The sequence below is a fragment of the Podospora bellae-mahoneyi genome, chromosome 3 (genome assembly GCF_035222275.1).
Source record: "Podospora bellae-mahoneyi strain CBS 112042 chromosome 3, whole genome shotgun sequence".
Taxonomy (NCBI): domain Eukaryota; kingdom Fungi; phylum Ascomycota; class Sordariomycetes; order Sordariales; family Podosporaceae; genus Podospora; species Podospora bellae-mahoneyi.
In genome coordinates this window covers 3249682-3769452 of record NC_085882.1, presented here as the reverse complement: position 1 = coordinate 3769452, position 519771 = coordinate 3249682, and the positions used below count along the sequence as shown (strand labels likewise).

Sequence of the window (519771 nt, the reverse complement as noted above, 5' to 3'; positions counted from 1 at the left end):
GCCGCGCCGCCCATGAGCCTGTGCACGTCGGGGGCATGCTGCTGACCTTTCAGAAACTTGTCTACCCTTTCCTGTGGGCTTCTGGAATCGCACCAAGCGTTTCCGAACATGATAAAGAAGAGTTGCTCGTGGGTGAAATCGCCCAGGCCAGGGAGTCCCTGGTCCCACACATCAGGCATGGACTTGCGCTCCTTGACCCAGGCGTCATAGGCCACCGCGAGGCCGCCGGCATCCGAGATGTTCTCGCCCACGGTCACGTTTCCGTTGCCGGGGTACTTCTTGCCGTCGGGGCCGACCAGCTCATACTTGCTGTACTGGTCCACAAAGCACCTTTCCCGTTTGGCGTATTCCGCGAGCGACTTCTCATCCCACCAGTTCGTCTCCAAGGCGTTCTCGTCCTTTTTTCGCCCGTTGCTGTCGAGGCTGTGGGTGATCTCGTGACCAATGATGGATCCCAAGGCTCCATACAACGCCCACTCAGGGAGGTCAACGTGAAAAAGGGGGGCCAGTGATATACCGGCAGGGATGAAGAAGCTGTTGGTGAGACTGCTGTAAGCGGCATTGGTCATGTGCGTGTAGGACTCCGACCACCGAGACTGTGACGTCGGCTCCAACAGGAAACGTGAGTCAGTGACTACCTGGTACCGCATGCCCTCGATTGCGTTGTCGAAAAAGGAATCCGTGATGTTCAAACCGCTGTAGTAAGCGGCCAGGTCATCCGGGGATCTCGAGTCTGGGCTGTGCTCTGGGTAACCAATATTGATCTTCATGTTGTCCAACTTCTTGATGGTCCGCTTCCTTGTCTCCTCGCCCATCCAAGATAGCTTGTCCACGTGCACCTTCATCTCCTCACGAATATTCACAGCCAGCTTTGTCGCGGTAGATCGCGTTGAATCCGAGTAGGCAGCCTTGACAAAGTAGTGACCCAGAAGCCACCTGAGGGCAGAATCGACATGTTTGACGCATGTGGGGTACTCATTGGACGCCGCCTCTCCACCGAGCTCCAGATCTTTGAGTTCATGGGACTCGACCTTGGAGCCCAGTTCCATGATGATCTTCCAGAGAAGCCATGATTGCACAACAACTTTGCGCTGCTGCTTGACGACTTTCTCAATCCTGGGCCAGATGTAAGGACCGGAGACAACGACCGTCTCTGGGGTGTGCCCCTCCGGAACCAGTGCTTGAACAAAAGCGTCAAGACCGAGCATTGGTGCCAAAGACGCCAGTTGCGACATGGACAAGACCGTCTGGAAAGAGTCAGAAACAACAACGGTAAGCCTGCTTGCGATCACTTGCCTGTTTAAGTGCCACCTGGGGATCCTGTGTAGGGTCGGCTCTTGAATGTAGTCCTGCGACAGCGCTGGAATTGGCCGCTGCCGTGGGACTCCCGGACGCCAAAATAGCGATCTCAAAGGCTACAATGTCCTTGGCAAGTCTTGCCGCTGTCTTATCATCGAGATCGACTGGGAACACGGCACGGAAAGCTCCAGAAATTTGCTTTTCGAGTTTGGCCGTCTTGTTTGGATCAGCGTACTCGTGGCCCAGGCCTTTGAATGAGAGGTTGGGGTAGTAGAGCGTAAAGCGTTGCGTTTTCTACATCAACCCAGTTAGATAAGTACTGGTGTGCAAATGATCAAGGCATCATACCGGGTCGGTGGGATCTGGCCAGCAGTTGCCGAGGAAGTTATCCTTGCTATCAGGCGATGCATTCCAGGTGCGGATGTTGAGTTTAGCCAAAGCAGTGGCAACCGCCAGGAGGCCTGCCTTGTCGTCTTCTTCATCAAACAGGTCGTCGGCAAAGTCCATCTCAATCGGCCAGTACTCGTTGAATTTGACGAGGGTATCCAGCAGTGGTTTGACGCCAGCCTTTTTGATGGCGTCCGAGTCCATGCATGCAGTGTATGTTCGGTGGACCATGTCAAAGTTGTGTTCATCGACATTGTCACGGCGGCTTAGCACGTAGGGCTGCACCTTTGTCGCTTGGTCGTAAGGTTTCGACAGGATTTCTCGCAAGAGTCTGTTCTTATGCGCCTCCTGGAGAAACACGCCGTTGACTTCCTTGTCCGAGTCGTGCAACTGGTTGAACCCGTGGCAGACCACTGCTTGATGTCAGTCGTACACACGTCGGTATTCAGGTTGGCTTATACTCACTCTTATCAAAGTCGGTGCAGGGATCCATGTCTTTCCAGTTGGGTGCCAGGTTTTCAAGAATGTGGGAAGCGGCCTGGATGCATGCCGGTGTTGTGCACACCTCGGCGCTCTGAAACTGACCCATGGTGGGCAAAGAGGGAAGACAGCAAGGAAAAAAAGAAAAAAGGAGGAAAATGATGAGAAAGTGAGAGTGACAAGTGAAAAGTTCTCAAGGCGGTCGCGTATGGTGAGGTGGTGGAGATACAGATCCAAAGCAATCCCCAGCTGGAAGCGCCATGATGCCCGGTATATATGTATCTGTATATGCCAGCACAAATACACATACTCCTATCCTTGCCCGTCTGATGAATCCTCCCCAGCGGGAACTTGAGTTGAGGCCAGCATCGGGCTCCCGTGGCTCAGCCTCTTGGAGATCGACGGGTGAGGTTGATGAAGGGGTCTGACAAGCTCAGCCCAGTCCCACATGCTTAAACACAGGTCCGCCAATAGGTGCCCGACAGCGAGAAGCCAAGTCTCGGGACGAGGTTGCTTGTCAGCACTACCATGCAGGCAGTTGCTGATGTAGCGCTAGGAAATCCGCAGGCAACTGTTTTGGCAGGGGGCGGGCTTTGGGAACCTTGGCATCCCATCAGCAAAATTATCAAAAGGCTACGAATAATAGTTCAGACTGTTTGATGATCCATGTGTTTTGGACTGAAGGAAAACGGCGATGCCTGCTCACCGATATCCACCAAGTTCGACTGGGGACTTTACCGCCAGGACCAATCCCCAAAAAAAGACTGCTTCGCCATGATGGGCGGATAGCCGATTGTCGATAGCCGCGTCTTGAGCAGTGAGCGCGTTTGTGTCGCCTGTTTTGAGCTCAATTTTGGAGCAACCTTGATGTGTGGTGAGCGGCCAAAGTTCACTCTTTCCATTGCATCGTCCCAAGTCTGATACAGCGACCCAAAGGAAAGACCGCGGCATCGATCCTTCCTTCCCGCTCCGTGCCACAGCGAAAGCCCTGCTGTTACTCCTCTGTACCCATTATCTGCTATCCGTAAGAGTGTTTACATTCAACGAAGCCCACGCAATAGCTCTCAACACAGCATGGTTTCTCTTATCAACAGCCACATTCAGTAGTCCATGCCCAGAGCTGTTGACTGCTTGATTTACACAGAGGCTGTTTTGTGCAAAATCCTACAGATGCACACCCGTCACCGTGGGTGGTTTGATCACGCTCGAAACTCTCGTCAGTGAGATCAAAACTCCGAACCCGGCCATATGGCGAAACGCCCCATGTCTAGCAGCTGATTCACTACACCCACTTCGGAATAAACCCGCTCCGATAGAAGGACACCAATGGAAAGCTCCGAGGCCGCCACCTCCAGCCTCTCAGATCCTAAATCAGGCATCGAAGAATGAGGATCATCTTTCAGGGTCCTCGGCGGATGCAACCGCGCCATGATATCAGTATCACGCTGGAGATCCAGTCAAAGTGCAAACCTGCCGAGGCTTCTTGTCCATCTAGCTGCGAGTAGCACATGTATTCAACTTTTGACCCGAATCGTTCTTACATGGCAGCACATGTCGTTGAGCTCCAACAGCCTCAGCTCACCTCTACCCTCCGGCAATAATCCCTCCCCCGCTGCACCTGCCAGTCACAAAGCCACACCTCCATCGCCATACCAATGAACCCGGCGATGCATATGCCCCCACTGTCGCTGACCGAGGTGGCACCCAGACTGAACTCTCTGTCCTCTACAGGGACGTTGTCCATAATCTCGGCAAACGTATTCACATACACCGCCCCTCCCAGCAGCCCCTCCCAAAAGATGACGACAAACACCAGGTAGACAGACGGGATAAAGTTGAGCAACGCATGCAGCGTAAGCAACACCAGATTTCCGACTTGAAGGAGCGACGGGAAGTAGAGGTGGTGTATCCTGAACCACGGCGTCGAAGAGCGGGAGATGAACACGCCTAGCTGATACAGGAAGCCGTAAAAGGGGTAGAAAGAGCGGTACTCGTTAAAGGGAGATTGCTCAAGCGGGAAAAGGAGGGTGGGTGCGACGCCTTGGTTGATGGTGTATTCTGCTACGTAGACGAGCAGCAGTGGAAGCATGTAAGGCCAGAAGAGTGACTTGGCGCGGCGGAGATTGACCCAGAATGAGGCGGATTTGTCGCCGGGGTGGTTGTTGTGGTAGGCTGTGACGGATGACGGGCCAGGTTCAGAGAGAAGGGCTGCTGATGCAGCAGAGGCATCGATTTCGCGTTCACTGTCTGGCGAGTCATCTCTGTCGAGACCGGGGAGTGGTTCATATCCTGTTGTTCCAGTCTGCTGCTTTATCCTCTCTCTAGGAAGGATGACAAAAAAAGACAACAGCATGACCCCGGGCATCAGTGCGCTGACTAGCAAGCTGTTTTTGATAGACATACCCAGCCAGTCAGTCATCAGGACGTACAACCCTGCCCCGACCAAACCCGCCGCTCCCGTCCCGCTTCCCCAGGCCGCAAGGCTGTTGACGCCGTAATAGTGCGTCAACCCCAGGAAACTGAGTTCTCCTCCGCCGGAGCTGATACTGGCTATTATCACGCCGACCATTTTGACCCCGACAGACTGTGTGTTTGGAGTGAGTGCCACCAGTAGCATGCCCCCCGATGACAACGCCACAAACACCAATATGCGGATCGAGTACGGCACGAGGTGGATGAAATACGGCGCGACGAGTTTTGTCAGAAAGGAGGGCATCACGTCTGCCAGCAGGACGAGAGCTTTTGGGATGGACGGGCCGACAAGGTCTTGGGCTGCGGTCAGCAGGAGAACGTAGAGGATGTTGTTGATTAGGCCTGCATGCAGTTACACCGAGAAATGGTCAGACAAGAACACCGCAAGAGCAGGGACTTGTGGTCACAAACCAAACAACCAAAATGCCGCCAAAACCGAGGTATTGGGATCCTGCATGAATGCAGACAGCCGGGCACGGTAAAGGCGCCATGAGGAGGACGGGGTGCCGGGAAACGGCAGGGGGAGCAGCCCCGAGGAGGAGGGCGAGCGGGAATTCATGGCGACGAGGAGCGCACGGCACTTCAGGTAACTATAACATTTCGTAGTAATACAAGGTCGCGATATTCAAAAGCCACCGGTTGTGCCTGTGTCGCTGTGTCGCGCCGTGGGTTTGTGATGGTGTAAAAGTGGTGGATCGATGCATGGGGAAGATGACGTTGTGTCGTGCGGAATTGCCTGCCGAGATCCTAAACATTCGCTCCCAGCTTAGAACCCTAACCCTGTCTGGCCAACTTTCACTTTCCTCCCTTTGGTCACGGCGACTTGTATGGGATGGGATACTTTTTGTTGCCAGTCTAGCAGACTACTTGCCCTTCTTGAACAAATCTTTCCAAAACTCCTTGAACCCATACTTCGGTTCATTACGCTCCCACACCCGGCTCTGTTCGCCCATTCCAAAGGTCCCCCTAAGCCCCCCTCTCTGTAGTGGCTTTCCGCTACCAAGAAAGTCATAATCGACCATTGACTTTGCCGGCGCTGTTGCCCTCGCCTTGATCTCCTCCGCCACCTGCGGCGCCACATCCGCGAAACAGCTGTTGAGTTCTCTTTCCAGCGAGAAATACGGCTTCTTGGCGAGCTCCGGCGCCATCAAGTTGTATGACCTGGTAATAGTGTTTAGGTTGGTGATGGCGAGCTCCATGTATGACCTCTCGGCTGCTTCCCAAGCTGGATCTCTGAATGGCCGGCCGACGGGCATGTTTTCTTCTGTTGATTCTTTTACTCCCTCAGTCACCGGTGTGGCATCCGAAGCAGCCTGTTGCCTCATCTTCACCATCACCGGATCATCCGTCGAGTTCGTCGACACACTCATCTCTTCCACCTTTCTCTTTCTCCTTGGGTTGTGCACCTCTTCTGCTCTTGCGTACTCCCTCGCCCGTCTCAACTTCTCCTCCAAACTGCCTCCCTTGGCAGATATCATGCGCGCCATGTGCCTTTTCCAATTAGTCCGTATTGTCAACCTGAAATTTGCAGCCGTCTTTAGCAACTCTTGTTGCTTTTCTATCCACGGCGGCACAAGGTCTTGTCGTTTGATCATCTTGTTCATTATGTATTCTGTCGTATCGATAAACGGATTATCCGCCCTCGTGTCTCTTTCAACTCCCTTGCCTCTCGGGATATGTTTGAACTGCCCTCTGGCAATGGCGTTTTCGATGCGCTCATTAGCCAAAGCCGCAAGCCCGGTGATGGTGTTGGGCATAGCTCGTGCCCCGGGAGTAAAGCGCTCCCTGAATTCCCGTTTCATAGCTTCTCTTTCTTCATCGCTCAACCCAACATCCTTTTGTTTGTCCCCTGAGAGAGAGGTGTACAAGGAAGCCTTGTCCCTCGCCTCGGCTGCTCTTTGCCCAGCGCTGACATTTGATCTTGTTTTAAATCGCATGTCAACTGGCTCGGGGACAATTTTGCTTTTACCTCGAAGCCCGGGGGCCAATGGCTTGTGGGCGTCGTTGAGCATTCGTAACACAGCATCTTCGGTCGATTCGGTGCCTGTCCAGGGCTGCGCTGTGGCGATGGATCTCGTACCTAGACCGGCGGAATCGGGTATTTTCGAACGGGAAAGAACCGAGGCGGCGGCTGAGTGTTCTCCTTGGAATTTGGCATCGGCCAGTTTGTTCAGCAGTTTGGCTTTGAGTTCTTCGGAGAATCCGGCATCTTCGAGCACAGCGCGACGGCCGGCTCGCCCTCCCTCCAACAGAGCCTCTTCGGTTGCCTCTTGAAGGCGACGTGTCAGGGGGCCGAGTTCTTCTTCGTCATTAGATTTCGGAGAGGTATCTGAGGGAGGATTCGAGGCGTCGCTGGCAGCGGGTTTGGCAGATAGGGCGGGGCAGGATCGTGAGAGATTGCGGTGGGTAGAATAGACGGATATTCTCGAAAGAAGAGCTCGTCGCATGGCGCGCAAACAGAGACCTCAAATGAAGGCTTCACGGGGCATTAACTTGAATGAGGAGGAGAAGGGAGCTGGTGAGACAAGGTAGGGGGCAGATGGAAAGTTGCGATTATGGCGATGATGCGCTGACTGGAAAGATAAGCACAGTAATCGTTTACAGTGCGTAACTAACTATTACTGTGAACATATGGGTACCTTGATGGCCAATGCGACGCGACTACTGATTTCCTCCAGCATCACCATTCACCAACACCTTCATCACGACCTTCTCAAAGTTGAGCTTGTTAACTGTCTCCATTATTTCTTTCTTTCTCATCTCTAGGGAATCAAGCACTCTCTTCTCACAGCCGTAAGGTCCCGAGGCGATGACATACCAGATACAGAATATCGCCGTCTCGTTGCCAGTCGCAACACGATTTGGCTCCCCTCCGTCTTGTTTCTTTCCTATTTTCATCGACCTCACCCTCTCTTTGGCTCTTGTAAACTTCCGCGATGCTCTTTACATGCAGTCAATAGTGGACCCCTCCGGTGCCGAAACCGGCCCCGACACAACCGGGCTAACGCTTTCCGGCCCCACCAGCGACCGAGGTTTTTTGCCCCGTTCGGTCGTATCTCCGACGCTGCCATCGCCGTGGATGGCGAGGACGGGAGCTGTGTGAACCTGCTGTGTTTTCTCTCTTTTTCCTTGAGCATCGCATATTTTGTTTTCCTAGCGTTTTTTCTTATTCTTCTCGTCAAACATGGCCGCCCTCAAGTCCCTGGGCCACCGCGCTTTTCGCGAGTCTGGCCTGCAGTCAGTTTACACCACCGGCCTCGATGCTTACCTCATCATCCTCTCCCGAAGCTGCCGCATGTTCGCCTACGGTGCCAGCAGCTTGATCCTCGCTCTGTTCTTTGCCGAGCTTCAGTTTTCCGACTACCAGATTGGACTGTTTATGAGTTTGACGCTGCTGGGGGATGTCATCTTGTCACTGTGCTTGACGCTCGTGGCTGACCATGTTGGGAGGAGGAGGACACTGTTCTTGGGGTCGATACTGATGATCTGTTCCGGGGCTACGTTTGCTCTCTGCGAGAACTATTTCGTTCTTCTCGCCGCCGCCGTTGTTGGTGTTATTAGTGCCACGGGAGGTGATTTTGGACCGTTCAGGGCAATTGAAGAGTCGACCGTTTCCGAACTCACCAACCCCGACACAAGAGCCGACGTGCTGGTTTGGTATGTCACCACCGCCAGCCTGGGATCAGCAGTGGGGACTACGACATCAGGACGCATTATTGATTGGCTCAGTGCAAGAGAGGGATGGGCGCTTCTAGATGCCTACCACGGGTGCTTCTGGCTGTACGCTATTATGGGACTGGCAAATATGGCCTGCAGTGCCATGCTGTCAGAAAGATGCGAGCTCAAAAAGAAGGCTCCAGAGGGTGGCAGTGGGGAAACAGCGCCACTGCTTCAGGAGACAACGGATGACGGTGTTGCCAAGCCCAAGGAGAAGGCAAGCTGGGTTTCCCAGATATCTAGGGAAACATTGGCCATTGTGGGCGTCTTGTGGTTCTTGCTGATGGTGGACTCGCTCGCCGACGGCATGGTCAGCATGTCCCTGACGACCTATTACATGGACAAGAAGTTTCACCTGCCCAAGTCGACGCTCGGCGATATGCTGTCGACCTCTTACATTCTGTCGTCCGTCACCAACATTTTTGCCGGCCCGCTGGCGCGGTATATCGGCCTCGTCAACACGATGGTTTTTACGCATATCCCGTCCTCCGCCGCTGTCTTGCTGTTCCCGCTGCCAAAAACCGTTTCCCTGACCTTTGCTCTCCTGCTCCTCAGAGTCGGCCTGAACAACATGGATCAGGCACCTCGGGCAGCGCTCATCGCGGCCGTGGTGAAACCAGAAGAAAGAACTGCCGTCATGGGCATAACAGGCATGCTGCGGACCCTGGCTTCCACCACAGGTCCAAGCATCACGGGCGTCCTCGCCGGCAACAACCGATTCTGGGTCGCCTATGTTGTCGCTGGTGCGTTGCGTTTGGCCTATGATCTTGGCTTGTTTGCCCTGTTTATCAATATCAAGCTTCACAAACATGAGCCAGCCGGTGAGCCCACAGGGGAGGAGAGGAGAGAAGCTGACGAAGAGGAACCCTTGGTGCGGAATTCGGCCGAATGAGCACATCAGGAACATAGATTGGTGCGTAGGGTGTGGTGGATAGAAAAAAGTAGTTATGATTAGTCTTAAAAGGAGCTTCGTATATTTTTATCAAGTAGGTTCGAAAGGTTCGTGTCACCCAAGCCTCTTGACATGTTGCACCGACTGTGCCGGCATGTCTCTATGCAATATGTAGGGTCTTCTTTTACCTCATGGCATTGTAGCTGATTCGCTCCCCTTGCCAGCCGATTCTCACCTCAATATAACCCCACGGCATATTCGTGCATCCCTGACCGCCTCAGTTGGGATGCAACTTGTGATCTATGGTGTGGCTTGTGTTACACGGGGCGGGCAGCCTTCTCAGTGGTCCACCACCAGAGTGATCCATGCTGCCTATGCCCCTTTGAGGGCTTCGATGCTGACATTGCTGAGTATGTATATAAATATTCTTTCGGTACTTTCGGCATGCATTGTCCGACTTGCCCGAGCCAGGAATTTGACATGGGATTTGGGGAGCATAAAACCAAGCAGGTCATGTTCTTCCTCCTTTTCGACCTCGACTGCAACTAATCAAGTCATGGCTCGAGCTGCATTATTGTTGGGGTTGACTGTCCTAGGCCACCGTTTGGCATCTCTTCATTCCTACTCGTTGCTTCATAACCGGGACGATGCTCACGATGTTTACGACTACGTGGTGGTCGGTGGGGGGACAGCCGGTTTGACTGTTGCGGATCGACTGAGCGAGAGTAGAAAATGTAAGTCTTGGGTCAGAGATGGAGGGGATCCTCCATTGACATGAATACAGACACTGCCTGGCCATCGAATATGGGATCATTGGTGCGTCTTCCTAGAGACCCTGCATTGCACTGGCTGACGAGTGAGCCTGGCAGAACCCGATGGACGCCGAAACCGAACAAACATGTACAACATCACCTCTGTTCCTCAGGTGAACTTGAACAACCGCGCCTTTCCGGTCGATGTCGGGTGCATTGTGGGTGGCAGCTCAGCTGTCAATGCTCAGGGGTTTCAGCGAGGGACCAAGCGTGACTACAACAACTGGTCTGTACCTCTTGTTGAACACAATTCGCACTCATTTGGCCTGGTCTAACAATACCAGGGCTGAGCTTTCCGGTGTCAACGACAGTAGCTGGAATTGGGATGATCTTCAGCCTTACTTCAGGAAGGTATACTCACAAATCAGCGAGCCGTAGATTAGAGTCTCTAACAGTCTAGGCCATTCAACTTGGTAGCGGGCCTCATCCAGACATAGCCAGGGTCTACAACATGACATACAACGCAGGGAGTTATGGAACTAACACGAGCAAGCACAGCACTTTGCCACATTTTCTAGGGGCCATACGCCTGCTATCAGTGAGTAACCTCTCTTGTCCAAATGCTGGATGAGGATCACGGGTTGACAGGTCCCAGTTCCAATCTATCAAGCCCTGCGTGGATATCCTGGTGTGGAAATCCCCATCGACCATTCGGTTGGCACCCTCGGACTAGCCTGGACACCAAGATCAATGGAACCGATCTCTTTCAACCGGTCATATTTCTCGAAGTGGACACTATGACGCTGAAGCACACGAAGGGCAAAGGCAAGGGGAAGGGCAAAATTCATCGGAAAGGGAGTGGTAAGAGGCTTATCAGAGCTCGGAAAGAGATCGTCCTCTCCGCTGGAGCCATCCACACCCCCCAGATCCTCCAGTTGAGTGGAATTGACCCTGCTTCTCTTCTCAAGCAAGCGAAGATTCCCGTCGTAGTCGACCTTCCCGGTGTTGGCGCTAATTTGCAAGACTACGCTTACCAGCCGGCAGTTCAGTTCAACTGTATGTCTCCGTTTTTTATCCCCTCCGATGAAGCTAACAATCCCAGGGACAACCCCCCCACCCTACCCAGAAGTAAACAGCACCCTCCCCCCCATTGAAGCCTTCCTCTTCGGCCCCGGCCTCAACCTCATGCTCGGCCTCCCAGGCATCTCCCCTACCCGGTACCAATCCCTTGCCGCTTCCTACCTCTCCCAGTCCCCCTCCGAATTCCTTCCGAAACACATCCACCCCACCATCATCGCCGGCTACGCCCAGCAACAACGTCTCTACACCGCAGGCATGCTAGACAAAAACTTTGCCTTCTCCGCCACCGGCGTCGGCGCCCTACCCGTTCCTGCTCCTCAGCTCATGCACGGCCTATCTCGCGGCACCGTCACTCTCAACCTCTCCTCTCCGCTGTCAGAACCGATAGTTGACTACCGTTTTGCTTCCAACCCGCTTGATCTTGACATTGTCGCTGAAAATATAAAGTTCTATCGAAGGTTTTACACCGGTCCGGATAGTACACTGAGGCAGTACGTTAATTTGACTTTGGGGGAAAGCCAGCCTGGTAAGGGGTACCAGTCTGATGAGGGGTTGAAGGGGTGGTTGAGAGAGAACTTGGTTCCGAGTGTGTATCACCCAAGTGGGACAGCCGCGAAAATGGCTAGGGAGTGGGGGGGTGTGGTGAATGAAGGGTTGGAGGTATATGGAGTGAAGGGGTTGAGTGTGGTGGATACGAGTGTTTTTCCTACTATTCCAGGGGCGGCGACGAGTATGACTGTTTATGCTGCTGCTGAGAAGGTATGTGTCTTTTTGCTGCTGTCGCGATGGTGTGCTGACGAGTTGGTAGGCTGCCGATCTGATCAAGGCGAGGGCTGTAGTTGTTGTAGGCTTTTGAAGATAAGGCAGTTGAGAGGCTTGAAAAGGCATTTGAGAGTTGTGAGAGCAATGGGCGAGATGTGTCAACAAATCCCTTGATAGCTTTTCTTAAGCTCTACTTTTCCGTCCGCAGCATGGCAACGTTACACCTGCCGTTGTACGCATATCGGTGGAAAATTCCACGCATGTGGTGACTCGCAAACGAGTAGGGCGTTTCACCGGCGTTGTCAAAAGCATTGGGGTCGGCACCATGATAGAGTAAAAGTCCAACAATCCTCTCGTATCCGCCTATGGCTGCATGTGTCAAAGCGGTTCTCCCCTTCATATTCCTCTTGTCCACTCTTGTGCCTCTTGCCAGTAGAGCTTCAACCATAGCTATGTCTCCCACCTTGCAGGCCAGCAATAACGGCCTCTGCTTGGTCTCGTCCTTGAGTTCGAGCCTGGCCTCGTACTTGTCCATAAGAGCTGTGGCGAGAGCCAGGTGACCTCGTTCAACTGCAAGTAATAACGCTGTTTGGCCCTTCCATTGCTTAGCATCGACATCGGCGCCACCTTGAAGAAGTAGCACCACGACTTGATCAAGTCCACGACAAATTGCTGTGTGTAGAGGCAAAAGCCCCCTTGTCGGAATGCTCATGTTTACTCCCTTGCCTAGCAACATATCCGTGATAGGAGCACGCTCAAAGTACAGAGCCTGAAGTAGGCCACCCGCTAACATGTCACCCTATTTAACAGATTCAAGCTCGAGGGTAGATAGCGCTTTAACTACTGTTCGTACCATAGGAAGACGGCAGTATTTCGCAGCCAGGAGAATCAACAGTCTCATAGTTTGCGAGCTATGATCGGCCAAGGGGAAAATTAGTGACACGAGCGCCGTTTCTCCAGACAGTAGAGCTAGAAATACAGTCTTATATCCAGTGTCATCATGGTATCGGATGTCGGCCCCTGCTTCCAATAATAGCGATGCTAAAGACACTTGGCCAGCTGCGGCGGCGTAGTTGATCGGCCAGTCTCTGTTCACATTGATCCCATCTGTCGTTTCTATTATGTGTTTAGCGAGGCCGTAGTGTTCTTCGCGGATTGCCAAGGAGAGCGGATGGATTTTTGGACTGACTGGGCCATATTTCAGCCAAGTCATTAGATGTTCGTTTTTCTCATCCAGCTGTAACAGTGTCCTCACCACCCCACGATCGCCTCTCTCTAAAGCAGCGAAAAAGGCGCTTTTATAACCAATTCCATCATCGACCACCTTAAGATCGCTATTGGACCGAAGTGCCGTGGTTATCAAAGGTTGGAAATCCCCACACTGCGAGAAAGTATGGAATATTGCTCGTAGGACAATCTCTTGCTGCCCTCCATTGCTTGAAAACGGGAGAAAATAAGCACGTCTCTGAGAAATCTCGCAGAAACAAGGCTTGGGGAACTCCACCGGCAGTTACATTTTCAGCATGATGGAGGGCGTGGGTCATTGCATAGTCCATTAAAGCCCATCAGTCCTTCTCAGGCGTCTTCGTGGAGTTTCCAAATAATTTGGTGATATGCTCGAGATAACTATGGCAGGAGCTTTGTAGTTCGAGATGACTTTTCTGCCGCAGCGCTGTTGTAGTCAAACCTGGAAATAATACCGCAAGACCATGCTTCAAGAAATACTCGCGGACGGATTCTTGTATAAATTGAACCCTGAATTTGTTTCCATCGTCGGCCGTTTTGTTCGACTCGGCGAGTCCTTTAGACGGACTAAGGAGGAACCGCTTCATGTCTTCAACAGTGACGAGTTTCGGGTCCCATTCAGACAGCTCCCCGAGACTCAACCCACAAATAGCCGTGTAGTAATACCCAGGCAGCGTCAGCGGTCGCCGGCTAAACCCAATCCATTGAACACGTAGTCGGAGGCATCTCGCCCCGTCGTCTCCGTTGTCTCCGTTGCCTTGGTGAACGATTTCCCGGAACAGCTCACTCAACTTGGGAGGCAGCACCCGCAGTTGCTTTCCAGCTCAAACATGCGGCCCCCGTTATACTTCGCTTGAAGGAGGTTAACCGCCAAGACCACCCACATGAAAACACCGGAGGCCTTCCTTTGCACTTCCCGCTTGATCCTTGTTGGCCCCTTGCTGAGGCCAACCCTGAGCTTGTTTTCTATGTAGACAGATATATCCTGCTCATGTCCGTGCTGGAGCTCGAGAACAAGCTCCTGCTGGTGTGCGATGTCAATATGCGGATAGTGGCGACTTGAGAAACAGATGCGTAACTGCTTCTGACTTGAAATTGCCGCAGTTCCAAGCTCTTCAAGGTGTTCCACCGTTTCCTAAACTTCTTCGGAAACACATTCGTCCAATACATCCACGAAAATCGCCCATTCCTGTTCAACGGCAAGCCTGTCGATGGCAACGCGAAGCAAATCCTTGAGGCAGTCAATCCCCCATGTGGGAGATGGATTGTTTGAGAATATTTGCTCGTATGTCTGCGCCAGTTGTAACCTGACATGTGGCTTGAGGGCGGAATCACGAAATATTGGTCGTAGTTGTGGCAACGAGTCAGATCCCAAGAGCTGGTGAAGCAGCGAACGATACATCCCTTTCGGGGAGCGTTCCATCGGACCTCCTCTGGCGTTGAAGAAAAATGCCATGACAGTTTCATCGCTGCTGGCGCGTAGAACTTGCTCACTGTAAACGAACTTCATAATGGTGGACTTTCCTGCAGCGGGATTGCCCTTGATCCATAAGAAGCCGGGGTCCTGTTGTTTTCTAGACTGATTGAGCCAGCCTTGGTAGTCCGAATGATCTAATAAGCAACGGCACGTTTCTGAGTGGTTGGCCCCGATGGCTATAAAACGGGAGTCGAGTTCTTTGAATGTGGGTGATTTCCAAATACTCTCTTCTCTTGCTAAAGAATGGTCAGAAATATCTCATATAAGAGCGGTCTGTAGAGTTGATTGTGCAAACACCATTAGAGAGGAACTTACCGACGATGTCGAGTTCAGGCATCTCAGAAATTGAGAGAAGCTCGCTTGTATATCTGCTTTTCCAGGAACACCACCAGCGGTGCCGACGATAAAGCCGAGTTGCACCATACGGAATGTTCGACGCATATTGTTCACAACAATTGCTGCGTTGTTCGTTCCATAATGACCGGACGATAGGCGTGCAATGACAATTCGATGACGATCAATGGTCCCCAGAATGTACGAGTTAAAACCAACCGCCTTGGGCGACGTCCGCGTCGAAACAACCGTGGACTTCATCGAGCATGGCCTTTGCCGCTGCCATTTCAACTGGAAGCGCACAAATCCAGCCCACCGTATACTTGTCGGCCCCAGGATCCCGCATGTTGCACCGAAAAGCGTCAGCTCCTGTTGGCGAGGGTTGGTCACCAAGCGATTCATTCATGCTGATATTCACGCTAGCTATGATGCGTACTTGCAAGACATCCTCGAAACGAGACTGCACAGAGCACGCTTATCAGGGTTGGGCAGCGAAGGGGTCTGGGTGTCGACCCATTCATGTAAGGTACACAGTTTCCGCTGTGCCTGAAACTCCCTGGCCACCGGACTATGAATTCTTGACCTGTTGATGTAGCCAATGGCAGTGGGCTGTGAGTTTTATTCCGTATTAAGGTCCCTAGCAAACACTTGATCCTTACCTATCCAGTGCCATCCTCCAGACCCTGTTTAACAAGCCTCTCAACCCGCCTGATACTCTCCTCTGTCGTCGTCTGCCCAGCCATCAGGTACAACACATTGCCCAAAACACGACTATGCACACTGCCATCATCTTCAGAGGCCTTCAGTAAAGCAGCCTGAAGCCCCTTTGCAGCAGTGCTCTTGTAGCCTACACCTACGACACCGCCCGCCGAGCCCATGTGAATCGCCAGGACCGTTCCGAGCGCCCACACACCTTCAACCCCTTTCTGCCATGAAAGCCATTCAACCAACTCATGACTCCACACCGACCAGACCCTGGAATCAGCAATCGCAGCAACCTGCTCAGAGCTGGCATGCTTGGTTTGATCGTCGCCTTTCTGCTGACTCGAAATAGCCCAACCCCACTCCCCGCTCTTTTCCATCTTCATCATTGTCTTCAGACTTTCCAAAGCTACCTGGCAGCCAACAGCGTGAGCCGTATAGCTGTGTCCGTGCAAGAGGGCATCACTCTTATCGTCACTCAGAAACGACCGGAAGACGCTCTCAGATGCCAAGGTGACACTGAGCGGCAGCAGACCACCAGTCAGCAGCTTTGCGTGGACGGAAATGTCAGGATCGACGCCGAGAAACGAAGCAGCACTGAAGCGGCCGAGACGATAAATTCCTGTAAAGACCTCGTCAAACACAACCGGAAGGCCGCTCCAATCCAGCTCGTCGTTTGGTTGATGCTTTCTACCGAATAGCTCTGGTGATTGTCGGACGACCTTAACCAGCGTCCGCTGAAAAAGGGGATCCCTGTGGCAGCCAGCTGTTAGTATCACAACTCACTTGATTCATCGTGGAACTTACACCAAATGCATCCCACCCGCCCCCAACACAACCGGCTCCAGAATCAAAGCCCCAAACTTCTTCCCCTCTTCACCCACCAGCTTCTCCAAAACTCTTCTGATCTCCTTCTCATACCCCCTTCCCTCCCCCCTTTTCTCCCGTCCCTCCACATCAAAAACATCACCCAACGTCTTAAACTCCCCTCCCCCCTCCACAACCCAAACCCCCTTCTCACACCTCACCCCCGGACTCCCCAACCAAGCTCCCTTTCCCTCATACCACTCCACCTTCTCATTAAACACCCCGGGCTCGCTACAGTCCATCGCCCCGATGGTATCTCCATGATAACTTCCCTTGAGCCCAATCACTCCAACCTTTTCCTCCCCTGCCCACCCATACCTCGCCCTCGCAGCCCCCAAAGCCATCTTCACCCCCACTTCCACCCCAGTACTCCCATTGTCAGAGTAGAAAACCCTCTTCAACCGCTTGTTTCCCATCCCGGTAATCAGCATCTCTGCCAGCGCGAGAGCAGGCTCATGGACAGCCTCAGCAAACATCACATGCCCATACCGACCAGCCGCATAAGCAGCAGCAAGAGAAAGGGCTGGGTTCCCGTGGCCAAGGCCCTGGGTCCACCACGAGGCTGAGCCGTCAAACATTGGCCGGAGCAGTGACTTGCTGGGTGAACCCGACTGGAAAGTGTCAAAGTGGGAGTCCTTGGCCGAGTCGATGACGGTGATTTTATCCGGGGTGAGCTGCTGGTGCTGGGTGAAGGGGTACCAGATTGTTTTGGAGGCAGTCTCAGGCATGGACTGTAGGCGGGCAATGCGGGCTTGATGCAACGACGAAAGATGCGAGGGGATGGCGGAGAGAGAGGGGAGACCCAGAGCTGTAGTATAGTAGGTTTGCATGTTGCTAACGTCGTTAGAGGGCGAAAGACGTGGAGGAGGGAGAGGGACTGTCTGGACGGGGATGGAGTGTTTTTCTTGGAAATAAGGGGTAAGATAGCTGTGGTTTTGGTAGGTCTTGTCCTCGAACAAGAGGACCAACTCCACGTCGTAGCCACGAATTTTGAGGGATTCAAAGGCCGAAATGGTCGAGGAGATGCCGCCGAGCTTGGCATCGCCGATGAGGATGGCAGGGAGGCGAAGTGACCTGTAGAGGTCGGCTTGTGTGGTGCCGGAAGGGCCAGGGGAGTGCACGCCGCCGGCGGTTTCGACAAACAGCCATCCGGGGTGAGTGGAAGCGAGGCGGGAAGCAAATTCGTGGATCTTGCAGAGGACCTCTTCGTCTGAAGGTGTATTCTGTTGGGAGACCTGGGCTGCGAGATGAGGGCTCACGGGAAGATCAAACTGGTACAGCGTCTGTGAGTCCAATCCCGGTATAAACTTCGAAATGTGGCTAAGAGACATCAGACATTTATACAGGGGAGCCACCGGTTGTCTATACATCTATGTTGTGAATCAGTAAGGCCCTCAGAGTCGGAATGTCGAGATGGTTCTTACACCGACCGTCTGCTTCCTCTGCTGGCCCGGTAGAAACGGGCTTGAGGAATGCTGTTTTTTCATCCGGCTTGTAGCCGCTGGTCAACTTGCAGAGAATGGTGCTGAAGACAGTCTTGCCGACTTCTGTGTTAGCGCCCCATACTTGGTACACACGCAACGAGCGGTGCAGCAGAGCGCCCAACTGCGACGACATGGTTATTTCGACTGCGATGCTGTGAAGTTCAATGTTTGCATGCTGGAGATGAAGTTGCAGTCGAAACAAGCGAGCGGGCAACCCGCAAGTCCCCCACGGAGAGCGCGTTGAATCGGCATAGCCTTTTACCGAGATCGGACGGCATTTTTTGGGTTGCAATTGTCATAACATAATTATACTTTTGTGTAAGATGGATCTCGAAACGGCGAAACAAAAACCATCCAACTTCAGCACCGTAAGAAATCCAGCCGCCATGTCACAAGTCAACCAACTCGATGCCTCCCTCAATAAACACCTGGATCGCCGCAAGGCCCGCGACATGTTCCGCAGCCTGACCCTCGTCCCTCCCGGCACAGCAGACTTCTCCTCAAACGCATACCTCTCCCTGTCTGCTCAGCCATCAGTCAAACAAACGTTTTTGTCACGACTTCAAGACGCCGCACACGCCAACACCCCATCCCTCCTCGGCTCAGGAGGCTCTCGTCTCCTGGATGGAAACTCACTCAAGGCAGAAGCGCTCGAGAAAACCCTCGCCGCCTTTCACAGTGCCCCTGCTTCCCTACTCTTCAACTCAGCCATGGACGCCAACGTGGGACTCTTCAGCTGTGTCCCGCAGCCAGACGATGTTGTCCTGTACGACGAGCTGGTTCACGCTAGTATCCACGACGGGATGCGTCTCAGCCGAGCTGCCGAAAAGTTATCGTTTGCGCACAGCACAGTCTGGAGCACCGAGGAGACTGTGGAGCACGGAAAAGGGAAGCCCGAGTCGCTGGAAACGGTCTTGGTGGGCCTTCTCAGCAGACCAGGTGGGCATCTCTTCAAGTCCGGGGAGAGAAACGTCTTTATTTCCGTTGAGGGTGTCTACAGCATGGATGGGGATGTTTGTCCCCTGAAAGACATCACAGACTGTGTGGAACGTTGGCTGCCAAAAGGAAACGGGCTTGTTATCGTCGATGAGGCTCACTCGTTAGGGGTGTTTGGGGAAAGAGGCCAAGGTCTAGTGTCCGAGCTGGGCCTCGAGGATCGAGTGTGGGCGAGGGTGATGGGGTTTGGCAAAGCGATGGGCTGTTCCGGCGGGCTCATCTTGTGTTCTGACATCACCCGATCATACTTGATCAACTATGCTCGCACGCTCATCTACACGACTGCCATGGCGCTTCCGTCTCTGATCAGTATCGAGGTCGCTTACGAATTCATGATGAGCGGCGGAGCTGAGCCACTGGTTCATAGCCTCAGAAACCTCGTCAAGAACGCCCACTGCTCGTTGATGGAGATGTACGAGAGACTGAAACCTCCATCACATTTACTTCGCGTCAGCTTGGTTGAGCCAAAATCCTCCATTATCCCAGTATTTACCGATCATCCACGCAGCCTAGCAGGTCACTGTCAACAGAACGGATTCATGGTACGCCCTATTGTCTCTCCAACGGTGCACAAGGGAACAGAGAGGATACGTCTATGCCTTCACGCTGCCAACACTGCAGATGAGGCTGTCGGGATAGTGTCAGCGATAGAATCATGGGTAGTTTCTCAGATGAATGTTTCAAAGTCGAGACTCTAGCTAGCTGGCGCCGCCGACTTTGCAAAGCTCTTCATCGGCTGCAAGCCCCAACGTTCAAACAATACAGCATCATCATCCCATCCGTTGCACTCTGTCGTGAGCATCTTTTCTCCCGTAAAGACAGCATTGGCTCCAGCCATGAAGCACATGGCTTGTTGCTCCTCCGTCATTGTCTTGCGGCCCGCGGCGATGCGAATAATGGTAGCCGGCATGATGATTCTCGCCGCGGCAATGGTGCGCAGCATGCTGGTGAAGTCAATCGGCTTTCTGTCGCCCAGTGGCGTGCCCTTGATGGGGACCAGCGCGTTCACAGGGAAACTTTCTGGGTGGCTCGGCAGCGTGGCAGCGGTATGCAGCAATCCAATCCTGTCCTTGTCGGTCTCGCCCAGGCCCAGAATACCCCCCGAGCAGACGTTGATCCCAGCATCGCGAACATGGCCCAGGGTAGCAAGACGCTCGTCGTAGGTACGGGTCGAGATGATGCTAGGGTAGAACTCGCGGCTCGTGTCGAGGTTGTGGTTGTAGGCTGTGAGACCAGCCTCGCGTAGCTCCTTGGCCTGTTCGGCATCGATCATGCCCAGCGTCACGCACACCTCCATTCCCATGGCCCGCACTCCCGACACCATCTCTTTCACATTGCGCAGACTGTTGTTGCGGCCACGCATGTCGCGCCAGGCGGCTCCCATGCAGAAGCGCGTGCTGCCATTGGCCTTGGCTATACGGGCGGCTTCAAGGACTGTCTCGACGGTTTCGACACGCTTGGCTTGGAGGCCGGTGCCTTTTTGGTAGCGAGTCGACTGGGCGCAGTAGGAACAATCCTCGCTGCAGCCTCCTGTCTTGATGTTCATGAGGGTGCAGAGCTGGACTTCGGACGGGTTATGGAATCGACGGTGGACTTGGGCCTGCATTCATTTGATGCCGGGAATTAGTGACAGCTTTGAGCACACGGATCGAGCAATGTATCTCACCGCTTGGAATGCAAGTTCCATCAGGGGCTGGTGGTAGATGGCCGCCGTCTCCTCCTTTGACCAGGTATATCTCGGCTCCGCGGCAGCAACGGCATCCCGCAGAACCTGTCTCGCCCACTGTTGATGCTCGACATTATTGTGGATAGATGCTACATCCTGATCATTTGCGTTTGCTGTTGCGTCTGCGGTAGCTGTGGATTGTTGTCGGCGGTGACCGAGTGTCGTCAGCCAGCGACTCGAAGCTCCGACTATCGGAGTTTGCCCCCCCGACCCAGTTGGAAATGGGGGACGGCGAAGGAGGGCTCTGGCAGACGACCGGGCAAGCATTGATGCTCTCAGAGTTGACGTTTGCTGGGATACCTAGTGAAAGCAATGTGCTCCAGGCATCTGATCGCCTCAGTGTACCGTGCAAGGTGAAGGCCCGCCAACCTGTGATGACATATTCCCAACCGTTGATTCGCGATAAGGGCTACTCGACAATCTGTTTAGTAAAAACGCCTCATGCAACGGCGGATTGGCGATGTCGTACAGTTGAGCGGGGTCGACCCTCGTGTCGTCGGCATTATCTTTCCTTCAAACTTGGTAACAGTGCCGCGACAACCCGGATACCTATGACTAACAACCGAGTTCTTACGTTTCAGGGCCGCGGTTGAGAAAAAGAAGCAAGCGAGATTGAGAACCCACAAACCCTGCTTGCCGTTGTTGAGCATTCTCGGTATTTTCCGTGGGTGGCGTGAGGGGAGGGGGGGGCGACCACCGGCCAAAACTCAAAGAAGGTCCGCTCCGGGCCGGCTGCCAGAACTGTCCTTATACCGTATCGTTGTCACTGTAGTTTTGTACTGTAAGATATCCGGTTTGTCAAGTTCCTTCAGGCATCCACAAACTGTCGTCGCCCATCGTATGCCAAGGTTCTTGAAAATGAATATCTGACTGGACTCCTGGAGCGTAAGGCGGGACTATATCTCTCGCGCATGTAAGAGGTCAAGACCTGGCGAGTACTGATCAGGAGTGTTAGGTCAGAGGGTAGCCATCGTCCACTCCCCTCTACCACTACAGTACCACATGATTGCAGAATGCAGACATGCGTGGATAACAACTTCTCGGGATAATTCACCGGTCCAATCCAGTTTCCCCTGGCCTCAGCTGCCAGTCCCAGTTTATAGGAAATATCGGTCATTATGATCCAGGCCATCGCTCACCACACTTATAACAAGTCCACCAAAATAACAAAATTAATGGTTATGACCAAACTAAAACCGTTTCAAATACCTAAGCTTCTCCGATTCCAGAATTTCGGCCGGATTCAATCCGCTTTCGAACACTACACCTTATACGCAACCCAGTGTCAGGTCTTTAGTTGTAATATAACGCAGATAGACTGATATTGTATTGCCATATCCAAGTTTACATGTATTGTGACACCCATTAGGATTCACGAACGCGTCCTTGCTGAACTGGACTTGCCCTGGCCACTGCTAATAAATCTGGAAGATTAAGGAGGATATCTTATAAGCTGATGCACCGCAGACGAGGGGTTTGTTGAGGAAGAAGGCCCACCAGGAGATGGGAGCACCATGTAGACCATTATCGTGGTGATGTACCGTAGTGCTAGGCGGCTCCGGCTGTGATGCTGTTTGTGTATAATCCCAAAGGCCCATACCTGCGTGGAAAACTTAGCCGGACAGGGAATCTAAAGACTGCACTCTCCTTCGGGAGGCGGAGCATCGACTCGAAGCATACGTCTTACCTAGAAAGGTATGGAAGCGAGCCGCCCCTACTTATCTCGTAACAACGTGCCGTAGTGTCACGGTTAAGCCAGCGGGCAGGTTGAAAAGTATGCGGGGCACGGGACGTGCCCAGACAGTCGTTAAAGAAACCAATGGGAGGTGGAGCGCCTGGCAGCGCTAGGAGCGTGGTGAGCCAAGTGATCCTAAGGTGACGGGAGTGATCTAGGACCACTCTTGGCACCGTGATCCATGGTGAGCCTACGCTGGGAGAAGTGATCCAGGATCACGCTTGGCAAGGTGGTCCATGTGATCCACTGGGATATATATACGGAGGAACTGGCCGGTCTAGATAGACAGTTCCGCAGTATGCAATATAGGTAACATTCGTTGGTATCTTGACTATTGTGATTGAGACAAGCCACTTGTTGTACACTGTTTAGCTGTACCGAACCAGGGTTGTTCAGAATTGCCTTCGACTAGTATCCCTTTCAGAGGTTCTGGATCGGGGTTCGTCACACTATATAAAAGCCCTATCTTTAAGCCTAATTACTATTAAGATCACCTTTGATTCTTGCTTAATAAAATAGTTAAAATACCAACGAAAATGATCTTAAATTAAATTAAAACCCCTTTATGCTTTACGTTTCCTCCTTTTTAATACTCTGGTACCGGGAACTATAACGAACCTGTATCCAGAACCTCCGAAAGGGATACTAGTTGAAGGTACTTCTGAACAATCCTAGTTCGGTACAGCTAAATAGTGTATAACAAATAGCTTGTCTCTATCACAACAGCTTAGATACCAACGATTGTGACTTATAATTGCATACTGCGGAACAATCTATCTACACCAGCCAGTTCCTCCGTATATATAGACTGGAGCCGCTAGTCCTGAGCTCTACCTAATTCAGGACAGATGAACCGGGGATAAGTCACGCGATGAATTGTGTCCAGATTCCGGTGTTACAACAGCATGTGTGATTCAAAAACTACTTTTCTTCTTGCTTGATATTCTTGCTTGAGATCAACCAAGCCCAAGCATTGTATCCTATGTAGCTTCCCCTCCATCGTTCCAATTACACCTGAATTCAAAATCATCCATAACTACAAAATACCAAAACAAGAATAGCAAAACACCCAACACCATCGCAATGCTCTAATCAACCCCCATCAAAAGAAACCTCCCCCTTCAAGCCGCCACAGCCGTCTGCACCGTAACACCCTTCTTCCTCTCCCCAATCCTCTCCATCCTCATCTCCTCTCCCACCTTCCTATGCGCCTGCGCCAGCACCCTATAAATGTTCGCCAGCTCATAATCCCCGTTCCACTCAAACCCCTCCGAGCTCCGTCCCGCGACATCGCTCAGCCTGGCGTGGCTGCTCTCGGTCAAGTCACAATCAATCACCCAGTGCCCCGACCCTTTGACAGGAAACCGATAAACGATGTGCTTCCACTCCGAGCGCCTAATCTCCATCTGTCTGGCTCTGTCATAGGCACTGTCGGGGGTGGCGCGCATCTGGGAGGCGCGCTCCATGGGAGAGTCAGGGTTTAATGCCCAGTTTGGGTCAATGGGTGGGGCCAGGAGGTTGCTGTCTTGGGTTGGGTTGAGTTGGAGGGCGAGGCCGAGGTTGGCTTTGGTTAGGGAGAGGTTGTAAGGCCTCGAGGGGGCGGGACGGGAGGCGGAGAAGGGTGGGATGGGAGGCGGGAGCTGAGTCGTGGTGGTTGGTTGGGCTTCCTTCTTATCGTCGGGAGCGTCGTATACAGAGGATGCTTTGGTGGACTGCTGGGGGGAGGCAGAACGGGAGGTGTTGCGGGCGGTGGTGGGGTTGTCGTTTGTCGTGGAGGCCATGTTGGGGGATGACTTTCCCGGGTGGTGGTTGTCGTCACTCGGGTTGGGTGACAAAATACCGCCGATGGCGGGAGTGGAGTTGGCACCGGTGCTGTTGAGGTTGTCATTGATGTTTCGGCTCGACATGGGGGGACTGTGGTAAACCATGGAGAGAGATGGTCCTTGGTTCTGTTCCGGGGACATCATGGGCGATCCAAACATTGTTGTTGGTGGTGTTTTGACCATGGCGTCCATCTTATCACCGGCACGTTCTGACAGAGGTGGACTTTGATGAGCCATGGCGATGAGCTGATTAATCTGCTCCTCAGTGGGTAGTTGGGGCGTTCTTTTGAGAGTGGGTGGAGGGCGCGGAGGCGAGCGAGGGCGGACGTTTCTGTACCGAGACGACGGCAACTTGGGAGAAGGTCTTTTCAAGGGAACCATGAACAAGTCCTGGTCACTGGCGCTATCGACAGGCTCGATCAGTGGGGCAGATTCGCTGGTGATGGAGTTGTTGTTGGGCTTGAACTCGACGTCCATGATACTGTTGAATGCCAGTCGAGGATGTTTGTGGGTTAATAACGAAGGGAATAACAGGGCAAAATACTTGATGATGTTCTGGTATTTTTCCTGATCTGCTTTGTTTCGAGATGTGCGTCGATCAGTCTGGGGAACGAGGCCCGTTTGTTTATATGGGAATGTTGACAGTGGTTGAAGTCGATGCCAGAAGGGTGACTTCATCGTGGTCCCCATGATCCAAGACGGGCATGGCTGAATAGGTGTGAATGATCGTGGCCATCTTTCGGTAGTCTGGGGTCGTGAGGTCTGAAACGGGACAGCAGAGGCTTCTGGCTGGGAGCCCTGTTAGTGCAAGCCATGCAGGGCACGCAAATCTGCTAATACTCATTTGTGCACTGGCAGTGAAAACCGGCTGGGTGACCTTGAAGTGGGCAGCAGGTGATGGACCGGTCGTCTGTCAGAGTGCTTTTGTCCTCCGACGAGAAAGACCACAACACGACCTTGACGTCAGTGAACAAAAGTCCGCTTGCATTTGTCGGACCCAGGCCGGTACTTGGTTTGAAACAAGTACCCCCGTTTGAAACCCGCCGCATCTGAAATCATCCCAACAACCAGCGGGTTCTGGCGGCCCGGTTGCTGCACCGGTGAGGCGCAGTTGTCATCTTCAGGGGCCAACAACAACCCCGCGTGAAAAGAGACCAACCGGAATGCAAGCGCCAACCACCGCATGGAAAATAAGCATGCTGTGCCTCTATTTGCGATGCTTAAGAACAAGTGTGGACAGACATTGGACATCTCGAAATTGGTTACGATTCCCTGTCTAGATAGCTCCCTACCTCTGGTAGAGTATCTAGATTCTAGCCTCAATGCCACCTCATGTGATTTGTATTATCGTCCCCGTACGAGACCCTTCCATCACCTCATGTCCCGCTGGGTGCACCCTTCAATCTCTCCAATGCCGCGGTAGCCTATTTGGCAGGCGAGTCATCGCGCATGCAACTCACGATATCCGCGACATCCCAGCATGTGATTGCCTTGATGCGGTCGTGGAAGTATGTGTCGGTAATGTTGGTGGCAACTGTGGCCTGGAAACGGTTGTCATCACAGTCAAGCCCACTAAGATAAGATGATTAGCTGACAAGAATAGGAAACTGGTGCTGATCAGCAAAGATGATTCGTATTACGTACGTGAACCAGGAGCAGCAGGTGCTGTTATCATCGTTTCTGAACGAATCGATGGCATCCTTCCACTCATCGGCAAAGTTGACTTTGGGCACATGTGTTAGCATTTCAAAGCTACAGGCACAAAGGCGTACCACTCACCACAGGAGCCGAGAGGCAAAGTCTTGTCAGCGGGACCAAAGCTGGAACATTCGCCCTGGAACAGGGGGTCCTTGCAGAAGGTGACGCTGCCATAGCCCTCGTTGTCCTGAGCCTTCACCTCCAGCTCAGGCAGGGCAGGCTCGGCATCACGCTCCGCCACAGGACGAGGGTTGTAGTAGAAGTCTTCGGCGTTGGCTTCGCATCGATACGACTTGATTGCATCATTCCACTTGCCGGCACCCAGCGCGTCGGCCGTCTGGGAGCTCAAGGGCTCCGACTTCTCGGGACAGTCGAGCTCACTGCAACAATTCAGAAACCGTGGTTATCCCCAAGAAGTTACCGCGGTTACCTACGTCCACCATCTACAGCACCAGTCCACCTGATTGTGGTTGGTGTAGGAGCTGATGGTGTTTTGCCAGTCACTGGGAAGGTTGTCTATTGCAGAAACTCATCGTCAGTCAAGACTCCGAGGAAGGGAGTTGCGGAGAAGAAGGAGATACGTACAACACTGCATATCCTTGCGGTCTTTGTCAAAGAACTGCTTGTCGCCCTGGAAATTCTCATCCTTGTAGTATGTGATGCTGGCGCCAGGAGCACGCTGTCTCTTCTCGAGAGCGGGGATAGCTGAAGCAAAGGGAGAGCCAGCGCCGAGGGCGGCAGCGAGGAAGGAGACGATCTTGGAAGAGATCATGGGTTGCGACTGTTGTTTGGTGTGATTTGCTTGTTGTGGTTCTGGGTGATGCGTGTCGATGGGGAAACAACCCTTCTCAGTTCAAGAAGACAAGAGGACTTAAATGCTCACACTTGAAGAGCCTCTGTGGCCTCATGAAAGTTCTGAGTATCCGCATCCCGGCCCGCAGCGGAGCAACATGAAGTTGCACCTGATGTCAGAGCTGCTTAGATTGGCCGAGGATTTCAGGAAGTCGTGCCAGAGCCACCGGTCCGGAGCACTGTGGAGCGAATCTTATCATTCTCAGTTGGGACGACTCAATAATATGGAGAGATTACTTCACCGGTCTGCCCAGTTGCCAAGGCCTTCTCAGGCATTTCTTTGTCGTGCTCCCCAACTGTTAGAATGGGTGGATCATGCCGGTCATCAGGATGTTTGAGACCACCTGGCAGTGGCTTCTCCTGCTCCTGCCCCGCAGACGATGAAGAAGGCGGGGGGCCCAAAGCGGGACGAAAACACGGCTGGGAAGGAAGGATGGGAGTTACGGCCGAGCGCATCATCATGGCTGGATGCTGTGACCAACCTACTCCCATACAGAAGGAGAAATCCCGATTGACTTTGAAGAACATTTTAAACGAGTAGATATCAAACATCACAACCACATTAATGGAGCCGTTATACCCTGCACTGCTTACAGTTTCTTGTCTCAAGGGTTACGGTCCTCGTATCTGTGCCAAGCCAATTCAGGGGTTCAGGGGGCCATAATGAGGGACAACGAATCCATCCACCAGATCATACAGATATAGTGGAAAGCACAGGCACAAACAGCACAGCGGCGCTGAATAAAAGCATGTTGGGGTTTGACTTTTGGATTTATCTAAAGAGCTGGCTGGACTGAAAGGCAGAAACCACCTGAAGTTAGGTATCACCAGACTAGGATAACTCTGTGAAGTGAGAGTGCTTTCCTTGTGCTTTGCCTGCTCTTCTTTATACCTAACTCACGCGCCCAAGTCTCGCTACCAATACCCTTCTTTTGTCTCTCCCCAATCCCCTTCCACTGCCTCGTGCCAACCCTCTATTATTTTCCCGCGCTTGAAGCAAGTACCCATAGACCGGAGAACACGACGAAGGGTGGGCTTCAAGGTCGCGTGCTATTCGTATTTGATCCAACTACCAAGGAAACGGACTTCGTTGGCCATCTTCCACCCATTGACACGCCCATGGGATTGCATCTTCACGGTTCCTGGAGGCCAAAATAGTGACTATATCAAAACTAAACAGGATTGTGGATCACAAATGGTCCTTACCGATCTGGATCCTCGAAAAGATCATGCTGCTGTCTAAGGCGCTGAACGCACTCACGCACTGAGATGTAAGGTTCCAGATCGACGGAGAGGCCTTCCAGACGATACTTCCTAGCTGCAAACATAGTGCTGTCCCTTCTGCGACCCAGATGGGTAAGCCATATATTGTGGCCATGATCAATTCCCTCAGCCGAAGGGAAGAAGCAGATGAACGTAAGAATCCTTAACGCAATAATTTGGTTATAGAAGGTAAATACCTCGACAGCATGCACGGGATTATTAAAAGGCGAGATCTTAAGGTAATCGTAAGTATTAACCTACCCCTTGTGCTATTAAGTCAACCCGTAGATGACATCCTTCTGCCTTTGGTGCTTATGACACCATGGAGACTCGGGCGCTGTCGGCTGCTCGCAGCGAAAAACGTCTTTGTGAAGCGCCTGTGAACGATAAGAGTATTGGTCCAGGTACCGTGTGGAGGTGGGAAAGCTTACCTTGCATTTATCGTTTGGGAACGAGTCTTCGGAGGCCATTTTGGTGTCCCAGCTGGTTTGTACGTGGTCTTGAGTTCACGGAAACTGTTTCGTAAAGAACTCCTTGTTAGAATTGGTGATACAAGTGACCTAGCAGGTAATCCTGATAGACTGCAGCTGAATAAAGAGAGTGTGGGAGAGAAAAGAGAGAGAACGCCGACAGTTGCTTCACAAAAAAGGTTATTTTATATCTATACTATTAGGCTCTAGCCAAGCCAAATCAACCGAAAGTAATTTTAGGTCGGGAGCACCTGGTTTATATCTGTGGGGCAAATATGCCTGAAAGCATTGTATATGTGTTGAACTATAATGAGTATGCTCTTCCTGGCTTGCAGTGAATGCTTGGTGAATAGCGGTTGATACTCAGTGAATGTCGTACGTCCAACCACCATCATAAGCAGTCACTCCATCTCCGTCCGGCATAAAAATCCAAGTTAATAAGCGTGAGTTGATATATGGAATCAATCCCTACCTAGCTCGGTGCAGAGGTGTGATGCTGTTCTTTCACGACAAAAGCCAAGACAGGATCAGTCCCTACAAGGAAACTAACCAGAGACCTCTTGTGTTAGGTTTACTGTCAATAATGGCTTGGTCTAAAAAGCTATAGTACCTACTAATTGAAAGCTTGAGCAACAAAGACTAGGACCGAAATACTGTACGGAAAACATATAAATATAAGGTAAGGTAGCTAGCTGTCACTGCCAATCTTCATCATCACCAATTACTTCATGATCAACAATGGGCCTTCTCCATATCTTAGTTGCTCGACAGGCAACGAGGTGTCTGGGTCCGACATGCTCTCCTAACTTAAATGTGTCTGGTAACTCTCATGCACGCCCAACCAGATTGCGAAGCCACCGGATAGCCAAGTGAAGGTTTGCCTAGTGCAATACCCGCGGGATTCTGAGGCCACATGGCTTCGTAATGTGTCGTTATTAATCGTAGAGTTTACTGGATATGGATGAGGTGGAAAGTCTATAGTTGCAACTATAATGATGTTTGGACCCTGAGCTTGATGCGACAGAGTAAAAGTTCAATCGGTCAATGTGACGGGACATGGACGGACGACTTGGGAGGCACGTCAAGATTATCAGGATGTTTATTAGTAACTCGAGAAAATCTTCACCCAATAGTTTGAAACAAAAACGTTAAAAAATGTTGTCCAACCTTGAATAACTTGGAGTCCTCCAAACACACCTTGTAAGGAAAAAAAAAAAAGGGCCAAAGCCCCTAAGCCAGGGCTCAATCGTCGCAAAACAGTAAAGTGAGGTTATAATGTATAATATGCCAGAAAGAGTAAACGCAAAAAATACATTCAACATGTTATCCAAGGTATGTGTTCAGCACTCCAAAAGCCATCGGGCCTCTACCAGGGAGTTTCATCTAGCACAAAATCGACCGATTCTTCGGCCCATTCAAGTTGTCTAGCAGCCTCCTCCTTGTCACGGCTAGTATCAAGACAATATTCCCTATTCGTCTTTTCAATCCACTCATTCCACTCCTCTTCTGTCCGCACGTATGATTTCGGCTTTTGTGGTTTCTCCTGGCGGGGATCATGCTCGTGGGTCCTTTCCACAATCTTGGCGAGAACACCCTTCGAATCACAGCCATATTCCATTCCTTCTCTTGGCAAGTCCCTAGAAAATCACAGTCGTTAGATTGGTTTGACATTGGACGGGCACGAGAACTTGGGTGCAGTCATCCACTTACCGTTCAGGCTGGTCAAAGAGATGATGCTCTTCAGCCAAATCAGCAACCCATCTTTCCACCGACTTGTAGGCAGAAAGGTCGAAGCCCTCTTTCTCCCTCCACTCCCGCACGAAATCAACCAGTGCGTCCCGACGCCACTGCAGAGAGCGGATGTATTGAAAGTGGCCATCCTCGGGTTCACACCACGTAGGATAAGGGTTGGGGTAAAATATCATCATGACCAGGTAGCGGCGGGCGATGACGGAGTTGTGGAAGTTGAGAGCCTCCAAGGCTTCTCCGCTTCCACCCGGGAAGTGCTCGCTCTCCAACTCTTCAAAGGGCAGTCTCTGATAGCACCCTTCGACCCTCTCCTTGCCCTCGTTGATCTGTCGCTGGAGTGCTTGTCTGAGTTCTTCGTGGTGCTGACAGTGGAAGTTGCAGGTAACTGCCTCTATATTACACGCTCCGCCATCTCGGTGGATTGCCTGTAGGTAGGCCTGTTAGATTCCGATAATGATACCACAATCAACGCATGGCGTTACATGGAGTCTTACCTGGCACCTGCGTACCCATTCCTCTTCACTATCCTCCAGCTTGTGTTCAAGGCATTCCTTCTCTTCGCCCTCTGGTATTTGAGCAACCGCTTCTGGCTGTGCCTCCTTTACCAGGTGCTCCGAGAAGACGTTGCAGGGCCTAGGAAGTCTTTGGAGGATATTCAACGACGATGTCTGTACCCGATGCGAGAACTTGTCCAAGATAGTCATTTTGTAGACGACCGACTGGCGTTAGTGAGCGGTGATTGGTCAGGACGCTGACTTCAGATATATCGTCGGCACGCGAGGGAGTGGCTACTGGCTGTCGTTGACGAATGGCAGGATGATGATGATGGTTGAGGCACAAGGAAGAAACGAATCAGGATTAAAAATGAACGGTGAAGTAATAATTTAACAAACGGTTAAGGTAGAGTTCAGCGCAGTATTAAGTTTCACACATCCATCTGTGTTAAAGCCAAAACCACCATTTGACCCACATGGCTAACCCTTAAGACCACCCTAAGTATCAAAGTCATTTCGATGATGATAGGCTTCTGTACAGTAGGATCACGAGCCTCAGGCTCCCTGTGTCCACTTTGCAGACGCGAAAAAAGTCTAACAAAAAAGGCTGAAGTTGAGCTTTGGACCCCGCATATCCTCAAAGTTAGAATTACGCTTGTCCAAAGAGAACCTCATGATGGGTGAAAATAATACCAGGTCGATCTTTGAATGTCTAGGGCAATCAGGAGGTTGCGTTAAGATCAAGACAAGTCTGTAAATTGCTTCTATATGCAAAACACCCCCTCAGTCCCCAATTACAATGACCAATCAGAATCACCTTCCTGATCACAATCACCACTCCACTCTTCGTGATCCCAATCACCTTCGTACTCTTTGTGAGCCCAATCAGCCTCGTACTTTGCGTGAAGCATACGACGCAGAAACGGTCTAACGTATCGTCCCTCCATTCCTACCAACTCTTGTAGCGATATCCGCAGGTCGTCCAGTCTTGGCAGGACATTCCAATACCAGAAGCTCCTGCATTCACAAATGGCGGTCCCGCGAAGCCTTTGCCATAGAGACCATTTCGGTGTCTCAAACTGGTAGGTACGTATTGATAGTCTCGGATCAACCTGCTCGTCACGCACGATAATTCGGGCGATGATATCTGACATGTCTTTTCCTGGCTCGCAAGGCGTTGTGGAAGGGTCGGGAGGGGGTCTAGGACAGGACAGAAAGGTCAGCACCTGTAACTAGGTCACCTCTCTGGATCTGTGAAAAGACCGAATGCTTCGATAAAATAAAGCATCCGCCACTCAAACGACCTGAGGCCCTCCAAATCGGAGTTGGCCGGTCAGGGTTTCTTAATAATAGCGTTATAGTTTTAGTCGGTTGGTAGGATAGGGTGTTGGAAATATAAGCTTATTCTTAGATGTAGATGATGGTGGACTGGTGAGTAAAGGATTGGAAGAAGATTGACAGCACGCTTTGTACTCGTCGAAGACATGATCAGACTTTGGGGCATTTTCTGGCTTCCACGCTATCAATGTGTGATAGACTCAAAAGCTACGCGTGACGAGAAACGTGTTTTCCGGAAAAGAAAGTCTTAATCTGTGTGATAAACCTGCCTGGCACGTGGAAAGGTGGTGCTGGTTTAGGCCCTGCCAAGCTCACCAGCCCCGGGCATAGGCTCTTGGGGCTCTCCTCTCAACGGTTTGCATTTCACTGGTCGGACTCAACTGGGTCTCTAGGCCACGCATACCTCATGGGTGGTTTGATGCTAGATGAACGCCGGGTTCTTGCTGACCTGTGGTACATCGAACTCCAAGCGTCTTCAGCGCTTCGCTGCATCCCCATCGCTGCGTCGGCCCGCAAACCCAGTGCCCGTGTAGAGCACTGCTGTGTTCTCGCCGGCAATGCTCTGTGTCTGTGGGGAGGTAATGCCATGATCGAAGAAACGGACACTCTGAACAACCTGTACATGATGAACCGAGGCGAGCGACTCTCATCCCTGTGTGTGTACCCATTCATGTCAGGGCTACTAACCAAGGGAAACAGAAACATGCCACCGGTGCGTAGCTCCCGTCTCCAGCGCGTTTTTTGGTGTTTCCCAGCCGCCTGGGCGCTATGGACATAGCTTAAACCTCGTTGGGTCGTTCCTGGTCATCTTTGGCGGGCAGATTGAGGGCTATTCCCGCAACGAAACAGCTCTCTTTGACCTGGAACTCCTCCAGTGGGTACAGCCGAAACCCTCAGATGACGAGAGGTCAGCACCACCGCCGAGAACCAACCACAGCACTGTGGTGGAATACTAAGATGCATATGTGCGTAGCTTTCTATCCCCCGACCCAAAAATCGCAATCCTAATCAAGGCTCCACGCGACCTAGCTTCGGCGGCACCGACGGCTACACCTGGTACAACGATATGTGGAGCTACGAGCCTGTAACCAACAGATGGGAACACATACCCACTGATACCAGGCACTGGAAAAGACCGACCAGACGCGAGGGTCACACGGCAGCTGTGGGGGGAAACAAGATGCGTGTGTTTGGTGGACGATCAGAGATGGGCGAGGATCTCAAGGACTTTTGGATCTTTGACATGGCGGAGCGTCGCTGGCGTGACTCGCTCCAAAACATGGACGGTCTTCCTTCGCCCCGCAGCGGTCACTCCATGGTTGTCATCGGGAAGCACATAGTTGTACTGGGGGGAGAGCCGAGTTCGAGTAAGCATGCTAACCGGGAAGAGCTCGCCTTGGACTATGTACTCGACACGACGAAATCTCAAACACCGTAAAACATCTTTGAGACCCTCTTACCCAGCCCCCTTGAAGAAACAACTGTGGTAAGTACCACGCCGAATATGGCGTTGCAAAAACACCCAGAATAGAGCCAAATCTTCGTGGGGTGACTGCGAAGCTGGTTAGGTGGTGCATGATGGTATGTAGAACCATGCTTCTCGAATAAACTTGAACCTTTAACGAGGTCTTTACAGGCTTCCAAAGATAGTTCATAGGCCTTGAAAGATAGTAAATAGGTCCGGAAGGATAGTTGATAGGCCTTAAGAGATTGTTCAAAGCCCTCAAGAGATAGTTAAAGGCCCTTATAGTGATAGTTCACAGGTTTTGTAAGATAGTTAGTAGGCCTAGAGGGATGGTCAGAAGGCCCCTTAATAATCAAAGAGGTGTAAGCTAACAGTGATCATACATTTTACTCCTGCAGTTCAGTTATCGCCCACAGCGAGCTACGTGCTCAAGGTAGGTACGCAGCCTAAAAGACGACATTAGTGATTCAAGCAAGGAAAATGAGAAGAATGCAAAGAATAGAGGTAGAGTTTTGACAAATACTATTTCATATTCCAAATAATCCTATACAAGATATGTACCAGCCCACCACAACCATTCAGAAATAATGTACAAGAAAAAAACAATATACACAAACTGATTGACTATACTATACCGCCAACAGCTAGAAATCCCTGTAACCCAACATGGCCAAAGAAAAAGAAAAGAAAAGAAAAAAAAACGCCTATGCAATGTTCAACTCCTCCCCAGGCCTGTTCACCAACTGCTCCAACGAAGCACAAACATCATCCAACAACTTCACCGCCTCCTCCTTCCACGACTCAAAAGTGATAACCTCAATGGTCAAGGTATCCCCATCATGGAAAGCCTGAATCTTCCACTCCCTCAACGGCTCCTCGTACGCATACAGCGTCTCAAACTTGGCCTTGCGGTCCAAGAATGACAAGGTCTCGACGTGGGCCACATCCTGGTGAACGACCGTGTCGAACCAGGTCACCTCCTCAGGATCCCAGTCTGTGCAGTTCCGGACAATCTCCTCCAGACCCATGCAGTCGTGCGAAGAAGTCATCATGTGCTGGGTCTGGAGGGCCTCGAGCAGGTCGTAGCCGGTGCGGATGGGGACGTCGCCGTCGAACTTGACGCGGGTGGGGACGTACTGCCAGCAGGGGCCGGCGATGGCGTTGGCGTCGGGGATGCCGGGTATGTCGACGCTGCGGCCGGAGGCGACTTCGCCGAATACCACGTCCTTGACCTTGAGCAGACGGGCAAAGGTCAAAGCCCAGGCTGCGGAGGGAAGGGTAGCTACGGTCACGTCGCGGCTGCGGGCGGCGATGTTGACGGGCTTGTGGATGGCAAAGTGGCGGCGGTCGGTGATGGGGGTGTCGGGTCTCAAGAGAGAAACACCCTCGGAACCGGCAAGGAGGTCGCGCCAGTAGGGGATGGCAGCGGGAATGCCCTCTTGGATGGTGTGGTCGACAAAGGTGGAGAAGGGGTACGATGGAGAGACCGACTTGGGGTCCTGGTACAGCTGCTGGAGCTGATTGAGGAAGATGGGAAGGCAAATCTCATCGTACTGGGCGTGGGACAGACGGAAGACAAGGGTGCTCTTGGTGCCGTTGGTGACAAAGAACCACTTGACGAAGGAAGAACCATAAGGCATCTTGGTTTGGGCATCGAGTCTGCTGACCTTGCCGGCAAACTCCTCGACATCGTCACCGTCAATCTCATATTCGACAATGTCGACGATGAAGGGGTTCTCGATCACCACGCTGTAGCAGACATCATCAAGGCGGACATAGACGGTGCGAAGGACTTCGTTGATGGCGACAAGCTCTTGGCAGGCACGGAAGAGCTGCTTCTTGTTGACCATGCCCTCAAAGTGCATGAGCTCATAGCGGATGGAGAAGCGAGGAAGCTCAACGGTACCCCTGACGGCAATCTCCTGGAGAGGTCTGGTGGGGAGAACATCGAGGATCTTCCATGACTTGTCGGCCAGCGATCTCTGCATACGACGCATGAAGGAGGTCAAGAGGAGAGAGAAGGGCTGGTAGTCGGCCTTGGAGGGACTGGATGGGCTCGCGGGAGAGCTGCTGCCCTGGCCCCTTTGAACGTTGGTGATGACAGTGGGCGATGGCTGCATGACATTGGCCATGTCATACAGAGTTCGGTTGGCGAAGACCTGCGCGACGCTGAGCTGCATTCCTTGCTGACGGGCCTCGGAGACGAGCTTCATGGCGGCAATCGAGTCACCACCACGGTTGAAGAAGCTGTCACCAAGGAAGATCTTGTCCTCATCGACCTTGAGAAGACGACTCCAGATGCCCCGGAGCAGCTTTTGCTTGGCAGAGGAAGCAGAGATGGCAGGGCCAGACGAAGCAGCCTTCTTCTTGGGGACAGTGAAATCGGGCTTGATCTGGGCCGACTTGGGAAGCACGCGAAGAACAGGAGTGTCGACGCTGAACTCGAAGCTGGCAAGTCGTCCGGTTCTGTAGATCTGGCCGCCGTTGACAGTGGTGCTCTTCAGCCACAGCGGCGGTGGTGTCTGCACAGCGACTGCAGGGGCGCTGAGGGTCTTGGTGGTCTCCACTAACAGCTCACCCACAGCGCCACGCGGGGAGGGGCGCGTGTGGTCAGCTGCATCAGCAATCCAGGCACCAGCAATGTCAGCCCGATCCAACCCAAGCGCATCCAAGTCAGCACCCTCCAACTTGAACTTCTTGCTCATATCTTCAACTTCTTTGCTGTCAGCATCCGTCAGACACTGCAAGTCACCGACCTTGACCTCCTTCGCATCGCCCTCGCAGAGCTGGTGCACCACTGTCCGGAGCTGCTCCAACACTCGCTCCATCGTGTCCTTGCTGACCGTCTTGGAGTCGAAACTGGCCATCACGAAGAAGCCATCGGAAGAAAGGGAGCACACCAACATGAGGGCATACGTGTTGAACTTGAGAGCTTCCTGGGCCGCCTCGCCATCGCCCGCCGGCACCAACCCGTTGGCCGGTGTCTTGTCGTCAGCCTCGACCTCGCCAGCTGCGGGATGCAGCACGAAACCAGTACGCAGCTCGCAAGCCTGGAGGGCGTCGTCGCTCAACTTGCGGATGTGCTGAAGACCGGCATGTTCGTATGGGATCTGACCGACAATCTGCTCGGCAATGGTCTGAAGATACTGCTCGACGGACGACTCGCGGTTGATGGTGACCCGCACGGGAACGGTGGTGATCATGGGACCCTCGATCTCTTCGACGCCTACGATGGGGGCATTGCGACCAGTCAGTGTCTCGCCGAAAACCATGTCGTTGTTGCCGCTGCAGTACTGGGAGGCCACCAGAGCCCATGCCGCGCGAACCACGCTGGCAAGAGTGATGGTGGCACCGGGCACCGATGGGAGCTTCCGGCCATCAAGCTTGATATCGACTTCGAGGAGGGAGTCGGCCTGGGTCTGGTAGCCCTCAAAGGGAAGACGGGGGAACTGAACACCCGTCGCACCGTCGAGCTGCTCACGCCAGTAAGTGTCGCATCCTGCACGATCAAGCCTGTTGTTGAGGTAGTCGATGAAGTGCTTGAACTGGGCCGCTGGCTTTCTCGGAGCAACACCCTGGTAGGCCTGGTTGACACGGTCAACTACCAGGGGCATCGACCATCCGTCGTAGAGAGCGTGGTGCATGGTCAGTACAAAGTGATAGACGTCGCCCTCGCGGATCATGGCGTAGCGAACAAGCTTCTTGTCGAGACCCATCTCCTCGTCACGGTCGTCCTCGAGATACCTGGCCAACGATGACGCAGTGCGCCACTGGATAGGCTCCCTGATCAAGACTTGCATGAGACCGTAGTCGGACACCTGAACGATACGAGTGCGGAGGATGGCGGAGTCGGCGGCGATGGCCTCGAAGGCAGTCTGCAACTTCTTGGCATCTTTGGCATTGTTCATCTTGAGCACACGCTGGGCTACATAGGCCTCCTTGACCTTGGCAGAGAGCGCCATCAAGGCCTCTTGGAGCGGTGTGCAGGGATAGACATCCTCGATATCGGCCTTGTCAACCTCGCAAAGCTGGCTGACCTCGGTCTTTGCCGCCTCAGCAGACCAGGCCTTGTCGATCAGGGAGAAGGGTGGGACGTCAGCAGCAGCACCACCGCTTCCAGCCTCTGCCTTCTTAGCAACCACAGCCATATCCCCGAGGACAGGGTACCGGAAGACATCGGCAACCGACAGAACAATGCCTTCAGCGCGAGCAGCGGGAACGAGTCTCATGGCCCTGAGAGAGTCTCCGCCGAGAGCAAAGAAGCTGTCGCTAACAGTGATGTCTGTATGGTCCCCAAGCAACGACTTCCACACAGCAGCCAGCATCCGCTCCATCTCGGTCGAAAGGGCACCACCTTCGCTGCTCTTGTTCTTGCGGGCGCTGCCAGTGATCTGCTCGCGCGTCATGGCGCCACCAAGCGCACGAAGCTTCTTGCGATCGATCTTGGCAGAAGGCAGCACTGGCATGTCGCGGAGAGGGATGAATGCCGCGGGGACCATGTACCGGGGAAGATCGACACTAAGCGCTTCCTCGATACCGGTCAGGGCCTTGGTCAGTTCATCAGAGAAGGTGGCCTCCGCTTCGTCACATTCCTCGGTAGTGCCGCTCTTGCTGCGAGGCTCGGCCAAAAAGGCCACCAAAGTAGGCTCGGCACCCGCAGGCTTGATGACCTCAGCAGCGATCTTGACACGGCTTGGGAGGTGGTGCCGGAGATGGTGCTCAATCTCGACCAACTCAACACGCTGTCCACGGAGCTTGACTTGAGCATCCTTGCGGCCGATGAAGACAAAGTCACCAGACCCATCAGCATCGTACCGAACAAGATCACCAGTCTTGTAGAGCCGGCCGGTTCTGCCAGGGATCTCTTTGTGTCCGGCAACCAACCATACAGGGTCCTCAATAAACACCTCAGCCGTCTTCTCAGCCTCACCCAAGTAGCCAAGACCGACGACGGGGCCTTCCACCAGCAGCTCGCCGACTGATCCGACAGGAACCAGACGGTCGTGGTCCTCGGGGTCGACAATCCAGCCTACACCGCCGACACCACGGCCAATGTTTCCGGTCGTAAACACCTTGCGCTCGTCCTTGTTCTTGGCAAAGGTGTTGTTGACAGTGCAGCCGACAGTGCATTCGGAGGGACCATACGCGATAATGACGCTGGTCTTGCCCTTGCTCCACGCAGCCGCATCAGAAGCCGAGATGGCTTCACCCCCCAATCCCAAGACGTCAAGCTCAGCAATCACGGCGGGATCGAGCACTCGTGCAACACTGGGTGTCATGTGCGCCATGTTGGCGCCACTGGCCCTGATGGCACCGCCAAGGTCATTCATGCGGTCGGCATCAGAGGGGATGCAGATGGTACCACCGACTGACAGAGTGCAGAGCATGCAATCAATGCTGACATCGAAGGCATAACTGGCAAACTCGAAGCACTTGGTAGAAGACTTGTACCCCACCGCCTCAGCACGGGGAATGGCACCGCTGGTGAAGTTGGCGTGAGAAACAACGACACCCTTGGGCTTGCCTGTGCTGCCAGAGGTGAACTGGATGTAGAGAGGAGAGGTGACAGTCGGAATAGTGGGCAATGGGGGGAGCTCGCCCTCGATGGTGGAGAAAGATTGGAACAGCTCCTCGCTCACCGTTACCACCTGGCTGCCATCTTCAGGAACAAGACGTTTCGCCAGCTCAGTCTGAGCGGCGGAGGCAACGACCAGCTTGCCGCCGGTTTGTTCCACCATGGCGCGCAGTCTACCCTCTGGCTGAGATGTTGGGTCCGTCAAGGCAAATGCGCCACCAGCCTTCATGATGGCTAACAAAGCGACGATGGTCCACCGGCACTTTTCGAAGCATAGCGGTACATTAACACCAACTGTGATGCCCTGAGAAACGAGGTGATGCGCCAGGCGGGTAGACATGAGCTCGAGCTCGGCGTAGGTCCATTGGCCATCCCACGAGGAAAGCGCAATCTTGTCCGGGCGAGCGGCGGCCTGCTCAGAGATGATGTCTTGCATCGTCCGGTCGATCAGAGGGGGCATTTCGGCGTTCCAGGCCCATATTTGGTCGAGGTCACGGCCGAGGGGCTCGAGGAGGGCCGAGATGGGGGCTTCGGGCTGAGTGGTGATGATGTTGACAAGTTGAATTAGGGTTTCGAGTCTGTCTCCGGCCTGCCGGGAGTTGAGGGAGTCGGGCTTTTCGGTGGTAGGATATATGCCCTCGAGGGTGAGGGCAGAAGCATGCTTGGAGACACGGAGTTGGAAATCGAATTGCTGGGGATTGTCAGTCAGTCGTGTTTCAGGGGCGGGGGGGCAAACGGTGGAGTACATACAGATGGTCCAGCCGTCTCTTTTTGGGGAAAGGAGGTCTCTTTCTCGTCATTGAAGAAGAGGTAGAGGAGCCCTGGGCGGGCGATGTTCTCGGTTGAAGTCTTGACGGCCTGGAGGAAGGTTGATACAGACTCTGATCGTGACCTGGTCAATTCGAGACCGAGGGCTTTGAGGGAAAAGCGGGTGGAGATCTCTGATGGTGAGCTTTGCGACTTGTGGCCCCAAGAGAACTGTTCTACTCTGTCGTCGTCGCCTCGTTGTCTTTGGAGGAGAGCACCCCAGGCGAGAAGAAGGGCGTCGAGGGCAGACTCTGATTCGGGTACTGGTAGCGTCCTGGTAACAGAGTCTAGAGGAATGGTCTGGGTGTCGAGCTGCATGGCATCGCGGCGGAGGCCACCCAGAATGCCGGGTGCGTGCTGGGCGAGATGCATATTGTCTGGTATGTTTTCCCGAGCTGGCTACGGGAAGGGACACGACTGTCGGTTAATTCCCGCTTTCTATCTCGTGTCGAGAGGTTCTTCGCCGTGTCGTGGTAGCGTGTGGTGAGGTTACAGGACAGGATCAACGCATGAGGGTGGGCAGCGGGATATCCCTTTCTGCTACTTTTTGTTCGAGGGAGAATGCTGACAAGAGAGGTACAATAATCGGGGTGACACTCTTCTTGCAGTTCTTGATACAGAGGAGAGGAAAAAGGAAAGAAAGCAGGAGAGGGAAAGAACAGGTACCACCGGCAACTTTTCACTTTGGTGAACCTGCATCTGCTAGTCTAGCGAATCCAACCCATCCATGTTTGGATATGTATGGGTGCTGGATGCTAGCCGGAATGATACCCCATTCCCGGGTCTTCACTACTAGACCTTACGACAAGAAAAAAAAACCCCGCTCTTGAAGGGTCTGGGGCTAGGTTCAGGTTTGTTGGACATTGGCTCGTGATTCTTGAGCCCTTGAATACGGCAAGATGACACGCCGGTGGTCGGGACTAGCAACTACTTTCCTAGATGCAAGACGGGAAGGAGGACGCGGTATCGACTCGCCCGATGCACCGAGATGGCTTCCTCGCCGGCCTCTAGCTCCCTTCTGTCTCCGCAAGCGAGACTTGGCCATGTGTGTGACCAGGTTCATGGCCTTTTGCTCTCTGCGAACAAGTGGGTACGGATCTGTGGAGATGGCGTGGCCGGGTATGTGGCGAGAGGGATATCCCATCCCATCCCATCCCATTGTTGCCTTGCTGCAGGCAAAGATGTGCGATGCCGTACAAGAAGGATACAGGTATGTATGTATGTACGTACGTACGTACGGTATTAACCTATAACAAAAACAGGCAAAAAGGGGTTCAAGGTGATGGTGTGTATGTCGTATGTGATGTCACGCTGCGGAAGACAGTCGGCCGAGCGTTTCTCATGAAGGGGATTCCCTCATTTGAATGTGGCCCCGAACCATTGACCAATGCAGTGGGTGGGGGAAGGTGTGGCTTGCTATTGCTCATTGGATGGGTGAATAGAGTAGTGGTGGTAGTGGCAGAAGTCCTGTGCTCCCAGAACATATGGTAGGTGGTGGTGGTAGGTGGTGGTGATCAAGAAAGGGTGTGAAGGGAGGTGGGGTGAGGGGAAAAAAAACATCAGAAAAAAAGCCGTTGCTGAAACCCCCGATTCAATATCTTGACAGGGGTTCAGGAGAGCGTGTGGAGTGGATTTGGTCAACAGGGGGTCCCTGGACGAGGGACGGATCAGATAACTTTACTGGGCATCGTGTCATTGGGTGGGGTTGTGGCTCCATCGAGGGACGTCAATGCCGAGGGTTGAAGTTTTGAGCGAGATTTTTGAGATGGCGGGTTTGTTGGAGTTGGTTTTGAGGAGGGGAAGTGCTGATCTTGAGATTCCTGCAGGACTGCGATACTGGAAGAGGTTCAAGGTGCGGTGAGTGTTTGGGCAACTTGGTGCTGTGGTTGTGTAAGTGAAAGGGGCTGGCTTTTCCTCTGAGCCAAGGAGGTGTCCTTATTGCCGCCCGCTATGAGCCGCACTTTGGGCGGTTGCTCCGGTTTCGGCTTCGGGCCAACACGACGCGGGTTTTGTCACAGCGGTGATGTTAACACCGAGCATTGAGTCGTCAAGAAGGACAAGCCAGCGTTTTTGAGGCCGATGACTTGGGAACATGAAGAGCAAGACAAATCTTGAAGTCATGAGCTCCCTCCCCCCCCCCCCACAACCCCACGCGAGTCCCTAGAAATTGAGATTGTGCAACCACGGCCGGTTAGCCACTGACGAAAACAGACATGGTGCTTGGCTTGCTTCTCAGACAAGATATTCAGAAAGGGTCTCGCTACTATTTAACTCTTCTTCCAAGGCCTCAAAGCCGCCCCTTCTTCCCGGGGCGGTGTCAGGGGTCAACTCAAGCCACGGAGAAAAGAGACGATCCTTCTGATCAGGATCTGCCTGAAGGATTTGCCATTTTTCTTGAGATAATCATCATCATCATCACGCGGGCCCTGCTTCCGGAGTTTGATGATGCTTTAGGAGGGAGGGATTCTCTCACGGCAGTCACGGCTACGTTACTACCCCTACAGCTGCTTGGTTGTTGTTGTTGTGTTGTTGCGAGATCCAGCCCCACTGTCACTTTGTGGGCGAGTAGGTGAGCTCTCAACAAGCCGGAAGGGATTCCACCTATGGAGTATCCCCGCAAGCGTACCATCAGGAGGTACCTACCTAGCGTAGCGATCATCACATCTTCATCATCCCGCGCGCGGCGGCGGAGGAGGTAGGTAGGCATTCATATCGGCTATGTTGACGCGGCTTCTCTGTTGGCGATGCAGCATCTTACCTCCGAGATGCGGTAGTTTTGCGGCATTACCCGTCACTAGGGGACCTGGAAAGGTGAAGTGATCGGCACTGTACATTTCTCTTGTCAGAGCGGCAATATGCCGTTGTGGGTTATAGTAGATGAATTTGCAAACACCGCTTACGTTTCGTGAGGTGCGAAAAGGGATCTGCGGTTCGGTGAGGATGAGGTTGCATCAAGGTAACGTGCACACAGGATATGCGGCCGTTGCGGTTTTCTTGATGGTGAGGAATGGGGTAGGTAGAGAAAGGTGAGACGAGTAAGACGAGTAAGGGTCTCGATGGTCCGGGGTGATATATCTTGTGCTTCTTGTCTGCTTTTGTCGAGGTGTGTTGAGTTGAGGGTGTTGTTGTTCTGTCTTGGTGTTTGTTAGTCTTATACTTCACCTCGTGTTTATACCTGTTCTTATACATTCCTCCACATAGTACGGTAAGAGAGACAAACCGCCCAAAATGCCTTACCTCGTCCTCCCAGCCCTCATCCCCGACATCCGGCCCTGCTACGACGCCTACTTTGCCGCCTTCACCACCGACCCCTCCGGCTCTGTATTGCTCGACATCCTCTTTCCCTCGGACGTCACGTCTGACAAGTTCCGCGAGGCGCACACCAACGGCACCCTGCAGTGGTGGCACACCTCCGAGACGCAGTACACCTACAAGTGTGTCGACTCGGAGACGGGTGAGATCATCGGCATGGCCCTCTGCGACGTGTTTGTCAAGCCTAGAACAGAAGAGGAGCGCAAGATGCCAGAGATTGGGTGGCTTCACGGGGAGCAGAGGACACGGGCGGAGAGGGTGCTGGACGGGCTTTGGGGTGCGAGGGAGAGGATTATGGGGGGGAGGCCGTATGTTTGTGAGTCTTTTTTTTTTTTTCCCTTTTTCTATCCGATGATATTTACTCGATTTTTGGGCAAAAATGCCATGTGAACACAGCAGCAGCTCGCTTGATATTTCCATTGCTGGAATTTTCTTGCGAGAGAGACTCTTGTGCTTCCTGCAGAGACCACGTGCTGTACTGTTTCCTGGAAGGGCACGTTGAGCGTTGCAGCGCATCCAAGTGGCGCTTTTTAGTCTGGGGTGGTCTTTCGGGGACCTCATTTTGCTGCCTGTGGCTTTCCCATCACGTTAAGCATCTCGCTAATATCATCACCGCAACAGACATCCACGCTTTTGCCGTTGACCCCAAGCACCAAGGCAAGGGAGCTGGCTCTGCTCTTGTCCAGGCCATTGTTGACCTCGGAAACACTATCGGACTGCCCATCTACCTCGAAGCGACGCCCACATCGGAAAACGTGTACTTCAGAAAGGGCTTCAGGAGAGTCCCCGCGGAGATAGCCCAGGTGGTTCACGAGGCGGCCGTGTTGGGGACCAAAGAGGACGTGGAGGTACCGCTCATGGTGAAGCTGCCGCAGGGTGTGTATGGAGTCAAGGTTGATGGGAGAAAGTTGGGGGAGGTGTGGGCGGAGTGGCAGGAGGAGAGGAAGCAACAGCAGCAGCAGCAGCAGCAGCGCCAACAACAGGTTCAACAACAACAACAACAACCAGACGTTGAGGTTAGACCATAATAGACACGCACTTCTAGATCTGTGCTAGAAGAAGCTTGTCACCGGTAGATGGCCGATGAAGGCTCCAAAATTGACAGCTTTGACAGTTGATGGCGCCAACACGGAGAAGCATACGAGTACGAAGGTGGTTGCATTGAGAGGGCATTCCAGGACCATCCCCCCTCTCTGAGAAACGTTTCACGCACAGCAGACACCACCACACTTGTGTCTCCTCTGCCGTGCCTCGATCCGAATTCGAGGAGGTTCAGATGAGACAATGCCGTGGCTCGCTGTCAGGCACAAGCGCAATCCACAATGTGCCAGTTCACCGTGGGCAACTCCAGACGACCCTTTCACCCGTGAAGCTACCGCTCGGTGACCGTGTCCGACGGCCTTTCTCGGACATGACGACAGTGTGGCCGAGTCGATGATCCGTGGAGAAAGGGTGATGGAGCCACAGACGAAGAATTTTTATCAGATGATCGTGATAATGCACAGGTGGAAACCAGCAGGGTGGGCTGTTGTCGGTCCATCCATGTCCATAACGTAATGCCCCACCGGAATCCCAAAGCGGCGATATCTCCGGGCCAAGACTTCGGGAAGTTTTGTGCTTCGGGAGGGATGTTCAAAGATGTTTGACGAGGTCGTTGCCCCCAGCTTGGGTGGTGTTACGGAACATCATTACACACGAGTTACGCCAGTGTACCTCTGTCACCTTGAAGAGGGTGGGGATCAACGGTAATACAGCAGACAGAAAACCAAAAGACCAATGTTGCGAGAAAAAGCAGCAGCAGGAGTTCGGATGGTGGGCAAGAAAGAACATTTACAGGGGTGTTCGGTGGCTGGGATGGCGAGCGTTAAAATGGCTCGTTTGCATGGGGCCGAACAGTGGAGATTCTTCGGATCAGATAACTTTAAACTGGGTCGGCTCCCCTTGCCCCTGGTCACACAAGAAAGTCGGATGAAGACCTCGAAGACCGGCGGTGATCTGGTGCAATTCCGTTCAAATCTCCCGCAAATAAGTAATCTTTTCACAAGATACATGCCGTGATGCCTACTTCATCTGATCAAGGGACAGCAAAGCAGGAACCTACCCAACTCGAGGGTCACATCGAAGACTATCATGTGGGGGCCGCCCAGCGCAACAAATTTTTTATCAGATCCGTCCGTTCACCTAATCAGATCCGCCCTTGCCAAGGCCGGAATCGGGGTCAATGGGTGGTGGATAGAACCGGGGGCTTCCACTGTCGCTTTGCTGGGGGAAGGTCACCTCACTGTTTCGGCCGCTGAAGTGACTGGGGTGAGTGGGGGAAACATACAGTGAATTGGTCACCAGAATAAGGTAGTAAGGAGACCAAACAAAAAAATTGCCTGAAATGTGTTTCCCCCAGGGAAAAGATCAACGCCCCCGGGAGACGGGGGTATTCATCCCGCCATGACTTCTTTTTGGCCTGTGTTGTGTTTCTCTTCCCATGTCCCCTTTCAGACTGTGATCTCTTCCCACGCACAATCTCTTCTCTCTCTTGTCCAGAAAAAGTGGCCTGATTTCGCCAAGAGAACCTGCTCCCCCGCCGTGGAAGCAAACACGGTAAAAAAGCAGGTACAATGGCGGTCGAGGCTTCCGGAGAGAAGCGTCCGCACAGCGCTGCAGCGAGTGATGCGGCCGCTGATAAGGAGAAGGCACTTGCCCCTACCACCACTGGAAGTGCTTCTGATGCGCCGGCAGCTGCCGAACAAGCCGTAAGTCTTTTCTAGTGTCTGCCCCTAAATCCCCCTTTTCGGCCCCTGAATAGCTTCACTCATTGTTTACATTTGACTCGATCCCTAACATCTCTCCAGCCCCAAGGTGGCCTCCTCGTCTGGCTCAAGATCTTTGCTTCCGCGTCGCCAACATGGATCGACGTCTGTCTTCTCATCACCGGCGTCATCTCCGCCGCCGGTGCCGGTATCCCCTTCCCCCTGATGGGCATCATCTTTGGCGAGCTCGTCGACAACATGAACGATGCCACCTGTGCGGCCGGCGACTCTGACCTCACCTCCACTTCCACCTCCATCAACGGCGTCAACGACCCTTTCGCCTATGAGGCTTCCATCAACGACAAGGTCCTCAAGCTGGTGTATATTGCCATTGCTGCCTTGGTTTGCATCTACGTTTACGTCCTGTCCTGGTCTCTCTTCTCCCAGCGTCTCACTCAGAGACTCAGAGGGCAGTATGTCCAGGCTTTGCTGAGACAGCCCCCCGGCTTCTTCGACGCGCGATCTGCCGCCAGCGGTGAGGTCTCGACCAGACTTCAGGGCGACATGACTGCTGTCCAGGCCGGTACTTCCGAAAAGGTGGGCGTTTTGATCGCCTCGACCAGTTTCTTCTTCGCCTGCTACGTCGTCGCGTTCATCAAGCAGGCAAAGCTGGCCGGTATTTTGGTCTCGCTCATCCCGGCGTTCTTGCTCATGGCGATGGGCGGTGGCTTTTTTGTCACCAAGTTCATGGTCATCAGTGCTTCTTCCCAGACTGCCGCCAGCAACATTGCCGGTGAGGCGCTTCAGCACGTCGGTGTCGTGCAGTCGTTCGGTATGGCTGGCAGACTGGAAAAGAAGTTTGCCGAGCATGTCGCCGTGGCTAGAGGTGCTGGTGTCAAAAAGGGCATTGCTGCTGCCATGCAGGCTGGTATGCTGTACTTTATTGCGTACAGCGCCAATGCTCTGGCCTTCTGGCAGGGTAGTCGCATGGTTGTTGATACAATCAGGGGCGAGGGAACCGAAACTGTTGGTCAGATTTATACTGTGGTGTTCTTGTTGGTTGATGGTATGTTTCTCTCTCTCTCTCTCTCCCTCTCCCTCCTCCCCCCCTTTCCCCTTTTTTTACTGACTGTCAACAACTAACACTCCCCGAAAGCCTGCGTCTGTCTCGGCAACATCGCCCCCATCCTCCCCATCCTCGGCAGCGCCTCCACTGCCTTTTCTCGTCTGATGGCCGACATCAACGCCCCCTCCACCATCGACGGCACTTCCTCCGAAGGCGCCTTTTTGCCGGTTGAGACCACCACCGGCCACATACAGCTCGAAAACGTCTCCTTTGCCTACCCCTCCCGCGCCGAGCAGCCAGTCCTCCGCAACGTCAACCTTGTCCTCCCGGCAGGCAAGCACACCGCCCTCGTCGGTCTTTCGGGAAGCGGTAAATCCACCATCGCCGCCCTCGTCGCCCGTCTGCAGGATCCCGATTCTGGTGTCATCACCCTGGACGGCACAGACATCAAGACACTGAACGTGTCCCACCTCCGCAGTTTTGTCTCGCTCGTCCAGCAAGAACCTTCTCTTCTCGACCGCTCCATCCTTGAGAACATCGCTCTCGGTCTGGTCAACTCCCCCAAGCCAGAACACCAAGCTCTCAAGGCGGTGGTAGAAGGTGGCGAGCTCGCCGAGCTGGCCAAGAAGGGCAAGGATGCCGTTGACGACAGTAGCGTTTCCAACCCTGCGGTGCAGGAAGTCATCCGTCTTGTCAAGGAGGCTGCCGTCCAGGCTGACGCGCACAACTTCATCTCCAATCTGGAAAAGGGCTACGGTACTTTTGCTGGGCCCAAGGGGTCTTTGGTGTCTGGTGGCCAAAGACAGCGAGTGGCGCTCGCGCGTGCCTTGATTAGAGATCCCAAGATTTTGCTGCTGGACGAGGCCACTGCTGCGCTGGATTCGACTTCTGAGAAAAAGATCCAGCTCGCTGTCGAGCGGGCTGCCGAGGGGAGGACGGTGATTTCCATTGCTCATAGGTTGAGTACCATTCGCAATGCGGACAAGATTGTTGTTCTGGAGGCGGGTGAGGTTGTGGAGGAGGGGGTGTACGACGAGCTGATGGCGAGAGAAGATGGCAAGTTCTTTGCCATGGCCAAGCTGCAGAGCTTGGGTAACCAGGAGGCTGCTGCTTCGGCTGTTGCTGAGATCAGCGAGAAGAAGGATGTTGTTGTCGTTGACGAGGAAGAGGAGGAGGCAGCCAAGGTTCTTGCTGCTTCCATCTCCAGCAGGGATGAGTCTGCTGCTGAAAAGGCGGCCAATGACAAGGAGGAGAAGGAGAAGGAGCCCGGCTGGGGATCCGTGTTTGCTGGTCTGGCCCGTCTTGTCAAGCCTTCTTTCCCCTGGTTGCTTCTGGCTGTCTTCGCGGCTGTCATTGTCGGTGGTACTTTCTCCGGATCTGGTCTCATCTTTGGTTTCACCGTTGGTGCTCTCAACCCGTGCGAGAACTCGCCCGAGGACATCCTCGACCTCGGAAAGTTCTTTGGTGGTTTGCTCTTCATGCTGGCCTGCATTGAGCTCCTGGCCAACTTCTTTGCGTGGTCCTGCTTTGGTCTCATCGCCGAGAGAATGCTGTATGCCATCCGCGTGCTCAGTTTCAGAAGCCTAATGGAGCAGGGTGTCGAATGGCACCAATCCGGCGGCCGCAACCCTACTTCCCTGCTTGACATCATCACCAAAGACAGCGCCGCCATCGGTGGTTTCTCGGGTAGCACCATCGGCACCGTCTTTGCCATCATCGTCAACTTCTTCGTCGCCATCATCCTCTCGCACATCATCCAGTGGAAGATTGCCATCGTCTGTCTCTCCGTCGTCCCGATCCTCCTCGGGGCGGGCTTCATGCAACTCCGCCAGCTCGCCCGCTACGAAGAGCGCCACGCGGCCTCCTACGCCAAGGCAACCGGTGTGGCCGTCGAAGCCGTCCAATCCATCAAGACCGTCGCCGCCTTGTCCCTCGAAAAGGAGGTGATGGGCTCGTACGCCCGCCTCCTGAAGAACACCCGCGACGAAATGGTCCGCGCGGCAGCCTTCACCAACGTCTGGCTCGCCATCAGCAACAGCATGCCCTTTTTGATCTACGCCTTCGCCTACTGGTGGGGTTCGCAAAAGATCATGTCGGGCGAGGCCAACCAAACCCAATTCTTCATCATCGTCGTCTCCATGCTCGTCAGCGCCCAGCTCTGGGGCCAAATGTTCACCCTCGCCCCCGAGTTCTCCCGCGCCCGCACCGCCTTCTCCCGCATCATGAACGTTTTGGCACTGGGAACAAACAACGAGATCGACTCCAAGCGTGGTCCGTACGGCAAGCCCGGCCCCTCTTCCGACCCGGAGTCTGCCCTCTCCCCGGCAGCCAAGGCCGCTACGGGCGGTGAACCAGGCATGAAAATCACCTTCACCAACGTCACCTTCTCCTACCCCTCCCGCCCAGACCACCCGACCCTCAAGAACGTCTCCTTCACCATCACCCCCGGTCAGTTCGTCGGCCTCGTCGGCCCATCCGGAGCAGGAAAATCAACAATCATGTCCCTCGTCCAGAACCTCTACTCCCCCTCGTCGGGCTCAATCCTGCTCGACAACGTGGACATCACCTCTTCCGTCGCCTCCATCAAGGACTCCATCGCCATTGTCCCGCAGGACCCGGCCTTGTTCGACGGCACCATCCGGTTCAACGTCTCCCTCGGCTCCAAACCCGACCACGTCCCCACCCAGGAGGAGATCGAGGAGGCGTGCAAGCTAGCCAACATCCACGACGTGATCATGGCCATGCCGGAGGGGTACGACACCCAGTGCGGCGCCTCCGCCGGTCGCTTGTCCGGTGGGCAGAGGCAGAGACTTGCCATCGCGAGAGCGCTGGTTCGCAAGCCGAGGTTGTTGCTGCTTGACGAGAGCACTTCGGCTTTGGATGCTGCCTCTGAAGCGGCGCTGCAGGAGGGGTTGGATAAAGTCGCGCGGGGGACGACCGTGCTGGCTATTACGCACAGGCTGCACACCGTGAAGAAGGCGGATGTGATTTTTGTGGTGGAGGGGGGCGAGGTGGTGGATAAGGGGACGCATGAGGAGTTGATGGGACGGAGGGAGGGGTATAGGGTTAATGCTATGCAGCAGATGTTGCAGTAGTTTTGAGGGAGGTAGATATACCCAGAGGAAAAGGAACAAAAAGAAGGGGCTGGGGGGGGGGAAGGGGAAGGGTGGTAAGAAAAGGTGCAGGAACGAAAGAACTCGGATACAGTACATAGCATGCATGCATCGTTTTGGTTTATTGGTCATTTTTTAATACTATATATATACATCTTCTTTTCGTCATGTCTTTGTTCCCGCGTGATGTTTCCACTTTGTCAATCGGGGGTTGGGGTTAATCAGAATTGGACAAGTGTTCGTGATGAATGGAAATCGCTTCCTCTACTTTTTATTTTTTTGGCGGGTTCATATACAAACATTATGATCTAGCAAAACACCCATGTCAAGCCCCCTCCCCTGGCTTTGGCCCCGGAAAGCGAAAATACCCAAAGCTCGTCGCTCCCGGCCCGGGACTGACAATGTCAGGACTGAACAACATCTCCGGACTGTTCACCTCTGACGTCGTCGACGCCCACCCAGAGCTGGTAGGCGTGGTGATGGCACTGTTATTGTACCCCTGGAACCACGGCGGCGGCGGTGTCTCGTTGGTGTGAGGTGCCGTTGGAGGCCCATTGGTCGCCGGTGAGGGCGTGTCCACCGCCAGCGACGGCCCGCCGTGGTGGTATCTACTACTGCTGTGTGCTGTTCGCGGCACAGATCTCGGCTCCGGCTCCTCCGTCTTGATCTCTTTGTGTCCTTGCTCCCTCACCTCTTGGGAGAACTTCCTGCCCACCATGTAACTGAGGTCTGACTTGTCGCCAGCAGCGGCAAACATCTTGAGCCGTTCTGCAAACAGTACCCTGCTCTGTTCGCCGACGCTGAGAACCCTTACAAAAGCGTCCAGAAGGTTATCATCTGTCTTGACACCGTGCCTCCCAAGCTCGAGGTTATCCACAGCCCCGACGACATTGAGCCACCAGATGCCAATCTCGTAAATCTTTTCCATGGTCGAAATCCTACCGTAGCAGCGCCCTGGCGGTAGCGAGTTCAGAAACGACAACGTCTCGTGCGCAATGATGAGCGGATAAGTGAACCGCATGCTTTCGTGGACGTTGCCGAACGACAGCAGGTGGGCGCGGAACGACAGTTGCCAAGTAACCAGCTTCAGCCACTGACGAGTAATCGTGAGATGCACCCTTTGCATTTCTGTGGCCTCCTCCCCTGACTCTGTCACCTGTGACAGACGCCGTTGGAGCTCCAGCAGCTTTGCGGCTTTCATGTTGTGAGCGGCCGGCGAATCTTCGTTTTGGGGGGTGGTGTCGTTCCACGCAGCGACAAAGTCCTCACCAACCGGCTTGTATACCTCCGCCAGCTGTAACAAGCCAGCATGGACACCGGGATCTTCATACCGGTATCCAAAGGTCGGCAGTTCTGGCTTCCGTCTGAAGCTCGTGATGGGCTTGTTTCTCAGGATGGCAAATTCCCTGTTCCTGTCAGCAGACGTCCTCGTCCCGTAGTGGTCACGAAACCTACCTCTCGGAAATCAGAACTGCCCAGAACAGCCTCCTCCTCGCCAGGTCATCTTCTCCTTCCGAACCTGCATATCCATCTTCCCGATCCAGACCGAACTCGGCCGCCAGAGCACCTGTTTCTCGCAGATACACCCAGGCTTTTCGGCTGTTCCCCATTTCAATGTAAAGTCTGGACAGCAGAAACGACGTCAAAATATCGTTCAGCTGGAGGTGAGCAACATAGTCGTATGCCTGGCGTGTGGCCAAGCATTCTTCCAGAAACGACTTTGCTGTGCTGATCCAGTCGGTATTACTCCCTGATGGGGGCCGGGAGGGAGGTGGAAGAGAAGCAACATGAAGGGACGTGAGAGCAGATAAGGCGAGCAGTAGCGTCCTCTGAGATGGCGGAACCGAGGGTTGACAGCAGTAGCTCTGCAGTGTGGGTAGGTGAACTACAGGGAGGAGAGGGTACAGGTGAGCCGTGAAAACCTCCACACACAGCGGGATGAGATGATGGTATCTCTGCCGTCCAGAGCGGCCATGCTGGGTGTCAACAGACGGATTCGGAAAGGGCGTGTCGGGAGGGGTGGACTGAGGGGTGGTGAGACTGCTCGGGGTGGTCTCAAAGCTGTTTCTCGTCCGGGGTTAGTTTACGAAATGCCCATCGTGCTGAATAAAACATACTCGGCGCTGCTCTCCCTCGACGCTATCCCTAGCACTTCCTCCTCTTTTGACCGTATCCTGTCAAGGACTCGACCATGACCTGGCTTGGGACCTCTTTTCCGTGGGACCTGGTCCCTTTTGCACACCAAGGCGGCATTGAGGCACTGCTGGCAAGGGAATTGGTAATCGCATTTTATCCGTCTCGTCCTGCAATGGTCGCAAACCTTTCTGTTGGCCGTCAAGCTTGATGCTGTCCTCCTACCCCCTCGGCTGGACTCAGTCAAGCTAGGCTGTCGTTTTGTTGGTGCCGGTGTCTGTCGTGCCTGCGATGACGGAGTCGGGTGCGGTAGCCTGTGCCCCTGGTCTTCCTCGTCCTCCGTTTTGATATGATCCATATGTGTATCCATTTCTTCCCACCTAACCCCCTGTGATTCCCGTTTCAACTGCCGTTTCCGTTGACCAGGGCCAGGGCTCGATATAAGCGTTCGTCTGATGTAATATCGCGTAATATGCCAACGTGTCTATCCGTTCATCCCAACTTTTTATTTCTTTTCTTTTTTTCCCACTCAATCTCAAAGATAAGACAGTGAGCCAACCGGATGGCTTCCCACTCTTGACAGCAACTGTTAAGTATCCTCTTGCCGGGCCGGTGATGATGCTTCCTTGTCGTCACGATGTCTCGGGAGTCCGGATTCTCGAAAAACAAGCAGAGAAAAGGGTCCGTGTGCTTGGAAGAGACCCCTTGCTCGAAAAGATAGGCGGCAGGAGCGCGGGATGGGAAGAGGGAAGGGTATGACGGATGCCAAGACACCCCCTTTCGCTCGCTTCCAACCCAACGGCGATGATCACCGCAAACCCAACGGATGCTTGTCCCAGTCCGGAGTCTGACAACTCAGTCGCGCAGAATCGGCTTGAAGGTGCTGTTGGTGGTCATCAAGCAAAAAGAGAGAGAGAAGAGGGAAAGAAAGAAGGGACAAAGTGATTGTGAAAAGCTGGTCGTCATTATACATGCGTCCAGCGCGCGCTGTGAAAAAAAGAAGAAAAGACTTCACATCGCCACCTGCAGGAGCAAGATTAGTCCTGCAAAGGTGGGGACATGGCTACATATTACCCCTGGCCAGTGGCAAATGCCCCATAAAACACTTGTTTTCTTCCCGGCAGTCTTCTGAATGGGTGGTTGGTTGATGAGGCTCTTGCAACGATGGGTTATGTAATGTAGGAGGGAGGCGCCGGAGCAGATTCCGGGCAGTTTGAACAAACCGAGGCAAGCCCCATAATGCGGACTCCCCCGGCGGCAGCTGTTCCAGAAAGAAAAGTAGTTTGATGACTGTCATCATATGCAACTAGTGCCAATATACATAACGGGTACCTTACAGCTCATCCTTGAACTCCTCTTTGGACCCTTCCTCGTCGTCATCGAGACGCGGTTTTTTGCCTTCCGTCTTTTCCTGTTGCCCGGCGGTCTTCTTGGCCTTCGGCTTTTGCTTCTTGGTCGCCGTCTTCTGCCTCTCGCCCTTGGTCTTTTGGTCTCCGGCACCACCAGGAGGCAAAGTGTGCTTCTTCTCCAGGTCGATTGCGTCGGCGCCGTTGTCGAGCATTTGATAGACCACATACTGTCGCTCCTGGCCAGGCGCGTCCACTACTTCTACTCTCCACCCCTCACCGCCGGATACCGCCTCCAACTGGGCCTCCATCTCGTCCAAGAACGCATCCTTGATGCCCAGCTCCTCTAGCTTTTCCGGACTGAGCCTTTCAATAGGGGCCCCTTCCTTCTCTTTGGCGAGCAAAACATGGGTCACGGTCGCCGCCTTGGGCGTAGCGAGGGCGGATATGTGTCGGGGAGGCATGAGCTTAAACGCCGGGGTTCCATCGGCATTCACTTTTCCTCCCAGGATCTTTTGTCCCCCCACCACCACGCCCCCGATGGTCATGCCCGAAAAGGGGTTGCTGTCAGCTCCACCATTAGGGCGGCCAACCTTGAGCCTGGCTCTCTCGCCAGCGCCCTCAAGCACACCGCCGGCCTCGACCTGCTTCTGATATCTCCAGGCCGACTTCTCCTCTTCGCTGCTGACGATTTGCTTGCAGGTAACGGGATGTCTTTTGGTGACCTTTGGTGGGAGAAAAGCCACATCATCGCAGAGTCGTGGGGTCTGCACCACCATGAGGTAGGTGCAAATCGTAACCTCTTTGATCCAGCTAATCCTGTCCCCTGCCACGCCGGGATGGCAGTGATACTGCACCTCAATGGTGCGTGGTTTGTTGGTGAGATCGCAAACGGTACCACCCTCGAACTTCTGGACGAGGTATCGTTGGTCGCCCTTGACCTGTAGCTCCGAGTTGGGAGGGGCCAAGCCCTTTTCTTGCCCGTCCTTTGGTTGCTCAGAAGCGGGTAGCGCCCTTCCCAGCACATACTCCTGGCTGCTGTCATCCCGGACAGGCGGGCCCCCTTCGGTGCCTCGCGGCAGAGCATGGAACTGAACAACGTCTTTGCCGTAGCAGAAAGAATAGCTCCACCAACCACTCATAAAGTAAAGACAATGTCCTTCAAGACCACTCATGAGCTCCCATCCCTTGGCCGAGGCACGGGACATTTCCCGAGCTTCTTCGGCCTTGGCGAGCTCGGTGGCGGTTTGGTTGAGTGTTGGAGGGGGAGCGAGGACGGGTACAGTGCAGAGATATTTCCACGGGGCAGAGTTGATCAGCTCGTACGTCTCGGAGACCGGGTTGGAATCATCGTCGGTGTCTTCGGGGTTTTGTTGTTGGCCATTGCTGGCATCTGTCTCTGTGGACGGGCTGGCGAGCTCGGTCTGGGATGATGGGGTTGGAGAGGGAGCTGGGGAGGACGACGATTGTGTGTCGAGGAGAGCGAGAGCGTCGGCTTCGAAAATGAATTGATCGGAAAAGACAATCTCGAACTTATAAAAACAAAAACAGTCGAATTATGAGCTGGTGTTGCAACTTGACAGCTAACAATGACCAATGACATACCTGTGGATGGGCCAGCAGATCCTCGTGAATGCTAAAGCTGGGCTGTCGAGCTCTGCAGAGCTGCAGCGAAGCCAGGAGAACCAGATTGAGCCGGCGCATTGTGTGTGATGTTGTCGCAATGACAGTGGCAGCCCCAGCCTCGGGCTCACATTCAGAAAGAATTTCTTTTGTGGTTGTTGTTGTTGTTGCTGTTGTTGCTGTTGTTGTTGCTGCTATTGAAGGGCCTCTCGTTGATGCCACTTGCTCCCGTTGATGACAGCTGTTGGCATCGCGCTGCCACAGCACTGTTGCGCCCGATAAGGAGCCTTATCGGAGCACTGAACCAGGGGTGCCAAGATTATGTCATCGGCGGGATGTTTTTGCCCGCCATCTTGTGCTTCTTCACCAACGTTCATCCCATGGCCCCTCTCAAATTCTGGGAGTTTGGTGACAAATTCTGTCTCCTCATAACCTGTGACTCTTACGATTACCGCTTTGCGAATTGAGGGAATTCTCACCGCCAGAGGGTCGGCTGTTGCGGTGGAATTGGCAAAGTCTCGCTGACCGAGCTCAAGCATTTACCTTGTGTAGTCCCAGCATCGAAATGCCAGCTTTGGATTTTGAAATCAAGCGCGCTTCCCGGTGTTCCCCTCATGAGTCAAACTGTATTTTTGACAACTGGTTCATACCGTCCAGGTGGCAGCGCAGCCGAATTGATCAAGTGTCTGAACGGACCGGGCATCCCCAGCAGTGCTTTTGTCGGCAGCAATCTCGGCAGTCGACATCATTCGAGAACCACTCGCCCCCTCATCTGGTCCAGAATGCTCTATCGATACGCGCTGAGGGAGGGTCGGAAATGGCAGGCAACCATCGTGAAGTGGCACAACATGATTGGGTCCTCTGTTGTCACCCTGGAGAAGCTCTGAACCGGAACGCCAAGACGGGGTGATGGGCCCCAGTTTTCGGACTTTGAGGGCCGGCGCCGTTCGGCCGTGGGTGGGTCACTCCGCATCTTGCGGTATCTTCTTAGTTTTTAATATCGCGCACCGAGAGAGCATCCGTGACCGGTGAGGGCTTCAATATGCCAGCAAGCGCCCGGTGGCTTATTTGGGACATTACCGAGGCAAGACATATCGCAGACGATACCAAGCGGTCAACGAGGAGGTATGCCGCTAGCCGTCTACTTCTCTCCCGCCCGGGCTGTCATGGATGTCATTCAAAGGTTGTCCCGCCATAGCACGACGCTGTTTCACCTGCCGGCAGCACTGCTGCTCTCCACTCGGCAGAGCCTCTTTTCTCCGCCGTGTTTGGTGCTTCCCCAGGTTATCTGGAAGCATTGAGCATTGTTGAGTCATCTGACAGTCCCCAGCAGGGACCCGGGCGTGTTTGTGTTTTATAGAGCCTTGCGGGGCGGAGTCCGGAATGCGGCGACCGGCATCTTTTGTTAATTATCCCGCGCTTCGGAGGGGAAACAGAACAATTGTGGTCTTTGGGCTTCTCTGCAGATTTCTGGCGGAGTCGACGATGACTCGCAGCAAGCAAGCAAGAAGCAAGAAGCAAAGCCGGGCAGCTTCGTGGCATCTCGTATCGCGAGTCCCTGATTCCGGAGGGGTTGCTGCAGGTACATGTCTGTAGGGTGGGCTTCGGTGACGACGTCGATGCTAGGTATGATGTCGGGCAGGAAAGGTGAACGAGTGCCAGAGTGCTTCGCCGCCGCGGTGAGGCTCGGCTATCTTGGAAGCTAGAAACGTGTCAATCGCTCAGGCATTGGGAATGCCATCATGCCAGCTCATCCACCTCAGAGAGGTCATGCACACCCACAAGCCACAACTGCCCGGGTGGGGGGGGGGCATTGGAGCCCAACACCACCACACCAATTGACCCGAGGGGAGGAGTGTTGATGCAGCCACATCTGGTCTTCTCAGTCTCGTCAGTCTTGTCAGGTGTGGCTTGGGTTACGTGAATAGTACATGATGAGGATGTGCCCGAAAAGGCCCGCCCTGGCCGGACGTTTTCATCCAGTAGAGACATCCCAGCAGTGCTTGCCTCACTTTTTGGGCCAATCAGGACGATCGTGACGCCCACTGGATGCTTGGTGCAGCAGCGAGGGATGGGCGGGATTCGCTGACAGCAGAGCGTGCCACAGGCGACACATGCATCTCAACTCTTTGAGAGTGGTCGACCGAGCCCGATTCTGTTCTAGTGGCAGAAGCAGAGAAATCTTCTCTTCTCTCCTTGTCTCCTTCATCGATCAGATATAATATGGTGTGTGAAATGTAGGTGACCGAACTGAGAAGTTGCAACGGTGCCCAAGGATCGACTCATGGATCTCGTGTGGACCCACGACGGCATCTGCAATTTGGGAGAGAGGAGGGGGGGGGGCAATGCAGTAGACAACAGGTATCGGAGAATATTCAACGTCGTCGAAGCTGTGGGGTTGAGAAGCTGGAAAGCCCTTCTGTGCAGCAGTAGCACGACAGCGACAGTGGAGGTTGACGATATTAGAGAATGGAACCTGGAACTGCCCTGAGAGCCAGTGGAGCCGTGGCTCGACGGGTGTGCTTCAGCGGTTCCCTGGCGCGCTAGCCAGCACACGACCGCTAATTGTGACTGGACCGTTGGGTGCAACTTGCCGCGACAGGAACCCTTACGGCCACCACCGGGCAGCCAACACATCACCTCTCCCTCCCCTTTTTCCCCCTCCTTGATGATTCATCTTTTTCTCTTCACTATCTCTCTCGCGTCTGTTGCCGTCCCTTTCCCCCCTCGGGTTATTTGCCCTACTGGATACTGGCTGCTGAGCCGCCCCCGCGAAAACGATGGGATGCACCCGCGGGACAGAGCCCAGCCAGAATATGGCTTCGATAACGATTGGGAGATGGGGAATATGACTGTTCCCCTCCGCAACCGGGCGCACACCTCCCACCACTAGTCTACGCAAGAGAACCTGTCGTGGAAGTTGCCGGGGGATGGAAGCAGCCTTCTTCCTTCCAGTCTTCTTTGAGGATTCCATCCATCCAACTATCCATACATCCATCCATCCATCCATCTCACCTGCAGAGATGAGCTGGAATTATTTTCATCATGAATAAGCAATCGCGGGACTTGCAATTCCAGGAGTTTATCGTCATGAGGTGAGGTGGCAGATCCATCCCGTCACATCCTGGGCCCGTTTGCTTAGGGTGAGATTGCTTTTTTTTTGGAGAGATGGGGGGGGGTGACAATGCCCAGAAACAGAACGAGCAGCCCGCTAATCGGGGAGAAGATCTCCCTTTCCCAGCACACATTGGTGTGACCAAGCATACCGTTGATCCCTGGTCCAACAAGTCGTCACCATTCTGGGTCTCTATCGAGGTACCTGGTATCAAGTATCGTGGTAGGCCACACCACCTGCATGTCCATGTCTACCTGATCATATTGTATACTCCCATCCTCCCCCCTCCTCCACCTCATGCCCTCCAAGAAACCCCGTTTCGAAATCGACACTAAGCTAGCTGACCCCAGACCCCCTCGGCACCCGGTAGGTCTCGTCGTTGCGTGCCATATCCAACGAAGCCTCGTGAGCATCTGCTCGATAAATATCATTTGCTCGCTCCTCGTTGCGCCAATCTGTTCCCTTCTTCAATCATTATTATTATACATTGACATTGACTTACAACAACTTACATTTGTATCTGCAACTTCCCATTCCATCTTTTGACTCATCCCGAGTCTTTCACTTCCAACACACATACACATACACACACACACAACCAACCAACCATACCATACCATACCATACCATACATACATATCTACATACGTACATCCGTTTGTCGCCGGCCGACTTTATTCTCTTCCCACTCGGTCCGCCCTACCTCTCCTCGCCTCACCTACTCTTGACACGCTGAAAGGCGACCAGAATGAGCCAGGTCCAAAGGTTAGAAGCGTTGCTTCGACAAAAAGAGCACGAGAAGCAAGAGATCATGAGCCAGCTCAGCAGAGCCCGGACGTCCCGGTCCTCGGCCACAGCTGCCGCCCTCGACTTTGAGTCTGTCCCCGGCAACTACCAGATCGCTCTGTCACAACCAGTTCTCGCCGACAATGGACGATCAAGAAGCAACACGATACCCCGCAGTGTGACGGCTGCCCCCAGCATTGCTGCTGCTGACAGTGTTTCCCTTCAGCTGGATCATGTCCAGTCACAGGTAAGTAACGAAACTCCGAGACCCAAACCCACTCTTTGCTCATGCTCACCAATGGTGCCAGGACCTGAGCCGTCCCATGAAGCGTTCCAAGACCACACACAATGCCGGTCCATCCTCTGGCACGGGCATGGCGAGGTCCAGCTCAAATATGCAACCAGGTGTCCCCAGCGGCAGTCTGTCGGGTCCCAGTTCGGCCATGCTTGAGCAGTATCTTGGTCAGGGTCAGATGCAGCAGCCCGTCAACGCCTTCTTCCAGTCACATTCCCAGCTCCAACCAATACCAACGGGCAGAGAGATGGATGTTGCCGATTTTCTCTCGATGCGGGATACTGGAGGAGACCTTTCCAGCGTCTCGCCCATCGCCATCCCTTCCTCCCGAATGTTGTCGCCCCAAGAGGCATCACATTATCCCGACTCGGGCATCCCATCGGCTTGTGGTTCTTTGACCTCGGGCCCATCTGTCGGAACCACAGCCATGTCAAGATGCAACAGCAACTTCAACGACAACAACGCAGCCATCCTGTCCCAACTTGAGATGGTCCGCATTCGGTCACAGCATTCCACCAATGGACAAGCTCGACAAGACAGCTTTGGCCCGAGTCAGCCGCCGTATCATCAACCTTCGTTGCTTGGAAAGAGGTCGGCCACAGACCTTCACGAGGGAACCGGTCCCAGCGCCCACTTTGTCGGTGCCTGTCCTTCTTCTGCGCCCACCGGCTCGGTGCTTCACCAACATCAGATGAAGAAGTCGCCCTCCTCCCAGTCGAGCTCTCACTCCATCTCGTCGGCGGCCATCCAGGAACTCAATGCGGGGTACAGGAACGATGACCTCGGCATGGAGCGTTCGGTCTCCAGAGACAGCACCAAGTCAAATAATTCCCTCAAGGTCCGCGCCAAAGAATCTCTTGCTCGCCAGAACGTCAACGCCAAGTCTCGTCAACTTCAGCCAAAGCCAGATGTCGTCAAGAAGGAACAACCCACATCGGCCACCAACAAGAAGGACCCCAAGGCCGTCATCACCAAGACCAAGTATGAGCGCCCCAAGCACCCCAAGGTCCGCTGCCACCAGTGCAACGAGAACCCCGAAGGGTTCCGGGGTGAGCACGAGCTGCGCCGTCACACCGAAGCCAAACACAAGAGCATGGTCAAGAAGTGGATTTGCCAGGACCCTGGCCTGCTCGGCATCCCGCACGCAGAGACGGCCGCCAAGCCTCTGTCGGATTGCAAGCAATGTTCGGCCTTTAAGCAGTACGGCGCTTATTACAATGCTGCTGCTCACTTGAGACGCACCCACTTCAAGGTCAAGGCACGAAAGGGTGCTGGTTCCAAGAATGGTGCCAAGGGCGCCAGCTCGGCCACCAAGGTGGAGGAAGAGAAGCGCGGCGGCAAGGGCGGCGGCGACTGGCCCCCCATGTCGGAGCTCAAGCTGTGGATGATGGAGGTGACAGTGCCGATGGACCAGGAGGGTGCCCTCGGTCCTGACGGGAGCGACTCGGTGGGCCAGGTCGAACAAGAGGACATTGACAATGAACTCGGCGCGCAGGCTTACGGTGTGCCACCCAACCTTCTCGGCATGGACGCCTACAGCAACATGGCCGTCTACGCCGGACTTGGTGGGGGGTTCGGTCAGGATCTTTCGTCACAGGGTCTCCAAGGCGAGCTTGGATCGCAGCTCTCCGATCTGTATCCGCTCGACACCTCGGTCTTTGCCGCCTCTTTTCATGGCCTGCCAATCTCTTCGGCCGGTTTTGGGGACTGTGGTCCATCGCAGGGACATCAGCTCCAGCAGGGCATGCCGTCCTCTTCGATGATGAGCATCGACACTTCCAACTACACTTCTCCAGTCTCGTCGACGGCCACTCTCACCCAGGCCGGCATGTTTGTCCACGACATGCTCCCGCCCGCCATGATGCACACCCGTGATGACTTGCACGACATGCCATTTGACCTTGCCTTTCCGGTTGGGGGGCACTAGATCAGTGTCGGCTATCTTGTTCCTTTTGCATTGTTTTCTTCGACCGCCTTAGCGTACCGCGATAGATGGGTTTTGCTATCTCGTTTTATCACTACACAACAACAACCCCTTCCCCACCCAAAAAAAAAAAAAAAAAAGAAAAAAGAAAAAAAAGAACAAACCTAACACCAAAAAAGTCCTTTTCTTCACGGAAGAGCAGGGTGTATAACCCTGCTTTTCCATCCTTTTCCCAGCCGAGGCGGTTTACTGCTCGGCATTTTTCGGTCTATTTCTCTCTCACTTTCACCATTCAAGAAGCCATCGCTCTAGGCTTTTACCCCCCCTCCCTCCCGATATGGGTTCACTCATTTCATCAGTCAATTGATCGATCGACGGGGATACGTTTCTCTGGTTGGAGTAGCCTTTTTTTCTTTTTTTGCCGGATCCTCAATCAATGACCTTCTTTTTTTGCATCGACGGGGTGGAAGATACCCAGAGCAACAACAAGAAGCAGATTGGATCCTGCGAGGTGAAGAAAGACTGGGGATCATCACTCGCGCTATATACAACGTTTACACTTGTCAACCACCGCGGTTTTGCTTACGGAAGAAGAAACCATGGCTGAGAAGGCCATCCAACACACACCACAGATTGTCAAACCCATTTCTTACTTTTCACTTCGATTTTATACGTGTTTACACATCTTATTGTTTCTTTATATCATTCGGCGCGCACGCATTGAGCATTTCCGGGGGGGAAAGGGGCAATATTTCGGCACAAGAAGAAGCCTGAACCAGTCAGGGCCCCTTTTTTTTTTTCAACTGTTCAAGCCAGCATGGGGCATCGTCAAATGACGCTTATGAAGTCTTTGTCTGTCGGTTTTACAAAGATATCAGATTGGAAATTGTTTCTTGTTTTTTTTTTTTGTTTCTTTTGCTTCAAGGGAATTGGATAATGGGCGTTTGGTTTGGTTTGGTTTGGGTTTATCACGGGACAAGAAAGGATTGGTATGTGGGGTGACACAGACACAACACAGACTCAAACAGAAGGGGACATGACAGAAAAAGAAAAGGATGGGCTGGACCGATTCAAATGGACATGGAACAGAAGAGACGGGTTAGTTGTAGCATGTCTAACAGTACAAAGAGACGAAGTATATGTAATGTATTTAATGGTGGTGGAGGAGCTGAGGGAGGATAGAGGGGGATATAATGTATATATCTGGATGTTTGGATGAGGGGAGGCGGTGGAAAGGGAAATTGTTGATGCAAAAGACCAGTGATGCAGTGTGAACTTTTGATATCTGGTGACTGCTTCATGAAGAGAGAACCTATACGGAGCCCCCTATTTAACTTACCAACACACTCCCCCCTCCCCCCTCCCTCCCTTGATATAGAATTTGACTATATTGCGAAGCATGACTATTTAAGGGATAAAAGGTATTTAATAAGCTCCAAAATATAGTTAAAAGACGTTGAAAGATAGTTAAAGGACGTTAAAACATAGTTAAAAGACGTTAAAACATAATTGAAGAAAGTTGAAAGAAAACTTAATTAAGAGGTCTTAAAAGATAGTTAAAAAGGCTTAAAATACAGTTTAAGGGCTGTAAAAGATTTTTAAAGGCCTTTAAAAATAATGTAAACGCTTATTATTTTTCTTTTAAAGCCTTCTGCTATTTAATAGGAGAGGTAAGTAAATAGGGAGGGAGGGAGGCACTGATCAATGAGTAAGGGGTTCCGTAAAAGTTCTCTCTTCATGAATGGAAAAGGGAGGAATTATGTCCGTGGTAAAGAGAAGCCAGGTTCCTAGGACAGTCAATTACCGCATTGACACATTAACGCATTTCACACTTCTGCCAAAAGTCACATTGCTGCCAGAGCGTAAATGATATATTCAGCAGCCGCTAGAACTGTCCGTCGACTGCCTTATGTAGGCGACCATTGCAACCTGCTCTTTTCTTCCCATCGCCAACCCGTGTGCGGTATCATTTCCCATACCTTCCAAGTCCTGTTTCCCTTGTGTGCTGTCCATTGATTTTCTCCCCGAAGTACCCCTTGCCAATCCAGTCCTTAGTGTTATTACATAGCAAAAAAACAAACAAAAGAAAAAAAAGAAATACGCTGTCCCAATAAACCAACCCATCCATCATCCCCCTCCCCTCCAAAACTCCATACTCCACCAACACAAGAACAGAAGGAAGAATAAGAGAGGATCAAAAAAAGGTTAAACCCACTCCCAAGCCCCCCTCACCCGCCCCCTATCCTGCGCCTGCCCGGTAACCTCCCCAAAAACCCCATCCCCCAAATCCAAATCCCTAACCTCACAACCGGTACACCGATCCACAACCTCCACCACCTTCTTATCCCCCTCCTTTCCCTCCTCCCAAACTCGTATCATCCGTCCACAGAGCACGTTCCCATTCGAGTTTTTCGTCCCCGAGGCATCCAACCCAGCATCGAACAGAACATGCGAAACAGCAACAACAGAGTCGTTACCGGAGCTGTACCACCCGCATGCTCCGGCGACAGAGGAGGGGTCGTAAAAGGTCAGGGAGCCGGTTTGTACCCCCTTTCCGGCCGAGGTCCAGGGGAGGGGGATGGATTTGGACTGACGGTGTCGGAGACCTAAGCCGAGGCCTAGACCAAGGGCGAGGGCCAGGATGAAAAGGATGGCGAGGAGGAGCAGGAGGAAGGCACGGCGGGTGAGATGACCAAACCAGCGCTTTTCTGGAGGGAGGTACCTGTTTAGGAGGCCGGGGTGTTGTTTACCCGGCGGAAGGGGGACGCCGTTGGCCGAGTGGGAGGTGGATGGGGGGAGGGAGGTTTCTTTTGAGTCGATGTTGACGACGGCTGGTGTTGATGCTGCTGGTGGCCGGAGGGTTGAGGGAGTGGTGGTGGTAAAGGTCGACTTGATCTTTGCGAGGAGGGGGTTCTCGGGCTTGTTGCGAGGAGGGTAGTTGGTGGGGATCTCCCATTCGGGGTCGTAGCGGATTCGTTCCATCTCGAGGGTGCTGGCTCGGGCGGGGGCTACTGGTTGGTCGGCCATGTTTTGCGGCCTCTGTAGAAGAAAGAGCAAAAACAGTAGTCGAAAAAAGAAAAAGAAAGTGGTATCGAATCGAAAAAGATGATGGCCGATCAAGTGGAAGCAGAAGCGATACGAGAATGCTCAACGCACAGAGGCAAGAAGGTGGGGCATTGTGGTGTGGTCCGCAGCGGTTGTGCGCAACTTCGGGTGCGACGAGGACACAGATAATAACAAGAGCAGAAGCTTGCTTTTGAGTAACTCGAAAGACAGGGAGAAAGAGGCAAAAATGACGACCTCTTTTCTCCCGTCTTCCCTCTTCCCTTTGGGTCAAATTCTTGGAACGGCACTTACACACCACACACCCACACGAGACCGGGACTGGCCTGTGACGTTGTCTTTTAGCCTGTGCCAAGCTTCGTGGGGTGTGTGCCGCTATTCCCGTTCGGGCGTGTTTCATGTTTGGAGAGTCAAGGAGTTCGTCTGGTCTTTTGAGACTGACAGCTCATCCGGGTCTCGAGAGATACACACTCAAGAGGACAGGAGAGGCTGTCTCTCCCATTCTCTGTTGAGTCTAATGACCCTGACAGCTTCCTCAGCTACCCTCACCCTGTCCCACTGCAGCCTGCCGAACCACGCATCGCTGTCCTCGGTCGTGACACGCTGAGCCGGACCAGTAAAAACAAGATCAACGGCCTCCAGCGGCATGTCCTCCCGTCTCGGGGTAAAACAGCCAGATAACAATGCCCTTGACCGCGTTGAACCCCCGCCCGTGTCAGATGGAAACGTCCAGCCCATCGTTAGCGATCCCAACCGGTGTCACCTCTGCCACGATCCAATTCCCCATAAAGTCGGCCGCCGCCGCCCACGTCGAACCCTTGGCTCTGATGCTCAACGGTAGAATTTCCGGAGAGCACACCCACACGCAGGCCATCCATCCACAGGTAAAGCACCGTTCAAATAGAAACAGCCAAGCCACTTGTCGTGATCGTCCTAGATGTGAATCCGCTGCTGTTGCTAATGCCCCTCCCCGACCAAAACCACTCCCATTCCAAACGCCATGCTCATCAACAGTTTCCTTCTCCCAACTCTGTCGATAGCATACCCAAGTGACAAAAGAAGCCAAGACATACCACGCCTGCGTAAACCCCCTAGCAGCAAGGCCTTTTCCTCGCTCATCCCTAACCCAGTCTTGTACAGCGTCGGCGCATAACAAGTCACAATATTAACCCCCCTCATCTGCTGCATAAGCTGCATCCCCACCGCGAGATAAAACTCCTTGTTCGTCTTTAGTCCGGACTTGTATCTTGGGATGAACCGCTCTGTTGAGCTCCGTATCTGATGCCCTGGAGCTTGGCAGAGAGCTCCAAAGCTCAAGGTGTGCTGTGTCAGTACCACCCATGAATGATAGGGAGATACCTACCTACCATAGCACTCGACAGAAGCCGTGGTTGATAACAAAGTCCCCCCCACCAACCCACTAAACGCACTGACCCCTCGGCCGTTGACAGATACTACCAAGTGGACCGCCAAGGATTCCATGAATTTGTTCCGTTGCATCAACCCATCTTCACCAAAACTGATCTTCCTTCTTCTTCTTCTTGTTCTTCAATTCGCCTGTCGCTCGCTTCTTTTTCTCTCAAATGTGTTGAATTGTATACATACACAAGTTCCAACGTCAAACACTGTCTCTCTCCTACAGTGGCGCCACCCACGATACACGATACCCCCCTCCCTCCACCAGTCCGCGATCCGAGCTGGGATCGCGTTACGCTGTCGCGATTCAATGTTTTAGACCCCCGCCTGCTTTGCCAGGTCTTGTTGTGTCTTGAAGAAGTAGAAAATGCTGTCACACCTGCGATTCCACCGACGAGCCCCGTCCAACCCCTCCGAGCCCACCCCCGACCAGATTGTGACATGGGAAGCCGCTGCTGGCCACCACCATGACGCTGACAACAACACCCTACAGCCGCTTGCGCGAGTCTCCTCGGCCGACCCCGACCTCGGTCGCACACCTGTCGACAACAGCACCCAGTCGCCTCCCGCTCGCTCAGCCTTCGATGGAAACAGCACCGGATTCTTGGGCGGAGTAGCCCTGCATCAGCTTAGGAGGACCATGCAGGAGTCGACGGCACCGGATAATGCTCAGTCGTCTTTGGCTACCTCGCTGCCGGAAAAACGATTCTCGAGAACCAAGGCCCCGCCGCCGCCCATCAACACCGGTCTTGCTGCCCGGCCAGCTCTGACAGCCGTCAAACCGTCCAAGTCTTCCAAATCGTCATCCTTCTTTGCTCCGACAGATCTTCAGCTGGGATCAGGAGGATCCTCTGCTCGGCCGTCCGGGGCCCGCGGGTCTAGTGACACCGCTCTTACACAGCCGTCGGGAGCGCCTTCGGAACCTGCTCCCAAGGGGAGGAAGAGTCTACCATTTTTGCGAAATTCCATGTCATCATTATTGCTGAGGAGAAAAACAAGCAATCAGCCACCAGAGTCACAAGCGGTGGTGAAGACGCCAACACCAGAAGTGAGCATCAGGGGCACCAGAATCCACGATTTCAGCGCCCCACGCCCGAAAAGAGTAACCCCTAGTACCGAAGGTGCTTTAAGTGCTTCGACCACAGCTTCACAGGTAGAAACGCCCGCGATTGCGGACACGCCGGGTGCGCGCACAGATCCTGGTGATGTCGGTCACCGCCTTCAAGAGGAGGTCATCCCGGAAAGCACGCGCAGTGCTGATGGGGGCTGGACGCTCCCTCCAGCTTCTGAGGAAGCAGTGCCACCCGTACCTCCCAAAGATGAGCCTGCCATGTCCACCCGGACTTCGTCGTCGGCCACATCGGCGGCCACTACCATCGGTGCTGGTGCTCCATTGGACTCGAAAGCATCGGTCAGGACCACCGCCTCACGCTCGTTTTCCATCTCCAAGCTCTCCATGAAGAGCTCGGTGCGGTCTGCCATTCCAAAACACATGAAGAGCACCTCGTCGAGGTTCAGTTTTGACATGATTGGAGCTGCCAAACAGGAAAAGCTTTTGGAAGAGCGCCATCGTATGCGTGAACAGGAGAAGAAGCCCGCTGACGATATAGGACTGGGCCAGCGCGACTCGCGATTCGATGACTTTGACGAGGATTTTGACTATGACGCCATGATGGACGATGACGGGTTCGAAGAGGACATACCGTGTGTGAGTATGGATTACGACATTGAAGAAGAAGAAGAGGACCCCGAAGCCGCTGGCGATCCGGACAATGACCAGGAGAACTTTGCTGGATTTGTCTTTCAGCGCTCGAACCCAGCCTCGGCGGTGGCCAGCCCTCATAGCCCGGCAGGGATGCTTCTGCCGACTCCACGAGATGCCAATGGGACAGTTATTGGCTACGCCATGACGAAGGACACGACACCAGGTCTGCTAACGCCCGCCTTTCCGGACCCTTCGACCTTGCCAAAGTTGGAGGAGGCCATGGACGGGTTGAGCATTCAGCCAGGGGATGAGCCTGGAGATGCGACGTTGGAACAGCCTACTCATCGGCCCACCAGCCTGTCGATTGTTGAATCCGCCCCTGAGGCTGTCCCGGAACCTGCGCTCGAATCTGTGCCGGAGTCTCAACCCGAACTTGTGCCCGAAGCCGAAATCGCTCCGAACCCAGCACCGGAGAGGAGGAGGCTTGACGATGACATTTACTTTGACGACGGGCTGGCTGATGAGCTGGACTTTACCGGTGATGGATTTGTCATTGACGAGTCCATCTTTGACAATAACGATACAGACAAATACGGGCGTCCAATACCTGGTGCCTTTGCGCAAGCCCAGGAAGCCATGCGTGCTGCGCAGCTTCGGGCTTCCAACCGCAGCTCTGACACGACATCGGATCCGTCAGCGGCTTCAGGGGCTGCGGCGTCCACTGGCCACACCTCCATCAGCGCCGCGGCTCAGCAGCCGGTCGTTGAGTCCGAACACAAGGTAGCTGCGGAACCATTACCCGCGTTCCAACTGGCTCCTCAGCCACCAGAAATGTCGCCTTTCCCGGGCCAAGACCTGGCATACCAAGCTGCCCTCGCCGAAGCCGCTCAGAAGGCTGCGGCCTCGGGGAAATTTCGTCGCAACTCGTCACCAACACCCGAAGCTGAGCTCACCGTCACATCTCCAAGTGACTCGGCCGAGTCAGCCAACAACCTCGACACAATCCTGGACGACTACGAAAAAGAGGTCAGCTTTGATGACTACGAGAAGGACTATGACGACTATGGCGGCGGCTACCAAGACGACTACGACTTTGACGACGATGCCATCATTGCCGAAGCCAATGCCGAGGCGCTCGCCAACGACTCGGACGGGTGGTATGGCCAAGAGTTTGGCTTTTACTCTGCCCCCATGCCGCAAGGGGGCTACGGGCATAACAACAGCAGCAGCGGCAACAATCCCAACGGCCACCAGGCCGACCTCAGTGCCGAGAATTTGTTTTCTTATGCCAACGGCGGGTATTTTGGCCCGGCTGGGGGGTTAGGCCGCAGCAAGAGCGGGCGTATCGTCTGCCGAGAACCAAACTTGACGCCCATCACGGAGCGGTCAGAATACTCGAACCGTAACTCGATCATGTCCCTGACGCTCCCCCCCGCGATAGGGAGCGACACGGGAAGAAACTCGCTCACGATCAACAGTCCGGGTCTGGCGCAGCTGGCGCTGCTGGGGGACGACGAGAATTCGCTGAGTGTGGCTGCTTACATGAAGGCGAGAAACCGGGCGTTTGGTGCCGGCGGCGGGGGCTCACAAGTCAGCTCGAGGGAGGGGAGTCCAAAGTCGGAGAGGGGACCGTCGGAGTCACCGTTCGGTGGGCACCTGCACGCCGGATCGATAGGTCACGGTAGGAAGGGGAGTGCCTTTTCGGTTTGGAGTAGTTCTGATGTTGGGGAGGGGGGAGGGGAGGGGACGTCGTGTCCGGCGCCACAGATGGCTGCTTTTACTGCGGGTGGTTTTGGGAACAATAACCAGGGGGCTAATGGGGTCAATGGGGCGGTGGTGTCGCCTTTGCCGCAGCGGCCGCCGGAGATTGGAGGTATGGATGTCAATCAGATGGGTATGATGGGGATGCCGGTGGGGATGGGGATGGGGATGGGCATGGGCATGGGCATGGGCATGTTTGCCCCGCCGCCGGGGGTGCAGTTGCCAGTCTTGGTGCCTAGTCCGGGTATTGCCGCCGGGAGCGGGAGCGCGTTTGCTTGCTCGCCCGTGCTGGAGGATGGGGAGGAGGAGGAGCAGGAGGAGAGGACGGTTACCGGGAGGGGGTTGGCGCCTGCTTTGCCGGTTGTTGAGGGGGTTAATGTTCATGGTTCTGCGGGGGAGAAGGGGCCGGGGGAAAGGAGCACAGGGACAGAGGGCTTTGTTGATGGTGAAGGGGAAAGGCAACGGCCGGTCATGGGGCATCGACACAAGGGGTCGGCTGATAGCATTTCTTACACGATGGCTGACGGTGATGAGGGAAAACGATGGGTCGTGGAAAGGAGAAGGACAGGGGAGACGGGCGAGGTTGAGATCCTCGGGAGGGAAGTGCTGGACGGGGGAAGGATATAGGAGTCAGGCGATGAATAATGTGCACTGTACACGGTTGGGTAGGTCTGGAGTTGGCCGTTTGGTATCATTTAGCCGTCATGGGAGGCGCATACTTGTTAATGGTGGCATTAGAAGGATCAAAGGGGGCATATATACGCAGATATATATATATATATCTGGTCATGGTGGTAGAGGATTTGTGGCAACATGCATTATTTCTGACTTTGTCCCTCTGTTTCTATCGTTCTTTGCCGTCGGCAGCCCTAGAGATCAATCCTCACCACCTGCCCTCCCACCTGATCATTCTCCCCCTCCAGTCCCCCGGTGGTAGCAAACAAGACCTTCCTCCCCGACCAGCCCTTCGCGAATTTCACCGCCGTAACACCCTTCAGAGTCACATCCTCGGTCCCATTGACGATAGCCTCCTGCGTCCACTGCTGTCCCCATGCGGCCTGAGTAACCTTGACGACCCTCCCCCTCTGCCAGGCAATGTAGGCGCTCTTGCCGGTGTGGTCGAAATCGAGATCGTCAAACGCGTTGACCCACCCGGGGTCCTGAATCTGGGCCAGCACTTGGATTTGGCTGCCCGAGGGGATGTACCCCTGGTTGGAGAGTTTGATCCTCCCGAAATACCCCTGGCCGGAAACGGTAAAGTAGAGGTATCCGTCGAACAGGGGCCGGGCGGCGAGGCCGTTGATGCCGAGGGGGAAGACTGTGCCGCCGAGGAGCTGGGGGGATTGGAGGATTGTGGTGACGGTGTTGGTTGTTGTGTCGATTCGGAGGATGGAGCCGGTGAGGGAGTCGGCCGAGAGGATGATGCTTTTGTTGGAAGGGAGGGCGAGCAGGCCGTTGGGGAGGGGGTGGTTGAGGGGGATGGAGTTCAGGAGGGTGGGGGTGATGGAGTTGGGGGGGAGGGAGAAGATGTGGAGGGCGGTTGTGGTGGGGTCGAAACCGAGGCCGGCCATGACGCCGCCTGTGACGGCGTAGGTGGTGGGGGAGAGGGAGGTTAGGCCTGTGTAGGAGGTGCAGTTTGGGAAGGGGGTGAGGGCGGTTGGGGTTGTGGGGGAGTTGGGAGAGAACAGAAGGAGGGAGGGGGAGAAGGAGGAGAGTAAGAGGCGGGAGTCCGGGAGGGGGAGGAGGTTTTCGAGGAAGATGGGGTTTGTGGGGGGGTAGGCGAAGAGCTCGGTGATGGAGGGGGTTGACGGGGATGGGTCAGCCAGTGATAGGGGGATGGCCCCGAGGAGGGCGAGGTGGTGAAGGTGCATCTTGTCTGTTGATGCTGGTGTTGATGTTGATGTTGATGTTGATGTTGATGTTGATGTTGGTGTTGGTGTTTATGTGTGGTTGAAAAAGGGGATGTTGACTTGGTTTTTATAAGACGACTTTGCCTGCCGAGCCCAGGAACCGGGTCGACGAAGTGACATCCCATACGTGCGCTTATTGAGGTGGTACCATTGACCCAAGGCAGCGGACGAGTTGGTACCCTGGTCAGAATCTGCGGCTGGTGTTGGCTGTCATCACACCCCTGTGCCAACAACACACAACGCTATACCAATGTTGCACACGCCCTAAACCTAAACCGCAATAACCTCTAGGCTCCAGCTTAACATCCACCTTAAGGGCATCGTTCCCCGCCTGCGCTTTGATCTCATCCAACCTCATCCCTGATACTATGTAATGCTTCACCTACACAATATCCACCCCAACCTGCAACACCCCAACCAGCAACCCATCACACAGTTACTGCCCGTTCAATCATATCCCCTTGAGTCTGTCCCTCATAATCATATCCCCAACATTGACCAACCCTCATCTCCATGGCTTGCCCTTGGGCCGCCGTCTCCCTTAAGCGCAACTCGCATTACCTAAAAGGCCAATACAAGTTACTCAAAAAAAAATAAAAAAAATAAAAAAAAAAATCAAATCCTGTGATGTAATCTGGGACCGAGGTAGCCGTGAAGACGGAAGGCGAACTCAGATCATGATGCGTCCAACTACTGATTTCAACGATATCAATCCTGATTCGTTTCCATCTTTTGATATCTGGTGAAATTCAAGTTGATGTCCACAAGATATAGGGACTACGCTACACATAGCTTACCTAATGTTGTCCACCGGGTCTTGATAGAGCTTGGGCCGTCTAATCTACAAACCTGGATCCTCTTTACAAAGACCTTACCTTAATCAAAAAGTCATGTTGAAAATGTTGAAACAATCTTGTCGAGTTGGGCCCCACTTCCCGAGACTCGGCCTTTTGGCGTCGGAGGCAAATCCTTGACTCGATTTTGCTGGTGCCGTCACGATTCACCTCTGACTGGATACTCACGATAGATCGTTATCCACCGACTTTATCTAAACTCCACCATGTTTTCGCCTTATCGACGATTTCGTCATCCCGCCCTGTCGGAATTTTCGGAATCTAGAAACGGGGTCCTGGAACAACAACATGGGATTTTTTTCTTCTGTTTGGCGCTAGCCTACTGTTTTGCCACGCTTGGTAAGATAGGTACCACTCGTGATGGCTTTTCTGCAAAGAAAAGACGTGCTTTCTTCGGCGAAAAGAATTACCGGGAAAAGATTAGGTAGCAACAGGGAGGCCCCGGTGCCGGAACAACTACCTGTATCGTGAAGATGCACTATTCAGTCCGTGACAGCCCAGTACAACAAGCTGCATTACTAATTTTGATACTCGGCAAGGTGGAGATTTCGAAACAGGAAAATGGATTCGAGCGCAATCTATGGAGTCGCTCATGGTTCTGGGCATTGGTAATAGATGCCGCGGAGGAGAAGGGAAGGGAAGGGGGGGATGGGGGGGTGGTATATATCTCGTCGTTTCCTCACTCACTCTGAGTTTTGTGTCTGGTCCTGTTCTTTCATCATCACCTCTACCTCTACCTCATCTTTGATACCCTTACTTGCCCAGTCTTTTCCCAGACTTGAACTCAGCCGCCCTTTCGAAATAATCAAAAATGACCGACTACAAGTTTGAAGGATGGCTTGGCCTCGATGCCAGCTCGGCCGAGGGCAAGATGCAATGGGGCGAGTTTGAGCCCAAGCCTTGGGAGGAGACCGACATCGATATCAAGATCTCTCACTGCGGTATCTGCGGCAGCGACCTTCACACTCTCCGCTCCGGATGGGTATGTTGTCCTCACCAAATCTTTCCGAGACTCCCGAGCCAGCACGGAATGCTAACGTGAAACACCAGGGCCCAACTCTCTACCCATGCTGCGTTGGTCACGAAATCGTCGGCAAGGTCGTCAGAGTCGGTTCTCAAGTCAAGCACCTTGCTCTCGGCGACCGCGTGGGTGTTGGTGCCCAGTCTGACTCTTGCTGCAGCCGCATGGGCAAGCCTTGCGAGGCCTGCGAGTCTGGCCAGGAGAACTACTGCCCCAACAGGCACGTCGGTACCTACAACGGCGTCTACCTCAACGGTGGCAAGTCCTACGGTGGTTACGCCACCTACAACCGCGTTCCCGCCCGCTTCGCCGTCAAGATTCCCGAGGGCATCTCCAGCGCCGAGGCCGCTCCGATGTTGTGCGGTGGTGTGACCACCTACGCTCCCCTCAAGCACCACGGCGCCGGTCCCGGCAAGACAGTCGGCATCGTCGGTCTCGGTGGCCTCGGCCACTTTGGTGTCATGTGGGCCAAGGCTCTCGGTGCGGACAAGGTCGTTGTCATCTCTAGAACAAACGCCAAGAAAGAGGACGCCCTCAAGATGGGCGCTGACGAGTTCATCGCTACCGCCGAGGACCCCAGATGGGGCAAGACCCACGCCAACACCATCGATTTGATCGTCTGCACTGTCAGCCAGACCGACATGCCGGTACAGGACTACTTCAACCTGCTCAAGTTTGATGGTGTCTTTGTGCAGGTCGGTCTGCCCGATGACGGCTTCCCAACCTTCCAGCAGAAGCCCTTGATCTTCAAGCGCATCAAGATCACTGGCAGTTTGATCGGCAGCCCGGATGACATCAGGGAGATGTTCGACTTGGCCCTCGCCAAGGGTGTCAAGCCGTGGATTTCTACCATCCCCATGAAGGACGCCAACCAGGCTATTGTCGATTTCGAGAAGGGAGCGCCGAGATACAGATTCGTCTTGGAGAACGAGCCCGAGGCCAAGGCTTCCCTTTGAGTGGTGGAAAATGGGTACAGACACAGAGATAGACATAGACGGGGAGTGCGAGGTAGAGCGATCAGCATGAATTTAATGATACCATCACCATCATCAATCTAAATCCTTCTTTTCAGTCCTTCTTGCACCCACCTCCCTCAGTGGAGGCATTCCTGTTTGCGTTCTACCACGTCCACTTCATCTGCTCACCCTGCTTCTCCTGCTCCTTCATATCCTTCAAGTGCCTCAACCTCTCCTGCTCCTCCTTTTCATAAACAAGATCAGTCTTTCTCTTCCACGTGCGGGATCTCGTCCGGTCGAAATCCTTCTCCTCAGCTCCGCCAAGGCTGTCACCGTCGTGGTCGGGCAAATCATCACATGACCGCAAGCTTCCAGAGCCCCGGTAGCCTGCTGGCCAGCAAGGGTGAAGCTCAGTGGGCTCGCCGCCAAAGTCGGCCAGCTCGGGACCCTTGGACTTTTCAGACCCAAAGCCGGGCAGCTCGGGGCCCTGGGACTCGTCCGACCAGAAGTCAGGAAGCTCCGGGCCCTCGGAGTGGAAAGAGAGGGCCCCGTCAGTGCCAAAGTCAGGCTCCTTAGGGTCCGTTGACTTGCCAGACCCAAAGTCAGGGAGCTCGGGACCCGTTTCTGAAAGGTCAAGGGAGTTGACGTCGATCGGTCCCAACGGCTTGCGGTCAGCCCGGGCCAGCATCTTCCTGTCTCCGTCTTGCTCCAAAACCTCCCTCGGCACCACCGGCCGTCCCGTCTCCTTGGCCACGGCACCAACGACAGCCCTCCTCGGCAAGGTCACCCACCCCTTCCCTTCCTCATCCACCCAGAGATCCTCCCAATCGCGAAGCTGGCCCTCCTGACTACGACGAACCGACGCCTTCCCCGTAGGCTGAGCAGCCGCCCACTGCAAGTTCGCCTCCCCGTTCATGGTCTGGGCGACCGGGACGCCGGCGCACTGGGAGCAGATCTCGCTCGCGACGGAGAGGACATCGGGGGCTTTTGCCGCGCAGGCGGCGATGACGCAGGGGGCGGCGGCTTGCTGGATGGCGGCCCAGTTGTTGCACTGGCAGGTGAGGTCGGAGGCGGTTGGGCAGCCGTTGGAGGACGCGGCCGTGTCGATGCAGCTGATCTGGTTTTCGTGTTAGTGTCAAACCGAGGGTATAATAGAGGGAAAACATACGGCGCACTTGGGCATCTCAGCTGTTGCAGGGCACTCGGCGGCCAGCGAGCGCATGGAGGGGGAGGAGGAGTCGGCGAACTCCATCCTGTGAACCTGGGCCGAGGCCCGAGCCAGGAAGACGACAAGCGGGATGGTTGGGTGGAGATGCATTGTGGTGGTGGTGGTGGCGATGATGTAGCAGTCTTGAACTGTCTTTGATGATGGTGATAGTAGATGATGGCGTGCTCAGAGGTCAACTTATACTGGTGGGTGATGTTTAAGCAGATACGTGGATGGGATGACAGTGACACTGCGACACCCGTGTTTGCTACCAACTGGCGTCAAGAATTTTCCATGATTGCCATGCTGGTTGCACCCGTAGATGCATCGAGCCCGATTAGTAAAGGGGAGTGTGTGCTGACCCTTACCCCTGAGCCCCTATTCCGGCTCGCACACGCCAGCGTTGCATTGTGATGATGTGGTTGCCGTGAGAGGTGAGACCGAAGGCAAACGCGATGACGATTTTCCAAACATCGAATCAGCCATTACACAGAACTGAAGTGGAAGGCAACTTCATCTGATCTCATCGATTAACTTGTCATCTCACAACCTCTGAAGCAGTGCATAGGCCTTCATGGTGTTCACATGTCAGCTACCTCCCTAGTAAATCGGTGTTAGAGTGGTTGGCCCAGCAACATCAACAGCTACCCCTCATTGCCCTCCATTTCCCCAAAAGCTGTGGTTGAACCCTAAACGCCGAAACAAGTCCAGACTCTCAGCTACAGCCTCGCTGATTGATGGCCATAAGGGAGAGCAAAAAGAGAAAAGATGACAGCTGGATTGCATTCAGCCGCCAGAAAGAGTCACATTGAGGCCGGGGTAGCTCGGCCGAGGTCGGGGGTGGACGGAATCCAGCTCCGTGGCGGCACCGTTCGTGGGATGCTGCTCGGGTTTGCAGCACAACAATTGGTCAAAAACTTTTCTGCCCCACCTCCAACAGGTGATGTGATGGGGAACCACCCACCCACAAGCCACTTGAACCCCCCCCCACCCCCCCCATTTCGAAGGCGCATCGAACCACAGCTCACTACCCAAGAAACTCGGTAGACTCTAGAACTGCCAGATCGGCGAGGTAAAATCCACACCTTCCCAACCGTCATTCCTGTGTTGTTTCTATCTCCTTCACCTCGACACTGACACCTCCTCAGAGAGACAGACAGACGAGACGCAAGATGCTTTCCTCCCTCAGAGTGGTTTCGCGCCGGGCCGCCCTTGCTGGCCGCGCCCAGTTCACCCTCCGCGCTGCTTCTACGTGGGCCAATGTCCCTCAAGGTCCCCCAGTATGTTTTTGGTTGATCTGTCCAACCGTGCCAACGGCGTCAACGGCGTGGTTGCCTTTGCGCAACGGTCAGTAGCTAACGTTCTTCTGCAACAGGATGTATGTTTCCTGTCACCCTACCACCAGTCTTCCCGACGGTTCCTCGCGCGCGCATGAGGTAGTGTCCAGTGTCGTATGACGTTTTGCTAACCACCAGGACCCGTCGATGACTCTTCACAGGCCATTCTTGGTGTGTTTGTTCCTCCCAGTTGCCTTTGCGCAAGGCGTCCCAGACCCAAGACCGAAAACTGACGTCTGTTGCTTGTCTCCAGGTATCACGGAAGCTTTCAAGGCCGACACTTTCGACAAGAAGATCAACCTCGGTTCGTTCCGTTCCCGTCCCCAAAAGCGAATATCCCGCGCGCGAGACTAACAACCCCCCCTCAAGGTGTCGGCGCCTACCGCGATGACGCTGGAAAGCCCTATGTCCTGCCCTCTGTCCGTCAGGCTGAGGAGAAGGTGATTGCCTCGCGCCTCAACAAGGAGTACGCTGGCATCACCGGTGTCCCCGAGTTCACCAAGGCCGCTGCCGTTCTCGCCTATGGCAAGGACTCCCCGGCCCTCGACCGTGTCGCCATCACCCAGTCCATCTCCGGTACTGGCGCCCTCCGCATTGGCGGCGCTTTCCTCGCCAGGTTCTTCCCCGGCGCAAAGACCATCTACATTCCCCAGCCCTCGTGGGCCAACCACGCCGCCGTCTTCAAGGATTCCGGCCTCGCCGTGGAGAAGTACGCCTACTACAACAAGGAGACCATCGGCCTCGACTTCGAGGGCATGATCGCCGACATCAACAAGGCCCCCAACGGCTCCATCTTCCTCTTCCACGCCTGCGCCCACAACCCCACCGGTGTCGACCCTACCCCCGAGCAGTGGAAGGAGATCGAGGCGGCCGTCAAGGCCAAGGGTCACTACTCCTTCTTCGACATGGCCTACCAGGGCTTTGCCTCGGGTGACATCCACAAGGATGCCTTTGCCGTCCGCCACTTTGTCGCCCAGGGTCACAACGTTGCTCTCTCCCAGTCGTTCGCCAAGAACATGGGTCTCTACGGCGAGCGCATCGGTGCCTTCTCCATCGTCTGCGAGAGCGCCGAGGAGAAGAAGCGCGTCGACTCCCAGATTAAGATCCTCGTCCGCCCCATGTACTCCAACCCCCCCATCCACGGTGCCCGCATCGCCGCCGAGATCCTCAACACCCCCGCCCTCTACGACCAGTGGCTCGTCGAGGTCAAGGAGATGGCCGATCGCATCATCACCATGCGTGCCCTCCTCAAGGAGAACCTCGAGAAGCTCGGCAGCAAGCACGACTGGAGCCACATCACCAGCCAGATTGGCATGTTTGCCTACACTGGCCTGTCGCCCGAGCAGATGGATGCGCTGGCCAAGGAGCACAGCGTCTACGCCACCCGCGACGGCAGAATCTCGGTTGCTGGCATCACCACCGGCAACGTCGGGAGACTGGCCGAGGCCATCTTCAAGGTTACCGGTTGAACACCTGTAAAAATAATGTAATGAAGTAAAACATGAAAAATTTCCGGAGTACATTTTGGGTGGTTGGGTTTCTTTTTTGTTTTGCGCGCGCGTGTGTGTGAAGGGAAGAAAAAAGATGCCTTGTCGTATAGACAAAGATTTATCGTATCTATAGACGATGGATGGGATTGGGCTTGTACACAAAAAGAAGCATGGCTTGATTTGATTTGATTCTCCCTCTCAAGCAGTATCCAACCTCTCCAAATCCTTTCTGACCTCGTCCAACTGCCTCCCCATGTCAGCATACACCCTCGCCATTTCCCTCATTTTCCTCGTCTTTTCCCTTTCCGTGCTTGCGTCTTGGTGGTGATACTCCCCCAGCTCCCCCTCCAGCCCCTTGATTCTCTCTTCTAACCGCGACTTGGCATCCCTCAGATGTCGAGAGTAATTCCCCAACGCCGTGGCGACCTCTGGACTGTAAACCTCTTTTTTGAGCGCCCGACTGACAGATTTGATCTCGAGCTCTTGCTTCTGCGCGACGAGGGCCCTTTCGGAGGCCGAGTATTCTAGCCATCGAGATACGGGACCGTGTTTGGCCTCGAGGGACCTGATCAGCTTGGAGAGGATGAGGATTTGCTGATTGAGGAGGTTGCTGACCGAGACGGCGAGGGAGAGGCGGGAGCGGAGGAGGGAGTATTTCTTGTGGTGGAGGGTTTCGAGCTGGGTGAGGGTGAAGGCTGGGAGGGAAGGGATGGAGCGGTGGAGGAAGGAGGGGTTGGTGTTTGGTTGGGAGAGGCGGGCGAGGGTTAAGGCGCTGGTGTGGAGGGTTTGAGACAAGAACGAGGAGAGGAGGGGGACGTGGGAGGGGAGGAGGGAGAATGGGGGGGAGGATAGCAAGAGGGGGAGCTGGGAGGGAGGGATGGGGGAGCTGGGGGACAAAAGGGGGGGTAGGAGGAGGAGGAGGTCGAGGAGGGACTGAGGGAGGGGAGGGGGTTTTGGTTGGGCCAGGGGGAGGGGTGGCGGGAGGGGATCGGATGGTTTCAGGGGTTGGGATTCGGAGCGGGAGCGGGTTGAGCGGTGGCGGAGGAGGGATGGTTTTTCTTGAGCTGGAGGGGGTGGTTGTTCTGTTGTTGGGTGGGCGGTGGAGATGGCGTTGATGAGGAGGTGATGTTTGGCTGTTTTGAGCCGGTGGGTGTCGAGTTCCTGGTTCGGGGGTCAGTACCTATGTGAACATGGACGACAAAAAGAGGTGTAAGCGGCACCTTTCTCACCGCAGCTCGCTTTTTGGCCTTGGGGTCTTTTCGTGTGGAGGCATCGGGATTGAGGATGACTGTTGTGAGGGTGGTGTAAAGAGCTGCAAATTCGGGATTTTGCTGCAGAACCAGATCGTCAATAGGGGGTATCATTTTGGCTGTTTTTTTTTTGTTTTGAAAAAGATGAGTTGAAAGAAGGTGTAAGTCGTCGATGAGTGAGAGTCGCGATGAGTGAGAGACAAGGGTCCCTGAGAGTGAGTGAGTGCTGACAGTGGGTGGTCCAAGCTCCTGGACACCCAACCATGGGCAACCGGCACCGGCTGCCACAACCCATGCATTTCGGCTGCTCGAATTTTTGGAGCTCAACCTCGTCGTCGCTGTCGCCGTCGTCGCTGCTATTGTCAGTCGCCTGTGAGTTTGGGCGCCCACTCCGTCAATTGCGCCTCGTGCACCAACCCGACCCCAGCCAATGCTACCGCGATAGTTTTCCCCTTTTTCACACCACCAAATTGCCCCCCGTGGGCAGCACACCACATCACAATGTCAGCCCTCCTCCCAGCGAGAACCTGCCTCCGCGCGGCGACAACCACCACTACCACCACCGGCACATTCACCCTCCCCATCCGCTCCTTCTCCACCACCCCCTCCCAACTCTACAACCAAAACAGACCTTCCGGCGGCCCCATCCCCTCGCCCACTGGCCAAGCCCCCCATATCCCCCCCTACCCTCTCGGACCCCGCCTCTACTACAAGCAGTCCAACACCGGCCTCTACGGCCACGCCACCATCCGCTACGGCAACAACGTCTCCGAGAAGAACGAGATCAAGACCCGCCGAACATGGCGCCCCAACGTCCACCGCAAGCGCCTCTTTTCCCTCTCCCTCCGCACCTGGGTCCAGACGAGGCTGACCACCCGGGTCCTCCGGACCATTGACAAGGTCGGCGGGCTGGATGAGTACCTCTTGGGGATCAAGTCCAACAGAATCAAGGAGCTGGGTCCGTGGGGCTGGAGGTTACGCTGGAGAATCATGCAGACCAGGGCTGTCAAGCAGAGGTTCGCCGCCGAGAGGAAACAGTTGGGGTTGGTGGACGGGGTGTTGGAGAAGCAGGTGAGGGAGGAGAACAAGAGGTACAAAATGGAGCAGAAGCAGATTCAGTTTTATACCAAGAAGAAGCTGGGTTTGATGGGGTCGGAAGCGTCGACTGGGCAGCATGTGCTTCCGGATGGGAGGGTGGTGGATGAGGCGGGCAGGGAGGCGTATATCAAGGAGACGGATGCCATATTGGCGGAGACAGGTAGTGAGCAGATTCTCGAACTGGGCGAGGTCGAGGTGGCCAAGGATGAGGGCTTCATGAAGGAGAAGCCTGCACCGAAGAAGGCCCCTAAGAAGGCGAAGGTGTAGAGGATGAGCAGATGCGAAGCAATGTAAATTTATGTGTATACATCTTACGTGTATTTCTGAACATGTCCGTCTCGATTTGGTTCATCTTGCTCAAGCTTTTCTTCAACATGCTCCAGCTGCCTTACGGCTTTACCACTAGGAATATCGACATGATTTCTCTTGGCTGGAAGAGCAGGCCAAACAGAATGGCGAAGCTATGGTGAGCATAAATACAAGAAAGCATTACCTGGAAACTGTCACTCGCTCTGCTCTCATCAGCTAATCAAACCAATACTCTGCTGCCGAGTTCCCTTGCAGATTGTTTTTGACTCTCTACACTCATGTTGCGCATGGCATTGTTATGTCCTGGCTTTGGCCACCAAGATAAACTAGTAGCTCCAGAATGAGATAATATCCCCGACGAAACCGAATTTCCCCAGGCGTTATTGTCGCCTAGTCTCAGAAAACAAAGAGATGGCAAGAAAGCTATTTTGAGAATTAAAGCTAGGGATCTTGGACGGTTGATTGGCTGACAGCTCCCGCCCCGGTAAAGTGGATCGCTGGTAGCCGCCGTTCCTGAGCAACGTCAGCCAATCAATTGGCAAGCTCGTCCGTCTGGTCTTGACTCTTGGCACAATTCCGAGAGTGACGGCTCATGAAGGGATCTCTGCGAGGTCAACTTGATGAGTCACCTGAATGGTGTAAGTAAGTTGAGATGTTGAATGGAGAATCATCGGAAGAATCAGCTTTCAAGGTATTGAAGTACGATATGCTGGAAGGCAGAATAACGGGCAGCAAGTGAGGCGGGTGGCTGGCCTCACGGCAGCAGGCAGGTGTGGCTTGGCATTCGATGTGCGTTTCGAACCACAACTGAGCAACTCCAACAATTCACCTCCAGTTTCGCATCGTCATCTTCTTCAAGTTCCATCATCATCCTAGCCATGAGCGACGACTGGGCTGGCACGCAGAGCAGACACATGGATATGCACAACACAACAAACACCAGCAGTCAATCATGCGGACACTCAACTCTCAAAATCCTCCGGTTCCGTGACGGGTAGTGCCCTGGTGACAGCCGATGCCAGATCTCGCAGAGTTCTCCCACGATGTAACAAGACCGTTGAATGCAAGATCGGGTTCAGCCACTTTTATCCCGTTCAATCAACAGAGACTGACCGTCATGTGAGGTCGCCTCGCAGTTTGACGACGTGGTTTCGGCAGCCGCCCCGGAGGACCCCGGACGGAGAAACGACTGGCTCACATGCCCCCGGCGCTTAAGGCGAGCGCTTCAAGATGGCGTCGCAATTCACCTTGTATGGCTTTGTCGACACCGACAAAGAGCAGCCCTGTCTCTATCGTCTGGGAACCTGGGTCATGTGCGGGCCGTGTATTCACCATTCATTTGCTTTCTCTTATTGTCAACACCTGCCCCTCGTTATTGTTTCGCGACACAGTCGCATTGTCTCTTTTCCTCCATTGTCCACCGCCACTGTTTTTTCTCGTGGCAGTTCACCCTCAATCATGCTCACCTGGCTTGCTTGAGTCTGTCATTTTTCTTCTGTCATTTTCTTTTCCCATTTCCTTGACTTCTTATTTGCTACTCAGTTTCCTATTTCGGTTTCCATACTCATCAACGATATCATCGAGGTACATACATACATACGGCAACGAGATACACGATACACACAACAATCCATTATTCTTGGCTGGATCAAGATACCTTCACTAGTTTCCTTATAAAAAAATGACCTACGACGAGAAGGGCAGGGCTGGAGGGCCAACCCCAGTGCCGCCTGTTCCCGCCAGCCTCAACGCCAACTCCTGGGAGATGATCGATCTCGATAGAAGTCAGCAAAATCAGGCCGCTCCCAAGCTTCAACCACACGCCCACACCGATCCCACCGTCACTCCTTACCTCGGCCTCCGCGCCAGGCTCTCTCAGCTCTGGTTCAACCGCTGGACCGTTCTCCTCATCCTCGTCCTCGTCCGCGTCCTCCTCCTCACCGGCAGCCTCAACGACAATATCGGCGATGCCAAAGTCAAAGCTCTCTCAGCATGCACCAAGGTCGAAGATGTCGGGAGTGCCATGGCGTCCATGCCTCATTACTTGTCTGTGGGTGTCAACTCGATGGCGGCGGAGGGAATTGAGAAGGCTGTTTCTGCCATGGTTCAGATCCTGATGTTGATCCTCACTGGGGTCGAGAACCTGGTTTACTTTGTCATCAACATGTACGTTGGCACATGGGCCTGTCTCATTGCTGCTCTTATCCACGGTGCCCTCGAGGTTGGCGCTAAGGGCATCGAGGCGGCAACAAAGTTCATGAACGATGCCATTGGCACCCTCACTGGTCAGATTTCAGAGACTATCGAGGATGTACAGAAAGCTCTCGAGAACGTCGGTGATGCAGTCGGCAATTTCGCAGGCAGCTTGATCGGCCCCATTTCGATTCCTAAGATTGACATCAGCCGCCCCCTTGCCGACCTCAAGGACATCAACATCAACTCGACGGATATGGTTGATAGCATCGTCAAGCTCGACAAGAAGGTGCCTACCTTCGACCAGGTAGAGAATTTCACCAAGAACGCCATTGGCATCCCGTTCCAGTTCGTCAGAGAGCAGCTCAACTCCAGCTTTGGCAACTACCAGTTCGACAAGACCGTCTTCCCCGTTGCGCAGAAGCAGGCTCTTTCATTCTGCTCGTCCAACTCGTTCCTCAATGACTTTTTCCAATCGCTCTTCGAGATCATCGCCAAAGCCAAAATTGCCTTCTTGGTAGCCATCCCTATTCTGGCCGTTCTGGCCATCATCCTCGTGGGCTGGATTGAGATTCGCCGCTGGAGAAAGGAGAAGGAGAGGGCCAAAGTGTTTACCGAGCATGGCTTCGACCCGATGGATGTGGTCTATATTGCTGGCCGGCCGATGACTGCTGGTGCGGGAATCTGGCTTGGGAAGCGGTTCAGGATGACTGGCAAGAACCACCTTCTGGCGCGGTGGATGGTGGCCTATGCCACTTCGCTGCCGGCGCTGTTCGTTCTTGCCTTGGCCATGGCTGGGTTCTTTAGCTGCTTCTGCCAGTACTTGATGCTGAGGGCTATCCAGAATAAGGCTCCGGAGCTCGCTACTCAAGTCGGCAACTTTGCCGAAGATGTTGTTGGCACATTACAGGCTGTCTCGACGGACTGGTCGGATGGTGCGAACGGAGTGATCCTGGGCCTGCAGAACGACATCAACAACGACGTCCTCGGTTACGTCACCAACGCCACGAAGGCCGTCAACAACACTCTCAACACCTTTGAAGACGAGATCAGCAAGGCGGTCGAGGCTGTCTTCAAAGACACCGTTCTGTTCAACGTGGCCAAGGACATCGTTGGCTGTGTCATTTTGCGAAAGATTGACACGGTTGAGAAGGGGCTGACGTGGGTGCATGACCACGCCAAGGTGACACTGCCGCTCTTCCGCAATGATATGTTCAGTGCCGGAGCCAACGACAGCGTCAATGGCGACGGTGAGCTGACCAGCTTCCTGGCTACGCCTGCTAGTGTCACGACGGATGAGATTACGGACGCGGTGGCCAAGGTCGTGAGCAAGCTGCAGAGCGGCATCGTTCAAGAGGCGCTCATCTCGCTGGCACTTCTTCTGGTTTATGTCATCATTGTTCTTGGGGGTGTGGTCTACGCGCTGGTCAGGATGACGCAGAACGACAAGACACGCGGTCTGGGCGGTGACAGATGGGGCGTGAAGTTTGGGAGCAGACCTAACAGTTTTGCTCCTGGCGACACAGCCGCCAACAGACGACACCAACGAGATGTCCAGGCAGACGAGCAGGAAGAGCCGAGTGCGTATCATGACTACCGACAAGAGGTAGTTTATGCCGGGAGCGTCAAGAGGGGGAAGGTCGAGTCGGAGAAGTGGAATACGCATGCGAGAAAGAGCAGTTACCCTACTGTTGAGGATTCCGGGTACTCTGGCCGATAGGGACGGCGGGAGAAGAAGGATATCAATGGGGGCAGTTATGAGGAGAGCTCGTCCTCTGGAGCTGGGCTGGGACAACCACCGCCGATGTACTCGGTCATTTAATATTTTTTTTTATTTCTTTTTCTTTTCGTTTCACTCTTGGTTTCTTTTGTTGCTTGCATGGTTGGTAAGGCGTTTGGATAGCGAGACGTTCCAATATATATACCTCGGTAGATTTGGCAGACAGACCCAGTTCATCAAAAAAGACATCCGGCATGCATTTACTTGTTGTTGTTGCGATTTATGTGAGATCCCCTGATTGCTGGGACTCCAACAGGTAAGATATGAGATACTTCGTATATATATGAAGCCCAGTTTGAGTTGGATCTGTGCAATCGAAATGCCTTTTTCTTTGTGAGATCCCAAAGTGGACTTGAATAAACCCATTGTGTTGTCTTTTTGATGACGGGCTTGTCCGCAAGTATCCACGATCTCCGGCACCTCGGGTCGTGATGACCGGCGCCGTGGCCTCTTCAGGCATCGCGGGACATGGCCTCCGCAATCGGGAAGGCCCAGGTCGTGGCGAGCCGGCAGAAAAAATTCCATGTTCGGTGACGGGGGCGAGACTGCAGTACGCACTGTGGTCGAGAGGGGCACTGGAGGAGGGGCGGTGACTCAACCCCCAGAAGGGCTCCGCTAATTTTCTGCCACTTTACAGGGGGGGTGCCGCTGATATGAGGTTATGACTCGCCTCCCCTTTCAACCACAACTCCAAACAAAGACAGAAGCAGAACCCGGGGAGAAACTTGTTGACATATTTCTGCTGCTGAATCCTGAGCTTCCTTCTCCTTCCCACCCAATTGGTCTCTCGATTGCCAGCACGCGCATTCATTCAATATGGAAGGCCTCAAGCAGACGTTTGCTCGCTGCAAGGCGCAGAACAGGGTCAGTACCTTTCCCACCACTCAACAACCCCGCCATTTTTATTTTCTATTTTTTTTATTTTGGATATCCCAACGGCCTGAATCCCGGAATCCGGGGAACAGGGAAGAACGGGGAACGGCTGTTCAAGAACAAACAAAAGAGAGCCAATTGCTGACCTGTTCTATTCGCAACCACAGTCTGCCCTTGTCACCTATGTCACGGCCGGTTTCCCCAACCCCGCAGCCACTCCCGATGTCCTTCTGGCTATGGAGAAGGGCGGCGCCGGTATGCAAATATTCCTCCTTTTTGTGCTGCCACTGAAAGACACAAAACCGTTAACTTGTCTCCAACAGATGTTATTGAGCTCGGCGTTCCGTTCTCTGACCCAATTGCCGATGGCCCTACCATCCAGACTGCCAACACCGTAAGCTTACCTTGCCCAGCATATTTGTCGACGAGCGGCGAACAAGCCACTGACGGGAAAACACACAGATCGCTCTCCAGCATGGCGTGACCACCGAGGGCGTCCTCGACATGGTCCGCGTGGCCCGCAAGCGTGGCCTCAAGGCTCCCATTCTCCTCATGGGCTACTACAACCCCCTCCTCAGCTACGGCGAGGAGCGACTCCTCAAGGACTGCAAGGAAGCCGGTGTCAATGGCTTCATCATTGTCGATCTGCCCCCCGAAGAGGCCGTCTCCTTCCGCAGACTCTGCACCCGCGGCGGTCTCTCCTACGTCCCCCTCATTGCTCCCGCCACCTCGGATGCCCGCATGCGTATCCTCTGCCAGCTCGCCGACTCCTTCATCTACGTCGTCTCTCGCCAGGGCGTCACCGGTGCTAGTGGCACCCTGAACGCTCACTTGCCGGAGCTCCTCGCCCGTGTGAAGAAGTACAGTGGCGACAAGCCCGCGGCCGTCGGTTTCGGTGTCAGCACTCGCGATCACTTCCAGTCCGTGTCTCAGCTTGCAGATGGTGTTGTCGTCGGCAGTCAGATTGTTACTACCATTATGAACGCCGCCGAGAACGAGATCAACAAGGCTGTCCAGGAGTACTGCGGTTACCTTTGCGGTCGCACCACCTCCCCCGAGGAGGAGGCCACCCGCGAGGTTGGCATTCTCGAGGCCATCAACGGTGCTCAGGAGACTGGAGATGTGTCCGTGGATGCTGTCATCAAGGAGACGGATGACCTTGTTGCCCAGCTCGACATGACCAACTCTGATCTCCCCAAGCGTTTCGGTGAGTTTGGTGGCCAGTACGTCCCCGAGTCCCTGATGGACTGCCTTTCTGAGCTTGAGGACGGCTTCAACAAGATCAAAGATGACCCGGCTTTCTGGGAGGAGTACCGCTCCTACTACCCCTGGATGGGCCGCCCCGGTCACCTCCATCTTGCTGAGCGCCTGACGGAACACGCTGGTGGTGCGAACATCTGGCTTAAGAGAGAGGATCTCAACCACACCGGTTCCCACAAGATCAACAATGCCCTCGGTCAGCTCCTTCTCGCCAGGAGATTGGGCAAGACCAAGATTATTGCCGAGACCGGTGCCGGCCAGCACGGTGTAGCCACAGCTACCGTCTGTGCTAAGTTCGGCATGGAGTGCACCGTTTTCATGGGCGCTGAGGATGTTCGCCGCCAGGCTCTTAATGTGTTCCGCATGAAGCTTCTCGGCGCCAAGGTCGTTGCCGTCGAGGCTGGCAGTCGCACCCTCCGCGACGCCGTCAACGAGGCTCTCCGCTCTTGGGTCGTCAACCTCGAGGACACCCATTACATCATTGGATCTGCCATCGGTCCCCACCCCTTCCCCACCATTGTCCGCACCTTCCAGTCCGTCATTGGCAGAGAGACCAAGCAGCAGATGCTCGAGAAGCGTGGCAAGCTCCCCGATGCCGTCGTTGCTTGCGTCGGTGGCGGCTCCAACGCCGTCGGCATGTTCTACCCCTTCGCCGAGGACAAGAGCGTCAAGATGTTGGGCGTGGAGGCTGGTGGTGACGGTGTCGATACCCTTCGCCACAGTGCCACTCTCACTGCTGGCTCCAAGGGTGTTCTCCACGGCGTCCGGACCTATATCCTCCAGAATGAGCACGGCCAGATCGACGAGACCCACTCCGTCTCCGCCGGTCTCGACTACCCCGGCGTCGGCCCCGAGTTGTCCAACTGGAAGGATACCGACCGTGCCAAGTTCATTGCTTGCACTGATGCCCAGGCCTTTATTGGTTTCCGTCTGATGAGTCAGCTTGAGGGTATCATTCCCGCCCTTGAGTCTTCCCACGGTATCTGGGGCGCCATTGAGCTCGCCAAGACCATGAAGAAGGGCGAGGACGTTGTCATTTGCCTGAGCGGCCGTGGCGACAAGGACGTGCAGAGCGTTGCTGATGAGCTGCCCAAGATTGGACCTGTCATTGGCTGGGACTTGCGCTTCTAAGCTTGCTTTTTTTTGCTTGCTCCTTCACTTGGTGGGGGTGAATGCAGTTTTTTTGGACTTGGATTTTAAAAAACCATATCAAGCAGATGGTCGTATTTGTTACATAGATGGAGCGGAGTTGATCTCGAATGACGGGTGTACCAGGCCACCGTTTGGGTGGGTCGTGGAGGAAATACATTGGCATTTTGCCCGTTACTTGTTCTGGGTCTCCATGGATGTTCTCTCCCCGTGCTCGGCTCTCTCTTTTGTGCGATGTTCCCTTCCGTCTACATGAGTTCAACCTCGCACGTTTCTGCCTCGTTGAACACTTCCGAGCCACCGTGCTGAGCACGAGAGTAAAAGATGCCCACCCTGTAGTGCCTCCCTTGTGAGTCAGCTGGATAGAGCAACAGACCCCAGACATCGCTCTTGCGTTTCTGGTCCTGACAAAACGAGCAAGTCCCCCCTCCCCCCCCCCCCCTCCCGACTGAAAGTCCGGGTCGTCGAGAAATGTCTTGCTGTGTTCTGTTGGGAAGAGAATTTTGGTCGTTGCTTCTGCACCTAGTTTGATGCTGCCAGGCAACTCGGACAACGAGCAGCAGCTCGACAGCAGAAACAGCTTGATCTTTGACAATTCCTCCTCTGTCGTCACCGCTGGTTTAGATCCACCAGCAGCATCATCATCCCAGTCATGCGACACCATGATGAGGTACCCCCTTTCGGCGTTTGCGCACCGCCACTCCGCGCTCTCGGTGGTGAACTCCCACTTGGGTTTGCCAGGGGGGAGGACGTCTGACATGGGAATGACCTTCCCGGAAACGACGAGCGAGTTGACCCCCGGGCTCAGCCTCCCAAAGGGGTTCACCAGCCCCTCCGCTTGCACGTTTGATTTGACCAGGCTGAACTCCGGCCGCAGGTGGGTTCGGACACGGCATTTCCTCCCGTCGGGTAGGCCGTGCACGAAGCGGAAGATGTCGTCCCTGCGGCCTGGCCAGGACCAGCTGGGGCAGTGGAGGGGGTTGCCTTTCCGGAGGGATTGCAGCAGCGATGGGAGGGTGTTGGGACGGGGGTGGTGACCACGGCGGCCGGCGACCCAGAGGAGGCTGACGTGGAGGTCGGACCGCCAGTGTCCCGCGAGGTAGGCGTCGTTGGGGGGCATGATGTCGTTGAATCTGGAGGCCGGACCGGACAAGCCGGGGAGGAGGTCCTCTGCTATTGTCCATTTCAAGTGCACGAATTTCAAGACGACGGATAGCCAGAGGTCGTAGCGGTTGTTGGTCTTGTCGCCGTGGAGGAGGAGGAGGGGGGGGAGGGACAGGGGGGTGGTGTTGGGTGATGTGTTGCGGTCGTCGTGGTTGTTGTTGGCTTTTACTTCAGACTGGTGGCCGTTTTCGGAGAGGACAAGAGAGTTGGTTTGGACGTGGAGCATCGACTTGCCGAAGAATAATTTGCTGGTGGACATGGCCCGTTCCTGGAATACCCACCCCCTTTCGCTCCAGCTCGTGACGGATAGATCCTGCTCTAGCGGTGGGGAGGATGCCTTTGCTGCCAGCGTCCCATCGCTGTTGCTGGGCACCGATCGGAGTGTAAACACCCCGTTAACTATGCCCTTGGCAGGGGATGTGTACCTATATTCAGGGTAAACAGCTCGCTTGGACAGGAACCCCTCCAGACAGGATGACGAACCCGCGGCGCAGATGGTAAGGTAAGAATGTTCATAGATCCGCGCCATTTGTTGTGACTCAAACTCCCAGTCTGTCTTGCTGTCCTGGATGATACATAAAGCGTCGATCCAGAGGTAAGGGATGCCAAGGGAGCGGCAGACCTTTACTGCGTCAAGCATGACAGGGGAGAGTTCGGAAAGGGGAATGCTGGTCATACGGTAGGGGAGGGAGGAGGTTGTGAGGGTTGTTTGCTGGATCGCGTCTGAAGGGGGACCCCAACAGTAGCTTAGGGCTGCGTATTGGACGGGATGGGGGAGGTGGGTGGTGGTGGTGAGTTTGATGGCCGAGTTGGGGGATGGGGGGAGGGAGAGGAGGCGGGTTGGTTTGAATTTCGTGGTTGCTGGTCGTGCTGCGTTGAGGATGGATTGGGTGAAGCTGATGTTGGGGGCTGACCATGGCTCCTGCTGTGGTGGGGAGAAGATTTGTAACTTGTCTGCGACTTGCTCTTGAACAGAAGAGGCAGTTAGACGAAGAGATAAATCTGGTAGACGTGATGCTTGACTTACTATTCCCAGATTCAACCATAAACTGCCACACAGGCGTCGAATACCATGGGGAGGTAGTTGACAGAAACACCGAGCCATATTCAAGAGCATGTGTCAGCTCTGGTCGAACGTCGTTCCCGGTTGCCTTTCGGGGCACATAACGGAACTCAATCCAGACCCCAACTTTAGTGTTTTCCGATCTAGGACGAAGTGGATTCAAATCCACCCCCTTTTTCTCTATCCCGTCCTTTAGATAACGACACAAATCACAGCCCCCCCGAGCCGACGCTTCAAGGCGGGGAAAGTCAGGCCAGTTGTCAATGGCACAGAGGTAACTGTTAGCAATCCATTGCGACCCCTGCCACGAACTCCAAGAATACTTTCCTAGATTCTTGTCAGAGAGAAGTCAACTTAGGAGCCAAGGCACTCACTCTCACATACCAACAATTCCATTCCCAACCCGCCTCAAAGCCCAAGCGCAAAACAGACACACATTGGAAACTTCTGACCGAGGCGTCGTCCGCTGAGAAAACACGGCGCGCTTCAGCTCCCAAATGGTTGTCATAAGACTACCAAGACTCGCGTCTGAGCCGGTTCCAAAGAGAATGAATTCATTGTCGTACGCGTTGAAACATGTGGAAGCCAACGCCTCGAGCTTGTCGATTGTTTGGGTAGCCGTGGGGATGTCAACTGCGGCACCGGACTGAATCTGCTGCAGAATATCAAGCCCATGTTGGTGAACACTAGTCAAGGCTGTGATCCAGTATGGCGGCTTGCCTATCTCTTCGGCGAGTGAGTCCATCGCGAGGTGAATTGGTGCCCAATTGTCCCAACTGTCCCGGTTCAGGAATCTGCAAGATGAATGAACGCCGGGGCAAAAGTAAAGTGAAACAGAAAGAAAAGCGCTCCAGCTTCTAGCCAAGAAGCTAGAGTCCAAAAACTACAACTACCATCTGGAAGATGGCAGTGCAAAGAATTGAGGTCGTGCCCGGGTTCGAACCGGGGTTACTGGAAGGTAATGACCGAAGGCTCAAGTCAAAATCCAGAGTGATAACCACTACACTACACAACCTTGGGATATGTGCCCGGGTTCGACATTGGGTTCAAGAACTTGGTTGAAGTCGAATTCAGAGTGGGAAAAAAGAATGTTGTGACTCGGATACCGGGAGTCGAACCCGGGGCTGTTGAGAGAGCAGACACTTCTGAGAAGTGAGAGTCAACGATGTTACCGCTACACCATACCCGATGAGGATGGTTCCGATTGGATGATGGATGTTGGTTCCACCGCAGGCTCTATGAAGCACCTTTACCACCCCTGACCCCTGACTTCGTATCCCCATATCTCAAATAAGCCGGGAATGGTGAACGTCTTGCAGTCTGACATCTTTGGGAGTCTCGAAGATGATTCGGAACCACAAACCCGGGTGGTCTTCCCGCACACATCGGAAGGCCACTGACGATCCAGCCACCAACGTCTCCCGACTCCGACGGCTCAGCATCATTGCCAAAGTATTTAACACGTTTGGTTATTCCGTACCGACTGCCTGGGACCTCTCTTCTTTTTCATCAATCATGTTGAACCACTCGACAAAACCTCAGCATGACCACCCTTCCCATAACCCCCTCCCTCATCCCCCGCCTCACGGGAAGAACAGCCCTCATAACAGGCGGCTCCTCCGAAATAACCCTCTCCACTGCTCTCTTGCTGGCCGAAAAAGGCTGCTCAAAAGTCATCATCCTGGACCCAGAACACAACGACTCTTTACTCACACCAGATCCAGGCATACCTTCTTGCCTGGCTTTTCTGAGAGTTGACGTCAGGAATTGGAAGGAGCTAAAAGCTGCGGTAAAGGGATGCGGAAAAGTTGACTACGCGTTTTATGTCCCAGGGCCAGAGAGGATTCTCTTCGAGGTTGGGGGTGAAGGTGATGATGATCGGGAAGGCGAAAACGGGGTGGGGATGGACTGGGCGAGGGAGGTGAGGACTGTGGGTGACTTTGTGAAAGTTTGTTGGGCGGTTATGGCCCGGTCGGGTGTTGGGAGGCTGGGGGATGAGAAGGGGAAAGGGGGGAGTGTGGTCATTTGTGTACCGGGTGGTGCTGGGGGTTACATGTCTTGTCATGTGCTGCCTCCTGTGGGGATGCCTGGGGAGGGCGTGATGGATGGGTGTGCGGGTTCTGCTGTGAGTTTGCCTTCCCGAGGAAATGAAATGACGCTGAAAAGAAGAGGTGAAGATCCTAGGAATGATACGCTCGCTGAGGACGGTTGCTATTCAAGACGGGGTAGCTATCAATGGGGTTGCTGTTGGCCCTACGTTTCCGTCTACTTCAGATGCGATGCCACCAACGACACCGTTGCCTCCTTTGACACCGGGTGTTCAGCTGGAGAAGCTTCCCGTCAAAACTGCCGATGAGATTGCCCTTGCACTTGTCTTTTCGGCCACAGCGACACAAAAAAGGAAGGTGGAAGTGTACGGAAAGGAGAAGGATTCTGATCTGTTTGCTGGGAAGAAGGAGGACAGGAAGTGGAATGGGAGAGTCATCTTCACAACAGGGACATCCCCAATGGCGTACACAGAGGTGGAGGAGGGGCTGGCTGATTTGAGAGGGTGGTGGCTGGGAAAGGAGAATGTGAGGATGGTAAGGATGCAGCAGGTGATTGGAGACTTTAGGCCTTTCGAGGTGGATCACAAACGGGAGCCTTGAACCTGTCCGCAAAACATGAATACCCACGTAACTAAGACCTCCCCGGTGAAAGGCACAGGCTACTTTGGGTATACTTCTGAAGCGAGCCCAGTCGGCCGTCTCATTGTTTGACACTGAAATAGACGAAACAAAAACACCGATCATGCAGGAATATCCTTGATTAACACCTCTTGCTACATACTGGATAGTGCCAAGCAAAGTGTGGTAGGCTGCTACGCCGCAGCTGGAAACTCCTAATGGACCATTAACCAAAAACGGGAGGGAATTGCTTACTACTCCCCAGGTGGCCAGCCATACCACGCCTCACAAGCGGGGCGCAGCTGAAAACTCCGAAGGAAACTTGAGGAGTGGTCGTTACAAGTCTGGCTGCAGTGACGGTCTTGTGCCTTGTTGATGGCCGCGAGTGAGAATTTTGCCGCCGCCTTGGACAAAGTCTGAATAGTGGCACAGTGATGGACTGAGGTATGTGAGAGACCCAGGAATAGTGCCTTATCTGGGGGGTAGATACCTATATAAGGGCTGCCTCTACTCGATATTGCTGTGATAAATTTCTACGTCAACAAAACAACTTCATCAATCGCCATAACAACCAACCAAAAAGTCTTGAATTGCTTACCACTCATCTTCGATCCCCAAACTTCCACCCCCAACTTCCACCATGCCTGAGACAATCATCAAGTCCGCCAACGCCAAGAAGGATGCCATCAATAAGTTGACGGACCATGGAGTCAACACTCTTGTCGCAACCAGCCTGATTATGAGCCCGCTTTCACCTTGCTAGTCTTGGATTCTTGACACTAACAGTGCAAATGTCCAGGAGTCAAAGTTCGACGCTCAGGCTCGTCGTCGTGACGCAATGGCAGGGCAGCCAGAGAACAAGAAGCCTCGGAAACGGTATGCCGGTGTCTATGTCGACATCGTTGACAAGAATAGAAGAACGGTTGCCAAGGGGACCATTCGTGTGGACTGGGATGAAAACAAGGGACCTCACATCAATGTCTCCAAAGGCAACGACAAGTTCGCCTTCATCGCCCCTTCTATCCCCAAGACAGATACGGAATTGCAGATCAACCAACAGAAGGATGCGTTGACGGATGATGTGGAGAAGAACATGAAGAAGGACAAGAACGGCAATCCCATTTCTGAGGCTGCGGCCCTTGGGAAGGCCACTGCGAGGTTCTTGCACAAGGACTTTTGGGATGTGAAGAGCGTCTCGCAGACTGGCAAGCTTCTTTGATTTCCTTCACTTCCTCTAACACCCCGACCTCGACCCCCGTCTTTTCTACATTTAGTACTAGTACACACGGTAGACCATGATTTTTATAGGCGTTAAATGGCACTTTACATCTTTACAAGTTTGGAAATCGGGCAGTGGACATGCCATAATGAAAGGAAAAGAACAAAAAGGAGAAAGGAAAAGAGAAAATGAAACCGAAAACCAAAGACACGCAAGATAAGCTCGACAGTGGCCCTGCCCGCTGTGAAAAGACAAAAAAGGAAACCCTGGTTTCAAACGTCATATCTTTTCCTCTCTACCATAACACCACCGCCCAGTTCATAATCTACAGACTACAACCCCCGGCGCCCTCCCCTTTCCTCCTTTCAAGTCAAGCTGCCGCAGGCAACTTCCCATTCTTCCTCCCCGTCCAAGCAGCAATCGCATCCATCAACGGCGGACTCAAACTATCATACGTCTCCAACCCCAACTCCCTAAACCTCGCCCTCACCTCCCCAATCTTGGCCGGATCAAACCCCTGCTCAATGACACTGCTCACAAAAGCCGCAAACTGCGGCTCCTGCCACCCCTCCTCCTCGCTCAACTCGGCATGCACAAAGTCCAGTCCGTAGAATGGATGCTCCTTCTCAATCCTCCCGTACAGATGAGTCCCGCATTCCTTGCAGGCGTACCGCTGAATGACGGCCGACTCGTCCACAATGGCTAGCTTGTCCCCGTTGGCGGTCACGGTGAGCTCGTCGCGGGGCACGACGCCGACGATGGAGAAGAGCGCGCCGGCGGGCTTCCAGCATTTGGAGCAGCCGCAGGCGTGGTTGTGAGCGATGTTGGTGGTGAGGGTGATCTCGACGGGGGAGGAGGGGCAGAGGCATTTGAGGGTGCCGCCGGGGAACGAGTCCGAGCCGGGGGTGATGCCGTTGTCGAGGAGGGGGTGTAGGGAGACCATTCTATCTGGTGATGTTGATGTTGATAATTGTTGTTCACAGGTTAAGCTGGTGCGGAGAGAGGATGATATCCCAACTTGAAAACAAACGGGCAACAACCCCGTCTTTATAGTTACCATGCACGCTGCCAGGACATCAAAAAGAAACGGCCATAGTTCAACTACCGAAACACCGAACATCCCCTTCAGATCCAGGACCGAATTATCCGGCAGGGCGCAAAAGCTCACCACGCAACCTCCTTATCCCCCCTGATGCATGGCTTGAGGTTGTGTTGCCTCCCGTCCCTGGCCGCTTATCTCTCTGCCCCTTTTACCCCAACAACTCGGTCCCCTCAAACCTCTTTTTTGCCTTGTCCCGCAGCCCATGCGTAACCTTCCATTCTCCTGCCGTGTACGGTATTCTAATTGCAACACCCTCCTCCTCCCCGGCAAAACTCTCGCGCTGCGGTGACCAAAGATCACGCAATTCGCTAGAGCCTCGCAGATACCGAGACGTCACCGAGATCTCCTTATCTTGGCTCACCCCCCCCGGCGCCGTCTTGACAACGATCAACACCAAACGCAATAAGAAACTGTAATGTAAATAAAATAAAAATGTGCTCAATTGGTATGTGGTAGACCCTTCTTTTGACACCCAACGCCATAGACAAGACACGAGATAATGCAGCAACACCAATCCGCCCCCTTTCCTTCATCCATTACCTCCGCTCCTGCTTAGGTTGGCTGCCGTACGGCCTTCTCCCTTGTGGCTTCTTATCCCTGCTCATGCTGGCTGACAGAGTAATGTCAACCCTTGGTGGCGTAGCAAAACCGAAGCTCTGTTCAATATTTGTCAGCTTATGATCCAAAGGGCGCGAAAATGTCACGACAAGAACTTACCTTGGCCACCTTGACGAGATCCAACTTGTGGATGTCAAATACACTGCGCAGACTGTGCGAGGCATAAGCATGGAGATACGACCGGTAACCGTCCTTGGCGCTCTGGTTGAGGTAGTAGTTGCTGCCAATGAGCTTCTCCAGTTGAGACTGCACGTTGAGGATCTTATTCTTGGGGAAGTCGTACTCGACGACGGGGACCTTGGCAGCCTTGAGATGGGCCAAGAAACCAAGCTCGCAGGGCTGCAAGAAGAGGAGCGACCGACCCTTGGTGTTGTTGCCACGGGCTGTACGGCCGACACGGTGAATGTAGTCGCGAGGATCATCAGGAGGGTCGAACTGGACGATCCAGTCAACAGCGGGGATATCGAGACCACGAGCAGCAACGTCCGTGCAGATCAGGGTACCCTGTTTGGCGTTGCAGAACTCAAAGAAGGTGTTGGTGCGCTTCTGCTGCTTCTGCTTGCCGTGCAGATCAAGGACCGGCAGGTCAATGTACTGCAAAAGTTCGCTGTAGTACTTGACCGAGTTGCAAGACGAGAAGAAAACAATAACCTTCTTCTTGGACATCTTCTTGAGGAAAGAGAACAAGAGGAGGAAACGCTTGTCGGCATCGACAATGACGTAGCCTTGGTCGACGCCCTCCACTGTGCTGTACTGCTTCTCCTCGTCAACGTTGATGTAGAGGGGTCCGGGCCGGAGAGATATCCTGGCAAGATCCTCGACCTTGGTTGTTTGTGTGGCGGAGAAGAGCATAGTCTGGCGCTCATCCTTGGGGAGAATCTTGACAATCTGGCGCATTTCATCCTCGAAACCAATCTCGAGAATGCGGTCGGCCTCGTCGATAATCAGGGACTTGAGGTTCTTGAAGACGAAGGGGGTGTTCTGGAGATGATCGAGCAGTCTACCGGGGGTAGCAATGAGCAGATTGACACCCTTTCCGAGCTTGTCGGCCTCAGCCCTGCGGTTTGCGCCACCAATGCACACACCATCTGGAGATATGGTTAGTCTCCTCCCACAAGAAAAAATCTCGGTCTTTGTTAGTGGACGTACAGGTCTGAGAGTGGTGCTTCATCAACTCGCGCGCGACACCAAAGATCTGCAGGGCCAGCTCGCGAGTGGGGGTCACCACAATGACACCAGTTCCGTTTCTTGGCTTGAAGCGCAACGAGTGCAACATCTCAATGGCGGGAATCAAGAAAGCAAGAGTCTTTCCGGAACCTGTCTTGGCCGCTCCCAGAACATCCTTGCCGGCGAGAAGTGGCGGGATGCCCCGTCTCTGAATCTCGGTCATCTTTGTGAAACCCATCTCCTCGATCGCCTTCATGGTCCTTTCGGAGAGGTTGAGCTGGGCGAAGTCGGTCGCGTTGGTGTCGAGCCCGGGGGCAATCAGGGGTGCATCGGCCTTGGGGGGTGCCAGGTCGGTGCTGCCATTCTGCTCATCGTCCTCGTCCTCGGAGTCATCTTTGGTGGAAGCAGCCTCGACTTCCTCGTCGACAACAGACTCGGGCGCAACGGGGGCATCCTCGATCTCAGCATCTTCGCTTTCCTCGGGGGTCGGGTCTCTCTTGGCTTTCTTGACCTTCTTGGTGACCGAAGTCTTCTCGGACTTGAGCTTGCGCTTCTTGCTGGTGGGATCGGAGGCCATGGTTACGGTGTTTGCGGGTTGACGATTGGTGATGCAGGTAATCGCAATCAACAGCTGGTCGCTCACAGGGTTCCGTTCAATTGTTGCTGGCCGATTTTTTTTCTGCCTTTGAGCTTATCTCGTCAACTGATAGCGGGCTGGCCCAGGCCCAATCCCTGCACATTGACTTGGGCTGTGGCACGTGCCACTCAGCACAAGCCCCGCCTCAGCTGCGTCTCCCGCTCACATGGGATGGCTCGGTAAATCATTTCACCGGTAGCCGGCGGGGTCGGGTGCCGCGCTGGACCGTGCGCTCTGGCTTTCCTGGGATGCCATACAGTAAACAAAATAACTGGCACTGTAAGTCAGTAAAACCTACAATGATTCAATTTACACCTTTTTATATACAAAATAGGCATCTTGACTATCTTTAAATGTCTCTCAACCATCACTTAATGGTCTATGAAGAATTTTCAAGGCCTATCAGCCATCCTTCGAGGAACAGTTCAGTGTTTTTCACAGTGCCAATTATTTGTCCACAAGTGATGCCCTTATGTCAGCACGTCACTGCAACCTTAATCTGGGTGCCGTGTGTGGGGTTGAGTCTTCCAATGACTTCGATCCGGCAAATGATCGACTTCTTCGGCTACGGAAAATGCCCGAACACAACGTCAAAGGAGCAGAGAAGCAGAGACACTGACAGAAACTGATTGACAGAAACTGGGGACGCCCGCCGACCGGGAACGGGGGAACTCCCCCAATATCGCTTGCGTCGCTTGTCCAGGCTACTACCGATGCCTCTCAGAACAAGTAATGATTGTCTCGTTACCAGCTTCCTCAAACTCTTCTCCTGCAGCGCGAGGTTGCTTTTCTTATATTACCCAGCGAGGCACAGAGAGGCACTGGTGCCCTGAAGGGTCCTTTGGGTGCTGGGATTTGGATCCAAGCTCTCATCTTGGAGTGCCAGTCAATTTCATGCCGTCTTTCTCACCTCGCCAAGTGGCCAGCCTAACTCACCTCGTCAACGCAGGGCAGCATTTACTTCGGGGACTATCGGTCTTTGTATCTCAAGTGTGGTCTTGTCTCTGACCTCGTTCCGGGTTTCGCTCTTCGGATCCAGACTCGGCCGCCTGGGGTTCACGACGTCTGCTTTGTCTTTACAACTTGCTCGCTCTTTGCGTATCATTTTCAATTTATCCACTGTTAAAAATAAACAGCAGATATCTTGGGGTTACATACACATTGCCAGTAGTCTGGCTGCTATGGTCTGAGTGGAACACTGGGTCTCTACTACGCTACCTATCCACATACATCCATACCAGCCAACCTTAGCTCCCCACCCTATACTTACACATGCGTCCAATGCGGGCAAAAGTCGGCAACCTCTGGGTTGGCATCATGGACCGACGGCATGGAGCACGAAGAATTCAACCCAACCAGACGCCACAGACGGAGAAAGCTACCGGAGAAGCCGCAAGAAACACGGGGGTAGACGTCACCAAGCCTGCCGTGGCTGTCAGGGGCTGATGACTGATGGCTCTGCAAGCTGAAAATTCCTGCTTTGCCAACCCACTCAACCCCCCTTCTCGGCCAACCTTTACAGACTAGCTTACGGACCGAAGGGGTAGGTGGGAATACGATCACTTCGACCTGGGGAGTTCTCTGGGGGCGTCCAAAACATAAGGTCTCCATGCTGGCTGGCAGAACCTGTCCCTCATTCGTGCGTCTGAGCGGCGTTGTACAGTCGTACGGGGGGGCTCAGACAGTCAGACAGACACGGCCCAACCCGAGCCATGTAGCATCGTCGGCGTCACGAGTGACACTTTTGGGAGATGGTTGGCAGCACGGCAAGTAGCTGCATGTCATGGTCTTTGTGGGGAAAGGATGCGCAGAAAATGAGCATGGTCTGTTTCTGGATACCAATTCATATCCCAGGATTCCTACCTTCCTCGAACTTATCAGGGGGCAATATCGGCGTCATTATGTTATGCAGAAGGCGGTCGACGGCAATATCGGCGTCGTAGTCTGCCCAATTTGTTGGGTGATGGGACCAGGAAAGGCAGGTGTTGTTCCTTGAGGTTGGCTTCAAGTCTGGAAACTGGTAACTATAAAGAGTCCCAGGTTTTCCGTTCCTCTGGGACTTTGATCGACAGCGGCTCTCTCAGATCCAAACTTTCAACGGAAGCATCCTCCAACCTCTTCTTTGATTTCAGTATCACATCATCTCTCTTGTGTCACTTCATCTCATACAACATGAAGGTCTCTTTCCTCACCACTCTCTTCCTGAGCGTCGCCCTCGCTCTCGAGACTCCTGTTCTCGAAAGACGGGCACGTGCCGGTACCCTTCGCAAATTCAACGGCGCCGCTCCCCCCCCTCGTGCTGCCAAAGTCCCCTCCAGCGCTCCCGCCGGCTACAAGACAAGCGTAGCCACAGCCAACGTTAAGCTGTCAGTCGACTCGCTCACTCCTGCCACCCTCCGCCGCAGGGAGGACCAGGTGGAGACCCGTCAAGTTTCTGCCAGTGATTTCTTTGAATGCTACAATGCCGTATGCTCCCTCACCCCCCCTCCCCGTGCAACACACTCTGTACTGACATCCCCCTCAGAACCCCGCCCCCCGACCCCAAGACTGCGACGTAATCGTCGACCAAGTCTCCAGCTCCAACGACCTGCTCATCGTCTCGGCCAGCTCGTGTCTTGTCTTCTCTTTTGGCACCTGCCAGGCCTTCTTCTGCAGCTTGTGCACCACCCTGACGACAGACACCAACTTTATCGCCGATCAGCTCGATATTGTTGATGCGCTGTGTGTCGAGGGCGGGCAGACGGGATCGATTGTGGGCGAGGATGCCCCTCAGTGGGATGCCGGGTTTACTTATGCTGGTGCTGGGTTGCCTTTTTATGATGTTTGCTGAGTTGGCGGTGGACTCGGGATCGTGTAAGATTGCGATTTAGGGGGTCCCGTGCTGCCTTCGGGTGAGACGTTTGAATCTTTTTTTAAAGGTTTTGTGCTATTTAGATCTCTGCATGGTGGTGTTGGCCAGTCATTTCCGGTATATGAGGTACCTCTGTAGCTTTGGTAGCACGTTAGACAATGAGGAAGAAATCTGTGTTGAGCATCTAGGCTAAAATAGTTGTGTCATGCTCCGGGTGTCTCCAATAGAATTTCCGAACACTATCTACCTGTTCTACCCTACCCGTCATACTAGGTATGATTTCATATATTCCTGTTCGATGAAGCGCCAATACCTTACCCTCTAACCCAATACACCTTTGAAAATCAAACAAACCCAGAAAGTTTGTCATGACAAGACTCCAAGAGAAATCAAAACGGACATTTCAAACTTCTAACAGGGACTCGGACTATGCATTGAGCTCGGAAAATGAAAAGCCTTATCCATATACCTGCGCGGGTGACAGCTGAGAGATCATGTGGTGTTCGCCTTGATCCCATGGCCTATTCAGATGGGGTTAAGCTTCAATCCGATCCTTCTGCTGGAGTCAATAGCAAGATAAGGCGGCCAGGGACAAATGGTGAACTTGAGAGCCCATGTCGGGAAGCAAGAGAAGCGGTCAATCTTTTCCTGATCAGACATTGATTCTAATCAGTGACGGGAGAAACACCTAGGTCCAAATAGTCGTATCAACGGACTACCTAGATACCTAAGGTAAGTAGCTTATAGATGATTCCCAGGAAATACTTGAAATCACGGAGTCATGACGACTGCCTATTCAGACGATGTTCCTGTGCCCTATTTAGCGCCACTGAACCAGCATCTGAAAAGTTCCATTCCTTCCATTGGGCATTCCTTTTATCACCGAGACCGCCTCGGCGGCTTGTGTTACCCTGATCGATGCAAATGAGGGGATTTCACCCTCAACTGTGGCTTGCACAGACGTCGACATCCGCATATCCCCACCTTGGTGTGTGACTGCTATGGGATTTGATAGGACAGATGGTTCAATATGTGGCTTCCTCCACCGGCCGGCAGGTGATCAGTCCATCCTGATTTTGTGTGTATCGTATCAAAAAGCGCATATGCAATACTCCATGTTTGGATGGATGGGGAAAGCGCGGGCTGGTGTTCGGAAGTGTCTAGACTAAATCCTTCGAGGTAGGTCGAGTGGTGGTCTATATGCCTTCAGAATCCCCTGATTCCCAGCTTTTTTTCGTCCACCACACTCCAGCGTCACAATGGAAGCTGCGTTACTCAAATCCACCTGGCCAACCATGGCTGGCGCCGTTCTCCTTTCTTTGGTTGGTTACTTCCTCCTTCGCGCCATCTACAACCTCTACTTCCACCCCCTCAAAGACATCCCCGGTCCCAAATCATGGTCAGCCACTCGCCTGCCCTATATCTGGGCTCTCCTTCGCGGGACCTTCGTCCATGATATCCAGAAGCTCCACCGCAAATACGGCCCAATCTTGAGAATCGCACCCAATGAGTTGACATTTACGCACCCATCTGCCTGGAATGACATACTGCAATCCCATCACGGAAGGCCGCCGTTTCCCAAAGATCCGACTTGGTGGACTACGCAGCGTGTCCACACCGAGGGCTTGCTCACAGCTCTCAACCACGAGACGCACGCCCGCATGAGAAAGGCCTTGACCCCGGGCTTCACCACCCGCGCTCTGCGGTCTCAGGAACCAATCATCCAACGCTACGTCAACTTGCTTGTCGAGCGTCTTTCCGAAATGATCGACTCCCCATCCTCAGGCGAAAAAGATAACAAAGGTGTGGCCAAGGCGGAGGTAGATATCAGCCCCTGGTTCAACTTTGTGACCTTTGACATCTTTGGTGATCTTGCTTTTGGTGAGAGCTTCCACTGCCTGGAGAACAGCAAATATCACCCCTGGGTGGCCATTCTCTTCCACACGCCCGCAATGGCAACCAAGGTTGCTGCGGCGAGGTTCTACCCCTGGGTGGAGTCTGCTTTGTTCAAGCTCATACCTCCATCGCTCAGGAAGATGCAACGGGATCACTGGGGGCAGGTGGTGGAGAGGGTGGCCAGGAGGATGAATTATGAGGTGGAGAGGGAGGATATTATGAGCCCCATTCTGCGAGGAAACACCAAGAACGAGATGTCGCTAGATGATATCAACGGGTCGTTTATGGCGCTTGTGATTGCTGGCAGCGAGACTACTGCGACGGTGTTGACGGGTATGATGAATTATCTGGTCCAGAACCCGCAGTATTTGAAGAAAGTAACGGACGAAGTCAGAGGGCTCGGCGACGATGGGAGGGAGATCACGCTGGACTCGCTACGGGAGCTGAAGTGGCTAAATGCAGTGCTGACCGAGGCGTTGAGGTTGTGCACGCCTATACCCTGGATCTTGCCGAGACGGGTGCCAGATGCGGGTGGGGTGGTTGCGGGAGTGACACTGCCGGGTCAGACGTTGGTGTCGATCCAAGCGTATGCTATGCAACGGGATCCCAATTACTGGCGCGGTGCTGATGAGTTCTTGCCCGAGAGATGGTTACCTGATGCCTCCAAGCCAGAATCGGAATTCTATACAGACAAGAGAGAGGCATTCCAACCGTTCAGCATGGGACCGAGAATCTGTCTCGGGATTCACCTGGCTTGGGCCGAGATGCGGTTGATCACAACCAAGCTGCTGAGGGCGTTTGATTTTGAAGCGGTCGACGGGAAAAGGCTCGAGTGGGAGAGCCTAAAGACTTTCATGTTGGTTGAGAGGAAGCCCGTGGTTGTGAGGATGCAACATGCCTCTCATTGATGATGATAGCTCTGTTACCTTGATGGATGGTTACTGGAGGGGCAGCGATAAGTGTTATCGATTAGGTAGCCTATCTTGATTATCTCACCTAGGCTAATAAATGCAACCTGCAAGGGACAACAATTGTCACTCTGTCTCCAATCAATTCAGGGGAAAGGATCAGATGACCGGTCGAACTCGTGATGGCATCACTGCCAACGCACTGTTTTCATTCTTTTTTTTCTTTTTTTTACAGTGTATTAATGCTGGGAAACAACCAGCAACCCCACAGCTGAGCTTCAGCCAAACAAACCCCCACACCAACACGGCGGTGTATGGAGGGGTGCGGCGCCGAGCCTGATGATCAGCTATTTTTTCTCCATTGCCAATGTCGATGGTCACGAGACGAAGGCCTATTTTTTTCTCTTCAGCCGAGCAAAAAGCGAAGTTTTCACCTTATTTCTGGATTGGGCTGACATAATAACCGGCATTCCCGAGTTGGCCTTCCCAGAGTACATGCCCCACCACCCGTTGGTTGTGTCCACGCCATTATTCACAGCGAAGTTTTCGAACCCATCACGAGACTGTCGGACAGAGAGAAAGCCAATTCTTCTGTCCACGTTCTTACGGAAGGGGGATGCATGCTACTGGCTGGTCAGCTGGCGGCGTTTTGGCGCAGCTTGGCATTTGGCGGGGTGAAACTTTAGACATCTTCAAATGCCTTGAGTCCCGGAAACGCGGCGGAGACAACGGTAACTGCGGGCGGATCTTCGTCGACATCCCTGGAGCCATTCCGACTTCAGCCGGCGGAAACGGGACACAAGGGTGCACAGCAGATGTCGAACTTTGAAGAGAGAGAGAGAGCATTGATTGAAACATGCCTACCTATCCGTAAAGTAGAGACAACCGTCCAGTGAGAGCTTCCGGGTTCCAGGTGCTCTCTCTCGGACAACCGGCTTGCTACGGATATCTACCAGGAGGATACCTTGAGGTATCACGTCACTTAATGGCCACTGGCCACCTTCAGCTAGGGTCCAGCCATAGAGCGGTCTGTAATTGAAAATACGAAACATCCTAAGCCCACCTGCTGCTGCCCGGACACCTGCTGTAGTCGCTGTGGACCAGCATCCATCTGCCAGGTCGGGCCCATCCGGCGGGGTCCCGTGCTTGGCCCTTCCCTCCCTAAAAGGGCCTGGAACTGTTGGCCGGAAGCGCTTCCCCTGCCCATGCCCCTGCGCTTCCCCAAAGCCCCAAGCCTTGCACCCTCGATGTGACAGCATCCTTTTCTTTGGCCCAATTCTGCAACAAATTGAATCGTGCTCCCCTCCATCTGCTGCCCGAGCTCTCATTTTCTCTCTCTCTCTCGTAGCCTTTTAGCCATCCATCCGCTCGAACCCGACACAACCTGCCCACCTCCCACCAGCCCACCGAGGTGTTATTTTGGCCCTTGACCGGCAGCCGTTGAACACATCCCGCCCCGTCGCATTCTTTATCGGCCCAGGGTGACGTCGAGATCGGAGAGCCCTCGGCTTCGCTATCTACCAATCTACCACACACACCCACACACCCACACCCACACACTCACACTCACAAAACGCACGCACGCGGAAGAGTCACAATCAGTCCATCCGTCAGGTACCGTTTCTACGGCAGACGGCCTTCGAATTCCAGTCTTCCGTGCTTTTAGCCAAGACGCCCGACGACCTAGCCTCACGCGACCACCCACCCCTTCTATAAGAACGCAGCTGGGAAACATCAATTTAGGCCGATACATGTCTCCGCGATTACCGGTGTCATTTTCCATTCCATCACACAAATACTGCACAAGCAGCAGCAAAAATGGCTCCAAGGACTAACGGCGTCGGGATTCGGCCCGAGGAAACCCGCATCTGCGTGGTGATGGTTGGGCTTCCAGCTCGCGGGAAAAGTTATATTGCCCAAAAAGGTGCGTTGTTTTCTTGATTCCTCTGCAAAAGACCAGAAACTGACAGCCTCGTAGCTCAGCGATACCTCAAGTGGCTCTCGATCCCCGCGGCGACCTTCAATGTGGGCAACTACCGGCGCAACGACGCCCCCCATCCCTCAGCTGACTTCTTCGACACCAACAATGCCGAGGGCGAGCGTAAGCGACGGGCTGCGGCCGAGGCTGCCGTGGCAGACATGATGAAGTGGTTCAGGAGCGGTGGAGTGGTTGGTATTCTCGATGCGACAAACAGCACCAAGGAGCGCCGGAAATGGGTGCTCGACCGAATCAACCAAGAAGGTGTCGACGTCATTTTTGTCGAGTCCAAATGTGACGAAGAGGAGCTCATCATGGCCAACATTCGGGATGTCAAGACTACTAGTCCGGACTATCAGGGCCAGGACCCAGAGCAAGCCGCGCTCGACTTCCGAAACCGCATCCGCAACTACGAAAAGGTGTACAAGACCATCAACGCCGACGGGGACGAGGATCATCTGACCTACCTCAAGATCATGAACGTGGGACGACAGGTCATCATCAACCGCATCCAGGATTACCTTCAAAGTCGTATAGTGTATTATCTTATGAACCTTCACATCCGGCCCAGATCAGTCTGGCTCTCTCGGGTAAGTCTTGATCTGACTCGAACGGTTGCAAGGCCCGAAAACTAACTCTATTGGCAGCACGGCGAGTCCATGCTCAACCTGGAGGGCCGCATCGGTGGTGATGCCGATTTGTCTCATCGCGGTGAAGAATATGCGCTCAAGCTCCCCGAGCTGGTTCTCGAATCTGTAGGTGTAAGTCGGACCCGAAATCGCGTGCGCCAAGGCGGGGACTCGCACCTGTTTTTCCGCCGCAGCGACGCAGTTTTATGTGCCGTTCCCCCAGAATATGACCTGACTCAACTAACACACACATGCAGAGCGACCGGCCGTTGACGGTCTGGACGTCGACCCTGAAACGCACCATTGCGACCGCCCGTCACTTGCCAAAACACTACAACCAATTACAATGGAAAGCGCTCGACGAGCTGGACGCTGGTGTCTGCGACGGCATGACGTACCAGGAGATCGCCGACATGTACCCTGAAGATTTCCAGGCTCGCGACGAAGACAAGTACAACTACCGCTACCGCGGCGGTGAGAGCTACCGGGATGTGGTGATCCGCCTCGAGCCCATCATCATGGAACTGGAGCGCAGCGAGGACATTCTCATCATTTCTCACCAAGCCGTCATTCGTTGCATCTATGCCTACTTTATGCAAAAGACACAAGAAGAAAGCCCCTGGGTACCAGTACCGCTTCACACGCTCATGAAGCTGACGCCGCGGGCCTACGGCACCGAGGTACAAATCTACAAGGCTGAAGTCAAGGCCGTCAGCACGTGGCGTGGCAAGGGCAGCACCGCTAAGCACGAGGATCCCAAGCCGGAGGGTGGCATATGATTGTCTTGTTTTGGAGATGCATTCTTCTTGGGTCATGTTCCCGCATATTTCTTGACTGCATAATTTTTCTTTTTTTTTCTGGTGTTCATAGCGGAGGTATCATCAAACTTCTTTTTGGGCAGGATTCCCCTAGGGTCGGAAAGATAAAACCACGACATGGTTTCAAACGCACATAGCAATCACTTTCCCCAGAGTCATAGGAGGGCGGTTCAAAATGGACTGGCGGAACTGCTAGGACAAGGGCTTTTCATTCTCACTCACTATAGAGAGAGGTAAAAGGGGGTTGTGAGGCTTGATTTGGTTGGTTGGTTGGTTGGTTGGGGCAAAGGTGTAAATGAAACGTTCTTCTACACAGCGAAATGATATGTAATCATGTGCATTTAAGCACACTCACCCTCCCTGTCTGTTTTGGCTCTTCTCAGACTGTAGCGTTTGACGGATGGACGGACGTTACTTGTATTACTAGATGTTTTGGGAATTTGGAGGTCATGATCTGGAGCAAATAAGTTGGCCAGGAGGATTGGATGGTGGTTTGATTTTCTTTTGTCCTTGATGATTCTGGTTGACCTGCTGTAGAGAATTCAACTGCTGCGAGGATCAAACCTGCTTACTCTCTTTACTTTTCTCGCCCCGGCACCGCCAACCTTCTCCCCGTCTCCGCCTGCCACCTGAGCACCTCTGCCCTACAGCCATCATACTCCCACTTCCACCTCTTCATCTCCTCGGCATGCTCCCTTTCGATATCACTTATGATATCCTCAACAGTTGGATGGATATCCTCCTAACCTTTTTCGTCTCGTCAGCCACCACCCACCCCTTTTAGCTAAGCATCGAAAGAAACAACCCACCTTCCCATCTAGCACCGCGTCCATCAATATCTCCCTCAACCTCCCCGCCCTATGCCCCCGATCAGCGGGCAGATTCGGCTCGTCAAACTCGATCAGGTTCCACTTCAGCTGCGCGACCAAAAAATCGACATCGTTGAGGAATGGGTCTGCCCTCCTGAAGAACGTCAAGAGCTCGGTGGAGGAGTGCCGGGGCCAGTACCGGTAGGGATCGGGCCCCACGTCGGGACAGAAGTCGAGGGTTATGTAGAGGAAGTGGATGGTTACCGGGAAGCTGTAGAAGAGTTTGAAGCCTCTGTTTCGGAAGATAATGGCTTTGGGTGGGGTTGGGGGTGGTCGTTGTTGGGGGGTTGACATTGCTTGAGGTTGGATTGGTGGTTGATGGTCTGGGGGTAGGTAGGCATGGAAGAAGGTGAAGGGGGGGGGTAAAGAATTGGGAAAAGGTACTTGTAGGTAGATACACTTGCAGAGAAGGTGGGTCAGTGGTGGATGGATGTAAACAATTTTGACTGTTGGGAGGTCATGGAACTGGCGGGTTTGATCTGGAGAGATGGTAGCAGCTGGGACGACGGCTGGTGACGACGGCTTCGGGTGTCAAATAAAGTTGCTTTGGAGGACATGTCTTGTTCTTTGCAAGAAAGAATCTGCATGGTAAAATCAAGGTCAACACAGATGGCACTTTGACATTCATTACGTTCGACCTGCCAGGCCAAAACCCTCAGCGAGATGTTGTACATTTGTCCATCACCATGTCCCCTAAAGCTCCCCAACTGCCCGCTCTGTCTGCAAAATACAGCACTCAAATCTCAACCGATCAGTACTTATCTCTCGGGATAAACCTCATTTTGGCCTGTCCAATATCAAAAATGGAGAGGGCGTTCTGCATAAACACATCACCCAGGATATATGGCCCGGCACCACCACTGGCGATTCCCGTCATGCACAGGCCAGAAATGGGGTCAACCATGTTCCGATAAATCATATCCTGCGGATTGATCCAGTACTTGATGCCGTTGAGAATGACGGCGACCAGGGGCGAAACTGCGTTGCAGTCGGTGAAATAAGCACCGTACATCCACATGTAGACGGCCGGAGGGGAGTAGGCGGAATTGATGGCTTCGGCAAGATCTGTAATGGCATATTAGATTCAGACGGTACCGCAATGATGGCCGAGCAAACGCTTACTGGGAGGGAGATAGCACAATGTGGTCCCACTGTCAACAATGTACGGGATCTTCTTGGTGCTGGTGGTGTGGTCATAGTACCAGCCGTCAGGAATGATTGTGTAGAAGGAATACGAGTAGGATGCTGCCGGAACTCCGATGAGGTTTGTCTGCAAACCCAAGCAGTCAGATCTTGCTCACTCATTGCATGCCAAAGCCGATGACTCACAATGATCATGTCCATAGACACCTCCCTTGTGAAATCCAGCCCAGTGGCAGGCGCGATACCCCCCAGAGCCAGAATCCCGGACGAAGAGTTGCGGTCGATCGTGAGACTGAAAATGGGATCAATTTTTCCCTGTTCTACCAACGAAGTAAAGAACGGCGAGTATTGAATGGCACTCCCCATCTCGTGATCGTCGCCATCACCGAGGTAGGCATTGGTCAAGGAAGGAAACGCCATACCCAGCAGCCCACTGGTAACATTGTTGCCGAGCCAGTATGTGCTATTCGCCAAACAAACCTGCTGCCTGTTAACAGTGAGGTTGCCGACACTGATATCCGAGAATCCCATGGGCCCCGACACAGTCTCGCCGTCACCGTATTGGATGTACATGTGGGAGACAGGCTCAGTCCGACCATACTGGAACTTTTCGACAGCAGAGGGTCCGAAGCTGCAAGCATCCTGGGGAATAAACCCACCGGCATAGTCAATGCATTGAAAGCTTTTGGCCACGGCCCATGTGTCGGAGCTGCCAGTGTCGAGGAGGAGCTTGACCTTGATACCATCCCAAAAGGATTCGGTGGCGTATTGTGTTCCATAAGCATTTGTTGTCGTAACATTGTTGTAGCCAACACCTCCGACACTGCGTTGATGGGTGCCCAAGAGGGCGGCCACAGATCGTTTGTTGGTGAGAGAACTGCTCCGGATTGGCTCAAGCTTCTGGATGTATGGCTTTGATGAAGAGGTGGTGCTCTTGACAGAAATCAGAGCATTGGAGCCTTTGGGAAGCGTGTATGTGATGCCCGGGAGAGCATTGCTGTTGAGCTGCCGGTAAAGATGACTGGTTACCCGGCCTTCTACGGCAGAGATGTAGCAGGCAAGAGCCCACCACCAAGCAGAGATCATCATGGTGTTTCAAATGTGGTTAAAAGGACGAAGCTAATGAGAGGACGGACTTCTGCTGAAAAGAATGAATGAATAGGAGAAAAGAACGAAGAGACTGAGGGAACATCGGAAAGAAGTAGGAAAACAGGTTACCCTCTTGTCCTGTGTCCCCAACGGAAATTGTCTTGTACTCCTGGTTGTGAAGGCAAGGTACCGGGCCCGAATTGGCTTCCAGAATCAAGGCCCCGAGGATTGCACAAGGTTGCCTGGAGGACTCGGGACATGGAGTCGACATGGGCATCAGGCGGCACCGAATGGGAACATGAGAGGTTGAAAGTCCAGGTGAAAAGCAGGAACGGCAGGAAGTAGAGGCGGATAGGAACGGCAAGAGGGCGATCTTGAAACGTTGCATTGGCCTTCTAGTGCCACTACGAAGACAAGAATGGGTGCCCATGAAATGGAAATGGCATATTTGATAGCTGGCACGCTGATATAACTCAGGATTGTGAGTGGTTATATTGATCCATATGAAGGATGAAAAGGGCGCCCCCAGTCTTTACCCAAGGGCCCCCAGAGAGTTGGAGAGGTCGTGACTGAGCAGTAGATTTCAGTTCAGTGTTACAAAATGCGCAAGGTCCCGTTGTCAAGAACGGTCCAAGGTGGTTTGTGTTGCTCAAACCGTAAGCTGTGCACTGTTTCTCCCTTGGCTTCCTGTCACAGAGACTGTACACACAGATCTCCTGTTCTATAGCAGTGAGTCTGTTCTGCGGCTGTCTTTTGAATCAACGCCAATGGGTCTGAGGTGGTCAATTCCAACTGCCTGCCTGTCTGGGTTCTTTCTCGACAGTTCATGCTGGTGAATGTGTCAATGGAGCCCAAACAGCCATTGTACGTTTAGTTTGAATGACTCCGTCCACATACAAAGTCTTGACTATGGCTAGTCCATCTTATCACGATATCTACACAATTTTATGCTCCTGTAGGCCATCGTCCCCCTCCACGCTGTTGAACCTTACACCTCAGGCATTCACTTGGTCTTATCGATGTTATCGTTATCGGCCTGATTGCCTTATCGACTCTATCGGTTGGTCCGATCACGTCCGTGCGTAGGTGAATGGCAAGCCACAAGTCGGCATACACACAAAACAACCAGGCTTGAAAGGTGTGGCGCCTCTGAAAACTCTTGCTACAAGTGGCTGGCCCAAAGACTTTCCTGCAGCCACAAACCACCAATCGCAATCATTGTGACGCCAGCCCTTTGTTCTCTGTCTCTCCCTCTGGCTTCCGCCATCTCAACAGTCTTCGGCATCTCGACCTTGAATCCCACGCAACCGAGGCTCAACCGGCTGCTGCTGCATCCTTCCGTCGTGCGGCATCTCTTGGAGAGACTGCGACTCGCCTCAGCGTTGCTTTTCCTTCTCCCGTCTCTGTCGCCATCGCTTGCGACACTAGACCAACCTCGCTTTTGCTGCTGCGCTTGCGTTGTCTTTACCCGCATCGATACCACTTCATCTCTCAGTATCATCATTGCAAAGTGCTATACCCAATCAATCTCTCGGTCTCTCCCTATTTTCGACCCTCAAGTTGTCGCGACAATTCGTCAAGATGGCTAATCCCACCGCTGACCTCAGCTCCATCCTTCAGCTGCTCCAGGGTAAGATCATCTTCTGAGCGCGCGCTTCACTTGTGGTTGTGGTGGTGGTGGTGGCAGTTGAGATCTAATGTCAATTACTCGCAGATTCCCAGAGACCTGCCAATGCGACTCCTCCTGTCGCCCAGCCTGGCCAGCCTGGCCCTCCTCCCTCTCTGCCCCAGGCGCCTTATGGTGCTCCTCCGGCGCATAACCCATATCCCCCTCAAGTCGCTCCGCCTGCTTACCAGCCCCCACCTCCTGCGGCCTACTCTTACCCTCAGCCTACTTCGAGCGGCAACATCGATTTGAGCTCAATCAGACCCGACTCTACAGGGGCTCTATCGTTCCAGGAGGCCATCGAGCGAGCTAAAGCTTCTGCCACCCAGGCTGGCCTGACCCCTTATGACCGACACAATGCTGGGTATCCCGGTGATCGAGGTTCCGACTCTCGCGGATACCAACAGAGATCCCGGTCCAGAAGTCCCCGAGGCCGTGAAGGCTTTCGTGACAGCAACCCTTACCGAGACGAGCGCCGGGACTACGGCGCCCCTAGTCGCGACTATGGGCGCGATCGCTCCTTTTCCCCCCGCCGTCAGGGTTTCTCCCCCCGTGGTCACCATGGTGGTGGCGGTCGCGACAGAGATCGGTCTCCCCTTCGAGGCAGCGGAGACAATGTCGAAACGATGCAAGTGGAGAAGAGCTTGGTAGGGCTCATTATTGGCCGCCAGGGCGAGAACCTTCGACGTGTCGAGAGTGAGAGCCGTTGCCGCGTCCAGTTCATCAACGCCGAGAACGAGGCCGAGCCGTATCGCGTATGCAGAATCACTGGCGCCCGCGCCCAACGCGAAGAGGCCAAAGCCATGATCAATCGCATCATTGCGGACAGCGGCATGCGCAGCGGACCCCCTGGTGGCGGCGGTGGTGGCCATCTTGGCGGAGACAGAGGTGGCCGTGATGCTCCCCGTCCCGATCGCAACGCTCCCCCCATCCCGAAAGAAGGTGAAGATACGCTTGTGATTATGGTCCCTGATAGAACCGTGGGCCTTATTATCGGTCGTGGCGGTGAGACGATTCGTGATCTTCAGGAACGCAGTGGCTGCCACATCAACATCGTCTCGGAGAACAAGAGTGTGAACGGACTTCGTCCCGTCAACCTCATCGGCACTCCAGCTGCCACCAAGAGTGCCAAGGAGCTCATCCTAGAAATTGTGGACAGTGACAGCCGCAATACGGCCACTGGTGGTAACGCGCGCGCTCCTCGGAACGACGGTGGCTATGGCGGCGGTGGCCCAGACAAAATCAATGATTCCATCTATGTGCCCTCGGATGCCGTTGGTATGATCATTGGCAAAGGCGGCGAGACCATTCGGGAGATGCAGAACACCACGGGCTGCAAGATCAATGTATCCCAGTCCTCTGGAAGTGGCGAGACGGAACGCGAGATTGGGCTAGTCGGCAGCCGCGATAGCATCGAGCGTGCCAAGGTTGCCATCCGTGAGAAGGTTGAAGCTGCTGTAAGTAACAGAATCTTCCCCGTGGTCTTTGGGCCTGTCTTGCTAACACAGACCACAGCAGAACAAGTCCGGTGGAGGTGGTCGTGGTGGTCATCGTGACGGTGGTGGTGCCCGTGGTCATCACCGTGACTATGACAACCCGAACTATGGCCACGCATCTAACCAACAGAACGCTCCCCAGTCCATGCCCGCTAGCAGTGCAGCTCCTGCTGCCAGCGCGGGAGGCGAAGCTGATCCCTATGCTGCTTGTAAGTGTTCTTGTCCCCATACAACCAGCGCTGTACCTTGACTGACATGGCTTCCCAGATGGCGGTTATGATGCTTATGTCGCGCTCTGGTGGCAGTCCCAATATGGTGCTCAACTCGGTGGCCAGACCGGGGCTTCCCAGCCTCCTGGCGCTGGCTCCTCCTGATTGCGCCATGATCTGAGATTCTTTGATGCGATTGTTGATGAAAAGGCCCGCTCATCCGACTGACACGTCATGACATTTTCGCTGCTGCATTGCTGCCGTCTTGACCCTGCACCATGAACTCTCTTTCTTTGCGGCACTCACATATTCATGATACCAAGGCATGAAACAAACTCATGCATTCAGCCCCCTACCGGACTGTTGTTTTCTGATGACTGTACGAGTACGAACATTTCATTCCAGCGCGCTTTTTTCGCAGGCTTCCGGCCGCCTGCCACGGACATTTCTTATTCGATACCTTTGGCCGCGTACCACGGTGGGCCAGGACTCACTTCGGAGTCTCCCTCCGCGGTTTGGACATGATGTTGACGGCCGTGCTGTTTCTCTCGCCCTGCATTGCGCCTTGTTGCCCGGATGCCATCTGATGCATTGTCATTGATGATGACTGAGACAACTTGACCATCACAGGATAGTCCTGCTTCACCTGGCCTTTCGGCGCACGTCTGTTGCTGTTCGCTTGTCGATGCAATGATGCTATGCGACAGCAGGTGGCCGAGGGCTGCTTTGACAGCACAGGTGTCAGGTCTGTATGGAGCCTCACACAGCCAGACATTGATATCTTCTTTGGCCACACACAACCCAGGAGGCTCGGTATGGTATTGGATCCGTTCCCGCCACATTGAATCCATGGATATGGGTGAGCTCCAGCCAAGCACGCCTCTTTCTGCATCCGCAAACAGCGGATATATTTTATTATGGGCGGTTTTCCCCGAAGCGCCTTTTCTTATCTCGTCTCTTTTTCTTTTCAGCAGCTTGCATCTCCTGGCCACATTCATGCGGTTTTCGTCTTGATGCTTGTTTGCAGCGGTTATGCGTCATTTCTACCGATTCACAGGAGCTTCTCTTGTTCTTCGCTCGACATGCATATCGTGACTGCATAGCGATACTACCTACGCGATATGCGTTTGACCGATCTGAACTATCTAATGGGTCTGGGTGTATATTAGCAGGCCTCGGGGAAGCCTTTCGGTGAGGCGACAATAAAAAACGGGGAATGGGCAGGGCAAGTGAGGATAACGGGAGGGGGAGGAATTGATACCTGATTAGCTAGTGTATATTGAACTTTGCGAAGCGGTTTGTAGCCATGACTGTGACATGCTCTGTATGTATCAGACCCATCTTGGTGGCAGAGCTCTTTGCGGCTGGCTCACCGAGATGTGGCCGTGAGGCTGAGGATATCTCAAAAGGGAAATGCCTCGGCTCCGTGATATGTGATCCAACGGTTCGGGGCTGTTTCCTTCATACTGTTTTCTCAGCAAGTTTTCCAATTTGTAAGCCGTTGGTCTATCAGATGCATATGGCGGATGAGATAGTAGCTAACCACAGGTAAGATTAACACAGCCACTTGTTCGTCTCGTCTTGTGAGAGAGCATATAATAAGTCCGAAGATGGAATCTTTTGACGCTGGCCCCACCAGTTTGCTGGTGGGGCGCCTTTCAAAGTGAGTGCGGGATGACGCCTTGGCAATGTGTTGAGAGACAGGGGTGCCGCGGCAAGGACTTTTTGACGACGCCTCAACCACTTTTGGCTTTTGTTTTTATATCAGGCGCCTCACCTTCTCACGTCGGATTTTTATTTTCCAGTATTCCCCAAGTCTAGGTAGTCTTCAACACACCCCATCGCGACAATGGCCTCCAACACCCCCACCCCTCTCACCAAAGCCAACAACCCCCTCGACTTCATGACCAAAATCTCACCCTCCGCCTACGTTTACACCCCTCCCACATCTACCAACAGCACCTCCCAGAACAACGACCCAAAACTCCTTCTCCTAGCCACCTGGATGGGCGCCCGTGACGTCCATATAGCCAAATACCTCCTCCCCTATCAGTCCCTCTACCCCTCCTCCTCCATCGTCCTGCTACGTTCCGAACCACGCCACTTCTTCTCCAAAACCTCGGCGCCGAACGACGTCGCTCCCGTGGTGCCCTTTGTAAAATCCCTTTTTGTCGGGTCACCAACCCCAGGTGACAAGACCAAGCCAGAAGTGCTGATCCACCTCTGGTCCAACGGCGGCAGTCTAATGCTGCACCACCTCCGCCAGGCCCTAACCCCCGAGGCCCTGCCCAGATATGTCATCATCTACGACTCTTGTCCCGGCCAGTACAGGTACTTGTCCGCGTTCAAAGCCTTCTCGGCTGGGTCAAAGGGGGTGGTGTACTGGTTACTCGCGCCGATGCTCCACCTCTTCTGTGCGTGGGGGTGGTTCTGGCACGTTTTTATTGGGAGGAACAAGACGGGACCGTTGGCGTATTTGAACAGGGGGCACAATGACTGGGGGAAGCTGGGGGGGAGGGAGGTGAGGAGGGGGTATATCTACAGCGAGGGGGATGAGCTGGTGCATTGGAGGGATGTGGAGAGCCATGCCGAGGAGGCAAGGAGGAACGGGTTCGCGGTCGTGAAGTTGGAAAAGTTTAGAGGGACGGGGCATGTGGCGCATGGGAGGGGGGAGGGGAATCAGGAGAGGTATTGGGGGGTTGTTAGGGGTTTGTGGGAGGGGAGGTTGGAGTAGATGGAGGAGAGATGGCGTCTGGTAGAATAGATGGGTGGGGGTGTTGTTGTTGTTGTTGTTGTTGTTGTTGTTGTTGTTGTTGTTGTTGTTGTTGTTGAATGGGTAGAATTAGAGGGTTCAAAGAGGCAAGGCTTAATCAGCACTAGCCGAGGCCTTTGTTCAGGAAGCAGTCTCCAATATGTGGTACATATCATGACGGAGAAGATATGGGTCTGGAGAGAGGCGTGTTTAGATGGTTGTATTTTTGATATGCTCTCAAGTTCTCAGATAAATGCGCTCCAGCAATGCTCGCTCAAATACACTGTGCCTCCACGCTCAAATCCGTGCCCCGGGTATTGTGTTAACCTTTCCTCATCCGTCCGTACTCCATGCGCCTTGCTTCGATTCTCCTGGCCACCGTTTGGACATCCACAAAACTCCGCATCGTATCCGAAGCCAAAACCAGGTAGCTTTGTCGGCCTGCACATTTCCTGTGGACAGTCCTCGTCGTTCCTATGTGCTTGATTCGACTCGTTTCCCGGAGGGCTATCGTAGGACTGGCACGGTGTTTGGTAGTTTGTGCCCGTAATCTCGGCCTATATTTTGGTGGTGATATCGCAGCGTGGTACGAGTATGTCTGTAAATCGTGGTGGCGTGGAATATCTCCCTCCGGCTGCCGGGTTCCCCACAAAGCTTGTTTCCGCGGCTCGATCGTTTCAGGTATTTATTTTTCCCTCCCTTTTCTTTGTCGCCCTCTCAGGTCTTCCGCTGTTTCTTCTTCCTCCTCGACTCATCCCCCCCGCTCCCCCTCCTCTCTGACGATCGCCTTATCCCTGACGCCTGCCCACCAGCAACACTCTTGTCAGCACTGTATGCTTTCTTGTGATGATAGTCATGATCCGCAGCAGCAGCAGCAGCAGCAGCACCAACAGCCACCACATTCCAGTCGTGATACTCCCCGCTCCCCTTCTTGACGTGCTGATAATGATGATGCGTGATGTGACTGGGATGGCCATCACCACTACCGGTGGGATTGCTGGCGGTGGTGGTGGTGGTGGGGGGGGGGATGGCGCCAAAGTCGCCGGTGTAGTAACCCACAAACCCGAGTGTCTCTTCGTCCTCCATGCCGGGCCCGTAGCCCTCGTCCGCGCCCAGCAGCGCCTCGCAGGCGGCGCATTCTTGCTCGTGTTGCTTCTCGTCCCTCTCGACGCCGGTCGGGCAGCCGCCAAAGAGGCCGCTGTTTTTCGCGTCGAGGCAGGGGAGCTCGCGGGAGAGGAGGGTCCATTCGAAGGGGCCGCCGTTGCAGTGGGAGCACATGCCAACGAAGACTACTTTGCGGCACATGTTGGTGCGTGATGTATTACAAATTATTTTAGTTTTGGGCCTGAATTGGGTTTATTAGGGGGTCTTGGTTCGTCTGTCGTTGAAGATGTCGGTTTCCCCGCCGTCTCGTTTGCCGTGCCCGAGAAAAAAGCAAAACAAAAGTAGGTGGTGCCAGCCGTGAATTGGAAGCCGGGAAGAAGGCCAAAGATATTACTTCTTGGAGTTCTATTAAGAAAAAAAAAGAGTTAAAATGATGTCAACAAGGGTTGAGATGTTTTGAGTGTAGTGGGGAGGAGTAGTCTCGTCGGCAATGAGCGAGAAAGAGAGCGCCCGCCCTCTGGCCAAACAAACAAGGGCAGGGCCCCTTTCTTTTCAAGCCATCGCGAGAGAGGCCCACTTGCGGGTGCTGAGCGACCAGTGGCATGAGGGTCCGGCGACGGGGATATCACGACGGACTAATCTAGCCGGGATGGGGAAAGGAAAACGCCGGGGCAGCTAGCCGTGTGGAAACTCACCTTTTCGTGTTTGCGGGCCGTTCTCTTCAACCACTCGGCGCCGGCGTGGTGTCCAGGCGGGCGGGAAGGAGGAGACGGGCAGTGTTTGCGAGATAGAGTGACGATCTTGGTGGTAAAATATCACCGTGGAAATTGAGGCGGGGAAAAAGACAAGATGATTCGCAGATAAGACGAGGGGATCTTCTTGTTCAACCGAGCTCAACGTTCTTCTAGAGATGCATATGCAGGTGCAGGTGACCTCTTTCGATGCGGATGCTACCTCAACAACACAGTATATTGCCACACAAGAAGACGAGGGAAGAACAAGAGAGTGAGGACTCATCTATCGAAAAGCGGATGGATCGACTTGCTGCATACCGTCGTCGGCGGCACGTAACAGCCATGATTAAGGTTATAATTAGGTTGGATATCCGTAACGCCCGTTTGAGCCGTTTTGATGATGGCAGATAATTATAACTCGACATCGGAGATGTTCTCCACCTGTGCTCGGAGGCAGGTCCGAGGGAGTGTTGTAGGCGGCACGAGATTTGGATCGTCTTCTGTGATCTTGTGTTAGCTTCTTGAACTACCTCAGGAAGGTTCATGTTGCGCCATGACTGACCATGATGAGCTAGCTCGCCAGGCAATTGCAGGCAATTCATTGCGAAGCACAATTCTGCGCGCCCAGTTTCTGCCAATGCTTCCAAGTGGGGTAGTCTAGGCCCTCGCACAGAGTGGAGCCGCCTGTGGTGCACACGCCGTGCACACACCCACGCGGGGCTGGCAGTCCCTGATATCCCCCCCCACCTTGACTTCAGTCACACAGTCCCACAGTCCACCAACAGCAAGTATCAACAACATATACAACATTAATCATACACACTCTGCATTTGTCTCTATCGTTGCTCGTCCTACGCCTGCCCCCTTCTCCGTTACTTCCTCCCTTATCACTCCCAATACCATCAACCCCACCTCCTCTCTCTGCTTTGCCCTCAACAAATCGAAGAGCCTTCTTTGGCGTACTCATCATCTCCTGAAGGAAAGTGCTTCACGGACATTGCCACTTCCATGGACTGCCTCATTTCTCCGTTCAACAGGCTCATTTGACCTTGAACGGCCACTACCGTGAAATCTGCGGTTATATCTGCTTTCCGGATCCTCCATCTCTACACTTGTCTGATTCTCAGTCGGCTGTGTGCACCATGTGGTGTCGGCCGAAGAAGTGAAGATGCCGCGAATGGGCGAAGAGCTGATCTCCAATGACGAGGAGTTGATCTCCAGTGAAGAGGAGTTGCTCTCTGGCAAAGGAGTGATATCCGGTGAAAATGAAGAGCCATGCTCCAGCTCATAGACAGCCATCTCTCGCCGGTACACCTCCTCTTCTCGCAAACCAACCTGTCTGATGCGGTGATATACCCCCGTGTCCCGCTCGTTTGCTGCCTTTTCGCGTCGTACCACCTCGGCCTCACGAGCCTCTAGACGGAGTTCCCAGGCATGAAACAGCGCGTCAAGGTTATTTTCGCGGCCACGTATGGCAACCTCACGGAGATCGAGCGCTCTCTGTAGTTGACGGAATGCTTCCCGCTGTTGCTTCATCTTCTTTTGTTCGCGCCAAAGCTCCTGTTCTTGATCCCAGACCGCATATTCCCGCTGCCCGACAGCCTCTTCCCGGCGAGCTACATCAAGTTCCCGACCACTGAGTGCAAGGGTGTGGACAAGACGCGCCCTCTCAGCACTGCGGTGAACTGCATCGTCGACGATTTCGTGAGCCACTCTGGGAGGAGAACTTCGGAGCTGAGAGTGAGCACTGCCGCCATCAATACGGGTACGTGCTTCGGCTGCTTGCCTGAATGCCTGCTCAGCCTTCTAAGCTGAGCTTCCGGCGACTGCTGCTCCACTGGTGATAAACGGGTCGTCGTCTATCACCGGCGCCGGGGCTGGTGCGGGTGCCGGTGCGGGTGGTGGTGAGGGTGGCGGCGTGGGCTCCGGGACTGGTGGTGTGACTGGCGCCAACACCACAGGGGACGAAGGGACGTTCATCGCCAGAGGAGTTGGCGACGACACCAAGACAGGAGGAGTTGTTGTCCGCTGTGGTATGGATATCACAGGCCGGTGCGACGAAAACAGCAACGACTCTCCTGTCTTGGCGAAGTCCTCCTCTGGAAGAGTCACGTCCCCAAGCCGAAGCAGCGGCTTCCGAGCGGGCGAAAGCACGGGCGAACGCGGAGACGGAGCCACGAGCACGCACGGGGACACAGCAACAGCAGGGTGAGCGGGCGAGACCACAGGCACCGGAGCTCGGACGGGCGAGGGCGGCAGGGCGGGAACAGGGCCGGCAGACGACGACGACGACGACGACGACGACGACGGCGACGATGGGACAGGCAAGACAGAAGTTGCCGGTCCAGCGGACTCTGCAGGAACCGACTTGGCTCTCCAGGTTTCCAGAGACTTGACATCGGCACGCCGGGTCTTGGGTTTGACCTCGGACTGGGTCTTTGCCAGCTCCTTCACCTTGCGAAGGGTCTCGTCCTCTTTGGCTTGACGCAGCGACTCTTCCATCGCTCGCGCCAACTGCTCTGCCTCCCTCTCGATCCGGAGACATTCCTCCTCTTCCCTCTGTCTCTTTTCTTCGTCCCAGCGTTTCTTGTCCTCGGCAAGTCGCTTAGCCAATTTGGCTTCGGCTTTCGCCTTGGCCGCCTCGCGTTGCCGGGCTTTCTCTTCCTCCCTCCGTCGTTTCTCCTCGGCCTCTCTCTCCTTTCTCTCCCTCTTTTTCAACCTTCGGCGGTCCCATCCGGTAAGATTTCTTTTAGGGGGCCCTGCCGCCCCCTCCCAATCTTCCTTCGATTCTGACTCTGGAAGTGAGACTTCTTGAGCTTGGGCAAGCTCAGACGGTGTGGCCACCGCCTGCTCACCATCTTGCTGCTCAGGTTCGGACAGCGCCAGGATTGTTACGGCCTCTGACAAATTTTCCTCTTCCGCTTGCAAGTGCGACGATGTCGATGCAAGCTGGAACGATGATGGTTCACCCTCCTCAGGCCTTTGCGTCTCAGCTGGCTGTGGCTCAACTTGAAGAGCCTGCTTCTCCAGTTGCTTTCTTGCCTGACGTCTCTCTTTCTTGGCCAAGTTCTTTCTCTGCCTCTTCCTCTCTTGCTGCTGGGCTGCGTCTAATTCAGCCTCGATCGTTTTGGCCTTTTGTCTCGCCCGCTCGAGTTCTTCGTCTTCCAGTCTTGAACGCCCCGGCTCCAGCTCGGCCATTCGTATGCTGAGAAGCTCATTGTTGGCTTCTCCCCGCTCAGCCTTCTGCTGTTCGCCATGTTGGATGGCTTGTTCTCCAACAGCCCGGAGGATCTCGGCATTGGTGGCATCTAGGAGGCGGAAGGGCAACGGAGGCGGCGTCATCAACTGTGCCTGGCGGGACGTGGAGGGCTGGGGCGGTTGGGGAAGAGGTCTTGCCTCGAGGCCAGCCTTCTTCTTCTTGACAATATCGGCTAATTCCAATTCCTGTCGGTGGCAGAGACTCTTAAAGTGCTCTACCTTCTGCTCGGCGGACAGCCTTGCAATCCCGGGCGGCAGCAGGCTGAGCTCCAGCATGCCGAGCTCGGCTAGCCTAGCCGGCACCTGCTCGTAGGACGAGCCGCCTGCTCGCGGGACGCTGGCCAGCGTTTCGTAGACCGGCGAGCCCTCCACAAGCACCAACTTGCACGCCTGTGCTTGCAGCTCGTCGCGGCGAGCCTCGAGAGTCTCCTGTTTCATGCTTTTCATGACTGCTTTGCCCTTGAGCAGGCTCTTTGCCGCCTTCATGCATGTGATCATGTTTGACACCCGAGGGGGGAGGAAGTCCTGGTGGGCGTCTGAGATCGACATGCCGAATGTTATATCAAGGACCAGCTCGTCCTCGTAGGCGTCCTCGTCGTCCTCGCCATATGCTTCATGGGAGCAGGATGGCTCGTCTTCAACGGTGGTGAGGCGTGGCTCTTTTTGGGAGGAAGGGGCTGTCCGCTGGGTCTCGTTAAGGTCTGGCATCTCATCAGAGGACGAGGCTTCATCTTCAGTCCTGCTGGGGCTTGACTCCTCCTCTTCAACCTCAGCTGGCACCGGCGATGGTTCAGCAGGGACCTTTGCCAACAGCAATTCCAACCGTTTAGCTGGGTCCTGGTGACTCTTCCCCGAACGCAGCAGCCGATAGGTGTCCATCGTCCTGGCGTCACTGCCCGGCATAGGACGCTTCGGACTGTCGATGTGGTCAAACCACTTGTCAACCCTCCACTGAACCCTCACTAACTCGTCAAACAGCACCTTTCTCCCCGAGGTCAAAAAGTACCGGATAAGATCATTCCGAAGCTTGGTGAGTCGAGGCTCATACACAGGGTGCCTCCACCCCCGCACACCGTTTGTTGTGCCCAACTCCTTGAGCCTGCTGAATTGATAGAGGTTGAGTGCAATCATGATGCCGGCTGGGTGTAGACCAGGGTGATTACTCCTCACACCCGCCGCATGGGGGTTGAACACCTGGGTGTATGGATGCCTGCCCATGGGGAGCGACTCCTCCATGATTGTTGGAGATGGCGAGGTCGCAATCTCAGCGAGATACTCGAGGAACTGCGCCGTGCCAGGCTGAACCCGATTAGGCAGGGGCCGAACTTGATGACACCTGATAATGACCGCGGCAAGAACCTTGAAGGCGACGTGCAAGGGGTGAGCTGAGCAGATGAACCTTTCCAATGACTGGATGTTCATTTGCGGACTGCGCTCCATCGCCTGGATGACTTTGCTGGCTTCGCTGTCTGCGACTGGGTCGCCGGTTTCAAGCTTGTGGTCAAAGAACGACCTGATATCAGGGGGCGGGAAAGCGCAAGGGCGGACCAAGAAGACAAGTAACCGGTTGATGATAGTCCCCAGGTCCTGGAGGCGGTTGGAGGCAGCGAGTTTCTCGATAGGGTCGGAGGATCTGCATTGCTGGGCGAGGGCCTTGTATTCATCTGTCGCAGGAGGTCAGTCAGGGGTTTGGTCTGAGAGGAAGGGAGGCGTGATCCAACTTACGTTCAATGGCACCAGGGCCGATGTTGCTGATTTGCTGGATGGTCTTGGTCGGGCCGAAGACGAAGAAAGGGAACTCCGGGAGGTCGAAAGGGAGGAACGGCACGTCACGCTTGGCCTGAAGGGTGCTGATCCAGGCCTTGACGCCAGGACAGGTGAGCTCCCATTCCGACTTTTGGAGAGGAGGAACGTGTTAGTTACGGCCTCTTGGTGAAGGGGTTTGGTGGGTGGGGAAGGAAAGGTTTGAGAGAGGAGAGAGCAGTTATACTTACAGAATCGAAGCAGTCAAACTTCAGCCAGGACTCCTCGGGGCCACCAACAAGGCGGAAACAAGTCGGATGTCCTGTGTCACGACAGATGCTCATGATGGGCCCTTCAGATACATGTGGCTCCATCTTGGTAACGGATCGCGAGAAGAAAATCAGACGATGGTGAGATGAAGTTTGTGAGAAGTTCCGGGTCATGCTGGTCAGAGAAGTGGTGAGATGAAAATCGGCTGACGAAGAGAGAATTCGTCCGAAGAGAAGAGCCGAATGTCAGGTCTTTTTCTGCAGGCCAGAAAGTGAGCTCCTGTGGGGCTCTGCTGTTGTTTTTGTTTAGGTCGCTTGCAATAGGACTCTACTGATAAGGTCTTGGGGGGTTGCTCCGGTGGGAGACGACGAGGACGTCAGATAGAGGACTCGATAAGAAGGAAATGGCAGGAAGTTGGCTATAAGTGTCGTCTGATAGTCTCCTTTGGTCAGGCGTACAATAAAGATTGCCGAGAAGGTCAGGCACCTTGATGGCGTCTTTCCCACCCCCTTGAGTATGCGAAGTCACTTCAGGGGGTGACTTTGAGGAAATAAACACATAAAGCCAGGCGTCCTGGTGGTTAGCAGATTTGACGGTTAGCTCTTTTCTATACCTGTCACATACTCTGGTGTTTATGATCTGTTTACCTCTTGACAGACATGTGTCTACGTAATGAACGTGCTTTGGCTGTATTCATTCACGTTGGCCAGTCACCGAGGCTGGGTAACAGCCGGGAAGTTGATGATGCTGCCACAGTAAAAGCAATACCTATTGTTGCAAATGATAGGAAGAAACATGTGTCGAGTAAAGAAGCACGCATATCGAATATAAACACGATTTTTCAACCCAGCAGGATTTATATAAACCAGCTTCGATCTACTGACAAGATTCTGTTGTGTGCAGAACTAGTCTTCAATATGAAACGAGACTCTTAATCCCCTTTCGGTTCAGATCATGTGTACTACCAGTCATCTCCTATTCACAACGACATAATCATTCAAAGGGACCTGATGGGGATGTATGATAGAGTCAGGTAGGAAAGACTGTGGTTAGATAGAGTGCAAGTCAAGGCCAAGTCATTAATTATGCCAGCCACTTCAAAGAGACATAGAACCTTATTGTGGCTCAAAGCATAACCTAGGGTATTTGTCATAATCATTAACATCAGAACAGATGCATAAACAATGACCTGTCTTGCTAATATCCACCCAAAGCTATAATTGCATGCGGTCTTTTGGTGGAGAGGGCTCTAGATGAAACTGAAAGGGTGTGAGGCGTCATACTTTATCAAAACATGACTTAGAGTATAAGGTTCGGACCGCAGCTATGGCTAAAAGACCGTTACAAAGTCTAACATACCGTGGCAATGAATTCATAGTCACCGCCCACTTTTTTGCCCACCTTTTGCCCACCTCTTGCATTTGCCGGTTAGGTTCGGATTCATATCAACATCAATTTGTGTCCATCATGTAAGTGCATCCATCTACGGACATACTCCTAAATCCGGGCTGATTAGACTTTTCAACCCTCATCCAAAAATCCCCCATCAGGGGGTTCATAATGCAGCCAGACCAACAGTCATCATGGCGATACCAGAGTACCCAACAAAAAGCAGGATGTCAGACCAACAACACCATTTGTATGCACCATATAGTCAAATCGGATGTTATCCCACCTCAGTCACCACATACCATTCAGGGGCACTCCCCGACTCATGTGAAAACTTATTGCCCCCATACCTCCGATTAACATTGCATATTAGAATCTTGATTGCCATCTGTCTCAAAAGCTCGTGCAACACAAAGCGTCTTGGTTGTAACACAACATCCAGCGAGAACACACGTCCCGAATCCCGAACCTTTGACCCCCGAGTCCGAGACGGTCAACCGCGATTTTTATACCCATTTTGACCCCCCTATCACCGAGTATATATGCACTACCGCTCCCCCAACCAACAAAAACCAACCAACCCGCCCACTCGGGTAAGTTATCCACAATATAAGCAGGCACGTTGGTAGTGTTGGAGCTGGCTCAATCCACCTACCCAATCTTCTCCACGTTCTGGAACCCGTCATCCAGCCAGCCAGTCAGCAGTCCCGGCACATTGGCAATGCTACCACCTCACCTCACCTCCCCTCCCCTCCCCTCCCCTAGATCCCCCTCTCTGTGAATGATCAAGTGGAAGAAAGTGGAGGCATCAAGGGCAAGAAGTTGGAGAATCGGTTGATTCTGGTAAAGGTACCCACGACGACGGTACGGCAGATGACATCTCGCCCACGATGACGAAGGTATCAACCAACCTGTCAGACACAAACCCATCGGGCCACCTCATGTACCGTCACCCGTTGCCGAAGCCGTATGTGCACGGTTGCCCAGTCCAAAGCTTGGAAAGGGTTGGGCGGCCAAGATCCCCCCTCCTCCCGTGTGTGTGTGTGTGTGTGTGTCTGTGTGCCACGCCCGCCACGCCATCCCCCTGTTCACGGTAGGAGTACATACCTTACCATACCCTTACCTTTCTCTACTAGCGCGCATGCTATTCGTCAGTAACTCTGCTCATCACTGGCGCGGAAGTAAAGTATCGGTCGTCGGGGGAAGAAAGAATGCAATGTCACCTTGCCATTTTGGACCACTTCAAGAAAGAGATCCAGATGGACATCCAGATGGACGAACTCCAAAAAAATCTCCCCCAATTTCACCAATACCTATCTTTTTACACCTCATCTTCACCCACTGCTCAATTACACCCGCTGCATTGGGAATATCCGTGGTAAAAGCTCTTCGCTGTCATCCGCAATGGTGCACAATCGCGTGGTTTGATAGTGCAGAACAAGGATGTTACTGCAACCATCACGGGAGGAACGGAATGGGGAAGCGGTAAGTTGAAGTGTGTTGTGTGAGGTGAGGGGAAAGTGGAAAAGTGTCAGCCAATATGGCAAAAGTATTCGCTTCCCCCAACAGGCTGATTGTAACCCTATCAAGTGACCACTCCTTTTGCTTTCCCCCCTCCCCTCTCCCCCAATCTCGAATCCCCCTGGGTGTACCAAAGGTCCCCTTCCCTGGGGTGATTGGTTTATCTCACGCCCAACACACAATCATTTTAAGTGAAAGTATTGACGGCAGAATAAAAGTTGCATATGTCGTTGGATATAGTGTGTAACCAGTTCCCCAAAAGGCCCGAAAGAAAGAAAAAAAACAAAGTCGCCGATTGTGTTCTGTTGTTGCCATGTCCATTTTTCTCCAACCAACAAGAAATTGTTCGACTCCAAAAAAAAAACCCCCGAACCTGACTGACCTGACAATGACACATGGCATTTCTTATCCAAATCAGGTGAAGCCCGCGAATCCTTCCAATTACCAGGCAGGAATTGGTAAAGAAACCAAACCGTTTCCCGTTTCGTTTAGTGTAGCGTCGTTCAACAGGGCTTAACACTAGGGGATTTGTTACAGTCACAGGGACCGGAACAGGGAACCGCTGATGGGGATGTGGTTGGTGGTCCCGCAATGGATGGCAGCTCGCCAATCCCAATCCATCATGCCCCAACCCCGCGTGAATACTTCGTAGCAAGCTGCTGATCGCCACCTTGAAAGAGTCCAAATATCAATTGCCGTTGGGGAAGACCGAGGGACAAGGCGTTGTTTGTGGTCTGTCTTGTTATTTTCGAGCTTCTCGTCGACGCCGGCGTGCTTGGCCTGCGTCCCAGATCCAAGATGCTCGTCAGAATGATCTGGACCAAGAAGCGGGTGGCTGCTCGACCGAACTTGTTCAACGGCGAACCGTTTCCGCAAACCACAAGCATTGCAAGCAAGCATCTCCATGCCCCATCCAGTCGGGGGCTCGTCCGCTTTGCCTCCCCCGCGTTCTTGCTCCGATTGACTAAGGTCTCGGCATATCTTGGCGCCCCGTGGCACCCCCCCAGCTTGGCCCTGATGCCCACTGATGCCCTGATACTTCCGGTCCACCCTCCCCAGATTCACTGTAAAAAAGGCGGTCCCAAATCTATCTGCCGAAACCAAGAAAAATGCAAATGGTCTTGTCGTTGCTGCCAATCTGCACCAAGGCGGCAGCGGTATGGTTTTAGCCTTCCCCCCCCCTTCCCCCTCTAGCCCATCAGCTAGGATCGTGTGAAGTTTCTCTTTCCCAGTCTGCGCTAGCTAAGCAGACAACTCCATCGTCCCTCTGGGGTACCCTTGTAAGCTGTCGTTAACAGCTTCACTACCAAGACCGTACCCAAACCGGTTATACTCAGCCGATGCCAGCATCATGGATGTACATAGCAAAGCTTTAGTGAGGGTAGTAGTCGAGTACAACATCTACTACGTGCTTGCTGCTGGCGTCCCTGGTCTGGATCACACACCAATCCACCCCCAGACACACGGCGCTGCGACGTTCCCAACCAGCTGGCCCACGGCCTGAGGCAAACGGATACCCTTATAAGTACCCTCCACCTGCAGCCTGCCCCCCCTCGTCGGTAGCGTGAAAGGTTTGTCTGTTGTTGTGTTCTCCCCGTTCATCGACTACCTCGACCACCAACCCGCCAACCCGCACTGTTTACTCCGGTCCTTGGTAACGTTCTTCCTGGTGTCAAACGTGCCCCGTTGCAGTCGGGAAAAAAAAAACCCCCATCACCATGGCCGACGTGGAAAAGGAAGTCGGTGAGTTGCCCGGTTTGTTTCATCAAGTCCCTCTCAGAATCGCGCTGAGAGCCGCTCACCAAGAGAGCTCAGCGACCCAAATGATGAGAAAACTAACACGTCCTCGCAGCCCAGCAGTCGTTGCAGGAGCGCACGGCAACCTCCAAGGATGGCACCTCTTCCGAGGAGCTCGAGTTCGACTACACTGAGGAGGAGGAGGCCATCGTCCGCCGCAAGATCGACTGGCACACGGTGCCTCTGGTGACGCTCCTCTACATGCTGTGCTTTCTCGACCGCATCAACATCGGCAATGCGCGTATCCAAGGATTGGCCAGGGACCTCGACATGGTGCAAGGCGTCAAGTTCAACTGGGCCCTCTCCATCTTCTACATCATCTACCTGCTCGTCGAGGTGCCCAGCAACATCCTCCTCAAGGCCATCGGAGCGCGTTTCTACCTCCCACTTCTCGTCTGCGGCTTCGGCCTCGTCTCGTTGTGCACCGCCTTCGTCAAGGATTTTGCTGGCCTCATGGTCGCCCGTTCATTCCTGGGTGTCTTTGAAGGAGGTGCCATGCCTGGTATGGCCTTCTTCCTGAGCTGCTTCTACAAGCGCAACGAGCTCCTGTTCCGCATCGGTATTTACGTCTCGGCTGCTTCCATCGCCGGTGCTTTTGGTGGTCTCCTGGCCGCCGCCTTGTCCCAGATCCCCTCGTGGGGAGCCGCGGGCGCCGAGATCCACACGTGGCGCAACATCTTCTTCTTTGAGGGTCTCATCACCGTCATCATTGGTCTTTTGGCGCCCATTTGGATGCCTACTGATCCGTCGACCGCCTACTTCCTCAACGAGCGCGAGCGAAAGATTGCCGCTGAGCGTTTGTTGCGTGAGCACAGGTCTGATCCCGCCAGGAAGGTCACCTGGGCCGATATCAAGGCTGCTGTTTTCTGCATCCACAACTACACCTGCGCCCTGGCCTTCTTCCTCATCAACATCACCGTCCAGGGTCTCTCGGTGTTTTTGCCCACCATCCTCAACGACCTCGGCTGGACCAACACCCAAGCGCAGCTTTACTCTGTGCCTCCCTACGTGTGCGCCTGCGTGGTTGCCATCGCCGTGGCGTGGCTCAGCGACAAGTCCGGGCAGCGTGGTGTCTGGCTGGGTTCGTTTGCCTGCCTCGCCGTGGTTGGCTTCGCCATCCTGCGATGGGTCGAGAACACCAACGTTCGTTACATGGCCGTGTTTTTTGTCACCATAGGTGCTTTCCCGGGCGGCCCTGGTTTCCTTAGTTGGGCGATGAACAGTGAGTCGGATACCCGTTGGTGTCTGCATGAGCCGTCAGCTAACTTTGGTCGATAGATTCTGCGGGGCCTTCGGTTCGGGCTGTCACCAGCGCCTATGTTGTCACGCTTGGAACCATTGGTGGTATCGTCGCAACGTGAGTCATCCTAGGTGGTTTCGTCGCTGTCAAATACTAACACGCCGCGCAGTTGGACCTACATCTACTACGACGGTCCCAAGTACCACACTGGCCACACCATCAACCTCGTTGGCCAAATCGTCACGGCATGCTGCGCCCTGTTTGGCATCTTGTACTGTGCGCGGGAGAACAGGGTTCGGGCCGCTGGAAAGCGCGACCACCGTCTGGAGGGTCTGACCGAGGAGGAGGCCGAGGAGCTGGGCAGCAGACACCCTCGTTTCCGCTACTGGACTTGATCGGCTTGAAAAGGGCGTGTGGTGGTGGAGAGGATTCGATGCGTGTATCTACGGAGATCAGAGAGTTGCGATCCGGGCCTACATAGAGTCGAGGGACTGAGGTTGCTGCTAATACCCATCCCAACGTGCGGTTGCACGCACATACGTCTTTTGGTGACAATATGCTGGCTTTTGGTGAATTATTATCTTATCCCTTTTCCCAGTAACCAACCACCGTGCCGCAATCTGTTGGGTCTAGAAGGTAGCACAAACGGCCGTGTGGCGCGCACGGGAAGCTCTGCTGGAAAGGGGCGCTACACGATGTACCCAAGACCTTGGAGAAGCTTATCACGGAGCCTCAGGGCTGGGCATCAGCCGTGGTTGGGGAACAAAGGTGGAAAGGGTTGTTGAAATGGGATTGCAACTTGATGGCACTCTCTAACCGCACCATTCAGCATTCTGATTTTCGAAGCACAGATGCTATTCTCGATGGCGGGGAAATTCGTTCCAATGGAAGCATATGCCGATATTACGTGGTGGGTAGCGGGCGAGGGGGAGGGGAGGACGAGCCAGCATCCGGCCGTAGGCTTGCTTGTTCGGCGGGTGGTGTGCGTGATGTGCATGGTGTGGTACTCGATGCGGTGCTCGCCAAAGGCAGGGAATTGACTTCGGCAGTTTTCTCGAATGCCCCAAAGCAGGGAATGGATGTCGAGCGACAATCGACAGATCCGGGGAAGCGGAGTAAGGCGATGACCAAGCTTTTGGCTAGCTCTGCAGGATGGGGGGCGGTTTGGTGGAGCAATTCCACGGAATGGAATCCTGGAAATCTGGGGTAATGGCGTTGACAAGGGATGGCGCTCACAAGGGATGGCGATTGGTCAAGTGGGGGAGAGGGGAGAGGGAGGAGGTGTGAGGAGAAGAAGCGATCAGCATCACTGGCATCATCACACACGAGGTGACGGTGACGGAGACAACCAGTAACGGCGAGCTGAAGAGCGGAAGATGGTGCAGATATGCAGATATGCGGTGGCATCCGGGAGAAAAGTTATCTGTGCGTGATTGTCTCATGCATAAGATCGTGCCTTCCAATCTTGAGCATGTCTGGTACAAATACACAAGGCAAGAGCCCTCACCCAGTCACCGGATATAACCTGGGATTCATGAACTGGGGGTCTCCGCACATCCTTTGGTCCTATGTCTGTCACTGTTGCCGTCATCCCAACTTTTGGAACTACCTAGAAAATGGACACCAAATCATCACCCCTTAACCATCATCATGTCGGCCATGCAGAATCCCCAAGCAAACCCCCCAGCGACGCCGAGAAACCACCGTCACCCAACGAAGACATCCAACACTTCCGCTCTCAATCCGCAGAATGGCACGCCTCCTTCGAACGAACCCTCGTCCGCAAAATCGACCTCCGCCTCCTCCCCTGCCTAATCCTCATGTACCTCCTCAACTTCCTCGACCGCGCCAACCTCGCCCAAGCCCGCCAGGGAACCTTGGAGGCAGACCTCGGCATGTCAGGCACCGACTTCAACTTCGCCACGTCCATCTTCTTCGTCTCCTACCTCATCTTCCAGCTGCCGTCGAACCTCCTCATAACAAGAGTCAGGCCGAGCATTTACCTGACGGGGGCTATGTGCCTCTGGGGGGCCGTTTCTGCCTGCAGCGGTGCGACCAAGAGCTTTGCGCAGTTGGTGGTGGTGAGGATTTTGCTGGGTTTTGTCGAGGCGCCGTTTTTCCCGGGGGCCGTGTTCTTGATGAGCAGTTGGTATACGAGGGCTGAATTGACGAGGAGGATGTCGTACTTTTACTCAGGGAATGCGTTGGCGAACATGTTTGGGGGGCTGATAGGAGCAGCTGTTTTGGGAAAGATGGAGGGTGCTCAGGGGATTGCTGGGTGGAGGTGGTTGTTTATTATCGTAAGTATTCGCCGGACTGTGTCTCCAACATGGCTGACAGCTGAGTAGGAGGGTGTTGTTACCATCGCGGTTGCTCTGATAGCCATGTGGGTGTTGCCCGACTACCCAAGCACGACGCGCTGGTTGAGTCCACAAGAACGAGAGTACGCTTCATGGAGACTTCTGGCCGACATCAACGAGTCCGACGACCAAAGGGCCAAGACGGTCTGGCAAGGCACCAAGCTCGCATTACTAGACTACCGGCTCTATCTGTTTGTCCTGCTGCAACATCTCAGCTTACTGTCGCAGACATTCCAGTATTTCTTCCCCAGCATTGTTGGAACACTAGGCTACGGAAAGATCGAAACGCTTTGGCTGACGGCCCCTGTCTGGTTCGCCACATTTTTGATTTCGGTATGCGTTACCTGGACGTCGGCTCGGACAAAGGATCGATCCCTCCACATTTTTGGTCTGATGCTGGTATCAGCGGTGGGCAACGCGATTGCTACTGGTACGACAGTCACCGGGGCAAGGTTCTTTGCCATGTTTCTGATGCCCATGGGGGCCGTTTCTGCTTGTGAGCACTGCCTGATCTCCCAGAAGGCTGAAGAAATTAACCGAACTGTAAACAGATCAAATCATCCTGTCATGGATTGCCAACTCGTTCCCCCGTCCCATGGTCAAGCGCGGCGCAGCGGTGGCCATCGCCAACATGGTGGGCAATACGGCTAGTATCTACGGCTCGTACATGTACCCTCAAACGGCGGCACCGCAATACACCCCCGGAGGGAGCGCGAACTCGGCTATTTGTTTGCTTGTTGGTCTGTTGGCGATTGTGTTACGGTATCTCCACAAGTGGGAGAACACAAAGCTTGAAAAGGCTGAAAGGCAGAGGGCAGAGAATGCTGAAGAGGGTGCTGTGTCGGATTCCTCTGTGGGAGATGTCAGGGCTGATGGGTTCAGGTATGTTTATTAAGGCCCGCGGGTGTTGCTGGTTGGGTGGGGAGTTATTGGTGGGAATATTGGATATTATGTGGTATTTTACCTAGGCGGGCGGCCCCTGTTAGAATACGGGAAAATAGATAAGGCAAATAGATAAGGCAATTGGAACAAGAATGAAGTTGATCCAAGGAAGAGTTGTTGTGGCCGAGGGATTCTTGAAAGTCACGCCCATTAAGCGAGATGTGCCGTGTTTTCTAGGCACGTAGACACGGTCCGCCGCGTATTGGGGCGCATACTAAGAAGTATGCCAGGTTGAACCTTTTGAATACATTCAACTCATCTCTGGCAGTTCTCTTTTGGGGTCCAGGATCAGACTGCTACTTGACCACACGCGGATCGGACGAGTATTACCCCCGGTAGCTGGGTGGGCCAAGCTGATAGTCCGCCTAGCCAGCCGCAAAGACCTAATATCGGGAAGCTGGCGGGAGGAATTTAGGTGCCTTCTTTGCCGCTCGGCTGCTACCGCACTTTCTTTCTTCCTTCGACTCAACATGTCGGTGTTTCATGTTGTGGGAAGAGGCAGAGACATGACCGTGGGGTGTGGAAGACATCACACCGGCCAACTGGCGGCGCGATATTTATGCTTCTTTGCGGGGCGACAGATAAGCATAGGGCGAGGATCGCAGAGGTTGTGATATTTGTATTGATGAGCTAGCTGCATGGCGGGGGCGGTGGGGGTTTGTAAGGCAAATGATAAGATATACCAAAGGGAGATGGAGGTTGCCTAGGTGGGTTGTTGATGTTTTGTTGGGTGTTCGAGAATCAGGCACTGACTTTTCGCGATCAAGGAACGGGTTTGACTCACAACAAGCAACAGCATGATGCCGACCTCGGGGTAGATGTTCTCGACCTGCAGCATATGACATCATTTCACCCCGCGATTGTGCGTGTATCCTATTTTCAATTTCACTGCCGATACTTAAACCGGAGAATAAATAAAAAAAAGTTGATGGGGCCCCCAGGTTGCAACATGATAGCGCTTCCGACGTTTGTGGTCAAGAAATAGCTTCCTCCCATGAGATCTCAGAGGTCGGGTCTTGGCAGTTGGCGGCGCTTGTAAGTGGTGGATTTCTGGCATCTGATTGGCCAACTGCCCGTATCCGTTGACCAATCCGGAAGGAAGGACCAGGAGGTTCAATTCTTTGCAGCCACGAATCGACAACATCCCGCTGCAATTCGTCAGACTCGAGTCAATTAAGCGGATTTTATCGTTCTTGTGATTTTGGGGGTGTCATGTCACCTCCTGTTAAGTATCGAGGCATTAATCACATCTGATCGTCATTTTGTTTTTCGGTACCTACCAACAATCTCAAAACCAGGCCAGGCCCCGAGTTAGGTGCTTCTGAGAAATTCTTCTTTTCTCCTTTTGGCCAAAGTCTTTCAGATGCAGTAATGTCGACTCTACGATGCACGCGGGACACACTCTGGCCATTGCCATGTGGGCCATGACGGCGCTGTCTCTTGGACTCGTCGGCCTACGTCTGTACACCCGCATACGAATCGTTCGCTTTGTCGGCATCGAGGACCACATGTACGCATGGACCGGAATATTCATGCTCGTGTTTGCTGCGTGTATTCAAGTCGCTGTTCATTTTGGGTTGGGACGCAGCTTCTGGACTCTTTCTCCGGACGAGTCATCGAGGGCCATCTTCTGGACCTATGTTGCCAACAGCTTCGCCATCTCGGGAAACGCACTCGCCAAGCTCTGCATGGGATTTTTCTTATTACGGGTTGTGCAGCTGAAGTGGCAGAAACTTTCGCTCTGGTTTCTGATTGTTGTTACTGTCGGCACATCGGTAACACTGGTGGTGATGCTGTGGAACCAGACGACGCCAAGGAAGGCAAGTTGGGATGTGCTGAGGACGCCTGGAGAGTGGAATATCCAGATTCAACCCATGAGTGTTGGGTTGGGAGGTATGTTGGACGTCTCTGTATTGATATGACGACATGCTAACTCCGAGGCAGGTTGGTCAAGCGCCTGTGATTTCTTCTTCGCCATCTTCCCTTGGCTCTTCATCATGTCCTTGAAGATGCCGCGTCGGGAAAAGTTCCTTTTGGCCAGTGGCATGAGCCTGGGTGTGATGTAAGCAAAGATACAATCAAGTTGGCCGACATGAGCTAACGACTCGCAGTGCTGGTGCTTGTGGTGTTGTTAGAACCGTGGTGCTATCCCAGTTAAAAATCGATGACTTTACCTGTAAGTGGGCGGCCTTTTTCCTGGTTGTTCAACCTGATCGGGAGCTGACATTTGGCCAGTAAACTTTGCCCCTTATTTCATCTGGGCCGGCGCAGAGATCACTGTCGCCTTGGTGTGCCTGGGCATCCCAACCCTGCGACCCCTCTACCTGAAGCAACGAGGCATCAGCACCATCGGTTACGGCAACCACCATCACACTGAGCAGAGCGACCCCGAACTGCCGCGCTTCACCATGGTCGATCAAAAGAAGAGGCCCGACCCATCTCCGGATCCATCCCACAACGGCTTTGAAACCCCCGACCCCCGAAATCTACACCTCTCTCATATCACATTGGAGTCGCTGGCATCGCCCCAACGACAGGAACTCGCCCAGCAGCAACAAACCACACCCAGCGTGACACCACATAACACAGTAGAAACCCAAGGCCACCTCCGAGACTCTTCCTCAACAGGCTCATCCCATACAATGGTAGACTCCACACTGGCCAGCCCTGAACTTGAACAACACCCCCTTTCTTACCCACACATCCATTCGAGAACGGCGGCGGCGGCCATAGCACGACCACCAAACGCACATATCAAGGACCAACACAAAAGAGACCACAGCGGCGACACTGGCGATAGCATCACTGTCGATGACATTCTGGGTTTCTACGACATCGAGGAGAAAAGCCAGAGCAAAACCAAACTTCCAAATTACGACCAGACACAGCCACAACCACTTGGACCGCCACTCCACCAATCAGCGAGTATCAAGCGAAAAGAGCACCGGATTACACAAGTAGATTTCCTTTTAAAGAATACAAGAATGGGAGGCGGCAACGCCGAGGAGAGGCGTATCATTCGGCCGCAACAGAATATGAATAGACCTTGGGATGGAGAGGGTTGGCCATTGAGGAACTGAGCATGATGATATGATGGTTGTTGGACTTTGGACTTTTTTTTACTTCTCTTTGCGATACCCCTTTTTGCAGATTATTTTTTCTCATATGAGCTGGAATCTATTGGAATGGTGGAAATGAAGAACTATCTTTCTAATACTCTCTGTTGCTGCTCACTTTACTCATGGCTCAGCAGCTCCTCAATAATACTTTCAATCTGCCCCAGGGAATCCGCCTTGACGTTCTCCTCTTTAATCTCCTTCACTCTCTGTCTATACTTTTCATCCCCCAACACCGTGTCAATACCCTCCTTGACTTGCTCCACCGACGGGTTGGACACCCCCAAATTAACCGCCACCCCTGCTCTCGCCGCCCGCTGGCAAACGTCCCCCTTGTCGGCGATCAACCCCGCCAGCACCATCGGCACCCCGTTCATGATCCCGTGCATGAACCCGCCGTAACCAGCGTTGGAGACAAAGACATCTGCATGGGGAAGGATGGCCTCATAAGGGAAGTAATCCACCATTCTGACATTCCTGGGTGTTTCCTCTTCTGGTAGGGGATTCGGCTCCCCCTTTTCTCCCAGGGTAGCAACCACCAAGACATCCTCCCTGTCAGCCATTGCCTGAATGACCGGGATCACCAGCTCGTGGTAGGCGCGGTGGATGGTACCCTGGGTGACGAAGACGACCTTTTTCTTTGCCGGGTCGGAGTCGGAAAGGGCGCTGTTGAGCGTGAGTTCCTCCCACCAAGGGGGGTATACGAGGTTCTTGTCCAGCGCCCTGACGGGCAGCCCACCGACAAGACGGAATTTTTTGGGGTCCTTGGTCACGTTTGGGTATTCGAGCGAGGCGGTGGTGGCCATGACGGTGACGTCCCCGCCGGTCATGGCTACATCAAGCGGCAGGTCGGTGAACCTTTTGGTGCACCCCAGCTCTTGGAGTTTTTGATCGTAGTGATCAATCAGTGGCTTCCACGTCGTCTTGCCTCCTGCGTGCATGGTCTTCCAGACTGCCTTGTTTTCAGGGGTGGGGTCGTACTTCAGACCAAGACCAAAGGGAGGAAAATCGGGGTCGGAGCTGGTGTAGATGCTCGTGTGCCAGTTTATGGTCTTGGGGAGGGAGGTGTAACCCTTGGGTAAGGGGCAGCCGTATTGATACGGCAGCAAACCCTGAGACAACGCCTCGTGGACGAACAGAATCTTCCGTGGCTCAGGATGAGCGACGCGGATGTCCTCGAGTGTCTTCCTCAAAACATGATACGACGGGACGATGGCCTCCCCAAACACGGCTTTCATTCCTTCGAAAAAGGCCTCGCCTTCGGTGGAGCCTTCTTGGACTTTGGGGACGTCGTACTCGAAGGGGTTTTTGATGTATTTTGCGCCAGTACTCTCGATGAGGGGTTGGAAGCGGGGCCCGGTGATGAAGTAGATGTCTTTGTAGCCGCGGTTAAAGTGGAGGTGCTTTGCTATCTGGGCCGCGCCAGCGGTATGGCCTGAGGCGTTTAGGGTCATGAAGAGAAGGACGGGCTTCTCAGGGGAGGTGAGAGGGGGGTGGCCGCTGGGGCTGGTGAGATCTCGGGCGTCTCCCATGTTGGTGGTTTGATCAAGCAAGATGTAGCTTGTTTGAGTTGAGAGCAGGGAGTGAATGGCGAGGTGGGAAGAAGTTGATTGAACCCGAAGGCGACACCAAAGAGGATTTATATCCATTTGATTACCTCTACATATCCCCAGATATACATCCTGAACAGAGAGGGGATCAACTTCCAATAACAGTGATCGGAAAAAGGCTACCAATGACAGCCGCCAGGAAAGACCCTCCGGGTAGCTCGCCCTTGCAATCTTGCAACCAACACGATCCGTTGCGCTGACAAACGCTACAAATTGTGTTGTAACGTGGACCGAGCTCGCTCTGGGATCAGCGATACATCCCACAGCATTGCAGCGACAAGGAGGCGACCACGCTGGGCACATACCGCCCTGTTGGATTCGCACACGGGCATGGCATGATTTCCGAGCCGGAACAGGAACCATAGCAGTGATGAAACCCAAGTTGACATGTCAGAAAGATGGTGAATGAGGCTCTGCAAGTTCCTCAAGGCCTGCCTCGCCTTCTACATTGGATGCCCATCGAGCCTCGTAATATTTGTTTACCTACATTTGCGGCACCTCTTTCCTCACCAGGACATGATAGTCCACCGCCCGCGGCGGAGTTCATAGGTATACTTGGCTCCGATATATAACTGTGGCACAGCATCTTCTATCATCTTCGCATCATGAGCTGCCAGGGAACATGTGTCAGTGTCAGCTCCGGGATCTGACTGGCTGGCTTAACCCCGAGCCTCGCAAACTGGAAACCTGAATATGCGGTGCGGGATGACAGGATTCCGAAGTCCGAATGGGAACAAGAGTCTTCGTCTGTACCACGCCCGCGCGGTTGCGTAAATGGGAAAAATGGCGAAAGACGGTGAGACTGCATGGAATCTACAGAGTTACTTTGAGATGCACAGGGTTTTACCGAGTTGCCAACCCGTGGCATCCGAGGGTGGGCTGGTAGCCGAGAATCGTAAGCGTGGAATCTGTTGTATAACCAGGAGCCAGAGTTGTCATGATATCGTGAGCATGTGAAATGATGCTTATTGATAGCTGTGGGACGTCACAAAACCACAAGATCTCGAGCGGTCGTTAAACGTGTGGGACGGTGTTCAACGGTACGGCGTTAAGCCTCTGGAAGGTGGGGGCATTTAGTTGGGTAAGTGGAGCTATGTTGCTTTGTTAAGCCACACCCCACCCAAGCCACTGACACACGCGCCAAGCAGCCAATTAAGGAAAGACGCGTCGACCGCGTTCTCCCGCGCTGCAGCCTTGAACATCACCAACTCTAGCAATTGAACCATCGCAGTCCAGACCAGCTCTCTCAACTCGCCACATTTCACTACGACGACCTGTACAGAAAGTCTCGCCCGAAAAGACTCTCAAAATGTCCGACTTCGAAGATGAGATGGACATTGATCTCCCCGTCTCCAAAGACGTCACCTTTTCCTCCAGCAATGCAGCCAAGGGCAAGCGCAGTGCCGCCAATCTCCCAGTTGAAGCCGAAGACAGCCTTCCATGGTACGAGAATTGTTTCTTCTTCTACTCTATTCAGCCCGTTTCAGAGCTCTGACAAGATCAAAACAGGGTCGAAAAGTATCGCCCAGTCTCCCTCGACGACGTCTCTGGCCACCAAGACATCCTCGCTACCATCAACAAGTTCGTCGACTCGAACCGCCTTCCACATCTCCTTCTCTATGGTCCACCCGGCACCGGAAAAACATCCACCATCCTCGCCCTGGCCCGACGAATCTATGGTGCCGAGAACATGCGCCAGATGGTCCTCGAGCTCAACGCCTCCGACGACAGAGGTATCGATGTGGTCCGCGAGCAGATCAAGACCTTTGCCTCAACGAAACAGATCTTTAGTCTTGGAGCATCGACCTCCAAGACAGGACTTGCCGGTTTCAAGCTGATCATTCTTGACGAGGCCGACGCCATGACGAGCACAGCCCAGATGGCACTGAGACGAATCATGGAGAAGTACACTGTCAACACCCGGTTCTGCATTATTGCCAACTACTCCCACAAGCTTAGCCCGGCGCTGCTGTCTCGGTGTACAAGATTTCGGTTCAGTCCCTTGAAGGAGCGGGACATCAGGGTGCTGGTAGACAAGGTTATCGACGAGGAGCACATCAAGATCAAGCCTGAAGCGGCCGACGCGCTAGTGAAGCTCAGCAAAGGTGATATGAGACGAGCGCTGAACGTGTTGCAGGCTTGCCATGCGTCAGGTATGTTCCCTTTTCTCTCCGCCCTTCGGTCTTTCCTTGTTGCTAACAGATGCTGCTAAGGTACACCCCTCCAACCAAAAGACGCCCCCAAAATCCCCGAAGACCAAATCGTCCGCGAAACCATCACGGTCGACACAATCTACATGTGCGTCGCCGCGCCACCACCAGATATCATCAAGAAGATCATGAACACGCTGCTCAGCACGAGCGATGTGACGGCCTGCTTGGCGGCCGTCAACAGCGTCAAGGTCACACAAGGGTTGGCGTTGGCGGATATCATCACTGCGTTGTCGGAGGAGCTGGTCAAGTTGGAGGTAAAGCCAGAAGTTATGATCACCTGGCTTGACCTACTTGCCCAGGTGGAGCATCGGGTAGCAGGGGGCGCGTCGGAGGTCATACAGACTGGTGCTGTCGTTGGGGCAGTAAGGAATGGAGTAGAGTTGATGGGTTGATGACACCAGCGCGGACGCTGTAGGATTGATATATGCATTGGCAGGCGTTATGGGCAATCGCCCGAAGGAGTCGTCACCACCATAACTGTTGCTTTTTGGTGTCATGTCATCTGTTTCATTTGCATCTCCTCATACTTATGGCACAGTGATGAGAAGCTCAGGCGTACCGAAAATGGAAGGCCGAGGGGCGTTGAGCAACCCCAAAAACACTGCCTGAGCAAGACCAGCAGCCTGTTTATCACAAGGTAGCCAGCCTAGCTTTGCACGAAAGAAGGGTTGGTTCAAGGGTGTTTTGACTATTTTTCGATGCAGCCCTATGCATCTTCCTAAGAAGTTACGACCATCTCATCAGAAGGGCCCTCCTATACTTTTGACGAAGCTGGTGGCCAAATCTCGCAGACCTGCATGACTGGTGATGAGCTTCCCAAAGCCGCTTCCGGTGGCACTGCCTCGACGATGTATAAAACCATAACGGTGATCTTCTATTTTTGGACTTTGAAACTTGAACGTATAAAGTTTCGCCCGTTAAACCGGCCTTTTCTATATATAATATATCGTTAGGCATTCTATATTTACCTAATTATATGCTCTATCCCAGAGAAATAATAAATAAGTCGAAATAAAAACAGTTATAGTTTCGGATAAAATCAAGTTGAGAAACTTTATAGTCTAGCTAAAGTTAGGATAGAACGCTTTAGAGCTCGGCTAAAGCTAGGATAGGAAGTCTTTACGGTTCGGATAGAGGCTTATAGAAGCTCGGATCTATAATTAAAAACCCAGTTTTAAACTAAAGGTAGGTACCCTACCTAAATAGCAACTCTCGTGTTCCTCTTCCTCAACAAGCACCAATATAACATAATTGTCTGGGCAGCAACAGACACCGTTATTACACACACTGTCCCGAAGAGAGATACCGAACACCAGTCTTTCTCCACCCATTGCCTCGTCAATGCCCGGGTCATTCAAGGCCTCGAACACGACGATGCACGCTAGGTCCAATCCTTCGAGTTCTCCTACAGTGTACGTTGGTATCTCATCCCAAAATTCAATGTTAGGTAGGTATCATACATGTCGATCCGCTTCTATCTACCATCTCGCCGGTATGCCACCTTCATCTTTTTCTTCATTCAGTCTTTTCATCATTCATCATGCCAATAACTTGAACCCACACGGCCTTGAACCCGAGCCTCGAAACAGTAACACTCCCCCACCAATAAACATATTCTTCCGTCCATCGATATCAGATAAACCATACCAAAAAAAACTATGTTTGACTTTCAAGCGAAGATACGCCTGCTCAGGATGCGCACAACGCAATGCCTTTCCCCCTTTGTTATTCACTCGTCAACACCCGCCCTCCTCGCAACTGTCACCAGCTTCAACGGCTCCTCAGGCTCCCAACTCTCGCTAGGTTAAGCCATTTCCGCTTCCCACCACCTACGACAGGCGCTCCTCCACTCCGTTCTACGGCTGCCCCCCCGCTGTCGTGCACATGTCCCACCGGTGCGCCTTCATTGCCCTGTAATTCTAGTTCAACCCCTCCCCCATCATCGTCAAACTCAACCTTTCTTTCTGGAGCCTTACTCCTCAAGATAGGCGGTGGCGTGGCACTAGAATTAGCCCGATCGTCATCAACGAGCGAACCGCGTCGTCCCCAAGAAGGTATTCCGATCAGTGGCCTTTCGTCTTTTGAGGTCGTGTCTGCAGCCGGTGCGGCGAATGGTGTTGCAACGGGTGGGTCGGCCGAGCCGGTGGAGCGACGGAAGAAGTGATTCAGTCCGCGCGATCTAGGCCGAGCAGGGGTGCCAGCAGCGGGGGACTGGCTTGCGGTTGGAGGGTAATGGTGTTGCTTTGATACGGATTGTGATGGTGTGCCCTGTGTGTCCGGATGACTCTGCGAAACCTTTCGGGGTGGAGGCGGAGGTTGATGAGCCTGTTTCGGTGGCACTGTCATTGCTCGACTTTGAGCCATATCTGCGAGCTGGCGCGACGGGGGCCTGATATCTATACTGTTGCTTCTTGCTCTACTTCCCTTTCCAACACTCATCTTTATCTTTGACGATGGGGATGATCGCGCAGGGGAGGCTGATGCGGCTCCCGAGAGGTCGGCCCCCGTCTTAGCCTGTAGACTTGACCTGCGATTCGGCGGCGGAGGCGCAGAGTTGAGCGAGTCCAGCGTCGGTGTCAATACCCTCGAACTAAAGACAGGTTTGGTCAATGACTTGCTAATTGCATCGAGAGTGTCAGCCATTGGCGGGTGCGGCAAACCGTTCCCGCCAGCCCCCATATATCCTGCACCTTGCAGCGAACCAAACATGACGTTGGTCGCCCAGCCCTTGGTAGAAGATGGGAATGAGAACAGATCTGGTGAAGCGCGATCTGCCCTGTAGTTTGGATGTGCCTGCGAAACAGAACTCATGGGATCAAGCGGGGCCTTTCTTGGTGGCTTCATGCCCTCTTGGAGCCAAGTGTCAACACTCGACGTGGTCGATTCAGCGTCATCTGTACCCTTGTATTGACGCAAAGCATCTCTCGCTGATTGGGGTCGTTGGAGCTGGTCCATATCTTCATTTTTGCCGGCTAGTTTGCGGCTGTCAAATGCCGTCGTTGATGCTGGCTGCGTATGCGTCATCTGTGTGCGAGGTTCGAGACTGGTGCCGTGCTCGTCAGGCACTGAATGGTGCGAGGCCGTTGTTTCCGACAGAGCGAGATAGCTCTGCTCATTTCTCAGGTTTGGCTCGTTGGATAGGGTGTCATTGGAGTTTTTGTACAGCCGCAGTGTTGTGGTGGAGATGGTATCAGGCGTTGGAGGAAGCCCGCGTTCGCTTGTCAAACTTCCGTGCGTGAGAACCTTTTCCAGAGCCTCCCTCTTTTCCTGTTTCGTTTTACGCTTAGCCATGGAGGATGGTGGGCGAGAAAAGGGGGAGAAGTCGTTGGCTGTGGTTTGTGCTCTGGTGGCATCCTGGAGGGCTCGACGTTTGACTTCCACCTTCTCCAGCTGACGAAGAGGCGAACTTCCGGCCCCGATCACGTCCGTAATGGTGTGGAAATGCGTATATTCATTCGGGATGACGCGGGCTGTGCTGGGACGGTTCTTGGGGGTGGCACTTCTGACTCTGGTTGGTGATTCCAGAGCAAGCATGCGCTGCATGCAAGACGTGTCCATGAGTGAGGGACTCTCTTCCTTAGGCGATGGTGCGTCTGGAGACTTGGTCCGACCATATACGCTCACAAAAGAACTTTCACTCAAAATGCTCAACGTTGGACTGTCAAGTCTGACACTCCCACGGATTGTCTCCGGAGTGGCTTCGGGCATGGTTGGGAGACTGGGCACGTTGCCGCGGGCCCCCAGATACACATTTCGAAGGTTTTCGGTGCTCTCACTGTGCTCAGAGACAAAACTGGGCATTCGATTGAGGGTCTTAACCTCGTTGGACCCAGATGGCAGAAGGACCTTGTGTTTTGATGTTGCCTCCGCACCTGGCAATCCTTGGACCTCGACTTGGCGGACCATCTCTCGCTCCCTGAGCAACTGCTCAACCCGGGCTTCCAAAACCACAATCATGCTGACAGCTTCTTCAACTGCCTTGTCCCTTTTCTCCAGCTCGTGAACAAGCCTGTCATTCATCTTGTCCGTCTCGGCCTTTTGGAGCTCCAACCTTTCCAAGCTCTCCTCCAACACCGTCTGCCTTTCCCGCCGATGGTAAAGCTCAAGCTTCAGGTCAAAGTTCTGCTTGTGGAGATTCGAAAGAGTCTGTTCCATCTCCTTGACTCCCAGGCCCTTCTTCCTAGCCGAATCTGAGCTTTGGCTCGAGATTGGACGACTGTCTGCAGGGGACGGGCTGCGGATCGCTCGGTTGTCGACGGTAGAACGAAAGAGATCATTGCTTGTTCTACTTGACGCGCGCTCGCTCTCAACCCTCCGCTCGCGCTCCAATCTCTCTTGCAACAAGGCAGACATTGGAGTTACGGCAAGACTCGCGCCGTCGGAAAGCTCTCGCGACAAGTGCGATTTTGCTCGTTCGCCGCAACGGCTATGGTGGTATCGGTGAGAGCGTGTGGAAGTTGTTTGCGCTGTTGAAGAGGAACTGGAGCTGGTTCGGGAGCCTGCCTTGGGACGAGGAGAAGGAGGGGCCCGAGCTGGATCATCCAAGTGGCCTTGTGTGTCATGACCATTCATGTTGGGCAGACACAAACGAAGCTGTGTTGGGTACCAGGGCTGGGGTGGGTCGATTGCCGATGTCAGCTGGGTGCGAGCGGCGACAAACGGCCGAAGCCCTCGCGTTTCGTACCTCACAAAGGTGACCAGTCAGTTCGATATAAAGGAAGGGGTAAGTAGTTCCCAGGATGATGCCGGTATGTGTTCTGTTTCCAACGTCACAACCAGAACCAGGCCTTATCGAATCCCCTGACCTCTTTGCAAAGGGGTGGCAATCGCGGCCGTTGGACCCCCAAGAAGCCTTCAAGTCATGAGGAAAAGTAAGATTGGTGCGACTGTGTCTCGGAACTTTGAGGAATGAGCAAGTCGCGATGGCTAGGAAACAATGGCGGTGGCACGAAGGACGCAAGACGGGGAACGAGGAACGAGGAACGACGGAGCGGCCAATCGATGAGGTATTCGAGATCAGCGAGAGACAGGACCAGCCGTGATGCAACAATGAGTCAGAGGAAAAAGGAGAAGAGATTGTCCGAGGGCAACGGGGATTTGCAGAGAAGTAGCAAAAAACAACAACAAAAAAATAAAGGATTTGTTGCAAGAAGAAGCAATGGCGGGCAGGAAGGATGAAAGTCAAAGTCAATTGCTGTTCCATTGGCGTGGGGCAGAGCCAATGAATTCCAGGAACTTTAAGGATTATGCTTGTTCTGGCTTAGCGTTGGATGTGGCGTGCAGGCACCAGTGGGTCGCTGCAGGGTGACACCTTGAACCGCAGCTTTGACGTTGAGCCCATTCCATCCCCACTGCTCACCTCACATCTCCAATTGCGCTGTTCACCGCACACACGGAGTACCGGCTCCTGAGGATAGGATTCGACACTAATGGCCCTTCTTCTGATCCCACCTCTCCCATCATCTCAATTCCCCATCATAGGTCTGAGCAGGACGGGCTTCGGGCTGTGACCCCTCCTTCGCAAACTTTCTCGGCAGGGACCGTTTCAAATACCGGCCAATCAGAACAACCATCACTCGGTTCCAGTGTGCTGGAAGCTGGTTCCGAATACAACCCCACTCAGGCTGCTGGAGGCGGTCAGAGCGCGGCACATCATCATCATCGACAAATGAACATTGTTTCGTTCTGGGATGCCGAGCAGTGTGTTGCCATTAAGTTCCCTAGAATGCATATGCAGCAACGTCTTTCACCAATAACCAGCATCAAATAAATTCTTCCGTTTGAGACCTCTTGTCTACGCCGCTTTCGTTGGTGGTTGATATCCCCTTATGGCCTGCATGGTGCAGGTTTTTGCCCCTGCCTTCGCTGCTTGGCTGTCGTTGCTGATTGAAGATCTTGGTCTGACTTGAACTCAGGGGTAAAAGGGGCTGCTCAACGCCCGAAAACCGACCATTAATGTACAACAACATCATCCATTGGACATCCTCTCTCCACCGAGTCCATTCTCGTCTTCTCCGTGATGATATTCCTCGTCAACTCCATCAGTCTATCCGCCAGCTCATCATCTTGCGACATTGGGCTGCCCTCCTCAGGGATGCAAGGCGGGCAGATATACTGGCCTGAATCCTTGATCTTGGTTGCGCAGAACACGGTAGGCACGGCTCCCTCAAACTGGTCCTTCTTAATCGGTTCTATGCCGTACTTCATCACGTACCCACCCAAGGGATACGGCTCGAGAATATCCTCCCTACTCTGCTTGGTGCTCACGAAGCCTGGGTGTGTAGCGTTCATGAGCACATTTGGGTGCCCATTTTGCGTTACCTTGCGGTTGAAGTATCGCGAGTAGAGTATCCCCGCCAGCTTGCTCCTTCCGTACTGCGCATTGGGTCCGACGTCCTGGTTGATCTCGTCCAGCGAAGCGAACTTGGTGTCCTTGGGAGCACCGGTATGCAGATTGGAGCTCTGGTTGCTGATTCTCACAATGTTTCCTTCCTCGGCCGTCTTTTGCATCAAGGGTAGCAGATGGGATGTGAGGACGACGTGGCCCATGTGGTTGACTGCCATGTGCCTGTCCACTCCATATGAGGTGAGCTCGGCTGACATGATGCCTCGACCCGAGTTGTTGACGAGGATGTCGAGCCGGTCATTGTCGCGCTTGATCATCTCGGCTACTTCTTTGACCCGCCGCCAGTCGCTCTATGTTATTTCTTCTCAGTGAGTGTCAACACCGGAGCAAAGGGACAACTTACAAGGTCACACTTCATCCAGACCATCCGGGCAGCCTTGTCTTGTCCCAGTTCATCGGAGATGACGGCTCTGGCGCCCTCAAAGACCTCCTTGTTGACGGAAATTATGTAGAGCTTACTGATGTTGTGCTTGAGGAGGGTATATGCCACGCCGAACCCAATGCCTTGGCTGCCTCCCGTCACAACACCCACCTTTCCGGTCAGATCAGGGCAATCATCGAGCTTGAATTGTCGGGAACCGAGCTTCGTGAATGCTCCGCCGAAGTTTTCGGCGAGCGTATCCTGTACGTTTAGCTCGGTCAGTCTCCCTTCTTCAGTGTAGGTAGGCATGCGAAGACCTACCCCCAATTTCTGCATCGTGGACGACACCACGCCTTTGGACACAGCCGTGGATTTGATGGTTCGGGCTTGCGGTTGGTGACACGCAAACACAACAGCAGCGCCAGTAAATGGGTTGACTCTTGCGGTGCAATGGGGAGCAGGCAAAAGGGTTGCGTTGGCACGTCGAGCCACCAATCGCTGTGCCATTTCCTCTTAATTACGTCAAATCCTCCGAGAACGCGTCAAAATCCCCTTGGAGAAAGAAAAGAGGGAATCAGCTCTTATGTGATCATGTCTTCGCCATCGTGAGGCCGTCAAAGCTGAATGCATGACGTATCTTGATCCGAAGAGTTTCCCCGCCCCGGTTGGGATCGTGTCAGGAACTGCATATCGTTAGCTCAGAGGCAACTTCTGAGCTTTGGTGGGTTGCGACTCAATCACCGAACGTTTGTTCATTCTTCGTTTCCCACAGTTAACAGGAACAATTAATACTTGTGGGGAGTATTGTGCACACTCATCTAATGCCTGTTGGAGCCATGTATATAGTTATGCATGAGATGAACCTGATTCCCGTCAGGGCTTCTTCAACGTCAGAACCAGCAAGGCTCCCGTACAATAAATAGCCCAGAAAAACGGTAATTTCCTAGGTAAGATACCCGGTATGATCTGGGAGTTATTCACAATAAGAAGACGGGCAGGATCGTAAAAACAGAAGGCTAAGGTAGGAGTCTTGCAGGCCGAGATTGACTATCATAAATGCTATGGTGAAGAAATCGCACATTGGCCATGCAAAGAGCTACTATAGCCGGGGTGGGACAGTAAAAGCTGTGATAGATCTTGGGATAGAACTAAGATCGATTGATTGGTGAATTAATGTGTGACGTGAGGGGCAGATAAGAATTTACAACTGGCGGGGGATGGAGGGGCTGCCTGACAGCACACAGCAACTGCGAGCCTCGCCATGCCATCCATCAAGATCCGTTGACTTCAGCCCCCAATTCGCATTTCTGTTTCTGGTAACACTCTCGTCACCGTGTTTCCATGTTTGAATTGTTATCCGGTTTTGGAGTCTCTCCGGAGCCTCGTCGACAACACCCTCTTCACCTGAGTGCAACCACACCATCGCCTCTCCTTTTGTGACACGGCTGGGAGCATCAGTGAGATTATTGGCCAATTGCTAGTTTGGACGAACTGCAGAAGCTACGCCGCCGCCATCACCCAATATGCCCAGCTGTGTCACGAAGCTGCCCGCACGATTGGCCGCTACACTCAGCCCGGGATGTTGGGACATGCAGGGTTCCAATTACGAACATGGACTTCTTGCGCAATCCCCTGATTCACCATCACTTCACCGATCGTCAAGCGGCTTATCCAGAGCCTCGTCCATATATCCTGTCGGAGCCAGCGGGCAAATATGTCGGCCTCGGTACAGCGGACCTCCTTATATAGAACCGGTCGCTCCCATGAAGAGCAGATCTACTCAGCCCTATGACTCGACACAACTGGCAGACCACGATGGCATCTCGACATCTACACCAGCATTACCAGCGTCGGGCCCCCAAAGCAAGGAGCCAGAATCCCGGTGTCCTAAAGCCGGGGCATCACTCGGTCACACGCGCTTTTGATTCCGAATGCGCACCCCCGACATGCTTTTCTTCCGAGTACCACCCTCCTGAGGCTATCAGAGATCACACCAAGCATTATTTTGGATGCATCAACATCGCAGACCGTGCCAGTTACTTTCTTGACCCCGACAACAGCCCTATCTGGCAGCATGAGTTCCTCCTTGAGAAGGAGTATCTGAAATCGCTCCCCGAAAATGAAAACCGTCCAGACGATGAGATTACACGAGCCGCAAAAAAGCGTAGAGATAAGACGATCGAGAGTACCGCTGTCGCAATTGAAGCTCAGTACAGAAGAACCGACATCCTTCGACAGGCTGTCAAGGGAACAGTACCAAGCTCGCCCCCTGTAGCAGGCTCAAGCGGGCCTTGCTTGCAGGAATCAACGAACATCACAAGAACTGATCACTTTGTGACTTGTGTTGAAGAAAGTGGGAAGAATTGGAGGGGATCAACGTCATATCTGGCCGGCTTGGAGAAGGTTCAAGCATGGAAGCGCAATAGACCAATCGCCGAGAATCCACCTAGAACAGCAGCACGGCTCCCTAATGTTGACCCCGAATCAAGACCAGAGCCCGGAAGGGAAGAGGTCGAAAAGATAGTGGAACGCATTCGCAAAAGCACACCGGCAACCGATTCCAAATCAGCAGAGTACGATCTCGAGCGAGATGTAAACGCATACCTCATTCAGTACACACGCAAGAAAGCCGAGGACTGGACATCTACAGCACTAAACGCAGTACCCACCACGGATCCTCGCTCAAGGACACTAACGTCGTCACCAACACGGGAGACCTTTCACAACGACACAACTAGCCGAGCACCGACTTTGTCACCAACACAGAGCTCGCATGTTCAGTATCTCGAACCTTACGAGGAGGAACTTCAAGATCCAAGATTCAAGGGTAGATTTCCGGACCAGCGTCTAGCTATGAACATTGTTCTTGGTGCAGACGGAGATTCGGAGTCATCTCCCGCACCGGGGCCTAGTATTCTTGCTAGGGATGTTATCAAGGTCGACGACCCCACAAGAATACGATATTTCCATCTGCCGTCCAACAACATGCACGTGAGTTGTCCTGATTAACCGCTGCTAAAGTGCGTTGTTCTGATGCTAACCCGGTATATAGTGGGTCGAGGTACAGTCTGCTTTCCCTTTTATTGATGAATGAACATTGACTTATCCCAATCCTAGAAAGCGATAGCTAGATACTATGGTGAAAGCCATCTCAACATTGACCTCAGCAACGCATCAAGGGATCGATCTGTCAAGACACACACTCAGATGCTTCTGAGGCCTCAGTTTTGGCGTGGTCAGCAACATGGAGCTCGAAGTGGTGTTGTGCATGCGAGACATATGAGACCTCTCTGTGAGAGAATATCGTCTGGTATGTGATGACATTCATCCGAAACCCAAGAAAAGCCAACCTGACATTGCTGCAGAGGTTACCGAAATTGAAGATAATCCAAAGAATATAGTCCTCTTCGTCCGTCAACCAAACTCTCCACACCTCTGCTCGGGTATCACTGACCCTATGTCTCGACACAGATGCCCTATCTACACTGGGATACCGACAGAATGAGAAACAAGATGGCGAAGATGATTGATATCGAGTCGGAGCAACAGCGCAAAAGAAACGAAAACATCGCCTATGAGAAACGCAAGACGCGCATAGAACAGAGGAAGGACTTGGAGCCGGGTGCGAAGCGCATATTACACACAGATAACAGGGATCAAAACGATGAAAAGACTACTCAGAGCGGCGACCAGAAGCGCTCGACGGCCCCGTCACAAGGTGTGAACGATCTGGCTGATTTGATGGACAGACTTGTTTCTGTCGGTAGAAGCAAACAGCGGATTGAAATAGATGACAATGGCAGGCTCAAGATCAACAACCCTCTCGGACAGTACCTGATTGACGCGGCAAGACTCTACGAAGCCATATCTACTTATCGAGACCAACGAATGCTGGAGAAGTATCTGTACCATGATCCACCTCTTCACCCCCGCCGAACGCTTGATCAGTCCTACTACTGGACCTTGAAGACCACCAAGGTCCGAGACAGGGACCAGGTTGTCTATCGGGGAACAAATATGAATCTGGACTTTTGTCACCGACTCGAGCCACAGCCAACTACAACAGAGTCCGGTCCATGGAGCCGGCTCAAGGGAGTATTCCATCAAAGCTCGGATAACGACAATGTCGACGTCACACTGAAGTGGACTGACCACTGGGACAAGACGGATAAACATGGCTGCGAGCACTGCCGGAGTGACATTCGCAAGATCTCTCAGCTCGTGATGGTCGATCAGCTCTGGATGTGGGTTTTGGACGAGAAGACAATTATCACCTCATTTCCCAAGCGCTACGGGTTCAACAAGCAGGATCTTTCGGGGGTGCACAAGTCTATTCGTCAAAGGCTGAAGTTTGCCCGCAAGAATCAGGTCAGGTCGGTGTATGACTTGGCTCTGATCATCCTCGACGAATGTTGCAACACCTTCTTTGATCGAACCAAGACTGAGGTTTGTTTTCCTTCAGCAATCTTTGAGTAATTGCAGCTAATCCTGTCGCAGGACAGCCAACCACAGGTGATGGACATCTTCTCAGAAGCTATTGGTAATGTGGTAAGTTCGTCCTCTTGAGACTCTTGGCGGGCTTCTTTTACTTAGACGTGTTGCAAGACGAATCAACACACGATATCCTTCCAACATGTCTGGCATTGGACACAAAAGGCATCCAAAATCTACCGCTCGAGATCCAAGTACATCGACTCATCTGACCTGCACGTGCCCCTCTTGGACATTCATCCAGAAGGGAAGCTGCAAAGAGAGGTCAAGGACATCATTGATGAGCTCGACATCATGATTCATGTTCACAAGAAGCAGAGAGAGGTGATCAAACGGTTTTGCAAGCATGTAGAGCACATTCTCGATCCCGACGGCCGGTGGAAGGAAGGCGCTGTCCAACATGACCGAGGGACGTCAAGAAGGGCACACAGTACCACTGAGAACATGGAAAAGTATATCAAAATGGAGGAGAAGCGCGACCAGCTTCTGTGGTTTCGAATGCAGTCTCAAGAACTTCTTGCCGAAGTGGACGATCGACTTGATGAGCTTGAGGGGCTGAAGAAGGGGGCTGAGAGTACGGCCCAAAGTGTGAGTTTGACCACCTACTACGCCGCCATACAAGTCACTAATTCCGAGCTCAGGTCACCGATCTTCTGTCTCTCAAGCAACAACAGGCAAGTGTCGTTCAGGCATGGGAATCGGTCAAGCAAGCCGAAGAGGCAGTTCGCCAGGGGCGGGCTATCATGATGTTTACTGTCATCACTATTATCTTTGTAAGTAACTGCAACTCGTGACACTTGAGCTATGGCAACTAAGGAAACGCTCTGGCTAACTGCGGCAATAGCTCCCCTTGTCATTTATTGCCTCGATATTTGGCATGAATAATTACGAATTTGGCGGCAGCGATAATCCATGGAGTGTATGGGAGCAATTAAAGTTCATTTGTAAGATTCCCTCAAAGTCCTCTCCGGATTATTCTGTAGTTTCCCGGCCTAACCTACGGCAGTGCCCATTTCATTTGGCGTCATTTTCCTTTCCGTAGTCATTGCCTTTTCCAACCTCCTTCGCGCCTTCATATGGTCTCTGTTCAAACTGCTCACCACCTCGGTGCTTATATACTCCGGTCTCTATCGATTCTGGCTCACCTTTAGTGACGAGTGGTGCTCGACTTCGATGATGCAGAAAACGGAGAAAATGGTGCTGGACATGAAGGAAGAGGTGAGGAGGGCGAAGAAGCTGCGTCGGAACCAACGAAATCAAAAGAAGAAGCAGAAAGAGGATGGGAAGGGAAAGAAAGGCAGGGACGGAAAGGACTCCCAAGATGAGGACAAAGATCAGGGGAAACCTACCAGGCATGCCAATGGGAATGGAATACAGACTGTTCACTTCTTCACAGAAATGGGACAGGAGCAGCGACGCAATACCGCGGGTCGACGGTCCTGGGATAAACGGCGACGGGATAAGTCCCCGCGTCTTCGAGTGAGCACATGGCCTCGCGACACGCCACCCAACGCTTATGGATCGACTAGCGCCCATCCAAGAGTGTCACATCATGAAGAGAGAGATAACAGATCTGCGCAAGACATGAACGGAAGCCAGCTGAACGGGGACGATGGAAGTGGAAGCCCTGCAGGGCTAACAGTTCGGGGGTCTGATAATAATGTTTAGGGCGTCTTTGCAACCTTTCGGGGAGGAAAATTTGTCAGCGTGTCGGGGTGTCACTATGGCTGGTCTCACAATGTTTAAAGAACCAAATCTTGGATTGCTACCTTGGGAAAACGTCCTTCGCATAGCTGCACTGATATCTACTACATATTCCAGACAGCCAACTCAACTGGGTGAACCCCCAAGCTCGGCTCCATAACATCATACAATGTAAATCAACACGGTTTTTTTTTCTTTTTTTTTCTGGATTTTTTCTTCCAACGCTGTCGACATCCCGCCATTCTAGACCCTACAGCTGGGACCGATATCACAGTGGGCAATGGCTCCAGTGCCACGCCGCGGCTGGATCATCAACGTCGTGTGTTGCCGAAACTCTCCTCCAAAGCCGCGACAGCTGGGGTTTTAGGTTTGTTTCCGTCGTTGTATTTGAAATCAGGGAAGCTCCCGCAACCGGAATCGGACTGAGGGTCTTGGGAGGGGGGTTGTTCTCGCTCATGTTGATGGGTTGGGAGGGTTGAGTACTGTGTTGAACCTTGTGAGGATTAGTGGTTGTTGTTGTTGTTGTTGTTGATGATGGATGGTGAAGAAGTCGAGTCCGTAAGGGGGATGTATAGTGCCTTGCTTTAAGCATGGGTGTATGAGAACCTTGATGCAGATGGTTGAAAACCTCTATGGAAATGATGTAGTACATGATAACCTTTGTGAAGCGATGGAGTTGGAGATATGACCAGCGTGATGAGAATTCGAAACGGGCGTGTTTGAGCGTGGTTACAAGGTAGGCACAGTCTATCGGGATGAGGAGGGATTGATGATAGAAAGGTCAGATGGGGAGACGTTCTGATCCCTCTGTTTCGTCCCTTCTTCCCATATCTTCACCATTATCACGGGTCCAACACCATAGTTTCACTACACCAACCGGCCCTTTTGGATTTCTGCAATACAACTTAAATACAAGCTTAGTTACAATTTTCTCCGTGCCGCCATATGCGTGGGTGATTTAAGGGTTCTCGACTGAATACCACGGCATGCGCCGGTGGTTACATTCCACCACGTCTCCAAGTGGATCTCTCACCGGCTGTTTGAGCCTCGAAAACGAGACATCCCAGACGTTGGATCGGGTGTGCTCGTGCTACAAGGCATCGACGGGTCCCTCCTGGTTCTGAAGGATGGCCTTCACATCAAACAAACTCTTGAACATCATCACCATCTCAACCAGGCTACAATTTGCGTTGGTGACGAATCCGGCGACTTGAGTTATAGCCAATCGAAAGCCGCAAAGCTCTTTGCAAATTTCGCCTGCTGCCTTGGTGTCTTCCTCCGCTCGGGCATGCTGACTCATTAAAAGCGTAGGGCTCTCCTCCCTACCGAGCGGGTGGACAACCCAAGTCTATTTTGCTGGCGTGAAATGTGTTGACGTATTTCTGACGGCCATGAGGATAGAGCCTCAGTCTGTTGAAGGGAGGTAGGAACCATTAAGCCTCGGATCGTCCACGTTGTCCAAAACTAGTAACCACGGCACCTCTGACAAAGAAGCCTTGGTCAAGGTTTCCGAGTAGGTAATAGCAGGAAACTTGAAGTAAAGTAAGGGACGATCTGGCTTGACAAGATTACGCAATAACTTCTTCCTACCGTTCTTTTTTAATTATAAATCCAAACATTTATAGGACTGTATCCAAGCGATAAAACTTCCTTTCCTAGCTTTAGCTAAGCTATGAAGCCTTCTATTTTAGCTTTATCCGAGCTATAAAAGTTTCTATCTCAGCTTATTTATTATTTCTCTTGTGTAGAGTACGTAATTAGGTAGGTAGATAAAATTGCCTAACGATGTACTCAATCCACGACCCTGATCAAGCAGTGGCTGTTGCCACTGAGTGGTGTAAGTGGTGTTCCTATTTGTGCCACAAATTGCCAGCGTCATACAGAGTACAGCGTGAACACCGGAACCTCACACGTTTCCCAAGTCAACATTCCCAATGAAGTGCGACCCTCCGGCGCACCTGTACCCCGTATCTTGCTTAATCCACGGGTACCCAACAGGGCAAACGCCCATGGCCTTCAACTTTTCCTTGATTGCCTCCTCCTTCCTTCTTCTAGCTTCCTCCGCCAACAACCTGGCCACAATCCTCTCCCTCGCCTCCTCAGTCGCTTTCTCCTTGGCCTCCAGCAGCTGCCTGTATTCGTCCTCACGCTCCTCCTCCGCCCGCTGATCCCGCTGAAGCTGTTCCCAGACCGCATCACTGACACCTGCGTCTCGCTTGATCCAAGAGTCTTTGTTGTTTGGGTCCGTTGTGCTGACCTCGGGAACAGTGGGTGGCTCTTCTTCTTTGTCCTCAACAACCGGTTCTGCTGCAACCTTTTTCTGCTGAATCTCCGTGGCAGTGGTGGTACGCGTAGCCGGTCGATGGGGAAGTCCCTGCGGCGGCGGGGCTTGCGGTCGACGGAGTATCTCCTGGATGTCAATCTTTGGCGCATCAAAGTTGCTTCGAGAAGCCCGCTCATTCAGCATGGTCCGCAGCGCGGTAGTCACGACGACCTCGGTCAGCACCAGACGGCCACTGGCAAGCCCGGTCTTGTCTGTCAACATATTGTTGAAAATGGCCCTGGACACACTCTGAACATCGCGCGCGCTGGCCCAGTTGTCTTGGGCGGCGAGGTGGGTAAAGTAGGCGATGACCTCCCGCCTGAAGGTAGCCGTTGCTGCAACAAGGCATGTGAGATCAAAATCCTTGCCTCTCCTCTTGAGCCCCATCCTTTGCTTTCCGAGCAATTCGCAGAGAAGTTTCAGACACTCATTGGCGGTCAGCGATGGGAAATCAATCACAGCTGGGAAGCGCGAGGTGAGGCCCGAGTTGACGGACATCAAGCGGTTGATGTCCTTTTCGTAGCCCGCCAGGATGATGATCAGCTTCTTGACGTAGCGGTCCTTGGTGACGGAATCCATCAATTCGTCCATGGCTTCCTTGGCAAAATGTCCCTCGGCTAGACGATACGCCTCATCCACAAACAGTACCTTCCCAAGAGCCTTGTCCAAGAGTTGTTGCACCTTGGGTCCCGTCTGGCCGACATATTGTCCGATGAGGTCAGTAGCAGAGCACTCCACCACTTCTGCAGTTGACAGGAATCCCATGTCGTAAAATACCTTGCCCATCTTCTTCGCGGTCGTCGTTTTCCCAGTGCCAGGTGGACCTCGGAAGAGAAAGTTGAATGGGATGTTCTCCTTGGGGTCCATATCAAGCGACTTGAGCGTGCGGACTGTTTCCTGGTATCCCTCGAGAAGCTTCACAGTCTCCTCACACCCAACCGTGCCCTCAAATAACTGCTTTACGCTGGTAGTGGACTTGTTTGCACGGTCGAAATTCTCATCAAAGTCCACGGCCTCGAAGAGACTATCCGATTTCGCTTGGCCTTTGCTGAGACGTCTTTGGTGGCGAGCCTTGGCTGCATCGAGCAGGATGTCGATTTCGCCAGCATTTCCAAAGTTGGGTCGATTGCGAGCCCTCTTGATCATCTCCATGGCAACAGCAACGGCTTGGGGAGTGGCTTGGTATGCCGCCTTCTTGAGCTTGAGGTCAAAGATTTTACGAACGTCCTCGTCCGAGAAGTCCTCAAAGTTGAACCCAGAAGCAATGGGGAACCGCCGGCTCAGTCCAGGGTTAACGTTCTGGAACATTGTCTCCATCTGATCCTTGTAGCCCAGAAGCAGGACGCAGCGGTCGTCGCCGGGGACGCTCTGCACCTCAGCCACAATGGTATCGATGACAGCGGTTTTGTAGGGGTCCGAGACTGAGCCTTGGCTGCCTCCTCCTCCGTAAAGACCATAGGCTTCGTCAATGACCAAGACCTTTCCAACAGTTGCCGCCAAAATTCCCTTGGTCTGCTGTTCTGATTGGCCCAGAGCACCGCCAACAAAGTCTGACGGGTTCTTTACCACAACTGTTGACAGTTAGCTTCTCGCCCAGAACAGTCGAAGTGGTTACTCAAAGATTCCAAGCCCGTAGAGACCAAAAAACAAAATACATACCTTCGCCTTTGGAGAGCAAACCGAGTTTCACCAAGATAGCCCCGTACAACTTCGCCACAGTCGTCTTGCCCGTGCCAGGATTTCCCATAAAAACCTTGTTGAGAGAGTATTCGATAGGTGGCTTCTCCTCCAGTTCTCGCACATAGTTCTGTTGAATACTGTCGACAAGCGAGCGAACAGCATCCTTGACAGACTGAAGGCCAATCAACCCTTGAAGCTCTTTCCAGGCGGCGCAATTGGTCAAAGCCTCCGCAGGCTCCGGACCGATAAGGTCTTCTTTAGTGAAGAAAAGGTCGTTTGGTTTGGCTCCTTTTTTCCTCTCACGTCGTAAACGGTTGGCTTGGCGCCTCGAGATGATATCCAGAACGTTCTCAACAGCGCGCGCATTGCCGAATCCTTCCTTACCCCGTCCTCGCCCGATACGCCGGCTCACAATCCGACAGTAGAGCCCACGTAGGCCATCGGTGCAGTCCATCGCACCGTTGTACTTGTGGTTGATCTTGAGCTCGAGTATTCTCAAAAGTTCATCATCGGTGTAATCGGCAAAAGTCATATCGACTGGGAATCGGCTTGGCAGTCCAGGGTTGTGTGCAAAGAAGCTCTCCATCTGCTTGCTGTAACCAGCCAGGACAAAGACAATCTTGCCTCTCTGGTTCTCGACTTCAGCCAGAAGGTAGTCGAGAACAGCGGCGCCACCAGGATTGTTGCCGGACGTGAGTTGGTATGCCTCGTCAATGAAAAGAACACCGCCGCCGGCGTTGAGGATTCCATCAATCAGCTTGGTACAACCAGAAACACCAATGTTCGCCAGGGCTGCACCGGTCTTCTCCTCGAAACAGCTGCCCGGAATGACGCAAAGCTCCGTGAGAAACTCTGCGTACAGACGGGCCACAGTGGTTTTTCCTAGAGAGAGAGAGAGAGATTAGACCTGAAGAGTGAGATGGCGTGGGTGACTTACCAGTTCCGGGGTTCCCCAGCATGGAGCAGCTGAATCTCTCCTTGGCCAGGGATACCTCTTGCCGCAAGGCCGTATCAACCTTTGACTTGATGTTCAAAAATTCTTGCTTGACATCCTCCAGCCCGATCATGGCCATCAGCTCATCAAGTGCCTTGCTGTAAGTCCCTGGCTCCGACTGCTTCAGAAATTCCCATTCTGCCTTTGACTCACTTGTCCACTCCTCGGAAGACTTGGCTGACGTTTTCTTGGTGCTCTTGGAAGTGGCTGTATCCTTTGATTTGGCTTGCGTCTCTGCACGTTGCTTATTCTGTTGACGGAGCTTGATTTCGGCCGCTTTCAACGCTTCGAGGTCTGCCTTTTGCTGTTCAATGGTCTCGCTCCGGTTCCTTTCCTCGGCGTGATACTTGTTGACGCGCCTCTGATGTTCAATTTCGTCTTGGATCTCTTTCAAGGTGCGTGCGTATTCCTCCTCGCGTGCTCTGCGTTCTTCCTCCAGCTTCAAATCTCTCTTGGCCTTGCGTTCCATCTCTTTATCCTCCTTGATGCTGCTACTGTGTTAGTTGAAGTTTCCAACGCGTAACATAATCACCAATGAACGCGTGGAGGATGAAAACATACCAGTTGACACATCCCTCATTCTGCCTCCCACATCGCACTTTCACCTTGTGCTGTCTGGCGCAAACTCGGCTGATGAGTTGATTGCACTCCGTCCTGGAGTGGTCGTCAACGCGGTGGCAGCGAGATCGACATTTGTGAACGCCACATTTGAGGAGTGTATCACTGTGTAGAATCCAGTTAGCCCTGCACCTTGTGAACAGAATAATAGAGCTGCAAGATAGACTAGAAGCCAAGGGGCCACAACATGGTGATGATAATACGCAAGAGAAAAGAAAGAAAGAAAAGGGAAAGACCAAAAACGAAACCAAGAATAGGGGGGGAAAGGAGAAAAGAGAAAACACAAAAGGAAAAGAAAAAAGAAAAGTAAAACGAAAAGAAAAAAAGAAAAAGAAGAGAAATGAAAACAAACAATGTTACACCGAGTGCCAAAACCCAATGCTGAAAGATGATATGCTGAACAGTGGTCCTGCCACTGTTTAAAAAAAAAAAAACGTTCGGGGCCACAACATACCAAAGCTCAGTGCACCCTCCGTCAGGGCAATACTTGTCAAAATCAACAGGCTCCTTCAACAATGCCAGAGTTGATGGGTGCTTTTCGCACTGGACTGGAAGTCCGTCGTAAAGATTGCCGTTCTTGTTCAGAAGCTCAAAAAAAGGAGCCCAGGCCGCTCTACCCTTTTTGCTCTGCTTGAAGGTGTCCATGTTTCCGATAAAAACAAGGCAGTTGCGGGCTCGTGTGATCAGAACGTTGAGTCTCTCCGGGGCAGACATGAAACCGACATCACCAGCGCTGTTGCTACGCGTGAGGGAAGCAATTACGATATCACTTTCCTCTCCTTGGTAGTTGTCTGTGGTCGTCAAGTGTTAGTCTCTTTTGCAATATTTCTGTGGGTGTATGTCAAGATGCTCTCACCAATGGTCGATATCCGGACAGGCTTCTTGTCAACCTTGGCAGCGGCCTCTGAGATCAAGCCGGCTCTGATCAACTCAGCTTTATCCATCTCGCTAATCTCAAGATCATGCTTGTTCTTGGAGAATACGTCTCGCAAAACACGCAGTTGACCCAGATAGGGAGTCAAGACGACGATTTGGTTGGAGCTGTAGCCCTGCTGTCCGAAATACTTGACACAACGCAAGACCATCTCGGCTTCAAACTGGTTCTTTTTGCTTTCTTTCGCACCTGGGTCACGGCGGTCCTTGACCGCTCTGTCGATGTCTTCCGGCTTCGTGTGGCTCAGAAACACAACTCTATTCTGCAACCCACGAATGCGTTCGCGGCCGCTTGTCTTGGGGCCGTCGAGAAGCTCAGGGTATGTGAGCTCACGGGCGAAGCAGGAAATCTCTGGAATCATGCGGTGCTGTTTCTGAAGAGTGGCGTGCTTGGCTCCCTGAAGGATCAGCCTCTCAAAAAGAGATCGATTCAGGTCGAATCCGTCACCTCTCTCGACTGATAATGCATAGTTGTTGATCTTGGGCCGCAGCTGCTTGTGATCACCAATGAGAACAAGCTGCTTGACGGTGGGTGAGAGCGCCGTCAGAATGTGGCTCTCAAGGATCTCTCCGGCCTCTTCCACCAGAATGACGTCTGGTTCAGCAGCACGGATCAAACGAATATGTTTGGCAGCGCCGGTAGTGGTGCAACCGATGATGCTTTTTTGACGCACGATCTTGTTATCAGACTGACTGAGCTGGATCTCTAAGTCTCTCTGAAGATCTCCATACTGGCGTGCTACCTCCTGCAACGTGTGTAGTCGTTCTTCAGCCATGGCCTTGGTCCATCTCTCAATATGGCTCAGTCGAATCGGGTGAGGCATCTTCCAGACTCCACGGGAAATGTTGGGGATGTTATTCTTGAAGATGCCAGGGCCTTGGCCAGCCATCCACAGCTTGAACAGATAGTCTTCCTCGATTTCCTTGCCTTTTTGGCCGGTCCGCCGCCACCCATCTTCGCCCTCGGGAACCTGAAGAGCCTGCAAGAAGTGGGCATCCGGATCCGAAAACTCTAGGTATTCTGAAATCTCCTGCCAACGAAATGGTGAGTGTAAATAACTCTGTAGCATTTGCTGGAGTTCTGTGGCCAGCTTGGCTGCTTTTTGCCTGAGATCGTCGACAATAGCCCAACCATCCCGGCTGCGTCTATAACTGCCCTGTTGCGCAGAAAGAAGAAGGGCGCTGGTTCTATCTGTGCACTTCGCCTTGGAGCCGATACGGACCATGGCGGTGTCAGGAATTCCAACATCGAGAAGATCCTCCATGAACTGGTCCAGGGCATGATTTGTGTAGCTGAGAACGAGAATCCTCAAGCCCGCCTTGTGCAAACAACGGGCAATCTGAGCGCCGATGAAGGATTTTCCTGTACCTGGAGGGCCTTGCACGAGACTCACAGGCTTGGTCAAAGAGGTCATGAGGGCCACCAGCTGGGACTTGTCAATCGAGATGGTGCCGGTTGGGGTGTCAAGGTCCACAGTGCCCTCGCCGGCGAGATGTCTACTGTCCTCAACAAGCTGGGCCACCAAAGGCCGTAGCTTGGGGGGGATGCTGAAGTCAGATGTTGCTATGAGTGCGGGATTGACCAGCAGGTCCATGAGAGGCATGTCGGTGGATCGTTGGAGGCCCAGCAGAACGGGTTCGTAGGCAAAGACTGGGGTGCCGACCAAGATGAACTGCACAAACTCGCGTCTGGGCAGGGTGAGAGCGAGGATGGCATTGCGAAGACCATTTTCGTCGGTAAACTGTAGTGAAACGATGGGGGGTGACTTGGCGAGGTTGTCGAGGTCGCGGTCGACAAAAGCAAAGCCAAAGATCTCCTTGTCGCGACAGAGGACACCAAATGCTTGGTGGCGGAGGAGATTTGTTTCGTCCTTGAGGTACTTCTTCCGCTCCTCGGGCTTCATCTTTTCGAGAAAGTGCAACCCTTCAAAGCACCTGATCAAAAGGGTGCACGGTTTGGCTTTTCCCTTCGGCTGCAAGTTGCCCACGTCAATTCCCACTAGATCCAGTCGGCCGAGCATAAACGACTTCCGATTGTTGCCGCCCTTTTTGCTGCCCATGGCCACCTGCAGGTCTTCCCTCAGCTCGGCCAGCATGTCCTCTCGCAGCAGGCGAAACTGGTTGTCGAGATGCACACTCGGTCGCTTCTCCAGGTCAGTCTCGCGCACATCAACCGCCGTCTGGTAGAACGGGAGCTGAGTCGATAGGAACTCGTCAGTCGTGGGATAGATGCTAATTCTTCGAAAGTCGGCCAGGTCATTGTCGTGTCGCCCTCCGGGTCCCGCATTCCCGACAACACCTTCCTCAGGCGAGCCCCGAATGCGCAACACCTTTTGAATCAGGTAGCCATACTCGCGCGTCACATGGCCCTCTGACTTGAGGAGTCCCTTGGATTCAGAGATGGCCTTCACATCATCAATCACATTCACGTTGGTGGTGGGTGGGAGAAGCGCAAGCTCAAGAGCCAGCCAAGCGAAGCCGCAGAGACTGGCATCAGGGATCTCGTGGTTTTTGAAGAACTTGACCAGAGCATTCCATACGGTCGGAGGCTGCGCAATGGCCAAAAGGACGTGCCGCAACAGCTGCCCGTTGGCTAGAACTTTGATGCCAGGATGGGACAGGTACTGCAGGAATGGAAGCGTACTGGCAATCATGAAGCGCAACGACAAATCGGCTCGGACCGAGTCCCTGACAGAGTCAAGACCGGCAGTGCTCCCAACGATAGTTTCGACGCAAGCACTGGGGTTCTCTTGACCTCGGACGGCCTCGAGGAATAGCTGGGCACTCTGGGGAGTCCCGATGGATCGAGCCCCATCAACGGTCTCTCGAAAGAGCTTGCGCAGGCGATTGGCTCTTACTGAGTTGTCGGTTGATGCCATGGTTGATTCAACAAAGGTGGGATGAAGAGGCTGGATAGAGTTGTGTGCAGAACTTTGGGAGAAAAAATCACAGTCATGTTCAAGGGGTTACCCTAAGATATCAAAAGCCCTGTCGTCCTCCTTCCTCCTCAAACCCGGAGGCATACCCTTCTGTTTGCACACGGATGGCATGCCTGTTTTCATAGGTCCATGATGCCACTTGCTGTATCCCGTTTTGTGCGACCCGGTCAACGGCCCCGCAAAGCCTCACTTTGGCCAACGAGGACGGCCGCCATTTGGACACAACGAATCACATTGCTTGTTGTGCTGCGTCTCGGGCTGTGTTGGCGGCGGGCCTCACTGCATCGAAGGCAAAAGATGCCTAATGAGCGTATCTTTTGCGCAAGACTGGAACACTGAAAGCCAGACTTTTGAATTACCTGATATTCCTGGTGTCCTTGTTTGGAGAGTTGGTCATCAGGATTTACCCTGCGGGATGCAGCCGCTCTGTCCCGTGTGGCGTTTCTAATACGGCTGCCCGAGGTGTGTACTTCCCCCACGTTGTAGCCCAGCTCCTTTCCTCTCATCATGCCGAACCTAGCACCCTCATCACAAAATAGTTGACACTCAAAAGTAAGTTAACCCATGTTATACTATAAACTATACCTCGAAAGTAAATTCATAGGCCTTTGAATGATCTTCTAAAGCCTATTAACTATCCTCAAAGGCCTATAAACTATGTTTTAAGGCTTATTGACTATCTGTAAAGACCTATGGACCACCCTTCAAGGCATGTTAGCCTGCTTTAGTATCTCAATTATTTCGTGGCAAGTGCCGCTGTGAAAAATAAAGGGGTGTGAGTCGATACGGGTATGCGTTTGCACCCCAGGTGCAAACGCAACGGCATCGAGTCGCCGGTCAACCAGCGTGAGCCGTCATTTATACTCTGTCCTCGGCATCCTTCCTGCATTGAAATTCAACTAATACATCGTTCATTCTAATCCCTCTGCTGCATCGCTTCTTCCCATATCTTCACCATTGCCCAACACCATACCATGACTTCGACTTGGTACAAATCTCGCAGCCGCTACACCAACCGGAAGTATGATGATGCTTCGAAGGCCCAGGCATCTCCTCCTCCGCCATTGGGGAACCTGGTTCAAACCATCGAGATATCTGATCTCGATATGAATCTCAACAGCAAGATCGCCTCACCTTCAATCAGCGACTGCAGACTCATCACATCATACAACTGGCTTGAGGGGAAGGAAGCCGCACCAACGATCCTTGTGCCTGGTAAATCTGCCTTTATCCGTGCATCAGAGATGTTGCTGACAGAATGCTTGTTCTTGACGATAGCCAAGCCACCTTTGTGGGCTCCAGTTGCATCTCCGTCGCGTCTCAACGAAGACAATGGGACTTACTTCCGAGACAAAAACGCGGCCCGGTTCCCGAAGCATCCACTGGAGCCGTGTGTTATTGCTGCCATGGAGGCAGACAACAACATCTCTCCCGAGGTTGATATCGTGGCTTGTGGAAGCACCTTGGGCAACCTCCTTCGCTTTGTTCGCCGGCAAGACAAGCCGTTCCGAATCCTCGTTGACAAAATCCACAATACCGTCTTCTTCACGAGACGTGAGAACACACCCACCGAGATCATTCCCGGAGTCCGTGGATACGGTCACAGCTTTCCCGAGGCTAACACCATCTGGGAGCCTGATGTCAAGGGGTCGGCCTCGCACCAACGCATCGTTCGATATACCTTCGGTGGTCATCGCATCCTAGTTCGCTTCGAAGCAGATGGATACATCAAGCCCCATGCTCAAGGCCCTTCCTCGGTCAATAGCACCTCGTCCACAACCGTCAAGGATCGGACATCTCTTGCTGATTTACTCTCTGAAGCTGACATGGGACTTGCATCCCAGACCACTGCTACATTAGCCGAGACCGCCATCAACGTCAAATTCGGCGGTGAGCTTATTCCGCAAGCTCAAGTCTTTGATCTCAAGACCCGTAGCATCTACACCAAGGACAAGAAGGATCATCTTGCCGAGGAACTGCCCCGTCTATGGGTCTCCCAAATCCCCACGTTCATTCTCGCCTTTCACGCCCAGGGGCTGTTTATAAAGGCGGATATTCAGATCAAGGACGTCAGGGAGGATGTCCAACGTTGGGAGTTGGATCACCAGGCTGAGCTTGCACAGCTCAAGAGTCTCATTGATATGATCATCGAGGTTGTCTCCGACATGCCTGACCAGAAGATGGAGCTGAGGTATGCGGGAATTGGCGGGCTAGAAGTACGTGAGCGGCTTGCGGATGTGAACGATGCGCTTTCTGATGCAGTCAAGGCTCGGTGGGGGTTGCAGGGTGGGGCCTTGACAGATGAGAGTGATGATGGGGTTGGCGAGCCTGAAACTCAGGGATCTGATCATGACTCTTTTGACCCCGAGACTGATGTCAACAAGGACGACAGCGATGAAGATCATCGGTACTACCACGACAACCTGTACGGCTACGACTATGAGAAGGAGTTGCCCGATTACACAGCTTGTTCGGCAGACGAGTGCGGGTACTGTGGGAAGTGTCCTTACTAGGTTTCGGTGAGAAGACGCTCAGTTGTTGCAGTTGGTGTAGGGTCAGCGCCAGTTCGATCCTCTTGGCTGGAAATGGACGGGCAGACTGGGGCACATCAAACACGGAGGCCACCAGCCACACCGAAACTACTGTTGCAGGGTCCATATTGCTCCCCGAGACTACGTGCAGGAGGAGATTACCGTCGGAGTCGGCTACTGGGACTATTCTCGTAGCTATACGGCTTTCCGGTGTTTTGATGTTCTCGATCTTTTTCCTGTTCACATCAGTCATCTCGCTTTCATCCCTTCACACTTGCTTTTGCACGTTTGCCCAAGTCGGCTTGCATTTTGTTCCCTGTGGTGTCTTCTCGCCCATGCGGGGTTGTGATGAGATACCCTGAATGGTGCTCAACGATGGCTGTGTGGAATACTGTCTTCTACTAGATTGGTATAGTCAAATAAACCACCTGCCTAGGTACCCGTCTGGTGTTATTTTACTTCAAGTGGAAGAGCTGCAGGTAGTAACCGCCGGGCCGGCTGCGCTGGTGTATATCTCCGATAACTTGCATAAAGTCCAATCAGGTTCGGTTTCAGGCCCCTTTGACCCCTGGATTAGACTTCGATACTACATTGTTTAATAGCTATAGTGTCTGTCGGTAAGACGGCTAAATAACCAGCCGCATCGACCTTAATGTTTTGAACTTCCTTTGTCTCGTTCCTCGTTCGTGACATCTTCCTGTGGTCTGCCAGCTAGGTCCTCCTCACTGCGTCAATGGCTTTGCCACTGGACAACGTCGGTCCTGTCACGACGGTTTTCACCGGGCCATCAACATGTCTCTCTACAACTTCCTTCATCGGAAGTGGCATTGCGGGGTTTTACGTCGCGGCCTTTTGGGAAGAGGCCACTGAGTGCTATCCACCGGGCACTCAGTCACTGAATCTGCATACGGTGTACTACTATTCGCCTGGCATATGTCCCAGCGGATGGGCACCTGTGGCTTCTCTGGAAAGCGATTTTCCAACAACAGCATCTGACTACTCGCAGAAAGCGTTAGCTCCAAAAGGAACGACGGCTTGGCTGTGCTGCCCCTCGTGCGTGTAGATCTGGTCCTTTCTTCTGAATATCCATCTCACATCTCGTGCAAACAGAGGTTTCACTCCTGATAGGCCATGGGCGTCAACAAATTGGGCCAACACAAGGGACTGCGCTTCAACCATACCACGGCACTCGACCATGACGAACGTCTGGGTGACCACTGAGCCAGTTGGGGCCTTGTCCGACATCATAGCAAGCACGAGGCTGATGGTCTTGGCCAAGGGAATACCGATAATGTGGCAGGAGAGTGACAGCGAAGTCGTCAACTGGTGGAAGACCGCCAACCCGCTTCTCGCCACACTGACAACCACATCCTCCACATCCCCAACCGGTCAAACGATATTTCGACCGGTGACTGAACCAGGTGGTCCAGTATCGACAATTTCGGGGGGTACAACACCATCGAGCACGTCCGAGCCACAGCCCGCGATCCAATCCTCCGAGCTGTCGACCGGGGCCAAAATCGGAATTGGTGTCTCGGTAGGAGTAGCCATGATTGCAGTTGGGATAGCAGTCTATTTCTTCATCCGGTTCATGCGTGCATCAAAGTCGCCACCACCTCCGCATGATGTTCCAAAAGGCCAGGAGAAACACATGGGGGGATTGGAAATGGAAACCAGGGCAAATGCACATGAGTTTGAGGCTCCCAGGCAGGTATTTGAACTTCCCACCGCGACAAGATATTGAGGCGGCCGACAAGATGTGTTGGGCTAGTGGCCTAGGTAAGTCACTGGCCGCGAAAATGAGGGCCAAAAGGCCAGAAATTGGTTGACAATTGGTGTTACAATATTGGTTGGTGGTTGTTCAGTTCAAAAGTAAACAAATAGGAAAATCCACCTTAAGAGCAACCGGATTTGGGTCTGGTGAAAAGGCGGGCCCTTTGTCAGGTGCCACACAAAATGTCATAAAAGGAAACAGTAAAAGACAGCAAAAACATACAACACTAGGGAATCCCCAATAGTCACTCACCTGAGCACTGATCCGGCCGCCATACACCATGGCTGGGAGATGCAAGACTCCAAAGACTAACCCCTCTCAACTTAAGGCAATAACACAAACTGTGAGGCTGTCACTTGAACCTAGAGTGCTGGCCGTGGACCCACTCGTTGTTCAAGTGCTTGGTTGGCCCAGCCAGTGCAGGGCGGGCTGGCAGCTGGCGAGGCCGGCTGCCCAGCTACTGAGGGGCCACCTCGTTAAGTCATCGATGTGCTCTTCTATGATCGCTTACCCAGGTCGGCTACCATGCTCAGGTCGATTTTGGACTGCCTTCCGGTTCTCAAAACACCATACAATCACTACACACCAGACTCTTCCTTGTCGGTATTGCCTCAGCATTGATCACCGCCCTTCTCAGCCTTGGGGGTATATCTACTCCTCTGACCGCTTCCGCGTGGGATAACGAATAACAGCAACATCACCAGTCATCCCATGCAGACGTCACTTTCGCCCGAGCTGGGTGACCAAAGGTCGCACATGCAGCCACGCCTGTCTCGAACCAGTGTCAAGCGGCCTGGATATTTGCCAACTGGTTTGTCTTTCACCCATTGGTCATTTGGCCTGCACCGACATGTGCAATTTCAATAAAACAGCGATGGAGGTTTAGATAACAATTGTTAAACCCTTCCACAAAACAGAACCAAGTTCTCCCTGCTAGGTTTCCCTGGGACTGTTTGTTCCTGCAGAACCAGACGATAGAGGTATTCTCTTGGTCCTGGCTTTTCTAACCGACCCGTCTTCAGCCGACTGATCAAGAACAACATATTCGCCAAGGTAGCCGTTTGCCACATATTTTATCGAAAGTCTCCCTTGCCAACGGACATACGCTGTACATCATGGCCGACCCGGGAAATCCGGACGTCGTACAAACACAATGGTCGATTGGCAACACACTCTTCAAGACAGCCGGCTTCTTTTGGGGCCTGTTCCGTGCGTCGCAGCAAGAGGGCTTGCAAAGCTCGGCGGTCCTCGCTCTCGAAGCACTCGGGTCGAGTATCATTGTTCACCCTGACAGGATCAGTGACGGAATGCAAGCTTTGTCAAGCAGAGGCCAAAATGAGAGACTAGGGAGCTTTCTGGTCAACATTGGAGTCAGCTCAGAAGGAATCTCTCAGCTTATCCGAAAGCACGCACCCCGTGATGTCACTCTTTCCTTTTGGCAACAAGCCTCAAGGCGTTCCTGGGGAAGCTTCCGCAGCCTCATCAATCTCGTTCCAAGCACCCTATGGCGAACAAATTCCAGTCAGACACAGGGTTTCGATGATAACAGGGCTGTCAGGTGCGCCGTGTTCACAAGGTAGAAAATCGTATGCATCTGAGTGGCTTTGAGCAAGATAGAGGTCGGTGGAGATATCAGCTGCTCTTGGCAGGGCGTGGCGGCCATCAGGGTCCCTACCCGAGCACTCTTGCCAAGTGACCAGCTCCCGACTTCCGACTTCCATCTCCTGAGTCCCGACCGGAGTCCATGACGCTGACTGCAAATCATCAACTTCATTCGATGCTTCCGTGTGAAGTTGTGCAACCCGCCAAGAAGGCACCACATTGCAGCTGCTATCCAGAAACCCAGAACACGAAAACGCCATGGTTCCATGCAAGCTCCCATCGGTTGTTCTGCATTCATTGGTACTGCTCACATCACAACCGTTGGCCACAGGGATCTAACGAGCCATCTACTCGCTCAAACGTGCTCAGTGTGGGCCCACCCCATCTCCCCCCATCTCGGTCAAGCCAGGGTGAGTCCATGATGTTCACCAGTTATCATCATATTTGCTGCAGCATACACCTATCACAACATGCTCATTCTCCATCCATAACAGATAGTGCTTCAGGAGTTGATGGTTTCTTTGACCCAAAAAAAGAACACTTCACGTCTCACGAAAGCGCCACTCTCTTGTGTTTAAAACAAGGTATTAATGTGGTGCTTGTCCGCCGCTGATTGCCCACCCCAACAGCCTCTTTCTTTCCTGGTACACTTTCTCGAGAGGCGTTCTTCCCTCTCAACCTTATTTGGACCTGCCCTGGGCACCCCGCCCTCGAAAGAATTACCACAAAACCTTATCCAGCTCAACTTTTGACCACCAATTCATCTGTTGATCAATTTTCACTCAGTTTTGCTACAGCTTCAATCTTGCTACGGCCTCACTTCAGACACAAACAACAGTTAATATTCCGCATCCACACACCCAAAATGGACCACTCCAACCACGACATGACACCCACCTCAACCATCACCAGTGTGATCGCCAAGATAACCTCGACCGCTGCTGCTGCGGCAGCCGGCGGCGGCCATGGCCACGGCGGCGGCACCGGTTGCAAAATTAGCATGCTCTGGAACTGGAACACGATCGACTCCTGCTTCATCTCCTCGTCGTGGAAAATCACCTCAAACCAAATGTTTGGTGGGTCATGCGTCGGCGTTTTGTTGCTCGCCATCACGATGGAAGCCTTGAGGAGGTTGACGAAGGAGTATGACCGGTACCTGGTCAAGAAACATCGTGAGGCATTGGCTGGGCAACACAACGTCGACGTTACGCAGGGGTACAGGCCGAAGATCTGGGAGCAAGCGGTCAGGGCAGCCTTGCACATGGTACAGTTTGCGGTGGGATACTTTATCATGCTGTGAGTTTGATACCACCTTTCTCTTGGTTGGGTATTTTGGGTGGTGAGCTAACAAGAACTTGGAACCACAGGTTGGCGATGTACTACAATGGGTACATCATTATATGCATTTTTCTTGGGGCATATCTCGGGTCCTTCATGTTTCACTGGGAGCCACTCGGTGCGCGTGATGCGTGAGTCCTGCTTTTTTTTTGGTGTTGTTCGTCTACCTCGCACCATGTGCAGTCTCGCTAACAACTCACAGCGTGGGACAAACAACTGCCACGAAGGACCCCACACTTTGTTGCCATTGACCAAGCATGGCGAGGTGTTGACTGGTTCATTTTTGATACATTAGACATGGATACGAAGTAGTTATATGATCATGCAGGATGGCCACAGCGAAGAGTTGAAGTATTACGACGACAGGATCATGAAGGGGTGTTGGGTACAGCGTGGAGTTGTTTCAATACCAAAATAATGTCTCACCAATCAACACTTTACTGCCTTGTGCAGAACTGAAAATCGATCGCTTCTCATTTCGTGAAGAGGAAGAATATCTGCTCGCTGCCAACCGCATGGTACCTCGTATGACAAGGCATCGCCCCGTGGCTTGGCAACCGATCAGGTGCTTCGCCTGCAACGCTTGAGGTGTTGATTGGACCAAAGGGTGGATATCGTGTGTTGATTGTTATGATATCATGCTGAGTCATCCTGATCTGGTTAGACCGAAATTGGATGCTCACCCGAGACAGGAAGTCGATAAATAAATCCGAGGAGAATGTAGGGGAAACATGAACAACAACAAACTGGAGCAATCAGCACCCCTAAGCAACACATGAGCTTTCCCGTCGACAACACAGCAGGAAACAACAACGCAAACATCATGGCATCAGACCCTCGCCTGATCTACTACGACATCGCCTTTGCCGTCCCCCGCGAAAAAAACACCGCGGCCCCTAACCCCTGGAAGGCCCGCTACGCCCTCAACTTCAAAGGCGTCCCCTACAGGACAGAATGGGTGCAGATGCTCGACATCACCAAAGTCCGCAAGGGGCTCGGGGCGTCGGCCTGCCGGAAATTCGCCGACGGGACTGATTACTACACTCTGCCGGTGCTAAAAGACAGCACAACCGGCGCGATTGTCGGCGACTCATTCGACATTGCGCTCTACCTTCAGGAGACGTTCCCCGACTCTGGGTCCGGGGATTTGTTTCCCGAGCAGCCCGACCTGAATTATGTCTGTCCTGGCGCGGAGGAGGTCTTGATTCCGCTGAGCAAGAGGGAGGATGTTCAGCACAAGGACTATTCCAAGTTCAACACGAATGTTGATTGGGCGTTCACCCTGCACACGGCGTTGATGGCGTCGGGGATGAAGTGGGATAAGGAGTTTGAACAAGGAATCAAAGACGAATTTGTGAGACGGCTTGGGGCGAAATCGTGGGAGGATATGGGGGTTCATGGGGAGAAGAGGGTGCATATGTTGGAGTCGCTGAAACAGACATTAACGGGCCTGGCGGGGTTGTATAAACGGAATGAAAACGGGCCCTTCCTGCTTGGGGACAGGGCTTCGCACGCCGATTTTATTGTGGGGGGGTGGCTGAGGTTTATGGAGAGGACGTTGCCTGCGGACGAGTGGAAGCAGGCCGAGGGGTGGCATGATGGGGTTTTTGGCAAGTTGCATGCGGCATTGCAGGAGAGGTTTGGGGATGTCAAATAGACGGTTGAATATGGGGAGTCAAAAAGGCATCACAACTTGCATCAGCATAAGTATCGATAACGGTGTTTCTCAAGAGGTTTCCATCTTTCAAATTGCCCCACTTCGGATATGGCAACAATAACTCTATAAGCTCATCGCCAAAGATCCGTACACGTCTCAAAGGCAATAACCATGACTCAAACAATTCAAATCAACCGGGGAGATTGGAGGTGCCGCTTAGTTGTAGTAGATACCCCACTCAACCGTGGCATGCCAGGGCTCTGCAAGTCGAAAGACCATGTTGTTAGCTCAAGATACCATATTCTGACAGGCAAGGGAATAGGAGAGAAAAAACGTGCCGCATTGCATATAACCCTTGGTGCCGACAAGCTCCTGGCTCTTGTCATCCTTCTTGGCAAACTGCTCAATCGACTTCTTGATAGCGATGCGAAAGTCCTCACTGCCAACATACGAAGGATAGTCGGTCTGGCTAACGATCTGGGCGCCGATGACACAGGTACCCGACGACGCAAAAGCACGCTGCTCCCACATGTGATCCAAGATCCTATTTGGAGAGAAAGTACGTGTTTGTCAGCTTGCGAGACACAAATTGTGACGTGGAACTGGCTGGGAGCAAACACGCGGACGGCATACCAAGGGTCGGTTTTCCCGTCCAGACCGTTGTAGACGTCCCAGCAGTCCTTCACTAGGGGAGAGCCGTAGCTGAACTGGTCAATGACGGTGGTGTCTCCGCAGGCGTAGACTGTGTCGAGAGGGCCGCCGCCCTCGGTGGTGGGGCGAGGTTTGATGAGGCCGGTAGAATCGCCCAAGGCGTTGGTGACAGTGCCGCTGTAGATATCCGTGGCACTGGGCAGTGTGGTGCCTGTGGTGGAGAGCTCGATGCTGACGGAGGTTATGAGGGTGGTGTCGACCGCCGAGGTGGAGGTATCTGTGTCCTGAGCATAGCCAGCGACGACAAAGAGGCTACCGAAAGCCAGGACGTTGTTGGGGAATTGCATGATGGCAGATTGGGAACTGATTGTTTTCGTTCTGAAAGCATGGAAGACAGCAAGTTCTGGAATGGAGACGAAAGGACAATGTCTTATGGACACTGGGAGGTGGTAGTCACCTTCCCTGTTGTGGTTACGCTGATTGCATTGTGACTTGTCTCGCGACACCTATCCGCGGCCACCAGATGCACCTGCTCCCAAATGCCTTGATGATGTTTGTTGCTTGGCTGAGTTACCTAACTCGCGCCTTCCCAGACGCAACATGTCCACCGCGAACACATGTTTCAGGGTGGAACCTTCCGAAGCTCAACTCTTCTGCTCAAGGTAAGTGCGATGTAGGCAAGGAATACGGTTATGATTGTGAAGAGGGCTGCCCTTTTTCTGAAGGAGCCACGCTGTCGACAACATCAACCAGCACTGCGCAACGCAAGTCAATACTTACCTTGAGGGTGGCACGTGCCGAACCTTAAACCGACCACCATGCTTCATCTCGCGCCCAGATACCTATATAGTCACACCCGACAAATTTTTTGGGGCAGTCCGTATTAGTCTCACAAGGTGAGCGAAAGGTGAGCGCAGTGAGCGTATTGCCGATAACCCTACAACTTCAGACTCTTCATGGAAGGAAAATGGAGCTATCGGGGGTTTAGTCGTATGGTTCCTGCTGATGTGGGAACTGATTGCTTCTTGGCTCAGAGGCCGCGAACTTTGAATATGTCAGCTGGTACAGAGCAGGCAGCAGACGTCGGTGAACGCGAGAGTGGCAGAGTCAGGAACGGTCAGGGGCAAATCGGATGGGGAGAGGAGAAGCGGCAGCAGATAGCGTAAAGGTATGGCTAGAACACGAAGTGGCTGGCTAATGCGCAGGGATACATGGGCTCCTGCTTGAAGGAACGCCGACTAGCGTCCGTAAAATGAAGGCGTCGGGCGGTCTTCACTCAGAGGCAATCTTACATGGGGACTATTTGCAGCCAGATTGCTTTGTTGCTGTCGCAGGCATTGAAGAGACGCCACGTGGTCACCTCCTTGGAGCTTCTAGACTTTGTTCGCGCCCAATACGTTGCAGTTCCGAGAGACCGCCCCTTCATGTTTACGGAACACACGCCGGCAGGCCAGTTGATTAGGCCCTGTCTGGTAGGTGGAAGCAATTACCTTGAAGACTCTCGGGTTCCTGGACTGCGAGGTACGACGGTGTGAGATGACACCGAAGGAAGGCAAGTATAGGGAACTATGCTTTGCAAAAGAAAAAGAGATAGGGAACTATACCCTGCCAATAATATTATAAGTATTGAACTACAGGGATCTATGCCCTGCAAGAGAGTGTAGTGAACCAGTATATTGAACTTTGACTGTTTGACTTAATCTTGAACTTAAGGAAAAAAAGAAAGGACAATTCCAAACACACTGCGAGAAGCACTTTATGGGCATTGAAGACCTCGTTTTCCTCCTTATCTATGACAAGGGGAGTATCTCGGCTTGGAACAGATAGTTCAACTCAGTATAATAATCTGTTATAGCCTCAAGGTCCTTGCCCCCTTACCATTTAGGTAGGAAAGGCAAGGCCTACTTATAATCCTCCGGATCCCCAGGACCGTTCTAAGCTCCCTGGTCCTCCAACCTGTCTTATCTGTCTGCCTTAGCCGGGCACCTCCTTCGGCGTCCTGGCCACTGATTCCATCAGTAATAGGTACATATGATTCTTGTCCTGCAGTCTTCTTGCAGCTCGTATGGGTCCTCAGTCTTTCCTGCCCAACCTACCCGTATCGGCACCCTGGTCCTGCCTTCGTGGTGGTCGCCGTGATGCCTCCGATAAGCCCCGGTAGGCTCAGTTGGTTGCCGGACCCAGATATCCTGATCCTGGGCATATCGTTGGGCCATTGTTGGTTGGAGTGTGTACTGTCTAGGGGGCTGCTCTCGATAAGAAAGATTCTGCATGCCGCTCAGGCATGTTGATAGTGCCGTATTATTGCCAGGTTACTAAATCCTATCAGTTGCAACCGGGCATTAACCCTCGCCTGATTGAGCTGTTAAAAGACGCAGAGAAGTTTGTATTCAGTCACAGATCGATCATAGAGCGGCCCCCCTTACAGATATATGGCTCCGCGCTCGTGTTCAAGTCCGACTTTAAGCGATATCAGAAATCGGTATTAGAAGAAATGACTGTCCTTTATCGAAATGATCACTGGCATTAGAGACCGCTGGGGTGCGCACCGGCAGACGCTCGAGGGGCATAGCCACTCGGTCTGGGCAGTGGCGTTCTCGCCGGACGGCAACACGCTAGCGTCGGCTTCACACGACGGACCATCCGGCTCTGGGATACGGCGACCGGCGCGTACCGGCAGACGCTCGAGGGGCATAGGCACTCGGTCTCGGTAGTGGCGTTCTCCAGGAATGGTCAATGTCTCGAGATAGACCGAGGGCTGCTAAGCATAACCGTAAATTCCGACGCTTCAAGCAGCTCTGGAGACCAAAACTCGCCAGCAGTTTTCTCTTCGTCGGCGACGATTGGGTCACAAAAAATGGGAAGAGCGTTCTTTGGCTTCCCGCCGACTATCGGGCAACATTTGTGGCGGTTCATGGTCAAACACTCATCTTAGGACATGCCTCTGGCCAAATGGCGTTCTTTCGGTTTGCTTTTACGGAGTGATGGATTTCTGAAATCGTTGGAATGTTATATATTTTAACATCTCTGCTTAAGTGGAGGGCCTGGGAGCCACATCTGCTTTATACCATTTACTTTACGCCACCAACGTGGTTCTAATCGATACCACTTGCCACTTCTCTAAGATTGGCCGCCGTCGGTCATCGGCCGCGACAAGCAACGGAATATCCATCTTCCAGGTATGACGCAGTTGCAGCAGCGCAAGATAGTTATACCCAGCTGGGAGAAACAAGTGCAGATTTGGTATGAAGTACAGATAGATGAATATCTACCCTATTCCAACAAATTGAGGTATAAGATACTAAATTCGACCCGAAGTTTACATGGAAGGGGCCATGGACAATCCCGCCCTCTGGCGGAACTGCCGCAGCATCTCGGGACATTTCTCGGAATGCGCAGCAGGTTCCCAACTATCGTGCTCGTGCCTATACCTTTCCCACTTGACCAGGTACTCCATCCGCCTTCCTCGTCGTCGTGAGTCCAGAATCTCCTCGACCTGAAAATACTCGTCTCCTCGAATCTCTTCGGCTATGGAGACAACTCCTGAAGGCAGAGCGCGCCCTATCGAGGAAGTCCTCTCTGCTAGTGACTTGCGCCGCGGGCCTTCTGGTACGCGGTCATTTCGTCCGTGATTCGTACAAGGATTCCACGAGAACTCCACCTGAAAAGTCGCTACCCCGTCCACCCAAACATGCTTCAGGACCGCTTGAGAACCGCTTCAAGTGGCCATTCCTCAAAGCTTGCGAAAGCGGCCTCGACTGTCTTCTCTTCCGAAGCGGACCCCCCTGAAGATCGCGGCTTAGAAATGCTGCGCTGACTTTGGCGGCGCTTTAAGCCTTGGGTTGGTGGTGTTTGAGCCTGTAGCGATGGGAAGTCGGTGCGACGCAGACATATCTGCCGCTTGGGCGCTGTTCTGCCGGTTATAGGGGCTGAAGTGTTTACCTTGCGGCGCTTCCCTCATGGCGGCCGGACGATATCCTATCCTTGCCCTGCTTGGCGTCACTCCCCACAATAGGGGAGCAGTCCTCCTCGCCGTCGGTATCGCAACGTCGTCGTCGTCGACGATGACCGATGTTTTGCTAAAGTTGACCCGCTCCTTACTGGCGGACGGCTGCATAGCCAGCTCGGTATGAGCCATCTCACGGTCGTTGTTACTCTCATCCTCTGACAGCCTTAGTATGTTTGCCCGATCCTCCTATGCTTATAGCTACATAACAGAACCATCCTCATCCTGCTCTCCTCTTGTCATCTAAAATCTGAGGAGAGGTAGGGCGGTGGTCCGCTTTGAGATTGGTATAGCAATGTCCACCAACAACGCGCTGGAAGTCGATCCGGTCTTGGCTGTAGGGCGTCTGCAGGGGCAGCCCAGCATCGGCCGGTTCCGCGTCGTCACGCTCGCTACCCTCGTTGTCCACCTTGGCCTCGGGCGACTTGGCATTTGGAAGCCAACGGTAAAGATGCAGACAGGTTCAGGTGCCCGGCACATTCATCATACTGACGACATGGCGACCCCGCGCCCACGAGCGTACGGCAGGATACCGGTGTGACAAGGGCTGGTGTTCAGGGCTTGGAACAACATAGTTTCAATTGATTTGAATAATCTACAGTGGCCTCAAGATCCTTGCTGAGGGATCTTTTCATCCCACTGCTCTGCTCTTCTGCTCATGTATTTATCTCTCTCACTGTAGTCCGTGCTTGTGATGACCTTAAGTATCTGCCAAGTCCATCACATCCTTCTGCTTATACATGAGCCAATGCCTCTGCTGCTGCCGCCTGTAGCCTGTTGCTTATTTCACTTCCCAACGACTGGCTCAGAGCTTTCAGTTCACTGTGTTGTTGGCTGTGCTCCAGGCTGCGAGTGGTTGACGTGTGACAACAAGCGAAGCAAGGGCCCTAAAACATACTCAGTAGGCCTTTAAAGATAGTCAACAAGCATCAAAGATAGTTAATACGACTTGAAGATAGTGGATAGGCCTTAGGAGACCTGAAAAACGAGCGGAAATATAATAGAAGGTATTTAAACATCGTGATAGGCTTTAAACGATTAAATACCAGCTCTTTTGGCCGTTCATTACATTGCTACGAGAGATGTAAACTATACGTCTGAGCCGGACATAGAATTCGAGTCTGACTCTGGGCACTCATTAGGATCTGCCATCGATGCCGGCAAGTATCTCACAAAAGCAAAACTCGGGCGTGGTTCATCCAACATACCACGCTCCCGTAACTTACTCCTCCACTTCATTACCCACTCCTTCCAGACTTGAAGGGCTGCTGCGACCTCCGGTGTCAAGGTGCGGTGCTTTATGGGTTCCAGGGAAAGCAAGTCGTCCATGCCAAAGTGAGGTCTTGGCTTCCCGTCGACGTAAAAGGTAATGCCGTCAAGGATACTTTCGTACACCATAAGACCGAAGCCTCGTGAGAGCCACTTGAAGTTAAGCAGGGCCCAGAGGGTGTTGGCAAGGTACAAGCCATAGCGGTCGGCGTGTCCGAGGGTGAGACGGCCCGCGTGGCCATACATCCCTCTAACGGTCTCCAACTTGGTGGGGCCTGTCCATGTGTATGGAGAATTGTCAGGCGGCCCTGGAAAAACGTCATCTTCTCTCGAGGCTCCGTAAGGCAGGTCGGAATTGTGGTCAAGTAAGAACCGCCTTGGTCCACTTGCTCGCTCCCGTCTTTCGTCATCCATTTCAGTTTCCTCCTTAGATGTTACGCTAATGATGAGATGTTGGAGTGAGTATCTGCTTCTTGAAAGACAGCCGCGATTTTCTCTTTGATAAGCGGGAGAGGTCAGGCCCCGAGGCCCCAAGGCCAGGAAGGACGCTAGCAGGCGATAAAAGTTCCATGAGCCGGGAGGAGGAGTTGGGTAGTTGTCTGCATCGAAGTCAGACGATACACCGCGGTAACGGCTTAAGAACTCCCCCTGCCTTCCTGCTGGTACCTCGTCGTCGATATCCTCCACGTCCATTATGCGGAATGACGCCTGGAGAGTATCGAGGTTGATCTGGCTTGGGAGTGGACAACACACCCAGGTTGGGAAAAGTCCGCATTTGGCAATGAAGACGACGTCAATCTCATAGGGGTGGGATTGGGCAGTGGATAAATTCAATAGATACTGGACGTCATAGCGCAGGATCCGGCATGTTAAGAGAAGTGACAGAGCGGGTGGTTGAGGTGGTGTGGTTGGTACCCAAATGTCCCAGTCATCGCGGAGCCGGACCCGAGGATCTTGGAAAAATAGGTCGAGGTGATTATAGAGCGTTACTGTTGATGTCCAAATCACAGAGGCTAGGACTTTGTGGCGGAGTTCGGTTGAGAGGGTGGTTAACGACACTGGGCTGGCCACTTCCGACATGGTAGGTTGCGAGCGTTGCTTGTGGGTATAGAAAGGGCTCCCTTTATTTTGGAGAGTCCGTTGAAAAAAGGTAAACTGTGGACTATAGAGTCCTACCACAAATCGAGAGCGCGGTATCTGGAATTGTGGTTCCAGGGATGGTTGGTCGGTGGTGGAGTTCGTGTTAACAGTGTTGGAGAAAGGGCAAGCCGTCCACTATATACGGATATGCCTTGCCAGTAAAACGACGCGGTGGCCCAAGCGTCTGCGCCAAGCCACCTTCAGTTAGGCAGGTTGATCAAGCGTCGCCGTCCGCCGTGACATCGCTCCCTTTTTGAGAGCGAACCACGGCTGTAAGTGCCACTTCAAACTCGACATCACTTGAACATGTGCATTTTCAGGTTCACAGGGCATTCCATAAGAGATCTATTCACAGTACATGCGAAACACAGAATCACGCGCAACCAAAGCACAGCATCATATGGGATCAAGGTTCTGTTCATCCATCCGATCATCTACATACCACTCATACTTTCTTAACAGTGGATAGACATAGCTACAATCCTAACATTTATTGACTGCGCCCCTTATTCAGAGGACAGCAACGCAAACATAGGCATTTGCTCACATACCAGTGCAGTCGTTTTTAACTGCCGGGTTCCATTTGACAAAGTTGGCCTGGGTAATGCCGTAGCGTTGAGTGATGGTCTGGCAGGTCTGACCAGACTGGACGAAGTGGAAAGTCTTGCACGCGGTGGTCATACCGCTCTGGTAAGGGGTGGGTGTCTGGATGCCATTGCCTGGGTTGACGGGCGTGGGCGTGTCTCCGACAATGGAAATGCAAACGTAGTAGTCGAGCCACAGGAGACTCCAGTCGGACTTGACGTAGGGGTTCCAAGTGGTCAGTTGCGCCACGGTGACGCCTTTGGAGGCGGCGATGGTGGCGCACGTGTCTCCAGACTTGATCTTGTAGAAGGAGTCACAGTTGTTCACCATATTCGGCTGAATAGGCGTCGGGGTGGCAATACCGTTGCCGACGCTGGTGGTGGTGCTCGGCTTAGTCGGGGTGTGGCCGATGATAGAGACGCAGGCGTAGGCATTGGCCCAGAGTCCAGTGCAGGTTGAGCCCACGCTCGGATTCCAGCTGAGGAACTGAGCCTGGGTGATACCATGTTTTGCCGCAATGATCTCACAGGTGTCACCAACTGCGACGAAGTAGAACTCGTCACAGTTGTTCACGATGGAGGCTTGAGTAGGCGTGGGGGTGGCGATGCCATTCCCGGTGTAGTGGGCGACGGTTCATAGCCGATGATAGACACGCAAGCATAGGCATTGGCCCAGAGTCTGGTGCATAACGCGCCAACATTGGGATTCCATGCCTTGAACTGATCCTGGGAGATACGGTATAGAGAGGCAATCGTCTCGCACGTTTGACCGGCCGTGACAAAGTGGAAGGCGTCACAGTTGTTGACGATGCTGGCCTGGGTGGGAGTGGGTGTGGTGATGCCGTTTCCGGGTGTCGTAGTGGTCACTGGAGAAACAACGGTAGATAAGGACGGAGTGGTGGTGGTTGCCGCTTTGGTCGAAGAGATACCCGGCGCAGGTTCGCCGTAAGCCTCAACACAGTACGACTTCCCGACCTCTACCGAGCAAGTAGCAGAGAGGAAAGGATTCTAGCAAACAAGTCAGCAAAGGTCTCCGAACAAGTAAGGGACTAACTCAGCCCAAAGTGCTGCTTCAGAAGACTTACCCATTATCTAAACTGAGCCAAGGAAATAAAGTTCTCGCTAATAATAGCGTCGCAGGTAGTAGCCGACCTAACATCAGCCCACTAGGTGCAGTAACTCGACGTCTTAGGGTCGTAGGGCAGCGATAGCAATGGGCCATCGCGTGCTTCCAACAAAGGTGCATATCTGCCAGTAGTCCCAGCCGTGACAAGGCCGGCGGCCAGAACCAGAGCGTACGCAGAAGACAGCATGGTGACTGAGTAGAGATGATGACCCGGTTGGCTGGTGGACTCGGATTGAAGAGAGAGCCTGGTGGACAAGTCTTCAGGTCCGAGATACCGAAGGATTTCAGCTCATTATATAAACCAGCAGGACTGGACAAGCTCTCTTCTGGCCGGATGTCAGCGCAGAGTCTCATTATTCTGAGCACTGAGCCTTAAAGCCATTCATAGTCCGCCGAGGCTAGGCCCTCAATGCAGCTACAAGTGGATATACATGACTCCATACCGAATCTTAATAGGACGATTGGAACAAGAGCCATGCATAGCCATACCTAACGAACCAACATAGTTACATTAGGCACAAAACAATGTATCACTTAAGACAATGCGACCATAGCGGCCGGATCCGAACGAAATCTTTACCAGACCTATCTACTGTTCTGTGAACCGTTTCCTTCCCGGTTAGTTAGTCTCAAGGCGGATTAGATCCCTGTTAACAATGCCCAGTAGACGGGACGAGGACACAGTAGGTACTGAACTTCCTCAGCTTCCCGTCAACAGTGTGATCGCCGGGAAAATGCTGCCAGCTAAGAAGATATTTTCATCATGTAGTAAAATCCCCAGTAGCATGCTGACACAACGCCTGACGAGGCCAGAGTCGTAGTGTAAACCAAAAAAAAATTGGGTTGTTTCGGCACGGCTGCCGAGTCTGCCGACAAACCGACGTATTGAGGTGGCGCAGCGCATCTCTTCTCGTTTATCATATACCTTGTCTATCCGTAAGTTGTATGGAAATATTGAATGGGATGGCTTGGCAGGGGCACAGCAGCAGGCTTCGACCAACAAGATGAAGAAAAAGTAATAGTTAAAAACTGAGCCTCGTCCACTCCACCTAGAGACCAATCAGAAAAGTGTCTTCACATCAATAGAGAATCAAGACTTCAGATGTGAATATGCAGGGTTCAGACTATATGCAAGTCCTTCATGACTTTTTTCTTGTTAATCATCTAATCCGATTAGATGTGTAATACTAGTCCACCATCCGCAACGTTTGCGTCGCCAATGGATCAAGATCCAGACTGCCACCAGACCCGGGACTTAAAAGTTGATTTTCAAAGATTTGAGCTGCACTTGATCCAAACGACCCAAACCCGTGAACGGAGGTGCATCTGCCGCGGATGCGACACCTTCATGTAGTGTGGACCGAGCTCCACGCCGATGGAGTTACAGAGAAAGCCACTCAAAGAGATTGGCATACCCACAATCCGATAAAAATATAGATTTCAACTAAATCTACCTCATAGACTTATACTCCTTCGGTTCCCTTTAGTACCTGAGAAACCCACGCTAAGTAAGGCATTATCCCCAGCTTTATGTTTCTAGCCCGTCCGACGTTGCATTATGCCACCACTAACATCCAGCAGTCACAGCCTAGCTACTTAACAAATCCCCAACTTGAAGAGCCAACGGTAAATTTAAGGGCGCGATGTACCGGTTGCATTCTATCACCTTGTCTGGTACCTTGCAGCCTACCTAACCACACTTTGACACTAGCGTGTCTACTTAGCTCATGTCGATAGATCAACCATGATGATGGTTCTTCACAACGGCACTCAGGGGTCACCCCTTGCATTTTTTTCATCCGAAGAGCAAGGTGGAAATGTGCACAAAAGAACTGTAGTATTCCAGCTAAGGTATGTTTGTGCAGAGGCCAATTCCTCGTTCAAATTCTCGCATATGGATACACAGGTACATGTCTAACTAGGAACCGTTGCTGCGATATACCAATCATTTTCAAAAACACAAATTCCGGGGTGTCTATATCGCCGGTGCTAGAGTAAACTGACGGTGGCCAGCTTTCAGTTAGGTACGTACCCTCAAGGCTAAAAAAGATCATACTCGTTTTCCCTTTTATATTACTTCACCCATGATCTACAAGCTAGTCTGTCTATTATCTATTTGGTATCTCATTCTTTGTTTACTCACCTCTTACTCCCGAGGTCATTCTGTCTTGCATCGCCATCCAATCCTGGATGGTGTAAGGCACACTTTTTACCCATCACATCTCCTCTCTGAGAGAACCTGCTACACGCAATTATCTCATCGTTTATCATGAAGGCATATCTCTACGCCCTCGCAGCCTCGGGGGCAGCGGGGGCAGCGAGAGCAACGGGCGGATTCGTGGCCACAGACCAGTCCTTAATTTCCTCAAGTTCTTTCGTCGATATCACCGAAGCAGACGAGGATCTCGACAAATGGCTCTCTGCGGTACAGGCGCAGCCTCTTGAGGCCCTCAAGCCATACCCCATTTCTTGCAGCAAAGCCGGGGAGGGCCCCTGGTTCCTGTTCCCGGAGGCGGATCAGTTGGCCTCATGCAAGGAGACCATGCTGCTCAATGTGGTTGTCCAGATGGCCGAGGTCAAGGACATGCCCACCATCATCAGGGCCTGCACAGCAGACTACGACACTTCTCCGTCCATGAGGGTTGCTTTCGTGCCAGACTCGACCAAGGCATCGCTCTGTACCACCGCCAACAAAGTGCTGGAGGATGCCTCCATCTCCATTCACCGGCCCGGCAAAGACCGCGAGTTCTCGCCGACCCATCTGCTATCAGCTGGTCGTCAGGTCAAGAGCTATCTTGCCTCTCAGAAGCCGTCATGCTCCAACAACGCCATGGCCTTTGGCTACTCGCAGACGTCGGTCATCGGTGTTTTTGCCGGCGCTAAAGTGCACCAGCACGGTGTCACATCAGATGTCCTTCAGCAATTCCTCGAGCATGTTCAGAACGAGTCGGTCTCAGGAACCACCGTGGTGCAGTTGTGTGGTGCCAAAGATCGTGGTGCCGATTACAGCATTGGCATCGTCGCCAGCAGCGCCAAGAATCTCGATTTCGTCCAGGAGGTGGTCAAGACATGGGCTGATGGCAAATGTGTCTCACAGGTGGGTGCGGGCCAGGACTGGATGCCGGTCACTCTGCGCGTTCCTGTTCCCTTGGAGGAGTTGTCCAAGAACGACACCATCTCCAACAGCACCGCCAGATCTCGCCATTCCGCGCCTGGAGATATTTCTGCCAGGTTCGCCCGGCTCAGCCCCCGAGCTGATTGCAGGGTCACTACCGTCCAGGCCGGCGAGGGTTGCTGGGCTGTGGCCCAGAGATGTGGCATCTCGCAGACTCAACTGCAGAACTTCAACCGCGCCAACCTCTGCAACTCACTTGTTCTGGGCGAGCGGGTCTGCTGCAGCACCGGCACCCTCCCCAGTACCCTCCCTCCCGGAAACTCTGACGGCACGTGTAAGACGCGCCAGGTTGTGTTGGGCGACGACTGTGGCTCATTGGCCAACAAATGCGTAAGTTAAACTTACTTTCCGCTTGACCTACGCACGTCGTGGACAAAAGAGAGACTGACAATACGATGTACAGGGAATTACTGGCGATGACTTCACCAAGGCGAATCCTCAATCCGGGCTTTGCTCCAAACTGTCCGAAGGTCAGCATGTGTGCTGCAGCCAGGGCAACCTTCCCGACCTTAGGCCCAAGAAGGGTGCCGATGGCTATTGTGCCGTTTATCGGACCAAGAAGGACGACAACTGCGCCAAGATTGCTGCAAGCAACATGCTCAGTGTGACCCAACTGGAGAACTTCAACAAGAACACATGGGGTTGGAATGGCTGCAAGTTGCTTTATCCCGATTTCAACATGTGCGTCAGCGACGGAGCTGCGCCGATGCCTGCTATTGTCCCTGTAAGTCAACCCAAGTCAAACTGCTTCTTCCACTTCCTATACTGACCTGCTTCGGCTTGGTAGAACGCAATCTGTGGACCAACCATGAACGGCACCGTCCGGCCCCCCTTAGGGACCAACATCAGCACGATGAACCCGTGCCCTCTCAACGTGTGCTGCAACATTTGGGGGCAATGCGGTATGACCGATGATTTCTGTGTCGTTTCCAAGTCCGAGACTGGTGCTCCCGGTACTGCAGCTCCTGGCCAGCACGGATGCATCAGCAACTGCGGCAGAGACATCATCAAGGGCCCCGCGCCGGCAAAACATATCAAGCTTGGCTATTTTGAGGGCTGGAACTTTGGCCGCAAGTGCCTGCACATGGATGCTACCCAAATCGACACAAGCACTTACACCCACGTTCACTTTGCCTTTCCTAATGTCACGCGAGGCGATTTTCGGATCGAGATCACGGACCCGTTAGTCAAGAAGCAGTTTGAACGTTTCAAGAAGCTTCAGGGCGTCAAGAAGGTTGTATCTCTAGGTGGCTGGGACTTCAGTGCTCTGCCAGGGACCTTCATGATTCTCCGAGAGGCCGCCCAACCAGCCAACCGCGACCTGTTCAAGCGCAACATCATCTCCTTCATCAACGAGCACAACCTTGACGGCATCGACCTTGACTGGGAATATCCAGGTGCCCCTGACATCCCGGACATTCCCGCTGATGATCCGGTAAATGGTCTCAACTACTACAGACTCTTGGCCAGCATCAAGGCCGAGGTCGGCGATTCCAAGACAGTTTCGTTCGCCGCACCAGCGTCGTTCTGGTACCTCCGCTCCTTTCCTGTCAAGCAAATAGCCCAAGCTCTCGGCTATATTGTCTTCATGACCTATGATCTTCACGGCCAGTGGGATGCTGGTAATAAGTGGACTTCGCCTGGCTGCCCGACGGGCAATTGCTTGCGGTCACATGTCAATGAGACTGAGACTAGGGACGCGCTCTCCATGATTACCAAGGCGGGTGCCCCTTCCAACAAGGTCCTGGTTGGTGTCTCCAGTTACGGACGGTCCTTCAAGATGGCCCAGGCTGGGTGCGACGGCGAGTCCTGCCTGTTCACGGGCGACAACCGCAACTCCCATGCTGCCAAAGGTCGGTGTACGGACACTGCTGGATACATCTCGAACGCCGAGATCAACCAGATCATTGCTCAAGGCAGGGCCAACAAGCGCTACAACAAAGAAGGTTCCAACATCATGGTGTATGACAACACAGAATGGGTGGCCTGGATGGACGACGAGATGAAGGACAAGAGAACCGAGTTTTACCACTCGTACAATTTCCTGGGCACCACTGATTGGGCAGTCGATCTGCAAGAGTGGTATCCCGACGCCAGTTTAGACGAGGACGATGTCGAAGTCGTTTATCTGGGAACCGAGGTGTACCGCGAAAGGACTGCCTACTGTACGCCGCCTTGCCGTCTTATCTTGCCACCCAGCTCACTCCCGGCACCAACGGTAATCTCAATTCCACCCTATACAACATCCATTGAGGTGGGCCGCAGCCAGGGTGCATCATTTGTCGTCGAAACGACGACCATCACCGTCTATGCGCCCAACATTACGACAAATCAGATGCCCATGTCCAATGTCAATATCACCGTCGCCAATCCAACAAATGGCGGTGGTGCCGGTGGCATTCCCCCTTTCTACGCCAACCCAAGTATTGATATCCCCCCTATTCCCGTCGTCGTCACGCCTCCAGGGGGTGGTGCACCGCCAACTTCGCGATGGATTACTCTTCCGCCCTGGCCGTCAGTGACAGATGGCCCGCTGCCTGACGACCCATCTGGAGTCGACATTCCAGACAACAGCGACCTACCATCTGATGATCAAAATCCAATCATTGATCGACCTCCTCTAGGATCTGGACCTCCAATGGTCTGGGACTGCCCGCCGGGTGGCGTGTTGGAGATTGATGAGTTTCACGCCATCTTGACGCTTGACAATTGCCAGGGTCAAGTAACTTTGGGCGGGTGCGCACCTACGGGAACGAAGGCAATGGATGCACCTCCTGAGAGCACACTTCTCATTGGCTGCACTTTGTTCACGGGGACCCAGGCTCCTGATATCAAGCCATTTCCTACAGGCTCAGGTAATATCATTCAGCCCATCACCACGCTAGTGCCGGATCCACCAAGAGAAGACGACCCTTAAGATTCCGACGATGACGATGACGAGCCCGCGGGTATATACCTGTCGTGCAAAGCTTGGTTCTTCTTCATTTGCATCGACTGGCCAGAACTCAAGGTCTTCGGTTGGGTTTTCCCTCCTCTGCCCCCCGGGCCCTATAGGAGTGGTCCCCCGAATATCGACTGGCCAAAGCTTCCCGGTATCACGGTCAAGGGACGTCTACCAAAATGGCCAGCCATCACAATACCGACCAGAGGCCCGATTCCCACACCTGAGAAGCCGAGCAACTGCAAGACCCAGACCGCCGAGCTTTGCAAGATGACGACTTCGTACGCCGGCGTTGTGGAAGGTGGCACAACCAGAACGACCTCGTCTACGACCAAGGAGACATGCGCTACTATCTACGGATGCGAGGTGGAGGATGACAATTCGTCGACCCAGACTTTTGATGGTTGCACTGTCACCCCGGTGGCAAAGCGCGAGGTTGTCGCAACGCCAACCCCAGTTCAAGGAGCTGCTGGTACCCTTGAGGAGAGATCTCGACCGTTCCTGCAAGCTAGAGCCAAAAAGAAGAGCCCATGCCAAATTGGGGATGCCTTGATCATACCTGACAACCCTGAAAATGTCCAGGCCATCCGCACCTGGCTCGGGGACGTCAACAATAACCCAAAGAAGCAGCCATGGTCATACACAGAGATCAAGTCCGATAGGGCGAAGTTTACTGCCTTTTTCCACGTTGTCCAGCTTGACCGTGCAAGCTTGGACACACTTAGTGGCGCCAAAGGGATCTACGGTGTAAGTCAGCCAGCCAGCTTCCTCCGATTATCTTTCTTGCTTTTATCAAAGTCGAGCGCAAGGATAGGAGCTAATAAGTGTGATTTCAGATTGACGACATATACTACCTCTCTGAGATGAATGCAGAGGCTAAGGCCAAAACGGCATTGGCGGACGCTCAAACGCCACGGCCTGTTACCGATATCTGGCAGGGGAAGTTCCCTGGGTCCGGTGGTGGCGGCCCAGCAGTTGTTCCTCGGCACTTCTCCCGAGATCAGTCACCTGGGAACCTTACCTCTTCAACTGAGATACCAGATATTCATCGCGACCTCAATGAGACTATCTCTGGAGTCCTTCGTAAGAGGAACGACTATGGGGAACACGAAACGGCGGAGTATTGGGAGCTTTCTCAGCTTTCGGCACCTCCCTCGTACACAGGATTTAAGTCATGGAGGAGGTCTGGGACCCCAGCAAGAACGCAGGACCCCAAGAAACCCGACAGATGGTTCAACACATATTGGTACCCCAAAGGCACTGGCCTAACGCAGTACATATACAATATGGAGTCGGACATAGATACCAGCCATGCAGTAAGTCTACCCATCTTTCACCTGGATTGGTGTCATTGAACAGCATAGATCTGACTTTTTGAACAGGAGTTCCAAGGGTTAGGCGGGCGTTTGATCAGGTGGCCTTACTCGTCGCCGTACGGTGGCGACGCGAAAACACCCAAGCCTGTCTCCGCTTCCGATTGGAAGCACGGGACCGCTGTCTCATCCAAGATTCTCGGAAACCTCCTCGGGGCCGGCAGAGAGGTCACCATGGTCTTGCCAGTCAACCCAGGAAGTGGATTCACCTACACAGGCAACTCAGGCGCAAAAACCAGATATTTCGAGGAAGCAGCCGTGCTTGAGACATTTATACGAGTTATGGATGACATTCTTGATTCTGCGAACAACAAGGAAGGCCGAGCCATCATCAACTATTCTGGCGGCATGTTCACGGATGGTGCCAGCGAGGCCAGGATCAGGATGCTATGTGAGTCAACTCCGAGTTTGCCAAGGACGTGGCAGAATAACGACCATATACTGACAGTGCATCGCAACCACAGACAAAATTATCAAGAAGCTAGACCAGTATAACGTGCTCGTTGTCGCCGCTATCCACAATTCCTACAAGGAGAGAGGTGATAACATTGATGCTTACCCAGCCGGTTGGGGCAATGTCTCTCGCGCCGACTACCTCAGCAACGTCCTTTCGGTGGGCGCAGTGCAGCAAAGTCAGCGTGTAGCAACCTTCGCCCCTTACCAACAGTAAGCTCTCATGATCTTCCTTTTCAATATATTGCAGGCCATGATTACTGACGCAAAGTCTGCCGGTAGATGGGTTACTTATGCTCCAGGTGAAAAGACTTACATCGCTGTTCCTGGAAAGGGTGTCGCGACGGACGACGGAAGCTCAATGGGTAAGTTTCCCACGACAATTTTCTGTCTGTGGACGATAGCTGACTTTTCAACCCTCCAACAGCGGCACCCCTGGTTGCAGCAATGGCTGCCAATCTCCGCTCTTTGCCGTCAAAGTGGAAGGAGGACCTCAAGGATCCGAAACGCCTCAAGGCCCTCATCAAGATACTTTCCCGGCCTCTCCCTATGGGAAAACCCGACAAGAACCCTGCAAAGCCAAAGATTCCAGTGGGCAAGATCGATACCTTGGTCAGCACAGCGTGGAATGGTCAAGTGTTTAACCTTGGCCACTGCCTCCTTGACACCACCGAAGCCAAGGGCCAAGGTGGCAATGCGCAGCTGGACAAGGTTTGCCCTAAGATTGAGGACATCAAAAAACCAGACGCAGATAAGCTGTTTAGCCCCCCCGGCGGTGGTGGTGACAGCGGTGGTGGCAGTGGCGGTGGTGGGCCAAGCAGAGATCCTATCGAACACAAGCCCGGTCCTGCCGGACCCCTTTGCAACAAGCCCATTGGACTTGGGAAACGAGACGGCCAGTGCGGGAAGATATGCACCGGTTACTACTGCACGCCGACGCCGGTCGGGCCACCCCCCGACTATCACGACCCGGAGGACCCAGCGCACAAGGTCACCAGGCCTCCGATGCCGACATTGACAGGAGCGCCAGACCTCGGTAACTGTCCCAAGACGACGACGCGGCGCTGCGTAGGAAGTGGTGGTCGCGAGACCTGCGAGGACGTCACCATCTGTGCGCCGACAACGGCAGTCCCTACTCCCACGGCACAACCTACCCCAACAGCAGCGCCGCAGCCAGCCACATGTCGCATCCATATCGCCCAGCACCACTGGTTCAGCTGGACCTCTAACGCCAACGCAATGTTTATGGAAGTCACTTCTTATATCAATGAAGTACGACAGAACTACGAATCGGCAAATACGGACTTTGGCATCTCGATGACGTGGTACAAGGCAAGCTCGAAATTCCCGACGGATCTTCAGGTTGATATTCGCAAGGAAAAGGGAGCTGTGAACTTCAAGAGGGACAGGCCGGCACCGGGCGAGAACCTCGAGAGAAAGAGGCTGTTCATGTCGTTTGATCTTTACTTCACAGCCGGCAACCAGCACTGGTCGAGCGGGAACAGGGACGAAAGCAGAATGCCGTTTTGTCGGGTAGGGGCATGGGATGAGAACTCGTGGGATGGTATTAATCATCTTCAACCGGTAAGTTAATCCCCCTTTGAAGACTGTCTAGAAGATATGGCAGATGACTGACGAAATTCTTACATACAGAGCCGACGGATGGACTGCTACTGGAGGTGTTAGTGCAGAACATGTCCCCGACGCCTCCATAGATGCACAAAATACCCTCATTTTACCGAGCCCATGCCTGTAATGATTGATCACATTGCGAGTTTTAATTGTTCTTTGCTGTGCGAGGGTTGAATAGACAGAGGGCAATGATGCCCCACATAAGACTTAGCTTCAGAGTTCCGACATGCAACTTGCCAGCCATGCGCCTCTGTTTTTATATTCCTGTGTCGCCGAAATCTCCCGTCAGCAGAGCTGCTGATCACGATCACTGCCCTTTTTCCTAAGTTTCTACGCGCCTTGCTGTTCTCTCCCTTCGATGACTACTCACTATGACCCAATGCCGATGATCGTTCACGGTGCGGCCTTGGTGAGCTTCGTCTGGACCTGCATTATCGTTTCCGTCCAAGGGATTGGTATCTACAAAATGTACGACTTGGACGTCCCCACCATCGTACCGCCTCCGGTGTTTGCTCACAATCTCCTCTCTGCGTCTTCAGCCTCCGGAATAACTCTGCTCCTCACGCGAAACCTTTCTCCCCGACCCTCAAGGAAGATGATGTGCCGCACATCACTGTTAATCGACCTATAAAAGGCGTAGAAGCTGGTCTTTACGAATGTCTCGTGTCAACCTTCCACCTCGCCTACCCCAAGTCGAAGCTTACTATCTACTTCTGCGTCGATTCAACAAGAGATCTAGCCTATCCTGTTCCACGGAAATTCATCTCCGCTTTCCCCGAGAAGTCAGGAAATAGCCAATTAGGGTTGGACGAAAGTGCTATGGCGCCAAGACCCACGAGCATTCTGCAGGATGCAAGATGCTGAGGATGATCGGAGGCATAGCACGACGAGCATATCGCAGGATGCGATGTGCTAAGGGTGACCGGGGCCGTAGCAGGACGAGCACCTTAAGGTCCTAAGTTCTATATATACGGAGGAACTGGCTGGTGTAGATAGACAGTTCCGCAGTATACAATATAAGTCACAATCGTTGGTATCTTAGTTATTGTGATTGAGATAAGCTATTGTTGTATACTGTTTAGCTGTACCGAACCAGGATTTTTCAGAAGTGCCTTTAACCAGTATCCATTTCAGAGGTTCTGGATAGGGTTCGTTATAGATAGCCGCTTATTTTTATAATCTCCTTGCCCTCTGTCTTAAGTATCTCGGGTAACTTATATTTAATGAATTACTATTAGTAAGCTTAGGTTAGTGTTACGCCCTAAGTATAATAACCCCGTGTGGGAACCACTGGATGGTTCCCGAGGTGCTGGGACACCTCATCCAATTATTGGGCTAGAGACAGAAAAGGGTTCTGGTTAACCAAGCTGAATAGGAGCTTATGGAAGCTGAACTGACGTAACCAGTTTAGCTGGATATGGATATAAGGTACGAAGTTACTTCAGAAATATATGTAGATAGCTTTATGTTGCAACCTGCACCGGGAATGGATATAGACTGCAAGGCAGTACGCCAGAGGTGAATATGACAGGATGATCGAAGGTTGTGGCACGCGTCTCAGACATGGGGTTCACTGTCAACAACAGGTTGTTCTAACAAAGAGCTACTGAGAGTAGATTGTAGACAAGTGGACTTGAATTGCTTGCGTGAGGAATCAGATTCCTCGACACCTGCGTGACAGTGGCTCGCTCGCAGGCCGCACTTCACATAGGACAAAGAAAAGACTCTGTGGGCTCGCAGGCCACACAATAAGCACCGGATTGGCCTGATCAGAGGGCCAGAATTGCCTGCACACGTGCAAGACACAAAATACGAAGAAAATAAAAGTCGATGTCCTGTCTAAAATAGAACGTCCGAAGCAGACCGCATATATACATGACCCCTGAACCCCCGAATCCTCTGGGAGCCCCACTTTCTTACTCATACCTTCAGGCCTGTGGCCGCACCCCAAACCAATAGAAGACAGTAGAGAGCTAGTTAGGCGAAAATGTAAGGCCGATAACGCTGAAGTGTGTAAAGAAAGGTTTTGTGGCAGTAATAAACGGGGTAGTAAGGATATTGGGGATGAGAGAGAAGAGTCGTGCGGTAGGTGGTAAGACGGATAGAATAGCCTCTTTATATAGCCAGAACTGGAAGAAGAAAGTCGTGCAATAAGCAGGTAGGGAGTGACGGATTTTGCTATGTCAAAATGGCTGCCACGACCCAGAGTCCCCTAAAACGGAAAGCAAATACGCTGGTGAGCCCGTTCCTTGGTCCCCGTTTTGGTGGAGGATTCGTCCCTGTAGGAGAGGGAGGCTCCAAATTTGGACTATGAGAGCGTCGCGTAAAGTTGTCGTTTTTTGGAGAATGGCGAGCGTAGGGTGAGCGGTGGTGAGCTCAAGGTGAGCCGAGGGTGAGCCGAGGGTGAAGCGAGCCTGATTTTGGGCTAACCATGTTCGGACGAGACAGAAAAGTTTTTAGAGACCGACTACCTAGGTGAGGTAACTCAGTGTCGACACACGACCTCATCTTATTTCTCTCTTTTTCGTCTTCATCATTTTTCTCTTTGTAAAACAAGTTGACATCTGCGCAGACATCACCATCAGAGAAAATCCGTGCCCCATCGCACAAAACAGAGTTCAGATCAGTGACATGTTGGCGTTCCGTTCCTGCGGTGGCGAAAGCTTCATCGTTGGAGGTGACGGTGTGGAGGAGACCGTGATGTTTAAGTTTTTTGCCAGCGCCCAACATAGCGTTTTGAACACTGAAAAGCCACAAAAGTTTGGAAAAGAATTTCTGGATTAAAAATTCGCCCTCGGAAACTTCTTTCCCTTCTTCCTTTCCCCCCTTCATCCACACCCTCTCCTGCCACCAGCATTACCAATTCTGTCCCTGCATGATGCCTGATCAATTCAAAGCGGTCCAACAGAGGCTGGCCGGGCTGGTCCAGAGGGTGGCCCCCGATCTCCAGGAACTACGTCAAGAGGTTGAGGAGCTCACCAAAGCCCTCGCTGCCGAGGAGGAGGCTAGCGACATCAACAGAAAAATGTACATTACTCAGAGGGTAGCACTGAATTGGAAGCTCCAACAGCAGACCTCCGAGATTACCAATTTGCATGAGCGGCAGTTGAAGCTCTCCCAGGAGCTGGCCGCCTGCCAGCAAAAAATTGCCTGCTCTTCCACCACACACGCCGAGCAGATTGCCGCCATTGAGAAGGACTACGACGAGCAAATCTCGACCATCAACTCCCTTCACCAGCGGGAGATCTCCGACTTGCAGCTGCGCCATCAGCTGTCGCGCCATCGGGATGCCGTGAACGCGATGCATAATGCCGACCTGCTTCAGACGCAACTCGCCCGGGAGAGACTCAAGGTCGATGACTTGCGGAGGGACTGCGCCAAGTTGGAGGAGGAGTGCGCTCAGTCCAAGGAGGAGGGTGACCAGTCCAGGAAGGATTGCGAGTCGTGGAAGATGAAGTATGACGAGTCCATGAAGTCTAATGAACAGCTCCAGAAGAAATTCCGCTGGGAGACCGCGACGGTGGATTCTCTCTGCAAGAACTGCATCATGTTGCAGGAGCAGGGCGACGAGTGGATGAAGAAGCACAACCAGATGAAGGAGGAACACGGCGAGTTGCAAGACAAGCACCAGAACTTGGAAGAGTCTGACCTCGCACTGAAGAGCCGCTACCATGCCCAATCCGCTGAGCTGAGCGTGGCCCTCGAGCGCAATCACAGTCTTGAGGAGGAGGTCCAGCAGATGAAGGAGCAGTGGAAAGAGGAAGACCGGCGCGCCACTGAGGCAGAATCGCAAAAGTTATTCTTCCTTGCGAAACTGCAAAGCTTGCAAAACGACCACGCCGAACATAAGGAAATGTATTTGAAGAGGCGTCAGGCGTACAAGGAGCTGCTGGTATTACACGTGAGATTGCACGGTGACCATCATAAGCAAAGTAAGGTTGTCGAGGCCTTGCGCTACGACATCAAGGGGCTGGAGAATATACAGAAGAGGCTTATTGAGGAACTGGAAGATATGAAGGACGACTGCAGAAAACGCCGACAGGAGTGTGAGGATATGATGTTCAGTCACAATGTCTTGGCCGCCAGGAATGATGAGCTGTTGGTTCAATGCATTGAGCTTCAGACCAAGTGTGAGAAGCTTGATGATGAGGTTACTGGGGCCCAGGGGTTTGAAATTATTGGCTCCCCTGTGGAGTCATATGATGATGAGGAGAGTGATGAGGAGAACGATGAGGAGACCGATGAGGAGAACGATGAGGAGAGCGAGGAGGATGAGGGTGACGAGGAGAGCCAGGAGGATAAGGAAGAGGACGACGATTTTGACGAGGCAGACGATCAACTGTCTGACCTTGATGGCCTTGTTGAGGTAGAGGATCAGGTGTCAGATGATGATTGTGAGTTCCCTGACGAGGACAAATGAGTGAAGGCTTGGCAGGAGATATTGAGGTGGTGGTTATTTGTTTCAGATTCCTTGTCACCTGGTAAATATCTTGGTACATTATTATCATTGTTTATCTTGCCGGGTGTCAGCCGCCACCGTCCTTTTTGCCAGCCCTATAAATAACAAAAAGAACCATCCAATCAATGTCCCTGGTAGCCCTACGGTAAGGGTGTAGAAGTAGAGAGACTTCGGCCATATTCCAACCTCTCACGATCACCAAAATCACAGAGGCAAGAAGGAGCAGGCTGGGGATCTGCGGTGGACATAACTAACACCAGGGCCCACAGTTGTAATAAGACATACGAGCTGATACTTACTTCTATAAGAATGACTGGTCCGGTCATCCTTCCTTTCGATGGGTTTGAACAAGATGCGTACATTGCCATTCCCAGGATAGTGAGCCCCTCGACGAAAAGGACAAGTAATGTTGCAGAGATTACAACAGAAGCTATCTTGCTGCCGTTGAACACATCATCCAGTCGTGGCATTCCCAAGCGTCCGACAACCGTCAAGTCAGGATTAATTTCTCTCTCCGCCATGATGCAATGTGTCAAGCCCAGCACCGTTGCCACCCCTGCCAGCGTCCACATGGCTGCCCTTCCGGCCCGGATAATAAGTGCCCTCTCGTTTGATGGCCAGCTGTAGCGTTGACCAAATTCCACAAGCAAAACACTACAAAGAGCTGCGCCCACGTGTCGGAATAGACGAGCGACGGGTTCGAGTCGTTTTGTTGATAGGAGCATTAAAAGGTAGCGGTCTTCAGAGGAGAGATAGACTTCAGGTGTGTTGTAGTAAGCGTAAACGGAGAAGGAGGCTATGCGGAGAATGTAGCCACTATTATGACTGATTGTGAGTTGCCTGAATAATGTCCGCGGTGAAGGGAAATATTTACATGATCAAAGCGGACATGGTAGCGGCGTAATAATGCCATATTGGACGCATTTTGGAGGTTCGCAAGGCGCTGTAGCCAAACGTGCACAGAAAAAAGAGTGTAAAGATGCCCTCGACGATGGCGCTGGCAGCGTAGACGAAAGGGAGGTCGACACTGTAGGAGGTTGTTTTGGATCGCTTTGCCATGGTTAAAAGGATGACGCAAGACTTGGAGTATAATCTCGGAGAAGAGTCAGTTAGGGGAGGTCCTCAAGAGTGTATACCGAAGACCTCCATCACTCAGTCGAACTGTCGATGAGAGATATTATATGTTGCCATCCCATCTTGGCGAGGCCTCTCTTTTTAACAGCTGCGCCATATTGTTTTGACGCCGGCAGGCAGATTACCAGCACTCGGTTCTAGATGTTGGGAGACTTGGCAAGGCGCATTATGTGACTGACGGGCGATGGTTTGGCCGGTCTAACAGGTTGACTGACATTGAACATCGTGGCTTGTCAGGGTTAATGCACAAGTAGTTAAGTTTGGAAAGATCCCTAGGGTTAGCTGTGGCTCAATCATTGACTTTTTGGTTGGCCAATGGGAAGCCCTCAATTGTCCGTTACTGGTTTCAGCAACTTGTGGACAGAAACAAGCACTGCTCCCTTAACACGAACCCCAGCTTCTCTCTATTTGCTGCTTTCTTTACGCCCCGCTTTCTCGCGTCCTCCGTCCTCACCATGATGGATTTTTTTTTTTTGCCCAGCTTCTAGCACGGTCAGAAGACTCGCCAACTCAGCATCCGAAGCCCGCAGTGAAATGGCCGTGGATTCCGACCAAGACCCAGGCCCTCACGCCAACCAGGAGATGCTCGCTGTCCCGGGCCTGTCACGCCTCGGCCCGGCGGCAAGCTCTGTCATGTCAGCGAATAGCTCCAACTGAGTCCTCGACTGTTTGTCGTCTTTCCGGGAGATGAGGGTTAGGGTTAACCCGAGACTTGTCACTGCAAGCAGACGTATACAACGCCTTTGCTGGTGTGGCACGCCAGATCAAGCGGCAGTTGAATACTGACATCTACCACAGGCTGCCAACCATCTATTTCGACTGGTTTCTGCTATGGTGTCCCCTACCTCTTCACACTCGCCGCCTTTCAGAAACGACCAGCCAACCCGTGGGGCCCAGCTGGTTCTGGTTCTCATGGGTTGGCTCTTGGTCATATATATGGGACGGGTATTGCCAGGAAATTAAACGCATTGGCAGAGGGATATGAAATCGATGTTGGGTTTTTGGTATCAGAGCCTGGGACATGATACGACAGAATGCAAACGACTTGCGCGGCTCAATGACGACATGAATGGAGCTGTTGAGCCACCCTTGAAGGCTGAACGCAGAAAGTACTATGATAGGAGCTTGGAACCATCAAGCTGCAACCAGGTTGGATGGATGAACATGCGCTTCAGGCAGAAAGAGAGTCCATGCTACTCTGATCTGACTGAACACGATCTTGGATGGGGGTACAAGGTGGTGATGCTTGAAAGGAGAGATGGGGACGGTGGCAGACACGCAACAGGGTCTATTTCGAGCATGTTTGCGGAGCGTGTCGCCGTTGGATCCATTGACGTGTGCCAGTTGCTGGCTCGACTGGTCTGGAAGGAGGTCATTCTTGGCTAACATTTTGTGGGCCATCTGCACGCAAACCATTCCTCTGCACGTTTGGTCACAGAGTGCCTGGCTGTTGACTGGTCCAACCATCGTCAAAATCTTGGCAAGGCCTCCAATTTGGGTTATCAGTCCCAGAGTCACAACCGCTTCCATGACCACTGCCCGCCTTTGAGCTTCCTAAAATGCTCAGCTGAACCAAGCCAAGTGAGCCCGCGGCAGAGTACCCTGGCCAGGTCGGCGGTTAGCTTCTTCGGGGCGGTCAGTCGAGCTGTGCCAACCCATACAAATATCCATCATGGTTCCCCCAAAACTGTATCCAGAAGCCTACCACCTGACCAACTCCAAACATGGCTGCTGTTCAGCTAGATCTCGCAGCAGTGCAGCAGCTCGCCGCTGAGCAGCGCGCCCTTCTTGACACCATTGACGAGCTTCGAAAACTTGGCCTAGGAAAATTTGTCCAACTTCCTCAACTCATCGTTGTTGGCGATCAATCATCCGGAAAAAGCTCCGTCCTGGAGGCCATCTCTCGTGTCCGCTTTCCTATCAAAGACGGACTCTGCACGCGCTTTGCAACTGAGTTGGTGCTTCGCCAAGCCTCCCAGACGAAAGTCAACGTCCAGATCCAGAATGATGCTGGCGATGTGGACGATCATGTCTTTGACAGAACCGGCCTCAACAACGACGAACTTCCTGCTATCATCGAGGAAGCCAAAGATGTCATGGGTGTCGGCTCGGGATCAAGTACATTCTCAGAACAAGTCCTCCGGGTGGAAATTTCCGGCCCTGCTGTTCCACAGTTGACGCTTGTCGACCTCCCCGGTTTCTATCATAATGAGACAGAGAACCAAGAGGCCGGCGGTGTTGCTGTGGTCGATCGGCTCGCAGAAAAGTATATGCGCCAGAAGAACAGCATCATCCTCGCCGTTGTCTCAGCCCAAAGTGAGCTGGCTGCCCAAAAGGTCTTGAATGAAGCGAAAAAACACGATCCTACCCGAGGGCGAACCCTGGGAATCATCACCAAGCCCGATAAGGTTGACCAGGGCTCCCACAACGAAGGCCAATACTTGCGTCTGGCGGAGAACAAGGAAGGCTCTCACAAACTGGCACTCGGCTGGCATGTGCTACGCAACCGAACTCATATGGAGACCACGTCAACAAATGGCGAGCGTGATGAGGCCGAGAAGAACTTCTTTCGAAACGGAGTGTGGGCAACAATCAAGGCTCAGGACAGGGGCATCGAGGCTCTCAGGGACAAGCTCAGCCAAGTTCTCTTGGCACACATTCAGCGCAAACTTCCAGAGCTCATCGAGGACATTGAAAACTTGATCAAGCAACGTCAAAGTCGACTCAAGGAACTGGGCGAGCAACGTTCAACACCACAGGCCATGAGAACATACCTCACCAAGATCAGTTCCCGTTTCCGTGAGCTTGCTGGCGAAGCAGTTAGGGGCAACTACCTTGACGATTTCTTTGGCGGTTTGTATCCTGATCCAGACTCGACCGAATACACTGATGCTCGAATCAAGAAGTTGCGCGCCTTGGTGAGGGACCTCAACAGAGTCTTTGCACACGTTTTGTTGGTCAAAGGCAATCGACGCAAGATTCTTTGGGACGGCGATAACCAGGACAGGGACTCTGATGACGGTGAATCTGACAACGAAGAAAATGAATGTTCTGAGCCAGAGCTTGCAGCCCATCTTCACCAGCTTCTTGAACATTATCCTTTTGAAGACCCAGCAACCGTTTCGCTCGCAAATCTCAAGGGCGAGTTGGAAGCCATGGCCTCTGAGAACCAGGGCACCGAGTTTCCGGGCTCACCCAATGATCGATTGACGCTCCGTCTCTTCCGGGATCAATCACAGCCTTGGGAGGACATCACCAAACGTCATATCAAACTGATCACGGAAATTTGTCAGAGCTTTACCGAGAAGCTCATAGATCATATCGTCGGAAGAGACCCCAAGACGGCACAGGCACTCCTGAGAGAGTACGTTGCCCCATTCTTTCAAGAAAAGGCGTCTTTGCTAGGTGTCAAGCTTCAGGAACTGCTGTATCACTACATGAATGGGTACGATCCTATGCCCTTGCTCAAGAACACACGAAGCCGGAGGGGGGGCGAGCGGCGAGTTCAGCAAACCGCCCGTCAACTTGAGAAGGTGTATCCAAATCTGGAAGGGTTGACCCATGAACATGTCTCGAGAGCTGTGTTGGAAGCAGCTTCAGAGGCAACCCCGTCTAGTGATTTTGGAACAGACAAAATCATTGAGAGCATGGCCAATTATTATGACGTGAGTTTTCCGTGGAGATATTTGGTCTTTGGAATGGCTTGCGCTGAAATCTGTCTTACAGAGATCACTTGACATCTTCATTGACAATGTTGTGGTCCTCGGACTGGAAAATTGTCTTCTGCGCCACCTCCCAACCATCCTCGATCCTGACATGGTTCCTAACATGACAGATGAAGATGTCGAAAAGGTTGCCGCTGAATCACGTCCGGTAAGGCAGGAGAGAGAAGAGCTGCAAGTCCAACTTACCAAGCTCCAGAGTGGACATGCTGCGTGCAGAGCGTTCCAGCCAAGAGACTTGCCTTCGTTCTCTGCGTCGAGTAGAAACGGGATGGCAATTGGCGGGACCGGCCTTGTTTTGAGGCGGGGACCTAGCCAGAGCCCGGCTCCGATACCAAGCATCGAAACCGAGAGAACAGCAACTCCTGGGAGCCGACAGTCAACCGCTACACTCGGCCGCACACCTTCCTCTTCTTCGACAAGCACTGCTACACCACGTGTTTCGGGATCTTCCGCTCCTGTTTCTGCTTCAGCCCCAGCTCCCCGCTCAATCTTCGCGGACATGAAGAACCCACCCGCCCCCAGGTCTGGTGGGCAATTCACCACCACACCATCTACGTCCGGGGTATTTAGCACTAAACCAGCCACGCCCGGCACTGGTGGGCTATTCGGAACGAGTGATCCTGCACCAACGGCTTCGCTTTTTGGCCCCAAGGGCTCTTCAGTGGTTGGTAATCCATCAACTCCGAACTCAGCGTCTTTGTTCTCTGCTCCCTCCGGCCCAGTCGCCAAGGCTCCCGCTCCTTCGCCATTCTCCAATGCCCCTACTGTTGCGTTTCCTTCCGGAGGAATATTTGGCACCAGTAATAACCAAAGTGGTGGTGCTCTGTATAGTACGAAGCCGGGGCAGACATCAGGTTCTGGTTTTTTCGGCTCTCCTTCCGCCAAAACTGGAGGGGCTGAAGGCAGTTAGTTTTCTTCTTCCTTTGTCTAAAGATTTTTCTGTTGCTATCTGAATTTGAGTATTGCGTCGCCTTTGATCTTTGTGGTTTGGTGCTGTCTAGAATGAAGGCTGACTGACTGTGATGGGTTACCAGTGCCTTTACCCAGTCGCAAAGCACCTCCGATCAATTACAGATATGTAGCTACAAAGTTTGATAGCCCTAGGCTGCCTGGCGAATATGACCTATACCATCACATATCGGCCTTGCCCAGTTGCAAGGGTTGGTCTCCAGAGGAGATACGCCTTCATCAGGTAACAGCGGCGGGCACAACGGAATTTTAGGGGCCTTGAACGATGATAGAAATCGCTTTCGCTATCATTTGACGTACTTCGGACTATCATTGTTACTATCTTTCAAGGTATATTGTGCCTCAAGCATTGATTTTTTGGTTGGCCAATGGGAAGCCCTCAATTGTCCGTCACTTAGTTACTGGTTCCACGACGTCGCGCGACTCGTCGACAGAAACCAGCACTGCTCCATTGACACGAAAGTGGATCTAGCTTCAAGAGAGATGTTTGAGAAAGGACAAAAAGGGAAACAAAAGCATATAGATTAAACCCTAATTCTCACATTCTACTAGTAATGTCATATTTCCTCCCATGTCCCATCAGGTGCTTGATATAGTTAATATTCATCCCAATCACTTTGCCATAGACACAAGGCTCTATGCACCTTCTCAAAAGCAACGTGCTTATCAGGGTGTTTTTTTCTCAGGGTGCCTTTTCCCACTATCAAAGAATGTCAATGAGGAGTAACTAAGTAAGCAACGAGCCTTGGGGGTACACTTACACATTTGAATGATTTTACCTGTTCGCCAGCTCCGGGCCAGTTCTCGCCCGACATGCACGAGTGATCGGGCACGTATGAGGCAAATGACCCCAAACATCTAGGCTCGTAATAGAAGTAGCACAAGGCTTCGTTCGGGACACGGAGCGATCGTGGCACCAGGTTCTCTCCCGTACACCCGGGCTTCTTGTCCTTGCCTCGGAACTCGTCACATCCTGTGCCGGGCATATCATCCCCGAAGGTGTAACATGTTTCAAACTCATGGCCCCAGATCATTCTGTATCGTGTGTCTCCATGTACAGTACACTCTGACTCTTTTTCGTAGATCAGAACTATGACATGTCAGCCCAGATTAGGCGCACATAGAACAGACAGGTTACTTACCTTGCCAGAACGGTTTATCCTCATCAGGCGTCGTCCCGCCGTTGCCCCTGATTCTCGTGATTAGTCAAGATGAGGAACAATGAGTTAATTAAGGGATGCTTACGGCTCGCAAGAAGTGTTGTTCTCGCTTGGAGGAGTCCAGACAGCATATCCGGTGCGTGCTTGATGGTCCACCATGATTTCGTAAATGACCAAGCTTGCGATCATTTCATGCAATGGGATCTGAGGGTGGAATACTCGTGCATACCCGTTTGGGACCAGGTAATCGACGATATCTGCACGCCTAGCGAGCTCCTTCGTCGAAGCATCGCCGTCATGATGAAGTTCGGCGTCGGGATCCAGGAGGCGGGTGATCTGGGCAAGAATGAGCACATCACCGTAGAAGGTCCCACTGAGTTCGCCGCCGTCAGTCTCGCGCTTCCACGGGCTCGTTCCCGCAGGGTCCCAGGAGTTGAGTTCGTAGAACATCAGTCCCTGCCTGGTATTGCTTTCACTGGTCGATTCATCGACTCCCGGTTCGCAGTACCTGCCGCCGTACTTGCCGACAAAAGGATCGTAGTGGATGAACCTAACAGAATCTCCTGCTCGTGCAACTGCTGCTTCCTGGAATGAATCATCAGCACGGGTGGATGTATGTTCAAGGCGGAGAGTATACAAACAATCTGCGAATTGACCGTATCAACCAAGAGATTCAGCGAAGTACGACGAGCTCTTGTCAAGTACTCTGCCGGTTGCCCGACGTTGGCCAATTTGTAGATCCATGTGGTCCAAGTGACCTTGTCACACTCCATTGTCATGAATTCGGCGAAAAACTTGGCGTAACTACAGATCTTGTCAGTCATAGGTACCGGCCAGACATCAAGTTGAGTAAAGATCTCACCCTGTGACATAAATCTTGGCTCTGCATCGTCGTTAGCTAATTCTCAGACCGTAAGGGAAATTGTCAGAGTAAGAGGCATACCCATTAGCCAGCTTTTTCTTGGCAGCTTCCAACACGGCGTCGAGATTTGTGCTGAAGGTCTGCGAAGTAGCCAGCGACTTGCTCCATTCGATCTGACCCTCGCAGCCTCGAGAGAGACTGTCCCAATCAAATTCCTTTGCCCACGCATATTCCTCGTCCACCTCTGCAATCAACTTTGCGGCTGCGGCTTGCTCTTTGTTGAAAACGCCCATTTGGAAAATACATGAGTTTAACAGGCTCACCAAACCGACGTCGTTACCACCTGAATAAGATTTCTCGTTAGTAACGTAACGGTAGCGACACAACAACAGACTTCTCACAAGCGCAGCGTTAGATATTGCAAACCAGCAGGAAAGGACTTACCGATGGATAGGGTAATGGCGTCCTGATTGTCGTCGAGCTGGGGAATCTGTTTTTCTAGCACATCCTTCATGACAGCGCCAGAGCATGAAAGAAACTGGAAACTGCGACCGGATGGATCTCCGATTCGTGAATCTTGGTTAACGAGATATGGATAAGCGTGATCGTAGCGAGCACAGGCAAAGTCTTGTGTTGCAAGGTTAGATTCCGCGTGGTGTCAAGAAACACTCCAGAAAGTCCACTTACCACTACCAGCTTCAAGAGCATCAAATACGCTTCCGAGTCTGTCTCCGGCACCGATTCCAGCCGAGTAAGAGTCCCCAATAGCGGCAAGCTTTCTGATGTTCAAGGGGTCGTCTGGGATGTCGTCGTCCCTATTTTCCATGTCCCACTCCGTGCCGTCATGCGCACACTCGACCTTTTCGTTGTCAAATACATTCCAGCAGATGTTCTCGCAAGTGGATGGAAGAGCCGGAATCGTGCCTCCGCTTCCTGGGTCATCATCAGAAGGAGCCGGCAGGGCACCGAATCCTGGATCTTGACCCGGGGCCCAGCCTGCGTCATCACCTTCGACATCTGTTAAACCACAACGATTGAAGAACGTCTCTCCGCGATTTGTAAACGTGGCCATGATGGAGTGCAAGTCTGCTCTCCCGTCTCCGTCGAGGTCAGGAAAGTATTGACAGGTGCCTGCCCAAGAGCCCGAGTACTGTTTTCCACTCTTCAAGAACCACCAATTGCTACCGCCGGTGTCCATCTTGCCTCTGTTGATGTAGACAGTGGCGTCGCCAGTGTACTTGTCGACCCAGATCAAATCGTCACCGCCACGCCCGTCGACATTGCCGAAGCGAATGTTGGCACGATCGATACCTTCAGCCTTCTTGAACTGTTCGATCCTCTCCCACGAACCGTCGCTGTTGTGAGTCCAGCCGTGGAATCGTCCGTCAGGCTGGATGCAAATATAGTCTGACATATTATTGTTTGAAATGTCGGCAAATCTGACAGGAAGGTCGTGAATGCCGACACCTCTCTTTTCAGGACAGTTCAAGACTGGCGCTGGATCGGTGAGATAGGTCCAGGTGAAAGCGCCCGTGGTCTTGTAGTTGTTCAGCCAGACGGAAACTCTGTTGTTGTTGTCTGGATCGACCCACGCAATGTCGCACGCACCATCATTGTTCCAGTCGACCAGATGGAGATCCCTGCGATCCAGATTCCGTGGAGGGTTCCAGATTTGCTTGGGTGTACCCCAGAACACATCGTTGTCACCACTTACCGACTTCTTTCCCAAGTTGGGCCAGACGGTCATCCTCCCCGTTGACAGAGTCCAAATGTAGTCTTGTCTCCCATCCGCATGGCCATGCATATTGCAGTACTTGTTGCCATCGGCTTTGAGCTTGGTGGAACCACCCCCAGTGTTTTTCCAGACTTTCATGTCGAACTTGAATCTGCCGTCGGATTGGTTGGTCGATTGCAAATAGACATAGTCTGCCTTTGGTAAAAGTCCAAACGCAGCCTCGCCATAGATCCTGGCAAAGTGAATTCTGTTTCGGTTGGTAGCACCAACACCAGCATGGGTTGGTCCAGAAGAGGCGCCATTCCAGAATCCCTGCCGCCAGGCGACGTTGAGTCCGTCACCTGGTTTTCCCTGTTTGCAACTTCGCGAGTTGGTCCAAGTTGTCGTGGTGCCTGTGTCACTCACCCATAACCAGTCATCGCGCCCATCGCCGTTGATGTCCTCAAAACGAACACCACGCATGTCACCCATTCCCTTTTCGGAGAAACGCAAGCCAAGGGCTTGCCAGAAGGGAGTGTCCGTGGTACCTGAATTTCTCCAAGCATGAACATTTCCATTGTTGTCGATAACCATGTAGTCGGCTCTGCCATCCCCATCGATATCGCCCCATCTGACACGATCCTGAGCGTATCCGACGTTGCCCTTGATCATGCCGATTTTGGTGAATGTCGGTGGGCTTGTGGCAGTACCATCTCGGTTATTAATGGACGCCAATGTATCTCCGTTGGGCGAAACGCAAAGGAAATCATCGTATCCATCAGCGTTGATATCAACCCACCATATACCACGAGGATTGCAGAACATTTTGGTGTCCAGATCGGACACCTTGGAGAACTTGCCACCTCCATTGTTCTTCCACGTGGCGAAAGAAAGCACGTCGTCAGCATACCACCAACCAACAAGGTCATCATACTTGGAACCATAAAGCCTGGCGAAGAACCACTGGTCGCGATCAAACTCAGACGTGTATGACCAGATAGTGCCCATCGGTTGGCTGTTGTGATAGTAGAGGCCATCATCGTCGCCCGAGCCCTTCTGAGTGATACCACCGTATTGAGCCTGACCAGGTTTCTTGTCACAAGTGTTGCCCACTGTCGCAGAAAATGGAGAAGCATCTGCAATGAGCCCCGATTGGTGAGCCCACTCAATGGCATACCAGAACTTGATTGCCATCTTCTTATGTCCAGCATCGCTGAAAAGTTCGTGGTTAATTGTGGATTTCCGGACTAGAAAACCTTGAACTTACTTGGGATGGATGCCATCTGACCCCAACTCATTCAACGGGATATCGATATCGATGTAACCGATCGGCTTTCCCACGCTCTGGAGGCGCCTGACCAGTGTCCTAACAAAAGAGAATGTAGTTAGATAGGGACATTCCTAGGATTCGATAACCCAAATCCTGTGGGCAGACAGCTGGTCGTGGGAACATACTTGTATTGCTCGTTGATTTGTAAACGATTGCTCTCTGCCTCCTTGTCGCTTCGTCGAAGCACAGAAGAAACAACAACATATGTTTTGGACATCCCATCGGCGGTCCAGAGGTCGCTAAGTAGAGCTTCCAATCGGCTGCTAGCCCCGTCCACCTAGAAGAGTGTTAGCTACTACGCAACAGTAGTCAAGTAACACTGAGGAGGGATATACCAGTCCTTGATTTGCGTCGTTGGTGCCGACGTTCATCTAACAAACATATTAGTTTTGAGGTTAGTTACATACAAAGGACATCAACTACAGCTTACCAGAACGACATTTGGCTTGTATCCATATGAGTTGCGCGCTGCTGTTCGGACTTGGTCGATTGTGTTACCGCTAGTGGCTTCGAAGTCCTATTGAGTTAATGTTGAGATGGAAATCTGAAGCTTTCTAGGGAGAACTTACTCTGTCCGTCATATCTCCATTCTGTTTGCTTCCAACCATATTGACAAGCCACTAAGATAACATCTGTTAGCAAATGTAGCAAGCAATCATGAAGTAGTTCTCACAAAGGAGACCACCAAAGTATACGTACGCCTTTGTATCTCAACTGATCCCTCAGAGGCTTTCGAAAGCTACACAGCGCATATGTCAGCCTTCCTTTCCAGGAAATCATGCGCTGTTCATCACCTGCCCGTTACCAGTGCTCGATCCAACACCACTGACAATAGATGCACCCAAAGGCAAGATTCTCAAGGCAGGCTTCGCATCTTGACGAGCCGTAAGGCCTACAAAACTGGGAGCAAAAGTGGTCTCGTTGAACTCTGATCCATAGGAAGAGTACTGCCTGGAAGGCACACCCGCTACTCCCCCCGAGAATGCAAGAGCCGGCACAATCAGACTAAACACAGTCTTTGACGTGCATAATTGCAAGTTATGTACAGAGCAACTGTACACGTAACATGTATGATATTTGATATGAAGGTTTTGAAAAGAGGTTTCAGAATAGGAAGATGGGAGGTTAAAAAGGGAGAGATAGGTAGAAGTACACGATGAGTGAAACACACCGCAATCGATGAAATGAGTTACGAGACATACTGGACTACTATTATACTATGCGTTTTCCAGAAAAAAACGCAGCGGCAATTCATAGTAGAATTCAAAAACATAAGCAGTGACCGAGATTCATTATTATTTTGAAGGGGCTCAATCTCACCACTTTACCTGTTCCTTCGGGGCATTGTTCATAGCATCCTTCCTCGCATTCTTCGAGGCTTCTTTCCTCACACTATTTCTCCCGCATTCCTCCTCGCACTTTTTTCGCATTCTTCCTTGCTAAAAAGATCTAGGTATAAGGATTGATTGACTAGCTAAGAGTACGTGACACAGATGGGATGATGGCTGAATACATGCTGAGTGACCTCCTGACACCCCTGAATACCGCTGAAACCCAAGTACCAATACATTGCTGCCATGAGGCCCTGATCCTATTATTCAGCATTTCTCACATTTTTCGCATTCTTCCTCGCATCTTACGGCGCATCCGCCGAAGCATCGGTCGAGACTAAGTAATAAAACCTCGCAATCATTTACAGTAAGTAGAGTACCGCATCAGCGAGGTTCCATTGGATTGGCAACGAAGCTAGTGGACCGCTGGATATAATCACTAACGCGGTCTTCATCCACTTAGAATTCTTCGGTTCAACGGCCCACGGATTAACAAATGATTTCAGCCCTCTAGTATAATTGCTGCCTTCTCGTGCTCTCCACGCGCCTTCACAGATGTACTATATAGAGAGATATGTAGTGGATGTCAGATGCTGCGCCAGTTATCAGATCCTTTGAAGCAGTTCAATCTCAGCCCACCTGACCTTTATGCCTCAGAGATAAACGACATGGTCGTCGAACCGAGCTCTACATCCGATTGTGTGTGATTTGACCCTTGCATGAAGCACCAATTGTCTGCAGCTCAGTTGTCTATAAGCTATTCAGCCACAAGGTACGAAGGTCGGGAGGGTGAGATTGATCCTCCCCCAGTCTTGCATCGCACGAGGTAAATATAGGAAGCTAAGCCTATAGGCACAGTTAGATGAACATCTCTCCCTCCCTTTCCGTCATGACTAATTTAACAGGAATCACACTTCAAAGTCTTTTCAAATACCAACTTTAGCATCTTCCCTCATACAAACTTTTGCCCCATATTTTCAGCAGTCACAGCACTGATTTGGATTCTCTCAAGTTTCAACTCTTTGAACCATTTCTTCATTCTCAGGAATACACTGCAAACCATGCACTTCCACTCAGCGACTGTGGCAGCCGCCTTCTTCAGCACAGTAGCTGCTATACCTTGTTCAGAAATCGGATGGTCAACTGGCAACATGAACGGAAGCCCGCCCCTGGATCCATTTGATCCGCAAGGACGTTGGGAGGTTGTGAAAGCCAACGAATGTTGGGTTCGCTTTCAAACTTTCAAACCAGGGCAGAATCCAAAGGACGTCAGGGTCACCAAAACGGAGTTCACTGCAACTCCAGACCAAGTCGCTCACACAATCAACAACTACTTTGGTAGCCCTGACAATATTATGCTTTGGCTCCCGTTGGCGACGAAAAGCTTTCAATATGTACGTATGGTTTCTATTCTCCACTTTTACATCTCAACTTTGAAAATTGGAATGCGGGCTTCTTTTGAAGAACCTAATGTATCCTGTTGATCTCCAAGATCCCACATCTTTCGTTGTACTATAGCATTTCTAATCTAGTGTTACAGGCCAATATCCTGCCGCCGAAGATTAGCGAAGACCACGAAGTCGTCGAAGGGCAATCATCTATAGTAAAGGGTCGCACTGTACTGTCCATCAGTAAGTTTATCTTTACCTCGACGACCGCTGCTTTACTAAAAAAAATAATCGTTTCAAGTCCTCCCTAGCGGCGCAAAAAAACTCGAAGTCGTGCGTCCGAGCCCTCCTGATCAGGGCGAGAGCAATGTCAACCTACAGAGAGCAGATGCAGTGGGGATTACCGGGCTCAAGGGCACAATATCATCAGATGACTGGGCCTACACCACAGCCGCCGAAGCGCAGTTGGTCTTGCTAAGCATCTTCAATGAACAATGCAGAGCCTATTTGGCAAGGGATGAACCAAACTTGAAAAATGCTTGGATCACGGCGGAAAAGGCAGACAGCAACGAATGTGTCGTTATCGATTTTCGGGAATTCGAGAACTTCATACTCCGCGCTAGGCCGGCGGCATCTGGTTAATGGATATAACCCTGCGGAGTTCTATTTTTCTAGGCGATTGTATTTATATAAAGGGATGCTTAGATTTAAATATGATGTTGGGAGTCATCCATCTTGAAAGGCTTACAAAGTAGTTATCTTTCAATGTCTCCATTCAAACCACCATGGCACCAATCTCTATTTTTCATGTCCACAGCGTGCACATTAAAGCAGTGGCACAATCACTGTGACCAACACCTGTGAGTTACCCTTCCCACAACGGTTCTCTTCCGGCCACAGTCCTTCCAGGTCAAACTCGAGGATAAATGGGTCCAATCCTAAAGGCTCGACTTTGGCCATTGGGCCGCCGCCGACAATCACCTTCACCGGACCGAAGAGCGGGCGGCTGTTGGCAGACACGTAGAGGCCTGTTAATTTGGGTCAGCTTTTTGTAGCTTCAACGGACGAATCCATTTCTCACCTAGATTCCCCAGCGCCTTCAACTCAAGATCTGCCTGGATTTCTGATGTTTCCGGCAGAACTTTATACGTTGTTGCCATCACAGCAGCAGCCCCCGTCATCTTTCCTAACAGTCCCAAGACAGCCACATCAGTCTGCTGAAACCGGCGGACTGGGTATCTGGTGATGATGTGACAGTCGTGCGGCCCGAAGTGAAGCTCCATGATGGCCAGACTCCCATCAGCGTGTCTGAGAAGTTTTCCAGAGCTGTGCACCCGGAATAAGTAGCCCGCTTCATCTCCCGCTAGAGATGGCTCACAGTAACCCAGCGAGACTAGCTTTGTTCGCGGCACATTATCAAGATTAAACACTGCCGTGATAACGACCCGGTAATGCTCCGCTCTGACCTGGAGGAACTGAGTCTCTGAGTGCCCGGTGTACATCCCCACCGTCCTCCCCAGCTTCTCTGTTCGAAGCACGAGGAGTCTACCGTCTGGGGCTTTTGCAGTCATTTGCTCAATCAGGTCGAGGTCGTGCTCACCCGGCGTGTCAGTGATATAAATTGGACCACCGGAAACACATCGTGCTGTGGCGTGGAAGCGGGAGTATTGATGGCGGGTTTGGAACATGTCCCAGTCTGGGAGGACGTCAAAATGCTGCATGAGAAGGGCGTTGTGGGCGTTGCAGAAAATGTGCCAGGAGTGGGAGCTGGTTTTGGAGTCAGCATACCTCTTTGAGCGCCATCAGATGGAGGTACCTGCTTTGGGTCATCCGGGAAGAAGTCGTCAGATGTCCTCACCATCGGCTTGGGAAGGTCTTCTCGCAGGAACGAGTAGTACATCGTTTGTGGTATCTGGGCCATACAAGCGATGGCCCTACCACCAAAGTATTTGAGGGATGCCAGCCTCCATGCGTCCTGGTACGCTGTGATCAAGACGAGCCTGTCGTCGGCATGGTCTGCGTAGTCCAGGAAACTTTGCGTGTCGACTTTGACTGCGTCCACACCTGCGTCAGACAGAAACCTGCTTGTTCATCAGCTGTGACACTGTGTTGCCTCATAGATAGTTACTGACCTGTAAAAATCATCAAACAGCCGCTCAGCATCGCTCCTATCGACTGTCGTCATATCCCCACCGCCCAGAAAGATTCCTTCACGCCTTTTGAACGTTCTCATTGCGTAGACCTTGGCTATTTTTCCACTAGGTGCCATGCCTCCCCAATGACCAAAAATACCATGCCAAACGGCAATGAACTGAATATAGGGAGACGCTGATCTGATAGCTGTAATGAGACTCTTCAAGCCACCAGGAAAATGCTCCTTGTTTGCCTCAAAGTCGGACCACTGCCTGTAAAAGTCAGATTTTCCAGGCTCAAGCTGAACAGACTGCCAGTTGTCATCTATGATAAGAGTTGTGAGCTTGACTCCCTTCTTGTCCAAGCTGGTGAGCGCATCGAGAATCTTGCTTGGCGAGAGATATTGTCCTAGCCCGTTCCAGGTGCAGTAAGCAAAGCCGTCATACCATGCTTGAAGTCTTGTTGTTTCGCCAACGCTGGCTGAGCCTGCATTTCGTAGGCCCATAGCGAAAGTGCTGCTCCTATGGCCCCGAACAAATTCCCTGACTGGCCTCATAGCAGCAGCAATGGCTTTCTCGCATGTCTTGTCAACAGCAACTAACACACGGGCTTGAGCTGGATCAGGTCCATCGTTCCTTGACGAAATCAGAATCTGTCCATTCTCGTTTGAAACAAGCGTGGTCAACAGATTGTCGATCCCGCTGATGGCTATGATGACGACGTGCAGCCCATCCCGCCTCAGAAACGAAAGCATTACAGCTCCCTCGTTGAGTAAAAAAACCTCTCGGCCATGCCGCGGCCCAAACCAAGCATCGTTGTGGCGAACAATACCAAGCCACCGAATGCAATCGATTGCTTTGCCTAGAGGGTAAAATGCACGACCGCAGGTTTGGCCCTGAGCAGCTGGTGTACTGGCTTTTAATTCCCACACGGTTTGCGTTGCCGCGCTGGTGACGGTTTGTCTTGGGGTTACCACGATATCTCTACTGATATCGTCCAGGTAACTTGACAAATTGGTACTTGGGATGTGAGTAGCAGGAAGCACGACTTCACCGTCTTCACTCCCATCAATGTCCTTGATCCAGAGCCATGGTGCATCTTTACTGACCCGAAGCTTGACCGTGAATTTGAAGAGGCCTATCCACGCGGATGCCTCAGTAAGGGTCAGGACTGCGCCTGTGAAATACTTGCGGTCGTGGAGATTTTCAAGTCGAGGCAAGGTCGTGGACTAAGGAGCTGTCAACACATTTTGGTTCTCGCAAGTGTCCAGTTGACGAGTGATGCGCACTTCGGTGAGGCCTAATTCAGACCATTCGCCAGTCGTCGTGCAATTGTGCCAGATCCTAACGTCGCTAACGGTGGGAGGGACTCCAACAACGAATTGAACCTAGTTTGAGACGATATTAGTCATCGAACCGAGCCTTGTGGCTGTGCTTTGAGACAGACGAGCGAGAGGTTAGGCTCGAGAATGTGGATGGCGCCCAGTGGGGGATGGCAAGTGATGGTCAGTGCCATCTGAACAACACAGACCACTTCGTGTACAGGCGTCAAGGTTTTCTCAGTGGGGTCATTACGCTGCTGTGTTTGATGACTGGCTGATGGTGCAAAAAGTGATTGAAGCTGAGAAGGTTTGCTATCTAAATGCTATCGGGATCGAAAGAGCGGGGGAGCAAACACACTTAAGTGGGGTTGGCCACCCACCGAGCCTCCAACGCCTTCGCACCATATAAGCACTGTGATACTTCCCACGCACATCAAAGTTGACTTTGGGAAACCCTGATAAGCTATCCTGATAGCTTTCCTTCTCAATGCTAAACTCGACAATGGCGCTCGTCCAATTTCTCGAAGCAGGTATAAAGCCTTGCACAGTTCTTGCGAGCAAAAATACCACAGCTTCACGCTCTTCCTCTTTGCCATCTTCCTCTCCAGATACCTCAAACTACTCGGTACCCTGATGCCCAAGACTCATCGCCATGCAACTTGCGCATACCCTCCGCCTCGGCCTTGCACTGTCATCGCCTGTCTCGGCAATGTTCACCTGTGGCAATGAGAATGCCACTCTCTTTCCCCCACCACCCATTGACAGAAGCCAACCCGGTATGAGAAGACGGCAAATATATCTTCTTCCACCTCCCATCGAACTCATAGTTCATGTTGTTGCCCGCTCCAAAAGGCGTCAAGATGGTTATCTTTCAGTAAGTACAATGCACGACATAATACAAGCTATGAAGGTATGCTGACCAAGTCTCAACCAAACAGGACGAGGACATCCATCGGCAGGTTCAAGTGATCAAAGACTCATTCGCACCCGCTGGTATCACCTTCAACCATACCAAAAATCATTGGTTTGTGACAAAAGCCTGGTCTTTTGAGACACCCGGGTCACAAGATTGGGTGGACATGCAGTCGTTGTTGCATGAAGGCGATCAGAGGACACTCAACCTCTACTTCGTCCCATGGAAGAATGCTACTAAAGGCGGATTTTGCACGTTGCCGTGGTCAATGGGTGGGCCACTCGATGGCTGTGTCATCAAGAGCAACACGGTGCCTGGAGGTGGGCACAGTTATTGGAGCCAAGGGAAGGCAGCCGTTCACGAGATAGGCCACTGGCTCGGACTCGCGCACACGTTTGAAGTCCGCGATCCTGAGAACCCGTGCGACCCAACAGATCCGGACGATGGCGTTATTGACACCCCCAAGTTCGATTATCATCATTACACCCAGGAGATGAAGGGTACCTGCCACCTGGACCTGAATACGTGTCCCCACTTGGAAGGCAAGGACCCTGTTCACAACTACATGTCGTATGTCTCCGATGAGTGCGCGACCGAGTTTACAAGGGGTCAAATCGTGCGAATGTACGAGATGTGGGCAAAGTATCGGGCGATACTTCCGGAAAAATGAATGGGAGAGGACTGTGGAGGGCTCATGAACAGGCATACTGTGGCCTCGAGGGGGCGGAAATTCCTTTACCTGTCATCTCGTGACCTGTCTAGTAAGGTACATGACGAGCTTGAGGAACCTGTGACTTGGGTAGATAGCAATACTTTATATACACCCATCTACGACCATAACGTGATCTCTTCATTCTTTACACTTTTCCCAAACTCCTCACATACTCCCCCACAATCCCCTCCGCCCCCGGCCCCTCATCAACCACCAACCCCAACCTCTCCGCCGTGCTCAAGTCAAAATCCGTCGGCCAGCTCCTCAAAATCCTTTCCAACCCCTCATCCCGCACCTCCTTCACCAACCCCAACTTATCCTCCCCGCCAAACTTCCCCAACGCATCCATCATCTCCTGAACAGAAACACTCACCCCCGGAAACTGAATCACCCTCCTATGCACAGGCAAACACCCACTCTCCAACCCCAAAACCCTAATCAAATTCTCCGCTATCGTCCTCGGCGAAGCCAAAAAACTCTTGAAACCCCTGTCCTCAATCGGGACCACACACTCCACCCCCCTCATCGGCTCCCTTATAATCCCCGACAGGAAGCTCGACGCTGCAGCCGTCGGCCTCCCCGGCCTGACACTAATGGTGGGGAACCGAGCAATAAACACGTCCAAAAACCCCTTTCTGTGCAGCGAGGTGAGGTACGATTCCGTCATGAGCTTGTGGCAGCCGTAGGTGCTTTCTGGCGTGGGCAGCACGTCGTCGGTGATTTTTCCCTGGGGTAGAGGCTGTCCGAATACCGCTTGGGAGGAGGCGTATATGACGCGGCAGCCAGGGTTGGTGAGGCGGAGCTGGTCGGTGATGAGGCGGATCGAGTCGACATTTACTTTGAGGGAGAGGTCGTAGTCTTCTTCCGAGCCGGCGGACATGATGCCGTGGAACAGGAAGATTGCGTGGAGGGGTTGGGCGGCGGTGAGGAGGGTGGTGATGAAGGCAGGGGAGGTGATGTCGCCTTGAAGGAGGGTCGCGTTGGAGGGGTGCGTGACGTTGGGGGGGAGGATGGGGGGGTGGAGGTCGGTGAGGACGAGGCGGTATTCTGGGGAGTTGAGGAGGCGGGAGGCCAGGAGCGGACCGACGAGGCCGGAGGCGCCGGTGATGATGATGTTCTTTGCTTCAGACATGGTTCGAACAGGGAGTGAGTATTCAGTGTTGTGAAGTTGTTGATTGAGTGAGAGGCGGAATGTCGTGTCATCGCTGTGATGAGACCACAGGAGATTAAACCCTTGTTGGTGGCGTTGATGCATGTTGATGCGGGGTGGTCAGTGAGGACAACATCTGAGAGGTCAAGCTTCGAACAGGTGGAGTCAATGACAACAACAAAAAGAGCTGTTCCCTGATTTATTTGGTTTACGCCAGGGGCTAGTGTCTGCAGCATTATGTCCGTCGCCACATCCTTATACTGTACATGTAGTCACAAGGCTAATCGAGATTTACCCAAGCCTTTTAAGCAGAATACTTGCTCACCATTCTCAAGAGCGCCTCTTGAACCTCACGAGGACTGGTGGCATTCAAGAAGTGTCCTCCACCTGGTACAAGCGTCAAGGTAGCCTCGGGGGAGCTGGTGAACAACTTGATGTGCTCAGCCGGTAATTTTACTCCAAAAACTGGATCTTGCTCTCCCTGTTCTTGTGTCAGATTTCATCCCGTCTCGAAAAAGCAATCACAATAGAGCAAACTCACCTGTAACCAGTAAACAGGGCACCTGATGTGTCGCAATCTCAACAAGAGACCGTCACGCTCCAGCAAGTTGGTCAGGGCCATCCTGACCTTCTTTCTGCCCTCATCTCCAACATAGACCTGCTTCAGCGTCTCATCCCAGAAAGCCAACAGCTCTGACTTTGGGGCAGCACCGAATCCCAGGCCAGTGACCATGCCCCTCCATTGCTCGTCAACAACAAAGTCAGGGGTTGACTCGGAAACCGACCACTTTTCCAAGAAAGGAGTGAGAACAGCAGCTGGGTCCCAGGTCCCTTGAGTACGCGAGTAGGCAGACTCCGAGTCCATTGATGTGCCGAGAGGAAGTAGGCCAAGAATCTTGCTCACGTTAGTAACACTCTCTGGTGGAGAAATTGAGACATCAACTTACCCGCTCAGGAGCAAGCAAAGCCATGCGTACAACCATCCTGCAGACTGTTGTTAGTCCCTTTCTCTTCTCAGCATAAAACAATAAACATACCATCCGCCCTGGCTGGTTCCCAAAGCAAAAGCCTTCTCAACTCCCAACGCGTCCATAACCTGAAGCGCCATCTCCGCGGTGTCCCAGTAGGTGAAGTTTTCCCTCTTGAGAGCAAAAGTCGAGCCATGACCCAGAGGCTCAATAGCCAAAAGGTTCACGGCCGAAGTCAGCTCTTCATTGGAGAACTGGTCATCAAACAGCGAAACAGTCGTGCACATCGAGTTGATGAGGACGACCGTGGCCTTGGTCTTGTCGATGGAGCCTGACGGGGACGAAAGTCGATACCCGACTTTGATACCGCCCATATGGGGTACCGTCACGGTGGTTGTTGCAGCCATTGTGCGTAAAACAAAATAAAAACAAAAGGCTATGGGATTCTTGAATCTCTGACCAAAAAATACCGGGAAGAGATAGCACGAAGGATCAAAAAGCAATTCCGAGACAGCGGAAAGGAGGGGATTATCGATCGCAAACTCGATGCCGACGGGCATCAAATCGACAGCCAAGGAATAATAGCGAGAAATAGTCTCTGCGTTAGTTCATGCAACGTGGGCGAACAATCAACAAAAGTTCGAGGCGGTGATTGGTCAAATCACCTCAAAGGTCCCCAGGATTATGAATCGCGATGGAGATCCTAAGCAGGATTCGGACTAGTTTGGCGGCAATTGGATGGAGTTCGGAATTGGCAGGGTAGATATGGAGATGGGGGGGACCTTGTGAGTTTCTGTATCCACCTTTGACGATAACATGATGTTATTCCCGTATCACAACCATCATCATCACCACCAGACCGCCATCATGCCCTTTGACCGCCTCCCAAGCTTCCAGTATGTACAAGTGTGTCCCATGACTGTAGATCAACCACTTAGCGGACCTCTCTCACTTCAATCTCAGCCGAGCCGCTGCTGCCATAACCTTCAGTCGCCATGATCATGTAGTTCCAGCTGCCGAGCTTCAGCCCGGAAGCAGTCCAGGCGTCGAAGTGGTTCTGCACAGAAATGGTGCCGCCGACGCGCTTGGCCTGGCGGACAGACCAGTACTGGTCAAAGGTAGCAGTACCCTGGATGGAAGGCTGGTTCACACGGCGGGTGCGATAGACGTCGTAGGTGCCGCCATCGGACTGGAGAGTGCGGAACTTGGTCGTGCCGGCCGAGGGGTTGTAGGTGCCGTAGGCCTCCACAATGTAGTACTCGACGAGGGGGTTGACAGTCCAGCCGTAGAGGGCGAGGTCTATGTTTATGTCAGTGTGTGCATGAGAGAGAACGAAAGAGTCGGAGAGGAGGAGACACATACAGCTGTTGACGTTGTAGTTGTTCCAGGTGCCGTTGTAGGCGACGGTGCGAGAGGGACCTGGGTTCCAGCCCTTACCACCAACCCAGTTGCCAACGTTCCTCCAGCTGACCTTGTAGGAGCCGCGGGGGCCGTTGTTGTAGTCGACAGACCCCTGACCGTCGGTCCAGTAAGAGTAAAAGTAGCCGTCGTGGGTGCCCTGACCAGGCTGGATGCCACGAAGGGCAAGCTCAAGAGGGCTGGCAACAACGGTTGCCGCCGCGGCGAGGGCCGTGAAGATGGAGGTGAAAGAGACCATTTTTTCTGTGAGAACCAAGTGTCTTGACTAGGGTGGTGATGATCAGCAATTCAAGGGGATTATCACCAACCTTTTATACCTGACACAGTCATGCTTCCTCGCCCCCTTTTCTCATATAAAGTCGATATGAACACCGATTTCAATCAGCCATACAGCCATCGAAACGCCTCGGTCAGTGATGTCTTACACCACCATGTACACGCAAGTATACGCCACCCCCGGATTGCCAGCCCCAGAACGGGCAATCTACCGGAGAAAAGAGTGGTTAAGTACCGGCATTGCTTGGCGTCACTCTGGAAGAATAGGACCCCACGTTACCATGCAGCGACGAGCAACGGTATCGAGATTGTGGGGTAAATTTGCCCGATATTAAGCCTTGGGTTGCAATCCTGCCCATCAACGGGTATTCTCACTCTCGCCATCTCAGCCCAATGTTTGAAACAGAATGACCTCCCCAACACCCCGGGCGGCGGATATTGCTCTCTGATGGATTTGCAATCTTGAACATACAAGTACTGAGCCGGCAAAATGAGGACGATGGGCAAGAGTGACGCGGCTTGAGAGAGATTCAGAGAGAAATCCGGGATCGTGTCCCGGTTTGGGGCCCGTAGGCCGTGTTTGACCTGTGATGATTTAGCCGGAATGCTGAGATTTTGATCTTCTTCAACGAGATTCGTTGCTTGTGATCATGAGATGTTTTTTTGAGTCTCGAGATGAAAACGGCGCCTAAGCGCATGAATCAAACTGCTCTGGAGGTTGGATGAGATGAGGAAGTGTAAGCGCGTGAATCGGATGTGGTTGTTTGGGTCGGGTTTGTCATTAGAATGCCTGGGACAATGTCTATAAGTCAGGGCATCATCTCTGACGTATGGGTAGGTTAAAATCCTACCTTCTAGTAAGAACAGGGGGAACATTCTTTATACGCCATGATAGGGGACCTGTCAATGGTCTTGGTAGGAGAAGGAGAGCCTCATCGGACCTAAGACTTACCATCATACCGTTCTTCTATCACATTAGCCCTTCTTAGCATGAGCATATCTACAACCTGAAGAGATGCCCAGAAATCGCCCAGACTCTTGGCGTTCGGTCGGATGATCCGAAGACACAGTCAGGGACGGCATTTTGCTGATCAACAGGAATCGCTACCGCGGCTAATAGTACTAAACTGCTGGTTCGCCGCTCAACTTCTGACACACAAGACGGCCAGTGGCAGGTGAATCCCAGATTCCAAGAACTCCAAGACTCTTGGAGCGGGCTGTGACAGTTAGGACAGATATGTGAAGAGCAGGCTCAAAATGGTGTCTTTTTGGTGGCAGAGCTCTGGTTTTGTCTTTTCGTTTATTCTCCATCGTTTAATGACATGATTTTGCGGTCAACTTTGAAACCATCACGAATTATTCTGAAATATTCTAGCTTGATCTAATTGCCTTACCCACCCCACCGCCTCCAAGATGGCGCTGTCGATTCTGACAACCTCACTCTTACTCCTCTTGGGGACAGCATCAGCAAATATTCAATCCCAGCCACCAAAACAGCAAGTCTTGCCCCCCCTGAGATCACATGTAAACGACTGTCTCCCAGGCCCCGTCAAACACGACCTCTTGCCATCTTGTGAAACCGCCTTTGTGTCCAACGAGACTCTCAAAAGTGGTCAGGAAAAACCCTGGACACACACCCCATTCTGCTTGGACACTAAAGCAGGAACACCATACTGCGTCTTCACCGCATCCAAGTTCCAGGGACCAAAACGAGGAATCAGCATCATAGCCCCCTTGTCAAACAACGCCTCTTCCTCGTTGGCCCAGATCGAGAAGCTCATCCTCGCGTCTCCCAAGGCCAAAGATGACTTCATTACTGTAGGCGAAGACCTGGAAGACCCACCGTATGCACTCAGGACGATTGATGGCAAGGGTTTCGGGCTGATTGCCACGAGGAAAATTCCAAAGGGGTCGATCTTCATGACTGACTACGCCACTTTAATGGCAGACAAGGACTTTGCTGCGAATTTGAGAATGGAACAAGGCAGGTTGCTGCTCAGCGAGGCTGTTGTGCGGTTGCCTTACCCTGATAGGGTACTCAAATTGGCGAGGAGCAGCACTAGACCAGGGGATGTGCCGGCTGCGGAGGATGTCATGAAGACGAATAGTTTCAGTGTGGAAGCAGGTGGGCATGGTTATGTCGCGCTGTTTCCGGATGTTTCGGTGAGGGTTTTCTGGTTTGTTTTTTTCCTCGGGCAGTCTCTTGCAATTAGTCTGTTCCGGATTCACGAGAAGAAGCCAGTTGCTGACAAAAACCTTCTTACCAGAGAATGAATCATGCGTGTAAACCAAAGTAGGTCTTTCTCCGCTTCACTTGTCACGATTCGCTAACATGAATCAAGTGCCATCACTCGATTCAATGCCGCCGCGCTCTCCAAGACCATCACTGCTTTCCGGGATATTCTTCCGGGAGAAGAGATTACAATCAGCTGTGAGTTATACACTTCTCTCTGTTACTCGCTTCGTCAGAACTGTAGCTTACCTCAACCAAGATACTGCCTTCAACCTCCAATCCAAAATCCGTCTCCCCCGCCTCAAGAAACTCTGGGGCTTCGACTGCTCGTGCAACCTATGTGCCGGCCCCCCAGAGCTTCTAGCTGCCTCAGACGCCCGCCGCCAGAAAGTTGACGACCTTGGCCCTGAAATCGTGGAGTTGGTTGAGGAAGGGAAGTTTGACGAGGCAGTAAAGCTCAACAAGGAAATGATCCAAGCTTTGACTGAGGAGGAGATTTTGCCTCACATGGGTGATTACTATGAGATTATGGGACGTTTGTATCAAGCATGGGGCAAGAAGAAGGAGGCAGTCGAGTGGTTTGAGAAGGCATTGGATGAAGTTGAGGGTTTCAAGGCGGATGGGGCTGACGATTTGAAGAGGATTATTAAGGCTCTCAAGGCGGAGAAGAAGCAGGCTTGAAGAGATCAGGAGGAGACGGAAGGGCGCTATTTTGTGGGGGCGACTTGCCCCTTTTCGCCCCTATTATGGAGTCGGTGATTCAGGGTTATGTATTTGAATGGAGTTTACTTAGGGTATAAGCAGCAAATTGAAAGATCATTATATTAAAGGTTTCTTCGTGATAGAATCGGCTCTCTATGCCTGTGGTATGGTTTATTATCTTATCTGAGTTGTTCATGGGTACCCTCGACGAAGTATGAGCCAAAATGTGGAACAGTAACTACCTAAAAAGAAGAGAAAACCGTACGACTAAATAACGCAGCAGTCAATCACGTACAAATCTGGCGCCTTCCAGCATCAACTCCCCCCACAAAATACCTACGCAGCGTGTCCCCATCCGTGCCTCGCCTCATCCCTCATGACGACACCCAGACAAATGAAAACACCAAACAAAATCACGACACACAACCCACCAATCACCCTTCACGCGTCAGGCCCAAAAAACACCCTCGGCCAAATATTCATCCCCGTCTTGACTCCTCCCTTCACCGGCAAGCCAGCATGCGCAGTCCTTGCATCCCCCGTCCCATTCGCCAACAAATTCACCCAAAATATCGCATTCCCCGGAACAGGCCTAAAAGCCAGCCCCCCGTCCTCATGCTCCCTCCACACCTCGTCTCCCTCTCCAACCTGAGGCGTAATCGGCCTCACCTTCGGAAACCAAGTCTCCCCCGACCCCTCCGTCACATTACTCTGCAGCACCACAAAAAAGGTCGCAACACGGTTGTACAGCCGCCGTCTACCCGTCTCCCTGTCCTCATCGGTGATCCTTGGACGGGAGAACCAATCAGTGTGGAGGTCGAACTTTTGAGAGTCCGTGTAGCGGACTACTTGGGCTGGTCCCATTTCGTCGCGGCCCGGGGAGAGGAGGGTGCCGAGGAAGGAGGAGGAGCGGGAGAGGATGCAGTTTACCAGGTGGGAGTCGCTTGGTAAGGGGGCGCTCCAGGAGGTTCGGGCTTGGGAGCCGGCCGAGTCGGCGCCGCGGGAGACGATGGGGGATGGTTCGAGGAGTGGAGTTGAGAGGTCGATTAGAGACTGGGATTCAGATTGGGAGACAAAGTTGGGGATGTAGATTAGGAGGGGATCGTGGGATATGAGGTGGGTGGTGTAGGTGTGTTTTGGGCATGTTTTGTCCGTTATTTGGGGTGACTGAAGGAGTGACTGAAGGGGTGTTGGTAGGAATGATAGGTTGAAGTTGGTGAGATGATGGTGAATGACGTGTTTAGAGATGAGGTGACTAAGAAGGATAGGACCGAGGTATGCGCTCAAGGCGACAGTCACTGGGAGTGTGATGAGATCCAGCGCTCTGGCCATGGTCACTCAAACGTTGACCGATCGCTTTACCTGTTTGTCAGCCACAGGCTCCTACTGCAATCACTATTTTACATACAGCATTGGCAATGAGTTGGATGACAGGTGTCGCCTGTTTGAGTCGTGTCCATCGGTTAAAGTGGCTGGCTTGGCGAGCCGAGTGATTACACGAAGGGTGATGAGACAATGTGCCCTAATTATCCGCCCGCTTTGTGTGGGTCAAAAGACTGAAGACTGCTGCTCGAAGACGTAGGCAGGGTAGTAAGTAACTTTTATCACGGAACGGTTAGTTGCAATCTTCATTATTTTGTACATAAACTTGCTGGCGTTCACCTGAGGGAGTCCTGGGAGTCATATGTCCTATACAGTCAATAGTCACTTGTGTTTGCTTTCCGTTTTGACTTCCCAGGTCTTGTTTTGAAAGACGGTTCGTTTGTGGTTCATCATGGCATAGATATATCTAGGCACCTACCTTGTGATGGCTGATTCCTGAGGCTGCCTATCGTCAAGCTCCAAATCTGATCCATTTCTCATGAGCTGAAAACTTCTGTAGCTGGAGATGGAGTCGACCTGCTATCCTCATCTCGACGGCCTTCCAAATGTGTTGATTTTCCAAACTTGTAATCCTCTCCCAGCATGGCCCGAAGCGCCAATGAATAGTATTCGTCTCCCTTGGCTCTGTGAGGATTGGACGAAGGCGGTTATCCAACAGATCGGGGCAGTTAAACCCGCCGTTTTCATCATGCAAGGATTTATTGGGCTTGGCCGGAACATCAAAAAGGTACCGAGACATCTGCTTGTCCGATTACCGTATGTATGGGAATCTCACTTTTCGAGGCTCATGAGTGTGCTCAAATAGGATGTCCTTGGCAGTAGCCTTCTTCAGACTATCAAGAACTGGCTTCCGAAGTTAAGTCTTGCTTGGTCAACGAAGTACACTTTGGCGATTGCGGGGAGGGGATTGATCTAAACAAGCCATACGTCAAGAATACCTTCAGGGCCACCCCTTTCGCAGAACCACTTCACAGAACCACTTCGGACGGCAGAAGAAATTGGTCACACGCTTCGGTTTCTTGTGACCAGATTTACCCAGCTCGACACCTTGATTATACAACACAATCGCAGACCCCTGTATCAGCCGTCTGAGGTAACCCTACGTGGCTCTTAACCAAACATTACCTCTCTTCGATATCTTTTCGCCCTTGGTAAACCTGGGCCAGCCAACAAAGGAATGCCGAAATATTCAGACTTTGTTGTGGAGGGGTATAATTATGGTCACTTTGGACAAGGCTTGACAAATGGAGACATCGTAATGAGATTTAGGACAAGCATTGGACATAAATTTCCTCATCTCGGGTCTCTCATGCTTTAAGGCGTCGATGATATGTTGGAAACCGATTTCAGATCGATAGGGTATCGTTGTCGGCGACTTCAGACCCTGGCACGGTCAAAAGGACTTTCAGAACTGTTTACCACGAGTCTCCCACAAACTAGACAGCTTTTTCGCAGTCTTCTTTCACTGATGCATATTTTGCATACTCTGTCTATCACCTTACCGATCTCTACTTTCTATGAAAGCAATACCCCGGGCAATGTTCATGTTACACAATGTACTTCCGCAATTCGTAGGGTGGTGGGCCTCTAACCCGTGATACCTCCACAGTTATAAGTAGCCGTCAATAGAGAGATGTTCTTCTTTTTTTCACTGCGATGATATGTGTGAATATCTGCAATTTGTGAATGACAACGGTCTCGAGATCCTAACTTTCACCTCAACGTCCTGTGCCTCTTCCTACGGGTCCCTAGCCGTACTGAAAATGGCAGGTCATGATCAAAGGTCATAACATACAACGGCTGACGGACATAGGCAGATTTCGGTGTCAAGCTGCTAAATATGGCAACAAATATTGCCGACTTTCATTCGACTTCCACAATGAATGTTGACTGGTGCCTGGTTGGCAAGATCAGGCTCTGAGGCGGAGGCACGGTCTGCGCGGTGCCGTAGGTAAGACGGCGGTGAGGCGGATGGCAGTGACGGTTAGAATTCTCCGTCCTACATCGGTCCCGGATTGAGCGCAATTTGGCTGAATTGTTGTAGAGTGCTATGATGGGAGAGTAGGTACCACACACGCGCAGTGCTCGATGAGAACCATCTGGGATCTGAGTTTCCCGATCTGGCTCAAATTCATGGGTTGGGGGCCAAAATCCCGAACTACCAAACACAAAGCCGGGACGCGATGGCACCGAGAATAGACTGGGCACGAGATCTTGGATTCCTCGGGAATTCTTCACGTGTATATGTGGCGTAGCCGTTGCCAAAATGGACTATGATGGTTAGCTACCTGTCAGCATCAACGGGACTTGTCCCAGGCCACTTCTTTCGGGGCCTTCTGGTTGGGCAAATGCAGTCTTCCGGGCATACTTTTTATATGTTCCTATCAAGTTGAGGCGCTTAGGTAGCCATTTGAAAGTTGCCATTGCGGTGAGGACTAGGGCTCGAACTGAACGATAGACAGATAAGGCCTACATCAGATTTTGGTGAGTGACGAACCTCACATCCATAGACATTAAGAGCCTCAAAGCGACAAATACATAAACTTGGGATCTTTCGAGCATGAATTGGCTCTGCAGACATCACAACACCTGTCACTGCGCTTCCATACCTACCCATGAGTTCTCGAGTACAGCAACGACCTTAAAATGATCTGTTGGTTTTGCGCCCAGGATCCTACTCGGTATTCCAGTGGGGGCGTTTCTTGCCCGTGTTTCCAGGATGTTTCAACAGTTCCAAGTTCAGCTCCCTTCAACATTCCTCTGCAGACTCCCACAACTTCAGGGTATTATTGTGCTTCAGTTTCTCAGTTACCTTTTCTCAATTCCTTCTATCTTCAAGATGATATTTCTCAATATAATGGGCAAGGGCTTGTTTCGGAGGATAATTTTACTTCTCAGCCTGTCTCTGACGAAGCATATCAGTATTCCGTGTGTCCGCAAACTGGACCTGACACCTCATCTGGCACTCAGACCACCACGTAAGTGGATGACATGTGATGAACATGATGTCTATTTATTTTTCTAATCACCTACCTGGCACTCAGAAAGCAAAGTCGTTCTTTGAACCCCAAATTCCAGTGTCCAGTTTGCGTCATCAACTGCGGTGAAACCCGTGCTCGAAATCGCCACATCTGGGCTGAACACAGCGAATACGCAAAAGAAAATGATATTCCGTCTGAACAGGAGGCTTGTCCATTCCCTGGCTGTCGATATAGAGGAAGGAAGGACAATGTGCCCCGCCATTACAAGACACAGCACAGCCAATAGCTTAACCAAGGCTGGCTTCGATCAACCTGGGCGCTGGAACCTTGGGGAAGTAATATGGATGGAATCCGAATTTGTAAATTGAGAAGACTAGCAACACTACATTCATGAAAGATATGTTTGTCAGGTTTATGCTTTCAACTCACTCCGCATTGTTACACATAAATTCGGCCAGCATCGGAAGCGAATCGGCACACACCTCTCTACCGATCCCGCACGGGTGGAATAAAGCTTCAGGACACACGTACAACGTGGATACGCCGCAGATCGAACCATGAATCCGCCGCAATCCAACGTTAAGGCCGCAGCTCCAAATGCACTGATCTTTTTGGCCTTGCCGAATGCTAGCGACGGGTATAACCGCTAGGAATGAGGCACAGGCGGCACAACTTCAGGCAGCTCTATTTTGTCCGTTGAACATTTTTCCAGAAGGTTAGTAAATGTAAATACGGCGGCTATGACAAAGAAGTCGAAGTGGGAGCGCGCAATTCGGGGAAGAGTAGACCGTGAAGAGACTGCTGGAGTCCAAAGTCAAGTGGAGACAGAACCCAGACTCAAGGTCCAGTGGTCGCATACTCAGGGGTTCAGGGGCTGTGTTAACCCAGCAACGACCCAACATCATGATTTGAAGTTTGAGACGATTTTCAGTACAAAGATGGGTTATGGCTTACTAGTCATGATTAATAATGCGACATTTCTCATCTGGAAACCTGCAAGCTCACATATGGCACAGAGAGACTTGCGGCAGTCCTCTCTGCGCCTCTAATTGCCTGTCACATCTGCGTACCATGATCCTGGCGCATCAATAGCTGAGGTTCTTGGTTACACGACATCCATCCCGATGTCCCCTCCCCACCCACGTTCCAATACCTGTATGAGAGTGCAATTTCGGGCATCTTGAGGGAAGGTTGAAGCAGAGTGGGTCGTTGGTAGAATCTCCGGAGATCTTACACATGCTTTCGAAGACGGTAAACAGTCCCACGGGAAGGTGTTGAACTGTTGTCAAAGTCTAAACAAGAATCGAAAGGTTAGGTAGGTCTCAGTGCCTTCAATGTGACGGCACACAAGCACCTGTGTTTCATGCACGGTAAGGCCTCTGGGGAAGCGGGTATTGAAGCACACCACCAATCAGCAGGTGGGAAATGATCACACATTAAGGGCAGACATACACGCAGTGCCTATGGTAGGTACCTAGCATGCAAGTGAGAATTCAATGTCACGTTACCAGAGAAAGAGGCCGGGAGCTTAAAAAGACGGAACGGAGCCGGAGCAGCGTCGTGGTTATGATATCTACCTTGCGTACACCTTCCTCCGTCATGGGAGTGTTCTAGAGCTCAAACTGCGCCACGGCCCGCATGTGTTATGCTTAAATTTTTCAGGATGGTGTGTGCACGAACAGAGGAGAGGGACAAGTCCCGACCACTTGGCAAACACGGAAACGCCGGTTGATTGGGCACCGATTCTCAATCAATGCAGGTTTACTAAATTCAGGCGTGTGGCAATTCAGTTTCTTATCTAGGTACCTAGGTAGTGACAGTTGACGAGATTACAGCCCTACTATTGCCCCCGCCTCTTTGGGAGGCGATTTTGGTCGCACACACTCAAAAGAGTGGAGATATCGAGTCATATCTGGCGGTAAAGACCATACTCACCGGTTGCTGACCTAATCCAGCTGAGCTCAATGAGGAATCTTTCTAGAAGGATCATGGAAATGACCGAGTATACCTCGAGTCATCCGTACGAAATCATCTACTTAGGTGAAGACGAAGTATTCAAGGTTGCAACTCGCCTCACCGGACCACCAAAGCAGAAAGAGTAGATAGGTAGGTAGATCAGAGACATATATAGCTTACATAGTACTCGGCAGTTTCACTAAAGGATAAATTCTTCACAAGTCGTTCGTGAATCATCTCTTCCATACTGCTTGAGTTTTTGAGTGTGTGAATCGCACTCACATCATGTCCCACGAAGATGACAGCCAAACGGGGGCCTTTCCGTGGGCGTGGTGCATTGTATGTGGTCAATTTTTCACGCCTCCGCCAAGGGGTATCACAGCAGCAACTACCGCGGAGGTTTGTCAAAGGCACTCGACTTCTAGCCTCTATTACACCACCTGCAGCATTGTCTGTGTCCAGCTACTGCGCTCATATAGTTTCCAGCTTGGCCTATCAGCCCTGACGCTAGAAAAAAACAACTTTCCAGCTACGACGACTGAACTCAATGACAATTTACATGATGTCTCCAGTCATCAGTCCCCAGATCCGCCATTGGTTCTCGACAATACAGACTCAAGAGAGTCGTCATTCTCACCACCGCAGCCGTTACCGCTTCCCTTCACATTGGATTCGTTTGCATATGGTACAGAACTATTTCCGCCGCTCTTCAACATTGCTCCCCCAGATCAGGATCAGCCAGGCCATCAAGTCACTGGCGGACTCGATCAGTGGTCACCTGGCCCATTTCACAGGGAAAAGAAGGAGTCAAGCTCAGTGTGAGTACATGTCTTCTGAAGATATCAAGTGTCCTTGCTAACGAAAAGGCCTCCATCCAACTAGCACGAAAAAGCCCAACCCCATCTTCCAATGCCTTTTCCCAGGCTGCAATCTCAACCTTCGGGAGAGCCGAGCGCTTAACCGACACATTTGGTCTGAACACAGGGAGTGGGCACAAGAAAACAATGTCGAGCGGCGTGAAGAGATCAAGTGCCCTCATCCAGGATGTCCGCGTCGAGGAAGGAAGGACAACATCATGCGCCACTTCAGGACCAAGCACAAGGAAACTGATGCTTCTTAGGGCGCTCATTAGTTTGGATCTCAAGAGGTGGATCACACCCGGCCTTCGCCGTTGTACTTTTACCGTGAAGGACGAACCGATGTACATAATAGGGAAGAAACATCTAGATCGGTAGATTTTGACTTTGGGCAATAAAAAAGCGCTATCTACAACCCGTGAACTGTTTGAACCATACCCAAGCAACACCGAAAAATAAATAACGAAAATATACTATGTCTCGGAGCATTGACAAAGTGCCAACGCGTCCCGGGACAATCACATAACTCCTCAAAGACAGCCAAAACATCTCCTCGTAGCCCAATCATTTTACATCTTGTGAATATAAAAGACCACAGAAAGAGAACCCACGTGCCAATTTGACTCAGCTCTATTCCGATATATCCATCTCAAACCCGAAAATCCGGGGCAGACTCCAGCCCCCCACCATCACCATTCAACGGGGAAAGTTCCGCTGTCAAACTGTCGAGGTAATACAACCACTCAGCCCAACTGCCGCCCACAACGGCACAGCGACACTCGAGGACCCAACAATCTTACATAGGGCTGAGGCACCGTTGAAGGAATTCTTCCTGCAAGCGCTCAGTAAGCATGGATGGGAAAAAATCCGAACTCGCCACCAGCCTTCTTTCTGTACGTGCCCAAGGTACCTGCCATCTATCTCACCTTGCGTCCTCACCGTGTTGGTGCGCGTCCCATGGCTTGGCATGCGCCATCTCTCAACGGTGACATGTGAAAGAGCCTTTTCAATTTTTGAGTTCCAGGTTTGTCCACGAAGCAACGGCACCGAAGGCCGTGGCTTACCGCGAAAAGTCCGAGGATCCAGAAAGAGCGAACATTGACAAACACAAGTTACACAACACTCACACATGCAGATAGACGCCTCTGTTCATGGTGGCTCAGGCGCTTATTCCACTGTACCGCATCGGTGATAGGAAGCTTGACATTGACCGGTGATATTCCCGATCACCTTCAGGAGGTGAAAAGTTCCATGTAACTCCTCCTGCCCTTGAGGCATCCGACATCAGATTCGGCGTTCAGGGACGGAGATATATCTGAATGTCTAGAGAAGTTGAGAACTTCCACGCCGACACACAACAATCCAACATGCACGATGTTTAACCCGTCAAGTACGCCACCAGAACACTTTAGATAGAGAGAGATGAGGACAAAAAGACAAAAAGACACTTTTATTCACCAAGGCTAATTAATCAATGGACTGGAGGAATGAGGAGGCAAAAACATCTGGATACACTGGGAATTGAACCCAGGACCTTTCACAAGTTTCACACTTGAACCAAGATGCGAAGCGAAAATCATACCACTAGACCATGTACCCTGGTAATTGGTGACATTCAGCTGCCAATTTAGGGTCTAAATCGGGCCCTACCCTGCCATTTCTTCCTGCGAAACCACTGCGACTGTTCACCATCTCTCAAACATCAATCATCACCATCATCACCATCATCCTCTTCATCCACAGCAACGACCACCAAGATCGTCTCATTGCAAGCCTCCCAACCAAGTCTTGGAAAACATTCTGGTCTTTGAGCCTCAACAAAAATGCCCCGCACCCCCGAAGCCCAAGCATTCTTCTACGCGGTCTACGCCGCCGTCCAAGAAATCCCCGAAGGCAAAGTCACCACCTACGGACACATCGCGAAACTGATAGGCACCCGTACGTACAGCCATTGGGATATGTTCTTCTGTGGCGTTTCATCTAACATCCTGCAGCCCAGCGACCCAGACAAGTAGGCACAGCCCTCAAGCACCTCCCCGCCGACACCTCCCTCCGGTATCATCACGACAATGTCCCCTGGCAGAGGGTAATCAACGGGAAAGGGATCATATCTCCGAGGTGGGCAGGTTACTAAACCCAAACCATATAGAGTGTGGAACTGACGAGTAAAAGATCACAGCCAGATGGGGCTCGTAACCAAGCCGCAAGTTTGCAGGCTGAAGGCGTGGTCGTCGCAACAGGGGCACTTGGTGAACTGATGGTAGACTTTGCAGAGTATGGCTGGTTCCCACGACTGTTGCCCTCTGACGAGGCAGCGGGCGTGGTCCCAGAAGACAGTGATGGCGACGGAGAGTCCAGTGAAGAATAGATTATGATTATTATATGTTCTATGAAACAAATGTCGACCAAAATATGGACCTCGAATTCCATAGCACAAGTGCCAACGAAATCCGTGGTGAGTAATCGGACGTAGACGTTGATCTTCCTGAACAAAAAATGAACCCGAAAGGACCATGGGGAGATAGGCCAATTTGGGGTGAACGTCAGGGTTGGGAAAAGGTGTGAAGAGAGGGGAAGAAGTCACGGTGCAAATGGGAACAGTTAGGTAGCTGTTACGATGTCAATTATTGTCCACCATCTCAGTCGAAGGCAGTATTTGAGGGCAACATGATCTATCTTTTTGAACAGTTAGCAACTGCATGTCTCAAATAAATTGAAATAAACGAAGAGGATGGGTCATTTCTCAGATAGCGGTTGGACAAAGTTTTTCCACATGTATACTTTCGGTACAGGTCTGTGAACTTGTTTCTCTCATCATAAAAATGGGGTGTGTTGTGCTGAAGGAGAGAAGCAGACATACCTTTTTGTAAGTTGACAAGGGTGGCCGTGTCAGGATATCCCCGACGCTCGATCCACCCTCTGTTTTTTGGAGGCAGGGCCAAAGAATGAATCCATGGTCCTCTGCCTCTTGTCGAACTGTGCACTGCCAATTCCACCCTTGGTCTTTTTTAAGCCCTCAAGATGGCGTAGCACGTTCACCCCCACCACAGTCATGGTAAACTGTGGCTGCTTTGTCTTCCTTTCACCGGAATCCTCAGCATTCGAGCCCTCTGTGTCAGCAGCGACAGCCTTGACCACAGCCTCAAGATAGCCAGTATTGCTCCACGCTGCCGACGTTTCCGACCCGCGAGGCCCGGTACCAAACCTTGCCTGCAGAACCCGGAAGAGCGAGTTGAGAATCAAGCCATGGGCAACAACGACCACGACTGTTTCAGACCCTCGGCTTGCCAACAACGGGACCAGATGGCCTTGGACAAAGCGAGCAGCTCTCAGCCTCATCTCCTCGTGCGTTTCAGCGTCGTCATGAGCCGTACCGAACTTCTTGCCCTCTGCGGACCGAAAGTCGCGCTCGCGCAAGTCGACGAGTGGAACAGGCTCCAGCTTCTCGATGGTCTCGGGCACATCGCCGTTGTCGGTGTCGCATCTTTGTCTCTGAGAGAGCTGAGCATCAGCGACCTTCACGGCCGTGAAGACGGCCCTCTGCAGATCCGACGAGAAGACATGGGTGACTCGATGATGCTTCGCAATGTGCTCCCCCAGACGTCGTGCCTGCAAGACGCCATGGGCAGTAAGCGGTGAATCGCGAACTCCTGCGCTGTGAATAGGTTAGCATGTGGTCCGGTGCTCGAGACAAGGACAGGAAGAAAAGAGGTACGACATACTAAAGACCAGCAACATTGTCGACCGTCTCCCCATGTCGCACCAGAAAAAGTCGCATCTCCCAGCTCGCCGCCGGGGCAGTGGGGAGGGAAGCGCTGTGGGAAGATCAGTGGGAAAGCGAGGAAGAAATGCGCGAGGCCAAAAAAAGAATTTTGTAGGTCGTTGGTCTAGCGCGGAAAATTTCAGTGGGGGGCCGCGATTAATCCGTGTCTGTCCTCTGTGCTTACCGTGCCAAACCCCACCATTTCAAAGCGGGCGCACTGTGAAGCCAGTTGCCGGGCCTACCCCGCACGTCGACAACCCACCTTGAATAAACAGTACCCCTGAATTAAGTATGCTGGCATGTCACGTCACTTTGCAAAGAGCAAAAAGGTTATAGGGAGGACGAGGGACTGATCCCAGGGTATATTTTCAGCTCGTCAAGACCAACCCAAGACACCAGGTACCAGGCGTTTTCCTCCCGGCTCGCTATGTTGATGTTTTGGAACTACTCCGCTCCATAGGTTGTTCCAGTTTCTTGCCCACAGCTCGCTATTTTTTCTTTTACTTAATTTTTTTAAGGTTTTCCTTTTGCGCAATTTTTCGCCGGATTTTTTTGGGGTTTTCTTTTAGTTAGCTTCTTTTGTTGTTTTAATCCTTTTTATCCATGATTTGTTCTTTTTGTGTTCAAAACTTCCCAGTAAAGTCAAACCCCAACCAACATCGTGCAATGAGCTGAGGGAGCCATAGCTTTAATCATTCAAATCAAGTCAGCCGTAATACCTCCAAGTCAAGCCTGGACAGCTCCTTCGCCATACTTGTCCAGAAAGCTTTAGGGTCAGAAACCTCCGCAGCAAACTCGAACATGTCTGCCTCAGGCTGGCGCTCGGGGAATCTCGCTCGGCCTGGCCTACGCCCCTCCCATTTGAAGGTTTGGGCGTCAAACATGGTGCCCTCGGTCCAGCTAACACAAGGCTCGCGTGGTGGTGCACAGCTTCTAGCTTTCTGCTGGGCTGGTGACGAACCGGGACTTGGATATTGCAGCTCATCCAGGCTGCGTGCGCGCGCAAGCAATTCCTCCTCGGGCCTCTGTAGCAAAACCGACATTGGAAAATTACTTTGTCGGGCTCACAGCAGCATCCTGGAGTATATTTGCAGCGCGATAGGACCTGCAGCGATTGGTAACGATGACGTACAAACTGCACAATGACCCTGTTCAAAAAAGGAAGGTCAGTACCTTACATAGTCTGGACTTCAGGCATCCCGTTATCAGTCTTCGACTGCAGACACCCGCGCAACCAACACTCACAGATCATCGCCAGTGACAGGTTTGCCGCAGCCTGGATATGGGCATCTCTTAACTTCCAGACCAAATGGGCAACTAAACTGTGATTCCATGAGCAAGCACGCGTAGCATACTAGTGGGTCGTGTTCGCAGACTACAGTTATAGTAACTGGGCAAAATTGGGATGCAGGTTTCCGTATCTTGCAACAGAGGCAAGTCCGCTGGCCAGTGAATGCAATCAACGCTCTTCGGTGCGGGCCCTCGATCTCATGCCGCCTGGTTCGTACAATTAGTTAATGCTCGAACAGGCATTCTCCAATTGATAAGATACCTGCCCCAGTAGACTGAAGCGCATGGAGAACCCTCAGAAGCATCGAGTTAGAACCCACGGATCAGTGCAATTTCCCATCTTGGAAGGTCGTTCCTCGGAGGAACCCGTCACCGAAAACGGAAATATTCTTCAGGAAAGCGAATTGGTAGAGGTGTGCGGTGGCCACAGTCAGGTAGCTAGGTAGGTAGGTGATTGGCAAGATCACAAAATGCCTACCTAGCTCTTCACCGAGGCCCCAACCTTGGGGAGAATTGATGATCAACTTGCTGGTCGCCCCAGAAGCCCAATGCCGGTTGTAGGTATGAGGCCTATGAGATGCAAGACATGTCGGTATAGAAAGACAGGGAAAAACAGAAACAGAAAGTCAATTCAGCATGCCACCATCACGCGAGAAGCGTCCGGGCTCAACCCTCACAGTGTAGCCATATGTGTTAGCGGCTCAACAGAATGCAACACGAGAGTGACTGATCAACGGCCACGTTGTGAAACGTTATTGTTAAACCAGTTTGGGGTATACCATCCTCATCGTCTGCTGCTCCCGTTCATCCATGCGCTTCAAGACAGCTCTCCAGACACTTGTGCAAGCTCTTCACCTCAGCCCCCATCGCGCCATGTGGTGTCGGTAAGCAGGTCGTGTAAACCTCGACCCGCGGGATGTCACTCAGCCATATTTACCTTGAGGGTGGCACATGGAGCCGGTAGGAAGCAGCCTGCTCCGTCGTATGTGGGAAATCGGTCGTCTATAGGAGTACTGAGTCAGCCGTAGGAACACCTTGTCGTCCGTGGGAACGAAACCCAGCTCAATATTGTTGGCGGTTCGGGATCAAACGGATAGCAGTGGGCCCAATACCCCAGGTTTTGGCATTCACGAATCTATCCATATCCAGATTAATCAACAAACACGCTGTAGGCCGATCGCTTTCTCCAGATGGCCGTGCCACAGGTATGGTGCTGTAGTCGACTCAGTCAAGTATGGTAGACGGCGCCTGGCATTCGAAGGGTATATTTTACCATCCACCTCTGATGTGCAAAAAATGACACTTTCACTCGTGACGGTCCTCACAGGATGACATGAGTTTGCAGTTATGGTCTCTCGATCAGGGTAGGTATAACTTAGCTGGGACGCTTGTGCAATTCTGGCTGTCTCTTCTTGTCTCCTGTTTGCTTGTTTGCCAGTGCCTGGCCAACTCTGCTGGCTGGGATACGCCGCACAGTATGGGATCAAATGCATCAGACAATGTTGGCCTTTGGTCAAATCTACCGTGGTTGAAGAACACAGCATTCCAGGTTATCACACTCCCACAATCTGTGTCAACTACTCATGCCAAAGACGGATTTCCCTAAATCCCCTTGATCCTTCCAAGAGGACGGGAACCAAGTCTCAGGGTTGGCTTGATCTTCATAACCCTCGACCCCAAGACACACACCGGTGTGCAACAAGATTTCTGGGCCTGGCACCACGCCTTCCCTATCTTCCGAGTAGAACCTGGCTTCTCAGGTAGCACTGAGGTGTACGGAAGGCAACACTCGTATCGAAACATGGGTGACAAGGTTGCAAAGAAAAAGCTTATTTGCACCCACTCAGCCCTGATGGCTGAACAAGATTTCCGATGGGGGAAACCCAAGACAAGGCTTGTTGTCCCAGTGCCTAGCACTCTTCTTAATCTTCAAAATTTTTTCCAAATCTCGAGCTTTTGTCACTTCCCTCTTCATCTTCAAACTGGTAGTTTCATCACATTTGTTGCCTGAAAAGCATTGCAAGTTCGAAGGATGCCCCCCCCTACTATCAAGCCGACGACCATTGTCGCCGTCGACATGGGCACAACGTTTACCAGCATTGCCTGGGCCAGTAGTGCCAAACCGGATGAAGTTATGATCCTCCGAGAGTGGCCTACAGCCGACCTTTCAAACAAGCCCGGTGAGAAGCACCCTGAAGGGAAAGTCGATGGCATCAGGCATTACCAGAGAGTCCCGACCAAATTGTCCAAGACGGGCAAATGGGGCTTCGATGTCTCTGATGATACCCCCGCAGACGAGGTGATGGAGTGGTTCAAGCTGTGAGTCCCCTTCGACGACCTTGAGGATAGCGATCTAACCCAAGTCACAACGCAGCGGTCTTTATCCTTGGGCAAGGAGGCTTACGCCTCGACAGCTTGAATTCATCAATGCCGGTCCAAGTCCAGAGTCATTGGTCACCAAGTTTCTGACATCGCTCCTGGGGTATGCCAAGACAAAGATGAACTTCAAGTCTTTGCCCACTGACTTCGAGTACGTGGCCACTGTCCCAGCCAACTGGAACAATGACTCCAAGGAGAAGACCAGGACAGCTTTCCATACGGCCTTGAGGGTGGCGGGTATGCCGAGCGGGACCATCCATCTCCTCTCGGAGCCCGAGGCTGCTGCTATCTATGCCATCAATGAGAAGGCTGAGCGCACTGCTGATACAGACACCAAGCTCGAGGTTGGCGATACGTACGTTTATTGCTCAGTGTGCAATAGGCCAATATGAACACGTGTGCTGATAAAGACTGGCAGGTTCGTGATTATTGATGCGGGAGGCGGCACTGTGGACCTGGTCATTTACACCATCACCAACCTCAACCCCCTGAAGGTCAAGGAGGTTGGTCTCCGCGATGGCGATCTTGCCGGCTCCGCCCAACTCAACATGAGATTCAGAGAGTACCTCCATAATAGATTCTGGTGTGTTCCAGGATACGCACTACTTTCGCGTAACATGCGTGAGAGACATATATCCCCCGCAATGGCCAAGTTTGAGTTTGAGGCAAGTGTTACTTTTTTTCCCCTTTCCCACTCACCTTAGACTAATCCTCAAGTTCTACTACAGACCAAGCGCTGTTTTACCAAGTCCTCAGGGACCCACGAGTTCCCCCTCAACCTCATCCTCAACAACGAACAAGCCGGCGTCTACAATGACAAGATAAAGGTCAGCTCGGACCACCTCGAAGACATCTTCAGGCCCACCGTCGGCATCATTGTCAAAAAGGTGAATGAGCAACAGGACGCGTGCCCGACGAAGTCCATCAAAGCCTTCATCCTAGTAGGAGGCTTCGCCGGTTCTCCTTACCTCCGCGGCGAGATCAAGCAGGCGTACATTTGGAGGAAGGACAACCAGATGCGGACCGAAGTCCCCCTCATCACACCCCCGGAGCCCGACCTGGCTGTCACCCGCGGTGCCATCATGAAGGGCCTCTCGCTCGTCGGCGACGGTTCCCTGACCAAAGTCCATGTCATCAGTCGCAAGGACGCGCCACCACATGGGCGAGAGTAGGATCCAGCCGTTGACTCCAAGAAGCATACCAGTCTGGCGACCAAGACATTTCATGACGGGTATACCGGCATTCAGAGCGTCGACGCCATGGTTCGGTTTTTCCAGCGGGGCGACGACATGGAGGAGAGCAAGCGTTCTCGTTTCCGTTCTATTATCGGCAGCGGGTGGAAAACGGGTGGTTCACAGAGCTGAAAGCTGCGATCATGGTGGATAGAAAAAGGGGCGGGAGGCCATGTTGGAGAAGGATGAGACGCTGGGTACGCTGTGCACGCTCATTGCTGATGTTTCAAAGGTGCCCGAGGCGGAGAGGGTGCAGAAGAATGGGGGGGACGGGAAGGTGTACTATATCATGGAGGGTGACATCAAGGTTACTCGTGAGTATTGTCCTGGTCTTTTTTTTTTTTTTTCTTTTTCTTTTTTCTTTTTTTTTTCTTTTTTTTTCTTTTTTTTTGGCCGTGGTAATTGCGGTTTTTGCTAACAGCAGTACCCTACAGCTGGTTCCGCCGATATGGGGTATGTCTTCTATCTTCAGGGCAAGCGCTACGACAACATTGAGGTCAAGTGCGAATACGCCTGAAGTTGAGGTTGGCGTTTGATGAGGTGGCTTCTTGCAGTTGGTGAGTGGAAGAGACTGGGATGGTGGGAAATAGGAAATGAAGGGGAGGCAGGGCGTTTTGGTGCTTTTTATTGCTTTTGGCTGTTGAATAGGGACTGAAGAGGGGTTCAGCGCTTCGAAACAGCGCTTTAACGAATAGGGTTCAGAAAAGTACAGTTACTTGGCAGCCATCGTCAATCAAAGCTGTGTCCACCCTCAGCAGCGCTAGCTGTCTCAACGTTGACAAGAGTGTGTTTGAGTGCTTCCACAAAGATATCGCCCCTCGCGTGCCCCTCATCAACCGTGCCGGTGAACACAGATAGTGACCACAAGAGGTAGAGTGTGCTCTGTTGTGTATAACATCCCAGGGCGATGCTCTTATACTATAATACGGTGATGGACATCAACATTGGTCCCCGCCCATTTATTGATACATGAATCCAAACAAAGCTTCATTTTGAGCAAAAGTCTCGGGCCCAACGTCCACCATACGTTTTCTGCCTGGGTCTTGCTTTTCCCAGTGACCCTTGTCTTTTCTCATATCCTGTGAGCGCATTGCTACCAAGAGATCTCCCCATCTAGGCTCTCCCCGTTCGCCTTCTCTTGGATCTCCCGTCATTATTCTCCGTCTCGGTCGCCGTCTGCTCGTCCTGTTCCTCTGCACCAGACACGTCATCCTTGGAACCGCCATCGCCATGTTGCATCGCAACGCTAGCCTGCCTTGTGCTCGTCCCAGTAAACACACCCTCCGCCCCCGCAGCATGTCCACCACCGGGGGGCGCACTACGCTTCTCCGCCGAGCGCAACTCACTAACATGCTGCTCGACCTCGATAAACATGGCGCGGGCATCGTTGACGATCCCAAACTCGTCCACCTTGTACCCCACGACATTATCCTGGTGCGCGCCAGCTTCCAGTCCCTCAGAATCATCCTCCTGGGGTAGGAAAGCCGGGCCTGGTCCGTGCCACGGGTCGGGATTGTACATGATGCAGTTGGCAAAAATGTGAGAGAGCTCGCGGTCGAGCTGGCCAGAGTTGATGATGCTCTTTGGTGGGACAAGCTCTTCTGTCCGAGGGAGCCAGCAGCTACCGCCTGGGTCACCCCCCGGCAAAGCAGCGGCTGCTTGCGCGGCGGCCTTGTTCCCGTGGGCGATGGCACTGCGGATGGTTTTCAGGTCCTGGGGCTGTTTGATCACCTTATGATAGCCCGGTGCGTCCTTCTCTCGGATGGGGGCAGCAAACATGTTGGCTGACCGGTGGCCGACAATCGACTCCATGGCAGAGCCGCTGACCTTGTGGAAAGAGCGGGTCCAGAGGACGACATTGGGCATATTAGGCGGCATCGAATCATCACGGGATGCATCTGTCAGCTGTCGTCCCCTTGGGGATTGGACCGAGGCTGGCGTAGATTCGTCTCGTTTCCGCTTAGTTGAGCGTGCCGGATTCGGTCTGTTGGAGATACTCTCATCTGCTGCGGTGTCGCCAGTCTCGGTGGTTGGGCGCGGCGTCATGGCCTCATCCTTGATCTTGGGTACATCCGGCTCATTTATGGGTAGCACCACCTCTTCGGTAGCCTTGACAGATGTATTCCTTAACCCGGACGCCACTGGAGAGGGAGAGGTTGCATCCCTGGTTGACTGAGGCACCCTTGATCTACCGGGCTTACCTGAGGAACTCGGGGTCTGTTTAGCCTGCGATTGCTCTGGTGCTTTCTTTGGTGACTCGTGGGGGGCGGCTGATGGCAAGGGCGCCGGTTCCAGAACGGGACTGATTGGTTCAGTCTGTGGACTAGGCTTCTCATCCCACCCAAACTGAAATTCAAGTCCACCCTTCGGCGTCGAAGGAGTGGATTCCGTCTTCCACTTTGTCATCTTAGCCGAAATGACGAAGGGCTGCTGTTGCATAACAGCCGGCGTCTGGGGGGCAGACGGCGCAGGCCCGAATCTAGCGGGTGGAACAGGCGTCGTTGTCGCAGGCGCACGTGGATGGATACGTTCCACTGGAGCAGGCCGGGGAGGGTGATATGGGGAACTGTATCCTCCATTTTGGGGGCCAGCTGGTGAGGGTACAGCAGGAGGATGAGTAGCTTGGGGATATGGCGAAGGCGCTTGCAAGTGAGGCAGCGATTGTGGTCGTTGTTGAGAAGGAGCCGCCAGTCCTTGATTAGATCGTGGCAGATGAATCCCTGATGTAGAGGCGGGCGAAGCAACGGCCGGGCTCCGTACTGAAGGAGGATGTGTGACAGCGCCATGTTGAGGGGCTTTAGGAGCATGTTGCTGAGGTTGAGTTGGGTGAGGGGACGACGGAACGGGATAGTTGTGGTATGGCCCAGGATGGAAAGGGGACTGCACCGTGTTGTTCGGCCCTGGGCTCGAAACCGGCGGTGGCTGCCTGTTTGTTGCGTCTATAGCGGGCCGAACAGGTGTTGGTTGAAGAGGCACAAATTGACCCGTCGTATGAGTATGAGGGGGGTGCAAAACCTGCTGTGGCAACGGCCTGTTTGTTTGCCCTTGCAAAGGAGACGAGATCGGTGGTGGCCGTTGGGAAGCCACCATATGCGGAGGGGGAGAAAACACATTAGGGCCGTGTTGTAATGGCGAGTTCATCGGGGGCCGAGCGCCAGAAGAGGGTTGATATGGCGGCTCCCATTTCAACTGTGACTGCGACGGCGGCATATGCGGGCTCGCTGGCAGAGGGCCCGGAGACTGATGTGCTCTCGCAACGCCATCTGGCCTCTGCAGGCCGTCTGCGGCAGGAGCTGGAGCAGGCGACTGGGACAATGGTTGGAAAGAGGGCACCCCTTGCGGTGCTTGGAGAACTTGCGGCGATCCACCGAGCGACTTTGGCGGCTCTGAAGGTCTGGCAGAAGGACCCCTTGAGACGTCGGGATGGCCAAGCTGTGGTGAACGAGTGGTGGGCGGGTGATTCAAGGTGGGAGGACGAGGGGCCGGACCTGCTTTATCGAGAGAAGCATGCTGGGAATGTGGAGAGCCAAGTCCGTTTCTGGCATCTTGACGGGGTGCAAGATGTGGGAGCAGAGGCTGCAGTGGCCGCAACGGTGGTTGTGGTTGCTGCGATTGCTGTGACTGCTGGACGTGTGGCAATGGGTTTGGTTGCTGCAATGGCTGGACTTGCTGTGGCGGTTGTCCTTGAACCATATGTTGAGCTGGCTGTCCTTGATGCAGCTGCTGTGAGGGCTGTCCCTGTCCCGGTAGCCGTTGCCCTTGTTGGAGACCTTGCTGTGCTTGCTGTGCTTGCTGTGGCAGCTGCCCTTGCTGCACATGTGTTTGCTGTGGTACATGGCCATGCTGTGGCGGCTGTGCTTGATGCAGTGTCTGTGGTGATTGCAGTGGTAGCTGCAGCTGTTGCAGCTGGGGTAACTGCGGTGGTTGAGGGGGTTGCGGCGGTTGCGATGGCTGAGACACTTGAGGCACATGGGGCTGTGGCGTCAGCTGCTGTGGCCGCTGTAAAGGCTGTTGCATAGACTGCTGCAAATTCTGTTGTTGATGCTGTTGCTGGGGATGTTGTTGAAGGTGTTGCCGGGGCTGGGATTGCGCGTGGTGTGGTAGCTGAGACTGCGGTAACTGAGACGGCGGTAGCTGTGGTGATGGTTTGGGCGAGGCCTTTGGAGACGGATGGATGCCATTGACGATCGCCGGGCCTGTCTTCGGTTTGATATCACCAACTCCATTCACTTGTACCCCTTTATCCTCGATGACCTCTTCCTTTTGCTGTTTGGCCTCCTCGCTAGCTTGTGATTCGGCCAGTTGGAGCTGCTCTAGCTCTGCCTCTGTCTTCCTGTATGCTTCCTCCAGATGATCGATCTCTTGAACAGCGCTCTCGATGTAGGAGTCGAACACCTTGTCGTAGGCTTGCTGCACCTTATCGATGTGCTGGTGAACATCCTTCCAGCTCGGTAGCGTAAGAGTATCAAGCCTTCTCTTCTTGGAGGCAGGAGAGAGAGGGCCATCTGGCCCAGGCATGCTGCCGACATGATCGGCCCGGATCTCTTGACCAACAAGATACAGAAAGACCTTCTGCAGAGCCTCGGGGCTCAACCTTTGGGCATCGAAGGTCGGCTGCCTCTTGAGGCCGCTGTTGTCCCGCAGAACATTGGAGATCTGTGGAAAGGCAGCGGGGTCGATGCCAAACTTGTTGACACCTCGAAAGAGGAACACGAGCTCGAGCGATGTGAAGGACGATACTGGGAATGTCGTCGGGTTCGCCGGAGTATTCATGCCCCAGACTCCACCCGGTGGGGGGCCCAAGGAGTTGTCACGCCTCTGGGGGAGAAGATGTACAGGCGCCACGATCTGTGGTTACGGACAAGGTCAGCGATGCAATGCTCTGATCTGCTCTGTAGAAGCTTCATCGCGCGTCACCATACGCGTGGGTGCGCCAAGACCATCTAGACTCACCGGCAGCCTGAGCTCAAGGCTCCGGGTATCGAAGATAGCGATTATGTGGGTTAAATGGCCAAATTGATTGGGGAAGCGTGCAGCCGTCGAGGTTCTTGTCTGCGGGTCTTGGCTGGTGGTGTTGTCGTGGTTGTGTCGCTGAAGATGATTTTTCCGGTCGCGACAGGACAATCACGTGAGTTGGCGGTTGGTGTCGTGGATCGTCTTGATTCTTGATGCGGTCGAGCGCTGTGATGCCGTGTATTGGTGGTGCAATCAAAAGACCTGAGGCGCGCTGAGGGGAATCCAATTCAGAACTCGCCGCGCCAGACGGGAAGCCAAGGCCGGGCTCAGACTGTCACGTGGGTGAATAGTGCACTGATAAAACTCGAAAGCCGGTATGTAACCCTAACTTGAACATACACCCATCCCAAGTTTGTGGCTGAAGAAGAGTTTTGAGCGTCAGATGTGCAGTGGAATGTTTTTAAACAGGTTCCGTACTTCTATACCATAGCTGCATTTTGGCTCATCTATCCTGAAGTCAGCGCTATTCACTCGACATTGAATTATGTCCTTGAGATAGCCTTGATCCTTGCTCACCTGATAAGATAAGATCAGAACGTCATTGCAACACTTCCTGGTTTCCCACCCACAGTTGGACTATTTCCCCATCAATTTGCCCGGAGCTACTGTCCTTTTTCGGGCTGTCAAACAAGCAAATGGTAGACCAACTTCAGCCATGAGCCCGTGCAATCAGGAAAGATGTTCAAGTTTAGACACACCAGGCGGTAGAGCCCATCAAACAATGTCAACTTGACTACATTGCCCACTGCCAGTGACCAAGTTCTTTACCCCCACCAACGTAAAGCACCTCAAGGCTACAAAGACACACTTCAAGGCGAAGTACATTTCCGAATTACGGACTGGAACACTGGGCTTCCTGCCCTCTACAAGAGTTTCTAAGCAATTTTTGAAGCGGTTGTGATCATGATCGCATCAAGTCGGGAATGCTGGTCTGTGCTTTCAAGCTTTCGGGCAATACTTTCACCCCTGAAATCTTGGCATGAGGGTGCTGAGATGTACGTGATAGAAGGGTTTATAGTATAGTCCACGCAAATAAACCTCGTGGAATTCTGTGTGTAGAAGGAGCTACAAGTTCATACTGAGTCACCGAGTTCCCATATTTCTGAATGGTCAACCTAGCTGGTCATTTGGAATGGAATGATGACTGTGGACAGGTCATGCGCCGAACCAGTTGTTAGAGACCTCGCAGTAATTGTTAGTGCCCTCGCCTTGGTATCAAACAAATCGTATCTCGTTCCCATTATTGCCTAATACAGCGCCCAGCTGCTCAAACTCGGCCGACCCGTGATGTTCTCTCCTTGTGGCCAAAAAGGATGATCCTGTGAATACAAAGTATATATGCTGAATCAGATGTTGAAGAAATGAAAAATTCATGCGCCCATGAGCACAAATCGCTGTCTCAAAGTTATGCTAATCTCACAGTGGGGCTTCGTGGAGATGATCCAAATCTCAGCTATCCCACAAACATTTGCCGCCCACTCGTCGAGAGACACATTACAGACGCCTCTTGGCGCAGCGTTGTTTTATTAAGGAAGAGAAAAACCACTCGGAATGACCGCATCGCGGAGACACTCGCCGGATATGAATTGCCGTGCCAGTTTCCATCAAGATCAAGGCAGGCTGTCGGTTCCTCAGTGAGGTGTTGAGTCAGGAGGGACAGCAACACCTCGTCATCTGGACGGATCTAGATAGCAAAAAAGGTCAATGACGGGGAGACGACACCCATCACGTTTCCGATATCACCTCTTCTTTATTCCGACATGCTTTGGATCTCCAGACACTCATTGCATTGTCCATGCGGCACTAAACCCCTGGCTATCGGCGCGACCATCCCAAATTAGGCTCTTGGGCTGGTGACACACTTGGGTCGCAGTGCACAGCACAAGGGCACTCACTAAACCCCCCTGCCGCTTGCCAGCCAGCTGGGACCCTTTAATTATGAACGGGACTTGCCTTGAAACTGGCAACCTCGCTCGACTCGACCTTCGACTCAACTCGATCCCGACCCAGCACCTCATCGTTCTTCGACCTCGGCCATCTTGTCTCCCCGTTCCCAACGGCTTTTCTCCAACCGTCGCACCGTTTTATCCCTCACAACTGTCACCAAAATGTCTCCCACTGACGAAGAGCTCGACCGCGACTGGAAGCCCAATGGCCGCCGCCCGCAATCGTGCGTTTCTCCCTAATGCCCACCGATCGAAGGGTCCAAAACTGACAGCTGTTGCCCAATTATGCAGGACTATTGCCAAAGTGTTTTCGGAAGAGCTCATGAACATTTTCCGCATCGACAACAGTGTTGCAGACCTCGACGAGCAAGTTGATAAACGGTCAGTCGCAGGCAGCTCTCCCTGAACCCCACCAGGAGCTTGGGCGTTGCGCGCGCAATGCAGCAAGCACCTCAACCCCTCACGATGCCGAAGTTCTGGACACTGACAGACGGCACCCACGTTTAGGAAGAAGGAGATTGACAACCAGACTTCGGAGCTCGAGGCCCTCGAGCGGCGCATTCGTGAGATGGAAGAGCGGTTGAAGGGAGGCAAGCCACAGACGGGTGCTGGCGACAGCTCGAGGACAGCAGCCTCGGCGGCCGAGAAAGACCAACACAAGTATGGCGGCGGCAGCCGCCCAGGAACAGCGCGGCAAGGCCAGCAGGCCGTTCCGGGAGCTCTCCCGCCCACACCTGTGGAAAGCGAAGGTGAATATCGCCATCTCGTCCTCCGTCCTCATCACCACCATCCCCGATCGACTGGAGCCGCGGCAGCACCAGGCTATGCGCACGCACAATCGCAAACGCACCTGCACGGGTACCCCTCTGCGGCACCTGCGCGAGGTTCCATGCCTCATCCTCATGTCCCTGCGCCAGTCGGAGGGGATGCCGACTCGATCAAATCCTTGACCGCGTCGTCCATGTCCTCGAGTACAACATTTGCTGACTATGTTATTGTTCCCGGCCTTTCAGACGGTGACCGTGAAAGACGACAGGATTCCTAGATTGTCTCTCCCCCTTGCGTTTCTTGTTTTCCACCTCATGCGAGCATCACGGCCATCATCACTTTTTTACGCGACGACCATATCATACACGCCCTACAGCCACACATATATCATCGATGATGACATTTTTCCACCACGCATAATACCCTCTTGCTGACCGCGACGCCATACCACGCCACGTACGCTGCCAGCCACATTTCTAATAATACCCCTATTTTCACCAATTTCTCGCCGGCAGTTTGACTTGCTTCATCCTCGACCTTAGCACACGAGCAGCTGCAGCCCTGACGTTTTACTCCACGCGCCCATGTGGAGAAGGCGTATGCACGCCAAGCTCGCCTTGTTTCCTCGTTTCCCCGCCGTCCAAACCTACATCTGCCCGCCGACTTCTCTTGACTGCACTTTTGTTTATTCTCCCTTGGTAGCTCTTCTCCTCTTGTTCTTTTTTTGGGGCATTCTCTTCTCAATAACATTCTTTTGTTTTGTGTTTGGATGAACTTGGGTTTTTACACAACCTCTGGGTATCGATTTGACTACAGAATAATGACACGAGGAACGAAACTATAGGGGGAGATGAAGACGGTGTACAAGGGAATATGGATCAGATAAGTATACATGGTGATATATCTGGTTCGGGAGGGTGGGCAGACGATGGGAAAGACGGGGGAAAAGAGGAGAGAGTGTTGAGGTCAGGATAGGGGAAGAGAGAGGACATATTGTACATAGACGCATATCTCGAATTGCAGCAGCAAGCATGTCGGCATCATGGAAAGTTGTCTTTGCACTACTTACTGGAAAGTAAACTACCACAACGAATAACTATGAAAAAATCATGCATTTTTCCGGTGTTGTGCACAACTCTCAGGATGTTCAGCTATATCCACATGGGTGGCACCCGAGTCTCTCCTTTTTGGGCTGAGTGCAGGTCATGTGTGAGTTTTGTTATGTGTGTGTGTGTTCTGTGTTTCCAGTGCCAGATGGGCAATGGACTGCGAGTATCCAGTCATCTGGGTTTTAGGTGGTCGGGATTCTCCGTTCTTTTCTTTTTGTGCTTCGTGTGATGGGTTCTGCAAGTATCCAGGAGTTTGGATTGAGGAAGTTAAGGTATCCCGGGCGAGGTTAGTAGTGTACAGAGAGGCTTGCGGTGGAAACGAGCGGTGGGCACGACAGCGGATGGACACGTCTTGCTGCTGAGGTCTTTTCTGTGAGATGAGAAGAGGTAGGTAATGTAATGTACATGCGGGTAAGCGGTCGGTTGAGAGGGGGGGGCGTGTTGGCAACGTGTAGTGAAGGTGAGTCGTGGAAATAATGTGGATGGCCGGTTTTTGTGGAAGGGGCCCTGAATGGGGACGCCCTGAGGGTGACACGGGGAGAATTGGTTATAAATTTTTGGTTTCGAAGGACGAGGGGGGACTGAGACAGAGGGAAATAAAGGGGTTGATGGGGGATGGGATGACCTTGGATGGGCAGAGAGACCTCGGAGGAGAAGATTTCTCGAGTGTTTCCAAGGCGGCTCGAGGTCGGAGGGGGATCCAAAGGCGCGAGGGAGAGGGTGTGATTGGTAAGGGGGAGCGTTTGCGAGAAAGAGAGAATGGTTACAGGAACACAATAAACAACATGACGACGCTGACCGACCCCACATGAGGCAGTGGAGGTTCTTTTTTGATCCCACTATGTTGCTCCAAAATAAGCATTGTTGAGCGGTGGATGGTCCCCTCACCTTCAGTGGTGCCTTCCTCCTGTGACACATGGCCGGGGATCTCAGTTATTTCCACGCTCCGCTTGCTTGCATCTTTCGACCTTTTCCACGCATCCCAGATTCTTTATTTCCTTACCTTAGGTAGGTACGCCCTGTCGGTAGCCGCCGGGGAAGAGCAACCTCACTCAACCTGTGACACCTGTCTGCCAACATCAACCTGGCACGGCTCCTGACCGACAGCACCACATCACACCACTCTTTTTTATTTATTCACCTGCCTTTCAATAAAACAAGACTCGTTCGCTCCCTCACGACTTTTTCTTTTCCTTTTACCAGTCACTCTCTCTTTTTCTTCATTTATTTTTCACTCGATCCCCATTCCCGCTCCCTTTTGGGCATCGATACGATGGCCACCTTATTCTTTATGCTCTTGATGAGCATTTTTTCGACTTTCATTCATGCCATTCCTACCTCGACCGGCCAGAAGGTGACGAAAAGGTCGGTTACTGTCGACCTGCCCCGAAATCCTGGGTATGCTCCCAATGGTCGTCTGCAGTATTCTCGCGCTCTCAAGAAATGGGGTGTGCCTATGGATGACGAGCTGGATAATGCGACAAACAGTTTCAGAGGAGGAGGAGAAAGTAAGTTGAAACAAACTCCCCCCTTCATGAAGAAGGTATCTTGACTAACCCGTGTCGATTAGCGGGCGATGTCAACGCGGAGAGCATTATGGGTGATCGCGAATACCTCAGCCGAGTCGGATTCGGAACACCCTTCCAGTACCTCAACGTCGACCTCGACACCGGCAGCGCCGACGTTTGGGTCTACTCCTCCGAGACCAAGACCAAGACGCGCCGCGAAGACATCTTTGAGTTGGAAAAGTCGTCCACCGCCGAGCTCCTAAACGGAAGCGAGTGGAGGATCACCTACGGCGACAGTAGTTACGCCTGGGGCCACGTCTATCACGACAGCATCGACATTGGGGGAATCCCTCTTCACAACGCGGTGGTTCAATCCGCTGTGGACGTCTCCCAATCGCTCTCCTCGGACAAGGACATTGACGGCATTTTTGGTTTGGCGTATAACCTCCACAGCCAGGTCAGACCCAAGCAGCCTACCGTTCTTTCAACCCTCAAAAGTCATCTCGACAAACCGGTCTTCACAGCTGACTTGCGGTACCAATCAGATGAAGGAGCCTACACGTTTGGTTACATCGACCACCACCGACACATTGGAGAGATCAATTACACGCCACTCCTGCCCAATTCGACCTTTTGGGAGTTTAACTTTACGGGTCTGCATGTTGTCGGACATAACTATTGGTACATCTCCCAGTGGCGGGTGATTGCCGACACGGGCACGACGCTCATGTTGTTGTCTCCGGATATTGTGAACATGTACTACGACGCGGTGCCCAACGCGACTTCGGACAGGTCTTTTGGGGGGCTGTGGCACTATCCTTGCAATACCACGTTGCCGGATTTCGAGATTGGGTTTGCGAATGGGTGGGTGGCGAGGATTCCTGGGAGGTATATGAATTATACCACGTATGATGATTTGCCGGGGCGGTGTATGGGGGGTTTGCAGCCTTTCATGAGTGAGGAGTTTGGGATTTTGGGGGATATCTTTTTGAAGGCAGTGTATGCTGTTTTTGATATCGGGGGTGGGAAGGTAGGGTTTGCGGATAAGGATTTAGGGTTGTAAGGGGGAGAGGTAATAATGGGAGGGGGGAATGTAGGGGATTTGGGAATGGACATGGGTGGTATTTGGGACTGAGATGGAGGATTTGTCTTTTTATGTCACTGGGAGGTAGAATGGGGGGCGGAGTTGGCGGCTCAATTTGGTCCCTGCTAATTATATGCCATGTTTTGACTGAGATGTTTTGTTCATGCCTTTGTGAAGGGGTTCCTTGTGCACTTGAGAAGATATATTGGCAGTTCTACAAAGACGCTGAGTTGCTGAAGCTCAGCTGTTAGCTACTCTGCAGAATTACGATACCAGTGAGCATGATACTGGCCTCCAAGTATCTGGCTAGTTGGTCTGTTTTTGACACAGAACTCAACTCTCTCTCCTGAATATTCATTTCTTGGCCCTGCTGAGCTATCTGTTGTGCTGCTGTTGCTACTGGTGGCCGAGGAAGTTGTTTGGGGCATGTGGGTTGAGGCTTCCATTGTGTGTGTCTGTGACTTTGAAATGAAACGTGGGGGTTTGTATTTGAGTTGTCCCCCCTTTGCAAAACGCCTTCATGTTGAGCCTAGACTGTTGTGTTCTGTTTGTTCCCGAGCCAGCAAACATTTTATGGTTTTGGGCATCAGTTTGACAGCACATAGCACCGAAGTCACCCGCAGAAGTATCATGTGGCGTTTGCAAGGACGAATGATGATTTGACCAAGTTGAACTGGCAATGACGCACTTGAGAGTTTGAACAAAGCACTGAATGTCCCTACGGACGAAACTGTTGATTTGGGCATTTCCCTCATCAATTGCCATATCATACACTATTGTACAAAACATTGACTACCTCGTGATCCTAACTGCTGCTCCAACAACACCAGAGGTAGCTAACATGAATAAAGCCAGTCAAAACACGCTGACATGCCTGCAGTCATCCCCTATTCATAAAATCGTCAAAATGCTCACACACCAACTAACGATGCTAATGAGGCTGTTCGCCATATTGACCGATCGACATACTAATATCGACACCGATCTCCTTTTTGAAAAGCTCGGACAAGGTGGTGCCGTCCCTCAGGTACACCCAGTCTCCGGCCGCGGTGTCCTGCTTCTCATGTTGACCTTCACCAAGGACGACGTAATCGTAACGCTTGGGGCCCGACATGGGAGACGAGAGCCAGATTTGCTTGTTGGGGGGCTGCTTGTTGATCACATAGGTGCCGGTGTCTTGGCCAAAGTCTACGGTCATGACACCAGCCTGGAGATTGGGTGTTAGTGCTGTGTTGGATGTAACATATGGGAGAGATCGGAAGCAACGCACAGAGTACTCAACATCCATCTCACTTCTCCTCTCGGCTAGGTCCTCGAGGTGATGCAAGAGCCTGTCCATATACTCATCGGCCAGGGCATGGTACTCTGAGTCTGTGATTTCAGCTGGGGTCCGGATGGGCTTCGGGGTCTCCTCCTTTGGAGTGACATCCTGATTGTCCGGGGTGATGCCCTGGTGGCGGGTGGCCGAGCTCTTGGAAATGAAGCGGGCGGAGAGGGCAGAGGCCCGTGGCAATGCTGGGACGAAAGTGGAAGCTGCTGAAAGGCTGGGAAGAGTGGCGCGCGAGGCACGAGTCGTCTGGATGCCACGGCTGGCCACCACACGGGCAAGCTTGGCGAGACCTGAGCGAACCATTGCAGGTGATTGTATGGTGAGTGTTTGCTGTGTGGAAGAGATGAGATACACAAACCGCCAAAGAGCGAGTTGCTGATACTGCTTATACCAAATAATAAGCACAGTCACCAATGCAAACAACGAAGATGGTGAGCTTGAAGTTAATGAAGTGAAGATGGGAGCCAGGATCAATTCGAGCTTGGTTCCATGACATTGACAGGACGGGAGCTTTGAGCCTTGAGAGGCAGCTACCCCACATTTTCCTTTAACCCGCTCGCGGCAGGCAGGACCAGGCCAATAGTACGATAACCGAGAGCCAGGCGCACGGTCCGCTGGGCTATCAAGGTCCCTGGCTAGCTGGCACGCTTCACGTCATCCCCCACCAGCCAACGCAGGAACATTGCAAAACGCATCAGTCGCAAGAAACCACGTACCGCACCGCAATCACACAAGCCATGATCAACGCATTCCTAGTCTTCAACGGCCAAGGCCAGCCTCGCCTAACAAAGTTCTACACCCAGCTGGTAATTATGTTTTCTCGTCTATTTCTTCCAGCCCAACCGGCCTTGCCAACCCCACTAACCTCTGCATCTTTTGTTGCTTTAGGAAACCTCCATCCAGCAACGGCTCATCTCCGAGATCTTCACCTTGGTTTCCAACCGCGCCCCCGGATCCTGCAACTTCCTGCCTTTACCACCCTTACTGGCCGCCTCAGGCACCTCCTCGTCCTCCTCCTCGGCCACAGAACAGAATGATGTCCCTTCCCTCGTAACCTACCGTCACTACGCTACACTCTACTTCATTGTCATTTCAACATCCACCGAGTCCCCACTGGCACTAATCGATCTTATTCAAGTCTATGTTGAGGCGCTGGACAGATTATTTGAGAACGTCTGTGAGCTGGACTTGATCTTCAACTTTGAGACGCTACATGCTACACTGGGCGAGATGATCGTGGGCGGCGTGGTAATAGAGACGAATATGGAGCGCATTGTTGCGGGTGTAAGGGCACAAGGAGCAGTGGCCAAGAGGCCGGTCAATGAGGGATCAAGGGGTGGCGGAGGAGCAGGACTGGGAGCTATGGCTGCTGCTGGATTCCAGGGAATGGGTGGGAACTTTGTCTGGCATGGCAGGTGATATTCTCCATGACACCTAAAAGACAGACGAGAACCAAGCATCAATATGTTGGTATACAAACGGCCGCCATTTATTGCAGGGTATTCCGACGCCAGAACTCCGGATGATGAGAACACTATAATACATGTAGGAGGGTGTTGGAACCAAGAGTCTAAGGTCTCTTGGGCTTGGGCTGTTGGGCAGGTTCCAGCGTTCTTGTATCTTCGGTAAAGGAGCCGAAGAATCCCCAAAATGACTCCCGAATCTTTTGAGAGGCTGTTAGAAGGATGGAGCAGGAGGGAAAGGTGGGATAGATGGCTTACTCCGCCATAAGGATTCGGCATTTCCTTCCAATCCATAAAGAGGGCCGTATATACAAGCACAACTACAAAGAGGCCAATTAATACAATATCACTTGGCAGCACGGGCATATAAGGAGAGCTACCCACATGTGATTGTAAAGTATTGCGCCAACCGCACGCCCTTATCCCACCCTGGTCGGAGGGTAGCCATCTTAAGCCTCCTTTTGTACTTCTTCTCAAACCTGAGCTGCTGCTGCGGGGACATGGTCATCATGTCAGGTGGCCAGACTTTCTTGAGCTTCGTTTTGGGTACTTCGCTTGCGGCTTTGGGTGCGGATTCGAGTATTTGCGGTTTGGGCGCCTGTGCAAGGCGTCTGATGAGTGTGGGGAACATGGTGGGCTGCGCGATATGTCTGAGCTGTGAAAACGGGGGAGCTATCGAAGACAAGACTTGGATGGAATTGACTCCAAGACTGACGATGACCGTTATAAAATGCCAAGAGAAATAATTGCCCTGACGGCAAAGCTGGGTTGAACTGTGGCTAGAATCCCGGTAGAAGCCACAGCTCACCCCCTGTCCGCCACAGCTGTGTGGTGGGTTATTCCCCACTCTGATTTTTGAATTAACCCCGCGTTGCGCTCTTGCCCCTCCATTCCATGGTGCCGTACCGTCGCCAGCCGGACAGCGGAGTCATCCGCCAAAATTTCCCCTGCCTACGAGAGCGTGTGTGAGGTTCCCGTGTCCCTGACTCAAAACAAGTCCAAGGTGTGTAGTCCCCTGCCTGTTGCCGCTGTTGCGAAATCGGGCCCCCGGTTTATTTCTGCCCCCAAGAAACCGTTCCCTTTCTTACCACCACTTACACATATCCAATTCTAGCAAGCCGGTGCGAACGAACGATTCGGTGTTTTGCGACAACAACCACAGTATGGCCGACACCACCCTCCCCAAGGCCATGGAGACCTTGGCTGTCTCCTCCAAGACCAAGGAGCTCAGGGGTACCGAGAAGAGAGATGCCCTTATTGAGATTGAAAAGGTGCGCCTTCCACCTGAAGACAAATACACCTATCAGGAGGCTATGGGAGCTGGGCTAACTCGCGGCCAATGCGCCTTGGTCTACAGAGATACCAGCAAAAGTGGGAGGAGGACCATGTGTTCGAGGTCGATGCGCCATCTATCGACGAGTTTCCCCTGGAGTCCATCACCGCCGATGAGCTGCGCGAGAAGTATGTTCAACTTTCTGGAATAAAGAGGCAGATATCAGATTGGAAGGAGAGGGGGGATTTCAGACCTGGAAAGGAGTTTGCGCATGGTTTGGGATATGGACACTAATACAGCTCGACAGGTTCCCCAAGTTTTTTGGTACAATCGCATACCGTATGTTTGTTCCCGGCTGGCATATACATGGACTGTTCACTGACTGATCGTGTAGCTTATATGAACGGCCGTCTCCACGCTGGCCATGCTTTCAGTTTCAGCAAGAGTACGAAACCTCTAATATCCAACTCAGCGCATTGCGTACTAACCTTGCATAGTCGAGTTCCATGCCGGTTACGCCAGGATGCAGGGCAAGCGTACCCTGTTCCCCCTCGGTTACCACTGCACCGGTCTTCCCATCAAGGCCTCCGCCGACAAGCTCGTGAAGGAAGTCCAAATGTTCGGTCGTGATTTCGAGAACTACAAGGAGGAGGACGAGGTTGAGGAGGCTCCTGTCGCTGCCAAGGGGCCAAAGGACGACTTGTCCAAGTTCAATGCCAAGAAGGGCAAGGCTGCGGCGAAGACCGTCAAGGCCAAGTATCAGTTCCAGATCCTCAACTCTGTCGGCATCCCGCTGGAGGAGATTCACCACTTCGCCGACCCTCAGTACTGGCTCCAGTTCTTCCCACCAGAGTGCAAGAAGGATCTCACCAACTTTGGTGCCCGTATCGACTGGAGACGTCAGTTCGTAACGACCGATGCGAACCCCTACTACGATGCCTTCGTCAGGTGGCAAATGGTCCGCTTGAAGGAGCTCGAGAAGATCAAGTTCGGCAAGCGTTACACAATCTACTCCATCAAGGACGGCCAGCCCTGCATGGACCACGACCGAAGTGAAGGTGAGGGTGTCCTCCCTCAGGAGTACACTGCTCTCAAGCTTAAGGTCGTTGAGTGGGCTCCCAAGGCCGCCGAGGCTGTCAAAGGCAAGATTCCCGAGGACGCCAAGGTGTACTTTGTGCCTGCTACCCTCAGAGCCGAGACCATGTATGGTCAAACCTGCTGCTTTGTCGGCCCCAGCATCACCTACGGTTTGTATAAGGCTTCTGAAAAGGAGTACTTTGTCATCACCGAGCGTGCTGCCAGAAACATGGCGTACCAGGGCATCTTCGAGAAGGAGGGCGTTCCTGAAAAGGCCGCCGATGTCTTGGGCTCTGACCTTATCGGAACCGTCGTAAATGCTCCTCTGTCTTTCCACAAGGAGGTTCGCGTTTTGCCCATGGAGTCTGTCCTTGCTACCAAGGGTACCGGTGTGGTCACATCCGTGCCGTCCGACTCCCCAGATGATTATGCTATGGTTACTGAGCTTGCTAAGAAGGCCGACTTCTACGGCATCAAGAAGGAGTGGGCTGAGCTGGAGATTATCCCCATCATTCAGACCCCTACCTCCGATCTTCTGGCTCCCTACCTCGTTAAGAAGCTCAAGATTGCCTCTCCCAAGGATGCCAAGCAGCTTCTGGAGGCCAAGGAGCTTGCGTACAAGGAGGGCTTCTACCAGGGTGTCATGAAGGTCGGCGAGTTTGCAGGCGAGAAGGTTGAGGCTGCCAAGCCCAAGGTCAGAGAGCAGCTGATCAAGGCTGGTGAGGCTTTTGCCTACTCCGAGCCCGAGAACAAGGTCGTGTCCAGATCCGGTGATGAGTGCACTGTTGCTCTCATGGACCAGTGGTACATTGACTATGGCGAGGACTCATGGCGCACTATTGCCTATGACTATGTCGAGAACAAGGATGGCAAGGGTCTCGAGACCTACTCTCCTGACACTCAGCATGCCTTCAAGGGAGTGCTTAACTGGCTGAAGCAGTGGGCTTGCGCGAGAACCTATGGCCTGGGCTCCAAGCTTCCTTGGGATCCCACCTTCCTTGTGGAGAGTTTGAGTGATTCTACGATCTACATGGCCTACTACACTCTTGTGCCATGGCTTCACACCGACTTGTTCGGCCGCGAGCAGGGCAAGGGGAAGATTGCCCCTGAGCAGATGATTGATGAGGTCTGGGACTATGTCTTTGCCAGGACACAGTTGACTGATGAGCTCGTTACCAAGTCCGGTATCCCCAAGGAGACCCTTCAGGGGATGCGCAGAGATTTCGAGTACTTCTACCCTCTTGACCTCCGTGTCAGCGGTAAGGACTTGATTCCCAACCATCTCACCTTCTGGCTCTACAACCATATCGCCCTCTTCCCCCGCGAGTTCTGGCCCAAGTCCGTCCGTGCCAACGGCCATCTCCAGCTCAACGGTGCCAAGATGGCCAAGTCCACTGGCAACTTCATGACTTTGGATGACGTCGTCAAGAAGTACGGTGCCGATGCCGCCCGTGTGGCTCTTGCCGATGCTGGCGATACCATTGCCGATTCCAACTTCGTCGAGGATGTTGCCGACAACACCATTCTCCGATTCTATACCAACAAGGAGTGGATCGAGGAGACTGTCAAGGACGAGAATCTGAGAACTGGTGAGCTCAACGACTTCCAGGACGTCTTGTTCGACAACGAGATGAACGCCCTGGTTGCTGAGGCCAAGAAGCACTACGAGGATACCTCGTACAAGCTTGCCCTCAAGGCCGGCCACTACGACTTCCTCAACGCCCGTGACACCTACCGTGAGGCCTGCACCGCTGCCGGCATTCCTCTTCACAAGGACCTCGTGTTCAAGTACATCAGACTCCAGGCTCTTCTGCTCACCCCCATTGCCCCTCACTGGGCCGACTTCGTTTGGCAAGAGATTCTCGGCGAGAAGACTTCCATCCAGTTCGCCAGGTGGCCTGACGTGCCTGCTTCGGACGCTGGCCTCACGGCGGCCCGCGAGTACGTCCGCCAGACGTCCTCCAACATCAACTCTGCTGAAGCTTCTCAGCTCAAGAAGATGGCCAAGGGCAGACAAAGTGACTTTGACCCCAAGAAGCCCAAGAAGCTCACAATTTTCTTGACTGAGGACTTCCCCACGTGGCAGGCCAAGTACATTGAGCTGCTGAAGGAGGTCTGGGATCCGGCTACCAACAGCCAAAAGATTGACGACAAGGAGCTCAACGGCCGCATCGGCAAGATGGGCGAGATGAAGAAGGCTATGCCTTTTGTGCAGGCCCTGAAGAAGCGTCTGAGAGATGGCGAGCCTGCCAGCGCTGTGCTGGAGCGCAAGCTGGCGTTTGATGAGAAGAAGACTCTTTTGGTGAGTAACCCCTCGTTCTGTTTAGGAAGAAAGATAAGGTAACTAACAATTCATTTCTAGGCCATGGTCCCAGGTCTCAAGCGCGCTGCCGGTCTCGAGTCAGTCCAGATCGTTGCCGTGCAGGAGGGAAGCAAGCAGGGCAAGGACCTGACTGCCAATGGTGCGGAGGTGGAGGTCACTGCTCCTGTTGCCGAAGCTGCCCTGCCCGGCCAGCCAAGCTTCTTCTTTACCAACGTATAGGTGTAGGCGGGAGTAAGAAAAAATGGTAAAATGGGAAATGAAAAGGAGTCATATTCCAGCGCTATGACGGGGTTCAGCGTCTCAAGTTTCTTTGGTCGCGGCATTGCCTAGGATAGGTTATAAAAGAGACTCGCTTTGACAATTTTCTTATCCAGATTTTGGAAGAAGGGTGTGCGTCTGATGACGAGTTCTGGATTTGAATGTGGTAAGGGGTCAAAGACACCGCTTGACATCACAGCTATATCACCGGCTGTTCTCCTTGCGAGCTGCGGAAGCTTGGAGTTATTAGTGCCGGAGCTGACCCCCGCGAGGCAAGTCTTGGGAGAGGCAAGTCTTGGGAATTCCTCGTGCTGCATGCGCTCTATCGACTTGGATGCGAGGGAAGGGAAACGGAGTCTTTCCGACTGTCAAATATCAGGGATTTTATCTCCAAAAGTGTCAGACTTGCCAAGGATATGTCCAACTCATAACGGAAGCATGATGTTTTCTCCCTCTACTCACAATCTGCAGTCTTCGGACGATATCTCCCATTCCATCGCTATGAATCATCACCTACCCTTTCTTTCTCCTCTCCTCAAATACCTTTCGTCCCCTAGTCCCCTCACTGATCTATTCTCTTCTTCCTTGACATCTTCACTCACTCTGTGTCTGTAATAAATATCCCCAATCTTTTTTTACTCAAAAATATCCTCTTGATACCCCTAGATACCCAAACCCAAACCCAACCCAACCCAACACCCTCCCCGACTCAACAAAATGCGCTTCACCTCCTCCGGACTCGTCGCTCTCGGCGCCGCAGCCCTCGTGTCGGGTCAAACAACCACGACGAGCACCGAAACTGGCTCCGTTTCCACCATCACCTCGGCGACGACCGTTTTCCCGTCTTCCACGACGACCACCGCCACGCCGGCTGTTACCAGTCTGTTGCCCCTTTCCTCCTTGCCCTTTTCTTCTCGGGTTTCGTTGCCCACTGTTGTTGTCACCATCTTCCCCACAAGATATGAGCTCGCTGTTGAGAGACCCAAGCTGACGGTAGAAAAACAATAGCGACCGCCTCTGTCGTCCCTACCAACGCGGCGGGTAGCAACGTTGCTGGGCTGGAGGGGCCTCTGGCGGGGCTGGTCGTGTTTGCTGTTATGGCTGTGGGGTTGGTGTGAATTCGAGGCAATGGTGGTGGTGGTCGTGATGGTAGTGAGATAGGGAAGGGATCGTCGTGGTGATGATAGCGGCAGCAGTAGTGACGGAAAGGGGTTGTAATGTATTGTACATAAGGACATGTGAAGGAATCAGATGTTGGAAGAATTTGTACCACAACCAATTCTCACTCCCAACACTTTTTCGTCATCACTTGAGTTCTCGAATTTTGCTGGACCAAGCTTGTTGTCACCGACCATATAACAAAAGCCTCGAAATTGTTCTGCTGGCCTCGCGGGTTTCGATCGGTGAAGTCTCCTCCGTTCGTTCGCTCGATCGCCCCTGTCACCTATCCACCAGCCCAAATCTCTCAGCTTTACTATCCTTCTGTTTTCCCAGCCCTCTAAGCAGAAACAGCCACCGCCTTCCCCCCCTCAACCCCCTTCCCTCCTCCCCCGGGCAAATCCTCCACCTCAAAAATAACCCTAATCATCAAGCTGCAACTCGGGCAGACAGCAATGTCCGCCCCGTCCTGCAAGTCGCAAAGCGCAATCTCAAACTTGTCGCCGCAAGGACACGGGTAGTGGTACGTCTGCAGCGCCTCGTCAAACGTCATGTCCTCGATCTCGACCTCGTCGTAGATGGAGAGCTGCTCGTCGTCGTCGGCCATTTTGTCTCCCTCGCTTTCGTCACGGTGAAAAGGTTGTTGTTGTTCTTGGGTCCTTTGGTTGCGGCAAACAAACAAAAAAAGTTTTGGAGGGGCAAAAAGATGATGACTTTGAAATACTAACCCCTGCCGCTTGGAATCGGTCTTGGCGCGGGGTAGACATTCTGTGGCATCTGATTGGATCCACCTCCCATCACAGCCAGCCCCACACAAATCACTTACATACAACCAACATTCACCATGGTAACCACAAGAAACGGGGCAGCAACTCAAAGGAAGAAAAAGACCAAACACGGATACATAAGGATATACACTTAACTACGCTACAGAAGGTAAAGTATACACTACAGAAAGAAATCCCCCAACAGTACCTCGACAGGCACAGATAGTACAAGATATAAAGAAAAGTGAAGAGACAATAAATTAAGCATTAAGGAAAAACGTGTGTTTAGAGAGAGAGTGATGTTGTCCAGCTAATGCAGCGCAAAAATGGCCAGCAGAACAGAGAATAGTGGTGGCGATGGAACGACATCTTGTTCCAACAAGAGAAAATGGGTAGAAAAGACAAAGGAAAAGGTATCACTCATCATCAAAGACAGCCAACCAACTGACATCCAACCAACCAAACAACCAACGAATCCTCCCTCTGCATCCGCCACTCCCCCCTCACTCCTTTCCCCATCAAGATCGCAACAAGATCCAAGAGAAAATCTCTCATCGGAACTACCCCAACTGCGAAATGTGCCTAAGACTGACTGGCAAGATAATTCGCAGCCTAAAAGAAAAGAAAGAAAACCTTTGGTCAGCCTCACGTCCTCACCCTCCTGCTCTGAGAAGAGAATCCATTCTTGGTCTTGCTGCTTACCCTCTCCAAATTGTAATCATACTTCTCCAGCGCCGCTAGCGCATCCGTCCGGGAGTACCCCATACTCGTGAGGTTCTTCAGGATCGGATCATCGTGCTCTCCCTCCTCCGTCAGCGCCCCCCCAGCAGCCGGCCTTGCCGGAGCCTCCTTGGCGTTTTCGTTGCCACTGGCCAGCGTCACTGACGATGCAGTGGGGGTCTCATCTAGACCGGCAAAAATGGCATCCCAGTCGTGGGCATCACCCTTGGCTTTGCCAGGGCCCGAAGCAGACGCGGGACCAGCCGTGCTGTTGGCGGCCGAAGTGGTCGATAGTGAGGCGAAGTCGAAGCTGCTCTCACCACCAAAGGCTCCGCTGGTGGCGGCCGAGTCGCTCTTGGGCTGGCTTGGCGGCGGGCTGCTGTCAAAGACGGGGTTGAAGTCGTCGAGACCGGACCGGGAGATGTTGGCAAAGTCATCGTCGGCGGAACCCTCCTTGGCATCCTCGAGACCCTCGAAATCGCCATCAAGATCGTCAAACGCACCCTTGGGCGCAGGAGCAGTCGCAGTGCTCGGGCGGTTGTTCGTTGCAGCGGCAGCAGGCTGGGCTGCGAGAGCTGAGCCAAAGATGTCGTCTACATTCGAGCTGGAGAGCTTGGTCAGGTTAGTGGACGAGGCCGTAGTGGCGGCGGCAGGTTTCTCGCTGCAAATAATGTCAGTCTCTGTGTAATAATGAAGGGTGGGCTGGAGCGAAAACGAGACTAAACGACGTTGGTCGTACCTCGCAGCTTGCTGCTCAGGAGCTGGGCTCTGGGAGGATCCCGCGGCCGCAGAAGCGTCTGGTGCAGACTTGGTGGTGATAGTTGGGGAGGCAGATCGAGACTCGATGCTCTTCTCGACCGGCTTGGTGGCCGGCGAAACAGGCGCAAAGTCATCGTCGAACCCGCCGCGCTCACTCTCACTGTCCGACTCGTCGTCACCCTCGAGTTCCGAGATGGGAGGGAACTCGTTGTTGAAGGTTGAGAATGCCTTGGTCGCATCCGCGCCGGACGAGGCGGGGGCGGCAGCCTTGGCCTGCTTGAAGCTGGCAAAGGCCGACTCAAAGTCCTCCTTGGCCTTTTGTTGGTCCACGGCGAAGGGGTCCACGTTACCACTGGTGGCGGGACGCTGGATCGTCTCTTCGGGAACAGAACCAAAGACGTTGGAAGGCTTATCCGAAGCGACCGAGGGGGCTCTTGGCCGGTCGGAGCCCGAGCCAGAGGCAAAGCTCTGTCCCGTCTTGAGAGCCTCAATAGGCGAAGCAGCCCTGATGGGTTGGGACTCCTGGTGAGTCTCGGGGCGGCTCAAGGCCGGCGAAGCCTGGCGGGAGGTGCTCAGGGAGTCGGTGGGTTCGGGAAATGGCAGAAAGGTAGAGTTGATCTGCCTAGGTTCCGGGACTGTAGGTGAGTCGGTCGCGACGGTGGCTTGGCGGCTAACATTAGGGCTGCTCGAGCCAGGTGTCGCAAACGATCCGCTGCCAGTAGAGGTTCCGGTGAATTGTGCTGGAATAGCACTGGCGGGCTGAGGGGGAGGGGTGCTCGTATCACGGACGTTCAGACTGGGCCCAAAGACATCATCGAAGCTCTGGTTGCTAAAGGACCGAATGGGGGGCGAGGCAAAAGCCCCGGTGATATCGGTGCTTCCCGTCCTCCGGAAGAATGGGTTATTAGCGCTCGTGGTGGAAAGGGCTGGGCTTCCGACCTGAGCCAAACCAGGCGAACTGCTGTTGGCCTGGCGGGCAAGCTCCTCGTTGCTCTTGGTGAGCTCCTCCACCTCCGTCTTCAGCTTATCCCGTTCACCCTCGTTGGTGGCGAGCTGCTTCTTGTTGATAGCGACAAGGCCCTTTTGCTGTCTGGCCTCGGACTTGAGCTTCTCGACCTGGGGCTTCAGCTGCGCAATCTCGGCATTCACTGCCCGGATCCGCTCCTTAAGGCTTGCGTTTTCCTGTTGATCCGCCTGCAGGGCCGCCACAACGGTTCGGTGCTGGTTCTGGATGTCTTGATAGCTAGCATCAATCATGGCAAACTCGGTCTGGAGCTTCTTGGTCTCATTCTTGGAGGCTGTAAGCTGCGTCTCGAGCGACCGGACATCCTGCGCTTCCTTCTCGTACATGGCGCGCAGCTGAGCCAGACGCTGCTCAAAATTCTTCTTCTGGATGCTGGACTGGCTGAGCTCATTCTGGGTAGCCGCACGTTGACCCTGCACATCCTGCACTTGCTTGGTCAAAGAACCAATCTGGTTGGACAGGTTGGCAAGCTCAGTAGTCTCGCTCGACAAGTTCTTGCTAACCTCGGGCTCGGCATCACCAAGCAGGTCGTCTTCAAAGGAGGGAGCAGGAGGTCTCATCGGGAGACTAGTCACGGAACCTGCAGCGGACGCATTGGAGCCACCGGTAGGCTGTGTGGTAAGGCCGCGGCCAAAGGAAGAGGACGGAACAAAAGGCTTGAATGTCGAGGTGTTGGGAGACGGTCTGGCTGGTGACGTAGGGGCAACAGGGCTCATGCTAGTAGCGAAGGGATCACCACCAGCCGATCCGCCTGTAGCCAAAGCCACCTGAGCTGGCGCTGGCGGCTGAGGATCATCCAGCCCAAACAAGTCTTCGAGCGCAGATGGCTTTGGCTGAGGTCGTGGGGGTGCGTCAAAAGCTGAAGCGCCGGTGGCTGTTGGGGGTCTAACAACCTGCGCCCGCATGCTCGGTGGGATGAGGTTGGCGGGGAGGGTGGTCGGCAAAGTATGGGCGCCTGGCTTGGTGCGTTGCTGTCGGATAAGATACATGGCGACGGCGAACTCGTCCCTGGTCAAGCGGCCCGCAGAGTTGATATCGGCCAGATCCCAAATCTGGGCCAGAGCATCCTCGGAAAGATTGGACTGACTGAAAAACCCGACAGCTTCTTCACCAGTAATGAATCCCTTCTTTGACTTGTCGAGCTCCTCGTACAGTTGATCAAACCGAGCCTTGTCCTGTGGAGTAACCAGCCAGTCTCCAGTCGTTTGCGCAACAATCGGGGGGCGGCCAAGGGGACTTCCGGTGCGCATCTGCTGCAAGGGCGCTGGGCCGGTGAGCTGTCGTGGGACGGCCGAGATGGGTGGTGTAGCCGTTGTGGGGGACTGTTGTCTGGGGATGCTTGCGCCAAGCGGTGCACGGCGAGTGGCCGCCTCGTAAAGGGCCGCAGGCAGGATGTTGGGCAAGCCGCGCAACGCGCCAGTCTTCATGGAAGAAAGCAAGTGCATGGCGATAACGAATTCGGTCAAGACGAGGGCGCCGCGCTGTTCGGTGTCGGCAAGCATCCAGATACGACCCAGGACCTCGTTGGGAAGACCAGACTTCTCAAAGATTTGCTTGGCCTGGTCTCCAGGAAGCATACCGCCAGCCTGAAGAGGCTGTCTCTCGAACAAGCCAGCATACTGGGCAACCTTCTCCGGAGTAAGCGGTGGGATGCGAATGGGACCTGGGGCGCCCGTGGCCTGGGCCTGAAGCGCGGGCGGCGGTGGAATAGGGGCAGGGGTCGGTGTGAAGCCATCGAATCGTGGAATAGGACCTTGCTGAAGAGCCAGCTCGGGAGTTGGTTCCCGGCCGGCCTGCGCATGCCCAATGAGCCTCAAGACGATGCCAAACCCAGCCGGGGTGAGGAAGCCTCTGTTTTCTTTATCCGCAATCTGCCAAATCTGTAGAAATATCACAAAACAAGAGTGTCAGCGTTTTTGGTGAGGTCACAATATCGGCTGGTGGGGATGCAGCCCCTGAAACACGAACCTCGCCCAAGATTCTCGAATCTAGCCTTGTCTTCTCAAAGAATTTGACAGCAACTTCTCCGGTGACAACTCCAACATTTTCTGTATCAGCTGCTCGGAACAGCTGGCCGTAGACTCGTTTCTCTTCCGGTGTGAGGTTGAGGTTCGGTGCCCCTAAAGCCATCATTTCCGGTTAGCCCGTGCCCCCGTTGCCCAAAAAGTCGCCGGTCTGTCTGCCACTGCTTTTTAAAACACGTACCGGCATCGGCGGCGGCGGCAGAAGATGATTCGGCCATGGTGAGAACCAGATGTGCCGTGTGTTGCGAAAAGAGACCAAATGTGTTTTTGCTCAATCGTCCTTCTTCGGTGGTGGTGGTGGTGGTGGCTAATGTCTGTTTCTCGTGCCTGGTCGAGTCGCTCGCTGGCAGTCACGGTTTCGTGTGAGGGAAAAGGAAATGCGTGTATTACAAGAGGGAAATGGACGAAAGAGACGCTCAGTAGGAATCAGAAAACAAAAGAACAAGAATCATGCGGGCCTAGCAGTGGACTATGGCATATGCGCATTCGTAGTTTGCGAGGTCGAGTCTGGTTGAGTGGGCGAGTGGGGGAAAATCAACCGTCCAGTCTGGTCTGGTCTGGCAACGTTCGTGAGGCTGGGATTGCGACTCCCCCAAGCTCCCTTGGGCAGCAGAGAGGAACCTGGAAGCCAAACAGCTAGCGGGAAAGTCCGCAGAGTGGGGATGCCTCGATCTGTCACAGCGCCTTGGCAGCAACCCAACCCTTGATTGGGTCCCAAGGGTCCAACCAGGCTCGTCCTGCCAGAGCTGCAGTAAACCCCCAAGCTCAACAGCCAACGGCAACTGCAGCAACGGTGCAGATGGCAGCTTGTTGCAGACAGTTGCAGACATAACCCCGTCTCCTCGCTAGTACAGGTCTCAGAAAGCAGACATGCGCGATAATTGAGCATCACTTGGAAAGTACCATTAAGGTGTGACACCAAATACTGTACTCCGGGGGATCTCTCCTATGTACACAGTCTGTCCCACTCCCCAAACAAAACAAAACAAAACAAGACAACATTATAATATCCCTCCAGGTATTCTGCTGTTCTCCATTAAAATTCACTATTCACTTTCCGTCTAACAAAATAAAATTCACTGGGTCCGCGCTTGCCAAGGAAGTATACCCATGAAAACGCAGAGAGCCTCTTTTCGCCAACGGGATATCGCAGGCCTAAAGGGGATGACTAAAAGGACTCGGTGCAACAACAACAACCCTTCGTCCAAGGTGATTCGCCCACAATCAAACATACCAAACTTTGCCACCACGGAGTATCCACACACGTAGCTTCCGTGCTTCCGCACTTAGTACTCGGCCTCGACATCCTCACCCTCCATCGAATCGGCAGCAACCTCCTCGTAATCGCGCTCAAGAGCAGCAAGATCCTCGCGAGCCTCCGAGAACTCACCCTCCTCCATACCCTCACCAACATACCAGTGGACGAAGGCGCGCTTGGAGTACATGAGATCGAACTTGTGAGAGAGAGCGGACCAGGCCTCGGCAATGGCGGTGGTGTTGGAAAGCATGCAGCTAGAGGCATAGTTAGCAAGTTGTAACAAAATAGAATACACAACAACCAGGGTATACATACACAGCACGGTTAACCTTGGCCAGATCGCCGTTGGGCACCTGGTGGGGGGGCTGGTAGCAGATACCAAGCTTGAAACCGGTAGGGCACCAGTCGACGAACTGGATGGTGCGCTTGGTCTTGAGGGTGGCAACGGCAGCGTGGGCGTCGTTGGGGACGACGTCACCGCGGTACAACAAGCAGGTAGCCATGTACTTGCCATTGCGGGGGTCACACTTGACCATCTGGTTATTGGGCTCGAAGCAAGACATGGTCATCTCCTGGACGCTGTTGGCCTCGTGGGCAGCCTTGGCGGCCGAGATGACGGGGGCATAAGCAACCAGAGGGAAGTGGATGCGGGGGTAGGGGACCAAGTTGGTCTGGAACTCGTTGAGATCGACGTTCAGGGAGCCATCGAAACGGAGCGAGGCGGTAATGGAAGAAACGACTGGAAGATATGTCAGCAGGTGTCAAAAAAGAATACGTCTGGTGCTCTGGAAAAACATACCCTGAGCAATGAGACGGTTCAGGTTCTCATAGTTGGGGCGCTCGAGACCAAGGTTGCGACGGCAGATATCGTAGATGGCCTCGTTGTCGACCATGAAGGAGCAGTCGGCGTGCTCAAGGGTAGTGTGGGTGGTGAGAATAGAGTTGTAGGGCTCAACAACAGAGGTAGCGGTCTGGGGGGCAGGATAGACGCAGAACTCGAGCTTTGACTTCTTGCCATAGTCAACCGAGAGGCGCTCCATCAACAGAGCACCGAAACCGGAACCGGTACCACCACCGAAGGAGTGGAAAACGAGGAAACCCTGAAGACCACTGCAGTTATCGGCCACGCGGCGGACCTTGTCGAGCACCTGATCAATAAGCTCCTTGCCGACAGTGTAGTGACCGCGGGCATAGTTGTTGGAGGCGTCCTCCTTTCCGGTAATCATGTGCTCGGGATGGAAGAGGCCACGGTAGGCACCAGTGCGGACCTCATCGACGACGTTGGGCTCGAGATCGCAGTAGATTGTCCGGGGAACATATTTGCCATTTCCTGCTTGGGCATACATCCGTCAGCTGGGCCAAAAGATATGAGGGCACACATCAAAGGTCCCAAGTACGCACCAGTCTCAGAGAAGAAAGTGCTGAAGCCATGGTCGGGGTCAGCAGCCTTGCGCTCCTCAGTGAGGTATCCATCGGGCTAATGATATGAACGGGTCAGTATCACAATATTCCGACCGCTAAAAATCGGGGACGAGAGCATACCTGGATGCCGTGCTCAAGGCAGTACAGCTACACATGTAAGGTCAGTAAAGTCCCTATTCCATCAAGCATATCGAATGTAGTGTTCATCGGTGCCGAGCAGAGGAGATCGAAAGTCATGATGTCGCCTGGTGTGTTGTCACGAGGCGAGGCAGCTCTGATGACGATGCGGGCAACCGGGGAGGAGGACGAGTCGAGAGAGGGGTGATGCTGTACATACCTCCCAGCAGGAGTTGGCGATCTGGCAACCGGCCTGGCCGACTATAGACAGAGAAAGTCAGTATCAACACAAAAGTCGTCCAAAAGGGTGGTGTTGAGTCGGTGGCATGCGCCGATATCGAGGTGCCCCCAACCGATGCGGTGAGGCCAAAGACGCGCGCCACGCCGAGAAAAAAAAAAGGAGCTTCAGGTCGGGGCAAAAAAAACATACCGTTCAAGCTGATAATCTCACGCATCTTGACTTGGTAGCAGAAGTACTCTTTGCTGCAAAAAAAAGAGAAAGGTGCAATATGAATATAGCCTGTCAGCAAAACCAAAGACACCAGCTGGGTCACAAGACAACAACAACAACGGGCGGGTTTGGCTGGAGAAGTGGAAATTTGAAGGTTGGTCGTTCTTCGGAAGCCTGAAGGTCGAACTTGGGTGACAGTGGTGGGGAAATTTGATTGTTGACAGAAGCGTTCCCCGAAGCAGGCAAGCGCGCTTCCTCTCCTTGCCCGTGCTTTATCAGCCAGTCACTGCCGTGCACTGAGCAGACCACAGAAAGCACCCCCCAAAACACCGCTGGTTGTGATCACTCATGGGCCCGAGCGTCATGTCTGTCCAATCCAGTGCGGTCTGCTGCCCGGCTGGCTGGGTCCGGGATGCCGGCAGTCTCGCCGTCTGAGCCCCGACTTGCTTCACTCCCTACAGATACCCAACCAGTTTATGTCTGTACCTTACAGACATCCGACCTACATACATATATGTCCTATACAGCATACATCACAGCAAGCCTCACCCCAAGGGACATGGAAGAGATGGCTGGACAGTGAAAGAGCGGGCCTCCTGACGGTGACATGGTCCAGATTGATAGGCCAATCTCAATTTGGGAGGGATCCATATTTTTGCCAGCAACATCTGATGGCCAAGAGACCCACTGGAATACCAGTCAGTGCCAGTGCAACACTCATTCATTCGTTGCCGCACTGAACTGTCACAGCCTGTTGTCATAAAGTAATAATGCTTGCTGATTAATAAAAAAACAGAGAGTTTGTAATAGGATAAACACAATAATCCCATGCCATGAATTCCAACATGACAACGACATACAAACACCCTCATATCCAACAACTCAAGGTATCATTCCCAGCATATCCAAAGTCACCCTCCCAAAAAGGACCTCTGCAGATTCCTAGCATGCTCCGAGCTCATAGCATCCAGCTTGACCGCCACCAAACAACACTCTACCGCCGCCTTCCCATTCTTGACCCCTTGAATCCTCAGCCGCCACTGCCCAGTCCGCACAATCCATTCCTCCAGTCCGCCATTCATATCCACCCTCCTCCTCTTCCTCGAAAACGGCTGTGAGGCCGGAACAGACAGCAGTAACGCCGAGGGCGAGTTCTGTTCACCACCGCCACTCACACCACCCAGTCCCCCAGCCGATGACGGCACCGAGCTATTCCCCGCCTCTTCCAAGCTCCAGGCTCTTCCGTCCAGCGTGACGCTTGCCTCGGGATCCATCACAACCCTTACCAAATCCTCGCTAAGCGGTGTGTTCCCCGGCGTAGCTGGTTGGCTGCTCGCACCCCCTTGTGCCATTAGCAACCCGAGGGGCTGTGTTGTGGGCGGTAAGTTGAGCTTGGTAGAGATGACCTCGAAAAGTTTCGCCACGCGAGTCTTGACTTCCCCAAAGAACTCGGCTCGGATCGATCCATTCGGTCCAAACTGTAGCCTGGTGCTCTCATCGCCAATCTCGAGCACTAGCTCGTAAGATTTCTCGTCGACGAACGGGCGGGCGTAGTTGACCCATCCGGCGGCTGGATCGAGTGCGGTGGGCTCGGAAGCTACCGTGATACCGCTTTTGAGTATGTCCCTGAGCCGAAGAACAATTTCGTGTCGTCTACGTGACAGGTTGTAGGATATCTGATGCGGGATCAGACGCTGCTCGAGCCCTTTGAAGTTGAAATACCGGCAATCTCGGAGTAGCTCTGCGCGATGGCCTTCATCGCGAATATTGACCGGGTATCCTCGGAGAAGGTTGAGTAGCTCGGCAAAAATATCCCCGTTACGTGTTGGGATCGCAGGGGGCACAATCGATGGTGGCCGAAGAAGCCCTTCTCTGTCCAAGCCAGGAAAGAGCTCGTCTGGTGAGGAAAAGAAGACAGCAAAGCCCAGCGAGAAAAAGTTGGGTGAGTTCCCTGGGTCATTGAATAGCTCTCGTGGTATTGCAAACTGGCGCTCTCCAATAGTAGTAAAGATGCTCTCCTCGTACAACTGGGACATCAACTTGGGGACTAGCAAGACACAGCGTTAGCCCAACATGTCTTCGGCCTTGCAGCAAGTAGCAATAGCAGCGTTGTCTCACGTCTGTAAAACTGTGCATCGGCAAACAATCGCACAAAGTGCGTTGCATCTCGCGGTTTCACATGATACCCCTGAAGGTGTAGAGCAATATCTTTAAACGTGTCTGGGTCACGATCGATGGACAGGGTCCGGATGGCGTTGGAAATGTCTTCTCCATTTTCTTCGGCCTGTTTTAGCTGACACAGAAAGTATTGGGAAAAGTACGACGGCGCTGTTCATGTCAGTCAATTTGTGCTCATTCCCTCCACCCACTCAGATGATATACATACCATCGGATGATAGCGATGCGCCCGATAGTTTGAAGAGCTCAGACCCTATCTGTATGGGGAAGACGCGCTCGTGAGGGAGGATTTTGGGAATGTGGCTGATAAGCTGGGTGGTGGAAAGTGGTTGAGAGGAGGATGGCTGCGAGATGCCCATATGGCCATTTGTTGCTGGTGCTGCGTGAGCGTTCAGCTGGTCGCCGGCCGGTCTGGCCATGAAGCCGAGTGAGATCCGGTTCCTAGCTCTCAGTGGTTTCGGGATAAACAGACGATGGTAACACGGCGGAGTTCATCGATTGGCGGCGCATTCATTCATCCATCCATCCATTCATTCATTCATTGCATTCGAAAGGAAAGAAAAAGAGACACAGTAAAGGCGCCTTCTCAGCACCATGATAAAATACAGGCTGGTTACATCAGTTTGTCAGAGGAGGCTCAGCAATTGGAAATATTGAAGCCTTAAATGTCAGCAGGATGATGACAGGGGTGTGCTTCGAAAGCGTTCCCGTTTCTCTTTTTTTCGCTTGGGAGGCTTCCGCTTCTGTTGCCGGATGCGTGGCTCGCGGCGCAGGGTGGCTCGTGCCCTTCGTCTCTTCCGCACTCGCGACGTTTCACAAAAAGGAGCTCGGGCCGCATCACCAGGGAGCTTCCTTTTCCGCAAGACAGATGGGAGGCACAGCTGCTGTGTCGGTTGTGGAAAAGTCTGATGTGCATTGGCTGCCGCGAGATTGGAGACCTCTGTTCTGTGATAGCAATTAGTACTACAGCCAATGAGATGGCGAGTGGCATCAAAGTTTCTAATTTCACCGATGCTCATATAACTCGTTCGATGAAGGCTCCATTCAGCCTCGTGGGTTAAACGGCAATGCCATGCTGCTTCACCTCAACATGCGTGACTTTCAAGTCGTTTCTTCACCTCAGGACGTCAAGTTTATGAATATGGATAGAGCACGCAGAAATCAGTGTCTTTCTCAAGACCACAACTACTCCAACCGCTCAACATAAGCAAGTCTATGGTCTAAACAATTTAACAAGACAAATAGACCCGTTACAATGTTGTCACCGAGTTAGCAGTGGAGTCATATTTACCTCTCCTCGTGAGCCTTGAACTGGGTAGGTATCTAACTAACACAAGTCCCAACCCTGAAATACCTAATCCGTTTTCAAAACACATGCCCATCAACCGTTGTTTCCAGTTGAGCATCACTCTCATACCTCCACTCTTTGGTAGTCCTCGACCAGGTAACCTCAGATGAATCCATTGAACTGTATTTAGTTCGGGCCGAGGGGTCCACCGCCCCTTCCCGACTCACCTCCGCTCCTTCTGCCAAAAAGACGTTGACCACGCCTGCCATGTTAGCACCAAAGATAACCAAAAAGAAGCGAATCAGTATCAGCTGCGCAATCCGAGATTCGAACTCGGGTCCCTCGCTTGTCCAAGAGCGAGATGGGAAGCGAGTATTCTAACCACTGAACTAATCGCGCTGTCCTTGTGTTGTTGTTGTTGAGGTTGGGTGTGGAGATATGCGTTGTATAAGGGCCGCAGGTAGTCTTTATCAAACGGAGTAATGGTTGCATGGTTGCACAGCATATTGAGTGTGATAGCTCTAGGTATATAGATATCACAATCTGACAGCTATCAAGATCGGGGCCAAGGTCACTTAAATCCGTTTGTTCCAAAAGAACCTACATGTGAAGCCATCTCATCAAACCCACCTGACCACGGAGAACCGCCTGACCACGGAAAACCGCAGAGTGAGGCTTGGTTTGCGACTGAACATAAAATGGAATTTCGTCATGACTGGCCATCTCAGCAGATAAAAATAGCATTGGCTCTTCTATCACAATTCCATTGTCAAACTTTCAAGTTTCCATGTTACGGCATCATCCCGATGGAAAGAGGCATATGGATCAAATGCTATCAGTCCGTTTGCTCCGGAAAGACACCGGCAATTGGCTGTCTATCCGGAGGCAGTACCGAATATTGATTGATGGCGGGCCCGGGCATGATTTGTGGCTTGCATTCAACTTGGGGGGAGGTGATGACCTGCTCGCCTCACTGGCTCATCGCATATCATGATCAAAGTGGTTTTTCTGCGAGAATCCTGATGAAGATTCGGGGTCTGACCACAAGCTTCACTTTGAAATGGAAGGCTGAGCTTCATGTGGGAAGGTGCTGGACAATCAACGCACTGAGGCCCATCGTGCCATTATTGGCCACGAGAGGAGATGGGTGGCACAGGATGTTGGTGGGAGAGAATCAGCCAGAGATTTGACAAGCAATGATGCAGATGATGAAACTGTCGAGCAAGTTGAAAAGAAGGTGGTTGTCCGCCATAATGCCTCCTTTCCAACATTCGAACAGGCAAAATTTCAGTCCCACATGGTGTCATACTCTCCAACTTGCCTTCCCCCTTAATCAACCACCTGATTAAACCCCACAATATTAGCTGACTCTGACCAGCATGTCCACCGGGAAACTGGCAACTCTCTCCTCCTCCAACACCACCGCTTCAACAACTCCGCCTTCTTTGGACGACATTGAGAATTTGTTTACTACGTTGGCATCCCATCCGGCCGTCAAGCAATTTGCCTCCATTGGCGCCGAGAACAAAAAACTCCGGAAGAAATACAGCAATCTCGAACGTGACAACACCCATACAATCAACCAGATTGCGAGACTCCAGACAAGTCTGGACGCAGCTAGGAAGCAAGGTGATGATGCTTCCAAAAAGCTCCAGGATGTCTTGAAGCAGATGCAAACTCTTGAGTGCCAATACCTCGAGGCCAAGAAGAAGCTCGCCGACAATGAGACGCAGCTGGGCGACGAAAGGGGGAAGATGCAGTGGCAGATTGACTCCGTGAAGCAGGAGCTGAGTGAGGAGACAGCCAAGCTTGAGAGATTATCAACATTTTCAGCCAGGCTGGTTCCCATTACGGAAAATATCAAGCACATGTATGTCCTCCTCACTCTTGTTCAAGTTGACTATGATATGATTGCTAACTTTGAAGGGTGAAGTTGCAGTATCATGGACTCCATCCGCACCTCTGCCGTCAAACTGGCCGAGACATACTTTTGTGATGACCTGCCCCTGAATGGTGTCAACTGGACTACGATCAAGAGCCACCCTGCTCTGAGCCGCACTGATTGGATCCTCCCTCTCCCCGTCTCCAACTCCGCAACCGCCAAACACATGCGAATAGCCACTTTCCTCGCCATTCTTGGATATGAGTTGCGCAATGCCATCTTCCAGCCCATCTATCTCCTACGCAAATCCTCCGAGCTGAATGAATTCCTCAACCATCTGGCCGAAGAAAACGAAGAGGTCGAGGCTTACCTGCGCTCAGTACTCTTCCGGGCACTTGCCGAGTACAGGACCATCACTGATTCCATCAGCACCGAATGCACCGATTCCGTGGTTAGCTCCGTCGCAAGTTGCTTCGAAAGCCTTGTGCTGGAGGCCAAACGCCAGCCATTTGTTTCCGAGTTGAAGACATACTGTACCAAGGCTTGCAAGGAGTGGGAGTACATCCAGAGGCTTGAACGACGAGTGGAATTTGAGACGGACCCAGAGGACGACGATTTGAACAACAAGAAGTTTTGGCTGCCGCTCAGCACCAAGTCATCATGCTCGCTCGAGACATCTCCTTCGAAACCACACGCCAATGGCAGCACCAAGACTGCTTTGAAGGGGATACATAAGGGAGCAGCATCGAGCAAGACGTCTTCTCCTCCTCTTCATTCACCGGTCGAAGCCACATATTTTCTGGATTTTTTTGTGGTTTGGCCAGCTGTAACGACCGAGCAGGTGAGGGGCACGGCGATATTATCTTTGGGGTACTTTGTTAGTGGCAGAGAGATCACCGCCGCGATGATGGAGCAGAGGGAGCTGTCTGCTACAAAGGACCAGCATAGGGCTGCCAGAAGTGGCAGGAGGAAGTCGAGGGCCATGTCGGTTGCTGGTCATTCCCTTGGGGAGGATGGAAATGCCACGGGTCGGTCTGTGTCTTTTTTATCCGCACAAGTTGGAAATGGGCCAAAGGGAAGCTGAGGAGGAGTAGACCGAGAGTATCGCAATGATGGACTTATGTTTGGTCTAAACGATGATTGGATTGGAGTGATGATGGTGGTGACAATGACAGCTTCATGATTTTTGACATGATCGGATTCTAATTACATGGCAGTTCATGACAAGAAGAAATAAGTAGTGATACATCACCAACTGTCGAGTACAGCATTCGAAGCAATTTGCGATGAGAACAATGTAAAATGTCAATTAAACAACCAGTGTAGCCTGTCAAGCCAGCACCACCACCACCCCGATATCGTCGACAGTGCCCAACCTGCAACCCCTGAACGCAAAACGCTTGGCCAGACTTTCCCACCCAACCCCATGCGTTCCTTGAAAATGGTTTCAAGAGCCAACAGAAAAAAGAAAAAACACAAAATGGTTAGGGGTATTATAGAAGTTTGTGCCAGCCGTCCGCCCGTCCAGTAAAAAAGAAACACCAGAGCGCCCGCCAAGTAAGAAAAGTTTCCCCAGTTTTTGTCCAGTTTCAGAGTTGTAATGATGATTTTGCAGTTTCCATCCATTGGCATCCAGACCCGGAGAAGACAAAAAAAGAGACAACCTCGCAACTCCTGAAGAAATGCAAAAATGTCCTGTGTTACCCCCCCCCCCTCTCCTTTCCTTTTTCCATGTGATGATGATGCTGCTGAAAACCTGAACCGAAAAAAAAACGCAAACCGGGTGTTGTGTGTATGTGTGTGTGTGTGTGTGCTGAGAGGGGTGTATACAAATCCGAAGCCGACAAAAAAAAAGTCAAACAGTAAGGGATATCATGTCATATCCTGACTCCTCCTCCTCTCCGTTGCCACTTTCCAATCATTTATCGTCGTACTTCAACTCCTCATCCTTCTCCCCCCCACAACCGCCCCCCTGCTGGGCTCCCTATTCCCCGTCATCACAGTTGGCGCGCTCTGCACGCTAACATCCCTCCTCTCCTGCTCCCTCCCCCTTGGCCCGCTGCCACTCTTCATCGTCTCAGTCGACACCTTCCTCGACAGGGTTCCCTGAGGTCCAGCAGCACCACCAGAACGCCCGGCACTCCTAGCCCGGACTCTCCGATCTTTTATCTGCGCTAGAGCCTCCTCCCTCGTCATGGTCGGCGTCAGCGCCGGGTTCGTCACGTCAAAGCTTGGCTTGTCCCACTCGTTTTCACTCCCGGCTGAGATATTCCCTCGGTTGGGAGTTTGGTATTGCTGTTCTTTTTGCATCTTCATGATCTTGGAAGCGAGGTTCGGGTCCTTGTTCTCGTCTTTGAGCGGCACCTTTGTCGTGGTTGTCACAACAGTAAGCGCGGCTTTGGCGGCGGCTTCCCGGAACCGATGAAACGAATTCGAGGTGTGAGGACGCGGAGCAGGGGCTGGTAGCTCGTTGCTGAGGGTCTTGACAGATGGCAAAGGATCGGTCGAAGGCGCGGCAGAACGGGGGGACGGTTCCTGATGGACGGGAACAACAGGCTCTGGCACAGGATGCGGGACGGATCTATGAACCTCGACATCCGATTCCGGTTCTTCTTGCCGAACAACCTGCTTTACTGTTGCGGCTGGGGCGGGTGCTGGAACGGTGGGAATGCTAAACGTCAACGCTGGGCTCTCCTCTCTATGGGGGGCGTCGAGCAACGACAGTAGCGATGTCCTGTCCTTATCAAGCATCGCGAAATCTGGCGGGTCAACGCTCGGCGTGCGAGAATAACGTACAGGTTGCTCAACCGGTGTAAAGAACCTGTCATTCCGAGAGCCCAGCTCCTCCCTGAGCATGTCGGTCTTGGAACGCTTTGGTGAGGCGAGATCAGGAGACGGCTCGGCGTTGCTTCCAATGATGACAGCGTCGGCAGCATCTGCGATTCTCAAGAGACTAGGTCGTTTGCGTCGGGGGCTAGATCGACGACTAGTGCTTGTGCTCCCTCGGCTTGAACTGCTTCGACGAAAGGCTTTGGCCGCGGCGCAGACCCTCAACCGGCACTCGGTCTCGAGGAACTGCACTTGCTGCACTGCCCTGTCGGCGCGCTGCTTCTCCCACTCCCATTTCCGGGTAATCTCCTCAAAGTCGGGTACATCGGACGATGATGAGCTGATGGAGGATGTCCGTGGTCGCTTGCGTGGCGTAATTCTCCCGTCGTCGGATGCGGGGCGTTTGCCCTCCTCGGCCACTAGCCGGAGCTGCTTCTCTTGTTCGACCATCGTTTTGAGCGAGTCACGTTCCTGCTCAAGTGTCTTGATCTTTTCGAGAGCCTGCTCAAGTTGGTTCTGAAGAGCTACAAGCTGGTATTTGGCGGTAAAAGCGTCCTGTGCTCGTTCAGAGCATAGTTGCTTTTCGCGATGAAGCTCCTCTTCGGTCGACCTGTGGGCGTTCCGAGAATTCTTGAGCTCTTCCTGAAGCTTGACAAAGGCACTCTGGGTCTTGAAGGTCTCCTTTCGGGCGCGACGGATCTCCTTCTCCCAGAGTTCTTTGGTGTGTTCGTGTGTCTCCTTTGCGCGTCCATAGCTCTCCTGTTTTGTTTATTCCCGCATTAGTCGTTGTCTGCTTGGCGCCCGGATTAGCTATCGGAAAAGGACCGTAAACATACCATTACTGTCTCCAGTCTCTCGCCCACTTTTCGTTCCCGTTCTCTCCCTTCCTCTACCGCCCTCCTGAGCATTCTACACTCGTCACGGTAGCGGCGCATTTCGCTCTCGGCCTCCTCCCGGCCAAGCATGGCGCGCTTGAGGGCGGCATCGGCGGTCTTGCGCTCGAGTTGTTTTGATTGCACGGCGAGCGAGTTGAACTGGTTAATCTTTTCGTGAACCGAGCTGTCGCGCGCATTGTCCGTGGAAGCTCCGAGGGTCAGGCCGCGACCTCTAGTCTGGGTGGGCGAGAAGAGAGCGGGATCGCGCTCGCGTTGTTGGTTATGCGACATGGGCTGGAGGGGTGTTGTGGTGGTGGTGCCGCCACCGGCAGGACTCGACGGCATAGACATGGTCGAGTGTTGAAGGTATATGTTATTGTGGTGTCATGCAAAGCGATTCTGTAAAGGACTGATGTCGGGTTTGCGCAGTTGGTAGGTGGTTTGCCGAATGACGACAGGGTGTTGTCTTGTCTTGTTGTCTTGCGGAGGGGGTGGTGGCTTCTCCCCGTGCGTCGAAGTCTATTTACACCCTCACTCTCGTTTGTTATCAGGGTTCGGATCAAGATAAAAGCTCGTGTCGTGCCCAAAATACAACGGGTAGGATACGGTTGTGGTTGTGTGTAAAAGTGTGCTAGACCTGCACCATGGAAAATGTGCGACAAAAAAGGGTGAATGCAATGGCAGGTGGTGGTCAGTCATAAAAGTCGCGATCGCAATCTTGGGATTGATAATCTGGAAATTGTCCCACTGAGGGAGAGACAGACCAGAGCGTTATTAATTTTACAGGGTTGCTGTATTTACCACTGACCTGCCCAGTGCTTTCTTCAGGCCATTTTGACCAACCACAGCCCGGCATATCGTACTGTGGGGAGTTGCTATGGGCGACGCGTGAGCTAGCTTCGCGGTCCAAAGCGGGGCTCTCAGTCATCTGCAGCCTCGCTCCAATCCAAGATTGCGGAACGGCCCACCGAAGCAGAAGCACAGGGGGGGGAGTTGTTTAATGGTCATTCATTGATTGCAGCAATTGCGGAGCGTTAGTTCCCATCCCTCCGTCGCATCCCACTTCTCAGCCTCGCATGGCCGGTTAAAAACAACGTTGGAGATCTGGCCATACCGGACTTCCCTTCCTACATACCACCTCTTGCTGTACGGAGTACAATATCCGTTTCTCCACCGTTAAACACCCCAATTGAATCTACTTGTCCCCAAGCTCTCCTGAATCCCTCTTGTAAACCCCCCGCGATGGCCTCCCCCGAACCCGCAGTCCGGCGGCGCAAGCCCGAGGCCAAAGACTCCTCTGCCTCAGAAACCGAACAACAGCCCCCCCTCAAACGAGTTCAGACGCTCTCCTCCTCAGAATCAGAATTCACCAGCAAGAAAACATCCCAACCCGTAAAGAAGCCAAAGTCCAAGAAGAAAAAGTCCAAAGATGATGTCGACGAGTACGACACCGCCAATATCGCTCTCGACGCCCTCCGTGTCATCTCCTTCCTCTTCCTCGCCTCCTGCGGGTTGAGCTATCTCGTCTCCAACGGCGAGACCTTCTTCTGGGGCATGTCCAACCCCCCAAAGTACTTAACCAAAGCCTACTACAAGGAGCTCCTCGTGCGTTTCCCCCGCCCCCTTTCGACCCGCCCCCTTTCAGTCACTAACCCCCCCCCGCAGCAAGGACCGATCTACCTCACCCCAGCTGAACTCTCCCTCTACGACGGCACCAACCCCGACCTCCCCATCTACCTAGCAATCAACTGGACAATCTACGACGTCTCCTCCAACCGCCGCACCTACGGCCCCGGCGGCTCCTACCATTACTTTGCCGGCTGCGACGCCGCCCGCGCCTACGTCACGGGTTGCTTTGCCGAAGACCGCTCCCCCGACATGAGGGGGGTGGAAGAGATGTACCTCCCCCTGGACGACCCAGCCGTAGACAAGCACTTCTCCCGCGCGGAGCTCAAGGAGATGAAAAAGAAGGAGAGGGAGGAGGCGTTGAAAAAGGTGCACGACGGGCTGAAGCACTGGGTTGATTTCTTTGCAAAGAGCGACAAGTACAGAAAGGTCGGCTATGTCAAGATGCCCAAGGGGTGGCCGGGGACGGAGCCGAGGAGGCCGTTGTGTGAGGCGGCGGCGAAGGGGAGGAAGGTGAGGAAAATTCCGGGGCAGAAGGATGAATAGGGTTATTAGCTATATAGGTATAGTCAAGAAGCGAGTTTTGCTTTTCCGGGCTTTTTTGGGGAAGGGAAATTTATGGATGTATCATATACGTGGACTTTTCTGTCTAGTCAAATTGTCATACAAAGCTTCAAGCCATATTACGTTGCAATTTTCATGATCACCACACTTGGCATATATTCTTGAACGAAAAGATGACCATAAACAACACCACATATACATTTTTGATACAGCTAAAAAATGCAATAGAAAAACAAATTGGTTTCCTTTTGCAAAAAGCCCCAAGTCCAGAAAACAATAAAAAATGAACACCGGGGCGATATCATGCAACCACAACAAAGAATTATGTACACCAAGATATCTCCCCCTAGAATTGAACAACATAAAACGACTCCATTCACCAGGCTCTTTCTCTCTTTGGTATCATCATCCCCACTCACCCAGCCCCAAAACCCGAGGGCTAGATAGGTAGCCTCCTGTTTATCCCTTTGAAACAAGTCCCAAAAAATATTAACTTCCTCCTCCTGCCTTTTGAAATTGAAAAAAATATCACTCTAATACCCAGGTGGTAAAAGAGGACATTAAAGAAGCATGGCGACGGCACCGGCGGCAAAGAGCACAAAGGCTCCTGGCGCGGCGAGCATGCCAGCACCGGCCGTGACGCTTGGGGAGGCGCTCTCGGAGGTCTCGGTGCCGGGGGCGGTCTCGCCATCGGGGGTGGTGCCGGTGGGGGGAGTGGTAGGGGAGTCGGTGCTGCCGGTCTGGCCGCCCGAGGCGCTGCCACCGGGGAGAATGGTCTGAGCCTGGGCGGCAAGGGCCTTGTAGTTGGCGAGGGTGCGGTTGGGGTTGGTTGCTCTGTTTTGATGTGTTAGTTTGTCATATCTTCAGTCTGAAGAGGGTAGAGGGGAAAAAACGTACGGCTCGTTAATGACCATGGACATGCCGTTCTCGCAGTGACGGCCCTGAGCGCAATAGAGCCAGAGGGGATTGGTGTTGTTGATCTGGATGGTGTAGGTGGGGATCATGCCCATCGAGGCAGAGGCGGCCACGGGCTGAAAGCCGGAGTGGAAGCCGGTAGCGTTGCTGTGCATGGCGATGGGCTGGCATGGCTTGTCGAAGGTGGACTGAGTGACGGTGTGGTTGCCAGCGAGAAACTGGAACTGGACAAACTCGCCTGGGGCGGCCTTGATGTTGTCGGGGGAAAAGGTGAGGCTGCCGTTCTGCGCAACGGTGACAACCCAGGTTCTTTGGGCGGAGGCCAAGCTCGCGAGAGCGGCAAGGGCAAGTGTCTTGAACTGCATTTTGAGGTATATGTGTGTGTGGTTTTGTGTTGTTTGGTGATAAAATAAAAAGGGGAGGTTTGAAGCGAGTGTCCGGCTCGTCGAAAAAGAGAGTGTTTGTTAAGTTGTTTTCTGATAATAAAGCGACTGGCGCTGTGTGAATATTACAGGTCTAGCCTGGTAGTTGGTAAAGGGTCAAAAGAATGGTTGACGGCGAAGAAGAGAAGAGAGAGGAAAAAAGTTAAGAAAACAGGACGACACCTGAACTGAAGACTATGGACAGATGAAGAGGAATAAAGAGAAGGCCAGGCCAGGAGGTCTGGGACGTGCCGTGATTTAAAGCATGAATATGGGTCCCGGCGGGAAAGTGAAGGATCGTCTGAAGGTGTGCACTCGCACTCATCCACCTGCAGCGCATCTCGAGACATCCGAATGGTAGGGGGGACAGGGGGTGCTTGCAAGGGCCGGGGGGTCCAAGGTGAGGTCTTTGAAACGTCTCGACGTTTTGACCGCAACCTCTCGGCGCTAGGCTAGGAAAGCTGCGATGCCACCAAGAAAAACCAAAGGAAATTGGTTTATATCAAGGATCAATGCTGAACGAGGTCCTGCTCGCGTTTGCAGCTGGCAATTGATGTTGTTGCGAACGCATCATGGGTTCGTCTGTGTGGTGGCAAGCTATCCTGAGATGGTGTTTTGGGGGACATGGATGAGAATCTCACTGGTCCCAGACTGCTGGGAACAAGCCATCTCCCTCCCGCCTCGATGCGCCGTTTCACTTACAACTACCCCTCGCTTGGCTGCACCAAGACCTATGGCACTTTGTTAGCACCTTGTCAATGTAGTATATATTCATAGCAGCCGCCCGGATGTCTGTGTCTTCCGTGTGGCTTTGAAGGTCATGGGCTTGCTTCTCTTGCGTGGCCAAGTCCTAGTGGAAGAGAGCTGACAGCAAAAGGATAAACGCCGTGGTCAAAGGAAGCGCTGCAAGTGCCGGCTGACGATGAAGCCTCTGATCCAGTGCCATCGCCGGCCACAGCCCCGGGGAGCAAGCCACAGCGGTTGCTGCCCTCGTGGCCCTGGGGTGGCTGTGGCCAGCATGGAGAAGAAGTCGAGGTTGACGTCGAATTGAGTGGATTCGGACACAGATGGAGCCGAAATAAGGTTTGCTGTTGTCCAGTTCGCGCCGCTGGAAGAGCGGGTGACCGTGGAGGCTCTCCAGCAAAAACAGGGGTTGGCGGGGGGGGGGCCGCCCACCAGACCTATGCACGGGCTTCTTCTGCCACAGAGTGCGGGTTCTGTGACGCATGTCAAACAGCTCTCGGTTTCAGCCTTCTCCCCCAAGCGCCTCGGCTCACACAGCGACAGCTTCTGGTCCGCGCTTGCTGCTGGGGGTTTTTTTATTTTCTGTCATCCATATCTTGGCTTTTCCCCTACGGAGTGCAGGTCCCGTAACAAGTATTCACCCTGTCGAAACATCCACGGCAAACGCAAGGAGGACTATTATTCGTAGCGTCGCTTTTGTTTCTCATTGATAGCTTTCCAAGATTCAATAGCCCGATCTACGAAAACATGCATACGCACCGACTTTTGGAGAAGCTGATGGGGGTGGTGGCGGATTCGCAGCATCTTCCTAACTCATCGTCCGAACTGACGCTCGATTCATGTTCTCTTGTCGTTTTATGTCATGTGCCAACACCAGAGTCATGTCTAAAGACTTATTTGTATTAGAAGGCCTTCCTAGAGGAGGACTCCCTTCATCAATCCCCTCAAAGTAGACTTAGTCCAACTCCATCTGCCTTTTCCTAGACGCCTTGTATTCTATTCTATCCCACGCCCCCAACCCCAGAAAAGCAGGAACAACAAAGCACAGGGCCAAGAAACATCACCCTCCTGCATCGGTACTGGCCCGGCTTAAACAACGAACCTGTTCCGTTCCGTCTCCTGGCCGGCATCTGAAAGATGATCGACCGGATGTTGCGTGTTGGTAAACCCCCTCTCTTCCTTTCCATAACACTATCCGCTACCCGTCCGCCATAAACCAACTCAACGGCGGCCATCCACCCTGCCTTTGCCCTGAAGATGCCGTATAAATAACCTCACAACCAAAGCCCCACTGTCCATTCAGCCTTGTCGTCGGTGACCACCATCCTGGTTCTTGCCCATATGCTGACTGTCCCCAACTCCTCCATAACCTCAAAGATCCAAAATCAACTGCGCCGCCACCTTCTCCAAATCTTCCACCTCCAAAAAAACCCCCTTCCTCTCCGCAGCTGCTCGCGCGATCGCCTCCCTCACAAAAACATCCATATACCCCGACAGAGCATTGTTAGCGTCCTTGGTGATCTTGGTTTCCTTGTGCTCAAACAGCTCGTGAACGATCTTTGAGAGTAGTTCAGGCGGGATCGACTCCCTCTCGTCGTCTTCGTCGTCTTCGTCGTCTTCGTCTTCTTCCTCCTCCTCCACTTCTGGCTGGGTTCGCCGTCTGCCAGAGTCGTTCTCCTCGTCGGAGAGTGTGGCTTTTCTCTTCTTCTTGTTGGCACCAGTAGTGGTATTGGCTGTTGCGCGTTTACTCGAGTTGGCTGCCGTTTTTGCAGCAGCGCTGGACTTGTTAACGCTCCCGGCTGGTCGATCGCGGCCGCCCGCACCGGTAGACTGTTTTGGTGGCATGCTGATATACCTAGCAAGTCGAATAGTTGTTCTGCTAAGACTTGAGATGAAAGGTGATTTCGACGTTAGGTAGGAATCTGGGGCGGTTGGGGTTCGTTTAATGAATTGAATAAGGTTGGAGTTGAAAGATTGAAATTGGAAAGCGTGACGCGACTGGCCAATTACGTAACGTGACCGTTTGTCAGGCGAAGCATCACCATTCTGGTCTTCCATCTATATCACTGGCAATCTTGGTGTTGATATATGGAAGGAGGATATCTTTTACAAAATGACATCTCACACAGTAGGCAAGGAGAAAAATCACTCTAAACCGCAAATTCAGTACTGTCAAGGATCTATGATTCGCATGCAACCAAAGGAAATAGCCAGGAGTGGCAAAGCAATCCCATCGTGACGAGGAATACACCAGGAATGGCTGAAAGAGTATAAATTACAGCGAGTAACCCTCGGCCCATCCGCGTCCCATAACGCCAGACATGCCCAATTTTAACCCGCAAGTGTTTTTCCACCGTCCCAGCACGTCCATGCGGCCACGAACGGATCCACCCTGTCTACCCATCTCTTCTTCCCCAAAACCGCCACCATCCTCCCCTGTCATTGTTGTGTTTGTACAATGGCTAAGTGCATTTAGCCGGAACCACCCTTGAAGGCCTTGCCGAACATGAGGACCTGGAGCTGGTCATAGATGGACAAGACACCAGCACCGGCGACACCACGGAGGATGTTGGCACCGGCACCCTTGAAGAGAGACTTGACACCCTCCTTGCGGACGATCTGCTGGAAGGCATCGAAAGAGGACTTGTACTTGACAGCCTCACCGGAGGTCATCATCATGCGACGACGGACGGTATCAAGGGGGTAAGAGGCGATACCGGCACCGGTGGTGACGCACCAACCAAGGGCGAAAGAGGCAAGGAAGTTGTTCTGGAGGTCACCGACAAGGAGGACGGGCTTGATGGAGTCGTACATGCCGAAGTAGAGACCACGGTAGACGACAATACCGGCAACGGAAGGACCGAAGCCACGGTAGAGACCGCGGATGCCGTCAGCGGCGAGAGTCTTTCTGTAGACGTCGATGAGACCGTTGAACTGACGGGCACCGCCACCCTTGGCAGACTTGGAGTCGTTGGCCAGACGGGTACGGGCGTAGTCAAGGGAGTAGACGAAGAGGAGGGAAGTGGCACCAGCGGCCTAGAGATATCCATGTCAGCACAGGCCTCGGGCGAACAGCAGATCCAGAACAAAACTTACACCACCGGAGGCAAGGTTACCAGCCATCCACTTGGCGTAGCCATCCTTGTCCTTCTTGTAGCCGAACATCTTCTTGAACTTGTCACGGAAAGCGAAGTTCAAGGCCTGGGTAGGGAAGTAACGGATGACGTTGGCAGTGTTGCCACGCCAGAGGGACATGACACCCTCGTCGGCGGTGACGCGCTTGAAGCAGTCGGTGATACCAGCATAGCGGCGGTCGAGGCGGCCGGCCTTGATCATCTCATCCTGGAGGGTTGTTAGTGATCCGTCAGAAATGTGTGGTTGCGGGACCTGCCGCTCTCCAGAGGGCTGTAGCTGCTGGCACGTGACAGCGGAGATCAGATTGATCCAACCGTAGCATATGCAGCAATGCCAGCCGCCCCGCCCACAAGAGAGCAGTCAGGGAGGGCAGATGTGTGCCCGGTAACAACGTACCTGGTTCTGAACGAGAAGCTTGATGCGCTCGATGGGAGCAGCAGCGGTCTTCGAGACGGCGGCGGAGACACCACCCACTGTTGTATGTTGTCAGCATGCTGTTGTGAATTGCGAGGCCCAACCAACTGCGGCGCAGCGAGGGATATCCGACACCCAGCATTCTCAAGGAAAAGAGAAAGCGAATGTGAATGTGTTCGTCTGGTCGTTGATTTCGGGTTCTACGTACTCAAGAAGTCCACCACGAAGGGCTATTGCAAAACATGTTAGTTAAACTGCGCACAATTCTGATATCGTCCGTTTGGAGGGGTAACCGCTACAGCCGGTGCCCAACAGTACTCGGGAGGATGCCATCATGAAGGCCATCATCCAAGAGACCATTGTTCCGAGTCATCGGGGTCAATTGGTGATGGCAGTCATGACGACAGGGCTCCGAGGGGTATCGTGGGCGCCGGCGTGGACGGATCCGAGGGGATTAACGGAGATGACGGCGGCAGAGAGGTTGAACTTACGGGCATGCCCAAAACGTGAGGCTTAGCGTCAGACATTTTGAAGTTTTCTGATCAAGTCGGCCTCGATTAGAAAAGAATGAGTGGAGAGATCTCTGCGGTGAGAGATTGGAAACGGGAAGAGATGGGGAGGTCGCGAGAATTAAATTCTGCGGACGAGAGGGTTTGGGGGGGGAGAGGGAAAAAAATTCGACAAGTGGGCCTTGGAAGAGACCAGCTTTTGAGCTTTGCGAGTCTTCCCGGCACCCCTTGTCAGTGCGGGCACGGGCCATCGCCAGCCATCCACTGCCTTTCTGCTCCATTTCCAGCCTTATCACTGGCCGGCACAGTAGCGCTAACAGCAACGCAGTTGCCGGTTAAGCCCGAGGCTCCAGTCTTTTTCTTTCTCTGGTAGTGAGCGGCCGAAGGGGAGCCATTTTTCTGTGGCAGGATTTTGCCTGGAATTGCATCAACGGCCACCCGGGGTGCGTTGTGTGTGGGCTTCCTTCCAGCTTCTCACATGCAGCAGCTGTCACCGCAAGTCCAGCCCGCCGCCTTCAAAGTGTAAACTTTCATAGACCGATTCTCAACCGAAGTTTCAAGCCCCCCCCTCCCCCCTGAAAAGTGCAAAGTGCTTTATCGCCGGGCTGGGTTTCGATCATGGTAAAAAATTCACAAGGATCGCTGCCAACTCTTCTAGCCCCGTTCGGCTGTAAAGGTTCCACGAGGCTAATAAAAAGTTTCCGATCAACGCCGCCGACAGCAACCAATCGGCCGGATCCAATTGCTATGTCTGTTCGAATTGGAGTTGGGAAAGGACCCTGAAGAACTGACAAGTTGACAGGTTATAAGCAAGGTGAACCCTCGATTTTGATATCCAGATGGCATCATCCTCCCATGTCTTGACCTCCCGGCCTGTCGGCATCCCACACTTTCCCCAGGCTTCCCGGCCTTGGCAGCGTCAAGATACCAGTGGCAAGAGTCAAACGGCACTTGCCGGACAGGGCAACGATCCTCAGCTTTTCTTTTGAGATACGGAGACATGGAAAGACATCACGATTCTGAGATGCGGAAAACCCCTGAGGTTGTGGTGGATTTTGGTTGTTATTTGTGCCTTCCAAAACGTCTGTTTGGGTGGACGAATAGAGAAGGTTGTGGTTCTTTGCCAACTCATCTCAGGGCCGAGACCTCCAACCTCCGGAATGATCCGGTGTCTTGGAACCAGCAGCTGCATGAATATTACCCAACTGCCTTATTGATATATTGGCGATAATTACGGCATGACGGGCTTGCTTGGAGAACTACATGTTGGGCTGAGATAAGATTTCCAACAAACAGCTTGCTCGAACAACCTCGAATAATTGAAGAAGACCAGGACAAAGAGAGGCTCGGCGCGGCAAAGAGTCAGCAGCAATATACCATATGGACTGGAGAAGGCATCGACACACTCCACCGACACACTTTGCATATCTTTTCCTCGTCGTCGACACCTCAATGGCCAGTCTATTGCACTTAACGCGTGGTCGCGTAGTCTTCAAGTGATGTCATCAACTCGGGGGCTTCTCGGCCAGCACGAGCACAAGCACACGAAGAGGCACTGGCACAGTTGGGTTGGGAATCAGTCTCGATTTCTGTCTTGAGCTGCGTGGTTCCTGCGCCCTCCGCGGCATACATCACATTCCGATTCCAATCCCAAAGAAAGTTCTCGTCACGTCATCAGGTTTTCGGCATGCTGACTTTATTGTGTGGTATCACATCTCCATGCTCCGGGCTGCCGGGCGGAGCGGCGTTTTCTGTTCGTATCTTGATGCAATTCCGATCTAAGGAATCCTGGAGCGCTTCCGATCCCTATGCTACACCGTGCTGAAAAAAAGAACCCCTTTCCCAGTGATGTAGCCGTAAATAACCCGATGAAACCGTAAACCCCAAGCGAACCGCCGTTAACAAAAGTCGTTATTTGTCCTGCCCGTCAGGTCCGTTGAAATGAAGTCTTTGGTGGGAATATTTACTCGGCGGCGGTAACGGCGCGAGCTAGAGCGTGTCAGCAAAATTCCGCTACTGTCGCGAACCATCAACCAAACATACTGTAGATCTTCATCTTGCTGTGGCTGACGACCTGCTTGATCTGGCCCTTCTCCTCCAAGTCGGCAAGGCACCTCCGGGCGAGGGAGCCGTTGATCTTGAGTCTGTCGACGAGGGTGGCGACAGTCACGAGGCGGTAGGACTGGACATCCTTATAGAGCTTGTCGGAAGTGGTCTTGTCGAGGATGACGGCGTGCTGGGCCTTGTCCTTGACTGTTGTTTTTGCCAAAGGTTAGCCATCTGCGTCTGCGTCTGCGTCTGCGACCGTGCCTATCGCCATCGCCCCAACCCCAATTGCAGAGGCATCAGGGCATCAAATTTTCGACATGAATGAAGCTTACCCTTTCCCTTGGACCACTTCTTCTTCTGCTTCTTCGCACCAGTTGCCGCGGGAGCCATTTTGGATGTCTGTTCTGGTGGTTTGGTGAACGGGTCAGAGGTCGAGGTCCAGCGGTCGCAATGTCAAAGGCGGGGAGTTTTTTCTGACAGAGGTTCGCTGCTCTCTGGCAAAGCTTAGGTCAACCGAGCCCTAAGGTGAATGCGGCCCCGTGAGTGGCTGGTGGGCCGCCCTGACCACCTCAAGCGGGGCCACCAAAAAATTCACGACTCCCGAACTCAGAAGACTTGCTGTGCAGCCCGCCCCAACGCCAACTTCGATCAATCCATCCACCACGACAGCCAACCACCAGCAATCATGTCTGACGCCGGCGTTGAAGTTCAGGCCTACGAGGTCCTCCCCAAGGAGGTTGCCGCTGAGGTTGGCAGCATCAAGCTCTTCAGTACGTTATTTTGCCCCATGCAGCAGACCCCCCATTTCGACTGCGAGACAACTTCAAAAACCGCCAAAACTCGAAGATGGGGAACTCAGACGCTGACTGGTGTCAATTACAGACCGCTGGAGCTACGATGATGTCGAGATCCGGGATATCTCCTTGACGTAAGAGCCCTCTACCTTTGTCGCAAGATCAGAACCCGAGCAGGAAGCCCGATTGCGAAGTTACGCGCGCCGATCGAACCACCAAAAGATATTCGAGATTCGGAACGCAGGCTTCACATGGAGGCTCTTGCTCTCTCTCTGGCTGGGGAATTGGAGGCTAACGGGACTTTGTGTGCTTCAGCGACTACATCCAGATCCGGGCTCCCGTCTACCTCCCTCACTCTGCCGGTCGCTATGCCGCCAAGCGTTTCCGCAAGGCCAACTGCCCCATCATTGAGCGTCTCACCAACTCCCTCATGATGCACGGCCGCAACAACGGCAAGAAGATGATGGCCGTCCGCATCGTCGCCCATGCCTTCGAGATCGTGAGCATTACCGAGCACCCAAGGAAGTTGGAGGATCTGAGAGAACTGACACCATCACGCACAGATCCACCTGATGACCGACCAGAACCCCATCCAGATTGCCGTTGACGCCATTGTCAACTGCGGTCCCCGCGAAGACAGCACCCGTATCGGCTCGGCTGGTACCGTCCGCAGACAGGCCGTCGATGTCTCTCCCCTCCGCCGCGTCAACCAGGCCATCTCTCTCCTCACCACTGGTGCCCGCGAGGCCTCTTTCCGCAACGTCAAGTCGATTGCTGAGTGCCTTGCTGAGGAGCTCATCAACGCCGCCAAGGGTTCCAGCAACTCTTATGCCATCAAGAAGAAGGATGAGTTGGAGCGTGTCGCCAAGAGCAACCGGTAAATGGTGTCTCTGGTGGAAGGCATGTGGTTCGGCGTGGAACGGATTTTACGACTTGTTTTGCAGGGATGCATTTGTCCATTACGGTCTGGGATGGCTGCACGGCACTCTTGTTAAACAGGCACAAATAGGGGTCTCTCATAAAAAGGGAGCAAATCGTCAATTTCCGAAAGGCGTCATCGGTGTCAAAAATACCATGCCACATGTGCACATGTCTTTTCTTGTGTGTGTGGCCTCCTCTACATCTCTTTGTATTTTTCTGTCTTTTTTTACCATAGAGATGGGGGGCTATAATCTGTGTCTCAGTGATTGGAGACCGTTTCCCCATAAATCTACGAAAAAGCAAAGAACCTCCAATGCCCCGGTGCTCCAACGCTTGCTATCATACACATTGCAAAGACGACCTCGATCTCAGACAGATGAACAGAGAGGTGCTTGATAAATGACCCATTTGCCAGGGGACTATCATAAGCCAGTCGAGCCAGCAGATGCTTTTCCTTGTCCTCTTGCTCCCAAAAAAACGCCATAGCCATGAAGAGTTTCTCTGTTTTGGAGTAAAAGCATGCCTGGCCAGCAGAATACAGGGGAAAGGCATCAAGCCTGGACGAGAGACACTTGTACTCGCCATTCCAAAAGAGCAATAAAAACCACACCAGTCCTCCATCTCCTCAGCTCAGGCAACAGTATGACCCCCCTTGCCAACCGGAACCCTCAACCACATGCCCACATGCGGGATCCCCTCCTCCCACCACTTTCCCATCTTCTCGTCCACCTTGAACCCATACCTCTCCCAGACCTTGACCGCCTCCTCCTGCGCATGAATGCAAAACAGGCCCCGCCACTTAGGCAGCTGGCCCGTCACGTCCATGCCCAGTCTGTCAAAGCCCAACACGGAAGGGCTAGGGTTGAAGATGGTGTAATTTGTCTGCATCCAGGTAACTGCGGCGCGCACAAGCTGGCCCGCGATTCCCTTGTTACGGTACTCCTTGAGGACAGCCAGACGACCGAGCTTCACGTACGGCTCCTGACCGTTGTGGAAGGTGGTGGGGAAGTCGCGGATGTAGAGGGAGTTGCGACGGTTGCCTCCTTGGATCTCCTGGGGCTGGAGGGCCTGGACCGTCTCGCTGCTTCTAGGACGGACGGGGTCGCCGACGTTGGTGAGGAGGCCGTTTAAGTAGATGCCGCCGTTGCGAGGGTGGGCTGAGTGGGGGAAAGGGACTAGGCGGATGGTGCCGATGGGGAGGGAGGTGGTCCTGGTGACGCGGGGGCGGACGAGCCTGCCGGTTCGGGGGTCTAGGATGGCTGGGAGGATGGTGGTGAGGACAGAGGCGTAGATTACCCAGTGGCTTTTAAAGCAGGGTGTTAGTTATGAATTCAAAAAGGGTAAACGGGGGGAGACGGTACCAGCTACGGTGGTCGTCACTGTCGAATTCGTTTTCCAAGGCAATGCCCTGTTCTTCGACGTAGACCTTCTCTCTAACGCTCATGGCATCGAGGAAAGCCTTGGGGATGTTGCCTGGCTGGTCTTCGTGGGTCTTGTGCCGGTTGTAGTTCCAGAGCTGGCCTTGAGGCTTGATGAAAGAGATAAAGGGAGTGGGAGGGGCCGGATCTCTTGGAGGGCGGTCGGTTTGAGGCTCCCGGGGAGTGAATGAGCTGAAAGAGCTCGTGTCCATGGTTACTCTTGTCATGATGTTTGAGCTGGTTGTTCAAAGTAAAGGTGGTGAGTGAGTTGTAGGAACTGGCTTTGAAAAGGGAAGAGACGAAGGGCACACAGTTGCTGAATGAGTGACAGCTGAAACTGGCCGTTCTGTTGAGGGAGTGTGGTGACTAACAACCTCACACGGCCAACAGTACAATGACTGGGACGATGTCAAGATGAAGTCTGCCCGGCTACCCCTCTCGTGTGTCGCTTGGAGGGTTTAGACCTGAAAAGATGATAAGGGTGAGAAAATTTAAAGGAAGATGGAGAGTTTATCTGACTCACTATTACAGGGAAAGTCGAGAGGGGTGAGTTGGTGCTGGCATAGTTCTTTCCTTCTGGACTCCGTGCTCTGTACCTTCCCAAAGCCGCATTTTCGGCGTGCACGGACCACAATTTCGGAAAGCACGGACCAATTTTCGGCGCAGTGTGAATAGCGAGAGGGTGACTTCCGGCTGCGAGCACCGGATTGGCCGGAATAGTGGAGTCACGTCCCGGGAGGGTGATGGAAGCACGTTCCCTCTGATGATGGTGCCTGGCAGAATCACGCCATTGTTTGCAGATGTCCTTATTGGAAACTCAAGATTACCCAATGCCTCAACCGAGGCCGATGTCGCAATGCTCACAGTTCAGATGGCCACAAATATCTGATCACTCCCGGGAAGGGGCAGATCAAAAGACTTTGAAGATTTGTTTGTCTGCCTTCTGGCGGTATCAATGCTCTAATGTTGACCGTACATGGAGTGAAAGTACTTATTGTACCATGCAAAAGACTTGTAATCTGGCTCTCCAGCATCCGCCTTGTTGCCCTCTTCCTCCTTCTTGATGTTGTCATGCTCGTTGGAGCCTGGCAGTTCCGCAAGGGTCGTGTAGTCAGGGAACGCCCCGGGAATGGATGGACTAGCTGTCTTTGAGGGCACATCGTCTGGTCTCACTGCCGTTGTTGCTGGCAGTTCAACAGCAGCTGTCGTTGGCGATGTCACCTCCAGCTTCAACCTCCCAAACCCCGACACCAACCCCGACAATCTCCTCTCCTTCTCCGCCTTCTCCCTTATGTTCTCATGCATCTGCCTCGCCCACTGAGCCGACAACTTTGCCTCCCACCTCTCCTCCCCTTTTCCAAGCCCATCCATCCCGGCCTTCTCTTGCCCATCCATCTCCGCCTTTCCATCCATCTGCCCCTGCTCTCTCTGCAGAGCAACCACAGCCTCATCAACCCCTCTCCCCAATGGATGCCGTCTAATCAACTCGACATCCCCCCCCTCAAACATCCTCCCCGTAAGCGGATTCTTAAACTCCCCCTTTCCCCTCACAATCTCCCCAACCAACTCCTCCACATCCCAAGCAAACCCATCACTCGTAGCCAAAAACCTTTCTCTCGGTATCTCTCCCACCCCCACCCCAGATTTGAAAGTTGTCGAATTAACATACCCAGCCTCAGCAGAAACAAAAAACTCGTGATCAAGATGCATAGCGACATCGGCCCAGAATTGTTCGTATGTCTCCCCTTCTGGCATTGCAGATTGGAGCAAGTCCATTCGATCCCTGGCTTCTTGCTCGGCGTCGGGGGAGTCACTTTTGGCAGAGGGGCGCAGGTCGTCGATTGCTGTGCCGATTGCAGCAAAGTAGTCGTTTTTGGAGAGGCAGGCTTGGATTTCTCGGGAGAGGGCTCTGATGGGGCGGGGGGGTTTGGGGGTTTCCTCATGTTGGGAAGGGGCTGGTGGGGTGAGGGCGGAGGAGAGCTTCCCGTGAAGTAGGGCTTGGAGGAATGCGGTTATGTCTAGGTTGGTTGAGGTTTCTGAGAGGCGGACGACGGGAAGGGTTTGCTGGAGGGCGAGGATTTCTCCTAGCAAAAGACTTGCTTGGGTGGTGAGGTCTGCGTGGAGGGTTGCAAATTGCTGCGAGAGGGAGGTGAATTGTTCTGGGGTTACTGTTTGCGGTTGGGGGTTCTGGGGAGGGAGGAAGCGCTGGGGAAGACCGCCGGGGGACCAGGATGAGTGGGATTGGAGAGAGGTGTGACGGGAGAGGTCGGTGTTGGCTGATGAGGGTGTTGGTTGGGGTAGTGTTTGGTTGGAGCGACGCGCGCTGCGCTGCGTGAAGAGGGAGGCCATTTTGTGTTATTATGTTGCTTCGATAAATGATGTGGACAGGTGAAGAAGACAAACATGAAGATGAAAAATCATGAAGAGAGGGGGGCAGCCTCATGTACACCTATGCAGCAGCTCGTTAGTGCGCGCCACATTGGATCAGGCTGCCAGTCTGCCTATCTGGGGTGTAAGTGTCTGCCAAGGGGAGCTGAACTGCTAACTCAGCTGTCCCGACTGAGCGGTTACAGAGGCGCTTCTCCATAGAGTCCATGTCACAGGTATCATGTGTGCTTGTGTCTGGTGTGTGGTTTGAAGAAAGTCTTCTATTTCAGTATAGGTGATGATTGTAACCCTACCTGATACTACTCCTTGACCAACCTCCCAGCCCTCAAAGCACCAAAACTCTGCCTCAGCGCATCCCCAATAACCCTCATCCTCGGTGGCACAAACCCCTCTGGACACAACAACACATACCTCACCACCACCCCCTTCACACCCCCAAAGTCCTCACACGCAACAAACACCCTCCTGTCCATCAGCAGGCTGCTCTTCCACGTAGTCTCTGTCTTCCAGCAAGTCCTCAAATCCATCGGCGGCTCATCTTCTCCTCTCTCCTCCGCTTCCCCGTCACCGCCCACAACCAACCCCTTGCACAAAATCTCCCACATGCTCCTAGTCCCCAATCCCGACCAAATAAACTTGATATTCCCAGACCCCCCCGCACCGCCAATAAAGTTGCCAGTTCTCAGTATAAACTGCACAACCCCCTGCATAGCCGGTAATTTCGACCCACCCGGCGCAGAAATCAAACAACCACTGCCCCCAAACTGCCCGCTCATCCACGAGAGTAAAGTCTCTCTATCTGCTGAGAGGCCATCATCTGACCCTGGGTTTTCCCGACTTAAAATCCGGGATAACGTCTCCCGTGGCGAGGAGCTTACTCCCGCCAGGACAGGAAAAGAGTCAATGACCGCTCTGAGCCCATTTCTCAGTTCTGGAACAGAGACATTGGCTGAATAGACACATGCTAGTAAGAAGTCCAACGCCGGGGGATCGGACAAGAGGTGGTGTGCTCTGACTTCTAATGGAGCAAACGAGAAGGTCTCGTCACAGAACTGAGATCCGCAAGTTGCAGGAATTGGACCGGGGCGGGCGAGTTGTTCGAGGCATGCCAGGCAGTGGGATAGGGGAGAGGCGAGGATGGATGAGACGAAGGTGTAGGTTCTGTCCAGTTGGAGTTGCTCTTGGATGGTGCCGCTGATGTGGTTATCTTGAGACAGCGAGGAGAGGAAGGCGGAGAGTCTGCGGCTTAGGAGGTAGGCGAATAGGGATGGTTTGGCGAAGCAGATGGTGCCGTCTGGCATGCTGAGGCCGCTTACGTGCCACAAGCCGTGAGGACGGGTGTTGCTGTCGTCGGTGGTGCTGGGGTGATAGTGGGTGCAAAAAGCTGGTTGCTGGTCTAGAAGGGATATCCTCACGAGGAGCAAGCGTGGGGAGGGATCGATGCCGATGGCTTGTCTCTTCTGGGCGGAGATCTTTTTGAGAGGGAAGCAAAGCTCCCATTGCATTTCACCGACTGGTTCGATGAAGCTGGTGAGGTGTGTAGGAATCATGGCCGCAGCTGGAGTGAAGGGTTCAACAGGAGGGGCATCTTCTACGCCGAGCTCCTCCATGAGCATAGTTGTTCGCGCCGCATCCGAACTTTGAAGTAGAACTTGCATATCGAGAAGGTTATTGGCCGCGAGAACCAGGTTTGCGTAGTCGGCCATGAGGCATTCTCTGGCAACCTGCAGACCTTGGTCGTCAACATCATCCCCTAACCCCAACAAAGCCGTGAAAGCCCAAAGGGCATTGCGACTCATGTCATCGGTGTTGATGTCTGGCGAGCGTCTCCAGCAGTAACTCAGCACCTGCGTAGCCTGACGATTCCACTTCCCAGCATCCAGCTGTTTTTCTCGAGCGCAGATACTCTGAAGGGCCACCTTCCCTTGAGGAGCAGCGCGACGTAAGCCGGCCAAAGCCAAACAGATGAGACTCAGCGTGTCTGGTTTCGGCTGAAAAAGCGACATCAGCACCGAGTCCTGCGGCAACACTTTGTTTTCGTCTTGCAGAATGTCCAATAACACAGTTGTATCTGGTATCTCTTGCAGCCACAGCCATTTTAAATCTCCCTTGCCCTCCTGGTGTAGATATGCCAATATACCAACTGCTCTTCCATACTGGTGCTGGAGCACATCCCACCATTGATACCTTTCCGGCGTAAACCCAAGATCCGACAACGACATCCTCGAGATGTCACTGCTACCACCAACTCTTTGTTGAGAGAACAGAGCCCTGAGATCATGCACCCACTGGACGAAGTTCTGCAAAGGAAGCTCCGCGGCTGACCACGCCAGCAAGTCTCGCCTCCGTTGGAGTAACCGGAAGAACAACAGCTGATGCCAGCATTCATGAGTGTAACAGCGCAGCTGTTGACGCTGGGCCAAGAGGCGCGCAAATTCGACACACGAGGAATGGCTTTCTGACCGGACCAGTGGCAGCATATCCTTGATGAGGACGATATCCTCGTTCAAGATCCGCTCGATACAGGCGTCATATACTTTGGGGTCATGATGGCGTAGTGGCTCTATTTCGGTGGCAAGCTTTGCTCTTTCGGGCTCAACACCTCTTGCGTAAAATCGGATGGTCTGGCGGACGATTGCTAGCAACGCTTCGGCTGGAGGGGAGTCGCCATGGGTTTCTCCTCCAATCACCACCCTCAGGTATGCCTTGATGTCTTCGTTCATGATGTGAGATGTCCCGAGGGCCTCGAAGATCTCATCCAAAGTCTCTTTGGGTGGGAGTTGCTGTAGGCTTTGCCATAGATCCAGGGGCAGAGATCCGTGCAGCCAGTTGGCGTTCACTATAGCCGCCCCAAAGTCGTGTATCCTCATGGCAAGATTCTCGGCAACGTCCGTCTCTAGTATAGAGTTGTATTCTTCCCTGGCCAACTGCATGACTCGAGCCACGTCTAAACTGACATATCCAGAGAGCAACCGCTGAAGGTTTGGATAGACTTCCAAGATGGGAAGTGTCCTCGTCAGAGCTGTCATTCGAATGTCAAAGCCGGCTTCGTAGGTTTGTAGCCACATGAGGATCGAGTGGATGGACTCGTCATCGTCGGTCTCCAGCACTGCTTCGGTGAGGGAAAGGAGATCATTGTCCAGAGGCCTCGAGCTGTTGATACAGAGGTGTATGACGAGATTGATGGCGTGTGGGCCAGGAATACGCTGTGCGTTGTCCAGATTGGCTAGGAGGCGGTGGAGCAATAGAACGTCTTGGTTGACGACCGGTACGACGTTGAAACATCCAGGAACCGAGTCTTTCAGGCAAGGATACCCTGAGCCGGTGATGTCTGGTCCTTCGAGGTCAAATACATAGCACAGCTTTTGTCTTTGGGTTTCTGAAAAGGTCCCTTCTTCCCAGTTCCTTAGCCGTTCCTGGTCTGGTCTCCAGTTGGCCCAAAATATCCTGTCTGGCACTAAAGCGGACGCTACTATCTTTGCTGTGGAGGTCTCGGGCTGATTAGATACTGATCGAATCCAGGAAACTGCAGTACAGAGACTCATGTATTTCCGTTCTTGTTGCAGCATGTCCAAGTGGGTCCTGAAAGCTGTGGAAAAGTCTGTCGCGTTCAAGAAGTCGATGATGTAGGAAGGTGGAAGGATGTATGCATCAGGGCCTTCCTCCAGGGTCTGGAAAAGCTGTCTGATGGCTGGGAGAAAGTCGGTGCCCGCCAGCAGGCTCAAGAGGATATCCGCAACTTGGCTGTCTGTTCTGCTGATGAGCAACGGGTTTGCGCGTGCACCAAGCGTCAAGCAGCTCAAGAATTTCGGGCTGACTGCTTCTAGCTGGCATTTCTCTCTCATTGCTACCAGCAGTGTCGTGCCAACGGAGTGGGAAAGGGCGTGAAGACAGGCGACCAAACCGACTCTTTCCGAACCGTTTTCCCGCGCAGCATGTTCCAAGACCAACTCTCGAAGTAATGAATCGCATTGTGATGAACCTTGAACAAGCCCTTGCCGGTTAATAAAGGCATCTGTGGCATCCCTGAGAGCATCAAAGGGAAAATAATCGGAAGAGCCCAACTGAAACCTGGCACCAGTGTCGATGATTTGTCGATGCCATATTTCACGTGGTGAGCGTAGAAAATGAGCCATCATGAGATGATTTTGCCTGTAAACCAGTCGTCGAGTCCTAGCTCATCTTGTAATAGGCTGCCAGCCCCATGAGGTGGTAAGTTGAGGAGAGTGGTTGACCCAATGGTGTGAAAAGCGTTATCTTGTCGAGTAGAGGGCGTTGATGTCTGATTCCACAAGGATTGCCATCACCTGGTGGAGTTTTCTTGTGCCATGAGTCCATCTACTTGGTGTGGTCAGTGTGTCTCATGTCAATGGACAGCCACAAGGCTCCTCGAAAGGTGGCATCGAGATGCTCACAAGCCGCAGCCCGGGTACCTGGTTGGGACATGTTCTCTGGCAGACCCCATCCGCAGGGGAGTCTGCCTTGGGTCAAGGTGCCATCGTCCTCCTCAACAATGTGGTGTTTGATCGGTTACTCTGGCTGAGCGAACCATTCAGCTTGGCCCACGCTATTGCAGGCGCGTCTGTAAGAGGAAATGCGGCTTCATCCTTGGCGGGATGACAAGACGGACAGCCAATGGGAGGCTCGTTCAGGTCCGACAACTTGCTTAGGTCTCGACTGCACTCGAGCTGCTGTGCCGTGATAAGAGAGGGAAGACTTGGATTCAAAGTCCCCATGCTGGGGACTTGTAGCACGCGCACTGTGCGGCCATGAGGTGTAAGCTTGTTCTGGACTGGTGTTATCGATGGCCAGAGCCTCGTCTCGAGAACCGCCCAGAGCGACGTGAAATATGCGGCTAGACGCCACAAAGTGAGGGGTCGGCTACTTGGAGTCGACCAGAAGAATGAGAGCAATCTGGGAAACAGCGGACAATCTGGTGCTTCATTGCTGCGGCTGGAGGAGATGTCTTGGACGAGGTCGAGACTTGAGAAGTTGAAGTGATTCCACGCTCCCGTCGCACAGAGTGGACCACGGGGGGGCTGATTCCCTGTGGTCTAACACTGGGTGCTAACAGCAGAATCAACAGCAAATCTGTTAGCTTGTTAAGCAACGCCTAATATCATTGCTCTCATAAAGAATGCGGTTTCACAGACATCCTGTTCCTGTCTTTTTTCTTCATGGATTGACGATGCGTTTGGACTTGGTGTGGATCTTGCTGTTGGGGTTATGAATTTAACATGAAGGGTTCTTAAGACAACACCATTAACCCTGAATCTTTCGTGTGAAATTTGAGACCACGTAAAGATGGTCAAGATGAAATGATGAAAGATGTTGGACTTTGAGACAATAATCCAAGCACCTGTCTAACTAGGCGACGTGAATTAAGGCAGCAGTCTGCGTTGAGGATCTAGTCGCCAACCAACCACCCATGAATCCGACGACCCGACTTGCAACTCGTACTTGACTTCAACGAGATCCCAACTTTCTACTGGGCGTGTGGATATATCTGTCCAGGCGAGATCACCTTCGTAGTTGTGGTATCCTTTCTCCCATCACCTGTCTTGTAGCACATCGGAGATACACTGAGGAACACGGGCTTCTGCATCCCATGCTCGGCATCATTGTCATAGCAAAGCACAAAATCTTGACCTAGCAGAACCAAGGTGTTCCTTTGAGGAAACATAAGGCCAAGCTCTGACCGTTGCATCCCGAATTGGAGGGCAAGTTCGCTGGCCTTGAACACCATCTTCTCAACCGTCTGTTCGATGGCTTGCGGGATTCCACCAACGCATATGCGGCGAAGTTCTGTTAGTATATTTTCGCGGACATTGTTGCGGTTCTGGAAGAATGGCGAGCTCAGGTAGTCGGACAAAGGCGAGTGAGTTTTGTCCTTCTTCGGTAGCAAGGCCGCCATGACGGCCTGGAAGGTGGACGATCTCCATTTGTTGGTCTCCTTGTCATTCCGGAGGAAATTGACGTAGTCTTCTTCAATCGTTGCCATGTCATACTCCCCAATGGGCAAGCGAACTAAATTAACGAGCGAGTTTGTTAACAATGGAAAAACTGCGTAGTCGTGATCTAGACACATACCCTCAGACTTTCCCGTCCCAAGTAATTTGCGGTAGGCGATCCAGACTTCAAGAAGCCTCTGCTTCCCCTGCTGGGGACCCAAGGCACCGAGCCCGAAAGGAGCAGAAAAGAAGCCATACATCATGTGCTCCCAGAAGATGCCCTGCAACAGGAACCTCAGCTGATCCCTCCCTTCCCTCTCCAAAAACCCGCCAGGGTCTAGCTGGTTGACCTGGAAAAAGTCAACCGCAGGCAAGTTATGCGTTATTTTGCTGATGTCGAGATTGAGCTGGTCAAAGTCGACTTGAAGGTGATCATCGGTTGCCGGCCGATAGTCGTCCGAGTTGTCGACCAGGCTGCTCTCCAGCAAGCGGACCTTGTTCTCGAGATCCTTCACAGCTTGTTGTTTGTTGAGTTCCCACTGTATACCGACTTGGTTGATGAGGTCTTGACATTGAGCGTGGAATGCTTGCATCTTCTGTTCGTGATCGATCTTTTGCTGGCTCAAAGCCACCTCATGCTCCTTCGTCAGCCTCTGGAGTTTTTGGTCGTGTGCATCCTTGTACGATTGGTACTGTGTCTGCATTATGTTCTTCTCCTGTCGCAGTGTGTCGATCTCGGCTTGAAGCGTTGTTCGGACCTTCTCCGTCGCAGCAAGTTGATCGGCCTTATGACTGTCGAGTTTCCTTCTCAAGGCCTCTATTTCCATATTGAGCTTGCCGATCTCCGCATTAAACCTGTGCTGATGCCGCTTCCTCTCCTCCTGGAGCTGGAGCTGGTGTCTGTCTTTCTCTTCCTGAAATCTTCGTTCGTGCTCCGGGTTTAGTTGCTTGAGACGGTTGTCCAAGGCCTCAAATTCCCTCCACCATTTGTTGCGTTCTGCAATGAGCTCGTCTTGATCCTTCAAACTCTGTACCAAGCGTTCATTCTCCAACTTGATTTTCTCCATCCGTGCCGTTTGCTCTTTGTTGTAGTCCTCCCAATCTGCCACTGAGGCGAGCTGTTCGTTACAGTAGTCAACGATCATGTCAAAAGCGGTCTTTTGTTGCTCCAGGCCTTTCCACTTCTTAGCAGCCAAGTATTTCTTGATCCCTCCTTCCAACTTGATCTGTTCCCTCTCAAGCGCGTCCCTCTCGTGTTCCACTCGCTGTTTCTCGTCCTCGACAAGCTTCTTCTCATTTTCCAGTCGCCCCTTCTCGCTTTTAAGGGAACCGATGCTCTGGTGGAGAGTACCTGTGCTCTTCCTTTCGCTCTCCAAACGTTCTCTTTCGCTTTCCAAACTCTCCGTCAAGCTTGCTACCTTCTGGGTCAAGGTGGTTTTCTCAATCTTCCAGGCCTCGACCTGAGCCTCCAGTTCGCGGATTCTCTCATCCTTGGTAAGTTGATCAGCAGGCTCTCCTTGGATTTGGGATTGTTGGCGTGCCCGGAAGCTCTGAGGGTCTGGGTTTTGGATAGGCAAGCTCAGTTCTCCTTGAGCCTGGGTGCTTGGAAGGGCCATCTCAAAGCTGTGATGGGCGATGCTTTTAGGTGGGACGGCTGGGGGTGGTCCTGCAGAATCTTGTAGTGTTGGTCTGTTGCCATTTTGGTTCAAGGGACCTTGGAGACCTGAATAAGACTGAGGGTTTGGCTTGAAGTATTCCGTTGGACTGGAGGACCTCGAGAGCCCCAAGGACATTGAAGGAGTGACGAGAGTTGCAGCGGGCGTACCGAAAGACGTCTGACTGACAGGCAGTCCGTTATTAGGGGAGCTAGAGGAAGGGGGAGGGCTGGAAGAAGACCGGGGATATCGTGAGAATTGTGAGTGGTAGGTGTTGTGTGGAAGTGAATCGGTGCGGGGACCGATCGTGGTTGATGGTGGCGGGAATTGTGTTACATGTTCGGGGTGGGAACCGCTGAACGGCGCTTGAAGAGTGGCATTCACCGGTGAATAGGCGTCCTGAGTCGCATCCATTCGAGGACCTGTGGTAAAATTTACAGGAGGAAGAACCGGGGCGTAAGAAGGTGATGGCTGAACCGACGCGGACCGCACAGGTTGCTGAGCGCGAGCATGAGGATCACCAGAATGTGTGTTTGGTGCTGGCTGGTGTGGAAGAGCATGCTGGGGTTGGGACATCATCCGTTGGTAGTACTCTGGACAGGCTTGGGAGAGCCGTTCCTTGACCACATCGGGCAGTTCCAGAAATGTAGCTGCATCGAGCTCTGATAATATTCCGACCTCCTTGTTGTTGAGATAGCCCATAAGCCCAGGTGCTTTTGTCAACACGACAGCCAGTCTGTGCGGATGGTGGTTGGCTATATGCCGAACCCGATCTTCAGGAATTTCACATATCCTTCTTTCCGAAACTCTCTGGAGAATGTGTGAGCGGAGATGAGCAAGCCTGTCGACGTCAATTTCGTTCAGCAAATCAACAGGCAACTGGTCCTGCTGCTCTCGTGTCAGTTTGTTGAGGATATCTGGATCGTTCTTTTGCTTGAGCTTCTCTGTTGGCCTGTCTTTCCTTCCAAAGTTGGAGACCTTTTTCTTGGTTTTGTCAAAGATGTTTCGAGCAGTAGACGATCCGCGAGGAGGAACATCAGGCCGTAAATCCGGATATGCCGGCGGCGCGAAGTAGCTGGGTGTGTTCGCCATGCTGACGAGGAGGAGGTGAAATACCTAGATAGTCAAGTTCAAAAGAAAGGAACTGAACCGCGAAGGGTGGTGATGGCATCACACGAAGTAGCAAGACAGAGATGAGCACCAAAAAGGTGCATCGCCTCCTCCGTAGCCTGATCACCCGTCGGGTTATCTCGTTTCTGTGCTGCCGACCCCCCCGCCAGAGCTGAAAAATGGTGCCTTTCCATCAACACCTCAGGCTTGTGTCCATGCAGTTGTTGTCATTGCACACAGTGCACAAAACGGAGTGGTAGCTGATTACTGCCCCTCCCCCCTCATAGCTCCCCAGCCCAAGCTCAAGGAAGGCGCAGCATATTGCGCTAGTAGGCGCCACACGCAGCGGGGTGGTGCGCGGTGCAACCAACTCACACTTCCTCTCACCAGTCCCATCAATCCAGCCTCACCATGCGAGCGCTTCGAGTGTATCCGTAACCGACATGGATCATCCATTTGTTCAGGCCAGGGGCGCAAGGCCCAAGGCAAACCCCCTTGGAGGGGCATCATCTCTGTGTTCTGTCTGACCGGACAGGAACTTCCATATCTTCTCACCTCTATAACCTTACTGATACATGCATCTTGCTTCAAGTCTTTCTTTCTGATGCTCTGAATCACCTCGCTTCAACCCATTGGCATTATTGGCATCATGGCTTCCTCGACACCACCCCCTCCTACCGCTAAACCGCCGCCACCTCCCCCCTTACAATCAGGCTCAACATCTGAAGCATTTGGGCAATTCACGTTCACGGGGTTACCTCCTGGACTGTTCTCAAACAAGCACACAGCTCCGCAACGAACGTCCTCTCCCGCTGCCCAGAGCACGAACGATGCCCCGGCGTCGACGACATCCCCGTCTTCATACAAGCTCTCGGCATCAGCATATGGCTCTCAAAAAGATCCCCGTCCCCCAGTTTCAGCTCCGCCATCCCAATGGCAACCCCCGGGCCCGGCAAGCTTCAGTAGCCCTATGCCACCTCTGACAGCCCCATCATTTGGAGGTCAGGTCAATGTGAAAACCCAGGGTGGCCAGGGACAGCGATCAGTCCAACTGCAATTTGAAGGCCAACGAACGCCCGATGTCATGCCAAAACCTCCTCCACCAGCACAGCCGGCCGCTGTACCAACAGGAGAAACACGTCTGCAGATTGCTCTTGACTATGGCACCACCTACACCGGTATGTCCAGCCCCTTGATTGCCCATTAGGTAGATGTCACGCTGATGTTGCGGGCAAAACCAGGTGTTGCTTATTTGCCCGTATCTGCCAACAACTTGAAACATCGCGGGTTGGAGGAATTCACAGAAGACATCAAAGTAATCACAGCTTGGCCACCAAAGGAAGAGCAGGAAAAAGTCCCATCCCAACTGTCCTACTCCGTCACGCCTAAAGGCTGTGCACAGTATGGCTACGACATTGACGATAACTCCCTGGTGTTGAAGAAGACAAAGATTCAGCTCGAGGCAATGGGCACTCGCCTCGACGAGCTGCGGACCCTGAGCGAGTTGCTCAAGGAACTTCGCGATATGGACCTCAGCGAGGAGGAAGTGATCGAGAACGGCATTCCCGAGCATCTTGCCAAAGAACCCGAGGAGATTGTCAAGGACTACTTAAATGAGATTGCAGAGAAGACAGAAAAGATCATCACCACTGAGCTTGGCAGGCATGTGCTGTCAAATGTTGCCATAGACTTGGCTGTCACTCATCCAGCAGTAAGTGCTTATTTTCCCATGCCTTGTACTGTATGTGGCTAACTCATCAAGTAGATTTGGTCAGACCGAGCCCTCAACTCTACGTACCGTGCCGTTCGGGCAGCCTTTAATCATGACCTCTTCCCCAAGCTGGAGAACATTTCATTTGTCTCTGAGCCGGTTGCCTGTGCTCACTTTACGCTTCGTGAGGCATGGAAGAACAACCGGGTGCGGTTCAGAAAGGTACGAGCCCGCAGTTTATGGCTACCTTGGCCAGTGTTGAACTTGACTGATAAGGCAAAACAGAATGATTGTTTCATTGTGGTCGATGCTGGCGGTGGGACCGTTGTGAGTCTTTCCCTAGCATTCATGACAAAGACCAAGTCTAATCAGACCTGCTGTGATAGGATCTTGCTTGTTACAAAGTTGTGGACATTGACTACGAGAAGAAGGAGATGAAGCTGGACCAAGTCGGAAATCCTTTGGGTAAGCTTGCTGATTATTGTTGCCTGACTGGGTCCGCTAACTTTTCCCAGGCGCTACTTGTGGGTCGACTTGCGTCGACGATGACTTCGAGGCTTTCGCAGCGTACCAGTTAGGGGACAAGGCCTGGCAGCAGCTCACCACGGAAGGTGTCAAGCATGCTGCTGGAGGGCATACTATCATGAGGCCTACACTTCGTGGCATACAAGAGAAGTTCCAGGTCATCAAGCACAGTTACGACGGAAAGGAGAGCGGATTAACAGCTCCTATCTATTTGCCCAAGAGCTTCCGCATCTCTGAGGAAATGAAGGGTGTCTCGAACGGAGCGCTGAGTATAACACCGTAAGTCATTGTGACCAATGTGCTGATGGCGTATTCTTACATGCCATCTACCAGGGCCGACTTGAAAAAGATGTTTGACCGATCGGTCAACAAGACTGTCTATCTTATTCAGCAAGCTGTAACTCAAATCAAGCTGGGAGAAGAGCTTCCGGTCAAGGTAAGCAATCCGCCCTCCCACGCCTGATGGCTGTGAGCACACGCTAAACCTTCACAGACCGTCTTCCTTTCTGGCGGGTTTGCGCAGAACAAATACCTGATCCAAAGGGTCAAGGAGTTTTGCACCAAGCAAAAGATTGAGCTTGAAGAAGGAAACGGCTCGTGGGCTGCCGTCGCCAGAGGTGCCATCATCAAGTCTCTGGGTGTCTACACTGAGAAGCCCAAGCATGTTATAAGCTGCCCACGATATTACGGCATCAAGGTGCGCAGGCCATTCGCTTCGTACGAGAACCACGCCCGCAGCGACATCGATGTCGATGCCCAGGGCATCCAATGGGCAACGGACCAAATCCGTTGGTTTATCCAGAAAGGCGACGCGATTCTCCCCAACAAACCCACAGTGGCAAGATACGAATTACACTTCTCGATGAACGCAAGCGAATTCCCTGGCACACAGTTGCAGAACAAACGAGGTGGGCGCGGAGTACCACAACAGCCGGCGGCCGTCTTTCGGGATGTTGTATTTTTGTCCTCGTCAAGAGACAAGGCACCGACAGCGATGAGCATGGTCAAAGAGGGTACGCACAGGTCGTGGCAAATGTTGATGATTAACCCTTTGCTAATATCCAACCTAGAGTCTGAACAGATGTATACATTGAAGGTCAATTTGACCGATGTTCCGCAGGCACATATTGTTCCCGTGGAGACGGGAAACAAGCAACAAGGGAGGCAGTTGCAGTTCCATGTCGTGGTTGAGATTCAGGTGTTTGACGAGGTGACTGTAAGCATCAAGAGTGGGGACACTACATTGGCGTCGAGGAAGATAGCCTTGGAATAGGGGTAGCCCCGGATCACTGGAAATGTTGAGTTCTGTTTCGCAGACCCAAGAGAAAACCCATCCATAGTGCTCTTACTTGTTGCAACAGCTTTAGTCGGGGGTCGTCAGAATAGGTATCCAGCGGAAGAGAGCCATACGCGAAAAGTGAGAAGCGGGCAGCTGGATTAGGCAGTGAATGTCAGCCAGCTCCGGAAAAAGACGACACCGATATCGATCCCTTTCCGTGGAAATCTCGAACTGCGAACCATCCCCATTTCTAAGCCATCTTGAGTCTACCTTGGGGGCTAGAACTACGAGTCTGCCAATACAAAGGCTCCCTTGAGAGCCTTGTGCCAATGCCCAATCCGACTGTCGTTTGGCGCGCCCAAAGCTACCCTAGCTGCAGGCGACCTAATGCAAGCCTCAGCTCTACGTGCAGGGGTTCTAGAGCGGCTGTTCTTGCACACGGCTTACACGCTCAACTTGTACACAGTGCGGGCTGTCGAGATACACAAATACCTGTCAAGGGGGACCGGATGGGCTGCTTGGCCACCAAAAGTCCCCTGGTGTGCCTCGGCGGCCATCAAGTCCTCGTCTTTTCCTCACCTTGCACTTGCCCCCAGTATCCTCTTTACTCTTTGGCTCCTCTGACTGGAACTTGAACTCAGAGTCAGAAATACAATCTTGCATAACCTCCTCCTTGTTGCCCCTTTGGACAGACCTCAGTCATTGCCTTTGCTGTATTGTACTATTCTTTTCTGTACCATCTGTAAAGATCATCAACCATGGCCAGCCGTGTCAAAGGATGGCTTGATCGCCGAAAGAGCATGAGCTCTCTCAAAGCATCCTCCCAAGCAGCCCCGAACAATGATAACCCTTATGGGGCGGACTACAACAAATCGGCTCCGAGAAACGCAGGCATGAATTCGCAGAGGTATTCTTCCATGTCTGTCTCATCTCGATACTCAGGGGCTCTTCCCGGCCGCAATAACCTCGGCCCCATCGAGGAAGACAACAACGGCGGGTTCCTGCCATATCGCCCTCCCCCTCAAAATCCCGCTCCTCCAGCAGCATCGCAATACGACCTGGGATACGGCCGCCCGGCACCGACACCGGTGCAATACTCTGCTCCTCCGGTCCCCGTTCAGTACCAGCCTGCCCCATCTTCGTATGCACCCCCAACGCAAAGCTTCAATCAGCTTCTCGGGCCAAACCAATACCAGAACCACCCGATCCCCCCCGGAACCCCCCCGACACCAAACAGTCAACACAACAGCCTGACCAACATCTACACCAGCGGCAGCAGCAACCCCAGCTCCTACGGCGGAGGCGTGAGCACCCCCGACACCAGATACAGCAGCGACAGCCTCGGCGCCTCCAACCGCGGCTACAACAACTTCCCCCCACAGCCTCCGCAACAGCAACAAGACTCCAAACCACCACCGCCTCGCCCTTTTACCATCAGGAAAACCCAACCCCAGCCCCAACCCGTCAACAACTCGCTCCCCAAACCGAGCGACTTTTCCAAGCAGGCCAAAGCCTCTCCCGTCGAGGTCCAGCGGTGCATCAAGCTCCTCCGCGCCTTGTTCAAGCTCCGGATGAAGATCTGGTCCGCGCAGGAGTCCCACTGGTCGACGCACCCAAAGACGATCGAGAACATGGCACAGGCGGACGACTTGCTGAGGGATATCCAGAACATGGTCGGGGACTGGCAGAACAGCATCGCGAAGGGGCAGATGTACTGGGACGAGGAGGAGAGGGCGGAGCTGGGGGTGATTATGCAGAGCCTGAGCATGTTGAGGCCGTACGGGATGGGGGGCGGGCATGGTTTTAGGCAGCAATAGGGGGAGTGGTTGAGGTGGGGAGAGTGAAGATGATACCCATGGTGTTTTTTTTTTCTCTCCCTTCCTTCTTGACCATCTACAGAAAATGTTAGCATACACGATAGTGTTGGTGCAAAGAAGGGGGATTCATACTTGCCTTGCATACCTAGTCGGCAAACATGACGAGAATCCTATTCCTACTGGGGTGTTATTATTCTATACCAAATTCCACATAAAATACACAAACCCATCCCACCAAAAACACCTGCTTGACCAGAAAAAAACAAAACAAAAAACTCCCCTACTCCCTACTCAAATCCTTCCTCTTCTTCCTCGGCCAATCCGGACAAACATCAATCACCTCTCTCGGAAACCACAGCTCCAAAAACAAAAACAGCAAATAATCCACAATCACACACAAGCAAAACAGCTTCCCCGCCCAGATCCCGCACCCGTAATACCGCTTCAGCCGATCAATCAACGCAAAACTCTGCACCCCCGACCGCCCCCTCGTCGCGCTCCAGCTATTATTCGCATTATCCCCCTCATAATACCCATAAAACTCTCCCTCCGAAATCGCGCCGCAGATACCGTTATACACCCTCTCCGTCCTCACCGCGACATTCTCCCAGCTGTACATCTCCCTCACCTGCTCGTGAAACAACTCTGTGCGGACTTTGTTCGCCCTCATCGAGGCGATCGCCCTCCCCGTGGCAGCCACCAGGTCGTCCTCCTCCGGCTTGGCAAACACCGTCATGTGACTCGGCAAGACCTCCGGGATCCCACCGACCTGCGTGCAGACTACATACAACCCGCAACTTGCCGCTTCCACAATCACCGTCCCAAACGCCTCCGTCAGTGACGGATGGAGATAGATGTGTCCTCGTACCATCACGTCCCTCACCTCTTCATGACGAATCGGACCGAGCATCTCCACCCTGTCCTGGAGGACATTCTGCTCAATCATTTGCTCTAGATCAATAGATTTGGGCCCGGAGCCGGCGATGATGAAGCGGGTGTTGGGGTGGTTTTCGAGGATGCGGGGGATGGCGGCGGTGAGGAGGTCGGTGCCCTTGTTGTAAAAGAGGCGGGAGATGACCACGATGGTGATGATGTCGTGGGGACCTAAAGGGCGGGCCGGGGGTGGGTAGGAGGGGTTTTCAGAGGGGGAGAGGGGTTTGAAGTTTTCGGCTACAACGGCGTTGGGGATGACCGAGACCATTAGGGGGTCGAGGGAGGCGCGAAGGACGGTGTTTTCTTTGCTGTTGGGGGTAAGTCGTGAGGGTGAGAAAAGGGGTGAAAAGGGGGGTTTACCAGGTGTGGCTCACGCAAATGACATGATCTACATCACTCAGAGTGAATTTTAGCAACTTGTTGGTGAGGATACTGGCTGCATCCGCAAAGCCAAACAGTGAATGATCGGTAAACACAGTCCGAAGACCCATGGTTCTAGCGTGGAGGATGGCTTCATGGCAAAAGTTGCTTAGACTGGCGTGACCGTGGACAATGTCGATGCGCTCGCGGAGCACGATGTTGCGGAAGATGGGGAAGAAGGAGAAGACGGTCGGGAAGGTGGCAGAGCGGAAGATGACGAGGAAGGGAACGTGGTAGACCTTGAGGCCGTTGGTGAGATAGCGGACTCCGGTGCGGCCTTCGTAGGCGTGGGTGATGATGATGACTTTGTGGCCCCTGTCCATGAGCTTGGTTGAGAGCTGGTAGATGTGGCTCTCTACGCCGCCTGGTTGCGGGTAGAAGAAATCGCTGACCATGGCGATGTTGTATGTAGGCGCCATTTTGGATGGGGGGAGTGTGAGATCCCTGTCATTTTTTGTGAGTTGAGGATAGTGTTATGGAGCTGTCATGAAGACAAGAGTGAGTGTCGTGAGTGAGGGTGAGATGGCTTCATCCAATGCCCCTTCAGGGGACACCAGTGATTGGATGGCGCACGCGTTGGCCTGCGACGGTGTTTGGGAGAGCTGCCAAGAACGGGTAGATCCACCCTCGAACGGCTCGATAAGCGATAAGCAGGGATAGCGAGAGCGGTCAATGCTGGCAATTGGACGAGCCCCAGAAAAAAGTTGGGACTCCACTGCCAATTGCGCAGAGCTCGACTGAGAGCTTGGATGTCGACTTTCTTTGCGCCCGTCTCCGATTTGCAGCCAAACAAGAATCTGATTCTCCAGCTCTTTTCTGACATCGCGAACCATTTTAATGACATTTGCGATTTTAAATACTCCAACATGTACAACAGATACATTCCCCCACCAAAACCAAAGGCGTCGCATCCATCTGACATACCTGTGCGGCCACCGCCCGTCTACCGAGATCCAGAGCCAGAGCCACTGCCGCAAGGGTCAGAATATGCAGAGCCTGCCCCTGTGCCAGTACAGACGTCGTCATGGCTTCAACCATACGCCAAGCGCATCGACGCTACAGCACAGCCAACCAAGATTGTATTCGGCGATGACGAGCCCCCAGCTCCCAGCGCGCCAAGCTCGGGCCCAGTAGACGACACACCCAAAGTGGCTACCGAAGAGGAGGAAAAGACACCCAAGGAGTCAAAGAGCAAAAAGAACAAAGAGTCCAAGGGCGACGAGGGGGAGGTAGAGGAAAAGCCCAAGAAGCGGAGGAGGGTAGAGGAGGAAGAGCAAGAAGACAAAGAGGAGGACACTCCAACTGTCGCCGAGGAAGCGGAGTCAACCGAGAATATCGCCAACGAAGAACAACAATACAAGCGGAAACCAAAACGAGAAAAGAAGAAGAAGCCAAAAGCCGAGGAACCAGAAGAGGACGATGATGCGGTTCGGAGCAGGCATAAATCCGTGTTTGAGAAGGTCGCAAAAGCTCTCCAGGCGCAGGCTCCTGAAGATGACGAGGACAAGATGGATGTCGATGGTGCCGAGCCAGAGCAAGAGGAGGAGCCAGTCGTGGAGCACGGCCTCGAGCCGATCCCTCAGCCAGCACCAGTCGCTTTTGACGAGTCGAAATTGACGTACGAAACATTGCCGCAATGGATTGCCTCGCCAATTCGAGTTACAGAAAGTACGACGAAATCGTTTGAGGAGTTGAAGATTGCTGCCGAGCCAGCCAAGGTTCTTCAGTCCAAGGGGTTCAAGGAGGCTTTCGCGGTGCAGACTGCCGTGTTGCCGTTACTGTTGCCAAATCCCGACAGACAAGGAGATGTGGTGGTGGCTGCTCCTACTGGTTCAGGAAAGACGTTGTCATATGTTTTGCCGATGATTCAGGACATTAGCTATGGCCGGATCACGAATCTCAGAGCGTTGATTGTGCTGCCGACTAGAGATCTTGTTCAGCAGGTACAGCAAACGTGTGAGGCATGCGGTGCTGCTTTTGCTTCAAATGGCGGGAAACGAGTCAAGATTGGGACAGCTGTGGGTAACAAGGTGTTCAAGGAGGAGCAATCGGCGATTGTGGAAAAGAAGGCGAGATATGGCGCGGCGGAAGATGCCCACTCGATGGAGGCGTTGTCAAGTTGGACTGCTAGCGAAACTATCAACCCTGAGGACTATGCCTCCAAGGTTGATGTGCTTATCTGCACGCCTGGTCGTCTGGTGGAGCATATCAAGCAGACACCGGGATTTACACTGGACTACGTTCGTTGGTTAGTGGTCGATGAAGCCGACAAACTGCTGGCGCAGGACTTTCAGCAGTGGCTGAATCTGGTATTGGACAAGCTGAGCGTGGAACGAAGACCATCACGGCGGGTGTTCCCAAAGTCCAACAAGAAGGGTGTGCGAAAGGTCATACTGAGTGCCACCATGACGCACGATATCAGCATGTTGAATCTGCTGAAGCTTTCAAGGCCAAAACTGGTTGTGCTGGAAGGCACCAAGGCTGGCGATCAGTCGTTGCCGCCTCTGCTCAAGGAGTATGCCATCAAGGTCCGCGAGCCAAGTCTTAAGCCGCTGTACTTGGTCGACTTGCTTCAGAGCGAGCTTTTGGCCGCTGTGCCCCTGGTTGAGAAAGTTGCGGAGGAAGAGACAGCATCTGCATCCGAGAGCAGTGACTCGGATTCTTGTTCGGAATCAAATTCCTCTTCAGGCTCAGACTCAGACTCTGATTCTGATTCTGATTCTGATTCCGACTCTGGCTCTGACTCTGGTTCCGACTCTGGTTCCAGCTCTTCCGACTCTGATTCATCCTCGGAGTCTGAAGCTGATGAGCCAAAACCAAAAGCCAAGGCACCGGCTACCAAGGGCAAATTCGCCAGCTCTGCCCTCATCTTCACCAAATCCAACGAAGCCGCTCTCCGGCTTTCTCGCCTCTTGGCCATTTTGGTACCTGGATTGGCGCATCTCATTGGCACCCTCACCTCAACCACCAAAACCATCCGTCGCACGCAGACCTTACGAGCCTTCACGCAGGCCAAGCTCCGCATTCTTGTCGCCTCCGACATTGCCTCGCGTGGTCTCGATCTACCAAACCTGGAGCACGTCATCAACTACGACCTCCCCATCAGCGAAACAGCCTACGTCCACCGTGTGGGTAGGACGGCCCGTGCTGGCAGGGCAGGTGCGGCTTGGACATTGTTGGAGCATTCCGAGGCTAGACGGTTCTGGAGGGATTTTGCTGGTGAAGGAGAGGGAGCTTCTACGAATATCTTGCGCACCACGCCGGTTGAGAGGGTCCGTCTGGACCAAAAGGAGGAGAAGGGGGTTGGGGAGAAGGAGGAGGGTGCCAAGGTGGAGGATTTCAGTGAGGAGAGGGTGCAGGCTTATGAGAGGGCTTTGGCGCAGTTGCAGCAGGAGGCTACATTTTCGAGGGGGAAGAAGGGTAAGAAGGAGGGGAGGTGACATTAGTTGAAGTATATCGTGATGGGCTGTCAACGGCAGCAATGGGTGAAGGAAGATCTAATGCCAGCCTTGCTTAACTTGTACAAACCTAATTCTGCACTGTCCAAAGCCTTGGAGGGTAGTTGCAATGGCTGTACATAGATGATAAGTCTAGATTCTAGAGCATTCCAATCATGGAAAGACGACCGCTGGTCGACGAAACGACCGAAACGTAACATTGTGGTATCTGTACGTAATGAGACGTCCCGGGACATCTGCCGCATTCGCCGGCTCAACGGCCCCACTTCACGGCGCCGGCCCGGCAAACCCTCCGGTCAAGCGCTGAAAAGGGACATGTGGTCAAGGAGTAGTATGAGTGAATGAAGATGCTCCGGTCTTAGATATGCTAGTTTCATGCTGCACGCAGCCTTCTGCTAATCTCGAACACTGAATTTCAGGCTTTGCTCTTTGATGCCAAGACACCCTCTTGGCAATTAGCTAATCAGATACCGATCTGGTCTTGTGAGCGGAGATGATCTGATTGGCCAAAGCTCGCCCAAGCTCGGGCGTCGCATCAGTGGACAGGGGTCTGTGGGCGCTGTCAAGAAGATGTGAACAGCGTAGCCACTTTGGATTTTGGAACAGATTGATAGAACAAGAAACACCAGATCCCAGAGACGAAGAAGGAAGGTCATCAGACTCTTCCTCAGTTGAGGCCACATCTATAACTTTTGCTCCATTTTCTTTGCGATATCTCCTGTCGCCTGCCGCTTGCTTGCCTTTGACTCTTGCGTAGCGGTGCATTCAATCTACCTGTTCATCCACAGCAAGCTCCAAATTGGCGGGGAACTCGAACAAGTACCTTTTGGGTGACAGCTGGCTGGAGCTCTACTTTCCCACCTAACACCAGCACCACCAACACCAACACCAACATAACAACACCGACTCGATTGTTGTTTCGGCGACACCCACACGCACACACTCGCCCACCATGGCGCGGCCAACATTATCGCCGTTGTCAATATTATTATCTGCCATCTTCCTCTTCTCCTCCCATGTCTTTGCCGTTTCCGCTGTCCTGGGCGTCGATCTGGGCACCGAATACATCAAGGCCGCCCTGGTAAAGCCGGGTATCCCCCTCGAGATTGTCCTGACAAAAGACTCGAGAAGAAAAGAAATCTCGGCCGTCACCTTCAAGCCCTCTCAAAATGGCCCCAAGAAGGGCACCTACCCCGAGCGCGCCTATGGCTCTGATGCCATGGCCCTTGCCCCGCGATTCCCTGGCGATTCGTTCCCAAACCTCAAGCCCCTCCTCGGTCTCCCCGTCGATGCCGCCGAGGTGAAGGAATATGCGAAGCGCCACCCAGCTCTTCAATTGGTTGCCCACAAGGTCAAGGGAACCGCCGCCTTCAAGAGCGCCGGCGCATTTACACAGGAAGAGGAGGCATGGCTGGTGGAGGAACTGCTGGCTATGGAGCTCCAGGCTATCCGCGCCAACGCTGAGGAACTCGCTGGAAAGGGAAGCTCTGTCCGCTCTGTCGTCTTCAGCATTCCCCCCTTCTATACCATCGAGGAGAAGCGCGCCATCGAGTTGGCCGCTGACCTCGCTGGTCTCAAGGTCCTGTCGCTCATCACCGAGGGTCTGGCTGTGGGTCTCAACTATGCCACCAGCAGACAGTTCCCCAATGTCAACGAGGGAGGAAAGCCCGAGCACCATATGGTATTCGATATGGGTGCTGGCTCCACCACAGCTACTGTGCTCAAGTTCCAGAGCAGGACGGTCAAGGACATTGGCAAGTTTAACAAGACTGTTCAGGAAGTCCAGGTTCTTGGCAGTGGTTGGGACCGCACCCTTGGTGGTGATGCGCTCAACTACTTGATTGTTGATGACATGATCTCCAAGTTTGTCGAGTCTCCCAAGGCTCAGAAGGCTTCCGTGACGGCTGAGAGCGTCATTGCCCACGGCCGCGCCATCGCCAAGCTGACCACGTCTGCCGAAAAGGTCAGGCACGTTCTCAGTGCCAACCAGGTTACCGGTACCAGCTTCGAGGGTCTCTACGATGATATCGACTTCAAGTACAAGCTTACCCGCGCCGATTTCGAGGAGATGGCTTCGTCTCAGATTGAAAGAGTCAGCATCGCCGTTCAGAACGCGCTTACTGCTGCCGGACTTGAGGTCAAGGATCTTGACTCTGTCATTCTTCACGGCGGTGCTACCCGCACTCCTTTTGTTCAGAAGCAGCTCGAGAAGGCCCTTGGCGGTTCGGACAAGCTCCGCACCAACGTCAACTCTGATGAGGCTGCTGTTTTCGGTGCTGGCTTCAGGGCTGCCGAGATCAGCCCCAGCTTCCGTGTCAAGGAGATTCGCATCTCCGAAGCTGCTGTGTACCCTGCCGGTATGAGGTGGAACACTGACGAGGGCAAGCCCAAGCACCAGCGCCTTTGGACTGCCAGCTCGTACTTTGGCGCCCCTGCCAAGGAGCTCACCTTTACCAACAAGGAGGACTTTTCCGTCAACTTTTACCAGGCTCTTGAGTCTGCTGAGGCTGACACCAAGGTCTTGGCCACTCAGAACTTGACTGCCACTGTCGCCGAGCTTGTTGAAAAGCACAAGTGCGACAAGGCCGACGTCAAGGTTAAGGTCGGCGTCCGTCTCACCAACGAAGACGGTGAGGTGGACGTGACCAAGGTCACTGTCGAGTGCGAGACCGAGACCGCCGAGAAGGCCGGCATCGTCGATGGCGTCAAGAACCTGTTTGGTTTCGGAAAGAAGGAGCAGAAGCCGCTGGAAGGTGATTCCGAGAGCGAGTCTGCGGACGCGTCCTCGTCCTCGACCGATTCATCCTCGAGCACCACTGCCTCGTCTTCTGCCGCCTCTTCTGCCTCTGCCTCTGCCTCTGCTTCTGCTTCTGCCGACGGAAAGCCTGCCGAACCGAAAAGGGAACTAATTGTTATCCCAGTCAAATTTACTCTTGAGAAGTCTGGCATTCCCCAGCTCTCCAAGGCGGATCTTACTGCCATCAAGGATCGTCTCAAGGCTTTCCAGGCCTCTGATCGCGCTCGGAGACAGCGCGAGGAGGCGCTGAACCAGCTCGAGTCGTACACCTACAAGGTCCGGGACATTGTTGAGAATGAGGAGTTTGTCCGCGTCTCGACCGCCGAGGAGCGGGCCAAGATTGAGAAGCAAAACAGCGAGGATAGTGACTGGCTGTATGGCGATGGTGCCGATGCCACCGAGAAGGTGCTCAAGCAGCGCCTGACCAACCTCCAGAAGCTTGTCACGCCTGTTCAGCACAGGATCGAAGAGTTGGCCAAGAGACCTGAGCTTATCAAGGATCTCAAGGACGCCCTCAACAGCACCCAGCACTTTGTTGCCGACATCAAGAAGCAGATTGCCGAGCACGAGGCGTTCCTTTCTGCCCAGGCTTCGGCCTCCGCCTCCTCATCCACCACCAGCACCGAGAGCTCGACCGTCACCGAAGCCCCTGCCTCGTCTGCCGACGACTTTGACGGCCTTGAGGATGAACCCAGCAGCTCTACCAAGACTGCCACGAGCATGGAGGACCTCAACAAGGACCGCGGTCCTGTTCCCCCTGTCTATGAACTGGCGGACCTGAAGGAAAGCGAGGAGCTTTATATCACCATCTCTGCCTGGCTCGAGGAGAAGCTCATCGCCCAGGAGAAGCTCGGCGAGACGGACGACCCCGTCCTGTTGGTCAAGGACCTCGTCGACCGCAGAGAGAAGCTCGACAAGGCGGGCATGGATCTCGCCATGAAGGGCGTCCGCAACTTCGAGAAGCGTGAGAAGGCCAAGAAGGCCAAGACGAAGAGCAAGACCAAGACGGCCAAGGCCAAGTCGACGTCGACGCAGAAGAACGGGAAGCCGGCGGCGCCGACTCTCAAGCTGCAGCCCGGTAAGGACGGGAAGATGCCGAGCCAGGAGGAGCTGAACGAGATGCTCAAGGAGTTCTTGGACAAGCAGCAGTTGGAGAATGAGAATCAGCAGGAGGCCAAAGAACCAGTCTTTGAGGATCCAGTGGAAAAGAAGGAGGAGGAGGAGGGGGGACATGATGAACTATAGAGGAGGGCGTCAAAAATATATGCATCATTCAGTTGTTTTGGGGGTTTACATGGATGGATGGAGTTTTGGCTGGGTGGTGCGAATTGCAAAGAAGTCATGTATAAATGTTGAATGTGTACAGATGGACAAATCGAGCTAGATCTTTACATGCTTTTTGATGTTTTGATGTTGAGGATTGGTGAATTAGACCCTCTCCGCCCCGGCCCAGGGGTCATGATGGGAGACCTCGACCCTTGGTCCACCACGGCTGTTATTGTCGTCTGGTTGTGTTTGTGTCTGGGCTGAGCTTGAGGTCCCTCCATAGCCATTGCCATTTCCGTGACCACCCTGCTCCTCCTCCTCCTCCACTCCCCTGTCAATATACCTCCCTTCCTCACTGTGACTCCTCCCCCCCGTCAAAAGCGGCCGTCTCCCCTGTCCTTCATCGTCCTGTCCAGTAAAAATCTCCACCACCCTCGCCAACCACACCTTTCTCCCTTGCCCCCCCCTCCGCTGTGTTTTAAACACCACCAGTGAAAGAAGCTGAACAACCCCGGCTACCACAACAACACCCAGCTCCACCCCGGTCGTTTTGTTCAGGGCGTCTTCCCACGGTCCAGCGCAGGGTGTGTGCCGGTTGAACTGCTTCTCACAGCTGGAAACATCGCCGTTGTTGCCGCTCGAGGGAAAAGGCCAGGCCATGTCCTTGGTTGATTTGAAGCCGCAGCAGGAGAGGGAGTCTTGAATCGTGCGGATGGGGGTGGCGGAGTGGGATGTCCAGAGGGATCGCCAGGTTGTTTGGAGGGTGCAGGGGAGATAGGGGGATGTGAGGGTGGCGCCGAACAGGGTGGACAAGATGATGGTGAGGAGGAGCTGGAGAGCGTTGGATAAAAGGGGGGGGAGGGGTTTGCGGGGGTGGGAGGAGGAGAAGAAGGTTAGGGAGGTGGTGAGGAGGGAGAGGAGGGGGAGGAGGATGGTGAGGATTGTGAGGGTGGGGGAGAGGGGGAGGGAGAGGGTGGTGCTTGTGTGGTGTTGGTAGCTGGGATAAAGGTTAGTGATGGCGAGGGGAAAGGGGAAACGGGGGGACAGACATGGCGATGCCGGTGAGAGTGATGATTAGCTGGGAAAAGGGTTAGCATTGGGGTGATTAAAGGTCAGGGTGGTGGCATACCAGGACGTAGAGGGCGAGGAGGAGGGCCATGGCTGCGTTGAGGGGCGCCGAAGCAGCACGTCTGGTGCAGTTTAACTCGCGATCAAAAAGGTCAATATGAAGTCGAAGTGACAAGTTCAGGGAGAAGAAAGGAAGAAGAACATTTGTTTTGCTTGTCGTCCAGAATTATAATCTGAAGTTGTCGGATAGCTGCACCACGACGTCAACAGCTGGATTTTACCCCGCCCGAGGCCTACCGCAGCAAGAAGCCTCCAATCCCAACGTTTGGAGCCTCGCAAAGAGGCATGCCATCGCCCGCAACATGATCTGGCTGCCTTTTACTGGGCGGATCATGTGCTGTCCTGTCCAGATTGGCTGTCTACCTACTCATATTCACACGCCCAACGAATGAGCATCGTAGAGAAATGTGACCACAAGGGCACCCCTATACAAAGAGCAGCAGCGCCAACTCAAACACCCGCGGCCAGTCAACAGCCGCAGCTGTGTTGATGATTTTCGCTTCCAGACTGCCGGGTCCGCCAATGCTGTCTCCGCCCCCAACGGGCATCGCTAAGGGCTTCACAATATGCAGCGAACCGCTGATCTGGAGGGCCCAACATGTTGCAAGTTCGAAACCAGCCCAAAAGAAAAGCCCTGGGGGGCTAGAAATGGACACATTTTACCATGATTGAGGCGTATAGATTGACCAGGCACCGGACCTCTGTTTCCGTGATGATATCCATTATTGTTCTCAGCATTGCCTCCTGTGCTCAGAAATTTTATTTGTAAATTATCCAAGAGAATGGCCCGAAATAAACCCCGTCTGTATGTGGCATTGTATGCCAGAGGAGGTGCTGCCAGGATGCCAGGAGGCGAGGACAGGTGAGTTGCCTATCCCACGCTCGGGAGGTCTCGTGCTAACAGTGTAATGCCTCCAGATATCACTGGGCCCTGATCACCGGCCCCAAGCGAGAAGCCGATGCTTCTCGCGGGAAACGATACCATGCCAAAGAGCCACGACCAGGAGTGTGGGAGTACAGCGAACAAAACACTGGCACCGCATCCACCCTCATGATCCTGGTCCGTATCCGTACCGCCAAAGGCAAGAACATGGTCCGGCTCGAACAAGTACTGCGGAGTGTACCCATTAGGGTTGGGCAGCCGGGTTGGAACTGCGTGGAGTGGGTCAGAGAGGCGTTGTCGGCCCGGGCCGGAGACGGGAAGGCCCTCGGGACTTCCAGGATTGACTGGCAGACTGTGAGGGTCACGGCGATGCGGTATTTGCGGCAAAAGGCAGCTGAGCACCGGTTTGATGGCAGAACCAGGCCGGGCCAGATCAAACTTTTACATGTTTTCGCCTGCTCGCTACGCCACCATTATTCTATCCCGAGCTCATATTTCCACGCACTTATATTCCTCTCTCGCAGAGCCCATATTGAGTTCTCAAGCTCCTTTTGTCTCTCCTCAATCCCCTTGGCAAGATGAGCCAGTACCTTGGAGGCAAATTCATCTGATTTCCCTTCCTTCTTTTCTATGTTTTTGTATATTTTACCAGCAAAATTAAAGATCTCGATCAATGATCCAGCCCTCGCAGGGCTCTTGGTTGGTGGGGATGGGTCAGGAAGATTGACACTGGCCGGTTGTGAATAGTAAACGCCGGCGGCATGTGGATGGTAGTAGCCGTGGAGCCCTGGGTTGTACAAGCTTGTACGATCCGGTTGAGAGCCGCTTGCCGATTCAGGCCCAGAACTTTCGGCGCCGCTGCCCCCGGAACTCAGTGATGTTGGCACACTAGGGCTGAGCGAAACCCTGTGTTCGTTGAAGGGTCGTGTCGGTGATGTCGAAGCGGCGCCGTTTATCTCGCCGCTCCCCGTGAATAGCTTCTCCAAAGTGCGCCCTACTCTTGCGGGCAAATCCTCCATGTTGGCGAGGTATCTTTCAATGGCGTCTTTGGTGGAGTCTTTGACACAGTGCCTGTAGTCGCTTTGGTTGCTGTCCAAATATCGACGAAGATCGCTTTTCATGGACTGAATCTCACGATCCCTGATATCTACATATCGAGTCGTTAGATAACGTTGTATGTCTTTGGCAGATGAATCCCAAAGTATTTACCTTGAAGGTTCTGGAGCGGCGCAACGGGCGTCAGGATAGCAACGCTTTCTTTACTTCCTGTCCATATGGCCAACTTCAAATGCTTTCTGAAATGATGCTCCCAGCCAAACCACAGGAATATGTTGGCAAGCTCAGCGCTGCACATGCAGGTGTCGCCATCGTAGACCTCGCACTCCCGAGTGAGACCCCAAGGCCGACCGTCACTCGAAATCGGGTCAAACTTGCAAGCTATAACATCGCGACGTCCATCTGGTCCACGCTTGCGGCTGAAGATCTGTAAGGGCAGGGTGGCGGGGTCGGGAGGGCATTCGCATACCCAAGCGCACTTGCAAAAGGGAACAAGATGCTCAAACGTGTTGGGAATATTCCCTGTTGAAGCAAGATCACGGAGAAAGCCCCTGAAGTCGCTGAGACTAACACCTGGTGTCAGGGATGTTGGATGGGAAGGTTCGCCCTGTCTCTGGAAGCTTATCTCTTCTGGTCTCCGCCAGCGGTCGACTTCGAGATAAACTATGCGCCGCTTGAGGAAAGCGCTGCGTTTCTTGACGCGCGTGACCTCATCGGGAGACCATGAGATGAGGCGCTCGGTATGATTGTCGTCATGTCGGAAGAGGAGTCTGCTGCATACGGGAGCGGTCATTTCTATCTATGACACTGTCAAAACGATCGCGAGAAAATGGCCAGAGCGACATGATGTGTTATCTGTTGGTCATTACAGGATTCCAGGGGTCGAATCGATGCTTTTTGTTCACCCACACTACCTAGGTAGGTACCTATGTGCCTCACAGCTTGGAAGGGCCAGAGCAGACCAAAGTCCAGAGGACTCCCCCTCCCTCCGATACCGTGCATATTTGATTTTGGTGGGGGTGCCTATCTCGGTGTGGGCAGTGGCACCAGCCCCCGCCTTCTTCATCCGTTCTGATCCGGAGCTCTTCAAGGAGGGAAATGCGGGCAAGCAGTGGTCGCCTTAAACTCGGTTGAAAGGAGACACCCACCCACCTCGTGGAAACGGAAATTGGTCAAAGCTGGACCGGTTTGGTTGCCGGCTGTGCTAATATTGTCGTGAAGTCTCGGTCTCCTGGCCAATCAATCCCTTATCGCAACTATCACACCTCAAGCCACCGCTTTGCCGCCCGCTGCATCGTATTTTGACGCCTTCACACCCCGGGTCCCGATCCGGGTTGGGAAGACTTTTGCATAAGGCTCGAGCTGGCTGTCCTCTCGTCTGCCGCGTCACTGCGTTTCTGAGAAGGATGACATCTTTGCTCTGGCCGGTTTGCTTGACTCGGACTGTCATCATGTCCAAATCCCATTAAATTGCGGCCCTCTTCTTACCCTCGTTTTCTGTTGTTCACATGCGCTGACATTCTAGACGGGCGGCGACCTGATTCACCTGGAAAGGATGACAGCTCCGATCTTGACGCGTGCCGATGTCACTTTTGATGTAAGTTGCTGTGCCAGAGCAGAAACCGCCTTGAGACTGGAAGCTGATCAGTATATCGAACCGACTCAAACAGAAAGCTGACATCGCTTGGCTGATGATATGCTCAGCTCTTGTTTTTCTTATGGTTATATCGATCTCTATGGTTTACTCTGGGCTTGGAAGCCGGTTGTTCGCCATCACCTTGTTCAAACAGCCCCTGCTCACTGGTGCTATGATATCTTTCCAGGTACGGCAATTCCAATTTGTTCCCCACCTCACAGGTCGTCTGACCTCGACACATTCAGTGGTACTTATGGGGTTACGCCTTGACATTTACTCCTGGAAACACTTGGTTCGGCAGCCTGTCAACGGCAAATGGTCTACAGATGTCGCCGAGCGATGTCTACTCAACCAACCAAGGGTCATCAGTCACGACCAGTGAAGGACCATCCGTCCAGCATCTTCCAGAGCTAGCCTTTGCCCTCTTTCAGGGCATGTTTGCAGCTTTTACGTAGGCCGTCGCCATCGCCCGTTCAAGACCTGATACTTGCTAACCCTAAACCAGTGCTGCTCTCATCTGCGCAGGCACAATGCAAAAGATGCACTCAGCAAGGTACCTACTTTTCGTCAGCGTATGGTCAGCTGTAATCTACAGTCCAATTGCTCGGTGGTCTTGGTACAGCGAGGGCTGGTCTCACCAACTGGGCAGTATGGACTTTGCTGGCGGCACCCCAGTGCACATAGCGAGCGGCGCCGCTGTTGCCGCCATGTCTATTTTTTACTTCTTTGAGTCCAACGGGTGGCAAAGGGCCTACTTGCACCTATCAAGTGTTACGAAAAAACGTATCAATGAAAACATCCCATGGGCAGCGGCCATGTGGGTCAAAAGCTGGTTGTTCAACACCTCACCATGGCTCCCAGAGTACAAACCGGCCGACATCATTTCAGGAAGGGATTACGAAGTATACGACGTCAACCAAGCAATCTTTGGGACCGGGTTACTTTGGTTTGGCTGGTATGTAGCCCCCCCCCAGAGCTCTTCTTTGCGGAGTCCAAAGCTTCCCCTTGTCAGACCCTATCTGACACATTCAACAGGTTCGGTTTCAATGGGGGTTCAGCACTTGGGGCAAACAACCGGGCCGTATCTGCATGCTTGGCCACACACGTGGCAGCTTGTGCAGGCGGTACTACCACTGTGTTCCTTCACTGGGTTCTAAAACAGATATACATGAGGAGCGCCGATTATGAGCCGCGCGAGTTTAGGAGGCTCACTGCCGTGCACTTCTGCGATGGGGCTATCGCTGGGCTTGTAGCCATCACGCCAGGAAGCGGTTATGTTAGTGGCGAATCTCAAGGCTTTGACAATCTTGTATTAAGCTAACAATGCCAGGTTCCTGCTTCTACGTCGGCCATATTCGGCATTGTCTCAAGTGCTGTCGTGTACATGTTGAAACCCCTCACTTCTGAATATCTCCCGGATGACGAGCTCAAAGTGTTTCTCATACACACCGTTAGTGGTTTCATCGGAATGTTTCTGACTGGGTGTTTCGTGAGGTAGGAGAAGAATCAGTCACCTACACCGGATAAGACTTGTATCTGACAGCTATGCAGTCAAGAGGTTGTTGAATCGGACGGCTTCTCCGTATTGACGACAGCATCGGTGTCTGAACGTCTCGGGTAAGCTTTATGGCCAGCGTAGAGACGACACAGCTACTGACAGTTACTAGAAATCAAATGAAGGATGCCTTCGCCGGTCTTGGCTACAGCTTCTCGGGCACCATTATAATTCTAATGATCGGCAGATCTATCATGTTCGCAGTGAAATGGATGCGATCAGATGAGACAGAGAAACGGGCTGCTAAAGCTTGGAGCCAGGCTAACATCTTCAAGTTTGGAAAGGATGGAAGTCCGGCAATCCAAGACCGCCTGCGGGCACGGGAGCGTCACACATGGGAAGATGATACGATAGAAGGTGGCATTCCCTTCAGTACACTTGACAACGATCGTGGCCCATCACCAAGGCAGTGGAACTGAATGGAGTGAGCCGAAAGTTGGAGATTGGGCAGAGTGCAGAAATTGGTTCGGTGAATGATGATTCTAAACAGATAAAGGCGCTTAATGTATAATTAGAAATGGAGGTCGTTGTTTGAATCAAAAGTCTTGAATGACTCACGAGAGACGACCACGATCTGAGCATCATTTTGAGACGGACTTTAGATCCCTCATGTAATTAGTCCCTGTATATCGCTGACTCATGTTCTTTTCGGGAAATTGGAATTTCGACAGAGCGGCCGCCACTCCAACCCCTTGAATCGAACATGAATGCGTGATGACTCCTGTGGAAACAAGCCACAAAACCGTATCAAGCCAAAGTTGGCGCAAGGCGTTGATGTCCGGCTGCGTCGACCGCGAACCACAGTGGCGGCTCAGCTATCAATAGTACCTAAGTACATCACCGCAGTTCCCACGAATCAAGATGCACTTCGACACGCCGGTTATGTTTCTCTCTTATCGTCTTCACGGTCGTAGGTATGCACCCCTCTTCGGGATGATCTTGGCTACCAGGTCAGTTCCAGAGGGGGGTACCTTATGATCTACCGTAGTATAAATTGAGGCCTTTTCATATCTTAGTACTGTTATACCAGTGTGCTTCGCTTGTCTTCAATCCAAGAAGACCATTCACAAACCCAATTTATTCCCAAACATTTCAGCTTACTACAATTACCAGCCATCAGCAAGGTACTCAAAATGCAATGTTTTCTGTGCGAAAAGCCCTCCAGCCCCCATCATGGGAAGCCCATAGGTCGGCGGTGCATCAAATGCAACGACTCCTATTGTATTTCTTGCACTATTGACGATTGCCGAAACATTCCCTGTTCTGAGCATCACTCATGTTGGAACGAGCACATCGAGCAATTCACAAATGAGAAGCTCAAAGCTCTTCATCAACCAGCCAACCCGACAGCAGAAATGTTCATCAGGGCCATCACCTGTTCCGGCCTTGATGATGCTCAAATCAAAGCACTCCATGGCCACGATAAGCTTGCGCGCTGGTTTAGCGTCAAGAAGGGAAAAGAAGAAGATGACAAGCCGGAACTCTGGCTGTACGACCGGTTTCGACGTCTTTGCGACCCTCATCAAACTGGAAACAGGATCACAGGGAACCATTATCCGAGCATCGTGTCGTTCATTGGAAATACATATGCTGGGAAGTCCACAGTCGTTAGGGCAATGCTTCTACTCGGACTAGCCGAGCAGAGAGCAGGAAACTCCTCGGACGCCTTGGGTCGAGAGAACGCGTTGTACAACCTGTTACAAAGCGTCTTGGACCGCCCTGAGAAGCACGAGTTGCCAGTCTCACAGGGCGGCGACGATCCCGCTACCTTTGGAGTCCACCTTTATCGCAACAACATCACCACTCAACCAGAGCCGTCGCCAGATCCTCAATACCCCCTACTTTTAGCTGACTGTGAAGGGTTCACAGCCGATTTTGCTCTCACCAACGCTGAGAAGGCCGTCCCGGACACAGAAGATCCTGACGAGCAGGTGGAAACGAGAACCATCAAGGCTGACGACTACGGCAGAGGCAAAGCAGGGATTGACCTGTTTTACGCCCGGTTTCTCTACGCTGTCAGTGACGTTGTTGTGTTTGTCACGCAGAATCCCAAAACCAAAGGACACGACTTTCCTCGGATCCTCGAGTGGGCTGCCGGAGCAATGCTCAAGACTTTCAACCAACCGTCTGGCAAGACATTGATCGTTGTTCGCAACAAGTACACCCCAGACAAAAAGGACAGCACGCCGGAGATGCTGAAACAAGAGTTTCTGGAGTCGCAGAGCCCAAGCCTGTGGAAGAGGACCGGAGTGATTGCCACTTTTGTCGAGCGCTTCAACGCGTCCACGAGCTTGGGGTTGATGATCAGGAGTAATAACGATCTATATCGTCAGCTCTTCCGCAGCATTCACCTTTGCTACATCCCTGACAACAACCATGTCGACAACCATGGCAAGCCAGAGAAGCTTCTTGAGCATTTCGGAAACCTCAAGCGTGTTCTTGATCGTGCGGTTGTCGAGGAGCGGGATATCAGAGCGGAGAGCTTGACCCGGTACAACGTCGCTGGGCTTTCTCTCTTTCTGTCCAACACATTTCGACATTTTTCCGAGTCGAGCACACCTCTCGACTTTTACAAGGCCACCTGTCGCCACAATCACACACCCACCAATCTCAGGGAACATATTGCCAACTTTTTGCGGCTGGCGTATGACCGTGAAAACAGGGTGAACAACAACCAGCTTGCTGGTATGGACCGCATGATTGAGAATGTCATCGCTTTGTCTCTCTTGATCCTCGCTCGGAGACGGGACTCTGCCACTTTTACCCCCGAGATCAAATTCGATCAGGACTTGAGGAAGTACTGGGATGGCGGGCTGGCCTTGTACCAGCTCTTGCATGAGCAGTGCTCTTACACCTTCCTGAACTCACAAGGCGCTCTGACTCCATATAGCTGTCAAGTCCGGGGGCACGGTGGCAAGCGAGGCAAACACCAACAGCACGTCCCTCCCCCGTCCGGTCCCGGCCACAGACACAACCTCCAGCCGGTACCGGGCGACTTTGTCCCCGGTCACGACTGGAACAGAGACGTCTGGCGCCAGCGCATACGAGCTCGGTTCTGCGAGTTATACCGCAAAGTGTACCGCTCCCCCCTTCCTCCCCACCAAGACAGCTACGAACCCCAACCCGCCGGACAGTTCCAGCCACAACAACAACAACAACTCCAGCTCCGAGACCGCGAGTTCAACCATCACGGCAACCAACAAGTCGACACCTCCATCCTCAAACTCCGCCGCGAACTTACCCCCCAGAACAAACCCCTCTTCACCCAACTCCTCTCCACCAAAACCTGCCTCTCCTGCCTCCTCTCCTCCCCCGACCACGCCTTATCGTGCGGCCACGCCTTTTGCCCCCGCTGCATCCAAGAGCTCTCCACCCCCTCCCGCTGGAAAGCCGCCGCATTCGAATTAGACTCTTGCATCCTCTGCGACGGCCAGGACGGGCACCAAACCATCCAGCTCAAACCCCGCTGCTCCGGCGTCCGCATCCTCACCCTCGACGGCGGCGGCGTCCGCGGCATCGTCGAGCTCGCCCTCGTCCAGGCGCTCGAGCAGGAGATCGGCCTGACAAACGTCCGGCTGGCCGAGATGTTTGACCTCATCGTGGGGACCAGCACAGGAGGGATCGTTGCTCTCGCGCTGACCTTTCCGGGGAAGCTCCCTTCCGACCCTGCCGCCGTCGCTTCTTCCCCGTTGGCGAGGCGGGGCAGCGGGATCGATACCAGGATGCAGGACATGATCGCCTTTTTCAGCAAGATCTCCACCGCGACGTTTGAGAACTCGCGGCTTGGGTGGCGGGCGCTGACGAGGGGGGCGATGGTTTTCAGGAGGGTGGAGAGTGTGTATAGCGATCGGCCCTTGCGGTCGGGGTTGGAGCAGTACTTTGGGGACAAGACTAGCCTTTTTGCGCCAACATTCAACAGCGAGAGGGTGCTGGCTTCTGGTGCGCTTGGGTCGGGGGTGAGGGTTGCGGTGACGAGCACGAGGGATGATGGGGATACGGAGGTTGTGATTGGGAATTATAACAGGCCTTTGACTACCTCTGCCACTGACAGTGTTGGTGGTGGTAGCAGCAGATCTGGTTTTGAAAGGGAGGATGATTTGGAGAAGGATTTCAAAATCTGGGAGGCGGCTATGGCCACCGCGGCGGCGCCGTTTTATTTGCCAGTGTTCAAAAGAGAATGGGGGGTGGGGGGGCAGGAGTACATTGACGGGGCGGTTTACGCCAACTGTCCGGCACGAGTGGCGATGGATGAAAAGACAAAGATTTGGTCTCGGGAGAGTGGGGAGGGGAACGGGGTGGTGCTTGATGCGCTGGTGTCGCTCGGGACGGGGAAACAAGGCCCAAAATCGGACAAGATGCCTTTTGCGAGCAACTTCAGGGGGTTTACTGCCTTGCAGAAAATGATAAAACGGCAGCTGGACACGGAGAGATTATGGGAGGGGGTGGTGGAGGGGGCGGAGCGGTCGCAAAGGGGGAGGTTGATGAGGCTGAACCCGGAACTGAAGCCAAAATATGTGCAGCTTTATCAGTGTGAGGAGGTGCCGAGGTTGTTGAAGGAAACAGGGGAGTGGGCGGGGGTTGGTGGGCAGGGAAGGGACAAGATCAAGAATGTGGCGAGGGTGTTGATGGCGGGCATGTTCTTTTTCGAGGTACCAGACTCTTATTCTCCAAGGTCTACTTTGTCTCATCAGCAGGCGTCAGGCGGACCGGATGGGAGGTTGCTTCGGGGAGCGGTGCGGTGTCGGTTGAGGCATCAGGCGCCAGCTGTGGGCGAGCTGCTGAGGAAGGTGACGAGGTTTTATCACACAGAGCTGACGACTGAGGAAGCAGCCGAGGAGGAAAAGAGCTTGGCATCGGCGGATAGACAATGGAGGACTCTGACTGACATCACCAGCGGGTCCGTCAATCCGAGGGATATGGTCAGAGTGAGGGAGTGCAATCCAGACGGAACGGGGATAGAACAGTTCAGGCTTGACTTTGAGTTGCGTGTCAGAGACAAGGCAGCTTTGCAGGCCATTGTGGTTGAATTCCAGGCCGACGACGAGAGTGACGCAAGGAGCATCAACCAGCAGGAAAATGAACGTGGCAGAGGGAAACGACTTGCGATTAGCGGGTTTCCTGTCACGCTCGCGGACCTGAATGCAAGGGGACAAAGGATGTGGCTACAGTGATGTACCAAGGGATATTTATGTCAGATAAACATTCCCAAGATTACCCCTGAGCAAGTAAACAAAGTTCCAGAGATCAGAGAGCCACGAGAATGCATGGCAAAACAACTGCCCTCCTCAAATGTGCAAGACGAAGGCTTATCCCCAGGAAGCCTCGATTTCCGTGACCTTGGGATGCATGACGGTACATGTGCCGCGGTTGATCTCCTCCCCATTCCCAGTAGACATCCACATCTGCTGTCCGCACCAGAGAATATTCTTGCGTCCCGCAGCGTCCAAAGTTAGTTCTCCAGTCACAGAGTTGACGCACCCCTTGACGAATGCGACCGAAGCCCCAGCGTTGATCGAGTTCTGGATGGCATCCTTTGTGTTGACTTGTGGCCAAAGACCCCCATTCGAGTTTATTGCTACATAGAGAGCATACGTGTAGGAGTAGGGCGGAATTCCCTTGGCCAGAACCACGCGTCCTTGGTCGTCGAGCTTGAAAAAGTATTTGTATTGTACCGACGTTGACGTGGATGTGGAAGGGAGTTGCCAATTCATCCCGCCCGACAAGGCGTTGAGCATGTTAGCATACATAGCGAGGGTCTGTCCACCGTAGTCAGTGGCCAACCCTCTAAATGCCTTTACCTGGGAAGGCGGTAAGCATGTTGCAGCGGGGAGCACTGTGGTTGTGGTCTGCGTGACTGTAACGGTGGTGTGGGCAGAAACTGTCTGAGTGACTTGGGTTGTGGCCGTTTCAAGGACTGTCTCGACATCGGTGGCGGTAGTGGTTTCGGTCAAAGAGACGTAGACGGTGTCGGTGACAGACAGTGTGGTTGGCACAGAGACGGTGATGGGGTCCGCTGTGTATGACACTGTCTCCGTGGCCGCGGATGGAGCTTCAGCCGTGACGGTTGTGGGTTCTACACCAGCACAGCTGCAAGCCTTCACGTAGGCCTCCCAAGATGGGCATTGTTCCGAGGCGTACCCTGGGATGGTGGATGGCTCAGAACCCGACAATGAAGAAGTAGGCTCGGGCTCGGGGGCCAGGAGGGTGTCGCCTCGTGCCTTGACTGGATAGGCAGCACCGGTGTTCGTTGCCGTGACGGTCTGTTGGGCTGTCTCGGTAACAACCACAGTCTCAGTGTTGGTGATGAGCTGAGTGTAAGTGGCATCTGTGACTGTGGTCTGAAGGGTAAAAAGTTCAGTTTCAGTCTCGGCGGTCGTGGTGACAGTCTCGGTGAAGAAGGCCGTGTGGACAAAGGTGTTGTGCTCAGTGGGCAACTGAGTGACGGTCTCGGTAACGGTGCTCTGGGCTGGCGTGACGGTCACAGCCAGGTTGGTAGAGCAATCTTGGAGTCCATCAAGACCCGAAGAGACGACGGCTGCAGCGCAGACGGACAGGTTAGCGTCTACTTCTCCAATATCTGCTGGCTAGCTCACCCTTGAGACACTTGTTGCTGCGACAGCATGCCGCTGCTGCGACTTGGAGCCAGGTGAGACCTGACAGCAAGATGGGGCCCTGCTTCATGGCGAATGAGTGACTGAAGTGAGTGTAGGCCGGAAAACGAGTGTGAGGTGACCACAAAGCAAAGTGTGAGGAAGGGAGGTCAAGGAATACGAAGTAATAATGGGTAATATCTGCTTGTCACGTTGTCCACCTCGGCGTGGAGCCTGAAGTTTGGCCTAGAACGCGATGACATGGTTGCCAGCGGCACCGAACAGTCTGGATCCTGCAGCACCGGGGCTCTCACGATGATCCATGATTGGTGTGTTGGCGTCAAAACCTGGAGAGATGCAGGGAGCAAGGATCGCCAGATTCGCCGCTAGCGATCTGAATCCCTGCAGTATAGGACAGTTTGCGAGATTTCACGTCTCTTTTTGGGAAGTTTGGCACGTCGCCCCACCAGCTGAAGGTTCTCGATGGCGTCCTTAGGGTTTCTGCATGCACTGTCAATGCTGTTCTTCGTTAATTTCCGTCCCTTGTTGACCTCCAGCAGCCAGGTGATGCTGTCTTGCGGCTCCGGAAGTATTGATTCAGTCGATGTCAGTGATATCATTCAACAGCCACAATGAGATCTTATCTAATCAAACAGACACACCACATGGTCGTACCTTCCCTCAAGAATTGATACAACACAGGGAAGGTGGGGGACTCAAATCTTTCAGAACACCAACCAATAAAAATTATTTGTATTGTCTAACTCTAACTTCCAAGCACCAAGCATCATCGAACATCAACCGAAAAATCAACCAGAAATCGGATCCAACAACCGTCAGCCCCAAAAAGAAGTACACACAACAACTTCACACTCCGATTACAACATGGCAGCAATGACACCACCGACTACAGCTGCCGCGCCCCAGTTCATCACGCTGGACAGCTTGGCGGATCCAGCCGTCACGGGCTCAGAGGGCTGAGCCTGAGGAGGAACAAAGGTGGGGACCGGGTTGGTACCATTGTGGCCACCATGGGCTGGCTGGGTAGGGGCAGGGGCGAGGCCAGTGCCAGGAACATGGGGAAGGCCAGTGCCGGGAAGATGGGGAGCACCGGAGCCCGGAACGTGGGGAGCACCGGAGCCAGGAATATGAGGAGCGCCAGAACCGGGGACGTGGGGAGCATCAGTGCCCGGAACCTGAGGAACATCAGTGCCCGGAACGTTGGGGACACCAGCGCCTGGGACCTGGGGCACACCAGTGGCGACGATGTGAGGCACAGTAGCCAAAGTTGTGGGCTGACCGGGGGCGAGTCCGGTAGGGAATGGAGAAGCGGTGCAGCTGCATCCAGGAACGGTGACGGGAGTGGGCAGCGGCTTGACCGGGGTGAGGGTGACGACGACAGGCGCCTCGGATGGGTTGGCAGCAGGGAAGGTGTAGGTGGCCGAGGTCTGAGGGCAGACGGAGGTGGTAGCTGTGATGACCTGGGTAACAACGGTGATGGAGCCGACAGGACACTTGGGAACTGAAGGAGGGCATGAGGTGATGGTCGAGGTCGAAGTCTCGGTGTACGTGATGGTCAGGAGGGGAGCAGCAGTGGTGGTGATGGGGAATGAACTGGTCTCCACGACCGAGGTCTCGGCGGCAGAGGTCTGGGTCACAGTGATGGAAGGCTCAGCAATTGAGGTCTCGGTAACGGATTCGGTAGCGGTCTCGGTAGCGGTCTCGGTGGCAGACTCAGTAACAGTCTCGGTGGCAGACTCAGTAACAGTCTCGGTGGCCGACTCGGTAGCAGTCTCAGTAGCCGACTCATACTCTGTCTCGCACTCGCTCTCTTCGGCCTCGGTAGCAGTCTCGGTGGCAGACTCGGTGGCAGATTCAGTGATGGTGGCGGACTCTGTGATGGTGGTAGACTCCTCAGTGGTAGCAGTAGCCTCCTCAGTCGTGGTAGTAGCCTCCTCAGTCGTGGTAGTAGCCTCCTCAGTCGTGGTGGCAGATTCTTCGGTAGTGGTGGAGGTCACCTCCTCTGTGGTCGTAGCGGACTCGGTAGTAGTGGTCGAGGTCACTGGAGCTGGGCAGGCGCCGGTAACCGATGGGACAGCATCGACACCCCTACCAATAGCCACAAGAGCCTCAGCACCGCAATCTGCGGACTGAGCGAGATGGATGTTGCGGTTGTCTTGGTCGAACACGACGTAGGCAGCCCTGAGGAAGTTGGTACCAAGGACAGGGAAGCTGTCCTCATAAACTCCCAAAAGACAGGTGTCTGTGTCGGGCACACGAGACACAAAGTCGCCGAAAGGAACGCTGATGACCTTGCCATCGAAGTTGAAGTTGACAGATCCACCCTCACCCTCAGCAGGGCAATCAACAACCAGAGTCCCGTCAGCATTAGCCGTGGCCGAAGGGAACGCCGCAACAAACTGGCTGTAGATGGACGTGGGAAGGGCAGTGAGACTCGCGCCGCTGTCGATCACGAATGGCTGACCCACTGCACCCTCCGGCTTAGCCCAGGCATCCACAATTGAACCGTCGGCCTGTCTGACCGAGAGACCATCGAGGCGGATCCAGTATCTGGTATACCCATCAGGAGATTGCCCGGAAGGGACAATGGGGAGTTTAACCAGCTCCCCAATGAACTTGTTGGTGTCGATGCCACCAAAAATCACCGAACCGCTCTGGCTTGTAAATCCCTTCAAATCCAAAGTCCAGGCCCGGCTGTTGATGTGTCCCTGTGTCTTGAGACTGTCGAGAACTAGGGGATACCCACTGGTCCAGCCTTGAAGGGATGGGCCGAGACCAAGAATGGCGTTCGTCGGTCCGGAACTGTCGTAGGCAACCCCAAAGATCTGTTGGGTGATCCTAGAGGCTACGGAGATACGTCAGTCAACTCGGTTTAACACAACGTCCATGATGCACAAACTTACATCCGATACCGATGTAATCGGACACGTATTGCCAGTTGACATAGCCACCATTGCGCAGAGACATCGAACCTTGCACCCCAAGATCGATGAGGGAGCTCGACATGGTGAACCTCGGCTGGCTCTGGCAGAAGGATGGGTTCGATGACGCGGCACATCTAGGGTTCGCGAAGAGTTCGGATTGCGTGGTATCGATTTGTACAGGGACATTTTGGCCAGGCGTCCCGAACTTGACGTTGATGGTGTAGAATGTACCGGCCCGCTTTGCCGAGGATTCAGTGACCAGTTGTCTCTTCGAGTGTCTGCTGAAAAGCGAACCACCCTCTTGAGCAGTCAGAGAGTGACGGACTAGCCCAGATGGCTGAACCGAGGCATTGTCGGTTGCAAGAGCCGCAGCCGGAAGGAGGGCGAGGAGCGACAAGAGTTTGGAGGAAGGCATTGTGAAGTGGTATCAATGAATGACTGGGGCAGGCTGGGAAAGAGTGGAACGGACAGAAAGTGTCCTGGGTTCAAAGAATGAATGACAGTTGCCTGGCCTGAGAGAGAAGAGAGCAGCTTGCATTGGGGCTGGCCATGGTGTTTATAGTCCTCGGACCGGTTTGCTCTTGTCTCTCAAACAGGGATTGCTTGGCTAAGCATTTGTCGCGGTCTAGACTCTGTAAGTCAATAAACAGGGGGTCATCCAGGGGTTCAGCTCGTCAGCGGACATTACAGCTGTGCACGCTAACCAAAACCGGGGCTGCTGCCAATAGTGGATGGGGCACACAACAACAATTTCCGGGGGGCGGCTGCATTGAACCGCGTGGTTGGGACAACAGGTCACTGTTGCTCGGAGTTTTTCAGTCCGTCTGGCTGTTGCCGCCCTCCGGCTCCGGAAAGTCCCACTATTCCCGGATGTCAAATGGAGGACGGATCAGCGTCGCAGTGCAAAAAGCCGATGGTGACACGGGTGAGCCTCACCGAACGCGAGGAATACGGACAGTGCAACGGCACGTGGCGAAGCCGACCATGACCACGGCCCACATGACACCCTCAAACAAGCACTGCCGAGACTGCCCTAAACTTTATAACAACCTCACGCCTACTTTCCGTCTATATTAATTTTAACACCGGCATCTTTCTTCATCAGCGTTACATTTTATTATGATCCGTCCAAACAAAGCAAAAGCCTCGCCAGACCTCTCCATCCACCTTCATGCGCCCACCCCGGACAGAACCGTCTTCTTCCCCGGCGAAAAAATCACGGGCCAGATCCGAAGACAAGAGCACATTGTCCGCCCAGAAGTATGGCTCATCCTCTTCCTCCACGGCCGGTCCGTCGCACGCATCGAGAAGACCACCGGTTCGGGCGAAAGCCAAACAACGCACCACTACAACACGGAATACACCCTCTTCCCTCGCCAGCAAGTAACATGCATCAACGGAAGCCCGGTGCATATTCCCCCAAACAGCCCTGAAGGGCAAGCGTGGAATTTCCAGGTGCAGATCCCTCCCCATTGCCTCAACCCGAAGTTGGCAAACGCGACAAAGGAGGACGGCTGGTGGGCGCGCAACAAGCAGGATCCAGAAATGGCGTTTGTCCCACTTCAGACTCCGCAAATTCCCCTGCCCTGCTCGGTAATGTCACACCAAGGGCATGGATCGAGCAAGCAGGCGACGTGGGTGGAGTATTGGCTTGAGGCGTTTTTATATGACAAGGCGCCGTTTCACAATAGTAATGTTAAGCATGTGGCCAAGTCTAGGTTGCCGGTGGCGGTGTACTCGATGCCGTTGGCGGGTGTGCAGACGGTGAAGATGCTCAGGTTTTGGTCGGCGAACCAAGTGATACGGTCGCAGCGGTTGCTGGCTGGACGAGAGGGGGATAAGCTGAGTGTTAAGGAGAAGATGCTCAAAATGGTGAGGAGTTCGAGAGTGCCGAGGTTGGGGTTCAGGGTTTTGGTTGATTTACCTGCGGGGATACAGTTGGGGGAGCTGCTTGGGGGGTTGAGGGTCGGGGTGTGGAAGTTGCATGAGCTTACTGCTGGGCTGGGGGATGACAGTGAGGAGGAGGATGAGAGACACCCCGAGGAGAAAAACAAGGGGAAGGTGACGAAGACGGAAGAAGCGGAAGGAGAGAGACTTCCGGGTTATGAGCAAGGTGAGAGCTCTACTATCCGAGCAGCACAGCCTTCCCATGAGCAACCGCACGCCGCCTCAGAAAACGACATCAAAATCCGTCTCGTCAGCCTCAAAATCAAGATCAAGGCCACCACGTCTGTTTCGGTGAAGGGGAGCGTGCTCGATAAACATGACATGACGAAGGAAACCGACATTGCCAGACTTGAACTTAGTACGCCCTCTCTGGGCTTGCCGGGTGGTGATGGGAAAGGGATTGAAATCCCCTTTATCAGCGAAGAGACCCGGTACGAGCAACGGCTGCCTCAAACTGAAGACGCACCGCCACCGGCGTATTCCGACAGTGGGAAAATGATGGATTTGGGCGCTTCGCTGGGGATAAGGTTCAGTATGAAGTGGCTTGAGATTTGCGGGAAGAGGTATTCAATTGAGCAGTATCGAGGCGGGACATGGAGTTGGGGGGACCAGGGGGATCTGGTTCCGGATTTTACGACGTTTAATATCCAGAGGGGGTATACACTTGTGGTCAAGTTGGGACTGGAGGTGGTGAAGGAGCGGGTGGAGGTTAGGTTTGCGAGGAAGGTTGAGGTTTTGGGCGCGACGGGGTACTCGTCTTGAATTACGGGGCTCTTCAAACGGCCAGCGTTGTGGTCCTTTGCGTTCCGGATATGACGGGCTTTTTTGCTTTGTGTTTTGGAAATCATTGATTATCTTGATGGGTATCTGGACAGGTGATTTTTATATTTGGGTTTTCTTTTGGGGGGCGTAGATGGGATCACATGCATAGGACTGGTTTGGATATCCGGCTTCGGGGCGTTTTGCTGAGGGTGTTTCATAACATAGGTATTCTGCGTTTATCATCTATCATTCATCAGGGGGATATTACATCTACAATCTACCTACTCCTTCAATGATGCATTACACCGACAATCTATCTACTAGCTCAATTCTATCTGCACACGATTACACTCCATAATGTAGCAAGCACCAGGCTTCCCACCCGTTCCCACAGTATCAATTCTGAATAAATTACCTATACCCCTGCCCGTCCATCCCCGCCGGTCGGTTGTTGTACCTCTGATTCGTACCGTCGTCCAGCTCCTGCGCATTCACCGGCCTCTCCCACGCAGAAGGCAGCTCCTTTGGCGCAGTCTCGTAGACGTAGCCGGTACCGTTGTTGCCGTTTACCTCGGTGACAGCAGTGCTCCAGTTGCTCTGCGGTGTGTGATGCTTATAACTGCCACCCTGCCCTTGCTTGTACTTTTTGAGCTTGTAAGCCATGAACACCACCGCGATGAGCAGTATCGTACCGGCCACAGCTCCAACAGCAATACCGGCTTTGGCGTCCGTGGTGAGACCTTCTGATGCTGGCGGGACTGGTGAAGGCGAGGTGTTGGATTCGGGTGGGACGGGAAAGTCGGGCAGTCGGCGAAAGGAAAGGATGAATCGGTGCATGAACCCCTGACGAGTTCCTGTCTTCGGCCACGGCAGTATTTTTTTGTCATGCATGTGTACCCTTTATCGCCATTGCAGCAGACTGACGCGCCATTCGCATCTTGGTTGCACGGGAAGTCGCCGGGGCTTCGTCGCCGTTGAGTAGAAGCATTTGCTGACAGCTTGCTGCGAGAGCACGCGGTGGTTTGTGAGTATCGCGAGGAAGAATAGGAGGAATGTGAGGGATGCCATCCTTGCAGGATGATCTCTGCCGCGGTTATTGTTGTTAGCGTGACAGGGGTCTTTTTGTGCAAATAGCCCTAGCTGCACTAACAACAATTTCGTTGGTAGGGGTTGTAGGTAGCAATGTCGAGACTTATAACCCAATTTGGATACTGAATAAGGGGCGATCTATGGGGTTGGGATTCGACATCTGCGGCCCCCAAATTGAGACCGCAAACGTGTGGACAGGGATGTATAGCTGGCACAGCCAAATATTAGGCCACCGAGAGGGAGGGCCAAAACACCACAAAAAAACCGGCAGGAACCGGGCAGGATCAATCCCGACGACGGCCAGGTTGGCGATGCTTGGCGGTGCAACCAAAGGTCAAGAATGGTGAGGTGGTGTGCCAAGCCTAACCTCGTAGCCCCCACTTTTATCCGCATCTGCAGGTCCCGGCAGCCGGGTGATTTCCTCCACCACGAAGAAGTGGTGTCGTCATACACCTTGCACATCGAACCCTCATGACCACCACCAATGTTAAGAGAACCTGTAACAACTTTCTCATGCCTGCCAATGAGACAGTTTGTGTTCCCAAGCCGTGTAGGAAACTTCCTGATCTTCCCATCTTGCCCAGGCAGCCATAGCATCCTTTCCGGTCCTCCAAGTCGCACTTATAGTCTGCTCATTACCCCAATTGCAACCGGCAAAGATGGCACTCTCAACCCTCTCTCTTTCCACCCGAACTACGGCTAGGGCCATTCAAAGAAATCTCATAACCAAACAACCAACAGCTTCGCGCCTGTCATTGCCCGCATGTGGTGACGTCATCGGACCATTAACAGCACCCTTCGCAACCGCCTATATGCACACAGCTGTTTCATCTCGAACAAATACCTCCCCATCCTCCTCCCGCAACACCTCACCAAGACTCCAATTCTTCCCTCGCTACTCTCAAGTCAACAAGTTTCCCCTCGCCGCAACCATGGCCACTATTGCCAGCTCAAACCCTCAGCACACGATGCACACCTCGGGGGGCTCCGACTCGGTTTGGGTCCATAAGGTCCCCTACGATCAATACCCCAAGTTTCACACCCTCGACCGCAATCTCGAGACAGATGTAGCCGTCATCGGTGCCGGCATCTCTGGCATCACGACCGCCTACGAGCTCGTCCGCCGCGGCAAGAATGTTGTCATGCTTGAGGCACGTGATGTGCTTTCTGGTGAGACAGGTCGCACCTCCGGCCATCTGACCAACGACTTGGACGATGGTTTCGTTGAGATTGCAAAGAAGCACGGGGAGGGTGGTGCCAAGATTGCCGCCGAGAGTCATGCCTGGGCGAGGGACAGGATTGGGCAGATCGCCCAAGAGCTTGGGATTGAGTGCGAATACCGTCGTTTGCCTGCTTACGACATTAGCCAGTTCCCTGTTGGGCATGAGAAGCATGACCAGGAGATCGATGAGCTGAAACAGGAGACCGAAATGCAGAAGAAGATCGGCATGCACACCAGGTTTGATGTGAGTGGATTATAATGTCTTCAAGTGGAAACATGATTCGAATATTTGCTAACCAATCTGGCCCGAAAAACAGCCCAATTTGAAGGTCAAAGGTTGGAGTGGCAGCATCGACCAGCGAGGTGGTATGGTGGTTGACAATCAGGCGACCTTTCATCCAACCCAGTATCTCGTTGGTGTGCTCAACTGGCTGAAGCAGCAGCCCAATTTCCAGTGCTACACCCGCACTCGGGTTATGTCGGTCGCGGAAAAGGGTGTCGAAGTTCTTGGCCTCGGCCACAAGAGGGTCGAGATTCAGACGGAGAATGGGCACACGGTGAAGGCCGAGAATGCCGTGGAGGCGACGTGCGTGCCGCTGCAGAAGTTGTCGGTCATTACCGAGTTGGAGTTCTACCGGAGTTACTGCATTGCCATCCGCGTACCCAAAGGCAGCATCGAGGACTGCCTACTGTATGACAATGCCGAGGAGTACAAGTACGTACGCCTGACAGCTTGCGACGACAAGGATGACTACTTGGTTGTTGGCGGCTGCGATCACAAAGTTGGCCAGGAGGAGACAACACCGCGGTATGCTGAGCTGGAGCAGTGGACTCGTGAGCGGTTTCCTCAGGCTGGCAAGATCGATTACCAGTGGAGCGGGCAGATCTTTGAGCCAGTCGACTTTTTGGGATTCATCGGCAAGAATCAGGGCTGTGATAAGATTTACATCGTGACGGGAGACTCTGGCGATGGACTGACACACGGGACGCTTGCTGGGAAGCTCATTGCGGACGAGATCGAGGGCAACACAGTCACCAACGATTGGGCCACGCTGTATGCGCCGAAGCGCCTTGCGAGTATCCTCAAGAGCTTGCCGAGCTTGATCTTGCACGACTTGCAGATCAATGCCCAGTACAAGCGCTTTCTGCAGAGCGACATCACCGATATTGAGGATCTCGCGCCTGGCTGCGGCGGTGTGTTGAATCCGGTAAGTTTAGTCAGACTTTGTAACATGTGAGTCCGGTGACTAACAGAGCATTAGAAAACCAAGAAGCCCATGGCTGTCTACAAGGACGAGAACGGTCAGGTGCATACGTACAGTGCTCTTTGCCCTCACCTCAAGGGTGTCGTTTGCTGGAACTCTGCTGAGAAGAGCTTTGACTGCCCGGTGCATGGCAGTCGCTTCTCCAAGGAGGGCATCTGTGTGACTGGACCTGCGAAGGCGAACCTGTCGCCGATGGACAAGGGTGGTGAGGTTGACCAGGGCATTGCTGTCGGGGCGGAATAAACCATTGAGCCAGGCTCGACATGACATGGCATCAAAATTTGGCGTTCAGGCGTCTGGCTGATTTGTAATATACCTACCTAGGATAAGAGGAAGGGGAAGGAGTAATCAAGGTTATCAGATTTAGCAAGGTCCCTGTTCAGTGGGCCCACTGCAAATCAAAATACCTGTCACACGTAGCTTGATCCAGCTACCTTACCTATTTAATTAGCTACTACTTCCATTCTGCCCTTTAACCATCTACCTTTCCACCAACTCATCCCTCCGTGATCAGTCCGGCATATTCCCACGATCAACAGCAATTATGAAATGGTGCCCGCGAGAAGAACAGCGCAACACGTTCCTCAACGACTACGGCGATGGAGCACATCCAGAGATTCTCGAGGCTCTCTCATGCCGAACCACCAGGGATCAACCGATCCAGCACAATCACAATGCCAGCTTTTGCTGTCTAGACGCCAAGAAACTCGGTCTCCTCTTGATCATGGATGGTACACGTCTCGGGTTTGCATTGGCATCCAAGCAGAACAACATGACACTGGAGGGTATATTTCGCCTAACGGATATCTTTTGGATTGCCTAATGGGTGAAGCTATAGTGTTCAAGGATTCTGCCTTTGGGGCAATTTTTTCTTACGAAATGAAGCAACGTGGAATGCTTGTCGCCAACAACAGGACCTTGGAGGCCCAATTCGAAGTCCTCTTCAGAGATCGGCCTTTCGGCGATCGACTCTTTCTACAACTCGCGAAAGTCGCTAATGGTAACGCGCATGAGATGGCAGAACACTTCAGCAATATGCTTTACGGTTGGGAGCTATGGAAGGAGTTGGAGACCAACCAAGTGTGTGTTGAGTTTGAGCAACCGCTCGTTGAGCACCTCAAAAAGAACTTTGATTTTCTGATTGACAGTAACGGACGGTTTGTGCGTCTTGTCACTTCTTGGGCTACTAGGCGCTCGGATATCCGCAGGCTTTTATCGGCAGTGGACAAATGGACAGACGAAAACCACCCTGCGCCTGATTCAGATTCGTATTGAGCGTTGAGCTTCTTTGGCATAAGAAGTCTTCACGGATTCTAGAGAAGAGAGTTTTCAACTCGATTACATCCCAATACAACATCGGCGATTTCTCACTCAAAACTTGACTATCAAAAGTTTTCTCGAGAGGCAAAGTGACCATGTTCGTTCTTACGTAGATCCTGTGAAGCTGAACCTTGAGCTCGCCACTTTACATGTACCTCACGCTGGCGGAAGCAATCTTTATCGATCAAAGAACTACCGTTAAGGGGCCACCATAACCACGCTACGTTGATTCTTCCTCATAACTCGTGCCAGACTGTCAACTAGATATTCCTTGAGCTGGTCTGATGCTCATCCAGAAACGCCACCAGTGTAACATCTGCCTTTAGATGCCCAATCAACTTTCCCGTCACCGGCTGGGGGCCCTTCTCTTTCCTCCCAACCACAATTCGGGATAGGCAATAATGAGACTATTGAAGAAGCCAGAAGCCAAGTCTTAGAAGTTGGTCGAATCGTTTACGGACTCCCTGCGAGATGGCAAAAAGCTTTGTCAAGGCTGAGGCGGGACGCTCGATGCTTTTTTAGGAGCGATGCGGCCAGATGGTACATGTGCGACTTTCTGATCGGGACAGGCAGTATTTCAAGGCGAGGGTCGACAAATAATCGCAGTTGTGTGGCTTGCTTCCCGCGCGGGCTGTGGCGGGCCCTGGCGAGCCATGGCCCAGCCCCCATTGGTGAAGAAGTGAGGGGCTGAGAACCGAGAATTTGAGCTTCTTCAGCTGCTGTTGCTCAAACATCTGCCTCCACACCATGATGAGTCGACACAAAACTTCAGAAGACCAAACGATCGATCAGCGATGAAGCTGACATTGGAAGTCCATCGCTTGAAGACGTAATGACAATGGTAGGCAAACAAACTCGACATCCTCGCTGTTGGTCATGTGCTCACTGTGCATCAGGCCAGCCAAAACACTGCCAGCCAAAACGAGGTGGGGACACTTCGGTCTAGGTCTCCTGATGAAGATGCCGCGATTTCACTGCGAACAAGATCACTATCTCTGCTCCAGAAAAGGTCGCTCCGCAAATAAAACACAGCCTCTTCTCAGTTCACCGGCGAAGTTGTCAAAGGACCTTAAGGTCTCACCCTTCTTCACGAGCCACCTGACCCAAGAATTGATTTCATCCTCATGCACGGTCTTGGCGGAGGCTACGTGGCGAGTCTGTCAACAGCTGTGAGGATGCTATTATATTTGACGTCGGTGACCGGGTCTCTGGAGTCTAGTAGTTTTGTGATCAAGTCTATGGTTACTGAGCTCTATAGGTAGTTTTTTTGCTAATGGTCATGGTTCCAGAAATCCGTATAGCTTGTGTTTCTTTGCTTTTGTTCTTTTGCTAAGGTTATATCCCTGTAGCGTTCCCTCCATACTTTCCTTAATCTTGGCCTGTTAAAATATTGTTTGATCTTTCCTGTTGTTTCATTCATTCTTATATGTCCCTCGAGTCTTAGCTTGTGGACCTCCTAAATTAATGCCTTCCGTTGTCCCGGCTCGATGTAAGCCCCGTTGTGATATCCCGGGCTAGAGTCGATAATTGTTGTCTCTTTAGATCCTCGAAGATTCCAGCTTAGCCTATCGCTCCTAATCGTCGCTGCTGATATTACTTTGATAATTTCTGGCTGTTGATTCTTCTCGGTATACCGCGCAATACCCAGCCCACTGCTGAAGCGGGTGCCTTAATTTTCCTTCTATTATTTCTTACCGTAAGGATGGTGATTTTCCCGGTCATTTCTCCGGTGGTTTCTTCGTAGTGATCCATCCTTCTGCTCAGCGCATCCGCTCTTGTGTTATCGGAGCCATTCTTATAGTGGATCTGGAAATTAACTTCTGATAAGAATTCGGACCATCTAGTTTGTTTCGCAATTGAGGACCTTAGGTGGTGGTAAAGTATTTCAGGTTTTGGTGGTCCGTGTAGACCTGGAACTCGTGGTTGGTAGCGCTGAGGGATGGTCTCCACTCCTCTAAGGCCTCGCTAATGGCAAATAGCTCTTTTTATTATGTATCGGGTAGTTCTTGCGTAGTCCCTCCAATTTCTTCGAAAAGAAGGCTACGGGGTGTAACTTCCCATCTTTGCCTCCAATGGCGGAGTCTGAGGCATCCGTCTCGACCTCGAACGGTCGTCCTGGATCTGGAAGTAAGAACGTTAGGAAGAGTACGCTAATAAAGTACGCTAATAAAGAACGCTAGAGAGCTGAACAATTCCGTGTTAGGAATAAGGTATGTTACGATTATAGTAGATTAAGACAGATAGACCTCCGGCGAAACTCGATTGGCTGAACGCTAGATATACACGTGTACTATCACTAAGCTGATCGGCTCCTATGCCTATCGACTGGATACTCCACTAGAGATTTAAAGCACCTTCCGCATTACATATTAAAAAGGGCAGTGGAAGACTCTTTAGCATCACAAAAACAGGACGATACCCAGCCTCCAACCCTGATCGGAATTAACAACGATGCAGAAGAGAAACTAGAGTGGTAAGTGGATGAGATTTTAGAGGTAAAGAAGGTAAGGGGAAGGACAGAGCTCCGGATAAAATAGTTTAGCTATGCTAAGCTATATAGGAACCCCTAAGTAACTTGAAGGAAACGGAGGCGCTAGATATATTCGAGGAGAAATACGGAAAGGGCTCCCCTCCTTAATCGGACGTCCTAGGAGAGGAGGGGGGTAATGTAACGGGATAAGTTCTGGCATATGTAGACCTCGACAACCCTCGGCAACACCCTTAATGAAGCTATTCCGAACTCACATAGCCACATATACAAACCACTACACCAGAACCTTATATCGCCGCGTACTGGCCAACGCGCAGCTATATCAGAGGCTCATATCCTCAAAATTACTCTTTCATTTTTCCTTTTCTTCTCCAAGTTCAGTGTACTCGTAGAGTGGCCTAGCTAGTTACAATACACTACCTTGAGACCGTTAATTAGCACCGACAACATCCCTCCAGCTCCCCTAATTCGGCCAGCGATTACTGTGGAGTCGTAGCTCTAACGTGATGAGCTATACGCCCAAACATTCGGCGTATACGAGAGCTTTTCTTCTTGTCCCGCCCCCATAAATTGAAGGCGCGTAAAGATCTTTGGGCAGAGGGATGAGCTTGGCCCAGCACTTCCACTGATATTTTTTCCGCTTCCTCATACCTCCCCTGAGCATGGTATATGGTGGCCAGCTCCGCCATGCTCCTGATCGTGTGAGGATGCTTGTCGCCGAGAACGTCACGCCGCAGTGCTAGCACTTCCACTTTGATTTTCTCCGCTTCCTCATACCTCCCCTGAGCATGGTATGTGGCGGCCAGATTCGCCATACTCCAGATCGTGTGAGGATGCTTGTCGCCGAGAACGTCGCGCCGCAGTGCTAGCACTTCCACTGATATCTTCTCCGCTTCCTCATACCTCCCCTGAGCATAGTATGTGGCGGCCAGATTCGCCATACTCCAGATCGTGTCAGGATGCTTGTCGCCGAGAACGTCGCGCCGCAGTGCCAGCACTTCCACTTTGATTTTCTCCGCTTCCTCATACCTCCCCTGATCATGGTATGTGGCGGCCAGCTCCGCCATGCTCCTGATCGTGTGAGGATGCTTGTCGCCGAGAACGTCACGCCGCAGTGCTAGCACTTCCACTTTGATTTTCTCCGCTTCCTCATACCTCCCCTGAGCATGGTATGTGGCGGCCAGATCCGCCATACTCCAGATCGTGTCAGGATGATTGTCGCCGAGAACGTCGCGCCGCAGTGCCAGCACTTCCACTTTGATTTTCTCCGCTTCCTCATACCTCCCCTTATCATGGTATATGGTGGCCAGATTCGCCATACTCCAGATCGTGTCAGGATGATTGTCGCCGAGAACGTCGCGCCGCAGTGCCAGCACTTCCACTTTGATTTTCTCCGCTTCCTCATACCTCCCCTGATCATGGTATATGGTGGCCAGATTCGCCATACTCCAGATCGTGTCAGGATGATTGTCGCCGAGAACGTCGCGCCGCAGTGCTAGCACTTCCATATAATTCTTCTCCACTTCCTCATACCTCCCCTGAGCATAGTTTGTGGTGGCCAGCTCCGCCATACTCCAGATCGTGTCAGGATGATTGTCGCCGAGAACGTCGCGCCGCAGTGCTAGCACTTCCATATAATTCTTCTCCGCTTCCTCATACCTCCCCTGATCATAGTATGTGGCCGCCAGCTCCGCCATACTCTTGATCGTGTCAGGATGATTGTCGCCGAGAACGTCGCGCCGCAGTGCTAGCACTTCCACTTTGATTTTCTCCGCTTCCTCATACCTCCCCTGAGCATGGTATATGGTGGCCAGCTCCGCCATACTCTTGATCGTGTCAGGATGATTGTCGCCGAGAACGTCGCGCCGCAGTGCCAGCACTTCCACTTTGATTTTCTCCGCTTCCTCATACCTCCCCTGATCATAGTATATGGTGGCCAGATTCGCCATACTCCAGATCGTGTCAGGATGATTGTCGCCGAGAACGTCGCGCCGCAGTGCTAGCACTTCCATATAATTCTTCTCCGCTTCCTCATACCTCCCCTGAGCATGGTATGTGGCCGCCAGATTCGCCATACTCCTGATCGTGCCAGGATGCTTGTCGCCGAGAAGTTCCCTCCGATACTCATAGGCTCTTAGGTCCACAGGCTCCCGCTCTCTCCACCTCCCACGGTCATACAGATAGTCCGACACTCGAGTCAACAGCGCCGCTGCCTCTACCCCACCCCTACACAACCCGGCCCATCCGGCCGCAAGCTGCGCATGTCTGAGATATATCTCGCACTCTCCCCATAATTCTCGTCGACTCTCCGGAAATAGAGATGTGGCAGCACGAAGAGCTACCTCCGAAAAATGCCATTGGTCTGTCCGCCGATCCTCTTGGCTTAAGCTATACTGTGTAGCCTCCTGCACGAGTTTGTGCATCTCGTAGACCCCGTACCGTTCGCCGGACGTGCGCGGATGTAGGAACGAAAAGTGTTGTAGAAGAACCACTGCTGCTAGGACTTTGTCATCATCGTCCTGGTGCTTGTTTTGGTGCTCGTCCTGGACCTTGATGCATACGGACTCCGCGCTTGCGGTTTTTTCATATCTGGTCGGTCTTGCTATTATCTCGGCTGCCTTCGCCACCAACTCCAACGGGATATTTTGGTTATCTACAAATGCAAGTGAGTGGAGGATATTGTAGGCCATCTGGTTCTCCTGTCGCATGTGCTCGATTGAGATACCCCACGTCTGCATGACGCTATTCGACATATCCGCTCTGCGGTGTCGGTCGAACTCCGTCTCGCTAAGCAGTTGCCATCTCTTTATACGTCTCTTTAGCTTTGATAAATACTCACCGATTGGGGTGGCCGTCCTTCCCATATATGCTGCCGCCTGTGATACCGCGAGCGGGAGCAAGTCGAGCTCGGCAAGTAGCGCCATAGCGTGGTGGGACTCCTCCTCGGCAATCTCTCTACACATGACCGTTTCGAGCAATATCTTCGCCTCTCCCTCCGTCATGCTAGCGACATTGATCGCTCGTCGGCCGCCCACAAGGCTGCCGCTGATCCGCTTATCACGACTTGTCCACAACACCGTCCCTGCGGGGCCCCGGGGCACGAAATCATACAGACTTTGCTTCTCTTCTGTGTCCTGACCTTGGTCTCTGCCTGATTGTGTCCGGCCCACCCCAAACACAGCGAGGTTATCGGCGTTATCGAGAATAAGCAGCCAGCACGGGCTCGCCTCGATCCGCTCACGCACGGCCATTAACAGCTCCGGACCATCCAGACCATCCGCCAGGCGCAGCCTCTTCGCAATTACCTTGTAGTCCTGCGTAAATGTCGTCTCGTTGTCGGCGTGGACCCAGAACACAGAGCAAGTGGGGTCACGGCTCCGGCGGTAGGCATACTCGAGCGCAATCTGCGTTTTGCTTTTCCGGTCAGCGGATGCAGTGTAACTTAGTGGCAGACTTACCCGGAGCCGCCGAGACCCCAGAGCGCCGCACTCTGGTAGTCGGGCGAGGGGGGTAGAAGCTGGTCGAGCGCGGCGAAGATGTAGCGGTCCACTATGTCCTCATTGCGCGGGAACGGGATAATCCGCTGCGCAGCGTGCTGGTTCGCCCGTGTTTCGTCTGTCTTCCTGTCAGTTGCCGTCTATCGTTAGCGTAGAACAGATAGACGTTGGCTTACGATGGATGTGGAGAGATCCGTTAACGTGACCCTGGAACAGCAAGCCGCCGTCGGAAGCTTCCGCATTCCCAAAATGCTGCTCCACATGTTGCTCCGCCCGCGCCATTGCGCTAGTTGACGGAATCCTCTCAGACGTGATGTGAAATAATTTTATAACTAAGACGCGCGGGCCGCTGGATGAAGATCACTGCAGAGACGAAGTGATGCTTTCAGAAACAAAGTTAATGCCAGCAAGAACGATAACTGCACGAACCTGGCGCGTAAGCTGGCTGGAGAGATCACGTGGGAAGAGGCGCTACGGGCGACTGAGGGCGGAGTGCGGCTGAGCCATGGAAACCGCCCATCACATAATGCGACGAACCCTCGATCAGGACCTCTGAGAGGGATACTAGATCAAAGGCGACTCCTGAATACCGGTTCGGTGTAACCAAATGGCACACAACAATGATCAACGGTTGTCTCTTACAAACGCTAGCCCGGAGAGCTTACAGCTTGTCAAATACAATATGGGGCCCAAAAAAGGTGTCAATTCTGGTGTTATACGAGGGAGAGTTTCCCAGGTGGCTAGTTGAGGCCGAATCTGGTGGCTCAGGTCCCACTGCTAAGATATTAACCCCTTAACAGTGGGCCCCTTGACGAATTTGACACAGCTTACACCACTGACCCTGTGTGTTTGTCTACATCTCCTTAGGCTTTATTATTGTTAGTACGGCAGGGGTCATTTTATAGCAACTTCCACCAAAAAACCCCTGTCACACTAACAATAAATATCGTGGAGGAGGTGTACCTCTGGTGGGTATTTTCAACAGGGTTTTGATCGTTGAGGAATCTTACCAAGATGTTAAAACTGCAACTTTCCAGGGTACTGGCGTGCAAGTCACCCTATATAACCACTGGAATCTGGATTGATCCAAGCTGCCAACTTGGATCACTTGTAGCGAAAGGAGTCCTTATCAAGGATCTTGAGACCACTGCATGTTTTTTTAACTGAACTGAACTACCAAGCCCTGATTCCAACCTTGATTCCAGCCTTTGTCACACCCAATGTCAACGAACTCCTCTCCAACATTCTGTCACACGGCAACTAACCAATCATCCACGGCCACATCAACATCAGATCACCGTCAGGCCTCCATGAGGGGTAACTGCAGGCTCTAAGCCAATCGTTGGGAAGTAAGGCATAAATACCTGTTCGATATACAACAGTCAAAGAACTGGAGGCCAGTGAGATTATTAGTCTGAATTGAACCATTATTCCAAACCCTGATATTACAGCCCTTGTCACACATTCTTCTTCACGGATTATGGATCCCCTCAGCGTTACTGCCAGTGCTGTAGCCCTTGCGACTGCCGCGTTACAGAGCGCTAAGGCTCTTCACGACCTGGTTGATGGACTTGCGGATGCACCACATTCTGTTTCGCACAGCAAAAGCCTTCTTTCCCAGACCCAAACAACGTTAGGTACTCTAGCGCGAACACTCGAAACGAATTGTGCGCCTGACACAGTCGATTCCGTTCTTAAGGAGATAGAGCTTAACAAGGTGTTGGAGTCGACAAAGTCTATTTGTCAAGGATTCACAGCTGCCATGACAAGAGTTACCAGCCATTCAACGGATTCGCATTTCAGCAAACGCGACAGATTCGTCGTATACTTTCAAGACTCAAAGATAAATAAACTAAACAGAGATTTGGCGGACTGTCAAAGAACCATCACGATGGTTCTATCTTCAATCACGCTGTACAGGTCCCACTCATTTAACCGAGAAACTCCACTAACACAGAATAGGATTGTTTCGAGCCGCACCTCTGGGAATATCGATCAGCTTCGGACTCAATTTGCTACACAGGAGCAGGCTCTAGCCAATCTGAGTGCACAACTCTCGATAAGAGAACCAGAGCCACAAGCAGATGACGACGGCATAGCTGCTGAGGGAGACTCGAGCGCGCGGTTAACGGATAGCCTCAGAGATGTCTGCCAGAAGACTCTGTCGGCAACCCGCGCATGCCGTACCGGGCAGAAGTTTGGTGATATGAAGACAGACGACCATTCGATTGCTATGCAAGGGATAGTCGGCGTGGCACAGCCAGGCGTGGACCAGTCGTTTGGCAGCCTAACGACCACGAAGAGTAGCCGTGCATTTCAAGGACAAATGGATGCAGGCTCTTTTAGCAACCTCTTCAGCAAATGATGTTGGTTTTCATACATAACTGGAAACTGCAGTTAGCCATGGTGTTAAGAAGTTTTCTTCTTACTATCATCTCCTCGCATTTAGCCCCATCTCAATATACATGACTTAATCAATAATACGTCTGCCCATGCCGCCTGTGGCTTATTTGCTCGCTTCACTTTCCAACAACTGGCCCAGGACTTATAGTTTACTGTGCTGTTGGTCGTATCCAAGGCCTGTTGGTGGCTACGTGTAACATCAACCCAGTATCGCTCTCAGAGGTTCTGATCATCGGTTCGTCACACTCCTTGACACTCTCATGTTGCAGCGGATGATGCTTCAAAAGAAGAAGAGAATCCACGAGGGAAATAGCCTTAAGAATCCGGAAGTATAGTTTCATTTGCAATCACCTACAGACTTATTGTGTATCGCCATTAGAAGCTATTTATGGCTTCAATAAAGGCAGCGGTTCCCTATGCCTTGTTGCCCAGGTTAAAACGTAGAAACTGTTTCTAGCTCCAGCAAAGGCAGACCATCGCTGCCTACACAGGCAAAATGAAAAAAGCCGTTTCCGGCTTTAGCAGAAGGCTGAGATTTCATGTCATCATCCTTGTCATGGATAGCACCGGTTGACAGGTCAATGGCAGTGGCATTCAGCTAAGCTACAGTCTACGCTCTATTCCGCCGGGTACGGGCAGGCTCTATTGTCAAGACGTAGCTCACAGAGCTACCAACAGATCTCACGGCAACGAGATGCAGAGTCTTTTTGGTCGCATTTACAGTATATAAACTCACGGATTGATGGAGCAATATAAGTTCTAGTACAAACTTACAAGTACGACTGAGACAAGCCTATTGTTGTGCACCTTTTGGCTGCACCGATCTATCTTTTAGAAGTTACCTTAAACTGTGTCCCTTTCCGAGGTTCTGGATAGGGAATCGTCTCACTAGGCCGTCCTCGGGCCCACTTCGGCTCAGGGCGATGCTCACTACGCTCACTCTTTGCTCAGCTTCTGAGACTAATACGAACTGAGCCAAAAAATGTTGTCGGGTGACTCTACAGGTATGTAGCGGGTAGCGGAACAAAATCCTTCATTGACGATCTTGTTCCTGGAAACCGGACCATTGATGTATGTCCGTCCCTCATTTTCTCGGCATTTTTGGCCACTGCCTAACCTATGGTAATAGCACCTGAACGACGAATTCCGCCATGTCTGCAACAGAATACAAATATGGTCCTTCTTCAAAAGCGTTCCGATGAGCTTTGGCCTTGTTGTGGAAAAGGAATCTGCTGTTCTCGGTTGGTTGCACATCCGACCACTTTCAACCTGATTGTTGTCTAACTCTGACGCTAAAGGGCTTCCTGGAGAGCATGTTCGATACATGGAGGCCGATCACCGCCATCTCTGCAAATTTGACAGCCCCACTAGTCCAAATTACTTGGTCTTATGTAATTCTTTCCTTTCCATCATCAAGCAACTGGAATTAAAGAGTAGGTGGTCACTTTCAGAAATGATGCTGGTTTAGACGTTGACTAAACACGTTTCAACAGCCTTGGACCAACCGACAAATCTGCATCGGTCACAGATGAAGCAGATCTCCTCATTTCTTCGGATCGAGAAACGGCCAGAGTCAATCTTCCTTGCCCTCAACAAGAAGCAGCACCGTGGTTCCTGCCAGTGGTTGACCAGCAACGATGTTTTCCAAGCATGGGTGAATGGGTACACCGATATGGCTGGGTTACCCGGAAGTTCAAGCGGTCATTGCCCCAGAATTCTGTGGCTGTCTGGGCGACCAGGAACGGGCAAATCGATCGCTTCCACTCATGTCGTCAAATATCTGGAGTCGCACAAACTGGACTGCAGCTTCTACTTCTTTCGACACAACGACCGGTCCGGAGCGAATGTGGCATCACTATTGCGATCACTGGCGTTTCAAATGGCCGAGGCTAACTACCAGGCTAGGCAGGCCATCATGAGGATGGTAGAAGACGAAGTTGTGATTGACGAGGATGGCCATTACACGCTGACGAGCAATGTGTTCACCAACGGTATCTAGGGATCGACCTTCAGAGCCCTCAAATTCTGGGTCATCGATGCTGTGGACGAGTGCGCACAAGAATCCCTCTCACTAGTTGTCTCGATGGTCTCCAAACTGGAGAAGACTGTGCCACTGCATATCTTCGTCACCAGACGTCCCGGCGGGGAATTACAAAGGCTGTGTAACCACGAAGGGACTCGATTCTTCGATCTTTCAACGGGCCTGTCCGGCTCCTTGAAGGACATCGAAACATTTATTCATGCCAGATGCCCCCAACTGGAGGACGATCAGACCCGCGAATTATTCGTCTCGGATATCCTGTCAAAGACTAAAGAAGTTTTCCCTGGGCGTCGTTGACGACGGCGCGGCTGGAAAGCTCCTACAGCTTCGAAGACATGAAGGAGGCTCTGAAGGGAATCCCATCCAAGATGAGCGCGCTTTATTCACGCATCACGAACTCCATCGAGGACTCTTCCATTTACAAGCTGGTTAAATGCATATTGGATTGGGTTATTTGCGCGCAACGACCACTGCTTGTTTCGGAGCTCTATGAGGCTATTAAACTCGATATTGGCCGTACAGTCATAGCATCTCCGACCCAGCTCGAGTCTATTACTGGACATCTAATATTTGTGGACAGAGAATCAAGGGTTCAAGCAGCACACGAGACCAGCGCAACCTTCCTTATCCAGAAGCGCGAAGGCCTTTGGATAGACCGACAAGCAGCCCATGAAAGGCTGTCAAAAGATCTGTCTGGCCACTCTCTGCAGCAGCGTCTTCACATCAACCATGAGTCGACAATACACGCCGAAATCGACAGGGAACATCTCGCCCTTTTCAAAGTATGCGACTGCCAGCTTTTCTTTTCATCTTACCCATGGCACTTCATCGGTGCACTCACTCGCACTACTGAACAAGTTTCTTCATTCAACAAATATCTTGGCATGGATCGAACATATCGCTAAGATGGGGGATTTATCGATACTCCAGGAGGCCAATCACCGATTAAAGGGTTGTCTATCACGGCGAAACAATGATATGCGAGATAACAACATGGATTTGAGCAGCCTGGAAGCATGGGTGACAGACATCGATCGGATAATTGCCGCATTTCAATCTTGACTTCTCGACTCGCCTGCGTCGATCTACTTTCTGGTCCCTTACCTTTGCACGCATTCATCGATCATCAACCGGCTGTTTTCAAAATTCAGCACACGGTTCAGGGTAGCAGGACTTGCCGAAAAGAGCTGGGGAGATTGGTTGACATGCTACCTGTTCTCCGGCCACCCTACTGCCGTTGCTTGCAACGATCGCTTACTGGCCATTGCGTTGTCTGACGGGAGCGTATCGATTTATCGAAACACCGAGTTCAGTTCATTCGAGCCTGTGGGAACAGTCTCACATGGAGGAAGGGTACGACAGGTGGCTTTCGATCCCAAAGTATCGATTCTAGCGACGTGCAGCGCTCGAAAGCTTTCTTTTTGGGACGTGCGCACGGTGGATGGGTCATCATTTCCCTGTATCTGGTCGCAGCCTCTAGATTTTCTCGCTTGCGAAGTGGCTTTCACCCCTGACGGAGAGCACATCACACTTGCCAATGCTCGTCTAAAAACACTCGTCCGCTTCAACAGACATGATGGTTCAAGGGCGACACGCTCACTTCGTCATGATCTAGATTTCGACTCCTCGGACGGCGAGGCAGACAGCGCAATAGGTACCGAGCCTACAGCTTGGTTCATGAATCTCGCCCCTGCACAACCAACATATTGCGGTACTGATCTACGGATCATCAAAACTGGAGGTTTGGGACGTGAAAGAAAATAAAACACTGGGCCATTTACAGCGGCGAGGAAAAAGAAACGTCGAAATCGCCATTCGTGGAGTCATACTTAGGCGCGTGAACGGCACGGACCTGCTAGCCGTGTCATACGACGACGGTGATCTGGTCACATATAGCCCCTAGACTCTTGAGCCGATTGAGGGGCGCCATTTCAACACCACGTTTGATAACCTCAACGCCACCTCTGGTGGCCACATCTTGGTCGGCGGGGCGGATGATGGATCGATCCACTTGCTTTTGTTCAAAACCTTGCAACCGATGTACCGGATCCCGCCCTTTGAAGGGGATGCCTTTGAGTTAAGTCACGGCCTCACATTCTCGACAGATAACCTAAAGCTTTTCGATCTTCGGGCCAAATGTTGCAATATTTGGACTACTCCGGTGCACCCCGATAAAGTCTCATATATATAGTGACTGCCAGAGCCGCCACAATTAGCATAGTTAGTTTTCCATAGTAGCTTGCAAACTAGTTCTCTAGTTTCCCTGCCATAAGATTCTGTCGGTAATGTCTAGTATTTTGTTTCAGTCAGGAATATCCGATAGTAACTTCAAGGACCTTGAGCATACACCGGACGATCCAGGTGTGCAGGAGACAAAGACTTATTGTTAAAATGCAGCATTTATGCATGGAATTTTACAGCACCTATTCGTGGAATTCTGCGCCCGCATCGCTCCCAACAGTTCGCCCCCAACGTTCTCAACGGTTCGCCCACAAGCGCTCCCAACGGCTCCCAGGACTCCTGACCGGACCTCCGAACAATGTGATCGTGCCACAAGAAGCCTCATGAGCGATACGAGAATCTTATCGACAATCTGGTCACCTTGTGACATTATCAAACCATGAATTCAAGCCACTGGGGCCACCGAGCGATAGGGAGTGATAAGTATGATAAGGAAGTTCAGGTGCTCATAAAGAGCCCTCTTCCCATTGCAATGGTTTTCCTGCTTGTTTCTCTCTTTAAGAAATGATAAGTCAAGTCAGTCAATAAGATTGGTCATTTACAGTATCCTACGTGCAAGACCACAATATCTCAGTACACTACTCTCTGTCTTTGCAGGTAATTACTTCCTGTTGCACTTTCTTCCTTCGGCAATTACGTCGTCGTACTCATGTCACAGTTAACCCAACGGCAGGTCGCACAGTATGTGGGGCGCAGGACGTTCCCAGCCAATCATTAGGGAAGACAGGAGGCAGCCAATCAGGGCTGGCCAGAAGTGCTATGGCGCCAAGGAGCATGAGCACTCCGCAGGATGCAATGTGCTAGGAGTGATCGGGGCCATAGCAGGCGAGCACCTCAGGGTCCCTAGGTCTATATATACGGAGGAACTGACTGGTGTAGATAGACAGTTCCGCAGTATGCAATAGTTACAAGTCACAATCGTTGGTATCTTAGCTATTGTGATTGAGACAAGCCATTTGTTGTACACTGTTTAGCTGTACCGAACCATGATTGTTCAGAAGGGCCTTCAACCAGTATCCCTTTCAGAGGTTCTGGATGGGGGTTCGTCATAACTCAGCAGCACAGTCCGAGACTCGCCAGTCCTTGGGTAACTGCTTCCCCCTTCTGAGACCCCTGTATCCACAGTGCTCTCAGCGACCTCATTTTAAAACTTATCAATACGCAAGGCAACCCGGAGAGCGTCAACATCGGTGCCTCTGTCCAGAAAAAGTGGGCAATATCTCGGTGGCCTCCACTTGAAGCAGCCTGGAGAGCATTGCCGTAATGACCGCCCTGTGCGTTGATATCGGCGCCCCTACCTAGAAAAGGCTGTATAATATCTCGGTGGATCGTACGGCACAACATCAGCCTCTTCTCACTTATAGAAGCAAAGAAATTACATCACCTCCTCAGACTAGTCAATTGAATGGTGGAGCAGCGCTACCAGTAAAATAAGCGACGGCTCATACTGAACTAGCGTTATCCTATTCCTCGAGTGCAATATTGCGGCCCTAGTCAAAAAGTTATTCATTTAGTTCGGGATATCAACTTCTAGCAAAGGCTAGTCCAAGTTGTATGCGATATCGTTAACAAGAGGTATTTCCTGATTTCTTAAGTTTCCGCTTGTGTGACGCATTTCGACATTTAACCCCAAACTCGAAACACTCGAGGCATATATATAAAGTCGCCACTGCGACAGATGTTACACTGATAGTAATCGCTGCCGTCTGCGAAACACAATATACAAATGTCACACCAAGCCAACGACTGACTGAACGGGACTGATCTGCTTTCCATACATGCATCTGCCGAGTCAACTTGCAAGTCAACAACCCCGTCGGCATAGCGGGAAAAGAGCTGGATAAGTTGATAACTACCACTCTTCCCTGCCCATTGCATTGGTGTCCGACGAATAACATCCCTAAAGTCAATGCCAGTAACATCCCTAGTAAGTAAGAATTCTATAGCTTTGTTATGCCCATTTCTTAAAGCTCTGAACAGCGGCGTTGCATCGTAGTGGTCTTTAGTGTGTAGCGCCGATGGAAACTTAGTGAGATAGAATTGCACTAACTCACAATGACCGTGCCGTGCAGCGTAAAACAATGCCGTCCGGCCATCGTTGTCCTTTCTTATAGCATCAGCTTCACGGTGATGCGGAAGAAGCTTAACTACGTCGGTATATCCTCTACCAGAGCTAAATAAGTGAGTGGTGCCATACATTTTCATCGAGAGCTGTGGTATCGGCACCCCTGTCCAGCAAAAGGTGAACAATATCTCGGTGGCCTCCCTCTGAAGCAGCATGAAGAGCGTTGCTGTACCGGCCGCCCTGTGCGTTGATATCGGCACCCCTGTCCAGCAGAAGTTGAACAATATCTCGGTAGCCTCTATATGCAGCAGCCTGAAGAGCGTTACCGTAGTCGCCGCCCTGTGCGTTGATATCGGCACCCCTGTCCAGCAAAGATTGAACAATATCTCGGTGGCCTCCACATGCAGCAGCTTGAAGAGCGTTGCCGTAGCAGCCGCCCTGTGCGTTGACATCGGCACCCCTGTCCAGAAAAAGTTGAACAATATCTCGGTGGCCTCTATATGCAGCAGCTTGAAGAGCGTTGCCGTAGCAGCCGCTCTGTGCGTTGACATCGGCACCCCTGTCCAGCAAAAGGTGAACAATATCTCGGTGGCCTCCCTCTGAAGCAGCAGCTTGAAGAGCGTTGCCGTACCGGCCGCCCTGTATGTTGAAATCGGTACCCCTGTCCAGCAGAAGTTGAACCATATCTTGGTAGCCTCCCTCTGAAGCAGCCTGAAGAGCGTTACCGTAATGGCCGCCCTGTGCGTTGATATCAGCACCCCTGTCCAGCAGAAGTTGAACGATATCTCGGTAGCCTCTATATGCAGCAGCGTGAAGAGCGTTGCCATACCAGCCGCCCTGTGCGTTGATATCGGCACCCCTGTCCAGCAGAAGTTGAACAATATCTCGGTAGCCTCTATATGCAGCAGCCTGAAGAGCGTTACCGTAGTCGCCGCCCTGTGCGTTGATATCGGCACCCCTGTCCAGCAGAAGTTGAACAATATCTCGGTAGCCTCTATATGCAGCAGCTAGAAGAGCGTTGCCGTAGCAGCCGCCCTGTGCGTTGACATCGGCACCCCTGTCCAGCAGAAGTTGAACAATATCTCGGTAGCCTCTATATGCAGCAGCCTGAAGAGCGTTACCGTAGTCGCCGCCCTGTGCGTTGATATCGGCACCCCTGTCCAGCAGAAGTTGAACAATATCTCGGTAGCCTCTATATGCAGCAGCCTGAAGAGCGTTGCCGTAGCAGCCGCCCTGTGCGTTGATATCGGCACCCCTGTCCAGCAGAAGTTGAACAATATCTCGGTAGCCTCTATATGCAGCAGCCTGAAGAGCGTTACCGTAGTCGCCGCCCTGTGCGTTGACATCGGCACCCCTGTCCAGAAAAAGTTGAACAATATCTCGGTGGCCTCTATATGCAGCAGCCTGAAGAGCGTTGCCGTAGCAGCCGCCCTGTGCGTTGACATCGGCACCCCTGTCCAGCAAAAGGTGAACAATATCTCGGTGGCCTCTATATGCAGCAGCTTGAAGAGCGTTGCCGTAGCAGCCGCCCTGTGCGTTGACATCGGCACCCCTGTCCAGCAAAAGGTGAACAATATCTCGGTGGCCTCCCTCTGAAGCAGCAGCTTGAAGAGCGTTGCCGTACCAGCCGCCCTGTATGTTGAAATCGGTACCCCTGTCCAGCAGAAGTTGAACCATATCTTGGTAGCCTCCCTCTGAAGCAGCCTGAAGAGCGTTACCGTAATGGCCGCCCTGTGCGTTGACATCGGCACCCCTGTCCAGCAAAAGTTGAACAATATCTCGGTGGCCTCGATATGCAGCAGCCTGAAGAGCGTTGCCGTAATGGCCGCCCTGTGCGTTGACATCGGCGTCTCCGTCTATCAAGGCTCTTGAGACTGCTACAAGTCCACCCAGGCAAGCATAATAGAGTCTCAATTCTTGTCGAGGATCCGGTGCTATGGTCAGCATTTTGGCCGCCTGGTACAGCTGAACCCACCGCTGAAAAGTCGACTCGTCCTGTAAAAACTTGATACTTAGTTGAACAACGTCTTCTGATCTTTCCGCCAAAACGGCATAGTCCATCCAATACTTCGCCGCATATTGCGCCATTGCAAATCTCTTCTCAACTTCCCGCCATCCACCCTCAATATCCGTAAGGTATGTCAAACAAGTCCTCGTAATGACAATGCTAGCAAGAGGTAGACCAAACTGCCCTTCCTTCAGAAGATACTCTTTAACTGAGAAATGGGCAAGGTGGAGCTCTTTTCTAGCCCCGTCATAATCTTCGACATCAATAACTGACACTAGACTGGGGCAGTACTGTAGAATATCGTCATCGCGAAAAAGCCTGCGCTTTAGGTCGAAGCCTCGTGGCTCCTCATCCGTCTGTGTGGCTATTACCTCTACGGCCTCATGTAGCGTTAACGGCCGCTTGCTGTGGACAAGGAATTGTAGGAGACGTATGGCATCCTTCTTAAGGTTTGCTGGTATGTTTTGAAGCATGCGCTGATATGTCTCATTGAGATCCCGGGGCAAAGTCTGAAGAGCTGTTTCGATATCCCTGGGACTCATACATTTTGCAAGGCTGGCCAATTGACATGCTGCCCATCTGAACCTATGCTAAATGTTAATTATTCCTTTAGCGATATGGACAGCCGGGGAGGAAACCCACATCCCGTCAGCCCTATCTCCGACTTCATTCCGAATCCGTTCGCGAAGATCCTGAGACAGTTCCTTTTCCAAGAAATCGGGACTCTGCTCAAGCTTTACCGTGACATAGGAGCGTATGTCGGCGTTGACAGCCTCTTTGTCGAGTTGCAAACAGTTGTTTTTGCCTATCCAACCGGGAATGCGTCTCAGAAACTCTTCATCTGGCCGGCCAGTGGCGATCATACGAACATGGCCTAGGTCGGGCGCTTTGAAGAATTCCATCATCCACTGGAGCAGTTCCCCTCTCTCTATGCACTCGTCTAGTGCATCCATGACTAGATAAGTATTTTTCGAGTCCTTCAACATTGCGTGGAGTGTTTTTGTTAAACTTGGATTGTCTGGCTGTCTCTGGCAGTCGAAGTGGGATTGGTATAGGCTGTCAAGCTCCTTAGAACTAGATCCTAATTTGTAGAGCTGAAAGACAAGAGAGCGCAACACGCCGTCCACCTTCTGTTTCGAAGTGTCGTTGAAATCGAAGTAGAATTGCAGGACTATGCAATCGTTCCTCTTCTGGAGATGATCCACTATCGTCGCAGTAAGGACAGTTTTGCCACATCCTGCTAAGCCGTGAAGCCACAGATGATGCGATCCACACTTCCACTTATTGAAGGCAGGGCTATCGAGGAACCATAGCCCAGACCCTTCGTGCCATTTTCTTCTCGCTTCATTGAAGTTAGTCGATGTGTCGGGCGGGCGGAGCCATCTCTCAACTTCAGCGAGGTGATGATTGCGTCTTATAGTTTCGACCTCAGCTTTGGTCTCATTCGCCGTCTGGTGTAGGTATCCCAGGCTCTCTTGAACTGCTCATAGTTAGATGACATTCTGTAATTGGAGCTGCACTACTAACGTAAATCAACCACTTCGCCAATCCTCCTCTCTTCCTCGACCTTATGAGATGGGATCTGACGCAGAAGATCCTTCGCATACGCCGCTGCCATCATTGCCGCATATCCTTGCCAATCCTTGTTCTTGTGCGAGTCGGAATAGTCGCATATCCCGCGGATCACTAGGCACGGGAAATGGTTCATCAAACCGGCCGCCTCCATCTCGAAGCAAAGAACCCCCTTTTCATCCGCTAACTTGTCCCGGATACGCGCATCCTTCATCAGTTGGTTTCCACTGGCAATTAAACCGTAGTGAATTGCAGGATCGTCGTCCTCTTCATCTCGTTTATCTCGGACCACCAAGTTGGCCTCGTCATTACCGCATGTGATCTCGCAGCTTTCAGACGAGTGCGAAGGATGTACAACGTCGGATCTGTATAGTCTATCGCTTGCTGGAGGAGGTTTTCTGTATTTTTTCCGCTTCTTAATCTTCTTCAATGCCATTTCCACATCGTCCACAAGCTGGTGGCCCTTCATATCGTATGTGCCTTTGAGCGTGCTTACAGCCGCCCGCAGCACCGTGGGTGGTTGGTCCAAGAATGCAGTCTCTTGGAACGTCTGATCCTGAATGGTCTTGCCAAAGTCGTACTGGAATACGCCGCCTTTCCCGCCACCGGGACTGCTGACTACTACATCCCCGAGTCGGATATCACGCTTCAGACTAGGCGCACCACCTCCAATGCCGACCATCAATCCAATGCGTACGTTCGGAAAGCTGTGAAGCATGTCTCGAGCTACTGCCGCCGCGGACGTTGTGCCATATTCTGCATCAGGCAGAACGGCAATTACGACATTGTGACTGCCGATCTTGCCCAAGATATAGCTATTGTTGTCGTGCTGGGCGACTGCTTCAAGGCCGCCGTATTCTTCATCGAGGAAGGCTCGGGCTGCTACAGATTCCGTAGCTAGAGCGCAAATCCAGCCGACTGTATATTCCGAATTCGCTCCTTGTTGAGAGAGATTGGCTCCCGAGGTCTCCAAACCATCCGAAGCTATTCTCCCCCTCTTTCTACTTTCGGCCGTAGTATTGTCAATGTTTTCCGTACTTAATGGTCGCTTCGACATCATGTAAGGTAGCTCTGAAATGGCAGTTCCGATATAGAGTTGAGTATGGCGCTCTGAGGTAGAGTTTAGCTCGTCGTCAGAAATACCAGGAGCGGGGATGATGGAAGATAAAATGATGAGAGCACGCAGCAACTCAGCTTCCGAGCTTGACTGAGCGGGGTTGGCACGTTTCTACAGCGAAGCCACCTTTGGTGATTGGTCGCGGTGTCGGGTGGTGGCCCAACCGTTGTTGCCTAACCGCTCAGGTTTTGATATAGCTCACGTCGAAACTAGAAGCTCGAGCCGAAAGTTTCTCTGACCTTCTCATAATTACAGGGGAAGTTCCTTCCGATCCGCCTTGCTTAGCGCAGGTGAGAAAGGGGTTATTGGCGCTCCTGGCCTGTCCGCTATCTAATGCGGTTATGAATAAAAGTAAAACCCACTGTTATGTATCGTTGCGCAAGCCCACTTCACGCAACTTGCGCAAAAAAAAACCCATGTGGACCCTGCAACTAATCTTGTCGTAAGGGCTTTGTTTTCGGCTGTAGCTGTCTATATCTTACTGCTCTTGTTAAAAAATTGTTTCACCGGCTGGAGAAAGGCAGACCCTAACCCTCTACTTGCGAACCTGCCTTGGTTGACGAGACAACTGCCCGAGTGAGCACAGACCAACCAACCAATGCCGCGAAATGTTTCATTGGTGCTAAGTTGGTCAGGGAGACTCACTGTTAAGGAATTAATATCTTGGCAGTGGGACTCGGCCAGCCACCTGCACCTTTCGGCCCAAGACAACCAACCAATTGACTAAGTTTGAACCCCATACCGTTGTTTAACACCTATCACAAGCAATTATCGAGGCGATTAGCGCGAGTCCCTGTGGGCTTGATGTGATGCTGACCCTTGAAGGCGGTTTCGCTGCCCAGATCATTAACCCCGCACGTTGGGTATTTGATGGGGTTGGCGCCTTAACGGCTGGCGCCAGTTGCGCGTGTTCGAAATATTTGTTATTAGCGGTGATACAAACGTGCACGGACATCCAAGCGTCATCCAGTCGTTCAGCTGAATCCCCAGCAAAACGCATTCCTTCCGATAGTACATATAATCATGATTTCGGCTTTGAAGACCGGAGTGGTAAATATGCTCCGCCAAGTACCAAAGTACCTATATTTTTACCGCCCGTTTTATGTTCGATTTCTATTTCTGTCTGCGCTTGAATGCTTAATGTTCATTGGGAGACTGAGGGTAGTGAATGTAGAAGATAGGGAAAGAAATATTGCTCAGTTTTTGGCAGTATATCTTCCAAAACCAGAACCCAATTTCCCTGGAAATGACAGTCTGGATGTTCAGCAGGAGGTAACGGCGCTCCAACATCGGGCATTTGAGAATGTCGAGGTACTGAGGTTTGTCAGGATCCTTCGGTCGACTTTGTTTTTTCTTGACACGAAGCAGTGGGTGTGTTCGATGAGTGTGAAGAATCTGGGGGAAACGACACATTATTCGAGGCACTTTTTTTATTTCGCCGACGTGGCACACGGGGGATAATATACCTGTGATTGGGATTGTGTCGAAGGGTTTGATGACTATTGCGGTGGGGTCACAGTTGGTGTGGGTGAATGGGTTTATGGAGTTTGATGAGAAGGTGCTGCTGGTTGCTGTGTGAGGCGAGGCCTGGGTGATGATAGCAAAGAGGCCTTGAAAGATGCTTGAGAAACCTTTCAGACATCATCCTCTATTCACTGCAGTTTCTCTGTTTCCCCGGCTTTGCAGGCTCCTATTATGCCTCCCTGAACGATTGAAGCAAGATTGGTCAAGTCGTAGGATAAGCTGTTCCAAGCCTGGGTTAGGGTTACCACCTCAATCACCCCCCTTGGCACCACTTGGACCCATCTCACTATCTTGGCCCCAAGGTCCCCAATGATACGCTGTTGATGACCCCTGCAAACGGGAGCCGAACCCCCTGTCTAGTTCCACCCATCGTCATCCCCCAATCCCCATTCCAACTTTCTCGCGTTTTGAACCTTTTGAACTCTACAACATCCCTCTCCCAAGATGACCCCGCGACAGCACCACCACAACCGTCGCCTCCGCCCAAAACGATGAAATTTCTTCTCCATCCTTCCCTCCAAGCTATATCGCGCCGCCTGCCCCGCTCCCGTCGCGTGAACCTCGTGTTCAGACTCTCGGCGCTGATACTCCTGCTCTCCGTCCTCGAGGCCTTCTACCACAGCCAGGTGTCGCTGTCGATCCCCCGACCGGCCGAACATCATAATCTTGACGAGCCGTTCTCGATTGGATGTCAGGATGTTTCCAAGCTGGTGACGCGGCCGCGGGAGAGCGCGGTGCTGGTTATGCTGGCGAGGAACAGCGAGCTCAAGGAGGCGAGGAAGACGGTGGAGAATGTGGAGGAGAGGTTTAACAAGTGGTTCAACTACCCGGTGCTGTTTCTGAACAATGAGCCCTGGAGCGAGGAGTTTGTCAGGGGGATGAAGGAGGTTGTGAGTGGGGAGGTGAGGTTTGAGGTCATACCCGAGGGGGTATGGGGACCGACTGCGGGGTTGACGGAGGAGGTGGTAGGGGAGTATTTGAGGAAGCAGAAGGAAGAGGGGGTGTATAAGGGGGAGATTGAGGGGTATCATCACATGTGTCGGTTTTATTCTGGGTGTGTTTTCACCCTCTCTTCTCACGAGATGGCTCGAAACTAACGTCATGTGTCAACAGTGAATTCTACAACCTCGACGCCCTGAAAGAATACAAATACTACTGGCGCCTCGAGCCAGGCGTCAGCTACGGCTGCTCCCTCACCTACGACCCCTTCGTCATGATGGCCGACCGCGGCAAAAAATACGGCTACACTGTCGCCCTCTGGGAGGAACCCAACACGTGCCCCTCGTTATTCCGAACCGTCGACGAGTTCCGAACGCAAAACAACATCCCCATGCACCCCAACTGGAAAGCCATGATTGACGAGGAGACGAACTGGCTGCTGAAACCGGCGCCCATCCGCTGGCTGCTTGGGAAGGTCCTCCGGCGAGAACACTACGACATCAAGGGCGAGAAGTGGAATTTGTGTCACTATTGGTCCAACTTTGAAATTGCAGACTTGGATTTCTTCAGAGGGGAACAATACCAGAAACTGTTTAGACATTTGGATAAAACGGGGGGGTTTTACCGGGAGAGGTGGGGAGACGCACCGATTCACTCGCTGGCGGTGCACTTGCTGCTTGAGGCGAAGGAGATGCATCATTTTAGTGATGTTGGGTATTATCATGAGCCTTTTTGGCAGTGTCCTCAGAATGCCAAGGGGAAGCAGCTTTTGGATAATGAGATGATTGGCAAGGCACCGAAGGGGATGGGTGAGGAGCAGGAAGGGGGCCATGGGTGTAGGTGTGAGTGCGGATTGGGGAAGAAGGGAGACTGGAGGAGGAGGAATAATAGGGGGATTTGTCTGGAGAAGTTGCAGAGGCCGGCGGCGTATGTGAGGCCTAGTTGGTGGGATTTGAGGAGGAGGAGGTGGCCGTATTCGGTTGGGTTTGATGAGGAGGGGAGATATGTGATGTAGGGCTGATCTGGTGCCGTTTCTTCAGCTCTTGGACAGATGTTGTATAAAAGGAAAAGGCCGGATCAAGGGCGTTCTTTGATATCTAGAATGATACCCCCTGAAGTTCACTCCTTGTCATCATCTTCAGGGCTCCCCATAAAGAACATCATACTCCAGCATCAAAATCCCCGTCTCTTTCCTCTCACATCCTCTCAACTCCAACCTCCACCCATCCTCTCTTCCCTTTCCCTCAAACATCTTCACCCCCTCCCCCAGCAACACCGGCATAACAGCCACCTCCACCGTGTCAACCAGTCCCAACCTCAGCATCTCCCCCGCCAACTTGCCCCCACCCATAAGCCAGATATCACCATCCTTTTCCCCCTCCCTCCCCTTGAGCGCCCTGACAAAAGACTCCACCTCCCCTAGCTTCACAACCTCAACTTGTGTCTCCAGATCTCGATCCAGGGTGTCGCTAACAACAACCACGCTCCCTGTTTTGTAGTAAGCCCGCAAAGGGTTCTCTGCGGGGTCCATGGCAAGATATGTCTCGTGTGTTGTTCGACCCATGACAAAGCAGCCGAACTGGGCGTACAGGCTATCAAAATCAATCGTCTTGTCGTCGACGATCCAGCTGTAGGAGCCGGTGGGGGTGGCTATGAAGCCGTCGAGCGAGGCGGCGAGGTTGTACCGGACTTTGCGGGGCATGGTAGGTAGGTGGAGGGATGTTGTTTGGTTCAACGTGTGAGGGGTGATGATGTGAAGAAATTGAAGATGGGGGAGGGGGGGGGATGGAAGAGATGTCGATTAAAGGTTGATGGAACTTGACATACTTTGGTATCAACATAAGAGCCGGCTCTGAATGGTGGCCTGCTACTCACTACTTAGGCAGACGCTGCACGATGTATGGTTGGATGCAGGGTAGGTAATATCGGAGGAGCATTACCCCGGCTGCCAAGCCATAAAGGGCTTTGAAGACATGCACTATGAACCCATGTGTAATGAAATAGAGTTTACTTTTTGAAATAAGGCTTCAATTGTACTGTACACACCATGCACAGGCCACCGTGACTTGCTCTCTCGTACACAAAAAACAGCATTTGTATAAATCAAATCTTTACACAGAACGCCAACACAAAACCGGGTATATCCATCACTGTCGTGTACAAGCTAAAACATCTAATCATACCACCGCATACTTCGAGTACAGCTCCTTCAGGTCGTTAAAGTTTGTAACGAACCGCTGCCGAGCTAAATCATGTCAGATACTTCAAGCTGCAAGTTGTAATAGAGACAGAAGCACACATACCTTGGACATTGCCAAACTCAATAGTCACAAGCTTCAATTTCTTGACCTTCTTCATACCACCGTTGCTCAAATCATTGTACTGTTGAAACCTGCCAGCACTGGCCAGATTCCACGTTGAGACCCCTTCTGCCCCGCCCCCGTTGTTCTTCTTCTTATTGTTGACACTTTTCGTGTCTTCGGGAGCGGCTGTCTCCTTGGCATAGATTTTGTCTCGTCCTCCCGCAGGCTGAAGCACGACTTGGCAGCACTGTGATGGAGCTACTTGTTGGCGTGCTTGAGGATGTTCAGACCGTCCCTGGCGGCATTTGCAGAGGTCCGGGTTGATTCGAATATTTGAATTGACTGCTCATATCAGCTAAAGCTAGAAAGTAAAACCGGAAGGAAACATACTGTCAATGGCCAACAGACTACTTGGCTCTGCTGATGTTCTTCCTCTGATGAAGAGCACCAAGCGAGGTGGCTCAGGAGCCTGAATGATGCATCCCATGGTTCCTCGAGGTCCCACTTGAATCATAGCAGCAGACTGGGTGGTGCTTGCGACGGAGACCGCTGAAGATTGAGATGTTACGGAAAATGCGACTGATGGGCGCCGCGGAAGCGGGCGGTTGGTGTTTGCATTGGACCTCTGGACTGGCGAAACGGGGGAGGTTAACGTGGTTTGAAAATCGTCACTTTGAGTTGAATAGCGTTGAGGAATGGGCGATGACCGAGTTGCCCCACCGACTTGAGCCAGAAGCATGGGATGTTGCCAGGAGGAGTTGGAATTGCAGCTGTTTCCTGAGAATCTGTTGTTGCTGTTAGGGAAAGGCGTTTGCCGGAATGAAGACATGATTGGGGGAGGTGTCTCAACACTCTGGCTGGAACTGGTTGGACTAGTTGCGGGGGTTAGGGCAGGCTCTTGTGACAGGGTCAGCCTCGAGAAAGAATCCAATGGAGGCAAAACTGGTGGCGGCGTGCTCGGGTTGAAACCCATGCCAGGTAGATTTCTCAAGGTGCTCGTGGAGGAGGTCAGAATTTCTTTTGGCAAGGCTCGGCCAGTTGGTTTAACAGTCGAAGACCATAGCTGCACCCGTCCTGTGCTTCGCCGTTGTGTTCCTCGCAAGACCCCTTCTGCTTGCTGCAGAATTATCTTGGCTCCAAAAAGATCATCAACCACTCTGTAACCGGTAAAGAATTGCTGCAAGTCAAAGAGGGCGCCCTTGGTGTGAAACGCCAACCTAAAGCCAGCTTGTCCACCCAGGTGGCTGGGATTTACGATTATTGAATAAAAGTCGTTGCCTTGAACGAGCGAATCATCCGATGGTATCACCATGAGACTTGTGCGGTCGACTTGGTAGACTGTGTCTCTGTTGGCTACACGTGTGATCATTGTCAGTTGCTGGTTATTCTTTGCGTCGTGTTGCCATATCTCCAGATATTGCTCGGCAGTATTGTGATCTTGCAAACGACTGGTGCAAGTTAGTAACACGCAGTACAGGTTCTTAGGTCTCAACATACCAGGTGAAGATCTTCTCGCCCCTCCTGGGATCGTTCACGTCATGCTGTGGTGGCCTCCAACCACAATGCTCATCCCAGCTATGCTGTTCCCTGTGTAAAGCATCTTGCACCTGGGCCCAGGTCGGGACCTGACTTCCATTCTGAGCCAGTGCATCATGAGCATCGATTATCCTCTAATATATGGTTAGACTGGGGAGTGTTCAAGATCATGAATGACAGGCGCCTACCTCTCCTAGTTTGTGCAGATATCTCTGCACCGTCATGCCAAGACGCGGAAAGTGTGCCTCCAAGTCATCAATAGTCGCCCTGGAGGAGACTTCCATACATTCATTGCCCGACCTAGTGGCCTGAAGTGTCCAGTAAGCTCGGATCATGTTGGCAATCTGCGATGCCAGGATCTGCTCGGTGGGTTGCTCGACTCTTCTCCTGGCGTGCCAGCATGTGGCCCTATCGAGATAGAAGATGGTCTCATCTATGCCTTGTGCGAGGGGCATGCTGCTTAGACTTCCGTGTTTCGAGACGGCAATGGCCACCAACAAATCCTCCAAGGGCTGTGGAATTTCAAGGACCCGCTCCGGCTCGGCTGGCCGGGGCTGGCCGAGCATTACCGATAGTCTCGCCTCAAGTAAGTCAAAACGTTGTAGGAGTAGTTCGCCGACCCCTACAATCAGCCTCCGAGTGCCATCACTGGTCTCACTGGGGTTCAGTCAGCACCGCTCAAAGTAGCAACATAAAAACAAGGAGGCATACATTTCTAGAGCCTTGAAGGCTACCGAAAGTTTTATGTTCAAGAAAGCAATACGCTCCCTCAGCATCATGACCTCGTCCTTGACGAGGAGAAACCATCGCCAGTTGTAGATCGGGCCTCGGTTGCGGCCATATGTAGAATGACGTTCGAAGAGTCGTAAGCACTCCTCAAGGACGCCGGTGAAATTGCCGAGCACATGGTGGAAGTTGTTGGCAGCAGCGGTAGTCGGCCTATTGTTGAGGAGTGAACCACGATCGGCTTGGTCAATGGCGCCAGCGAGATTGAGAAGACTGATTCTCAAGTCCTTGATGTCCTGTCCGAACTCGAGGTATTGTTCGTGAGCGTCATGGATGTCACTCCATCCAATCTCAATAACCCTGTAGGCGAGAGCAAGAGCACCGTGAATCTGCGATATCTCAAAGGGCAGCGACATCGCTCCGCATGGGTCGAAGCACGGAATGCAGACAGATCAAAGACAGGTCCATAGGTGTGGGTAGCATAGACAAGATGGGCAGGTGGGAGGGGCTCAGTTAAACGGCCCTAGCCCTTCAGTGGAGCGGGAAAGCACAGAGGAAAGGACGAGGAGACGAAAGAGGGAAGAGAAGCACCCCGCATTCTTTCCTTCCCGGCATTGCTCACCTGGAGCCTTGTTAACGTAAACATGGCATTTTCCGTCGTCCGCCCTGGAAATCCAAAGAATCCGCTTAACATCAATCGAATATCGCAGGAGGCGCACGCATCGGCCCAGGCACAGACAGCAACTTGCAGCGTCGCAAGGCAGATTCCCTTGGAGGCTTTCAAAACTAATTCGGTCACCGGGTTCCAGATGCGCCTACCGATGCGGGTGGCTGAAAGCACTGGACGGCGCAGGCTCTGGCTGGCTTCAGCTGAAGGTCTAGAACCAGGAAATCCCGCTTCACTTCTCATCATGGCATCGCTCGTCTGCACCGAGTCCAATCGACTCCCGGTGTTAGTCAATAATTCTAAAACACAGTGGCTCATTTGCTAACATGTCATGCAGGAGGCAGCCCATGCCTGTGCTCTCTCGGTGTCTATGGCGGGCATGGCGAGTTTTGCTCCGGTGACCAGACAAGGCTCTGAGCGACCACTTGAAGTGAACAAGACTGAGCTCCCCCGCATCCAAGAAGAAGAGCTGAGACGATGTCCTGTCTCCCATAAGCTCTGGGTACCCCAGATGCCCAAGATCCGTTCACCCTGATTCTGGACAACATATCACGACTCAAGGCTACCATGGTGGTGGCTTTACCTTTGATATAGCAGTATTACACCATGTATCAACAAACAGCCACGGCCGAGCCGGATCCGAGCACAGGATTTGGTTTCAATCAGGCTCAACCTCCACCAGAGGCCCCAGACTGGGCCCCAGGATTGGATCCCCAAGATCAACAAGCTCTTTATGAAGCAAGAGAAGACCATGACGCCATTGTCGAAGAGATCCCATCAGAGAAAGACAGTCTGGGTCGCTTCTCGGTACTCTGCCTGATATTCAACCGCATGATCGGATCTGGAATCTTCAACGCTTCGTCGCAGATTTTCTACAATACCCAGAGTGTTGCCGTTACCCTACTGCTGTGGCTTTGCGGTGTTGCTGTCGCCTTATCGGGTATCATTCTCTATATCGAGTTGGGCTTGACAGTCCCAAGGTGGCAGAGACCGGATGGTACAAAGATTTCAACCCCAAGAAGTGGAGGTGAACTGCCCTACGTAAGTCTTGCGCTTCGCGAGATTATTTTGAATAAATTGCTGACAAAGTCTAGTTGAACTACTTCCTCAAGCTTCCTCGGTTTCTGGCCACATGTCTGTTCGGAGTATCCTTCCTTGTCTTTGGCAACACGGCGACCAACTCGATTGCCTTTGCTGCTGCCGTCCTTCAAGCATCAGACACCAGCCAAACAGCCGGCCGAATGGTGGCCATTGCTCTGGCTGTCAATACCTTCTCTTGTCTACTCCACAGCATGTCTCGAAAATGGGGTATCCGTCTCAACAACGTTTTAGGCTCTCTTAAAGTGATTATGCTTGTCATCATGGTCATCTTCGGACTTCGTTGGCTAAATCTGGATGTGGCAAGAGACAACTTTGATTCGAGCACATCCTTGAAGAGAGCCGATAACACTCAATGGGGAGTTTACAAGTATGCAGAGGCAATGATCTACGCAATTTTCCCTTTTGGCGGATTTCATCAGGCCAACTACGTATGTTTAACTTGTTGAATCTGCGCTCAAAACCCAGGTAACAACTAACAAATGATAGGTTCTGGCTGAGATCAAGGCACCGCACAAGAACTTTGCCCGAACATCGGGTTACGGAGTGCTGTTTATTTGCTGCCTCTTTATGACCATCACCATTCTCTATGTAGGATATCCTCTCCTTTTCTTGGCGTCAGCTCTGTTCTCTTAAACTAACAATCACTTACAAAGGCCGCCAACATCCCCAAAGCAGACCTCTTCACAGCTGACCTCGACATTGCCTTCAATTTCTTCAAGCGCACCGTCGGGTCTGGCGTAGCGGAAAGCAAAGTCAAGGCCGCCTGCGGCTCGCTCCGCGCCCTATCTGCTATCGGGAACGTCATTGTTTTCACTTTCACCGCCGCCCGTGTCAAGCAAGAAGTTGCCAAGGAAGGTGTTCTCCCTGGCAGCATTTATCTTGCTTCTTCCTATGAGTTCACCTTTCGCCATGGGTTCAGACGCATCCCAGACCATCAAGCCGGTGGGTTCTTGCATACGGAAAAGTCACCCGCTGCAGCTTTGGCGTTGCACTGGACTGTTACTTCTGTTCTAATTCTTGCCGCCATGTTGTCGACTGACAGTGTGGTGTTCTCGCATCTACCGGGTTATTCGCTTCTGTTGATGGCGTATGCTTACGGCCTGGATGTGATTTGGTTTTCGTGTATTGGGGTGGGGATGCTGTATCTTCGTTTGTGGCCGGGATCAAACTGGCGATACAAGTCCCCCATTCCGCATGTCGTGGGGGTCATTGCGGCGGTCATCTTTACTGCTACCAACATTGTGCCGCTTGTCACGATTTGGGTCTATGATCCTGCGCAGAGATATATTGCTCACTCGAGTGACAGGGTGGATTGGTTTGCGCCGCAGATGACTGCCATGGCAGTATTAGTAGCGGCGGCACTCTACTGGGTTGGCTTTAGGGGTTGGCTGTGGCAAAAGAGGGTGAGAGAGGGAGTTGTGTGGGAGGTGGTGAGGACGCCTATCTTTTGGGCTGGATCACAAGGGCAAGGTCAAGCTCAGCAGCAAGGGGGTGCTCAGGGGCAGCCGCAGCTGGTGCAGATTTATGAGATCATTCGGTTCAAGTGGAGGGTTTGGACTGGGGATGAGGAAGAGGGTTGGGGGTCCGGGAAGCCGGAGGGACCGCAGCAGGAAGGGTTCTGGGAGGGGGAGGTGCCAGTGGATAATAGTTATGGGAGTGGGGGTGGGGGTATGCTACTGGGAACAACTATGGGAGTGGGAGTGGGAACCTGCTGAACCAGAACCAACAACAGGGGTATCAAGGTCACGGGCAGGGGTATTAAGGACATTTCAGAGGCTTTTGTTTTGGTTATATTTTCTGTTTCAAGCAAATGTTGAGCTGCATATGAATCGGTGCCTCTCCTTACTCTTGTTATGCAAACCCGCCTGCTGTCAGTGTCGCTGTCCCCTCTTCATAAGAGAGAACAGTCAACACATTCAGGCCTCTGACTCGCTATCACGACGAGGACGCAAGTTATTGAACAATTGATATACCACCCCATTTCTCGCCTCTATCATCGAAGTAGTTTCTCTTCGCCCCTGGGCGCTTCGCGGTTGCGACGACATGAGGAACGACGTTGGGTCTGAACAAGGTCCTTTCAGGCAGGTATCGTGACTGATGGTTGTGTGTGACTCGCTTGGCCTCGCTTCCTTTGCCATCCCAGTCTGTTCCCGCTGGTATAATCTTGATATTGTGAAGATGAAAGGAAAATCCAAAGTGCTTTCATATATCCTCGCTGCCGCCAGTTTGTGCCATTTGGCCGGTTGGTGATGTGGCGATATTCTGGGAGCAAGCTTCATCAAACAAGAGGCGTGGTGGCGGAGTGGTCTAACGCGCAAGACTAGAAATCTTGTTCCTTCGGGAGCGTCTGTTCGAATCAGGCCCACGTCGAGATGAATATTTTTCACTTTTGGTGTGTCGTGGGGTGTGGGTTTTTTCTTGTGGTAGGGGTCCCCTCTTTTTTTTTCGGTGTTGACACTTTTGGACTTGACTCGCGGGCATAACGGTTTGTCCTTTGGGGAATCACAGTTCAATGAAGAGCTGGAAACATCAAGAGGAAAGTTAAAAATAACACTGTTTGTTTTGATAGCAGAAATATTGCGAGGGAAGCGTTTATGACCCCTGAAAGCCCCTTTTCTTATTTATACCCCGAATCGCCGTCGACACACTTTATTTGTTTTGCCACCTAAGCCGGCACATAAACAAAACAAAACTTCTCAACAACAATATCCCTCCCACAGCAGGGAGGTCATGTAAAAATCACCAAAAGCTAAGTGTGGTTTACTCTCCCGCCGGGAATTGAACCCGGGTCTCGAGCGTTGACAACTGAGAGATGACAAGCTCACATACTGACCACTATACTACGGAAGATTTATGAGTGTGGGCACCCATCGTAGCTTGTTTCCTGGGGGTGGAACTAGTGCTCATGGTGGTCGCTATCTGTTACCTACACCATCCGCATATAACACCGGGAATGGTGCGGGAAGTGGTGATTGAGTGGGTTGTGTGAGCTGTGTGAAGTTGTGTCACCACCCCACCTCCGCAGGGCAGTGTTTCGTTGATCAGAAAGTCCGTCCCGTGATTGCTGTGGTTATGGCCAGCGAAATGGTGATAAGCAAGCTCCTCCTCTGCGCTTTTGCGCAAACATTATCTTCTTCGCTTACTAGCTTACTAGCTGTATAATCATCTCCCAACTGACAGCAGAGCCTCATCTCCCCTCTATCTCATCACGCTCACTGCCCCGATGGAACTTGGCCTCTTCTTGGTGGCAAAATGAGGGGGAGACTGTCCCCCGCATTTGCCATCAAAGTCAGCACCGCCTGCAAGTTGAAACAAGGTGTTCCATCTGCAGAGGTGTCGTATAGAGGGGTCTGAGGAAGGATCTCTGCATCTGCCGTAACGTACCCATCCCCCCACTTTCAGTTCCGGGACTTTGGAGACCTTTCCTCACAGCATTCTGCGTCACGGCATTTGTGTGATGCTCGCAACTTGAACCAATTAAACAGCCTTGACTGACCGGATTTTAATGTTGTTGTCTCACACTAGCTTTGTGATATCCTAAATTGCCGTGTCCAGGTTCTTTCGTGGTGGTTGTCGTCGTTGTTGCTGTTGTTGTTGTGGTGGTGGTAGACATGAAGGATGGGGTGACGTGGTGCCATCTCCTTCGCCTCTCCGCGAACCCCTATCCCCCAAGCCAATTTAATTTGGCCGTTCATGTCTTTTATGCAATGAACATCTTTCTTGTCGCTCCTCAGCCAGCCGGATGGCCGGGAGGACCGGATAGGGTGATGCAATAGATGCCTTGATATATATATATCTCTTCAGAGCTAAGGTAGCTGGCCGCGAGGGATGCGGCCGGGATGCCTGCTGAATGTGATAAGATAAGGATGTGTAAAAAGATTATGCGGGGGAGGGGTAGTTCACGAGGGTGACGGGAGTTGGGGGCTGAAATGGAGGGGTAGGTGATGGAGCGATTGGGTTGTTTGGTTGGTTCATGAGGATGATGGTCAAGAAAAGCCTTGCATGATGTTCAACTATCGTACTGATACCCCATTCATGATCAACAGAGTAATAAAAACAAAGGAAAAATCTCGGCATGATACCCAATAATGAGTGTCCCCCCGGTCCATTGCAAATGAAATGACGAAGAATAAGAGACACGAATGATCGAGGCAATGAGATGGACAAGCATGTGAAACACGTCAAACAGACCGACAATGACCTACAAATACCGCGGGTAAATCGGAGCAGCGCCAACAGCAGCACCCATAACAGCCCCAGCAACCTGATGAAGGCCAGAGCTGGAAGTGATCTCCCTGTCTGAGACAGGATTCGTAAAGTAGGCCGAGTCAGCGCTGAAGATATCATTCCCACAGCCCAGGCCCATGTGGCTCGCATCAGCCAAGAAATTGTCCAGAGAAAGAGGTCCGCTCATCATGTCAGCCCAGAACTCTCCGCTGTGTGGGTTGTCCCTCCACTCATCCATCACTTCATTGTAACTCGCAGGCTTCACATCAACCTCTGGGCTGGATGCTCGGGCGGAAACCGACGGCGGAGGAGACGACGGCGCTGCACCTCCGGGCGGGAACAGATGCTGCTGCTCCTCCCTAAAGATCCAGGTGCGCAGGACCTGGCTTTCCACCACCTTGGCGACCTCGATCGACTTTTGGTTCATCTTCTCTGCAAAGTCCTCAAAGTACTTGTCGATGTACTGCTGCAACAGAGGCTTGATCAGTCTGGGTACCTCCTGCCGGGCAAACGTCTTGAACTCCTCCCAGTTTCTGGACGACCCTCCATTCTCGTTATCCGGGCCTGTCCCATCCGAGTCATCATAGTAGGGAGATGGAATCTTCTCGCCAGGGAAGAGAATCCGATACATCTCCCGCCACTTATCCTCCTCAGAAAGCCCAGCCTTGGCCCTAGCGTGCAAGAGCTTGTCCTTTTCCTCCGTGATGACATCAGGTATATTGTGCTTCTCAAGCTTGCACGGCTCCTCAGACCGCTGGTGATCCTTGAGAGCGGCCTCATCTTCAAACTGCTCAAAGCACCTCGCGCAAGAGTTCTTAGCCGAGTGGCGACGATATAGATGCTCCTTCACCCGGTGGACGTCCTTCCACCCGGGGCCACAGCAGGTCTTGACATGCTTGTACTTTGCCGCGTTGTGCTTAAAGAACGGACAGGCGAACCGGCGTCCCGCTGCCGGGTCTTGCTTCAGCTTCTTCTTGTTTCGCGTGTCGATAGCGTCGTCGGTGGTGGTGGTGGTGGTGGCGCCGGCAGCGGCGCGGTCGTCAACAGCAGCAGTGTCCTGGTCGTCTCTCGCCCGCTTCGCCACACGGCGCCTTGGTGCTGTTGGAACGGGGTTTTCAAGGCATTCGTCCAATTTCTTGAGGATGAGAGCCATAGATCTGTCTAGAATCTCTTTCTTTTTCTTTGCGAGGAATAACTCCGAAGGTGTCGGGTGACTTGAGCCGCGGGATGCCATGAAGTTGACAGGGTCGAATCTGTTCTACGCTGAGGACCCTGGATCTCGTGACATGAGATTCAGGCCATACGTAACGGTGGTGAATCTCTGCTCGGCTGGGTTTCTGTGTCTGAAGCTTTGTTCTGAGTGCGGGTGTTGATACTGGCGGGGGGTCACACAACCCGATGAGGTCGTGACGATGGCTTATAAGTGAGGGGAAGTTGGCCGAAGAAAGGATTGTGTTGAGCCGAGTAGCAGTCCGAATGCTGGACCACAAAATGAACTGATGCGTGTCAATAATGCTTCAAATGTGATGTCGAACCCAAATAACCTCAGCTGGGCCTGAGGAGGAAGCAAGTCTCCATTGTGAAAAACCATGAATCTGAGACGGCATTATATACATGAGCTGCGATCCGTTTGCGCAAATGCGGAGAAGAAGCAGAACTCGGGGCTTGCTATTACACACCTTTCCTCCGGCTCCTGAGAAGATCAGAGCACGCTTTCTCCAATGGCGTGCTCCCACTCGGGGCGCATGCATCGGCAGAGTTGAACCACCCCAAGGCCGTTCAAGCATTGGACAGGACATCCGATGACACGCAGTACAGGCCCAACAGGGAAAACCACGCGTGTGCCTAGTGGTATGCCTATCCATCTGCATTCTCCAGCGGTGGCTATGCGTGCGCAAGTACTTCCAAGTGCTCAAATGCGACAGATCTTTTGTCACTTGGGGATCTTCTGAGACTGTAGATAAGGCTGAGAGCGGGGAAGGGACCAACACTATTCCCAATCGGCCGGCTCGGCAGCGTGGTGTTAATGCAAGAGATACCTCGCATCGAATTGATCCGGCGATGACGCACAGGGCCCAAAATCAGGACTTGGAGAGCCGACAAAAGATTCGGAGAAACCAGGTGAAAAGATAGGACCGGTCCCTTGATCAGACACGCTCAATTGCGAACAGCAACCCGCGTCCTGAACCGAACGTGCGATGGCCAAACCGCCAACTCAGAGATATCACAGCCTCGTCAGGCAGAGCATGTCGTGGTAAAGATGAGTCGTGTGCCATTCAGGGCGCTTGTTCAAGGGTCGAACACTTGTTCTCCATGTGCTCAAACGCGTGATACTGGATAGAGCGCGTCAATATGCGACCAAGCTTCCCAAAAGGATCACCAACAACGCCAGGTAACCTCATGAAAATGGGAATAACGAGATGGAATCCAACAGATAAAAGGCGATGGTTTCCTCAAGAAACACAGACTTCCAAACCGTCAAACCAACCAACACACGCCTGAGCAGCCACCAAGCAGCCGAGAAGAAAGATAATTGCCTCCCAAACAAAACTCAAAATGTCGCAAAGAATGGGACCAGGCCTTCAGCTGTCCGGTGATGAGTAAGTTGACTTGATTCTTAATTCCAAGGAATGCGGATACTGATATTGTCGAAGAACAACGACCAGCGAACCCTCCTACTCGCTGCAAAAATATCTCCACAGCAACGGAGAAATCCAGGATCGGCTGCTGAAAGGGCTGAACATGGCCGACATCTTGAGCCGGGCCCGAGCAGTGAAGGATGAAGTTGACACCTTGATGGATGAGATCTCGCCATCGTCGGAAAGCTCGGGCTAAGCCTAGCTGGTGGTTGATAGGTGTATTTGGAACTGTATTATAGGAGTTAAGAGCTGCTAGCGAGTCAATATTACCAAACATTACTGAACTGTGTTCTGAACGGGGCCTTGTTGTGGTGCTGGCTGGGGTGGTGGTTGCGCTGGCTCGTTTGCTGACTGCTGTCCTGGTTGAGGTGCAGGCTGTGGTGCTGAAGGAGGAGGAGGAGGGGGAGGAGGAGGAGGAGGAGGAGGTAGAGGCTCAAAATTGGAAATCGGCCCAAACGCCTGGCAACCTTGTCAGTCAACAGCCTGGGAAAGATCTGATCAACTTACCGCAGAATCAAGATCAATCCAATCGGTCGTCTTCCATTTGTCCCACAGACGGTATACCAATGGGGGAGGCGGTGGTTCAGCAACTTCAGCAGGTGGATGATTCGAGAGAGCATGACGGGCCAAATCAGCTTCCCAGTGGGCACGTAATGCATCTTCCAAGAGTTGTTCATTGGGAGATTGGGCATCCGCATCATCACTGCCCCCCTGGCCTTGCCCTGCAACCTGAGCCTGGGCCTGACTCTGTTCCGCCGGCGTTCGTCCAGCCCCAGTCACTTGGCGAGCCGCCTCATCTCGAAGCTCTTCCAAGATGATGGCCCATCTACGCGAGGGGGAATAGCGATTTGTTTGTTTCAAGAGCGCGCCAATGGCCTTTTCTGCGGTCTCGGTGAGTAAGGAATCCATCTTGCCGTATCCCCTAAAGTGAGTGCCTCCGTACATGGCTTGCCGAGTTCGGATGTGCGGGAGAAGGAAAATAACGGCGGCTGCGCAGAAGCAGACGTGGTGCGCGAAGAAAATGGACTGGAAGTGGCTCTTGTCCCTCTTCTCCTGATCTCTAGCCAATGCGAGGCACATATTCAAAGCTATACGAGCGGCGTCAAGCAGTTTGCGCACAGCAGAATCGGCAGCCTGTTTCTTTTCGGCATCGGCCGAGTATGGTGCTGTCATGAATGGGCGATAGACGAGAATGGCGGCGTGGCAATGAGCCAGGGTCAAGAGAGTGGACTGTCGACGGAAAATGGTGTGCAACATGGAAGGCTTGAGATGGCACATCATGAAGGGTAGCTGCTCTTTCCACTGTTCCAACTCGTTCCCTAGTCGTGTAGCGCTCTCCAACCTCCAGTCATCGGGTATCTCGCGAAGCGTGTACACGTCTCGCATAATCTTATCGATGATCTGGTTCAACTTGGCCTGCTCAGTGCCAGCCTCCAAGTAGCAGTCGCCCAGGTGTGGCCGGAAAGGGCCTTCGGGACCCATATCTTCGTCGTTGACAGGATCCGGGAACTCCTGGTCAACTGCTTCATTGGAAAAATGGCAGGGCCTTCCAGACATCAACGAAATCTCCTTGTCAATGATGTAGGCGGTCCAAAACGTGCGCCTCTCGCACTGGATCTTTGCGTAATCTGGGTTGACTGTCATATCCCGACCCAGGCCTCGATTTCGGCCTCGTCTGCGATGGAGGCCGAGCTGAGTCAGCATGTGGACGGCATTACCAAAGATATACCAAGCTTGGCTCAGTCGACATGTGCAAAGGAGATACAGGACCTGGAGGAGACGAGCTTGGATGGATTCCAGCTTTGGTGGGCCCGGCTCAGAGTCTGTGAGACGAATGGTTGCCAGGAACAGTTGGTCTCCCATGTTGAGCGTCCAGAGACGATCCCACATCTTTTGTCTAATGGCTTCTCGCCATGGTCGGTCGTAAAACATTGTGCCAATAGACATGCACATGAGCGCAATGGTGGCTTTGGCCGGGCCGAGATCCTTCTCCAGGGGTGAGTTTGCAGTCCAGTTCTTCCATACCCTTTCCAACCAGGACTTGACGGTGGGCCGGTGTAGAAAGTGAAAGGTCTCGGTCCAGCCGTTCTGAAAAGCGTTGAGCATCTCGAACCATTTGGCCGGACTCTCAGGAAAAGCCAGCGGCAACGTAGTGTCGAAAGGCTGGTCACTAGGCGGCATGACGAGGTCGCCAGGAACACCATATTCTTGTCCGTAGCTAGTGGGTATTTTCTGGTAGCGGGCCATCCTCTCCCAGGCTTTGTGAAGAAAAGCCAGCGGTGGTGTCTCGGGATCCGCATATCGATTTGTGAGCATGTAGTTCTCGTGATCCTGAAGTGGAATGCGCCTGACTGCGAATGTACCTCCATATTCAGTAGAGTCGTTCTCCTGCAGCTCTGTTTCATCAGCCTCTGCTTCTGAGGCCTCACCCTCGCCTTCGCCTTCCTCACCGCCCTCGCCCGGTGGCATCGAGTCTCGTTGTTTTGCACGTAGCTTGAAGGTACATGCAACACGGCTGTTGAAGCAGTTCTCGCATGGTAGCTTGCCCGAGCAAGACACCTTTTGAGTTCGACAGAGATCACAGGCACGTAGAGCCCAGCTTCTGTCACGGACTTCCCTCCCAAACTCGTCAACTGGCTGGGCGAGGTTACGGGCTTGGCCATCGGCGGGAGGAGGGGGTGGTGTCTTTGCAATGCCCCTGATATAGGGTCTGTCATAGGTACACGCCCTGTCACGCTTGGTGCAGTTGTTGCATGGCTTGAAGCCACTGCATTTCATACGCTTGCCATGGCATTGATCACAGGAGCGGGAGATGCGCTGCTTCTTTTCCTTGGGAGAGTCTGTCGTCCCATTGGCATCTCCTTCGGCAGCGTTGGACTTTCGCTTGCCCTTCTTCGGACCAGGCTCGGCAATGCGTGTTTCTGGCAGGGCATTGCGGTGGACAGGGGGCGCAAAGGGCACCTCGAGCGAGGCATAGGTGGGTGGAGCAAACTGCTGCTGGGTATGTTGGTGCTGATCGACCATTATCGTCGTCGCTGTTGGCGGCCAGACTCTCGCAGCTGTCGGAGCGCGTCGACGCGTCGTTATGATCGGGTTGACGGATAGACGGCGCTAGCCCCCATCCACTCAAAATGCCACGAATTTCTCCTGTCAAAGGGTGGGGTCTGGGTTATGTGTATCATAGCTGACTAAGCTTCAAGCCTACCCGAACCGGCTAAGCTACCCGGTGGGTAAGGGTTTTTTTCGGCACTGGGATGATGGATCAGAGCTGTTGCTTGGATGTGCTCTCATCGCTATATAGTATTGTCCTCAAGTTTGGCATTTTCCTTTACTCTAGCAACCGTCAATTGTTGATTCTGGACTTCGTGGACTTCAATCAATATATCCCCGCCGTAGGCCCACGGCCGATGACAGCCGTGCGCTCCTTCCCGGTTCGGCAGTTCCTGGATTGCTCGGCCCACCATCAGCTGCCGATTGGCCACCGTGAGCTTCCATCTGGCGTCTTAGAAAGTTATCCAGACACAAGATAGTCGTGTTATCAACACCTTCAAAGACATCAATGTCTGGTCACGAGCGCTTCCTCATCTCGATCTTTTATTTTCATGCTTCTAGATAATTTCAGCCAATGTGATGGCTGTTGTATGTCAAAACGGTTTCCATCTGCCTTCCACAAGCGCTTCGATGGAATTTCACCAATTCTAGGCGAGCGGGCCCCGTGGACCGTGGGGGGTTCTTTGTTACGTCACCCGCGCAGTGATTCTCGACCTCTTTGCGCCTAGTATTTCCAACCTCCCGGCGTCCCCCGCAAACGGTGACGGTTTTGGTTTCATGCAGCGGTCACATGGAAAGCTCTAGGCGGGGTACATGGTGCATTCTACCGATATTCCATCAGTTCCGTGACTTGACCTCAATTCTAAAATATAACAGAACAGCCGCAAGCTGTTGTAATATTTTAACTCTCCCACCTTGTGTCCATTATACAGTTCACATATCGTCAACCACTCTACCACCATGTCGCCCGCTACCATTCGCCTCGGCACAGCTTCTCCCAGCACACAAGCTAGCACTCCCGAAACCATTGCTCAGCTGGAACAGATCGCCCGTCGTGCCGCATCGAAAAAGATTGACATTCTCCTGCTCCCGGAAGCTTACATTGGAGGATACCCTCGCGGAACGCACTTTGGCTGTGTCATTGGCTCGCGCACAGCCGAGGGCAGAGAAGAATATCTCCGATACTTCCAAAACGCCGTTGACTTGGGTGATACCGTTGGTGATGGAGCCGGTGCTGGGGAAGCATGGATCAAACGTGCCTTGCCGGGAGATGCTGTCCCCGGGTCGAACGAGACCAGCAAGGAGCCTGCTGCGAACAAACGGGGTGATGGTACCAGGGAACAACTCGAGAGAATTGCTCGTGAAACCGGAGTATTCATTGTCACTGGCCTGATAGAAAAGACCGGAGGGTCCATGTATTGCTCGGTTGTATATGTTTGCCCAAAGCAAGGAATCATCGGCAAGCGCAGAAAGGTCATGCCTGTTAGTTACCCCTTTTTGACCCCCTTTTCCTTTCCAATACTAACGCCCCAGACAGACCGGCACCGAACGCCTGGTATGGGCTCAAGGCTCCCCAGCCACCCTCCGCGCAGTAAGCACCACCATCCGCGGCGTCCGCATCAACCTCGGCGCAGCCATCTGCTGGGAGAACTACATGCCTTTGGTTCGACAATCCCTCTACAACCAAAACATCAACCTCTACCTCGCCCCCACCGCTGACGGGAGAGACACCTGGCTATCCCTGATGAGGACAGTAGCCATCGAAGGCCGCTGTTTCGTCATCTCCTCCAACATGGCCGTCCCCCCTCCTACTATCCCTCAACAAATTCCCAACAGCCACCCAGACTCCTCCTCCGCCATCCTAACCGAAGAACCCGATCACGAAAACTCCCACGACGACCACACCCCCATCTTCTCCGACCACCACCCCTCCCCCTTCGCACCCAAACACCACAGCAACCGCCGGGCCTCATGCCTAACAGAAGAAGGTTTTGAAATCGCCCTCCCTCGTTCAAAATCCCCCGTCACCCCCACCACCACCACAACCACACGCCGCGCCACCCCCTCCCCCACCCGCACAACCACCTCAACAGTAAACACCCTCTCCCCCTCCTCCAAGCGCAGAACCTCAGTCTTCGACAAAGACGGCAACGAGATTGTGCTCTGCTGCAAAAAGCCTTCCCACGTTACCAACTCCCAAACCCAGCCTATGGTCCCTCCCGCTCCCAAACTGACAAACTCCAGCAGCGGGGAATGGGTCTCCAGGGGTGGATCAAGCATAATCTCCCCCTTTGGAGAGGTCCTCTCCGGTCCCCAATGGGAGGATAACACCGGCCTCATCTGCACCGACGTCGACTTTGAGGATTGCATCAGGGGACGCCTGGACCTGGACACGGCGGGGAGTTACTCGAGGAATGATTCGTTCGAGTTTGGGGTCAGGGGTTTGGATTTGAGTCCTTTGCCCTATTGAACTAACTAACCAACTTTTGGCACCATATATAACAAACAGCCCCTGGGCTAAATTCATGAAATCAGTAGGTTTTTGTGTAATTGTATTGTTTGTCAGAGCTCGGGTATCATGGGTTTTTATCTTTGTATATACTCAAGAAATGAAGAAACAAACAAACAAGTCAACCCCGTCGAGTAGAAAAAAAATGCTTGCGCAATCCTTGCTATTTGTCTGTTTTAATAAAAAGTCATGAAAGAAACAAAAACAGGAATGGATATCAATACTAAAACTGAAATTGAGAGAGAACACAAACCAAGAGATGACAAAGTAAAACCCAAGGAAAACACCATTACCGCCCACTTTCCTGTCCTGTTGTTCGTTGCCATGAAACGAGACAAAATGCAACGCGTGAAACGAAAAACTCCAGACTACCTCCCTTGCCCCCAAAGAAACACAAGCCGCTGTCCCATCCCCCTTTCATGTCATGACCCCTTTACTCCTTGGTAGTCCCAGCCCCAGTGCTCCCACTCCCCCCCTCCTCTTCAACATACCCCTGCACCTCCCTCGCACTCGTCAACGGACTCGGTGCCGCGGCCACAGCACTATCCCCCCTCCCAAACCCAATACTCCCATTGATACTCTCCGCCCTCCCATGTCCCAACAGCCCGCTCCTCACACTGGCAGTATCCCTATCACCACCAACTACACTCCCAAGGCCCTGCTTCGCATAAAAGCTATTCCTCTCACTGCTCACCCCGAAATTCCCCGTCGTGGCACTGTAGATGCTCGCCCGCTCACCTCCGACCCCACCGGTCCCAGTCCTGTGGAGCCCCGGGGTGGTGGGGATGCCGGGATTTTCCAAGTTGGCGCTTAGCACGCTCAATGGCAGGGATTCCCTGCTTCCTCCCCACAGAGACGAAGGAGCCAGCGCCCGCACCGAGGCGTCTGTGTCAAATGAACGGCGGCGGCCGCGCTTGGAGGAGGAGGCAAGTGTGAGGATGGAAGCGTTGTCGGTGAGCAGGTTGTTAGCTGTGGCGGTGTGATAGGTTGTCGGGTGGCCCGTGGTGGAATTGGCGCCGGCGGTTGCGAGGTGGGCGGGGATAGCGGAGGCGGGGGAGGCGGTCGGAAAGGGCTGATTGAAGTGAATGACGTGCGAGTTGGATTGGTTGCCGTTGCTGGCTGGGGTTGTGTTTTGGGCGCCACCGCCGGCCGTGTTTGGCGCCGCGGTTTGGATTGTTGTGAGGGTTGTGGTTAAGGACCTGACGGAAGGCGCCGGGGATGAGAAGGTGCTATCGCCGCCTCGCCGGCCGTTCACGGTGTAGGTTGTGTTGGTGATTGATGGTACTCCGCGCGACGTCGCCGTCATTGATCGTGATGTCTCGTGCTCGGTCGACACGGTTGGTGCCATGGAGCGAGCTCCCACTGTGGGTGGTGGTTGCCCCTCGTCGGATATTCTGACTGAAGCATTTTGATCGCCCGACACAATGCTGAATGATCTTCTGCTAGGATCCGTGGATTCTGTGTACTGGCTCTCTCTATTCGTCGTAGCAGGCGGAAGGCGACCGGACTCGGGGTATGGGTTGTTGTTCTTGGATGGGCGCAGCTTTGCGCTGTCTTTTGTGTGTCGGTGACCCTCACCATTGGATGAAGATTTCAAATTGGCCAGTTTCTTCATCAACGTGGAGAACGGCCGTCGTCGACCTAATCGACCTGAGCGACCCAACATCATGTCAGCTTTTGCTTATCGCTAGAACGAGCGAAACAAGAGAAGGTCTGAATCACCATGAGAAGCAGTCGCAGTCTCCGTCATCGCAGTATCTGGGACGCTAGAAGCGGGGGAAAGATTTCGGCCTTGCGCAAAGAGAGGACCAGGTAGGTTGGATGCACGTAGGTGGTCGTTATCGGGGATAGCAGGTCAAGATTCTGGTCGCGGTTGCCGGAGGGGTGTTGGAATCTGGTACACGTCGGGTAGTAAAGGAAGCAGATGATATGTTGGTCGAGTGCGGCCGTTGTGGATGGGAAAAGATAAAGCGAGGCGTCGAGCAGGTTTACTTTTTGTTGCTGTCAATGGGGCGATTCATGAATTGTTTGCAAAGCCGCGTGGAGAGGTCGCACAGGCCGTGGCGTTGTCGGATCACCCAAGACGATAACTGAGTGGTTTCGCAGGTGGCGCGTAAGTGAGACGGGTGAAATGGATGGCTTGGAAGGTTGCGGGAAGAGGACGATGATGTCGGTATTGAACAATGGCAGAAGCCAAGAAGGGTCGTTGTTCTCCAGCAGAAGCTCAAGCGAAAACATCCCAAGCTTTCGGTTGTAGTTCCGCACGCTCCACGCTCCACAGGGGGTTCAGTGACGAAGCCGGGCCCAGGGTGCCGACCCAAGATGGTGTGGGGCCCATCCACAACGCTCTTGGCACAACACAGTGATCACGTGGGAGTCCATCCACACCTTCACTTTCCCATTTTACGACTCCCTTTTTGGACAGTCTTCTGCTGTTGTGTTGCATCTGATCAAGGTTGGATGCAGGACAACTCACTGGCTGGGTAGCGAGATGTCGGGTTCACAACCGCCATGTCGATACAGCAACTTCCCGGGGACGTTGTTGCTCAAATCAAATCATCCATTATCATTACCTCGCTGAACACTGCCGTCTATGGTCTGCTTCGAAATTCTTTGGATGCCAGATCTACGAAGATCAACATCTCAGTTGACTATGGGCGTGGAAGCTGCTCTGTCGAAGACAACGGTGTTGGCATTCCTCCATCCAATTTTCGGGAGGGTGGGGGACTAGGCCAACTGCACTGTACGTCATCCACCGCTCAAGCAATGTTTTGTTGTTCGGCCCAACTAACATCGTTGCTCTAGATACCTCAAAATACCCGCCGTCCGCAGACTGTCACGGCAAACATGGCGAGTTCCTGGCATCTCTAGGCGCTCTCTCTCTGTTGACCGTCACGTCACATCACCGTGATTACCGGTCACACAACTCGCTTACCATACACAAGTCCAACGTGGTGACACGGAATGTTCCAGCCCTGCCTGAGCAGCGCATATTGGGCTTTTCCAGCGGGACTCGTGTTGCCGTCCGTGATCTTTTCGGCTACCTGCCTGTCCGCGTCAAGCAAAGAGCTACAGAAGTGGAGCGACTGGGCACAAGTAGGTATTTCGACCAGTTGATCCACGAAGCCGTTGCTCTTCTGCTTGCTTGGCCAGGCGAGGTGGCTGTAAATCTCCAGGATTCGATTGCTCGAAGAACAGTGTCTCTCCAGACATCTCCACTTGCTGATATCGAGAAACACCATTTACTGTCAGCTCGGGATGTTCTTTTGCGAACACCCAAGCTTCTTCTTGCAGCGTCCTTGTTGGACCAAGAGAATCCGAAGTCGTGGGTCTCGATTGGTGCCACTGCCCCAGGCATTACCGTGAGAGGCTGCGTGTCACTGGAACCAGCAGCTACGAAGAGAGTGCAGTTCATCGCTCTCGGCATCCAGCCATCCCTCAACGAAGGTCACTCAAACTTCCTCTACGATGAAGTCAACAACGTATTTGCCAACTCCAGCTTCGGTACCATCGAAGAAGCTGGCGTTGATGACGACGGTTGTCCACAGAAGATGGCTGGCTTCACCCGCAAAGAGCTGAAGCCAAGAAAAGGCGTGGACCGATGGCCCATGTTCTTTCTCCAGATCATATTAGAGCACGAGTTGGGTTCTGTGGATGCGGATGACTTTCTAGATGAAAGCCGGCCGAATCTCTCCATCATTGTTGACCTGCTTCAAGTGATGGCATATGAGTTCTTGAAGAAGCACATGTTTCGACCAAGGTCTGTTCACGCCATTAAGCAGCTCAAAACTGGAACGGTCTCTGGTTCTGATTTTGCTTTCGAGACGAACCGAAAATCAGCTTCGCAGCTGCCGGTAGCCAGGTCTGCTTCGAGACTAAGTGTTCGCACAAAGGCTTCAAGGAAGTCGACCACACGGGACACCGAGACACGCTCTGCATCACCATTTTCATCATGGCCCAAAACCAAGCATGTCGTCCAGCCACAAACTGAACTCAAGAGAGCAGCGTCATTGCCTATGGGTCGCACCTCGAGTGGCACGTCTCTAGCCGGCTGTTCCAATGCCATCTCGGATGATTCAGAGATAGTTGAAAAGCCGCATGATCCAGTCGCAGATACATCTGCTGAGCCAATGATCTGGATTGACCCTGTTACCAAAATCAAGTCGATAATTGATCCACGGACTGGTTTTGCGATGAGACCCAAACCAGGTTCCAATAAAAGGCCGAGCCTTGATCGGAGAAGAAGCTCAACAGCGCTCAGGGACTGGAAACCTAGCACAAACACCCGGGGCCGGTCCTTTTTCCTGCCAACGGAACGGCCCATCCCTAGGCTACCCCAGGAATCAGACACGCTTGGCTGCGAAGGAGGTGAACATGGCTGCCATGGGCTTGGGGTAATTACCCTCGAGAACAGCAATAACAGTGTTTCGACTGCTCTGGAAGGGAGAATATCCAAAGACACGCTACGAAAAGCCGAAGTGGTGAATCAAGTGGATGAAAAGTTTGTGTTGGTGAAAGTCTTCAACCAGGCTGGAACAGTCCACAGGAGAGATCTCGTCGATTCTCCGCTGCTGGTAATCATAGACCAACATGCCGCTGACGAGCGTTACCGGGTTGAAGCTCTGCTGAAAGAGTACTTCGTGCCGGACCCAGATGACGGCAGGAGCTTGGTGGCAGCCAGAACACATTTGGACAAGAAGTTGTTCTTTGACTTGTCTAGGCAAGAAGGAGAGCTGCTTGTGAGGTTCAAAAGACATTTTGCTTATTGGGGTGTTATCTACGACGTGACAACTCAAGACCAGGCATCGAGGGTCACGGTGGAAGTTCAGGCCTTGCCGCCCAGTATAGTGGAACGGTGCCGTCTTGATCCCAGGCTTCTTGTTGAACTGCTCCGGAATGAGATCTGGAAGCTGCATGAAAACCCCAGCAAACAGGCTGGCATCGTGCCACGGCTCCCGATCGGTGACGAGGCCGATCATCAGTGGTTCTCCAGGTTCCACAACTGTCCAGAGGGAATCATTGAGTTGATCCACTCCAGGGCTTGCCGAAGTAAGTTCGCCTTGGTAGGCTACTAGTGACAAAGGCTGAAGCTAACCGGTAATTTCAGGCAGTATCATGTTCAATGACGTCCTGACCAAGGAGCAATGCTTTCAGCTTGTGCAGAAACTGGCTACATGCGCCTTCCCGTTCCAATGTGCCCACGGCAGGCCGTCGATGGTGCCTCTGGTGCATCTCGGGCCGAGCAGCAGTGTCGGGTCTTTCGGCATGGCCAGGGAAAAGAATGGGAAGAAACGGCTGTTGTGTGATATCCGGAAGTGGAAGGACAGTGTGGGAAGGGCGAATCAGACCTGAGAGCATAACTGTGTAGTAGCACAATAGTAAGGGTGTGGTGATTCTTTTGGCAAAATGGGATAAGACGGAATGAGTCACACTTGGGGCAACCCACCTTTGTAAAGACCGTTTCGGACCCTGATATTCAACAACAACAGCTCAACAAGCTGCGTGGCGCAGCGGAAGCGCGCCGGGCTCATAACCCGGAGGTCACTCGATCGAAACGAGTCGCAGCTAACTCTTTTGCAATTTTTTTTTCACAATTCAACTCTTTTGCGGGCCTCCCTCGAGGATCTTTTCATTTTTGGTAGCTTTCTGGGGTTGGCTTGTTACTGAGCTGCCTTACTGGGTTAGGGTTACTTTGAGATAATGGTTATCTAATCAATTGCCAAGGCCCTGTGTGGGGAGCTTGGAGCTCCAACCCCAACAAGGTCCCCAAACAGGCGTCACAAGCTCTCCAGGCCGCACATCAACAACTGGAGCGCATTCGTAGACATATTCTCTACTTTGCGCCCTTCCTTTTTTTCTCTTCACCGCTCCAAGTTGACCTCATAGAGCAGCGCAAAAGCTGAAAGATGCCACCATGGCGCTAACGGTTTGTCGTTCCCTTTCCCATGCTCTTTTACATCTGTCCCAGCGACGACTAACACGATGTCTGTCTGTCAATTAGTGGCGCTCCTTTGACTTCTTCGAGTCGACCCCCATCACCCCCTCGGACCCGACCTCGCGCTCCTTCTTCGACAACCCTTCCCACTTCTCCCAGTCCATCGCCTCTGTCTGCTCCGGGTCGGAATCCTTGTTCCTAGGCGGCTTCGACGGCACGGTGCGGATCATCGGGCCCAACTTCAAAATCTTGAGGGAGTTCACCGCCTACGACAATGGCTCCTCGGTCACGCACATGCGGCAGGTGGAAGGGACGAGTTTGCTGGTTACGATTGGGGAGGGGGGCACGGGGGAGGATCTGGAGCCGGGGCAGCCGGTGGTGAGGGTGTGGAGTTTGGATAAGGTTAACAAAAAGGATGGGAACCCCGGGTTGCTGAGTAGTGTCGTCGTGAATAACGGGAAGAGGCCTTTTCCCATTTCGGCGTTTACGGCGACGGATGATCTGACGCAGTTGGCGGTTGGGTTTGCGAATGGGGCGGTGGTGGTGGTGAGGGGGGATTTGATTCATGATTTGGGGACGAAGCAGAGGGTGATTTATGAGAGTGATGAGCCGATTACGGGGGTGGAGATGCATGTTGATGGTGGGGTGGGGTTGACGACGCTGTTTGTGGCTACGACGGCGAGGGTGTTGAAAGTGGTGATCAGTGGGAAGGGGCATGGGCAACCCCCTAAAACGGTGGAGGATGAGGGGTGTGGGGTGGGTTGTATGGTTGTTGATAAGAGGACGGGGGAGATTGTGGTGGCGAGGGAGGATGCCGTGTATTATTACACGCTGGAGGGGAGGGGGCCGCCGACGGCGTATGAGGGGGCGAAGAAGCTGGTTGCCGTGTATGGGGACTATGTTGCGGTGGTGTCGCCGCCGACGCCGGCGGGGGAGGCGGATACGACGAGGAGGAGGTTTTGGGGGGGTGCGGCGGATAGTATTTATACTTTTACGTTGATACATCCGGAGCTGAGGATTATTGCGCACAGTGAGACAGTGTTGGCGGATGTGAAGCATATTTTTGCGTTGTGGGGGGATTTGTATATGCTGACGCTGGATGGAAAGGTTTGTTGCTCTTGGGAAGTAGGAGAGGATGATGGCTAATGTGACGATAAACAGATCTTCCGGTATCATGAAAAGACACTGCAGCAACGGTTGGACATGCTCTATCAGCGCAATCTCTATACCCTTGCCGTGGACCTTGCTCAAAAGTGCGGGATGGACGCTCAGCAACAGAATATCATTTACCGGAAATATGGGGATTACCTTTACCAAAAGGGCAATTACGACGAGGCCATGACACAGTACATCAAAGCCATAGACAGCACAGAGCCATCACAGGTCATCCGAAAGTTCCTCGACACGCAGAGGATACACAACTTGATCGAGTATCTGGAGGAGTTGCATGAGCATCACAGGGCGACATCAGATCACACAACTCTGTTGCTGAACTGTTATGCCAAGCTGAAGGATATTGACAAGCTGGAAAAGTTCATCAAGTCTGAAGGGGATCTCAAGTTTGACCTTGATACAGCTATCTCGATGTGCCGGCAGGGTGGCTACTACGAGCAAGCAGCATATCTTGCCAAGAAGCACGGGGAGCATGATCTCGTGGTGGATATCCTCATCGAGGATTCTCATGCCTACAATGAGGCGCTGGATTTCATCTGGCATCTGGATCCAGAGACAGCACACCCCTGTCTGATGAAGTATGCCCGTGTTCTGATCGAACACTGCCCAACGGATGCTACGCAGCTCTTCATCGACTATCACACCGGCAAGTATAAGCCACGAGTGGATGCCCCCATCACAGCCGAGGCCGCCCCTGTAACGACAAACGGAGGGTTTGCAGCGGGAGCGGCCAATGCCGTTTCCAACCTCAGCAGTTTGCTACCACTGCCGTACATGAACACGGCGGTGCTAGCAAGCAATAACAATGCCAATGCAAAGCCAACAGTGGGCGACATGTCCCTCAAGCAAGAGTCCATCGCCATCAAGTACACCCCTCCCAAACCACGAACGGCCTTTTCATCCTTTATCGACCACCCAGACGAGTTCATCGTCTTTCTCGAAGCCTGCCTCCAAGATGACGCCCTGTCAAAAGAAGACAAGACGGACATTTACACCACCCTGTTTGAGATGTACCTCCACAAATCCAACGAAAAGAAATCCGACGCCCACCGCGAGAAGTGGGAGGCCAAGGCCAAGTCCCTGATCGAAGCCGACAAATCCCTACCAGCAACGCAAGAGAAACCCCAGATTGAAAACTCCAACGTCCTTTTGCTCTCTCACCTTTCCAACTTTAGGGATGGAACCACGTTGGTGAAGGAGCAGTCGGGTTTGCTGTTTGACATTTTTCGCTCTTATACATCAGCAAAGGACACCAAGGGGGCGATCAAGGCGCTGGCAAAATACGGGCCGGAAGAACCGCAACTCTACCCCGCGGCGTTGTCGTATCTGACGTCTGACGCGAAGATTCTTGACGAAGCAGGGCCGGATGAGCTGGCGGCTGTGCTGGATAGGATTGATAAGGGGGGGTTGATGGCCCCGCTGCAGGTGGTGCAGACACTGTCGAAGAACAGTGTCGCGAGCATGGGGATGATCAAACCCTACCTGGCCAAGAGGATAGAGGCTGAGCGGTTGGACATTCAAGAAAACAAACGGGTGGTCAGCCAGTTCAGGACGGAGACGATGGCGAGGAGGCAGGAGATTGCTGATCTGGGGGGGAAGCCGGCCGTGTTTCAGGCTACGAGATGTGGGCAGTGTGGTGGGGGGTTGGAGTTGCCGGTGGTGCACTTTTTGTGCAAGCATAGTTTTCACAGGAGGTGTTTGCGGGTTACGGGGGGAGGGGAGGGGGAGGATAATGTGGGGGAGTGTCCGATCTGCGTGGTGGATAATGCGACGATCAGGGCGTTGAAGAAGAGCCAGGAAGAGAATAGCGAGAGGCATGAGTTGTTTAGGGCTGATTTGGAGGGGAGTGAGGATCGGTTCAAGACGGTGGCAGAATGGTTTGGAAGGGGGGTGATGGGGGCGGGGGGGGAGTAGATGGGGAGGGTATGATAATGATCATGTTGGTTTTTTGGGATCGGATGTTTTTTTTTCTGATGTTATTGCTTATCTACCACATACCATCCGTACTCGGGCTTGCCAAACATAAACGCAGCATGGTCGAAGACCAAAGGCTTGCCCCCATCCCTACAATGCTTCAGCTCCTTGAGCTTCGTCTTTAAACTCTTGTTGATCCCCCTTATCGGTCCCGTCGCCAACATGTCGTTCCCCAACAACCACTTGCATATGTTCCCCACGCTCTCGTTGCGGAGGGTCAGCAACTTGCCGTTCTCGATGCGAAAGTTGATGTAGTGTTTCCACTCGCGGAGGTCGCAGTACTTGGGGACTTCGTGGATTTTTTGCTTCAACAAAAAGTTGAGCGAGGCGGTGTGGTCCTCGGAGCGGAAGAGGGGGGAGTCGATGTGGAGGTCGAGGATTTCTGAGTGGCGGGCTGTGAGAGTGACGAAGAACTAGAAGGGGGGTTAGGTTACCGGTGGTAGAGGGAACAAAAAAGGGTTGGGCTTACGTTTGATGGAGGGTGGGGACGTGGTCGGGGGTCTTCGGGGGTTGGGTGGGAGGCGAGGCGGAATTTAGGGGTGGATTCCCAGAGCCATTTTGGGGACTGATGGTGATGTTAGTATTTGGCGTAGGGTAAGGTAGGGAGGAGAACGGACCAGTAGCTCTTGAACTCCTTTCCAAATATTGTCATGATTCAGCGCCTCTTGCTGTTCCACCTTTTTCACCTCAGCCGACTGGCTATCCGGATACATGGTCATGAACTGGTCGATAACGGCCTTGTAGAAGTCGGCATTATCCTCCACTCCCACGTTGCAGACTGGGCTCCGGACACTTTCCACGCCCTGGGCGGCGATATATGGTGCTGCTGGGCTGCGCAACAACCCCGAGATATCGCTCAAGTCAGAGTTGAGAAGTAATGTACCATGGTGCAACGCACGCTTGCCCGTCAATTTGTACGCTGAACCCGAGATTTTGTATGTCGACGGCGCAGGCTCGGGTCCTTCGGCATCTTGCGCTTCCTGAACAATATCATGTCTTTCGTTGACCTTGACACCCTTTATTCCCATATTCTTCAGCGCTTCCACCACCATGAGCGCGTGCTTATCCCTATCGAAGACATCCTTGGGGCAGATGACGGACCAGTTCGCGTTGCCGTGATCATGGACGACGGTTCCCCCTCCTGAGCGCCGGCGGACGAGGTGGTGCTTGAGCTGGCCGAATTTTATTCTTGTCTGTGCTAGTTGTGGAAGATTGACTTCGGTCCAGGGGTTTTGGTTGCGGCCAATGACCACGCATGGGTCGTTTGTGTAGAGGAAGAGGATGATCGAGTCGGGGTCGGACTTTTCGAGGAGGTGGTGCTCGATGGAGAGGTTGAGGTATGGGTTGGCTGAGCTGGAGGTGTAGATTTGGAACTTTTGGGAGATTGCTTTGGTGGTTATCGGCCGAGCGTGCCTCGTTGATAATATGGAGCGTATGCGCCAGGCATTTCGGAGGGCAGGTGTGGCCATTGGAAGGACCTGGGGGATGTTGGAGGGGGGGTGTCTGCGAAGTTAAGGTACATAAATAAAAAGAACCTCAACGGCCTGTACCAAAAAAGGGCAGCCGGGGGCCCGGGAACCAGGAACGGCCAGGGATTCGCTAGCGCCTCTTCCCCCCCGGCACGGGACTGTTGATCCCTGCGACATAGCCAAGAAGCACCCAAGTCAAATCGATGCGGGGAGCCGATGACGGAGACAGCATGGAGGGGCTCTGGCGGGTATGAGCTTTTCCATATGGCGTGTGCTGGGCGCGCTGCTCCCCAAAAATTTAGCCAGCATCGTGCCACTGACTCACCCACACACCTTTGGCCAGACGGAACAAAGAAGAGAGGCCGAGTTTTTGTTAATTTGGGTAGTTTGGTACTAGACAGTCGAGTACTCATCTCGATTTTTGTACCACCACTAAGACCGCAACACAATGGACGGAAACACGTTTGGAAAGGGCTTCACAGTCACCACGTATGTGTCTTCACTGCCATGCGCCAGAGCACATCACCACTAACACACGGCTTGCGCACAGCTGGGGCGAGTCCCACGGAAAGTCGGTCGGATGCACAATTGGAAATGTTCCTGCTCAGCTGAGAATCACTGAGGCCGATGTCCAGCCACAATTGACCCGCCGCCGTCCCGGCCAGAGCGCCATCACAACCCCCCGCGACGAGAAGGACAGAGTTGAGATTCAGTCTGGTGTTCAAAATGGCCTCTCCCTCGGTCTCCCCATGATGATGGTGGTCAAGAACGAGGATCAGCGCCCCAAGGGTAGGCACTGCCGAGTTCAGCATGTTGTTTGGCGCGACATTGACACTAGTGTGCAGACTACGGAAACAAGACCATGGACATGTACCCAAGACCCAGCCATGCAGACTTCACCACCCAGGCAAAATACGGAATCAAGTCGGAAAGTGGAGGTGGCAGAAGCAGTGCCCGCGAGACCATCGCCCGTGTCGCTGCCGGCGCTGTTGCCGAGAAGTACATGATGGACGCGTTCGGCATCGAGATCGTCGCGTTCACCAGCTCCATCGGCGGCATCGACCTCTTTCCCCCTACCCCTGAGCACCCAACCCCCGTCACCGACCCCAAGTTCCACGAGTTCCTCGACAACATCTCCCGCGAGACCGTCGACAAGTTCCTCCCCGTCCGCTGCCCCGACCAGGCCATCTCCGACAAGATGGTCCAGTTGATCACCGAATTCAAGGACCGCAACGACAGCATCGGCGGCACCGTCACTTGCGTCGTCCGCAACGTCCCCGTCGGTCTCGGTGAGCCTGCCTTTGACAAGCTTGAGGCCATGCTCGCCCACGCTATGCTCAGCATTCCCGCTACCAAGAGCTTCGAGATCGGATCCGGCCTCACAGCCTGCACCACCCCGGGCTCCATCCACAACGACCCCTTCGTCTCTACCAAGGGCAGAGAGGTCCCACCATCAGTCGCCAAGAGCGGCGCCTACCTCAAGGGATTCACCCGTCCCAAGCTCACCACCAAGACTAACTTCTCTGGTGGCATCCAGGGTGGCATCACCAACGGTGCTCCTATTTACTTCAAGGTCGGCTTCAAGCCCCCTGCCACCATTGGCCAGGACCAGCTCACTGCAACCTACGACGGCGAATCAGAGGGTGTTTTGGCCGCCAAGGGGAGACACGACCCCTGCGTCGTGCCCCGTGCTATTCCCATTGTTGAGGCCATGGCTGCTATCACTGTGATGGATGCGCTCGTCAGACATTTCGGTCCCAAGACTCTGAGCCAGTACCTCCCTTACTACAGGGAACCAAATGAGAAGGGCGAGGCGCAGGTTGCGGCACCGGATGATCAGCTTTAAGGGTTGATTGGAAGATCAAGGAGAAATAGATGTGGTTGAAGAGAGGAGGATATGGGGCGATGAAATCAAGAGTTTTAAGAATTCGAAATGTACATGCAAGCGTTGTTATGATTAGAGCAAGAATGGGGTGGGCAAAAAGGCGAGGCAGACAAAAGAGACAGTAGGCAGCGCGGGCGCGGAAAAGCAAATGGTTGTTATTTCGTTGGTTGTGGTCTAAAAAAGAATTGGTTATGATGATATCATGCAGTATTGTTATTTCTGATCCGTGTCTGTTCAAGCCATACGTGCTCAGAAGCATCTAGCTCTATGAACAGACGTAGTCCCACACCCAGACGTTGTATCAAGCCAGGATGGAATTTGACCATCCATCAAGGTTGACTCCCATCCCCTCGTCACCACAAAGCGCTGAGCAAGGTGAAAAGAGAGATAGCATCCTCATCCCCAGTCCGAAGACCAGACCAGGGATGAGAATACGGCAGTGAAGCACCACCATATTGATCGATAGGCCACGAGCTCTTGCTGGAAGAAGTGTGATACTAGCATAGCTTGGTCAAAGCTTCAAGTATATCACCGTGCTGGGTGACGGGAGAGGAGAAAGAGATTTATAGGTGAGGGTGGGTGAGAAGTGGTGACGTAGGGGTTTGGAGGGTTGGGGATGGGGAGGTTGTGGAGGAGGAGGGATGGTTATCTGGGGAAGGGGGTCGGGTTGGGAATGGAAGAAGTGACGGAGATGACTGAGGTGCCCGTCGAGTTGAGGCATTACGACCGCCCAGGTGAGGTAGGAGCGCTCTTGAAATCTGACAACTGGTAACCGAGACAAGGGGCAGACTCGAGGAAGGAACGGGGTGGGTTCACTGGTTGGGGGACCTCTTGCTTAATTCCGGCGAGTTACCTGGTTTGCCATTTGGCGCTCTTTTCGGGAACGTTGATTGTCACTTCAGTCAGATGAGCTGAGATGGGTATGGATTATAAACTACTCGCCAACAGAGTTGGAAAGGCCATGGCTTCTCTTACCAATTTGTAACGACGCTGGCGATATTAAGTCTGGTTTGGGGTGTGGAGGGGGAGGGAGGGTAAGCAAGTCAAACTTTCACATCATTTCCCTCGAACTTGTGATTGCTTGAGGTACGTGGTCTCCAAGGATAGCCGACAGGCGTTGAAAGGTAATACGTAGGCTTTTTAAGTTACTAGGGTGTCCCGAGGGAAGAATTGTGGAAGCGATGACTTGAGATGTAGGTATTATCCTTGAGAATGAACAAAGGCCACGCCTGATCAAAGTATAAAGACCTCAAGCAACACATTGAGCCAACCTGGATGCCATATCCGTGCCGAACTTTGCAGGGTTGTCGAGTGAACTCTTCTCACCCAGGGCGATACAGTCGCGGATGACGTCTGCAAAGATCTTGCCCACCATCCTGCACGAAAATTGTCAGCTCACTGCTCATTGTCTTGGGGTAGATGGCTTGACACTCACCTATCCAACGTAGGTTTAAGGGAAAGCGCTCGGATGACCTTGTAAGACGCTTCTCTGCTCCCGGGATCGTGCTCAATTTGCTCCTCTATCGTTGTCCAGAGCGCCAATTCAGGCAAGACACAGCCCAGACTATAGAGATCATAGAGGCGTCGATAGGCTATCTGAGGGTCGTTGCGTCTTGCTGGATGCTCGTAGTAGTCGAGTTTCAAGTTGATACCAGAAGCTGCGTCGTTGCCATAACCAGCGATGAAAGGACTCGAAAGGTCAAAGACTCTGTGGGCGGCTTGGGTCGAGGATTCGTCGCCAATACTGCCCAGAGGGAAGAACAAAATGTTGTTGGGTCGGATGTTCCTATGTAAACGATTAGCCGTGTCAGGCTTGAAGTGTGATGGGGCAACATACTTGTGCGCCCAGTCTACGGCATGCATCATGTGGACAGCATCAACAAGCTTCTTGGCAATGTCGAACCTCACGCCTAGGTCCAGACCATCCCGGGTTTTGATGAGCTGTCTCAAGTTGATGGGCATCCGTCGTTCCGAGATGGCTCCTGGTGGCAATGGTTGGGGAAGATTAGTTCGGATATTGATGGGCGGTTTTAGGACAAAACCAAGCCGGTTGGTGCGCTGTAGGTCGTCTAATATTCCATAGGAGTCAAGCATAGACATCTCGTCTGGCTTGGGAGCATTTAATAGAAGTGCCAGTTTCTCAATCTCCCGTCTTTTGCCTGAAATCTGTGCGTTCTGCGCCCATTCTATGAGCGCAACTCCGTGATCACCTTTCTTTGGGTAATCGTAAAGAAGCGCCATTGTGGACGTGCCGCGACTGTCTACTCTGTAGTTGTCTGTCCTGTGAAACGAACTGGCTCCAAAGACATGGGGTCTTCCAGGAGCCCCCTGGATGGCATGGGCTCGCAAGTTGACCATCTTTGCCAACGAACGATAGTTACCAGCACTCACTGAGTCTCTTGAGGTCTCAGACTCCCGCGTGTAGGCGGCGAGAAATTTATTCAGTTGATCTCCCGTCAGCTGATTGAGGTTGTCGTATATGCCCTTGTTTAGACGGGCCAGTTCCAAGGGCTGGCCATAACCCCACAAAACCTCATTGAACTCTCGGAATCTTGCAATCAGTTCATCGACGCCCTTTCCACCGCTTACCAGTGAGAACTGGATTCTTCTCATCACCAATAAGTTGGTGTTGCATTGGCCTCGAAGCGGTTGATGTTTTGCGGGTCGAGGCCAGCATTGGTTTCAAAGTGAAAATCGTCAAGGTGTTGAATTCGGTGGTCCGTGGGTATCAGCTTCTTGATCTCGAAGCCGTATCGGTCAAGGCCTTTGATGTCAAAGAACAGGCGAGAGTTGAGAGCCAGCTGATGCAGCACAGCTTTGGCGCTCACTGGGTTGTCCTGGGCGTAGTGTTTGAACTTTCGTTCTCGAGTTTCGGAAGGCCCCCATATTTCACACCATGACCGGAAGTTCTGTAGACATTCGTTAGTAGATACTTTATCTACTGACCATGTTAGGACGGCAGGTATCATACGTTTTGATGATTCTGAATCCGTATCCGTTGCTCGCTCAGTTTCTGCTCTAGCTGTACAACATCTTTGATCAAAACGAATCCGGCTATTGTTTGTTAGAGCTATCGGACTATTACACCGATATATCCAGGTAAAGAATTCATACCGTTGCAAAGAGGAATCAACTGAAAGACGCCTGTAACAATGTTCGCCACCTCAGCCATTGTTGCTGGGAAAACTCAGAATGAGATGACGAGGAGGAAAGAGTATCGGCAGCATCGTGCTTGGGGTAGAGCAGCTGATATAGAGGCTGTCAAGCGGGGTATATGCACAAGACGTGCGTCTTCGCCAGTCCTTGCTGTTGGCTGTACACTGTGATGCCTGGTGAAGAGGCACAGCAGGTTGACACTAATCCATAACCCTAACCCGATCTTGAGGTGGTTGTTGCGCAGTCATACCGGCCACTGATGCAGGAACGAAAGCTAGGGTCCACTTAGTTTTAATGATAGCAACGGGCCATCTTGGATGCTTCGACTTCAACCGGCTTGAGTTGTAAGAAAAGATATTCAAGATAAGACTGAAGGGTTCATTTCCTACCCTCGACTCAAAATGATACTGAACATCGAGTCAAGTTGCACTTGTGAAAGCTTCCAGACCACCTCCACCGGGGTGCGGATAAGCACAGACCCACTGATGCGTAGTGTGGGGAATTGGCTGATGGAGCAAATCCGAAAGGGTCTGAGCGTTTAGCATCAGTTCTCCCACGTAGTGTGCCATCTTCCAGATCAGTATTCCAGGTTTTGTGTGTGTGTGTGTGTGTGTTGGACGGTGAGGGAGATACGATACGGCCTTGAGAGAGCAGACTGCTGACCATCACGGGTGAGGAGCAGGCATCAGAACAACAGTTGTTGACTCTGATGAGGGACAGCTCCACACAAACAAGCATCAGCTCAGGGGTAAGTCGCTCGACGGGCCGCAGCCGCAGAGGTACACGCAGATCAGCCAATTTGGGAAGAAGACGTCCATCGATCGAGTTGTCATATTGTGAGACATGGAGTTTACCGCTGCAGGAAGAAAACTTGGGAAAAAAAGAAACTAGATCACAAAAATCTTCTTCAGCACAGCACAACACATCTGCTGGCGCCAAACAGCCCCAGGTCAATAGGTAAACTGCTACTACAGTACTACAAACAGAGAGCGCGCCAACCTTTTCAACAAAACGCGCTCTCGGGAGAGTCCAGTGTCGGAACCTTAATTGCCAAACCCCCAAAGATTTGATCAACAAGTGTGGTCGGCAGAGACATTCTCAGTCCATCAATTTGTCCAGTGCCAAATCGAGACCCCTGCAAAAGTGGCTTCCCCTCTCCCGCTGTTCAACTCCAACGCACATCGATTTGCTTCAGGGGTAAGCTCTTCCTACCAACCTTAATTCTCTTCGCTCGCTCCTTCTCGCCAATTTCGCCATTCCCACACTCGTTTCCCCCCAGGCTTCCAAACGTTCCGTGGTGTGCAGAGCCCAGAAGTCCGCCTAGCTGGAAGCTTGCTAAAAATCAATAATCCCTAAAAGAAATAGAGGTGACATCGCAGCAAACCCGACCCAGACAGCCCCTTCCCTGCGCCGCTGCCGTGCCCGCTCTCCCCAGCAGCGTCGACGTCAAAGCTTTTTCCGACATCTTTTGAGAAATACAGACAGACAGACAGACAGACAGACGACCCTCTCACGAGCACGACGACGATTTGACCACGTGCACCGGCCCGTCAGTATCGTCCCGACCGACCGACCGACGCAAAACCATCATTTTGGGACGGTCCCCGGCGACCCCATCGCTCTCTTGACGGGAAAGGCGCACGCGCAATCGCCTTTTAATTCTCTCCAGGGACCATCCCCGAATCATACTTCCCCAACTGCGCTGCGCTCGTCACTTTCAACTCGCGACTTGAGAGACCATAGATGCCTTCCGGCTGGACACAATGCCCTGGCAACCGCTGCCTCGCATCGCCTTCGCCGTAGCGACCTACCCCTTCGCTGCCTCGAGTCCCGCCGACTTACCCCTCGAATTGGGCGACGAGCTGTACATCATTGAAGAGACACCTGACGGTGATTGGTTTCGCGGGTACCTGGTGTCACCACCGAGTCTGCTTGCCGGTTTAACAAGCGTAAAGGGCCACACCCTCGAGGCCCGCGTATTCAGCGGCATCTTTCCGCGGAGTTGTGTCGAAGTACGCGAAGTGCTCGGCGAGAGCGACGAAACAGACGACAATGAGGCCGACAGCGAGGATGGCGTCGCGACAGACCCCCTATACATAGGCAGCGATTCTGCCAAGGGTGGATTGGTTCCCAATGGCGAGAAAAAGAGGAGGAAAGACAGGAATAGGGGCCTGCAGAAGAATGAGTTGCTTTCGGTGCCAGTGCGGCGGGATCCAAATGCGCCTCGTCAGCCAGCCCCAGTACCAATGCTCAAGATTGGTGACGAGACGCCCACCTCAGCCTCGGAACCGCTCATCGACGAGATCGCGTCGTGCCTGCGAGAATGGCACTCGACCAACCTCCACGAGCTACTCCTGACCCGTCAATACGCCAAACTCGACAATCTTTCACAGCTTATAGTTACGCTCAACTTCTCGAGACAACAGTTTTTGCACGATGTACTTACGACGTGGGAATACGAAAATCTGCGCGAGAAGACGGTTTGGGACTTGGTTCGGGTCAACAAGCTATGCGGTGGGGAGGTTATCGTGCGCGATCCGCACGCCCGAGGGAGGGTGTTGACTGGAGACGATTCGGTGGTAGAAATAACGAGGTTGCAGTCCATCATGAGCCTGTTGGACGAGACACCCACGCCCCAGATCGAACTGACGGCGCTCCACCACCTACTGGTAGACATCAAGGGGCTGGCAGGCGCATCCACCGAGGCGACCACTCTGGTTTTGTATCTGGCGACCAAGACGGGAGGCGGCAAGCTCACCACCATATCCGAAAGCTACATCGTCGAAATGCCTGGCGGTGGACAGATGGGCCAACTGACGAGAAACAACCAAATGCGGACGCTTTTTGCTGATCTTACTGCCGCTGAGATTGGAGACGTTTCCTCGATAGATTCCGAATTGTTCCTCATTGTCAAGATTCGCGCGCCGCAACAGGTGGTTGCTGCTAAGCCTAGCTCTAGGTCTGGTTCGATGTCGCAGAGCTTGCCACAATTCTCCAAGGATCCAACAAAACCACCATTGTCTTCCGGGAACAAGTCAATGCGCCGGAGCTTGATGTGGGCGGGTAAGAACACAAGGTCCGCATTCTCCAGAGGCAACAATAAGCTTGATTCGCTATCTGAGCAGCCGGAGGAAATAGCATCACCCACCACAGCAGGGGCCGAGAGCAGAGATGGCCATCCGCCGAGCACAGCCAATTCCAAGAACGGGCGGTCTTCCGTGGACGGATACGTCACCCAGACTGCTGACAGGACAGTGGGTGTCGGCGTGCTCAGGCTGAACTCTACCATGAAGCAGGAGGATGAGGTGGAACATATCGTGACCCTGTGGGCTCCGTCTGCCCGGTTTGCGACAGAGCGTGGAGACGGAGAGGAATGGGACCCGGTAATACGTGAGGTCCTGGACAGCAAGCCCGGCTCTTATGAGAAGTCGAGGAGAGCCGAGCGGCTCCAGGTGCATTTGCGTGCCTTCAACAACCCGGATGCGGATGTGCTCATCAAAGCCACCCCCACCGTGTTGGCGGGCATCTGCAAAACAAACAAGATGGGATTCTCAGGGGCGCCAACAAAACCGAGGTCTGACATCTATTTGACAATCGACGAGGCGGGCCTGACCCGCCAAACGCTATTGTCTCGATATGGCGGCAGCCCGGCATCCCTTCCGAGTAGTATTCACGGGAACAATCTGCAGCTCACACTCGAAGTGAGGAGGCACTCAGGCGAGCGCATCGACAATTGCATATTCCCGTCTTCCAATACCGAGTGCATCAGCACTTGGAAGACGGTTGCTGCCGAGCGTGGGGAGCCATGGAAACAAACCATCAAGCTGGTGATCGCGCCAGCGGATGTGCACCAAGCCCATGTTGTCATGCAGCTTGCGGATGCACCCAACAGCGCCTTTGCAGTCGCATACATGCCCCTATGGGATCAGCAAGCCTTCATCCACGATGGTTCTCACTCTTTGGTTCTCTACCGGCTGGACGAAAACACCGTCTCTGCACAGCAAAATGCGCAGGGCAAGGGCGGGTATCTCAGCCTGCCGTTTGCTTTCAGGGGCAGGGAGGAGCACCAGGCAGAAGTGACCGGCCCAATCGCCATGGTTCGCGTGGAGACATATCTTTGCAGCACAAGGTTTTCCCAGGACAAGATCATGTTGAGACTACTGGGGTGGAAGGACTCTGCGCAGGAAGCAATTCCTGATCTTCTGAAGCAGTTCATCTTTGTGGCCGAGATTGAGGTTGTCAAGTTGCTCAACGATGTTTTGGATGCCTTGTTTGGAATTCTCGTCGCCTACTCTGGTAACGATGACTATGAGGACCTCGTCTTTACCGCGCTGGTTAGGGTGCTCGACATTGTACACGATCGACGATTCAACCTGTCTCCTTTGGTCGACCAGTATGCTGAGAGCAAGTTCAACTATCCGTTTGCGACGCCTTGCCTGGTCAGATCGTTTACTCGACTTTTGTCCAAACCAACTGAACCAGAAACGGCAAGGAAACTGCGCGCTACCTTCAAGGTGGCACGGCATATTCTCAAGTTCATCACGCATGCCCGCGGCCAGCAAAAGGTCAAGGAGGCCGGCATTGGGATCACCAGTACAAACCCCGGGTTCACGCGCCACCTTCGAAGCATCTTCAAGGCCCTCGATGCCATGATGCGGAGTACAGCACCGGTATTGGTGGGAAGCCAGACGCTTGCTGTTCAGCATTTTCACACTTGGCTCCCAGAGCTGGCTGGACTGTTGACCACGGAAGAGATTCTCCATATTGCTATTGACTTTATGGATTCTTGCTCCATGGTCAAGGGCAAACTTGTCCTGTACAAGCTGGTTCTCATCATCAACTATGCCAAGCTGGACATCTTTTCTCACCCAGAACAGCGGTCTGCCCTGAGCGCCAATACCGTCAGGTGGATTGCACCGCACTGGGGGTACACCGAGGAGGTTACCGAGCAATGGAAGGATCAGGTTCGGCTATGCTGTTCCGTCCTCGCCAGCCAGGTTGAACACCTTGGCCCTGAAATTCCCGACTACATCCCCAAGATCATCCAGTCCTACCTCGCCCTCAACGCTATTCCGAAGAAGCCAAAAGATCGTCTATCTCTGTTGTTCCCCACCTCATACCCCTTCCCCAGTAAAGCGATCACCGGAGAGGTGGTGTTTGACGAGGCGCTTATCGAGCTATCTGCCGTCTTGTCGGCGCTTTCTACTTCGCCAAGTGGAATGCAGCTTGAGCTGGCAGAAGACGACCTCAATATCGTGGTGGAGAACTCGCTGCGGGTGCACATGAGTATCCTCCAGGGCGAGACGTTTCCTTCCAACTGGCTCAGCGTGCACATCTTTCACCACAAGTCAACTATGCGGACATTGCAGTACCTCGCCAGCATCCTGCTCGAGTCCTTCTTACCACATCCTGATGAGGCCGAGAACTTCAGCACCGAGCTGTGGAAGCTCTTCTTCACCACGCTCCTCAAACTGGTCGGCAGCCCATCTCTTGCGCTCGAGACATTTCCCGAGCAAAAGCGCCGGGCCGTATGGAAGATTGCCGGTGATGTCCGGGAACACGGTGCCGAGCTCCTCCGCAGGACATGGGAGGCCATTGGCTGGGAGACGAGCCTTGAGGAGCGTGCTCGCTACGGTCTTTCCAAGATGGGCGGTTATCAAGTCCAGTACGTGCCGACATTGGTTGGGCCCATTGTTGAGCTTTGCTTGAGTGTCCACGAAGGACTGCGACGCATGGCTGTCGAGGTGCTTCAGACGATGATTGTCAGCGAGTGGACTCTGAGCGAGGACCTCAGCGTCATACAAACGGAGATGATAGACTGTCTGGATGTGTATTTCAAGGAGAAGCCGCTGACGGAGAGCATCTTGCAGAAGCTGTTTGTTGGAGAATTACTAGAGCGGTTTGAGCCATTGAGCAGGCTGAACGACGACCCACTCTACCAGGCTATCAGAGAACTTATGGGCACGGTGGACGACTTCTTGGATCTTCTGGTTGCTGTCCACAGTGGTGATGGATCGGGCGAGGCATCACACCTCATCCACCGTTTGAGATTGATGGAATTCCTCAGGGATATGCAGAAGGAGGAGATATTCATCCGCTACGTGCACCAACTGGCGAACCTGCAGGCCGAGGCGAGGAATCACGCTGAAGCCGGCCTGGCGCTGAGGCTACATGCCGACTTGTACGACTGGGACCCCCTTAGAACAACACCACCGCTGTCGGACCCCGAGTTCCCTGCGCAGACTCACTTTGAAAGAAAAGAGCGGATCTACTTTGACATGATCAAGCACTTTGAGGACGGCGAAGCATGGAGTAGCGCGTTGGCGGCATACAAAGAGCTCCAGCAACAGTATGAGACCAACATCTTTGACTTTGCCAAGCTTGCCCGCACCGAAAGGGCCATCGCCAACATTTACGAGACCATCGCCAAGAGCGACAGGCTGGTGCCCAAGTACTTCAAGGTCATCTACAAGGGCTTGGGCTTCCCGGCTAATGTCCGCGACAAGGAGTTTGTCTTTGAAGCCACCCCTGCCGAACGGACTGCCGGGTTTACCGACAGAATGCAAGAGATGTATCCATCTGCTCAGATTGTGCTTAGTGACCAGATCGAGGATGTGGAGGGTCAGTTCTTGGTGGTCTCCGCACTGAGTCCTCACCGCGACCTGGGGCATCATGTCTTCCAGCGCGCCAGGGTTCCGCAGATCATCAGGGACTATCTTGTCTCTGCTCACCCTCAAGAGTTTTCTGTTAGCAGCAGGAGGAACACCACCGGGCCTGTGGAGGAACACTGCGCCGAAAAGATCATCTACACGACTGCGGAGCCATTCCCGACGATTCTGAGGAGGAGTGAGATTATTGCCGTGCGTGAGGTCAGGTTATCAGCCAGAGAGACTGCTCTGGAGAGAATTGTGCGAAAGACGGCCGAGATGTCTATTCTAGAGCGCAAGATATCAGATGGTGAAGGGGGCGACGAGGCTGTGCAACTGCTGTTTGATGCTGTGGGCATCAGCGTCAACCCAAATTCCGAGAGCAGCGTGGTTTGCTACCGGGACTTGATTCCCGGCATGACCAGGCACGGGGCACAATCACCTGCAAAGGACAGCGAGCTGGATGAGGAGGAGTTTGAGCCGCTTGAGCTGAACCCTCAGGAGAATGCCATCAAGATGGCATTGGTTGATCATGCTATCTTGCTCAAGAGGTGCTTGGCCACTCTCTCAAAGACTGGTGTTGAGGTTCTCACGCGACATGTTGAGGATCTTCAAAAGTGTAAGTTCTTCCCTTCCTTCGACTGACTGTTGGGAGATACATGCTGACGATATTTGTTGCTGCAGACTTTGAGACGACATATGCCACAGAGATCGCACTGTTCACGCCAGCTGCCCCGCCTGTTCGTGAGGCAAGCACTACGCCCTCACCAACATGGCCGCGCTCCCCTCCGTCGACTGTCGGCGGTATCCCTCACCTTTCCAAGCCCTCGATCAGCGGCATGTCTGCTATCACCGGAGTAGAAGAGGCTGCCGTCATCAGACCGGTATCGATCCGCCAAGGCCGCGGCGCCCGCCTAAGCTTCCTCGGTGGCCGCAAGAAGGAGCTTTCCAAGGATGGCTCCCCACCATTACCCACCATCAACGGTGACGTGCAAGAGGACTCGCCCAAAGACAGCGCCGCCAGCACCAAGGAAAATCGCCGCAGCTTCATCTCGGGCTTCCGCACCCAAACTTCAGCCTCGAACGACGCCCGGCCTAGTCTTACGGTCCAGACCAACGGCATGGACGGGGCCGGCTTCTCCATCTCACCAGGTGGTATCACGGGGGGCAGCCATCTGACAACCGCGACGACGACAACCAATAACGACTGGGTGACGGACTCGGCTGGGGGCAGCTTCATGGGCGGCCTGAGTGGTACCGCTACGGCGGTTGAATCCCCGCATGGCAACGGCGAAAAGACGCCAAGGGAGAGCACTAATAGCAGCAGTACTATGGGCGGGAGCGTGAGGAAGCGGCTGAGCTTGCTGAGGCTGGGGAAGAAGAGTAGTAAGGATAATGCCAAGCAGCAGGCGGGGCTGGGGGGCGTTGATGAGGAGTAGGCTGCCTGTCGGATTCTGGCTTTGGGGGACATTGCTGTGAAGGAGGATCCTCTGATGATGCAGAGGAGGGGGTGGGTATGACCAAGCATTGCAGGAACGATAAAAGGGGTGGTGGTGTGCTTGATTCTTCGTTTGACAAGGACCTTTTTTTTTCTTTTTTTCTTTTTTGTTTTTTTTCGTTTCTTTTGTGGATTTTCTTTTTCAAGGTCAATTATTTCTTTTTAGTACAGACAGTACCACGCTTTCTTTTTATTGTGTGGTTTGTGGAGGAGGGGTTTTGTTTGGATTATTGCGAGATTGGGGGAGGCATATACCAGTGCTTTTTTTTTCTTCTTGTTTGTTTTTTCATTCTACAGATTTATTATTGCTGTTGTATTGGGAACTTTTTTTGTAAATAGGAGGAAGGGAAGGAGGGAGGGGAAGGGAAAGGGAAAGAATGGTGTTCTGGATAGCATTCTTGTTGTTGTGTGTGGCAACAACTGTTGACAAGATGAGCAGAAATCTTGTCTATTTCCTGTTCCTGTTACTTTTCGTTCGTTTCCAATTTTTCTTTTGTCTGCATGTGTTGTATTTTTGTTGCATTATAGTTGTGTATACCGCAAAAAGAAAGCGAGTGAGGTTGGAGATGAAGGGAAGGGAGGAAGCACCATGTATTTTGTGTATATTTATGTTGTCCTGTATGTTTTACATGTGTACACAGTGGTGGAGGTGGTGGCGGTGTGTAGGTTTGACTGGCTATGAGTTGTTGAGAGAAGAGGAGCGATTCACGTTGAGTTCACAGACATTGATCAAAAGACATGTGTCGCACAGACACTCTATTTATCCTATCTATATAAACCAGGGGAAAAACTGGTCTCTTTGGTGAGGGGAGCTAAAATGTCGAGCCGGACGAGAACCGGCTAAAGTCTGAAGTGCCGGCTGGGGTTGGATGCAACCTGGTCTGGACTATGGTCGGTTGAGATAAGCTTTTTCGCGGGTTGTGGGGGAAGGCTTGGAGGGGAAGTGCATTTTGGCGGGTGATATAGAAAGGTGAAGCGAATGGGACGGTTGGCGGAGGGAGTTCCGTGGTGGGGGATGGATTCTGTTTCTAGTTGGTAAAAGAAAAAGGCAAGGTGGATTGATGGTTGAGCATCTGGAGATCCAGGGGAAGCTTAATGTGGTGATCGGCCCAAGGGTCTTTGGGTAGGTAGGTAGTGACCACAAGATCGAAGGTGTATCCTCCTCCTCTTGGAGTGGCCGTCAACATGTAAACAGTGATGAAGCTGGGGCAAATCCATTCTCTAAATAACACAGTGCTGGGTTTTGGGCCAACGCTGAACAGCTTACGCGTCCAGCGTCGTCCCTCCCACCGTTCTCGACTAGCTCCACCTCACGATCGACCACTCGCCCCCATCTTAAAGCGAGCTCGTCCCGTCCCGATTTCCCGGGCCAGGCCACGGAGCCTAGACTTCCACCCAAGAAGGAAACGAGGTAGCCTCGCGGGTGTACCAGGGTTTCAGACTAATGCAGGCACTATAACAACGCAGGCAAACTGCCGGGCTAGATCCACGGTTTCCAAGGGGGATATTTCCACCAGTTGTTGATGGGAAATGTGGCCACCGTTGGATTAGCTGAGATGGATCTCAAATCACGATAACAAGTGTAATGTTGCCTTGGTGATGTGACAAGCCATCAATAATCATCTTTTGCTCACCGCTTGCCTCATCACACATCACCCACTGGATGTTATCTCTCCCCAACCCCACCTGCCTCCATCATGTCCCCTTGTTCCTTCCCTTTGTAGATCCTGTGGCACCACTACCACCGAAGAAACCATGACCTCCCGCTCCCGGTACCGTCTCCTCTTTGCCGTCTCTTGCGTTCTGTTCACCTACTCCTTCTTCAACCACCACAAGTTTCCCCTAAACGTTGACATCCTCTGGCCGGATCAGCAATCATCACGACGAACAACCCCGCCAATAGAAGAACGCCAACAAGTCCCGCTCGCGTCACTTGAATCATCGTTTTTTACCTGGTCAGATCCCGACGCACCACCAATCCCGAAGCCACCGTACAAACCTGAGCTTAAAGAGTCACCACCCATACCGGATCCGTTCCCTTTGCTGTCTGAATACCCGGCTCCGCCGAGGAAGTTCCTGTTGCAGCATGTCCCCAAACCGCCGAGAGGGCAATCGAAAGAGGAGGCGCCGCTCTTGATAGGGTTCACCCGGAACTGGCCTCTGTTGTTGCAATGCGTCACGAGCTACATCGCTGCAGGGTGGCCACCGAGCAGCATTTATGTTGTGGAAAACACCGGGACCATGTTTAGCAATAAGCAGGGGCGGTTGACGTTGCAGAATCCGTTTTACTTGAATCATACCCAGCTGGGGATGTTGGGGGTGAATGTCATCATTGTCAGTTTCCTGTCTTTTCTTTTGATTGCGTAGAATGGGAGGTATACTAAACAGCAAAAAAAAAAAAAATAAAGACACCCACACTGTTGACCTTTGCCCAACTTCAAAACTTTTACCTCTGGTATGCCCCCCTTTTCCTCCCTCTCCTCACGGAGACTAACCAACCCCAAAGGACGGCCCTCAACCGCAACTGGGACTACTTCTTCTGGTCCCATCAAGACCTCCTCGTCTTTTCGCCACCCGATGACCCTTCATCCACTCTCTACTCCAACGTTTTGTCGGTCATGCAGTACCTCAAAACCCCCGCCGCTCCCAGGTGGGCTCATCACTTCTTCGCCTACGACCATTTGACCCTCGTCAACACTGCCTCTGTCTTGTCCACCGGCGGCTGGGACACCCAAATCCCCTTTTACTCCACCGACTGCGACATGTACACCCGCCTGATGTGGGCTGGTTTCTGGCAAGGGGAGTCGCCCGATGTAGGGCGCATCTTTGACGTCAAGACAGTGGTTGATGACTTTGCTGCGCTGCTGTCACTACCGGGTTACCAAGCGAGTTTCAACGGGACGGTGTATGAGGATCCGGTTGAGCTGGGGGAGGTGATGCAGGATGTAAAGTACAACCATAGCAACGACAACTCGGGGAGGAATACCTGGCAGCTGAGGCAGAGGGGGGGCCAAGACGAGCCGTTCTATCGGGACGCGGTTGGGTTTGAGGTGGGGACGCAGATGACGATTGAGTTGGGGAGGAAGGTGTTTGCGGAGAAGTGGGGGCATAGGGGGTGTGATATTGCGTTGATGGAGGGGATCGAGAGTGGGGATGCGTGGAGGTTGGAGAGGGATTGGGAGGAGGGGGACGGGGGGGAGGATAGTTGGTAGTCTTTTTCTTAGTTTAAGGGAATAAGTTTTCCTGAAATACAACTGCACAACACTAGGTGATGATTAGAGGAAGAAACTCTTTACTGTGCGGAGTATGGGATAGTAAAGATAAAACAAAAAAAAAAAAGAGAAAAATAAGGAAACGCTGGACACGGCGCCCCTGGAAAATCAAAAATGCTATGTGGACGGGCCAGAAGTCAAACCTGGGTCTTCACTCAAACTCGGGAGTGTAGTAACCGCTATACCACCGAGCCACGGAAATTGGAATCGGAACTGGAAAGTATATACCCTCCCCTAGCTGGGTGTGTGTGGCTTGTTGGAGGGCTAAGGGTGACGGTTGTCGGGTTGGGACTTGCCGGCTAGTAAGAACGCTGTTTGTTTGGAAGAGGTAATAGTCTCGAGAGTTGTGCTGCTGTCTTGCTGTTTTTGGATCTGTAAGATGGTCTACTGCTACCCTCGGCACTTAGCTCATCGTGCCTGTAGCTACTGCCTGGCCTGTGAAGACCACACTCCTAACTCCTCCCCCTACTTCATCTCATCCTGAATGCTCCTCAACACAGTGTAAAAATTCGGAGTTATTTTTTGATGCCATGCCCCAGCCCAGACTGAACACCGACACTGACATAAACCGGGCATGAAACAACAACTCAACAGAATGAATACGAAAGTCGTGAAAATGTCACCTTGATCACCCTATCATAAGCACAAAGAGTAGTTACAATTCAGCTCAAAGCCTATCAAGTCAATTCTTTTTACTGCTATGCTTACTTGCTATGCCGACATCAAAAGACACAAACACCAAATGCCCCCCGGTTTCCCCATCCCTTCCCCAAAGAAAGACAAAAAAACAAAAGCCTTCTCCTCCTTTTTTCATCGCTGAACCCACAAGTTTAATTCATCCAACAATTTCCCATACGTACAAGACCACACCAGATCATATCCGACAGAACATATAAGTACCTTACGTTTCGTAGTCCATCATGAAAGAACCTCCCCTCACCACCACCATGAAACAAAAGAAATTACCACTCTCATGTAGATAAACTTCCCCTTAAAAAATAGACATCATCCCCCTCTTGTAAAAGGACTCACCAAAACCTCCTCCTCGTAGGCGTAGCCTTCTTTGTCTTGGTGGTCGTGGTCTTGCTCTCCTCCTCCACAGGCAGCGAAACAGTAATTTTCACCGTCTCAGTCTCATAAACAGTCTGCTCCACCGTCTGCGGTATGGCAGTCACAATCCTCGACACAGTCTGCGTCTTGGTCACCACGCTGACCCGCACAATCTCCGTCACCGTCTCGAACACGCGCACAGTCTTGTGCTGCGTGACAAAAGGCCCGGGGATAAAGTCGATAACGGTCGAGTGCCTCTTCCCAATGACGACCTGCTCCAGACCGCCGTACTCTTCACTGCCACCAGGTTTCTTCCCAACGACGACTTGCTCAAGACCAGACTCTTGCGGGGGTGCGTCGGCCTTCTTCCCGCCGGCGGCAACGACCTGCTCAAGACCATATTCCTCCGCTTCCGGCTTCGGTGCCTCAGCCCCAAAGACTTCCACCCCCCTCTCACCATTGGCAACAGCGCCGGCGGGAGTTTCATCGTCTGATTTGGGTGCGGCCCCGTAAACCTCAACCCCGGACTCGGGCTTCTCGGCGGCGGGCTCGGCGGGCAGCGGAACGGCGACATCATCCTGCGCTGACTGAGCCACAGCATTGACCGCCGCCGATGCGAGGACAAGCTCCGCACTAGCCTCAGTAACCGCGGCAACCGGAGCCTCAGAGACGTTATTCTCCGCCTCCTCCTCCTCCTCCACAGTTCCGACAACGGGGACCTTTTCCTCCTCCTCCGCAACTTCAATCGACGGAACCTCACCCTCAACCTCACCAGCAGGCGTCTCCTCCACAACCACACTCTGAGCCTGAGCAGGCGGATCAGAAGCAACACCATAAACAACACCCCCCAAGCCCATCGAACCATCCTCGGTACTAGCCAAACCCGCAGTCGCCTCGGGCACGCTCGCCTCAATCTTCGCCTCAGGCACCTTCTCAACAGCATAATTCTCCGGCCTCGGCTCAGACTTGTACGTGGCAGGCGCCAAGTCCTGCTGTCGATTCCCCAGCCCAATCACAACCACAAGCAACACCAACACGACAATAGCCACATTCTTCGGGTCGTTGAAAAAGTCCCTAGCCACCAGCGCGCCCGCCCTGACATATGTCCACCCATCCTTCACCGTCTCATTCCCGTTATCCAACGCCACCCTAAACGCCTCGGTGAGTAAATCGATAAATCCCGCGTTTTGGAGCTCCCGCTGACGTTTCTGCGCTCGCTCAGCCTGTCGGCGCTCGTACTCGGCTCGGCGTTCGCGAATGACTTCAGAGGGTGAGAGGGGCGTGGGAGGCGCGATGTACGAGTCGGGGTGTCGGTCGCGGAGGGTCGATGACTGATCGAGGCTAGACGTTGGCGTGATGGCTACGAGAGCTTGGGATACCGGAACAGACCCGCAACCTTCACCGACCGAGAACGCTGGTCTTGCAAAAGATGCACGCTCGGCAGCCGGTTCTGGGGTTGGGATCGGTTCAGGCGGGGGCATGTCGCCATAGATTTCGCGCATCCGCTCTTCGTCGCGACGTCGACGCTCTTCAGATGTGTCAAGGCCGTCTTGTGCCGCGCGGGGACGCGATGATGACGGGGGCTGCAGGAACTCTGGTGAGGTCACCCGATCGAAGGGTTCCATTGGTGGCTCAGGTGTCGATGGCTGGACTTCGACATGCAGACCAGAAGAAGGCCGCAAGCCATGCAGACCAGACGTCGGGCGAGATCGTTGGGCATGGGCTTGCGCCTCTGGAGTGAGCCCTGACTTGGCCGCAGCCTCGGCACCCAGCAATAGGTCTCTCTGTCGTTGCTCCTCCTGCTCAAGCTGGAAGACGGCCACCTTTTCGAGCTCATGCTGCATTGCTGGTGTGAGAATCAGTTCGACCTCGCAGTCCACCCGCTCCATTTCCCTCCAGCAGGCTTCCCAGGCGCCGGATTTCATGAGTCCGTTGCTAGCGTACACCTTTACCCGGTAAATCTTGCTGGAGCCCAGCTTCTCATAGCGGATCTCGGCCTTGCATTCCTTACACCAATGCCGGTTATCCTCAGTTGACTTTGGGTATTCCAACTCGCCTTCCTCATCGTCTTCGGCCGTCACGTTGGCTGGACCGAGATAGTGCCCGCATTCCAAGATCCTGGCTCTTCTCTTGAATGGTAGCTCGAGAGCTTCGAGGAGACGCTCTTCAAGCACCTCGAAATCGTTCTGCGGATGTGGGAGAAGAATACCGCGCTCGAGAACAGTGTCGCCCAGTCGGTCCTGCAGATCACGCCACGAATCGCGCAAGGCCTTGATTTCGTCCGAGGCCACATAGGGAAGCCCCCCTTCGTCGATGGTCTTACCGCTGACGAGATCGAGCCCATCAAGCGTCTCGCCCCAGACCCAGCGAAGAGGCAGGAGGGTAACGTGGAGAAGAACGAGGGGAGCCTCTGTTCGGACCTTGAAACGGCTCGGTGTTGTTCGCCCCTTGGGAGAGTATTGTACCTGGACGGTGGGACTGCCGACCCGGGATACTGTGGGAAACATGACGGGCGTTCCGCTGTGTCGCTTGTTCGGCCTGGCGGAGCTTCCGTCGAACACTGAAGGTGTGGGAGAGCCCGTCTGCAATGCGCGGATTTCGGAGGGGGTGCGAATCGACGAGCGGGCCGACCGAGTCGACACGCCGGACACGATCCGATCCGAGTTCCTGCTTTCGGATGTCCTACTCGAGGCGCACGACTGTCGACGAGATTGACTGTCCTTTCCTTGGGGTGTCTTGGAATCAGAATCGTGCCCTCCATCTACCGACCCGACGGAACTGTGGCTGCGGGACCCATGCTCGCTAAATACGTCGTCGCCGTGGTGGGAGCTGTTATCGGCGGTGTCCTCGCTGGCGGTGCGAGAGTGGAGGTGCTGGCGGAGCAGCGAGCTTGTGGATTCTCGTCGGTTGGGGCTATCCCGACCGCTATATGTGCTCGTCGCGTCCGACTCTTCCCCCTCGATGTCTTCGGCTGTGGTGGCGCGAGGTTTTGTCTCGGGAGCTACGGTCTTTTCCGGGTCCTGCTCCAGCTTCGATGCAACGACGGTCAGCAAACACCTTCCACGGTCACAATGGACGGCAGGGAAATCTACCTCTGTGGACAGCGGCACCTGCGCCGCTCGTGTGTCGTTGTCGGCCATGTCTCGGTCGCTGGGGTCTACAAAGATTGCAAAATCCAGAGGTGGTGGCTCTTTGAGCTTCCAGAGCATACTTTGTGTGTGTTTATAGATACCAGCCACCCCTTGGACGCTCGGGCAACGAACCGAAAAGCCGGTGCAGCAGTATTGGTCGAATCAAGTTCCACCGGGTGGAGAGGCTAGACTCGGCGATGCGCTGGCAGTCGGCAAGGGGAGGACGACGGGAGGATCCGACTGGTGTGGCCGGGTCTGGTGGTGGTCGGGCACAAAGTGACAGGCGGCGGCAGCAGGGGGCGGGGGCGGGAAAGGCGGTGACGGGTGCTGTGACAGGAGGAGGAGAGCTTTCTCTGCCAGTCACCCAAGTCTTGCATTGGTGGGCGAGGTAAACAAACAGTTGCCAGGTCGACACAGCCCCGCATTTATCTCGGGTCTTGGCCCAGACCACCCAACGGCGAGTGTGCAAGTGAACATCATATTGGTGTTCCACCGCATTCGAACCGCTGGATACACAGCTGCTTGATGTGGCGCCTCATTGCTCCGGGCTGGGATGAATTGACTTTGCATCGACATTCCATGCCTGGACGTTCAGCGGTAGGGAGCATTGACAGGTGCAGGGTTCCGAGTTGGATGAACTTGACAGCTGCGGAACCTGACGTCATGTCTTGGCGTGTCTTCTCTGCCCTTCGTGAGAATAAGCATTTTCGACGGAAATCTTAGATGGGAGATGAGGTGCTGTCTTGGTGAAAGGCATTGAAGTGGTAGAGATGGTACGATACAGGCACTCAGCATAATACCTTGCTACGTGTTCTGCCTTCGTCCATGGTTGAAGAGGGGCAATCTCCCAACGCTACAAAAAGCCATTTAATCTGAGTACCGCTATCCGATAACAAACAGATAAAACCCCTCAACATGGCCCTGTCAATTCCTGCCTTATTCCATCCCAATGTTGGATGCTGCGCCTTGACCAGGCGTCCAGACCGAAGGCTCACCGCCGCGATGTCACCCTCCGTCCCACTCCCAAGGGCTCGGGCTCCGAGTATCCCACACATCGGGGGGGGGGGCTGCCCGAACTGGCCATGACGTCCAAGTAAGCTTCCAAGTTTCCAACAGATGGGATTCCGCCTGCCCCTGCCGAGCCTGTTTACCATTGAACCCAATCTAGGCCCAGATCTCTATCTGAGTCGAGCATCTGGCAACCTGCTTAAAATCACATCCTACCCCTCGAGTCCCCTAGCCTTCATCTTTCTTTTATTTATTCATTTTCTACCCTTTACATCAAAAAACAACATCAATCAACATGGGCGACAACCCCGAACGCACCCCCTCCCCCTCGAGGCGGGAGCCTACACCAGAGAACATGACCATGATGCAAGGCTTCGAATGGTACATCCCCGCCGACCAACAACACTGGGCCCGCCTGATGAAAGCCCTCCCCCAGCTGAAAGAATTCGGCATCGACAACATCTGGATCCCCCCCGGATGCAAAGCCACCTCCAAAAACGGCAACGGCTACGACATCTACGACCTCTACGACCTGGGCGAGTTTGACCAAAAGGGCACCATCTCCACGAAATGGGGCACCAAAAGGGAGCTCGTCCGTCTTTGCAATAAAGCGAAGGAGCTCGGCGTGGGGATCTACTGGGATGCGGTCCTCAACCACAAGATGGGCGCTGATCACAAGGAGCGGTGTCCTGTTGTCGAGGTTGACGAGAATGATAGGACGAGGGTGGTTAGTGGCAAGTATGAGATTGATGCCTGGGTTGGGTTTGAGTTTCCGGGACGAAAGGAGCAGTACAGCAGGATGAAGTGGCATTGGTATCATTTTACCGGGGTGGATTTTAACGCCGAGAATGGGAAGAAGGCGATATACAAGATTGCGGGTGAGCAAGGGGAGGGATGGGCGAGTGAGTGGGATGGGGATGTCGATGATGAGAAGGGGAATTATGATTTCCTCATGGGCTCCGACATCAACCATGAGCACCCTGAGGTGAGGGAGGACATCATGCGGTGGGGGAGCTGGCTTGCGAATGAGATTCCGATCAAGGGGATTCGGTTTGATGCTGTCAAGCACTTTAGCGAGGACTTTTTGCGCGAGTTTATTAAGAATATGGACGAGGAATTTGGGCCGGGGTGGTTCTTTGTGGGGGAGTTTTGGAAGGATTCGTTGCAGGACATGGTGAGGTGCTTTTGCTATTCAGAGCTCATGGTACTACTGGCTAACATGGCTTTAGAACGACTACCTGGCAAGGATGAGGTACAAGTTCTCCTTGTTTGACGCGCCATTGGTTCATAACTTTAGCGACATCAGCAGGGCCAATGGGGCTGACCTCAGAAAGGTGTTTGACGACACCTTGGTCCAGGCGCAGCCTGTTTCGGCGGTTGTAAGTCACTTCCTTGGCACTTGCTGAAGCCGACACTAACCATTTAGACATTGGTGATGAACCACGATACCCAGCCCTATCAGGCCCTTGAAGCTCCAATTGAGGGCTGGTTCAAGCCTCTGGCCTATACTCTCATCCTTCTGCGCGACCGAGGCTACCCTTGCGTGTGGTACGGTGACTTGTATGGCATCCAAGGCGAGCACCCCTTCCCTCCCTCCTGCGGTGGTGATCTCCCGAGGATCATGCTAGCCCGCAAGCTGTATTCGTACGGTCAGCAAGCCGACTACTTTGACTACCCTACCTGCATCGGCTGGGTGCGGTATGGTACCTGGGACAGGCCGTTTGGCTGTGCCGTGGTCATGAGCAACGCTGGGCCGGGAAGCAAGAGAATGCATGTTGGTGAGATGCACGCGGGGGAGGTATGGACCGATGTTATGGGGTGGAATGATGCCAAGATCAAGATTGGGGATGATGGGTTTGGTGAGTTTGTGTGTGGGCAGACGAGCGTGAGTATTTGGGTGAATGAGAAGGCGAAGGATCGGGCGAGGTTTGAGAAGGAGTTGTAAGTTTTATTTTCTGGTATGCTTTGAGGGTACAATTACGGTTTGGCTAACAGTGGACAGTGATGCCGACATCTACAGGATACCCTATGACGAGTCGGGCTCTACCTCTTCGTAGGCCTGTGATGAAAAGTATACCCATGACGGGGTCGTAAGCGAGGGTTGCAGTTGAATAGAACAGACAACTATCAAGACGGTGTCCCACCAACTCGGTCTTTGATTGTTTTGGAATGCTTCGTCAGTGCGTTGAAGCCAACTTCCCTTTTGGGCTGTCGAGGGTTATTATGTGAAGCGGTCCAATTACGTGTCCTGCAAAGTGTCAACAAGAAGCCAACTTACATGTGTTGTGAATGGGGGTGTGTCGTGGTTATATTGCATACCGGCACTTTACCCGGATTGAGCCCTTTGCACCGCAATGCTAACCGACGTATCGGCAGGCAACTCGGCACCTTCCTGGTCTTGTAACGGACGAGTTGTAAGAAGTCAGGTAACACCAAATGTGGAGGAGGAAGATTGGGACCCCCTGTTGATATCGGAGGCATGATTGCCGATTTGTTGTTCCCCTCTCTCCAAACTATGCAAGAGATACTATCACGACCGTATTACGCGTCTTTCTTGGTCTGCAACAGTCCAAGGAATCTCGGCTGGGAGAATGGCGATCTAAATCTTGGATTCAGGTGAGGGGGGTTGGGGGGGGGGTTTTGTTGGGTATAATAGGGTCCAACTGCCACCAGGGTCTATGAGTTCGTGTTGGTTTGATAGGCACATCCCAACATTGAGCTGCGTACCCTACCTCACGCGCAAAGATGTTAGGCCAACTCCTGGTTGCTGCCCTGGCGGCAGGCAATGCCCTTGCCGCGCCGACAGCAGTTGAGAAACGCCAGACCTCCAACAAATGCACCAACCCCCGGATCCGAAAAGCATGGCACAAGCTCACCGACACAGAGAAGCAAACCTACCTCGACGCCGAGCTCTGCCTCATGAACCACCCCGCCACTCTCGGCCTGCGCGGCGCAAAGACCAAGTACGACGAGTTGACCTCTGTGCACATTCTCGAGTCTGAAATCTCCCATTTTGTTGTATGTTCCTTCTTCCGCCCCCAACCCCCAACCCCCTTTTCACCCCTTTTTGTCCCATCTGACCCCTCCCTAGGGCGCCTTCCTCCCCTTCCACCGCCTCTACATCCACGCCCACGACGTCACCCTCCGCTCGCTATGCAACTACACCGGCCCCCACCCCTACTGGGACGAAACCCACGACTACACCTCCTTCACAAACTCGGACATGTTCTCCACCACCTCCCCCTCCTTCGGCGGCAACGGCGTCGGCGCCACCCAGTGCATCGAGACGGGGCCCTTTGCGGGCTACCGCTCCGTTTTGGGTCCCGGGTTCAGGATCTCGCCTGATAATCCAAAGTGCATCACCCGTAACATCAACAACTTTTCCGCCAGCGGTGCCTCGCCGGAGATTGTAGCCGGGTGTTTGGGACAGGAGGACTGGTTGTCTTTCTGGGCTTGCGCCGAGGGTAGACCTCACGGGGCGGGACACGGCGGGGTGGGGGCCGAGATGGGCAATCCGATCAGTAGCCCTAGCGACCCGACCTTTTGGATGCATCATGCTTGGTTGGATCGGTTGTGGGCGCAGTGGCAGGATTTGAGGCCGGAGGTTAGGCTGGGGGAGATGGGGGGGAATAATAGGATGAGGAATGGGTTTGGGGCCGGGCCGCCTAACGGTGGGTTCCCTGGGGGAGGTGAGGGTGGTGGTGGTGGTGGGTTTCCGGGGTTCCCGCCTGGGAATGGGACTTCCCCTGGGTTTCCCGGGGGTGGTGGTGGGTTTGGAGGGGGCCCGGGGTTTGGGAACCCGGAGGATCTGACCAGGCCGGAGGATGTACCGTGAGTATTTTCTGATCTGTTTGTGATTGAGGGGAGACAAAGCTGACTGAGATTGTGTGAAAATAGGGAGGCGATTGTGGAGGGTGATAATGGGGGGAATGTGACGACGTTGGGACACGTGCTGCATATGCATGGGCTTATTCCGGATGCTACGATTGGTGATGTGATGGATACCAGGGGGGAGCTGTTGTGCTTTGAGTATGATTGATAAAGCTGGCTGTAGTTTCCATAGCACTTCTCGAGACATCCCGTTCAATATGGTGAGAGTCTACAGCATTACGCTCTGCCAACAGGATAAGAGGATTTGATTTATTTATGTACACAAGATACAGATTAAAGATCTAACAGGCGTCCGTCATGACGGGATGGATTGAAATTCTGGCCTCGACCTCGGCAGGCTCGTGTTTGCAATCCGAGGAAAAGATTCATCAGTAGACCGATGCCTTCGATTTGTCCGCCCCTGACGATATGGAACGAGCTCCCTACCCTCGGCCCCCGGGTCTCCCTTCGGCCTATTCTCGACAACCTCCAACTGTAAGGATCGGCCTATTTTTGTCCTCCCAAAGAAATCTAGTGCTTTACTAGGTAGACTGGCGGTAACGGTGAATTGCCTTCTGTCGATCACCACCTGAGTTTGATTTGATGCTTCAAGTACTTGAGGGTGGTCCAAACCCAAGTCTTCCCAGTGCAGCATATCCCCAGGGGCTCGACGACGAAATATGTATGTTGTAGCAGCGGTATGCTTCGCAGTCTCCAGAATGTAGATCCGTACCTGGTCCTCCCCCTCCCGCCGATACAGCACAGTGAAGCGGGTGCGCTTTCCTCCAACATCACCCTCAAGAAGAAAGGCACCGACAAGATATGTTGGAAGATGAAACTGAATCATGTCCTGATCGTCCCAATAACCAGACGGGATGGTGTGTTTCATGCTCCACTCAGGAATCGAGACCTCAGTGCAGCGTTTGCGAAATGCCAATAGTGTATCATTATCGAGTGGTCGCGTATCGGTCACGAAATGGCAGGTGGCTATATCCGTTTTCAAAAGAGACTTGTTTTCTGTCCCGCTGATCATCTTGAGCGGCCGTGATTTTCGAAGGAAGAGAGATTCTCCGATCTTTCTCAGCTGGATCCCCAGATACACCCCAGAGCCACGAGACAGGAATCCGACCATGAAAACGTATTCTCTCTTGAGACTTTCGTTTGCGCCCGCTGGTTGATCGTTCTTCAGGGGCATTCGATGAAAAAATATGTCTTGCAGTTGTATGCCTCTGTTGGTGAGGACGAACTGGGGATTGTGGGATGTCGATGGTCTCCAGACACAGACATGCTCGCACAGCGCGAATGCTTGTGGCGATGCGGCGAGCACACCACAGTGTCCCTCCTGGACCTCCTCCCGCGTCGGCTGCCACGCGAAGATTGTGATGTCGTTACTGCGCTTGATGAGCTCCTCCTGCAGCCGACGAAAAGCCATTTTCCCTTCACCATATATGAGCGGCATGTTTACCTCGAGGATTCCAAAAAGGCAATACGCCTCGTCTTCGACACGTGTCGTTGTTCGTGATGAAGCCCAGGATAGTCTTTGGGCTACCGAATACTCGGAACTTCGATGATTCCCCAACAGGAGGTCCTCCGGAATTTTTGTAGCTGCCGAGAGTACGTCGCTGTTTCGAGGCTTCTGGCCACAAAGTTTCCATTTGCTGTCATAAAATTCAACCTTTTTCGGTGCAATCAACTCTTGAAGGGTCCATCCCCGGGTGATCCATCTGGAGAACCGGACACCGGTCCCAAAGTCGACTCCCGACTCCATGTCGGCGAGATGTACGACGCAGACCACTGCCCTTTGGTACCACTGGAACATGGAGTTGATGCTCTCGGTCAGCTCGGCACTGCTGGTCTTGTCAATGCAACAAGTGTCGACCCAGACATAGTCTATGGCCTTGGAGCAGGCCAGTCGACATGTCTGTGTGATTTTGGCGTAGCCAGACTTGCCCAGGTGCAGGTGGGGTTGTTGCATGTCTCGAAAGGTGACTTCATCTTCTCCCCAGGTATGTGATAGAACCAAATAGGGAGGAAGGGGCTTCTCGAAGAACTCTTCAAAGCGCAAAGTGTTGGCGTTTATTAACCGCATGATGAGGAAGTCTGGGAAATGCAATGGTAGCAGTCGTCAAAACAAAGGAAAAATCCGGGTGCTCGAGTCCCCTAGGGTCAGGTCGATTTCTTTTAATCCAACAGGTGGTCAACCCCGCATGAATGTGGCTGCGGCTGTGTGCCTCGTTGTCATCGAAGGCGCATCGATAGGCACACCATCGGCGGTAATGGAAGTTGCGGTTGGGCATGGCGAGCCTCTGTCAATACCGTGCTTTGCAAGAATGCTCTCAATGCTCATGTCGTGGGCGTGCGACGAGGCAATGGTTTTCTGAACAAAAAGAAAAAGGCCTCTTCTTGTCTTCCTACACATGTCAGCAAGATATTTAAGATGGAACGCGGGAAAGTTCACCGACCGCGACTTGACGGGATAGAAATGGTGCACCTCCACGCAGCAGGAAGGGAGCCTGGAGCGTAACACCTGAGGTGATGCAGGTGTGGAATCTGCAGCTCTGCTAGTTGTTGCGGCACGGTTCCCCATCTAGCTGCCGTGCTTGTCTGTCTGGTTTTCGGTCTAGGTATTGGCACGCGGAGTTTCCGCCATCCTGCTCAAACCATTTTGATGGGTTGAATACTGCCTACCTACGGCATTTTCAGGTTCACTCTGTGCTGGTTTGTTTCGACACTATCTTTCTTGTGCTGAGGGGTCATTCATTGGTGTGTACCTTAGGTAGCACCACTAGCTTGTTCATCAGATGCAGTAATGAGTTTCCTGCAGCTATCTCTCATAAGCGGGAGCCATTGGGCATCAATTCCGTTGGTCCACTATTCTATTCGACATCAACATAGAATATAAGGCTCCTTAGACTTATGATGGTTGGTTTGTCAACATCCGCCATGTCTCATGACCGAGATATTTCGCTTGACAACGACACCGAAGCACCTGAACTGCCATGCACGATATGTGAGGGGCAACACCCTCCCAACCCACGCCTATGCGGCAATTGTCAGTCTTGGAATGATCTCTCCCACCTTCGAATTTGCGACGAGCCCAGCTACCTGAAGTTGGACGCTTATCGTTTCACGAACCGCGGGTCTCAGGGGCCCAGAGGTGTTCACCCACACACATTCGACGACATAGCATACCAGGACCTCAATGCCTTCAAAGGTCGTCGAGACTGTATGATATGTCAGCTCGTCAGCGACTCAGTTCAACATTTCGGCCAGCAGCATATTTCTAATGGCTCAAAATCTGCCTTCAAGTTTGGTCTGTGGAGGCCATTCCTGATGAGGCATGTTGCCTCAACAGCCTACACAAATTCGTCAACTCTCACAGCAGCACCATCGCCGAACCCCTCGCTTACAGGCCGAATCTGTATTCTACCCGGCGTCATCCTTACTCAAAGCAACGGGACCTCTTCATTCACACCTCTCGTCCTGAAGCTGGTGCTTTATTACCGCCACGACAGCTACGACCTCCAGCATGTCGAACAATGGATGCCAAATCCCATCTCACTCCCCAACTTGACCGCATGGTTAGACGACTGCCGACACAACCACGGAGACGAATGCAACGACCTCCTCATGCCAATGGTGGCACCGCCAGGTCTCCGATTGATAGACACCCAACTTAACAGGATCGTGGACTGGACAACACCCAACGCAGACTATGTCGCGCTTAGCTACTGCTGGGCGGCAGCCACTCCAGAAACAACCTCTCCCACCCCAGCAGATGACCTCCAACTTCAGCTCGACAACATTGACCAACTTTCTCGTGATCACGGTCTCGATATCAGCCGTCTTCCCCCAGTCCTGGCAGACGCAATCCAACTCTGCCGCGACCTCGGCAAACGCTACCTCTGGGTCGACAGACTCTGCATCATCCAGGACGACGCAAAAAGCAAACACTCCCAAATCACCGCCATGGATCGCATCTACCACATGGCAGATTTCACCATTGTTGCCTTGAGTTCCAAACCCGGACTCCCGGGTGTTTCCTCCCGCCCCAAAGACACTTCCCCCGAAGCCCTTTACGGCCTATGGGACGGCCCGTTTGAAAGCTCCATAGGTCTTGCCTATGGCCCCGCAGCAGACAGAGCTATCAGAGGCTCAAGATGGGATACAAGGGGGTGGACATTTCAGGAACGAAAGCTGTCAAGAAGGTTGGTGTTTGTGGATGATCAGCGCGCGTATTTCAGCTGTTACCAAGGTGCGAGATGGGAGCATGACACCCGGGTGGGGGCCGACACAGTCCATGACTCTTCCACCTCGGGGCTGCAAGTTGAGCCAAGTTTTGTTGCCTACGCCTGCTGCGCGATTCCTTACTCCATGAGGGAACTGTCCTTCAGAAGTGATATCCTCAACGCGTTTGCCGGGGTGGGGAATGTGCTCTCGTCACGAATGGAAACGGAGATGTTGTTTGGGATTCCGGAGCGGTATCTCCTCCAGGGACTGCTATGGCGGTCAGATGATTTTGCCGTCGGGAGGGATGAAACGTTGGGGATCCCGAGTTGGAGCTGGGCGAGCTGGGACGGGATAGTGGATTACGGGCCTGGGTTTAGGGCTACGTTTGGGTTGAGGGGGGAGGGGGGTGGGAGAGCTGGCACGCCGAATCTGTATGGACCCGGGCTGAGGTATTTTAGGGGGTATTACCCCTCTGACGTGGGGAATTTGGTGACGTTTTGGTATTCTGATAAGAAGCAGGTGAGGAGGGTGGTAGAGGACAAGACTTGGTTCGGGTTAGACTACATGACTGAGGAAGAGTTTTGGGATTATTTGGATGAGGAGTGGGTGAGGGGGGATAGGCTGGCGGAGAGGGGGGAGTGGGAGACGAGGGCGCATTCGTGGAGGGGGTGTTGGCATAATCCTTGGAAGGCGAGACGGTATGAGGGGGTAAGTGATGAAGCGAGGGGGAAAGGGGAAAGGATCCCTGGGTCGCTGGTGTTTACCACGACTTGCGCGTCGCTGTGGCTTCACCCGGCGAAACAGACATTGTTTAACACGCCTGCTACGGCTGTCTGCTTTGACATGATGACCTCCGCCCCGAAGCCAGATACGAACATCGACAAGCTTCCCTTCGTTGGAAGGACAATGCTCATGGAGAAGCAGTGGGCTGAGCAGATATTTGATGATCCAAGCAGGGCGTACCGCATCGTGGTTATCGGGGCTGGGGTGGCGTGGGATGTTCGGAGTTATGGTCAACCTGGGTGGAAGGATTTCGCGCCAGGAGCTCCATGGGGTCTCTGTGTTTTGATCACGAAAGAGATAGATGGGGTACTCTACCGTCTAGCCAGCGGTGTAGTCGACCTCATCGCTTGGACAGATCTGAGACCATCATGGGAGTCAGTGGTGCTTGGATGAGGAGGACAGTTAGATAACCCTTGATATGCCCCCTTTTGTGGATTTTCCATCATCGGACCAGCTTCGTCAAAATGACTTCCATAGCACCCGACAGGATATTCTATCCGGAGATCGGCAGATAAAGCCAAACACGAAGTCGATCCCTAATGATCTGTGGATTCCAAAACCTTGATGCGGGCGCCTGTGGCCGTCGATCGAGCCATGATCTGCCGAAGCACCACTCACAAACGACTCTGTGAGCACAGCCACAGAGCCACAAGTAATGCCCAAATGGGCAAGTGTGGCAAAGTTCCGACTGACAGCACACTTACGCCACAGCTATCCCGCACGCATGCTGAGCCACATGTCAAAGAGAAGGTTGTGGCGCACACACAACTGATGTCACTCTCTTTGAACCTGTTTTCGAGACCGGAGACCGACGGGCGGATGGCAGTGACGGGAGAGGCATGGTTATGCGCCGGGAGTCCCGATGAATTTTCTGTTGGGATGGGAAACAAGTCATGCAGGGAAAGACCTTGAAATAGGCAACATGACATCGATACCCGTTCTTTGCAAGGCATGATGCTTCATGACCTGCGAGGGTATGATAGGGGCTTTTCGCTCTAGTGTAGCACTCGCTGACACTGCTGAAGGTTTGACTTTGCGCAAACGGACTCAAGATCACGGTGCCTTGCCAGGGGACCGGAATAGAACATGCGCTGCCTTGCGGAGACGCTAGCTTTGGGCTTGTTGATGCTGCTGGCGGTCTGGCTGGCTGGCTGGGCCATTTGCTGTTCGGTGGTTCGTGTTTGAAGCATCCAATTTCATGTCTTGCAAAAGGTGACGAGACCGACAAAGACGAGGTTTGGCATGCAGTTCGAATACACGTATTATGTCGGCGGTGGTGTGACAGTGGTCTCCTTACCATCGCAGACTTTCACAGCCTCAGTCGTCAATCTCGGCTACGACCATTCTGGGGATGATGGGGGCTGAATTGGATGTTTGTGCCGCTGGTGATGATAATGCGGGAGTTCCCGTTGAAATGGGAGGCCGCCGGCAGCCTCGTGTCTCTTGTGGCTTTCATCAGGAGATGGTATGGGACGAGGAATGCTCAAGCCTCATCAAACGTCCCCGTCTGATTTGGTTGCATGTCGTCGGCAGTGAAAAGTGTGGAGTGTGGGTTTATGATGGAAGAGATCTGGGGCTGTTGCTATTTTTGTTCGCACAGTCATCAAGCGCGCCAAGAGCTGTGGCTAGTGAAGGCGCTGATCTGCAGAAAAGAAGGGAGAGAAAGGTTCCACAAGGCTGGGGGGTCGGTAGATCGGCGGCTTGGAAGCCCCGACAATCGGTTGAAACAACGTTTTACGCTCCCCGTGTCCGGTGCGGGAATGGGGGTTGATCTTGTTCACCGAAGACGGGATTTGTTCCGTTGCAAGCGCCCGGTCGCTCGGTGGGCGCCACGTCCGTTCACCGTTCCGGTCTTGCTCCCGGAGTTGAGACAGGGGCACTGTAGCTTGCTTCGTCCTGCTGTTCCGGTGATGCATTCTGCAACTCTGGCTATTTTTGTGGTGGCCAAACACCCAAAGTCTTCATTCAATGTCTGCTGAGGGATGGGATGGAAAAGCCTATCTGCGAGACGGTGTTTGGCTCGTCTAGCTACTGATAGTCCATCAGCTGGCTTCGCAAGTAAAGAGTCTTCTACATACTGTACGGAGAGAATGGAGCCCAACGGGGCGATGGGGCCGGCGGTTGTTGCATGAAACTCCACATTGGACGTTTTGTTTTACAAACGGGGTCATCGAGGTTCTTGTGCCATATCAACAGCTCGGAATTATCAGGGGTTGGGAGCGCGGAGAGTATCACGTCTAATAAGTCCCAGCCAGTGGAGGATCCTCTGCTAGTTTGGGTGGGATGCACATGTTAGTCATGCTGTCAAAGTTTCAGAATGCTCTCCCCAACACGAATATCAGTACCAAGGGCGAATGGGTAGCAAAGAAGCTAGGAGGCTGTGCAGATGCTTGTTGACCAACAGGATTGCACAATTTCTGAGTTGATATCTGCACTGCCCGGATGGCGACCCGCTGTTTTCAGGTGTTTCGACCCCATTGTGTCCGACATGTCCGTCCATCCGCCGAAAACTGCCTCCCGTCCGCACAATTGAGCAATGACCGGGAATGAGAATGAGAATGAAGAAGATAGAGACAGAGTCAAGAGGCTCAAACAGCTTCCCCGCACCGAGGTAGTCGTCACAAAGATGCTGTCAACGTCAACTTGTGCAGCGAGTCGTCAAGGCATCAATTTTGGGGCCTTTTGCACACCGTCAGCAAGCTGTCCTTCTTCCCAAAGGAGCAGTCGGCTTCGTCACCCTCAGACCGCAGCCGCAGGGGAGAAGACGAGAAGGAATTTGGCCGAGGTACCCAGAGAGCACAGCAGAAAACGGTGGGAAACAAGGTACCGGCTGTTAGCAGGGCTGCTCCTCCAATTGGGCGAGGGGTGCTCTGGGCATTGGATTACGCGTCCCCCCCCTCACAGAGCGACACAATCCCTGTCAGCCTGCATTGGTTCGTCCAACCAGACCCACTCCCTGCAACGGGATGCCAAGCGCCCCGACCACTGCCCAAACCGCTGGCCTTCCCAGGCACCCATAGACTGAAAATCCCCCCAACTCCCACAACCCGCACCCCTTCCCTCCAACACCTGCTCCGGTTGCCCCTTTGAAAACTACAACAAACCACCTGCCTGCTACAAATCCACGAAACCACGCAACTCTCGACGACAACGAACACGTCGACGCCGAGAACACCTACCTCCCTGACCTACTGATCAGTCACTCCTGACCTGATCACTGCAGTCCTATTTCCCCTGGGGGGCAAACTATGTCAGGGCCTATGTCAACGAGCCCGGCTGCGACGCAGCCTGGGTTGATTGATACCCTCGATTCTTTTGTCGACTTTTCCGACTACGACACCAACAACCTCTACCAGTCTCCCTCTCTTTCACCTGCCGGCTCGAACAAGGGCGTGTTTGCGCGACCGATCAAGGCCGAGACAACAACGGCAAACACCCTGCTCCAGACCAACCAGACGCTAAGCGGGCCCAGCCACCAGTACGACCTCTACAAACAACAAACCGGTATTGTTCCCGGAGCCATCGCAACAACCTTTTCGCTCAACCAGCCCAACGCCCATCTTCAAGGATACAACACCGGATTCGGGAGTTTTGATTATCTCAACATGGGCACCAACGATGAGTTGTTCGATTTTAACACGGCGCCGTCGCAGGGGTCGATGACGTCGCCCGAGTTGGACACCATGGACTTCGACTCGCCCTCATCGGATCCGACCTTCTTCTACGAGTCCACCATCAACCCGAGCAACATCGGTCCACAGGAGCCATCCGGGCTGTCCTCGCCGCCGCCTCAGGTGTTCCAGCCCGGTCGCGTTTGGCCCGGCATGCACCAACAGGCAGCTTTGGCCAAGCAGCAGCAGCAGCAGCAGCAACAACAACAGCAACAGCAACAGCAACAGCAAAGACAGCGTGCGCAGGCTCAACAGCAACAAAACAAGTCCGCACAGAAGGCCAAGTCACCGCAGGCCAACGACCCTATTGTCGAGCAGAAGATTACTCAGCTTCTTAACTCTATGCGCGCCAAAACCTCAGAGGAGCCCTCCCAGAACAATACCGTCCTCAACATTCCCCGCCCAAAGAAGGACGAGGACGACATGGATGAGGATGAGAGGCTGCTCGCAAGTGAAGAGGGCAAGAAGCTTAGCAGCAAGGAAAGACGACAGCTCAGAAATAAGGTGTCCGCCCGTGCTTTCAGATCCAGGAGAAAGGGTAAGTGCATCAACGTGTTGGTTATCATGAGCATATCACTAACACCCTCACAGAATACATCACCCAGCTTGAAAGTGAAATCGCCAACAAGGTCACCGAGAACGGCGATCTTCGTGCCCAGAACCGCGCCCTGGTTGACGAGAACAAGCGTCTCACCGACCTCACACGCATGCTTCTTGGCTCTCCCTCCTTCTCTGATTTCCTCAACCAGTTGAGCGCAAATCCTCAGATGCTTCCCCAGTCTCAGCCTCAGCAGACCTCCCAACCAGAGCAGCAGCGCCAGTTGCCCAAGGACATCAACCCATATGCCGCTCAACAACAGCTCCACAACCAGCAAATCGGTCTTGCCATGGTTCCTGAGCAGGTTGACTTCTCCTCGCTGGTAAACATGGAGCCCAGCGATGGCTTCTCGTACCAGCCCCAGGTCTTTGCTGTCCTCGAGACCCCCGAGCCCATCTTTGATGCCAACCTTCTCTCTGGCAAGACCAGCAACTTTGTTGGTCAACAGTTCGATTCGGACGATGAGGACAAAGACATGCCCATCATCGAGCAGGCACCGACCCTCGCCGAGGCCAAGAAGCAAGAGCCCGCTCCCATCAATGAGGAGTTTGAGAATAACCCCGATTTCGTCCTCTACCACGACTCTCCTGCTCCTACCGAGTCAGTGACCAGCCCAGTTGAACTTGACGTCGAGGCCCTCTCCCAGTCCGTGTCTGAACTGGATACCTTCAGTGGCATTGAACCTGAGAAGGCACTCAGCCGGTACGAATTGGTGAACACTACCGAGGATGAAGCGGTTGCGGACAGGGCTGTCGCGAGGATACAACGGCTTACCTCCAAATTGGATTGTATCGCATCCAGGTTGGAGATGTTGGGTGTCGGCTTGTAGAAGCGCTTGATTGCTGCCTGAGCTCTTGGGATTACTTTTCTTTGTGCATATCCTTTCTGGGTCTTCCGTATATTCTTTTATTCGTTTTGAGGTTGATGAGAGCTCATCAAGGGCGTTTGGAGCGAGCGGGTGGTTACCCTTGGGTTTTCCTTTTGGGACAAGGTCTTGGGCTTTATTGCAAGGACGTCATCCTTACACAGGCCAAAACGGCGACATGCGATGTATTTCTTTTTTTTTGCTTGGAAGAAGGACTGGTAGTATGACGATTGATGATGGGGGAGGTTCATTGAGAGACCATTTGGGAGCTCGACATGTGAGGAAAGAAAGCAAAGAGCTGGATGAGCGCACTACGGATGAAAACATTCGGTAGAGGTTTTTTTTTTTTTTTTTTTTTTTTTTTTTTGCGAGATAGCGAGGGATAAGGACCAATGTAACTGAATGCACTATACACTAGGTATATGTGCCTCAACTCCGTTAATTTGCATATCATCTAATGCTTGTTCCGTCTTGTTCTCATGTGACTTGAAGGTACTGTTTATGGAGAGCTTGCACTCACCGGATTTAAGGATGAGGGTTCCTGAATCATTGGATGAACGCCTGCAGAGTGGCCCCACATCAGCTTGGGGAGGCCCCACTGAAAAGTAGCCGATAAGCCTTATCGCAGTCCTGGTCTGCCAGCAACAAAGTAAAAAAATCTAGACTGACAGTCAACAACCACCGTCCAACACACCCAATCCAACCGCCCATCAATCGCCAGCACCGCCGCTGTCGCCTTGGGAAAAGATGCCGAAACGAAAGGTTGCCGCGCTCGAAAAGGTCGAGGCTGACCTGGTCAGTTTGCAGTACAAGATCCGCAGAGATCCCAGGTGTGCCGCATTTCCAACCCTCTTTCGCCGATTGATCGCTAACTAGAAGCTTTCGCAATCGACAGATCTTATGCGCAGGAATTTTACGACCAATGGCTCGCCTACGACGCCCAGCGCCAGATTTTTGTCTCCTCTCCCGCCACGGCTTCTAGCGAGGACGTCAAGAAGTTCCACGACTTGGTCGATCTTGTCGCGCACGTCGCGAACCTCTACCCCGAGATTACCGCCCCATTTCCGGATCATCTGAAGGAGTTGCTCAACCAGCACCATGCCGCTCTCGACAAGGAGCTCAGGGAGAAGATTGTGGGCAGCTTGGTGCTGCTGAAGAGGAAGGATGTGATCGACTCGACGAGCCTGCTGACGACGCTGTTTCCTATTTTGATCAACACACCAAGCAAGACGCTCCGATCTCTGCTGTACACCAAGATTATCAGCGATTTGAGGGAGGCAAACAACAAGACCACGAATCACAAGTTGAACCGGACGATTCAGACGGTGCTGCACAATTTGGTCACGTCTGACAGGACTTCGACCAAGGGAATGTGGGCTTGCCGTATCACGAGGGAATTGTGGAGAAGACAGGTCTGGAACGATGCGCGACCGGTCGATGTCATGAAGGAGGCCTGCTTGAGCGACAATGAGAAGGTTGTGGTGGGTGGTGTGAGATTCTTTCTGGGCGGTGACAAGGAGAGAGAGGAGGCGTTGGAAGATGATGCCAGTGATGATGATGTTGATCTTAAGAAGGTCAAGCATCAGGGGACGATCAACAAGAAGACCAAGAAGAGGTCGAAGCAGTATGAGAAGGCGATCGAAAAGATCAAGAAGTACGTGTTGACGAAACAGGAGACCCGAGGCAAGGTAGTGGCTAACACAACAACATTAGGCAAGAAAAGAAGAAGCATGCGCCACATCCCCTCAACTTCTCGGCGCTCCATCTTATCCACGACCCTCAGGGCTTCGCCGAGAAGCTCTTCCAGAAGCACCTCCAGAACACCAAGAACAAGTTCTCTCTCGAGAACAAGCTTCTTGTCCTCCAGCTTGTGACCCGTTTGGTCGGTCTGCACAAGCTGACCATCATCTCGCTCTATTCCTGGTTCGTCAAGTACCTGTCACCCAAACAGGCCAACGTCACCTCTTTCCTGGCTTCCCTGGCCCAGGCAACACACAACCTCGTCCCACCCGATGTCATTGAGCCATTGATTGTGAAGATCGCCAACGAGTTTGTCTCGGAAGCTTCAGCAGTTGAGGTGTGCGCGGCAGGTATCAATTCCATCAGGGAGGTGGCCATGCGCCAGCCGCTGTGCATGAACGAGACCCTCCTCCAGGATCTGGTCATGTACCAAAAGAGCAAGGATAAGGGTGTTGTTATGGCTGCTAAGGGTCTGCAGTCACTCTACAGAGAGGTCTACCCCGAGTTGCTGCAAAAGAAGTTCCGCGGCAAGCAAGCCACCATGGGCTTGAGATCAGGCGAGATCAAGCTGCGCAGGTTCGGCGAGGAAGAAGAGGGCGGTATTGAGGGTCTGGAGTTGTTGGCCCGGTACAAGGAGGAGCAAAAGAAGAAGAAGGCCGCCGAAGAGGCAGAGGAGGATGAGAACGGCGAGAAGAAGGCGAAGAAGGACGACGATGAGGAGGATGACGGGTTCAACTCTGACGAGTGGGAGATTGGTTCTACGGACAGCGAATCCTCTGGCGGGTGGATCGACGTCAGCAGTGACGAGGAAGATGACGGGCCTGCCAAGAAGAAGGCGAGGAAGAGCAAGGGCGGTGATGATGATGATGAAGATGAGGCGCCCGACCTTGTGGAAAAGGAAGACCCGGCGGCTGAGGCGGAAAGGATAACGAAGCTTGCCACAACGACCATTTTGACGCCGGCTGATTTGGCCAAGCTGCAGGAACTTCGTCGGGAGGCCAAGCTTGACAAGATGCTGGGCACGACGCAGTCCAAGCGCAAGAAGGAGCTTATCGAGAAGCACATTGAGGACGGGGTTACAGCTGAGGATATCGAGCTTCCGGCTATGTTGGGCAAGAAGTCGACTAAGGAGGAGAGGGTGGCTCTGGCGAGAGATGGCAAGCCAGGCAGGGAGGAACACAAGTCTACTCAGGCCATCAGGAAGAGCAAGAAGGAGGCCGCGGGCAAGAGCACGACCAACAAGGAGAAGGCGAGGAAGAAGAATTTCTTGATGACGATTGGCAAGGCGAGGGCCAAGAACAAGAGGAGTTTGGTCGAGACGAAGAAGGCGTTGACGAATCACATTGCCAAGAGCAAGCAGGGCGGGAGAAGAAGGAACGGTGTTTAATCATTTGGATGTGTCTACCTAGCTGTGTTTACGAAGGATGTGTGTGGGTTGGAAAATAAACATCAAGCATGTTATTGCACCTTTTATATCACAAATTCTTCTCGCATCATGACCAGTCCGAGCCCCCTCCCATTCCTCCTCCACTCTGCTCCATCTGATTCACAAAAAAACTTGGACACACCTCCACAGCCCCCGCAGGGAGCCATGTAGTACTCCCTGCACGTCTCGCACCTCCCGCAATGCCACGCCTTAAGCCTGTTGCACTCGCCACACTCTGGACAGTGCCAAATCTCAAGCATGCTTTCCCAGCTCTTGAGACAAAAAGGAATACAACTCACCCGAGGTGGACATCGTCTCTGGGCAGTGCTTTCATTCTGCGGCACCCACCAACAGCAATTCGCTTCGCGACCTCTTGCTTTCAGGGTTTGTCCTCTGGTAGTTTCTTGACTTGTTCAAAGTCGCGGAGCCATTGGGTCAGGCTTTTCCCGTCTTCGTCCAAGATTTCCCCGCCCATCTCAAACCTATCGATGAATGGGCGGAGTTTTTGGAGGAGGGTCCGGAAGAGGGACTCGGATGTCATGGAGGTGACGGCGGGGGAGGTGCGGTTACGGAGGAGGTAGGTGGCGAAGCAGGCGTTGGGGTGGATGTTATTGCTGTTGTTGTCGTCGACATCGCTGAATACCCCGGGCGATGATGGTATCGAGGGGCTTTCCGGGGGAAAAGGGGGTTTATTGCAGGTTGGGAGTTGCTGTTGGGGTTGGGAGGGGTGGCAGTTGCACTGTGGGTTGCAGGGGTGGCCGAGTTTGGCGCAGAGGCAGGTGGTGGTTGGGCTGCAGTGGGGTGGAGAGGAGTCATTGGCGGGTGAGATTTGCGGTGTCGATGGGGGTGGTGAATTGGATCTGGGGATGGGGAGGTTAGTCTTGGGATGGTGGGTGGGTGGAAAGAGAGGAGAGGGGGGGTTAGCTGCCTCGGTAACGACATATTGCTGTTGGGAGGATGACCTGTGGTTGGGAGAGTGAGGTAGCTGAGTACGTAGCTGGGAAGCGGGAAAGATAATTGCTATTTCCTGTGGGGTGGCAATGTAAGGTCGAAGATGGTGTGTTTGAATCGTCGAGGGCGAACCAGGACTTTGTAGACGACGGACGGTACACGCTACTTTGGCATTCCCCACTTCACCTCCGTCATGGACACGAAAGGGCTGCGTCTATGATGAACTTGGGAAGAAGTTAGGTAGCTGAATCGCAGGAGAAAGGCTGTGGACTCTACCTGGGGGGAGGGGGGGGGGGATCACAGGCCAAAGGATATGGTGGCTCGTCGTGTGGTCGTTTGGTCTCATGACGCAGCAACCAGAGACTAAAATACTTGCGTGAGCACTGAGTGCGCGCTGAAAATGGCCGGCGTCGTCGCCAACTGTGTTGGAGTTGAGGTTGTGCGAGGAGAAACATGCCTAGTTTACAGACAACCACGACTGTACCTATCGTCGACTTCGTTGGTGTTCTATCATGATCGCACTGAAATGTTGACATCTATTAATATTCGTCAATACATATTAATATTCATAAATATGTATTAATATTTGTTGATATGTTTTCACATTCTTCAATTACTCCTGTAAATTAAGCAGTCCCAACACGGCTTGCCCCACTCATTCTTAACCTCATGAACCTTTTAAAGCCCTTCTCGCATATTTCTTCAAGCCTTCTCAAAACCCTGTCAAGGACTTCTACCCCCCAAGCTCCCGAGGCCAGATCCTATCAACAACCCCGCATCGCGTCCTCAAACAACCTACCAGTCCCCCTCTGCGACATCACAGTCAGCAGACCATGAAAAGAATGAAGTTACAATTGATAATCCGAATAGGCTACCGACTACTGGCCCAAGACCCAGCTAACATACAGGGTGATGGCGGACTGGTCTACTCCTCATGACTTTTTCGGGATTCGGAAACAGGGGTCATGGGGCCTCCCTCATTAGATTAAAGAGGCCATGGGAAGCGCCAATGTCCTAAAACTGCCTATTTACATGCCCTAGGTCTAAATATGTTGAAGCGGCTAAGTTTAGAGGTCTATATACAGTTACTTTCCTCTTTGGTGATATCTTGATACAGGTCCCAACTTGCACTGGAGCCTTTTGGATCGAGTCTGGATCGAGTCTGGACCGACTCTACATCCGGCCTCTGAAACCCTCTACCCGTCTCATCCTTATAACCACAGTCATACTGTAGTTACACCCTCCACTCCCTCCCTACCCCAGGCCTTCCAACAACACCCCAATCCCTCTTCCCAGTCAACAGAACCCTGCAAGCCTCCGCCCTGGCATACAGGCTTATGTCCCCCTTGCCAGCACCCTTCCCTCTATCTCCCCTCCCAGCCCCTTTGCAAACTTCATCCACCACCTCCAACACCCCCCTCCCATCCACATCTCGGGCGTGAACATTGGCTCCATGTTCCAACAGTGTTGTTAGTGCTACCTTCCTGCCCAGCCTAGCCGCCACCAACAAGGCTGTCTCGCCCCTTCTGTTCCTAGCCTCGATCTTACACCCCTTTGCTCGAATGATAGTTTCAAGAATGGCGAGTAATGTCTTTGATTTGTCGTCCTGATCATCTGAAATATGTGTGATGAAAGCCATAAGAGGTGTGTTGCCTGACTTGTCATAGGCGTTGACATCGACGTGCGAGTGGTGGAGAAGGCCAGTGAGATGGCGAAGTCGAGTCGTGAGGGTAGATTCGTTCGAGACGGTCGAAGCAGAAGCGGTGGAGGAAGGCGAAGGTGATGGGAAAGAAGTGATTGACTCTTTGGAAGAGTCTAGTTTTCGTTTGAGACTGGGTCGCTGGTGGATGGAAGGGGCGCCGACAGAAGAAGAGACATGGCGGTTCATGGACTGCTGGTTGAGAATAGCCTCTGCAAGACAGTGTAATCCGTTACGGCCTTCAGCGTCCTCCACCTGTGGGTTGTTGTAGGATGACTGGATGACTTCGACAAGACGAGCATGATAGGCTAAGAACGAGTCGTTGTCGCTGGGCGAGGCAGAATGACCGCGTGAAGGACCGGCGGAACTGGAAAGGTATTCAACTTGAGGTGAAAGGTTATTTCCTCTTCTTGGGGGAATATATGGGCCTTGATCGCCCGTTATGCCGCTGCCAAGAGGATTGAAGCCGAAGGCATCACGGCGGGCTGCCCGAAGAGAGTCGAACGGAGAGAAGAGGTTGGCAAGGGCTTCTGGATCCCGAACGAGGGAATGGGCGCGGTGAAAGAAGGTGCGTCCATACACATCGGTCTCGTGAACAAGGTCTGGAACTGAGTCTCTGATGTGTGAAAGAAGTTGTTTCAGTAGTGTCGACGGGTCTGTAAGGTTGAGGAACCACTCCAGGTTGAGCGTATGGAGAAACGTTTGGCCAGCAGTGTTCGCAATCTTCAGGGTTTCGACATCGCAATTGAGCACCATTCTGAAGAGGGTGTCTTGGTACCCTTCTAGCGTGGCGAAGAGGTGTAGAGGCGTGTTCCCGAAACTGTCAAGGAGGCTGAGACTACCTGGAGAAGGATGATTAAGAACATGGCGTGCACGCACACTCAATTCACCCGTCGGCATCAACCAAGAGTTCTGGTCCAGCGAGGTATCACCGGCGATGGAGCACCAACAGTCACCGACTCCATGTTGCTGCCCTGGAAAGTCGGCACAGTTCCGTCTGTGCGCGCTCAAAAAGTCTCCTGGTACTGCGAAGGCCGGCTCGGGGAAGGCTTCGAATGGCTCGTTACTGATCCCCAACTCAGAAAGTTCGTCGTGCCCAGACCTGTCACTGAGAGCCACAGAAGGTCGGCGGCCAGTAGATAATTCGTCTTGTGAACTTCCAGCAATAGTAAAGTCTCTAATCAACGATGTGATTTGGTGGGCGAAGTGCGTGGAACAGTCTGATAGCCTCCTCTTGAGGTCTTGGACCATGGCTGAACCTCTGTCACTAGAGCCCGCAAAGTCGGTGACGTCTGTCCTCTGAGCGCTCAGGGGTATCGACCATCGAATAGGACTAAGGAGTGCGTCGGGCGAACCAGCAAAATCAAAGGAAGGGCCTTCCTCTACCCTACGGCTTGAGCCAGATACTGACGAAATTTCAGTCCTTGCCAGATTGTGTTCCTTCTGCAAATGGAAAATATTGTTAGCAGGATTCCCAGCTTTTGGTCCACGGTACCACCACTAACCTCGCCATACAAGGCGTCTATGGTTGCTCCATGAAGGCTTGATTCGTAGGCTGGAACTGCCGTCTTCTTTCTTCGGCGAGTGACAGAGGCAGCAAGATTACTGATGCGTTGGTTCATTTCAATCCGTGACTCGGGTCGAAGATATCGGGGGTCGTTGTCCAGCATTTTGTGAATCGTCTTTTGAGCTGAATTCTTCCTGCAAAAACTGTCAGCGCCGTGTAGAGCCCTGCAAACTCCCGATCCCCGCACCTCGGTTTGAAGACGTCATCTTCAAGCACCCGGATAATCCTCTCGATGGAAAGTGTCGTATAGAGGTATAGCCTAGCCAGCTTTCGTGATCGTGAAACTGTCCATTGCGGTGGTCGTCCGATCCGAGAGCCTTCTCTGGACGGCGCAGTTGTAACAGAGCCTGGTGATGGTGAGGAGGCCATACTGTCGAACACGCAAGGCTTGGGAAAGCTGCTTGAGCATGGTCGACGACGGTTGATGGGGAACGGAACCTGATATTCATCGATGTCGACGTGCTCGAACGTATCTAGTCCATAGAGACCATACATGACGAGGCCGGGCTGTCCTTGGCCTGATCCAAGATGAGCCATCATGTCTGCAGGCATAATCGTTGATATCGAGATAGGTAAAGGTGATATTCCGGCCTGGGCCATTGTTTAATGCGGACAATTCCGAGTGTTTATTTGATCAAGGGCACTGAAAGGAGCAGTAGAGTCCCCTGGTCTGTTCGTGGGGTCAATGTGGGGAGTTGGTCGCAGACGGAGTTGAACATGGTCCGTAAAAGGGTGGTGATGGGCAGCTGGGGGGGAGGAAGACAGATGTGGTTCAGCCAGGGGGAGCCAGATGGGCCCAAAGGGGCCTGATGCAGAAGTACCTGTTCCTGTGGGATGAGATTGGTGCGAGGCACGGGTATCCCGCTAAGTATAAAAAGTCGGATGCAACGTCGAAGGCTTCTGTGTAGCTTCCACGCAGCTTCCATGCATGTTCCAGAAGTACGTCCCCTGTATAGTGACGGCGCGGACCAACGCGGCGACGTCTGTGCCGCCTTGGGGCTCCTTTGCGAAGCCAATGGATTGGACAGGGGTTGGCAACCACCAGATCGCATCAAGCCGCTGGCCTTCAGGCCTCTCTGACAGGCGGTAAGGGAATATGAGTGTGTGAAACCTTGGGAAACATTAAACATGCATTTCAGCGCTCTCTCACAACACCCTCACCACGTGTTGTGTTATTGGGGTTGCACCGAGTGGTGATATTTTGGTCTGTCACTACCTATGGCGAACCATGATGTCGGATGATACCGTAGCGGGCGTATACCAGGCCGAATACGTGCTGGAGCCGCCGATAGATGCTGGCCTAGCTGTACATAGTTTGGGAGAGGTTGCAAATGGGAATGATACGGGGGGGGTAGGGGAGGGGATGCCCGGGATGACGAGAGCAGATCTCGGCTGCAGGAGGAAACTCCTTCTAGAAGGCTTCCATGCATGCGCCGCCATATTGCTTGACAAGGGGTCTGTTGCGGCCCACAGCTTGTTTCCAGAGGTTTTCATTATGCCGCCAAGTATATGGCCGGCCTTGTTTGCACCTCTTTTCTGCGGCTGGAACCTATCGTTAGCTATCAGGGCGCCCAAGCGACGGAATGACCGAATTGGCAGACAGATGCTCAGCGGAAACAGCGCTTAACTAACCGGCGTGTCCGCACCACTCAAATAGTTTTCCATTTGCCTTCAAAACTGCCACGAAGTCGTCTTCAAGTTTGTGTCGTTTCTACCAGTGGTTGTCATCAATTTGTCGATTCATGCTGAGTCGGCGCTTGGCATCCGCAGCAGGTCTGTGCTGTGGTGATGGCCAGCCAAGAAACGGACGGACGAAGTTATGTGACTAGAGCGACAGGGCAGCGGGAGACGGGGTAGAAAAATAACGATGGGAATGATTCCTTGCGCCGAGAGGTCTGTGATATTCCACTTCCAGGTTGTATCGCCCGATCGTTCGATCATGTGGATGATGGAACCCGACTAAAGATTGGGAAACTGCCGGTGAACTCAGACTCTAACCCCACAAACTGGATGGAAGTCACGGGTGGTGACCTCCATGGTTCCTTCCCGAGATGTGCCAGACCAGCACTGGAGCCTGGTGACTTACATAAGAGGAATTAGGCACCAACGAAACGAGATAAGCTCTCGATGACTGCCGGGCAGCTGATCAAAGCAGGAAAGAATCAAAGCCTCAGCTTCAGTTTCGGCTTTCTTATTGTCACTCACTTTGCAAACGTCCTGCTTCAACTCATCTCTGACAGCACCCTGGCGCAAGCCTATCTACACTCAATAACCCCGTATGCATCACTGCGGCATCGTTTGACGCCTTCGGAACCTTGTTTCTGAAGGTAACATCACCATCCATTCATTCAATAAAGGGAAGTCGAACTTGAACCACGACTTCCTCAACCGGTACCTACAGATGCCCCCCTCACTTGTTGTTACATTGGGCTTATTTGGGGCGGCTAGACCCGTGTTTCGGTGGCCCCCAATAAAAGAATTGACATCTAGGCACTTTACCGCTTGGTAATCCATTCATGAGGAGTCAACATGAAGCTGTACCACATTCATTCGCACGACTCCAAACGAATGCACTCACTCGAAACTCAAGATTCAAGAAGAAAGCCTTTTTATATATACTGAGCAACCCAATCGTTTATGAACACTCGGAACATCACCGGCAGTCATTCACCCAGACCCCCCTGGCTATCCGTGACCCCCACTCCCTAGCGGGTAAGAAACCGGGCGGCCGCCTCAACGCACTGTGCCGCTGGAGGCTCCGTTGCCACCACCAGATCTTACCCGCCCCGCACTCCTGCCTCGAGTCGGAGATTATGTCAACACACACTAGGCGATCAAGCCGAAGAATCTCAACAGGGTCTGCTCGTCGACAGAGGGAGCATGTCCAATACCATTGCCAAAGAAGCCCTGGAGCTTGGTACCGTCGCCATAGATGTGCTGGGTGAATTGCGATGAGGGAACACCTTGGACCTGGCGGGTGAGCGATACGCCAAGGACGTTTGACCATTGCTTCAACGCCTCAGTGGCGCATTGCGGGCGAACAAGAGTATCGGCGTTTCCGTGGGTAATCATCATACGGGGACGACGGCCGTTGTATCCCGGGTACGAGTTGCGGACAAAGGCGCCCCACTGCTCGGGAGTCTTTTGGAGACCCTGGGCACAGGTCTGGTTGGGGCTGAAGGGGGTAGCTCCACCGGCACCTGTAGAGAAAAGAGTCGACTTGTCAGCACAGCCTTTGAGGACAGCAAACAACATCCGAGCCACAACAGGCAAAAAGCAGAGACCAAACAGTTTCACGTACCAGCGAAGCAGGCGTGGGCGGTGCCAGAGTAGGCAGCACCAGCCTCGAACACCTCGGGGTAGGAACCAGCCATCACGTTGGTCATCATGCCACCGCTGGAGAAGCCCATGACATAGACCTTTTCCCGGTTGCCCTTGTACCGGTCAAGAGTGTAGTTGACCATGGAGATGATGCCACCCGCATCGCCGCCTCCATTGTGGGTAAGACTGGCAGGGTTGTGGACATCCCAGCAGTTGCTCTGGTTCGGGGTGCTAGGGTAGATGAGGATGAAGCCGTTCTGGTCGGCGAACGAGGGCAGTCTGGTGCCGCTGAACCACTGTTGCCCAGTACCTCCGCAAGGATGAAGCTGTGGAACAACACCCATCGTCAGCAAACAAGCAGCAAAACAGGGGGCGTATTCCAAGTACTTACCGCCACAATGATGGCAGGGTTGGTGGCCACGCGATCCGGGACGTAGATGTACATCTGGATTCTGGTGGGATTGTTGCCAAAGTTTTGGACCTGTTGCAGAGAAGCACCAAAGGCAGTCTGCACCATGGCGGCGAAACCAAGAAGGGACTTGAACATCATGATGGGCAAGTGGGAAGAGGAGGACTCTGGCGGGTGTTTGAGTGATGGCTGCTGTCACAAACATCAAACCAGGGCGCAGCAATTCAAGATATATATACCCATCATTCTTCATCGTCGCCGACCTGTCGTCAATCATGCCGCCCTGCCCACGACCTTCGATATGACTTTCTTGTCTCGCTTCTACCCCCCAAAATGTCACGGTTACACTACGCTAGGCACTGGGATCGAAATCGGCAGGTTAAAACAACGTCCAAGCCGCAGACACGGCGGAACACACAAGCGAGATTGCCCAATTGGGGTGTCCAGAGCCGGCGATCAAGCGGGTAAATCATCAACGTGACACCTAGACCCTCCGCACGCACTTGAGCCGTCAACCTGGTCCAAGATGGCACCCGCATATAAGAGGCTCTCTAAGACACCCCAACTGCCAAAGTTGGGGAAGCGATATCACCATCCAAGATTCGGCATCTGATATCGGCATCTACCCCCGCATAGAGGGTCTCTCTCTCCTTTCCCTCCCCCTTTGCCACGCTGAGCTTGTTTCTATCCCCCGCGTCTACTCCCTGTACAAATTACCAATGCGGCCTCGGAGTTGTCGGACCTTCCCCACAAACCTGTCTGCCACGTCTAGTTTCAATGCATACGTCACAAGACTTTGGAAGTCTTGTTCAGCCAGAGATGAAGCCATTTTACCAGTTTTCGGGTTTTGACTACGGCAAGTTCTGTCACTACAGTCAATACTCCACTCTGGCCTCTACTTCTTTCGGGTCCTTGATGGCCGATGAATAAACGGCAAGCGCGCCAACAGCAGCATCTCATTCCCAAGAGCGTGGATAATTCCTCTAGTCATGGCCAAAACGCAGATAAAGAGCCTCGCCCCTCGAGATGCCGGAGTTACTGCCGATGCTGTTCAAAGTTGCATGATGAGTTGGGCACCCTCCGAAGAGCCTGAAGTCACGAAGTGATACCAGACTCGGCCGTGATCACCAGTTCACGACCCTCTCCGCTTCTTGACAACGACAAAAACGATAGCAGCCCAGAGGATGCCATCGGGGTTGAGGGCACGTTCCGGTATGGGTGGCAAGATGCATTTTACGGAGTCACTAGGAAACGTTAGCATTCCCAGAGACTCACGCATGGGCTTGTCGAACAAGCCCCGGAACAACACTGAAGAAAAGGTGTTGTCTCTTCACCGTTGCACCCTGATCCTGGAACAGAGTTTAGCTAGCTCATCCATGTTCGTGGAACCAGGAGAAGATCGAAGCTAAATCGACAACGGTTTCTGTTTTTACAGAAGCTAGCCAGAAGCTCCACGCTTGGAGAGCACTAACCCTCCAAGTCAAGAACGGCACCTTTACCCGCTTTTTGGAAGTTCAACGTCTTGAACTGCTGTAGTCTTGAGCAGTTTCAGATTATTTGCTGTTTCTTCCCAGGTTGGGGGCTGGTCTTTGCAGAAACTCGGCCTCCCAGTCGGAAAAGCGTTCTCAGATGGCTTGCATCAATGCAAACGCTACTAAATGCTAGCTGCATTGAGGTTTTGGACCTGCTTCTTCAAATCTTCTCTTTCACTCCAGCTGATCAAACTTCGGTTTAAACTCTGTCTGATCTAGAAGCTGGCTGCGTCGGAGGCCGGGGAGGTATGTCATTGTTCGTCTCGCCCCTACTTCCAGCCATGACTCTTTGACAATATCGTCGTCATCACTTGTGCCGCGCTTCCGCAAGCGCGATCCCAAGAGACTGGTATACGGATCGTTCATGTTATATACACTGCATCAAACGTCTCTCTTCAACTTCTTCTCAGCATCCTTCACTTAATACACACTAATACCCCTTCCCCTATTCCCACACTCGTTTTATAAGCAGCTTTCATAGCCCATTCCCCAGCACGAACAAGACAAGAACCAACAAAAACAACAAAAGCCAGAATGCGCACCTCTACCCTCCTCGCCACTGTCTCCGCCCTGGCCCTTACCGCCACCGCAGCGCCCGCCTTGACCTCCCCATCCAACCAAATGAACCCCCTCCTCAAGGAACGTCAACAATGCGGGACCATCTACCCCAACCTCCGCAACTCCCCCACCGCCCCCCCTCCCTACCAAGTCTTCATCTCTTCCGCCGACGCCTCCGGTATTGAGATCGGCTTTTCCATTCCCTCCTCAGTCGTCTCCGCCGGCACCGGACCCTGCGAGCTGGTCCTCGATCTGTCGTCTTCCAAAGCTGCTGTCTACGGATCAGCACAGGTCAATGTTTACGCTCTTGACGGCCCAGATGCGAATGCTTTGGTCGGCACGACTCAGTTCTATCAGGGGAGCAAGGCTAGCATCAGCAGCTGGGCTTGCAGAGAGCAGATGTGCTTCAGACTGGAGGTTGCGGAGGAGTCGGAGGGGAAGCAGGTCAGCTTTGAGGAGGTGGCTGTCCAGGGAGCGGGTTTCTGGATGAAGTATGGCTGCTAGTTTGTGACAGAAGGAGGAGGAGGAGCATTTTGTCACTTTAGCGATGCGGCTTCAGCATTGATACCCCTTTTTTCACAACACATTCTTCACTCACCACACAACCAGCACTAATATCACTTAATACACTGCACCTAATACCACCACCACCAGTTCATTTCCCCAGCGTTTTGGACGAGATTTTGTTGTACGATAGGAGGATATAATTTTTGTAATGGAGGAGTCAAGCTGCGAGCAGGTTAGTCCCCAGAAGGACATTCTTCTGGTGGCGGTTCTTTTCAACTTTGAATAGATTCTACATTCATTCGCCATATTTATGTTCCTCCGGGCGTGTAGGGATCGTGATGGCCACTAAATGACTTTCCGAGATTATCGATAGGCTATTCCGTATTGAAGACAGCAAGGTAAGTGTAAGTTGACGTCTAACTATACCTTTGCTGACCTGCAATAACGAGCTATTGTCCCATCCATTGATACCTGGTCAACATTCGTCCCAATACAACCATATATTCTTGAAAATTCAGCTTGAAGTTCATAATCTACCTAACTTGTGCTGGGTAGAGTTTTTCTTCAAGGCAAAGACTGCTTTCTCCAGGGTGGTAATGAACTGAAGGCTCTGCTCTTCTCTATGACGATGCATGTTTTCTTATACCTCAGCCTGGTATGATTTATCGACCAAGCTGGTGTTTTTGTTGGGAGATTTCACCGGTGTTTCATCCCACGAGCGTGGATTCGGCCATATTGCGCGGCCCGGCCCGGCCTTGGCCACATCTGGGCCTGGTAGTATTCTCCGGGGCACAATCCGAGGCTGCGCAGTTCGCTGGGTACCAAGGATTACAATAGAGAGATATAGCACAGCGACCGGGTTGATAAGCTAGTCTACCTTAGGTGTTAATTGTTGCTGCCTACGCGCCCATGCAATTCATCGAGCGCACCCCCACCCGGGCATGGAAGCTTTAAATACCGGGCCACGCCTCGTTCGCGAGGGTTCTAATTGCGGCCAACTACGGCGTTTCTCATTGAGAGGGTTTCAATGCCAGGGATTGGATTTCGAGGGCTTTAGTTGCCAACGTGTGAGCGCTGATGTGGTGATGATATGTATGGCCCAGGGAACAACCCTAGCCTCCATGGGGGTTGATGTCTACGGTCACTATAAAAAGGGGTGATGTCCCGCTAGAAGTTAGGTACTTGTTCATGTTTCTTCTAATCCTAGGTCGAAGTTACATTACTACGACACAAATGATTCCAGGACATGATCCCAGGACGGCGGAAACCTACCACAAGCACAATGCAGAGTATAAACCTTGAGTTGAACAGTCGCCACAAAGTCCAGGGCTTCCCACATGACCGACAATATCCCGGACTCCCCCCGAAATATACCTAAGACGGACAGAAGCAAAGCTATTGCCCACGAAACTTGCAGATCAAATCAGCATCGGGCAAGTTCGAGCTGAAGAACAAATATGGCTATGTATTCTCTCATCGCGGACTATACGAACGTGCCTCAGGGATCATCGATAACTCTTTCGCTGCAATAGCCAATGGAACAAGCCAGGGTCTCTTTCTACACGAGGTGGACGCGATTGTTTAGGATAGGCTGGACCGCGCATTCATAGCCCATGAATTGCACCCGAAGCGCATCGCGAACCTGGATGAGATTTGGGACGCCTATTCTTTTCACCAAATAGTTACAACGGGTCTCGTAACAAGGGGTGTCAAGACGGGACCGGTATCACGAAACCAGGCACATGATGATGGCCATCTGAAATCGAGCCCTAGCCCGGACGCTAGGATACCAACATGCCACAGACGCTGAGGAAATGCCAAGGCAATCCCTCACTACTCCTTTCACATCTCCAAGACGCAGTTCCCCACATCGGAAAACTCACGAGCTTTGCAGCACACGCTGGCCTGGAAAATGTTTGAATCCACGATGCTGAAAGATTATAACTGTAACTTTAAATCTTTTGCTGCCCTTCGCGTGGAGATTGAGAGGGAGTCGAACAAGACGTATGGGCGAAACTGCTTCAAACCGCAGCATCTTCACTTGTTTCCCCCGATGATGGTGGTCTTTTACGCAGACCCGATCGTCGACCTGGCAAAGAACATGCGGCCGGCAAATCCTCTATGGGGCAGACGGAGCTACGAGCAGGTTTACAGTGTGTGGCTGAAGCAGATCGAATCCTTTGTCGGTATTGACACAGGAGTTCCTGGAATTCCTTACAGTTTTATTCTGAAAATCTGTCACAGTGGCCTCGCCCTGCGTTATGACAGGGCCAAGAATATCGCCAGAAACCCGCTCAATGACGAGTTGCTGGTTGACAAGAAAGTCATCTTTGAAAGTCTCGTCGATCGGGTCCTGATTGATGTCAGTTTGAACCTACGGGAGGAAACACCCCGATCTGCTATTTTCGTCTTGCACGTGCTTGCCTGATGTAATAACCACGGAGGGGGCATACAAGGCGTATTTTTCAGGACGCGGAATTGAGGCGCTTCGAAGATGGGGAAGCAGGACTTTCAGCCAAACTACGGGCCCTCCCCGGGGCCCTGTATCCGCCGAGTCATCTTGTTGTTGCCGGCGACCCGATGGCAGAAATCGCCGCTCGGACCTGGATGGACGAGGAAGGGGAGGTGGCCCGATCACGGTTGATGGGCATGTCTTACGAGCAGTGGATCACGACTTGTGCGAGCCCCGAGGTTCGAGCTGGCCTCTCGGCACTCAACCAGCATGGGTTTTTGGCAAACAGATTTGTCCCAGAGAACCCGCTGGAGAGTAAACCGGATGCAATTGACAAGGTCACAAACTGGAAAAGGGACTTGGAGTTCCCCATGGAAAGCCCGAACGAAGAGCCTGTGACTGCAACCAACAGCTGGAGCACATACAAGGCAGCATCACGGGGCGAAGAGGGTCGACTTCGCGTACTGATTGCACGGCGCGTGTCCCTCAACGACTCCACGGGGAGATATGACACTCCTTTGGCGGTAGCATCAGCGAGAGGCCACGGTGCGATTCTCCAGTTGCTGCTGGATGCAGGGGCTGACATCACGTTTGAACAAAAATGGGGTTCCTCCTCTGAAATCGCAAGTTTGTATGGTTCTCCTCTAGAACTTGCGTCCTACTACGGCCACAGCCATACCGTGGAGATTCTTTTCAAAAGGCTGGGGGCGGAAATGGATTTAACCCACCAAGCAACAAAAAACCGATACATCTGGGCCGCACTCCATCAAGCATCTAAGCAGGGACATGAAGAAGTTGTGCGTCAGTTGCTCGACGCAGGAGCAGACATGGAATCTCTCGGAAATCGGTATCAGGCGACCGTGTACAGGCCCAACAACAGAACCAAGCTTAACACCAGAACAACACATTCGCGGAGAACTCCGCTTCGACAATCTAAGCTGGCTGGTGAAGCACGGAATCGACATTACTCGGCTGGTTGACACCATGAAGAGCAACGGATGGCCGAGACGAAACCCTCGGTGGCATCTGTCGAATTTATCCAAACCCCCTGACCACTACAAGGTAGTGGCTCGGGGGGAGGAGAAGAGGAGACGACGGCGCGAAGAGGAAGTCTTGAAGCGAATCAAGAATTGGACGGCAGGTTTGACGAACGTAGAAGCGCCGACGAAGTATCACCTCAAGCAAAAGCGTGTTGAGAGGAAAACTGAGAGCTGTTGTGGATGTTTGCTCTGCGTCTTCGACAAGCAGGCTCACGAGTCGTTTGAGGGGAGGGTACAGGCGTATAATACAGAGCTTGCTGATCCGGTTGCTTTTACGCTGAAGCAGATGAGGGATCGATGTCTGAGCGAGGAGAGAGTAAGGCTTGAGGCGGAGTTTAAGTAAAGAGACTTGGGAGGGGTGGGTTAGCTCGTTAACATTCCTGGATGGGTTAGAGGACTAGGGGGGGGGTGTACTTGACTAATAGTTTTGTAACCTAGATTCACCGTGAAAATACCTAGAGATGTATCCTTGTATGTTCTGCCTTATGTGCTGTAGTCCATCGTGATGATGGCAACCCTCAAGTGGTGCTATCGCTGCCTCGATCGCCGGTTATCAAACGAGTTATCAAGTTTCTGCAATTGTCTTTCAGGTGTATTACATTTGCTGCGCAGTTCCTAGCGGCGTCCCATTGTCCTGTTGTGTTGACATGATGGGTTGAATCCAGTGATACAGTAGTCACCCGCTGTAGAATCGACTGGGGCTGGGTAAGTTGATCGACGGGTTCGAGAAAACCTCCAGGGCTGTATTTCACGGCAGAGATGGTTTAGTGAATCGGCTTTCCTGACCTCAAAGTCAGATTAACAAGCGCAACCATATTAACAACTGTTCCGACTGCCCCCATTATATTGCACGGAAAATGATGAGCATCGGAGCAGGAGATCGATGGACCGTACGTAGCTTGTACCATGAAGATGAATGTGAGGGAGGAACACCGCTATAGGTGCGCACGAGAAGAGTTGGAAGATTATCCACATTTAAGTCTTGCCCCACAGTAAACTGTCCATCTTGGTCTTTTTCGTCACAAGGATGTTCTCCGCTTAAGAAGCATAAAGGGTTTGTTTCCAGAAAACTAAACTGAGAACATACTACATAAAACCCTTGGTTTCGGGGAACATGAAGGAAGGGGTAGCGGTAGAAATAATATATGGCGGTCCATACGGTAGGTACCAACTCAACGATATAGAACATGCAACCTGTGCTGAGAATTCCATCTTATTCTACACACCACCCAAAGAAAGCCAGTAAATACCCAGAACAATTGTAACCGCGCATCTTTTGGTTCCCTTTCCCCCTCAGTTCCACTCGCCAGTGCTTGAAGTTGGCTTGACTAACAGTCCCCACGAACCACATTCGTGCACTGGGCTTAAACAGGTACACCGTATGAGCCACACGGTGCGGGTAGGATTGCCCACCGTTACACCCGCGGCACGCTGACCAAGAACCGGGATGACGGAGCCGAACCACATTGCTGGGAACACCACAAGGCCGGCTGCCGTCCACGATTGGCACGCGAAGATAGGTTCTTTGCGTCTCCGGAAATGCGACATCTGGGAAGGCGGTGGTTTCGAGCGGGCCAATACTGGGTTCAGCGGGTCCGCAAAAGCGGTGAAGAACATCGAAGAGAGTTGGGCAGGTGCCACTGGATGAGAATTGCATCTCGGTGATAACCCGCGATGAAAAATATCGGGAGGAAAGAGGACTGTCATGATGTCGGGGAATGGGGTGGGCGGGCCCTGCACTTCTGTCGTCCCGCAGCCACCAGCAATCGATATGGCATCCATTGGTTGGTTGATGCGTTATTAAGCCTTAACGGGCCCGGCTTATTGGCATAGTGATGTGCAGATGGAACCTGTTATTGGTCGAGAAAGATGCCAACCCCAAAGGGAAAGAAAGATCAACTGCCGGCGGCAAATGAAGCATCAAAAGTCTGTACAGCTTCATTTGCCTTTTGGAGGTAGATTCGGGTGCGGGTCTTTAGGTCTGCATTGGAACCAACCAATCTGCCGTACGCAATTGGATCCGCGAGGTCGCTTTGCTGGAGGAAGGTGTTGAGGCAATCCGAGATGAAGGTCATAGCTTGTGGGGGAGGGGCTTGGTCCGTGAGTGGAGGTCTTGAAATGTGTGAGTGGTCGCGGAAAGATCGGACGGATATCAAGTGATTGGCATCTGAATGACAAGGAAAGAACACAAACAAAGACATGGTAGTATTTATGGACCCGAGAGAAAAGCAGCCCACTGGGGTATGATGGGATAAAAAGGACAATGGGAAAAATTGCAACCTACATTTGCCCTTCCACGGGTTGAGGGTTGTTGTCAGGTAGAAGATGCTGCATCGTAGGGCGTAGAGCGATTGATGGTTGGGGCTGGAAGGATCCGGGTCAGTTGATGAAGTGAGCTGGAAAAGGTAGAAGGGAGAGTACAATCTACTTGGATAAGAATGGAAGAAGGTTGCTAAAACAGCTTGGGAATCTTGAACGACTTCCAAAGAACCTGTAAGTGCTCAACTTGAACAGAATGGAAGGCTATGTCTACCGTGATATAGGAGATCGAGGGAAAGCTTCTTATTTGAAAGACTGGTCGAGCAGATCCAAATGTGCGCGCTCCCGCGCAGCAAGACCCTTGCCATCCATGGCAAGTTGTATGGTCGGGAGAAGGTGAGATGTTTACACTTACGCAGCAGATAACCCTAACCCTCAACTGCCCCTGAAAACGGCGAGAGGTGAGGTTGTTGGGTGCCTTGTGGTTCGCAAGTGGTTCGCAAGTGGTTCGCAATGGTCCAGCAGAGCCGCAATACTTGGCGGACAGAGAGGTAAGGGGACCCCCTCTGCACTCGTGGGTTTTTTTGACTCTGACCAACTATGGACACCACCTTCGACCGCGCGCTTCTAATCAACACCCTTTTTTGCCATACATCAACACACGGCTGCAGATGTCTGAATCAACATGACAATTCCAGCGGCCTTTGGCGTCAGTTCCAACCATCTTCCCATCCTCGACTTTTCGAGGACGACAAATGCTTTCACCCTGCCAGTGCGACTCCGTACATCCTGCCAATAGGTTCAGCTTCACAGAACCTCGTGGAAATGATTGAGCTCATGAAAGGACTGCATCACGGCCACAACAGCACGGGAACGAGCGATGACTGAATGGGACATACACTGGGCTGACACCAGGCTCGCCGACGCGATGGGCTCGCGAATGCGCTTTTCCACGTCCCAGAAATGCCGTTTCGGTCCTTTCAGTCGAGCTTCTCAGACATCTCCTCACTATCGCCACTGCAAGCCGCCTCTCGACTGGCTTCCAAATATGCAATGGCTGCACGCATGTGGAGACATGAAGTTCACGCTCACTCTCCTGTCACGCGGCATACCATCGGTCCAGCATTGTACATGCCAGACAAAACTGCGATGGATTAAAGTACTGTGGAAATAGACCCTCGACCCCGCGAAACTGGACGAACTCCCCAGCATTACCTGCTTGGCTGCAAGGCAACAGCTGTATCCTTTCTCCAGCGCAGTCTGACATCACGCTTGAAGTTTGACAAGCGTTCTCCTCAGCCTCGGCTGGTTTCGATTTCGAGCACTGCCAACTCTCGACCCTGCGCGTTCCCCGATATCGACCGCATGAACTCGATTCATGGGCTACTCTGTCCCTCTCATGCGACTTCGCCCTCGCTTAGACTACGACGCTATCAGACTATCTGCGGTCGCCCATGCCGATCATCAGCAAAAACCGCTGTTCCCCTCCTACTTGACAATATCAGTCCAACTCTCGTATGTTCTGTTGGAGGCACCACAATGAAAGTGGACTTGCTTGTCTGCCTGGTCATGTCCTCAGAACATTGTTCATATTTGTTGCACGATCACCCAGACCTTCGCTGTTTCCAAGTCGACGACGCGCAACGGGGAAATGGAGCCCTTTTTTGGCGCCCCTCGCGACTTGGCCCACAAAGCAAGCGAAGATGAATCTCTTTGTTTTATTACCGGAGCGAATCATCCTTCTTTGTGGCCTTACACTTGGCTTGCATAGACAATGCCTATTGTCCTTCCAATCAAACATGGAATTTGGCCGCCGGAGTATCATGGCAATGTCTCGTATAAAAGACCAGCGCATACCCCTCTCATACGGTTTGCTTTTCGAATCATCATATTTTCAGCACGCCTCAACACCGAAATCAGTACACAGCTACAACATACTATCAAACTTTTCCACCATGGCTTCTGCTCAGGACGTCTTAATCTCCCTCCCAGTGGATATTCTCATCGACATTATTTCCTGCCTCGATCCCGTTTCTCTCATCGCCCTTTCTCAAACCTCCAAGGGCCTTCGCAACTTTATCAACCTTATTGAACATGACTTTCAACAGCGCCTACTCGCTCTCGAACTTCCCCAAGAATGGTGGCCCAGAGCCGGACGACTACCCAGGCTACCTATTTCGGCACCCGAGATTTTGTCTTTTACACGAGGCCATACCACAGATGACAAACCGTGGCCGGGACTGGTGGGCTAGCAGCAGGTACGCTTGTTTCGGTTGCATGAAACTTCTCTCGAATGCCATGTTTGATGACAATGAGTTGTTCAACACAGCCACAAGAAAACCTTGGATGAGAAGTTCCGAAGTGCAGAAGATGGCCCTCACAGATTGGAAACTTGCAACCACGACAGAGAGCAGGCTCTCATCGATTCAGAAGCGAGCGGAGCAAGACAGAGAACTCACCGAGCAGTACCGGCAGCAGTATCAGACGTCTTTCGACTGGATCAAAGCAGTGAACAGGGGACTGAATGATGACGAAGATGTAGAGGAAGTTCGCAGGAAGCACGAAAACTGCATTGAAGAGACAAGCCCTCACATCGTCGGCAAGGCTCGTCACGAACGGAGGTGCGTGGAGTGTAAGTTCCAGCGCAACCCTCTACCGTGACCGCCCTGCTCATCAGCTTTTATGAGGCAACACTGATGCCCCAATCATTTTCTCCCGAAAGGACGTGGGTTTGGGGTTGGACTTCAACAGGCTGTTCCCCGGTCTCTTGCCAAAAGTATTGGTACCACCCAACTTGAAGCGGATACCGGCTCATTTGTGCTCCATGCAATAGTGGCACTTCGTTGATGAGCCGCTGCATCCTGATATCCTAAAGACGGATTCTGAAGACGCAGAACCTGAAGACGCGGAATCTGAAGCTGAACCTCAACAGCTTCCACTGCGGGTCAGATGTCCAAGCTGTGAAAAATGGCAACCAACTGTCGCATTTGGAATGATTGTGTTGTGGCCGCTTCGCCATTTCAGCCAGCTCAGGCTGGACCACCAAGGGTCACCTTTGTGTCATTACTGTCACGTCAAGGCCCACGGCAAAGCTGCAACGGCAGCAAGATTGCACCAACCGGTCGAGAAGATTATCGACACGGAAATTTACCTGCAACTTGACCACCTTGCAGAAGGGTGGGAGCAAAACTTGGGCCTGATGCACAAAGTAATGGCGAAAACAGACCTAGAGGGGACATGGAACGAGCTGGTCACGCTCCATGACGATTCAGATAGCGATGAGCTCAGGCGGGTTCTAGACTGGAGTGCTCTGGGACCCTCTCCCACTATCAATCTCAAAGAGAGAATCGAGTTCAAACACATTCACACCCTGTCATTGCGCAAGCCCTTGGCTCGGGATAGCCTGGTCCCATTTTGGGACAGGATCAACGGATTGGGTACGGCTGAAACTATTTTCGGGCTGCATTTCTTTCTGGAACAATGGGATGGGTATGATATACGCCAATAGTCTGTCACTCACATGAGAACCGCGTTGGACAAGCTCATCGAGGCCAGGGCTGCCGGTAATCATGACCTCATTCTCACTATGCTGACGGCGCCAGATGAGTACGGTCGGAATATCTTGGAGTAGAGGAAAGGAACTTGCTGATCGTAGGTTTCAAGGTAAGTGCTTGGATTTCAGTTATGCATACGGTAAGTTTGATATCGGCCCAGGTAGGTGAGTTTGTTGTCTAGAGTCTAACGTAATATACAAATAATACTTTGCTCACAACTTTGCGTGTTTGTGCTCCTTAGATTGATGATCTCACAGTCAAATGGAACCGACTAACTAACTCCTGTGCAAACTCAAACTTCGACATGCGTAAAGGTTGGAGATAGGTACCGTGCACATACATCTAACCCATCCGTGCTTTGTGGTGGGAGGAAACGGGGGATATATTTGACTCCACAAAAAAGATATTCTATCCACCCACCCATCTGCTATAAATCAACAGAAACTACGTCCACACCCTCTAACCAGTCACACCCCCGCCATGTCATCATATGCGTTGTGCCCGTTTGCGTTTGCTGTCGTGTGCCATTGATGAACCGCCTCTTTTTACTCGTGCTATCCCTTAAATCACAATGCAAAAAGTTTAAACTGAAGCAGGGAGATCCCTGACACGAAACTGAAACCATTCGTATCCACTTTTGACGTCAGCTCGCTCGCCCGTGAAGCTTGCACCAAGCGCAGACCCCATATAGTGCCTCTTTTGTGTTTTTTTTTTGTTCTCGGAAGCCAAGTGCTGCAGGAAAAAACTAAAATAAGAAGAGCGGGAGAGAATAAAACAGGATGTGATGTTTTTTCTTAATTTTTTTTTTCGTTTATAAGTGACGAAAGTAGAATGAGAGAAATCATAGAGATATAGCTGTTGGATGGGAAAATGAGGGTGGTGTTGTTTGTCGATGGCTATGTCGAGGAGCTGGTGGGAAAAGATGGCTTCCACACATCTCCAGCAACAAATTTTCGCTTTTGCTGGAGGATGAAAAGTGTCAAAACGTATATGGGGCCCAAAAAGGTGTCAATTCTGTTGTTGTACGAGGGTGAGTTGCCCGGGTGGCTGGAAAAGGCCGGACCCAGTGGCTCAGGTCCCACTGCGAAGATATCAATTCCTTAAACAGCGGGCCCGGTTGACTAGTTTGACAAAAAGAAGTACCAGGGGCAGGGCAGGGCCGCCGAGCGGGTGTGGGAGTAGGAGCTGTTGGCACACCACCTCCAGAATAGGCAGCCACCCCTCCCCTCGGATGCGAGATGATTGGTTGAAATATGAAAAACAATGAATGAGACCTGCAAACCGGGACAACTGCGCACGTCCCATCTCCCTTCAGCACTCTTCATTCACCGCCTGAAAAAAAGCAATCTCTAACTGCGCGATGGCAGCGTGTGCGCGTGCTTCGTAGAAAGGGACGCACGAGTCTTCATCGAAATGGACTTCATGTTCCGGCACTCTACTATGAATAGTGCCATCGTCGAACATGTCTTGCTCAATGAAGCCCTCGAGTTGGTGCAATGATGTGGTGGTGCTTGTTGCGGTGATGCTGAAAGTAGTCGTGCTGTTGAGGCTGTTGGAGCTTTGGAGTTGGGAGCGACCAAGGGTTGCGCTGGATAGAGTTGGACTGCTCAACTCGACGCTGATAAATAAGAAAATTTATTAGATCACACAGCTTGACACCGGGAGCTCGAACGGAACCAAAACATACCGAAGTTTCGAGGAGGAAGACGTTGAGGGGGTAGACATCTTTTGGGAGTGGTTCCGCTGAGATAGAGCAGAGTCAGGAAGGTGAGTTTGCAGTCGTGTAGGTGAATGAAAGCGACAAAGGGGGGTGCTCTGGGACAACTATGCAGTCGTCGGCACAAAATGAATAGAGACGGTTCTACGAGGATTCTTAACGGTGCAGGAGGATGTGAAGATATAGAGAAGAACTGACAGAAGGGGACGTCCCATCAACCAGCCTTGCGGGCATCCGGCAAAAATGGACGCTTGGCACACGCTGCCCACATCATCATGCAGGCAACCCGGAGGCACGCTCTGCCCAGGCAAGCAAGCTGCACACTCGCAGATCCGGCTGGCCATGCAACAATCGGGGTCCTCGGCGCTGACCTACCCATTACGGAATGATATGTCTTTCCTAACCTGTAGATTCCGTCCTGATCGTTTAATTACAACGCCACTCTATCTGCAAGCAGAGTGGTGGGCAAAGCTCCGGGACAGGCTTAAGTCCATAAAGATGCTTAGTAACACAACAGCAACTGCGGAATAGTGACGAGCGTGGCTTATGCGTGGAAAGTTTACCGACAAGCGTAGTATCAAGTCGCACCTGTTCTACTAGTCGCACCGATCAAGAAGAAATTATATAACTAATTGCCGATTGTCTTCGGGGTACAAGACGGTACACTAGATGTATGGGGGATATTTATCCATTTACCAATTCCTGCATGAGACAGCCTTGTTTTGTTCGATCTTAGGTGTTACTTTCTCACCAAAAGACTATCTGTTAGTGCGGATCGCACCTAGGTATCGCTAGACTTGCTTATACCAAGAGAACGAACTAGGTACAATGGGATGTCTTGAACAGCAGGAGTTAAGACTACTTGGTTACAGTGATGGGAGCATGAGTTTGAAAAAAAAAATAAGAGTATTGTACAAACATTATTCAAGTTGAGAAACTAGTCCATCCAACCTGCTAGCTACCCGCATAAAACGCCGATCAACCGCTGCAACAGACCGAGAAGAAAAAAAAGATCCAAAAATTCTTTTGTCGTAGCTTCAGCCAATCATCAATTTCATCACATATTTCGCGCCGCCAACAGCCTCGGAGCTCCGCATGGCCGACCATGAATTCCGCGCCGGAAATGTGGGTCTGCTCCGGTGTGTCACCCGAGCTTTGCTCCGCTCCGCGCCGCCTGAGAATGATCAGCACCGTGCCGCAAAAAGAGAAAAATCCCTCTCTCTACAGATTCTCGGTAAATGCAGTGTCAAAAGCATCCGCGGCCTGGGAAGCATAGGCGGTCGACTCTTTCTTGGGGGATGTGATAGCCGAAGAAAGGGACGGCGCCAACGACGGGGTTGATGTTGGATGGTAGCCAGAGTGACAACGGCAGTACATGTTTGCTCCGTCTCTGGGAGACTCGGCAAGGTAGTACTCCAACATGGCGTTGTTGCGCTTCTTCTTGGGTGACGCTTTCTTGATTGTGGAAGGGGTGACTGTCGATGGTGACTGGGTTGAGAGAGGCTGGGGGTATTGAGAGCTACAAGCAGAAAATAACTGTTAAAATCATGTTGGAAGAGTGGGATACGAGGCAAGTAAAATGACGACCAACATTGACTTTTTGGTGTTGTGTGTTACTGAGGTGGTAAGCTTGGGGTTGGAGGTAGAGGGCATGGTGAATATGGATCTGCTGTCTGTGATGGGATACAATGTGACGAGCAAGTAAAACTTGATTCTGGAAAAAGCTTCGAATCGTGGGATGAAAGAAACTTTGGGATGAAAGAAGGGAATGATGTCTTCTAACCTAGAAAAGAGCTGGAGGTGATCGATATATAGCTAACAAGACACCGTTGTACGTTTACTGTGTAGGTGGGCTCACTGCCGCACGGATGCATAAGGTGTGCATGTAGGACTCCCACCCCTCCCCCCGGCACGCGCGCGTGCAGCGCAATTTGAGCCAAACTGCTGGATCCAATCACCACCATCCGAAGTAGCCTAGCCGTGATCCATCAGCTGGAACCTCCATCTGGTAGGTAGACAGTGACCAAAGATTCATCGTGCGTGGGCTTGGAAATGGCTACATAGTGCTCAAGATGCCTCATTGAACCACCAGCAATTGAAATTCACTGGGGAAATGACCACAGGTGTTTTTGTTGGTTTTTGGCAAGAGGGAATGGTTATCAAAATCTTCCATATAATAAGTTTCGTAAAGTCTTGAGCTACCAGGTAGCACACTACACGGTTAGACACCGGAGGGGTGTGGCGGGAGCGAAATCAAGGCAGCTCCTCTTCTGGGCTTTGCAGCAAGCTGCCCCGCACGTGCGACCAAAATCATCACAGCCGGCAAAGTGGCCGGGGGTGTATCACCGCATCCTTACCTATCTACTCACTACCCAGTTCATTGTTTATGTTTACCTTTTACATTTATCTCAACTTCCTATTAATAGCGATCAACTCAACTTTGACTGGATAACAGAGACTACGGAACTCCAAGTTGCAAACATCTACAGCTTGCTTCCAAGGCTTAAGCTAGGAGCCCGTATTATGGTACGAAAGTTTCCTGTTAATTCATTGTGCATGACCAGCAGCTGATAAGGCCGGAGAGCGGCCACAATGGAAGGCGGGCATGCACCAAGGCAACTTCGGACCAGCTACAGGGCCCCGACCAACCTCTGACGATTGAGTCTCACTGCATGCGCTTGATGGGTGCTCATCCAATCAAATCCATGAGCCCGGAAAGTATTCCTGAACCGGAAAGGATATCTGATCTCAAGTGTTTCGAGATGATCTGCAATAAAGGCTGCACTTCGACAAAATGGTATGCACATGCATGTGTCCCGCCTCGCACCTCGAAATCATCCGGCAGCTCCTTGCGGCTTTGTTATGTGTAGACCTATTTGAGCAGTGTAGGTATCTAGAGCGTCCGGGATGTAATTACTGAATTGTAGCCGACGTCACGGTAGGGTACCGGACTGTGTTGCTTACTCTGCAGGATGTACTCATGATCAAATACCTGCCCGTCTATTTACCTCGATCCTATGCGTATCGATCGTACCGCAAATAATGCAGATGGAATCCAGTATAGCAAGCCCGCTTGATATATCCAGCTGGCGATGACCGGGCTGCATCGAATGCCGCTGCGGTGGGATGTAGAAATGGATGTAGGAAGAGGAGAAGCGATGACCTGCGATGTCAAGAATGTATTCCAGGAGTAGTCAAAGTCCCAACTTGACAGGCAGACAGGGCCCAGGCTAGTAAAAAAGCCGCCGTGGCATACAAGTCGCATCCTCCGCAGTCCGTACTCCATCAATCTTGGACTGCAGATATCCCATGTGGGCTTGCCCAAATCAGCGTTCATCCGATTCAAACTTGTTCCGCTAAAAAGCTGCAAGTGCACCCTTTTTCGGTCAACGGCCAGCGCAGATTGTCGGTGGGCAGGCAGGGAATATTGGAGAAACGAGGTGCCAGGACCCCACCAGGATGACTTTCCACCAGGCTAATCCCAAAGGAAAAAACCGAGCGGGAGCATGCATAAGGCCTCCGAAAGCGGCATGGTGCAGATTTGGGTGACACCTACCGGTATGCATGAACGTTGGGGTGTGTCCCAAAAGCAATCTGACAGATGTTGGACAAGTGGCAGGTAGGTGACTGAAAGCTTACAGAAGTAATTACGCAGTACCGTGATGAGCGCTATTGTGTCATGTAATTATCCTGTTTCGCGTGGTATTGGTGTGTATTCTGGGAGCCTTCATAGCGGAGAAGTAATGGGAGACAATAATATCGCAGCACGAGCAATAAGTCATCGGTAAACGTCGCGGTCATGTGTGCAAATCCTGCTGCTTACAGTGCAGATTTCCATTCCATTGACTTTGCTGGTCCAGGGTAGCTTTCGATACAGGATTTTGAGGGAGGCCTAAGAGCACGGATAACCTCAGGTATTTACCAAATATTATAGCGATTCGAACCTTGTCCTCAATAAACCAACTCTGAAATTGTAAACTGAAAGCTAGAATGTACGGATGAAAGCTTATTCTCAACACGGTGTCGTTAGTGGTCTTCCCAAGAACGGTGTGCCAATTCTCTCTCTGCAAGAGCAAGAACGACAACGGCCGCTATGCAAAACACCGAAAGAAGTGCAAACTTGCCCCCACGTGTTCTTCCAGCCATTCATACCCCACAAATGACAACCGTCAAGTTTCATCTACCCTCGCTACCCCAGTCGATCCTGGCCATTCGTCCCCCCTCTATAAAACCAGGAAAGAACAGATTGTGTAAGTCATAATATCGCTGGCTCTGGATTGGACCCCCAGACATCTAGGTACCTGTCAAACAACTTGTTTTGACCATCATCTAAGCGGATGCGCCAAGGAGAAAAATAGAGCGGCAAAGCTCAATTAGATAAAAAACAACACCATGATCATAATGCAAAATCGAACAAAAAAAAAAGAAAAAGAAAAGAAAAAAAGAATCCTCTTTCCCGCTCATGGCAGTTGTTCGGTGTGAAGTTGGCGCAAACTGCATGATGCTGTCTCGAGATTGACGGGAATTAGACGGGGTTTATCGATGGTGTTGGGTTCGGGGTCAAACCGCTGGTCAAAGTTGTCAATCAGCTGCTGGGCTTTGACGGTGTAACAACCGATGCGGCTGTAGGGATTGGGGTGCTGGTGGGGTGCGTCTTCGAAACGGCCATGCAGCGAGCTGTCCGCATCGAAGCTTGAAGAGGTGAAGGCAGATGCAAGAATGTCGGAATTGCGTGCTGCAGTTGGCTCAGTTTGGATCTCCTCGGGCTTTGGACTTGTGGTTGGCATTGGCGGGCTATTGTTGTGCGCACTAGCTGTAGACTCGTACTTGTCGTTGTTACCAAAGATGCCGGTGTTGTGAGCGGCAGAGGTTGTCCGCGGTGTCAAGATAGGATTGCTGGACTGGCTACGGGAGAAAAGGTTAGCAAGCCTGGCTGCTTTTAGATTCAAAGAGATTGATGCTGTGCGGCGAAAAGATTGCGGTTGGGTAAGGTGTCGTGGATAGGTGAATCTCACCTTGAGAAGTCTGATGAAGTGTTGGTTTCCATCTTGAAGAGCGATAAGGATATCGTTAGGTGTAGATCTATTAGATGGCTGATTGAAAGCGGTGCAAGTCACACGGCTACTGCCAAAAGAGAAGCGAGAACATGATGTATTTATAGGGAAGTTTCAGTGGACGATAGGAGGGGAGTGTGGTGACTGAAGAGGTATTGTATTACATGAACTGCGCGTGAAGCTGGGTAAGTCTCAAGGTTGACCAATTGGCCCTGCAGCCGGCAGTTCCTCGACCGCCAAGACTAGACATCTAGGTACGCCTTCGCGATACATTCCCTGCTCCTTCTCGATACCTTCCCTGCTCCTTCGCTATCCCCTGCCTGCTCCCCTGTTCCCCTACAAACGGTTCATTTTCTCGGCCTACTGCAGTGCACCCCCCACCTACCCCTCCCGTTGCCCGACCACGCCGGGACTATCACGGCAGCGAAGCACACGCCCAACCAGCACTGGCTTGGCAACCCCTCCACCAGCAGCACAAGGCGTGATGCAACCCGACGCATTCTTGGTCCACGAAACTTGTCTCTTCGGGATTATGTGGACGGGTGCCGTCGATCAGAATCCGAATCTTGTAGCACCCCGCCTTAACCCCCTGATGACCTCCCTGACCCTTGTCGACCGTTGCTCCGTGGCCCCTGTGTGCCCCCGAGCCCCTGTCAACCCTGCCCCGGTCCCCCTCCATGTTCACCGCAGTGGAACCCCATGTTCGCTGAAGAGGCCCCAGTCTATTCACACCCCCCAAACAGCATCTGAGTTTTGCAGATGATCGTGGTCCATTGCCAGAGAAAGGGCAAAACTGCACCTGCTAAACAGTCACACCCCATCAAAAAAGCTGGTCTGTCTCTCTTTGCGTTAGTTGTCAGGCTTTCGAGAACACCATGGCTTTACCCTCTCCCCGGCACACACTATTACATCTTCCGCGTGATTCCTATCTGTCAATTGCTGTTCCTGTGGTTGATAGGGTTCGATCCGAAGTGAAAGGGAGTAGGAGAAACAACAACAAGCGGTCGCACTCAAGGCGATGAGCAACAGCGCAGTCTAAGAGCACAGGCAACCAGACACGGGAGTGAGGCAAAGAGGCCCGGGGGAGGAACGTGGCTCTTCAACAAAAGGCCACCCTGTAGAAACACCGCCCCGCAACACCAGCTTGATCTACCCCATTAGCTGCACTGCAACCATAACAACATTACCCGCAGGAATATCAGTATGCAACCGTCCTCAGCAGCAGCAAGGTGTACGATAACCGCGCGCAAGGGGCTAGGGGGTGTGCTTGTTCTAGAAAAAAACAAGCCGCACCCACAACGGCGTCTGAGAGGTATACCTCGGGTGCGCTAAGAAGATGTGGTCCTGCATCTGGGATTTGGCAAATTTTTCCGTTTCTCGATATCTCCTCCCTATCAAATGTCGGGGTTCGATCAGGAGTCTTGTCAACGCATCAAATCAGGCATCGGGTCAACTCACCGACCGGAACAATACCGGCTGCCGCAACTACGGAGAGTCTGTTGAAACGCCGGCGATAGGACAGCATGTTGAGGGGCCGCTCTTATTGGCGGCTGGGTCCTCTTTATTGCACCAAGGCGTGTGTTCGGTCAGATGCTGTCATGAGCAGGCAGGATGGGAGTGGAAAACCGGGTGCGGCGTTGCCGAGTATTGATCTGCTTCCGTTGAAGTGCATGCAAACCCTCGCCTCGAGCTCTCCGACCTTCGTGGATTTTCCCCGCTGGTTTTCCGGGCCCCGTCAGATCGTACGCGGCACGGGCAAAGGGTGAGAGCAGCGATGCTGAGATTCACCGCACAGACGCCTGGAACTGTTTCCAGGTTGTCGCCGATAATCCTCGCAAGCCTCGTCCCCGCCGGTTCGTGGTCTACCGGCTCTCACTAGAGGCGCAGAATGGCGGGCAGCTGTGCGTCACTGTTGACCGTCGTTCAGCCGGTCTGGGCTTCTCTATCCATGCTCCAGGTCCCGGGTGACAAATTCATCCGAAAAACCTGCAAGGCTGGGTGCTGTCTTCCAAAAGTCCTTTTGCAGCATTCAGGCTCGGACGCGGGGGGTGGGCAATGCCCCAAGAAAACCATCCGCTCTTTGGGCTGCAGAATGGCGGATGGGCAAAGAGTTTCCATTCCCAGGTTGACCTGAGATGGGTGTTAGAAGGCGGGGTCCAGGGCCCGACGGTCAAGGGTTGACGTGCCTGTTCAGCTCGGAGGGGCCTCCGGCATCTCCGCTTGAAAGAGCGCGGTCGCCTGCGTTGGAGACCGTTGACTACCATGTAGCAAAAAAGTTTCACCGAAAGAAGAGAGAGAATACTAAGCCAATTTTAGATGAGTTGTTATTGAGGATTGAACCCTGCAGACCTGGGGACAAAGAACAAGATGGAAAATACCAACAATACGATTGTAGAATTTGCGCTGGTAGAAGCCCATATTCGACAGCGGGAACCCCACCAAAAGTTTATTTTTGGCGGCTTCACAGAGAAAGCACAAGTCTTCGTTGACCTTCGGCATAGCAGAGCCTCAAGGCAGCAATAATCTCAATTGACACACTATCGAATGCGAAAATAAAAATAAAACTAAGTTATTCAATAGTTATCCTGGCAGAACCAAATCTCCCCACCATGATCAGCGATCCAAGTGCTGCACTGTCTTCGTCAGTGTAGCTATTAATAGCGGGTCTACTCCAGGATCTCCAGCCCCCGTTGCGCCAACCAGACAGGCCAATAGAAAGAACAGAAAAAAAAAAGAAAAAATAGCACAAGCAAGAGATACACTCGAAAAAAAACAAGGCCGCCATCAAGGTAGCCTGGGCTCCAAGTCCTGTAAAATGGCGCGCATTCTTGCCCTTCCCCGTGCACGGCTTCTCGCAACCAGTCTCTCGGTCGGCATAGGACTCCCAAACGGCACAGCATGGCCGCCCAACGCTGCTCGCCTCCATCGCCTCCAGATCAAGATCCACGAGATCTCACGCCGAAATGATGGTTCCTCGCGGCGAGGATTGAGGAACCTGTGCATGATGTAGTCTGGCTCGTATGATGCTTCGCCGGTTCTCGTGATTGTCGACAGCCGCCGCTCCAGGGTCTGGAAGTGCACCATGATGTTGTTGCGTCACTGCCTGTGTGATTGGACAGTGTCAGTTTAAGAAACGGGTGGGGTGAGACCGGGTCCCTGAGCGGAGATCTCCCGCTAGTGAGCAGCCAGACGAAGATAAGATTGTGATGGGTAATCAGCAACTTGAACTTACTGATGAGAACAAATCCAGATTTTGCGTCTATTCGACAAAGAAAATGACGAGAATGCAGAAAACCTTTGCACCGGGACTCCAAGTTCTTCCAAGGTCCTTTTGTTGAAGATGGCCTGTTGAAGAGGACTTGGAAAGCTAAATGACCTGGGAATCCAACGTGCTGTGAAGAAACAGCGGACTAGTGTTGAAGAACGTAGAACGAGCAACTAATGCCAGTACAGATTGATGAATCTCTGAATAGATGATGAAGTCCCTGATCAACAAACTTCAAGCGAAAAGTTTGGGAACAATCTGGCTATTTATCAGACACTTGGGTGAGAGCCTTCTCCATGACAAACGCGGCCCTTCCCCCAGCACCCAATGTGCCAACCCACCTAATGCTCCTAAGGACCAAGGTTCAATCCGGGGATTGGCGAGTCTGAAGGATGGCTTGGCCCGCATTTTCCGTGGATGCTTTCGACCAATCACGCAGCAAAGACGTCTGGTTCGAGGTTCCTGCAGTCGTTGGTCTCGAAGTCGATCGGTACTTTGTGCCAAAACCCGCACGACAAGGGGAAGAAGGCCAGCTCTCGTCCAATTGATCTCACTGTCAAAATCTTAGCTCACGAAACGGCCGGCCCACACACACACAGCCGAAAGAAAAGCCATCTTTCCTCCAAATTGGCACTCTCTTCAACGATTTGTGCGGCCATATATCCCAGGTAGTGTGCCTTGCCGTTGCGGTGTATCAAAGTAATCACCACCACCGTTCTCGACTGATTTCGAGACAGAACAAAACTCACCAAGTTGTGTGGAAGGATTCTGGGGTCAACAACTGCAGCACCCGTGACTTGGATGATCAGCGAGAAATGCATGGATGATGCCATTGGTTCATGTGCCTCGAGAGAATGAGGGTGGGAACACACAAGATTGGGTCAACGTTGGGCAGGCGTGTCCCCAGGCAAAGAAGTGGCAGGCTCGTCCCGCCGCCCATTCGCCCACCAATCATCTGCACACCACATCGGCTGTCCAATTCGGCCAAACGTCGACTTTTTTCTTTTTGCAAAACCATGCGACAGCTTTTCTTTTCCGCTCTCATCCGCATCCCGTCATCCGGCCCGCAGGAAACAAACGGTACCTGTGCCCGTAGACTCGGAGTCGTTTCAAGATGAGAACCAATCTTGCACCCAGCTTCCAGCTACTACCCAACCCAGCAGATGGCATCTCGGCCGCGATACGAATTTGTTTCAAGCTACAGCCCAGTGATGTCATGCTGTAGTGTGTTGTGTGTTCAGGCTGACAAAGGGTTGCCTCGGCGGTCCAGACCCGGTCCGGATTCAATGCCAAGAACACCTGGGCAGTGAGTTGGGTGGTGAAACCAGATGACAAACGATGTAAAAAAAAAATGCCCCTGAATGGCATATGCAGGCATTCGGACAAGCTGCATGGTCTCGTGTTGATTCTGATGCAGAACGGCATGCGAGACATTGATTACGAGGATTGTAACTGACAACTGGTTGCCATAGATGACACGGGAGTCAAGACCCAAAGCGGGAGTCAAGACCGCGCAAGGCTGGCCTTCCAACGGTCCTCGCCGCCCCGCATCAGCCAACCCCGAGATCTCGGCTTCCAAATCCCCGGCAGTGATTGTTCGGTGGGCAGCACCAGGGATCCTGGACCTTGTCCCGTCACTCATCGCAGATCATCTGTCGTCAAAGACGACGTCGACACCGCTCGGGACAATCCAATCCCGTCAACAGATGCTATCATCAATGAGCTTGCGCGGCCCCTACCTGCTTGCTACCTTTGTCTAAAGCAGTATCAGGTCATAACATTGCTTTCCAACCATGAGGTGGCAGCCAAGCCAAGGGTTATCGCACGACATTCTTTTAACCCCTCGGAAACAGTAGGATGCCGAGGAGTCGACCACTGGAGCGCGCAATCGATGTCGCCACCCGCTACCTCCAGCCTTACAGAGGATACTGACGGTGTAACCGGTGAGGTTTACTTCTGTTGGCAACCGACATGGCGCAAACTGGCAGGCGCCCGCTCTCGAGGTACCTGCTGCTGCCCATGCAGTACCGTCTCGATTTGGCTTGGCGAGACCTGTCAGGCAATCAGGCTTGCAGAAAAAAGGCTTGCAGAAAAAAGGCTTGCAGAAAAAAGGCTTGCAGAGAAAAGGCTTGCAGAAAAAATGCTTACGCGAGCTCACGAGGGCAAAACACGATGTTTCAAGTCCCCAGAATGGGAACTGGCCTTTTATGACACTGCAGCACAGAGACCACCACTGAAGTTTGATCGGTTTATGCTCCCGAGGTCCGCTTGCCCAGCGTCTTTTTGAACTGCCCAGCCCCCGAAGTTTCCCATGCAAGCCGAACTGTCAGCTCTCATTGGATGCAGGCGATCTGCAAAAGGCCTTGCGAGCACGTCGTTATGCATGAAACAACGTCGTGTCTCTGTCCTCATTTTTCCCGTTTAGAAATAAGTGAACCGGATGCCGTCGCTTCAGCCATTCGTCTCACCGGATCCATCATGGCTTTCCAATCAGGTGCTATCTAGGCTTTTTTGATACGGGCCGGGCAGTAGCCCGTTGCACCAGCGTCCGCTCCGGTCACCCATCCTGTGTTTTCTACATCGGCTCCAATCGTTCGACTGTGCCCTACGAAACCTGGCATGTGTCGCCCTTACCAAGTGACGCGTGGTACGTCTGACAAACGTCGGCTCAACGAGGTCATGCTAAGACATATTTTGTAATCCCTTGTCTCTCGCTGGACATGCAGCCATCTTTTCTCCCGAAGATGTACCGTTGGACAGGGCATTCTTGTCATCGGGCGTGTAATATACTACATGGAAGGTTTAGAAATGGCCAACCTGCAGCAAACCGGGCCGAGTCGAACCCAGGGTTGCCCAGGTTTCATTCGAAGAACCCTGTCCTGATTTCTCCAGGTAATGGCTTATTCACCCCGAGCTCCCGGCCAGCTCTTCTTGCCCTAGTCTGCCTTGGCTGTACAACCTTGTCAACTGTCACCCAAGATCTGACGGGCACCCACGCAAGAATCTGCTAAACCCGCTCACCCGGCAGCCCTATCGGACCTTTGTCTTGTTTTGTCCTACAACTCCGGAATAGTTTAAACTGCGTCAGCATTGAGATCCCGGATTTTACCCCGGGTTTCGGGATTAGAACACCGATAACCAAGACAATATGCCTCTGCCAAGAACGGGCCGACAAACGTGGTCATGAAGGTGTCTGGTCCAATGACGCCTATACTCCCGGCCAAATTCACTAGAAGGAGTTCCGCCCAGGGCCAACAACAATCTGGAGACGCCGAGCCTGGCGGCACTACATCACGACTCCTATCCCAAGTAAGCACCAACTCTCGAGCCTTTCCTCATCTCTACATACGGTAAACAGAGGTTTTTGCTCAGGTGAGCATCATATCGTATGTAGCAACAACTCAAATGAGGGGATTGGGTAGGTATGCAGATAGATAAGGTGAGCTAGGTGGGGTGATATTCAAGCCATAACTGGCAGACGCCGCATGAGGGCATTTTGGAGGGTGAGAAAACAAGCGGCCTCCCGTCCCCGCACCCTCCGCACTGGCAATTGCGCACAGTGTTCAATCTACAAAATAAGGTTGGCCGCATTTTCGAGTTGGCTGCCGGCGATAGGATTAATGGGGTCTAGGCTAGTTGCCTTATCTAACCTCTTTATTCCTCAGCATCATGACTAGGTACCTAACAACGATCTAGGCAACTATAACGTTGGAACGGGGACAGCTCAGGTACCATGCATGACAGTGGGTACCGTCGTCCCACAACTGCTCCAGAGAATTTCTGCGTGACCCTGAGAAATCAATGTCTCAGCTCATGATGCTTCTCTTCGGTTCACTCCTCATTCATGCAACTCACCCCACCTTCTCCTCTCAGTCCACCCTCGCTCTACGCCTCTTCCATTCAGGTTCCGGCTCTTAATTGCTCACATGATCAACTTCTCACTCGGCCGCTTTAACCCCCCAGCAAAATCTCATATCAACCCCCACTGTCCACATAACCTCCAACCTCCAACCCCCACCTCGACCCCCAAGTTCCCAACCTCTCCCACCTACAAACTAACCACCCCCCTACAGCAACCCTCCACCGAACCTCTCATTTTGAAGTAACCAAAATTGGCCCCAAGTCGATGCTTTAAAGACTCTGCACAGCAAAGAATACCGGGTGCTGCCTTTGAAGGAACCTTACAGACATCTTTCTTCCCATACTTGTAGCTAGGCGCAAGACAAAGGTAAAAACAGCTTTCTCGTTGATTGTTTGTGCTGTGAGCACATCATTCTTGGGTATAGCATTGGCAGATATCCCCACTTAGGTAAGATTCACATCTAACAAAACTTGAGTCTTATTGGCAACCCAGTTTTTATTGTGGGATTGGTGAATACGCAAGGCGGCGGCGGAATCAGTGTCAGTACCGAGAGAAATATGGACGATTCCTTGAAGGAAATCGCCATGTTCTTTCTTCGACGGGTATCCCCTCTTTCTCATCTGTTCAGCCACCTTCCTTTAACTTTATCGTCATCTTGTTCTTTTCCAATAGTCTGAATAAATCCCGTGTGTTACCCAAGAATAACACTCAATTTCTCCCCACAATTCCTCTCCCAAGCCTCCCTCGCCACCCTCCCAGCAGCCTTCCGATACGCGATACCACCCGTCCGCTCAATCCACAAAACATTATAAAACCGGTAATCCTCCCCCTTACGCCCCCACGGCCGTGCTGCTCGCGAGTGATCTGTCTCTACCGCCGCCGCACGCCTAGGCCTAAACGTCAACGGCGCCGTCTCGGAACCTGTACCATCCTCATAATCCGAAGGCGGGTCTCGCACAAAACTGTGCTCCATGCGTGGGTAATCGGCCGACTTCAACAGGTCGATGCGTTCTTCATACGACGAAAATGTCTCATCCCACCCCATGGATCCCAACGATATGGCCATCAGCTCTATCTCCTGGCCGGGTCTGATCTCGGTGTCGTCGTCCATGATTCGTAACAGCCCGGCAGGCTGGCCGTCGGCATCAGCAAGGGAGACGACTCGACATAATTCTTCTCCTTTCGGTCCGCCGTGGAACTTGTCGAGGGACGTGAATGGCACGTGGAGCGAAGATATACGGGACTCCTTGAGCTTCGCTTGGGCTGACGACTTTCGGCTGAGAATTGACTGGATCTTGAAACATCCCGTCGTTGCTTCACAGTGGAGGTACGGCCAGTTTTGGGGGTGGGCCGTGGGCTTCCTTCCTGGGTTCACCATCGGGATGGGATGACAGAACAGCTTGCTAGGATCTGAAATGTGGGTGAACGTGTAGAATAGATTAGGGTCGAGCTTGGGCGAGCGCGTGTCACAGTATGTCCATGTGCTATTCCTGGGAGGAGGGTACCTGATGTCGTGGCGTGACCAACCCGGAGGGGTATCCCAGTCGCCCCAGTCCAGGAAGCGTCTGCAATAGTCTTCCAGAATCCTTGACTCGGGCAGTTTCCTTTCGAGGCGCAGGTCCTCCGACAAAACTGACCACGTCACAATTGGTTTAGTCCGCATTTGTGGACGTAGCCACTCCAGAGAGCGCACATGCAAGCTCTCCGGATCGACAACAGCGTGCCAGCCGCACCATGACCAAGATGGGAGGTTGGTTTTGGGCATGTCCGCATCCTCGGATCTCCCTTGCGTCCAGACTCTTCGTTTGCCCTTGCTGAATGACTGCCACAGTAGCGCGGCATCCAGAAACAGAACAGGTAGACCACCGACGAACCCACCAGGAAAGGTGTGTGAGAGTTCGTTGATGATTCCCATAAAGGCTGACAGGACATCCTGCGCATATGTCAGGTCACGGCCGCTGTAGAGGCAGACAAGCTCTCTGTAAAGTCTAAAGTCGGCGAAGGCGGTCGATGGCACCGTAACCGCCATCTCATGGTTATCAATCTGTTTCTGAGAATATGCGTCATATCCCTCGCCTGCTTCCTTCCGAGGGCCAGGGCTCTCATGGCTCCATAAAGAGTTCCGACAGTCCCAAAATACATCCCCGTTCACGAAGATGATGGAGCGTCGCGAAAGAACCTGTTCCTGGAATGTCCACCCCCGCGTAGCCCATTTGGACTTTAGGAGCTTATCGTAGAGATACCTGTGGAAGCAAGAAACCCCCATGGGTGCACGATGCCGCCGGTCGAGATTGACATACAAGCCTGGCGAAGCAGCAGCGATGATGGTGAAGTAAGCTCCGGAGTATATGTTGTCCATGTTCTCGATCTCGCTTCGCTTCATCCTCCCATCTTGCACGATACACAGACGATCAACCCACAGGTATCTTTCCCCTAGCTGCTTGACAAGATCGATGGCGTCGCTGATAACTTTGGGGAGGAAGCTCTGCTTCATGCCATCAAGGAAACCGCTCTTTTGGAACTGACTTAGGTTGCCGGTCCACAGCTCGAGGGTGAGCTTCTCACTCTCAGTCGTCGACCAGACGTAGCTGAGAGCCACGTAGCAGGAGGCTGTGCTTCCAGGCACGATACAACCATTCCGTATGTCAAGAACCCATGACGGGATTTCGTGAGGTTGGCGATACTGATTCGGCGTCGGTGGGCAATTGGTGTGTAGGCGGTCGCAATTGCGGATCCAGTTACGGATGTTGCGAAAATCTGACGATGGTAAAGACATGGCTGTCTAGGGTAGTGTAATGGTGGAGACTTTCATCATGGAAGATCTTAGCTTTTAAGGTAAAATGGGCAGGAAAGAGGTACCCGAAGAAAAACTTTGGTAGATGCCTAACCCCGCAGCTTACTCTTGAGACAATTATGGTCAGGGTCAGTTTCGTATCCACCCAAGGGCCTAAAATCTTACGTATAGCTTGCTGATATTATCATTTGCCTTCTCACCTGAAATCTTATCTACAGTCTTATTTGAAAAGCCCTGACTTTGATAAGCCAAGCCAGCAAAGTTAATTACCCCATTTCAAAGAAAACAAGCCCCACATATACCCGAGCCATGTTTCACCCACGACAACCCTGCACTTAACCCCTCACCCGTACCATTCCTGCATTATTCCATCCCTGCACATTCTGTCCCATCTTCCCATGCACAAATTATCAGCTCATAGTCCTAGTAATAACCGGCACACCGTCCCTTCCTGCTGCCTCTCCTTCCTCGTCACTAGCTCCCAACTCAGTGATATCATCACAAACCCCGAAAACAGTCTTGTGCTCAAATTCCAAGAACCCACTCAGCACCACAACCTCATCCCTGTACACCATCGCAACCGACGACCCTTTGCTCACAACCTTTGCCATTGGGCCCTGCCCATCTGCCGTTTGCCAGACAGACGGGATGAAGAAGTGTCTTGTGTATGATTTGGAAGATGGCAAGTTCTTAAGAGAGATCGAGCAGACCCAGCCGCGACCTGAGATGAAGTACAGAGTGGATTTATGCAAGCCCAGTATTGATTTGATCGGGGAGAGGAGTTTCCGGGTGACGAGGGACACCTCGACACTGGGGGCTGGGCTGACGGGAGATATCTTGGAGAGGTCAAGGGTCAGAAAGCCTGTCTCTGGGACCGAGGAGAGTTTCGAAGAGGTGGTTGGCATGTCAATTGTTTGGTAGATTGTGGAAAGACCTGGTCGTGAGAGCCAATCGTCGGAGAGGATAAAGTCACCGCTGTGAGATAGTTCAGGGGGGGGATGGATAATTATGCCATTTGGCGGACTCTGCCGTTCAAGCGTCTTCCAGAGGAATACGTGGAGCATGTCATGGTCAAACAGCAGCAGTCGGTCAGAGTCGGTGGGATGGGCGAGCCATCGGGCAGGGCCCATAGAGTTTGTTGTTTGAATAATGGTGGGCTCTTGTTTTGGCTCGCCTTCAACGGTGGAAATGGTGTGCATCTCCTCTCCTGCCTGGGTCGATACTAGGAATGATGTCCCATCGGGACTGATGAGAGCCTGCAAGACATGATCCGACGCTCGAAAGTCAAGGATATGCTCAAACTGCGGGCTTTGCTGCCCAAGTTCTTGTTTGAGCTTCTCCACTGGACTTGTTGACTTTGAAGAAGATGATAACCTCGGAAGAGTAATCCTTGTTGCAATGCATCTGCGCGAAGCATCAACACTGAACAAAACTTTCGACTGCGCATGCCACTCGAGATGCCGGATCTCAACCATGCGTGCGTGGAATTGAAACCCCGCGCATACCTTTCCAGTGGTAATATCGTGCAGTGTAATAGCGCCCTCTTCACGGCCACAAAAGACAAAATCTGAGTCTCCAGCCTGAGCCATCACAGTTATCTCGTTGCTCCCCTCAAACGTTCGCGTGCATACTAAGTTGGAAGAGGTCGAGGTGAAGTAGTCGTCGGTAACATCACTCGAGCCGTCATCCGTTAGGTTCTTTTTGATGAGAACTGACGGCTCCCAAACGTTGCAGGTATTTCCCCTCAAGTCAAAGAACCTAAGGCTGTTGGAAGCAAAGACAATACCCATGATTCTTTCGTCCATTGATTCGATTCGACACAACTGCCTCATCCCGTAGAATGCGAAGAGAGTGATAACACACTCGCTATCTCCAGCAGCCAAGGTTTGCCCGTCGGGAGAAGCCGCCAGTGTGTGGGCATTGAGATGGTGCGTGCTTTTTTGCTGAAGCGTCCATGGATCAAAGGTGACTAGATCTCCGTCCTGGTATGCAACCGCCATCAAGCTCTGCTCAACGTTCGGATTGAATGCAACATCCAACACCTGGGACGGTAGGCCTTGACCATCTTCATACCCCTCCTTCTCAAATGCTTCCATCCCGCCTTCGTTGTCGTAATAAGACACTTGAAGGTGTGAGCTGCGGTAGGCGACAGCAGCGATTCCCAGCGATGGGCATATCTTGACCAATATGGGATTAGTCTTCTTCTGGTTGTTGGGTTTGTACCTTTCTCCACCTTCGCCATCAGACTCCGAATCTGAGGAGGAAGAGCTAGAACCGTCTTCGTCGGTTAGTGCTAGGCAGTCTAGACGAGCGCCGCCCTTGGACCTGTATACATAGACCTCTCCACTTCTCAGTGGCACATAAATCTTGGAGTCGTCTGGGCTGAACTCAATACTGAGTGGTTGCTCGGGCACGTTGACACTCCAGAGCAGAGTCTGTCTCGGACCCCAAACCTTCACCGTCTTGAGGCCAGCAGTAACTAGGATGCCCGTCAAGTGGCCGTTTGCCAGTTTGCGGACAGGCTCACCATGTCTGAAAGTGTTGAGAAGCTCGAAAGTACTTTGACGATACACCTTGACCACTCCGTCTCCAAGGCCGACGGCAAAGAATTGATCACCGCAAGCAATGGACATGACTCTAGTGGCAAACGAAAGCGAGCTCAACCGCTCGTCCCAATCGGTATTGAAATTGCATATGACCTTCTGCCTGAACTGCGTTCTAGCAAATTTCCAGTGAATGATGCTGGAAGTTGGACAAAGCAATGGGACGAGAGAATAGATGCATGAAGGAGTGTTGACGAGATTCGGGCCGTAGATGGCTGACAGCCTCAGTAGATCTTCGACAAAGCGTGAAACAAGTTGGTAATCAGAGTCGATGGGCGAGCAGGTGGCTACCTGCTTCTTGAGGTACGCCTTCAGGTTCTGTATCGTTCGCATGATGAGTGCCAAACGGCCCGTTTTCGCAATGCGCTCAATCCACGTCAAGATGTTGGACGAGAAAAAGGATCCGAGAAGTGGCAACAACTCCAGTGTCTCCTCCGAAGGCGAACAATGTGCGAGGTGGTAACTGAAGTTAGCACATGCATACTCGTCGAAGGCCGTGTCGTTGGCGCCAGCGCTGTTGTTTTTGAACGAAGGCACACGGCGAGTTCGAGGGGGGTTGAAATTGCGCCCGTTGAGGTGGGTAAGGCAAAGTTCTGCTATACGAGCGTGAGACCCGGCACGAGGTATGTAGTAGTCCGATTGCTCGCCAGTAAGAAACTCCTTGACTGTCTGATGCATGACTTGGACGTAGTTGTTGTCGACAGTAATCAAGTTGCCACATATCTGCGCAAACCTGTCCGACGTCCTAAGCGTCTGGTTAATATCCAGCCTGACTGCTTCTCTCAGTTCATCGGTTGTCAGGGGCTTGCGAGCACAAACCACCCAGGTGAGAATGCACTGTGCCAGCTCCGCATTTGGAGACTCAATAATGTTCTTCAGAATGTCGTTGTACATTCCACTCATCTCCTTTGGGACTTGGTTCAGGGTATTTCTCATCGCTTCGATGCTGTGAGCGTCATCTAGACGCGTCATAATAAGGGAAGCCCATAGAAATATCCCATTTGACTTTTCGATGATCTCCGATACCAGGTCGCTCTCATCTTGGTCTTGTTCATGGAAGTCTTCGATGATGGTGGGCGAAAGCCTCGCCCTTACGAAGGCCTCGATATCTCTCAATGACGCCGCTTGGCCAGTGTGTATCTCGCTTCTCAGCACTCGCTCCTGATTCAGCAACCTTTCCACATGACCGTTGGGCCGGCTGGTAATGAGGATTCTCAGTGGGACTGTCGGCTCGATTCTCGCAAGCATCGCGACCAAGGTCGTCAGCAGTCGTGATTGACACTCGTCCAAAGCATCAATCACCCAGTACTGTGGTTGAGAAAATGCCATTTTGAAGATCCGCCCAAGGAAAATGTTGTTCCACACCATAACATGATCGCTGTGACAATCAACCACTTCTCCCTCCTCTATCATGGACAGGAATGTGTGTCGGACCTGGAAGTTGGACTCGGCCATTTGAAGAGCCAGTGATAGGAGGAGCTGGGTCAGACTGGGCTTTTCATTGCTCTTGAAGAAGAAGTAGGCACAGTCGCGGTTGAAGGATTCGAGGTATTTGATAACATGTGTAGAAGCCACAGACTTTCCAGATCCCGGTGGGCCATTGAGCCACAAGAATCGAGGAGTGACTTTGGTGGGACCGGCGGTAATGGCTTTGACGGTAGGATTGGCGTCCATGAGGTCGAACTCCAGCCATTCAAGGAACGATGGGTGGGAGGTTAACCATTCGCAGGATCCTTGGTGCAGTCTGTCGTAGACCCGCATAAAGTCGCCATCTGGACGTTCTGCAATATCAAATGTGCTGGCTATCTGTTTGATCTGAGCCCTGTGGTTGTCAAACTTGTCGGAGATATCTGCTTTTGTCAGCTGCTATCATAATTCAACTGCAAGAGTATGTACTTACACTCCTTTTCAATCTCTTCGATTGTTGTGTTGAAGCAACGAAGGAGAATGTTGTAATTCGGGTCCTCGGTCGAGTCAAACTTGACCAGACGACGATGGTCGGCTTGTAGATACTGAGTGTGCTCCCCGGGTAGCCCTAGCAGGTGTTAGTTCCCAGGTCATTTGTTTGGCAGCAGAGCAACATACCCATTACAGCAGACTCTTTTTCTACCACCACAACATTGGTTGGCCCTGCAGCGGTAGGAATACCTTCGAAGAAAGACCACAGTCCAACATCGCTACACACATGTCTAAATTCGTCATTGATAGCCTGGGTTGTCAGCATCAGCATGCCGAGAATACTAGCGGACTTCAAGCTCACCTGTAATGTCCCCGATCCTGGGATGAGCTCTTTGACAAAGGCCTTGGATCCAGAGCCGAGCGACATTGCAATAAATGTTGAGACAAAGGAACTGGAATCAGCGCCTCTGTGGGGAGTTCCCAAGAAGTAAAGACTGTGAATCCTGCCGGCAATGTCGGCGTAAATCGGGTCTCTTCTAGCTAGGAGATATGCCTTCTTAACAACAAGACCACCCATACTATGAGCAACCAGGACGATAGGCGTCTGTGTCTATGTCAGCTCCAGGTTTTGATGTCAAAAGTCTAGGAAGAAGCGATTTACATTTCCATTCTTCTTAAGATGTGGCGCGTTGTACAGATCTGCCAATAAAGCTTGTCCGAAATCGTGGATGGTTAGGGAGCTTTGCTGTGATTTTGACCAGTCCGAGTCATAGCCGAAACTGTGGATGCGAACGTGCTTGAAGCCCGCCTCCGATGGCAACCACTCTTTGGGCCAGAATGTTGTCGGGTCTGATGAGGCGCTCCATGATCTCTTTGACCCACCGTTCAGTCCGTGGACCTGTAATATATATTAGTAAGGGCTGTAGATAAGAGTTAGGAGCTGCTCACAAATACGAAATCAACCCGCGGCTCCGATGGGTCATGCAGTAATGTCAGCCCCAGCGCCCCTTTCGAATTCTCTGGAGACGGTGTGTTGGACCGCGCTCCTGGAGATGATGCTCTTCTCAAGCTTTGCAATCTGCCCCGAAGTCTACTTGGCGACGGTAATCGATCCTTGTCTCCCGGTCCGGGAAGATTGGGCACACCCAGGCGATCTCTGTCTTCGGTACTCCATGTTGAGGATGCTTGCCAGGTTTGAGCCTGGTATATGTCAGTCAACCCTGTGTACCCATGAGAACACCAATCACTTACATGAGACGCGAACATTGTTGTAGTATTGTCTTTCTTGTGGTCTGTTGAGCTGCAGAAGGGTAACCTGTGATATCAATGAGCAAGGTAGTATTGAGTGGTGTATGTCATGAGTGATCAGCCGCTTTCACTGAGATCACCACAGTATCACGAATATCATGTGCAAGATCAGAATTGGCATTGAAACAAAGTTTTGGTAGAGGAGAAAAAAGGACGACAGGTGGGAACCATCACGTCAAGAGTCTAGACCCAGCCTCCAAAACGCCCATTGGGACACCCAAAGCCCCGAGGCAACCGATCCATTGTCAGCAGCTTCATTGGTATAGACGGCCGAGATAAGGCGAGCTTGGTGTTTCCTGCGTTCGAGGCCACTCGGTGAGCACAGTCTGAGGTGGTCCCTTTCCGGTCAATTGGGCTAGCGAGTCCATCTATCAGCGAGTAAAAGCAAGAATGTGGGGGACAAGGCAAGGGGCATTGCTGGATATGTGCTTCACGATGGACTGTTTGAAACGGTCTTTGGGTCTCAGACTGGGTTTGGCGTGCAGTTGTGCCCATCGTGTATTGAAGGGCCTGCGCCGCTTGCTGGTGGCAGTGATCCTTTGGGGTTTGGCCTGTAAACTTGGCCTGCAGGTAGAACAGTGTGGGGGACCTCCAGGAGGATAACCCGGAAGACGCATCGACAAGAGATTTCCAGATCATGGCTGATTTTTCATTTTTTTTTGGGGAAACATCGCGCACAAAATGGCAGACAAGAAGCGGAGTTAGCCATCAGTCTACTTGAAGAAAAGGAAGGCGCACACTCGCCCCCAAAGAACGACCATTGGCAGGTGCCCCGCAGTCCCGTCACCATTGCTTTCTTGTCTTCCAAATTCCCGAAATAACTTCTTTACAAATACCGAATTCTTCGCCAACTCTTGCGCCTATCTTTGTTTTTCTCGCACAGTATTCAATGTTGGTGATCTGCTTAGCCAACATGTGAAACGCCGGCAGGTGACCATTGGACCAAGTTGGGGGGCCGAAACAACGACCGGCAATTGGCCGTCATCCAAACATACCTGCACCACATCCCCCGACGGCCCAACCCGCAAACCCTTGCTAACCTCATCTGAGCACATCTTGAGCAATTATTGTGGGTCATGATAGCATCCACGGCTCCCGAATGGTCGCCTTGTTCGGTCAAGCATCAACATGGGTTGGTGCTCTTCCCCCTCATCGGGAACGAGGCGCGTGTCTAGTTTCCGAGCGAGCTATGACTAAAAGACAGATGACCCCTCACAGTCTAGACCACGGTTTGTCTGCTTTTATTCTGTCTCTTGTTTACTGTTGATATCCCTTGGTTGTAGATCGGATCATCACAAGTTGAATCTTGAACGCCATGGCTACTGATGTGAGAAACGTGGAGGGGAAGCTGGATGAGAACCTTCTTGCCGGTATGTTGTCCCTTATTCAAATTACACCACACTATGAGTACTAACATCACCAGCCCTCCCTGAGGGTGGCAAGGTGGTCTCTGTGACCCCGTCTGGGATGAGTGACTATTGCAACACCTTTCGGATCGAGGTCTCCATGCCGGATGGAAGCAGTCAGGTATTTTTTGAGAAGGTTGCTAACCCAGAAACAAGTACTGTGTATCAATGACTGATAATCGTACAGGAAGCTTCTGGCAAAGAAGGCCTAGAACTGATGGAATCCGCCTGGGCCTCCGAAAACACCACCTACGAGTTTATCCCAGAGCACGTGCCCCGCCCAGTCAAGAAGGGCTCCTACAAATCCCGTCCAGACAGGCACTTCTTCCTGGCTGAATTCATCGAGATGATCGAGGATGATATTCCCCGTCCCGATTCCTACATGACAGCCATTGCGGCCTTGCACTCCCGCAGCATGGGCAAGTCCCCCGACGGCAAGTTTGGGTTTCCCGTCAACACCAGATTTGGCAACCTGGAGCAGGACAACAGCTGGACGGGCACTTGGGAGGAGTACTGGACACGACAAATGAAGGACTTTCTCCAGCGTGAAGATGCCGCCCATGATGGGGAGCACCATGCTGAGCTAGAGAGACTACGGCCTTTATTCTTCGAAAAGGTTCTTCCTCGGTTTTTGCGACCATTGGAGAGCGATGGACGTTCAATAACGCCTTGTCTTATTCACGCTGACCTCTGGCCTGGCAACGTCAAGTATCAGACTGATGGCGAGACGGTCTGTGTCTACGATGCCTGTGCCATGTGGGGGCATAACGAAGTTGATCTGGGTGTTTTTCGCAACCCACGGTACCCACTCGGCAAACCGTATCTGAAGGAGTACTGGAAGCACGTACCTATTTCGGAACCCGAGGAGGATGTTGACAGCAGGAATACACTCTACATGCTGAGGAACCAGATTCTACTGTCAACCTTGTATCCGCACGATCACAAGCTCCGCGAGATGTGAGTAAAGAAATCCACCGCAGTCTATCCATGATGTGCTAACGATTTCTCAGCGTTGTGAGCAATATGAAGCTGCTGGTAGACAAAGTCGAGGCCGAGGAAGCTGCTAAGAGTGGTCCTCAGGCTTCTACTTACCAATCTCGTCTCTGAGCTAATGTAGCGTGTCAATGGGCAGTAGAGAGAGGTCGTGTGGAAGCTAATGGTGCTGACTAGGAGTAAGGGTACATATCTTTGATCAAGGCAACTCCACATTTTGTCTAGGGTGGAGTATTTATGAACATCTACTTCAGTTTCAACAATACATCATGAACGTAATGTTCCGTTGCCCAGAAAATGCCATCTCTCCTCAAATCCCCGCATCAGAACAAGTTTGATCAAAAGGAACATGCCACCAACTGAGCCCTCGGGCCGGGTATCGGCAGCAGGGACCGTATCCGTGACATTACTGCACCTCATGCATACCGGAACTCTTTTGCGTATGCAAGTCCCCGGCTCCCCGGCGCAGCGTTGGGTGTTGTGATTCGCAAGTCACCCGGAACAACTGCGCCGCCCCGGATGACGGCCACCGCTTGAGGCCGCACACCGGACCAACTGCACTTTTTGTCTGGTAATAATAGGAGGGGGTGCCAAAAAAAGCAGGCCTGTTTCTTTCTTGGGCAGCAGAAGTGCATATCTTGGTTTGTTGTTGCACCTGGGTGATTGACACTTCTGGTTTCAACATTGTCGACGTTCAACACACAGGAAGATGGCATCACTAGGCACCTCAGTCCTCAAACCAGCTCTCACCTCCTCCACCCCCGCCTCCAGCCGTCCCGGCACCAGCAGCGCAAACTCCTCCGCCCCAGAACTCACCACCACCATCGAGATCCTCCCCTCCAAGCCCGACTTTCCCCCGTTTGATCCCAAGCCACCCATGCAAAATGACTTCAACCCCAATCTTGAACCCCCACTCCCGTATTACATCTTTTCTCCCCGTCAAAAACTCGTGGTTACCCTCCTCGTCTCTTTCGCTGCCATGTTCTCCACGCTCTCCTCGTTCATTTACTACCCCGCTCTTGTCCCTTTGTCGGAATCGTTTGGGGTTTCGCTGGGGTTGATCCAACTGACAATTACCTCCTATCTCATCATCGCCGGCATAGCGCCGGCATTCATGGGCGACATGGCTGACCAGAGTGGACGAAGGCCGGTTTATATGCTCATGTTCAGTCTCATGATATCAGCCAACGTTGGGATCTCGGTTGTGGAAAGGTGGGAGGGGTTGTTGGTTTTGAGGATGGTGCAGAGTGCGGGAGGGAGTGGGCTTTACGGGGGCGGGTACGGGGTTATTGCTGATGTTGCGGTCGCGGAGGAGAGGGGGGGGTTGGTGGGGGTTTTGCTGTTGATGACCGATGTTGCTACCAGTCTCGGGCCGGTGGTTGGGGGTGGGTTGACCCAGGGGTTGGGGTGGAGGTGGATTTTCTGGTTTTTGGTTATCCTAACTGGATCGTGGTTCATTGTGATTTTGATATTCTTGCCGGAGACGCAGAGGGGGCTGGTGGGTGATGGATCGAGGAGGGTGGAAGGGTGGGTTTATCAGAGCTTTTGGAGTGTGTTTTACTTCAAGGAGAGGAAGGGGAAGAAAGGCACGGAAGCGGTGGTTGTTGGGGAGAAGATGGAGAGGGAGGGGGAAGAGGAGAGGAAGTTTAGGTTTCCGAATCCGCTGGCTTGTTTGCCGGTACTGGCGGATAAGGGGTCGTTGGTGGTGATTTTGATTACGGCGATCAACTATGCTGTCAAGGCGGCACTGCAGACGAGTTTGGATGCTCAGGCCACGGAAATTTATGGATTGAGTTATCTGCAGGCTGGACTGGTGTATTTACCTAGTGGGGTTGGTGGTGGGTTTGGGAGCTTTTTTGCTGGTGAGTTGCTTCTTTACCTGGTCAGGGGAGGGGCGCGGGCTAACGTGATAACAGGAAGATTTGTTGACTGGAATTACAAGAGGACGGTCAAAAGAGGTGGAGATGAAGATTTCGACAAGAACTCTCCCGGCTTTCCTCTCGAAAAGACCAGATTAGAGGGCGTCTACATACTTCATGCCATCACTGTTTTGGGGATCATAGGATATGGTCTAGCGTTGAAGTTCAGGGCAGTAAGTTGTCTGTTCGTTTGTTGTCTGAATTCTTCTGGGAACTGACGATTTCCTTATAGCACCTTGCCGTGACGCTTCTTATGCAACTCTTGACCGGCACCTCAACCGCCGCAACATTTGTGGTATGTTTCCCAGAGTTTTCCCTCCTACCGGGTACTGATCGTAATGTTGTACAGCTGTGTGGGACCCTCCTGACAGATCTCAACATGAACAGATCTGCCACCGCCCAGGCAGCCAGTAATCTGGTCAGATGTCTCGGTGCGGGCGGTGCTGTGGCCGTCTTGCAGCCGATGGTTGAACATGTCGGGCCGGCGGCATGTTTTGGCATCTACGCTGGCATTGTGTTTCTGTGTTTCCCGCTCGCTTGGCTCGTGCAGAGGTTTGGGGTCGCGTGGAGGGTGGCTAATTCCGACAAGCAAGAGTAAGTAAAGGAAATGGTTCCAAAATTACCTAGATAATGCTTAGTTCGAGAGACGTTTTGGACAGCGCCATGATGAGAAAGGGGGTGTTGGAATGCCAAGCCCCGCTGAGTCATTCATAAAGGCTAATTTGGGGGGACGGTGTCAAGTAAAAAAGCCTGAACAGGTTTTGTAGTGTAGCGGTTATCACTCCGGATTCTGATTCCGGCAACCCCGGTTCGAGTCCGGGCAAGACCTCATTCTTTTGCAATTTTATACAACATCAAATCATGATTTCTTTTTTGCGTCTAGTTATCTAATGCGCTGCTATGTTTCGTTTTTTTCTCTTTCACATCAATCGTAGGATCCCTTCCAACGATTGTCACCATCCCAACTGCTCGATATCAAATCTATCTGTCGCCCCCTCGACCTTTTCAACTTTTCCGAAACACGATGTCAAGAGATGGGATGAGCCTTCAGCGAAGTATGAGGGCCAACTGGGGAGTATTCAAATGAAAGTAGAGGGGTGAGTGCGCCTGGTGAAGTGCTGATGAAGTCGGCAAATGTGGCAATGGGATTGAGGAGGTTGATGAAGAAGGGTAAAGGGAGGGAGAAAGTAGCGGAGAGAGATACCAGCTTAGTGTTCGTTTGCATCGGGTATGGTCACGGTGGACGAGTGACAATGAGTTGATGGCGCCGCGGAAGGTACTCGCTTTTATTGTGCTTGAAGCTGGAGCAAGATTGGTGAGATGCATTGAGTTTGTTCTCTAAAATCAATGCCAGAGGCTATTCTTTTGACAGCCCTATCTCCACAGCGATGTTAGTCCCTCAGCATGGCCAGGCACGCCCATTCAATCTTGACTCGAAAAATTCAGCCATCCTCTGAAGCCACCGGCATCCATTAGCGCAGCTGTCAGCCCAAGAGTCTTCACTGATCTTGCGCAAGCAAATGTCAGTTTGGGTGTAGTCAGAAAAAGTTATCATTAAACGCTATGCTGCTCCATGTTATCATGAAACAAAAGAAGACATTAAACTCATCATCCCATTATCATCCTTCTTTCCTCCCATATCCATTAACCCGTAATCATGTTAGCCATGCCGCTTTTAGAAACCAAGAGGGTAAATGAGTTGTTTATAGACCGAAGCCAGCGGCGAGGGCGGCACCCAGAACAACCAGCCCGAACTGAGAGGAGCGCCCGCCAGTAGCAGCATTGGTTGATGAGGGGCTAGCAGCCCGGGTGGTAGTGGATTCAACGAGGGTCTCAGTGGTGGTGGCGAGGTCGCTTGTTGTCGTTGAGAGGGTGGAAGTTGGTTTGACAGAGATGGTAGAGTTGGTGAAGCCAGTGGCGGTTGTGGTGGTATTGGCGTAATTGGTCTTGGGCGGCAGGATGGTGGTGTTGGCGTGGATATGGGTAGAGGTTGCGAGTGTGCTGGAGTGAGCGTACTCATGTGTAGATGGGACAGCTGTAGTGTATGTGTATACAGACTCGGTGTCATGAGAGCTGTGGTCCTCTTTGGCGGCGGCCAGGCTCAGAAGAGCAGAGAGAATGATGAACTTGATCTGCATTTTGAGTTGTTGGAGTGTGTGAAGGTGCGGTATGTGAGATGACTGTATGCGTGATAGATAGTTGTTATGTGTCCTATAGCAAGTGTCAAGTCGTGATCTCGGTATATCTTGGTAGCGTAATGTTCAGATGAATCGTAAAGGTAGAGTGATGAGTGACAGGAGCTCAAGACGGGCGACTTGCTTTGTCTTTAAGCCAAGCTGACGGACACTGGCCAGTCGGCTGGGAGATGGGATGGCCGGCTCTTGGGCCAGGCCAGAGACAAGACGAGAATAACCCCTGCCATCGCGCAAGCTGTGAATATTGAGATGGCCGACTCGCATGTGCGGATTCCCGCGCAAGTTACGAGAAAAGGAGGCCCAAAACACAGACAGACGCGTGGAGGGCGGATGTCGGTGGGCGATCCAGACGCCTCCCCGGAACTAGCAACACGACGTAGCAGGCTCATTGGACAGGCTGGGCCAGATGGCGTGGCAGGGACGGCTGGGCTGGCCGATGCATGCTGTGTTCATTGCGGCTTCAGTGATTGAGGCTGCAGGTATTGAAACCATTTTCGCAGTGGTGGAGGCCGGCAACTTGCTGATGAACCCCTAGTTTGTGTGACCGAACGACCTCGATTCCGAAAATACGGGGGACTCTACAGACGCGATGGCTGGGCGGGCATCCTCTGGAGGTAGGAAGATGATCTGTTTAGCTTCCAAAATGGCAAAAGCAAAGAGCAAACGGTGATCCAACGGCTCGGCCAAATCGTGGGGGATCTGAGCTGAGACCACGCAATGAATTCCTCTCAGTCAGGCTGTGTCGGCTGTGTCGCTGTCTCGGTGGCCACGCCGAGGTGGAGTAGGAGACCTCAGTAGACCAACAGGCTTAGATACGAAGAGGCAAAATTCCAACTTGAAAGTAAAAATAATTTTGCAAGAGCAAAGAGTTTCGAGGGGGGGATATGGGCTCAATCCAGAAACAAAAGGAAAGATAACCCGAGGTGATGGTGGTAAGTAATTCCAGAGGTGGAGCTGAGAACGGCTGTCAGAACCACACGATCTTGGACCCCTGTCATGTAAGAGAGATCCAAGGTTCCGACATTTCTCTTTAAAAGGGCAACTTGAGCCATCGAGAGCTCGTAGCGATACGGAACTCAAGCGCCTCCAAAACTTGGGCTCAAAAAGTCCTTGAATGGTGTGTCACCACTCATGGTCATCTCAGGAAAGCTGAAGCACGGGCCACATCGCGAGCATGGGCCACACATGGGAGCCTGGGGTCAATGAAAGCTTCTTTGGACAACCGGCACCGACTGACAACAGCCCGACACCTCCAACCTAATTCAACAAAGATAAGGTAAAAGAGAAGAAGATGTTGATATGGTGTCGATATCTCCATGACCCCCCTTCCCCCTCTCAATAGAAAACAAATGAGAACGTTCCACAAGCTGAGAGGCAACACAATTATGTAACCCACCTGGCTGGGCAGCCGACCCTTGCCGTTCCCGGGATTAGCGAATCAGGAATAGCGCAGCTCGCCTTGGGGCTGGAGCCTCGGTGGAGAAGGTCGTGATTGCAGCCAAACACCTCCGCCCGCACTGCACTCGCCTGCCGCCCAGGGGACTTTGAGAGAAGAAGGCCATCTTTTGGCGAAAAAACATCAGAAACTCGGACATTTGCATTTGTCGCCGCTTCCCGATGACATACCCAACACTTTCTTGACATCGTTGATAAACCGATCCTCAGCCCAACCCCGCGCGCCCGCTTCATTCCCCCCCAACCACCCCACAAACCAAAACCATCAACTTTGAACGAAACCGATTCCAAATCCCGCGCACGTCCGAACAATAGAAGCCTGGGTTGGGCACCGAACGAGGGGAAAACACACGAGGCGCAAGGCCGAGGAGGAACAAATCTCAACACAATGACTTCGATACGAAGCTCGCAGCGACGCTCGCCCGGCGCAGAGTTGGGCCCTCCGCCAAACCTCCAGCAACGATCTATCTCTCCCGCCGTCGGCGTCGGCACCAACCGCCCCGTTGCGCCCCGGGCATCTACATCATCGAGGCCTATGCAGCCTGTCAGCGGGAGCTTGAATAGGAGCGATGGCACTCGGCGGACCAATGTGAGTCTTGAGTCTTGTTCACTTTTGCTTCCTTCCCATGTCCCGCCTGTCCGCGTTTCAGCCAATGTCGACACACCACAGCTGGCTTCATGCACCACCACCTTGACGGCTCTCGCTTCAGCAAGACCCCTCCATCTTCTTTTGTTTTGAATGAGTGCTGCCTCTTTCAGTGTGCAAATTTTCCAGACTGTATCGCGTGTGCCCAAGTTCCCTCTGCCTTGCTAACCATGCCTCTCAAAAAGTCGTCAGCAAGTACTTCCGTGCCCCTCTCCCAAATCGAAAAGAGCGTAACACACCTGCTGGTTGCCACAAAACAGCTATTGGAAACTCTGACGCAATGGTCCCGAGGAAACGCTACCGACACGCAGGTGTCCGATGTCTATGTCCGCTTGGGATACGAGTTCAACATGGCCTGTCGGGCCTTTACAGCCATTAATGTCGATACATCTGACCTCGGAAATGTGCCAGAGCTGCTAAGGAATATTTTAGAGTCTACTTTGAGCCAGGAAGCGAGTGTGGAGAGTCTGGATAGATACTTGCCACAGATCCGCGACATCATCATCAACTTGCTGCATGGGCTGAAGAGAAAGCAAACAAGATTGCGTCAAAGGCAACAGAGAGAGAGGGAAAACGGACAACCGAGCGATCAGGGAGGCTCGGGGGATGGCCCAACCGCACCCAACCCTCCTGGACGGACGACCAGCACGAGCACCATGGGAAGCGTCAACTCGGGACTAACGACACTACTGAACGAGGGACTGGAGGATGGCGGATATCGGCCACAGAGCCAACGAGATGATGGAAGGAATAATATCAACAACTCCCCTACCAGACGATATTTGTCGCAACGAGAGCAGTCTCGCGGTTCGGCCAACTCGGGGGAGTCCAGCCTTTCCAGCAACACGATGCAGAACATTCCGGTCATGCCCCCTTATCCCGGCGATGAGACGATGCCTTCAGGACCCTCGGCCGGCGATATGAGTAGCTTGGATAACTTCCCACCGCCTCCTCCGCCACCAAAGCAATCTCAGCAAAGTGCCCTGGCGGCCTTGCAGAGGGGCGGTGATCTCGAGAGACGCGCCTCACGCAGATACTCGGCCTACCAGATCTCCAAGCTGGTGGGCGCTCAGGGGGTCCCTATGCTCCCACCGCAGACCACGCCGATTCCGAATCGCGGCCGAGGAGAGATGAGGGAGTCGATGCGGGCGATTTCTACGAGGGATAATGCTCGGCATCAGCGAAACAAGTCTTCGCGTGCGGCACCTATGGATGCATCGTCGCCGATGCGGGTTCCGAGCAGAGTGTTGGAGGAGTCTGAGAGCGGTCCGGTGGAACTCCCGGCATCAAGGCCAGAAACCGCCGAGCCTGAATCTCCAGAGGAAAGGTTCAGGCCGAGCGCTACTTTGACGAGCCCGCCAGCTGATGTGATGCCAGCAGTCGGCCTGGATGAGGAAGAGGAGGAGAAGCCCCCCAAAGCACCCCCCAAGTCTGCCGCGGTTGCTCGGGCTCCTACCCCTGACAAGCCGTCGAGTTCGTTTGGGATGGACAACACGCCTCCCGCTACAAAAGAACTAACATTGTTTCTGCAGTACAAGTCCAAGGTCAAGAAATTTGTTCTCCCAGAAGGATATGAGGAGCTCTCGATTGGCCGTTTGCAGCTGGCATTTATTGAGAAGTTTTCGTGGAACACTCAGCAAAACGGAGCAGACCTGCCGGACATCTATATTCAGGATCCCATTTCAGGCGTGCGTCACGAGCTGGAGGACTTGTCGGACATTAAGGACAGGACGGTGCTGGTGCTCAACATTGAGACCCTTGACGAAGTGAAGAAGCATATCGACGAGGGTATTGGTAGCCTCAAGAAGATTGTCGAAGAGGTCAAGCAGAATGTGGATGATCATGGGGCTGCTCTGCTGAGGGTTGCGGAGCGCCAGAACGAGACCGCCAGGGACGTTGCGCGGTTGGCTGCTGCTCCTCCCCCTGCCATCATGTCGCCGGCTATGGATTCACCCAAGTCGGTCGCAAGTGCTGCTGGAATGGCCGCTCGCAAGCTCAGCACATCCCAGATCACCGAGATCCAGAGCTTGCGCCGAGACCTGGCTGTTTTGCGACAGACGTACTCGAACTTTCAATCCGATATCCAAAGTTCCATGTCTGCTCTTCGCAGCAAGGCCAACAGCGTCAAGGCAACGGCCGCCAAGATTGCCGTTCCGGACATTGAAGGCGACAGCGGACGGGCATATGTCATTAACGGCCGGAAGCAGCTTAACACGGATAGTGACAGGCTTGTCAACAAGGTGGATGACTTGCAAGACTTGGTGGAGGATCTACGCAAGGACGTTGTCCACCGCGGCGTGCGCCCTCTCCCTAGACAGCTCGAGTCTGTCACGAAGGACATCACCCAGCTCACCAAGGAGCTGAACAAGATGGAGGAGTACATGAAGCAGGAGAAGCCAGTGTGGACCAAGATTTGGGAGAAGGAACTGGAGGATGTCTGCCAGGGCCGGGACGAGCTGCGGGTGATGGAGGACTTGATTGTGGATTTGAGGGACGATTTGGAAAAGGCTTCCGAGACGTTTGCGCTGGTGGAGCAGGCTACCAAGGAACAGATGAAGGATGCGGGGTCGAATGGCGGCGCGGTGGAGGGGAGACCGGTATTGAGGCAATTCAGCAAGGGGCTGAACTCGATCAACAGCAATGCCTTTGTTGATCCTAGGGATGCGAAGGAGGGTGTGTTGGGGGAGGTGAGGGCGCTGCAGCCGAATCATGAGAACCGGCTGGAGGCGATTGAGCGGGCCGAGAAGCTGAGGCAGAAGGAGCTGGAGACGAGGATGCAGAACCCGCTTAAGAAGGAGCTGACGAACTTTGTTGAGGAGGGGAGGCTGAAGAAGAGTGGGGGGGTGGAGGAGGTGGAGAGGGCGAGGAAGGCAAAGGAGGAGAGGATCAGGAGGGAGGTGTGGGAGAGGCAGAATGGGATCATTCCGGAGGATCCGGTTGGGGAGGAGGCTGCGGAGGGGGAGGTCAATGGGACGGGGGCGGGTGAGGAGGGCGATAGGGATAAGGAGAATGGGGAGGTGAGGGATGAGCAGTTGTAAAGGAAGTTTTTTTTCTTTTTGAGGGCATGATTTTGATGGTTTCGTCACGGTATGTCTGAGAGGATGGCTGGCTGGAAAGGGAATGGATTGGTGGGGAATATACCCTGTTTTTGTTGTTTTGTTATTGCCATGTTTTAGTGAGCTGGGGGTTTTTTTTTTTTTGTTGTCTTGCTTCATGTTTGGTTAGGAATTCTGGAATTGCTAGCACTTGACAGAGTTTTGAAGTGAAAGGGGGGCAGTGTTTCCGTGTAGCGCGATACCAGCCAGTTGCATTTATTGCTAGAACAGATGTGCTACTCTACTGTGTGTAAGTCATTTTACCGGTGAAGGGTTCTGTGTAACATGCTGTCAGATTATTTTGGGAAGCATACTAGTCGTGATGGTGTGGTCGTGGTTACATTTATTTCCGGGTGGTGAGGGGGGTCGGGATTGATCTACCGAGGCGGTCCCCGCATCTCTTGGGGTTATAAGCCGTGTCATTTATCAGTTACGGTCAACATCATCAACACTAACACCAACATCAACAAAGATGACACCCGAATTTGAGTCCACCGTTCAAAAGGCCATTGAGAATGACGTCCTCCCCGGTGCGGTGATGCTCGTCAGGTCAAAAGATGGTATTCCCCCCCCACCCTTTTCCCACCGTCTCATACTGACACCCCCCCAGGAAAACTCAACTACACCCACTCCCTCGGCCCCTTGTCCCTCTCCCCTTCTTCCAGTCCAGCAAACAGCCCCCTCCAACCAGACAGCATCCTCGCCATGGCCTCCACAACCAAACTCCTCACCTCCATCGCGGTCCTGCAGCAGGTCCAATCAGGGAAAGTAGCCCTCGCGACTGACATCTCCCCCCACCTCCCGGAACTGGCCGCCCAACCTGTTTTGAGCGGGTTCACCCCCGACGGACAACCAATTCTGTCTCCACGAACAGAACCGATACTGTTAAAACACCTCCTGACCCACTCGTCAGGCTGCTCCTACACCTGGAACAACCCCGACGTGGTGACCTACCTCACCACCATCACCAACAAGACCGTCCCCGTCCCCTTGACCCCGGTCGGGGGAAGTACAGTGCCCGAGCGGTGCTCTTACCCGTTGTCGTTCCAACCCGGAAAGGGATGGGTCTACGGCTCGGGACTGGACTGGGCGGGTTTGTTGGTGGAAAGGCTCTCTGGTGTCAAGCTGGAGGTTTACCTGCAGGATAATATCCTGTCAGTGTTGGGGATCAAAAGGGGGGAGATCACCTTTTATCCTGCTCGGTACGACGCCCTCGACGGACGCCGAGCGGGTATGACGACCCGGGGGAAGGGGAAACTTTCCCATCACAAGCTGGCGGATAGTCCGGCAGAGAATGAGGCTATGGGGGGGGGGGGTTTGGGAGCATGAAGGCCTATGTCACCATCCTCGCTGACTTTCTGGAGCCAAATAAGAGCAGGTTGCTGAGGCCGGAGTGGCAGGCGGTGTTGTTTGGGGGGTGTTTGACACCCGAGAGCAAAAAGGTCTTGAATGAGAGTCTAAAGGGGGAGGGAAGGGATTGGATGGTGGGGTGGGTCAACCCTGTGGAGGGGGGAGCAGAGTACGATTGGAGTCCTGCTGGGTTGGTTACCGCTGAGCCTGGGACGACGGGTAATGGAGGGAGGAAAAGGGGGTTTGTTCAGTGGGGTGGGGCTTTTAATCTTGCTTGGGTGAGTAGGGCCAAACTTTGAGGGAAAGGGGGAAAGAAATATGCTGACATGACGGGGATACAGCTCATCGACCGGGAGGCGGGCGTGTGCGGTGTTTTCGCCACGCAGATTGTCCAGCCGGGGGATTTGCAAGTTAGGTCGTTGATCAAGGAGTTTGAAGAGGTGATTTACTCCAAGTTGTAATGGAGAACACTTCAGGGATAAGAGGACTGGGACATAGTACTGTAATGGCTTCCCTGGCCTATAACTCTGGACAAACCATAGCAAGACACCAACAAAGTGCAGGCGCAACCAAACCATGAAACAAAATTGAACATGAACATTACCCCAACTCGGAGGAAAGAACAAAACAAAAGATGGCAATGTCACAGAAACCTCAAAAATTACAAAGCCGTACCATAAACATTCCTTATAGACTACATCTAACAAAAAACACCATTTCATCCTAAACCCCCTATAATGAACACCCCCGAATGAAAACGCAGAAAACGCTCCATTGAATCATGCCCTACCCCCAAATTCCAGAAGCCTGCCTTAAAAAGTAACAAAAAGCCATACGATAAACCATATAAACCCAACCCGCTGACTATTCCTGGCTTTTCCCCCCAGTCCTTCTTCCATCGGACTGTCCCTTTTCTCGGTTCCCAGTCAATAATGCGCTTGTTTTCTTTTATTTCTGATCCCCAAATCATCGCTCATCTTTTCACCCGAATAAAACCCAACTACGCTTGGAGAAGGGCCGCAGCACCTTCAAGACTCGCCTCCCTCCCCTCTAATGTAACCATGAAACAGTAAAGGAACGCTTCGAGGCACAAGGACAAGTCATTCTGATCACGCCCCTCAATAACCCTCCCTTCGAGGAGGCCGATCATACCCCTCCTGCGGTCTCAGTATCCTCTGCTGCGCCTGAAGCTGGGCCTGCGCCTGTGTCGTCCCCTGACCTTGAACCGGGCCGCGGGGCGGTCCCTGAGCCTGCACCTGAGCATGATGCTGAGCTTGAGCCTGGGCCTGCGCTTGCTCCCTCGCAATGTCCCTAGGATCCCTGCCCATCTCTCTCGGATCACGTCCCATTTCCCTGGGATCTCTTCCCATCTCCCTAGGGTCTCTGGCCATCTCCCTTGGGTCCCTGCCCATCTCCCTGGGATCTCTGCCAAATTGTGCCTCTCGCATGTGAGCGTCCCTCATATCCGGCTGACCATATGCCTGCGGCGGCGGCGGGCCACGAGGATCAAACGAGTTCACAGGGGTGTAACTCCTAGCGCCGGGATCTCTAGTCTGGCCGGGGCCGGGAGTGGCGTACCGAGGGAATGGCTGGGTTGGTGGACCAGGCTCTCGTCTTGCATCTTGTTGGGGTTGGGCGTACCTACCGCTTCCAATTGAGCCCTGGTGTTGATGATGGACAATGCCGGCCGTTGGGCTCTGCGTTTCGTGGGGATATACAGGAGGACCACGACTCTCCCTCAGGTTGAACGGCTGGGGTTGTTGCTGATGAGAGCCTGTTGGTGCCCAAGCATGCTGCTGCTGCGACGGTACCGAGCTGGTGACAGGTGGCTTGGCCTGTACACCATGCTGAACTCCCCAAGCCGTGTGCGCGGGAACAGGCTGGCTCGGCTTTTGCGGGGTCCCTTGTTGAGATGGCGGCCAGTTGCTGGGTGGCTGGTGTTGCTGGGGAGGCTGCTGAGGAATCTGATGGCCATGGGCATGCTGCTGCTGTTGGAGCATCTGCTGGCGCTGTCGCTCCCGCTCCTGCTGCTCCTGCTGAATCATCTGTTGCTGTTGGCTACTTGATACTTGCGGGGGCTGCGACCAAGATTCGCGTCCGGTTTGGGGCTGTGGCTCCCTCCTTACCGCCATGCCGGGATGAGGAGCATATTGAGGTGTAGGAGAGGGAGCGTGCGCTTGGCTGACGGGATATCCCTGATAGCCCTGTGGTGGATACGCCATCTGAGCCTGTTGCGAGTGCTGTTGCGGCTGTGGCGGCTGCGGTGGCTGTTGCTGAGCATGCTGATGTTGAGGCATCTGCTGTGAAAGCTGGGGATGCTGAGCAGGAGTCTGACCATAATGATGAGCCGTGTGTGACTGAGGAGAATTAGTTGCACTTGGCTGATGCTGAGCATAGTGGCGTGGATAATATTCCGCTCGTGATGGCTCCAGAGCAGGGTCCATGGAGGGAACAATGTTGGCACTCGGCGCCCGTGAATGTCCAGACCGCGGCGACTGTGCAGGGTAGCTCGGCTTCAGCGGGGGGATAGCCGAGGGAGGAGGACCTTGGTGCGAGGGCGGTGGGTTGCGAGCATATGGGTAACCAGCCTCCTCTCTTCTTGGCGGCGCCGGAGCTGATGTTGGGGGAGGCGGCTGGCGAGCAGCCATCGGCTGAGGTGGTGGCGTTGAGCTCGGCTTCACGCCCATGGACGACACGTCGGCGATACGCTTTGGGGCGGGTGGAGGGTCATCGTTGAGCAGGAAGTTGAGGTTGCTGGTCTTGCGTGGCTCTGGTGGTCGCGGGGCGGCTGGCGCAGGCTGTGGTGGAGGAACCGGAGGAGCAGAAGCTGGAATAGGCGCAAAGTGCTCCTGCATCGACACCGCCGCCGGTCTCTGGGCTGTTGACAGCGGCCTCTCCATGCCCGACCCCACAGAAGGTGCTTGCTGGGTAGGCACTGGGTCGTTGAGAAGTCCTCGCATGGGCTGGCCCTGAGTGCTGGGTCCATACATGGCGGCAGCTGGTGTGACACGATGTGGTGGTTCTGGCTGCCTTGCCAGCGGGATTGGTTCGCTCCGAGGTGGAGCAGTGCGTGGCGGCTGGTATGCCGGGTAAGCCTCTGGGGTGTGAGGAGGTTGATCAGGATCCTGCTTCATGCGCAACGGTGGCGCCCGCTCTGCTTGCCGTGGTGGCTCACGCTGACCAAGACCCATGGGTTGACGTTCTCTCTCAGCAGCATGGCGGCCGTCGCGACTGTCCTTGGGCTGCCCCAGCAGTGAGAAGGTGCTGGACGATGGCCAGCCTGCCGGTGGAGGCACAGCATCTGACACGGGCACAATCGGGGCAGCAGACACAGGGGCCTTCTGGGAAATCGGCACGGCCTGCGGAGTTTGCCGGGGCATCTGAGACGGCTGCTGTTGCTGTGGTTGGGGCTGCTGCGGGTGTGGGTGCGGGTGCGGGTGCGGATGCTGAGACAACACTGGCGGCGGCGTCGGCTCGGGTTCCCTCTCCTGCTGCTGCTGCTGCTGCTGCTGCTGCTGCTGCTGCTGAAAGGGAAATGGCGGGGCCGGTGGTCGGAGAGGGTGAAGATGCGGTGACATGGCCTGTGTGACAACTGGTCCGGTGGGTGGGGCTTGCTGTTGCACGGCGGCCGATGAAGTCAGCGGTGCTGACATGACAGGCTGGGTAGTTTGAGCCATCGGATGTGACACGGGAGCGGCCTGTGCGATCGGTATTTGGAAGCGCGTAAAGTGGTTGTTCGCCGGCATCGGCTCAATCTTGGTAGGCGTGTGCTCCTCGGGTTCGGCAGCAGCCAGGGGCCGGTGTCCCGTCGGTACATCATATCTCTTCCGGGGTCCTTGGGTTGGTGTCGGCGGAGCAGGACGCTTCTCCCCGCGACGAAGCTTGGCGTCGGCTTCGGTAGCAATGTGCTCCCAGTCCACATTGGTCTCCCTCCTGCCACCCTCCTTGGTCTGACGCATATAAAAGTTTTTGACCTGCAAGTCGGAGTAGTTAGTCGTCATGTCCGGGGACGGGGACGGGTATGGGGACGGGGACGGGGTGGGATGGGAAAGAGAAAAGGCTGTTGGGGTTGGGCGTACCATGGTGGCTGTCTTAGTTTGCATATGGGCAGCAATGGCGTTCCAGTCGGTGCCAAAAGCCCGCAGCAGACCGGGGAAGTCGTTTGACTCTGAAACGCTCCAGTAGCTCGACGCCTGCTGTGGGGTACGAGTGCGATCGGGCCCGGCTGGCTGAGGGATGTCGAATGTGGGGACTGACGTCTGGGACAGCGGCGGCTCTGGCCGGAGGGACGGTGCTGCCATGACCTCGGACATGGTCGACTGCATCGGGCCCATTGCCCTCTCGGGGCTTGACAGCGGTGGCTGCTGAACGGGGGCCAGGGGCGGTTGCATGCCCCCGGGAGGCGCCTCAAAGTGTCCCGGGGGCCGGGCAGCAATGTCGACAGGGGTCTGGGGGGAAGCCCACTCGGGGCCCTGAGCCTTGGAGTTGGCCCGTGATCGACCGCCCTTGTTGCTCGGCACAGGTGGCGGAAGCGGCACCGGGGTTTGTGTTGACGGTGCGGGTTTTATGCCCTTGGCATCTTGACCAGCCTTGTCTTTGACCTGCTTTCTGCCCCGGGCTCTCTTGCCCTCTGTCTTCTCGGCCCCGCTGTCGTTCTTGGCACCCTCAATTGCAGTACCGCCTCTCCTCCGGGCCGGGGTGGCAGCCGGGGTTGCGCCGTCCGAGTCGGCATTCGGTGTGGCCTCGTTGCCGCCAAAGTTGGGAGCGGCAGCACGACGGGGAGGGCGGCGACGCTCACCGTTCTCGCCAGTTTCCTGAGTGGCGTCTTCGGTTTCGTGTTCACCATTGCCCAACTCCGACACCAAAGCACTGGAGCGCTGCTTAGCACGTCCACCCTTCTTGCGCTTCTTTGGCTGTTTCTTGAGCTTCTCCTTGAGCCCCAGCTCCCGTTTCATGGCATAGTAATACTGGATACAAGTGCCGGTGTCGCGGTTGGGCAGCTCCTTTGCAATCTTGCCCCACTGCTTGGGGAACTCCAGGTAGGCCTTCTCAAACTTTTCGGCCTCCTCCTCGGTGAAGTTGACATGCCAGGGAACGACGTCCCAAGTGGCCACCAGTTTCTCCAAGGGAAGCTTGCCGGCAGTATCATAAAATGAGGCCTGCTCCTTTTCTGCCGTGGTCCACAGCATGTCAGGGATCACCGCCTCCTTGTCCGTGCGGTACTTTTCCTTCTGGCTTCGGTCTTCCCGCTCCTGCCTCTCGGCAAACTCCCGCTGCGACTGCTCCAGGGCTTTCTTCAGATCATATTCCGTAGCAAAACGCGCTCGCGTCCCTCTGCCTTCTGGTTTGTTTTCCGATTGTGGCCCCTTGGTCTCCTTGACCGAAACTTCATTCGTAAAGTGTGCTCTGCTCTTGATGGCAACCGGGTCATCCGACTGGGTAAACTTCAAGTAAGACTCGTAATCTTGAGCATACTGCCGCCGGGACACGTCTTGCGCCGTCTCGGCGGTGGCAGTTTCTCGTTGGATGTTGGCAAGCACAAAGTTTCCAAAGTTGGGGGAGCTCTCCTCAGTTCGGAATGCTCGTCTGCTCTGCTCCCAGGGTTTGACGTTGTAGATGGGCAGGTCTTCGGTTGGCGGTGTGGCGGAAAACTCGCGAGCATGCTCGACAGTATCGTAGATGCTCCCGTCGTCCTCTGTCCTGTCCTCGCTGTCGTCATCCATGTGCGAGGGGGTGCGGGCAGCTTGCATGAACGGGGCATGAATGCCATTTCTGCCGGGCTCCCCATTCACAGACGCTGGAGGATGCGGAGGCTCCACCGTCTCGTGCACTTCAGAAACATCCTCCATACTGACGTCCTCGTCATGTAGGTTAGCGTCCTGCACAGCTGGCACTGACGGAAGGGCTGAGCCCTCAACATCCATGTCCTCCACCTTGGGTTGTGGTTCCGGAAGCTGCTGCTCGGCCACTTCGTCCGCCTTTTCGATGGTAGGGCTCGCCGGCGCCTCAGGCATGGCGTCTGGCATCTCCTCATCTTGCACTTGAGGCTGCGGCAAGGCTGCCTCGGGCTCAACTGGATCAACCTGCTGCGGTTTTATCGGGGGAAACGTGAAACCATCGGGAATGGGCTTCACCTTGTTCTGGACGGTAACTGGGCTGACAACCACCCTGACCATGGCATTATTTTCCACAGTTGTATACCGCGCAATGATTTGAATGGTCGAACCGTCCACCATCTCGTGCAGCTTCTTGAGCTCGGCCTCGGCCTTGGATACCTGTTGCGAAAAATAATCGTTAAGATCTTCGTCATCCTCGTCCGATTCCTCAGTCTCTTCCGCCGACGCGGGCAGGTGCTTCTCTTGTAGCCTGACTCCCGATGAAGGGACGTCAAAGTCGAGAGGGCGTGACTCTGGCGGTGGGACTGTCGACTGTTTCGCCTCTTCTATTTTGTCCTTGGAGGGCTCAACAGCTCCCAACGTCACCGGGCTGGGAGTTGGTTCCTGGACACGGTCCGGTTGCCGTTCTGTTTGAGCTCGCTCAACGACAGGCTCGGCTGCGCCCACTTTCAAGTCACCATCATCCAGACTCAGCCTCATTTCACGGTCCAATGACGCCCTGGCCGAGTGAGATCCTCTCTGGTAGGCAATGGCGATGTCGTTGACACCGGTGCCACGGAAACCCCCATATCGCTCTGTGTGTGAATCTGACTTGGCATCCGGACTACGGGGCCGCTTGTTGTATTCGCTGTGGAAGTCCGTATGGGAGGATTCTGGGCGGAAGCCACCAAAGGGTCTTGGGTGCTGCGAGACCACGCTCATGGACCTTGCGGATTTGGGGGATTCCTGCGTCTTCTTGGCATTGAACGCACCAGTATTGATCCACTGTTTGCTAGACCTTTGGGGCTGCTTGGCATCTCGGTGGGCCCGGGGTCCAGATGGAATGGTGGGACTAGCTTCCCCGTGGATTTTTGAGGGGCCGGTAGGAGGGGCTCTATCATTGCTCACGCCTTGACCTGCAGAGGGTGGCCGCTCCTCCACCGCTAACGCTCTAGGTCCAGTTGGAGGTGGTTTCCCTGTCATTGACTGAATGTCCGTCGTGGCGGGTGGGCGGCTCGGGACTGTGCCAAAGGCGGGGGCTGAAGGCGCAAGGGGAGGAGGCGAAACGTCCTTTGCTGAAGGCGGGTCATTGGATACGCGGTCGATCGGTTTCGGTCGAAGGAGATCGTGCTCCCTGTCTCTTCCCATCGGGCGATCATCTCGAATGTCCCTAGTGAACTCCTGGTACCTAGGCTCTCGGTGATCTCGAACATCTGGTTCCCGTCCATATCGACCGTCCTGGGAATGGCTGCGGGGGAAGCGATGGTCAGGACGGTCATCGCCGTGGAATCCCCTGCCTCTTCCACCACGATCCCAATCACCGCCCCCACGTCCTCCTCCTCTGCCCCCACCCCTTCCACGATATGAACCTCGGAAGGGTCCTCCAAAAGGCGGGTCCGAGTTTGATGACCCAGCAGATAACGGACCATCTCTGGACCCTCGTCTGGCCCTCTCTGCGTCCACATTCAAACCCACGTCAAAGTCACGTCTTAAGGGAGATCGACCCCTTGGGGGGGGTGTTCTTCGGCCGCGAAAGCTGTGTTCTCGGTCACGCGGAGCCCATTCTCGATCCCTCGGGTAGTCTCGCTCACGGCTGCGTTCATCTCGAAAGTGAGGCCGATCGCGGGGGTCCTCGCGTCCAACATCTGGCCTATCGTCTCTTCCCCACGTGGGCCGTCCGCGCCCACCACCACCTCTGCCTCTGCCGCGATAGTCTCCAGCAAACCCGCCACGTGGGCCATTCGGAGCGTCTAGCAGTGCCTTGGGCCCGCGTGGAGGCTCGTTACGAAATCCTTCCCGGTTTGGGAAACTGGATGGATTTCCCCGCGCGTCAATAGGACGCCTGCGATCACTGTCCGGGTACTGTTGGGGTGGACCACGGTCACGCTCGCCACCATATGGAGATCTGTCTCGGGGCGAACGGGAACGGCGGTCAGGGTGATACTGGCCCGTGTACCTCGTCCTGTCACGGCAAAAATTAGTTGGATGAGCTGGATCCTGTGTAGGACGTGTATCACGCGGCCGGTTGTCATAGTAATGCGTCCTTTCAAACTTGAATTCGCGATGATGGTCGTGCCAGTGCGGTGGAGGAAGAGAATGCCGGTTGTAACTGTGGAGGGGTAACGATGGCGGTGGCTCAAAAGAACGGCCGTCGCCGTGACAGTACCGGTCCATCTTGATTGTAGGAATCCTCCGACAGTGTTGATGTGATGACGATGACAGGTGGTGCAGACAGTGACAAGAGGGAAAAAAATATTCGATAAACGTACATCTTAACTCGGAGGGAACGCCCCTCTTGTTACTTTTCCACCTTATCGGACAGGCGCATGTCAGGGCAGAGGTTGTGATGCTGCGAGGTTGTTGAGTGCCGACGGGCGTCCGCTGTTGTGGTCGAAGGCACAAAGCTTGAACTTCGCGGGAAAGAGCCTCAACTGGGCGGCTGGCTTCTAACGCTGCCGTCTGGTGGTGTCTATAGGAGGAGGCGCTTCTATACTCGACCCCGACCGTTGCTTGTCGAAGGTGATGATGCTGATGAGGCGCAAGCGGAAGTGGAAGCGGATGTTGAAGTCGAAGTGGCTGCTTCCCAAGAACCTGGAAACTCAGAAACTCAATGCGGTCGGTTGCGTGTGGCACTGGTGTCCGCCCGGCAAGCGGGTCTCTCTATGCCTATCTTTTTTATTTTATTTTATTTCGCCAGCCTGTTGCTCCGAGAGGAACTCTGTGGGAAATCGGCGGGGGCTGATGACCTCGTCAATGTCGGCGACGCGCTTTTTGGATGAGGAACTTGGGTGTTGGGAAGAGGATGGCGATGGAGAGAGAATGATGAAGATTGGACGACGGTCGGGTGGATCTGATCTCGAATTGCTGCCCTCTCCACCGGGCCACACGGGAGAGCGAGAGGACTGGGCTCACGGGCCACAATGTGGCAGGCCAAGCATCCACAAACACCCACAAGCACCCACAAGCACCCAACAAGCAACCAATTCCCTGTGCTTTTCGGCCTGGTGCCGCCCTGTGGGAGCCCCCTGTGGGGGGTGTGCGGCGCCGCACGCTAGCCCCTTCCGGGACAAGCCCCGCCATGCACCGTCCCGGCATCTGCGCTTGTTTCACGCATGCCATTGGTATCGGGTAAATCCACAGAAGAGATTTAAATGTTAGTGCACCGAATCCGTCAGCCCGGGTTCGGGAGGGCACGCTCACCAAAGTCATCTTGAGATGAGTGTCATTGAAAAGCGGTCGCCGACTATTGATATCAATGATGAATTCTGAGATCTCGCCGTTGCTCGGCTTTGTAGATGGGATGGAGCATGGAGCAAGCGGCATCAGCTGTGTGGCATTCAAGATTCGACATTTAAAAGTGGGGCGGGATGTGTAACTGCAGCCAAGAAGGTCCCTCATTCTCTGAGACTCAGACTCCGGCTTCGTCTGAAGATTCAAGCCAAAAAGGCGTTGGCACGATAAGAAGAAGTAACCACCATTTGAATTTGGGTCTACTCTGCCAAGTGCACTCAAGCATCATCAGTCTCGGTTTGACTTACTGTACATATCTCCATCCTCTGCCTGTTTCTCAAAAAACTATCTTGAGATTTTCACCCGGATCTCAACCCCGCCATCATCATCAGATATCAAAAACCTCAGATAGACAAATATGGACAGCAACCTGCCCCCAACCGCAGCCACCGAGGCCGTCCTCGTCCAATCAGTCGACATGCCCTCAGACGCCCAAAAAGTAGAAGAGCTCGACTTCAACGCCTTCAAAGGCCGGCCCATCACCGTCGACGACCTCCTCCAGGGCATGAAGCACATGGGCTTCCAAGCCTCCTCCATGTGCGAAGCCGTCCGGATAATCAACGACATGCGCACCTGGTCAGACCCCTCTGACCCCTCGGCCAAAACCACCATCTTCCTCGGCTACACCTCCAACCTCATCTCCTCCGGCCTCCGCGGCACCCTCCGCTACCTAGCCCAGCACTCCCACATCTCCGCCATCGTCACCACCGCCGGCGGCGTCGAGGAGGACTTTATCAAGTGCCTCGGCGACACCTACCTCTCTTCCTTCGCCGCCGAGGGCTCCTCCCTCCGCAAGCAAGGGCTCAACCGCATCGGGAACCTCGTCGTCCCCAACAAGAACTACTGCCTGTTTGAAGATTGGGTCGTGCCCATCCTGGACAGGATGCTCGAGGAGCAGGAGGCCTCCAAGGGTACCGAAGACGAGATCAACTGGACGCCCTCCAAGATTATCCACCGGTTGGGCAAGGAGATCAACGATGAGAGGAGCGTCTATTACTGGGCGTACAAGAACAACATTCCTGTTTTCTGCCCGGCGCTGACGGATGGGAGTTTGGGGGATATGCTGTATTTCCACACGTTCAAGGCGTCGCCGAAGCAGTTGAGGGTGGATATCGTCGAAGATATCAGAAAGATCAACACCATTGCTGTGAGGGCCAAGAGGGCAGGCATGATTATTTTGGGAGGCGGGATTGTGAAGCACCACATAGCCAATGCGTGCTTGATGAGAAACGGGGCCGAGTCGGCCGTGTATGTCAACACTGCTCAGGAGTTTGACGGCAGTGACGCCGGTGCGAGACCAGATGAGGCGGTCAGCTGGGGAAAGATCAAGATCGGTGCTGATGCAGTCAAGGTCAGTTCTTCTTTTCTTCATCAACCAGACAGACAGCAGAGCTAACATCGCAACAGGTCTACATGGAAGCCACAGCCGCCTTCCCCTTCATCGTAGCCAACACCTTTGCAAAAGAAGACTAGCAACACCCTCTCGGAAAGGCAAAATAAAATGAACCAATTTTGACAATTCATTTCCTCATGAACCTCATACCCTAACTCCAAATCAACGTATGCATGTATGTACATCCCCCCTCTTCCTCATCACTCCTGCTTCCTCTTCCTCCGCCCCAAAACCGCCCTCCCAACGGTACTCCCATTCCCCCTCCCCAACTCCTTGCTAATCCACTCCCCCACCTCGGCCACCCCATCCAAATCAACCCCCGCATCCATCCCCAAACTCTCCATAAAATACACCATATCCTCCGTCGCCACATTCCCGGTAGCCCCGGGGCTGTACGGGCAACCCCCCAACCCACTAACACTAGCATCGAACGTCCTGATCCCATGCTCCAACGCCACAGCCGTGTTCACCAGCGCCTGCCCGTACGTATCATGAAAGTGCATCGCCACATCCTCATTCCTTATCCCCGCGCTCCTCAGACAATTCAACAAGTCCTTTGTTCTGGGCGCAGTGCCCATGCCTGTCGTATCACCCAGCGCGATTTCGTCCACTCCCATCTCTAGCAGCTCGGTAGCAATCTCAGCAACGCGGTGGGGCGAGACGTCGTAACCCTCAAAGGGGCAGCCGAGGACGACGGAGATGTAGCCGCGGACGCGGAGGTTGTAGGGTGTTTCCTTGGCGGCGGAGATGACCGCCCTAAAAGCTTCAAGAGAGGCGGCGATGGAGGCGTTGAGGTTTTTTTGAGAAAAGGTTTCGCTTGCCGAGGCAAAGACAGCTATTTCGAGGGAGGGTTTTGATGGTGAAGGGTTGGATTCGGTGGAGAAAGAGGAGGGGTTTGCGTCGAGGATGGAGAAGGCGTTGGAGAGGCCTTTCATGTTGGGGGCGAGGAAGGAGTAGGTTAGGGGGTGGGGGGAGGGTGGTGGGGTGGTGAGGATGTGGGAGAGGATTTCGGAGGAGTTGGCCATCTGTTTTTCATATGGTAAGCATCTAGGGAGTTGGAAAGGGTTGTTGGAAAGGGGGCGGCATACTTGTGGCACCCATTTCGGAGCGACAAACGAACCCGCCTCGATTGTCTGAAGCCCGGTCTTTGCCAGTCGTTCAATCAGCTCAATCTTTGTCGCCAGCGGCACGATATTCTTTTCGTTTTGGAGGCCATCGCGCGGCCCTACTTCGACGATCTTGACGCGGTTGTCGAGGCGCTGGTCGGATGCTGTGGAGTAGCTCCTGGCGGTGCATGTCGTCCTCCTTAGGGGGCGGAGGAGAGCCAGTCGTCGGGGGAGGGTCGCCAGTCTCGACATTTTGGATATTTTGAGTTGGAAAAGCAAAAGAGGGTTCAATCCATCCAACTCGAAGCTGTGAATGCATCGAGAGAAGAGCAACAGCTGGAGCTCAGCCCACCGGCCGTTGCAAGTGACGTCGCATAGCGTCGGCCCATGCGGTGTACCCCTGCTGTTGGGGTGTGTAACCGCCACGTGACCTCCCCGCAAACCGTCAACGGCCAAGACTCATATGAGGTGGGGTGTGTAACGCTTTGCAACATTTCGATCGAAATTACCATGTCTATCGATGCGATAGCTATTTCTATATTGGGCTTGTCTATCCAATCACTACGGTAGAAGGGTTGGTTACATACCTTCGTACCATTATTGAGTCGATATCCCACTCCTTTTCTGATTCCTCAAGTCTTTGACCATCATGGCCTACCATTTGCCTGCTCGACTCCACCTCCATGCATCAACTATTGACAACCTGGGAGCTGGGGGCTGGCTGAATGCGCGCTTCAGGTCTAGACCTGGACTGTCGGAGTGGTCTGGCCGGGTCTAACGTCCATCACATATCGAGAGAGGTTGAAGAAATGTTGGGTGGCAGCGTCGTTGAGTTGAAGTGCGGGGTTTAAAAACGCAACATGTCCTTCACAGGGACCTTCATCTTCATCTTTCCTGATCACTTCAAACTTGAGAATTGCATACCACTCTGAATCACCATGCCCACCCCTCTCGGCCCATCCCCCCAACCCCAGCGGGCCGGCTACAGGAAATCCGGCTTCGCCTACACCCCCCTCGGCCTCGACCCAGCCGAAGTCCGTCTCCTCACCCTAGAGCCAAGCGAGGACGACACCGCTCCCATCGTCTGCAGGGTCGACATTTTCGAGTTTGACCCTGATCTATATGGCCACTTTGACGCTCTGTCGTATGCCTGGGGCACCAAAGACGACGAGCAGTTTATCACCGTGAACGAAAACACCCAGTTCAAGATCCGGAAGAACCTCTGGCTTGCCCTGCGTCGGATCCGTCACAAGACTGAGCCGAAGAAGTTCTGGATTGACGCCATATGCATTGACCAGGGGAACCCAGTGGAGAAGAGTGAGCAGGTGGGCAAGATAGGGGATATTTACAAGTACTGCGGGAGGTGTTTCATCTGGTACGACCCTCCTTTCCTCGCCCTGACATAATCCGTACTGACCATCCCCCAGGCTAGGCGACTTCCCCAAACCAGCCGACGTGACCGCCACCACCCCTTCATCCCCCGCCTCCGCCCTCGAGCTCCTCAACCTCTTCGCCACCCTCTCCCAACCAACCACCCATCTCTCCGACCTCCCCTGCTTCACCCCCTTCACCAAAGGCAAGCGCGCCGACATCAAAGACTCCTACAAACCCCACTTCGAATCCTTCGCCGCCCTCCTCGACCTGGAATGGTGGAAACGCACCTGGACGATCCAGGAGCTCGCCCTCCCCTCCGACATCACCCTCCTATTCGCGGACCAAGAACTCCCCTACCTCACCCTCCAAAACGCAGTCGACGGTCTAACCCGTCACTCGACGGCCAAATGCTGCAAAACCCACCGTTTAGCCCTGCGAGGTTTGGGGTTCGACACCATCGTCACGATCGAAGAACGTATCTCATCAATGGTCACCACCCGCCAGCAAAAGTTGGAAGCCAAAACCCCTATTACATTCACACAGCTCCGACGCAAGTTCTGCGGCTCGCAGGTGAGCTGGAAGAGGGACTCGTTTTACGGGTTTTTGGGTATCGTTACGAATAAGAATTTTCTCAGGCCGGATTACACCTTGTCGTTGAGGCAGGCGCTAACGGAGGCGGTGTTTGCGTGTGTGAAGGGGGAGAGTGACGGGGTGGAGTTGCTCATGGGGGAGAGGTTGTTCAGGCCGCAGGATGGTTACAGAAGGCTGCATGTCCCGAGCTGGGTGGCGGATGCGAGCTTTTGTACGTTCCCGCCCAAGTGGGCGTTGATGGAGAGGAGGAGGTTGGCGCTTTATGCGAGTTTTGTTGATGAGGGGGGGGAGGAGAAGGCGAGGAAGGTTTTTGTCAAGTATTTGAAGATGACGAAGAATGGGATACTGCTTACGAAGTCGAGGAGGGTGGGGGTTATTGGGAGGGTCGGGGAGGTGCTGGTTGATCAGGGGCGGTGGTTGGACGTGCCGAGGGTGTTGAGCTCGTGGATGGAGTTGGCGGGGGTGAAAAGGGAGGGGTGGGGGGAGGATCCGGGGACTAATGATGAGAGGACGGATGCGTTTTGGAGGACGATGATTAACGACTCGACCGAGATTGATGGGGATCGTCTATTGTATGGGCGTCCGACGACGGCTTCGGAGGGGGGGGAGCAATCGGATTATTCGAGGTTGAGGTCGCTTTGGGATCTGGTTAATCCTGCTCCTAAGAGTCCTGGTCCCAAGAGTCCTGCTCCTGCCACGGAGGGCACCACCCCGCAGCCTCAGACAGAAGTTGGCGTCGATCCCTTCAACATCCAACCGATCATTGACGAATGGGTTCCCACCTGGGTTCCTGGATGGATCTCCGACTTTGCCTCTGACTTTATTCGCGCCATGGCCCTGGCCAGCAACCAAGATGCAGTCCATGACTTGGTTGTCTCCCACGACTCGAAGATGATCTACCACCTTCTTGCTTGCCTCTGGGAGCGAAGGTTGTTCGTCACGGAAAATGATGACAAGATTGGTCTGGCACCGAGGGATGCGCAGAAAGGCGACGAGGTGCATGTTATTCCAGGGTGCCCGGCGCCGTTCATTCTTCGGAGACTGGATGGCCCCAATGTGAATACGAACTGGCAGTTGGGCGATTGGGAGAGCGATGCGCTGCCGCAGTACATGGTGGTTGGGAATGGGTTCTACCATGGGTTTATGGGTGGTGATGGTGGACTCGGAAGAGGGGTGGCGGAGGAGAAGATTGCTCTGCACTAGGAAGATAAGGGCGCGTTTTGATCTTTGTAAGCACACCAGATAGTTTAAAGGCCTTTGAGTATAGTTTGAAGGCCTTAAAAGATAGTTTAAAGGCTTTAAGCATAATTTAAAGTCCATAAAGGATAATCAAAAAGCGTTAAAAGATAATTTAAAAGCCTCAAAAGATAATTCAAAGGCATTTAAAGATAGTTACAAAGCCATAAAAAAATTGCGAAAGGCCCTTCAAGATAGTTAAAGAGCCTTAAAGGATAGTTAAAGATCCTTTAAGATAGTTTACAGGTCGTAGAAGATAGTTTAGAGGTCTTTAAAAAATCTAAAGGCCTTAAAAGATAGTTAAAAAGCCTTGAAAGATAGGATGTTTGGCCTGGACCTCGTGCTCTGTCACCATATTGCCCCGCTGTGGTACCTAGGTAGGTATGGAGGGGGATGCTGGTAAGACAAATAGGGGGCCCCGTAAAGGTTCCCTCTTGCTAATCCATCGTGTTCTACTGCCAAGTTTCTCCATAGGTACTGGAGCTTTGGAAGACGCTTCAGTCGAGGGTGTCTTCTGGAGAGTTTCCCAGCGCTTCTGGCCTACATGACTCGGTCGTCTCCAAGCAAGCAAAGCTTGTCTACCACCTTCTGGCCCGTCTCTGGGAGCGCAAGCTTCTCCTCGCAAATGACGCAACCGCTCCCTTCGGCCTGTGCCTAAGGGATGTAGAGAAGAACGACGAGATCCACGTCATCCCAGGGTGCCCGGCTCCCTTTATCCTCCGTCCTCTCCGTGAACCTGACCCTGACAACTCTTATGTCAAGGTCGGGGACTGAGACACCGATGACTATCCGCAGTACATGGTCATCGGTAACGGCTTTCTCCATGGTTTTACGGGCGGTGATTATGACAAGGGCTTGGCAGACGACCAATATCAAGACATTGTCTTGCACTGACGTCTAATCACTAATCACTGGATGGAGGAGGATGGGGTCATTTGGTAGAAGAGAACACTGGAAGATGAGTCAGAAAACTGTCATTCCAGCATACAGCATTGGCAACAGAAATTCCAATAGATATGCCATCCCTGACTCATACCAACGCCAAACAAACCAAAAGCCACTCCTATCATCAGATCATAACCTCATAACCACTCCTCAACAAACTCCCATCAGTACCTCCTCCCCCTCTCATACTCCCTATCCCTCCCCCCCTCCGCCTCCTTCACCCGTTCCTCCAACCTAGCCAACTCCCCCTCCCTCCGTCCCCAACTCTCCTCAATCCCCTTTTTCCTCTCAATATGCCTCTCAATCGCATTCGCCCCCAACCCCCCAATCGCCGCCCCTAGCACCGTGCCCAGAACCGCAACCTTGTCATGCCTACTCTTGCTGTGACTCCCCGATCTACTCTTTGATCTCGACTTCGGAGGTAAATGCTCCACCGCCTCTCGTGCCGCCAGACCACCAACAATAGCACCTAGAACCCCCACCCCCAAGCCAGAAGTAGACGGAGTAAAAGTTTCCTGAAGCGATTTCTTCGCCTGCCGAATCGGACCCCGTTTGCGGTGGTGGATGTCTGGTGATGAAGATCGCGAAGAGAAACTGCTAGACGATCTGGAACGGCCACGGCTAGAGCGAGGGATGATGGTGGTTGTGTCACCTGTATACGTCGTTCCCGTTGTCAAACTATCATCGGTACTGGTGCGGGTTGTTCTCGGCCTAGAAGACCGGCGATAGCCGTCATGCGGGATCTGCAACGTATCACGATCGCGTGGGTCGGGGCGGTAAAAGGGGGTGTGGTCTTCGTATTCAAAGTGGGGATGTCGCTCCTGCAAAGCGCCCGAGGCGTAGTACTCGTCTGCGCGGCCCCCTCCGCGGGAAGAGGGGGAGTAATCTCTTGGACGGGAAGGACCGCGGGTGTTGGGGCCGGGAGTGACGGAGCGGTGACGGGAGGGGCGGTAGTAGTCTTCTCTTTCTCGCTCGGGGGAGCTGTCGGAGCGGTAAGATCGTGGCATTTTTTCCCCCCCCTCTCTCTGTGGTGTGTGTTTTGAATGTGGGTGATGAGATGGAGAATGTGAGCTAGGGGATGGATGATCAGAGCTTGAACGGTTGCTGGTGCAGGGACTAGGGAGCAGCCGACTGAAATAAGGGTTCGTCTGTGCCTAGTGTATGAAGGTCAGAATTCTTGATTTGTGCGAAAAGGAAGGCGGCTGAAAGGTGCTGACGTTGTGGTTATGAAAATGGAATTTCGTCCTTGGCTGATGAGGTCGTTGGTGATGGGGATCTGGCCTATGATGTCACACCGAAGGCGTCAAGCGAAACCTGCTTCAAAACGGGGCGATCACCAACACCATTATCAAATTTTATTTTCGTTCGTCACGTGAGGTGTAACACACCATCAAGAGATTACTATAAGAGGACATGGGAGTTAGCGCAGGGCTGGGGTCCAGATGGTGGTGTGTCTGGATGTTGGGGTATCCAAGCGATGAAGCTATTCACAGGTTGAAGGAGTCATTCGGGACAATAGCAGTGACTTTCAGAACGACATATGAAGTTGAGGCCTTTCAAGAGATCAATCGAGGCCTTGAACAAATTAATGGAGGCATTGAAAAGCACATTGCACACCTAGCACACAGCGCCATAGACATTGATCACACATCACATTCACACAAGACACAATTACACATCACACTGATCATCCAAAGTCTCAAACACAATCTTCAATCTCAACTGATGTGTATACGTTTATCCCCAACACCTTGCAATGCCCGATCCCAAACAAGTTTTCAAAATCAAATTTCCATGCCCTCCATCCTTTCCATATCCTCCAGACTCCATTCTTTCCATGCAATTCCTCCCCCCTTCCATGCAACCGCTCCTCCCTTCCATTCCACTCCTCCTCCCTTCGTTTGATGCAAATATATCCTTGAAAAGAAATCAACCAGGTGTCAAACTGAACTGAAAAGGCATCAAACTAAACTCGGTAGGCGTCGAAAAACATCGAACAGGCCTCAAAATAAACGAAATAGGTGTCGAAAAAAATCGAATAGGCCTCAAACTGATGTAAATATGCCGCAAATCGCAACTGATAGGTGTTCGAAAGATCACCGAATAGGCCTTCTTGTGATGCAGAGAGGTGTTGAAAAGACTTGGATAGGCGTGCAGATAATGCAGAGAGGCCTGGAACCAGTCGAAATAGGCATCGGAATCACTCGTCGATGCGTGTCAGCGGGTCCTGGCTGGGGGCGATTTCACGCGCGCGGCAAGATTCAAAGAAGGCTTTGGCCGTTTGGAGGAGGTCGATTCTATGGCGCTCGACGGAGATGAAGGCGAAGAAGGAAGTGATGTCCTAGAGCCACTTGCTAATCACCACATCAGGAACGCAGTAAGTGCGGAGACGCATCTCGCGGGCCGTGGTCCTCATGGTGTCGATGATGCCGAGCATGGACGGGACGGTCGTGGCGGCCTGACCGTAGAACTTGAACTGCTCGATATGGGCGCGGAGGATGGACAACTGGGTGTCGACGTCGTAGCGGAAGCCCTTGACTTTGGGTAAACCCTTCTTGGCCCACTCGTCGGCGGTCTTCTTGATAGTGGCATGATCAACTCGGCCGAGGTTGAACTGCGACATGATGTAGTCGTTGAGAGCGTCGGCGATGGCGAAGTCGAGCTCACAGTAAATAAGGGATTGCTCGCGAGGGTTGAGGGAGATGACGAGCTGAGATTGGCGAAGGATGTGGAGTGGCGGGGTGGGAGGTTCTTCACCACTGCGAGGCGGCTGTGGCATCGAAGCTGGCGAGCGGCGAAGCGGGGGGCCGAAGGTGCGAGAGGGTGATTCGACGATCCCGCGAGCTTTCTTCATGAAGCCGCCAAGGAAGCGGGACTTGGACTTGGTCGGGCTCCTCCTGGGACCGGTGATCTTCTCCAGCTTCTTTTGAGCTGGGGTCTGCTGCGCCGAGGAACTGGTATCAGCGAGCCAACCGCCATCTCCGAAGAGGTTCTTGGTGCCCGTGCGCCGAGACGCAGAGGGGCCGGCTTGGGCCTCGACCGGCATGTATTGGTCGAGCGGTGAGTCGTCCCGGCCTTGGAGGTCGGCGCGGGGAGGAAGAAGACGAGAAGAGTCAGCTGACTCTTGGTGGTGCTGGTGAGCTCTCGTCGGCTGGGGGAGAGCTTGGGGTTCTCCCGAGGGAGAGACTTCCCCGGGGTCGGGCGAGGAGCAAGCGTAAATAGACTCATAAGAATCTGACTGCTCGCCGGAAGGACCCTCGCCAGAGTCTTCCTCGCCATAGATCCGAAGATCATTGGCTCTCGCCTCCTCGTAGTCCCAGTTGGACCACCCTTCTGCCCAAAAGCTTGTTAGTGACTGTTGGCGAAAATGAAATTCGGAGGAGCGACCGGGATGAAAAGTGAAAAGAACATGAAATGAGATGGAAGATTCATACCGTCATCATGCCCAGGGCCGCGCTCGGCCGCCCAGGCGGAGTAATCCCGAAGGATGCTCTGATGGCGAGCGGACGTCGCCGGGTACGAGTAGTTTTGAAGCGCTGAAAAGCGCTTCAGGCCGGAACCGGGTTGGCCAGCGAGACCAACCCGGAGCGGTTGAATTTCGGAGGGGAATCGCTCCCCCTCCTCGTTGGTGTATGACGCAGTGAAGGGATCTGCGTCATCACCAGTGGGTCCCCAAGGTTGACCCTCCCCGCGAGCGAGGTCGTCTGAGTAAACAGATGAGGCAGCTATGCTGCCCGGGCGCTCCCCAGGGCCACCGACTCGGCCGAAGCCCTCCGCTGCGGATGTCTGGGACATCTCGTTGTTGTTGCCTATCGGCTTCATGTTAGCAGGTTGACCAAGTCGTTGTGTTGTTGCTGAGTGAAGAAGAGAAGAAGAGAAAAAAGGAACAGGGGAGGGTGAGCGAGCAAACAGTGGGTGAAAAGGTCGCAGCAAAGGTGTGAAAGACAACAGATTGGGGAGGGGGTAAGTGACCTCTATCAGCTCTCTCCGCAGCCTCAGGCGGGTTGTGAACCGCGACTGAGCGTTGAGAACCCGAACGAGAAGCGTGGGCCTGGGCGGCTTGGACGTTGATGGGGTCGGGACGGTGACGGGTGAAGTCATCGTCACCAGCGGCAAGGGAAAGGATGCCGCTGGTGACGTTCTGTTCGAAGCGGCCGTCCATTTTTTGGGCTGTTGGTGATGAAGAGAGAAAAGGAAACTCGCCAAAGCCCCGCGAGAAAAACAGCTAGAATACTCTCAAACTCACCTGAGCTCTCGGGTGGTCCAAGCTCCACAAGGCAGTAGGCTGAAGGGGGTTCATAGGGCGACCACACAGAGGAAGGTCCCGCCGTGGTCGAGGGCTGGGGATGGGTGTCAGAGTGAAGAGCATGCAGACTGAACTTACCACGCCTGGCCGTGGCCTCCTTGAGGTTGCCAACAAGTTGGCGACGGGTCTCTCTTGGATCCATGTTGCTACTTGGTGATATTAGCAAAAATATCGAGTCGAAAGGGCGGGAGGCAGGTCGGGACACTCACGCTTCGTCTTCGCTGGGTTGTGAAGAGGAGAGTGTTTGCCTAGGAGCGTCGAGGTCGCCTTTTAAGGCAGACTCTTGCGGTCCCACCACCCCAGCGCTCCCTGCCACCACCTATTGTTCCATCAGTGACTGCTCCCTAGGCCTGCACTGTAATTACTGTAGGCATTGCTGTCGTTGTTCACGTACCGGCTCACCCGTCTCAACTTCCACGCCAGTACGCCACCCAACCACCGCCGCAGTTCTCTCTTCTGTACAAGTGACGTTAGCATTCATACTGACTTCAATCTTCTTTCTATATCGTAACTAAAAGAGTAACACAGCTCTAATAGAAATCCAACCAGCTATCCACCCACTCGGGAGAGAAGGATGGAACGAAAGGCAAGGGAAACAAGTTGATCATGGTGAGATCGCCCAGTCAACAATCAACAACACCGTCCGAGCAAGCAACCAAACTTGAAATCAAAGTCAAGTCGGCGTCTACAATTGGAAGAAACATGAAAAGAAAGGAACGGGAAAGCCAAAGGGTCAAGCATCAAACGGCCATGCTGTCGAAGAGCAATGATGCTAGAGCAACCCGAGCAATCAACCATGCTTGGACCAAGTCCAAGTCCAGCTATTGCCCCAAACCATCTGAGCACGAGGCCGATGCCAAAGACTCGAGGATGAGGAAAGGTGTGTGTGTTCTTCCATCTCAAGGCTACTTGCCGGGATTGAGACCAGATTCGAAGATGGAACGAAAAGCAAAAGGCAAGGTGAGTGTGCTCGTCCACTCCAAGGCAACTTTGCCGAGTCCAAAGCAACAAAAGCCCAATTCAAAACTGACTCGTTCCAAATCCAGAAAGCCACGATGAAATCAAACAAGAAGAGAAGAAGGAAGAAACCTACCCTTCAACCTCCTCACCTCCTCCTCCCTCTCCACCCTCGCCCTCTCCCTCTCCTCCCACTCCCGCCTGTTCGCCTCCTCCGCCTTCCTCAAATCCTCGAGCACCTTCCCAATCCCCTGGTCACACCCCGGAGTCAGAAAGCTACTGCGAGTAGCAGCGCCCCCCGACGAAGACGACCCGGAGCCGTCCGCCTCAGCTTCCTCCTCCTCCTCCTCGCCCATGAGCGTCTCAGAGTCAGAATCCGCCTCGGCGGCCGACGGACCAGTCTGCTCCCCAGCCTCCACCGCCCTTGTTGCAATCCCAACAGTCACAACAACAGCAGCAGGGGGCCGAGAAACAGAAACGGCCACGGCCTCGAGCACCCGAGCCTCCTCCCCGGAGAGAGAGGGAGTCGACTCGCTGCGGGAGGGGGAGCCCGCGGCCGCTGGGAGCAGCAAGAAGGTCTCGCGCCCGGTGGGGGATTGCCCGCTCATTTTTTATTCGATTTTCTTCTAAAGTTGAAGCGTTAGCAGACGAGATATTTTGGTCCCAGCTGATGAAGAGCAGGGCGTGGAAGCGAAGATACTTACGGGGATGTCGTCGCTGGTGGGTGGTGGTTGGTGGTGCCGGCAGTTCCGGCGTCGTTTTTTGGTTGCGGGTGAAGAAGAAGAGAGAGAGGGAGGGAGGACCGGCGGAAATTTTAGGAGGTAGCTCCGGTTTGGCGACAGTATGGCCGGAATTGTGGGGCCGGAAGACGGTGTGGATTGACTGCAGGTGCCGGGGTGGTTGCCAGGTGTTGAGCGTGTCTGGGGCGGCTGAGGAGGGTGACTCACAGCGGCTGAAGCAAGCGGGAAGGAGCTGGCGGGACTGGGGATGGGGACTGGGGATGGGGGCTGGTGATGGCCGGAGGTGAGAGGCCGGCGGTGGGTGGTGTGAGCTGGGAATATGGAGCAGCGGACTGGTGATTATGGACATGAGACTCGAGATGTGCACACATGGAATACACAGGAAGGATAGCAATAGTTGAATCAGGACGTCAAGAAACAGAGAAATCGTTACCATCAAACCGAGGGTGCTGAGCTGCTCCAGATCGCCGAGATAACGAGTGCGAGGAACTGTTCAGACCACTGAACCAGACTACCATCGGGTATTACCGCAATTCCGTTACGGGTCACGGAATTCAAACATTATCGACGGAAGCACATGCCAGAAGACACCATGTTCGAGTTTAATCATCAGCAGGCTCGGGCATCATATTGGAGCCGTCGAGGTTTTGATACACCAAAGTTGCTGGGTGGTCAAGGCGATATGTCGCTCACATCAGTGTATAGGGCTTGGTACCCACTCAACAACAGGAATAACCTCCCAGGATAACTGCTGTGCCGAAGGCACGAGGTAATTTTAGGTTCTTGTTCGCTCAGATAGTGGCCCATTGAAGCCAGACCCACCAAAGACAGAAGCATCAAACAAGAGCAACTGCGACAAGAAAATCCCAAAGAAGAGGTTGAAAGGCAAAGTGATGATGTATGTGCGCAAGGCTTTTTCATTTTGTGATATAAGGTAAGCAGCCGCAAGGAGAAGATTGAGGTGGGACTTGCATAGTCTTTAATCCGGAAGGAACAGCTATAACGCCAGATTCTACTAAAAGAACAACTCTTTGACTTAAACAGTAAAAAACAATCCTGCTCCGTATAATCGACAAAAGCCAACAAAGTTACCATAAGCCCTATTAACAGTCCCGATCCAGCCATAAAAGCCCCACAGTTGTTACTAGACAAGCTCAGACAAAGTCTTTTTCCAGTCCAATCCCAGTATCCCGTTGATTTAAGCCGACCCCAACACCATCTTCCCTCCATCCCTCATCTTTCTTAGCTATTGACCTCAATCCCAGCCAACCCCCTCACATCACCCCTCGAAACAACATCAATCTCACCACCCCCTCCCCAAAAGTCACCTACAACCCCGACCCCGCCACTGCACCCTCCTTCCCAAACTCCCCCTCTTACAGAGCACGAACCAACCCCATCGTCAGATCCTTCTCCAGTTCGAAGCCCAACCACCGAACTTTGGATTTCCGGGGACGGCCGCGGGGTATTGTCTGAGGTTATCGTACCGTGGTGTGGATGGTACTACAGTGTCGAGAAGCTCCTGTCTAACTGTACAGGTCCCGTCGGCGAGCTTCATAATAATTGGTCCCTTCTGGCAGCCTGCGTTCGGGAGCGCCCGGGAGCGGGATTTCCGCCCTAGGCCTATCCGACGAGAGCAGGGGCTCCAGAGCGGTAACGGTGAATGTTTGCAATGGCCTAACGGTAATCTTTGTTACCTTGGAGGTATTGTCGGTGCTCGTGGCGAAACGACCCCAGGTAGGTCTGGGCAGTGGCAGGGTCGAGAAGCTCGGGGATGAAAAAAGAGGATTCGTAAACGGGAGTATGATAGTCCGAGATCTCGAGCGTAAATTTCCTGCTGTCCCAGCAATCATGGGGATATGGGTTGAGTTGGGATTACGTTGGGAGGAAGCAGAAAGGCGGCGTACTTTCCCGTGGTCTCTTGGGTGAGAAGATGGAGTTTCTCTAGCCGTGTGGTTTTAATCAGTTTGTAAGAAGCGGAATGCGCCTCAGTAGCAGTCCTAACAAGAGTTGTTCCCAACAGCTGCAAGACAGCTTTCTGTCCCACCGACAAACTACACATATCTTCTCAAGCGACTTCACCGGACTTCTTTGAATCTTCCCTTCCCAATATCGCCCCAAAAATCACACAGTCAGCTCCAACCTCGCGTCTGTCTATGACACATCTGATATCTAACATGCTTTATCCACGTACATTTAGTTTCATTAAGCAAACAGCTCCTTCGTCATTCTTCCATAAACCTTTTATGTCGCTTCAACAATGCTGTGTAATGTCTTAAGTCTCCCACCCGGAGCACAACCTCACATAGCAACCCCATGTTTTGTTTACCCCTTTCCCCAACAAAAGTGGGGGCACAAGGGGGTGGCTGTCTTGGCAAACCGGATATTTGCTGATGTAAAAGTGGCTTGTTGTCTTCCATGTGGCGCATCATGAACATCAAACCTGATATCAGGAGTAATTACCTGGAAATACATTATCATTATATACTACGTCAAAAAGATCCTACATCTACTAACCATAGTCCCACCAAAAACGCCTTGCTTCGTCCCATAATCCTACATAATAAGCAGCACTTTCTCAGTTCACACCGGTAAACACATATGGCAAGTCTGTTCCATCCCCATCGGCAGCCAGCCTGATGACTGATCCTCCGCTTCCGTTTGTTCCTATTGATCGTACACTTCTTCCACTGCCACTGCCGCTGGTGCCGTCAACTTGGTATGGATGTCTGGTTTGCGCAAACGAGTTTGCGTCACTGTCGCCACTGGAATCGGACACTCCAGCATGTCTGGTGCTTTTTGGAGTTGTTGGCGCAGTCTGGTACAGCCAGGTGTTGGCAGATGAGTTTCGCACTCCCATCCCAGGTCTCAAATGTCTTGAACCACGACCCTGACTCCATGTCGTTGAGGCACTGGAGCTTTTCCCGCCCAGACTGTCGTTATCACCACCGGCATTCTGACCATTCCCTATCCCCAGACCCAAGCCCGAATGCAAACTCTGCCCTGCACTAGAAGGACTGGTTCCTCTCGGCGCATCGTTATCAATATCACTTTCTGACTGTGTCTGTTCGCCTTCTCGTTCTCCCTGTGGGATTCCATCATTAAACGAGTCATCGTCGTAATCGTCATAAGCGAGAGCTGGATCAAAAGGTTGCATGCTTCTCAAAACTTCAGCAAACAAATGCATCAACTCTCGGAACTCGTCACTGGTCAGCGGTCTGGCTGAGAATCGGGCTCGTTCATACTGCGACAGGAAATCGGTTGTCGTCGGTGATGCCGTCAGAACTCCCATCTCGGTCAACAGACCCAAGTATTCCCTGAGTCCTACTCCTCCTTCTGGCCTTTGCAACATGGCGACAGCTTCTGGGTCAAGTGTTGGAGGCAGGGTACGTGAGTCTGGATCCGGTGGCGCAAGGGTGAGCGCCTTGGCTTCGATAAGATTCGGAAGTTCGGATACAACGGTCGAGTACTGCAGGTTCGGGGGCAAACCCGTTGATACCGGTGATGACCAACCAGGGTGTTCAATGTCTCCCCATACGGCACGCTGCTGTTGTTGATCAGGGAGCATGCCCATTTCGAGACCAATCGCGTCTCCTCCCTCAATGACAGACACGGCCCCTCCGCTTCCACTGCTTTTACTCCTCCATTTTCCCCTCCAGCTGGATTTCTGTTTCTCTTCGACGGTTCCCGTATGTGTCGTTACTGGTTGTATCATTGGGTGCGGGACTCTCGGCCTGGCCTCGTAAGCAATGGCAGCGCTCCTGCTCAGCCCCTCCACAATCATCTCCCTGACACTGCGCGGTACATCGCCCTTGTCGATGGGTATCCAGCTCTTGGGTATTGACGAGAGAACACTGCGGCTGATGTAGATTCTGGTAACGTAGATAAAAAAGATGACCAACACAGTAACGACGTAGCAGACAGTGACGACCAAGATGTTCCAGTTTTGTTTCTTTGCGAAAGCTTGCTGGATTAGATCGGCGGGGGTGACGACGAGAAAGGCAATGCAGACGAGGTATAGGGCGTAGTAGAAAAAGTTGTAAACGACGACGAAAAGAAAGGAGGCGGCGGACATTCGGGCCATGGTGGCTGCTGGATAGGAAAGATAACGACTGTGTGGAAGTTGGATAGGGGGTGACTGGGGTCGGGCGGCGGGCGCTATCGTGTCCGCGTCAGCGCATGATTCTCTAATTGACTTCTGCTAGTGATGGGCATGGCTGCGCTGCGTGACGTGCAGTGCGATGGTCTGGCGGATGGGCGATGAAGGCGCAAAGCAAGGAGCTGCCACCTCTGCCGATGAGGTCAGACAAAAGAGGTTGCCAGTTGAAGCTTCAGCGCACGGCAGCTGGAAGTCTTTCTAATCTCAGGGCACGGTTCACCAGCTGGCATCCACAGGGCGCTCGGACATTTCGCACTCTGTTGGGGATTTGCAGGAGTGCACGGACCCATGACACCTGAGTATATATGGAGGGCTCCCCTCCCCCCAAATCCTCTTCCTCTTTTCTTTTCTTTTCTTCTTCATACTTACCTTGATTGACTTTGGGAGGATCAAGAAATTCTCAAAGTATGGCGGGGAGCCTTCATTGCACAGCGAGGAGTTCTCCGTCATGGATTGGCCTTCGGGTCCGTCCCGGTCGCAATTTTTGATGTTTTTCCTTTTTCACTGTGTGCTTGGTTTTGCTGAGCCATTGGGAAGAGAAGCCTCACCGCCTGACCCGTGATTATTGAAGATGCCTTAAACTTGGGTTTCACAAGAGAATGAATTGTCAAAGATATGCCTGTCCCCTAGACACAGTCACATGCTTGCGACTCGAGTAACAATCCAGTTGCTGTCTGCCTGTCGCTACACGAAGCTATCGAAATATCGAAAGATCAAGTGCAAGCTGGATTAGCTCAAGTATCACCATGTGATGTCTCATTTCAGTAGACTTCTTTTTCAGTCAGACAAATGGATCTTCTGCCACTTTCTTTGCAATCGCCTTCGTCGTAATGTGCCCGAATATCACAACTGCGATCCCAACACTCGATCACAAGCAAAAAGAAGCATTGCCCTAGCCCCAAATCAGGACTGGTCCGTCTGTCAGTGCAACACCCAAGCCAAGATTCCCGGCGCCGGGTTCCGACCAAAGCTGCCCCGGAGTCGGCACATGCTGTGTTCCCTGACGGCGATGCATGCAGTCGGTGTCTTGGATTTCACGGCTTTTCTTTTACTGTGCATCACTTGATCCTGCAGATGGCTGTCGGCACCAAATATGAACCCTTGTTCGACCTCTGTGGCTGTTAATCATTCAAGACAGACAAATGCCCGGATAATCGAAGTCGTAAGAAAACAGGTTCCCCATGTCCACAGAAGCATTGAACTCCATTTCCCCAGACAAAAAACCGATGCAAATCAACGGGAGTGGAGGTGGCTGCGGGGTTTCGGTCGGGGTTCCGCACAACCCCAAAACCCCACCCCCACGCAAGCAATGGACAAGGCTGCTGGCTCCCAGTTCCTGGCTGAATCACATGCCAAAAGCACCGCCTTTTCTCAGCTCAGCATGATCAAGAGCAGCGACACCCCGTGACGCCATGATTCGTGCGGACGGTGCCTGGAACGAAACAGCCCGTCACCCATTCAAACCTCCGCTTTTTCCGCTTGTGCTTTTCTTGCTCATTGGACTCTCGGAAACCAGAGATGGGAACAGGTTAGACCGCCGGAGCTGGGCAGGCCATGTGCCATTTTGAGGTCGTTTTTCTCTTTCTTTTTTTTTTATGTTCGACACACATCTCGTGTCTATCCTTTCTATCTTGTATACTAGCTCCTTGCTGACGGACTGTCTCGAGAACTTCCTACCATTCTACGCACGAGACTTGAATTCTTTGTTTGTCTCAGATTTCACTTTGTCTTTGTTTGTGTCTTGTCTCTTGTCAGCAACCACACCACCATCCCTTGAACCGCCTTAAGCCGCATCTCCAATCTCCAACGCCCGTGATAGCACCACAAGCCGCTCAACGTCTGACTGTCTAGCAAAACACACAACGTCCAACGGTCAACGGTGAAGGTGGCCGTCACCACTACCACTCAACCGCCACCATGATTGACCATGTCTTGGGGCGACCATCCGTCAAGTCCCGCCGTCTACAGGTTCTGGCTGTCCTGGCATTTTGGACGGCCTACCTCCTCAAGTATGTTTTCTCTGCCCTGCAACAGAGCACCTTGCTAATACCAACCCAAACAGAGGCAACAAAAACGGTCCCCCAATCGTACGCTTCTTCTCAAAATGCCTCTCCAGACGCCTCACCTTCTGGCAAACCCTCACAATCACCATGCTCTACCTCTATTCAGCCCGCAACTTTTCCACCCTCGTCGGCCTCGCCTCCCCCGACCCCCTAGCCAACATGTACGACGCGACCTACTTCCGCGCCACCTGGATCCTCACCGCCCTAGACGCAGGTTTCTGGACCGCCATGCCCATCAAGACAAAATGGCTCCGTGACGCCGCCAGTATCGTCTTCTCGCTGTTTTACATGGTGGCGGCAGAAAAGGCTGATGAAAAGGTGCGAAAGGTCAGGGGGAATATCACTGTCGATCATCTAAGGGTTAGCTGGAATAAGGGGGTCGAGTCCCCTTATTTGAGGACGCTGCAGGGGTTGGTCAGGCCGAGAATGACAAAGTGGCCGCCTAGGCAGGTGAGGATACCTAGGCCGAGTACCAGTGATTATAAGGAGCCGGTGGAGGGGTGGCTGTATTTTGACGGGCCGCTCAGCGAGCTGAGGGAGCAGGGACATAACCAGCTTGTGCTTGATATTCCTGGGGGTGGGTTTGTGGCCATGGACCCGAGGTGCAATGACGATAAGCTGTTTGCTTGGGCGGCGAAGACGGGGCTGCCGATTTTGAGTTTGGATTACAAAAAGGCGCCCGAGTACCCGTTTCCGTACGCGCTGAATGAGTGTTATGATGTTTACTGCACGTTGATTAGGTCAAAGGGGAGGTGCGTGGGAATGAGCGGGGAGCAGGTTCCCAGGGTGGTCATTACTGGTGACAGCGCCGGCGGTACATTGGCGACGGCAATGACGATTATGATCACCGAAAGCGGCAGCAGTCCCATCCGGCGTTTTCAAGGGCAAACCGACCTCCCCATCCCCGAAGCTTTGGTGTTGTTCTACCCAGCATTGGACATGAACATCGGCAGCTGGATGAGCGACGAGCAAATGGCCCTCATCAAAGACCGGCGCATGCGCGGCACCAACAAACGCGTCCTCCAACGCAAGACAATGCAGTACAACGACCTCGTCGGCACCCCCCACCAATCCGACGACGAAGACGACGGCACACCCGACAACAACAACAACAACGACAACAACGACAACATCAGCTCGGGTACCCTTCCGGACTCGGATTCCACCGCCGTCAACTTTGACCCCGCCAAGCTCAACCCAGACGAACATGCTATCCTCCGCAATCGGGAACCGTGTCTCTCTCCCGCACCACAATACGCCCACGCCGGATCGACAACCTTCCACCTCCCCCCGGTTACCTCTCCCCTGCCTCTGTCTCCCAAATCCCTCCCCACCACACCCCCTCACTCCTCCACCTCCCTCGACCAAACCGCCTCCTCCGGCAAAAAGAAACAGCCATCCACCTCCCACCACCCCTCCCCCCTCAAAACCCGCCTCGCAATGTCAAGCATGATCTCCTACTTCAACGACAGAGTCCTAACACCAGAAATGATGCGCGCGATGATCATCCTCTACGTCGGCCCTCACAACCGTCCCGACTTCAGCCAAGACTACCTTTTGTGTCCTATTTTGTGTCCAGACGTCCTGCTGTCCCGTTTTCCCAAAACTTACTTCCTGACCGGGGAAAGAGACCCGTTGGTAGACGACACGGTCATCTTCGCCGGCCGCCTCCGCCGCGTCAAGGCGGCACAAATGGCCAGCAACGGCACCCGTTACGAATACCGCGACACTGACGCGTTGACAGAAGGGTTCGACGAGAATGCGTTTGCGGAAGTGGCGCTCATACCGGGGATTAGCCATGGGTTTTTGCAGTTTCCTTCTGTTTACCCGCCTGCATGGGGGTTGTTTGACAAGACGGGGAGTTGGATAGAGGAGGGGTTTAGAGAGGGGGAGAGACGGAGGAGGAGGAGGGAAGAGAGGGGGAGGGGAAGCAGCAGGAATGAGGGGGGTGAGTATAGGGTTCATACTCAGGAGATGAACAACCGGACGCCACACCACCAGAGGGGGAGGAGGGATAGCGGGGCGACGGCTGTGACGGATGGGACCGAGGGCGATGGGGTGCTGGAGATGAGGATGAGTAGGTCACGGCCGGGCCCTGCTGTTTCTGCTGCTCCTGGAAAGACGAGGGAGAGGGCGTCGACTACGTCGGTTTTGACGAATGGGAAAGTTAATGGGACAGAGGAACTGCCAAAGGTTATGGTTTCGGGTGATGGGGCGGATAGCGGGTCCGGGAGTGGCTCTGGTTCGGGGGGGCAAAAGAAGAAGAAGAGAAGAGTCAGGACGGCGAGGGCCGATGGTGACAATGGGGGTTTGGTCAAGAGGTTGGCGAGTTCGGATGATTTGCTGGGGAGGAGGATGCAAGGGTTGGCTGGGGGGCTGACGGGCTTGGCCCCTCCGGAGTAGAAAATGGGGTGGCGATTTATGATACCTTTACCTAGAACATGATGGTTTTTGGGCTTCGTTTTGTCTTGCATATTGTTGTTGTGATAGTACCCAGCCGCAAAGCATTTTGGGGTGTTGAGAATCCTGACGATGTTATATTGAGGCCAACATACATAGCCTTGATATATATATCTGTCCTATGTTGTCCCGTTTAGTGTTTCCTCCGGTTAGAGTTGCCACCGTTGCGATTGGGGAAACGCTGTGTACCAGCTTGGTAAGCAAGCTTTCTATGGAAGTCCTACCTAACCTGGTGAAACAGACCTGTTGCTGTGACTGGACTTGTAATAGAAGGGAGGTATCACGAAGCTGCTTAGACTTGTGAGACGGCTCACCTAGTTGGATCGAGATTCAGTACTCTCTGTCATGGGTTTCGCCGATGACAGAATATTCCTGCAGTGACCTGACTGATGGGATCCTTCATTGAGGGTTTTGACTGACAGATAAACACTGGCAGATAGACGTCCTTGGAGGAGATAGTCAAGCAACACAAAAGTCTACTAATCGCTCGAGGCCCAGTCGTTGAACGTAGGTGCACATATTTTTTGGCTTGCGGTAGTTTGCTCAATTAGACCTGGAGGCTTAGGAGAAAACACTGCCGGAAGTTGCGGGCGATGTCAAACAGATCTGGCGTTCTCCGAGCTCAAGGTATCTCAAGTGCAGGGCGTAACGAGTCACAGCATGTCACCAGATTTTATTTGCTACTTGCAATGCCCAGATAGCTATAAGCCCATACAGGTAGAAAGACAGAAGGAATAAGCGGAAGTCTACATTGTGGCAGAAGGCGTGCTTCTCAACAAACACATTCGCCAATCTCGAAAGTCTGCCAATGCGCCAGAGGTTGCCGTATCTTTCTTTGACGTAGAGTATGGATCAGCTTCTTGTGTCATTTACAATGTTGCCCGGTGTCTAGGTTGAGAGCACCAAAACTTGTGATCAAAAACTCTTCTCAACCTGTTAATGTCAGCAGAAGGTATTGTTCAGGGAGAAAGCCTTCCAGGAAGACTCCAGTCTCCAGCTTTGTGTCAGTAGCCTGTTAAGGTCATCTCTTGGTCCCTTTCATGATGCCCTCATACCTTCCTCTGTGGCCCCGTATCCCCCTCAACAGCAACCTACCTCCCAAACCCAACCAAATACCACCACTCCTACCTTCCAACCATCCTATTCCAGCTCGTGACTTCGACATCCTCCCGACACAACGCCAAAGATCTCCCATCCTTCCCCTCTCTCACCCATACGCCACAACCCATCCATCACCACTCCAACTTTAACCCGCCGCCCTGCTCACTCGGCCTTATCCGGCCTCAAACCCCCAAAGCCCATTAAGCGAACTGTGGTAACGCCCAGACCCATACAACCCACTACAACCCCAACGTAGCATCTCACAATGTGACCATAACCATCGGTATGCGATGCGATGCTGCCCGTTCCGCCTTCCGCGATTCCAAAATCGCGCTTTTGCGCTAGAAGAAATGTAGAAAGAACGAGCAGGAGGCGATCTGTTCTTTGGTGTTTGGTTCGGTGTATGGTGGTATGTATGTAACACTGTGTGTAAAGTTCCCATGCCAAGATAGATATACCTTGCCTTACACACACGATGGCTCCCCTCCCCGTAGGATGGGCATGGTACGGTGACGTTTCTCGCTCGCTTCTGTCTCTGTCCAAAAGTTCCCAATTTGTTCGTAGGTAATCTAAATCTCAACGGCTTGCTGAACTGTTGTCTTTGCAGTGTTGTAGTGTAGTAATCTCACACATATTCCAGAAGTTCTTTTGGTTGCTCGTTAATCAGCAACTCACCTTGCCGACTCCCAGAATGATACCCAACCTTTTCCCAGTTCTCATCCACCTACCTACTTACGTCGGTTTTTACTTCCTAAACACCACCCAAAATAATCTCCAAACCAGGTCCCTGCATTTCATTCCTCCCCCCATCAGCCCAGGCCTGCCCAGCCCAGCCGTTCCATTGTTAGTGGTGGTGGTGGTGGTTGTTGCGCGCCGCGGCAGCTGCCGGGCCCGATATGGGGCGTTTTGTGGTGGAGTGGAGCGCCCGCAGCAAAAGGAACTTGGGTTGATTATCGCTTTGCTGCGGATGCCCAGCAGTGCGTGGTGGGGTTGACGAAAACCAAGATTGTTTTCTCACAAAGAACCACTCACACCTCATCATCCACCACACACAAAACAGCGCCAGCCCTTCACAGCTACAGCGCCTCACAGGCACTGGTGGTGAGTTTTCTTCGGAACCACGGCCACGAAGAGGTTCCCGAAAAGGGCCTAGCGCTTAGCACGGCCCATGGTTGCGTCCGCTCGGGTGGGCATCTGTTGATCTGCTCCCCCTTCTGAATCTCGGATCCCGCATCTCGATAATTGGCTGAAAGCTTCTTTTTTCTTCTTCTCTTTTTTGTGCTCTCTCTGCCGGGGGACCGGGGGGACGGGGGGGACCGGGGTTGTAGGGAGGGGTTTTGAAAACGAAAACCGTTTCTTGTTCAAAAGATTGTCTTTCCCGACTGCTCCGTACTGTGTGTGCTGATGAGTCCAAGTACTGTATCGTAATCCTGCCCACGAGGGTGTTGATCAGTGAGTCTTTTCCATCAATGTCTCAAAAAGCCGGAAAAGACCTTCAGACAGGCAAAAGAAAGCAAAAAGCGCCGACCGAGACATTCAGGAAGTCGGCACGTGTAAACCACGCTGCCGTTGTGATTGTGATCTCTGCCACGAGTCTCGAGCGCGCCGTTCACCTTTTCTTTTTCTCTTCCTCCTGACGACAGCCAACCAGGTGGAAACAAGAGGATCGACGCTCTAGTTTCGGAAGCCATCCGACAGGGCCCTCGGCGTCATCGGTCAGGTACCGAGAACCCCATCCCCATTCTTGTTTGCCCATTCCCTTAAGCGAAGGAAAAAGAAACGTCAGGTTCAGCGAAGCCAACCAGAAGTCTCAACAAAAGCCCTTCTTGATTTCTTTGCCGTTCCGCTCTCAACCCTCGGAAACCAAACCAACCACACACGACAGACAGCGGAGATATTTGTTTTGTGTTTTGTGGGAGGAAACGAATACGGCGCAACGTCCCCCCTCACCCCTCATCATCTCAACGAAACAGAGGCCCCTCATCTCCCCCTCCTTCTCCGCTCGTTCGCTCCCCTCCATCTCGGCACATGCGACCAGTCATGCAGCGTCTCGTCTCCAGAACTAACGGCGCATCGACGGCGGCATGATAATACATGTGATAGCTCGTCCCTGTAATGAGAGTCTTGCGTCTGGCCATTGTGATAACCTGGAAGTAGGAACAGCAATTGTTGCGCAGTCTTGTGATATTCGGCCATAATTTTCGACAAGGCGTCTCCCGAGTAACCGCCCTTCATTTTACGGCATGGTGGAAGCCTGGACGGTGTGCAACCATAGCGCAGTGATTCCGCTGGTACTGTGTGACGAGATAGGAATCTGTGAGAAGAGAAGTGACTTACACGTGGAGCGTCAATCCGTGGTTTGCGCGGTACAAGTTGCTAGGCCGTGAACGGGACCGTACATGTCTTGATAGGACCGGCTGAGTCGCCGCCGTTCTCCCTTGCAACGGACCTAAATGGTCCAGTACAAAGACCCGCTTGAAGCCCGTACGGCCCTTCTCCGAGATCCCAAGCACACAGTATCCGTCGACATCCGCAACCCGGCCAGGGCTGGATGCGAATCGGAAACCCTCCTCTATATTGTGAGATGCTCCATCGGCCGGCTCTCACGCTGCCCGGCCGTTGCACAGCATGCTGGTTGCAAGGAGCCTTGTTCATCATGACCACATGGAGCTCAGCAACTCTGCCACCCATCAACCTCCGTCAAGACGACGACATGCTTCGTATATCCCTACAAATCAGCGTGTTTGGTGGGGTGGCATCCTCTGCCGTCAGCAAGCGCACTTGACGCCGTATCCCTTGACCGGACACGGAATGGCTTGCCCTCTACACCGTTTCCACACGTGTACAGAAAAGTCTCACTAGAAAAGACTGGGAAACCTTCACCGGTGGTCACACGTTCGCCACAATTCCAACGTCCCGAGAATTCGCTTGGACTGGACCACGCACGGTAGGCATGTCTCAAGCAGTGTGGGACGAAGAGCAGGCTACACTTCCGACCACCCGTTGGGAGAAACAAACAACAGTGCGTGATCGACCGTGTGTCTTCTCGTCTACTCCATAGGAATGTCGTGCAATGTGGAAGAACAGACTTGTGCGTGCTTTTGAGTGGTCGGGATGGTTATCCATGTGTGTGCGGAGCTGAACAGCTTGCCCGGATTTCGGCAGTCGGATGGGTGGTTGTGAGAGCATCCAAGGCTGGGCTGAGTATAGTAGTGTGGGCAAAACCCGCCGCCAAGTGGTGCCATTCGTCCTTTCGACGTCCACGATACGGCGATTCGAGCGCCTAATATCAGACTGCTGATACTGTCGTTCCTTCCGGGGTGGGTGAAGCTCTACTTCCCAACAAATCGCCTCTACCTATCCGAACCACAGGGCAGAACGACACGAGACAACTGACTGGACGAGGGATGAGGAAAGTCCAATGGAATTTTGTCAGAATACCACCTCATCTGTTTCCACTTCTACTGCAATGGCGGCGGGAAGCGAGGTTGATGTTGGCCAACCGGACTGGTTGGCGAGAGAGCGACCCTTGGTTGTGTACGTACTCTGTACCGAACTCTGCATGATGGCATTGCAGTGTCCATATTGACAGCGATGAGGATTCAGAGTGGCTGCAACTCGCGAAGTATTGGCTCCCTTTTCGGTTTCTCCCGCAGCAATGCGTCGGAGTTGGTGGCTCATGATGGAGTCCAGCTTCCTGGAATCCCGCATTCTCGGCACAGGGACATGGCTTCAAATCAACAGGTCCGCAACAATTCACCCTTGCTCAGCACACCTCCACGCTGCGGGTGGCAGCCACTAGAAGCTTGGAAGGGAAGCTTGGAAGACAGACGGGCGTCGTGGACATGTGCGAATCTCGGTCCCCAGTGGTGCTGTAGCAGTCATTTACAAAGTCAATAAGCGCGTGAAACAAGGTGGGGAGCGAGGAATAGGAGAGAGGTGACATCAGGGTCCGATCAATACAGCTGAGCAGCTTCGCTACGACTGAGCCGCATTTTCGTCACGTAAGGTTCTCGGAGAGTGCTCGGTATTGGCGAACACCGGATGGGCATATCAACAACCAGACTTGCTGGGATGATGGTAGAACCGGCTCTGGGCCCGAGGTCGGTTGACACGGCCGGTTCTTTTCTCCGGCAGCTGGGTTCTGCCTGATAGAAAACGGTAAGCCATCGGTAAGCCCAACAGCTAGCTGATGGTCGATGCGATGGTGGCTGTGGCTGACGCCCGGCGAGAAAGAAAAACGGGAATTCGGGTGCCAAGAGGGTCTGGGCTCTCGAAGGGGAGGAAAGAGAGGGGGGAAGGGAAGAGTTGCAAGTTGCAAGCGAGCCATTCATCAGCTGCCTTGGTTGACTTCAGCTCCTTCATCAGACGGAAAGTTCACAGGTGTTTTTGGTTCTTTGCTCCTGCCGCAATCCATCCCGCGAGCCACTCCTTCCTTTCCTGCGTGCCTGCCTAGAGGTATTAAAGTCTCCGACCCGGAGCGGAGGTTGTGTCTTCACAAAATTTAACTGGAAGGTACATCTCTGTTTTACTCTTGCCTATCTGGGGATATGTTGCAGCATGATCTGATCTGGGAAGGCACAGCCAGACAGCTAGCTAGCTACTGGAGGGAAAGAAGATGGTGGGATGGTTTCCAATAGGGGCTTTTGTTTATTGGATTCTCGGTGCGAACCTGGAAGCCGGGATCCTGTTATTAATTACCAATGACTACTCTGTCAGTGTAGTAGAACTATCAATAGTCTTGAACTTTGTCGGTGGACTTGTGGAAAGACACGACGTTCTGGCCTGTCAGTTTCTCGGCACCGCAAATCTCGCACATCGATCTTGAAACAATCTTTGGGCGGGGGGTCAGTGCCACCCCGGCCTATAGTTGTCCAGTAGGTGGCTGCTAATGGCTCCAAAATCCTTCGACGGCTTCTTTGCCTGGCCCGTGCCGGTTGGTCAGAAGCTCGGGCGTGGCTGGCAAGGATATGGGTGTGAAGGGCGCCAAGCGTGCCAAGCGGGAGCGTTCTCACGGCGAGAGGTCCACCGCGCGCATCAATTGCCAGTGCCCCGCTCCCGTCGGGTTGAAATCTCATGAAAACTGAATTTGTTATTCGTAAAGTGTACTTTTCAAATTCAATCAACCAGGAATTGCATGTGTGTCTCGGTCTCTGCTTTCTCTGTTCTACAAGTTGACATTGCACAGATATACATGGTCACGTCACCATGCCTCGTGCCTCATGCCTCATGCCTCATGCCTCATGCCTCCTCAGTAACAGGCTGACGATCACCGACATGGGCACATGGGCTGGCATCGGTGAACGTGGATTCGAATTCGGCACCCTCGGCGGCCAACCGAAGCACAAAGAGACGCTATCGGAGCAACAGCCGTAGTGTATAGTAGTGTATTTTTCCCCCTCGTCTGGCAGAAATGGTTCCGGATCAGGTACTGTTGTGGTTCTGCGGGCCAAGCACGGCCTCATCAAAATCTTCCATCAATCAGACGATTCTCTAATCGAGCCGGCTTCCGGATGCCTGCCGACATGATTGGGCTCCCCTCTTCATCTATTCCGCATTCCGCATCCCCGAAAAGCGAATTGCCTTGGACCAAAAACCAGTCCCGCTGCTGTGGATGGACGCTGTGCTTGGCGGTGTCCACTGCCTCGCCGACTCGTCCAAGCGGCACGTTGCATCGAGCCCCTCCCGTTACCGAGATCCAGCGCGGCCATGGCGCTTCACCAAACAGGGCTACGCTAGGAGGCTAGCAATTGCAGGTGAACGACATCAATTCTTGCTCTTTCTCTCTGTCTCACAGCCATGAGATCACGCACACCGGATCCCGACACGAGTACGAGCACATGGTGAGCGTGCTCTCCTCAAGCAAGACATGATCAACGAGTAAAAAAAAGCATCTCGGTATCTGATTGTCTCTGTCTCGAGATAGGGCCGAGACTTTTATCTAAGCTACACGTGTTTGACGCCAAAGTTACCCATCCCTGAGCCTCCGGGAGTTGCGCCGAAGATCATAATAAGCCTGGGTTATTACGCCCAGGATTCGAGAATGTCGAGACTGTCGTTACAGGTTACAGTTCAGAATCCAGCAGAGGGGATGGTCTCCGCCGGCCGGCCGGCCGGCCGAACTGCCCACCAGCATGGAGCTAGTGTGGCTCTTCTCGGCCTTGTATCCGTAGATACTGGTCCACACATATCGTACGGATTTGAAAGACCGACGAGGTCTCGAGCCTCAACAACTATAGCGGTGCCTGTCTTTCATGTCTCACCCGTAGCCAGTTGAGACTGTCCGTTGACCAGCCCTCCTGCTGGCAACTCGATTCCGATGCACATCATGCCACGGGGTAAGGAGCCCGTCACGCCGCGTGGGTCAGTTGCAGTTCATCTCATCAGGTTGTCAGCCCCGCCAGACAGCCATCTGTGTGATCCTTCTGCAATGACCGCAGCTTCGACGGCGCGGCACAACGGGTGAGGCGGTCATCCAGCGGGGAGCTGTGCATCCATCACGACACTTAACAACTGAATAATGGATATTTACGCCACACGGGCACAGTTTTCTAGCATCCTGCACCACACAGACAGAAAAGATGCCAGAGACCCCAAGGCAACCGATTGGAAGCCGCTCCCTTCCCGTACGGCACAGGCTGCATCCTCTCTGACTTGGTTCGGCTCACCTGGTCCCACATGCCGGGTTTTTTCATTCCGTCTCGAGAAGAGACGAGAAAAATAGGGTGAAGCGTCTCAACGAGCATCATCGTCATGCCTGAGTGAAGCCCACCTACGTCACAAATGCTTGTTCGTCAACTTCCTTGCACCAGTTTCCGCCGCAACGCTGATCGCGCATCTGCCTGCTGCGTGCGCAAGGGACAGCGTGGCTTTCACGCTTTCCGGGCACAGTGGGATGGAAAAACGGGAATGTCAGTGATATGCGGCACAGTACCTTATTTTCGCACGGTCATAGCCGGTTTGGCTGCTGTGTTGATAAAAGCGACTGGGGTTCACTGTGTCAGGGGCCGGGGTGTTTTGCTAGCGGGCCCCCCCCGTCTGTGGGCGTCTGAGAACAAGCTGTCGGCAGCGGGCACCAAAACCCGAGCAGGAATTGCTTTTTTGCCTCTCTGGAGCATCAGCAGCAGCACATGTCATTTGTGTCTTGGACAGATCCAGGGGTGGCTTGCGAGCTCTACGGAAACGTCAACTGCACCCCCAAGCACCAGTCAAAGGGCCGTGCTGCAGAGAGGCGGACCCTGGGTGGTCGAGTGGGCATACGGACGTACACTACTGTTGTATCGTTTGTTACCAAAGCATCATCACAGTACGGATTTTCAATACAGCACCACTTGGTCCCCTCCGGCCTTGTCCCTTCATCCCCTCCTCCGCTCCCCACCCCTGAAGGCATTGTACTGGGGAGTATGGAGTAGGGACTACACTAGCACTAGGACTGGTGACATGGGATAATGATGGAGCATGGAAACATGGCTATGGCTGGTTGAGATGCCCCGGCTTGTCATTGCTACCCAGCTACAACCCTCTTCTGCTCGGTCCTCTCAAATCACGCTTTGATACCAGACTTCTCCCTCCTTCTGACACCCTCTGCTCTCCCTTCGCCAGACGGCCTCTCCTTCGCTTTTCCCTTTCCAGACGAGAGCTTCCTACAACAAAACACCACCCATCAGCCGTGT

General features: G+C 53.0%; 170 protein-coding genes and 8 non-coding genes across 178 annotated transcripts in view; 86 read left to right on the top strand and 92 right to left on the bottom strand.

Moving 5' to 3' along the window:
* Positions 1-2275, bottom strand: part of QC761_311090 (uncharacterized protein) — a gene marked incomplete at both ends in the record, with an annotated part of 2342 nt that extends 67 nt beyond the window's left edge. The window contains 4 exons of the mRNA XM_062878233.1: positions 1-1247; positions 1297-1593; positions 1648-2099; positions 2152-2275. The exon at positions 1-1247 is cut by the window's left edge and continues 67 nt beyond it. Coding sequence (XP_062734096.1) covers positions 1-1247; positions 1297-1593; positions 1648-2099; positions 2152-2275 — 2120 coding nt within the window. The remainder of the gene's footprint in view (positions 1248-1296; positions 1594-1647; positions 2100-2151) is intronic.
* Positions 2276-3739: 1464 nt separating this feature from the next.
* Positions 3740-5197, bottom strand: BTN1 (battenin CLN3 protein; the record flags this gene model as incomplete). The annotated part of the gene is made up of 2 exons (XM_062878234.1): positions 3740-4980; positions 5050-5197. The coding sequence occupies 2 exons, from the start codon at positions 5195-5197 to the stop codon at positions 3740-3742; spliced, it is 1389 nt and encodes a 462-aa protein (XP_062734095.1).
* Positions 5198-5501: 304 nt separating this feature from the next.
* QC761_311110 (uncharacterized protein) lies at positions 5502-7085 on the bottom strand (the record flags this gene model as incomplete). The annotated part of the gene is made up of 1 exon (XM_062878235.1): positions 5502-7085. The coding sequence occupies one exon, from the start codon at positions 7083-7085 to the stop codon at positions 5502-5504; it is 1584 nt and encodes a 527-aa protein (XP_062734094.1).
* A 737-nt stretch (positions 7086-7822) lies between these two features.
* On the top strand, positions 7823-9247 carry QC761_311120 (uncharacterized protein; the record flags this gene model as incomplete). The annotated part of the gene is made up of 1 exon (XM_062878236.1): positions 7823-9247. One exon carries the CDS (start codon positions 7823-7825, stop codon positions 9245-9247), a length of 1425 nt encoding a protein of 474 aa, XP_062734093.1.
* Positions 9248-10796: 1549 nt separating this feature from the next.
* QC761_311130 (uncharacterized protein) lies at positions 10797-11935 on the top strand (the record flags this gene model as incomplete). The annotated part of the gene is made up of 3 exons (XM_062878237.1): positions 10797-11055; positions 11129-11838; positions 11888-11935. The coding sequence occupies 3 exons, from the start codon at positions 10797-10799 to the stop codon at positions 11933-11935; spliced, it is 1017 nt and encodes a 338-aa protein (XP_062734092.1).
* A 96-nt stretch (positions 11936-12031) lies between these two features.
* On the bottom strand, positions 12032-12553 carry QC761_0059700 (uncharacterized protein; the record flags this gene model as incomplete). Its single annotated transcript, XM_062872560.1, has 1 exon — positions 12032-12553. The coding sequence occupies one exon, from the start codon at positions 12551-12553 to the stop codon at positions 12032-12034; it is 522 nt and encodes a 173-aa protein (XP_062734091.1).
* Positions 12554-14221: 1668 nt separating this feature from the next.
* On the bottom strand, positions 14222-14900 carry QC761_0059690 (uncharacterized protein; the record flags this gene model as incomplete). The annotated part of the gene is made up of 2 exons (XM_062872559.1): positions 14222-14697; positions 14879-14900. 2 exons carry the CDS (start codon positions 14898-14900, stop codon positions 14222-14224), a joined length of 498 nt encoding a protein of 165 aa, XP_062734090.1.
* Positions 14901-15501: 601 nt separating this feature from the next.
* Positions 15502-18082, bottom strand: QC761_311150 (putative secondary metabolism biosynthetic enzyme; the record flags this gene model as incomplete). Its single annotated transcript, XM_062878238.1, has 3 exons — positions 15502-16351; positions 16406-17785; positions 17892-18082. The coding sequence occupies 3 exons, from the start codon at positions 18080-18082 to the stop codon at positions 15556-15558; spliced, it is 2367 nt and encodes a 788-aa protein (XP_062734089.1). The 3' UTR covers positions 15502-15555.
* A 253-nt stretch (positions 18083-18335) lies between these two features.
* Positions 18336-19643, top strand: QC761_311160 (putative secondary metabolism biosynthetic enzyme; the record flags this gene model as incomplete). The annotated part of the gene is made up of 1 exon (XM_062878239.1): positions 18336-19643. The coding sequence occupies one exon, from the start codon at positions 18336-18338 to the stop codon at positions 19641-19643; it is 1308 nt and encodes a 435-aa protein (XP_062734088.1).
* BIO2 (biotin synthase) lies at positions 19640-22302 on the bottom strand (the record flags this gene model as incomplete). The annotated part of the gene is made up of 2 exons (XM_062878240.1): positions 20612-22302; positions 19640-20545 (listed from the first exon to the last, which is right to left on the bottom strand). Exons 1-2 carry the CDS (start codon positions 20936-20938, stop codon positions 19640-19642), a joined length of 1233 nt encoding a protein of 410 aa, XP_062734087.1. The 5' UTR covers positions 20939-22302.
* A 1225-nt stretch (positions 22303-23527) lies between these two features.
* On the bottom strand, positions 23528-25235 carry QC761_311190 (uncharacterized protein; the record flags this gene model as incomplete). Its single annotated transcript, XM_062878241.1, has 1 exon — positions 23528-25235. Exon 1 carries the CDS (start codon positions 24917-24919, stop codon positions 23528-23530), a length of 1392 nt encoding a protein of 463 aa, XP_062734086.1. The 5' UTR covers positions 24920-25235.
* Positions 25236-25614: 379 nt separating this feature from the next.
* Positions 25615-27017, bottom strand: QC761_311193 (uncharacterized protein). Its single transcript, XM_062878242.1, has 5 exons — positions 26513-27017; positions 26362-26443; positions 26009-26307; positions 25874-25952; positions 25615-25801 (listed from the first exon to the last, which is right to left on the bottom strand). Exons 1-5 carry the CDS (start codon positions 26697-26699, stop codon positions 25654-25656), a joined length of 795 nt encoding a protein of 264 aa, XP_062734085.1. The 5' UTR covers positions 26700-27017; the 3' UTR covers positions 25615-25653.
* Positions 27018-29603: 2586 nt separating this feature from the next.
* On the bottom strand, positions 29604-30965 carry QC761_311197 (uncharacterized protein; the record flags this gene model as incomplete). The annotated part of the gene is made up of 3 exons (XM_062878243.1): positions 29604-30149; positions 30223-30686; positions 30771-30965. 3 exons carry the CDS (start codon positions 30963-30965, stop codon positions 29879-29881), a joined length of 930 nt encoding a protein of 309 aa, XP_062734084.1. The 3' UTR covers positions 29604-29878.
* Positions 30966-32463: 1498 nt separating this feature from the next.
* Positions 32464-33710, top strand: KEL2_1 (Negative regulator of mitotic exit). The gene is made up of 3 exons (XM_062872558.1): positions 32464-32805; positions 32969-33058; positions 33123-33710. The coding sequence occupies exons 2-3, from the start codon at positions 32991-32993 to the stop codon at positions 33529-33531; spliced, it is 477 nt and encodes a 158-aa protein (XP_062734083.1). The 5' UTR covers positions 32464-32805; positions 32969-32990; the 3' UTR covers positions 33532-33710.
* A 352-nt stretch (positions 33711-34062) lies between these two features.
* Positions 34063-40657, bottom strand: QC761_311200 (NRPS protein). The gene is made up of 2 exons (XM_062878244.1): positions 39884-40657; positions 34063-39824 (listed from the first exon to the last, which is right to left on the bottom strand). The coding sequence occupies exons 1-2, from the start codon at positions 40310-40312 to the stop codon at positions 34263-34265; spliced, it is 5991 nt and encodes a 1996-aa protein (XP_062734082.1). The 5' UTR covers positions 40313-40657; the 3' UTR covers positions 34063-34262.
* Positions 40658-43040: 2383 nt separating this feature from the next.
* QC761_311210 (uncharacterized protein) lies at positions 43041-44376 on the top strand. Its single transcript, XM_062878245.1, has 2 exons — positions 43041-43568; positions 43874-44376. Exons 1-2 carry the CDS (start codon positions 43169-43171, stop codon positions 44278-44280), a joined length of 807 nt encoding a protein of 268 aa, XP_062734081.1. The 5' UTR covers positions 43041-43168; the 3' UTR covers positions 44281-44376.
* A 1261-nt stretch (positions 44377-45637) lies between these two features.
* On the top strand, positions 45638-50208 carry QC761_311220 (uncharacterized protein). Its single transcript, XM_062878246.1, has 3 exons — positions 45638-45999; positions 46099-47062; positions 47153-50208. Exons 1-3 carry the CDS (start codon positions 45865-45867, stop codon positions 50155-50157), a joined length of 4104 nt encoding a protein of 1367 aa, XP_062734080.1. The 5' UTR covers positions 45638-45864; the 3' UTR covers positions 50158-50208.
* Positions 50209-50330: 122 nt separating this feature from the next.
* On the bottom strand, positions 50331-51785 carry QC761_311225 (uncharacterized protein; the record flags this gene model as incomplete). The annotated part of the gene is made up of 2 exons (XM_062878247.1): positions 50331-51581; positions 51631-51785. The coding sequence occupies 2 exons, from the start codon at positions 51783-51785 to the stop codon at positions 50501-50503; spliced, it is 1236 nt and encodes a 411-aa protein (XP_062734079.1). The 3' UTR covers positions 50331-50500.
* A 1856-nt stretch (positions 51786-53641) lies between these two features.
* On the bottom strand, positions 53642-57476 carry YOS9 (Protein OS-9; the record flags this gene model as incomplete). The annotated part of the gene is made up of 2 exons (XM_062878248.1): positions 55260-57476; positions 53642-55186 (listed from the first exon to the last, which is right to left on the bottom strand). The coding sequence occupies exons 1-2, from the start codon at positions 55356-55358 to the stop codon at positions 53642-53644; spliced, it is 1644 nt and encodes a 547-aa protein (XP_062734077.1). The 5' UTR covers positions 55359-57476.
* On the top strand, positions 55613-56164 carry QC761_0059570 (uncharacterized protein; the record flags this gene model as incomplete). The annotated part of the gene is made up of 2 exons (XM_062872557.1): positions 55613-55712; positions 55935-56164. 2 exons carry the CDS (start codon positions 55613-55615, stop codon positions 56162-56164), a joined length of 330 nt encoding a protein of 109 aa, XP_062734078.1.
* A 1664-nt stretch (positions 57477-59140) lies between the features above and the next one.
* Positions 59141-62648, top strand: QC761_311240 (uncharacterized protein; the record flags this gene model as incomplete). Its single annotated transcript, XM_062878249.1, has 2 exons — positions 59141-59425; positions 59487-62648. The coding sequence occupies 2 exons, from the start codon at positions 59141-59143 to the stop codon at positions 61398-61400; spliced, it is 2199 nt and encodes a 732-aa protein (XP_062734076.1). The 3' UTR covers positions 61401-62648.
* A 954-nt stretch (positions 62649-63602) lies between these two features.
* Positions 63603-64424, bottom strand: QC761_311245 (uncharacterized protein; the record flags this gene model as incomplete). The annotated part of the gene is made up of 1 exon (XM_062878250.1): positions 63603-64424. One exon carries the CDS (start codon positions 64422-64424, stop codon positions 63603-63605), a length of 822 nt encoding a protein of 273 aa, XP_062734075.1.
* Positions 64425-66243: 1819 nt separating this feature from the next.
* On the top strand, positions 66244-69969 carry QC761_311250 (uncharacterized protein; the record flags this gene model as incomplete). The annotated part of the gene is made up of 1 exon (XM_062878251.1): positions 66244-69969. One exon carries the CDS (start codon positions 66244-66246, stop codon positions 69967-69969), a length of 3726 nt encoding a protein of 1241 aa, XP_062734074.1.
* Positions 69970-70211: 242 nt separating this feature from the next.
* QC761_311260 (uncharacterized protein) lies at positions 70212-71213 on the bottom strand (the record flags this gene model as incomplete). Its single annotated transcript, XM_062878252.1, has 1 exon — positions 70212-71213. The coding sequence occupies one exon, from the start codon at positions 71211-71213 to the stop codon at positions 70212-70214; it is 1002 nt and encodes a 333-aa protein (XP_062734073.1).
* Positions 71214-72177: 964 nt separating this feature from the next.
* Positions 72178-74139, top strand: QC761_311270 (uncharacterized protein). Its single transcript, XM_062878253.1, has 2 exons — positions 72178-73088; positions 73205-74139. The coding sequence occupies exons 1-2, from the start codon at positions 72918-72920 to the stop codon at positions 74081-74083; spliced, it is 1050 nt and encodes a 349-aa protein (XP_062734072.1). The 5' UTR covers positions 72178-72917; the 3' UTR covers positions 74084-74139.
* Positions 74139-75772, bottom strand: QC761_311280 (uncharacterized protein). Its single transcript, XM_062878254.1, has 2 exons — positions 75252-75772; positions 74139-75200 (listed from the first exon to the last, which is right to left on the bottom strand). Exons 1-2 carry the CDS (start codon positions 75399-75401, stop codon positions 74247-74249), a joined length of 1104 nt encoding a protein of 367 aa, XP_062734071.1. The 5' UTR covers positions 75402-75772; the 3' UTR covers positions 74139-74246.
* A 320-nt stretch (positions 75773-76092) lies between these two features.
* On the top strand, positions 76093-78318 carry AAT1 (aspartate transaminase aat1). Its single transcript, XM_062878255.1, has 5 exons — positions 76093-76362; positions 76443-76570; positions 76666-76798; positions 76881-76931; positions 76996-78318. Exons 3-5 carry the CDS (start codon positions 76775-76777, stop codon positions 78094-78096), a joined length of 1176 nt encoding a protein of 391 aa, XP_062734070.1. The 5' UTR covers positions 76093-76362; positions 76443-76570; positions 76666-76774; the 3' UTR covers positions 78097-78318.
* QC761_311300 (uncharacterized protein) lies at positions 78316-79481 on the bottom strand (the record flags this gene model as incomplete). Its single annotated transcript, XM_062878256.1, has 2 exons — positions 78316-79278; positions 79347-79481. 2 exons carry the CDS (start codon positions 79479-79481, stop codon positions 78316-78318), a joined length of 1098 nt encoding a protein of 365 aa, XP_062734069.1.
* Positions 79482-79868: 387 nt separating this feature from the next.
* Positions 79869-80732, top strand: QC761_311310 (uncharacterized protein; the record flags this gene model as incomplete). The annotated part of the gene is made up of 1 exon (XM_062878257.1): positions 79869-80732. One exon carries the CDS (start codon positions 79869-79871, stop codon positions 80730-80732), a length of 864 nt encoding a protein of 287 aa, XP_062734068.1.
* A 1723-nt stretch (positions 80733-82455) lies between these two features.
* PRM1 (plasma membrane fusion protein prm1) lies at positions 82456-84687 on the top strand (the record flags this gene model as incomplete). The annotated part of the gene is made up of 1 exon (XM_062878258.1): positions 82456-84687. One exon carries the CDS (start codon positions 82456-82458, stop codon positions 84685-84687), a length of 2232 nt encoding a protein of 743 aa, XP_062734067.1.
* Positions 84688-85123: 436 nt separating this feature from the next.
* TRP3_1 (anthranilate synthase / indole-3-glycerol phosphate synthase) lies at positions 85124-88248 on the top strand. Its single transcript, XM_062878259.1, has 4 exons — positions 85124-85611; positions 85788-85875; positions 85944-86014; positions 86083-88248. Exons 1-4 carry the CDS (start codon positions 85564-85566, stop codon positions 88009-88011), a joined length of 2136 nt encoding a protein of 711 aa, XP_062734066.1. The 5' UTR covers positions 85124-85563; the 3' UTR covers positions 88012-88248.
* Positions 88249-88277: 29 nt separating this feature from the next.
* Positions 88278-91001, bottom strand: QC761_311340 (uncharacterized protein; the record flags this gene model as incomplete). The annotated part of the gene is given in 4 exon segments (XM_062878260.1): positions 88278-88456; positions 88468-90159; positions 90221-90583; positions 90641-91001. 4 exon segments carry the CDS (start codon positions 90999-91001, stop codon positions 88278-88280), a joined length of 2595 nt encoding a protein of 864 aa, XP_062734065.1.
* Positions 91002-91178: 177 nt separating this feature from the next.
* QC761_0059430 lies at positions 91179-91271 on the bottom strand. Its single transcript has one exon. It is a non-coding gene; the product is annotated as a tRNA-Gln (tRNA).
* An 82-nt stretch (positions 91272-91353) lies between these two features.
* On the bottom strand, positions 91354-91445 carry QC761_0059420. Its single transcript has one exon. It is a non-coding gene; the product is annotated as a tRNA-Glu (tRNA).
* A 143-nt stretch (positions 91446-91588) lies between these two features.
* Positions 91589-93063, top strand: QC761_311345 (uncharacterized protein). Its single transcript, XM_062878261.1, has 2 exons — positions 91589-92381; positions 92434-93063. Exons 1-2 carry the CDS (start codon positions 91800-91802, stop codon positions 92902-92904), a joined length of 1053 nt encoding a protein of 350 aa, XP_062734064.1. The 5' UTR covers positions 91589-91799; the 3' UTR covers positions 92905-93063.
* Positions 93064-93562: 499 nt separating this feature from the next.
* Positions 93563-94141, top strand: QC761_311348 (uncharacterized protein; the record flags this gene model as incomplete). The annotated part of the gene is made up of 2 exons (XM_062878262.1): positions 93563-93661; positions 93722-94141. 2 exons carry the CDS (start codon positions 93563-93565, stop codon positions 94139-94141), a joined length of 519 nt encoding a protein of 172 aa, XP_062734063.1.
* Positions 94142-94511: 370 nt separating this feature from the next.
* Positions 94512-95261, bottom strand: QC761_311350 (uncharacterized protein; the record flags this gene model as incomplete). Its single annotated transcript, XM_062878263.1, has 1 exon — positions 94512-95261. One exon carries the CDS (start codon positions 95259-95261, stop codon positions 94512-94514), a length of 750 nt encoding a protein of 249 aa, XP_062734062.1.
* Positions 95262-95779: 518 nt separating this feature from the next.
* Positions 95780-97807, bottom strand: HAS1 (ATP-dependent RNA helicase; the record flags this gene model as incomplete). The annotated part of the gene is made up of 3 exons (XM_062878264.1): positions 97011-97807; positions 95961-96949; positions 95780-95899 (listed from the first exon to the last, which is right to left on the bottom strand). Exons 1-3 carry the CDS (start codon positions 97603-97605, stop codon positions 95780-95782), a joined length of 1704 nt encoding a protein of 567 aa, XP_062734061.1. The 5' UTR covers positions 97606-97807.
* Positions 97808-98092: 285 nt separating this feature from the next.
* QC761_311370 (uncharacterized protein) lies at positions 98093-100771 on the top strand. The gene is made up of 2 exons (XM_062878265.1): positions 98093-100131; positions 100190-100771. The coding sequence occupies exons 1-2, from the start codon at positions 99838-99840 to the stop codon at positions 100493-100495; spliced, it is 600 nt and encodes a 199-aa protein (XP_062734060.1). The 5' UTR covers positions 98093-99837; the 3' UTR covers positions 100496-100771.
* Positions 100772-101775: 1004 nt separating this feature from the next.
* Positions 101776-103320, top strand: QC761_311380 (uncharacterized protein; the record flags this gene model as incomplete). The annotated part of the gene is made up of 1 exon (XM_062878266.1): positions 101776-103320. The coding sequence occupies one exon, from the start codon at positions 101776-101778 to the stop codon at positions 103318-103320; it is 1545 nt and encodes a 514-aa protein (XP_062734059.1).
* A 1818-nt stretch (positions 103321-105138) lies between these two features.
* Positions 105139-107170, top strand: FBP26 (Fructose-2,6-bisphosphatase; the record flags this gene model as incomplete). The annotated part of the gene is made up of 4 exons (XM_062878267.1): positions 105139-105244; positions 105299-105888; positions 105946-106053; positions 106185-107170. 4 exons carry the CDS (start codon positions 105139-105141, stop codon positions 106704-106706), a joined length of 1326 nt encoding a protein of 441 aa, XP_062734058.1. The 3' UTR covers positions 106707-107170.
* Positions 107171-107322: 152 nt separating this feature from the next.
* Positions 107323-107908, bottom strand: QC761_0059340 (uncharacterized protein; the record flags this gene model as incomplete). Its single annotated transcript, XM_062872556.1, has 2 exons — positions 107323-107484; positions 107555-107908. 2 exons carry the CDS (start codon positions 107906-107908, stop codon positions 107323-107325), a joined length of 516 nt encoding a protein of 171 aa, XP_062734057.1.
* A 457-nt stretch (positions 107909-108365) lies between these two features.
* Positions 108366-110334, bottom strand: QC761_311400 (uncharacterized protein; the record flags this gene model as incomplete). The annotated part of the gene is made up of 3 exons (XM_062878268.1): positions 108944-110334; positions 108737-108884; positions 108366-108679 (listed from the first exon to the last, which is right to left on the bottom strand). Exons 1-3 carry the CDS (start codon positions 109844-109846, stop codon positions 108366-108368), a joined length of 1365 nt encoding a protein of 454 aa, XP_062734056.1. The 5' UTR covers positions 109847-110334.
* Positions 110335-111019: 685 nt separating this feature from the next.
* QC761_311410 (uncharacterized protein) lies at positions 111020-114514 on the top strand. The gene is made up of 4 exons (XM_062878269.1): positions 111020-111476; positions 111561-112969; positions 113028-113217; positions 113276-114514. Exons 1-4 carry the CDS (start codon positions 111428-111430, stop codon positions 113380-113382), a joined length of 1755 nt encoding a protein of 584 aa, XP_062734055.1. The 5' UTR covers positions 111020-111427; the 3' UTR covers positions 113383-114514.
* A 552-nt stretch (positions 114515-115066) lies between these two features.
* Positions 115067-115951, top strand: QC761_311420 (uncharacterized protein; the record flags this gene model as incomplete). The annotated part of the gene is made up of 1 exon (XM_062878270.1): positions 115067-115951. The coding sequence occupies one exon, from the start codon at positions 115067-115069 to the stop codon at positions 115949-115951; it is 885 nt and encodes a 294-aa protein (XP_062734054.1).
* A 735-nt stretch (positions 115952-116686) lies between these two features.
* Positions 116687-117274, bottom strand: QC761_311430 (uncharacterized protein; the record flags this gene model as incomplete). Its single annotated transcript, XM_062878271.1, has 1 exon — positions 116687-117274. One exon carries the CDS (start codon positions 117272-117274, stop codon positions 116687-116689), a length of 588 nt encoding a protein of 195 aa, XP_062734053.1.
* Positions 117275-118773: 1499 nt separating this feature from the next.
* On the bottom strand, positions 118774-123182 carry QC761_311440 (uncharacterized protein; the record flags this gene model as incomplete). The annotated part of the gene is given in 6 exon segments (XM_062878272.1): positions 118774-119593; positions 119762-120650; positions 120663-121061; positions 121083-122729; positions 122791-122942; positions 123070-123182. 6 exon segments carry the CDS (start codon positions 123180-123182, stop codon positions 118774-118776), a joined length of 4020 nt encoding a protein of 1339 aa, XP_062734052.1.
* Positions 123183-126332: 3150 nt separating this feature from the next.
* On the top strand, positions 126333-129420 carry QC761_311450 (uncharacterized protein; the record flags this gene model as incomplete). Its single annotated transcript, XM_062878273.1, has 4 exons — positions 126333-127731; positions 127841-129007; positions 129064-129142; positions 129195-129420. Exons 1-4 carry the CDS (start codon positions 127707-127709, stop codon positions 129418-129420), a joined length of 1497 nt encoding a protein of 498 aa, XP_062734051.1. The 5' UTR covers positions 126333-127706.
* A 1221-nt stretch (positions 129421-130641) lies between these two features.
* QC761_311460 (uncharacterized protein) lies at positions 130642-132431 on the top strand (the record flags this gene model as incomplete). Its single annotated transcript, XM_062878274.1, has 3 exons — positions 130642-131325; positions 131374-131881; positions 131937-132431. The coding sequence occupies 3 exons, from the start codon at positions 130642-130644 to the stop codon at positions 132278-132280; spliced, it is 1536 nt and encodes a 511-aa protein (XP_062734050.1). The 3' UTR covers positions 132281-132431.
* Positions 132432-133516: 1085 nt separating this feature from the next.
* Positions 133517-137016, top strand: QC761_311470 (uncharacterized protein). Its single transcript, XM_062878275.1, has 4 exons — positions 133517-134220; positions 134272-134389; positions 134439-134503; positions 134563-137016. Exons 1-4 carry the CDS (start codon positions 133713-133715, stop codon positions 135405-135407), a joined length of 1536 nt encoding a protein of 511 aa, XP_062734049.1. The 5' UTR covers positions 133517-133712; the 3' UTR covers positions 135408-137016.
* QC761_311480 (uncharacterized protein) lies at positions 135563-137416 on the bottom strand (the record flags this gene model as incomplete). The annotated part of the gene is made up of 1 exon (XM_062878276.1): positions 135563-137416. The coding sequence occupies one exon, from the start codon at positions 137414-137416 to the stop codon at positions 135563-135565; it is 1854 nt and encodes a 617-aa protein (XP_062734048.1).
* A 584-nt stretch (positions 137417-138000) lies between these two features.
* RFC3 (Subunit of heteropentameric Replication factor C (RF-C)) lies at positions 138001-140219 on the top strand. The gene is made up of 3 exons (XM_062878277.1): positions 138001-138496; positions 138563-139206; positions 139267-140219. The coding sequence occupies exons 1-3, from the start codon at positions 138363-138365 to the stop codon at positions 139656-139658; spliced, it is 1170 nt and encodes a 389-aa protein (XP_062734047.1). The 5' UTR covers positions 138001-138362; the 3' UTR covers positions 139659-140219.
* An 817-nt stretch (positions 140220-141036) lies between these two features.
* On the bottom strand, positions 141037-143838 carry QC761_311500 (uncharacterized protein; the record flags this gene model as incomplete). The annotated part of the gene is made up of 1 exon (XM_062878278.1): positions 141037-143838. The coding sequence occupies one exon, from the start codon at positions 143836-143838 to the stop codon at positions 141037-141039; it is 2802 nt and encodes a 933-aa protein (XP_062734046.1).
* Positions 143839-145218: 1380 nt separating this feature from the next.
* BLI4 (putative oxidoreductase bli-4, mitochondrial) lies at positions 145219-147196 on the bottom strand (the record flags this gene model as incomplete). Its single annotated transcript, XM_062878279.1, has 4 exons — positions 146775-147196; positions 146355-146716; positions 146016-146294; positions 145219-145962 (listed from the first exon to the last, which is right to left on the bottom strand). Exons 2-4 carry the CDS (start codon positions 146538-146540, stop codon positions 145219-145221), a joined length of 1209 nt encoding a protein of 402 aa, XP_062734045.1. The 5' UTR covers positions 146541-146716; positions 146775-147196.
* Positions 147197-147848: 652 nt separating this feature from the next.
* On the top strand, positions 147849-149127 carry QC761_0059210 (uncharacterized protein; the record flags this gene model as incomplete). Its single annotated transcript, XM_062872555.1, has 2 exons — positions 147849-149024; positions 149086-149127. 2 exons carry the CDS (start codon positions 147849-147851, stop codon positions 149125-149127), a joined length of 1218 nt encoding a protein of 405 aa, XP_062734044.1.
* A 113-nt stretch (positions 149128-149240) lies between these two features.
* Positions 149241-152345, top strand: QC761_0059200 (uncharacterized protein; the record flags this gene model as incomplete). Its single annotated transcript, XM_062872554.1, has 8 exons — positions 149241-149343; positions 149399-149442; positions 149505-150479; positions 150531-150581; positions 150639-151112; positions 151166-151297; positions 151369-151468; positions 151531-152345. The coding sequence occupies 8 exons, from the start codon at positions 149241-149243 to the stop codon at positions 152190-152192; spliced, it is 2541 nt and encodes an 846-aa protein (XP_062734043.1). The 3' UTR covers positions 152193-152345.
* Positions 152346-153861: 1516 nt separating this feature from the next.
* On the bottom strand, positions 153862-162084 carry QC761_311530 (uncharacterized protein). Its single transcript, XM_062878280.1, has 6 exons — positions 158700-162084; positions 158298-158634; positions 157787-157948; positions 157169-157713; positions 156211-157113; positions 153862-156122 (listed from the first exon to the last, which is right to left on the bottom strand). The coding sequence occupies exons 1-6, from the start codon at positions 161653-161655 to the stop codon at positions 154135-154137; spliced, it is 6891 nt and encodes a 2296-aa protein (XP_062734042.1). The 5' UTR covers positions 161656-162084; the 3' UTR covers positions 153862-154134.
* A 101-nt stretch (positions 162085-162185) lies between these two features.
* On the top strand, positions 162186-164657 carry QC761_310420 (uncharacterized protein). The gene is made up of 3 exons (XM_062878187.1): positions 162186-162267; positions 162444-162930; positions 162994-164657. Exons 2-3 carry the CDS (start codon positions 162690-162692, stop codon positions 164226-164228), a joined length of 1476 nt encoding a protein of 491 aa, XP_062734041.1. The 5' UTR covers positions 162186-162267; positions 162444-162689; the 3' UTR covers positions 164229-164657.
* A 2696-nt stretch (positions 164658-167353) lies between these two features.
* Positions 167354-169272, top strand: CTR3_2 (Copper Transporter integral membrane protein that functions in high affinity copper transport; the record flags this gene model as incomplete). Its single annotated transcript, XM_062878188.1, has 3 exons — positions 167354-168918; positions 168990-169078; positions 169163-169272. The coding sequence occupies exons 1-3, from the start codon at positions 168488-168490 to the stop codon at positions 169270-169272; spliced, it is 630 nt and encodes a 209-aa protein (XP_062734040.1). The 5' UTR covers positions 167354-168487.
* Positions 169273-169735: 463 nt separating this feature from the next.
* Positions 169736-170617, top strand: QC761_310450 (uncharacterized protein; the record flags this gene model as incomplete). The annotated part of the gene is made up of 1 exon (XM_062878189.1): positions 169736-170617. One exon carries the CDS (start codon positions 169736-169738, stop codon positions 170615-170617), a length of 882 nt encoding a protein of 293 aa, XP_062734039.1.
* A 288-nt stretch (positions 170618-170905) lies between these two features.
* Positions 170906-171615, bottom strand: QC761_310455 (uncharacterized protein; the record flags this gene model as incomplete). The annotated part of the gene is made up of 2 exons (XM_062878190.1): positions 170906-171161; positions 171251-171615. 2 exons carry the CDS (start codon positions 171613-171615, stop codon positions 170906-170908), a joined length of 621 nt encoding a protein of 206 aa, XP_062734038.1.
* Positions 171616-176363: 4748 nt separating this feature from the next.
* QC761_501550 (uncharacterized protein) lies at positions 176364-177623 on the bottom strand (the record flags this gene model as incomplete). Its single annotated transcript, XM_062879398.1, has 1 exon — positions 176364-177623. One exon carries the CDS (start codon positions 177621-177623, stop codon positions 176364-176366), a length of 1260 nt encoding a protein of 419 aa, XP_062734037.1.
* Positions 177624-178226: 603 nt separating this feature from the next.
* Positions 178227-179580, bottom strand: QC761_0059130 (uncharacterized protein; the record flags this gene model as incomplete). Its single annotated transcript, XM_062872553.1, has 3 exons — positions 178227-178823; positions 178967-179275; positions 179539-179580. The coding sequence occupies 3 exons, from the start codon at positions 179578-179580 to the stop codon at positions 178227-178229; spliced, it is 948 nt and encodes a 315-aa protein (XP_062734036.1).
* Positions 179581-181662: 2082 nt separating this feature from the next.
* QC761_0059120 (uncharacterized protein) lies at positions 181663-185485 on the top strand (the record flags this gene model as incomplete). The annotated part of the gene is made up of 3 exons (XM_062872552.1): positions 181663-182898; positions 182972-183292; positions 183356-185485. 3 exons carry the CDS (start codon positions 181663-181665, stop codon positions 185483-185485), a joined length of 3687 nt encoding a protein of 1228 aa, XP_062734035.1.
* A 294-nt stretch (positions 185486-185779) lies between these two features.
* Positions 185780-189923, top strand: QC761_0059110 (uncharacterized protein; the record flags this gene model as incomplete). Its single annotated transcript, XM_062872551.1, has 8 exons — positions 185780-186256; positions 186346-186825; positions 186892-187273; positions 187347-187548; positions 187618-187700; positions 187763-188919; positions 188989-189572; positions 189778-189923. The coding sequence occupies 7 exons, from the start codon at positions 185780-185782 to the stop codon at positions 189019-189021; spliced, it is 2814 nt and encodes a 937-aa protein (XP_062734034.1). The 3' UTR covers positions 189022-189572; positions 189778-189923.
* A 1919-nt stretch (positions 189924-191842) lies between these two features.
* QC761_310460 (uncharacterized protein) lies at positions 191843-193387 on the top strand (the record flags this gene model as incomplete). Its single annotated transcript, XM_062878191.1, has 1 exon — positions 191843-193387. The coding sequence occupies one exon, from the start codon at positions 191843-191845 to the stop codon at positions 193385-193387; it is 1545 nt and encodes a 514-aa protein (XP_062734033.1).
* Positions 193388-194940: 1553 nt separating this feature from the next.
* On the top strand, positions 194941-199678 carry QC761_310470 (uncharacterized protein). Its single transcript, XM_062878192.1, has 2 exons — positions 194941-198225; positions 198287-199678. Exons 1-2 carry the CDS (start codon positions 196285-196287, stop codon positions 199193-199195), a joined length of 2850 nt encoding a protein of 949 aa, XP_062734032.1. The 5' UTR covers positions 194941-196284; the 3' UTR covers positions 199196-199678.
* A 7360-nt stretch (positions 199679-207038) lies between these two features.
* Positions 207039-210797, bottom strand: QC761_310400 (uncharacterized protein). Its single transcript, XM_062878186.1, has 6 exons — positions 210461-210797; positions 209172-210400; positions 208856-209120; positions 208121-208754; positions 207832-208067; positions 207039-207128 (listed from the first exon to the last, which is right to left on the bottom strand). Exons 2-5 carry the CDS (start codon positions 209924-209926, stop codon positions 207865-207867), a joined length of 1857 nt encoding a protein of 618 aa, XP_062734031.1. The 5' UTR covers positions 209927-210400; positions 210461-210797; the 3' UTR covers positions 207039-207128; positions 207832-207864.
* On the top strand, positions 210794-213574 carry QC761_310390 (uncharacterized protein). The gene is made up of 2 exons (XM_062878185.1): positions 210794-211367; positions 211432-213574. The coding sequence occupies exons 1-2, from the start codon at positions 211146-211148 to the stop codon at positions 212074-212076; spliced, it is 867 nt and encodes a 288-aa protein (XP_062734029.1). The 5' UTR covers positions 210794-211145; the 3' UTR covers positions 212077-213574.
* On the bottom strand, positions 212264-213373 carry QC761_310380 (uncharacterized protein; the record flags this gene model as incomplete). Its single annotated transcript, XM_062878184.1, has 1 exon — positions 212264-213373. The coding sequence occupies one exon, from the start codon at positions 213371-213373 to the stop codon at positions 212264-212266; it is 1110 nt and encodes a 369-aa protein (XP_062734030.1).
* Positions 213573-214796, bottom strand: QC761_310370 (uncharacterized protein; the record flags this gene model as incomplete). The annotated part of the gene is made up of 4 exons (XM_062878183.1): positions 213573-213749; positions 213810-214163; positions 214216-214252; positions 214306-214796. The coding sequence occupies 4 exons, from the start codon at positions 214794-214796 to the stop codon at positions 213573-213575; spliced, it is 1059 nt and encodes a 352-aa protein (XP_062734028.1).
* Positions 214797-215170: 374 nt separating this feature from the next.
* On the bottom strand, positions 215171-216144 carry QC761_310360 (uncharacterized protein; the record flags this gene model as incomplete). The annotated part of the gene is made up of 2 exons (XM_062878182.1): positions 215599-216144; positions 215171-215535 (listed from the first exon to the last, which is right to left on the bottom strand). The coding sequence occupies exons 1-2, from the start codon at positions 215891-215893 to the stop codon at positions 215171-215173; spliced, it is 660 nt and encodes a 219-aa protein (XP_062734027.1). The 5' UTR covers positions 215894-216144.
* A 1200-nt stretch (positions 216145-217344) lies between these two features.
* Positions 217345-218845, top strand: QC761_310350 (uncharacterized protein; the record flags this gene model as incomplete). Its single annotated transcript, XM_062878181.1, has 4 exons — positions 217345-218094; positions 218199-218224; positions 218274-218362; positions 218424-218845. 4 exons carry the CDS (start codon positions 217345-217347, stop codon positions 218843-218845), a joined length of 1287 nt encoding a protein of 428 aa, XP_062734026.1.
* A 462-nt stretch (positions 218846-219307) lies between these two features.
* Positions 219308-220198, bottom strand: QC761_310340 (uncharacterized protein; the record flags this gene model as incomplete). Its single annotated transcript, XM_062878180.1, has 1 exon — positions 219308-220198. The coding sequence occupies one exon, from the start codon at positions 220196-220198 to the stop codon at positions 219308-219310; it is 891 nt and encodes a 296-aa protein (XP_062734025.1).
* Positions 220199-223245: 3047 nt separating this feature from the next.
* QC761_310335 (uncharacterized protein) lies at positions 223246-223356 on the top strand (the record flags this gene model as incomplete). The annotated part of the gene is made up of 1 exon (XM_062878179.1): positions 223246-223356. One exon carries the CDS (start codon positions 223246-223248, stop codon positions 223354-223356), a length of 111 nt encoding a protein of 36 aa, XP_062734024.1.
* Positions 223357-225471: 2115 nt separating this feature from the next.
* On the top strand, positions 225472-226306 carry QC761_310330 (uncharacterized protein; the record flags this gene model as incomplete). Its single annotated transcript, XM_062878178.1, has 2 exons — positions 225472-226004; positions 226069-226306. 2 exons carry the CDS (start codon positions 225472-225474, stop codon positions 226304-226306), a joined length of 771 nt encoding a protein of 256 aa, XP_062734023.1.
* Positions 226307-226776: 470 nt separating this feature from the next.
* On the top strand, positions 226777-228472 carry atl1 (Alkyltransferase-like protein 1). Its single transcript, XM_062878177.1, has 3 exons — positions 226777-227981; positions 228038-228161; positions 228216-228472. Exons 1-3 carry the CDS (start codon positions 227867-227869, stop codon positions 228409-228411), a joined length of 435 nt encoding a protein of 144 aa, XP_062734022.1. The 5' UTR covers positions 226777-227866; the 3' UTR covers positions 228412-228472.
* QC761_0058990 lies at positions 227550-227642 on the bottom strand. Its single transcript has one exon. It is a non-coding gene; the product is annotated as a tRNA-Ala (tRNA).
* QC761_310320 (uncharacterized protein) lies at positions 228050-229929 on the bottom strand. Its single transcript, XM_062878176.1, has 3 exons — positions 229766-229929; positions 228904-229698; positions 228050-228719 (listed from the first exon to the last, which is right to left on the bottom strand). The coding sequence occupies exons 1-2, from the start codon at positions 229819-229821 to the stop codon at positions 228933-228935; spliced, it is 822 nt and encodes a 273-aa protein (XP_062734021.1). The 5' UTR covers positions 229822-229929; the 3' UTR covers positions 228050-228719; positions 228904-228932.
* A 3040-nt stretch (positions 229930-232969) lies between these two features.
* QC761_0058960 (uncharacterized protein) lies at positions 232970-234647 on the top strand (the record flags this gene model as incomplete). Its single annotated transcript, XM_062872550.1, has 4 exons — positions 232970-233415; positions 233471-233830; positions 233894-234146; positions 234204-234647. Exons 1-4 carry the CDS (start codon positions 233129-233131, stop codon positions 234645-234647), a joined length of 1344 nt encoding a protein of 447 aa, XP_062734020.1. The 5' UTR covers positions 232970-233128.
* Positions 234648-234879: 232 nt separating this feature from the next.
* Positions 234880-235224, top strand: QC761_0058950 (uncharacterized protein; the record flags this gene model as incomplete). Its single annotated transcript, XM_062872549.1, has 2 exons — positions 234880-235021; positions 235142-235224. The coding sequence occupies 2 exons, from the start codon at positions 234880-234882 to the stop codon at positions 235222-235224; spliced, it is 225 nt and encodes a 74-aa protein (XP_062734019.1).
* A 596-nt stretch (positions 235225-235820) lies between these two features.
* QC761_310310 (uncharacterized protein) lies at positions 235821-239480 on the bottom strand (the record flags this gene model as incomplete). The annotated part of the gene is made up of 1 exon (XM_062878175.1): positions 235821-239480. One exon carries the CDS (start codon positions 239478-239480, stop codon positions 235821-235823), a length of 3660 nt encoding a protein of 1219 aa, XP_062734018.1.
* A 1618-nt stretch (positions 239481-241098) lies between these two features.
* Positions 241099-243569, top strand: QC761_310300 (uncharacterized protein). The gene is given in 5 exon segments (XM_062878174.1): positions 241099-241893; positions 241961-242050; positions 242177-242418; positions 242683-243184; positions 243202-243569. The coding sequence occupies 4 exon segments, from the start codon at positions 241832-241834 to the stop codon at positions 242712-242714; spliced, it is 426 nt and encodes a 141-aa protein (XP_062734017.1). The 5' UTR covers positions 241099-241831; the 3' UTR covers positions 242715-243184; positions 243202-243569.
* A 145-nt stretch (positions 243570-243714) lies between these two features.
* QC761_310290 (uncharacterized protein) lies at positions 243715-246117 on the top strand (the record flags this gene model as incomplete). Its single annotated transcript, XM_062878173.1, has 2 exons — positions 243715-245054; positions 245117-246117. Exons 1-2 carry the CDS (start codon positions 244820-244822, stop codon positions 246115-246117), a joined length of 1236 nt encoding a protein of 411 aa, XP_062734016.1. The 5' UTR covers positions 243715-244819.
* A 698-nt stretch (positions 246118-246815) lies between these two features.
* Positions 246816-247974, bottom strand: QC761_310280 (uncharacterized protein). The gene is made up of 2 exons (XM_062878172.1): positions 247409-247974; positions 246816-247345 (listed from the first exon to the last, which is right to left on the bottom strand). The coding sequence occupies exons 1-2, from the start codon at positions 247769-247771 to the stop codon at positions 247070-247072; spliced, it is 639 nt and encodes a 212-aa protein (XP_062734015.1). The 5' UTR covers positions 247772-247974; the 3' UTR covers positions 246816-247069.
* A 107-nt stretch (positions 247975-248081) lies between these two features.
* APS3 (Sigma-adaptin 3A) lies at positions 248082-249296 on the top strand. The gene is made up of 2 exons (XM_062878171.1): positions 248082-248274; positions 248357-249296. The coding sequence occupies exons 1-2, from the start codon at positions 248206-248208 to the stop codon at positions 248885-248887; spliced, it is 600 nt and encodes a 199-aa protein (XP_062734014.1). The 5' UTR covers positions 248082-248205; the 3' UTR covers positions 248888-249296.
* Positions 248881-249705, bottom strand: QC761_310260 (uncharacterized protein). Its single transcript, XM_062878170.1, has 3 exons — positions 249316-249705; positions 249190-249251; positions 248881-249131 (listed from the first exon to the last, which is right to left on the bottom strand). The coding sequence occupies exons 1-3, from the start codon at positions 249560-249562 to the stop codon at positions 249039-249041; spliced, it is 402 nt and encodes a 133-aa protein (XP_062734013.1). The 5' UTR covers positions 249563-249705; the 3' UTR covers positions 248881-249038.
* A 121-nt stretch (positions 249706-249826) lies between these two features.
* CDC60 (cytosolic leucyl tRNA synthetase) lies at positions 249827-253823 on the top strand (the record flags this gene model as incomplete). The annotated part of the gene is made up of 7 exons (XM_062878169.1): positions 249827-249934; positions 250046-250202; positions 250289-250392; positions 250512-250543; positions 250599-250649; positions 250702-253583; positions 253644-253823. The coding sequence occupies exons 2-7, from the start codon at positions 250095-250097 to the stop codon at positions 253821-253823; spliced, it is 3357 nt and encodes a 1118-aa protein (XP_062734012.1). The 5' UTR covers positions 249827-249934; positions 250046-250094.
* A 756-nt stretch (positions 253824-254579) lies between these two features.
* Positions 254580-255135, top strand: QC761_310245 (uncharacterized protein; the record flags this gene model as incomplete). Its single annotated transcript, XM_062878168.1, has 2 exons — positions 254580-254742; positions 254871-255135. 2 exons carry the CDS (start codon positions 254580-254582, stop codon positions 254978-254980), a joined length of 273 nt encoding a protein of 90 aa, XP_062734011.1. The 3' UTR covers positions 254981-255135.
* A 225-nt stretch (positions 255136-255360) lies between these two features.
* On the bottom strand, positions 255361-255627 carry DPH3 (Diphthamide biosynthesis protein 3; the record flags this gene model as incomplete). The annotated part of the gene is made up of 1 exon (XM_062878167.1): positions 255361-255627. The coding sequence occupies one exon, from the start codon at positions 255625-255627 to the stop codon at positions 255361-255363; it is 267 nt and encodes an 88-aa protein (XP_062734010.1).
* A 742-nt stretch (positions 255628-256369) lies between these two features.
* On the bottom strand, positions 256370-260532 carry QC761_310230 (uncharacterized protein; the record flags this gene model as incomplete). The annotated part of the gene is made up of 5 exons (XM_062878166.1): positions 256370-256399; positions 256490-257168; positions 257247-260170; positions 260259-260410; positions 260496-260532. 5 exons carry the CDS (start codon positions 260530-260532, stop codon positions 256370-256372), a joined length of 3822 nt encoding a protein of 1273 aa, XP_062734009.1.
* Positions 260533-261600: 1068 nt separating this feature from the next.
* On the bottom strand, positions 261601-262918 carry TUB1_2 (alpha-tubulin; the record flags this gene model as incomplete). The annotated part of the gene is made up of 3 exons (XM_062872548.1): positions 261601-261826; positions 261888-262311; positions 262372-262918. 3 exons carry the CDS (start codon positions 262916-262918, stop codon positions 261601-261603), a joined length of 1197 nt encoding a protein of 398 aa, XP_062734008.1.
* Positions 262919-263141: 223 nt separating this feature from the next.
* Positions 263142-263909, bottom strand: TUB1_1 (alpha-tubulin; the record flags this gene model as incomplete). The annotated part of the gene is given in 3 exon segments (XM_062872547.1): positions 263142-263321; positions 263332-263372; positions 263542-263909. The coding sequence occupies 3 exon segments, from the start codon at positions 263564-263566 to the stop codon at positions 263142-263144; spliced, it is 246 nt and encodes an 81-aa protein (XP_062734007.1). The 5' UTR covers positions 263567-263909.
* Positions 263910-264265: 356 nt separating this feature from the next.
* On the bottom strand, positions 264266-266572 carry QC761_310210 (uncharacterized protein). Its single transcript, XM_062878165.1, has 3 exons — positions 265949-266572; positions 265681-265890; positions 264266-265609 (listed from the first exon to the last, which is right to left on the bottom strand). Exons 1-3 carry the CDS (start codon positions 266157-266159, stop codon positions 264474-264476), a joined length of 1557 nt encoding a protein of 518 aa, XP_062734006.1. The 5' UTR covers positions 266160-266572; the 3' UTR covers positions 264266-264473.
* Positions 266573-267340: 768 nt separating this feature from the next.
* On the bottom strand, positions 267341-267427 carry QC761_0058810. The gene has a single exon. It is a non-coding gene; the product is annotated as a tRNA-Gly (tRNA).
* A 735-nt stretch (positions 267428-268162) lies between these two features.
* Positions 268163-270201, top strand: QC761_310200 (uncharacterized protein). Its single transcript, XM_062878164.1, has 3 exons — positions 268163-268265; positions 268407-268898; positions 268962-270201. The coding sequence occupies exons 1-3, from the start codon at positions 268225-268227 to the stop codon at positions 269992-269994; spliced, it is 1566 nt and encodes a 521-aa protein (XP_062734005.1). The 5' UTR covers positions 268163-268224; the 3' UTR covers positions 269995-270201.
* A 67-nt stretch (positions 270202-270268) lies between these two features.
* Positions 270269-273357, bottom strand: QC761_310190 (uncharacterized protein). The gene is made up of 2 exons (XM_062878163.1): positions 272576-273357; positions 270269-272498 (listed from the first exon to the last, which is right to left on the bottom strand). The coding sequence occupies exons 1-2, from the start codon at positions 272963-272965 to the stop codon at positions 270846-270848; spliced, it is 2043 nt and encodes a 680-aa protein (XP_062734004.1). The 5' UTR covers positions 272966-273357; the 3' UTR covers positions 270269-270845.
* A 222-nt stretch (positions 273358-273579) lies between these two features.
* Positions 273580-274933, top strand: QC761_310180 (uncharacterized protein). Its single transcript, XM_062878162.1, has 2 exons — positions 273580-274219; positions 274280-274933. Exons 1-2 carry the CDS (start codon positions 273857-273859, stop codon positions 274784-274786), a joined length of 870 nt encoding a protein of 289 aa, XP_062734003.1. The 5' UTR covers positions 273580-273856; the 3' UTR covers positions 274787-274933.
* Positions 274934-274961: 28 nt separating this feature from the next.
* Positions 274962-277250, bottom strand: QC761_310170 (uncharacterized protein). The gene is made up of 2 exons (XM_062878161.1): positions 275702-277250; positions 274962-275638 (listed from the first exon to the last, which is right to left on the bottom strand). Exons 1-2 carry the CDS (start codon positions 276082-276084, stop codon positions 275365-275367), a joined length of 657 nt encoding a protein of 218 aa, XP_062734002.1. The 5' UTR covers positions 276085-277250; the 3' UTR covers positions 274962-275364.
* Positions 277251-278256: 1006 nt separating this feature from the next.
* Positions 278257-278943, bottom strand: QC761_310160 (uncharacterized protein; the record flags this gene model as incomplete). The annotated part of the gene is made up of 1 exon (XM_062878160.1): positions 278257-278943. One exon carries the CDS (start codon positions 278941-278943, stop codon positions 278257-278259), a length of 687 nt encoding a protein of 228 aa, XP_062734001.1.
* Positions 278944-279012: 69 nt separating this feature from the next.
* On the bottom strand, positions 279013-282217 carry PET9 (ADP/ATP carrier protein). Its single transcript, XM_062878159.1, has 5 exons — positions 280926-282217; positions 280643-280664; positions 280417-280493; positions 279982-280227; positions 279013-279921 (listed from the first exon to the last, which is right to left on the bottom strand). The coding sequence occupies exons 1-5, from the start codon at positions 280959-280961 to the stop codon at positions 279358-279360; spliced, it is 945 nt and encodes a 314-aa protein (XP_062734000.1). The 5' UTR covers positions 280962-282217; the 3' UTR covers positions 279013-279357.
* Positions 282218-282665: 448 nt separating this feature from the next.
* On the bottom strand, positions 282666-283382 carry RPS25 (40S ribosomal protein S25; the record flags this gene model as incomplete). The annotated part of the gene is made up of 3 exons (XM_062878158.1): positions 282666-282932; positions 282987-283196; positions 283325-283382. 3 exons carry the CDS (start codon positions 283380-283382, stop codon positions 282907-282909), a joined length of 294 nt encoding a protein of 97 aa, XP_062733999.1. The 3' UTR covers positions 282666-282906.
* Positions 283383-283575: 193 nt separating this feature from the next.
* RPS5 (ribosomal protein S5) lies at positions 283576-285019 on the top strand. Its single transcript, XM_062878157.1, has 4 exons — positions 283576-283762; positions 283875-283920; positions 284102-284285; positions 284350-285019. Exons 1-4 carry the CDS (start codon positions 283678-283680, stop codon positions 284665-284667), a joined length of 633 nt encoding a protein of 210 aa, XP_062733998.1. The 5' UTR covers positions 283576-283677; the 3' UTR covers positions 284668-285019.
* Positions 285020-285337: 318 nt separating this feature from the next.
* On the bottom strand, positions 285338-286682 carry QC761_310120 (uncharacterized protein; the record flags this gene model as incomplete). The annotated part of the gene is made up of 2 exons (XM_062878156.1): positions 286069-286682; positions 285338-286010 (listed from the first exon to the last, which is right to left on the bottom strand). Exons 1-2 carry the CDS (start codon positions 286350-286352, stop codon positions 285338-285340), a joined length of 957 nt encoding a protein of 318 aa, XP_062733997.1. The 5' UTR covers positions 286353-286682.
* A 364-nt stretch (positions 286683-287046) lies between these two features.
* QC761_310115 (uncharacterized protein) lies at positions 287047-288578 on the bottom strand. Its single transcript, XM_062878155.1, has 2 exons — positions 288529-288578; positions 287047-288453 (listed from the first exon to the last, which is right to left on the bottom strand). Exons 1-2 carry the CDS (start codon positions 288544-288546, stop codon positions 287086-287088), a joined length of 1386 nt encoding a protein of 461 aa, XP_062733996.1. The 5' UTR covers positions 288547-288578; the 3' UTR covers positions 287047-287085.
* Positions 288579-288812: 234 nt separating this feature from the next.
* QC761_310110 (uncharacterized protein) lies at positions 288813-292649 on the bottom strand (the record flags this gene model as incomplete). Its single annotated transcript, XM_062878154.1, has 1 exon — positions 288813-292649. The coding sequence occupies one exon, from the start codon at positions 292647-292649 to the stop codon at positions 288813-288815; it is 3837 nt and encodes a 1278-aa protein (XP_062733995.1).
* Positions 292650-293782: 1133 nt separating this feature from the next.
* On the bottom strand, positions 293783-297452 carry QC761_310100 (uncharacterized protein). Its single transcript, XM_062878153.1, has 2 exons — positions 294604-297452; positions 293783-294540 (listed from the first exon to the last, which is right to left on the bottom strand). The coding sequence occupies exons 1-2, from the start codon at positions 297209-297211 to the stop codon at positions 293999-294001; spliced, it is 3150 nt and encodes a 1049-aa protein (XP_062733994.1). The 5' UTR covers positions 297212-297452; the 3' UTR covers positions 293783-293998.
* QC761_310090 (uncharacterized protein) lies at positions 297434-300738 on the top strand (the record flags this gene model as incomplete). Its single annotated transcript, XM_062878152.1, has 8 exons — positions 297434-298407; positions 298471-298940; positions 298995-299267; positions 299327-299405; positions 299456-299744; positions 299799-299901; positions 299959-300478; positions 300536-300738. Exons 1-8 carry the CDS (start codon positions 297879-297881, stop codon positions 300736-300738), a joined length of 2466 nt encoding a protein of 821 aa, XP_062733993.1. The 5' UTR covers positions 297434-297878.
* Positions 300739-301502: 764 nt separating this feature from the next.
* On the top strand, positions 301503-302561 carry QC761_310085 (uncharacterized protein; the record flags this gene model as incomplete). The annotated part of the gene is made up of 1 exon (XM_062878151.1): positions 301503-302561. One exon carries the CDS (start codon positions 301503-301505, stop codon positions 302559-302561), a length of 1059 nt encoding a protein of 352 aa, XP_062733992.1.
* Positions 302246-304480, bottom strand: SPT14 (Phosphatidylinositol N-acetylglucosaminyltransferase GPI3 subunit). The gene is made up of 2 exons (XM_062878150.1): positions 303855-304480; positions 302246-303802 (listed from the first exon to the last, which is right to left on the bottom strand). The coding sequence occupies exons 1-2, from the start codon at positions 304331-304333 to the stop codon at positions 302842-302844; spliced, it is 1440 nt and encodes a 479-aa protein (XP_062733991.1). The 5' UTR covers positions 304334-304480; the 3' UTR covers positions 302246-302841.
* Positions 304481-304663: 183 nt separating this feature from the next.
* Positions 304664-307615, top strand: DBP6 (ATP-dependent RNA helicase dbp6; the record flags this gene model as incomplete). Its single annotated transcript, XM_062878149.1, has 1 exon — positions 304664-307615. One exon carries the CDS (start codon positions 304664-304666, stop codon positions 307352-307354), a length of 2691 nt encoding a protein of 896 aa, XP_062733990.1. The 3' UTR covers positions 307355-307615.
* Positions 307616-308324: 709 nt separating this feature from the next.
* On the top strand, positions 308325-311414 carry LHS1 (lumenal Hsp70 protein; the record flags this gene model as incomplete). The annotated part of the gene is made up of 1 exon (XM_062878148.1): positions 308325-311414. One exon carries the CDS (start codon positions 308325-308327, stop codon positions 311412-311414), a length of 3090 nt encoding a protein of 1029 aa, XP_062733989.1.
* A 183-nt stretch (positions 311415-311597) lies between these two features.
* On the bottom strand, positions 311598-312594 carry QC761_310050 (uncharacterized protein; the record flags this gene model as incomplete). The annotated part of the gene is made up of 3 exons (XM_062878147.1): positions 311598-312432; positions 312485-312513; positions 312565-312594. The coding sequence occupies 3 exons, from the start codon at positions 312592-312594 to the stop codon at positions 311598-311600; spliced, it is 894 nt and encodes a 297-aa protein (XP_062733988.1).
* A 751-nt stretch (positions 312595-313345) lies between these two features.
* QC761_0058620 (uncharacterized protein) lies at positions 313346-314028 on the top strand (the record flags this gene model as incomplete). Its single annotated transcript, XM_062872546.1, has 2 exons — positions 313346-313425; positions 313482-314028. The coding sequence occupies 2 exons, from the start codon at positions 313346-313348 to the stop codon at positions 314026-314028; spliced, it is 627 nt and encodes a 208-aa protein (XP_062733987.1).
* Positions 313876-315599, bottom strand: QC761_0058610 (uncharacterized protein). Its single transcript, XM_062872545.1, has 2 exons — positions 314656-315599; positions 313876-314593 (listed from the first exon to the last, which is right to left on the bottom strand). The coding sequence occupies exons 1-2, from the start codon at positions 315293-315295 to the stop codon at positions 313920-313922; spliced, it is 1314 nt and encodes a 437-aa protein (XP_062733986.1). The 5' UTR covers positions 315296-315599; the 3' UTR covers positions 313876-313919.
* On the top strand, positions 315459-318287 carry QC761_310010 (uncharacterized protein). The gene is made up of 8 exons (XM_062878146.1): positions 315459-316099; positions 316173-316325; positions 316384-316589; positions 316644-317093; positions 317174-317414; positions 317469-317632; positions 317690-317755; positions 317806-318287. The coding sequence occupies exons 1-8, from the start codon at positions 316058-316060 to the stop codon at positions 318110-318112; spliced, it is 1629 nt and encodes a 542-aa protein (XP_062733985.1). The 5' UTR covers positions 315459-316057; the 3' UTR covers positions 318113-318287.
* Positions 318288-318826: 539 nt separating this feature from the next.
* On the top strand, positions 318827-322864 carry QC761_310000 (uncharacterized protein; the record flags this gene model as incomplete). Its single annotated transcript, XM_062878145.1, has 1 exon — positions 318827-322864. The coding sequence occupies one exon, from the start codon at positions 318827-318829 to the stop codon at positions 322862-322864; it is 4038 nt and encodes a 1345-aa protein (XP_062733984.1).
* Positions 322847-324850, bottom strand: QC761_309990 (uncharacterized protein). Its single transcript, XM_062878144.1, has 2 exons — positions 324287-324850; positions 322847-324228 (listed from the first exon to the last, which is right to left on the bottom strand). The coding sequence occupies exons 1-2, from the start codon at positions 324372-324374 to the stop codon at positions 323000-323002; spliced, it is 1317 nt and encodes a 438-aa protein (XP_062733983.1). The 5' UTR covers positions 324375-324850; the 3' UTR covers positions 322847-322999.
* Positions 324851-325161: 311 nt separating this feature from the next.
* Positions 325162-327643, bottom strand: QC761_309980 (uncharacterized protein; the record flags this gene model as incomplete). The annotated part of the gene is made up of 3 exons (XM_062878143.1): positions 325162-326238; positions 326260-327149; positions 327208-327643. 3 exons carry the CDS (start codon positions 327641-327643, stop codon positions 325162-325164), a joined length of 2403 nt encoding a protein of 800 aa, XP_062733982.1.
* Positions 327644-328347: 704 nt separating this feature from the next.
* On the top strand, positions 328348-329937 carry QC761_309970 (uncharacterized protein; the record flags this gene model as incomplete). Its single annotated transcript, XM_062878142.1, has 1 exon — positions 328348-329937. One exon carries the CDS (start codon positions 328348-328350, stop codon positions 329935-329937), a length of 1590 nt encoding a protein of 529 aa, XP_062733981.1.
* A 1549-nt stretch (positions 329938-331486) lies between these two features.
* On the top strand, positions 331487-334313 carry QC761_309950 (uncharacterized protein). Its single transcript, XM_062878141.1, has 3 exons — positions 331487-332492; positions 332566-333456; positions 333511-334313. The coding sequence occupies exons 1-3, from the start codon at positions 331686-331688 to the stop codon at positions 333754-333756; spliced, it is 1944 nt and encodes a 647-aa protein (XP_062733980.1). The 5' UTR covers positions 331487-331685; the 3' UTR covers positions 333757-334313.
* A 3490-nt stretch (positions 334314-337803) lies between these two features.
* FNT1 (NB-ARC domain and tetratricopeptide repeat-containing NOD-like receptor) lies at positions 337804-341202 on the bottom strand (the record flags this gene model as incomplete). The annotated part of the gene is made up of 4 exons (XM_062878138.1): positions 340998-341202; positions 340783-340939; positions 339367-340738; positions 337804-338988 (listed from the first exon to the last, which is right to left on the bottom strand). Exons 1-4 carry the CDS (start codon positions 341101-341103, stop codon positions 337804-337806), a joined length of 2820 nt encoding a protein of 939 aa, XP_062733979.1. The 5' UTR covers positions 341104-341202.
* A 985-nt stretch (positions 341203-342187) lies between these two features.
* HELLF (Prion amyloid fibrils-forming protein) lies at positions 342188-343287 on the top strand. The gene is made up of 2 exons (XM_062878137.1): positions 342188-342735; positions 342784-343287. Exons 1-2 carry the CDS (start codon positions 342302-342304, stop codon positions 343184-343186), a joined length of 837 nt encoding a protein of 278 aa, XP_062733978.1. The 5' UTR covers positions 342188-342301; the 3' UTR covers positions 343187-343287.
* Positions 343288-344752: 1465 nt separating this feature from the next.
* Positions 344753-345562, top strand: QC761_309890 (uncharacterized protein; the record flags this gene model as incomplete). The annotated part of the gene is made up of 2 exons (XM_062878136.1): positions 344753-345202; positions 345224-345562. The coding sequence occupies 2 exons, from the start codon at positions 344753-344755 to the stop codon at positions 345560-345562; spliced, it is 789 nt and encodes a 262-aa protein (XP_062733977.1).
* Positions 345563-349679: 4117 nt separating this feature from the next.
* On the bottom strand, positions 349680-354208 carry QC761_0058510 (uncharacterized protein; the record flags this gene model as incomplete). Its single annotated transcript, XM_062872544.1, has 3 exons — positions 349680-352169; positions 352218-353063; positions 353120-354208. 3 exons carry the CDS (start codon positions 354206-354208, stop codon positions 349680-349682), a joined length of 4425 nt encoding a protein of 1474 aa, XP_062733976.1.
* A 1923-nt stretch (positions 354209-356131) lies between these two features.
* Positions 356132-357863, top strand: QC761_309880 (uncharacterized protein). Its single transcript, XM_062878135.1, has 2 exons — positions 356132-356846; positions 356906-357863. The coding sequence occupies exons 1-2, from the start codon at positions 356284-356286 to the stop codon at positions 357744-357746; spliced, it is 1404 nt and encodes a 467-aa protein (XP_062733975.1). The 5' UTR covers positions 356132-356283; the 3' UTR covers positions 357747-357863.
* A 6-nt stretch (positions 357864-357869) lies between these two features.
* On the bottom strand, positions 357870-358433 carry QC761_309870 (uncharacterized protein; the record flags this gene model as incomplete). The annotated part of the gene is made up of 1 exon (XM_062878134.1): positions 357870-358433. The coding sequence occupies one exon, from the start codon at positions 358431-358433 to the stop codon at positions 357870-357872; it is 564 nt and encodes a 187-aa protein (XP_062733974.1).
* Positions 358434-358722: 289 nt separating this feature from the next.
* Positions 358723-362246, bottom strand: QC761_309860 (uncharacterized protein). Its single transcript, XM_062878133.1, has 6 exons — positions 361282-362246; positions 360759-361227; positions 360532-360704; positions 359425-360482; positions 359035-359376; positions 358723-358976 (listed from the first exon to the last, which is right to left on the bottom strand). The coding sequence occupies exons 1-6, from the start codon at positions 361710-361712 to the stop codon at positions 358909-358911; spliced, it is 2541 nt and encodes an 846-aa protein (XP_062733973.1). The 5' UTR covers positions 361713-362246; the 3' UTR covers positions 358723-358908.
* On the top strand, positions 361925-362498 carry QC761_0058470 (uncharacterized protein; the record flags this gene model as incomplete). Its single annotated transcript, XM_062872543.1, has 2 exons — positions 361925-362246; positions 362301-362498. Exons 1-2 carry the CDS (start codon positions 361941-361943, stop codon positions 362496-362498), a joined length of 504 nt encoding a protein of 167 aa, XP_062733972.1. The 5' UTR covers positions 361925-361940.
* Positions 362499-362569: 71 nt separating this feature from the next.
* On the top strand, positions 362570-365057 carry QC761_309850 (uncharacterized protein; the record flags this gene model as incomplete). Its single annotated transcript, XM_062878132.1, has 4 exons — positions 362570-363004; positions 363058-363492; positions 363551-363652; positions 363718-365057. 4 exons carry the CDS (start codon positions 362570-362572, stop codon positions 364777-364779), a joined length of 2034 nt encoding a protein of 677 aa, XP_062733971.1. The 3' UTR covers positions 364780-365057.
* Positions 365058-365352: 295 nt separating this feature from the next.
* QC761_0058450 lies at positions 365353-365434 on the bottom strand. The gene has a single exon. It is a non-coding gene; the product is annotated as a tRNA-Ser (tRNA).
* A 393-nt stretch (positions 365435-365827) lies between these two features.
* QC761_0058440 lies at positions 365828-365914 on the bottom strand. The gene has a single exon. It is a non-coding gene; the product is annotated as a tRNA-Asp (tRNA).
* Positions 365915-367265: 1351 nt separating this feature from the next.
* QC761_309840 (uncharacterized protein) lies at positions 367266-368525 on the bottom strand (the record flags this gene model as incomplete). Its single annotated transcript, XM_062878131.1, has 1 exon — positions 367266-368525. The coding sequence occupies one exon, from the start codon at positions 368523-368525 to the stop codon at positions 367266-367268; it is 1260 nt and encodes a 419-aa protein (XP_062733970.1).
* A 1681-nt stretch (positions 368526-370206) lies between these two features.
* QC761_309830 (uncharacterized protein) lies at positions 370207-372954 on the bottom strand (the record flags this gene model as incomplete). Its single annotated transcript, XM_062878130.1, is given in 3 exon segments — positions 370207-370313; positions 370326-370389; positions 370438-372954. The coding sequence occupies 3 exon segments, from the start codon at positions 372952-372954 to the stop codon at positions 370207-370209; spliced, it is 2688 nt and encodes an 895-aa protein (XP_062733969.1).
* Positions 372955-373250: 296 nt separating this feature from the next.
* Positions 373251-375725, top strand: QC761_309820 (uncharacterized protein). Its single transcript, XM_062878129.1, has 2 exons — positions 373251-374463; positions 374519-375725. The coding sequence occupies exons 1-2, from the start codon at positions 373942-373944 to the stop codon at positions 375449-375451; spliced, it is 1455 nt and encodes a 484-aa protein (XP_062733968.1). The 5' UTR covers positions 373251-373941; the 3' UTR covers positions 375452-375725.
* On the bottom strand, positions 375492-377785 carry QC761_309810 (uncharacterized protein). The gene is made up of 2 exons (XM_062878128.1): positions 377213-377785; positions 375492-377140 (listed from the first exon to the last, which is right to left on the bottom strand). Exons 1-2 carry the CDS (start codon positions 377238-377240, stop codon positions 375924-375926), a joined length of 1245 nt encoding a protein of 414 aa, XP_062733967.1. The 5' UTR covers positions 377241-377785; the 3' UTR covers positions 375492-375923.
* Positions 377786-377878: 93 nt separating this feature from the next.
* MLH3 (DNA mismatch repair protein) lies at positions 377879-380842 on the top strand (the record flags this gene model as incomplete). Its single annotated transcript, XM_062878127.1, has 3 exons — positions 377879-378233; positions 378296-380539; positions 380598-380842. Exons 1-3 carry the CDS (start codon positions 378002-378004, stop codon positions 380840-380842), a joined length of 2721 nt encoding a protein of 906 aa, XP_062733966.1. The 5' UTR covers positions 377879-378001.
* Positions 380843-380986: 144 nt separating this feature from the next.
* Positions 380987-381058, bottom strand: QC761_0058380. Its single transcript has one exon. It is a non-coding gene; the product is annotated as a tRNA-Met (tRNA).
* Positions 381059-381404: 346 nt separating this feature from the next.
* VPS11 (Vacuolar protein sorting-associated protein 11) lies at positions 381405-384512 on the top strand (the record flags this gene model as incomplete). The annotated part of the gene is made up of 3 exons (XM_062878126.1): positions 381405-381416; positions 381492-382532; positions 382587-384512. 3 exons carry the CDS (start codon positions 381405-381407, stop codon positions 384510-384512), a joined length of 2979 nt encoding a protein of 992 aa, XP_062733965.1.
* On the bottom strand, positions 384513-386251 carry QC761_309780 (uncharacterized protein). The gene is made up of 3 exons (XM_062878125.1): positions 385190-386251; positions 385042-385137; positions 384513-384985 (listed from the first exon to the last, which is right to left on the bottom strand). The coding sequence occupies exons 1-3, from the start codon at positions 386039-386041 to the stop codon at positions 384575-384577; spliced, it is 1359 nt and encodes a 452-aa protein (XP_062733964.1). The 5' UTR covers positions 386042-386251; the 3' UTR covers positions 384513-384574.
* Positions 386252-386285: 34 nt separating this feature from the next.
* Positions 386286-388169, top strand: ARO2 (bifunctional chorismate synthase/riboflavin reductase [NAD(P)H] aro2). The gene is made up of 3 exons (XM_062878124.1): positions 386286-386530; positions 386592-386830; positions 386887-388169. Exons 1-3 carry the CDS (start codon positions 386490-386492, stop codon positions 387885-387887), a joined length of 1281 nt encoding a protein of 426 aa, XP_062733963.1. The 5' UTR covers positions 386286-386489; the 3' UTR covers positions 387888-388169.
* Positions 388170-388823: 654 nt separating this feature from the next.
* Positions 388824-391468, bottom strand: QC761_309760 (uncharacterized protein). Its single transcript, XM_062878123.1, has 4 exons — positions 389764-391468; positions 389362-389712; positions 388902-389302; positions 388824-388837 (listed from the first exon to the last, which is right to left on the bottom strand). The coding sequence occupies exons 1-3, from the start codon at positions 390537-390539 to the stop codon at positions 389176-389178; spliced, it is 1254 nt and encodes a 417-aa protein (XP_062733962.1). The 5' UTR covers positions 390540-391468; the 3' UTR covers positions 388824-388837; positions 388902-389175.
* An 844-nt stretch (positions 391469-392312) lies between these two features.
* Positions 392313-400210, top strand: DCK1 (Deoxycytidine kinase 1). The gene is made up of 2 exons (XM_062878122.1): positions 392313-398348; positions 398414-400210. Exons 1-2 carry the CDS (start codon positions 392846-392848, stop codon positions 399166-399168), a joined length of 6258 nt encoding a protein of 2085 aa, XP_062733961.1. The 5' UTR covers positions 392313-392845; the 3' UTR covers positions 399169-400210.
* A 630-nt stretch (positions 400211-400840) lies between these two features.
* Positions 400841-402439, top strand: QC761_309740 (uncharacterized protein; the record flags this gene model as incomplete). Its single annotated transcript, XM_062878121.1, has 2 exons — positions 400841-401561; positions 401636-402439. The coding sequence occupies exons 1-2, from the start codon at positions 400983-400985 to the stop codon at positions 402437-402439; spliced, it is 1383 nt and encodes a 460-aa protein (XP_062733960.1). The 5' UTR covers positions 400841-400982.
* A 725-nt stretch (positions 402440-403164) lies between these two features.
* On the bottom strand, positions 403165-406917 carry QC761_309730 (uncharacterized protein). Its single transcript, XM_062878120.1, has 2 exons — positions 406642-406917; positions 403165-406578 (listed from the first exon to the last, which is right to left on the bottom strand). Exons 1-2 carry the CDS (start codon positions 406756-406758, stop codon positions 403528-403530), a joined length of 3168 nt encoding a protein of 1055 aa, XP_062733959.1. The 5' UTR covers positions 406759-406917; the 3' UTR covers positions 403165-403527.
* QC761_309720 (uncharacterized protein) lies at positions 403513-409745 on the top strand (the record flags this gene model as incomplete). The annotated part of the gene is made up of 4 exons (XM_062878119.1): positions 403513-408862; positions 408918-409067; positions 409115-409629; positions 409691-409745. The coding sequence occupies exons 1-4, from the start codon at positions 407984-407986 to the stop codon at positions 409743-409745; spliced, it is 1599 nt and encodes a 532-aa protein (XP_062733958.1). The 5' UTR covers positions 403513-407983.
* Positions 409746-410433: 688 nt separating this feature from the next.
* Positions 410434-412785, top strand: QC761_300971 (uncharacterized protein; the record flags this gene model as incomplete). Its single annotated transcript, XM_062877253.1, has 3 exons — positions 410434-410706; positions 410780-411519; positions 411586-412785. 3 exons carry the CDS (start codon positions 410434-410436, stop codon positions 411725-411727), a joined length of 1155 nt encoding a protein of 384 aa, XP_062733957.1. The 3' UTR covers positions 411728-412785.
* On the bottom strand, positions 411875-413647 carry QC761_309710 (uncharacterized protein; the record flags this gene model as incomplete). The annotated part of the gene is made up of 1 exon (XM_062878118.1): positions 411875-413647. The coding sequence occupies one exon, from the start codon at positions 413645-413647 to the stop codon at positions 411875-411877; it is 1773 nt and encodes a 590-aa protein (XP_062733956.1).
* An 827-nt stretch (positions 413648-414474) lies between these two features.
* Positions 414475-416964, top strand: QC761_309700 (uncharacterized protein; the record flags this gene model as incomplete). The annotated part of the gene is made up of 1 exon (XM_062878117.1): positions 414475-416964. The coding sequence occupies one exon, from the start codon at positions 414475-414477 to the stop codon at positions 416962-416964; it is 2490 nt and encodes an 829-aa protein (XP_062733955.1).
* Positions 416965-419819: 2855 nt separating this feature from the next.
* Positions 419820-421669, top strand: QC761_309690 (uncharacterized protein; the record flags this gene model as incomplete). The annotated part of the gene is made up of 2 exons (XM_062878116.1): positions 419820-420780; positions 420834-421669. The coding sequence occupies 2 exons, from the start codon at positions 419820-419822 to the stop codon at positions 421667-421669; spliced, it is 1797 nt and encodes a 598-aa protein (XP_062733954.1).
* A 689-nt stretch (positions 421670-422358) lies between these two features.
* On the top strand, positions 422359-424944 carry SDA1 (Severe Depolymerization of Actin). Its single transcript, XM_062878115.1, has 3 exons — positions 422359-422535; positions 422601-423359; positions 423419-424944. Exons 1-3 carry the CDS (start codon positions 422453-422455, stop codon positions 424830-424832), a joined length of 2256 nt encoding a protein of 751 aa, XP_062733953.1. The 5' UTR covers positions 422359-422452; the 3' UTR covers positions 424833-424944.
* A 2112-nt stretch (positions 424945-427056) lies between these two features.
* QC761_309670 (uncharacterized protein) lies at positions 427057-429688 on the bottom strand (the record flags this gene model as incomplete). The annotated part of the gene is made up of 3 exons (XM_062878114.1): positions 427057-428964; positions 429027-429222; positions 429276-429688. The coding sequence occupies 3 exons, from the start codon at positions 429686-429688 to the stop codon at positions 427057-427059; spliced, it is 2517 nt and encodes an 838-aa protein (XP_062733952.1).
* A 612-nt stretch (positions 429689-430300) lies between these two features.
* Positions 430301-430857, bottom strand: QC761_0058230 (uncharacterized protein; the record flags this gene model as incomplete). Its single annotated transcript, XM_062872542.1, has 2 exons — positions 430721-430857; positions 430301-430624 (listed from the first exon to the last, which is right to left on the bottom strand). The coding sequence occupies exons 1-2, from the start codon at positions 430751-430753 to the stop codon at positions 430301-430303; spliced, it is 357 nt and encodes a 118-aa protein (XP_062733951.1). The 5' UTR covers positions 430754-430857.
* Positions 430858-431551: 694 nt separating this feature from the next.
* FAE1A (Feruloyl esterase B) lies at positions 431552-433229 on the bottom strand. Its single transcript, XM_062878113.1, has 4 exons — positions 432801-433229; positions 432390-432735; positions 431667-432288; positions 431552-431581 (listed from the first exon to the last, which is right to left on the bottom strand). The coding sequence occupies exons 1-3, from the start codon at positions 432957-432959 to the stop codon at positions 431915-431917; spliced, it is 879 nt and encodes a 292-aa protein (XP_062733950.1). The 5' UTR covers positions 432960-433229; the 3' UTR covers positions 431552-431581; positions 431667-431914.
* A 1655-nt stretch (positions 433230-434884) lies between these two features.
* QC761_309655 (uncharacterized protein) lies at positions 434885-435412 on the top strand (the record flags this gene model as incomplete). Its single annotated transcript, XM_062878112.1, has 1 exon — positions 434885-435412. The coding sequence occupies one exon, from the start codon at positions 434885-434887 to the stop codon at positions 435410-435412; it is 528 nt and encodes a 175-aa protein (XP_062733949.1).
* Positions 435413-443260: 7848 nt separating this feature from the next.
* QC761_309630 (uncharacterized protein) lies at positions 443261-443999 on the top strand (the record flags this gene model as incomplete). The annotated part of the gene is made up of 2 exons (XM_062878111.1): positions 443261-443798; positions 443854-443999. The coding sequence occupies 2 exons, from the start codon at positions 443261-443263 to the stop codon at positions 443997-443999; spliced, it is 684 nt and encodes a 227-aa protein (XP_062733948.1).
* Positions 444000-450410: 6411 nt separating this feature from the next.
* Positions 450411-451616, bottom strand: QC761_0058190 (uncharacterized protein). Its single transcript, XM_062872541.1, has 2 exons — positions 451453-451616; positions 450411-451342 (listed from the first exon to the last, which is right to left on the bottom strand). Exons 1-2 carry the CDS (start codon positions 451482-451484, stop codon positions 450898-450900), a joined length of 477 nt encoding a protein of 158 aa, XP_062733947.1. The 5' UTR covers positions 451485-451616; the 3' UTR covers positions 450411-450897.
* A 2659-nt stretch (positions 451617-454275) lies between these two features.
* On the bottom strand, positions 454276-454575 carry QC761_309620 (uncharacterized protein; the record flags this gene model as incomplete). The annotated part of the gene is made up of 1 exon (XM_062878110.1): positions 454276-454575. The coding sequence occupies one exon, from the start codon at positions 454573-454575 to the stop codon at positions 454276-454278; it is 300 nt and encodes a 99-aa protein (XP_062733946.1).
* A 612-nt stretch (positions 454576-455187) lies between these two features.
* Positions 455188-455627, bottom strand: QC761_0058170 (uncharacterized protein; the record flags this gene model as incomplete). The annotated part of the gene is made up of 2 exons (XM_062872540.1): positions 455506-455627; positions 455188-455289 (listed from the first exon to the last, which is right to left on the bottom strand). The coding sequence occupies exons 1-2, from the start codon at positions 455587-455589 to the stop codon at positions 455188-455190; spliced, it is 186 nt and encodes a 61-aa protein (XP_062733945.1). The 5' UTR covers positions 455590-455627.
* A 3682-nt stretch (positions 455628-459309) lies between these two features.
* Positions 459310-461394, bottom strand: QC761_309610 (uncharacterized protein; the record flags this gene model as incomplete). The annotated part of the gene is made up of 1 exon (XM_062878109.1): positions 459310-461394. One exon carries the CDS (start codon positions 461392-461394, stop codon positions 459310-459312), a length of 2085 nt encoding a protein of 694 aa, XP_062733944.1.
* Positions 461395-461562: 168 nt separating this feature from the next.
* Positions 461563-467873, bottom strand: QC761_309600 (uncharacterized protein). Its single transcript, XM_062878108.1, has 6 exons — positions 467166-467873; positions 466863-467114; positions 466576-466812; positions 466101-466518; positions 465916-466050; positions 461563-465865 (listed from the first exon to the last, which is right to left on the bottom strand). Exons 1-6 carry the CDS (start codon positions 467178-467180, stop codon positions 461823-461825), a joined length of 5100 nt encoding a protein of 1699 aa, XP_062733943.1. The 5' UTR covers positions 467181-467873; the 3' UTR covers positions 461563-461822.
* A 12-nt stretch (positions 467874-467885) lies between these two features.
* Positions 467886-469948, top strand: QC761_309590 (uncharacterized protein). Its single transcript, XM_062878107.1, has 4 exons — positions 467886-468592; positions 468646-468783; positions 468841-469585; positions 469639-469948. Exons 1-4 carry the CDS (start codon positions 468538-468540, stop codon positions 469733-469735), a joined length of 1035 nt encoding a protein of 344 aa, XP_062733942.1. The 5' UTR covers positions 467886-468537; the 3' UTR covers positions 469736-469948.
* A 221-nt stretch (positions 469949-470169) lies between these two features.
* QC761_309580 (uncharacterized protein) lies at positions 470170-472185 on the top strand. The gene is made up of 4 exons (XM_062878106.1): positions 470170-471483; positions 471538-471713; positions 471773-471835; positions 471890-472185. The coding sequence occupies exons 1-4, from the start codon at positions 470331-470333 to the stop codon at positions 472136-472138; spliced, it is 1641 nt and encodes a 546-aa protein (XP_062733941.1). The 5' UTR covers positions 470170-470330; the 3' UTR covers positions 472139-472185.
* Positions 472186-472297: 112 nt separating this feature from the next.
* QC761_0058120 lies at positions 472298-472369 on the bottom strand. Its single transcript has one exon. It is a non-coding gene; the product is annotated as a tRNA-Gln (tRNA).
* Positions 472370-473243: 874 nt separating this feature from the next.
* QC761_309570 (uncharacterized protein) lies at positions 473244-473678 on the bottom strand (the record flags this gene model as incomplete). The annotated part of the gene is made up of 1 exon (XM_062878105.1): positions 473244-473678. The coding sequence occupies one exon, from the start codon at positions 473676-473678 to the stop codon at positions 473244-473246; it is 435 nt and encodes a 144-aa protein (XP_062733940.1).
* Positions 473679-475248: 1570 nt separating this feature from the next.
* BUD6 (Bud site selection protein 6) lies at positions 475249-479233 on the top strand. The gene is made up of 2 exons (XM_062878104.1): positions 475249-475779; positions 476022-479233. Exons 1-2 carry the CDS (start codon positions 475579-475581, stop codon positions 478872-478874), a joined length of 3054 nt encoding a protein of 1017 aa, XP_062733939.1. The 5' UTR covers positions 475249-475578; the 3' UTR covers positions 478875-479233.
* A 135-nt stretch (positions 479234-479368) lies between these two features.
* On the top strand, positions 479369-480229 carry QC761_0058090 (uncharacterized protein; the record flags this gene model as incomplete). The annotated part of the gene is made up of 3 exons (XM_062872539.1): positions 479369-479491; positions 479542-480162; positions 480225-480229. Exons 1-3 carry the CDS (start codon positions 479404-479406, stop codon positions 480227-480229), a joined length of 714 nt encoding a protein of 237 aa, XP_062733938.1. The 5' UTR covers positions 479369-479403.
* A 27-nt stretch (positions 480230-480256) lies between these two features.
* On the top strand, positions 480257-481001 carry QC761_0058080 (uncharacterized protein; the record flags this gene model as incomplete). The annotated part of the gene is made up of 2 exons (XM_062872538.1): positions 480257-480559; positions 480623-481001. The coding sequence occupies 2 exons, from the start codon at positions 480257-480259 to the stop codon at positions 480740-480742; spliced, it is 423 nt and encodes a 140-aa protein (XP_062733937.1). The 3' UTR covers positions 480743-481001.
* Positions 481002-481399: 398 nt separating this feature from the next.
* QC761_309540 (uncharacterized protein) lies at positions 481400-488551 on the bottom strand (the record flags this gene model as incomplete). The annotated part of the gene is made up of 2 exons (XM_062878103.1): positions 481400-484255; positions 484361-488551. The coding sequence occupies 2 exons, from the start codon at positions 488549-488551 to the stop codon at positions 481400-481402; spliced, it is 7047 nt and encodes a 2348-aa protein (XP_062733936.1).
* A 1035-nt stretch (positions 488552-489586) lies between these two features.
* Positions 489587-491140, top strand: DYS1 (Deoxyhypusine synthase; the record flags this gene model as incomplete). The annotated part of the gene is made up of 2 exons (XM_062878102.1): positions 489587-491018; positions 491075-491140. Exons 1-2 carry the CDS (start codon positions 490026-490028, stop codon positions 491138-491140), a joined length of 1059 nt encoding a protein of 352 aa, XP_062733935.1. The 5' UTR covers positions 489587-490025.
* Positions 491141-491260: 120 nt separating this feature from the next.
* Positions 491261-493058, bottom strand: QC761_309520 (uncharacterized protein; the record flags this gene model as incomplete). The annotated part of the gene is made up of 2 exons (XM_062878101.1): positions 492149-493058; positions 491261-492085 (listed from the first exon to the last, which is right to left on the bottom strand). Exons 1-2 carry the CDS (start codon positions 492416-492418, stop codon positions 491261-491263), a joined length of 1095 nt encoding a protein of 364 aa, XP_062733934.1. The 5' UTR covers positions 492419-493058.
* A 46-nt stretch (positions 493059-493104) lies between these two features.
* QC761_309510 (uncharacterized protein) lies at positions 493105-495479 on the top strand (the record flags this gene model as incomplete). Its single annotated transcript, XM_062878100.1, has 2 exons — positions 493105-493541; positions 493594-495479. 2 exons carry the CDS (start codon positions 493105-493107, stop codon positions 495332-495334), a joined length of 2178 nt encoding a protein of 725 aa, XP_062733933.1. The 3' UTR covers positions 495335-495479.
* Positions 495480-496476: 997 nt separating this feature from the next.
* QC761_309500 (uncharacterized protein) lies at positions 496477-497319 on the bottom strand (the record flags this gene model as incomplete). The annotated part of the gene is made up of 1 exon (XM_062878099.1): positions 496477-497319. The coding sequence occupies one exon, from the start codon at positions 497317-497319 to the stop codon at positions 496477-496479; it is 843 nt and encodes a 280-aa protein (XP_062733932.1).
* Positions 497320-497998: 679 nt separating this feature from the next.
* Positions 497999-500661, bottom strand: QC761_309490 (uncharacterized protein). The gene is made up of 3 exons (XM_062878098.1): positions 500285-500661; positions 499747-500121; positions 497999-499645 (listed from the first exon to the last, which is right to left on the bottom strand). Exons 1-3 carry the CDS (start codon positions 500472-500474, stop codon positions 498654-498656), a joined length of 1557 nt encoding a protein of 518 aa, XP_062733931.1. The 5' UTR covers positions 500475-500661; the 3' UTR covers positions 497999-498653.
* A 659-nt stretch (positions 500662-501320) lies between these two features.
* On the top strand, positions 501321-502205 carry QC761_309485 (uncharacterized protein; the record flags this gene model as incomplete). Its single annotated transcript, XM_062878097.1, has 2 exons — positions 501321-501637; positions 501692-502205. The coding sequence occupies 2 exons, from the start codon at positions 501321-501323 to the stop codon at positions 502203-502205; spliced, it is 831 nt and encodes a 276-aa protein (XP_062733930.1).
* Positions 502206-504893: 2688 nt separating this feature from the next.
* On the bottom strand, positions 504894-506399 carry QC761_309480 (uncharacterized protein; the record flags this gene model as incomplete). The annotated part of the gene is made up of 1 exon (XM_062878096.1): positions 504894-506399. The coding sequence occupies one exon, from the start codon at positions 506397-506399 to the stop codon at positions 504894-504896; it is 1506 nt and encodes a 501-aa protein (XP_062733929.1).
* A 917-nt stretch (positions 506400-507316) lies between these two features.
* QC761_0057990 (uncharacterized protein) lies at positions 507317-507882 on the top strand (the record flags this gene model as incomplete). Its single annotated transcript, XM_062872537.1, has 2 exons — positions 507317-507527; positions 507690-507882. Exons 1-2 carry the CDS (start codon positions 507463-507465, stop codon positions 507880-507882), a joined length of 258 nt encoding a protein of 85 aa, XP_062733928.1. The 5' UTR covers positions 507317-507462.
* Positions 507883-508391: 509 nt separating this feature from the next.
* Positions 508392-511057, top strand: QC761_309470 (uncharacterized protein; the record flags this gene model as incomplete). Its single annotated transcript, XM_062878095.1, has 2 exons — positions 508392-508483; positions 508537-511057. The coding sequence occupies 2 exons, from the start codon at positions 508392-508394 to the stop codon at positions 510938-510940; spliced, it is 2496 nt and encodes an 831-aa protein (XP_062733927.1). The 3' UTR covers positions 510941-511057.
* Between the last annotated feature and the right edge of the window lie 8714 nt (positions 511058-519771).

Coding starts and splice junctions, on each gene's coding strand:
- QC761_310320 (XM_062878176.1), bottom strand. CDS start 229,821: ATGCGACTTTTTCTGGTGCGACATGGGGAGACGGTCGACAATGTTGCT. Junction 229,699..229,765: donor GACAATGTTGCTGGTCTTTA/GTATGTCGTACC, acceptor ACCTATTCACAG/CGCAGGAGTTCGCGATTCAC.
- QC761_311200 (XM_062878244.1), bottom strand. CDS start 40,312: ATGCATCTCGCCCAGCACGCACCCGGCATTCTGGGTGGCCTCCGCCGC. Junction 39,825..39,883: donor AAGAGACGGCTGGACCATCT/GTATGTACTCCA, acceptor GACAATCCCCAG/CAATTCGATTTCCAACTCCG.
- QC761_310470 (XM_062878192.1), top strand. CDS start 196,285: ATGGCTGCTGTTCAGCTAGATCTCGCAGCAGTGCAGCAGCTCGCCGCT. Junction 198,226..198,286: donor GCATGGCCAATTATTATGAC/GTGAGTTTTCCG, acceptor TCTGTCTTACAG/AGATCACTTGACATCTTCAT.
- QC761_310280 (XM_062878172.1), bottom strand. CDS start 247,771: ATGGTTCGCTCAGGTCTCGCCAAGCTTGCCCGTGTGGTGGCCAGCCGT. Junction 247,346..247,408: donor AGATGGATGTTGAGTACTCT/GTGCGTTGCTTC, acceptor CCCAATCTCCAG/GCTGGTGTCATGACCGTAGA.
- KEL2_1 (XM_062872558.1), top strand. CDS start 32,991: ATGACGAGAGGTCAGCACCACCGCCGAGAACCAACCACAGCACTGTGG. Junction 33,059..33,122: donor TGGAATACTAAGATGCATAT/GTGCGTAGCTTT, acceptor CACGCGACCTAG/CTTCGGCGGCACCGACGGCT.
- QC761_309810 (XM_062878128.1), bottom strand. CDS start 377,240: ATGACGGAGACTGCGACTGCTTCTCATG. Junction 377,141..377,212: donor GACTGCGACTGCTTCTCATG/GTGATTCAGACC, acceptor TGGGTCGCTCAG/GTCGATTAGGTCGACGACGG.
- QC761_310170 (XM_062878161.1), bottom strand. CDS start 276,084: ATGCAGTTCAAGACACTTGCCCTTGCCGCTCTCGCGAGCTTGGCCTCC. Junction 275,639..275,701: donor TCCATGGTCATTAACGAGCC/GTACGTTTTTTC, acceptor ACATCAAAACAG/AGCAACCAACCCCAACCGCA.
- ARO2 (XM_062878124.1), top strand. CDS start 386,490: ATGGACGGAAACACGTTTGGAAAGGGCTTCACAGTCACCAC. Junction 386,531..386,591: donor AAGGGCTTCACAGTCACCAC/GTATGTGTCTTC, acceptor GCTTGCGCACAG/CTGGGGCGAGTCCCACGGAA. Junction 386,831..386,886: donor CGAGGATCAGCGCCCCAAGG/GTAGGCACTGCC, acceptor ACTAGTGTGCAG/ACTACGGAAACAAGACCATG.
- QC761_310180 (XM_062878162.1), top strand. CDS start 273,857: ATGGCCTCCCCCGAACCCGCAGTCCGGCGGCGCAAGCCCGAGGCCAAA. Junction 274,220..274,279: donor CCTACTACAAGGAGCTCCTC/GTGCGTTTCCCC, acceptor CCCCCCCCGCAG/CAAGGACCGATCTACCTCAC.
- RFC3 (XM_062878277.1), top strand. CDS start 138,363: ATGTCCGACTTCGAAGATGAGATGGACATTGATCTCCCCGTCTCCAAA. Junction 138,497..138,562: donor GCCGAAGACAGCCTTCCATG/GTACGAGAATTG, acceptor AGATCAAAACAG/GGTCGAAAAGTATCGCCCAG. Junction 139,207..139,266: donor GCAGGCTTGCCATGCGTCAG/GTATGTTCCCTT, acceptor GATGCTGCTAAG/GTACACCCCTCCAACCAAAA.
- DCK1 (XM_062878122.1), top strand. CDS start 392,846: ATGCCCTGGCAACCGCTGCCTCGCATCGCCTTCGCCGTAGCGACCTAC. Junction 398,349..398,413: donor TGTTGAGGATCTTCAAAAGT/GTAAGTTCTTCC, acceptor TTGTTGCTGCAG/ACTTTGAGACGACATATGCC.
- TRP3_1 (XM_062878259.1), top strand. CDS start 85,564: ATGGAAGGCCTCAAGCAGACGTTTGCTCGCTGCAAGGCGCAGAACAGG. Junction 85,876..85,943: donor TATGGAGAAGGGCGGCGCCG/GTATGCAAATAT, acceptor TGTCTCCAACAG/ATGTTATTGAGCTCGGCGTT. Junction 86,015..86,082: donor CCATCCAGACTGCCAACACC/GTAAGCTTACCT, acceptor GAAAACACACAG/ATCGCTCTCCAGCATGGCGT.
- QC761_310010 (XM_062878146.1), top strand. CDS start 316,058: ATGACAGCTCCGATCTTGACGCGTGCCGATGTCACTTTTGAT. Junction 316,100..316,172: donor GTGCCGATGTCACTTTTGAT/GTAAGTTGCTGT, acceptor CGACTCAAACAG/AAAGCTGACATCGCTTGGCT. Junction 316,326..316,383: donor GTGCTATGATATCTTTCCAG/GTACGGCAATTC, acceptor CGACACATTCAG/TGGTACTTATGGGGTTACGC.
- QC761_311410 (XM_062878269.1), top strand. CDS start 111,428: ATGGCTAATCCCACCGCTGACCTCAGCTCCATCCTTCAGCTGCTCCAG. Junction 111,477..111,560: donor CATCCTTCAGCTGCTCCAGG/GTAAGATCATCT, acceptor AATTACTCGCAG/ATTCCCAGAGACCTGCCAAT. Junction 113,218..113,275: donor AGCTGATCCCTATGCTGCTT/GTAAGTGTTCTT, acceptor ATGGCTTCCCAG/ATGGCGGTTATGATGCTTAT.
- SPT14 (XM_062878150.1), bottom strand. CDS start 304,333: ATGGCGCCTACATACAACATCGCCATGGTCAGCGATTTCTTCTACCCG. Junction 303,803..303,854: donor ATTTGCGTGAGCCACACCTG/GTAAACCCCCCT, acceptor TACCCCCAACAG/CAAAGAAAACACCGTCCTTC.
- QC761_309590 (XM_062878107.1), top strand. CDS start 468,538: ATGGCTACTGATGTGAGAAACGTGGAGGGGAAGCTGGATGAGAACCTT. Junction 468,593..468,645: donor GGATGAGAACCTTCTTGCCG/GTATGTTGTCCC, acceptor TAACATCACCAG/CCCTCCCTGAGGGTGGCAAG. Junction 468,784..468,840: donor GGTTGCTAACCCAGAAACAA/GTACTGTGTATC, acceptor AAGAAGGCCTAG/AACTGATGGAATCCGCCTGG.
- QC761_309730 (XM_062878120.1), bottom strand. CDS start 406,758: ATGCTCTGGAAGCTCAAAGAGCCACCACCTCTGGATTTTGCAATCTTT. Junction 406,579..406,641: donor AGGTGCCGCTGTCCACAGAG/GTAGATTTCCCT, acceptor GTTGCATCGAAG/CTGGAGCAGGACCCGGAAAA.
- QC761_310390 (XM_062878185.1), top strand. CDS start 211,146: ATGCAACTTGCGCATACCCTCCGCCTCGGCCTTGCACTGTCATCGCCT. Junction 211,368..211,431: donor GTCAAGATGGTTATCTTTCA/GTAAGTACAATG, acceptor TCAACCAAACAG/GACGAGGACATCCATCGGCA.
- QC761_311470 (XM_062878275.1), top strand. CDS start 133,713: ATGCACGCGGGACACACTCTGGCCATTGCCATGTGGGCCATGACGGCG. Junction 134,221..134,271: donor CATGAGTGTTGGGTTGGGAG/GTATGTTGGACG, acceptor ACTCCGAGGCAG/GTTGGTCAAGCGCCTGTGAT. Junction 134,390..134,438: donor GGCATGAGCCTGGGTGTGAT/GTAAGCAAAGAT, acceptor AACGACTCGCAG/TGCTGGTGCTTGTGGTGTTG.
- QC761_311280 (XM_062878254.1), bottom strand. CDS start 75,401: ATGCATCTCCACCCAACCATCCCGCTTGTCGTCTTCCTGGCTCGGGCC. Junction 75,201..75,251: donor CTGAGATGCCCAAGTGCGCC/GTATGTTTTCCC, acceptor CACGAAAACCAG/ATCAGCTGCATCGACACGGC.
- QC761_309820 (XM_062878129.1), top strand. CDS start 373,942: ATGTCGCCCGCTACCATTCGCCTCGGCACAGCTTCTCCCAGCACACAA. Junction 374,464..374,518: donor AGCGCAGAAAGGTCATGCCT/GTTAGTTACCCC, acceptor CGCCCCAGACAG/ACCGGCACCGAACGCCTGGT.
- QC761_0058610 (XM_062872545.1), bottom strand. CDS start 315,295: ATGACCGCTCCCGTATGCAGCAGACTCCTCTTCCGACATGACGACAAT. Junction 314,594..314,655: donor GCCGCTCCAGAACCTTCAAG/GTAAATACTTTG, acceptor CTCGATATGTAG/ATATCAGGGATCGTGAGATT.
- QC761_311530 (XM_062878280.1), bottom strand. CDS start 161,655: ATGGCATCAACCGACAACTCAGTAAGAGCCAATCGCCTGCGCAAGCTC. Junction 158,635..158,699: donor TGTCCGGATATCGACCATTG/GTGAGAGCATCT, acceptor TGACGACCACAG/ACAACTACCAAGGAGAGGAA. Junction 156,123..156,210: donor TTTGCTCTCCAAAGGCGAAG/GTATGTATTTTG, acceptor AACTGTCAACAG/TTGTGGTAAAGAACCCGTCA.
- QC761_309490 (XM_062878098.1), bottom strand. CDS start 500,474: ATGGACGGCCGCTTCGAACAGAACGTCACCAGCGGCATCCTTTCCCTT. Junction 500,122..500,284: donor TGCGGAGAGAGCTGATAGAG/GTCACTTACCCC, acceptor TGAAGCCGATAG/GCAACAACAACGAGATGTCC. Junction 499,646..499,746: donor CGGCCCTGGGCATGATGACG/GTATGAATCTTC, acceptor GCTTTTGGGCAG/AAGGGTGGTCCAACTGGGAC.
- QC761_311345 (XM_062878261.1), top strand. CDS start 91,800: ATGACCACCCTTCCCATAACCCCCTCCCTCATCCCCCGCCTCACGGGA. Junction 92,382..92,433: donor ATGGGTGTGCGGGTTCTGCT/GTGAGTTTGCCT, acceptor GAAGAGGTGAAG/ATCCTAGGAATGATACGCTC.
- QC761_311370 (XM_062878265.1), top strand. CDS start 99,838: ATGAAGGTCTCTTTCCTCACCACTCTCTTCCTGAGCGTCGCCCTCGCT. Junction 100,132..100,189: donor TCTTTGAATGCTACAATGCC/GTATGCTCCCTC, acceptor CATCCCCCTCAG/AACCCCGCCCCCCGACCCCA.
- APS3 (XM_062878171.1), top strand. CDS start 248,206: ATGATCAACGCATTCCTAGTCTTCAACGGCCAAGGCCAGCCTCGCCTA. Junction 248,275..248,356: donor CAAAGTTCTACACCCAGCTG/GTAATTATGTTT, acceptor TTGTTGCTTTAG/GAAACCTCCATCCAGCAACG.
- QC761_309860 (XM_062878133.1), bottom strand. CDS start 361,712: ATGTCGCTGCCCTTTGAGATATCGCAGATTCACGGTGCTCTTGCTCTC. Junction 360,483..360,531: donor GGCGAGAAGATCTTCACCTG/GTATGTTGAGAC, acceptor AACTTGCACCAG/TCGTTTGCAAGATCACAATA. Junction 359,377..359,424: donor TAGTCTGTTGGCCATTGACA/GTATGTTTCCTT, acceptor TGATATGAGCAG/TCAATTCAAATATTCGAATC.
- QC761_310260 (XM_062878170.1), bottom strand. CDS start 249,562: ATGTTCCCCACACTCATCAGACGCCTTGCACAGGCGCCCAAACCGCAA. Junction 249,252..249,315: donor GCAATACTTTACAATCACAT/GTGGGTAGCTCT, acceptor GCCTCTTTGTAG/TTGTGCTTGTATATACGGCC. Junction 249,132..249,189: donor TGCCGAATCCTTATGGCGGA/GTAAGCCATCTA, acceptor GCCTCTCAAAAG/ATTCGGGAGTCATTTTGGGG.
- QC761_311270 (XM_062878253.1), top strand. CDS start 72,918: ATGACCGACTACAAGTTTGAAGGATGGCTTGGCCTCGATGCCAGCTCG. Junction 73,089..73,204: donor ACACTCTCCGCTCCGGATGG/GTATGTTGTCCT, acceptor ATCGTCGGCAAG/GTCGTCAGAGTCGGTTCTCA.
- RPS5 (XM_062878157.1), top strand. CDS start 283,678: ATGTCTGACGCCGGCGTTGAAGTTCAGGCCTACGAGGTCCTCCCCAAG. Junction 283,763..283,874: donor TGGCAGCATCAAGCTCTTCA/GTACGTTATTTT, acceptor TGTCAATTACAG/ACCGCTGGAGCTACGATGAT. Junction 283,921..284,101: donor ATCCGGGATATCTCCTTGAC/GTAAGAGCCCTC, acceptor TGTGTGCTTCAG/CGACTACATCCAGATCCGGG.
- QC761_310100 (XM_062878153.1), bottom strand. CDS start 297,211: ATGGCGAACACACCCAGCTACTTCGCGCCGCCGGCATATCCGGATTTA. Junction 294,541..294,603: donor TGGGACGGGAAAGTCTGAGG/GTATGTGTCTAG, acceptor TCGTTAATTTAG/TTCGCTTGCCCATTGGGGAG.
- QC761_311210 (XM_062878245.1), top strand. CDS start 43,169: ATGCCTTACCTCGTCCTCCCAGCCCTCATCCCCGACATCCGGCCCTGC. Junction 43,569..43,873: donor GGGGGGGAGGCCGTATGTTT/GTGAGTCTTTTT, acceptor TCACCGCAACAG/ACATCCACGCTTTTGCCGTT.
- QC761_310400 (XM_062878186.1), bottom strand. CDS start 209,926: ATGCTTTCGTTTCTGAGGCGGGATGGGCTGCACGTCGTCATCATAGCC. Junction 208,755..208,855: donor TCCCGGATGACCCAAAGCAG/GTACCTCCATCT, acceptor CTTCTCATGCAG/CATTTTGACGTCCTCCCAGA. Junction 208,068..208,120: donor GAAGGCGCTGGGGAATCTAG/GTGAGAAATGGA, acceptor CCAAATTAACAG/GCCTCTACGTGTCTGCCAAC.
- PET9 (XM_062878159.1), bottom strand. CDS start 280,961: ATGTCTGACGCTAAGCCTCACGTTTTGGGCATGCCC. Junction 280,665..280,925: donor CTCACGTTTTGGGCATGCCC/GTAAGTTCAACC, acceptor GTTTTGCAATAG/CCCTTCGTGGTGGACTTCTT. Junction 280,494..280,642: donor CTTCGTGGTGGACTTCTTGA/GTACGTAGAACC, acceptor AACATACAACAG/TGGGTGGTGTCTCCGCCGCC.
- QC761_309990 (XM_062878144.1), bottom strand. CDS start 324,374: ATGAAGCAGGGCCCCATCTTGCTGTCAGGTCTCACCTGGCTCCAAGTC. Junction 324,229..324,286: donor CAGCAACAAGTGTCTCAAGG/GTGAGCTAGCCA, acceptor TCTGCGCTGCAG/CCGTCGTCTCTTCGGGTCTT.
- QC761_311193 (XM_062878242.1), bottom strand. CDS start 26,699: ATGATCTCTTCCAAGATCGTCTCCTTCCTCGCTGCCGCCCTCGGCGCT. Junction 26,444..26,512: donor CCGCAAGGATATGCAGTGTT/GTACGTATCTCC, acceptor TTTCTGCAATAG/ACAACCTTCCCAGTGACTGG. Junction 26,308..26,361: donor TGGTGCTGTAGATGGTGGAC/GTAGGTAACCGC, acceptor GAATTGTTGCAG/TGAGCTCGACTGTCCCGAGA.
- QC761_309780 (XM_062878125.1), bottom strand. CDS start 386,041: ATGGCCACACCTGCCCTCCGAAATGCCTGGCGCATACGCTCCATATTA. Junction 385,138..385,189: donor AAGGAGTTCAAGAGCTACTG/GTCCGTTCTCCT, acceptor CATCACCATCAG/TCCCCAAAATGGCTCTGGGA. Junction 384,986..385,041: donor GTCCCCACCCTCCATCAAAC/GTAAGCCCAACC, acceptor CCCCCCTTCTAG/TTCTTCGTCACTCTCACAGC.
- QC761_310210 (XM_062878165.1), bottom strand. CDS start 266,159: ATGGCCAGACCGGCCGGCGACCAGCTGAACGCTCACGCAGCACCAGCA. Junction 265,891..265,948: donor CGCATCGCTATCATCCGATG/GTATGTATATCA, acceptor TGACATGAACAG/CGCCGTCGTACTTTTCCCAA. Junction 265,610..265,680: donor CGATGCACAGTTTTACAGAC/GTGAGACAACGC, acceptor GTGTCTTGCTAG/TCCCCAAGTTGATGTCCCAG.
- QC761_309760 (XM_062878123.1), bottom strand. CDS start 390,539: ATGAGAAGAATCCAGTTCTCACTGGTAAGCGGTGGAAAGGGCGTCGAT. Junction 389,713..389,763: donor GCCGTAGACTGGGCGCACAA/GTATGTTGCCCC, acceptor TCGTTTACATAG/GAACATCCGACCCAACAACA. Junction 389,303..389,361: donor CTTAAACCTACGTTGGATAG/GTGAGTGTCAAG, acceptor ATTTTCGTGCAG/GATGGTGGGCAAGATCTTTG.
- QC761_311220 (XM_062878246.1), top strand. CDS start 45,865: ATGGCGGTCGAGGCTTCCGGAGAGAAGCGTCCGCACAGCGCTGCAGCG. Junction 46,000..46,098: donor CGGCAGCTGCCGAACAAGCC/GTAAGTCTTTTC, acceptor ACATCTCTCCAG/CCCCAAGGTGGCCTCCTCGT. Junction 47,063..47,152: donor GGTGTTCTTGTTGGTTGATG/GTATGTTTCTCT, acceptor ACTCCCCGAAAG/CCTGCGTCTGTCTCGGCAAC.
- HELLF (XM_062878137.1), top strand. CDS start 342,302: ATGGATCCCCTCAGCGTTACTGCCAGTGCTGTAGCCCTTGCGACTGCC. Junction 342,736..342,783: donor GTTCTATCTTCAATCACGCT/GTACAGGTCCCA, acceptor AACACAGAATAG/GATTGTTTCGAGCCGCACCT.
- QC761_310420 (XM_062878187.1), top strand. CDS start 162,690: ATGACTTCGACTTGGTACAAATCTCGCAGCCGCTACACCAACCGGAAG. Junction 162,931..162,993: donor ACCAACGATCCTTGTGCCTG/GTAAATCTGCCT, acceptor TCTTGACGATAG/CCAAGCCACCTTTGTGGGCT.
- QC761_309880 (XM_062878135.1), top strand. CDS start 356,284: ATGAAATTTCTTCTCCATCCTTCCCTCCAAGCTATATCGCGCCGCCTG. Junction 356,847..356,905: donor ATGTGTCGGTTTTATTCTGG/GTGTGTTTTCAC, acceptor ATGTGTCAACAG/TGAATTCTACAACCTCGACG.
- QC761_309580 (XM_062878106.1), top strand. CDS start 470,331: ATGGCATCACTAGGCACCTCAGTCCTCAAACCAGCTCTCACCTCCTCC. Junction 471,484..471,537: donor GTTTGGGAGCTTTTTTGCTG/GTGAGTTGCTTC, acceptor ACGTGATAACAG/GAAGATTTGTTGACTGGAAT. Junction 471,836..471,889: donor CAACCGCCGCAACATTTGTG/GTATGTTTCCCA, acceptor AATGTTGTACAG/CTGTGTGGGACCCTCCTGAC.
- atl1 (XM_062878177.1), top strand. CDS start 227,867: ATGCCCCGCACCCCCGAAGCCCAAGCATTCTTCTACGCGGTCTACGCC. Junction 227,982..228,037: donor CGCGAAACTGATAGGCACCC/GTACGTACAGCC, acceptor AACATCCTGCAG/CCCAGCGACCCAGACAAGTA. Junction 228,162..228,215: donor AAAGGGATCATATCTCCGAG/GTGGGCAGGTTA, acceptor GACGAGTAAAAG/ATCACAGCCAGATGGGGCTC.
- SDA1 (XM_062878115.1), top strand. CDS start 422,453: ATGCCGAAACGAAAGGTTGCCGCGCTCGAAAAGGTCGAGGCTGACCTG. Junction 422,536..422,600: donor AAGATCCGCAGAGATCCCAG/GTGTGCCGCATT, acceptor CGCAATCGACAG/ATCTTATGCGCAGGAATTTT. Junction 423,360..423,418: donor GCGATCGAAAAGATCAAGAA/GTACGTGTTGAC, acceptor CAACAACATTAG/GCAAGAAAAGAAGAAGCATG.
- QC761_310200 (XM_062878164.1), top strand. CDS start 268,225: ATGATGCAGATGATGAAACTGTCGAGCAAGTTGAAAAGAAG. Junction 268,266..268,406: donor TCGAGCAAGTTGAAAAGAAG/GTGGTTGTCCGC, acceptor GACTCTGACCAG/CATGTCCACCGGGAAACTGG. Junction 268,899..268,961: donor ACGGAAAATATCAAGCACAT/GTATGTCCTCCT, acceptor TGAAGGGTGAAG/TTGCAGTATCATGGACTCCA.
- QC761_309950 (XM_062878141.1), top strand. CDS start 331,686: ATGGCACTCTCAACCCTCTCTCTTTCCACCCGAACTACGGCTAGGGCC. Junction 332,493..332,565: donor GCATGCACACCAGGTTTGAT/GTGAGTGGATTA, acceptor CCCGAAAAACAG/CCCAATTTGAAGGTCAAAGG. Junction 333,457..333,510: donor GCGGCGGTGTGTTGAATCCG/GTAAGTTTAGTC, acceptor ACAGAGCATTAG/AAAACCAAGAAGCCCATGGC.
- QC761_0058190 (XM_062872541.1), bottom strand. CDS start 451,484: ATGGAAACCAACACTTCATCAGACTTCTCAAG. Junction 451,343..451,452: donor ACTTCATCAGACTTCTCAAG/GTGAGATTCACC, acceptor TTTCTCCCGTAG/CCAGTCCAGCAATCCTATCT.
- FAE1A (XM_062878113.1), bottom strand. CDS start 432,959: ATGATGTTCAAGTCCCTTCTTGGTTTCGCCGCCATGGTGCAGACTGCC. Junction 432,736..432,800: donor ACCCTGCCATCATTGTGGCG/GTAAGTACTTGG, acceptor GTTGTTCCACAG/CTTCATCCTTGCGGAGGTAC. Junction 432,289..432,389: donor CGCCCACGCCTGCTTCGCTG/GTACGTGAAACT, acceptor TTTTCTCTACAG/GTGCCGGTGGAGCTACCCCC.
- BUD6 (XM_062878104.1), top strand. CDS start 475,579: ATGACTTCGATACGAAGCTCGCAGCGACGCTCGCCCGGCGCAGAGTTG. Junction 475,780..476,021: donor ATGGCACTCGGCGGACCAAT/GTGAGTCTTGAG, acceptor CCTCTCAAAAAG/TCGTCAGCAAGTACTTCCGT.
- AAT1 (XM_062878255.1), top strand. CDS start 76,775: ATGACTCTTCACAGGCCATTCTTG. Junction 76,799..76,880: donor CTCTTCACAGGCCATTCTTG/GTGTGTTTGTTC, acceptor GCTTGTCTCCAG/GTATCACGGAAGCTTTCAAG. Junction 76,932..76,995: donor CGACAAGAAGATCAACCTCG/GTTCGTTCCGTT, acceptor ACCCCCCCTCAA/GGTGTCGGCGCCTACCGCGA.
- QC761_310300 (XM_062878174.1), top strand. CDS start 241,832: ATGTCTCCCACTGACGAAGAGCTCGACCGCGACTGGAAGCCCAATGGC. Junction 241,894..241,960: donor AATGGCCGCCGCCCGCAATC/GTGCGTTTCTCC, acceptor CCAATTATGCAG/GACTATTGCCAAAGTGTTTT. Junction 242,051..242,176: donor GACGAGCAAGTTGATAAACG/GTCAGTCGCAGG, acceptor ACCCACGTTTAG/GAAGAAGGAGATTGACAACC.
- QC761_310190 (XM_062878163.1), bottom strand. CDS start 272,965: ATGTCTATGCCGTCGAGTCCTGCCGGTGGCGGCACCACCACCACAACA. Junction 272,499..272,575: donor AGAGACTGGAGACAGTAATG/GTATGTTTACGG, acceptor TAAACAAAACAG/GAGAGCTATGGACGCGCAAA.
- QC761_309600 (XM_062878108.1), bottom strand. Junction 466,519..466,575: donor ATCTTAAGAAGAATGGAAAT/GTAAATCGCTTC, acceptor ACATAGACACAG/ACGCCTATCGTCCTGGTTGC. Junction 465,866..465,915: donor CGAAGAGATTGAAAAGGAGT/GTAAGTACATAC, acceptor TGACAAAAGCAG/ATATCTCCGACAAGTTTGAC.